General features: G+C 39.1%; 7 protein-coding genes across 36 annotated transcripts; 2 read left to right on the forward strand and 5 right to left on the reverse strand.

The window, feature by feature from the left end:
- Nucleotides 1-56,194: 56,194 nt before the first annotated feature.
- Nucleotides 56,195-59,950, reverse strand: ADIRF (adipogenesis regulatory factor). Its single transcript, XM_065639379.1, has 3 exons — nt 59,746-59,950; nt 58,060-58,122; nt 56,195-56,767 (listed from the first exon to the last, which is right to left on the reverse strand). Exons 1-3 carry the CDS (start codon nt 59,804-59,806, stop codon nt 56,661-56,663), a joined length of 231 nt encoding a protein of 76 aa, XP_065495451.1. The 5' UTR covers nt 59,807-59,950; the 3' UTR covers nt 56,195-56,660.
- A 6,489-nt stretch (nt 59,951-66,439) lies between these two features.
- On the reverse strand, nt 66,440-80,323 carry SNCG (synuclein gamma). Its single transcript, XM_065639268.1, has 5 exons — nt 80,084-80,323; nt 74,974-75,015; nt 74,215-74,342; nt 67,297-67,383; nt 66,440-66,676 (listed from the first exon to the last, which is right to left on the reverse strand). The coding sequence occupies exons 1-5, from the start codon at nt 80,202-80,204 to the stop codon at nt 66,656-66,658; spliced, it is 399 nt and encodes a 132-aa protein (XP_065495340.1). The 5' UTR covers nt 80,205-80,323; the 3' UTR covers nt 66,440-66,655.
- Nucleotides 80,324-87,738: 7,415 nt separating this feature from the next.
- MMRN2 (multimerin 2) lies at nt 87,739-112,196 on the forward strand. 2 transcript variants are annotated; one of them, XM_065639383.1, is made up of 7 exons: nt 87,739-88,304; nt 100,742-100,864; nt 101,968-102,074; nt 103,281-103,349; nt 104,562-104,735; nt 105,848-107,758; nt 108,761-112,196. In XM_065639383.1, the coding sequence occupies exons 1-7, from the start codon at nt 88,027-88,029 to the stop codon at nt 109,147-109,149; spliced, it is 3,051 nt and encodes a 1,016-aa protein (XP_065495455.1). In that variant the 5' UTR covers nt 87,739-88,026; the 3' UTR covers nt 109,150-112,196. The 2 variants fall into 2 exon arrangements, with proteins under 2 accessions (XP_065495455.1, XP_065495456.1); XM_065639384.1 differs by lacking the exon at nt 104,562-104,735.
- A 2,031-nt stretch (nt 112,197-114,227) lies between these two features.
- On the reverse strand, nt 114,228-197,754 carry BMPR1A (bone morphogenetic protein receptor type 1A). The gene is made up of 13 exons (XM_065638592.1): nt 197,448-197,754; nt 160,179-160,300; nt 139,550-139,757; nt 129,293-129,458; nt 127,372-127,474; nt 125,752-125,851; nt 124,532-124,631; nt 123,485-123,629; nt 122,552-122,744; nt 121,860-122,157; nt 120,948-121,123; nt 120,050-120,180; nt 114,228-119,005 (listed from the first exon to the last, which is right to left on the reverse strand). The coding sequence occupies exons 3-13, from the start codon at nt 139,614-139,616 to the stop codon at nt 118,880-118,882; spliced, it is 1,605 nt and encodes a 534-aa protein (XP_065494664.1). The 5' UTR covers nt 139,617-139,757; nt 160,179-160,300; nt 197,448-197,754; the 3' UTR covers nt 114,228-118,879.
- A 9,750-nt stretch (nt 197,755-207,504) lies between these two features.
- LDB3 (LIM domain binding 3) lies at nt 207,505-335,801 on the reverse strand. 12 transcript variants are annotated; one of them, XM_065639102.1, is made up of 19 exons: nt 335,592-335,801; nt 329,112-329,237; nt 295,446-295,597; nt 280,810-280,885; nt 268,279-268,301; nt 264,531-264,734; nt 257,880-258,049; nt 256,887-256,923; nt 242,126-242,161; nt 240,259-240,465; nt 235,765-235,929; nt 234,022-234,129; nt 228,514-228,561; nt 225,663-225,790; nt 219,208-219,508; nt 217,800-217,980; nt 215,590-215,710; nt 214,045-214,160; nt 207,505-212,047 (listed from the first exon to the last, which is right to left on the reverse strand). In XM_065639102.1, the coding sequence occupies exons 2-19, from the start codon at nt 329,202-329,204 to the stop codon at nt 211,958-211,960; spliced, it is 2,256 nt and encodes a 751-aa protein (XP_065495174.1). In that variant the 5' UTR covers nt 329,205-329,237; nt 335,592-335,801; the 3' UTR covers nt 207,505-211,957. The 12 variants fall into 12 exon arrangements, with proteins under 12 accessions (XP_065495174.1, XP_065495173.1, XP_065495178.1 ...); XM_065639101.1 differs by lacking the exon at nt 335,592-335,801 and adding an exon at nt 329,344-329,437; XM_065639106.1 differs by lacking the exons at nt 235,765-235,929; nt 335,592-335,801 and adding an exon at nt 329,344-329,437.
- Nucleotides 335,792-487,371, forward strand: WAPL (WAPL cohesin release factor). 6 transcript variants are annotated; one of them, XM_065639094.1, is made up of 20 exons: nt 335,792-335,940; nt 344,780-344,905; nt 418,421-418,944; nt 435,597-436,646; nt 444,109-444,227; nt 458,850-458,945; nt 462,152-462,304; nt 462,554-462,690; nt 464,727-464,838; nt 470,106-470,333; nt 475,172-475,283; nt 476,273-476,370; nt 477,966-478,042; nt 479,265-479,440; nt 479,759-479,874; nt 480,581-480,742; nt 482,011-482,218; nt 483,401-483,489; nt 484,535-484,630; nt 485,003-487,371. In XM_065639094.1, exons 2-20 carry the CDS (start codon nt 344,784-344,786, stop codon nt 485,066-485,068), a joined length of 3,741 nt encoding a protein of 1,246 aa, XP_065495166.1. In that variant the 5' UTR covers nt 335,792-335,940; nt 344,780-344,783; the 3' UTR covers nt 485,069-487,371. The 6 variants fall into 6 exon arrangements, with proteins under 6 accessions (XP_065495166.1, XP_065495165.1, XP_065495171.1 ...); XM_065639093.1 differs by lacking the exon at nt 335,792-335,940 and adding an exon at nt 336,011-336,294; XM_065639097.1 differs by lacking the exon at nt 335,792-335,940 and adding an exon at nt 389,699-389,861 and having other exon boundaries at nt 344,815-344,905.
- Nucleotides 347,976-372,074, reverse strand: OPN4 (opsin 4). Of its 13 annotated transcripts, none has more exons than XM_065638873.1 (15): nt 371,978-372,074; nt 371,765-371,885; nt 370,261-370,345; nt 369,503-369,563; nt 365,477-365,634; nt 364,300-364,442; nt 362,253-362,386; nt 360,861-361,064; nt 358,852-359,023; nt 357,784-357,948; nt 356,519-356,626; nt 355,194-355,374; nt 351,921-352,073; nt 351,324-351,392; nt 347,976-350,001 (listed from the first exon to the last, which is right to left on the reverse strand). In XM_065638873.1, exons 5-15 carry the CDS (start codon nt 365,480-365,482, stop codon nt 349,810-349,812), a joined length of 1,527 nt encoding a protein of 508 aa, XP_065494945.1. In that variant the 5' UTR covers nt 365,483-365,634; nt 369,503-369,563; nt 370,261-370,345; nt 371,765-371,885; nt 371,978-372,074; the 3' UTR covers nt 347,976-349,809. The 13 variants fall into 13 exon arrangements, with proteins under 13 accessions (XP_065494945.1, XP_065494947.1, XP_065494943.1 ...); XM_065638875.1 differs by having other exon boundaries at nt 364,300-364,439; nt 370,261-370,497; XM_065638871.1 differs by having other exon boundaries at nt 370,261-370,497.
- Nucleotides 487,372-487,587: the final 216 nt, after the last annotated feature.

The following is a 487,587-nucleotide window of genomic DNA, read 5'->3' on the forward strand; positions in this document are numbered from 1 at the left end:
TTTTAACCAATTACCTGTATGTTTAAGCCAGAAACTTGTTTAATCAAATTATACTTTCTAGCCCTAACCTGAGAGAATCAAGGGAAATAGACTCCACAATTTTCTTGACACTTTGATCCAACAGTTAATCAACTTCGCCTAACAAAAATTCGCATTTCATATTTAATTTGAGTTTTTCCTGGGTTCAGCTTTCAGGCATCTTTACTTATTACATTTTTCCTGTTAGATGAAAAAGGTATTTATAATTTTAGAATTTCCTCCAGGTGAAGGTACCACAACATCGCCACCAAAGTACTGCTTAAGTCTCCTAACCACCCTAACATATCATGCTCCTTAAATCCACTGCTGAAGACCAGACTTCCAACAAATCAGTTCTTTTCTCCACCTTCTCCTCCACCCAGTGTCCTATTGATAATGTGGACCAAGCACAAAACATTCCAGCACTGGCCTGGAATTTTGTACTGAACTGTGCACAAAGACATGATGTAATCCCTAATTGCTTTTCACCTCTATTCCCCGTTCAAGGCTCACACTGGACATTTTGCCATTGCAACACACTTGGAGCCCACACCAAGTCACTAATCCATTGCGGAGACCACGGAATCACTGCTCCACAGATTAGGTAACCCTAGATGTCTTTGCCAGCAGCATAAAGACCACAGTTATTTGAACAGACACAAGTCGCCACACAATGTCAACTGCTCTAGAGTGCTGTCCTTTTTCTTTACTGTTTATCATCATGCTGCTTGGCCCTCCTGTAGGTCAGTCCTTAAGCACGTGCTTGAGGATTAGTCTAAACTACCAACTGCCCCAGAATTGAGCTTGCATTTAAGCAGCTATGTTCCTCTTTAGTACCAGAAAGAAGGTTGCTCTCTCAGCAGCTCAGATGATGCTCTGTGCTTCTGTGCCTCAATTACTTCTAATACCCAAGCTCTCTCGGTCAAAGCTAGCAGGTTACCTCTGCTCTCCTCTGCAGCCAGCAGTAATTGAATATAATAAGACTTTAAGTGCTTTCCTACAGAAGGGGCACTATTCTGATCATGGCTCTAAGGAGTCCAGCTGAGGAATAACACTCTCCTCACCAATCCCCAGTCATTTTCAATCTATCTGTGGGGAAATCCTGTTCACTTTTCCCCCTGCTTCTGTATCTCTTAAGTTCTTACAGCCATTTCATGTGCTGCCTCAACTCCCTTTGTTACCATACACTTCTCTCTAAGTTCTTTCACATTATGTAAAGACATGAGAACACCTGGTGTAAAAACTCCCTGTTATGATAATAAAGTGTATCTGAAGTAAAAAAAAAACCACACACAAAAAACCCACCCACACAAAAAAACCCACCACACCAAAAAAAACACAACCATCCAAACAAAAACACACAAAAAAACAAACAAACCAACAAAAAACCCACACAAACACAACCCTGCACAACGGAACATCAACTCAGTGAGCCAGGGATCCACTTGAACAGATGGCTGAATGCAACCCCTGGGTAACTCCATTTAATCTCCTCACTTCTTTACTGAAGTAAGTCAGAGAGGGACACCCTCAAAGCCGGATGTATGGAGCCAGCTGAAAAAATGCTGGAAGAGATCTAAGCACTGACGCTGTTAATCTATCAAAGTAATTTAAGAAACTTACATACTTAAACATAAAATGCTGCCATTAGCAGAACACAAGGCTATACCTTGGATGTAACAGCCTATATCACTATTGACAAAGAAAACAGAAGCCCTACTAACCCAGTTAGAACAGCGCTGCAGTAGGAGCTCACGTTGAGTTACCCATCAGGCTGTACAAGCCTACAGGCTGTTGTTGCCTAGGGTACAAATCCACCTGCTACTGCTTCTGTTCTGCAAGATCTCAATGTCTTAAGTAGTATGTGTATATTTTCAAATGTAGACTTAAGAAGGAAAAAAACCCACACTCCTTCATAGCTTACCAAGTCTATCACTTTACTTCAAGATTGACAGCGTCATCACTGTAAATTCTGGTTCACGCCCACCCACACTCAGCTTTCTCTTCTAGGGAAACAGCCTAGGCTCTCACTTCTCTTCTACTGAAGAAAATAAAGGCATTATGAGAAAAAAAAAAAAGTATTCCAGACAAAACAATTACTTCTGGAAGAGAGGTGATGAGTATTATTTTTAATGAGAGAAACCAGCAAGTAAACATGGTATCTACTCGTCATTCTGCAGCTCTCCAATGTTTTGAAAACATTAGTCAGAACTTCATAGCAGGGAGGAACGATCATTGCTCCCATGTTATCAAGTGTTCAAGCATCAAGACATGCCTAGAACTTGAATAACTTTTGGCAAATCTACAGACATACTGCAAGACTATATTATCTCAGTACCATCAGGAAGCACCTCAAGGTGCTTGTGGCCAGTCTCCTTGAACCACTTTCCACTACATTTGAGATTACTTTGCAAAGCAGCAATACACCAAACACCGGCTAAAGAAACAGGCTGTACTTTTGTAATGGTTAAGTGAACAAGCTCCTCACAAAAGCGGTCTGAAGTACAAGGTGGCACAAAAAGGGTCCCATTATGAGCTGCACGTAAAGGAGTTCTTGGCAGAGGCAGAGGAGGAACAAGCCATGACCTTTAACACAAACCCAGCTTTCTTCCTTCATACCAAAGAATCTCAGTAAGCTGCCTTGAGCAGAAAACAGAGTACTTCCAGTGGATGCTCAGGATCTGGAAGGAGGACTCGATAGGTCTTAACGGTTCCTGTATGAGGAAACTCTCCATTGTGGAAGCTATTGTGCTTTTTCTGAAGTCAGAGCCCAGTAAATCTTAACTGTCAACTGTGCTTCAAAATAATTAGTAGGTGGGTTTTTTGGTTTGCTTGGGGGTTTGTTTGTTTGTTTGTTTGTTTTGTTTTTAAATACATTCAGACACTTGGGTTCTTATGTTAACTGGCCCAAATTTACTGCAAAATCTGAACATTACAGTAAGAGCTGGATGGGTAGAATTTTGAGATCATGGCAATGCATAATGCCAAGGAAAACTCCTGTGGACAGAGGATCATCTACAGTACAGAGGGGAAAGAAAAAAAAAAAATCTTCCCCTTACAAGAATACATGTTCTGAATAAAGTGCATTAAGAAGTACTGTCATGTAAGGTGTTGATTTGAAAAAGCATTCTCGCTTTTTCTCTTCTCAGCTGTAAACTAGAATAGTTCCTTGGATCTGCCACGAAATCTGCAATACATAGAGTGCAGGGTAGTTTTGTCTCTTATAAATCTCTTCCCTGCTCCCAAGCAGACCTCATTGCATTCCTATGGCCAAGCTGAGAGGAGGACAGTAGTAGAATTACTGTGCAAACTAATAAATCCCTTTCCGAGAGAACTGAAGTACAAGGGACTGAATTATTCAGCAACACACTTGGCACTGGAGATGTGGAACTGCTGCTTTTCATTAGCATCAATGTTGTCTGTCGACATAGTTTCTGTATTCATGCATTTCTTGCCATGCAGCAGAGGTGCAAGTCACGTGAACCAGCTGGGTCACAAGTGCCATCTTTATTCCCCTCACATTGCTAAACTCTAATCTTTTCGGTCATCTCAGGAATCTGAACGACCTGAGATAAACCCTAGCCCAGAAGCAGCTACCCATATTAAAATCAAGTCCTAGCCTAGATAACTCTGCTCATCTCAGCTCCATCACCAGACCAGAATGCCCTAAATTTTTTTTTTAAGAAAAGCCACTTCTGAATAAGTTAAGGACATTATGGATCTCAGCAGCAGCCAGGTAGCTGTATAAGGCTTCTTGTCTCTAGACCTGGGCCTGAAGTACTATTTGAAAGCCAAATTTGATCTATGCATCATTTTTCCTAGAAAGCTTCTTAAATGTCTTCCTGAATTAAAAAACAAAACAAAACCCCCCCAAAAAAACCAAAACAACAACAACAAAAAAAAACCACCAACAAAACAAAAACCCAAAACACAACACAAAACAAAACCAAAAAACCACACACCACAAACAAGTAATTTGACACATCCCAAGCTAGAAAAGTTATGAAAACTACAGACTTACTAACTGGCTCACTGCCACTCAAGATTTGCTCAATTTGCACAATGCCTTGAAAGGACAAATGCAGAACCACCAGGCAGGCTTCCAGCCATAGGGGGAATGATTGCACACACACAAATGAGGGAATACACAGACACACATAAGCTGTTTACACTGTTAGTGTTTTGCAGACAAAGCTGTGGCAAGTCCCACTCTTTGGTTTACCTACTATCCTTTTTCCTCATCTTTTAGCAATGACAATTTAATACTTCCTATTTTCTAAACCCCAAAAATTCAATAAAGCTCCATTCATTTGTATCCAAATGACCATATTTTGTTACAATAGTTTTGACAATCTTGGTTAGAAGAGATAGAAAGCTATAATTGATTTAGTCCCAGTATGGCAGACTGAGGCTAATTAAAAGAACAGTATGTATGGCTGAGTTAGAAGAGAAACCACTTCTTTGTTATCATTGTCTATTTGAAAACATATACTACTTATACATCAGAGGATTCACAGAATTTAAGACAGTATTTTTTTGTAATCTAAACAGACATCACTATACCAGACTTACTCTAGAAGCCACTCAGACAGTAGATCTTTCCTGATGTCAGATACCTCTGCTTGCATTTCAGCTTGATAGAGCAGCACATTTTATGACCCCATCATGATTTAAGTTTTCTTACTGCCTACAGGTAAAGCTCCTGCATCTACACAGTACTTCACAATAATTTCTGCTCTTATCTGGGTGAGGAAAAGTAAAACCAATTTCATTTGATATTAGAAAACAAACAAACAAACAAACCCCACACCACAAACAAATGAACACCACTCTGAAAATAAGTTTTTAAGCTTTCCTTTCTTGAGGGAGTGGACAGGCAGATCCTGAACAGTTACAGATTTGGTGGAGCTATTTATTGTTTATTGCCTTACAGCGACTTTGGTACTATCACAATTGACTCAGCTGCACTGACCAAATTAATCTGGTTAACTCACCCTGACAGCCCAGCTGGAGCAGAGCAACTTTGGAAGGGAAACTTGCACCATCTGCCGCCCGCACCATTAAGGTGAGTAGTTGGCAGTTTAAGGCCCAATCTCTCTCAGGACACTCTCAGCTACTAGCTCAGTCTGCACAAAACAAGTACAGGCAATACAGTTACACAAAACTGCAATAAAACAGTAAGAATTGCAGTCCAGAGATGACAAAACAATTAATCCACAGACACTAGTGTTCACAAGCAAGGATAAAGGACTCCACAGTATTCATCGCCAATGGTATACAAGTGAAACTTGTATTAAAAAAAGAGTTTCTATTAGTCATAGAACAAAAAAGGAAAGGCAGCTGCAGCATAGATCAGGCAGTCTTATTCAGCCAGATACCCCACCATCACTCTCTTCCAGACCCCAATCTCTCCTGCTCCTCCCCTGCTGTTTCATATCCCCAATTGCCAATGAACCTCATTAGCCTTCCTGCATGAAGCACCTGCTAATCCACCCATCCTTGTTAGCACATTGAGAAGCATCTGGTGGTCTAGAGAGGAAGTTAAAGCCTTTAACTCTATCCCTGCCAGACCCATTCACTACCATCCATGCAGGTTATAAACTGAAACGAGCTTCACAGAATATGCTGTCTCGAGTACTGTCTCAAAATCATATATATGAATGAACACAGTGTTCGGTGGTACCTGAACCTGGAGCAGTCTATAAGCAACCCCTGGACACCTCTCATAAGATCCTCAAGAGACAAAAACAATTGCACTATAGAGCTGAAAAATGCAAATGCAAGGAGACCAAAAGGCTTTTCCTACATCTGAACATTTAGTTTTCCCCAATTTAGGTTCTGTGAACAGATCAACTTGTTCACACCCTCTATAACCTATCCACATACTCCTGTGGTCTGATAGCTGCAGCACTTTGAGAAAGCAGAGACAACACCACATTGCTTCTGTTTATCTAAAGAGCATGACTAAACACAACCAATGCCTTGCAGCAAAACACCGTTGTGACAAATATATTTGTATTTTTTTTCTTTAAACTGTGGTATACAAAGCTGGGAGGTGGAATAGAAAACCAATATATTTTTAAAGAGACCTTATAAAAAACAGAGGAATAATGTGATTTTACGACATGACTTTTTTGAATTATTTTACATCATTACATACAAGCTGCAGGTGCAATGAGAAATCCATTGAATTATGGAAATAGTGATTACACAAGAAGCTGCAGCCCTCAACAGAAAATGGGGAACAGAAGAGACAGTATAGTCATATTTTCACCGCTGGAGAACTGAAAGGGTTATGTTGAGCAGCTCGCACAAGGACATGCAGGAAGTTTATGGTGCAGTCAAGAGGTAAACAAGATGACAAGCCCTGGTCTGGAGCTTTTATTACAAGCTTCAACTGTGAACATAAAATGATTTGGTAAAACCATTTTATCAAGACAGTTTGACAAGAATTTGATGCTTTGTTGCTTCAGTCTTTATTTAATACACAGAACTTGTGGGAGTGATTTCCAGCATTTAGTAGAGATTTTATAATTTACCTGTTCCCATAGATTTTCTCTTTCGAGTTCTTCTAGTGGCTTCTGCATAGCCTTGTGACAGCACACACTAGGCAACATACACCTAGTTGTATAGTTCAAAGCAATTTCAATCACTTATCACAAAAGGGAGGTACTTTATTCCTGTGGTGAACCTGTTTACTCCTATAGTGTTTGACAGCTGATTGCAGTTACTCTTATTTTCATTGTGTCTTGTTACTGTTTGACCAGCCTTTCCCACTAGCGAAACCTCTTGTCCTGGTGACTTTAACATCCACCTGCTCATTTGTGACTCCAGCTTTCCAGACAACAACTTCTACCACCTGAGGATCTGATGCAGTCTGAGGGTGAAGGAGAAGCAGCAGCATTTGTTTTCACATGAGCTGGTATTGTTTCGTCAATAGTAAATTGGCAAAAGACCTTGGTACAGTGCAGTGTCATTCACCCAGCTTACAGCAGCAAGTCAAATATTCTTGAAAGACTGACTAGGTAGATGTGTGGTCAGCTATGGGCAAGCCAGAGCACAAGTAAATCTCCTATAGCTCCATCTCAGATTGTTCCCACCTCTTCCCAGAACACGTTGTGTACAAGTTTCTTTTCATATTTAAATTATATTGAGGATCTCAGATCTGCTTCAAGATTGTTGCAGGTAAATACACATAGCTGCCAGATCAATTATTTGTATTGTCACACTACTTGCATGTACTTACAGTGTAACCTTCAACCTGTCTTACCTTTTGCACCCTATAAAAGAACAATCTAGACACACAAGCTACCAATCCTTTCTAAGGGGGAAAAAAAAAAATTTCCCTGCTTCTTCTCACTGCTGTCACCTGAGACAGCACAGCTTTAACACACCAAGAAGAAAACTAATCTTAGGATAATGGTATCCAGAGATAACTTTTGTCCAGGAGTTATTTCAGAACCTTCAATATATCTGAAAAGGTCCCCAGTTTGAAGTGGCCACAGTTTTGTCAAACCCAGACTAGCTAAAGACAAACTTTGCTGACATATATACAGCAGCTTTCCTTCACAGCACAACCACAAGAGTTGATTCCACTGCCTGGGAAGCTACTCCCTTTCTGCCTTTCAGAGCGCTTCTCATTCCTTTGAAGCATCTGCCATTAACTAAAAATTTCCAAGTTACTGATTCCAGCTGGATCAAACACATATGGCAGTTATGGAGATGATACAAACAGATGATACACCACCTAAAGAAAGTCAGACCAAACTTGAAAAGGAGAGAAACTACCTTGCACAGAACATACAATGTTGGGGCAAAACCCACACAACACAAATCCAACAAACCACACAACACAAACCACACCACCCATACTGAGTCAGCCAGATTAAAAAATTCATCCCATCTCACTGCTGACTGGTTATGACCAGCTGGTTAGATTCACCAAAATGGTTCTGAGTCACAACTTCAATGGTAAATTCGTTTGGGAAAAAAAGCTGTAACCAAGCAGCTCCTTCCGGGGTGTTCTGGGGTAAGGCTTGGACTCCCAGTTACTACGTGAGTACAGGTGTTGCAGGTTACATAGGAAGTCCATCTCGCAACAGTCATAAATCACACTCTTTAAACTGGCCTGTCAATTAGGAAAAGCCTTTTTTTCCTCAAAGTAAAGTTTTCATCAAATATTGGTCCCTATAGAGAATACAACACAACTAAAAATGGTACTGCCACACCACCACTGCAATGATATAAACACTGGTTGTGGTCTTCAGTATCTGGAGACCTGTGGGACAGACATCACTCTCACAGCACTATCTTCACAGGTGTGTCTGTGTGGGAGGGTGGGTTTTTTGCTTGTTTGGGGTTTGTTTGCTTGGGGTTTTTTTTTTAGCATGTTTTTGTTGTTTGTTTTTTTTAAGAGAATGATTTCTACATGGGGTAGGGGAAAGTAAACCAATAGTTCCTGTGGAATCTTTGAGGCTATCACAAATCATTACCCTCTTGACCAATTATAAGTGGCCAAGTTGCACCAAACTACACTTAATATCCTCTGATCTCAGGGTCACACAACACACTATAAACATTCAAACAGTAGGACAGACAACACTACTTGGATAAGGAAGATGAAATGCATGAAGAAAAATCATCTACATGCAGATGGTTTTAGTATCTCTTCCAACTGGAGTAGAAAGAAAATAAATAAAACCAATAACAATGCTGCTATTACCACCACTATTTTAGGGGCAAAAATCTTCTAAAAAACAGGTATTTCCTGTCTGGGCGTCTGAATTCTAAACTATACCCATATGTTTGTCTGCTCTGGAGCAACAGAAGCTCAAGTTCTTAAAAGAAAAAAAAAAAAAAAAGAAAGAAATAAGGTTTGGAAACCTGCTTTCCTATGTGTGTTTGGTGTTTTTGTTGTGTGTTTTTCAGGGGTTTTGTTTGTTTTTTGATGTTTTCATGTATGGATCAACTGAATACTGACAGTACAGACTATTTGAATTTTCCTGGGATTCAGGGCATCACTAACTTTTTATTCCTCAGTACTGGAGTTTGGAAAGTTGGTAAATAGTCATATAAAAATGAACACAGTGTTTTTTCCAGGAAATTCTTACTGGAATATCAAGCTTTTAAAGAGCTTTCTCAAAAAGTCTTTCCTTCTAATGTTTTTTGCCAAGCACCACAGATTCCAGTGGCTGAGAATCTAAACTACTTAAGTTCTGGATATTTACCTGACTTGTAACAACAATTGCACACAATAAAGGGTAAGAGAGTTGAAACCTCTGCTCAAATATACATACAACACTCAGCATCCCCTCACTGATACTACAGAGCATCAATCTATTAGCCATCTTGATAACAGTTTTTAAATTTGGTAATAACAACGTGTGAGCTAGAAGCAGGGTTTAGAGAAGCATTAGTAAAAATCCTATGTATATCAGCATTATTGTTTGGAAGAGCTACAGTTTCATCACCGGGCAAACAAGCCTCCAACTGTATTATTTCATGTTGTCAACTAATTTACCTGTTTATAGAGTCCACTTGACTAACACTGCCAAATGCATTTTACCAGTTGACCATTTTTCTGCATATTTAAAAATAAAGCACAAAGGCTTTTGTTGATGGATTATCCTAGCCTTCATCACATCCACCTGAAAGCCAGCCTCTTTCTCCTAACATTAAAAGGTCTACTGAGCTCAAAATTACAGTAATAATTTTAATTTACCAAACATGTATACATAGAGTACGTCTCATAGCTTTATAATACAATGACTTGATTACACAGTTCATCTAGCAAAATTCACTTGAGAATCAGCCAGTCATACTAAAGAATTTAACCCAATTTACATGCATTTTCTGTCATGCTTGAATAGCTATTACATTAGCATGAAATTCACTCCTCAGGTCAAGCAAGCTGACCACCATCCAGTTACCAACGCATATCTTCTCTTCTGCCATATAGGAAGCAACTGGTGGCCAGTTGGGGCCACACTGGCCATTCCAGAGAAGAAAAACACTTCATACTAAAAGCTTCCAATAAGTTGTAGACATAGTGTTTTAGACTCAATTAGCCATACAGCTTTCTCAGAATGATTGCCAGGCCTATGTGATTGTTTCTAAAAGCAGAGAGATGATAGAAGTCAGGATCCACATGCTCCTGACAGGCTACAAGAGCCTCATTGCCGTTCACTGATAACAAGGAATCCAAGTTTTTAGCATTGGGTTTTATTACCAACTTTTGCTCAGTATTCTTTCAAAGTTAAAGCAACCAAGAAGGATCACTGCCTTGGCACACACTCTCGGTACAAAACATGCACCATACAAGATACATCCACCTAGGCGTGGATACCAAACATGCATTGCCAGCACAGTGTACACATCTTCGCTAAATACAAAAATACAACGGTTTTGTCTCAGACACAACCCCTCTAGGGCCAAACAGTAGACTGGGCCTAGATCTGTGGTTTACTCCTCACCAATGCTCCTGCAATACGGTACACACTGGGCAGTTTCTGATTTAAACACGCTTCACATTAACTGCACGCTCCCATATGCACTCAAACTTTTTTTTAAAGCTATTTTTGAAGACCGTTCCCAGAGGTGGAGTAACCCAGTGTGGCACCCATCTTGTAGAACATTTCCCAAACTAGAAGTTTTCACTAAAGTTAAGGTGGACAAACTGATCTTTATAAGGAACTTCCTTTAGACCTAACAGAAAAAGTAAATCACGGTCTCTCCTCATGCTGTAACACAAGTGTTTAATGACACCTTCAGAAAATAAGCAGGCTAACATTGCAATCAAGATTTAAGAAAAAAAAAAACCAAAACAAACACCACACAACACCACCACACACCAAAACAAACGCACACTTGTTTTCAAGCTGTAGTCCCAATTTGATATTAAATGAAGATAAGCACTTTTAGCAGAATGTAAACTCTAGTGCAGATGCACCCTATAGATTCCTCTTGTTTGCACGGCCAAAGAAAAATAGCAAGTTAAAACTGAGCCCAGAAATAAAAATAGTGTCATATAAACATATTGTACGCTTTCTGTAGTTGCCAGTGAAAACCGGGCAGACAAGTCTTCAACTATTTTTATTTTCTGCTTTCATAACCTATTGCATCTATGCAACTAGTCCTGTAACAGAAAACAAGAGAATTGGGCAGACACGACTAATAAGTTCAGGAAACACTGCTCAGTGGCTGGAAGAAAATATGAAGCATTGCTAGCTATAATTCACCTACCAGAGGATTAGTAGTATGCAAATCTCAGAGCTACAGCCTGCCTGCACCAGGAAAATATTTCATGTTTCACATATTTCAGCAATCCTATCACATGGCACATCATGATGAAGGGAAAAAAATATCTCCATGAAAATATTCCAACCAGAGGAAAAAAGTTCAATAAGCTAGGAACCAGAAAGTTTTGAACACCAAGTCTGCCACTCAAGAGACTCCTAGTCTCACGTTCTGTTCCATTTCCAAAAAAACCCCACAAAACCACACCACACGCAAACACAAAACCAAACAAAAAAACCCCACAAAACACACACACAAGAATTAGAAACACACACACACACACAAAAATCCACCATATACAAACTAATAAAAAAAAGATCATCTTGTATAAAATATCACTAACAGAGTATGTTCATGTACTATTCAAATCTATCATGTACAGCATAACGAAATAAAGTCCAAGCAATAGAATTTTCATATGCCATATTTTCTTACAGGTTTCATGGTTTCTTTTGTCTGCTGGAGTCATATATTGACAGATCTAAGCAAAGAATGAAGCCAAACCCATGGTGTCACTGAGTACTATTGCTAGGAATTATGAACTTCATCAGTAGTGTGGAACAATCCACAAGTACCTCAGTGTCCCACTGGGCACAAATCATCACTATTTTTATAGCAAAAGTCTGTAGTACCACAACACAAAAAGAACAAAAACAAGGGAACACTGCAAAATGCTTTGTATCCCCAAAAGAGAAGGAAATAGTTTCAAACAGCTTAAAGAAGCCAACACACCCAGCAATGATAAATAAACCCTCAATGGTGGTTTGTCTTCTGAAATATTCTTTCGTGGACATACAGCTCATCCAAATACATAAGCCAGGCAGAGCAGCCAGGTAACTCAGATAACTCCGTACTGCTAGAATTACCAGCTTACACCATACCCCTGTAGCTGTGGCTAGTTACAAGCTTCAGGAACAGGAGCAAACCCACTGGAAGCCAAATTTCACATTACAGAAGAAACAATATTTTTCTGAACCTCAAAGGCAATAGTCATAGAATGCAGATGCAATATAAGCAAAAATCAACCCAAATCCTCTTCAAATCTGCTTACAAAACAAGAACGCAAAAGGCAAAGGAGAACAATAACTTTACAGAGCTGTAGCCCATCTCCTGGCATCAACCTTTTGCAGATATTTCATTGCCAGCATGGGGAACATCTGGCCATGTGCTCTAACAAGAGCCCACATATCATCCTAGTAAGTGGAAGTTTTCTTTATACAAGAAATACAAGTTGTTAAAGAGGTGAGTCTCCTATGACACGAAAATAAATTGAAAATATCTAAGAGAAAACTTAATACAGTGAGAAAAGTTATAGGGGGGGGAACATTAATAGCTTCTTTGCAATGCCAGATCTTCAGAGATACATTCAATGACAGCTAGCAATGGCTTTAAGTTACAGAAGTCTAAATACCAAATAAGACATGGCTAACAAGAAACCATATTAAAACACACACACACACACACCCCCACTACAAAGAAAAAAGGTCACATTTCTTGGCCATACACAGTGTTTAAGAGATACCCGCTTTTGAGGGGCTTGATACCACAATTTAAGTAACAGACCTTTTCTCTGTAAAGACAATGCCAACTAGTTTCAAAGGAAAAAAAAAAGTAAGTTTAAAGATAGAAAAATAAAATATTTCAAAACCTAATTATTTTATTCTGCTCTATTTATCTTCAACTGAAACACACATTTATTTTGCCTACACAGTATTGAGTTTGCTGAAGAGAAAAAAAATGTGATCAGTATTTTTCCAAGATGAACCATGTTTATTTGGGTTGGCAGCAGGGAGAGCTTTTTTCTGAGTCACACCCATGCCCTGCCACCTGTGGCAAGAAGCTTGTTTTGCAACAGAACAGTGCTAAATTGTGGATGAGTGCTGGAAAATTTAATTAAAACTCACTTCAAAACCAACACATCCTGTAAGCATCTCAGGAAATCTATAGGTTCATCATTAAAGTCATTAGCAAGTTTATAAAATCCAAAACCACAAAAATCTGTTCAAATATGCATGAACACACACACAAAAAGCAACCACCCCCAGTAATGCAAATTCTCTTGGACCTCGTGCATTGTGGCAAGGCCCCCGGAGTAAGGCAAACACGAGCGACCATCTGTTATTTTTGTCTGCAAAGCAGCAACTTCCCCCCTGATGAATCTTTGATAGCAGCCAAGCAATGGCAGCAACGGCTGCGGCAGGAGCTGGCAGCCAGCAGCCCCAGCCTCCGTTTCTCTTCTCACTCATCCTGCACGTTAAATGGCTGCTTCAAACCCAGGAGTAGCTCTTTACATATTAAAACCAAATATGCCTTTTCTGCGCTTTCATTTAAATTACAGCAAATGAAGGGAAGTGTCAGGGAGCAAGTGAAGGGAAAAAAGGAAGAGTCAGAGAATGAAGAAGCCCTCAGGGAGCATTCATGGTGCCAAAGAGATACTAATTTTCGAGTACCATCTGTCAAGAGCTACTTGGAGCTTTTTCTTTCTTCATCTTAATACCCTCCCCCAGGTTTTACCATCTCGCTTGCTGTACCAAATGCCAAAAACCTCTAGAGCTCACAGAAAAAATCACTTGGCCCTAGATCACTTGAATGGCAAAAATGTTACTTCGGGACAGATTGAACTATGGTTAAAGTCAACATTAGGCTCCAATTTGGTGTGCCTTGGATGCAGGAGAACACCTTCTCTGCAATTGATTTGTAGCTTCTTAGCCCTGCGGGAGCACAAGTTTCAAGACAAAACCTGAGATTTGCCCCCAAAGCATCCATTAGGCTGGCAGCTGCACTACGACCCATCCAGCTGCCGGGCAGTTGCCCAGAACCAGCCTTCATGGCAGTACAGGTGGCAAATGAGGGAAATCAAGTTAGCTTGTTCTGTGCTGTTGTGACGTTTTCTCCTATTTTATTTAAATCTATGCATTATCTGACTTCTCACTCACAACAATTTAGCAGCAGAGATAGAAGGATGTTTCATAACTTACAAGGCAAGCTATATTACCTTCACAGGAGAAATTTGTGTAAAAAATTTACAGTGGAATTCAAATATTTAGATTAATGACTATTAGTATTTATATGCCGTATCTAAATCATCTCTGAAAACTCTATGGAGAATGTAACAATCATGAGATGGCAAGTTGCTGGCCCTAAGGAGCAACATATTTATCAGCAGTGATGGGGACAGCAAGTCCAGCACAGTTCTATACCTGGAAATCCAGTATTGCCAGAGGGCCTAGCTGTGAAAACAGAAAGTGCATTTTGCAAAAATTCTGGGCGTTTTTCACTTTGTTTCTGCACTCTTTGGTCAGCTCCAGGACCTTTTGAAACGTTGATGCAAGCAGAACAGAAACAGGGACTGACAGAACCATCTGTGGATGACCAGTAGGCAAGCAACTAAAGAGACTTCCATCAAGATGCAGTACATACACCAGTTCTAGATTTGAATTCACATTCTTCCTGTATGCCAGGCAAGATCTTAGCCAGAAGCCTGGCAGCTTTTCTTTGACAAACGTTATTGGATTATTTAACACAATTGGAGTTGACAAAAAGATACTTCCCTCAGGCTGCCAATAATTTGAGTCAAAGAGCAGAATTTCAACCTCCAAACCAGAGCAGTGCCCTAAGCAGGTATGTATATGGAAGCAGGGACAAGGGGGGCTCAGATACTTTCTCATGCACTTCTACTGAGAAACATTGCCAACAATGCATCAGAATTAGCACATTTCACTGAAAAGGTTATGTGATAAGTGAGCCACGGGGGCATAAAAAGTTTTCCCTGTCAGGTTTGATTGGAAGATACCACAGTGCAAAACCATAAATCCAGATCAAGATTAAAAAACATCCAAAGACCAATTTTAAAAACAGCATTGTGGTTCAATTTGTCAGCTTACATTTCAGCTTTTAAGATGCATTTTTATTTTGAAATATTAGAATCAGAAAGCTTATGTTTACCTGAAAACTTGAGACTTTTAGCTGGTTTATATCAAATCTGAAGAAAAACATATCCAAGCATAGATTTGATAATAAAATAAAGCCAGAACAGTTGGAAGTAGTAAGCATCAAACCTGACCTTTCAGAAGCAAGACTGAACTTCAACTACCAACTATTTTGTCATTTCTTATTTAACCAATTCATTTTCTCGGGTATTACGGCCCTTTAGCAATGTTTCTATCCTTTTCATAAAGGATTTATTCCTCCTGTAGCATTGTTGTATACAATGACAACTCTAAGATATGAAACAACTATCTACTTTGCCCTACTATTCACTTTATAATTTTCTTTGTTCAGTGAACCAGAACAACCTGTGGGAATGTATCCGGATACCAGGTCAGCAAGATGCTGAACAAGATGCTGAAACACCCAGAGAGTTTTAAGCATCAGTATAGTCTTGCCAGCTTCAGTGAGATCGTTCAAGTCCATGGAGATGTGCTTGGGCTATCCTAGGACGCACACAATTCCCAAAGTACTGCTAGATTCATATACAACTTCTCTCTAGAGCCAGTCATGAGAAGTGGAGAACATTATTATTTCCAAAGCAAATATTTCTATGCAGTTCTGAAGGTAAAAACATAATAAATTCTTATACCTAGTGGGAATTAGAAGAAATCTTCAAATATTTTCAGCAGAAATTTACTTGCCTGGTCAGGAGCTTGACGAATTGTGGGAACTAGTCAAAATATGCAATACCTGTGTCAAAGTTAAGAAAACAGAATGACATCGAAAGCTGTTTTGGAAATAGAAGACAACACTTGTTATTTCTATTCTTCGCCTCCATCCCCATCAATGAATACATTTGTATTTTGAATTTAAAAGCAGAAGGTTAATCATTATTCAGGTGAGGTTTTTTTTAAATTCACACACCCACCACCTTTCATAAATGAGTTTCTTTTTTTATAACTAACTTTCCTCAACTTTTCTGCCTCACCAGTTTTCTTAGCATTTCATTGATACAATTTTCCTGCACTTCCTATATTTTCTCTGTTGGGCTGTTGTGTCATTGATTCCCCTCCTCCATTCCATTTCCTTATTTTAACATGCTAGCTTTACCTCATTCTATATAAAACCTGACCCAACCTTCATCTCGGCTGGCTTAGCTTGAGAGCAGATTCTTTCCGTACAGTGCTTGTGACAGAAGCTATAGCCTTGCCAGCTCTGTTCTGCAGTATCCAGCTTGCTTCTTAAAACAAAAAACCCACTTAGTGCCACCTGGCCAAGAAAGAAGAGAAGCAACCCAGACTCCTGTGATTATTGTTCAAGTAGAAACAACTGAGCAACAAACACTGGAGATTTTGTTGTTCTTCCACCCACTGTTTTCACTAAAGGGTATTTCATTTAAAAGCCTTCAAAATTACTCCTGCTTTACTCTAGTTTTAAATTGTACAATCTACTCTAAAATAATCCTTCCCCCAAAAGCACAGCCAGAGAATCTAAATTACAGTTCATGTTCAGGAAGAGATAAACAGTCTGGAGAAGCTATATACTATGGGAATTCCAAGAAAGATTTAAATCACTATAAATGCTTCACCTCCAGTATTTCTCAGTCCTAATCCCATCCTGGGCAAAACCTTAGCAAAACCTACTAATTATACGGCCTATTTTTAATTAAATTTTTAGAAGTATTTACCATCACTAACAGCTCAAATGAATTCATATAAATGTGTATTCAGACATCATGTGTGCCTATGTATATTTGAATACAATACATGCTATATAGAGAGGCATCTTTCATACAGACAATAAAAATATCACTCAATCATATACTCTTACAGTGACTCAAAGTGCTTTAGAGATACTTCTCATAGTATTTTAGTGATTTCTTCCTTATAGTACATCTTTCCCAGGTATACATCTAAGTTTCCCTTTCCTCAAAAAAAACATGGATAGAGTAAAAAATTTTATCATCACCATCATACACATTGGACCCACAACTTTTGTAGTTTAATAGAGACTGTACAAAATCTGTGCCTGCTTTTGGATCTATAGAAGAAAAACAAGCTTGAAAGATAATTTAGAAACTATTAGGTTAAGAACCGAGTTGCAGATTAGAACCAGACTAATACCATCTCTAATCACTACAATAGGTTCTTCTTCCAACATATTTATCTTGCCCTTAAGTAGAGAGCATCCCAATTTTTAGAGAATTTTTTTTTTCTTTTTTTTTTTTTTTATTGTGTCACACTAAAATCTTACGTAAGTGCTATCTACAATAAGCATCGAAGTTAAGGTTTAGCTCCCTGGAGATTTCACCTTAGTGCTGGGATCTGCTCTTAGAGGCAAGACATGCTGCATGTCCGTACCCACCTTCTTAGCTATTGTACCTGCTTCCACCTGTCTTGCCTCACCTTAGCAAGTTCACTAATGTATTTGTACAGCCAGTAGCCCTAGAGTGTCCTACAGCTGGCTGGGAATCCAAGTACTACCCATTAGTGGAAAAATAATAATTACCAAAGCTCAGTTGGCAGCAGATTTCTCAAGTACTCAAAATAATAATCAAGAATACTGTGATCATAAATCATCATAATATCATTACCTAACCTGGCTACTGGCCAAACCCTTGCAAGTAGTTTCACAGTTATCTGTAAAATTCCCACAGTGGTAGGATTGCTTCATTTTATTCGACAAGTGACAGGACAAGAAGAAACGGCCTCAAATCGCACCAGGGGAGGTTTAAATTCGGTATCAGGAAAAATTTCTTCACTGAAAGGGTTGTTGGACATTGGAACAGGCTGCCCAGGGAAGTAGCTCAGTCACCATCCCTGGAGGTGTTTAAAAGACTCGTAGATGCAGTACTTAGGGATGCCGTTTAGTGGTGGGCTTGACAGTGTTAGGTTTATGGTTGACCTCAGTGATCTTAAAGGTCTTCTCCAACCTAAATGATTCTATGATTTACAAGACATTATTTACAACAGTAAATAATTCAGAGGAATTACAGACACATTTTTAATATATGTATTGTATGAGGTTTTGCAAGCATTCCTAGATCAAAAAGATCTCAAGCAGTGTATCCACAATCAAGCAGATCTCCACAATCTATCGCATGAACCAGGAAACCTTGCAGATGGTGTGGTTTTGCATATGTAAATGTTTGTAGCACAAACTCCATAAATGACAGCGTTTGGTAAAAGCAGGAGTACACTTTGGTGTGCTTACCTTTTCACTCCTTCTATTCAATAATTTTTTTCTCCAAAGGTACACATGTGGCATAAGGAGCAAACTGTTGACAGATGGCATTAAAACACCACAGTCCCATAATTGAGGCTTATATTCATACATTCCTGCCAGTTTAAAATCTAATTGCCAATAAAACAAATACCGTGATATTGCCACATTCAATATTATCATGTTTTGCTAAAGTAACACTTGAATCTGCTAGCAAATTCTGTTTTCCCAGAGCAAAACATTTTCTCCATTCCATTCTGACACAGGACTATAAATCCATGTACAGCAGTTCAGTTCTGAATGAGGACTTACCTCTCACCCTGAAGTGCTCTCACTGCCAGGGCCAGTATGAAAATGCTAGAGATTTGTGTATTTGGTTGCAGCACTCAGGCGTTTTAGCCATCTCTTATTAAAATGCACAATGGTAGAACTGACACAGTAAGCATTGTTTTTATAAAAGACCCAAGTGAACCAGGAGTAAAATATGCAAGCTTTGATATATTAATTTTGCTTGCAGCCAACAAATTCAAGGTATCTACTTCAGATTTGTCAGACAATTGTCATAAACTGAAGGAAATGGGATACTAATTCTTGTTCTATCTGTGGCTGCTTTTAATTGGAGGTACACATTTATGAAAGGTAAAAACAATCTTGTTTCAAAGATAATTGAGACAGTCGCCAGTTGTTGCACCTACTACTACAGTCTGCATTGACTTCCCTTGTTCAACACAGTCATCCCTACAAATCATTGAGCATTTCCTGGGAATTCACAGACTAATGCTGGAAGCCTTCATAGAAAAACAGGGTTTACCACCATGAGATTTTACTTGCATTAATTTCACCAATAAACTGAAGCATTATTAAGTGCTTATAGGACTAAGTTCTACATGAGTGTATCCAAGTGTGAATATATTTAAGTTTATTACCTAAATGTGTGTATGTAGGCTGACATTCAGACACACGAATTTACCACAAATATTCAGTATGCATACATACGTATATGCACAGATATGTACACATAAAATCATTTTTTTACCCACTACTCAGATGTAGTCACCTCACAGCTGGACTGCAGTAGTTATTTTAATGCAGACAGACAAGACCATGACTTAAGCCATTTGGGTCAGAGAACAGAGGAAACAACAATGGACAAGTGCTGGAGAAGTGTTACAGGCTGCTATAGAAGTGGTTGAGTAATTGTGGATAGTTTCTCCAACAAATTTACATATATTTTGGTGTACCATTCTGTTCAAAGTTCTGCTAATAAAAAGGATTTGCTGAATAGCTTAGGTCTGCATCAACAAGCTTGATCACCACAGCTTTCTTGGAATAGATCAATTACAATTGCCTGAACATGAATTTTGGGCTTTCCAGTAAATTGTGTGAAAAGGACAACACTTTTCCTGGCTACGTCATGGTGAAAGTGAAAGGTTTCCGTTGGTCACTGAAAGCCTGGTGTAAAATAGGTCCGCTAAATGTATGAAGCATGAAGCCAGTTCCAATTTTATATACTGTTTTATAAGATTAAAACAGGAAGAAACACATATGGACAAACATGTAGAACTAGGCAAGCCACAAACATGTAGAACTAGGCAAGCCACAAACATGTAGAACTAGGCAAGCCACAAACAAAACTGCACCACTAGAGGAGCTCCAATCATATCCTCAAGTCATGGCACTACCTCACACCCTGTAAGCTTGACTTTTCACAAGTCAGATTCTCTCATCCCTCATGCCCTGGGCTTGCAATTTGACCTCAGCCATAACAGAAGCTTGCCTTCAAAAGCTCATGGGACTGGACCTCACTTGATGCATTGGTCAGCTCTCAGATCCAAAGATGAGCAAAGCACATCTGTGAGGAGTTACACAGTTAAGTAACTGATGGGCAGAGCACACTGGGTTATCAGCCCTTCTGAGGCTAAGGCAACCCAGGAGATCCAAAACCTGGTTACCAGTTATTCAGCCAAGTCCAGTCCTGACAACGGTAATTAGAAAAGTCACAGGAGAAAGAAATAAAAATCCAAGACGACCAAAGGCCTTGTAGTCGAATGATACTGACAGTAGTGACAGATATGCTTTGAAAAACTGACATATTCACTCAGAAGACATATTGCTGGATTCAGTTATTTCCCAAAGGGAAGGTCAGAGAGAAATTACAGGAAAGACTAATGACAGCTTGAAGGAAGGAGGAAGCTTCAGGGTGTCAAATAGAAGGTAACAAAGCAGCAAGGTCAATTGGCAGTGGCATCAGAGGCTGGGAGATGAAAGGTCTTCGTCACTTTTAGAGAGACTGAAGAATAGAATACCTGAATAATTGTGAGCAACTGAATTTGTTCTCTCTTTTCAATGCATGGCAAAATACAGATGTAGGAAACATGCAAAAAAGTGGATGAGGAAGGTGGCATTCCTAACACAAGGGAAAAAAAAGGGGGGGAAAAAGTATCAGGAAAGAAAAGTTTTATTTTTAAAACTAGAACATTAGACTGTTCTGCCAGTACAGTATTTCCACATACCTCCCATAACAAAACATTTAAGGTATGTTTTACATGCACCACAATAGGAGGCGGTGTTCTCAGTTTTTATGTAATAGTGAACCATGACCTCACAAAGTTAGTTCTGCTGATTCACCCCTTCTGCCAGAGCTGCCAACTTTCACTAGCTTCATGAAGCTAATCAGGCAATAAAAAGTGTCTCTGACAAGTAACATCAGAGAAGGAAGCCTGAATATCTAGTCTAAAAGTTGTATGTTCTAACAATTCTAGACAAGACAAAGGGTAATCACAGGATAAGTCTTAACAGTACCTAACAGGTGAGGTTTTGGTTTTGAGCACTTTACATGGATTGGCTTAGTTAAATCTTCTCAGACCTTATTCAGGATTAAAAAAAAAATAAAAAAATAAAAAAAACCTCTCCACAGTTTGTCCTGTTCATGTGAAAAAGTAAGAAACCTTATCTATTTTCTCTGTCAAGATAGTATTTTTTAAACATGCATTTAGTATACTTGAGACAGCAATTAATTTAGATGGTTTAGTACAGTTATCATTTAGATGGGTTACAAAAAGTTCATTGACCAGATTAACCATTTTTCACTGATTTACACTATTACAAGACCTCAGTGAATTATATTTATCCAAATCGGTCATCTTCTCTCACATGTATTTTGTGCTTGTTATTCCACTACTTCAGTTGAGTGAATCCATTCTCAAGTGGGCTACAGTTCTTCTGCAGGACATGAAATAATGAAAAACCAAAACAAACAAACCCCAAACAAACAAACAACCTCAAAAAAACCCCGCGCACACCCAAACCTGGACTGCTGGGTTACATTAGCCTCATTAGAACACCACTGATGTGAGAAAACAGGAGCAAAGCTCTATTTTGACTGTCATATATGGAAGCTTTTGGATTCACATTAAGATTTTAACTGCCAGAATGGGAAAGAAGAATGATTTAATAGTCTAGTTTGAGTTTGTTATAAAGATACTAAGAGGATACCAAATCTGTATTTATACTATTGCCTATGTGTGGAGACAGAGGTTGGGATCTGTGCTCTATGCGATGTATCATTTTTCCATTCTCTTATTCACCTCAGTGTCTCTATATCAGTTTCAATAAAGGTTCAGTTTTCCTTTTCCCAACTGCACAGGACTACCTGTGAACAGGACTGTCATCATACCACATTTTCCTTTTAACCACTGCTACGTCAAGAGCTGAAAGAAACCAGTGCTAGTGTCAGATAATGTCAAACCACGCAGAAAAGGAAGCTTTCATCGGCTCATTTAGCAGGGTAGCCACACCATTAGTGTGTAGTGCCATCCTACTACCTTTACCTCCCCCATCTTTTCATAACAAGATGTATTCCAGTCTTTGTTTGTATTGCATTGTGCTGAACACAATATTCTGAAGGTAACATAAGAAATCTGACATTATACAGCGTTATAAAATCCCATTTGTATGAAGTTGCATATTTAAAGGATAAAATTATGCTCTATGCTCAGCCTTTAACAGCACACCACAGAAGCTGAAGAGTGGCAAGTTAGGAGCACCTTATTCACCTTATTTCACATTATTTCTTTAGGCAGTACTTTAGCTCATCCAGGAAAAAAAAAAAAAAAATTCCAGCCCATACAAATGGCTTGGACAACTTTATCCTCATCATCTGTACAGGTACTGACCTAAAATTAAACTCCAATTAATATTAAAAGGGCTTTGCCCAATTGTTTCAAGAAAGCACTTGAATAAAGGGAGTTGTTAGAGATCCTCTTTCCTGTAAAGCCTTTAACAGTGCACTTCATGGATTGATTGGAGGCAAGTTCCACACAGCTTCCTAATGTGAGCATACCTGTAACAATTCAGAGATGTTAATAGCTCTTAGCTTTTGCCAGGAAATTCAGTTAATTCCTTGCATGTAGATGACCAGCAGCCAGAATAAAAACAACCAAGCACTAGTTTGTTGTTTGATTTACATACAGGTTTATGCAAACTAAAACCTCAATCCAAATTAGGCTTTTTGTCTTCTTCAAATTTATGTTTTACCATCTTAGTTGGCATATAGCATTCTTGATTCTAAACGTGTTTTCATTCCCTTCCTCATACTAAAACAATCCAAAACAATCCATTAAAACCCAGCAGGTTATTCTGATTGTTCATTAACAGACTAGTCCTAAATTCTTACAGTCCCATCCTGTCGCTCCCCAGCCCCAGTTACCAACATAAAGGTTTTATTAGCAATACTACACTAAACACCATCTCTGTTAATATGAATCTGACTCAGTTAAGCAAAGACATAACTTTAACTACATACAACTATAGCAGATGTAAATCATATCTCCTCCTAATAACAGCTGTTTGGCCTCTGTCATCTTCCCTCAGGAAGAGAGGTTAAGGCATTTTATCTTGGTAATAAAAGTTAACTCATGCCTCATGGTTCCATTTACTTCCAGCCTGAAGTATTTTTTTTAATTAATAAAATGCCATTAATTTTTTTTTAGCATTCTTATAATAATAGGAAAATAGGTACTCCGCTCAAATATTTTATTCTCATTTTAAGTTTCTATGGCTTAGCTAAGGTGGTGCAAAGGTAAAACCATTGAACTTGGAAAATGAGAAAACAGGACTGGATAAAAGATCTGAAAGAAAAGTAGGAGTTCGTGAAGCAGATATTGTTTCAATCTATATTAATCCAGATTGGTACACATTGACATGTAATATGGACAGGTGCCCCATTCAACATATATTATCCTGCTTCAACACAGCTAAACATCATAGAAAAAGATATTTATCTTTCCATTCTAAGTTCCTTCACAACCCTACCATCAAGAAAAATATTTTTTCGAAAGGTTATATCACTCTTTTTCCAAACATGATATAGTCTGTACAGTTCATGGTGATATTCATGGCAAGGAAAAATGTTTCATGACCCTAAAAATTTAGCAGGACATATCTTGCTAATATCAACAATAAAGTACTTGCCCTTTTATTTTAATTTTTTTATTTATTTTATTTTTATATTTTATAGATAAATAATATATTTATAATATATTTATTTTATTTATTATTATTCTTTTATTTCATTACTTCAGAAATCATTGTAAATCCATCATTTACAGGTGCAAAAGTCATTTCTATTGTATTTTCCCTAAAGATTAGACCGAGTCTTTGGGCAAAGCTATAAACTTATTGCACATCAGCTGATTCTGCCACTTCCCCCACCCCCGCATCTGGGATCTACTTTAAAAATGCATCTGGCTGTATTCCTGCCATCTTGACATAAACCAGCCTGAAGGAATAATTTTTAATGAAACTTGCAGCTTCTCTGTGAAAGGACGCTGCTTTTCTTGGCAGTGTTCGCACTTGAATATTCAAAACCAGTGAATGAATTACTATCTTGAACGGGGACATCATCACACAGTTATAATATCACATTTTACCCAAATACACTCACAAAGCTGGAAATCCCTGTAAGCAATGCATGTGTACAACTATAAGGGCATATGCCAAGGTTAAGTCCTAGGTGCTAGCTAATGTGTGACCAATTATCTCAAATAAGACATACCAATAAAGTCTGCACTGTTCTCCTATTTACTAAAAAGAAGATGTTAAGCTTCCATCAAGTCCTCTTGTGTATTTTTTGCTTTATGTAAGGCTTTCTCAGTGGATATTTAGTAACAAATAGCCTGAAAACACCCATTTCAGGTGAATGAAATACCAATCCTCTTTCTCCTTGTAAGGTCAGTGGCAAAATTTCTACTGACTTCAGTGAAGCAGGTCCTACCTCTTCTGAACTTAGTTGCAATGGAGTTCGCCACAGTTCTGCCTTCTATCATTACATCTGTACACAATTTAGTGTATAGTTTACACTGCATTTTATTTTGTGGTTTGGCTTCCATTGTCACAATGCAGTTTGGCTATCACAAGAAAAATCATCCAGTCGTTGGTATAACCATTTCACAGTATGTGGGAAGTATTAAAATTATTTCATTGTCAAGCAGATTCATTCTTTGTTAAAGAAGTGCCTTCTTGTTGAGGGAATGGCTGCAGCAACAGACAGGTCACCATCAGTGGGTGTCACTGAAGACTGTGGCAGCAAGAAATGAATGCAGATGAAGAGAGATGAGCAAAAATTAAAAGATTCAGGTAGTCCTGCAGCCACCACATGAGCTCCTACAGCTCTATCTTACTATTAATTGTCATTCAATTCCCCATAGCATGCTAAAACCTAGATGATCTGATAATAAGAGGCTGAGTGGTATGCATAACATCAAGCTGATTAAATTTGTTTACTGATAATTCTTTCAGGTTTCCGTGAATATCATGTAATTTTCAAGGTTTATTTCAAACAGATTTTATGTAATGTATTATTGACAACATCCTCATGGACCATTTCTACAATGTCATTCAGGATAATTATTTCACAACAGATTTTCAGAGTCTCTGATTCCTGTTGGGATTCACTTTAGCATAAATTACAGAGCAGAATATTTAATCAATGTCCCCATTAGAACCCTATGGCTTATTTTTAGGAATAAGGAATGAGAGAATGGAGAGATTTCAGGAGCAGCAAGGGGAAGGAAAGGAATATTTGTACGACTGCAGCATGAATATTTTCCTCAGTAATATTTTTCTAAAGCACAGCAAAGGTAAAGGCTGTCCTGCAGCATCTTAACTTTTTTTTGGAAATAAACACTGGCATTAATCTTTTGATTCCATTAAATTAAATATTAATGTTAATGGATCACATAATGTGGAGTTAACAACTATTAACATTTAAACTGCATTCTCCTTAAGGTTGTTCCAAAAAACAAGTTAGCCCCTCTTTAATAATGTCAAAACAATAACGGATCCAAGAATGATGACTACAGGATTTTTTTTTTAATATACATACACACACAGAAAGAGTGGACAATTGCTTGCCTCCAAAATATGAAAAATTCTTATGCTTCAAAATATTCATATGTGTTTCCTTATGTAACACGCTCTACACCCTGCACATCAGAACAGTGTGCTGTGCTCACTTCTTACAAAAGTGAATTAAGTGGGCAGACAAATATGGCCCTGCATTTTGGCAATATGTCAAGAATAAAAAAAAACCTGTGAATTCACTTATCCAATTGATTGCCAGCTGCCCACTGATGTCTGCTTACAGAGGGTTTAAAGAAGTTAAAGCAAAAACTAAACTTTTCTGACTGATGGAAATCTGGGTTTCCCTGGATAAGGACCAAGCTAAGTATTTACTGTAATCTATCTCTGAGCATACAGTTATTTCAGCAAGGTAGTGCTACCTTAGAGCAAGACAGTGTTTCAGGCCACCAGAACATACCAAGCACTGAGGGAAAGGAGCGATGTCACCATTGCCCAGTCTGAACCAGTACCACCGAAATATAAGTACTTATATTTTAAGCCTCCGTCAGAGGCAAAGCATGTTGCTACTGCAAGGGGAGGAGGCCCAAGTACAGCAGAAACCTAAAAATAAAGAAATGGCTTGAAGAGCAGATGGGTTTGTGGTTCTATCCACAACAGGTCTAGCAAAGAATCGTGACTAGCTCTGGGAGGCACAACAGCCAGCACAGGAAAGGCCACATCTCACTTTTCAAGCTCAAACTGCACCCAAGCTTCACCAACAACTACAATGCACAGAGAACAGCAATTTTGATGGGTAGGGCTTAAACTTTTAGTATTTAAGGAGTCAATGACAGCTGAATGCTGGATTATTGTGACCTTTTCTCAAGTGAGAGTTCAGATCCCAGGGTTTAGAGAGGTACAGCACTCCTGTGTTGCACCTGTGATTCCTTGAGGGTCCTACGTAGAAACCAGTCAACAGATAGTTTTGTACATTACCCAAATGTATTGCTGTTTATGGAGAGTATGTCAAGAGCACAGGGTTGATAGTTGGGTGAAACCCTGCATCCTTCACACCTTTCCCCACCAGTACAGCTCATGCATATTCCTAATACCAGTAGTGTGCAGTGAAGACCAAGACCTGATTAAGTGCAATGATGTTAGTTCATATATGTAAATAGTCATACAAATATGGAAGCTACTGACCAATAATGCTCAACGTTGCTAAAAAACCCATCAATTTAAACTGTCCTAGAGACTTAACAGTCTGTGTTTGTTGTCTCTCCATAGCGCACACACATTCTTCTTACCCAATACATGATTTCTCCTGAGCCAACTGGATCACAGAGCTGGTATGGCTAAGGCTTGCCATAGCATTAAACCTCCTGCACAAAGGAAAATATTGTGCCAGCAGCCCACTGGCAATTTATAGCTGCTAGCTAGTGGTCAGAGTCATCAGGGTTTGGCCTTCACAAGAAGCCTGGAAAAGGATCTATATCTGTACCTGGTTTTTATACCTGTGCCTGGTTTTCCATGGGAAAATTTTTTTTTTTTTTTCCTCACATTCACATTGTGTCCTCTCCAGCATCTTCTCATTAATAAAAGTCAAAAGTAAATCAATTCTTTCTTCCTCAGGTGTATATGTACCTAATCAAATGCACCTAGACTGTTACAAGATATTTGGGCCTAAGACTATTATGTGCAGTTGTGAATTCTGCATGTACCCAGGTGCTAGACCCTTATCATACCATTTTGTTTAAAAGGCAGATACAAACTGACAATGACTATATACTAGAGTCCTCTCAGAAGACTAAGTATCCTACCTTTCTAAAGTAGCCATATAGTTTGTACTTTCGATTTATGTGCAGTACAGGAATTTTAATAAGTCAGTGTATCCTGCCAGTATCTAAGTTATTTTTTTTAAAGGCCTTATATAGGGCATTGTGGTACAAGTTTTAGTACACTCAGTAGTGCATACAAGGTGTGATTTTTTTTTTTTAATGCAGAACTTTCAAAGTAACCCCACAGCAATACATTCTGTTCTTCATTGTATGCAGACTCAAAATAAAGCAGCAAATCCATTTATTCACATTAAATATACCATTAAATTATCATTCATCAAGAATAAAGGCTTCAGGACTTCATTCTTTCTGATGCCTCTTTTTCCTAATCCAGCTTCAGGGTTTGAGTTTGTTTTTTTTTTTTTTAAATATGAGGAGTCATCTAGACAATTAGGAAAAGTGTAAAGGCTAAGCCCTTCTATGATGTAAGAAACTAGGACCTAGGGAATATCACAAATAGCAGCAGCTATGGGTCTATCCAGCACAGCAGTTCATAACCTAGAGCAGGGGTGTCAAACTCATTTTCACTGAGGGCCACATCAGCCTCACGGGTGACTTCAAAGGGCCAAATGTAATTTTAGGACTGTATAAATGGAACTACTCCCTGACCTAGACTATAAGAGACAACCATCTTTAAACCCTCCAATGGGTATAAACAGAAGCAGCTGTAGCTTGAGAAAGAAGAGCTAAACACAAAGCTGGGCTCCCCTCCGCTTCTAGTTTGGTACCAAAGCGTATTGTTTTGTGCAGTCATTCAGAAAAGATCAAGACTGCTGTGCTTGGCTAGGTTAAAATTCTTAGAGAAGTCTCATTAAAAAGCCTTTAAAAAGATTTTTATCAAAACAACGACATGGATACTGCCTGGAAAACTCCAATAAAATACATTTCCCCACATGTACACACTTAAATTACTTTGGTAGATGCAAAACACTGTAAGCCATTTGTTATCACAGTGCAAAGGGCTGTATGATCCCTTTCATTTATGTCCCACACGGGGTGGCAGAAGAGCAAAAATCCAGAAGAACAGAGTCCAACAGCCCTGGGGGAGCAGGGGGCGTCTCTCCCACAGCTCACAGTGATCCTGCAGCAGCTGAATGAGGCAGAGCCAGGTGAGAGCAGAGGAGCCCAAACAGCTGGTTAACACAGCACCTTCTCCCTTCCAGGGCAGAGGACACAGCAGCCAAAGCATCATGATAATAATTTACTGCCGCAGCTTCAGGCGTTAGTGTGTTCCACCTCCACTATGCTGACACCAGCCTGCAGGTGGGAGACGGGCAGGCACCTGCCAGCTGGGATGAGGCCTGGGCCAAGGTAGAGGGGCCCCACATTTTCTGTAGCATCTCTCATGTTAAAAAAAAAAAAAAAAATAAAACCACAAACAAACAACCACACACCAAAACCACCACAAACAACACAACCACACAAACAAACAAACAAACAAAAAAACCACCACCATATACGAAATCTGTAAGTTATGCCCTTACTTTCACAACCCAGCTGGGGCTTTTCAGCCTTGGATAGCAGCTTCCACAAACCAACAGCTATAGGCAAGCCCCGGTGTCCCAGAAGCGCAGTGCTGCCATCTCCACCAGGTTTTCCACTTGCGAAGTGAGCACATGGCTCATACTATGGGCTCCGTGTCAGTCAGCTCAACACCTGGTCACACAAGCACCCAGACTGACACTTGCACCAAATGCCTTCTCATACAACGTTAAGCACAGACTTAAGGTTGTAATTCCCGTTTGTGCACCAGCATTACAAAAAAACCAAACCAAAATAAAAACAAAAAACCCCCAAACAAACAAAAACCACCCAATACTGCCTGACAAGCCAGTTCTTTGACATCCAAGAGACCACATGAGGGTCTGCTAACACGTGATAAAGCTCACGAGGAACAAAGGTCAAGAACAAAATAAATGGGAAGTAAACATCAGTGGACAAAATCAGGGATTAATCTTCACCACTTCTTTCCAAAGAGGTGAGGCTTGGTAAATCTGGGTCTTCTGACAACCTGGGCTGGCTGGCCTGCATACTACATATGTGTCATTAACAAGGATTAAAGCTCATTATTCTATGTGTTCCCCACCCTGGTGACTACGGCAATGTTTGCCAAGAGCAGTGCCAGCCAGCTCATCCTGCATTTTAACCAGCAGAGAATAGCTTTTTCAGCTTTAACTTACAACAGGCTGAGAGAAAGATCGAACCAGAGACCTGCAGAAGATAAGTGAAACATCAGTGGGATTGAGGTGCAAGAAAAATTGCTGTTTCACAGTAGTCTCATAAAGCTAATCTAAAACAAGGGGCAGCTCAAATATATTACAGGGAATTAAATCTAAACCACTTTATGTAGATGTACACAGGTCACTTCAGGACCAAAAAAAAGACCAAACAACTCAACATATAATTTTGCCGTTATATCTCTGTAAGGACCACAGCATGATGCTAAGGAGAAAACCACAATCATTGTGCAATTCTAAGTGATATGCTTACAACACCTCATCTGTCTGCAATCTTACCACTCTTCTTGATACAGAGCCCAATTTGAAATCATTCAGAAACTGCTTTATCCTCCTAATGCTTTGAAAAAATTATAAATCTGCCGTCCCAGCTGAGTATAACCATCTTTCTAGATGTTGTTCCTATCAGACTGGAGCATAGCCTATGCAGCACACGTTTCAAAGTCAATACTATTGGCTCCTTACACCGTAGCAGTTTGCACCACTAAGTATTTAGGCAAATAGGGTCAAGGCTTCAGTTTCTGCCTGTCACAAAACAGGATCAACTCTCCGAAGTCTTGATCCAAAGCCCAATTAAGCCATTGGCGTTCCTTCCATTTGTTTAAAAGCTTCCTATTGTTTTATTCGTCCTTATTACAACTACCAAACAGAAGCCAAACTGGGTCCAGCCTTACACCCTCGGGCATGATCCAGGGCTGCCAGGGCTCCACCACCCCCGCCAGGGCATCTCTCTGGGCACGAGGACAGACTCGGGCCAGCCAGGTACAGGGTAGACACAGCCACCGCTGTGACTGCACCCTTCAGCCCCCTTTCAGGGCTTTACGGCCAGCCAAGGCTTTTGAAATGGCACTGCCTTACCAGAGAGCTGGCCTTGCTACACCCGAGTGAAAGCCTCGCAAGTCTAAGCTCAACAAAAAAAAATATCAAGTTACTTCCGCAGTGGAGAACCCAAGCAATTGTTGAGGCCCAACGTTAGAAGTGCAAGAATCTTCATTTCATGGCAGTTTATTTTATAGTTATGTTTACACAAAGTAAAATCTTAGGAAATCTTTGGCGAGAGAATATTTCGGTTCAGGTCATGGAAAAAAAATGATTCATTCAAATACAAAGTGACTATAGTAATTGCAAGAGTAAATTATGTTATAAAGTCCACAGTATTGAAAATTACACCTGGATATTTCCAATTTCATTACATTTTTATTTCAAACAGGTGAGGATTCTTTTTGGTTGCTCATTATAATGGAAAAAAAATCAATCACACTATAAAAGTGACTGAGTTTGAATAACAACAAAAAAAAAGGACAAAGACATTTTCAAGAATTGTGTGAACAAATGACAAGTGTTAGGGTTTATGATGAGTACCTTTATGGAAGATAACTCTTGCCAGTCTAACTCCTCCCACCACCCTCCCCAAAAAAAGCCATAGAACAAAACTATACTAATCAAATCTCCACCTCCTAAAAACCACTGTTTGAGTAGAGGAGGCAGACATCCGAAAACTCAGAACAAGAAAAAAATCACTCTTTTTCCCCACATTCACAGATATGTTAGAGTATTTTTAAATGCATTTCATGAATTTCTACCAGCTTCTGTTATTCTCTGTAGGGATATAATAGTAATACTTCACAGAAGATAATTAGAAAACGGCACACAAAAATAGAAAGAATGCAAGCTTCAATAACTGGAGACAGAGAATGTGGAATAAAGAATCACTGTTAGCAACTTAAAGAATACGGTATAAACCAAGACAGCATTCCCCCCTGAATTGGTTTAAAATGTACCACAGTTTTTTATTTTGTTTTCTTCAGAGTACATACCTGTGTATGAAATAAAGTACCATTTAAAACCAGATAATACACATTAAAATTTGATGGAGACAGAAGTTACTCTTTCTGTCAGATATATGAAACCTGAAAAGTATAATCATTTCTACTTCTAACAGCAGATTCTTTGGTATACCTTTTCAAGCTGGTTTTTGTGTGTGTTTGGGGGGTTTTGTTCATTTTTGTTTGCCTGTCCTTTTTTTTTTTCCCCCCAAAAGGACCCATGTTATATATGACCTTATTGCCATAATTGTAAAGAGTTTTTAGAGTTGGACAGCCTTAATAAGGGTCTTTTAGCCTAATGGCATACGTGAGCGCACACTGGCATGGTTTCCAGTAAAAAAAAAAAAAAAAGCATTTATATACTGTGCCTTTATTCTGGGCTCTGTTCCAGCGTTGGTCCTATAAAAAGGTCAGAAACCAGCTAGTTTTTCCCCACTTCCTTGCGAGTCACAGCCAGCAGGACTTCTTCACATGCAGCCTGGCAGCACACGCAGCTGGAAGTCAGTGCCTGGCAAGCCTGGTAGCCATTCCACAACTTCTGCCTACTTTTCACTGCCATGTAGCAGCCTGCAAGGTCACAACCTGCTTTGGAATTAAAGCTCTCCAAGGGGCACACAGTTCCCCAAGGACCTGATGTTTAGGGGCTCAGAAAAAGGGTTTGGAAGGATGCACATCCCAGGAGACAAGGCAGGGCTCACCAAAGAGGAGAATTTGTGTTCTGCTCCCAGCTGACATTGAATTACCTACAGAAAGGCACTTTACCTTTTCTTACAGCCATATTTCTGCTCCACATCAATGGACAAACACAAGAATCAGAACTAGGAAGCTGGATACGGATAATGCACATGTCACCCAGATAAAGGCAATTCAGCAAGTTTTCACCTTTCAGTATGATTCCTGTCAGAGGGAATATGATAGATAAATCCAATAATGTGAGATAACAACAGTGATGCTGGCTTTCCAACCCATAGCCAGCAAAAGCAGTGAAAAACCAGGGCTGAAAGCCTGGCTTAGCCTCTTTTAGGAAAGGAATTCTTATTGCAGCTCTTAATCCAGAAACCTCAGCACTCCTAAAACACACGTTTCTACAGCATATTTATTTATTCGTTTGCCTGTCCTGACTGGGCTTTTGCAGAGAAAACCCCCACAATAACTTATCTTTTCCAGGCTCCCTTATCACCTGTTTCTTCTCCAGCTTTAACTTTTTTTAAATAGACATGAACTCAAGTTTACTACAGCAAGCTCACAGTTCTTAACTTAGAACAAAGGTAGAAGCTGATGGAAGGAAGCACATCTTGAACCAGAGTGCAAAGTATCTAAATTAAAGCACTGGATCGGGCATCAGCTTTAAGCTGTGGTCCTTCATGAGCCACAACCTCTTTCTGTCCCTGCTCCCTATCAGCGAGATCATTAGCTGAATAAATGATAGTTAAAAACCCATTAACAAAAGTCAGATTTACTAGGCTTGATCAATTAGGCTTTCCAAGTGTAAAAAGATCCCAACTCACAAGCTTCAGGAGGGAGCTGCTTCTGCTGAACGTATTAAGTAATTTATGATCACTGTCTCCCTTTCCAATTCCTTCTCAGTCGCTTCTTTAAATTGAGAGGTTTGAAGGAGGTAGAGGCAATAGGCTGTACTTTCTGATATTTACAGCAAGGGGTGTCTTTTTGTTTTCAATTGTAATTAATTTTATTTAGCTTTTTCTTTCCTGATCTCAAACTCTGAGCAGGGAAAGAAAAGCAAGATGGATACTGCCAGATAAACACAACTGGATTTCATATTGCTGATTCGGTTCTTTTTCCCAGGGTTCATACCAAGGCTGCGGGGGTACTGCTGGCTGTAACCATTCAAGCTCAACAGCCCGGTGGGACTAATTACTACATTTACAGTAAAAGATGTAAGGAAATGTATCTCCCTATCTCCATATAGCCAAGTTTACTGAAGGATAACCTACTACATTACACAGATTAATACTCCAGTGAGTAAATTAATCCTCAGAATTTCACTCGCTACTTGTGGCTTATAAATTTTAATTGGCTCTAAACTGCCACATGAATTTATGTGAATGTCTATTGATGAAGTAGAAGGGATCAGAAATTATTCTAGCAACACTCAGAGATAACAGGATATGTTGGGACCAATTTATAAACATATATAAATGTTTGCAAAGCAGGATTCAAGCTTGTTTTAGAGGTGCATCATCATCACTTACATATAAGTCCACTGAGAAGGAAAGCAGCAGCATTAGCTAAGAATGAAAGGCAGTTTCAGAAAGTGAAATTCTCCCATTTTGCAAAAAAGCCAGATGCAAAGCTCAAGGATAAGCAGTGCTTGTACTGTTTTTTTGATTGTACCATTATCGATCATAGTCAATCAATACTAGTAGTACAGCAATCAGAACAGCTTTCTGATATGCTGACATCCTGGTATACCATACAAGTGGATATTTGGACAACAATGAAATATGGTACCGGCATTTAGAAGTGCTTAACGATACAGACTAGCATCTTGAGGAAATCGCACACCTTCAAAAAGTTTTGTCATCAGGACAAAACTTTCCCTCCAATATGTAATTGTTTACAAAGATTCAGTTCACTGGTTGAACCTTCCAACAGTGAATCAGGATATAATTGGTTCTCTGAAATGCTACAAGGACAGCCTAAAATGTGGGGGTTTTAAAACCATTTACCATAATACGGTTTGTTAATCCTAAAATATAGCGATGTTTACTTGAATATCAGTAACAGTAAATGTTCTACTACTGCCCATGACAGCAGGAGCATCCGCTCCATATCGTCCATCTGCGTGAAATATAGCAGCAGTTGGCAAGGTAGACAATCCGAGAACTGACTTACTCTAAAATAATTAATGTCAAGACTTCTGAAACCCAGTAATATGAAAGGCCAAGTCCATATCCTTTCTCCTCCACAAATGGAAATGTCTTCCTGACAGCCAGGAAGCAAAATTGCTACCAAAGGACCACCTCCCATCCTTGCACTGCAGATATGCATTTTTTCAGTTAACAGATGTGGCACGCAAACGTAATTCTGACACCACACTAATCAATTTCATATACTAGGAATGTAAATAATATATGAAATTGTAAGAGGCTGCTTTTTTCATATTTATTCCCACACCTACCCAAGGCTTCCACAAACATGTCTAAGATGCTTCACAAATCGCTTTAGCTTCCAGTAGCAAGTTATTTGGTATGTCCCATCCAGCATCATTAGCAGTGATGCTGTTGTACAGAAGAAAAAGGCCTAAGGCTAAAAAAACCCATTGTGTCCTTTTCATCTGAAGGGTGGGTCACTGAATTGCCCCAGCAAGTATTTCAAGAGGAAAATATCTGGTACATGCCATGCTCAGATCGCCTTTCAAACCACACTTTCAAGCCCTGTGAACAGACTCCTGCATTCGTTATAGCTCCTAACCATAACTTTAGCCCCTGAGACAATGGTATTACATTAAAGAGACGATCCAACGTCCATCTTCAGAAGCCTTTGATACCTGTTCTAATTTGTGGAAACTGGGACTAGAAGGCAGCATAAATTTCCTTTGAAGCAACCTCCTTACAAGCAGAAGTAACGATATCTTGTAGCAAACCTTGAGAATGCCTTGGAATTCACAATGCTCCTTGTGACACTGAGAAATACAACTGAAAAGGGGATGCAGCCAGCAACTTTACAGTCACACATACCCTGAGTTACACAGCCATACGTCTTCATTTTAGGCCCTACAGCTGTGCATGGTGTCACCAAGTTGAAGCACAACTTAAAAGAAACAAAGCTACATCGTTTCCAAGCTGTGGGATATACCATGCGAATAAACAAAAACTGAGTAAATAGGAAGATATTTTCATTTGCATATTCCAACTTTCATTTCCAGGCTAGCTAGAAATACTGACTGAACTATAGAACACCTTTTTTATAAAGCTATAAAGCCACCTTTTGGGTCAAAGCCCTGGGGGCTAATAAGTGAGAGTAATTAAAAACAAACAAACAAAAAACCCCACAACAAACCACACACACAAAAATAAACCACAAAAAACCCAACAACACACACCAAGACCTTATTTCTAGATATTTCTTTCTAATGTATTTATCCATTTAACACAATGCTCTTTCTACCTTTCTATATTCTCTTTTGTTTGTTTTTCAAACAGCAAAGGACAACTTCACATTTAGAGGCAAGTCAAACTATTTTTGCTTTTTCACTTAAACACAGTTAGACGCTATTTCACCCATGTATTTTACTTCCCGCTCTTTAAGTGTTTCTGATTGCTGAAGAAAACCAGTGGAACTCATGCAGTCTTAACAGAGATCCCGAGTTTTCCTACCTTTATCTAAGGTTTGAGACTCCTTAAGGCTGCTCTCCTTAAATTTCAGGTTAAGCTGATGATCCTCAAAGCATCCAAACGCATCTCAGTAGCTCTTACACCTTCGTATCCAGAAGAAATGAGCCTCTGGAAGTTCAGCCATGGGATCCTGATCCACCTTTCTCTGGGCTGATCAAAGCAGCCATTAGGGTAGAAAGTCCAGGCCCCAACGCTGGCAGTAGAACAAGCCCCCACCTCACCTGGCTCTGATAAGAAGCAGCTGTGTTACACCACTGACCTGCCAAACCTCCGGCACAGAAAATGAGCATCAGCTGGGCCTGTTACAGAATCAGTACCTGCAGCTGGATTTAAACACAAACCTTTAGTGTTAGGACTAATGCTGATCAACCTGTCAGGCTGTCCAGGCTGCTAGAAGGAGTCTTTTGACAAACTACCTGTCTTTTTTTCATAAAATAAATAGGGAGGTGAGAAAAGTTATGACTGAATTTATTTTTCCAATTTTTGAGAAACAGTCTGAGCTACTTTAGTCGTATATAAACACTGTCGCTTCCATTCATGCTGTACCTGTGTACTCTGATATGAGCTCTTCCTGGTAAGATCTCGGCACTTTCAAGTAGCTTAGTGAGTAACACAACTCACATCTGTTACACACATGGTTTTTTATCCCCTTTGGAGAGAGGAGGGCGTAAAACAGAGCATTTTATGACCCTTGGTATGTGTTCCACTGCATTGTCCTCCATTTCTGATGATGTCTGCTACGTGTCAGCTGGAAATTGAAAGATGGCCCTTTATTTTAGTTTCACTCTTATACAGTGTCCTCGGTTCCTCAGTCAGAAGGGACCCACAAGGATCATCAAGTCCAATTCCTGTCCCTGCATATGACAACCTCAGGTGCTATCCAGCCCATACAGATTGCCCTGGAGAGAAGGGATTCAGAGTTCTCTGGATGGGAGTTTAGTAGGGCAAGAGTATCATATTTTCTAGGATGCTTTATTGCTTTGACAACCTTCAGGAAAACAGATACAGAAATTAGCCCATTCTTTTCCAAAATGCACTGGGACAAAAATGTCAAAGAAATAGACCACAAAGTTCTTCAGAACAGTCTTGGCTAGACACGTTCCACAGTTAGACTTAGCACATTACATCTAGGCCAATAAACTCATTAGATAGTAAATATTAGAAGACCTACTTGTTCATTAGACTAATTGAGCTAATACTGTCCAGATATTAAAATACAAGGAATGAAAGCTATATGCAAACAAAACAGCTGTAATGACTTTCTGATAAATACTTTCAGGCTGAATAAGGCTGGAGGATATTACTCAAGGGTAGCAGAAACATTCCTTTGAGCAGCAGCAATAATCTAGAGATCCACAGAGAATTTAAATACATGATTGAGATCTGCAGCATACTGTGTTCACTGCAAATGTAGAGGTAAAGTTGCAGCTAAGTTTCTATTAGAAACCAGCATCGCTGAATTCATTTCTGGTCTTCAGGATGACAATTTGTACCAAATTTTTGGAGAAATTGACAACAGGCGCTTGAACTAAAGGACCGGCAAGAATGAAAGAAGCAGTCATTAGAATTCAGAGACTAACTTACCTGTTACTTTCTCAACAAAATGTAATCCAAAGGGAGAAAATGGAGCTTCTAGCTCTTATATATCTAGAAGATCAATTTAATCCTGTTTTTTTTAAGTTGAGATTTTAAACAGATTAATTCAGCTCATTAGCTCTGAGTTAAAATTGTTTGTTCAAGGCCAAATCTTGCTAATTTGGAATGCTTTTTTTTCTCTGAAAAATAAAGCCCTAAAGCTTCATTCACGCTGTCACAAAGTTCCACCACTGACAGTACACCTCTACTGTAGCTGTAAACGAACAGTTCCTGAGTATAGCCTTTTTCTCTAAACTGATTCTATTCTCTAATTTGTAGGAATAGTATAGCAGAGGACAGGAGGCAATGCCCACTTTATATCCCTTTTTTCTGATATATCGACGGGAGCTTGGGAACTGTCTGACCCGTTTGCCGTTCAAACAGCAGGAACACAGGTGTGGGCTTGTATAAATGTCTCTACATGTATGTGCATATTGCCATACAATGAGCAGACAATTCATAGCAAGTCAGAAAAAGCAAGATCTGCAAATGTTTTTTTTCCCACATCGCATCTTTGTTTGATAAAGCAAGGTGGAAAATGACTACAGTTATCTTGCCTGGGTCCATGTTCTTCCCACATGCAGGTGTGTGAGAAGTAAACATCTTCTCAATCAGTTGCTTCCTGCTAGTGACATTTCTTTTCTTCACTACTTCCTATACGGCATGATCTGGAGGGATAGCCTGACAAAAGTCTTAGGGAGGAATGGAAGAAGCTAGAAGAAGGGAATATTATGTAGAGAAATGACAGAGTAAGGAAGAGTATCAAAAATAGGGTGGAAGGGGAAAGGAAAGTCTAAGGACAGTGCAGTGATGGGTGTATATTCTGGAGCCAGTATGGAGAGAGAGGAAGGTTCTCGAAAACTGAAATGCTTTGTTTCACTGCCCCTCTCTGGACTAATCAAAGGAATGCAGTTTCCAAGTTTACAGTCTTGCTGGTATCCTGGCATATGGAGATTTTCTGACTTTTGTTCAGCTCCCCTAAATTAATATTAAGAATCCATGTTCTGCCTGAAACACCCCAAATGAAATCCATCTATCACAGTACTTCTTCCTTTGGATACTTAGAGAAAACAATATTTATATCAATGTCTTCAAACATCTCAATGACTATTAACAACTTTTGGCTGAAACAATTCTGAGAATTATTTTCAAGGAGACTGTCCTAAAGCAGCGGCTTTGTTACGGTTCTGGTTGCTTGTAATGCTTCACCCTTGTGAGTTATGAGACATGCACTCAAGTGATAGAAATCCCATCACTTACCTTTATCTACGAGATATCCTCTAATTTGATATGAAAGTGTAAAAATGTTTTGAGGAATAGATCTCGGCAGAATTTACTGCAGATGCCCTTCAAGCCTCTTCCAGTGGAATCATTTATCAAATATGGGAGAACATGTCAGGGTGAAGATTTCTGAGACTTGTCCTAAATTGCATTTTATATATGGATTAATGAATGCAGTAATAAATCAAGAAAGACTGCTGTGCTCCAATTACTCTCAGTTCCTTATATACAACTTTTAATATCCTACCTGCAAGGCAATGGGGGGAAGTAAGGCAGAGGGATAGCACAGAAAAAGACAAGACTGGAGAGAATGAGCTTTCCTTTTTGTAGTGGCTCTACCTAGCGCTGCTTACGCTTTTTTGATTGGTTTTGCACTGTGTTGCCTAAAAGCTGGGTGGAAAACAGAATTCTTCCCTCTCTAACAACACCCATGTGAGCTCTGGGAATGGGTTTCTTCATACGTACCACAATAGCTGTCTGTCTTCTAGAACAAAGTATAGGGTTTACAGCATGTTAGTTCTTTGTCTACAGTAAAGCATGGAAATACGTCCCACAAACTTAGGCATTATTGTATCTCTTATTCCCCCAAAGCAGTCAACTGCAGTCTTACTACTAATGTCAGTAGTTAGATATCATCCTAAAGATCTCAGTTATAACAGAAAACAGCATTGTCTAATCAAGCTAAGATAACGTGCTGGAAGATTAAATGAAACCAGGTGAGAACATCTACATGAAGGGGTTGTGCCTCTTAACCAATTTATCGATATTTTTAATGATGTGAATTTGCCACATATGCAAATGCAAAATGTCACGGAAATGCATTCACTTTTGTAGTCTACACCCAGATAGCTCCTGGCAGGTGGCACACAAGCGGAGTCCAAGAGTCTTTTCTAAGACTTCAATAAAGCAAACCTTCATTCTGTAGCTTGTGGAATCTATATATAATAGATTTATTTTCTCTTGGGCATTATAAAGTCTTTGGGAAGGAGTGTAAATGATGTAGAGACATTTCTGGCTTCCAACAGTGGAGGGCTGTATGACTTGTAATCACGAGTGCTCTGACGGTGTTTGCTATTCTATTGCTGGAAAATCCCCCTTGCCAATCCTGAAGCTTTTATTTTCTCCTTAGCCCTCATTTGCATTCTCTCTTTCATCCAAACACCACCACAAGTTCAGCATTTTGACAGGTTGTCATCAGCACCATTCCCACCCTGAGGACTAGATCTGTGATGTACAATTGTTCTCCACAGCCTCTTTCATCTTTCCTATAGAGCATTAAGGGGTATGCAAAAATATTTCAATGTTTTAACATCCACACTTCTGTAGAAAGGGGGGATAACACATTTTAGTGCTCAAAAGGGTGGATGCCAGATTAATATGACAAACCTGGAAGAAGCTGGATAGACAGCCAGGAAGTTATGACATAAGGTGCAGGAGAATGGGTTTTAAATTGGTGCTGAAACAAGCCACGTTAGCACTGGTGTCATGAATTCATAGTGTGTTTGCATACCGCAGCAAGTGTTTATTTTCTCCTTAAAGACAGTTTGTGTTTGTTGTAGCTGACAAGAAGAAAGGTGAGGAAGAAAGAGCTAGTGTGTTTTAAAGCACGATAGGAGTTTAAAAAAAAAAAAAAAGTATTTTATATTTTCCTAGTGTTTGGAGAACAGTTTGCTCTCTGCAACTTAAACAGATTGTAAGTAGTGAAGGGTGGGAGTCCTTCAAAAGGAGGGACATAGGGAAACAAAACAGAAATGGTGGGCTAAATTCTGAATGCTGAACTGGCCAGGATGCTCACTGATAGAGGGCTCTAGGAACTCAAACAGACACTGGTGACTTGGGAAGCCATTTGCTAGTGATTTCAGGCCACCTATCCTTTAGTCATCCTACTGACATAACACAAAACTGCTCAGACTGTATTTGTCCTGTAGCTAAAAGGAGCAGATTATCTGCAAATTTAGCACACACACAGATTCACTTGCAGTGCAGTTTGACTCCAAAAATATCCCAACATTTTTGGGTTTTTTCCTGTTACCCCGTGTACATGGAGAGTTTAGAAAACAGTGGCTGATGGCAAACACTGAGCAGTCCCACTGGTGACAAACGAGTGACAATTCATTTCCCTTTGTCTTCTGGGCTGGCTTCACAGAAACAATAAATGCTAAAATCAGAAATAATTGTTTCACTACAGTGAGCAGATATACTCAATATACACAAAGATTTGTGTAAGAAAGTTTTAAAACAGAGCTACATTTTAAAAATAAAATTATTATCCCACCAAGTCTTTCTCAATGATATCAAGTTTTTAAAGAAAATTTTTTTTTCCTATGTATTGCATATTTTAAGGGCTCAGAATTGAGATGCAAATTAAAATCAGTATTTCAGGGTGGGACTGTCTCTCACTGCTTATTGTACAGTAGCCAGAACAGTGTTTCTGTTCAAAATCCAACATTCAAAAATTCAAATTCCAAACAGAATTTCCTGTTGAAGTACAGGAAGAAATTACAGTGTGGTTCACCCCAGAGGTAGAGATACCTAACAAATGTTTTAAAAAGTGACAGATAAATGATGAGACTTTATGCTTACGGATATGCCCAGAACTGGTTGGGCCAGGGAAGCTCTAGCAAACAACAGAATTTTGAAGAATTTGAGAATTTGTTTTTCTCATGTATTCATCTTGGTCTCCATTTAGATTTACAGCATTAGGGAATATTTTTAAGTATTTTATCCATGTATCAATTATTCTCTGAAGAGGGCTTCACAGTATATCTACAATATTGCACTTGTGCAGTAAAAACAAGCATCTGAAGAACCCTCATGAAAATATGCACAAGGCAATTATTGTGATTTGTGTTTACATTTCAGCTGGCTTCTAATTAGATGTTTTTCTATGACATTAAAACAAGAGGATTGTGCTGTCAATTTCTGGACTCGGAGATAAAGTTCATGAAAGCATTTACATACATATTTGCAGTTTTGTCTTCAGAGTTGAGAGTTTTTCCTGAAAATGTATGAATTTAAACATACACTTAAGTACCTTCATGAATTAAAAACTCAATTTAATGGATGCAAGCAAATGCCCAATGAGACTGAATTCAACCATCTGTTTGTAGCCATGGGTTCCTTCGCAAATCAAAGTAACTTCTCACAGCATAGGTGCTGACCTTCAATGACAAATGCTCCATGTATTTCAGCTCTGAACGGTCTAGACCATTCAACAGGGCAGTCAATAGGCCATATCTGGCTTCCAGAGTACTAGTATTTCTGCTGGACTTTGAGCTGGGGACAGATGATAAAAGGTAAAACCTTCTTACCAGCAGTATGTGAATCCCAGCTTCTACGAAGTGCCTCTAGTCAACCTGCCCACACCCGGGCACGAAGATCTAGAAGCTGCCTATAGTCCCCCACAGATGCAAATGTCTATAAGAAAGCATCTGCTGAGGCATCCCAGCGCAGGCATCTGGCCCACACATACTAAACAACTGAATTAACTCCTGTAGGAAATGGTGAGTGAATTTGCTACTATAACATACCCAAACTGCAGCTGCTGTAATAGCACAGTGAATGTTCCCGTTTCTTAAAGGGTGTCATGCATATCAAACCTTTCTCAGTCTTAATTACAAAACAAAAAATAATATGATCCTCTTACTGTATGTCTTTATTTACCCTCTCATCTGCTCTGGCATTCTAATATTCGAGTTTTAGTTAGAAACAGATGCCTCCGCTTTAACACCCTCTTGTAATGGCTTAATACGTGAGGTAAGACCAAAGACGGTGGAAAAAGATGCTACACTGAGCACAACTTTTGAGCAAATGGGCTTGAATATTCATTAAACAACATTTAATTTAAACACCCAGGCTCTAAAAGCAGCAACATATGGGCCTGTTTTATTTTACATAAACTGAATAGGAGGTTGTGCCATTAGTTTCTGCAGACATAATGTTCATTACAAATGAAGTATGATTTCCTTTAGGGAATACACCACCATTTCTGTATCAGCTTAGTGTTGCAATTCCCCAAAAAGGTTCAGTATACTTGTATTCTTCTTGGCAATGTGCTTCAAAATGTAAACAAAAATCCCATAGATCTTCAGTGACAAAGGGAATCTGGGACAAATTAAAAGCTTTAATGAGAAACAAACAAAGAATAAGAGTCCTGCCTTCTCAGTATTTTACCATTTTTAAGATACTATCTCAGCTACATAGTTTGCTACATGCGTTTTCCCCTTCCTCTTTGCGATTGAACATTTTTGTATCAATAACTGCATGATATGTGGTTCTAGAGTCCTCTGCTGGCTATATGATTGCTTTGCACCATCTCTTTGAGAACCTAAGCTGTTTTCTTGTGTGCATCTTCACTGAAACACATTTGCTCTCGAAAGTGGCTAGATAAAAACATTTCAATTACTCAGCAAGCTCCATGAAAAGTATTTTACACATGGTCCTGCACTTTACATCCTAAAGCAGCTGTTTAAGTGGTAAAAAAAAAAAATTAAAAAAAAAAAAAGCTGGGGCAGTACATACTTGGAGAACTAAGCTGAAAAGCAGAAGAGCAGGTTTACCGCATGCGAGACTGCATGATCTGCTCTCTCTTTAGTGTTGTTTTAACTGTCATTAACTTTATTGAGAAATATTAATTCAAGAATGGACCTCAGAAGTACCTTGTGCTTGGTGTTTACTTGGTAGCTGTCTGCTGTAGTAGTCTTCTATTTTCACTTACTAATTCTAACAAAAGTGAGGTACTGAAGGGTCATTCTGAATTATTTGCAAACCACAGACTGCCCCTAGATAAGCCATCAGTTATGGGTACAGCTGAGTCATGAGACTAAAAGGGTACAAAATTACGTTGGCCTATCAAAACCGACAAAAGTTAATCCCCACACGAGCCATTGGAAATGTATTCCTGAAACACAGAAATCTGCTTTCATGACATCTAACACATCAGAGTTTTTCTGTAGCAGAAATGGTTAAAATACTGCCAACTAGCCCCACCACCTTTGAGGAGAGCTTTTGAAGGAAGATAAGAAAGTGACCTCATGAGCTATCTGAGCCCAGCACGAAGAACTACCTGTTCCTAGGTAGGGGCTTTGTACCAGACTGACAGCACTGGCCGAAACATCAAACATGGACCAGTTGCTGGGCTGCCGTTTGAGGGTTGCACAGCTGTCAACTCCAAGAGCACTTTGCAGAAAACCGCTGAGGCAGAGCAGAGCTGGTTGAGCCTCGGTTGCGTTTGGTGCTTCACACACATTGAGCCTCTCACTGAGCATTTCCAGAGAAGCAAGTCCAGCCTCTGGTTTATCGAGAAGAAAGCCAGTCCAGCAGTCAGACAGAGCATTACCTTGACACTGAGGTCCAATTTCCGCAGCACAACATTTGCTTATTTTCTGACCTAGTGACCAGTCACCACAGGATGTATTTTGCATAATACTAATAGAAGGCTCATTTATTTGTAAACAAGTACATTTGTACTTAGGCTTTTAGAACACTCAGGTACTTACAAAAATAATCTTTGTACTTTACCCTTCCATGCTTCATCTGTAAAGTGGAAATACTGGGACGTTCCAGCCTTAGAGGGATTTGCAAGGTTGTGGATGCCTGCACCTGCCTTCAACACTGGCACAGTTTTTCTAAGGAGACACTCCAAGATTTGGTCTGTCAGCATCGCATTAGAGCTTCTGTAAAAGCATCCTACACCAAGACTTTCCCCCAGGCCAGCAGACATACCATACCAGTGAAGTATTGCCAGGAGCCAAAAGAATACTGCTAAATAAAGTACTTTAAAGCAATCATTTACCACACTGAAAGGAGACTTTTTTTTTTTTCCCAAACACACAAGTCACAGTCACAAAGGCAACTAGCAGACATTTATGCCTGTGAAGATTTTCCTATTTAATAAAAACAAGAACAAATTTTGATGCATGTTTTACTTACTCCATGTTTAAAGTCAGATGTTTACTTTTCAGCATTTCTTTGACTCTGGAAAATTCAATTTCACCATGTTTTCTCTGCTTTATGCATTAGTACAGTGTTTCAGTGTTTGTTTAAAAACCATGTAGTTCAATGCTAGGCAAAATACACTCTCATTTTAATTAATTCCTCGAAAAGATACAAGTTTAATATTTGTGTGTGAATATGAAGCAATTTCTCCCAATCCTAGGTTCTTACATTAGTTTTTATTTTTATAAAGCCCTGAAGCAGGGCCTGGATTAGCCAGATTTTCTTCAATAATGAGAACTGATCAATTAAAATAAATACTTAAAACATTCATTGTGACAGCTCCTAAGCTTTATGTTACCACTTTACTTGCCTTTAAAAACAAACAAACAAACAAACAAACAAGTCTTCGTTTCACTTCTGCCTGTAGCAGGATCCATCAAACTATAAAGGAAACAGTGAAAGAAATGTCAACTCTTTCCCCCTTTTAATTTAAAAATATTAAGCCCCTTCCATTGTGACTTTTACATTGGCTGTTAAATCAGACAGAAACATAGAAAAAGGCAACTGTCAGTGCCAATTTTCTACTTACAGCCAATACTGTGCAGCAGATATGGATATGAGGTCATTTGTTGCAGAAAATGTTTATTATCAGTGATTGAAACCTGTTATCAAATCAACACAAATGATGCCTGGCTTAACAACCAGGCCAGTAAAAATAGTCAGAAAATGACAGCAGGGTAGTACCTCAGTACAATCAAATCAGATCATCATGAAAGGCAGCGGACCATGTTTCTCCTAATGCGGGTCAGTTTGCAGTCTGGCCAGTTTCATTAGATAAAAAGCTATATTTTAGCCCAATGAACACAAGTACAAACCATCATCATCTACCCCAGTGAAACATTGCACTCTCACATCTGCTGCTGCTTGTAAAGCATCTACTGTGTTAAGAAATGCCACAGAAGCTCCAACTGTCCTCTGCCTCAGCACACTACTTGACCTTACTTAGGATCTCTGTGTACAAACAGGAGTAACTAGAAAGGAAGATGGAGATTTTTTTTTTTATTAGTAGTACTGGATGCCGATGACCAGCTCATGGAAAAAATCACCATTATCTTTTAGCACACAGGATGCCTTTTAGCCACTTTTGCAGCTGTTTCATTAGCTGTAGCCTTTACAAAGAGCACAGACGAAAATTAATAGGAAGCTTACGAATTCCAGACAAGGCTAAAATTCCATAGGGTTTGGGTTTTTTTTTTTTAGGACATAACTGGAGTTCACAAACGTTAGCAACAAACATAAAATTAATTTTTCATGTAACCACTCTAAAGCAGAGGAGTCAAAAAGCATTAATGCACTAGGATGTGCCTACTCCTGGCATAGACTTGTCAAATCTTACTTAAACCTTTTCATTTTACCTCTTAGCGGAATTGTAACAAACGTGTTCCTAGAAATAACTTAGTCTTATTGCTGAACAAAATAATTATTTGCCACCCATATTGGAAAGTTCTCCTGCTCAGATGAAACTTTTCAAGCATTCAGAGCAAAAAAAAAAAAAAGAACTACTCATCAGGTCCCTTAGCACCACAAAAATATCTATTTGAAAAAAGCCCAATATATCTAGTTTCGCTCAAATAGAAACACATGAGCAAGGAGCATTCACAACTAGAATTTCAAACTTACTGTATGAATCTAGTTTCAATAGCTGCTACAGGACAATGTTCTATTTCCTCTGTGTAGGAAACTAATGACATTAAAATCAATATTGTACAGCAACTGACCAGAATATGGACAAACTATTTTCTTCTGACTGTTACAAACGGATTTGATAGCGACCTGCATGGGTTATTCCCTAAATGCCCCATTTTCTATAAACAAAGAATCTGCATCACACTTCTGCCCCTCTGCCTGTTGGTACTGCAGTCTTCTCATAGCATATTATGCCTCATTTATTTCAAGCCACTGATGATATCAGCTTCATTTCTTTCCCTCAGCATTTGTTCTCAAGCCTCTTACAAGCTGCTCCCTGGACAAAACCACCTCATTGCCCAGGTGATGCCAAGTTTTACCATCTTCCATCTGTATCACAGTTGTTATATTTTTCTGTGATGCCAAGACACTCATCTCTGCTTTCCTGGTGAATCTTTCGATTCACTGCAGTTGATCTTTTACCTTCTAGACTACAGTCTCCTTCAGACAGAAACCACCATTATCTGGCTGTGCCTCACCTATCTCGCTGAACATGGAGATGGAACCTCAGCAAGAAGTTGGACTACTTGATCCAGTTTCAGTTAAGTCAAGCCCAGAGGCTTCTGCACAGCTTTTCAAGTATTTCACAGGAAGACATCATTTACTCTTACTAGTCCAGCTATACAAGTTTGAGTCCTTCCTACAAAAAACCCAAACAATTTCTGTGGTAATGATATCCCTTGTAGAAAACAAACAACTCAAACTTAAAAATAATGAAGAGTTAATGAAAGTCTTTCCATGTACATCAATTTGAAATTACTCATCAACAGTTTAATACAGAAAATCTTTCTCCAAAAATCCTTCACAGTCTAGTTTGGGCTCCAGACTGGTCAAATACATACAATACTCGAGGTATTCAAATATGAGGACCAAGCCTAAAAGCAGACAATAGTCACAAAGACTACTACATATAGATGATGGGATATGCCAAGACCAGCAGGAAATAAAAGGGTACCTTCAGCACACAGTGGGGAAAGAAGAGAAGATTCCTGTTCATCAGTGCTTTCCACTTAATTGTTTTACCTCCCACAGCAAAGGGGATTAATCTAGAGTCTCTTCACAGCATGACAAGCGTGTTCAACTTCTGAATTACAGAACATCTGCTACACATTGCTTAGGCTGCAGTGTACGGAGGCAGAATGTTGGCAGAACAGAAACTCACATGAAGAGCTGCTGATGTCTCCAGACTGTGGAAGCACCAAGACTTCAGATGACAGATATTCAGCTGCATGCAATTTTCCAGGTGGAATGATAGAGGAAAAGGATAGCCACATCAACATAGAATGTTGCAAAAGAGTTGAAAAACTCAAACAGGGTGATCTGATTTGATCAGTTAATTCTAGATCACTTAATGCCATTTTGTCCCCTTCCTCATTTTTTTGTGCTTAATGCCTCACACTGCAAGACAAGAGCACAGTTTATGGATATGTGGTTATAACCTGACCATACCACAAGGAAAGAGTCAATTGTTCTATAGAATCACTAGGTATTTTTGCGGTCAATCATAAATCATCAAAATGGGGCATCAAGTACCAAATTATGGCACCAAGCACTAAGACGGTCTATTTCAATACATCAGCTTCAAAAAGTTACTGGACGTCAAATGAACCTGTAATAAAAAGCATGTAAGACATTACAGAATTGAGAAGGGAACCTTTAATATTCCAACTCCAGAAAAAACTTCTGCTTCAAGAAGTACAAGCTCCCTGCAACAGGACTGCTTATGTAAAGTCAAAACATCAAGACTATGCAAGACGTATGTATCTTTATGCCAGCACTTACTTACAGATCCTTTGTTAATTGCTTAAAACTGAGGTAAGGAGGCTTCTGAAAAGAGCAGCTAGAATTTGTGCCAGTACTTTAGAGCTTTAAACATTTGAAAAACACTAACTGTATGGTCTTCACTTAAACAGATGGTTTCCATTCAATTCGAAAATGAATCAGTGAAACAAAAATATCACTTAAAGCCTCATATCCTAAACACAACTATTTTTAATGCATATTTTCAAAGGAGTTGACCTCTTTGGCAGTGGACAATTCTGTTTCCTTTCAGCCTATTTACTGAAAAATTGCTACACAAGTCTTCCTCGTATTCATATTGCTGTGTTCACACTACCCCCTAGTGATTGTTGAATTACATTTAATAGCATGACTCTTCACTCCTTTGATGTTGAACACTATATGTGGGCAAGGTTCACTGCAAGTATTACCTTTAAAACACACTTGGGTTCTAACTCTAAGCCTTATGTGCATAAAGTCTTCTCCATATCCCTTACAATCTTTTTAGTTGTCAGAAATTTACTGTCACCTATTCAAGACATACCTACAGACTCAAGCGTTCAGTGCACATACTGTAAGCAGCAACACAAATCCCAAACCCCCACTTTTAATATCCTTCTAGCGATTCTTCAGAATTTAATATACTTACAACCTTTAAGAATAACATCTAATAGGCATCTATCTTTGAAGGTCTGTCTGCCAAGCAAAAAAGCATTTTAACTTCCACAGGACTTCAGAATCAAAACTACTGTTTTGGAAGAAATTACTCAATTTCACCATCCCTTTAGTCTAACATCACTAGTTCACTTATGTTTAGAAGAAACTGCAGATCCTACTCTCTCACTAGGGCAATTGCTTGCTAATCCCAGTTAGTAACCTCAATAAAGGCAGAAACCCTATAGCATGAGGTACAGAAAATTCACTGTACGGCCAAGAACGTGACACTGCTTAATGCAGACGATAGCAACCCTCCTCATTCAAGACTCAGATGGAAGGTACTAGAACAGGTATTAAGTGCTTTATCTACACTTACCAGAACTTGTATGGAAGTTATTAGGACAACACTTTAACTACTCTAACTATAGGGTTGTTGGTTTTCCCCCAAAATGCTAAAAATGCCTCAATACACAGGTAGTACATTTTAAAAATACTGTACTTAAAGTCAGATCCTTTATCAGTATAGCTGCTAGGGCTGCCCAGTCTGTTGCAGTCCTGTTTAAAGTATAAAACTTCTATTTTGCTTGCTACTCAAAACACCTGCACCAGAATGCCCACACTTCTTGCACAGCCTGAGGTAAGGAGGGTGATCTTTACCGAGCAGTGGGACTCCTCCTCAGGCCAAGCCGCTCTGTCTTTCTGGAAGAAGATTGAGCCTGTCTTCCCAGCAGCTGAAGAGAGCACTGTGATACCAGGCTGCTTCTGGCTGGCTGATGAAAACCATCAGAGACTTCTTCCATACCATGCTTTTCTGAGCATAAACCCTTCCAAGATCTCCCTTCGGCAAAATGACATTCTGTGCTGTTCCTCTGACATAGCCCTGACCACTGTCAGCCTAGCGCTATTGCAGGGGCTGAGCCTGTGCCTTCCCAAGCCTGTTATCAGGATCTAAAGAATTGGAAGAGCTCCTCTGTGCAACTTGAACAACTTCTGTGTGTCAGAGTTTGCAGAAACAAAAACATGTGTTGCACCCAACCACTATTGCTTGGATCACTTTTACCCATCTCCCTGTCCTTGAGCCATCTGGAGTTAGAGACAAAAGCAAACATGATGTTGAGGATACCCAAAGACTGGAAAAGGATAATGAAAGTATCAAATGCTACTCTGTCAAAAGATAGTCTTCATTCACATGGAAATGAGCTGGCTATTTAACTGGATGTAAATAATTTTTACCCATTTAGATTTCCAAAGTGAGTGGACCCAGCCTCCCGGTGTCTGCTTTCCTCTTTTACAAGGAAATACGAAGCACCCATGTGAAGTGCACTGAGACTGACAAAAAGGCAAGTGTCATTTTGTCTTAAAATATGCTCTTCGAGACTTACTGTCTAAACAGACCTGTGTGTCTTCAGAGCTGCAGCTCTTGCATGAGCCATAGACAAGAGGGGTCCTTATTCTTGCTGACGGCAATGTTTCTTTTGCGCCCCAAAGGGTGAAAACCTGAAAAGTCCTGTTTGTTGATTACATTTGCTGTATGCAATGGAGAAGCTTCTGTCTGTACGATGGGCATAAGCAAGGGCAAGAGAACGTTTTTTGGGGTCAGTCGGTGGTCAGACAGGTCCTGCAGTTACCTGCCAGTATTTCCATTCTGCTAAGACAGAGGTTTGAGAGGAGGATTTCTGCGTTTATTTCTGATAGAAACGAATGAGCCCAGTCTTTTCTGCAGATGTCTCTCATGAATACAGCCTCTCTACCCAAGGGCCAGGTGGTGCAACTGTTAGACTCAAACCCATCATTATAGGTGTGAAAACCAGCTTTTTTGGTAAACATCACATCCTCTTGTGCTGGCTCAGCAGCTGCTTGCCCGACCCCACCTGAACTTCTTGAGTGACACTAATGGAAACGGCCCAAATACAAAAAACAAAGCGGCCTTGACCCGGCCCAAAGAGCGTGGAAGTAGCAGTGGCTCAGAGGGGGCTGGCCTTGTATTTCTCCATTTCTTTAGCATTGTTCTTTGTTTATAGCAAGTCAGTATTTTTAATGTATTTTTTATCTTTCACCAGGCAGCAGTAGCTATCGAAGCCTGAGAACTGACGCATTTATTTTCTCAGTTCAGCCCCTGGACAACTGCTGAGTGATAAACACTCTGAAAATGTGATCTCTGCCATTGCCTCAGGAAACCACTTCGTGAAGATCAACGATTTCTCTGACAGTTTCTCTGTCACAATCTTCACAAAAACGTCGTTTGGTTTTGTTTCCCTCAGCCTCTCAGAGCTGTTCAGGTGACCATCAAGCCTCTCTCCTCCTCCAGCTCCCGGCAGGAGGACTTCCAGTTTCTCTCAGGTATTTATTTCTACCTCCGTGACCCCGCCGATGCTGGCGAAACCCCGGCCCCGCTCCCGCCCCGCCACAGCCGCAGGGCTCGCGGGGATCTGTCCCCGCCCCGCTCCGCAGGCTCCGGCGGCGGATTGGTTGGTGCGTGCAGCACGTGCCTGCCTGCCGCCCTCTCATTGGCCGGCGGCCCAATCCGTTCCCTGTGGGCTGGGCCAGGAGGCTGAGGGGGCGGGGCGAGAGCGGCCGGCGTTGCCGCGGTAACGGGCGGGCCGGGCATGGCGGCGGCCTCTGGGAGCAGCTTTCTGGCCCTGAGTAAAGCTGCCTGGCTTGTTTGTGTCTCAGGTGGTTTCTCGTTACCATTCGCTTCTGTTCCAAGTTGGCACAATGCTCTTTTTAGCAACAGCATTTCCCAGAATTCCAGATACCAGTAGTGGGTTGAAAATTGCTAAAATTGAGGCAAGGAGAAAATTCCAGGGACAATTGCAATTAACTTTCTAAAACTCAAATTACCCTGATTAGGTATTAAGTACCTTCGTCCAAAGTTGTTTGTTTGTTTGTTTTGGTCCGGTTTTTTTTTGCACATCCATATATAATCACACATTTATGTTATATGTATATATATGTATGTATATATACTGGAGCTGGAGATAAACATCCATTGGCTGCATACCTTGCACTTCCAAACACATTACAGACAGCCTTACAGATAAAATAATTGCATTTGAAAAAGCAGAGTTTTACTGGCAACAATAAAAATATGCACCTTCATCTGCAGAAGTAAGTAACATCAAGCTACCAACAAAACTAATAAAAATTATTTAAATAAGTATTCTTTTTCAAAGGAATCCTGCTTTTCCCTTGGAAGTTTTTAAAGCAGAATACTTCTCTACCTCAGTAAAAATCAAAGATACACTTTTTTTTTTCTCCCCTCTAACTGGAGAAGACACAAATTATGAAGATGGTTAAATACAAAACTGGAAGGTATTTCCAGAAAGATTTTAATTATGAATTTTTTTAAAAAAACCCCTACAAATAGCTGTTTACTGCAGGAAAACACTGAACAAGGTGGTGTGTAGAGAGCAGAGAACTTTTGAATCAAAATACCATCTTCTATTTTAAGTATTATGTCAATGGGAAGGAGCTTTTATGCAGCTCGAAGGAAAGGGACACTGGTTTAAGCTTGTGTGTGCAAGACCACAAGACCTGGTGGCAGGAGCCTCGTGGGACTTTGGAGCCTCCCAGGGCAGGATTCGTGCTCCACAGCAGTCGCAGAACCTCGCATGAACTGCTTATGAGATTCACGGGGCTCACCCTTCATTTAGGCACACCCGTTAAGTACAATTATTTACAACAGTCTTCACTAGGCATCAGTGGCACGAGAGAGCTGTTCTCAGGAGTTCTAACATCCCAAAAAATCAGAAAAGATCAGGCAACACTACATCAGGGAGAACACTCCCTCGCATTAGAAACCAGTAATTACTAAGGTGAAGTACAATTTCTGCTACTGGATATGAAATGTTTTAGCTAATATACAATATTCTGATTAGAGGGTGGATGATCGCTGATAAAACATGGAGAAGTTTCTCAATAATTTTATATCCCACAGGTTCTTTTCTGCCAGATTTACCACACAGCAAAGAACAACCACTGCAGCAAGATTTGACAGATGACACCTGAGACGACCCTCAGAATCGCTTATAAATATCAGCATAACAGAAGTGTCATTCTAGTGCAGTTTTCTTCAGTAAGTATGTTGCCAGAAAAAATAGATCTAAGAAATCAGTAATTTCTAAATAGCACATCCACTTCCAGTCATCACCAACAGTAACAACAGTTGCAAGACATATTTACTCTTATAAAACAGTGACCGCTAGCTACATGAAATCACCATGTCTACAATTAGATCCTCAGACTTAATTCACTTATACACAGTGTTTCTCAGAGAAGATTCTAGCTGCTTCCTCTTCAACAGAGCAACAGGAATATTTACCTTATGCAAGATCCTACCCTATCCAACAGTAAACAAATATCCCTAGATAAGCATTGTGAAAGGAATATTCAACCACTTCCAGATACAAACAAGTGCCCACTCCTTAAACTGAAACTTTACAATTGCTCTGCAGAGCAGAGGCAAACACATTTTAAAACATCATCTCTGAATAGATCTGATTCACTAACTTTAACATATAGCAGACTACTTCCTTTCTAAAGAAAATAGTCTAAATATTCCATAGAAATGGAAATTTTGAGGATCTAGGTATTTTGACTACTGCCTTATAAAGATTTTGTATATGTGAACAGTTACAGTCACTACAAATATACTTATAGTAACTTTATTGCTATATTGCCTTTAGCAGGTTGGACCAAGTATTGCTTTAAAATATGTCATTTGTAATGGATTGTTTTGCAGACAAGCACAGGAGTTGTTCACACACGAGTTAAATCCCATTCATACCTAGAGCTTTGACAAAAGTCAGCCATCTCAAGTGCTGCACCATTTCTCAAGTTCATTTGTTGAAAAGGCAATTAAGATGCATCAATTCCTCACTGGGGTCACCAAAGAAAAAGGCAAAACAAATTCTAGAATCTGCTAATACTTTTCAAGGTGATATAACCTCCCATGGACTAGCAGTCAAAATACTTTTAATCTCAGTTTGACTTGCATTTTAGATATATTCAAGTAGATGTTTGTTTTCTGAAAGTAAGACATAGGTGTGCAGTAAAGACTCCATGTTTCAGTTGATCTGAAAAGCCTATCAGTGTTTTCAATACTTGCTACAGCCACAGTGAAGTCCTCCCTTCCAGAGCCGGATTTAGAGTGAAGTTTCCCTTTCATGATATGGTCACAAGTTTTGTTTTGTTTTTCTAACTGAGGACGAAGATGCACATGTTTGCTGCTTCCCTATCTACTGAGAAATTGCAATTTCTCTGTGTGTGTCCATTCCAACTTCAGCTGAACAAATCAAGAGGTAAGAGGATAAGTTATTGCTCTTATAGGTTAGAAGTTAAAAAAAAAAAAGAAACAGAAAAAAGTGAGCTTGCTAAGAAAATCAAGTTAAATTGTAGCCGTGTTTTGTGCAACTTACAGATAGGTTTGCTTGTCTATTACTGTGATTTTTTAAAAGTACAGTAAACCAAAATATTTCAAACACCTTGACAGTTCAAAATACTGGATATGTAGCCACTAATGGGTTTAAGTGCTTAATATTAATTTGATGTTTTATTAAATTTGAAACCACTGTGAAGATGTTCCCAATACAAACTTTATGCAGGTCAGCTCTCGGTTTTGAGGATGTTTGCCACCCAAACTTTGATGATGATAATATTAATACTACATATAGACTAAAACCGTAGAAGACCAGTGAAGAGGTGTAGTCCATAACACAAGCCGCCCCTCTGCTTCTCCTCAGCCACCCCCAGCACAGTGACATGTCCCAAACTTTGCTCAGTAGTGCACAAGGGCTAATGAGAGCACCCACATGGCCCCATGCCCAGCTGGTCATGCAGCCACAGCCCAGGGCTGCTGCTCACAGCGAGTGGTGCCAGGACAGCTTGTTCAAAGCACGGAGTAGAGCTGCCAAGGCACAAGCACACACATGCCCTGAGCTCAGCCACCAGCCAGCATGGCCAAACGCAGCTGCAGAGCAGAGACAGTTAAGTACTATTGAAGGTTGCCCAGTAACTGGGAGTGCAATAGTCTAATGCTTTTTCTGTGAGCTTGTACTTGGGTAAATATTTAGGTTTCAAAAGCTTTTAATGACAGTGGATATTGCATTGGGACACTGTGCAAAGCCCTGGACTATGTTTACTCACGGATGGTCTATTACCTTTGGGTCCATAAAAGCTTTTCAGTCCATGCAGTCCTTCTGCAGAGTGCAGTGCTCTTTGGGTTCAGCGGGGAGTCAGTCTCTCCTGGAACAGCATCCACAAACACCAGCTTCCAAAAACCCCCGGCCAACCACAGCTCTTGGTCAAGAAGTGTGAGACAGCAGTGTCTCAAGCTGGCCTGGCTCACCTTATTCATTAAATCCAGGTGCTTCTTTTTGATTGGATTTTTACTGAAATCAGGCTGGTAAGGCTTCAAACCAGGAGGATAAAAAAAAAGTCATAGAAAGGAACTATTGTCTGGCAATGAGAAACACCCAAAGACCAAGGTAAGAGCACTTACTGTGAAGAAGTGGGTATCAGGGCCTTTTGTTGACAGAGGCAGCCCTATGTGGGCACCTGTCTGGCTACAGCAGCCTCTGATTGCCCAGCAAGTAGCAACCTCAGATAAATATTTCTGTCTCCTAGGCAAGAAGAGTGCCCATTTCTCAGGCCTGGTTACTGAGATGCGTCACGGTGCCATCTCCCACATTGGTGCTTCCCGTCAGATTTAGCGTTAGTGCTGCAAGCATGCATGGGGATAAAGTGTTTGATTTTTGTCCCCAGGAGATTTAACAAGAGATGTGTTGCAGATAAAAAGAAATCTAGACTGGGAACAGGTGGCCAAGAGAAAGGGTGAGGGTGGACACCACAACTCCTGGTCACTCACAGAAACCATGGGGCTCCTCCACGGTGTGGGGCTGTTGGTTTGCATTTGTCTGTCTGCCAAGCTGCAAAATGATTCAGTACTCACTTCCCTGACAGGATGAACACTGACCTCACTGGGCTTTCAATCAGAAAGCAAAAGAGATTTGCAAGACTTTGTGTGATACTTCACTGAAAGCCTAATAAAATAACAATAGGGTATAACCGGATGATATATTTCTGGGTGGTAGAAATCTTACAATACCTTTTATTTATCTAAATCAGAAAATACAGCAAATGGGATGAAGCAAACAACTGACATGAAATATAACACCAGCTTAACTTTCGATTACTGGAAGGAAACTCTGTTTCATCACAGGAATGTCCTGGTGTCCCAGAACATGAACGGTTTCATTCGATTTGTAAATACACTCAGCAAATGTGGCAATAACCGTTGTGCTGTTGTAAGTGCAGGGCAATAGCATTGCTGAAGTCTTATGAGCCATGTTGAAGATTGTGAACAGATGTTACAAGATGTGCTAAAATATGTGCTTTTTCCTTTAAGAAGAATAAAGGGGCCTTTTGCCTTAAAATTTTGTATTTGGAGAGAAAGAAGTTATCCAGATCTCTAACAGCTTTCATTTTTCTACACAAAGAAGCAAGGAATTGCAGACCAAAGAGAGATTTTTTTACATGCAATACTGTTTGCTTAAATTAGCATCATTTCTTAAATCCACATTTTTTCCCAAGGCCAGACATTGCTTCTGCAGCTTGTCCAGTTGCTTTTTCTACCCCATCCTGCGCTGCCTTGGAAGCCTTGTCAATAGCTGCAAGAGAGGGAAAAAAGATAAGCAAAAAGCTTCAAACACACAACATGGTTTAATATTTATGATGGAAGGGGAAAGTGTGAAAGGTATTAGATTATAAAAAGATAGGTTGTTTTTTTTTTTTTTTAAATAAAAGGTTCTCCACAGGTGATTATAGTTGGGTTTGAGAGGATGTATTTAGGACGGGCTGCAAAATAGGAGGCATTACTTGGAGGTTTTGGGTGCTGAGCTGAAGAAGTACGAGATGAAAGACAGGACAAAGCTGGAACAGATTGATTTTGGTCTAGGTGTGGCCTGCCTGATGGAAAAGGGTGCTTTTGGCCAAGAAGTGCTGTGAATACTGGGATGTTTGGGAAAGACAACCTTATCAAGTGATAGGGAAGGTGAAGGATGCTTTCCCCTTGATTCTTTTCTCGGTTGTATATTTGAGGCACCACCTGTGAGGGCTGCTCTCAGCCATGGGCTGTGGGCACAGGGTCACTCCTATGCAGGACTCAACGTCAGCCAGGATGGGAAACCGCAGCAGGGTCTCAGCAGGAGGAAGGAGACACTCAAAGGGGGCACAGCCTCTCTCCTTTCTCTGGGATCTCAGCTGTATTTTGGCAATTTTGCTGCCTCCCCATCTAACATTAACAAGTGGCAATGACGTGGCATTATGGAGCTGCAGAGGATATCTGCTCTAAGGAGATATTGTCAATGCATTTAGGCTTTCAGTAAATATTTTAGACCCTGAAGTCACTAATTCTCCCCTAATCTTCAGAAAAATATTAAAATTAAGTGAGGACTGAGCTTAGTTTTTAGTTTAAATTGTTCTCAATCCTCAGAAATGAGACACCGACACATTCCTGATGGCACCTTCCCAGCTGGGGGATCATTACTGTTTGACGCCAGCTCTGCCTCAGCAGGCACTGGGGGCTGGTGTGGGCTGGACCCCGATGTACCCCTGCCCTCACAGGGTTACTTAATCCTCAAGAAAGAAGAGCAAAGTTCTGTTCGTGCTCTTCCCACAAGTTTTCTATAAAGGAAGCCAAAATCTGAGTGTCAGGCATGGGACTTGGTGGCCAGGGAGGAGTCAGCTATCATGGTATATCTGCCAGTAAATGTATGGAGCTACTAAGGAACAGATCCTGCAATTCTGTCCCATGAGATTTGTAAGAGGCCAAAAATTGCCACTGAAACCAAGGGCTTTCAGTCTGACAGCATGGGCAGGGCAGAGAGGAATGAGCACTGCCTGCTGCCAGATCGTGTTGAGCTGCTCCATCACTTCTTGATTTGAACATCATTTCTCTTACCTTTCTGGCTTGCATCTGTAATCTGGTTGACTGCATCCTGAGTAGCCTGTCCCAATGCGTTTGCTGTAATTAAGGACCAAAAAAATTCATTTCCACATGTTCACATTTATGCTTATAGGAATTCCCTATATCAATTGGCATTTCTGCATGTCTGCAGAAGGTTGTGCCCCTGGCAAGAGCTAAGTCTGGTACAGAGCTGGCTGAGGCTGTGTGCTTCACTTGCGGGCACCATGGGAACAACATGTGTTGCCAGAACAGCACCTGGCACCTACAGTCAGCCAAGCAAATCAATGACAGATAAGAAGATAAAATAAAAAGGAGATAAAGCAGCAAAGAGTAGTGGCGAGTAATTTTACACTACACCTGCTTGTATTTATTTTTCTAGCTTATTCTGCTTGGAGAAGTTTGACCATCTAGCACGCATTTTCTTCACAGGCAGTTTAGGAGTAATGCCTTTCCCAAAATGAGAGCAAAAACATTAAACAGAGCAGAACAAGAACAAGGATATTTTACAAACAAGACATTACATAAACAGAAGAAGAAGAAGAGCAGAATCTAAAAATGTAGGGGATCAAGTCCAGAATAAAAAGCATTAGAAAAGTGAGATGCCGTGTAATTGTAAAATGTCTGATAGCTTACAATAGAGTGATAGCCATCCTATCACTTTTGCTAGTAGTAGTGACCCCTCAATGGCACTAATATTCAGGATGCAGCAGGGACTATTTTGTTTTCCAGGAAGACGTACTATCATGTTTCTCAGTCTACTACACAATTGTTCCCAGGTGGATGGAAACTTACTGTAAGTCTGGAGAAATCAGTGAGGTTACTCACGTATTTCAGCTATACAACAAAGTGTTTGCAGGATCAGAAACCAGGACTGATACAAATCATACCCTGCTAGGAATGGGCTACACACAATCACTGTAAGGAATATACTATAAAATGCCGGCGGCAGCTCTACACATATCGAAATTTTTCATTTAAAGGAAAAGCTGTTATACTTTGCATTGAAAAATTGTTTTCCAACGCATAGGGCTAATAATAATAATACTGCACTTGGCCCTACAACATTGGAAGAGCTACAACAGCAACCTGTGCATGGATTTTTTTTGAACCATGCAAAGTCTGGTGCTTACTGCTGGAGAAGAAAACAACAGAAACATACTTGTACTACTTATTACAAACAGTCCATTGCAACCAATACAGTTATTACCAGAAGGCTTTGATAATCAGGCCAAGTAGCAAACATCAATCAAAAGTTAACTCCAACTTCTAAGAAGTAGAACAGTATAAAAACTCCTGCAGAGCATGAGAAAAGTCCACCCTGGCAATGTAAATGTTAGATAAAAAAAGGTTATTACTTCCCAAACAGGCTTCACTGCTCTAAAAACACTAGGTTTAAAGCTCTGTTTGGGGAGTGATAAGGGTTGGACGATGCTCAGCAGGTGCTGAGGGAGCTCTGGGTGGCTGGAGGTGGTTGCCCACATGGAGCTGAGAGAAGTGGCCAGCGTGGGGCCTTCTCCAGGCGATGGCCAAAACTCAGGCCTCAGAAATAGAAAGAAAAGGGAAAGCTGTGTCCTGGTAGCACCGATGAAGCTAGTAGTGCAACTTCAGATTGTAGTTTCTGTAAACAAAAGCAACAGCTAAGCCCCCCACAATTACACAAGGATATTTAGTCTTTCTTACCAGCATCTTTTGCTGCACCTTCAGCCTGTTCCTTCAGTCCCTGGAAGTTTTTACCTGACATTGTGGCTTCTGACAGCTGTTAAACACTCCTCGGCTTCAAGAAAATTAAGAACTTTGCGACATATATCACACTATGTGAGGGGTTGTCCTGACCTGTCCTGGTTTTATACGTGTGCCAGGAGACCTGCTAATTCTTTTGGGGGTGACTGGTAGAATGGGTGGAGTTTGAATGTGAGGAATGAGAGCTGAAAACACATACAGAAAAGATGTTTATTTGCCCACCCCAATGAGAGGGTGTGCCCAGGTAGAGATTTCTGCTTCACCGCACTGTCTTTGTTTATAAGATTACTTTTTTTCAATCAAAACCACAAAAAAAAAAAAAAAAGCCCAACCTGTTCTACCACCGCAGACAGAGAAAAACCACTGAACTGAGCTTTGTGAAGAGTGCTGGAAAACTACTGAAGCAGCAGATCCTGGGCATGGCCAACTTTCATCCCCCGCAGGGCTGGCTTCTTTCTCCTTCCTTCACCCCTGAGCTGAACCTCCTGAAAACAAAAACCAGTCTAAACTTCATTAATTTCTTAGCATTTTTAACCACAATCCCCTTTTCCTGTCAAGTGGGATACTGCTAGATGGTGAGAGTTGTAATTTACCTGTATTTTTTAGAAGAAGCTGCAAATCTGTCCATCTTTCCAGTTGCCCGCTCAAGTCAGATTGCAAAAGCCCAGCGTCACTGAAGGCCTTGCCTGGGTTAGGCAGGTAACTCGTGTCAGCCCTAGCAGCTCTCAGGTGAAGGAAAAATAAAAAAGACGACAAATTAGCAAACCCACATTTTCCTAGTGTGGCAAAGAGGAGGCTCTCCAGCACCCACCAGGCAGCTCATCGCGGCTCGAGAGAGGATGTGCTGAGGCTCCAGCAGCAAACCCCTTCCAGCTGCACCCCCAGTTCTTTTCTCTTGCTGGATTTTCAGCTCAAGGGCCCTGCTGCCGCTGGCGGGGGTATCTGCCTGAAAGGGAGAACAGGACTTTAGCCAGAGCATTTAAAACAGACCCACAGTTACACTGAGCATTAAACGTGCACCACAGCAATATTTTAGAGGCTCCTTAGCAGTTCAGGTAAATATTGTTCTCTAATTCTGCACTGGCAACCACCTGGATTACTCCAGCTCCAACTATTTTTCTTCCAAGTGGAAATCTTTGGCACTTCGAACTCAACATGCGTGTCTGATCTGTGCCACTGCTTGCCTTACTTCGGGCTCAAGACATTAAGTAGCACGAATTTGTGAGTAAAACCTACACCATTGTTTGCATAGCAGCGTGACTCCTCATCTAATGTAATCTTATCCTTATCATTAAGATCATTATCCTGATTCCAATAAAAAAAAAAGCAAAGAATGCAAATTACACTTGCCCAGCAGACTGGCAATGCGTGATCATTATAGTACAGCCCAGAGTGGAGGGAAAAAGGACATTTGGTATAGCATGTATTTATCCCATATGGTGGGACAAATGGTCTGTGTATCAGGTGGCTCACAGAGTTACAAAACCACATCAGAAAATTAGTGGAATGTATTGCATCATCTTTATTCACTTTCTGAGTTAACATTACTTCTAAAAGCTAACATGAAGCATTTTGAACTGATGTTAGATATAGATTAGAGCACTCAGATATAAAAAGGATGATTGACTTGAGCAAAAATAAGGATTTGAATTTCATCTGCTCAGAAATTTACAGCAATTTATCCCTGCATTTTGATTTTGTTCTGTTATGAAACAACTACTTGAAACTACTAACGTAGATCTGATCGATTCCTGGATTTTGTAAAAAACATTTCACAAAATAATTTAACCTCTCTTGGCCTCTAAAGAGAAAAACATCACAAAGCTGTTGAAAGCTTTTCCTGAGACAGACTGTTTATGCAATAGTAAAACTAAAATAGTAACTTACTTCTTATAGATCAATGAACTAAGCAAACTAAACATATGGCTTTAAATTCATTTCTGTCCTGGTCCAAGCTATAGGTCACTTGACTTACATTTCACTGCGTGTGTCTCCTAATACGAGGTGTTCATGATGGGTTTCCATGGGTCCCTCATAAGTGTCATGGGAAGCGTTTGAGCTCATGATGAGCTGGATGCCCCACCTGGGCATCAGCCTTTCCTGTGACTTCAGCAGGAGTTCAACACACTCGTGGCTGCCCTGGGAAATGAGTGGCTACATTTTCAAGCAAGTCACCTTTCAAACGTGCAAGCCTTCTGAAATGCGGTGTCTCCACTATCCTGAACATCTGGGGAAAACATGAGCTTTTTCAAGAACTGTTCCTCCTCATGAATCGCAGTGTTTGCTTTCACTCTTTTGTATGCTTTTCAATAGTCTTTCACCACTGTCAGAGAGGATCTCACCATCACTTGATGGACCTGGCTGGCAGGTATTATGGCATTGTTGTTTCCACCGTTGTCAGTTCTCAGCCATGTTGTCTCATGACGAGATAGGGGTGGGAGATTATAAAATATTTTGAAAGCTAAATGCCAAAACACTACAGCCTGTGTGCTCCTTGTCTCCTGACATCTCCATAAGTATTGACCCAAAGCTCCAACCTCTAAGTGCGTCTACAGTTTCTACTCCTGTTCCTCCCATGCATTACCTCTTTCCGAATGGATTTCCTGGTCCTTGATTGGTGTGTCCTAAGGTCAAACCAAACCGCCTGATTCCTTAAGTGCTAGAAGGGCTCCATGACCCATGGCCCTGGAACTAGCTGGCAACTCCAAACATGCAGCCCAAGTAGCTGTGAGTTAAATCAAAGGCACTGCAGGGAAATTAGAAATTCTTCTGGTTTCCTTTCCTTTCACACCTCTTCTATGGCAATCTCACATATCAGTAACATGAACCCTTCTGTTCGTATTACCTGATGAAGTTCAGAAGTAATTGATCAGAGCTAGAGCTCATGTTTTACACATGACAATGGGCAAATGAGGTTAATTAAATGCAAAGAGCTGAAATTTATGTGGTTTTGTTCAATTATACTTTTACCATGGTTGAGTTTTACAGATAGGTGTGGTTTCCATTAACAAGGTAAATGCAATGATGTGTCAAGGCTGAAAATCTTTACATAGACCATTCCTGAAGTTAATGAAGTGTGCATCTGCTAAAAAAAAAAAAAGGCTGAAGGGATGTGATTTTTACATTAAGAAATACAATTGCTTGCTGATAAAAGGATATAATTATCATAAGTCATAGGTTAGTCATTTAAAGGATCGAAGTAAAGCTGTTCTAATTAAGCTAGATTAGCCCTTCAGTTCAAATACAGAAATGTATTTCTGGAAGAAAAGTAGGTCTAACTGATTCTTCATTTACATGGGTGGCAACATTCTCCATAAATCATCAGGCAGCTCTGCTTCAAAGCGTGAGATCAAAATAACGCCAGTATACATGGATTTTTTACCTTCTGGTTTCTGAATCTTCAGGCAACATCTAAGTGAATTGTTCAGTTTCTGCCATCTTCTGACGAACCAAAGACTAAAACCAGGCTTAAATACTGGGATTTTTGTAGAGTCTTGTGATATCCTGCAGCTTGAGTATTACGGAAAAAGAAAGAAATGGCTGTCTTTAAATCACAAGGGGTAAAAAGATGAGAAAGGCAGAAAGGCTTGACCACCACCATAAGATGTGTCACAGGGCTAGGGAAAGAAATAATTGGTCCTGTCCCAGGAATGGCTCGGAAAGCCGAGAACGTGAGTGGGGATGTGAGCCGAGGGTGAGGTCTACGGGAGAGCTTTGTCTATTTTTCTAGGCGCGTGGAGAGGAAGAAGTGCCGTGGCTCTACCCTTGCGGCACACGGCCGTGCTGCCCTCCCCGCCAGGGCTCACTGGGAAAGGTGGAGAAGCAGAGCTAACCAAGCTTGCTTCCCTCCCGTGCTGGAATCCACCCAAAAAAGCAGTGCCAAAGCTTGACAGAGAAACTTTGCACTGCTAACAGGCCTGCGTGAAGTCGTACAGGCAGGGTTTTTTCTGACGTTTAGAAAGCTGAGTTTTAATCTGAGTGTTTTCTGATACACTATTAACAGTATAGAGTATCTTCTTGTGATTTGGTAGGGTTTCAATGCATTTATGAAACAGTTAAAATAAGCTACGTTTCAATATAGAAAAAAGTCTCAAAGTGGTGAGAATGTGTGATTGCATATATCTTATGAAGAACAGTATTAAAAATACCAGCCCTTCAGTTTTTAATTGGCTTCTCTTTGAGCTCAGTTTTAGAGCGTGCATGATGAAGAAATGAAAATAGGACTTTCAGATGAAGTGGGATTTTTAGGAAGTGTATCATTACCTGATTTGCATTTAAATTAGTGGAATGCACATTGAGATATTCTGGAGAGAGCCACTGCTTTCTCATCTGCAGACCAGATGAACATCTTTGAAAAATCCAGCCCCTGCACGCCCTTGGCTAAAAGGCAATTGTGAGAGAGCTCTCAAATACTACGAACTGTATCAAAACAAGTCAGTTAATAAAGCGTCACTGCAAATATACATGGTAAGTTTTGCTGTTACAAGGGGAAAAAAATGCTTTTCAGCATTTTCTTGGTCACTTGTATGGTAAAGTTGAGGCAACATTTGGCAGCGGCTGCTCCTGGCTCATTGGATCACCATGGAGGCCTGAGCGCGAGCACCTGGAGTCACGTCACTGGGGACGGACTGTGGCTCTGCCGTGCCGGGTGCCAAGTGCTGCCTCATCACGGTGGAGTTAAATTGACAACTTCCACGAGAGAGGTAACACACATACAAGGCCCACTTCAATAATTCACAAGGCAAGATGTGTAAAAGAAACTTTCGATTGCCCAGACCATGACCTGTCAGCAAAAAATTATTTTGCTAGTGTTCACCTCTGTCAGCTTTTACCTGGAGCAGAGGAGTCCCAGCATCTCCCTTGCGAAAGCACCTTCTGCTGCAGGATGTATCCTGACACATCTCCTCCATCCTTCCGTTGTTCAGTTTCCTTCTATCGCTTCTCGTCACGCTTGTCTGAACACGCATTAAAAGTACAGATTTCTTTTCCATGCAGTGAACCAAACAGACGCACAACAAAATTTAATTGAATAATTAATAGACAATCTTTTGGCTCTTTTATGACAGACCCTTCTACTTCAGAAGAAACAAGTGTTCACCTTCCTTACCTTTGACAAAGGCAGCTCAGACCGGCACTTCTGTTCTCCTTGGGTGGGCAGTGCCTGGTGTGGGGCTGGTGAGGATGCCCAACTCCTCTTCCCTCCATCTGGCAGAACATTATTTTTGTACCCCCATAAAGCAAAGCTTTGGAGCAGAGAGGTTTTTCCCCCTCTCTCTCAAGCAAGCACTAAAAATAAGCTCCAGCCTCCTGCTGCTGGGCATGAGTATCACAGCCCCTTATGCCCTCTTACCTTGGCCTCGATTTCAGTTACTCTTTAATTGGCAAGTTCCGCAGATGTTTTGCAGGACATCAAAAAAGACTATGCACATATCGGATATACCTTCCTTTGAGGGGCCTTGTTATCTCTGCGATGGCTCTTTTGTTCCCTTTCCTTGTCAAGATCAAACATCCACTCTGGATGGAAATCCTGTGGTCTCCGCAAGGCAAATCTTTATGTGTATTGTTATTGTGTCAGAGAGGCTGATATCACACTTGCTAGATCCTTCCATGCTACAGCAAATCTCTCCTGTAATATCTCCCGTAGCCATCATCGTTATGCAGCTTATTGAAGATTAATGGTCTGATTCTGAAGCAGCTTAGATCTCTACAGTTTATACTGGCTTCTCATGGATTCATGGGTGTTCTGCCTGTAGGTGAATAAAAGACCCTGTTTTTAGATCCACACTTACGTGTTTTAAACTCATTCTTCATTATTTACAGCAATGAGCTTGTAGCAACATCCTCCCATTCTCTACGTTTGTGAATGCGGATGGTCTCTACTGCTCTACAGCTTACCTGCAGACTGACCAGCTGCTGTAACTGGTACCAGTCCTGGTGCTCATGTCGCACCAGTAATTCTCCTTTGGCACCTGTTATTGGACTCACGCATTTCAGGGGAATCCTGCCTGCTGCTGCCAGCAGTAATGCAGTTCTGATCTAAGAGGTCAGTGCGCATCAGATTTCTTTAATTACCTTCTATCCATTCATTATACCCAGAAGATGTCAGGATCGAATTTTCAAGCTCTGGTGTAAGCAGAATAAACAGCAAAAAACAAACATTAACCGAGGTCAATGTGATCTTCATGTTCTTTTATAAAGCCTCCTTTTTTTCCACCTTCCCGCATAAACTCTCTCTTAAACTTGTGGGAATATTTTAAAAGTGCAATCTCTATTTTTCAGTCCTGAGAGACAGAAAGATAGCCTGCCTACACTATTTATTCAGAAATTCATTGTTCCCCATCTTTTACATCATGATCTAAGGCCCTTACAGCCCTGAGATCCTTGTATTTTAATACCACGCTTTTACAGGAAGGGTTCATTGGTTTGGAAGGATCAACATCTAAAAGGTGCAAATAAAACTGAGAAAACAAAAAACTTGTTCAAATACTTTTTTTTATTAGTTAAAAAAAAAATATTTCCACGATACCTAGAGATCCCAAGTGCCAGTGCAGATGGATGCGAGATACAGATCAGTGAGTCCGACCAAAACACGCAAAGCGAGCGGGTCGGGAAGCCACGAGGGAGGTGGGGAGGAAGACACACAACACCCTGGTACACGGCTACGCTTTACTTAAAATCGGAGGAGTCTGGCTTAAATATATTGTACGATTTGCTTATGAGAGAGGTGAAAGACTACAGAGCTGAATGCAGCTAGTCTATGGAGAGTGGGGTTTTCTTGTTGTAGTGTCAGCTAATGTTTCCATGTATGCTCTTGGAACGCTGTCTTTTGAGCTACAAGTCACTAAGTTGATTAATTGCCTTCATTTTCACCCTGTGAGAGAAGACAGACAGGAAAACAGTTAAATATTTCCAGTGAAAAACATATATAAATAAAATTAAGAGAAAAATCCATGTTGGTAGTCACCATATAAAAACCCACTCAGGGCTTTGAAAGGACATTGCAGGTTGAACAGGCCAAAAATTAAAAGAGCTAATTTAAGTATAGAAAAATCTATAGAAAAATCTAGCTTGTTATCTAAACATCTATAGAAAAATCTAACTTGTTTCCTAAAGCTCTTCTAAAGTATGGCTGCAAACAGGGAGAAGCTATTCCATATGATGACAAAACCATAGGATAACATATATGTACGTTTACACGCCCAAATCAGGCAGCAGTTTAATCTGTCCGATCTGTCACTCGTGGCAAATTCTTGGTCCGAAAAAAGGAAGAGCTAAAAGTGAGAACCCATAGCCTGGGTTTTGTCAAATAAGTCCTGAAAATGGGAATAGCAATGGGCTCCACATGCAGCAAATGTATGATCACAAGATGTATGATCACAGATGTATGATAGCAAGGGGGAGATTGTCCTGGAGAAAACCAGTTAACACAGAAAAAGCCCACGTGTGGTCTCGAGAGCCCGGGGACACGGGGAAGCCATGGCATCACCTTACCTGTCCACCGCCGTCTGTGCTTGCCACGGGGGCCCCCTCTCCCGCCGCCCCCGGCTGCTCGGGCGGCTGCGGCGCAGCCAGGTCCTCCTGCCAAGTCACAAGGGAGATGTTTGTCCTCACCTGCACCTGCAGAGTCCTCGCCTGAATCTCAGACTATTTGAGCAGACTGCGCGGCATGGGTTTGAGCATTGCACACACAAATAAAATACCAGGTTTAACAGATGGCAAATATTGCTCAAAATCCATTTTTTGTGGGGGTTGTTAGAGCAGATGTCTATGAAAAAGCAATTCAATTTCTTACAGCCTCATTTAGGGTCTTTTTCACACGGAAAATCAGTTATTTTTCTGAAGTTTTCCTTCCTGTCACCGAGACCAGAGTTTTGACTCCTTCTGTGTGAAGAAATTTGGTAGCAACAAATAAACTTACGTGGAGTGCCCTGAAGCACCTGCAGTTGCAGCTGTTGTCACTGGTTTGCATTGCGGGTTTCTTTTCTTTCCACCTAACAGTCTAAAAACCTGCTTGTAAACCTTTAAAATACAATTTGAGGCAGGTGGGTTACTAGCTACCGCATGAAATTGTGAAAGTGAAACAAAGGCAACAGCCTGGGGTGCTGAGCTGCCTCGGGAAAACTGGGGGACAGCCCATATGAACACCAGTGCAGCGCATCCCTTCTTTTTAAAGGGAATGAGCACCTACTGCTCTTGCAAGAGGGGAGTTCAGCTCTGGTAAATGTGGGAATAGTCAGGGAAAAGGGGATCCCTTCCTCAGGATGCTGCATCCGAGAGCAATGGATGGGCTAAAGAATTCCTGCTCAGCTATTGTGCTGCTTATTATATCCCTTAAATGGTGCTCCCTGCCAGGAACCTGCTCCAGAAGGATAAAAGTGACGCATCCATCTGTTTTTAGAAAGGGAAACAACCATGTTTCTGGAGAGTGTTTCTAAACTGTGGTGGAGGAACCAGCACAATGGCAGGATGAAGAGGTGTCAGGCCGTGTTAGGGATGTCTTCTCACAGCCTTTTTCTCACGCACTTCCCAGCCTGCTCAGAACAGCGAGCACAAGATGAGGAAGGGCTGCATTCCTCAGCTGGGCGTTAGCTGCTGGGGATCTCAGGGACTGGTCAGGAAAACAACATACAGGGGAGGACCGTGTGGTGCAAGGGCCTTCACTTTGGATGAAGACCCAGAAGTTCCTGGGTACCAGCCCCAGCTCTAACACTGACTCATAGAGTGATGCTGGGCAAGAAAGCAAGGGTGGAAATCCAGCTTCTCTGGAGGACACCAAGAACTCCGCCACTGTTTGAGTGTGCATTTCCTCACTAAATGGGATAAAATATTCTGAGGGAAAGGCATGTTGCAACCCAAAGCAATTAGTAATGTTCCTCCTGCTCTTAAATGGCAAGCAGATTTATTTTTCCTCTCAGAAATTACATATTGTCTTAGAAAAAGTATTTAAAATGAAAAACACCCCTGTTTTAGTTTGTTTCTTGTATTTTTTTCTTGGGGGGGGTTTAATCGCTTTTGGCTGGAGAAGAGAGAAAACCAAGGTAGTTTAACATAATAGTTAAGTGAAACACAAGACCTTAGAATTCATTACAGGAATACTATACAAGTTTTTAAGTAGTTTTATATATATATATATTTTTTTTTTTTTTACATCAAATATATATACTATAGAAGATGTATATGTATAAAATACAATATTTCACCAAGTTTATGAAACAGTTACGTGTTCAGATATCACTAATGAAAAACTCAACAAATTAGGACCTGCCATTTATAAAACCATTCCTGTACAAAGTTAAGAGGTCTTAAATAGAGTATACTATAGGCTTCTGGGTTCAGATATTTTAGTATGTTTTTTAAAAACAGATTTTAAAAGTCCACAGGTTTTGCAAAAAATAAAAAAAACCTACAATTTGATTCTTCAGATTTCTGTATTTCACAGGTTCGATCAAATTCCCTCTTTCAGCTCAGCGACTGTGTTTTACATTCTGCTGGCTGAGTCCATACATGAAATGAAATTTATGTTTTTATCCATATTATGTTGTAGGTCAGTGGTTTTTTTCCAACTATCTCCAAAAATTCTGAGATGAACAACCTTATCAGGATAATCTTCCTTATCTAACAGAGAAAGCATGCAGAGTCTAAATGTTGGATGCTGGAACATTACTCGTCAAAAACCCAAGAAATGCAGCTGCACGCAAGATTTCTTCTTTTTTTAATTATTATTATTATTATTATTATTTTAAGGCTGTAAAACCAGAGAGGTTCACTGGCAACCTAATCTGCTACAAATTTAACAGCCTGCAATGGGACATCAATTGCATAAGGTGGAGAAAGGTTTGGCCTCACATAGTGCTCTTGACCTTGGGCGCTGGAGCAAAAGCGATGCTACTTGGCAGCATCCCCAAACCACTCCCTTGTACGCCCTCAGGCAACCTGACAGCTCCTATGGACGGGCTGTCCTGGATGCATTTGGGCTGAATATGCTTGGAGTGATGCTGACAGCTCTGACTAAGAGGTCAACTCGTGATTAAAGTGAGCAGACCTATTGACAGGATGGACAGACAGGCGTGCAGAATTCCTGTCTTAGCCTTCAAATCCAGGTGGACCTCTTGGGGTAGCTTTGTATTGATCCAACTCACAGCCAGACTCTCTTAGAGTTTCCTGGGGCTGCTTATACAAATAATACATATTTAATGATGTTTACATTTTATCCTACAGGATTACTGGGGCACAGCCTTTAGCCGTGAAGCACAAACACAGTCTTGTAGACTTTAGGCCTTCACCAGTGCCACTAACTCAGCCATTCTGCAGGTGAAAAACATATGTGTGGATGCAATAATGAGACCGAGAGGGAAGCACACAAGAAGTGCCTGTAGGCAGAGTACCCCACTCCACTCTCTGCCCCATGGGACACTGAAGGACACCACCAGGATGCATCACTGCATCAGTGAAGTACAGGGAAGCTTGAATACAAAGGAAGAAGTTTGAATACAAAGAGGAAATTTTTGACTATTTATTCTACTTAATTGTAAGGTCATTTGGCTTTTTATTTCCCTGTTCCTCCTGCTCAGCAGCTCTGACTTCCGTGGCCTCTCAGTTGCCCTTGGTTGCTCTCCCATAAGTGGCACTCACCCTGCCCAAACTAACCTAAACAGGGAGGTCACTTATCAGTTTCTGCTTCTAATTCCTTTGGTGCAACTGCCTCAGCATTGATGGTGTCGCGGGGTTTAAGTGAACAGAATTAAGGCCTTGAACATCAACCGTTCGTATTCAAAATATGCAGTGGTTATGAAAGCGATAAGCTGGGGTACGGTTCACGTGTGCTAGATCAAGCGCAGAGAGAAAAGATGAGATCCAATGAATGCGCCCTGCGGTTGCTCATAACTGACAACTGCTCACGTAATTAATGGAGTGAAATAAAATGATCAAACCTAATTCAAAATGACAGAGCCATGAACTGACAACTAAATCATATAAAAACTGTCAGGGCAGATAGATCTAAAGGGAGGATCTAGGTGGAGGGTGTGGGGAAGCATCAGCTACTGGGGAAATTCCTCCACTCCCTGAGGGACGTTTTGTGAGTATGTGTGTGTACGTACATGCGCTTGTTCCCAACCACGTGGTGTCTGCAATGCAGCAAACTTTGTGCTGTGTCATGCAGACAAAGAAATAATCTTCCTCTAAAACAGGGATATTTAGGGGGTGGTTATCTCACTAAAATCCCTTAATGTCCACCCCAGGGACTGGGATGCATGCAGAGCCACAGACAAAACAAATTACTGATGGGTCTCACTCCTTTGTACATCAGAAAAATAATTCTTTAACTTACATATTTTTTACTTAATTCTTAAAACCTCCTTCAAATCGGTCAATACTTTCTCGCACTCAGCAGTGACCAGGCCAGTGCCAAAGCCCTGCTAGGCAGTGCCAGCACTACTCAAGGTTGCTCTCGCCTGGCGACTGGCACCCCTCCGTAGGTGCAGCGTCACTTCAGCCACATTTCCTTCTGCCTGTCTCCGAGCGCTCGCACTGAGGACAGCAAGGAGCCACTAGTGGGCTGCCAGCTGCCCTGTGTGTGTCCACATCTCAGCACTTGCCCTGTTCCACAAAGGGCTGGATTCTTCCCCACGGCCAAAGTCACCACCTGATGCACCTGCAGAGCTCAACCACCTCGCAGCTGCAGCCCCAAGCAAAACTTAATCCAGAGTCCTCAGACTGCCCCACTCCTTGCAAGTATGTGCCTGTCACTGATTCGAGCTATCAAATGCACAGATTAAATGCCAACAAGCTCTCCGTAATTGATATTAATACTGGGAATGCTGAGCTGAGGACACGCCTCCTGGACCACTCAGCTCTCCAGATTCAAGTCATCCTGTTGCACGGCTCAGTGCTCCCCGTGCATTCACACAGACCCCCGGGTGCTGTGAACAACCTGCCTACAAAGTCAGCAGCGAACAACACTGGAGATCATTGTTGAAAACAGAAACAAGACATTAGCAACTGCTCTTTGCAGTTCAAAAGGAGGAGGATGTGATGGAGCATGAACAAGTCTCAGCACTGGATGCAACAGCTCTCTCAAACTTCAGGGGCTGGAATGCTTGTGCATAATTTCAGGATTGCAAGATTTTAACAGTGGGTATTTGTTTTTTAAAGATCTAACTGCTATACCTTATCACTCTTCTCAGCGTATCTCCAGCGGGTCTCTCAAATGCATTACAGTGCCTGGTGCTGCTCTTGGCAGCTTCTGGCTCTATTTCCATTAGCAAATTGTGGAGCACAACAGAAGCATATCCGGAGGGAAAACAGCGGGTGTGAGGGCCCAGCACGCCCCCTCCGCTCCTTTCAGGGCCCTCCCTCTGCAGCCGCTCTGACCCCATGGCCATGAAACATTAGCAGCTGGGAGGCACTTGGAGTTTCATCTTCCCTGTCATTGCTACCCAAAAGGTATCTAGCAGATGCACCTGAAGCACAGTGAGTGAGGATGACTAGAAGATTTGCACTCCTAATTTAAGCTGAAGTAAAACACTAGAGGAGATAACCCTTCTCTTTCACAGAAACAAATACTTTTCCTGAATTTCTTTCTCCTGTGACTTCTTTCACCTTGCTTTTCTCCTCTTATTTCCATTCTGCTGCCCACCTTTGCTATTTGGCATGACACCATGATGTCATATCCAAAGCAGGTTCCTGGCTCCCTCAGTCTGCCCTTTAGCATGGGACACATCCCACATTTTTATTTCTTGTGCAATCCCCATTTTAACTCTAAGCAGGCAGACATTGAATGAAGATGCCACACTGACAGTTCAGATGCTCTAACCCTCTGGAAAACTCACTTTTGTATATTGCCTACAGTCTGCATAACCCAGAACCATTACTAGGATGAAGGAATCACTGATTTTCTAGGGGACTATTTGCACAAGGATGGAAACAGGTAACATCAGCTGGTTTGGGCTGTGAAATTACCACCTGTAATGTGTAGCTCATCAGTCTTTGAGGGAAGGATCTCACTAGGACAAAAGGGAAGAGGATTGCTGCTGCTCTGTCCTTGCCAGAAAGGGAGACAGTTCAGTATCTGCAGGACAGATTCCTACCATCAGCAAATTCCTAGCTGTCCTGGGTCAACCACCCCGCACCCAGCCAGTCAAAAGGTAGGAGAGGGCAGTCTGGACCCACAGAATTAGGAATGTTTGCACTCCTGCAGCCTAACTGCTGTTCCCTGTGGGAACAGAGATTAACCTTATCCCAAGGGCTCAGCAGAACTTCTGTATCTGCCCTTTTCACATGCTTTCAGGACGACATTTTGCGTCACTCGTAGCTGCTGTTCTGCTCTTTTGTTAGGCTATTCTCTCAGGACTTATATGGTGTGCAGAAGTTTTGTTTCACTTCACAATGTGTTTATACGCAGGCCAGGAAATTTATCAGCCAACTGTCTGAACAATTAAAACTATTTTGGCCAGCCTCTCTTTGCTTCAGTTCTGGGTTTGGGTGTGTTGTGACTCATCTAGTTTATGTTGCTATCAACACTATTGACCACAGCTCTCTAAAGAGGGGAAACGCAGCCGGGCCTGCCAAAGAGCTGCCAAATATCAGCCTCATGTACTGTACAAATGGATGCTGTTTGTTACCGCCCGGTGAAAGCATCATCTCTAATGATCAACATTGCCTTCATCCAGGGAGCTGTTCTGATCCTTCACATGCCCCTTAATCCCCTCACTTGAAGCAACCCAGTTTCTCAAATTAGGCTGGAGGACAGAAGACATCTTGTTTGAATCAGGCTTAATCCGTGCATGATTTGGGTCACGTGGCCCTTATCAAGTGCTTGGTTGTTGTCAACATCAGCACAAAGCAAAGCAAGAGGATCAGGCTCTCTGCTGGGACCAGATGCTTCTGTACAACAGGTATGAGGCTCTGGGTGCTCACTGCAGCCTGCCTGTATTTCTACTCAAGTCCCTGGAAAAAATGCTTTTCTACATTCATAAGAAAACGGGGAGCCGGACTCTTGCCACCAGTGCCCACTGATGGGACAACAAGCAAATTGATTAACGTGTCCATCTGAACACAAGAAAATACTTCTTTCTTTCCTGTGAGGGTGGTCAAATGCTGACACAAGTTACTCAGGGATGTTGTGGAGTCTCCATCCATGGAGGTATTCAAAACTCCTGGGCAACCTGCTCTCATTCACCCTTAAAGGTGTTGGCCTAGGTGATCTCAAGAGGTGCCTTCTGAACTAAATGATTCTCTGATTACAGATTAAGCGTTATATAATAGTATTAAACATTATATAAAAGCAGATATTGCTGAAAACCTCTCATTGAATAGGTAAAACCATCAGCTGTAAATGTTTGCAGATATTGTAAATGTAATGCAAAGACAACTCTTCTGTATTGCACATCACTGAAGAAACAAACATACCTTTCTTACAACTCCTGTAGTAGCCACGATGTTCTCTGCTCCTTCTACAGTCTTGTTTGCCACTGTGTTCACACTGGCTACTACAGCTTCTCCCACCACATTGGCCTGTTCTTTGGTCTTCTCAGCAACTAGGGTTTCAAGAAAAGCAGAAAGTCAATGATCTAGGCACTGCCAATAGGGCAATAAAACAATTGCATTAAGGTAAGAGAAGAAATTTGGCCTGATACAGTCCTTACTTGGATTTTTTTATGTGAGGTCATGTCTGAATGTAGATCATGTACATTTAGATCACGTACATTTGTCTGACTCAAAATGCTGCTCAGAGAGCAGCACTGCAGCCTGTCTTTGTGGCCAACTGGAGAATGAAAAATTCACTGTAAGATACTAAGAGACATCTGTGCAAATAAGGTATTTGGCATTGCAGACTGCATATGACCTCTCTCTGGGTACCTTCTGTTTGATTTAATACATCTGGGTAGGGAGAAGAAAAAAAAAAAAGTCATTTAGTCATGAAATTCTCCAGGGAAAGGATCCATTCATCTCTCTTCCAGGCAGTTCAGAGGGCTGCCCAGCCTTGGAGCTTTGGATACCCAGAAAGATCCCTCAGGGTCCCTGACTCCGTGGCTTCCATCAACTGGAAGGTCATGCAGATTAGTGGTGTTGCCCAGGGACCTTCCATGTGGCAGGAACGATGGCCTTATCAAGATGTCCAGCCACACAGCACAGATTTCCACATCCTTTTCAGGGCTGTGCTCTTACCTGAGGTCACACTTTGCACCACGCCTTCCCTGGTTTTGGTACCTGTGAAAGGAAACACATGGTCCATCAGTGCTACATGGCAAAGAACCCTCTGGTTTCTGGACATGGATGGCTGCCTGTTCTTACTAGGTGCGGTGAGGAGCAGTGGTGCTGCCAGCACCTCCTGCTAGGACACAAGCCCTTTGTGGAGGTGGCAGAAGGGACCAGCTTCCTTCCCCAGTGAAGTCAATGAGCACCTTTGTGTTGGGAGTTGGATAACTTCAACCACAAATTGTCTGGAGATGCCTAGACCTGAAAAGTCTTGATTACAGCATGCTTAGGTAGGGAAAATTGTCCCTGAAATATTTCCAAAATGAAAAGAACAGTTGAGTGGATGTAAATGAATGTTAAGCTAATTGTAAAAATGAATGTGTATTAAGTGACCTGGTGAAATCTCACCTACTTCAGTCTCTCAAGACATGGAGTCTCACCTGTGGCTCCCCCCGGCCTTTCAGCAGGATCCTTGGCTGCAGTGGTCATTTAAAGCTTCAGTCTGTACTTCTAATAAAGACTTTAGCAAAACCTGAGGCTGAATTTACAGGACAACTACCCTCCTACTACATACCTACTCACTAGAATCCCATTTTGGTCCCTCAGCTTAGGCTGTGCCTGCTCTCAGCAATATGCAGAATGTAGATGTTTTTATATCAAATGATGGAAGTCCACCATATGTATGCTTACATTTTAATTTATCTTGCTGTTGTCAAGGCAGAAAAGCTAACAGAGTAGAAGGGCATCCAGCTTGCAACATGAGTTGCCCTTGAGGAATAATCTCTGTGGTTTTCCTCCAAGCTTGAAGTGACCTGCTATACATCCCTTCCATTTGTATACTGCAGCACATATGTTAAATCATGGTAGATGGGCAGCCCCCACAGTAACTAGATGCCTTTTCACATTACAAAAATAAAGGATTAAATTTATCTCTTGGAAGTTAGTTAAATAAGCATGTACCAAAAAGTTTCACTGGTCCCACTTGACTGTATTTTGTAAATCAGCTCCACCTATACAGGCCCCTTTCAATCCCATGCTGATACAACAAAAGGATTTTTATGGCCAACTGTCAAAATGATAGAAATATAAAGCCAGGCAGATCTTCAACTCCAGAGGTACTGGAGCATCCACGGGTGTGGTGGGAGAAATGATGTACAAACCGCGTTTAGTTCTCATTAACAGCCTGGGAAGCAAAACAGGTGCAGTGCCCTGATAACAACAGATCCAGCCCAGCTCTGTTCTGCCTGGTACGTATTATGTATTATTGAATGTAAGTCTCAATTGTTAATTTATTTTGGTGGTTGTAATGGTTGCCTGGGGCAGAACAAAGCTGTTCTACTACAATATGCCCTCAACATTTCACTCCACTCTCCCAAACTGTGTTAAAACTGAAGAGATGAAATCTTTGTACTTTATTCTTGTTACTGCTGTAAACTCCAGTTCCTAATGACGCATGTTACGTGTGCACTGCCGTAAACTGCATTCAACAATGATGCCTGTGAAACACAAATACGTACTCCTGAACTGGCCAAATGCACACAGTTCAACTCAGACGCCATCCCGCTTCAGTTTCCCTCCCAGTGCCATTCCAATAAAAGACTGTCACAATATTGATTTGACATACAAGATCTTCTCACACCAGACACAGATGTTCTAGTTTATCACTTCCTTGCTGTTTTTTGGTCAGAGAGCAGTTGTCAGGTAGGCAAAGCATATAATTTGCTGTACTAGCCTTGCCTATGTTCAGTTTTGCAATAAACATGCTTAGTGAGACAAGAGCTGTACTTCTGTATATTTTTTTGGCCAGACTTTTGATTTAAGATGACTATCTGGGCTCAAGTCTTTTGCAAGGGGAGGGTAGTAGGTGGGTGCTGTATTTTCTGGTGAAAAAGTAATTCCAGAAAGGACGGATGCAGGTAGAAGAAAAATACCTGAATCCATTTTGTGAGAGAAGCAATGGCAGTGGGATGTACCACCTCATCTTCCCAGCCCAGTCTCCTGACCACACCCAATGACTCAGGCTCAGCATCCATCCATTATGCACCACATGAAATCGGACTTTCTGGCAGGTACCCTCCCCAGCAACCCGCAGTCTGCTGAATCTGAAAGCGATCATCTGATGCTCAATCTCATTTCACCCATTAGTCCTTGCCTGCAGCTTGTGTACATGGAATTAAAAGTTCATGTATTCTGTCTCCTCTGAGTGCTGTGAGTCATCCTTAAGAGCTTTGGGATCGCAAGGGTGCGACTGAGGTGGTGGAGTGCTGCGCAGTGGGAAAAGAGTTGTAGCAGAAAAAGGTATTATAAAGTGCTGTAACTCCTGCAGGAGTTCATGCTGGAGTCACTTTGTTTAAGTACAGCTTGGTGCGTTGGGGCTTTCTGCAACATGCATGATTGAAAACCGTTCTGGAAAAATGGAAGTGGATTCTTTGTCAAGGCTTCCCGAATTATAGTATTAAACAGTACTAACGACCTTATGTTCAACACTCTGATGCAGCTTTGCATTAACTTCATTAATTAACTTCACCATCACATTCCTCCCTATTTAAACCAAACACAAAAGACAGCCCACTGAATCAACTTCTGGACCCACAATAACCATGCAAGAACCCACAGCCACGTCAGTACACCCAGAGGCTGTTACAGTTTGGAGAGCAGACGGTGACTTTACTAAGTGCAAAGGTGGCCCGTGCTACAGGATTTCTCTCCCTTTTCATGCACCCTCTTCCCTGCCCCACGGCAGGGCGGGAGCACCCCAGGCTCCTCGTGACCCCACAGCGATGGCAGCATCTTTACCCAGCCCCTCTGGGAACCGCACTGCGGTGCCAACACAGGAGGGAGGCACCTCGGGCTCTGCCACAGGTTCTGGGAACTGAACCTGTGTGGCTCGGAGAGGAGGGATGAGGTGGCCGCAGAACCCTGATGACACCATCTGCTCCAGGAGGATGCCTCTGAATGAGCTTTTTGTTTTTTCTTGAGGCAGCAGCAAGTGACTCACCAGATGTGGTGGTTGTGCCCAGACATCTGGAATCCTCCTTGGAGGGTCAGTGATGAGTTAACGCAAATCTGAATAAAAGTCAAGGCTCCACTTAATCCACCCCAGGCTTTGGGGTTCCCCCCTCCCTTTCCTAGCTTTCTGAAAAGACCCTCGAGCTTTTATACAAGTATTATTTTCTCCTAGCATCCAAAAATTTAGGTTGCATCATGCGACACTCCAGATCATGCTGCTAGGATGGGGCTCTGCAATGGAAGGAGCAAGGAAGGAACAGTTCAGGTCTCTTATTAACCCTTCATGTGGCACAGCCTGAGAAAATGTGGCACAGGCAACATACTAATCACTGCAACTTTAATCGATATACCTGGCCTCTACCTCCTCTATTTAAAAAAAATCAATTCTCTCAGCTAATCAGCATCTGACATTTACTTTTCCTGCCTGTGAAAGACTGAATATCCCCTAAGGGCTGAGCAGACCCCAGCACGCAACAGGAACTGAGTCAGCGCCAAGGCAAAGCACCAGCCAGTGCATGACAGGGCAGGAATTGGAGGTATACCAAACCTCCCAACAAACCAAAACAAAAAAAAGGAGAAAGCACTTCATCTTCACCTTGATCCGTACTTGGTCCTCATTCAGAGATTTAGGTTTTAGGAAGGTTTTTAGAAAACTTTTTTTGAAAAGGTTAGAATCTCATGAGCAGACTCTGTACCTCATGGCTGTGCAGGAATGAAAAACAGGTCGCAGTGTGGAGAGAGAAAATATGGCTGAACAGAGATGTGAGGAGTTATGTATAAAAATTTGGAAGAGCCCTTTCTGACATCACTCAAATCAGGAAGCAGCCAGAGCAGCAGGGATGCCACAATCCGACACCTAGACGTGACATTTCACAGGCTGGTGTTTCAGTTACTGAGGTTAGTTTAATTATTTACAGGGATGTTGTTTACCTTTTTTCTTGTGAGTCAGCTTCAAACTGAAATGTGAACTGTTACATACATTCATTCTCAGTATGCCAATAGTTGAGTGTTTAAAATTTTGGCATGAAGACATTACCAGATCTGCTACACATACAATTTGCAATTGCTTTGTAGCTTACAAATATCAGATTTTGTAATTTTTGTAATTTACAAAATCAGTAGCTATTATCAACATAACTGTTTTAAATATAGTAGCTACATACAGCTGCAGATGTTGCAGCATGATAGCAGGAAGATCCTGCATGTAAACTTCCTTACTAAAAAAAAACCAAACAACTCCTACATCTAGCAAACATAAAAAGCTGTGTCAGGTGCAGTAATCAGCACCGAGGCAATCGGTCTTGGGAATCTAAGACTTCACAGATTTTTATAGTATCTGGAAGATCTGACCATCCAGCCATATAATTGCATGCGCTAGATAATGGAGATAGCAGGTTTCAAGGGTGACCTTGAAGGGGAGGTTTCCGAAACAGCACATTAATTGTGAGAGAGGTCTCCAGCAGGACACCAGACGTGCTGTTTTCCAGATCCTATCCTTCAGGTAAAATTAATTTGGGTGTCCCTTGTAAAGCAAGATTTCATTCCCCCACGTCCGCATGGGGAATGCAACAGATCAGTGAACAAGAGAAGTATTTCAGGATAAAATGCTGTGTTTGTGGGGAAACAGATGCATCCTGCAATCCCCACTTAATAACGCTGCAAGCTCGTCTCAGGGACCTCCTCAGCGTGTGTCTCACAGTGCAGAGGCAAGGTGGAGTTCAGCAGCGCTTGGATGCCTGGAGGGTGAGTGACTCACCCTGCAAACAATCAGTGAACAGTCATAGCAGAAACCTTCCACCTGGGCATACGCTCCTTAACATTGCGTTAGTTCTGCCTCCCCTGAAGCAGTGGTCTTTTCTATGTCTAATTTGCAGTTGGGGAAACTGAGGCACGGGGAGGATGTGGCACCCCAGGCTTACACAGCCACTCTGTGACAGAGCTGGGGATGTTATCCAGACCTCCTGCCATTCCCTCCCAAGTTTTAGCCACAATATAATTTCCCCAGACTTTCTCAAAGACAATCTATGCAGCAGTTCATGTCAAATGTAGACTGAAAATAGTTCTCTCTTACCTACATACATCACCCCTTCTTTAGTCTTCTCTGCAGCCTCTGTCACTCCCTGCTTGGTCTTTTCTGCAGCAGCCACCACACCTTCTTTAGCGATGGAGAAACCTTTCTTAAAGACATCCATTCTTGTTGCTTGCTCGGGTATTACCCGGACGATCTGAGGGACAGCAGCAAAAAGCACCTCCAGACGAGGACTGCAATGTGCAGCCTTACCCTCAGTAGATACTCGGTTTCTCTGCTGGGCTCTGTCTTTGCTCTTACTCCTCGGCTGGATGAAGGCAGTGTGGCAAAGTCACAGCCTTTGCCGGCTCTTATTGATGAAGTGCACTGCACTGTAGCCAATGCCTGTGAACAGCTGATACTGAAATATTAATGATATGGATCTGCTTGGGAAGATTTAAGGAGGGAGGGAGAGAAGAGAGGAAGGAGGACATCAGTAGGTAAAGGACTGTCTGGAAAACTTCCAGGCAGATAAAGCTTTTAAAATATGCTGCAATGCTCTCACTCAAGGATGCTCTCACACGAAGAGGGAGACTTTTTATCTGAAGAGCTGAGTTCCTGAGAGGACATCTCCCCAAGGCTGCAGCAGGAGGCAAACACAGGCTCTCCTGGGTTCCCAGAAGCTGGAGAGCATGTAAAACTGGTAGTGTTTGTAGCAAACAAAACAAACAAGGTCAGGTTTCTTGGCCTGGCAGTTACCAGAATCCATCCTGCACAAAACCATAACAAGAACATTATTTCTAGTAAATACAGAGAGAAAAAGGGAACCAGCTAGACCTTTGTGCCAAATGAAGGGAGCTGGGAGTCCCACTTGCCATGTTTGTCAAGTCTGAAGTTGGCCCCTCAAGGCATTTAGTATAAATTACAGTTCTTCCTCAGCTGCACATCCCATTACAATGGTTCATTTCTGAAAAATCAGATGCCTGTTGGGGGAAATCCTGTTTCCTATTTGTTTCTCTGAGTTGCTGTATACGGAGCTCTGCCGCTGCAGAGTGAGACGACATTTTACACCAACGTCATTGCCTGTGTCAGAGGTCTGTGCCGCAGAGCACGGCAGGGCGAGAAAAATCTTCCCGCTGAGAACTGACTGGGGAAATCTTGCAGTTTGCATAGAGGATCCATCCAGCCTCAAGGCTCCCCTAAGAAAAAAATGCCAAAACGTATGATCAAAACGTATCCTGATGTGCTTAAAGTTAAACTCAAGCTAAATTGTTTTCTGAAGTAGATTCAGAGTGGCCTGAATCAGCTATTGTCCCGCTAGCACAAACTGAAACTCAGCGCAGGGACCCGTGAAAGCAATTGCTGCTGCAACAAGGTGTTTATTTATTTTTATTATTATTTAATGGTGCCGTATCTGAAACTACAGAAGCCACGGAGCACTGGCCTCTGAGCACAAACCCTGACTGGCTTTGGCTGCTTTTCCTTACCAGGCAAACAGAATACGAAAGGCAGAGGTTTAACTGCACGACGGGAGGGTAGCACACCGTAACGTCCTGGAGTGCAGTGGTCCGTAAGCCACCGCCACCGCAAGTTATCAGCCTGGGAGGGGCAGATGGGGAATGACTACAGAGAAAAAACAAAAGTCTGAATAAAAAAATGACACGTCTGTACATACATGGGAACACCTACACAAATATAGTTCTTACCATGGAAGTAAGCTTATTTCTTTAGTTTTGGGGAGTGTTTTTTTGCTCCACACTGAAACAATGGAAAGACTGTTGATCTGGAAAATAACATACAGGTTTCTTAATCTTTTTCTCAAAAATGGGTCTACTTAGAAACCAAGAACAAGAGTTCAATTTGAATGCAGAAGAGCCATATCTCTGACAATTAATTTATCAATTGTTAATTTTAAAAAGTGCAAGATTCAGAGGAAGGCCATCACAACATACCAATTATTGTAAGAGCTCTCATTGTTCCAGACTGTTGCAGCAAGAAGTGAAAAAAAGATTTTTCTTACCATCTTTCAAAATTTCCCTTAGGTGGCTGATTGACCACTATCCAAGGTGCATGGCTGGTGCCCATTTCTGCTCCCAGTGTATTCTTAAATTGGAGATATATATGTCTCTTCTTGTATCACACCACCACTGTGTTAAGCTAGCTGCTCTCAGAGTCACTCACATGACTTCCATTGATTTCATTAGGCACAGGGCAGGAGTCTTGGTTCTACTACATTTGATAAAACGTGAATTTGCCATCTTTGGGAATTGCTACTGGGCCCACTTTTTCACTAGGCTTTCAAAGACCATTAAAGCAGAGCAGAGCACTTCCAGGGTTATGGGTTTTACTGGTATCTTCAGGAGAATAACTAGCCTGATAAGGGTGAGGGAGAAGTGTATTTTGATTTTGTTAAGCTCTTGCTCCATCATTGCCATACAATAAAATTCTGTATATTTTGCATTGCTACTAAAGGTAACAAATACATGAAATATCAAGCCATCCTGGGATGTAAAACGTGAATCATCACCAGATTGAATTAGCCAGTGCTTGAGTGGGATACTCCTTTCCTGCCTTCTCCTTTCCCAGTGACCTTCAGAAAGAGCTCACAAGAGACATTTAAATGCCTTGGATCGCTCCCAAGGCAGCAGGCAGTTTGCACAGGCGTTGTTTTACCTTGAAACCCTTTTAGGAAAGCTCCGGACTCAGGACAATGTTGTAGGTGACCTATATAGGGCATCAATAATGGCTTCTGAACATTTGCCACCCCATGGCAACTGCGGTACCTATTTCTGTTCTACGCAGGGGATCCAGTTCTGATTTGTTGCCAATCCTGCATTGGGTAAACCCAACAACAGGAGTTAATGTAAGCAACCTTGGCTTTCAGATTTTGCAAATATCTCAACTTTGTGACTGAAAAACAATTTTCCCCTTGTATGAGATAACATAAACAGCAGCTAAAGAGAAGCTCCTTCAGTGGGCAATTTGGAGAACCCAAATTCCCATCTCACCTGACAGGAACCTCTTTTTTTCAGTTATCTACCTTGGAATACTGGGGAGAGGTCTGTTATGCTAGACATTAAGTTGCCAGTTTTTCCTATTGAGTTTCATTCATCTCACTTCCTAAACAAACCTGTGTCTCACAAACACCTAGCTGATCTGCCTAATAGCAAAAGAAAGTCTCCTCTTGATTTGTGCAGTGACAAACCAACTATTGTTCATTTAAAGGCTGAATTCCATCTGCTCAGGCTTGTTCATAGAGTCTCTTGCTGCATAACTCTGAAGTTTCTGGAGAGTCTCTGAAAGGTGCAGTTCCCCACCTCCCACACGCTCAAACCTCTCTCTGGGCGTTGGTGTTCTCTGGAAACCTGCGCAATGCCTGCCAGTAATTCTGGAATATGGGCAAGACAAATCTAACGCAAGTCTGCCTATTCCCAAAGCACAGATGCAAGGGAAAGAAAACAATGCAGAGCAGAAATCAAGGTTCCCTGTCCTCTATCACCTGATGTTTCTCTGTGTCTGCAACAGATTAAACCAGGATTTTACTTAATTTGTGTCTCTTCCCTCTTTAATTTTCCCAATTGCAGCAAAACCTTAACCATGTCCTTTAATGATGAACTTATGCTGGAGTCTACCAGCTGACAATGGCATCTCGCTGGATGAAAGGAATGGGATTTGGTCATATTCTATTGAAGTATTTAAATAGTGCATGATGTTTGACAGACAGGTAAGAAAAGGAAAGACAGATTGCTTTTGTGGCTGGTAAATATCCTTTGTTCAGGGAGTTTTTGTATGGAGAATAATATTAACATTAGCAGGATCAAACCTTGCTCTACATAAACAGAAATCCTCCCTCCTTCTCTCTCTGTCCATTTATGAAAACTTCAAAATGCCAAAAGGAATAACTGTCTCCGATCATTCATTTTCATGCCCTAACAAAAACAAGCAGTTCTGTCTGACATCCTCTTGGCAAACAGTTTAGGACTTGAATCCCTGCATGTACGTTTGCATAGTTAATGAGTAATTTCCTCTGCCAGGGAACAAGCAGTGTGAAGGCTGATGGACGAGCCATTTTTAAGGCACACACAGCGAGCAGAGCGCTGCCAGTACAGCACTCAGCAGTCTTCCCTGGCTGATCTCTGCTGTTGAATTCCATTGATGGCTTTTGAACAAACTAAATAAAAATATAGCCAACAAGAATTCATCTTCCTCCTTGGAAGGACAGACCACTGAAAGGAATCCTCCCCAGCCCAGCAGCCCTCTCCTGACCTCCCTCTCCCCTTGCTCCCCTTCCCCGGAGCTGCTGCACAAGCCTGTGTGTGCATGGGCAGCGGGCAGGGGATGAGACAGCGTTTTCCAGATCTGAAGGGCAATGCCTAATGAGAAGTTGCTCCCTTGCTGTGCAGCTGTGATCAAAACTGTCCTATTCATCTTCCCAGACATAAAATCCTTTCAGTTACTCAGTCTGCTTCAGAGATTTGGAGCTGGGATAGTGAATCTAAAGCCAACACATACTTACTAAAAGAACTCCAGCTTTTCAAACCTTTTTTTTTTTCTTTTAAATACTCAAATTCTGAATTTAAGGCTATAATATAGATTTAAGAGCATTCTGGAGCAGGCAGTGAATCTGGGAAGATAGAAACCAACCAACCAAAACCCTGAATCTATTCACTGAAAATTCAATTCCTAAGTGCTCTTTCTCTGGAGAGAAGCCGTCTGGAATAGCCAGTTTGCTTTCCAAGTACGTACAAGTCATTTTTCAAGTGTATGGCTTGGCACCGCTTACTGTGTGGCCACCCATCTCCTCTCGAACTGTAGCTGCAGGGCTCTGACTCTAAACAGACAGAAAGGGGCCAAGATGAGATTCGTACATTTTATGCAGATTATCCAGAAGACAGTGGTGATATTTGACAACTTGATTATGGGATTGCAAATGAGACACTGAATTCTCAGGGTGGGCAACATCAGAGTGGGTTAGTAACAGTGCTTAATGTAAGTGGTTATAATTACCAGACAAGGCAAAAGCAGTCCTGACAGTCGTCTGCAAGATCCCAGGGCACACTGAAGAGTCTGGTGTAACCGGCAATATCAACTCTTTAAAGAGTGAAAACAGTTTGAAGAAGCATTTCTCAGAAATACTTGGAGGAAAAGGATTTTCATGAATAACGACACAGGAAAGAAAGCCACTAATGACTGGGGACCAAGAGTGGAGGAACAATATCTGTCATCTGTCAAATTTAGTTGCCAAAGTAGAGAACTAGTGAGTTGATTTTTTTTTTTTGGCTAGATGTTCTGAGAACTGCTAGAAACTTCTGAGATGTTTCAAGGCAGCTCCAAACACCTCCACAGTGCTACTACCACGTCGCTTACTGATAGGGTTTCAAGCATATCTTTGAAGTAACACCAATTCCACATCATTTTCCAAACTATGCTTTAAATTTGGTTTATCTCAGCCATTTGTTCCATCCCAGCAGCCCTTCTCATCTGGTAGGTACCCCCTAGAAGAGACTGACCTCAGACGGCAACAAGCAAATCATTACAGCAAATGACCTCATGTCTGTTTTCCCTGGTTCCACGCTGAGGCGCCAGCTCAAAAAGAGAGGCCAAGTTGGGCTGCATCGTGTACCTTAATGGGTGCTCCTCATACCTGTTCCCCTACAGATGTTAAGCAAGAAAACTTACAGCTCAGTCTGCCAATATATCAAATATTACAGACCAACAGTACAACCTGAAAATGTTATTGAGACACCCCAAATCAGAACAGTTACTAGATAAGAAATCTTAACCACTGTTGTTTAGTAAGGAGAGTCCTTTGAATAATTCATATCTTGCACGTGTTCATGGCATCGTCCTGTGCTATGTCCATCATAAGAAAAAGATACGTCAGTCCTTGATACACTCAATATTTTAACATCTTTCATAACTGCTACCAAAAATTCATGCTGAATTATTAACTTGCAAATGGCTGAGCAATCTGTTCCTCCTGATTGCTGCACTCGTAGGCAGCACCATTACAAAGGCACACAGAACGGGCTCTTGCACCTGACGGAGCAGATGTTCCAAGCCAGAAGGATGCATGAGAAACATTGCTGTGCCGTTTAGGAGGAGGTATGGTATCCATGAATAAGAAAGATTTAATGGCTGAGTTAAGACTAAGTGGAAAGGTATCTATTGAAAGACAAGTCCAAAGGCTCACAAGTGGGGAAACTTCAATATCTGTAGCACAAAAATAACTTTTCTGCAAACCACGATCACACAGCAGTTCAGGTTATAAGCCTGTTGTTTGCTTTGTCTGATGTTTGTTTTAGTTCCTTCCCAATAGCAGGTCTTATTAAGTAAATATATATAAGACTTAGGTCACATCCAGTGTGTGAAACACAGCACACAAAATATTCATACACTGCCATGCATTACAGCAGGACGTACACAATTCTGAAATAAAGGCAGCAGGAAGAAACAGAGGGAAGTTACTTATTACTTTCAGTCTTCAGTCCAGAACTTGTGATTTAATCTCCCTGGAGATGTGACTACAACAGCAAGAGCACATTTTGCCCTTAAAATGATCAAAATATCTCTCTGCTTTACTCCACGTGCTACTGTCACTGCCCTAGGGCTGAATTCCTCTTACACAGCGATGTCTGTCACAGGTCAGTAAGGGCCTTTCTGCAGTCTCCTAGGTTCTTCCATTAAGCATTACAGAGGGGCATTCAGAAGAAGAGGGGTTCAGATCTAACCAGCGATAAGGAGATGAAAATCCACAGCCTTTAATAATAAGGCCTTCCAAAATCCTAGAAAGATTTTATCCTCTATTTTTCAGCTGGCATTGGAACAACCCCAGAAAAGCTTTACACTTAATGCTCTGCAGGACATGCTGAACTTTGGGCTGCGTATCTCATCATTCAAACTGAGCCATGATCTAGCAGTCCTGCATCAGAATTCCCAGCTGTTCTGTCAGTGGAGCATCATTCTCCCTCATTCTATTCTTAAAAATGCCAGGGTGCATCACTCTGCAAGACAGTGAGAAAAGAAACACAGTTTATGACAGCAACAAAACTAAAAGCAGCACCATCAAGTAAAGCAAAACCCGTAAGAAAACTACCTCCAACCTCCGCAGCCCTTTTTTTTTTTTTCCCCAATTGTTAGGATGTGGTGACGAAGGTAGCTCTTTACAGCAGCTCTTGGCAAGTGCTTTTTTGTAACACTAATTAAAAATGCACAAAAAACCTCAGGTGTGAGATCTGGAGATAACAACCTCAACAGAAACTCTTAAAAATGTTCAGTAATCCTGACCTCTCTGAAAGACTACTTCATGAAAATCTTCACTTTGATAGGAACAAATCACGATTCACAGAGCTACTTTGCAAAGGCCACACAAAAATGGATGTTCATAAACTCTCTTTTCTTCGCTGTGCATTTACTTCTGAATCCCTTAATGCCCATAAGTTGCTGTACATACCATGAATATTCTGCTGCTAAAGCCAGGATATTTCGGCCTTTAAATTGTAGTAAAAAAACACATGTGCAGACACTGGAGCAAGCAGGTCTGTGACATTTTCTGGCACTGTAACGAGAGTCTGTTACACCACTCAGTATTTTCTTTCCTTTCTTTTCTCTTCCTTTCCTTTAAGCTAACATCCTTTTCCTGTGCCTGAGGGAGAAGGCAGTTGATAAAAGCCAAGTTCCTGTTCACAGATAAGTTTAGAAGGCAGCCAAGCTCAGAAGTTCCTTGAATAAGCTATATTCCTACCACCTCTTTTTTCCCCCCTGTCAGAGACGTTTGAGCCCCACACAGGAACCAGACTCGCATTGTTCACTAGCCACGGACATTTCCACAGTAGCTGGGAGGGTCGAAAGCTTTTTCCGCTCTTTGTTACGCTTTTTTTTTTTCTCCCTTCCTTCTTCCAACTTTCCAGTTAAAGAATATTGCTGGGACATTCCTGAATTAATCCAGGCTGCGCTTCAGAGAAGAGAACAAGAGACAGGTGTAACTGAGTGGGAAAAAACCCACAATGCTAGTGAAGCTTCTGCTCATCTGTAATACAATAGGGTTGGCAACACTGGTCAAACACTCAGACCATCATGGATATCATGATGGTTCAGTGCACAAGCCACGAATTTATGAGACCTCTGCATACCCCCAGAGGACTCCTCTGTCACAGGAGGAAGAAAGTTATTGGGAGGCAGAAGGGCTCAGGGAAGACACTCAAGATTACCCTTCAAGTATGATCTCCTCACATCAGGAAGAGAGAGAAGATTTTGAAGCTGCGGGCCCACAGTCCCGAAATGGGTAAGTACCCCAATGTGTCTGCCTTACATGTAACAGTTCTGCAATCCTGTGTGATGCCTTTATATCCTGTTGTTTACATCCTGTTGAAAAAGGACTATCTTCAACAGAAGTTTCTCATTAGAATATATTAGACTTTAGGGATCAATCTATATCCAGACAGGAGGGGTTTAAATGTTTTAACTACAGAAACAGAAAGCTCAATCACTTGTGGAGGACGAAACCACAGATGGGACCTTCTTTTTGTCTAATCCAAGACAGCAGAATGGGGTTAGGTCTCTGGACACACCTGGCAAATGTGAAGCTTTCCAGTCCAGCTGTAGCACCATAAAACAAAACACTATTTCTGGCAAAGTAAAACTAGATGAAATTAATTTACTGACTTTTTCTGATCACAAAACAATGCTGATTATTTTTGCTGATCATCACAACCTTTGCCCATTATCAGAATGTGCCTGGCTGCAGACTTAGGCCTTGTAAATGGAGAGGAAAAGAGCAGAAGGCAGTCGGCAAAATAAAAATAGTGAAGAGTAAATGTAACAAAGCAAGTTATAATAAATAAGCATGATGATGACTACGAATTCAAGCCCCTCAAAAGGTTTTCATGACAGTGAAATGCTTCTTGTGGTAATCTATAGCAGAAGAGCAGCCATCCTGGGTAGAAAAGGCGCGTACTTCACTAGAAAGATTTCCAAACACTATGATTTTTGTAAGTTTTACAGGGCACGTAAGTAGGTCTCTAAATGTTTAAAATAGATGAAAACCAAGCAGGACAGTGAATGAATCTTTCATAGCCCTGATGGATGGGTACTGCAGAGCCCTGCTTGGGAGAGCTGAAACAGCAGCACAGTGAGTGCTGTTCCCAGCTCAGCGCTTTAGCATGCCCTGGAATTTTTCCCTTTAAATGCTCTTGAGGAAAGGAAAAAAGGAAGATGGGAACAGACCATAAAACCTTGCTCATGTCACGCTTCCCTTTCATGCAAACTAAAGTATGCAATCTTGTTTCTAATCTCATCTACATGTAAAATTAAGGCCTCCCTCCTGTGTGTAGCGTGGTGAGCGCATTAAAACCCTGTTGTCCTTTATACTACATCTTCCCATGAATCTGTACCTCCAACCATTGACCTTAAGTTATTTTCTAAGGCCTGTAAGTGTCGACTTCCAGTTTCCTGATGGGTAGTGTTCGATAATGACACGCACTGTTAATTCATCAACTCCTGGTTAATGCATTTCAGACACTGTCAGAGGAAGGAAAACAAAGCCTAAGTGGTACTCAGGACTTCCACGTTATACTGCAAGGTGGTAATCATTTGATTGCCCATTCAAATGCCGAAAACATTCTGAAAACTATAAGTACTATGAGAATTGAATGGTGTAAAAAGATGCATGTATAGGTTAGCAAGATGCTGTGATATACTGTCCTAACAGGGATTTCCTCCTTTGCTCTGTAATTTCGTTCGGCACTAGCTTGTGTTCACTACCAGCTATTACTCATCCTAATTTCCTCCCAAGAAGAGAAATACTTCCTCCTTTTATGGAGATAGTTGCATAATGAGTCAAATCATCACATTCTTCTCAATTATAAAGCTGACTTGATGACGAGAGACAATCAAAATCTAGCCTGGCAGTAGCTTTAAGGTATTTGTTCTTTTGCTAGACAGTGCACACAAGCCCAGGAAGCCAGCACATCTTATGAAAGAAATTTGACACTTTAAGAGAAATTATGTCCAAAAGTGAGGGTAGAGAGTGTGAGTAAGGGGGGACAGCATACATCCCCATGGAACTGCACTCCAGATTCTAAAAGTCATTGCAAACAGTTGAAGCAACGTACCTTCAGGGCCTGAAGTCCTCAAGTGTGCGTCAGGTGCCCATGGCTGGAGTACCCTGCTATGCACAGACAAGCAGTTGTAATGGATCTGGTATTTTGTCCTTACGAGTGTGACATTTGCCCTGGAAAAAAACATTGAGGAACCGGGCTTTTATTTCTAAAGTGGAGAGCAAGAAAAAAAAGCATCAGGAGTTAATCAGGAATTAAGAGGTAAAGGAACATAAATATGTGCCATAAAGAAGAGCCTGGGTGGGGGAAAATAATTTTCTACCCAAACTATGTCCCTCTTCTAGTTTGCTTTTGAAATAAGAAAATACTTTATTATATTCAGAACTAGGAAAGAAACAAATGAAATGTCTGGATCCTTTGTCTTCAAGAAAAGTTTTGACTCTCATAATTTTCTAACAAAAATGATGTGTTTTTTCCAACCTGTTGCTATTTTTCCCATGTATTAGGAATAGCAGTTGTTACAAAATATTCTCGGATTTTAAAAAAATTTAGATATTTTCTTATTGTAGTTATTTGAATAATTGAGACTATCACAACTAGTAACTAGTCAGAGAGAATCCTCTGGTTTCTATTTCAGCATGTAAGGTGAAATGACTCATTAGATCCCAGTCAAATGCTTGGATATATTATAGTTCACTAATGAATTCCTCTCAGAATAACAAGACTATTCTAATAAGATTTTTAAAATAAGAACATCAGTAAGAAGTCACTGGCCTTTATGTGACTTTTTTAAAAAGAGAAGTGTCTGGATAATAATCCTTTTGTTACAACTGTTCTTTAGAGGAAGAACTAGGTAACAGTTCAGTATGTCAGCTGTTGCTGGTATCTGAGTGCACCAGAGAAACTCTGCATGTTCAAAGTCAACAAGTGTTGGTACTTGTTATCTGCAAAATAATAATATATATATAATCTTCCCCCGCTCGGCAGCTGTACCTCATATGAGCTGATTGGTTCGACTTAAGATACTCTATTCTACTGGTGAGCTAAATGGATCCATGTGTACCCAAACTTTCTGCAGGATTAAAGAGATCTGTACTGTGAAATTGCTGGACTGTATTAGCATTTGTTTCAGCAATGGAAAATTAAGAGCAAGAACAGTAAAAACACGTTCTGGATTTCATAAATACTCAATGCATAATACCCAAAATAGGTAATAAATACATTTGCACTCTTCATTTCCCACATAAAACAGATGCCCAATGCAGAACTTCATGGGAACACTCTACTGTTACTGGTGGCTTTCCTGTGTGGGGATACGGGCAGCTAAAGTGAGGCTTGAAAAGGTGCCTGGAACATGACCAGATATGTGGAAGTGCTAGAACTGATCCAATAAACATCAAATAAGGGCTTTTATTAGCTTTGCATTAGCTCATCACCTAGTCTAATACTTACCACTAGGTGTAACTAATTCAACTGCTGTCTGATCGAGTCATATTGAAAAGGATAATAAACACAACAAAGACATAATGCATCACTATTGCTAGCCTGACAATTGCGATGTGGATGACAAAGCTGGCAGCTTGTGAAAACCTGTCCTAAACTGACAAGCCACACTGGAGATTATCTTTCTTTAGAACCACTTCCATCAACCACTTGGTAATGCCACGTGCTTGAGCAAGGCCCGGTGCTGAGCTGGCCTCAAGGGAGCTGAAGGCCATGTAAATACACAGCTCGTGCCCTTCCTTAGGCTGTGCAACTGAGACCTGGGCAGACAGCACTGGACACACATCCTCCTCCATGCGGCTCTGTGAGGAACATGCTGACCCAGCCTTTGAAAAGAAAGGTTCCCTGGACCTGGGAAAAACACCCTATCTTCTCTATACCCTTGCCATGGACTTGCCTCTGTTGATCTAAGAACCACGGAAAGGCCTCTACTGCAATTACACTCAGAAGAGCTTGTTTTCTCTCCATACAAACAGACTATTTCTCAAACCATTCAATGCACTCAAACACCACCAGTGAAGCACCCAAGGCTCCTATCTTTTCACAGCACTGAGCAGAATTGCAGGTGGCTGGCTTTAATCCAATCCATGTGCCCGCAACACCAAGAAAAGTCAGGCTGACAACTCAGATTTCATGCGCTCAGTGTTCGTATTTCATTAAAAAAAAACCCCAAAAGATAAACGAAGCATCTAAAAGGTGCAATTCCACCACATGCTATCTCTGACAGCAAAGCCTAAAGCTGCCTGTACCCTCAGTTGGCCTGACATGTCAGTCAAGGAACACTGTAAACAAGATCACTTCAGTGTTCCAGGTTAAAAATAAACTTAGGAAAAAAGCAGAGGTTATTTTTAACTTTCTCTCTCAGTAAACACACTGACAGAGTTGGTCCCCAAATGGTTGGCTCACCCAGTGAGGGAGAGATGGACTGTGGTGGTGCGATGGGAAGGAGCACAGCAACTCAGTAATTAAAGCTGGTTTCCCCAGCTATGACAAAGTCTCACAGACCTTCTCCTCTGTATTCCCAACATGTCATCATTGCCAAGTAGCCCCTGTTTCGGATTTGCGCTCTCATTGGGCAGGAGGTTTGGTTCTCTGTCTTTCCCTTTAATCTGCAAAAACATGCACCTATTGGGACTTTTCTTGCAATTACAATGTGTTGGCAAAAAATGAAAACAAACAAACAAACCAACCAAACCGCACCCCCTGCATTATAAATAGCAAAGGTAGAAGTCACCCTTGACTACAGGAAGACTTTCTGATGTCACCCAGCTGCGTTGCTATCTCACTGAAACACACACCTCTTCCTTTAATTTGGCACTGACATAGCCACAAAGAAGTAGGCCTCTTTTTCTGATTGTACAGAGTGTCAAAATACAGAACAACTATCCTCTAAAGTAAAGATAAAGCAGAAAAATCCAAATCAGTCTTATTCTAGGGGAAATCAGAACAATGCTCAATCTTAATAGTTTATTTTCTTTGTCTGGTTTTACAGGAAAATATCCATTGATTTAATTAAGACCAGTTTCACACTGACTCATCTATTTCTTCAAAATTAGTCAGGGGCTTTCTTAGGAAGCTGATGGGATACTGAAGTTCACCAACAAAGGCGCATAGAACATATGCTTAAAATAAAACATGTTTGGATGAAATGCAGCCAAATGCGATCTTCAGCCCCTGACATCCTGCAAACCAGTGGAATGGCCGCTGAGCGCTCAACAATAGCCTTTGTGGTGCCAAGTTCATTAACAGAAGCAATGGTTTCCTATCAAAGTAAGGCACTTGGCTCCTTCCAGGACTTCAGGAAATTCTCCAGTTAAGCTTTTGCCTCAGACAGTGACTGCTGACCAAACCCATCATTCAATATTTGGCTCTCTTGCTGAGCTGCAGGGGGAATGGCTCCCCATTAGTGCATTTGATGCAAATGGCACAGCTTCACTGCACGCGATATAGGAGTTGTCAAACTCCCTGTGCCCAAAGGATCATTTCATTTCCTTTGTTACACAATGCATTAGTGCAAGCTGCAGCAATTCATTCTTTCAGCAGATAACAAGAGATCTCTTGTTTCTGCACAGCCACAGAACCACCATCAGCACTATTACCACGTGGATCTGATGCCTTCATACTCCTGAGGGTCGATGTCCCTTGAACCCATCAGTGGCCAACCAAACTACACTCATGCCTAAAACATGATCACGGCAAACCTTGGTGCACATTGCACCCGGAGTGCACCCCATCTGGGAAACTTGTCTTCCCGCGCATTTTTGACTCGCCGGCATCAGCACAGCTGTGCTAGCAGGTGGTCAGTGGCTGCAATTCCTGCTTGAAGACAAGGTCTGACAAGGAGTGAGTGCTACACTAGGGGTGAAATTAAGTCTGTAGGAATCAAAAGACGAAATCCAAGTGCAAGCTGCCCTCTGAGAAGGCCGTAGGGTTTGTATTGTGGGGAGGATAATATAAATGAGGCAATGGCTGCGATGCTTTGTGAAGAGGAAAAAACACTTGCGTTTATGTCTCTGAGGTAGCTTGTACAACAGTCGGATTTGGCTCAAGACCAGGTCCCAGCCAAGCCTCCCTTCTCTTGAGCTGCTGCTCCCAGTGAGGCGCCAGGTTCAGGACCGGTTTTGCTCAGAAAGCCTTCACTGCACTAAATCTTTAGGACATTCTGCAGGACAAGTCCCAGCTGGTAACAGACCAACTGGCACTGCTGTTGGAATAGAAGTGGCATTCAAGCAGCATTGCTCAGGGCTCTGGAAGGCTTCCAGCACTGTATGGAAATCCATATGTTTGAAATTACCACTGCCACTCATTTCAGCCCAGCTTGTTAAGGAAAACCAGAAATCAATTAGTCTACTTAAACCCCAGTGAAAACCAGGGTGGTTTGCGGGATAAGTCATAGGAAGGTCCCAGACCCTGCCTAAGACGGAGCTCTGCTCCTCTCAAGGGAAAGAGAGAAATATGAGTTTCTGCTGTCTGATTGTAATACAGGGCTGCTGGCTACTTGGAAAGAGATGGAGAATTTGCTGATAGACTACCAGCAATTAGTCCCTGTCTGCTAATTAAAAACCCAGCAGCACACCATGTTCCCTTGGAGAGCCAGCACCTTTTTCAATGCCTGAATACCTTCTGCATTCCATAACTAATAAAAAGATAAGTAAGTTTGTCTTGAAACTGACATGCACAGTCCTAGTTTAGATTAATTTAAATGTGATATTTTACCTCTGTTTTATTGAGGCTACTTTTGCTTGTCAGTAAGAACTTTGAAGGAAAAACAGAAAATAGATTATTCCATAGCTAATTCTGCTTCAACTGGTATAAACGTGGAGTCATTCTGCATAAGTTAGTGCGAAATCATTTGATTAAATTAGAAGAACATGGTCCTTTATTGTCATCTTGTAGCACATTTAAGCGCCGATTATTGCATACCTGGTGCCTTTTGCACCATACAGAAAAGGAAAGTGTCATGGACCTGAAAGTTTTGCCCTTTGTCAGTTGTAGACACAGGAATGGCTGGACAGGAGTTTTCCAAGTAATTATAGAAACTGGCTTCCTTGAGAATAGAAACCTGAGGAAAGTGATGTGAAGGACAACTCAGTTGTACAGCCAAAGGAATAACAAAACTTATGGAAAAACAACAGCCTGAAGTCATGAAGCTTCTGTTCAGGCAAAAATTCCACTGACCTTGGAAGTGTCTAAAATTATGCATTGCAGAGCCAATCATGAGAACATGTAACTAAGGAAAATAAAGCATGTACCTAGCTGAGCTGGGGGACATAACTGACACTCACTATCCTGCTGTGACTGTTGGTGTAGCAGTGTATGAAGAAAGAGGCTACCCTGTGTTCATTTGAGCAGAGTGATAATTACTGCAGACAAGCCATCTCACTTTATCCCCTGGTTCTGGGGGGTTTATTTTCTTATAAGGTGGCCCAGCCAAATCCTAGAATCAGAGATAGAACTACATGCATTTTGCAATATTTCTGTAAAAGCAGAAGTAGTCTCCAACATAAGAAAAAAAAAGAATTGTAAGATCAGTTTTTAGTTTAAAGACCTTAAAGGTTCAAATAAAAGGAGCTTAAGCTAAAACAAATTTGCTGAATCTTATCTAAATAGAGAATGCTTTGTCATGAGATGTATTTAACCTCAGACAAAAGAATACACTTCCCTCAAAAAAGGCAAAAGTGGACAGACGCATGTAAAGACTATTTTATAACCAGATTAGAAGAAAGCTTAGGAAAAAAAAAAAAAAAGGGCACCTAGTCTAGCAAAGAAAATTATTCAGATACTTTTTTTCCTGGATTAAAAAAAAAAGATTATTTTGCTTGGAATGTAAAAAAAGGCAAAGCAACTGAACAAATCAAACATCTGTAGCCCTGGATTTACTAGCGTTCCCTCACATGTTGCTCTAACTTGCAGTATTGTGATAAACATTACCGTTCACCAGAGTGGAGAGAAAGCTCTTCTGCTCTCCTCACATGAGCAACTTCTTTCTACTCCTCACTCTCCTTGGCAGCAGAAGCTTGAATCAAAAGGAAACTATTAAAGATAATAAAAGCAGAGGGTGTTAAGTTGGTTATATATTCAGTGAATGAAGTGACATAATTACAAAGCAGGAAAAAAAAGTACAGAAGCAGAACACAAAGCTGCTGTGTTCCAGAAATCAGCTGAATAAAGAGAGCGCTATTTGTGCAAGAGCAGCTCTTTGAAACTTCATAGACTGAGTCAGAGCTCACTGGAGCCAGCAGAACAACTCCTGCTCACCTCATTGAACTTTAGATCAAGCCTTTCTAAGTCTTCCCATTGTTCCACGTAACATTAAAGAATGACATATTTTCCCTCAAGTTTAATACAGTTAAGGAGTATTTTTAGTTACAGATAGCAAAGTTTCCTTAAAGGAAGCATTTGACAAGATGTGCAAAAAATACTGCAATAAAAGCTTCATCTTTGGGCACATGTATCTATATTGCAGCTCATTACAGATGGGAAAGACAGGCCTTATTTATTTATTTGATGAAAGAATAAATTTTGATAAGCTTTGTGGAACTCAAAACTCCTAAAAGTCTTGGTGATCAAAACGTGGTATTATGTAGCCATTCAGCTCAACAAATAAGCTTTTAAGATCAACTGAGAAAGAACTAGTGAGCAGACACTAAAGAAAAATGGACATAAGGAAATGTGACCACCATTAAAGGAAGTTTTTATTGAGAGTACATCAAACTCCCTTTTCTTCATGGTATTAATTCTGCGTAATGCAATAACTGTCCAAAGTAGGTGTCAAATTGGGATCGGCCATTAATTCAATTTCTGATATAACATCGCCCCTTTCTACAAGTGAGAAGCCCACCACATACCTCCAACACATTAACAGGTTTTGAAAAGGAATCCCCATCTTTTCTATTACATGTGTGTGCACATTTACATGTGCAATATAGCAAAAGTACTCACAGTCACATGACACCACATTCTTGCTCACACGCGAGCTGATGCATGTAAACATTTGGTTTAGATTTGTGTGGCTTACATGACTCAAAGGACTTGTTTGGGAGCTGTGTATGGTGGGAAAAACAAATCAGCCCAGATGATGATTCATGGGGCGTGGATTATTTTCATTAGGAAAGAACAAAACACTAAAGCCAAAGAATTCTATTTTAAAAGAGGTTTCCACACTGAATGCCTGGGTCTGGCAGGCATCCCATGGGCAGATCCGAGATACTGCACCTAGCAACGATGCCAGCGAGCTGCAGCAGCAGCGCTCGGTCACTGTATTCCCCAGAAAAACAGCAGAGAAGATTTGAGGGGGGAAAGCCACTCCCCAGCTCTGGCTTGCTGGGCACGTGAGAAAGGGCAGCCTAAAGACGAGCACAAATCAGGTCTCTGTTTCAGAGTTATTCCTCTCTCGCTGACCACTGAAAAGCAATGCAGGCTGATTTAGGAAGCCTGGCAGGCACAGGCACATCTCGGAGGCAGGCATCAGCCAGAGCATGTGTGTCGGTCTGCTGGCTTCAACTGAACCGCTTGGTGACACAAGCAGAGTGTTTGACTCTCCAAGAGTAATGAGTTTAAGATTTGTCTTTAGGTGTATGTGGGAAAAACAAACTAAAACTTGAGGATTTTAGATTTTGATTTTAGAAATTTTTTTTTATTTTAGAAAAACAAACTAAAAACTTTAGTATTTGTCCTCTGGCTCAGTCCCATAAGAAACAAGACTCTCATTGATAACGGGCACAAAAATTCACCCAGTCACCTGCAAAGACCTTAAAACTACAGCTCACCAAAAGAGCTGTTTTGGCTTGCGCTCCCGGCCCAGGCTGCAGAAACTGCTTTCCTGTTCAGCCTTCCCAGCACTGCAGGCTTTGCCAAGATTCCTGCCCCTGCTTCTAAGAGATGAAGAGTTTTGCTTGCACGGGTGCTCGCTGAAATCGGAACCATGTTTTCCTTAAGAAACAGGGAAGCAAAAAGGCTGTCTGTGTCCCAGCAAGCCTGCTGAAATGTTCCCAGCTAGCCCGGGCTGTGTGCCCTTTCCTCCCGTGGTTTCCAGCTTCCCCCCATGCTCCCAGCTGCCCGGTCACCGCAGCCGCAGCTTCTGCTTTTGTGTGGGACTCAGTTCCCCATTGTTTCTGCAACTCACTCAGAGAGGCAAACTTTTTCCATACATGCTGATTATCAGAGATTTGGTTCTTGTCTTCCCATTTAAAAATATACTGCTTCAAGTTCAGCTGTTCTTCACCAGACACAGCTCTCTCCCCCACACAATGCTCCACTCCATTTTAACGCAAGCTGAGACAAACTCATGAGGTACAAGAGCCCCCTGATCTCTCCAAACACCCCAAGTACTGTGTAAAGTCTGATATTACTTTTGTTCTGAGAAACTTGTGTTGATTTCTTAAGGGAAAGGAATTCAATAGTATGCATGACAGCATATAATGGGATTTATAATTTTTCTCCAAGCTTCATTAAAGCAGATATGTTGCATATATTGATACCAGCAAGCTCTAAGGCTCACAGTTATGGCTGCTACTATACTGCATGCTATTTTACAGGAGGTAGAACAGCAGAGCCCTAGAGCTGCCACAGAGATAAAAACCCAAATCACGTGAAAACAGCACCTCCTCACTCATCAGGTTTACTCTTGGGCATTTAAACTGTCCAGTGACAAACTCTGGGGTACTGAATTGCCAGCAGCAGGATAGGAAGAACAATGTTAAAAAAAAATTTAAACCAAAACACCATAACGACTAGTTCTTGTCATTGCTAATATACCTGTCACATGGACATCTAACACAACAGTAGCTCAGTTTTTGAGGTTCAAGTGGTCTTCAACCAGGACAGCTAATTTCATGACAATTAGAGAACTGTTTCCTCTGCAAGTGTTTTACTGTGAGGTCTCAAACCCCTTTGGAACTGAATTCATGCCAGTCTTCCCATCTGGAAAACAAGACTGTGATTGAAACTGTGGAGTCAGGTATTTCAGTTCAGAATAGCTAACAGCCCCACACCAGTGAGCATCAAGGGATGTTTGAAGGAGCCGCAGGTTCTGCTGCAAAGGGCAGAGCTGGATTTCATGGGTCACTGGGGAAGATGGAGCCCTTTGCAGCCTGCCTGATGCCCAGGTGACATGGGCTGCGGAAGGTGACCACTTCCGAGCCTAAACCACAGAGGCTGAGCTGCCAGAGTCAGTGTAAGACCCTTATCCCTGAAAAAGTGCATCTTCATTTGAAAAGAAGAACTAAATCAAATCCCTGCTTCCATTTCCCAGGACAGGAACCAGTCAGGTTACCTCTTAACCTGGCAGCCTGTTTGGACTTGTCTGCGTAGAGACAGTCTGGAAAGTTAAGTTGCATTGGCTATAACAGTGAAAGTGGTATATATTTTTTCATTTCTCTCTGTGATCTGCTCAACCCCACCTTCTCCCTAAGGAAGAGGATTGGCACGTTTTAACATCAGTATGTTGTTAAGTGGTATGTGGCAACTTCCTAGTGGCTCTGCATGCACACACAGTATTGGAAATAACTGTGGCAGGTGCCCTCCTACTACAGGCAGGACATGGAGCCAAACTTGTGTGAAACACAAGGCCCTAGACTGTCTTTAAGACAGGCTGTCTGTAAAATGCAATTGCTGGTTCAGTGACTCTTCCTCTGAAGGTTTTGTGGCCAGAGTTCAACACTGAGAGAGCAGAGACTGCTTGTCTCCCTATAGCTTCTTTATCCAAACCTATCACATCCCTTCTCCACAGGATCCTACTGGTACGGTCCTTTGGTGTTTAACTGGTGAACTTCTGTAAACACACTATCTGAAACAATGTGTTGAATACACACATAGTTGATGAACAATAATTGCAATTACTAATTAATCAGATGCTATTTTTTTCCATTTCCCATTATAGTCGTTACTACTTACTTCCCGTCACTTCTGATCTTGGATTTTAACCATCAAACTTCAATCAACAACACACTTCCATGTCTTGACTTGGAACTTTTGGAAAGGAAGAGGCTTATTTAGACTCTGGGATAAACAGATGCCTATATACTTCTGAATTGGAAAATTTACCAGACTAGTAAGACTCATGTGTCCTTGCTATAAGCATAAAATTAAAACTCAAGAAAACCACCCTCATTTTTCCAATACTATTTTCCTGCAGGTGATGGGAGAAACTATTTCAAAGCCAGTCTAATGAATAAAGTTCTACCAGTCACTACATTATCTTGAAGAGGTAATACTTAGGAAGGCAGCGATTATTAATGGAATTTATGTAGGATTAAGTTTTCAGAAGCAGTCTGCCTCAACCTGATGAGTCAGTCATTAGGCATCTGAAATGGCAACATGCCAAGAAAAGCAATTTGACATTTAAAATGACATTAACCTGCAGGTTATCATGAGATGGAAATTTCTCCTGCTAAATGAAAGGACTGGAAATGGAACTAATGCATCAAAGTTGAGACAATCAACCCTTCTGTAACAAACCCAGATAAACATCCCAAACGAAAACAAAAGAACTGGGAGTGGAGGGAGAAGCTAGCAAGCATTTTCCACTTTCCACATCATCCAGCTGAAACAAAAATAAAATAGAAGGCCTTTCTGCATTTCTTCCTTGGCACTGTTTGTTACAAGCAGATACTTCAAAAGACCTACTTCAAATTCCTTTCCCTTGTCTTTCTTCCACTAGGAACTGGTGTTCCTTCATGCAGTCCCGCCTGGTAACATACATAGAAGCCTGCATGAAGGAGAAGTACATTGTCAACTCCCAACAGCCCTGTCTAAATGGAGCACCAGACTGTCAGAAGATCATGTAAGTATCCTAAATAAAACCAATGAAGGCAACAGAATTTTCTCTGAAGCATCTACATGACATTCAAAATTATTTAATGACACATTTCAAAAAGAATTAAAGCACCTACTCAATTTAATACCAAAGTGATATGGAGTCTGATTCACATACCTAAGGTAAGAGGCATTTAAGTAACCTGGGCAAACAACTGCCTTTCCAAGCCATGAAGTACAGGAGTACATGGTGATTAAGTGATTTTCCAAAACTTCCCACGTTTATGCAGAAAAAAACAGATAACATACCTTTCCTATTATTTTCAGGTCATAACATACACATATAACTTTAAAAAGCTCTGCCTGTGGCCATCTGTGAGACCACTTCATGGCAGGAACTGGAGATGTGCGATTGCCCAATTGCTCGCTCTTGCAGAAGGACTGGCTGCCCAAAGAGTACTGGTGAAAGCCAACAGTGTACCTTAAAGTACCAGGACTGATCCGTGTTTAAAGCTGGGAGACATTGAATCACAATACCCTTTTGAAGTGAAATAATATTTAATACTCACCTACATGTTTTCTCATCTATGTAATTAAACTGATAACAACAATGATTTTGTTATTGGTTAATACAAATTCATTTCTCTTTGTCTGGACATAAAAGTTTCATGAGTATTTCTAGGGGAGTTTTTAACAAATTTGTATCTTCCTTGGTGCCAGTGACATTTTGGAGTATTTGTTAAAAACAACACTTTCTCTACAACTCATTGGAACACTACAGAAGTAAAAGCCCATTCCACACTTGATTGCAAAAAAACCTATTACAATAAATATTAGAGTTGCATTTCTGAGAGTTACATAAATTTGTCATCTGTGACATTTCTCAGACTTGAGTCTGTGCCTGAATGTTTGGAAAATCTCTCTCCTGGAGAACAACAAAATTGCTGTGGATGGCCTCAATGTTTTACTAAGCAGCAGTGACACGGTTTACGACAAATTTCTTAACTGTGTTCTGTGTTAGTCATCTAGGAGACACTTGACACCAGACTGCTGCTAGAGTCAGTGAATTTACCCCGAGTGACGCCAGCTGACTATAAGTTGCAATCTAATGCCCAGACCCTTACTCCCCAGGTACAGGACTGCTCTGAAGCCAGTCTACCAAGTGAAACAGAAAGTTTTGAAGTCTTTGCAGTGGAAATGCTGCCCTGGATTTATTGGCAAAGACTGTGAACAGCATGGTAAGGAAAGCTACAGAACATGTGTGAGAATTAATAACTAAATGCCAGTCACAGTGACAAGGAATGATTGCCTGTTTGGTTTTCCCTTTTTTTTTTTTTTTTTGTTTTGGGAATTGATGCCTTACTTACTTTGGTCTGCTATGCCCCAAATCACTAATACCTTGAAACAAGGAGTAGTTGTACTTAGCTGCAATTAGTAGCTAACAGCATTAGCTACTTCTTCTGTTAGTAGCACATTTGTAATCTTCACACAAGGATAAAGGTATTTGTTTACCTGGGGCCTGTCAGATGGACAAGTCCATCAGGAATGCCTAATTCCAGGTAGAAACTGGTGACACCAGAAAGCAACACCAGTATGTGAAATGTCTCTGCGGCCAGTTTACTGGATGAAGTTATCTGGCTAGGGAAATTACGACATATCCAAGCCCAAGCAAGCCAGACAGCGCTTGCTCTCCAGCCTGCAGCGCTGCCTCTTCCCTGAGAATTTAAATGGATAAAAGGTAATTCCCTGTAGTGATTAAGGCAACCATAACGAAAAAGTCAAACAGTCGTGTGAATATTTTCAAACAGTCTTTGTCTAACTCACCTACCCAAACAGACTCCATGGGTAAAAAGGGAGTTTCTGTTTTTATCTCTGTAGGTTTAGCTTTTCTTCACAGATTTATCTCTAAGGTGGTGCCCAAGCCTGACCTTCATTTATAACGTTGGAAGGATATTACCAAATACAGTACTTCTAGTTTAGTCTCTTCCTTCGTTATACTTGTTAACCAAACCAGTTTCTCCGTCTTCATCTCCTCATTTGTACAGCATCACTCACTGGAGCTGGTGCCATCAGAAAGTTCAAGTAACTGCGGAACAAGGAAGAGGAATTTTCAGATCTTTTGATAGGATCCCCCAGGAAAAACAAAACGAAACAACACACATATTTGCAATAGACTCATTTCTTAAGAGAAATAACTCAGCGTAAGTTAAAAAACCACCCCTACTACATAGCATTATCATTTATGCAATGTTGTATGCTAGTGCCGTACCATTAGCAAAGTAAGTTCTCCGGACAAGATGTTCTTTCCCTAAGAAACCTGCAATGCAGAAGCCTGTCTCCACCTCAGTTACACTACACACGAAATTGCCCTGCATTGTCTTGCTAAACTGTAGTAGTTTCTGCATCTAAAACATTGTCACAGATGTATTGTATCTTAATTGCAGATCCTAATTTTATTCTGGTGCCAGAAAACCAAAATGAAGGCCAGGAAGAAGAGGAGTTCTCAAACCACAGTATGTGATTGAAGTTATTTTGCTTACAATTCTTTTACCTCTCAGCCACTGATCAGAAAAATGATGTAATTTTTAGCTGCAATTTTAACATGCTAAGCTATGGACAGTATCTCTAGTGAAAGCATTCTTTGGGAAAGTTTCTACACAATACATTTATGGACATAAACGATGGCTCTTGGTACAACACCACATGAACGCTCTAGACAAAGCATTCTAAAGTTTCAAAGTTGTATGCTGGCTAGTCACCAGCGATACCCAGTGAGAATGCCAGCCGGGACAGCGGCATGGATGTTTAAGCCCTTGCTCTGCACAACATGCTCACCAGTCTTACCAGAAAAGCAATCTATTTAAAATGCTATTTTTGAGCAGCTATTCAGTAGATTTGAGATTATTATTATCATGAGGTACCTAGATTCATATCTCAGGCACTCTGTCCTACCAATCTAAGTGTCCACGAAGGGCTTCTCACCCTCTGGGAAATGGTGTGGCCTGCAGTGCTATTAAGTATCTTATAGCAGTTGGCTTTAGGGTAGTACTGCAGCCCCGAAAGAGTCTTCTTTACATTATACTCTCAGCACTGAATGAATAAGCAGTTGCTTTACAGGACTGAAGTCTATAAAACATTAGATTTCAATGTCAAAGGTAACCCTGAAGGTTAAGAGGTCCTCAGGATGGCACAGCTGGGATATACCAGTTTCTGCAACTCTTAGTGTAAACTTTGAAATCTACAGTTCAAAATAGCAGGTATTTATTTAGAATAACATCAGTTAAAGGGCCCCTCGGCAAGAGTCAGATATGACACACTCTATGCTCCTGATTCCTTAGGGAAACACCACAATTGCTCTTCCCTGCTGTCCTTTTATTCTAGATTGTTAAACTTTTCAGTCAATTGGCTTGAAAGGAGTTATTATTCCAGAACATTTTGATAGTGCGGGGAGACTTTAAGTGAAGAGCATTTTACTGACCTCATGGCTAGCGTAGCTGATGTTGTTCTCTTAACGTTTAAATATATTAGGTTTTCATCACTGTTGAAAAAAATCTTTGCAAAGAAATCATGAATGTAGGTGCTATAAATCAACAAACACCCTAAATGTCAGTGCAAAATTTTCAGAGCAAAAGGTACACAGGTGTTCTCAGAGATCTTGTAGGAATACCTGTCGCCTGGTCACTGCACTCTGTTGCATTACTTTGTTTTTTTAATCTTGTGATTAGTGTCAACACCTGTGGATTCAAGAGAAATGTTGGAAGTCATTCAAAATCATGAGGCGTTACTGGATGATCTTCAAAGTGATATTCATCAAGCAGTCAGCAACTTAGGTGACTTACAGAGAATATTTGAGAACAACGGTACAAGCATGGTGTTAGAAGTGAACCAGAGCAATTCAGGTGAGAGGTCTGATGCAGAATTATCAGCCTGACAAAAGGCCCTGTAAAACCACGCAGACCAGAAAGAAAAACTGAAAAACAGAAATGCCCTGATACTCCTTGGTCTGCTGGTTATTTCTAAAGAGAGCAAAAATGGATGCAATTCCGAGACAAATTAATGAACCAAGTTATAGAGTAATTTGAAACGGGAAATTAGATGAAAGGCGGATTCCTTTGCGCTTTTCTGGAATTTCAGAATATGACTTAACCACAGAATAAAGAGGTTGCTTTTACTTCAAATGTGTTAGCTTACTGCTCTGCTTCTACAGCTTCTTGTTTTCTATGGGGATGCAGAGTTTACGTTTGTTTTTTGTTCTTTTTTCATACTCATGCTATAGACTCTGATGTGCAGAATATCAGACTGGTTTATGTGAAAAAAAAGTAATACCCAGCCCTTCTCTGGAACATTATTCCTGCTGTGGGAAAAAAAGAAATGATGCATTTGACCTACTAATGTGAGCCACTGGTGCACAGAAATATTTTCTAACGATACAGACTATTTTCCTCGGCGAACTTCGAGGCATCCAAGTTTGAACATTAAAGTTAGAAGTCAAGCCTTAGTATAATTCACATCTAGTACCGATACTTCACAGATTTTTCAAGTTATTTAGTTCTGGTCTGGAATATTCAGCCGTTGAGATGCTCTATAACTTTGTGAAGTAGAAGATGCATTGTAGAAAGCATCAGAAAAAGAACAACATTATGAGACAGTCAAACAAGCAAGAGCCCACCAGCTAAGGACTGCTGTGAAAATGGGCAGTTACAGCCACTTACAAAACTGCTTGTCCAGGGGCTTCAAAATGCAGTATTTTTATGATTTAAATGAGGCAGTCAATACATACCTGTTATTGTCCGCAAACTCAAAAACACAACGTGCTTCACAATAACCTCAATTTAAAATTAGGCTATTTTTGCAATTATCGAAATTTATCACATGGTCAGAATTTGGGGTGTAAGATGGCAGTTACTATAGAAAAATACATACTTGAATTACCCTGGCCAGATTAAGATGCGTTCCAAAAGCAGAATTTAAATTTAATGAGTTATTTTTTTTTTCTAAACTGTGTTAACAGATCCACAGGAAAGGCTTCTGCAGCAAGTTTTGTTTCCTCATGTGGAGAATTTTCTAAGGAAACATTTTAACCCAATGTGGGCAAGCTTCAACAGAAGCTTACAGAACCTCTCGAACATGGTAAGAAACCTGTCCCATGATGTGGAAGCCAACAAGAGAAGCATAGAAAGATTCCAAGAGAACAGTGTGCCCAAGAAGGAATTCCAGGAGCTGGGAACTAAGTTTGAATCAAAAGTCCAAGAAAACATAGTGAAAGTTGATCAGGTGAAAAGAGAGATAGAGAACCAATTGCAAATGCAGCAGGCGAGTATTCACTATAATCTCACCATGCTGAAGGCAGATACGGACACAAAGCTCAAGAAGTTTCACAAGATACAGCAGTTCCATTTCTTAGCTGTGAACAACAGCATAGCAAACATGAAACAGGAGCAAAACAATCTTGAAAATAAATTTGAGACTTTGAAAAATAATATAACAGAACTCTCCTCACATCATGGTCCCAAAGATGAAAATACCCAGTTAACCATCAGACAAATAAATGACATTCTGTCAGGGCATGCAAAACAGCTTAAAGAACTTTACATGGAGTCAGATGTGGCCTTTCAGAATATTGCAGTTTTAGAGAGGTGGTTTAAGGAGTTAAAAAAAAATATCTCAAAGTATAGGCCAGAAGATCTTACAATAACTTTAATGGAGAAATCTCTTATTATGGAAGAAAACAAAGCAGCAATGGAAAGGCAGATATCAGAGCTCAACTATACTCTCTCAAATCTTCGGGAAAACTATTCAGATCTGTTGAGGTACATGGAGGAATGTAATTGCCAGAGAATATCTTCTGACACTGATGTACTGGAGGAAGATTTAAAGAATACCACTTACTCCCTTGAAGGCACCCAAAGAAGCTTAAAGGACATGAAGCACTTAGAGTCAGTTCTCAGAGATCTCTTGAGGAATGAAATTGAAGAGCTCTCCTCAGCTTTTCCATCTATCCATCAGTCCCTTAATCTCCGTCAAGAAGAAAACAGACAGCTTCAGTCGCAAGTTACGGCTTTTTCAGAAGACATAGGCTTCTTGAAAAAGAAAGATGAAGAAATTCATCGACACATCAAGTATCTCAACAGTTCTTTTGGCTCTCTTTTGGAAGACGCCATGCGTCATGAAGCAGCACTGGAAGCTTTACTAGGAGAAGAATTTATGGAAGTCTTGTTTGAAGATGATCCTAATATCCCAATATCATCAGTGTCTCAGGTGCAAGAATCTCTCAGACATATCTCAGATAAACTCGAAGAACAAAATGTGACTTTAGAATCCCTTATCAAGAGATTTCATCTCTTGGAGAGATATCAACAGAATAGTCACCATGCTCGTGCATCTCCTAAGCATCACAAAGAAGAAACGCAAACATCCTCTACTCTAGATGAAGTTAGCAGTCAACGCAGCATCGTAGAACATATGGAACCTAACTATGAGGCTGCCAAAGATGACTCCTTGGATAGCTCAGCTTATAATGACATCATGACTCTGAAGAATGATATCAAACACCTGAGCTTGGCAATCAAGACGCATGAATCCAGAAGCAACATGAATTTCTGCTGCAATCATACAATAGTAAATGTAATTGAGCCACTCAACATTTCTGTGGAAATTCTCTCAGCGGATTTAGCAACCATCAAGTGGAAGCTGGAGGAACATCTGCTGATTTTTAAAAAGCTATTTGGAAGCAATGAAGAATTAGTTGCCTCAAATATAAGTCTGGATGTTACAAAGATTCAGTCAATGATGACCAGAAAAGTGAGAGGGCAACAGAAAGGTCAAGGCAAGCAAAGAGACAAGAAAAAGCCTGAGAAGCACAGAGAAAATATGCAAATGATAAATGGAAGAAATACAGTGCAGACAGAACTTTCGGAAAAAGGTGAGTTCTTTTCTTTTACTTGCTTATGTGTGGGTGTAGCTTCTTTCTGGGCCCTGCTCTAAGTGCTACACACACAGCATGTTAATTGTGAGACCTGTCAGTATCTTGTGGGATGCTGGAGGGAGAAATTCTGATATTTTTTACATCTCCCCACCCCATCAAAATAAGCAGTTTGAGTGAGAACCAAGTTGATACACTGCTGCATTTTACTTGAGGCCAATGAAACTACACCCATTATAGCTGCTGGGAAATTGGCCTTGCACTAATTCAACTTTAGATGTTTAGAACAAAACAATTTTTTATAGATGCTCATGTTAATGTAGCAGCAGTTTTCTCTTTTAAAGCTGATGGGGAGTGCTAGGCTTCCTGGTCATGTTTCTTTTTCCTCTGCTATTTCAAGTCTGGAAGGAGTATACTCAAAGCACCAAATCTTGCCTAATGTGCAGATACATTAAGTGAACTGCTGGAATTCACACAAGTGGAACAGGAAGGACTGACCAGAGAGCACGCTAACAGCTAAGCTTTGGGGACAAGTTTTCAGCTTATTCTTTACTGTGTCTGGCCAGTTCCCTTTCCCCGGGCATATGTGGCCATAAGCACCTGGTAATTACAACCACCACAGCTTTATCCCTGGCTTTTATGATTGTAGTCCTTGTTATGGGCATATAACATAGAGCAAAAATCAGCCCTTTTAGGCATATCTGTGCTGCAAACCTGTAATTAAGACTGAAAAAGCAGAGAATGTATTTCAAACTAATTATTTTTAGGACAGCATTTTTTTTTCCTGGATAGTCTCAGCCTCTTACTTTTCTAAGAGTAGTGGTTCAGATATTTCCAGGGAACCATTTGATCTAATCCCAGACGCAGACCCATTTCATGCATTTAGCGATACAAAGGAGCACACAGAAATGAGACTGATAGGGTTTCATCCTTCCTCCCACCCTGATGATCCTGGGGAGACAACAGTGCTCACTGCTAAAATCCTGTTCCTTTCTTTTTCAGACTCAATGGTGGCATTCCATGTGGGATTCTCAGAAGGAAAGGATAAAGAAAAAACCTTGAGGTTTAATGAAACTTACCTCAATTATGGAAACAGCTATTTCCCTGAACATGGCTACTTTAAAGCACCACATAAAGGTGTCTACCTGTTTGTCATCTCTGTGGAGTTTAGTTCAGGATCAGCATTAGGACAACTCTCCTTTAGCCGTGGGTACAAAAGAACTCTCTCGAGCAGTCAGAGGAAAACACCAAATGGAAACACCATGACTACTTTTGCTATGGCAGAAATGGAGAAGGGGGAGAAAGTATGCTTTGAATTGCTGCAGGGCTCTGTAGTGAAACGGAGTCCACCTGGGACAACGATGGCTGGATTCCTAATATTCAAAACTTGAATAGTGACATTTTGTTTTATTGGTATCTTTCCATAGATGCAATGGATCAATTTATTATTGCTTCATCTGTGATGTATTCAATCCTACTTGCATGTGTTTAAACATAGCACTACCCCAGATTTGTCTTCATGCTTCTTTTCTGGAAGTGTTTGGCTTTTGATTAGTTGCTTATGAGCAGCAATGGGATTTTCCTTCAAGTGATAATTGTTTGGACTCCAAATGTACCAGCATACACATTCCCAAATCTTTCCACTTTGAGAATTGCACCTAATTAGAAAAATATGTTTGGTGGGCCTTTGTTCACCTATGACACAAATAATATCTCCTTTCCCCTGGCAAAAGAGTATTCTCCCATGGCAAACATCCTGACCACTGGCAAGGAAAGTATTTTAGGAAGGACTGTATATATCAACTCTCCTATTTTGTGAACAGTAGCTTAAAACCAAGAAGCCAGGACGATTTCACCTTTTAGTTCTCTGTGGATCACAGGCAGTCACAGTCTGTCCTGGAAACTTCTGCAACTCATTCCAATTCAATGTTCCAGTCTGTGCCTAACATGAACACTAGAAGAGATTGATCAAACCCACCAAGATGCACCCTATGCTACTACTTGTAAGCAAAGATCTTAGAAACAGCCGGGTCTTTTAGCTTCTGGGTCTGTGTTGTATTTCAACTACACTGCAGAAGTTTGATAGTAGTATAACATTGTTAAGATGAATTACATCTACGTTTAGATATAAGGAAATTGTCCACAATATTAAATAAATATTGGTGAAAATGCAATCCTGAAGAATATCGTGAATTCAGCCCAGAGTTCAGCATTTAGTAAATAGTTTAAAACCAACCAAGCAAGAAAATAAAACTGACAGCAAGAAGGCAAGTTCATTGACCTACTGTCATTGTTGAACATAAAATACATTTATAATTACGGTAAAACAAATAGCAGAACTTCTGAACTGTGGAGTTTTTTTGAATTTCCAAAATCTCAAGATGACCATATCTGGTCATGTCCTAAACTTTTCTTCTGTAAAATAAAATATCCCAGAGGCTTTCATTTTAAACAAGTTCAATTGTTGTGGGATTTTTCCTTGGTTATCCTAATACCTTACAAAACAATATTAAAACAATTACATTTGCCAAAATGAAATTCATTCAGAAATTTCCAATATTTTTGATGAAAGAAATACTTTCTTATTAGGTAGTTTATGCCCTTTTAAGGTAGCATTTTTTAACAGAAATCTATCCTGCTCTTAAGGGGTTTTCTCCCCACCTGCTTGTATTCTAAGCAACACTAAACTACAAAATTACTAAAATTACTAAAAACCACATCGTTACCAATACACATTGCGCTTCACAGAATAGTTTAACAAGCAGTACGTATCTTTTGAAATAAAGCTACAAAGCAGTTTCAGCTACTGACTTGCTGAGAAGATTCTCTGTACTGAAAAATCCAACAAAACAAATGACTAAAAATGATCTTGCATCTGCTCCTAGCCAGTGCTGATATTTCACAAAAGATAACAGGTCAAGTCTCACCATTTACCTGGAGATGCGGAGCCACATCTCACACTGCTCTGTGGCAGGCAGCACAAAATGCCTGCAAGCTCAGTGTCTTCTTCTGTCTCACAGATTTCTCAAATACCTGAGGGAAGGAAGAAAAAACGTTCAAGAGGTGAAGTGTCAAAAAGGAAGAAAAGCATCAAATTGTAAGATTGGGTTAATTCACTACAAAGCTACTATACTGGGGTGATCCAGATATTTTTACCAGTGGTTCCCCAGTTCCAGGCTTTTGTGGTGGCAAAGTTCTGCAGTGCCCAGCCAAGCACGCTGCCCTGCTCAGGGCAGCTCAAGGAAATCTCACCCTCATTCAGTGCACACCAATTCTGCAGCTACCAGCTCAGTTCCACATTAAATAAAGACCATGGATATAGACATTTAAAAACACCTTAGTTACTTTTAAAGCTTTGACAGAAAGCTTCAACTGGAATGAAAACCATCCAGCTACTCGGAAAAGGACACAGTAAGTAGGAGATAGGACAGCAGTTCATCCAGACAGGACTTTCTAAAGTTTGGTGTCCTTGTGCTTACCAGGGTTTACTTTTGTTGAAGAATAAGCCAGACAAGCTCAGAGATTGTCGACTCCAGAGTGAACACAATATTAACAAAGATTTTTTCGTATTTGAATTCTTCCAATACGTGTTTAAGTTAGCCACCTGCATATACAAAGAAGACATACTTGATTGGAACACCCTCACTTCTAGACTGTGAAGGAAAAAAATTAATGAAATATAATGTGTTAAAATATTCTACTGGCTGTATAAGCCTTTTTTTTTAATGAATACAGCAGCTTTTCAGTAAACTTTCATCTAAATGAACTCTCGAATACAAGCAAACTATTTGACTACTGGTATGAATTTCTTTAACCCCCCCCACAAATACTTGTTTTGTTGTTTGTGGGTTTTTTGGGAGGTTGGTTTGTTGGTTATTTTTTAAGGTTAACACAGCTGCATCACCATGACCTGTATTTTCAGGCAACAGACTAGAGGAAACCATTTTAATGAAGAGATGGGAGACTCCAGTTTAGGACCTAAAAAATTTGCCACAAAAACTGCAAGAGGACAAGGATGATTAACTGACAATTTAAAAAAAAACCCAAAACCTGACTGGCTCAGTGGAATAAGAACAGGGGATTTTCAAACATGAAAAACAAATAGAAGCTGACCATAGGTATTAGGAAAAGAGAATTGTCTGTAAGAATAGACAAGTTGCTTCAGTTTCTCTCATAGGGGACCATCTAGGCTAGCAAACCTGATGGAGGCATCAGCCAAGCACGAGTAGGCACAGAAACATGTATGCTCACTCCAAGATACAGACAAATGTACTATCAACCTGAGCTTCATATTTTCAAAAAAAAAAGCTTCCAACTTCTCTCAGTACTTCCCAAAAATCCTACAACTGCCACAAAATGTTGCCGATAGCTCAGGTTTCTGGATTTCTTGATCAAACCACCACCTTTATAAAAAGATTTTTAAAAAGCTGTGCATCTTAATGACTTTGCAAAATTATTTTGTTACTGAAACTTTTACTGCTTTATGAATGTCAGTATTTTATAGTGCTTAACATTTTGAAATTAAAGTCTCCTTACATTTTTTCTTTTCCGTTACTAAGATGATCTCCTTACTTTACTCGCAATGCAAGTAACTATCATATATCATCAATTTTACCTTCTATAGATCCTCCGTGCCCGAATTCTGCAATCAGATTCATCTGAACCCATTTTTGGTACCCACAGCAAGCCAGTCTCTGAAGTCTGTGGTGGTCGCCCCTCATGAACCAGATTCCTGAGCTGGTCAGGTCACCGTACTGGGCCTCTCATGACTCAGACTGACAGCTGCTATTCACTTACCACATTAACATCAGTGAGAAAGACTGAAGTGGTATTTTGGGGAGAGGCGAAGATAAAGAATGGATTAGAGAAATTAATGGAATTAAATCTGATCCTTTATGAAATTAGTGATACTTCAGCAATTTATTTAAAAAACTGTCATTCAATTCACCAACTACTCAGTATACTTTTTGGCTTGCACACAAAATATACACATGGTGTTTTCAGACATATCGTGGGATATGGCTGTTTCAATTCTTAAATACTGATGCAAACTCATCAGTAGCACATTTTTATATAGAGGTCAAAAATAGTCACGCACAAATAATAACATTTTGATGTTTATTATTAGCAGGCAGTAGAATTTATTTTCATTTATCAAAAACTCCTAATTTTTTAAAAGGAACTTCATATCTTTAGAATATAGCACCACCCTGCGGCCATATGAAGAAGCAACATTGGAGGGGGAAAAAATAGGTACTCACCAAAACAAAGACTGGTGCAAAAAGTTTCAGTTACCCACCGTATTTTCATTACATCCTCCTGTAATGCTAACATTAAAAAAAAAATCAAAATTTTCAATCCAACTATGATCAGCGTAATCAGTGAAGATACTCCACAAACTAAACGATAGCCACAACCATAAGAAAAAGTTTACTTTGCCAAGATACTAATTGTAAGGAGACCAAATCTTTGTGCAGTATCATTTCCTGACATTATGTATTCAGGAAAAAAAAAAAGGTTTAAAACTACATACAGTCTAGTCTTCCACTGTACTTTCCAGAATTCTAATACAAGAATGCAACATTTGACTTCGGGGCGGGGGAGGGGGAACTGTTATGGTTATCTTTAAAATATACTGGTAACAGTTTGAGGATGTATGATGCTCAGCTATCAAAACTTTCTAGCTATTGTAAAAAATTACCTTTGAAGCCAAGATTATTCCTGATCAAAGGCAAAAAGAGAAAAGCGAACTCACAGTCAGTACCTTTCTGCAATAAGAAAATAAATTCAGAGATTTTATAGAATTGTGTACTCACAGATGACAGATCCCCTTGATTTGTCTTCATTTGCTTGAATCATAAAAAACCAGAGTGAATTTAGCAGGCTATATAGAAGCACCTACCCAATTTCATAACCCCAACAGCACATATTAGCTCAAATCTCTTAATTTGGATATCACTACACAAAAAGAGTGTTGTACACAGAGGGAACAAAAACCAGTTAGAGGGAACAAAAAAAAAGTTAGAGTCCCTTACCCTTTTATTTTTTCTCCTTTTACTTGAAGCGATTGAGGCAAATTTATATGGGTAAAACCAACATGTAGTGAATTTGCATATGCTCAAAATACAAGAATTATTTAATTTTGACTTGTCTCTGACTTTGCTATAAGACAGGGTTAAAAATCAGGAGAAGGCAGCATTGTTTTTACCGTTATGCCCAAATTCAGTCCAAGTAACACAGAGCCCGAGCTTATAGAGCACCAAATAATTCTGGACAACACTGAACAATAAAAGTGATCATTAACGACGTACTCAAAGACCGTGGGGGGAAGAATAAAAAAAAAAAAGCCCCTAAAAACCATAAACGAGGTATTAAAAAGTAGGGAATTATTTAGTTACAGTATTATGATTTCCAAGTCATTACATTTTCAAGGCAAAATCTTATAGTAACAAAACACATAACTAATGTGTACTAAAATAATGTTATTTACTTAAAAATGATACATTGGACATAATCTGTGTACAGAACAAGCAATTCAAGGTAAACTCAATAAGGCACCTTCTAAAGCAGATGCTGTACAAAATACATTAGTGTGTTACAGTTTTAAAAGAGTATTCTACACTTCTGGCATATAACACACACAAGAGTGTGACCATTTGTCTTGTTCCACTCTTCTTCCATATTTTATTTACAGCTTCTCTAGGTTAACTACAATGTTATTTATTCTTCTTGTATACAATATAGTACATTTCATTTTGGGCATGGCATGTCAGAGCACAAATGTCACTACACGATGTGGGCTTCTATGATTGCATTCAAAGGTAACATATTACAAAGCAACAACTATGTAAGATTTGTTCCAAAATTAGAAGTAACGTGCACTCCACTTCTGCTCTACCAACCAAGGCTAATTCACCATGGCCCCATAAAGCACTGTATCGTGCACCATTGCCAGCCATTGAGACATCACCCCTATTTGGAATAAAGATTGTGGGCACAGGATAAAGACTTTTGACTTCAGAGGCACTGTCAGAAGAACGAGGAAGTGCTAAATCATTCTTATATTTGACAGAAGATGAGCACGTCGCTTCCCTTTAAAAATATCTGCAATAGCCAAAGAATGCTTTTTAACTTAATATCTTCGCTTTTCAAACATTTTAGACCATTAAAATACAGTCTGCGAAGACAGAGTACATGAAATGTATCCAAATTATTCATTTTATAAACACATTCAAATGGTCAGCAAGATCAAGATCTAAAATTTGATTCTAGACTACTATGGAGGTAAATTAAAATATTGATTTTACCTTTTAATCAATACCTCAAAATAGACTAATTGAGAAAATAATTCGGGAAAAGTGATGTACATTGGGAAAACTGTCAGTTTCTTGAGTAAAACTCAGGAAAAATTACATATTGAGTAAAACTCGGAATAAACTCAAAATGTTAGCCTACATTTTTCTGTAGGAATATCATGTTTCTTGAGGAACTTACAAGTTAACCAGGAACACCAAAATGGTTCTTTCAGTTGCTCTAACAGTAAGAATTCTGTAAGTGACTCAAATTATTTTCCACCTAACTGAAATCACATGGAGTAGGTTAAATAAATTAAAAAAAACCCTGTGTAGATGAGTGTTTAAGAACTTCCAAGGCACAATCTTGATACTCCCCAAGGTTTTTTCAACATTTCTGATATTTATATTTAAAAAAAAGAAGAAAAAAAAGAATGAAAACAAATTCGCCAGTTTTGACCAACCACACGAAATTAATCACACTCCAACAGAAGAATCCTATTACCCTCCTTGACCTTAAAGGCTTCTGAACTCTACAGTTTTGCATAAAGCAACAGGTTAGCTTTAGAATCTGCACTAAGTAGGTTTAATTATGTAAAAATTAAAGGGCTAGCTTTGAGCGAAGCTGGGTTTTTTGGTGTGTGTTTGTTTTGTTTTCTGCAAATGATTGCTAAATTGTCAGTACAGACATACTTAGGCTCCAAAGAGAATGACTTTGCATGAAATGTAGATGTGTGCTCAAGTGCTTTATGCAACCAGGTACTTCAGCAATAACATTTTTTGGAATATCAGGGAATCAAGAAATGCTAAAGACTTAGCAGCTCCTCTTCAGGACAATGAATACTGCATATGCGTGATATGTTTGAGCATGAACCGAGTAACTGAAGAGCTGAAAAATTAAGGTTAAGCTTAAGGCAAGGAGATTTTTTTTTTTTTTTTCTCTCAAAGATCATCTTTACAGCAGCCAGCTTACTTCTGTGTTCAAGTGATGTGTAAATCAATTCAGGTCTTAAGATGTCTACCACAGATCACCATCCTATTGCCTTGCAAATGCCTAAATAATAAAGGAGAAAATAAGTGAATAATTAAAAACTATCGAAATTCACACTTCTGGCAATGGCTTCCTGAAGACTTAAGAAAAATGAATTTAAAAAAACCAAACTCACAAAACAAGTTTACAGCTAATAATGCACTGGCAACTTCTAAAGGAAACAAAAAAAAAAAAATCTAAATGGAAATGGGTTAATTTAAATAGACCTCCATGCTCTGACAGTTTAGGCTAGCAGGGTACCTATATAAACATTTTTCCTTCTAATTAATAAAAACCCTAGAGAAGGAAAAAATAAAAAGCTTATCCCTTACTTTTTTTGGCTCATACCAAATATGTTCCAACTATCTGTGCAAAAATTATGCGTGAAGACATGATTAACAATCTCAAATTCATCGTATATTTCTTGGCAATGGACGGAGAAATGCTCTTTTAAAAAGCCCTTTATCATGAGGATTGTGGCACAATATCATATATCTCTTGCTGTTTTCAAATAAGTTAAAATCATAGTTGACACACCTATTAACTTTTCAGCCAGAATACATATTAATACTTAAAGGCATTACTGAACAAAAGTAATGACTTTATTTTTTTAAAAAAAAAAAAAAGAAACGCCCCTCGAAATAGCTAGATTTCTATAAAATATGTAGAACTGTTAAATAAAGTCTGTACATCACAATAGAAAATAAAAATACTGCAATCTTTTGCCTGACCATTTACATTATGTGAACTACAGAATTAGAACAAAAAATAACATGTTAGAAGGTTGTAATTGTTCACAAATCACATTAGTTCTGCATTACATTGTTTTCTATTAGTTGTACTTTCAAGGGAAATTTAAACATGTACCAAAAGAAGCTCCATGTACATATTCTAAGACAACAAATAATCTGGCATAAATCAATCTGAAGTTTTAACATTTTTTCCTCAATTTTAATATTATTCCTAACTTTTTCTTCAAATCTTGGCTATGGCATGTGTGTATGTGTGCATGTATCTAATTGAACACATGTACCTAGGACCAGGCTTTTTTTTTCACTAAAGCACAAAACACACTGTATAAATAACTTCCCTTTTTAAAGTCATCTAGAACAAGATTTACAGTACAAAGTTACAGGCACTTAAATTATCAAATAGGTTCAGTTGTTCCAATACTGTGTGTTCATTCTTCTGATGATTCATGCATTTGAAGCTTCAACTTGAGTTATGGTACTATTTTCTAACTTCAAAGTAGAAGTGCCACAGTTATAAATCAGTAATCCTGCCTTACAGTAACCTCATGGAGGGGTTCTGGTTTTTAACCAACTTGTCTGGATCAGTGAAGAAAAGGAGGGAACTACAGCTTCCTGTGCATGCCAAATAGTTGGCATCATAGGACCAAATTTTGCAATTAGATTAACTTACTTTATGTTCACAAATTATCTTTCAATGCCATTCCTTTTAAATGTGCCTAACTATAACTTAAAATACCCACTGATTTACCTTGTCTCATGTCTTGAATTTTATAACTGTCCACTAGAAGGCCCACAGACATGGCCTCCTGCATTTACATCAGGGCAACCCAGCTAAAAATCTTGTGCACATTGTGGGTCTTACCTTCAACGGTTCACATCAGTTTTCCTGGTCTTGACCTTTACTGTATTCTATAATTTTCTGAGTGCCCAGCCTGCACTTTCTACCTTCCCTCTTTTGTGCCTGTAAATTAGACTTGTTCTCAGGCCTTTCAAAACTGTCTTCTGCCTAGTTTTGTCAAATGGTGAAAAAGCATGCTCCTACAGTTGACTGATTCCCTCCTGTACAGAAAAAAGGTTCAGAGCATGACAGACACCTACCCACGACTCTCACTGAAATAGAAAGGCAAAACATATCATCAGTGGTCTTTCTGTTAAGATGTGAAGTATTCTACAGCAAAAACGCTGGTTGCATGTGGCATTGTGAAGATATGCCCAATTTCATAGTCATCCAATTACGGAGCCCACTAGACCGCAAGTGAGGTGACCAAAGCAGTTTATACCTCTAAGAGAGGTGGTTGCAAGCTCTCTGCAGACTCAGCTAGGCATTCCGTAACTTATTAATGGTTCACATTTTTGCAGTTCTCCTTGTGACCAAAATAAGAACAGAAATAAAATTAAAACTGAGATTCTGGAAGATAACGGCAAAGAATAAGTTCTGTAGCAAGTCTCTGATTGTGGAGCCACAAAATGCACAGAGCCCTGACCATAAAACTTTGTTCATTTAAATGGTTTCTTATCTATTCCAAATGACGGCAAAATAATCCTGGCACACACATAAAGGCATAAGGAACTGTTAAACTGAGCAGTATCACAAACAGACTCATAAACTACAGGCTGTTTCACAAAAACTTAGTATGGATTGACAAGGGTTTATCAGGTAGAAGGCAAAAAAAAGCTTATATTCTCCATCTCTGTTGAATCCATATAGCTTGTTAGGCTTTCACAGAAAGCACTGTAATCTGAACATTCAATTCAGTACCCAGAGTTTTACTGGAGACTCGCTAAGTATGACTGAAGTGTCAATGCAGCTCAAACAAAACCAAAATGTGTATTTTATCAAGGCTGTCCATATCCGTAGCATGTACTGTATAGAGGCTCTCAGTATCACAGTCTACGAAGTACTGAAAGATTTGATTAGCAGCCTGTAGAAGTGTGCTGAGAAAATATACTGAATCTCAGTTATTTTCTCTTTCCACACAGGTCTCACCCATGTTTGAGTGAAAAGATCTAGGAGTCCAGCTGTGCTCTCCAATGTCAATTTACTATGTCAAATCTTTACATCTTGTGATTCTACCATCTTGGCAAGTGTCTTCTTGATCCTCAAGGCCGTGAGCCTTGAGGCAGGATTATGAGCCCAGCATTCAGACATCAATTTCAATATTGCTCTTAAACACTGTAAAATAAAAAACAAAGGAACAATATTGTAACAACTGACAGACCTGAGGTGTATAACTTTGGTTTGCTGTCAAGCCCAAATTATAGAACACTTAAGTCCAAATGTGCAACTTCTACATTTTCTGCAAAATTGCTGATAGAGAACTATTATAAAGAGATCAACTAAAAAAAACCCCAACCACCACGTCCCAATCCTTCTTTTTCCTCCTCTCCACTGCCTAATATCACAGTAGCTAGAGCAAACTGAAGTATTTCTTTACTTTCGCAAAGATGCATTACCAGAACTTATCACTACAACTCAAGAGTAGCAGTACAAAAATGGTAGCAATAAGCAGAAAAATTTTCATATACATGGCAGAAAAACTGTAGAGAACTTTTCCACTGAAAATGAAGACGCGACAAAAGATCTTTCAACAGGCAAAAAATAATATGGAAAATCTGGAAACTCCTAAAAGAAATCAAGGATTTCGGGAAGAAAGGATATGGCATATCCAGCTTGCTATATGAAATAGTTACATCTTATTTACTGTGTTCAAGCTGTGGCCCTTTAAAAACACATTTAAATTTAATATTTCAGTTGCATCAGGGTTTGCTCCGGAATGTACCAGGAGGAAAAAAAAATAAAAATAAAGAAAGAGAGGAAATCTACAAACACAAAGAAATTGCCTCACATTCCTTATGCCACAAACGAATATGCTATAGACATTAAGACTAATAAAAGAAATTAAAAACTTTAAGTTTCAGCTCCAATCAAAACTCTGAAAAATATTCCACTATCTGAAAAGAAGATCTCAGAGTAGTATTCAAACGCTTTGATGCTGCTTAAGGGTATCTTCCCCTCAGATCACTAAAAAGATACATAAAAATATCAGTATTTGGAGACTATTTCAAACATATCTTTCTCGTATTGTTGCTGTGAGGTTTTCAGAACATCATATCTGAATGTAGTCCCTTTTTTACTCTGTTTTAATACTTACTAAGCTAAAATACACTTCCATATTAATGAACAAACTGGACTAATTTTTCCTTTCAGCATACTTACTTCATCACTGTTCCATCTATTCGATACTACTGGGCGTAGGCGCTTGACACACACCACTTCTCTCATATCCTCATAGGATGGATCACTTGGCACCATGTCATAATATGGCAGCTGATACTCTTCAACAATACCTGAAGATAATTGTGAGAGATCAAGAACCATTAAAAAAACCCCTTAAATCTATATATCTAGTCTCAGATTGCCTTAGCTAGAAGCAAAAATTAACTCAATTTTGTGCCAAGGCAAACCCACCGCACTGTTACGCTGTGATAAATATCTGAAAATTTCACTATAACAATCAGACATTTACTAGAAACGCTCCAATATTATGAATATCAAGTTTAATAGCTACAATAATTCCTTGCAGTCTCTTCGATAGCCAGTGTAGAATTTGACATCTTCTAATCCACTACAAGCTACAATAAACAGGGAGAAAACAAGATCAAAGAAGAAAATACAAGTAAAGATTTATAAGGTCCCAAAAGAAGAGTGAAAAAAAAGGAATGATGAGTCCTAAAAATATGTATAAGGAGAAAACTGAATGACACCAGAAATGCAAGAAAGTATAACAAAAGAATAATATCTTATCAATTACATTTTTAAAATTTTATTAAAGCACAGGGGTGAAGAAATACATCTGCATCCCACTCTTTCTCCCAGACCAGGCACTTCGCTTTTTGAGCAAGGAAAAAAAGCCTGAGATGCTTAATTGCAACAATCAAAAAGGTTTAGTTCAGAGATTTTCAAGCTGTACTCTACTGTACTCAGATTATTACTACTGCTTTTAAAGAGTGCAAGCTTGTTGATATAGCAGGCTTGTTATATTATTTCCTGAAGTAGTACTGTTAAAGTGAGACAAACGTCTGGTAGATTTTATGAAGAATATTTAAAAGTTTACCTCCTGTGACACAACGTCGAGCCATTTCCCAAATGATGAGCCCAAAACTGTAGATGTCAGCCATGATGTATGGTTGGAAATGATTTTTATTCAGGCTTTCATCTAGGACCTCTGGAGCCATGTAACGTTTTGTTCCTACTCTAGTATTCAAGGGAACATCAACTTCGTTTGTGTCGCTATATGAAAACATTAAGAAATTAGTGAATTGTGGACTCTAACAAGACACGGTATGAAATCTTGTATGATGCAATTGCTACACTGAAAAGCTCCCATTTATACATAAAATTCTTTCTTTTTTTGCCCTCTCAATACTGCACTTCAAATACATTGTACCTCCCTGAAAAAGATCATCTAGACAAATGATAGTGAGTATGGAAGCGGACAGTTTACAGCTTCTTTTGCAAGGCATTGAAAACACATATAAAAACTGAATTAAAAACTACTATAAATATTTGTATATTTGGTTACAACTCAGAAAATTATTTGTAAAGGCTTATGCTTTATTTCAGGCTCTATTGTAGCAAAAGACAATTCTCTGGCTCCATTGGCAGTAACACTATTATTTTTTCAATTGAGTTTCAATTCACTTTACACTGTCCAAATTTTCTATGAGATAATTTATAATGAAACTACATGACAGCAATTACTATGAGAGGCTAGTTTTGAATAACGAATGAATTCTCATCTTCTTCCTTTCTTTTACATAACTACTTCTATTTTCCACAAGAAGAGTCTTTTCATTGTTTGTTTAGCAACATATTTTCACCTCGACGCTTACCAGCATTCAAAGGAAGACCAGCATTTTACTCTCAAAACTGAAAGCGTGAAACCACATGACTCCATCTTCCTTTCAAATTTGACATCTGCTACATTAAAAAAAGTTTTCCCATTACAGAGGATTTGTTCATCTACCTGTTAAACTTGACTGCAAGACCCAAGTCAGCAATGCAGCAAGTTCCATTTTTCTTTATCAAGATGTTTTTACTCTTCAGGTCCCTGTGTGCAATAGCAGGCTTGCCTTGTGTCCCATAAATTTCTGTATGTAGATGGCACAGACCACACGCAGCAGAATACGCCAGTTTGAGCAGAGCCCTGTTGTCTAGCGTAGTGCATTTCAGAAAATCATACAACGATCCATTCTCATGATAATCTGTAATCAAGTAAAGCTGTGTCCAGGAGCCAGTGCCTTTTATATCTGCAGCTATGAAACCTATGAAATATATAAACAAGGTTACAATTTATTTGTACATAAGTTTTTTTGTGCAACAGTTTTAGAAAGAATTTCTAAAGCTATATTATCTTGGACTGTATCAAAAGATATCCAGAGATACTCCTTACAAAAACTAATAATGTAAAAGCTCGGATTTCAACTACACATGAGGTTACCACTCCAGTCTTTCAGTAAAGAGATTGCAAACACGTTTCCAAGCAAGAGCAGCAAGATTCTACCCTCTCATTAACATTTTATTAGCATACATTAAGGGACACCCATCTGGTTATTCCATAGAGGCTGCCATATACCCCTCAAGCTACCCCCTAAGAACTCTTCTTCCTTCACCCTTACACAAACCCTCCAGTAGCCAAACCATGTACTGCTTCCTTACCAAGGATGTTTTCATGACGCATTAAAACAGTTTGGTAAATCTCTGTTTCTCGGAACCAACTGGCTTCTTCTGTGGTGAAAAACACTTTCACTGCGACTTTCTCACCCCTCCATTTGCCCATCCACACTTCACCATATCGCCCCTTTCCAACTTGCCTCACCATCTGAATTTGTTTGGCAATAGTGCGCTGAACCTAGGGAAGAAAGAAAAAATTTTAAAAAATGAGGGGAAAGTGGAGGAGGAAAACCAGCGATTAATCAAAAGTGCCTGAACAAGCTGCTTCTCAAGCTTGGACTCCTTTGAACTATGATCCCACTGTAAAATTTGTTCTATATTATTTTCCAGTATTCCCATTTCAAACTCATTATTGCTGCCTCCAAGGAAGAATTGTATAGCAAACCCAAAACAATTAGATGAGCTCTACTTCTTATTTAATTCAGATGCATTCTCCTGCACTCTGTTTCTATTTTATAAATAGTCACCTGTCTCACTGGCCAATGTATATGCAAGTATTTTATAGGATGGCAAAACAAAAATTGTGAACAACTATCAGCCAATAAAAAGCAAACCTCTTTTATCAGACAGTGGACACGGAGAAAAAAAATATCTCTGAGTTAGCTAAATTTGATACTTGTATTATCCATTCATTGCATTGTTACCTTAACATCTGTAGCTTCTAATTTTTCTTTAAATTTTGCTGATGCCAAAAGGTTTCCTAACATAAAATCTAATTTTGCACTTCATTTTAGTTAATTACGTGAAGATGGGCTTTCACACATCTTTAGTTTCTACTGTACCTTTTATAGTAATTGCATTTTAAATTATTAACATACTGCATGGATAAACTGCTTTGTTCTAGGTATTAGGTACAAACCAAACTTCATATTTGATGGAGTGAAGTTTAGTGAAGAAAAAACTTAGTTTATGATTTACCAACAACGGTAGTCCTGATCCACTCCCAGAACTCTGTGACTGGTCAATAAGGTCTTTTAATGACTCTCCAGCTGGAATAAATGCTTCATCTTGTTCCAGGTCACGATTATAACAGTGCCTCTTTGCCATTGACTTACAGTAATGCCTGCAAAAGTAACAGGAGAAGTTAAGCTGAACTCCAAAACATGTAGTAAACTGAGCAAGGAAATCAGTTATTTAAATACGCAAGTTTTCTTAAAAGAAAAAATCGGATTTTACTGTACCATTTTTTTCAGCAACGTAACTTACATAGGTTTTAAATATTAAGAAGTTGTTGTAATGCATGTAGAGGCACGTCAGTTTATTATGAGTTGGATGGAAAACCAGCATTTTTAACACTCAGCTCACAGGCTGTGTTACTAGCATAACACTGCTGGGTTTGGTTTAAACTAAGACTGAACCTTGAATCATAGCAAATGAGACTGACACAAGCACACTTCTGCTGAAACCGGTAGAACAACAATCACCCCCAGCGCAAGGCTGGAGCTGACAGAAGCCAGCACAGTCTCTTAAACTACACCCCCATGAATTGCCGCAGCTCAGCTGGTCAATTATTTAGTTTTGAAACACAACAGAAAGGAAAACCTATAAAACACAACCTTGCTGTTTTAGGTTCAAAAAAGCACTTTAAAAAGATAGATCTCAGAAGCGGATGGAATTTAACTATTAAATTGACCAAAGATCCAAAACCTTAAAAAGCATGAAGACATTCTTGGTTACTGGATGCTATAGCATCCAAGTTCTATGTAGCTTAGAAAACTGTAAACACTTTGTAGCCAGAGGAAAGGATCAAATTCACTTAAGTTCTATGCTTTGAACATTTAATTTTACCTAGCAGTGCAAATTGCTAGCCACAGAAATGTGAAATTAAATTACAACAGTTTCACTTCCAATCTATTTTTGTCAGAAATACATATGATTAAGTGACTACATTTACAAAGTAACTGTTCTGTTTACATTCATTTGGGAAACTAAAACTGTTGCCAAAAAAGAAAGTGCTTTCCTTACTTGTAACAAAAGCAGCTAAATAAGATGATCATGACAATTATGCAGACTGCCATAGAAATCAACACTGCCATCCAACGAATGCTGCCATCAAAAAGTCCATCTATTAAAAAAAAAAAAAAGTTTTCCAAGTCTATTAATTAAACATCTATTGTAAATAGTTTATTTAGGTACAATAGTTTCATATACTGTGTATATGAATGTGCACAAACTGAAACACAGGAGGTTTTGTCTGAACATTAGGAAATACTTCTTTACTATGAGGGTGATGAAGCACTGGCCCAGGTTGCCCAAGGAGGTTGTGGAGTCTCCCTCCTTGGAGATATTCAAATCCACCTGGACATGGTCCTGCGTAACCAGCCCCTGCAGGGGGGTTGGACCAGATGAGCTCTAGAAGTCCTGTCCAACCCTCAACCAGTCTGTGATTCTGTGACAGCGTATGGAACCACTTGCAAAACATCGGAAAGGAGGAAGACGGCAGATGCATTTATCAGTTCATGTGAAAGTACACAAATTTATAGGTTTTTTTAGTATCAAAGTAAGTATTTACAACAAAAAAGCACAGATCATTTCATCTGGATGACAACAAAAAAAGAGGATTTAACTTGAGATTTTGGAGTTGTTGGTTTTGGTTGACTCTTGTTAGTTTGTTCTTAGAAACAGAAATGGAGGATTTACAGGAGTGAGATTCTGAGAAATTAAGCAACAGTTAAAACAGTATGACTTGTCTAGCAATAAATGAGTAAGTGCATGAAAATATCAAGTATTTTCATTGGGAATAACAAAGAAGAGAATGAATTTACAGTACATAACAGTTAACAATGGCAGAATACTTTTTTATTGATACATTCATCATGACAAATGCACAGCAGAGATTAATAAAACCATTTTTAAAAGAAAAGAGAACAAGCTGTAGAAACAGAATAAAAACACATCAAAAGATCACATGCAGATCAAGATATGAGCAAACTGACTAAGAGAATAAAAATACCATGAGTGACTGAGAGGAAAAGATTAACTTGAAAGTGGCAGAAAAGGAAAACTGGAAAAAAAGAGTATGAAGTGTAGTACAGAGCTTCATATCAAAATTACTTGGTAAGGAAAAAACCAGACCTGTGCAATACTGCAGTTACATTTTCTGTTTATTTTTACCTGTTGAACAGGAAGAACAGAATCCACATAGCATTTGTTAGTAGCAGTGTGAACATCTAGGAGCTATTTACCTGTACTATCAAGTGGTGGTAATGTTGGTTGTAAATCCTGATTGCAGAAATCAGTACGACAGCACTCAATTGTTCGACGTAATTGTGCTTTCGGTGAGTCCTGTTGAAACACAATTGAATAAACATTCAGATTTTGAAGTGATCACTTAGGATGGGCACAAGCAATGCTAATGATACAACCCAGCACAGACAAAAGTTTAAGCTACTTTTTTTAAAAAAAAAAAAAAAAAAAAGTTCAACCTCACCATTTAATGTATGAGACAACTTCCCAGTGGCACACAGCCATCATCTAATCTCTTTGGGTGCATACATTCTATGTTCACTTTTAAAATTTTTTGTGGAACTTTTTTACCTGGTGCACAGAAATAGATGATTCCTACTTTTTTATTTCATACATTGCAGATTTTTTAAACTTGGTCAAAAGCACTTAATCATATATTAAAGAAATACTGCTCTTAAGACAAAAATCCCCAGTCCTTTTAACAGTTTTTCTCTTGTGCTTATCGCAGCAGCACTGCTTGCTTCAAAAACATTTTCAGAACACCATATAAAAGATGGAGGGGCATGAAATCTAATCTGAAGATAAGGCACTAATATAAATACAAGAACAACTTCAAGAGGTCATTGTGACACCTCAGGTCTGATTTGCAGTAACCCCAAATATTCACAGCTGTAACTGAAGTCAACAGTGCATCCAAGAGGCAGTACTACTGACAGCTACATTATATAGAAACTCAAGTCCCAGATTTACATCTGGGTATTCAAAACAGTGATAGCATTTCAGGGGGGTGGGGAGAGCAACCCAGCTGATGACCACCTCTGAAAGCTCTGTTTAATGTAATCAATGTGACAACAGAAAAACCAAAAGCCAGCCTTTCAAGGCAATATTCACTTGCCCAGCTAGCGCTATATCCCTGTCTTCTAAACAAATCCTTGCTTTATTAACTGTGCTTTCAGTCCAAGTTTTGTAACAGATAAAAAAGTTCTAAAGGCAGCAGTCTGCTTAATTATACCCCTTTAAATCAAAAGCAAGATATATTCATGCAGTTAAAGATATATAACTACGGTAAAAAGGAAAAAAAAAAAAGTTATGCATCGGACAAGGAAACATACATTTGATAAACTGTACATGTCCACGAAACTTTAAGGGAGCTCTTGTGTAACGTATGAAGACAATTCCTTATGATTATGCTTTTCTGCCAAATGAACTGAAGAAAGCAAAAAATCCCAAGCTAAGTAATCAAGAAAGTCTGCATTAAAATATAAACTACTCAGATCAATTAGGTTGACTATAAAATAATCTCTTCAACTGTGGATACAGCTGACAGAAGGAAAAGGTGGATATCCTCTGTTCATTTTGTCAGTGGCTTACAGATAATTGCAGAGAACTCTAACAAGCCAGGATTCTATTCCAATCTTTGCTCAAACACCATTAAGTGTCCTTTCTGTCACTACTCGCCCATGACTGTTCACTTCCATTGTCTTCAGTGGTAAATGGCAACATGCGAAAATTCTATGCTTGCACAGCTGTAAGCTACAGAGATTTAAACTGCTTATGCTGTTTCACTTACATAACCTCCACGGAGATCTTAAATTTTAATAATATCTCGTTTTTTTTACCTTGCACTGGAAGTCTGAACCTTCATACTTCATGCAGCCAGAAGCAAGTGTGGGTTCTCCATGTTCATCTTCTTCAATGATAGCGAAGCAATGCCCATTAGTTCTGGAATAAACATATCATTTGTTCTTAACTAACGTGTTTGTTGTTCAATATGCAGCATTAGTTGACCACGAATGCATTAAGAATAATAGAATGCCAATATCTAGAAAAATTCTTTTTTAACACGGTGGTTACCATACAGCTTGAGCATGGCATTTTTAAATAGAACATTGAAGGGATGTTTTCTCCCAAATATTCTGTCTTCTACTTCCTCACCCCACTTTTCAAGATTTCTTGTATCCAACCACACGCATGCAGTTGTTCAGAAACAACTGAGGCGGTGGAAGCACAGAGATCTGGCTACAGTTTTATAGGTTAAAACAAAAATAAAGTTCACTTGTGTCTGTTCTTGAAACTGCAATGATAAACTCTCAAAGAGAAGTGCCAGTATGTGAAAGGTGCCTATTTCAAGATACAGCTACATTTTTCCCACATCAGCTCTCTCAAATATTAAGCCTTTAGGGCAAAACAAACAAACCCCTAAACCTACTTTCTGAAGTTGGTAGTCACAAATAGATTACATTACAAAAAAAAAAAAAAAAGGCACTTCAATTCCCAATTACCTTTTTATACAAATGCTTTGATTTCTGTACTACAGGAAAATGTCCACAATTTGTGTAAGGAATCTCAAACCAATTCGTAATGGTAGGTCTGTGCTTTCAGTACATGTAAAATTAAGATCTTATTAAGTAAATAAATATTTATTCATTCTCTCAAGAGAGATACTAAGAAAAACAAATCCAGAATATTATGGTTTTCTAATTTAAAAGAATGTAAAGAAATTCAGATTTGGGAAGCATAATGCCATAAAATACCCCTCACATGAACACTGCGTGTTATTAACTCTCTAACAGCTTTATTATCAGAGTATTGATCTCTACAGTCATTAGTTCAGAGGCAAAAAATTAGTAAGGCCTATACTGACTGTATACACTAGAGGGCAATAACAAGCAAAAAATAAATACCAAAGGCATTGAAAGACAAAATACTGGATAACTGAACATTTTTTTCTATGTGCAAAACTATGTCTGTAAAATACTGTGTTCACATTTTAAAAGACAGTAGTGTTTATTCTACCTCCTTAGGTTCCACAAAATCTGTTTTATCTGCCAAGTTACAGCTTTAGAGACACTTAATATTAGACTCAAATTACAGTAGCAATGTTTTCTATTGTGTATCTTTACATTAATCCTTAAGGAAGAACACATAAGAGCTTTAGAATATGGAACTGCAAACGAAGAGAAAAAAGGAAAAACACGGACATTTCGCAACATGGAGAAAACATCTTAACCAAGCACATAATCAGTGCATCAGTCTATTCGGATTCTTATGCCTCTCTAAGTTAAAACTACCTTCCTGTCCCTATATGTTCAGAGGCTTTTTTTCCCCTTCTGGCCTTTCGCTCATATTCTACAACTAATGAACATGTAGCAAGAAGAATTCTCAGTAAATGGCTATATTGCTAGCATTACCTTTTGACTACCAGGTGAAAAAAAAATATTAGACCAGGCAAGCAGGTGGTCATATCAGAAGGTTTAAACCTCAGCTCTTCAAAGCAGTTGCTGGGGGCAAAATGACTGGTTGCAAATGGTTCTAAGGTACGGTGAAAGCAGTACTGTTCACATACAGATGACCGTGGGTTAAAACCTCATGGGTTAAAACCCACAGTGCTTGTATCTCCACAGAAGCAGTGAATTTCTAATCCATTATGGTCAAGTCACCTGAGAGAACCTCAGTCAGCACTCTAGAGATAGTTTGCTCTCTCATGAGCAAAACCAAGCCTCTTCAAAGAGGCTCTTCTGTCCTGTAGACAATACTTACATGCATGTGTTGTTAATAGCATCGTCAGGACAATGTCCTGAGCAGTAGCACTTAAGAAAAGGTAAGGTGTCCTCTGGAGCGAGTGTTACTCCATTTGCTTGTTTCTTTTGGTCAGGATTTGTCTTCACTCCTGTGCCATGAAGCATGCTGTCTAGACTATTTTGACCTGGACATTAAAATAAGAAAAAACACAAAATATTTTTGCATCTCTCTGATAACTGTTCAAGAGCTTTACAGGTAAAAAATGACAATAGCATTGTTATATTAACAAATAATTGAATTATACAAGACATAAGAACCTTCTCTCCCAAGATTATGGCAGAAATTTCAGTTAATTTTCTTCTAGGAATACCTAGCTCTAATATTTTGTATTTTAACAGCAGATCTTCTAACCATAATCAATATAAACAGAAAGAGGGTATTTTCTCTATTTTGAGTTGGGGCAGAAAAGTAGTTATGTAACTGGTAAGAATTTTCTAAAGAAAGCCCTTCTCATTCATGTGTTTAGAAAATCAAAATGCTGACCGCTTGATAACCACAACGGTATAATTTTATGCATGACTGAATGTACTTAATATGCAATTTTCTAATTTTCTGACCTGAATCATTTTTTATGGATTCAGTCTCATAGAAGAGCAGTAATATCTCCAAAATTTCTTGCATTTTTTGATCTCTGTATGCATTAGTACTTCAAAACAGAGCTAAAGTACATCTTGTTTGCAAATTAAATTTCAGTAAGTGACATGATCATCCACACGAATGAGCTTTCTGAGAATAAAAATAGGTCTAAATCACATTCCAAGTAGCCCTCGATTTCTCAACAGTAGGAGAGTTGAACATGATTTGTTCTAGTTCATATTAAAGTGCTTTTGTGAATGTAGGCATTCAGAAGAAAAATTCCATCTGTTTTCTTCTTAGCGAAGAACATTAAAAAAAAAAAAAACCCATCAGGAACATTATCTGCCTCATTTGCAACATGCTTTGTGATCACTGTATGAGATGAGAGCACACATAATTTTACAAACAGAAAAGGTCTGTCTGTCCATCACCTAACAGTATTCTTGGCTCTAAGTCCTCAAGCTGTGAGCCAAATAATGCTGGAGGAGTTGCGAACAGACTACAACCTGCACTGACACAATTTACAGGCAAGTCTCTGTGCAAGGCTCAGCGTGCAAGGTAAGAGAACAGCCAGTTAGGACCGATAGAAGCTTCTACAAATCCAGTTATAATTCAAAAAGTGGAGGTACCTCAGTACATCTCAGAAAATATTTTAGTCACAATAAAAATTTCATTTTATTGGAGAATAATAATTAAAAAAAAATTACCAAGAAACTCATGGTGTCTTCTAAAAGATTCTTATGGCTTCCTGCTAAACTCACCAAGCACTAGCTGTAATGTGAACACTACTCATGTTGTACCTTGCTTGAAAGATGTGCAGAAAAATTTGATTAAAACCCTGTGCAAATACCACTCTCTGTATCAATCTGTTGTAACATTCACTATATAATTCAGCCAAATGTGCAATTAACTATTTGTGAAATTTGATCCTACTGTTCTGAAAAAAGCAGCCTTGCAGATTTCGCTATCTAATTAACACAGCACACCCAGTGCATTGTCTCAATTCAGCAATTTCCCTGAAAGTAATGAAACTGCTTTTTTCAGATGCAGTTAAGAGTACATCATAAGAAAGTACAGCATGCCATTTACCTACACCCTCAAATCAGTTAGCCAGGTTTTATCTGAAATGGAGTTTTCTAACAGTACTTCAGTAATGCCTGAGTTAAATATTCCTGATATGTACAGACTAATAACAAGGTGCTAGAATAACACATTTACCTTTGCAACAGGTATTCCAAGTTTAACCAAAAGGAATTTTGCACATGTGAAATAGCAGCTCTTCCATCTGTCCTCTCTCTCTAAAGACTTCTTCCCAGCATAAATTGAAAGCTCATTTTAATACTATGCTACAGATGTTACACAACATTCTCTATTCACATTTAAGAGATTCTTACCTGCTCAGAGAACAGGTAAATCTACTTAATATTTAGAGGAAGAATGTGAAGGAGAAGGGGGGTGGGGGGAAATCACTTCACTCTTGCATTTTCACTTTCTAAGACTGTAAAGAGAACTCCTATTAAACAGGAGCTTATCTGAGTATCTAGGGAAGGAAGAAAAAGGAAAATAATGAGACTGTTTGAGATCACTTCAGAAGAAAGTTTTTAATAGTCTCTGTCTAGATATTATCCCTAACTCTATCTTTTACTGCACTACTACAATTCAGGATCAGCATTTCAAGAAAGATTAGTGTCTATCTTAAAGATGCTAGGTATGGGGAAGGGAGTTGAATGCAGAAAATGACTTGGCTTCCATCCACCTCAGATGTTAAGACAGCAAATCAAGATACGCATGGGGTCATAGGATGTTTCATTGCTGTTTTTCCTGGTTAACAGGTACTGGGTAAACGAACAAGAGCGAATGAAGCATCTGCCTACATAACATCTTGCTTCAAGAACTACCTGACCTTCTTGCACCAGAGCTCTCATTACACGCCACACCCAGCACTCCACTTCTCCAACATTCACACTGCTCCATCTTCCTTCTGGGAGCAGGACAGAGAAAGGGAGGATCTTGTGACACTACACTACTTGATGATGTAATTAATGGCTTCTTTTCCATGACACATGCAGTTGTCAGCTCTGCGGTGCAGCTAAGAAACATCCATACACAAATCTTACATAACCCTTCAAAGGTATCAGTGCTATGCATTACTATACACAGCTTCAAAAAATAAAAGTTTGCACTGAAATTCATAACCCAGAGATTCCAGATGCAGCAAAGTTTCTTTTTCGATTATTTCCCACTCTCTACCTGTACACTGCACAGGACTGGTGGAGCAAAATAATCTAAGTTAACAGCAAATGAACTGTCACACACTGGAGGGGATTTCTTCGAGATGCTGAACCAGTTTCAGCCAGCTTGTCCAGCCTTCAGAATGACAGTATCATGTACCTTTAAACATACAAATTGCTCTATAATGCATATTTTACCACATTCCAAAAACTTACAGCTTTCAATGAATATCAGACAATAAAGAGAAATAAGCCGATGTGACTTCAGATTCCCAGTTGGTCATTTGCTCTGCCCCATCACAACACTGCCTCATACATACTGAATTCATTTTTAATTTCTATATGTGTGAACTGCTACAGATAAGACATTTAAATGGCTGTTTAAAATGAAACTTTTTTTAATATAAAAAACTAACACCGGCCAAGGTATCATATCCAGCCCTTGAGATAACACAAGTTATTCGCAGAACTACTTCTTCCAATCATAGAAAATGCTAGGTTAGAAATGTATGAAGGCATGGCTTCAAATATTAACATTAATATGGATAATCTTTAAAAGGTACTGTGTGTGACAGTGAAGTGTTATTAACCACTGAAAACTGAGTTAACTTGGTTGCAACTCAATGCTCAACCAATTTAATTGTCTTCTGATCTAAGAAAAGATTTATGTAACCCATAAAAAAACCAGCTCTATTGAGAAATGCAGACAGCAGGAAGTGAAAGAAGACAAATACAAAAGCCAAATTATGCACACAGTTTACTTAAGTGTATCCCCCCCTACTTCCACAAAAAAAATGTTGCAAAGGTAGGACCGGTAGCCTACAGCAATCAAGTTGTTTCAATAGCTTTCTGAATGCATCATATAGATGTTCCAACTAAAAAATTTTATTCCAGAGTACATTGCCCTTAAAAGGGATTTATCTTAGCAGAACTACAGTACTCTCAGCATGTCCTTGTAGCTATTCTGATCCAAGCTTGTAAACCCCAATGCATTCAACATTTAAATAATCTTTGCCAGAAGACCACCTTCACCTGCCTCCCTGCATAATCTCACAGCATCCTTGTAGTCTTCCTGAGTTGCCTGTCCGTTCTTCTAAAGGTCAGAAATTCTCTTTTTGCTCCTGAGTTCCAGCCAAAGCTTTCTGTTCAGCCAGGCCGGTCTTCCCCACCAGCTCATCTTTTTGCACATGGGGACAACCTGCTCCTGCACCTTTAAGATTTGCTTCTTAAAGAATGTCCAGCCTTCCTGGACCCCTTTGTCCTTCAGGACTGCCTCCCAAGGGACTCTGTCTCCTAAACAAGGTCTACCCTCCAGAAGTCCAAGGTAGCAGTTCTGCTGGGCCCTCTCCTGACATCTCCAACAATAGAAAACTCGATTATTTCATGATCACAATGCCCAAGATGGCCTCCAACCATTACACGGCCTACATGTCCTCTGTTCACAAACAGCTCCAGTGGGGTGCCTTCCCCCTAGTTGGCTCACTGACCAGCTGTGTCAGTAAACTGGTGTCCACACAGTCCAGGAGCCTCCTAGACTGTTTCCTCTCTGCTGTGTTGTATTTCCAGCAGACATCTGGTAAGTTGAAAACCCCAACGAGAACAAGAGCTAGCGATTGTGAGACTTCTCTGAGCTCCTTATAGAATTTTTCTGCTGCTTCATCCTGGTTGAGTGGTCTATAACAGACTCCCACCAGGATATCTGCCTTATTGGCCTTCCCCCTGCTTCTTCCCCATACACACTCGACCCTATTGTCACCATCATCAAGCTCTAGACAGTCAAACCACGCGTAACATACAGGGCTACCCTGCCGCCTCTCCTTCCTTGCCTTCTGAAGAGTTTATGGCCATCCATTGCAGCACTCCAGTTTTGCCAGTCATCCCACCATGTTTCCATGCTGGCAAATTTATCATAGTTTTCCTGCTGCACGATGGCTTCCAGCTCCTCCTGTTTGTTGCCCGTGCTGCATGCACTGGTGTAGAAGAACTTCTGGGCTACTGATCCTGACAACCTTTTTGTGGGTTCTTATGTGACCATTCTCAGGTGTTTCCATGGTTTCTAACACATCAATAATCCAACAGTGATGTTAGATAAGCTTTCCTTATGAAAAACATGTTTTAAAATTTTTATGTCATGGTTTTAAGTTACTCGCTCTTGCTTTAGGATGCAGATACTGCAAAAACATCTACTCCAACAAGGACATTTCACCTATCACAAGTTTCATGATAATTTAACATGTACTGCTGTGTGAATCAAACCTCGGTACAACTGATACAGCTTGAGTAAAATACTTTTTCTTAAAACACAAACCAATTTTTTAAAAAATCAGAAAAAATGTATAAGCGCAAAGAAAATATCTTAAATGCTTCCGTAAACTCTGCGTCTGCCATTTTAACCATAATTCTCTCTATAGTGCTTTTTTATGCATCAAGCCTGTGATCTCCAAAGACCAGGCATGTTAGAGGTGGCTCCATCTAGCAGAACTGGTTCCTAAAAAATCACAGCACATTCCCAGACTACTTGTTTACACTCTTTCCTACCACCCTCCAATCTCCCCCAGGAGCTACACCAGTGCTCAGCACAGAGAGGCAGCCTCTGGCCCAGACCTTCCCACCCAGCAATCCCCAGCCTCTGCTCCACTTCCCTTCCCAATAAAGTCACTTCTGAAGACTACTCTCTGTTCTTACATATTCAATACAAAAGCCAGAGACAAAAATATTTTACATGTATTTTACTTTTTTTTAAAAGTACACTGCATACTAATTTAAATCAAATGGACTTCTAAAATATCTTTCTTCAAATGTGAAATTCTAATAAAGAAACATAACCTTTTAATAATCCATTAAAATAACTTTAACCAGACAAATATTTAACAAGACAAGTTTGCTGCCCATGTTTTAAAGACAGATGCAGCCATTAATAGGGGATATCACTGGTAAACAGAACTACACTGTCCTCAAGCAATAGATCCGTTTCTCACAACTCTAACTTCCTTTTGCACATTTTAGAATATTTTCTTTATTTCAGATTAGTTTATATATTTAAATTCAGTAACTATTTCATCTGAAAATCGGAAAATGCATAAAATTTTTAAAAAGTAATATCCTCTTCTGTATCAAATCTTTGAGTAGAAGTATGACAGTGAAATCAAATCTCAACAGATGTTTTTCAGTTCACTGACAAACAATGCCGACTTTAATAAGTCCATTTTAATATTTAATGCTAACACTAATTATTTTAAAATGTAACTTTCAATAAACATATCTTCATACCTATTGAATGCTCTTAATACATTTTTAAACAACTAATTTACTAATTCATTTTAGGATTAAAATACTGGTGTTCTGCGGTGCCTCTCAAGAACGCAAAGGTGTGATGAACCACATATCTAACATTACATCATATAGTAAACCGACAGTAATGAAGTACAAAATTCAGGAGAATGTGTTTAAGCATACATTAAGTTCTTTAATTACCCCATTACATATATGGAGTAGTTATGCTCATCAATGCATAATAAAAGCAAAGACAGACCTCCACTTTGAAGTAAAACTGGCTCTCTGAACTAAAAACCTGCACTATTGGGAAGACAAAAGCACATTTACCAGAGTCCTCAACTGCAACTGAAGCTGATAAACTCTTGCCTCAGATGAGCAAAAGTAGGTGGATGAAGACACAGAGCAAGTCACAGGTCTAAATAAATTGCAAAGGCCTTCCATGGTGAGAAAGGAAACACAAAAATGTTTTTCTTGAAAAGGTTGCTACTAAGTCTAGCCATCTGCTATCCAGGCTTAACTTTGATCATTTCTCCATGTAAGTGAAAAAGTCCCGTAAGCTACAAAGAAGACACGATCCAAAGGGTAACCGCGTGTCCCCCTGCTCTGTAGTACTGACCTGAGGAACAGCGGCTGCTCACCAATGATTTCATGGAATTGCCTCTGTTTTCTGCTGTTGTTGTAAGAATATTTTCACATTAATCAACACATGCAGCCACTTGCTTTTTAAAGTTACCTACTAAGGAATCTGCTGTGTATATATACATGCACGTATGCAGACACACTCGCTATTATTATTCTCTCAGGTCTTGGTAAGCCCTGAAATTCCTGCCATTTTGAAGAAGCCTCCAAAACAAGCAAGGGAGCAAACCCTTAAGCTAAAAAGTACATACGCTGGGTGTTTCTACTTTCTCTGCTTTTCCCTCCTCTTTCTGTAAATTGCACAAATTCTCTTCAGTTCCTCATAATGTGACTCCTCCACCTCTATTGGTTGCTTTATGATGCATTTTTGTAATATCCTGCATATATTTTCCCTGTTGAAACTATTATTTCCACCTTCAATTTCCACTTTTTAGACTTTTCACTTTAGATTTCCTCTTTCCTATAAAAATTTCAAATATTTGATGATTATCAACTTCACTCTTCTCTCCCTCCCAAGCACAACTCCTCCATTAATCTAGGGACAAGCAGAGAGACTTGGCTGGTTTTCTACTCACCACCCCTAGAAGCCGAGCATATTTTGTGTGTTTGAAGACAAGCCTTTAGGCAACATGCATCAAAGAACCAACAACATGTCAGCAAGCTCAACTTTCCCATAGCTTTCAGAACTCGCTCAGTACTGATTTGAAAGTCCAAAATATTACTAAGACAAGGCAATTTCTTCTTTAGAGGCTGAAAGCAAATTTTACAGGGTCTTTAAACTTAATTTAGCTATATTCTTTATTTTAGAAGTAATTTATTGGAGCATTAATAATAAATCAAGGCGTTAACATAATTTAATTTTACGTCACTATAAGACCTGTATATTTGTATGATTACTTCTATTTGTATCTAGAGAGAAAAAAAATTTGTTCCTTCAGTTGCTATTGCATTTGAGTAAAATGCTGAATATTGACTAAAGCAAAAGGGTAATCACTACTTCAGTAAAAAGAACAAAGCATATCACTCCCACCTTCTTCAAGGGAAGAAGTTGGTGTCTTCTGCAAGAAGCAGCAAAACTGCTTTAATACTAGTAGAACAAGCATCAGTGCAAAATGCTATGTCAGAGTATTTTAGAGTGGAAGAGACCTCTAGAAAGCACCTGTTTCCACCACCTGGTCAAAGCAGGAACAACTTCTAAGTTAGACCAGGTTGTTCAGAGCCATTCTGGTAAAGTTTTGACTGTTTCTAAGGACAGATATTGCACAACTTCTCCAGGCAGCCTGTTCTAATGCTTAGCCACATTCACAGTGAAAATTTCTTTCCTAATTTCTCACCAGAATTTCCTTTATTGTGATTTGTGCCCATCTATTCACCCCAGAGTTACCTGTAAATATTTGTAAATCTGTACTATTAACTTCAACTACACCAAACCCAGGCTATTTCTGTCTAAATAGATTGAGCTATTTCTTGCCAATTAAAAATCATATGTTCACAACAGAAAGAGGGACTGGGCTTGAGAATTTCCCTCTACCAAATTAACTAATGGAACAAAGATGGAGGAATCCTGGATTTATTTTCGTTTTGTTGCTTTCAACCTTGAAATCTGTGCTGCAGTGGCAAAGCTTCAAACTAAGACCCATGCTCTTCAAATAACGTGGCAATTATACAGGAACACTTGTGCAGTTTAGGAAGAAAAGTGTTCACAATTCTGTAGGCTGTACTTAATGATACAGAAGCCTTCAGTGTGCCTGCGGTAGCCTCCTTGACTGAACCCCACAGAGAACTTGAATGGAAGAACAGCAGCCTTAAATATCTTTAACAAAGTGGAACTCTTCACAGATCCAGAGAGAGGACTTCTGTTCCATAAATGCTTGGCTGTGAATGTATATGTGGTATGGTACTTGAAAGAGCTTGAAAATGATCCTCCTTGCATTGACACACTATTCATTTAGTTTGGATTTTAGTGTAGTTGACAGCTCATCCCTAGTCAATTCCAAGTAAATATCTTCAGTGTCATCTGTATTTTCTGCTTAATAGAAGTCTGGGTTCTGTTTAAGGGCACAGTCCCTGTGCTTTGCCTCATTGCTTCCTCACACCCAGGTTAAAAGTTGCAGCAGGTCCCAAATCCACCTTGGCACTTGGTTACAAGAGGATAAATTCCAGCACATAGGAAGAGGCAAGATCAAGTGGCTTGGAAGGGGAAGGCCCATTACACATTTGACGCAAGTCTGCTCTTAAAATCAGTTGTCAAGCTATGTATCAAGCATAGCCCTGAGAGCGACATCTCTTCTAAATCCTTTAATATTGCAGGTACACACCAGAAACTGAAAGAGTGTCATTTGCGTACTTATCAGGCTTCCTCCTCTCTCCTCTTTAATGGGTTCATTGAATTATTATTCTTGAAAGTAAATAACCCAAAGAATATATCAAAATAAAATCAAGCACTAAGCAGTAATTGATATAAACATGGAAAGAGAATATAAAACCTTTTCTATTCAAGTATTAAAATGCCAGTACCAAAGTAGTCTTGTCTATTTCTCTGAAAACATGGGCAAAGTTCCACATACTCATACAGCTGGGAGAACTAGAGATCTTACATAAAGACCAACTATGGATGTACGTGCTTGATGGACGCACAGAGCACTACTTTCACGTCCCAAACATGAGAATGCAATACCACTAACAGTTCAGATACCATTCTGCTATTCTGACACTTCTCTGGACTACAAGCAATTACAAAACCAGGTCTGGCAGGTACAGTTGCTAATAAGGAGTAAGGAAATAATAATAAAATGGGTTTTCCCACAAACTACTTATAATCTTTATACCTAAAGCTTCAGTTCCTAATAGAGCATGAGTCAGTCATACTGGTCGGTTCCCAACACATTTCTTTTTAATTCAACCCCGTTTGACAGAGGAGTTAAAAATCCTAATGATAACTGGATTTCCAGAAGTTTTTGATAACTGGTGGCTGGAAAGACAACAGACGTACAAACGAGTATCTTCACTAACTGAAATCCAGGCTACCGTGAATATCCCATAGCCTCACATCAGCTCACCGAGTAGGCATAACAAGTTTATCCAGATTAGTTATGCCACACTATCTCTTGGCTGCTGGGAGCATCAGATGGCATGTGGATCTGTACACTGCAATGTCTTCAGTGGGTCAAGCTTAAAGGGGTCAAAGATGCACACGCATAGGAAAATGAAATTCAGAAAGTCAAACCTTCGATTCTGCTGCTTATATAACTTACTCCAAAGTGTATTGTGCATTTCTGGTATTGTCTCTGTGTAAGCATTTGCTAACACAGACCTAATCTATAATCTATGCTACAACATATATGATCATTATAATGTCCTTCTTTTTAGGGAATTTTCTATATGGCATGTCAGGCAGAAAAGCCACCTGCCTGCAAAAGAACCACCACCACCAAAACAACAAAAAACATGCCTCAGATTAAAAACAAACTTATTTCAACCAGTGCATATTTACCTTGAACATGGAGAATAATAAGCAGATAGGCTCCAAGCAATCTCTCACAAACTCTCAGTCGAGTCATTGTTCACTTTTAATCCTTCCTGTGCAAGGCAACCAGCCCTTCTGCTTGACAAATGTTAAGCTTAGTCTGTTCGGTGAAGCCTAATACAATATTTGGTGCTTGACTGCAAAGATGCTTTTGTAACTTTTCCAACTTCGTTTCCTGAAAGATACAGTAAAACAAAGCGTTAAGAAACATCTTGCGGTTTTGAAACAAGAAAAAACCCTCAAGATTTTTCATCACATTGATCACAATGATGTGGCTGCAAAAAATAATTAAAAATGCCTGTGTTTACTAAGATTAACAACGGAAAACATTAGCCATATCTACTATTCAACTGAAGAGCAGAGTTCTTCTGAAATATACATTTTTGATAACAACACACAGGGATGTTATTACTTTCCTATCAAAAATACTAGATATGTTAACTCACTTGTCACAGCCATGTATTTTAGAATCACAGTTATCACATGTAATACTCAACAGATTAACACTTAAATCTGTTTGAAAACTATTTTCTTTACAGAAATTAAAATCTATACTTATTATTTTTCTTAAATGAAAATCAACTGTGACTTCCCATAATATTGCAGGAAAAAGCAACACTATGTTGAGCTACCAGTTGAAAAACACTTGCGGAGAAGCTTTATTGCAGTAAAAACCCAGCCTCTTGCTGGATGAAAACTAAATTAGTATTAAAATAGTTTAGTTACTTAATTTACTTACAATGTTACTTTTGTCTTCTAGAATAGTACTACATCTTCAAAAAAAAAAAAAAAAAAGCACAATCTCATTTAACATTTGAATGAAGAAATTGATTTCTCACTTAGCATCAACTACTCCAGTCCCTCTTCCTGAAGACTACATTATATAGTGTTTTCTGGAGAAAAGAAAGTTAGCTCAGCTCACAACACTAATGAACGTTTATTATTTCTCTTTCTGAACTCCAATTCGAAATCCTGATATCCTTTTGGATTCCCAAGTTTTGTGCAAATTAATCCTCCCTGAAAAATTACGCTATGCACACGCCATTTACTCCAAAAATAGAATATAATTTTCCTCATCCAGTGGATGAACAAATAGCTAACACAGCCAAATTGAATAAGAAGTTACTTTTTCAGACTGCAGTAGTTGTGGTCACGTTCTGCTTAACGAACTTTCTACAGCAATTCACAAGGGAAGCATAATTGGGCCTCAAAGGACTAAAAAGCAGCTCAAACACCTAAATAGTTAATCACAACAAAAGCGACGTTGCACAAAGACGAACAGAGGCCTGATTTTGCCTTTCCTCGGCCTCTTGTTTTGGTGGGCTTGACCCGCCTGACCCCTGTCAGCCTGGCGCTGCTCATGAATGCCCAAACTGGCGTTCGCTCAGGGATGGGCTGCAATTACTGTTGGTGGCCGCTTCCACCATCAATAACTCAATCTGTCTGTCGGTGAGACCCACGAACTTTTCATTTTAATTAGTGCTTCGGAGGCATTTAACATGGAGGCAAATTAGCGGCCGAGCCGGGAGGTGTTGGGGGGCCGGGGCAGGCCGCCCCGACCCCTGGCCTACTTTTCACACGTCTCTGACTTCTCCCTAACAAAGCGACAAAGGCCCCTGCGCCAGAGGCCTCCGCGCCAGGGGCTGCCAGGGGCCGGGCTCCTTCCCCGATTCCTGCCAGGTTACGGCGGGATGCACTCGGAACGACACGCTCTGCTGACGTCTGAAGCACTGGGAACTTCAAAATAAAGCTCCTGGAGAGGCAGAGGTAAAAGCCGTCTGGTAACGAAAATATTCACTCTCTTTAGTGCTTCCTAAGCACAAGGAACAGGACCAATTCTGACAGGGAACATCCTTCGCGCTATAAAAACATCAGGCCAGCAACGCAAGTCTGGAAGTATTATTGCTTTATTCCATGTTTCAACTGCAATGAACTTCAATCCTCAACAAAACACGTGGAAGACCAACGCTGCCAACAGCTTGTATGTAGTGAAACAAAGGATTTACAGTATTATTTTTGCACTTCATCAAGAAAAAAACCCCATGCTAATAGTTTATATTTAAAAATAATTTGTCTGTCCCTTGCAAGTTTCAGGAAGGATCACATTCTCACTCTTCCACATTTCAAGAGCAGAAGTGTTTTAAACTTTCAGAAAATTGGTGGTCTTACACCCCAGTTCAATAAGATAAGAGAGCACAGTGGCACAGGAACTTAATGTGCAACGTGTATTTACCACTGTACTACACAGCATGTTATCAAAAAATCAAGAAGAAATGGGAAAACCCCAACATTTTAATGCAACCCACTTCTAATTTTCATGGTGATTTTTGTTCAGCAACATAGAAATCTAAGGCAGTTCTCAAAAGTGTTGTCTAAGCCTATTCAAGAATATAACGATCGCTGCTCAGAACCAGTATTTTGTACATGAATTTTCCTTTCATTAATGTTTCGCTTTTCACAGATATGTGTATATATATATAAAAGTAAATATGTATAAAAATGTACAGAAAAACATGCAATAAAATGACACTGAGAACAAGTTCTGTTATAACTCCTCATAAGTCATTCTAATTTGAGAATGCTTATCAGCATTTAAAAGAATACCTCAAAAATGGAAAGTAAAACCCAGCAGGGGCGCAATTCCCATCTCTTCCCCTGAAATGCACGTATGATGCCTCAATGCTGTTACTTGAGTTACCTTGTGTTGCCGCTACTGTCAACGTCCAGTTCGCCCTGAGCCAGGAAAGCCCCACAGCAGACTTGAGGAGCCTCACTGCACCCCAGCACCCAAGTTCATGTTTCACTGCTGGGCACGGGAGCTTAAGCCACTGATGGAAAACTAGTGATTCGCAATAAAACGTCCCAATATGAACCATATGAACTGCAGCGTGGACACGTCCTGTTCTACTGCCTACACTACAAAAGGAACAAAGCTGTGTCAAATAATGACGTGGACAAGGTGAGGTAGTTTTTTTTCGGTCACCTCAGTAAAATTCAGCAGAGCTTTGCTGCCACAGCTATCAGAAGAGATTTCAGGCATTTTTTGCACATCATTCGAACTGTTCTTCCTTTTTCTCATGTAAATTTGTGAGCTAAACAAACTAAGACAATTAGTTCTCTAAGTCTATATTGCTCTTTCATAGAAACAAACTGTTTGAAAACATTTTGTTCTTAAAATCACCTGGCACTCCAATACAGCTATGTAGTTTAACAGCTGAAAAAAAAAAAAGTTTTAAATAACAGGCCAGCTGTTCTAGTGCTTCTAACAAATGCCACACCTCAAAATGATGTAGTTGTGACCTTCACGTGAGAATATCTTTCACTAAAAACAAAACAAACCACAACAAAAACCACATTTAACACAACTGAAGCAGCTGCAGTGACACCTTTTCAGAGCTGTTTCTGGATTCCCACTGAAGAAGACGACCGGCAGCCCCACTAAGGCACACTACTTAAAGTAAGCAACAGCTGGAATTTCTCCAAAACCTGCCTGATATTAACAGCGTAGAATGACACAACTAAATGACTACTTCAATTGTGTTAAGGCACCAATTAACACCTGGAATGCTACTCTGCCAGAGTGATGCTGAAGAAATTCAATCCCATAAGCCACTCGGTTGATTTCGAAGTCCTCAATATCTCTCTTTTTCCATTGTAGCCATGAAGAAACATCCAACCACAATCCGTTAAAAACTAATTTATTCATCAATCGTAACGCCCAATTTGTCTACATTGTAATTTATTATCCTTTCTAAAAATAGTTTATTGAAGAAAATGCTTTTGTTATTAAAACCGTGTGGGTTTTTTTTCTGCACTGGAACTGAGCTGTGAATTCATGGCACTATCACAGCAGTCTAGCCCTACACTCCGTATGACTCCGAATATACAAAGCTAAAGTGTGCAAGATTTGTCATATGGTCCAAAATTATTCTGAAGGCAGAGAGTTCAGTGGTAACTGTTCTTTAGATGTGGTTCTGTAATATTTTTAACAGCATGATCCCAAAACCAAATGAGCTGCACTGTCCCAAATTTCAATAAAGAATGATAGTGCTGAGTGTAACAACAAAGATGGTATTGTAAAAGGAGGACACATGAAAAAATAAATGTCAATCTCAAACTTAGCAAGAATTAGAACATAAAATCCATTTCAACAGATGTTTCAAAACATTTGCAACAGTACATACGATACCAAATAAACGTATTTGCCAAAGCAAAACTGACAGATATTAAATTTCTCCTATACATAATGAGAGCAAGAAGTGACTTAGGTAACCGTAAGCATATTACCTCAATCACATATACAGTTTTGAACACAATTTTGAGGTGGAACAGAATGCCAGAGATAAATTGGACTGTCAGTCTAAGCCAGTATGCGACAACAACTTTCTATCAGAGCTTAAAAAAGCTGTTACGGTGCCACAAAGAAAATTATTAAATTGGATGAAGAAAAGAAGGATTGTAAGAACAGTCAAGAATTCACTACGGGGCAGATGACAAGTAGCTGCAAGAACAGAGATTACCAGTGTAGTACAAATGACATTCTAGTACCTTGATTCTTGCATCAACTTGATTCAAGAATACTTACCCTTTTCATTAATGAACTAAGCACATAAAATAAAACTTTGATAAACCTTGCTGACAAACAAGAATTGACAATTCAGCTGAGTGTTGTTTTTACGCGGGAAGATTTGGATCACATGAAAAACCAAACAAAGTAAGATAAATGGAATGAAATACAACAGGATAAAATTGGGAAAGTTATTTTGCTTATTGGGAACTCTGAAGTATTTGTGCTTCACATAGACCAGGAGTTCATGCACAGGATATAGCTGCATCCAAGGACTCCAGTACACTAACCAAAAACAGAACATCAGACATATCCATGGGATGTTGCTGGGAGAAAAAGACAAACAACTCTAGGATTTCCTAGGGAAATTTCCCAGGGGAAATGGTAAAACATGAACAGCACAGAGATACGATTGATAAATTCGACATATGCCTGAAAGGATTGATAATACTGTCTGGAGAACAGGAAAGCCCTATGAATGGAGACAGAAAAGAAAAAGATTAATACAGTGAAAGTTGGCAGGGTAATGATTCCTTTTTGAAAATGTAACACAGGAATAAACACAAGGAAAGGAGCACAGCTATTCAACCTAAAGAAAATTACTGGTTCAACAACAACTAGGTATAGATTAGCCATTAAAATTTATTTAGATCAGAAATTAGAAGACAATTCCTAACCACCAGTTAGAAACTGTTAGGGCAGATTTTCAAAATAAATAGAGTCCAAAAACTTAGTCAGTCTTCAGTTTACAAAGGCAACTACCTCGTTTAGCTGCAGGTGACAGGACAGGAACAGACTCTGATCCAGGAGAGCCCTGACAACTCCATTTTGTTATTCATAATACAAACTATAGTTAACTTCAGCTTATTCAAAATCAAATAGTCAAATTTCACCAATTTCATAACAAGAAAAAGGTTTAAATACAAGTTTCAGATTCTCTAGGGTGTAATTCTTACAAATATTTCCACAAGCCTGCTTTTAAAACATGTTTCTATTATTTTATTCCAAGGTATGCCCACACAAATTGTAGAAAATTGTCATACTGCAACAGCCAAGCTAGCTATGCTTAAGTGTTATCAAATAAGTTAAGTCGAAAATGCAGGTAAATCCACCACTAAAATCTATGAAGAAATCATACAGATGATGGAGAAGACTGCTGGCTATTGCAAGCTTAGCTGGCTGCACAGCCATCAATAAAAACTATTTCAAATAAGGCCCTATTTGTTTAGGCACTAATCTGTGCAAACCCACAAAATTATTTCCAAGAAACTGCAGATTGTATTAGAATTCTTTAAAACTACTAGTGACTGCATATATTTAAAATCCGAAAGATTGTGTAAATTATTCTAGTGCTCTTTCTCCTTCTACAAACGGTTACAAAATCTGAAATGCTAAATGAAGTACGTGTGTGTGTGTATGCACGTTATACACTTCTCCAAAGACTGAAATGAAAAAAATATATCTCAGTTCTATTTGTAGGACATTTCTAACCACATATTTATAATGCACATACTGCAACAGTGGGTTTGTTCATTCACAAAACACGAGCCCCTAACAACTGCTTTCTGCAGCAAGAGAGCTCAGTCTTAAAATGATTTCTTATTTTTGAGCAGCTGGAAGAAAAGTCACCAACATCCACTTTGGATACTGTAACAAAAATCTTGAGATGAAGATTTCATACTGCTTGCAAATACCAAATCTGTGTACATTATGGCAGAATTTAGAAGCCCAACTACTAAATTACGATATAGCTGTCTGTTTCATAAACAAAGTTATTAACCATGAAGAAATTAAAGCCTAGCTGCATTTTATCATGCCCAGCACAATTAGGTAATTGGGGATGCCACTCACTGGACTCCTGAATGCCAATCTTACTGTTACTCTGGTTTCCAATTAACTGCTAAAAATTTTCTGCCATTAAACTAACAGTAATGAACTTCAGTAAAATTGTATTCCCAGTGTCATCAGGTATTCAGACGTATCCCCGGTTAGTTACAAACATGACACATTTCTCTCACTTAAGCACATCGAAACGTTGTTTCACTATGGAATTTTTATTCATCTTCACCTATTTCCCCTCTTTCAGCTCCATCATTTTGGTGATTAGCTGGCTGAGATCTTCTGCCCTTAAGACAATTGGCAAGCAGACAGCCATGTTCCTTCTACTATAAATGACATCAACTTCTGTTATTCTAACTAGAAACTATCATTCTCAAATGTTTTTATTATCTATTTATCATTTTTGCTAGTTCCTTACTGTCATACCAGTCAATGTAAATGAGGAGAAATGTCTCCACATGTAATACATTCCATCTCTAAACCTAACAAATCCAAACTGGGAAGGTAACTTTAACCTTTTAAAATTCATTCACAAAAAAAAAAAAACACAACCAAAACCAACAAACAACCCAAACCACCATTACATAAAGAGTGCCTTTGGTTCAGTAAACATAAGCAGCAAAAGTCACTAAATTGTTACAAATTTCACATCACTATTGAAAATAATATGGTCGTAGTATACTGCCCACAAGACCTATCACATATTTGGGTCTGAATTACAATTTTACACATACAATATACCTAGGCTGAGGAAGGGAAAAAGCTGGGCCTCAATCTTGAATATTTGGACACTTTTTTTTAAAGTGAACAATGGACCCTAAAATCAAAGCCAGTGCATTTAAAAGTATAAATGCTTTCCTAGGAAGGGTTTCTAAAGTGCAACATCCTTTTCAGCACTATAAAGAAGACTAATTAATATTTTCACACCCTTACAGTAAGTTTTTTTGTAATTTAAGGACAATTGTTCATTAATCTATGTCAAAAAAATCCCCAGAACAAATAATTGACAGGGTAAGCTTTTATTATACTTAGATCCCATGGTCTTAGCTTGTTTCTGCTACACCTACAACCTTGGCCCAATCTAGAAAACGAAATTCGCAACTACTTTTTGTCTCCTAAACCAAGGTGATTATGCAAATTCTAGAACACATGAAGACTTCTCCAGAAACTGGGTTTTTGTTTGGTGGTTACAGAGCATATTTTTCATTTCATGGTGCCCAAGTAAAACAGCTTGTCTTCTTTTGGATACTTAATAACGGCACAAAAAAACTATACCACAGCTATACAAAACCAAAACAGCTATACGAAACCACGCTTGTCCCCTGGTGTCACTGACATTGGTTTCTCCTACAAGAGGAGGAGCAAGGAACAGAAAACCAAGAGCCCTCCCTGTCCTCAGGCCAGCCCGCAGCTCCAGCTTCCAGCGCACCTTCCCACCCCAACACTTTGCCCACATGAGGGGAGCTTAAGCTAATTGCCGAGGGGCACGTTGCTAAAATCCGCATCTCTTAAGCCAGAAGAGCGCTTAGAAAAAGCGGTTGCTATTTGAAAAACGCATCACTTGAATTTAAATTTTGGTACAAAGAAGAAAACAGCAGCAACAAAGCTGAGACAATTCGATGGGGGGGGGGGGGGGGGGGAGGGGGCGTTTTATTTAGGCTGCAAGTTCTTCTCTGCCGGTGTCCCTGCCGTCCCCCCCAGCTGTGGCAGTGCCGGCAGTGGGGTTCCCGTGGCTGGCCCGCCGCCAGCCCCCCAGCCGCGCTGCCCCCCCGGCCCGCCGGGCCGCTCGCCTGCCGAGCCGAGCCGAGCAGACTCTCTGGCTCCACTGCCATTGTCTGCGCCGCCGCCTTGCTCCTTATCCACGGCCTGGATTAGCATAAGAATACCGCCTGCCCCCTCTGCGAGCCAGCTCCCCTCTACAAGACCTCTACCCCTTAAGAACAAACACTGGCTTGGGTTTCTTTTTTTTTCCAGGTTTTCTCTTTAAGTCCTGTTTTCAAGACTTGTAAGAAACAACAAAATAAATAAAACGCTAAACGAGCAAAGCTGACAAGGCTCAGAAATACTGCTTGCATAGATTAGTAACTACCAAGGTCAAATGAGTCAATTTGGTAATGCTATTCACAGAGGCCTCACTCTTCATACTCATGTCGTGGATATGATTTTAGTTATTACAGGATACACTTTGCAAACAGAGCAGAGAATAAACAAACTCTAGGAAAGAGGAACAGAAAGGAAACTGTAAACCCCCTTCCTTTTTTTTTTTTTTTTAATTTACCCCCAGAATACGGAGTTTTAAATTAGTAGGGACAAACAGCATTACTTACCAACACAACCGTCTGCCAAAAACACAAACACACTCCCTGCTAGTAGCAATGCCTTAAATGCGGGAATCGTTGCTGCCTACTTAACTGCAAACCCTTTCCCTCTGGTAACTGACCAGGACACTATGGTGCCCCTTGTAAGGCAAGTGACATGACCTAGTATTAAAAAAGGCCAAAAGAAAACCATTTCACAAGAAGCAAACTGTTTGCCTTCAAAAGGCTTAAAAGTGTCAACATGGACATTTTTTTGTTCTGCTACCCATAAGATAACTGCTGTCCACATTAATTCATACATAATTTTGTGAGCAAGATAAAAACACACTTGCAAGTGGTACTTCATAAGCAAGCCACTTAATTCTTAAATCATCAAATTCAGCAACAGGCAAGAGAAAAGCTTTCTTGAACTGTATTTGCTCAATAGATACAAACAGCAGAGACAAGACCTGCACGTTCAACATCATCACGATTCGCTAATGCAAAGTGCTGCTTGGCAAGGTAAACCTTAATCCTCATTTTCCTCACCTGCTTGCCATTCCCATAGATGCACTGTACTCTGCTGATAAGAGAAACTTGTGTCTAGCTCTTCTCACAAACCACTGTAAACAACGCACATATCTTCTCAATGGGGCAGTCTCCATCAGCCTTCCAAAGAGGCCTTTTAAGAGGTGGATAGGGCAAATAAACCTGTAGATGCTGCTCTTTTACACTCCTCTAAAACACAAATGTGGCAGGGGGAAATTATTCTTTTAAGTGTTCTTACTACAGAAACAAAATTTTAGATACGTCCTTTGCAAATTAAATTTAACTGTTAAGTTTATTCTTCATGTTAGTTATATTGCCCTTCTAATTTTAAATTGCTGAAACACGCCCTTTCGACCTCTCTTATAATTCTTTTGAATTATATCAATAGTCAGCTAACAGCTCTTCTGTCATCTATGAGCCTCCACACTCACCCGAGAAACTCATGTTGGGGTATTTTTACAATGTTACGAGCTCCATACACAAACCACGAGGAGGTTACCACCTCCACAGCAAGGGCAAGGGAAGTGAGCAAGTATTGTCGGTGGCAAGTCTAGCATAGCCTGAACCAGAATCAGCGGCAGTTTAAATTAATATGCCAGGCTCTGAACAGCGGTGGCTGATGAGCTGCCGCTTGCTTGATACTGCCAAGGAGGCGCTGACCTCCAGCAAAAGAGCGAGGTGGGCAGCTGGGGGTTGTAACCTCACCAGCCCTCTCACTAGTTACCTCCAGAGCTTGCACAGAGAATCACGACAAGTACAAAGCTCCAATAGGCCCAAGCTGGGGGGGGGGGGAAGCACAAACAAACAAAAAAACACAAACACCACACAAATCCACCTGAGAGCGAATATCTTATAATTGCAACATTCATGTTCTTACATAGAACCTGCAAAGTATTCAGTTATTCTCAGTATCATAATGTGATAAACAGTTGCGTATAAAGCATGACATGCTCATGCTCAGAGTTATTTCACAAGTACTGGAGATATTAAATTAGATGTCTATATTAAGAAAGTGCAAATAATCTAAAAATGAATTATATGCTGCATTCAGTTTCTACTTTCATCTGCAATACTTAAGTTTTAATTGTGAAGTATGTAAGAAAGTAGTATTGTTCCAAGAAAAATTTCCAGGACTCTGGATGTACGTGTCTGAGCCTATCTCGCCCCGTTAGTATTCTGCAACTTTTGCTGAGATAATACAAACCAAAGTTAAACTCTAAATGCATGGTAGATCCGCTTGGTTAAATAACTACAGAAACAACATGGCATGCACATGCACACAAACTACTCCTCTTAAGTTTAAACAATATATTTTCACCAAATATAGCTTCAAAGAGATTTCTAAATCCAAACACAGTAATCTTCCAATAAGTAGACAGACTTCAAAGGTAATGTTTATACTTCAACAGTTATAGTGGCCTATTTCCCTGCACTGAAGTGCTAAAGCAATACTACTATTTTTTTTCACACAAAATTTAAAAACAAACATACACACAAGAAGCATGACTAGTAGAAAGCTCAATGAAATTAAAATATCTACATTTAGAGTTTAGTAGTTTTATTAGCAGTATCTGTCTCACATTAGTATTCAAGCAATTACGCCTCTTCTTAGTGCAAAGAGGTTATTTTAAACACTAAGAAATAAAGTTTTTCAACAACTATTGCACAATAGAGCTAAGTAAAGTAGCAGTTTGCTTGGTTTTGTTTTGGTTCTAGATTAAATGAAACTTCACATTGCACTAATACTTTTTTTTCCCCTCCATTCAAATCTTTGCTTTTCTCTCCATATTGTAAGAAAGCAACTGGACTAAGACCTAAGGGAACTAAGAAGTTACAGAGATTATACCATATATTCCTTCTCCTATCAATTTCACTTGCTTACCTACTTTTTCTCTTTGACCCTTGTGGTGTGTGACTTAAACTGTCAGAACTCATTACTACAGGAATGATTTGGAGACTATTTTTATTGCAAACATTTCCCCCATTCCCCTATCACCTTTAAACTTCATGGCATTTCCTCTGATGTCTCAACAGTTCCTTAAGCTAAAAATCTTAAAAAGTAAATCCATCTGCCTCCTGAGTCACCTCTTCATTCACTTTGGCAATTCAGTTATTCCCCAATTATTCAAGATCACATTCTTATAACCATCTCATTCTGCCTTTTCTTACATTACCTGTCAGGCCCGTTACTGCATCTAAAAGTCATTTATTCCTTCCACATCTCCGCTATTAAAACCTTATTTCTTTTGTGATTCTTTAGCCTACACTATCACCTCCAATAGGACAGAATTAAGGCTGACTCAAATCTGTGAAGCAAAAATTAAAGGAAAACCACAGATTCTGTAACAGGTGGAAATTTTTGTTGTGAGTAGAAGAAAATAAATAATTATTTTTGGCAGGAGGAAAAGGGGACATAAAAGGTATTGTTATTGAACCTTCTCTGTCAAATGCTGTACAGTATCTTGTAATGATCAATCCTCTGTCACTTCCTGAGTATTTTTTTCCACTCCCCTTTTTTCACATATTTGAGTTAAGAACTGTACTGAAACAAAACAAGCAGATGAAATATTGTAGTATAAGTAACAGCTCTACTAAAGAGTCAGATCAGTTCATTGCTCCTATACCCTGACCTTAAGAGCAGTCAAAAGGAAATGTTTAGAGCAAGAATATAAAACCCAGAGAACAACTAGGATGCCCCTTCTCCACATTTCCCACTACATTAATTTCTTCTGCTGCAAAATTTATTCATATCACCAATCCCCACAAAGGGATCTACTCGCCATAAAAGTATCCATCTACCCCTTAAATTGATTTGAAATGTTGGTCTCCACAATAGGTTGCAATAACTGAATATCACTGTGTAGCTCTGCCCTATGCTAAAAAAAACCCTTGCAGACCTGGAAATGAATGCCTTAACACTGGGAATGCTTTCAAGAACTTTGTTGATAAGCTACCAATTGGCTCTCACAAGGCACATGAACACGCTTTATCCAAATTCCAGTTTTACAAGAAAACTGTAAAACTTCTTTCATGATCCTTAGAAGCATTTTGCTACTCACATCGCCAAGAACATTGTTAGACACACGGTAAGCTATTTTTGTTTATCTGCTCTAACTTAAGCACAGTTTTGATATTCTTGATAATCGGGCACAGAAAAGTGGTATAGCAGACTGTAGAGAATATACTTCTCCTGGATCGCAAATCTATACATACATGACATGCTCAGTGGTAACTGCTCCCCTTGTAGTCACAGCAGCTCAGATCTCAAGCATTTCTACATAAGCACACATGATTATTAAAAAAAAAAAAACCACCACAACACCAAACACACCAAAAAACCAAACAACTTTTCAGTCGTGAATTTCTTCCTCTTCCTTCAGTTACAACATGAGTTACATAATTAGTTTTTTCTTTTTGCGGGGGTGAATGGTCGAAGGAAATATGTGTTTGCCACAGAAATGAATGTTTTAGTTTTCTGAGGAATTGATTTCAGCTTATCAATTTACCAGCTGTAAAATTTGCAGATGCATTAACACATTTAAAAGGAACGTTTACAAGGCCAAGGAATTAGGAGACTTACTTGCTTTCAAGTATGCAGTACACTTCATACTGGATTTTGAATTCCTACTAAACCCAATCGACAAAAAACAGCAAGAGTAGCCACTCCCACTGGTTCAAGAGTTCCAAAAGATCTTTTCAGATGCTTTTTTAATTTTTCTTCCCAGTCACAGGAACGGTGACAGTATGCTTTCTTTTCATTGGACTGTATGTCCACCTAAGGACTGATCTGCTGCTCAGGCTCTGGCAGAGTAATCAGTGGGGGAGAGGGAAAGGTTCCTTCTCCTGATGTATGGAGACAGGAACAGCAATAGAACTGCTGATGCTTATTTTAGAAGACTGATAAAGAAATTCCCATCCACTCCCCGGCTCCTGAGTAAAAAAAAAAAGTCTTGCTAATTCAAAGATTGGGGATATCACCAAACAACAGATTTACTGAGGGAAAAAAACTTTAGTAGATTACAAGTGTATATTTTCAAACTCTATGATAATTTAAAGCGCACAGAACTTCAGGACACCTGTATAAACATTCCTCTTCTCATACACTGCCATCTCACAGACTTCAGGGAGCCTCCTCTGTACTGGCAGACCCCTAATCACTGTCACTCCATTGCAAGCCTAGGACCAATCTTTTTCTGTAGAAAATTTTCATATGCTTTACCTGACAATTGAAACAAATCATTGTTTTTCAAAAAACCAGCAACTTGAAGCAACATGTTTGAGTGAGAACAGGTATTTTTAGACCCTAGAAGAACAACAACAAAATCTGTTTGAAGCACAGTCAAGTGTAGCAATTTGGGGACACTTCTGCACATCTTCACTATGGAAATTCTCCTAATGGATGGGACTACTGACTCCTTTAGCATTACCCTAACAGATTCACATTTTCCGTCACTAACTGCAAACCGTCATCAACTGCAAACATTTAAAGCCTGAGTGCAAGATGCCCTGTCTATATCTAAACATGGAATAATCAGTGCACAGAAACTTCCTCATTACTTTAAGCAAGCCACAGCTTCTAGGAAACTCAAGTTAAAAATTTAGGAACATGAGGCTGCTGTTTTCTTCAAAAGTTTGTATACAACAAACACAAATGCAGGCATATGCATACTATTTTCCCATGCAACTTATTATGCATTTGATCATCCACATGATTATACTTTTTTAATACATATTAAACACCATTCCAGACAAGTTTTCACCAAGAGGCAAGAACTCGGAGGACTATGTAAACCAAGTACTTAGTCCTAAGTATCTTGTCTTTCTGATTTGTGCATTCACAGAGTTGCAGCAGATAGGGATGCCCATGTCCTTACCTTTACGCATGTACTGCAAGTGCCCATAACTAGGTTCATGAGAACGGATGGGTCACACTCCGGTTCTAGCAGGTCTCTGTTTACTGAAGATGACACAATCTCTTACCGCTTTCCAGATACAGGTTTGCCATCATGTTTCTAAAACTTCACAGTAATGTCTACTTCTCTATTTCTTATCAATGGTGATGTTTTAATATTTTACAACTATGTGCCTTACTACTTTAACAAAATAAAGACCTGTCTACTGAGACAACACCACAATCCCTGTTCTGGTGGAGATAGCAGCAAGGGTCCCCTTTCCTCCCCCAAAGCAAATATTTGACCACAGCTCATCCTACCTAAACAGTTACATTTTCCTTACCCTAAATTCATACTGATTTACTACTAAAGTAACTTTTGCATTCATCATCCTTGCTTCATCAGTTATTCTAGAGTTGTATACTTCCTTTATTTTTTGTCAAGCTATATTGTCTTTCCTTTTTTTCCTGTAAGCTTGCTCTTCAGATTATCAGTAAATACAACTAAAGTACTACTACTTCTTGGCATACTGCCACCTCACCTGTCTTTCCCCCCTCCCCCACAAACCATTCCATTTTGAAACCAGATTATTGTTGTTCTATTTTCTTACTGATTTTCTAAGCAACTTGTACTTATTTCTAACTATAACTAGCAAACTTACTAGCATTCTAAGACTTTATGTTGTACATACGCTTTAAGACTTTGTGCACTTGCACACAGTAGCTGAACCATTGGTTTACATCTGTTTTCCCCATACATATAAAGCACCCTATCCTAGTATTCAGATTACATTATCAGAAATAACTAAAACCATTATTATCACGTGAAGTCAGTTCCCAACAAAGCACATGGAAGGAAAAAAAAACACCTGTGGGTTGGGTTTTTTTTAATTAACCTGCACCGTCAAGAAGTTATCTTCCATTCTATAGTATTAACAGCTCTCCACTAACCAATTCATGAATTTTTACTTCCTAATTATTCAGAATATTTTTCAGCATAGGTATTTTTAAAAAATCAAAGTTTCAGAACAGAATATTTACATTTTAAAATATTCAAACTATTACTCAAGATCCTGAAATTCCTGTACTGTGTTGTAAAGGCAAAACATACATATTTTAACACATGAAAAAAGTATGCCTTCTTTACCTAGACTTGGCAATGGTACACGTTTAATTTTTTTTAAAGAATATAACGTACCTGGATTAGAAATAAGAAAACTAGCAAGTTTCTATCATGCTGGTTTTTATTAAGTTTAAGGATATTATACAAGGACCTTTATCTAGATCAATCTTAGATTCTGGTAGGTTAATAAGTAGCTGTTTATTTTAAAATACATGTTAACTGGACTCCTAGATTTATTTCCATGCAATTCCATATCAACTACAACACTTGAGAAACATCTCACCTAACATTTCATGAAACTTATCATAACATCAAAACCTTGGTACCTCTGGAGGACTTTTAAACCTATCTCAGAGGAACCTAGTCCATAACTGGCTTCTTTGGACTGCTTCAAAATAGTATCATCAGAAAGAAATGTTCATCTGCTTGGTTTTGCCTCAAGGAAAAAAAAAAAAAAGTAAAAGCAATTATTGAAAACAAAGACAATCTCTGTATTAATGTTGAGTTGATAACCACATTTTACTTTTCTTAATCTGAACATTACGCAAGCAAATAAACCAAAAAGAAAATCTGGTATGTTTCTAATTACATATCCATGTTAAAATAATCTGATTGTAAGATACACTTCTATCAATATAAACATCTTCAGACTGTACTGTGAATGCAGATGTGTGTACTTTTATCACTGTAAGTTCTTCAATTAGTTCTTTATCCTACCCCATAAAATTCCCATCCTCAGATATGGAAATAAGACAGAAAATTTATCCTCCTCTTACTACATAGGAACTTGCCTGGATTTCTTTCAGATCTGTTACCCACTACACTTTCAACATGAGCTTCTGAGCCAAACAGAGCCAATATAAGAACTGTGAAATGAAGGGATTCTTGGACAGTTTAACTCAACCTTCCTGAACCTGACACAGCCTCAGCTTAGCAATAGGGAAGGCTCTTGTTTTATGCTGAGATTGAGATAGTCACATTACTGGAACAACCTGGGCTAAGGCAGGCCAAATGGAAGTGAGGAAAACACTGTTAGATGGATACTGGCCAAAGGACCAGCAGAATGTGTGACAACATCCCATAGAACAGAGCAGCTCCAGAGGGTAATCACTGGCACGTCCTGGTTTCACCAACTAATTGACAAGACAACACGGAATCCTGGTTACTCCACTCCTGGAAAATGCTTTGAGCACACAGATCTGCATTTCCCATTTGTGGTTTGAGCCTGAATTGGCTCAGCCTGTTTGTTATGGAATTAACTCCTAGCAAATAGTTTGCCACCAAGGAAATTTGGTGGCAGCTAACTCAACCTTACAGAACAACTGCTTCCTAAATGAAGGGAGCATGTTTTATGCAGTCGTGATGATTAATAAGAAAACCACTGCAGGTAGACTATTTCACGACTGGCAGATTTCACTCTGAAACACTATGCACGTGTTCCTGGCTACTGAACAAACAAGCTCCATTCACGTAAGAAAAGATGGTTCTATCACCACTGGTCTGGGAGGAGACAAAGATGACATCTCTATGGACACTGAAAGCTGAAAAGTAGGAAGTTATTCCTAAACTGTCAACTAAAGTTACTGGTTCAGTAACTGCGCATTGGAGGTCTTTAATCTCCTAGTTGATGCCTTGCTGCAGGCAAGTCAAACTAAGGGAGTATTTTACATTTTAATGTAAATGGGAAAGTCATCCCAGACCAGTTTTCAATACCCCAAAGAAAACAAAGTAATAATACAATCAAAATCTTTAATATTAATTAAGGAGACAACATGATACAGGAGACCAGTTGCAGAAGGCAATTACGCATACAGAGCCCTACTGATTGGGTGTAATAACACGACACCATATTTCTCCAGTTACATCGCGTTAGAAATGCCAAAGACTTGCACAAATTCAAAGTTGCAATTAAAAGACAGACAACCTACTAAGTAAGATGCAAGAAAATTTTACACCGTCTCAAAAAATAAGAGCGGAACTAGCATAAGTACAATGAAGGGCTGTATTACAGAGATATTCCATTTAAAGAAAGATTAAAATAAACCACCTTGAGAACTGTCAGAGAGATGTAGTATGATTCTCTTCATTGAACCTTAACATAGAGGAGATAACCAGAGAGATTTAACCACAATTTCTCCTGTACACCAACTAGGAACTAAGAAATAAATTATCAGGCAGCAGTTTTAGATGCAAACAAAATGCACTTTCTGTATATGACAAACATTTGAAGCTAAAGCACTCACTTTCACAGAGTTTTGTGGGTATCAAAAGTCATAAATAGGCTAAAAAGCTACACCTGAAAGCAGGTCAGGCTATGAAATACAATTCCACCCAGCTCTCACTCAGGAAGTACATAAAATGTCTGATCAACACCTGGGACAATGTACTCTGCCCACATCTGCTATTTATAGCTTTTCCCTCTTTGGGCCTTGGTAACCTTATTTTTTGTCTTTGTCACCTTGCTGTTGAAATTCAAGTAAAGGTATAAAACCAGGAGATAGAACATACACAGGAACAGAAATGACTAACAAAAGGACTTGTTTTTATTCGGTTCTGGTAAGTTCCCTTCTTGCCTTTTGTGTGCTTGTTGATTTACAAGCCCATAATCCTTAGTAAAAACAGGACAGGCTGCGTCAAGATAGGGATATTTTGTGGTAGAGTGGTGTTGCCATTTAATATTTTGCTGGATCAGCTATTTACATGCAGGGAAAGCATAAAACCACCTCCCTCCACTGTTGCTGATCCTATCACTATTTAAAAAGACAGTGGACAAGAGGGGAAAAAAGGTAACTTGTGAAGGTGGTTTGGCAGGGGGGTGTGAGGGATGGATTTGTTTTGTTTTTCCCTTTTTAAAATAATATTTCGTCCTGAGTTTTCAACCCAACTGTATATGTTTATGCCCTGCCGCTTAACACCAGAAAGCTTCTGCCCAGCCATATCAGCAAAATAAAGCCCTTTTCTCTTTCTCTCTGTGTAACAGAAGGCCATCCACCCATTTTTCAGTTCATTTCACTTCAGCATAGCATCTGAAAGACACTTAGAGGGAAACACAGATGATATCTCGAAGACATACTAATCAGCATTTACTGGTACTCTTTATTCAGAGACCTCATCTATACATGGCATCTCCTCTAAGCATTAGCCTCTCCTCAAATCTCTTCTATGAAAGGAGTGAGATTTTTCATTAATAAAGTTTACAGCACTACTTCTCCTAATACTGCATCAGCTCTAAATGCTTTGGGAGTGGGATCATTGAGAACAGAGGGCAGAGTGATGAAAGGACTGTTTTATGATGACCTGTTCTCTACCCTCTACTACTGCCATATCCTGTAAACCCCTGAATTTTACCCAAACAGAGATCATCCTTTCACTTTAGCACATGAATCACTCTTCTAAATGGCTGATGTGGTTCTAGTGTCCACTGCAGACCATTTAGGTTAATGATGCTATTTAGTGGTACAAATAGCTCTTAAAAGTACACAGTCTTCTATTAGTATGCACATGTTCCACAAACAATCTCAACTTTGAGATTTGCTTCTAATTACAAGCCTGATAATAGAAACTGTTCTTTCTGGTAGACAGAGTGATCTTTGAAGACAGTGCCTCATCTGCAGTCTTCTATTGATAATTTGAGAACTGTTATTTATTATTCAACTGTGTCTCTTATTGGAGGAAAATTATCTGCTCCCCTCTTCAGGGAGAAAAACAGAGGAAATTGGTTCTTGATTTTGTGTCAGTGCCAAGTCCATAATTTTCAGCACTGATTCCAAGTCCTTTACTTTTCAATACTACACAAGTATGTGAAACCTATGCTAGCTGCTGGTTTGTTTGCAAGGTGCATAAGACAACTGGCCTTTGAATTATCCAACATATTTTTAGGAAGATATGACTGAATGAGAAGAAATAGTACATGCCTGTCTTCTTGTCAGGCATAAAATAACTTGAGTAAAATAGGAAGGTGAAAGAAGCTAACATACATCCCTAAGACATGCATTCAGCATGTAGATCAGATTATGATCTTCCTCATCTGAAGTGCTGTAGATTGACTACAAATTTTGCACTTGTCAACACGATTTCCAGCTTTATACTTTTGTGAATTTGCTTATGGTGTGCAGAAAGTTACATGTTTTGAGCAATAAATCAGCTAAAGATAAAATGTGGGTTAGCTAGATTCAATGCTGATCTTTTCCTAGGCACTTTTTGTCTACAACTTGGTCTCCAAAAGGGGATACATGCTTTTCTCTGTCAGTCAAATGTGCCTTAAGATTCCTCGGCTGATCTCCGTAAGTGAAAAAGGCACAGTCCTGCTGCAAGAAAAATTTGTTTGAAAAGGGATCCAACATCTGTTTCTAACAGTGGCCAAAATCTGCAAGATAAAATAATCACACAGAATCACAGAATGTTAGGGATTAGAAGGGACCTCAAAAGATCATCTAAAAAGCTTACTTTGAGAACAAGCAGATGATGACTGGTAAAACCTGTTAGCCTAAGTCTCTGAAGCTGTCCCACCTGTTATAGAGACCCCATTTCTACCCAAATGGGAAAAAGTGAGAAGGGCCAACAGCATCACAGCTTAAAAACAACTGTATTGTGGGCTCTGCTTCAGCTCCAGTTAAGCAAAATGAGAAACGTGAGAAACTAGATGTAGGAGGGCAGGTGCTTTTTTTAAAACATTTAATTTTGCAGAAGAGAATTCTGAAATATGTGATAAGTATGACATTTCAGAATTATTCTACTTAGTCTCTTAGTTACATAAAGGAAAAAAGCTTCAGACACCACAAAGCATCAAACTATGAACCAAACACACCCATCACTCATAATCAATCACAAGAATGCCTTTAAGTAAGAAGCAGTAGAATTTAATTTGAAAACAAACAAACAAAACCCAGAAAACATAATGTTTTATTAAGAGCAGTAATAATACAACACAGTGTAATAACATTTTGTACCAGTCTAACACTGTGCCAGAGGACAAGATGCCCAACAAGCACATCACTTAGTTGTGTACCAGTCCTTTATTTCAACTAAAGCATTAGTAATAACCATGATCAGACAGATTGTACCAAACACAATTTGTATGCTATAGTAATTTTTTTGTCAATGTATATTTCTACAATAGATGTCTCTGTAGTTTCGCTGTCTTGTCTTTCTTCATAACTGAAACATGGACAGAGAGTAGATAAAACAGCTGTTTCAGTAGGGTATTAAAGACTGTCACTAGCACAAAAAAGAAGGCTCAGAAATGTTTGTAAGAAAATATGGTAGCTGCCTATCATATGCTTTTTATCATTGAAATACTTGAAATAAAATTTTGCATGCATTAGCCTTACCTCAGAATTAGAAAACTGAATGAAACTGTATTGTACTTCAAGTTTCCTCCAGACTGTTTTCATCTGTACTTCCACTTCATTAGTTCAAAGGTGGTATTATGGAAATGCATATTTCTATTAATCTGTAAAACAGGAGGAAAATTTGTCTTAAGAGATACCCAAAGAAATTGTATTGACAGTTTATAGTACATAATGTGAACTGCACATTGTAGATACTGGTATCTGAAATTACAGAAGCCATCTGCTATTATGACCTGCTCCTAGCTAGAAAAAACTTCCTGGGCTCCTGCATTTCTAACAGTTGCATGGCTGCAGTACATTTATAAAATAATGATGCTAAAAAGCATTTAAAATTATTTTTTATATCATTAAATAATTCAAATGCATCATAGACAGCTAAGTTGGGCTTATCAGCTTTACTACATAGATTCCATTTTGAGCGTGTGCCACCTATTGTGTACTCTTCCTATTTTGTCACAGTATCACAATTTTTGAATGTTTCCATCATCCAAAGCTTTCAAAAAGATCATACAAGAATGTTATCATTTGGAAGTCCCAGTCTTATGACTGCAAACATAACCCTGAAAGTAACACAAAGGCTTAAAGACCAGTAATCCAGCTATACTGTTAAAAAGCATACAAGCAATCTTACAGTGTAGAGATAATGCCTTATTTTTGAACACCAAAGCCAACAGTACTGGGTATATGGATAGACAAACTATGTGCCTGCAGGATTTCCAGCAGAGGAAGAGTTTCAACATCCGCTTTTCCTTTCTAAGCACCATGAAGACCTTAACCATTACAAGAAGGTCAGAATACTTCTGTCTCCATGTCCATTTAAAAGCACTGTTCCTCACACACTGAGGTTTAATAGTCATGGTAATAAATAATAAATTTGTGTAAAATGGTAACCCGAAACCATCCTGAATATCAGATAGCGCCAGTTCTTAAAGAAAACTGTCTGCACTGAGCAGACAGGCTGACACTTGACTGTTATTTCTTCCATGGTAAAACTGAAAAAACACTTGCCATGCGAAAGTGTTTGTGGAGATAGTTTTCGCCTTTTTAAAGTAAATAAAGAATCTGCAACATATATCCATCTCTTTCTCTCTATAACCAAGGAACTTGAGTTCATCTTCTGTTGGATTCCAAGAGAAACAACTATAAACAGAAAAAAAGTTGGTGTGCTTTCTGTTTTTACAACACTGCCACTCCTCCTGTATCTAGTATCTGATTTATACAAAGGCCACTTTGTATTATTTAAATAGGCTGCTTTACAAGGGTAAAGACATTTCTGAGCAATGCTGGTTGATTTTTTTGTTTTGTTTTTAAAATTATGTCCTCCTGATATTTTTTCCAAACTCCCAAATTTATGAAATTCTTAGTAACTAGTAATTTCTGTAAGCATTGATTGCATTTCCTGATCTCACTCTCATGTATCAGCTATCCAAGCTCTCTTACCAAAGAAAATTATTTTAGTGAACTTCCTGATCTGCACAACCCCAGGTATGTCTACATCAGCATTTTAATTCAAATCAGGACTGCACTTCTGAAGTCAACCTCCCAAACAACTCTATTTTCCTTGCTTTGCTTTACATTGCAAAGCAGTCTCCAAGTACATGAACCAGATCTCTTTTGAATAAAACTAGATCACAGAATGAGCTTCAGGTGTGCACTGTACACACTCCAACCACTAACAGGTATTCAGCCACAGAATCAGACGAGGACCAGCTTAAAATAAAACCCTCACGATCTGCATAGCATGGACACCAGGTTCTCAGCACCTGACAGATCTGATCCTGTTACACCACATTGCTTGGTAATGTGGACACAGCCTCTTTTATGACTTACCAAATATTTGTGTCAGTTCCAAATTCATCTCTCCTATTTCCAAAGGGGCAACTACAAGACCTCTGTCAGAGATGGGACTGGAATTAATGACTATTATTAATTTATGCGAGTGACCTCACTGTGTTAATATTTCTTCCATTTCTTCATTGGCATGAGATGTTACTTAAGAACATACGGGATGGTATAAAAGTCAATTGTCTTAAATATTTATTTCATACAGTTACCCAAAATGCTTCATTATTAATGGACTAGTTTTTTAAAATGTTTAGTGCCATTCTTGATGGCATCTGCTTCCAGAGAAGTGCTATCAAGAACAAAATAAAACTATTGAATAAATTATTTGCACAACTTCACCTTTGCTTTATTAGGCCTTGATCTACTACAATGACTACAAGAAGCACAAATTCAAAAGTACAGGGCCTTACAGTGCTTGTCACTATTTACACATTAAATCCAGATTTGTGAGGGAATTTTTCTAAGTGTTAAGACTAAATTCAGGATCTTCATATACGATTAACTCAGAAATATCAGCAACCAATCTGGGAAAAGAAAAATCTGAATTACATGAATACATGAGCTACCTAGCGAACCCGGAAAACTGTAACTTTTCTGCCATTGGCAGGTCCCAGGGAACAGTCAGAAAATCTAAGATATGCTGATCTAAGCCTCATTTGGTGTGCGGGGAGGAAAGGGCTACCCTGCTAGTGCAGGGCAGAGGGCAGGAACTGACCAACCAGCCATGAGCAGGACAGACCGACAGGAGAGACTTGCAGTGGCAAAGCTCAAGTCAGACTAACTCACCATACTTAGGCTGTGGATTCCTTTTTGTCTTCCCACTCATCTCTAGGTCCTGCTTCCCTTCTCAGTAGCTTCAGTTCCTCCTGCTCCAGGGCCACATCCAACTCACTCCCTCACCTGTCTCTCCTTTTGATGCTAAAAAGCTTCCTGGCACTTGACTCTCCCTGCACTCTGTTCCTCCAGTTCATTCCCCCTTTGCCCCAACTGCCTCACCAGTTTTTAGCTGAATTACTTGATTCATCTTAAATTATCTCTTCCTCCTCAGAGGACCTTGCTACTTGTTACAGTTGGGGAAAGATGCTAAAATTTCAGAACTGCCCTTTATTTGGGGGGTGAGGTGGGATATGTAACTTTCATTCCTTCAGTATGAATTAGAAATTTCACAGCAGAGTTAGATGAAGGGCCTTTCTGATGTGGCTATAAGCATCCAGTGCCCTGACAAATGTATAGCTGAATAAGCACTACAGCTTTGAGCCCAGAAACAGACAGGAAAGGTTGGCAGGTGGGAAATCTGCAGTTGCAGGAAGACAGGATGCTCATAAGGACTTTACTGTTAAATAAAATCTGACATACCATTGTTTTTAGAAACAGACACGTGGAAATGGCAAAATCTTTGTGCTATTAGGCATCTCTAACTCAGGTGTGCATTTTAAAGGCAAAATTATATGTATTTAAAGAACATAATTTTGGAAAGTAACTAATTAACATAACAGTTGAAGTAATTCAATTGCAATTAAGTACACAATCATACAAGGACTCATTGGTGCAGACTATGGGTTAAATACTTCTCCATTCACTCCAGCTTCCAGTTGCTTCTTTCCTACTCTTTTATTTTCTCCAGCCACCAGCGCTTCACTTCTGCAGGGCCAGCTGCTCAGCTAATCCTACCTTTATCTCAATTTATGAAACAGAACTTGTTTTAAAGCTCCTGCAAATTCAGCTCATGTCACAGACATGGGCTAGGGTGATATCAGACAAACAGTTACATCAGAAAAAATAAAAGACCGGGCGATAACCTTCAGCATCTCAGATTTGGGGTGGGAGCAAAGGAGAGAAACAGAAAAACAAGTGGTGCTACCATCGTGTCTCTGTGTGTGGTGTCAGAGTTCACAGCCAGCTGAGGGCTCTGTTAACCACAGACAGGACAGGTTTCAGAAGCAGAATTACTCATTTTCAGGTAAACTGTAGTCCTAAACAAAAGGCTTTTTGTTAGAAATCTATGCACAAAGAAAATATACTGCGGGCCCAGATGGCAGCCTAGAAGACACTTAGGTGAACAGCCTCATGACTGCCACTAGAAATTTTACCCAGAGTTGCCGTAAGCTAGAAAGAGTTTGAAAAATAGTGAGTATACTGCTTTTAAAAGCTGTGAAATTTGAGTGGAATTTTAAAAGGAAAACAGCCATATCAAATTCCCAAATTCTACCTCAAAGTTCATGTCCTAGGATACGAATTTCTTAAGGAAAACTTTTTCAACAAATTTACATGTGAGAAAAATCCCATAGCATACTGGTAACAGAAAACATCACACTGCCTGTGGCACATTTGGGACTAGGTGGTCTTGTCTGTGGAACAGCAAAGTTATATGAGCAAGAACATCTCATTGAACAAACAACCCTTCCAAATTCAATGGGACCGTTATACAAAATAAAATGAACTGGCTGAACAAGCATATCACTTTCCAGCCTTTGGACAACAAGTTTTTCAAGTAGCAAGATGGGAAATAAGAACCTGAAATATGGTTCAAGCAGATTTATCTAATTCTTGAGGCAAGCTAGTTCAAAATCATTCAAAAATCACTTCAGTAAAGATCTACCTACATGAAAGCTAATTTTTAAAACTAATTTTATGCCTGCATTCCCCTGAGTTTTAATAAACAATAAACAAGTTATTCTTGCAAGCTATTAAAAATGCAAGGAATAATACAATAGTCCAGCAGTTCATGTCATACTATTCTTCACATCTGTATTACAGTGGTTTGGCCTTTCTATATATCTGGTCAAGACTCTCAAATTAGTTCAAAATACCACTAATCTTTCCAGCATTTTTAGGCTGTTCTTAGAAAGCCTCGATTTTGTTGTCTTTATTACTACATGGATCCTTTATTGAAGAAAAAAACTATAATCATTTGTGGGGAGGTTTACAGAACTTCAGAAATACTGCCCTGGAATAGTTTGATGAAAACAAGGTATCACACATAAATAATACAGACTTAAACATTAACTAGTCGATTTAAGTATTAATGTAACCTGGCTGGTTGGTTGTGCAGGCAGGTAGAATAATGAGTGCTGCTACCACTAATGCAAAATCTCTTGATTGACCTTTCATCTCCAGTCCAACAGCATATATAGGGCAAATCTGTACAATTAAAAAGAATACAACTTTTCGTCAATTTGTACGAAAAAAAAATCTTCTCTATCAAAGGCATGCAGCTTTCTTCTTACTGGGACAGAATTTTTATTTATTTCATTAGCATTATTAGTCAGAAGTTAAATCGATGAACTAGGTCTAGCACAGTGACTTTTTTTTTTTGCAGAACAGATACAGCTTCTCTTCCACATGTTTAAAGAACTTGTCTACCCAGGAGGTATCAGAAGACTCTTCACATGTCACATAATTTGGTCCTTTTACATGGTAGGTCATTTTACATAGTCGGTCATTTTACATAGTCTGTGCCCTAGAACCTGAGCTTTTCTTCTGAGGCCTTACAACCATGCAAGCTCATACAGACAGAAGACACCCTGAACAGGTAGTATCTGAAGGACCGACATGCTGCTTCACAGCTCGGGACTCTCCCTGCCCTTGTTACACATTTCTGTCTTCATCATCTGAGTTTCCTGCCGAGATTAAGTGTTCTACACAATCAAGCTCCTGAAACATCATTGCCCCAGGGCATATCTAGAAGTCTTAGAACACAAATTCCTGAGGAAGGTGGGACTGTGCAGTACTAGACAAATAGACAGAATGCACTTTCCAGCGTGACATGAATCTGCATAAATTACAATGCACTGCACTGTCCACGACATCTTGTGACACAAGGAATTCATTACTGGGGACATGAGAATCCAGACATAAACCTCCTTAGAGCCATAATGAAAGTCTGCCTCAGTTTTTACTTCGTCCTGGCAGATGTAATTTCCTATAGCAGAAAGAGTTTAAAAGGCATTTAAACAAAGTTCTTCAGGACATGGTTTTGTGCTAGAGTTAGGTTATGGTTGGACTCTCTGATCCTGAGGGTCTCTTCCAACCAAAATGATTCTATGAGTTTAAGCCTCCTGGTTTCTTAGAGGATATCTTGAATATTTTATTTTGGCATACATCATCTGGAGTTATCTGAAGGACTCCACAGCCTACTGCGCTGTGAGAGCAGGCTCTGTGCTCCCAGTAAAGCTGCAGTATTCCTCCCAGTTTTCTTAAATGTTCTTTGTCCAATGAGCCAGGAGAAGCGGAAAAAAATCAGTTGACTCTCTACTTCAGGGCTAAAAGATATCTGCTAACAGCTCACTCTTAATACCAAAGTGGTTATATAGCAGGCCATCAAAAGCAATTCCATCAGTCTGCAGCACTGGTGATGCAACAAAGCCAGACAGTTAATTCAGTGTGGAGAGGTCAAGTCAGAATCTGACTTGCCAAGCTTTGTCAAAAAACAACTGGGCTAGAGCTTTCACTGTGCAACTCCTTTCATCATATTCCACAGCTCTCCAAGTATCCAAAACAATTGGCTAACAAGTACTTTTGCTTTTTGAGAGAGATCTAAAACTCAACTGTTTTACCTCAGCTTTGGAGGCACCCAACCCAAAGCTCCTCTATCCACAATCTGAATCTCCTCTCAGGATACTGAAGACAGATTGGCCCCATGGTTAACAGTTGCCTGCTGCATCTATCATTTCTAAAAACATGAGGCTAGTTTTGAGACCGTGGACTTTACAAGCCTTCCAGAGTTTCAAAACTTTATCAAAAAACACCTAGGCTCCATGCTGTTTAGGCATCAGGCAAATTTCACAGTCCATTTCCCTAGTATGCTCCAGACCCTTGCTGGGCCCTACTCACCATCTGGCTGATAGGTTGCCTTGCGTGGATGGAAGCAACAATAAAATTTGATCACTTGGCACACAGACTCAGAGGCGGGCATTCTTATCACAATACTGATTCCTAGGAATGCTGCCCAGACTGCAGTTTCTCTCTGACAAAAGCACCAATGAAATCTAGCTTCTGCCTGTGCCGCGGGACATATTAGACCACATTTTGATAGGTGATCCTCTTCTCCCTCCCCCTAAGATTCCTGCAAAAGGTCAAGTATTTCTTCAATTTCTCTTTTTACAGAGAAATTCAAACAATGAGAAACATTTTCAGGAACCCCTGATTTTTTTTTTTCTTTTTTTTTTTTCAGTTCTGCCACAGCTTTAAAATCCTGTGCTCTTGTGCACTATCAGATCATCACAGAGCAAACAAGACCCCAAAACTGCATTAAAGTTCTATTGCATCGACCCTCTACATGCATGTGTAGGATTCATGTTTTGTTTCTTTAATTTTTAAATTGAACCATAGCCACACAGAATCATACTAAAAACAGCTTGCAGGATTGGTAACTTCTGACAAAGAACAAAAGTGACAGGAACACATAGCTGGGAATGAGAAAACCTTTCCAAGAAGATCACTGACTTCAGCAAAACAGTGAGTCTGAGCCATCATCTCAACAGCTCTGAACACATGCAAGCATGACAGCATCTTTAAGGACATCAGGAGACACTCCAGCTACGCCCCCACAATGGTTATAGCCCTTCACCATGAACAGACTTATCAGGTACCAAAGCTTTCCCAGAGAAAATGACATGGACTACACTCTAACATTCAAGACAGTAAAATAATGCTCTTGGGGGAACCAATGCAACATGTGCTGGTGCTCAAAAATTACTACTTTTTCATTCAGATATGAGAATACAAACATATCTCAATATTTTTGGCAGTTTAACCAGATTAAAGTATTAAGAGCCCTTGCAATTAACGTTCTTCTAGAAATCATAAAAATACTTCTTTATTAGCTCAAAAGTGTTCCTCCCAAAAAGCAAAATAAAAACCTATGTCTCTGTCATAACTCAGCCTTTCACAACAGAACATTCCAAGTATGAATGCTTTCCCCTGTCAGATCTGACACACAGAGAACAGTTGAAGGCCAGTCATCATGCATTTTAGTTGTCAGGGATGATAACTATTTTAAAAGAATATGGAAACCTTAAGGTTCCAGAAGTTAGCAGCTGGCACACAGAGCTGAACACTCAGGTTTTTTCCCCTGGAGCTATAAAAATGCACATATTCTATTAAATGGCCTGTACTGAAACCAAAATCCTATTGGCATTAGGGGCACAAAAGCACAGAATTCTTGCCTCACTCAGTAAAATCTGTTTAAGTTCTGCTAAAACACATAAACCTTAAAATTTGCATTTGTTTCCACCATGGTAAAGTAAAATGAAAGAATCAGTCAACTATCCTTAAATCTTAAAATTGGCAGTGACTACAAAAACAAAGGAAATACATTTAGTTGAAATCCATGCAGTGCGCATCATATCAAGACCATAGAGAAGAGGATTTGTATTTATACACCAAACTAAATTAGTCTCCTATTGATGTAAGCCCTAGCGATAAAAACCACAATGCATACTTTATTTTCTATTATATAACTGATTGGTCATACTTTAATCAACATTAGATTTGTATTAAAATGTATTGCCCAGTGTTTTCCTTCAGACTAGTTATCAATATGGCTTTGGGGAAACTGATTACAATAAGGACGCTCAAATAAGAAGCAGATGAGGCAGCTTAGAATGCTGCAAGAGATCTGTGCATCCTTTGGAGAGTCCAGCTGTTGACAATCATCTATATAAGGATATATAAATATAAATATATATAAAGTTTGGTTCCCAGTAGGCCCACATGGTCCAAGCGTAGTATCTAAAATTTAGGTATTTTCGTGGTCTATATGTGAGATCCATTTAGATAAAACTTCAGAAAGTCATAATTCAATATTCTTCTAATGCACAGTGTTCCACATGGTTACTTAATGGGATGTCCTGGCTTTCCACAATTAACTGATATTACATAAACAACTTTAAGTCTTTGGCAGAGAAGATAGAAAACTAAAAGTTTTACCATTTTTCATAATTCATTGGTACAAAAAAGCCCCTTTACATATTACCTTGAGATCAGATACAGTCAAACACTAGCACGTAGACTGAACTTTCCTTCATCTGTTTAAAAAAAACAGGCTGTTACTCTTCCTGATACAGTAAGACCAATTTGTCATTCAAACAACCATTAATCCCCTCCCAGAAAACACAAGGAGTCTTTTGTTGCAAAAGAGATTACACATTAAGAAATATACAACTCAAAATAAAACTATAGTTACGGAATCAGAAGTCTTTGATTAAGAAGTTTGCAGTAGGGACTCATTCTTGCATACTTGGTCCCTGAAGTTTCTTCAAACATTGTTATTTCAGAAAAAAAAAAAAAAAATTAAGGAAATTAGAAGTAAAATCTCAAGTAATAATACAAACTGGATACTGCTAAAGTATCCATTTACTCATTAGGATCTCCGAAGATATGACCATAAAAAGAAATTCCATCCTCACCACTTGCATGATGGCCACCATGGCCTCAACTTCTGCCTCAGCTGAGCTGAACAGGTTAAGACTAAGGCAATGCTGCATCACTTATGAAGTAATACACAAAGGTAATTCAGTGTAGAGACTAAGCTCCTCAAAAATCCTCAGCTGTTTCAGCTATTAAGTCTAACAACTAAACATTCAGAATGCTGGAAGGTTACAGTACCTGATGTTCTTAGGCCACCAAATCATGGTCCCTTTCAACTTGACCTAAGATTTCTAATGACACATTTGTGAAAAAAATAACTACATAGAGAATAGACCTGAAGGGCATAGACAAACACAGGGCAGGACAACTCAACACAAAGTTCTTAGATATTTAGATAACTATACAGCATGTCCAACCTGGCCTCTCACGTTTCCTACCGATTTATATATTCAGAAGTAAAGGTAAAGAATTTCAGTTAATCTCATCTCAAATTCTTTGCTCCAAATGCACAGGACTACTGGTGCCCAGGTCAAGGATCTGAAAGAAAATTAAACCTGGGGGTTTTCTGTGGGGTTTAGCAGGGCGGGGGGGGGAGGGGTCAGTTTTGTTGTTGTTTGGTGTTTGGGATTTTTTTTGGGGGGGGTGGGTTTTTTGTGGGTTTTGTTTTGTTTCTTGGGGGGGGGGGGAGTTGCAGCATGAGGGTTTTTTTCTGGTTTGTTTGTTTTGTTGGGGGGTTATTTGGGTTTTTGTTGTTGTTTGGTTGAGGTTTTTTGTTTGTTTGTTTTTTCCATTTTAGGAAACCCACAGTGAAAAAAATGTGGTAAATACTGATGACATGTCATTTACAGAGAACAATACAGATATCTTCTGGTTAACTGCCTGGGAACAGTTTCATTTCGTACAGCAAAACCACCTTCTATGAACAAATACTGTAGAAGAAGGGCTATATCCTGAAAAAAAGGACTTTAAAAAGAACAGCTAAATTAAATCCATAGCTTCTTGAGCCACGGAGAGGCTAACATAGAAGCTCACCTCAGCTACTAACATAGAAGTTGAAGCATCATCCTACAAGCTGCAAATGAACAGGATGTTCCAAGATAGACCTGACAGGTACAAGTGACCTTTCTCTGCTGCACTTGCTAAAGACATGTCACTTCACAGACATAAGCACAAGACTCATGGAAGAAGAGGAAAAGGGGATAAAAAAAGGCATGAATTATTTTTCAGGCAATTAAGCACACCTGGGGTGGGAAAAGACAGCTGAAATATGACCGCACATTTTAATACATGCTTTATAGCACAATACACTCCAAACAAGAAGTTATTTTATTTTGAGGAAGCAGAGAGAGTAGGTTAGACTTCAGCTGTCTCTGTTCCAGAGTTCCATAGAGAACAATATAGAAGTTTTTCCACCAACACTGAGAGAGACCATCAGGAAAATACTGATTTGTGATAGTTACATGTTTCAATAACGTTTTTGAAAATTTCGTGTTTATTTAGTTCTGGAAAGCTTGCCCTGCTACAAAAAACTTAAGATACTTGACATCATTGCCTCAATAAGACTTCTAACAAAAAAAAGAAAACAAACCCAAAAATAACAGTCAAAAAAAGACACACACAAACACTCCCTGACACTAGCAGCTTTTTCTGTTTACTGAAGGCACAAGAGCCAGCAGCTGACATTTGAATCTCATCTAAAGTCAAACACAATATACGCTTTAAAGAGTTATCAATTATAGACTGATTTACCCATGAGTGCAGTGGATTCTCCATTTCAAGAAGGCTGCTAAAGGCATTTAGGGCACAATGGGGTAAGCATTTATGTAGGTTTCCTTTTGCCCTGAAGTGCATGAATAGAGAACAATCTCAAGTAACATTCCTCAAACCTGGAAACAGTACACACACCTCTGTTCAGGCTAAGCAAGCAGAGCTTCCCATGTACAGGACCATGAATTTAGTGGAGACAAAGCTGCATTACATGGAACATGGACCATCACAGGAAGATCTTTTACCTTTACACTACTGTCCCATTTGTTGCTAATTAATATTAAACTTAAACATTTGTAAAAGCATACAAATAGGGCTATTTCAGATGTATACATTATTACACCCTGTAACATATATCTTTTAACAAACAGCTAGAATAAATCTTACAAATACACTTTAAATTATTAATTACCTTAAGTAATTGCTGCTCCATTATTATTTTCTGGGATATTCAAGAGAAAGGAAAACTAAGCATCTTTGCATGCCCCTTTACCTTAGGTACTTCATTTCCTATCCGAGTACGTGAATAAAATTCTTATTTCAAAGACAAAACGCAAAAAGGAGTTCAAATAAAGCAGTAACCTCTGTCCCTCTCTACACTGAGATTCATCTGGATTATATTAAACTGTCAAGCAAGTACCAGGGTTAATAGAAAAGAAATAAAAGAACCTGTAAAATGGTAGGTTCTTTATAGGCTATGCTAAAGCTCAGTATGAACCTCAGCTGATTTAACACTTCAAATGCATTACATCTATTTTATACAATTACACAGGCAAAACCGCAGCCAGATATTTTTACCTATTATCCTAGTGTGCAGAGAAGCTGCCTCCTCCTCCTCAGCATCTTATGGAACTACTTATAAAATAGCAATTAATACTGTGAAATTTAGGGGAAGGCAACAAAGACTTCCATACAAGGTTGTCAGATTATCTTTTACATTTCTGTGATTTAATCTTCTATAACAGAATCCAGGCTACATACAGTACCACTGAAACAGTCTGTGAGAAAAGGGCCCAAGTGCAGGCAAACATCTCCTGGGCTCTAAAGAAATTCAGCCTCACCTAGGTGTATGCTCAAGTGACAAACTTGCATACGGCTTACAAACCTCAAGCATGCCTCGAAATACCTTCATACTTTAGACAGTAACAATGCAACTGAATCGTCAGTCTTCAGGGAGGCCTTTTCAGCATAACATCATTCCCATGGAACCAGAAAGCCACCAAATTTCCTTACTCCTTGCAGAAACATCTTTCAGCCCACTAACGACTTACTGGAACTTCAGCACTCCCTGTTTGACAAGAATGCAAGACACTTCCAAGTGATGATAGATTTCAAGGGTGGATAGTTTCCGAGACTATTCATTGAAAAACAAAAAGAATCCCAGTTCAGAGAAGCAGCTTCCTTATTCAGGTGAAGAAAGGCAAAAGGCTGTCCAAGAGTAAACTGGAAGTATACAACAGGAAAAAAAACCCCCGAAATTAAAAAAAAAAATAAAAAATAAAAAATCAGTTTTTCCTGAAGCATTTTATAAATGATTATTTACATTTTGCCTCTGTTTTCTTTTTACAGCAAGGTACATCAGTTAAAATTCCCATCTGTATACCATACAGTTAAACAAGAGTATAAAAGGAAGAGATATAGACACACAATCATGACCAGTTTTGTGTGTTCAAATGTGAAATGCAATTGTTGGAATAAAAAACTGTGGGGAAAAATGTACCCGTTATGGATTTAAAATGTGTAAGATTATATGTCTTAGACAGTCAAGAAGGAGTAAGTTTGATATTCCAATGGTTTTTTTTAAATATAACACAAATGTTATTTCCATAGCCCCTTCCTTATAAACCACAGAATGTTAAGAAGGATGAAATAACCTTTCACCTCTAAGCAGGTTTGAAAATTACTAAAATTGACACAGAATGACATAGCCATTCAGCAGCAGACTCCATTTATAGGAGTATCTTTCACATTGGCCCATAGAACTACATAGGTTTCCTATCAGTTCCATCAACTCAGCACAGGGTCAAAACCAGGTTACTTTTCTTGGCATTGCATTAACAGTGGAAGATTCTCCAAAAGTAAGTATGTACCAGAGATTTGTCCCTGCATTTACTTCAAGTGATTTACTGAAGTATACAGGACTGCAAGTCAGGAAATGGCTTTCAAGCACGTGAGGAAGATTAGAAAGTCTGACTTGGTTGTGCTGGCTCTGAAAGAATAACAAGATAAAGCTATAAAAGTTACTAAAGTGAGCAGAAATAAATTAATATGTTTAAATAGAAGTTCTGCTGAATAGAAGCAGTATGCCTGCACATTCCTTCTCACATTAGTATATTCTCAAAACTAAAATAGAACAAATATTTGAGTATATTTAAACAGAACCACACAACAACGCAATAACAAGCTTACAGCTCTTTATATTTAAAAAGAAAACAGAACTCAAAAGATCTAAGCAATGCAACTACATCTTGATCAAAGAAGCATGCAATCATATTCTGGCAGTCGCCAGAGCAGATGCCTGCCATTAACGTAATATAAGCATCTGCATAAGCTCACTCATCCTTATTTAGAAAGAAAGAGAATATCTGAGATAAGAACAAAAAAAAAAAAAAAGTTTGAAGTTACAGGAAACCTAGGAAAGGGTGAGCTCAAGATGCTGTAACATATTTCGCTTGTGCAAGTATGCCTGGAAGTCAGGTGAGACCTAGAAATTCCCAAGTTCTTTAGAATACAGGATGTCTGTCTCTAATAAACCAGAATGTTACAGGATAATTCAGTGATCTGATTAAAGGAGTTTTAGACTCACAAACTGCCAAAACCCCATGTAGATCAGACTACGTGGGTCTTGGCCTTTCCTAAAATTGGAGAAGGGAGTGGGGAACATAAGGGGCAAACAATGATGACACGGGACACAGATACGCATGACCCAAACCAGAAAACTCCTAAGAGTGTACTTGAACAGGACTGCTCACTCTTGTCAAGGCATGCAAAGGCATAAAACAGCCGTGGGTTATTTTGTGTTTCCTGAGCCAACTTGCGATGCAGAGGGGACACCCCCACCTCGATACAGCTCAGAAAGCTTAAAGATTCAAGCATTCAAAAATTCATCTGATGATTGAAGAGTTGGTGGGCTTTCCTCATCTACATGCTCATTCAGTGGTAAGGTTTATCTCTTTGTCAACAGAGCCTACTGTGCTGCAATTTGTACAAGAACAACATCAGTCCTTCTATGCACAGTCCAGCAAACTGGTTTGCAGGAGGTGGGGTCTTCTTGGCTGGTTGTGGGGGGCAGAGGTGTTTTCTTTTGTTAAATAAGCTGAGACCTGCCCGTACTTCTGCCCTATTAAAAGTAGTAAAATATTTGTAACTTATCTCAAGAGGAACATTCTTAGATACTGAAAAATAGGAGCAGTTTGGATATGTAATTCTTATCACACTACTTGTAACTTGATCCTAGAATTAACCAACTGAAAAGCAGCTTCAGAACCCTATTACCTGCCTCTGGGGGAAAAAAAAAAGACACCTGATCATTTGAAACCTGCATGATCAAGATGCTCTTAAAGATACATAATATGTTAAGCCAAATACAGGAAAAACATTAGCAGGATGAAGTGATACCCTTCTGCTCAGGTTGATAGATGACACTTTCAAAGGTATATCAATGGGAGGAGGAAGAACAAGATTACACCCTTCATCAGCTTCAAAAGTTGTAACAAAGACAAATTTATCAGCAATGTATTTAGGAAGATTTCTTACATAATTGAATAACTGAAAATGTTTATACTTTGAATGGTATGAAGAAGAGGGAGAATGTTTAGGATAACGAAAGAGATAACGAGAAGATGTGGCAAGAGAACAGCTTTGTTTTAGCTGTTGCTCCTCTTCAGACAGAAGTTAAAATACTCCAGAACTCAACACCGCCGTACAGTGAGGGAAGGACTCACTCCAAAGCCCCTCAGCCCTGCCATGCTACTTCAGGTGCACACCTATACAGCAGCATCCAAAAAACAAAACTGTCTGCTGCACACAAAGTGAAAACAAACAACTGTTCTATTATTGCACGGTAATAGTACATTATTTTTCTACAGGTCTTCCAGCACCTGCATTATTTTTTAAAATATTTTCTACATTTAAAAAAAATAATTTTAGACTTTTACAATTCTTAGACTCTTCAGTCAACTGCTTGCTCTTTCGTGTGGTCATGAATGTTAGAAGTTTTCACAGCTTAAGCTCTAACTTTAGATGTAAAGTTGGATATATTTTGATGAACAGGATAACGATACTGAACAAACAGAAAAGCCCGCTTAGTACGTTAGACTGTTCTGATGTTATGTTTTTAGGGCAAATAATTGTGTGAAACGCCAATTATACAGCACCACCAGGATACACAGCTACCACTGAAAAACAGATAAAGAGCTTTCCAAGCCACTGTCACCAACACTGAAACTAAAATCGTTTATGGAGAATCTAGGAACTACTGAAATCATTATTTCTGCTACTGCAACACTAAGAAACACTGCGCAACAACAGTGGAAAGTTGCCTATAATTTGGTCTTATCTTTATTACATTTATCATATTATCTTTATTTTATCCTCCTTAAAAAGGGCTTCCTCTGATGCTGTTCAGTTTATGCGCTACTAAAAAAGAATCAAAAAGCCGCCTTTTAATAAAAGAAAATTTTCAAATCCAGCTGTTAAAACAAATATATCAGAGGAAGAAAAATTTTCACTTCTTTCATTAGCTAATCCTCTGCAAGAGCACCTCTGCTTTTTGACAGCAACGATAACTAAATTGATCATTCAAATCTAAATGATACGCGCACACACAAAGAAAACCAAAAGACAAGGAAGAAAGCCCCAAATTCCAAGGAAATTGACTGTTTCTAAAAGCCTGAGTTAATGCAAGAAGAAAGCAAAAGAAACAAAAGAAACCTACCACCTAATGAAAAAACAGTCGTATTTGCCTGACATTTCTTGAGTTTTCTTTGATGAAACTACAGCCATATTTGAGAAAGCTTTCCAGTTCCCAGATTATTTCTTGTTGATGTTGCAATGACTTCTGATTAAAAACGGTAACAAAAAGGCAAACATCAAATGCACACTTTTAAATAAAAGACAAGAAAGATACAAAATGCTTACGTTCCCACCTTCTAATGATGTTTGAAAAACAAAACAACAACAACAAAACAGGCTATGGAAAAGAAGTAACAGTTGCACAATTGCTTTCAATGCAAAATGCAAACAAGTAAAGGAATATTCTGTTTTCAGGCCTAACTCATATGCACCATCTTACAAGTAAACAGGACTTGCAAGCTAGCACTGGTCCTTCAAAGTTACCTTCATATTTTTATATATCACAGAATCACAGAAAGTTAGTGTAGTATAGAAATTGTCATTTTTAAACAGTCAACTTTGGAAGAAGTAGTAACAACAAGACAGGCTAGGAAATCGATCTTACTGCCAGTACACCACTGTTATTTGGAAAATATACAAAGAACAGGGGAAAAAGATTCTTGCCTTTAGCAATTGGGGAAGTTTCTCTAGGACAAGTTTTCTGGTCCTCCACCAAGTTTCAACAGAGTTTAATGATTTGATTTAAACATCTAAAATAAAAAGGATTCTGTGGAGTTGAGTGAAAACATTCACATTTGATAACATAGTCAAGAAAAATCCAATTAGGAAAAAAAATGTAATGATTCACTTGTGCAAGATTTGCAGGTAGGCAGAACATCAATTCAAAACCTGTCAGAGTTTATTATATATCATTACAGGAATGAAACCATTGTCCTTTCTTGAGTTTGAAAACCCAATGTGCATAAACTTATGCTGAAAAAAATTGCTGTCAGTTTTGGATTGTATCTATTTAAAAATAATTGCTTACAGGCCAACAGTTCCACCTATAGCCAATTCATATCCTTCATCACAAAAGGAAGGAAGAAAACTACTTCTAGTTCACTTTGAAGTAAAGTCCTCCCTTCTAAGTCCTACAATAGGACTTTTAACATTTGCAGAAAAATCGTGGGACTCACAAGAAGTACATTAAGAGTTACTCCTTTCCTGGCAAATTGTTTCTTATGCTTGTGAACCACTGCCAAATCTAACACTGACAGAAGAAACACTTCAGAACTTCAACATTTTTTAAAGTCTTTCCATTGTTTCAAATATGCTCTTAGAAACAAACAACATTTAACAACCATCGTATTATATTCTCTTTCCCAGGTCACAAACACGCATAATTAAAAAAAAAAGCAAGCAGTGACTGCTGTAGCACAAGACTATGTACAGTTACTTTTGCTAGTACAAATGCTAAGATTTAAAATAAAATAGGAACCTAAATCCCAAATCTACTTAGACAACTAAGTGGTCAGACTGGAAAAAAAAAACAAAAAAGAAAAAAAAAAGGAAGGAAAAAGAAAAAAGCTAGGCATCCACCCCAATAGCTCCCACTGACAAAATATTCAGATTGAGATTTTCAGACAGCCTGTAGCATTTGGCAGCCCTCCTGCCTCAGTTCTCTGTTTAAAGACAGACTTAAATCAGGGAATAGAAGACTACCACAAACACAGGATAAACAGAAAGAATAGCCTACATAGCTTTTCACGCCCCAACGTAGACCTTTAGAAAGCTAGAACTCGGGCCACCTGAAAGAAGCAAACCTTAATTACAAGTAACAAATTCTAGAAGTGAATTGGGGAAAAAAAAAAAAAGTAAATTCACTTTCTTAAGAAAGATCTACTAGAAAAGCGCACCAATCTGACTCTGAAAAAAGGGCCATCACTCAGTGCCACATCTATTGGCTGAGTTCTTCCTTCAACTGTGAAACTAAAGAAGATGGTGGTACACTTGCAAGCTATACACCAAAGTTCCAGATTTTAACTCTGATACACAATCAAATTTAACCACTGCAGCCAGATAAACTGAAGTGGCCGATGTCGAACAAGGTCAAGCAATTTTTGCTCCTGTCCTCCATTCACTCACTTAGTTGAGTAAAATGATGCCAATTAAAAACGACCAAGCAAGCAACCCATTTGAGTGGATTAGAAATCAGATGCGAGACAACCTGCCAGAGCTACATAGGAAGACAAGGTGACCATTTCACATGAACTGGCAACCCCACACATCCCAGCTGCTGTTAGATAGAACATCAACTCAGACATCGAAAGAGACCTCTAGAAGTCACTTAGTTCAACCTCCTGCCCAACACAAAGAGTGGCAGTTATGCAGCCTCTCTCAGCAACATGCCCCAATACCTCACCATTCTTATTATTTTTTTTTAATCCAGTAAGAAATTCCCTTGCTGTAACTTGTAGCCAGTAATTTATCATCCTTTCAACACGGGAAGACTCTAGCTCCACCTTCTCTAAAACACCCCATTGGGTAGCTGAAGACAAGAAATGGATCATTCCTCAGGCTTCTGCAGGGCGAACAAAGGTACCTGGCAGCCCCTCTGCTGCAGGGCAAGCCATTGCCCTTTGGACTCTTTCATGTGCTGGGGGACCCAGGCCTGGAAGACCAAGCCTGCAGCCTGCTGGCTGTGATTGCTGTTCTAACTCAGCAAAACTGTGAGCCAAAACCAAAAGGTTTAGTCTTGACCCCACTACTCTACCCCCAGTTGCAGACCAGAGCTAGTACCCCATGTGACCAAAGGATGAGGTTCCTCAAATAACTAATGCGATTGATTTGGTGTTGGGGTTTTCGTTTGTTTTGGTTTGGTTTTGTTTTTTGATAGGTTGGATTTCTGACAGATCAGGACAATGAAATGACTTAATCTGGTCACCACAATTGCTAGATAGACTATAACAAAAGCAGTGAAAGGTGCAGAACCACCCATTATCTCACTGCCCTATCAAACAGGTGAACAAATATCTGAGATGGCTTTATAGTGAAAGGAACGCTAGAAACATACAGCATATTCTCCGTTTGCAAGGTTGTTAGCTCAAATACCATGTTATTTTAGTGCCAAAATAGTTTTGTTGCTTGCCACAGCGGATTAAGGGAAGTGGTTTTATGAAGATCTATGCAAACATTTTGCAAGGTAAGCGCGCATGGGCAGAAGCAACATAATTCAGATATGTTCGCTGCAAACTTACGGCATGACTGCAGCAGCTACACTCTTCTTTTAGCTAAAGCAGAACCATGTGCTGGTGATAAAATTTTACCTGGAGCTCTGCATTTATTCATTTACCCTGAATCTCAGCACAGGGGCTTCACCACCACAGTTAGACTGCTAGAAGTTTCTGAACTGGCTCAAGTACTTAAGTAAAATATATGTGCATTTATAGTCCTTTTCTCACTTCTAGGCATTATACAGTGAGATCTCATCTTGAAAATGATGCAACTACCTGAACTGCACTGAAACCTGCTATAAATGCACACGTTGGAAAATAAACAAAAAGGTGGTTTGGGGGTTTTTTGTATTTTTTTTTTTTTAATATCAGTTACCTTTATCTAGTCTCGACAGCAACTGCATCTACTCCATACTGCTTTTTGGGAATAATCATATTTTTTTAACCAATACCACACACATTTTTAAATAAAGCATGGGACACAATGAGTTGAAAAAACACTGAGAATAATTTGGCTAAAGAGTAGATGAGGTGTTCGTGTCATTCATTTTTACTATATATAGTCTTACTAAGAAAATCAGATAGAGAGTCCGTTTCCACTTTTGCTCTTACGGTCAAATTTTATTGACCTGAGGGTAAACTCAATCTTCCCAGAAAGTTTATGTTCAGATTTTAAACTTGTGGATTGGACAGTAACCAGTTGAGACTAGATTTCTCATGTTCAGGCTGAGGAGAAGAAAAATTCTCCAACCTGTACCAGAGACACTTCTGCTGGGAGAGGTGAAAGACATAATAGACTCCCTGCAGCGAAACAGAAAGAATCAGTTTGATCCCTTTGGTTTGGGGGAGCTCAGGGATAAAACAGCAGTAACTCTTACAAAGAATTTTCATCAGAAGAAGGTACTCTCTGTGATTGCTTTGTGCTTACTAAAACAACTGCAAGATTTTGACATAGGACTCCCCCTTTCAGTAGGTGCTTGCTTTTATTTGTGGGTGGAGGGAAGAGAATAAAAGGAATTCCTTTGAGAAGAGAGCTGCATTGCTAACCACAACCAGGATCATTTTACCTCTTTTGCTACAAAGAAGTTACATGCCACGAAGAAACATCCCATGACCTAACAGTTTCATATTATTTTACAAATAATATAACTCCAATCAGTTGCTAGAAGATATTTTTGTAGTTGATTTGCTTTCCACATTTCACAGCACTTGATTTACAGTATTCATGATTTAGGCTCAAGTGTGGTATCCCATGCCCTTGCTGAGTCGTCCCATGAACAAAGCTGTACTCAGCTCTTGAAGGAAATCGAGAGTTATTATTTACCTCCTTTCTGTGATACCATACAGATGGTAGAGAAAAAAGTCAACAGTTATGGACATCTGATTGGCAGAATGATTTACAACCTGAATTAAAAATGTGAGGGGGGGAGGGTGGAGGGGGTACACACCAAAAACCAACATGGTCGGTGTTTCAACTTAAGATCTCCTTAGTTTCTTTTTTCTGAAAATATTTATGGAGCTTCAGAGAACTACACAAGACATGTGTTAGTGACACTATGCAAAGAGTAGATATAAACTGATGTTGCTGTATCTTTGCACTCTACCAACTACGATAAATATTCCACAGAGCTTTCTGTTCCAAAGGCAAATTGAAACTTTAAATACAAACCCAGTTCTATTATAAAAAGCCTTAATGATACACTCCTGCAGTTTTTTTTCTAGTGGTGAAGGCTTTAAAAAGTGTGCACTAAGTACACAACCGTTGTTCCATCAATGAACAACTGAGTACTGCTGCAGTGCAAACATTAAATGGAAATTATATGATCCTTAAAACACATTACTTCAAATTGCTATTTTGTATCCATGGGAAGAGATGGGAAAACAAGCAAAATACACAAACCTACATCTCCATGAAAAAGGTTTAATATTAACCTAAAATTTACATAATACTGTAAATACAGGTCGCAACTTGCAAAATGAAAAGGAAATAAACGCATCAGATAATTAACTTTCTAGCTCTCAGAAAAATATTTTAAGCACAATAATCCGTTTCCAGAAAGTCCTTATAAACGCTATTACAGCTAAGCAAAATTTAATAGAGCCACAAGGATCTCTGGTATATAAAGATACTTCAGAACCAAGTTATTCCCTAATAAGTTCTTATGCTCACTCGGAGCCAACCCCAAACCCCGAACTCCTCGAGAAACCAAAGACATTAGACCAGACGGTGCCCTTCTCTCATCTGGAGTGCCTGCCACAGGGAGAACGGCCCCGAAAGGGGCTGGAGGAGAAGCGCTGCGCTCCCTTTGCCAGGCCCCTTCGGAGCAGCTCCCCGGGCCGGCCGAGCGGGGCAGGGCCGGCGGGGACGGGGCCGGGGCCGGGCCCGCCGCTGGAATGCGGAGCCAGTAACCCGATCGCCTCCCGCCCCTGCGCCCGCCCCGCAGCAGCTAGAAAGTCGTTTAACCTCTTAAAATGGCATCTCGGCGCTGCCTGGCAGGGAACAGAGCTGCTCGTGTCCTCTGCTGAAACTGGAAAGAGAACGGTTTGTGTTCTGCTCGCCGTCGCTCCCGCTGTCGGTCCCGGCCGCCGGGCACGATCGCTCCCCGCCCGCCAGCGACCGGCCCCCAACAACCGCTGCTCAGTTCAGCCCTGAACGTCCCGTTTGTTCAGTTCCTCTCTGCCCTGACCCAAAATTCACCTGACTCTCGCTAGCCTTAGAAACCAACAGATCTTACTCAGAAATAAGCAGCTTGTAAGAACAGTTGATTTTCATCGAAAAAGCCTCGTATCTCAGAGCCAAAACATTCCTGGGCATCAAATCAGACAGAATTTCATTCGGAACACCACTTCATAAACCTAAACAAAATGGACAATTTTGTTATGAATTCATTTGATTTTTCAAACTATACACACAGTTTCTTTAGAATACAATGACACTACAACATTTAAGTTTTCAGGTTAATTACATACATGCACAGAAATAACAAACGCAATAAAGTAACTCCTCAAGATAATATATGAGCTGATCTTATAAATATATAAACTGTCTCCATTTTCTCAAAAAGACAATATTCCTGTAGCATGAAAAGGCTGTTGCAATTCAGAATAACTAAGTACTTTGCTGTAAACAAAATAGCCAAGATTTTTACCATTCTGAACATACTGAAATTACTAAGATGCCATTATCTTACTAGATAAGAGACCAAGACTTTGGAAAACAAAAAAAAGTTATCAACCATTCTAGTGATAGGACAGTGTAAGAAGAGAGAAAGAATAACTTTAATAAAACATTTTTCCAGCAGCAGTAATTTTACTCATCAAACACACTAGCAAAGCTCTTCTATCAGGAACACAAAAAAACCCCCTCAAGGTATCTCGGGAGAGTACAAGTCCAGGGCATCAGTGTAGCCATGAGGAGCTCACACCGACTTTCTCTTGCTTGATCTCCATAGGCTTATACTTCTGTTACCAGTGTTTTGCTGTGCCAATTTAGTTAAGGCAAGGTTGGCAATTTTTCTAGAACTCTACCAAGAAGAGACCTTTGGCCAGCGTACATTGTATATGTAGAATCATTCTGTTAGTGTAAAAAACATCTCACCAGCAACAACAGCTGCCAGCAACTCTTAACTGTCATCAGGTTTTGGGCCTAGATTTTAAAATATATTTACGACTTCAACAACAGACATTCAGAGCTGAGTAATCTTTAGATATAGGATCCTTCACTCACACGGTTTCTCCTGTATTGGTTCCCAACCACAAAATAGGAACAAATTCTAAATGTTGAATTGATGTTGAATTGAAGCAGTCTTTTAGTGCCAAAACCCCAGAACACAGTGATGAAGGTCAAATAACACTATGACAGGGGCTTCCATAAGACTTTAAATCTGAACACCACCACCACCACCACACTAGAGTAAAGAAAAAAAAAAAAAACAAAACACCAACAAACGACCTACACCACAAAAAAAAAAAAAACCACTATGTACATTTCTTAATGTTGGTTATTGCAGGTCAAGGATCAGCAGCACTAATAGCTGGCTACTTTACCCTTATATGCTACTCAAAGTAAATGCAGGGTTAGTTTTTTATGTTATGTGTCAAAACAAAAATCTTACTCAGATGCCTTAGTTACTTAAAGAATATGAGCACTTTAAACAAAAATATTTTGGTTTTCTGCAGATATTGACTTATATTTGCAAGAGCTCTTGTTATTTTACAGAAGGCAAAATACAGTCATTTGGCTTGTACGCATCATATACGATACATTTTGTGATTCAGATTAAGCTGAACTCTAAACCTGTTAAATCTTTCCCTGAAGGAACCTCTCTTATCTGTTACACATCTACAGAATTTATTTCTGGATCACTTATTACCAATTTATAATTTACATAACCAAAATTCAAAATAGAATCACAATTTCAAGCTGGCAGTATTTTTTGTTTTACACAAAAATTCTAATATTAACCTCAAGGTAACAGAAAATGCTCCAAATATTCTAACAAATCATCAGTTATTTTTCTTTTAAAAATATATTTAATAACGCTAACCTGGTTGGAATGAAATTTATTCTACTTGTTGGTTAGAAGTGGAAGAGCAAGTATGTTTACACACTAAAACTGAAGCTCAGAACACCATAACATGATTACCTGACAGCTATTAAATGAATTTCAAGAAGTTATTAGTGTTGATTCTCCTTCAGAAGGCACATGTAACAGTCCTACCTTTAGGATCTTCCCTGTAGTTGTAACTTTGTTGGTTTTCAGTTTTGTTTTATTGCTGCTGTTGTTTGTTTGTTTTAAGTGTAAACTTCCCCTTATTCCCACAGGTTGTGTTTTAGTCTCAAGACCTATTATTGGGATATTTCACACAAGCAGTATTTATAAAGCAAATTAAGACAGCCCTAAAAATACAAAGTAATCCCAAAAGTTTTAACAGGTCAAACCCAGTGTGCTAAAAATAAAAGACTGTATGCATATTTTTCTGAGAATTCTCTGCTAACACTGTTTTCCAAAAGAGCAGATAGAAAACATGACTATGATGTTTTATGAGGACATCCACAAATACCTTCAGTCCTTAAGTTCAGCACAAGTTTCATGCCAGCAAAGATTACAACCAGTCCCTGGAAGGAGCCGGGGGCGGGGGCAGGGGGGGTGTGCCAGAAAAACCCCAAAAGAAAAAAAAACTAAACCAAACCCAACCAAAAAACCCAAGAACCCTAAACTCAACATCATCAATGGAAATTAATTGTAACAAATGAAAACTAGTGTCAGGAAATATACCCACTTATAACAATTTTTATGTTTTCACAGTCATGACCTTCTTTGAAAGCTACAGACCACCTATGACAGAAAAATACATACATGATGAAGCAATCATTACCTGCAGAAGATACATGAAATAGATCACATGAAGTACTGTTAGAAGGAATATTGGAAATGGAAAATCTCCTCTAATTTCTTCTAATTGTACTGCTCTTGAGTGCATAAGCAATACAGAGCCTCACAGGTGTCATTTTAAACAAACCGTTCTTTCAAACACACTCCATTTCATACGAGAAATGTGACTGTGAACATTACTGTTTTAGCAAGTGTCACTTTAGACACCAATCTCTCACATCACTGTGCACAAGGAGTCCCACTGAGCCCTAACTGAACTGTGTGAGTCTAGCCAAATGAAGCTGTGCCTATGTGTTACTGCTTTCAAGAGCAGAGAAACAATCTTCAGAAAGATGTAGCAAAATTAGTTTAAAATAAAGTTATTTTTAAAGTGTACTTTTAGAAACTTGCATTCTAAATCAAAACCTCAACAGTATTGGTAAAGTTGTTTGCAGGAGGATAAAGTATTTCCTAACACACCTTCCAAAAGCACAAGTTCTGGATGACAATGCTTCCCAGTGAAAAGAAAATTCAGTGCAAAAAGTAGCATTCAGCAAATCCAGCATTTTCAAAACCAACTAAATTTGCAATAAGTAGTTTATACAAAATCTGTTTTCTATTACAGTATAATAGGATCAGTAGGTGGAGGAGCGTGGACTGCATACATACTAATACATAGACATTTGGCTGCATTGGTACTCCTATGACCTTGTCAGACATTTCAACATTGTATTTTTAGATTATTCTCTCATAACAACTGCACTGTTAAGATGGCATTTAATTCCATTATGTCCATTGTCAAAAAGCTAGTCTTCTGCTTCAACTGCAGCAGTTCTTTGAAAAATACATTTTAAAAACTATTTAATTTTCAAATGTGTTTCCCCATTCATAGCTATAAGACAAGTTTGTGTAGTACTTCGAAAGGAGCATCCACATATCACTTGCTAGATGCTATGTCACTTTAAGCTGCTTTTGACCGACTCTAAAACTCCTTGGACCTGGGAATAGCATACCCGTTGTTTCATCTGTCCCTGCTATATAAAGATTTCATTGTGCCTTCTCTGTGTTCTACTAAAGCCTAGGTTACATGAGGAAAACGGAAGGAAAAACTTAGCTGAATTGATCCCTCCTGCCCTGGCAGTGAGGCCAAACACACACCTATGGTATTTTTGGTTCTTATACCCCAACCGATTCTTTCATCTCAAATTTTCCTCTTCATTCAGGTTAAAAAAAAATAAAATAATAATAATTTAAAAAAAAATCACACATCAAACAAATTGCACTACAAGCAACAGACCTAGGAAAGCCTGCTTTCCTACAGATTTATGTTCTATTTTGGCATGTATCTTTTCCCAACAAAACTGCCCCAGCTCTCTCCCAATATCCTGTATGATTTCACTCTCCCTGTCCTTTGCGATACATCCATTTCCCCACTCACACGCATATTCCTCTAACCACAGTTCTCTCTCCCTTTCCCTCCCACGTCCTCTGGTGCCAAACAACATGTCTCACTGGCTGGACAGTATGTGCATATTGACTTCCCCTTATCAGGCATAACAAGTTTACTGAGCACTTCTGATCATAACACTCTTCACCTCTGGGGACATTAACAAAGCTCAAGGCCTTTGAAACCAAAACAATGCAACATTCACTCCATAATCTTACCAAACATCTAATCTTCAAGCCTGTTGATACATGCAGCTTGTCTTTGAAGTTTTAGGAATTTGCCAAAATCCAAAACTTCACATACTACATGAGACAGAAACACTTAACAAAACTACAAAACAAAGGACACAACTGCAAAAGGAGAACAGCAAAAAGGAATGTGGGGATGGGAGAGTAAAGCTTCTGCTAAATCCATTTCTACTTTGGGGAGCGAGGATATACTAAACATACACTAAGAAGTTACATGGGATTGCTATTATGCAAGCTAATGTATAATAAAAAAAGCATTCCAAAATGGGTAACACTCCCAAACAGCAACCTTACCCAGAGGCACACTACACTACAGCTGAGTCTGGAAGGGGCACTGTTAGGGTGTTCTGTACACCAACACTGGGCACTTGGTCTGCCCTCACAACTGCAGCTACACTAGCAAAAAGTGAAGCCTATTAAAAAAAAATAAAATAATTTTTTAAAAAAAGTAATGGGCTTTAAGCCAGTTTAAATTCCTACAGCATCAGGAGAGTGCCAGTGCTGCTGTAGAGGAAAAGGCAAGGATGCATTATGGGTGGTGTTAAGAGGGAGTAGAACTGGCCCTTCGAGTGTACCTGGCTGCTAGGCTTGCTTATCTGTAGCACAGAACTGCCCTCTTCATCTGCTAGCTAGTTATTCATCTAGCAGATTTTCATTACAGACATCAATGGAAGTCTACCTGGCTGCACCACTCCAGTCCTTAGGAAACTATATTATCAGTCTTTCCACACTAAGCAAAATAAAGTACCTGAACAGAAAATGTTCAAGATAATGTAGACACTAAAAACATGTTACTTCATGTTTAATGGCAATACCATTAAACCAAACCCAACGGATGTGTCAATGAAGGCAACTAGATGCCAGTATGATATAAAAAAAGTTGTAGGCGTTACAGACACTATTGCATGTAAGAGCAGAGGAAGTGACATGCCTGGGTGCGCGTAGGTGTGATAAAAGGCACACGAATTAGTCTCCTGCTCTGGAGCAGATGTCTGGATGAGCACTCTGTGACACTGCCTGCTATCAGACCAGTCCGGAAAGAAGGGAGAACAGAGTCCTCCCTCGCTCCATCCAGAAGCCTGTGTAGTTCCTGGTCTACAACTGAACACAAGTCACTGTGCTAATCGCCATCAACAGACACATCCTTCAAAAAAATCTGTGCAATCATAAACCTGCACAATACTCTAATCCCCAGCCACATATTCTGGAAGTGACTCTTCAACTAAAGTATTCGCTGTGAGGAGAGAAAGAAACACCACATTTTACTGTGCTTGTAACCTGCCATTCCCTTAAACTGTGAAGGAAAAAAAAAAAAAGCAGTGAAAAATTCTGACAGTTTCTTAATTTCATTTAAGGTTTGATAGCTTACCATCACATTTCCCTCTCCACTGTTTTTCTTTCCCTGACTCAAGAAGCCCGAGTCTATTTAGTACTGCAGCCCATTTGTACTGCTGGGGGAAGAAAACAAAACAAAAACAAATTACCTTCTAGTTTTAATGGGACTGTTGAAATTGAGTTACCAGAACTATGTGACATGCATGTCCATATAAAATGAATGTGTACAGCTGCATAATCACATTTTTAAAAAACTTATAATTACCCTATAGAATGCTGCTTCAAAATTGGCTTAAACTTATTTAAGACTGTCTTGATTATAAAAAGTGCTGCCCCTCCTCTCCCTGTACTCTCCATATGGTCTCATGGTGAGCTGGAGCTGCTGAAAACCCAGGGGTTTTGATATGGTTAGTTTTCAGCCAGATTAGCAAACAAATCCAACCTTCCACCTGGCCACAATTACACAAATACAAAAGTGACAGTGGAAACATACAGCCAAAGGGAAGAAAGAGGAAAAAACCAAAACCAAAAAAGCTTTACACACCATAAGCAGATAGGTGCAATCCAAAGCTGGAGCTTCACAGCAAAGAGCTATTTGAAAACTATCCAAGATCTCCCAAAGTGCTAATACCTAATTTAGAGCCTATTACTGTTTTTCCTCTGTCTGAATTAAATTACATTGCACTTACTGTACCTCATCTGATATTTTATCATCCATTCAGTACTGCTACAGCCAGTTTACAAACCTGTATCAGCTACAAGTTTCACCACCTCGCCACCCACTCCCCTTTCCACACCATTTCCAAACATACAGAGAACAGGCCCTGTCACTTGCATCCAGCAAAGCTGTTAGCACGTACCTCCCAATTTCTTCCCGGGAGCCCAGAACTGGCCAGGGCCTTCCAGATGTGTCTCACCAGTTCTGAGATGAATGGCATCATCACTTTGCTCAGCCTGCCTGCAAGACTCTCCTTAACACAGCCCAGGAGGCTACCGGCTGCCTTTGCTGCATGGGCACGTTTGCTGCCTCACATTCAATTTGTCCAGTATGACCCCCTGGTCTTTTTCTGCAAAGCTGCTTTCCAGGAAGTCAGTCCCCAGTTTATTCCTCTCGAGGCACAGGACTTTGCACTTCCTTTTGTTGAGCTTCATGAGGTTCCTCTCTGCTCACTTCTCCAGTCATCCAGGTCCCACTGGGCAGCTGCCCAACCACCTGGCCTATCAAACACTCTTCCCAGCTCTGTATCACTTACAAACTTGCTGAGGGTGCACTCTGTCCCATCATCCAGATAATTTATTAAGATGTTGCACTGTACTGGAACCCAGCATTGACCCCTGGGGCATACTGGTAGTGCCTGGTCTCCATCTGGGCTTCATGCTGCTTATCACAACTCTTTGAACCTGGTAGCTCATCCAGTTTTCAATCTCACTGTCCATAGCAACTAAACTTCCATCAGTTTTGTTGATGAAGATGTTAGAAGAGACACTGTCAAAAGCCTTACAGAAGTCAAGATAAACAATATCCACTGCTCTCTACTCATTCACCGAGCTAGTCATCTCATGACAGAAAGCTATCAGACACCCACCAACATCACCCATGCTAACCTGCCTCTAATCCTGACCCATAAGCTCTCAACTGCCTCCTCATCCACCCGAAAGGCAGAGATTCACGCATTCTCACAGCTCTCTCACAAAAAAAAAAAAAAACCTCCACAACACTCCTTGCCGTGTCCTTCCCAGAGAGCCTGTAGCCAGTCATTGCAGCACTCCAGCCATGACAGCTGTCCCACCACATCTCTGATCTCAGCAAGACTGCAGCCACGCAGCTGCACACAGATCTCTGATTTCTCCTGTTTGTGCCCGGTCTTTTCTACAATGGATGGCGAACACAGTAAAATCCAAATAATAAAGTATTAAACTTAGCCTGCGCAGAGGGAAACTTTGTATTGGCTACCCTTTAATAGCAGGAAACCTCATTTCACACTATGACGAAGTCACAGATCACTGGAAGGAAAAATCAAAAGTGACAACGGAACTATAACTACTTGCAGAAAGGAAATATATGGACAGATATGGAAAGAGGTGCTATGCAGTTAGATACACAGAAAGGAGATACACAGTTCTGTAGCTCCTGCCCCCAGGCAAGAAACCCTGTTAGGGGAGGGCTCTGGTGAAGGAGGAGCATCACCTCTGCCCACCTCACCTCGAGGGCTCAAACCCAGCAAGCCTTCCCCACCACACTGTTGCTCCTCTGCCCATCTTCCCATCACCTGAGCCCACACACTACCCGGTCCCAAGCCCCATTTCTGCTCTTTCAAATCCTCAGGAGATCCACCACCTGCATTTGCAACACACCCACAGCTTCCCTTCTCACTGCAAGTAACCTGAACGAGAACTATTTTACCCTCAGTTGTTCCAAGTACACATAGTAAAAAGTATCTTCCTGTTAATTACTTATTTAAGAACAGATACACTTTGAAAACGATATTCGCCATTTCTGAAAACCACGACATTTATCTTACATAACCTCGAACTTTAAAATTTTGGCTAAAATTCTTTGAAGCAAGAGTCACCTTTGTTGATATCTTTTTACAGAGTAAAAATCACAGGCTCTTACACTAAATAAATCACCATTTACATCAGCACTTAAACCAGCTCCTGCCTAAAGACCTGCTCTAATGTATGTAAATCTCAGTACCAACAGGTTACTCTGATGAACACCAACAAAACAGTAAAAAGGAAAAAAAAGAACATGAAGGAAAATGTAAAATTACACATTTTCGTAACTTGCTTATTAGCTTAGAGAGACCTTTTCTAACTAAAATGGTTTAGTATTTTAAGATGCTGTACAAAAACACGCTGTGGATATATACTTAAGCGTATTTAACGTGCATTACAGTCTCACCTAGCTCCTGGTTTTGGGGCTGTAGGAAGAAGCTTCCATAAAGCGGTGTAATTCCACAGTTGTGTGCTGCAGACTGTCTTGCACTTTCCTCTGGAGCAATTCTGCTGGCCATTGTTGGAAGCAAAACACTTAAGGCTGGTTTCTTTATTTGCAACATCCTTTTCTCACTAGTGCACCCTCGTTTCATATATTTTTTACTTGGTTATTTTTCCTATAACCAACCTCACCTCTGAAATTAAGTCAGCAGAAAGAAAGAAAATCACAGAATTTCATTGGAGCGCACAGCCATGTGCTGCAGATGCTTAAGGACGAAGAAGGAAATTCTTACATCAGCTCAGCAGCTTTCCCTCCACTTCTATTCTCCCACCCACCCCAGGTTCCTAAGACTGTTACTGAAAGCATTACAGAGAGATGTAAATATTATAGAACAGCATTTGAAACTTTGAGAAAAAGTTGACTAATGCCATTTCGGCAGCAGAACCTCTGGCTGAGGAATGCACAGCTGCCAAGCAGATGTATAATTTCAGCATTTAGATTCCATTATTTCAAGGGTGATTTTTTTTTTTTTACTAGTTGTTTTCAGATTTTCTATTTCCATCTGGTTTTTGACCTCCCTCAGTTTAGTCCCCTCCTTTCTGTTTTAGCTAATAATGCCAAAATAATTTTCTAAATTAGAAACATCTCTACATTTAAAAACTTGTGAATTTGAAGAGAGGTGGGGGAATGAAGCAGGGCCAGGGGCAGAACAAAAACAGACAGTTCAACAGAGGCTTGGGTTTGAATAAAAACTGTCCTGTCTGGGTCGGGTTATATTTCGCAGTTTCTGGTTTAACCCAAATTGGCGAGTCTCTAACTGCATTCCTTCCATGAAATTTTAAGAGCAGGAAACTGAAGAATGTCAGCTATATGAAAATGTTCCTACACTTCACCAGAGCCCTCTGCCCTAACTTCTGAGTATGACAGCGTTCCAGGTTTTGATTCTTTCTTTCTTTCGTCACATTAAATTGATTATAGTTGCAAGCTTAAAAAAATTAACTCATCATGTACCAAAAGAGTTTTACAAAACATATTAAGATGAGCGTAAACCAGTATCAATGGTTGTCGAATCAATTCCATACAGAATTGATTAATGCAAAAGTAGTAAAAAAAAAAAAAAAAAAAAAAATAGAGTTAGCATTGTTAAATTCCGTTCATCTAACCAAAGTAGAAGACTAGGTCATATTAATACAATACTGTCTGTCTTAAACTTCAGTCCACGCTATGACTTTTAAAGAATTATCACTAGTAATTCCTAATATCACTTGCACAACAAATCTTTCATGAGCAGAATATTAATTGTCTGCAGAAGTGAAATCTCTGACGACTTCAGTCTTCCAGAAGTCATCCGGGCTCTGCCCACTGATTTCCAGTCCAGGCTCTCACAAGGGAAGTGTGAAGGCCTATGAATGGTTTTAGGGGTTTTTTTTCAAATGAAGAAAAAGTTGTTAATAATTAACACTATAAAGACGGGAGACTTAAGGAAAAGCAAATTTAAACCATTTCAACAGCTGCAGCAGTGAAAAGGAAATTGCTTCCATGAACCTGGTCTGCATCCTGGTAAGTATCTTCTGAGACTTTCTTTGATATTTCTCCAACTTATCCCTGCTACCTCTGCTTGTATTTTATCAGCCAAAACACAGCAAGATTGACAGTCTTCTCTTTAAGATGGTGAACCGAGGGAATACAGACACAAAGAATTGCTAGTTGTTTCCACATTTTATGCTAATAAAGTTGACTGAAGCCATCATGTAAATTATCTGAGGAGACACTGAGAAAATTTGAGTTATTTCAAATTTTTGTGAAAAGCATTGCTGCTGCTATATGATGCATATCAAGCTACACTACTGCAGAGCTGAGCTAGTAATACTGATTTTTCCCCTTTTAATGCACGGAAAACTCAATCACCTAGTAAAATTACATTTAAACCTAAAATATTTTCCTCTGTATTTTGGGAAATTCTATTTTGGGAAAAAATAAGCATCACATGCTGCAGGTACGCACCCTATGAACTACTACTTCACAGATTTTGTCCCATCAGAACCCTTTAAAAATATTTAAATATAGTTCAGACCCTTGGTGCTACTCTGAACACTTTGGTACAGGTGGCAGACTCAGCTGACAGCTCCCAGGAAGAGCTCCATCAACCCAGCCACTTTCACTGTAACAACAGATGTCACTGCAGAAATTCTGAGGTGGTAACACTCTGGACCTTAAATAAGGTTTTGCTGTTGCTTCGCCTTTCATCACGCATACACAACCTATGAATATTATCACAATCACGAACTAGAGCTTATTTGCCTACTTGAATACTTATTTTGAATTTTATTAACCAGAACATCATAAAACAGTAAACCTAACTTAAACACACAGAATTTATAGAAAACTGGAAGGCAACTATAAGACACCTATCAGAAACTGGTAAGAAATAAAACTATCTGTGTTATAAATCTGAAACAAGAATGACCTTATTTTTCATACAATTTTTGTACAGCTGAAACAACGGGGTCATAACTAGAAACTCATGCATCTTATCACGACCACAACATGAATGAAGCTCTCAGTTTTCTCAATATAAAAAACATACGATGACCCAAACCACTTCAGCGTCATAAACCTACTACCATGAATTTCAAAATATAAATTGAAAAATACATTGAACAGTTGTAGAATAATTGCTTTGTTTTACTTTTGGGGTAGAGTGGGCATAAAATACACCTAATACGCTCTGTAAATGCACCCAGTGAGGTGCTTGGAAGTCAATTCACAATGAAGACCATTCTGGCAAGTTGGCGGCTTGTCCCCTAGTCGATTGCCTGGTCAGCAGTGGGTGAGCTGTTGCTATTTGTTTTTATCAAACTAAACCTCTTGAGAATTATGCACCCAGAGTACAAAGTACTGAACAGATGTTTCTGGACTGAACCCATAAAAAAATCGCTATTCCATATATCTTCTCAATAAGATTGTTCAGAATTCTAAAGTGATGCTTTCTGTACAATGAAGACAAATGAGGTGACTATTTCAACGTTTTGCCTAATTATCAAGGATCACCTATTCTAGTCTCCACATTATTTTTAAAGGATGCAATATAGCAGGTTAGGTTTTACATTTGTTTTCAGTTTTAAACATTTTTCAGAATAAGTAAAACTACTTTAAGCCTGAGAGTATCAAATCCCTAAGAGACTTCACAGCAACTTTTAAGGGATTGCAAGAAAGCCAGGCAGAAAGAAATTCCTTGCTATTCCTTTAAAGCACTAACCATCGTGGAAGGTACAGAAGACATCATTATGACCGGGGACAGCATGAGTGTGGTGTGGCGACTGCAGAGGGTTCTGCAGATCTTGTCCAAGAAAGGAAAAAGTGGAACCACTAAATCAGCAGCAGCAAAGGGAAAAGTTTGCTGTCAGGCCACCAAGCATGTGCACTCTGTGCCCACCCCCACGTCCTACATTTTGGGAATATTAACAAGTGAAACATGGCCCTAAGTTCTCCAACTGTGTCCACATAAAACAACTCTGACAAGAAATACCTTTAAATTACTGAGATGCTTCTGTCACTTACAGATGACCATAAGTTAAGTGATGAAAATCCCAGGCACTGAAGATTATGCCCTCTTTTTAGTGAGGAACTAAGAAATACCACACACTTTCAAAATATCAAGACAGAAAGGACAGATCTTCCACTGACACTTGACATAAGCGAGGCAGAAACATATACATTTGTAACACATTCCCTGCCACATAATGTCTGGTCTCTTTCATCCATGGACCCTCTTCAGCAATTTACCAAAAAAGTTACTGCAGGTCCATGTGTCAGATCTTTACCTGCTCTTGGAAAGAGATACTGTCCTCATCATAAAAGTTACCAGCCACAAGGATGAACAAAAAAAGAAAAGAAAGGGTGTTTGTGGGGTTTGTGTGTATTTTTTGTTGTTGTGTTTTGGTTTGTTGTTTTTGTTGGGGGGTTTTTTTGCTGTTTTTTTCTCCTTTTTTTTTTTTTTTTTTTTTGTGTGTGTGCGCGCGCGCGTGTGTGGTTTTTGTTGTTGTTTTGCTTTGTTTTGTTTCTCTCTTTGGTTGGTTTGCTTTTAGGGGCATTGGAAAAGGCAAGTTTGTTTCTCTTAGAAAGCCTGGCTATACCAGAATTAGTGCAAGCACCACTATCTGTTCTTTGATCCCTTCTGTGAAGGGGATGTACTCAAATCCTCCTATCTACACATTTGTGCCCCACTATGCCTTGGAAATCTGCAGAGTTCTTAGTTGCACTGACTGACACATAACTTAAGAGAAATTCCATTAATTCAGAGTTATTTAATATCACTATTTTCAAAACACTTTTTTCTTTTAAATTATTAATATAACCGGCACCGATTTCTCATTATAAAAATTTATTTTAGGGACTATTTAGCAAGTCCTTCCCTACATTTTTTTAATATTGCATATCTACAGAATCTGTAGACTGATTCTTGGAGAACGAATAAAACATTACTTTTTTTTTCTTGGTTTTAAAATTAGGAATGATGATAAGATGATAAATAAATTTTTAAAAATCAATTTATCCAATTGCTTGCCTTTCGGGACACTGGGAAGTAGACATAGCTATCTATCGCTTCTTCAAAATCCTTTTCTCTTTGCAATGCAATACTCCATGACATTTCATACAACAGTAATGCTCATCTATGGCAAACACATGTCCATTTTGAAAGAAGTTGGCAGATGTTGTTTACTGCACATCTGAACAAGTACCATATTCAATCCCAAACATGACCAAAATGTTGTTAGATCTGACTTGAAGTAGTTCAATAAATACACCAGCTACTATGAAGTACATTGCTTTGGTTATACCACTTACACCTTAGATCCTCAATTCCTGAATGTTGGCATCCAGAAAAAGCCTATATACCATGTACACACTCTACCACATTCAGTGTTTTTAATTCTCATAACAGAGCACACAATTCTTACCACAAGGATCTTGCAGAGCAGTGTCAACAACATTAGGATTTGGGTCCCATACATAGACTTTAAGAAACTCTTATGTGCTGGCTACATACTGTTTCAGCAAACATGTAATTTGATCAGTGAATTCCAAGTAATATGCTATTTCAAGCTTGCAATTTACCAACAGCTTTCTTCTCTAATTGGAACAGAGGTTGGACCAGATAACATCCAGAGCTCACTTTGAAATCTAAATCACTTCAAAATTTAAAAAAAAAAAAAAAAAAAAATCAAGTCCAGCCACATATATTCATTGTCCTGGGAACACAGCAGCCAGTGGGACATACTAAGGACTAGAGTAGTTGAATCTTGCAGCTGTGTGAGAAGATCCTTCATAAAATTTCAGAGTAGAGCTCAAAGTCTGCCAAGTTGCCTGTCTCTATTTAAGTACATATAAAAATACACACACACAACAAATGAAATGTGGTGAATAACCTAAGAAAAAGTCACAAAAAGAACAAAAGTACAAGAACAAAGGACAAATACACTGCCAGCAAGAATCTTATCCAGACTGCTACAAATTCCACAACATGGGGTATTTCTGGCTACAGACTTGATACAAGTATCCGAATATAAATTGCTCTCATGTAACTTTTTATTCCAAGACTAGGTTCTACTACAAACCAGGCAACTTTAACAACTGAGCAGTGTCTTCCTTGTCTACAAAAGAAGCTTCTCTACTCCTACAGATAATAGGCCTGAACAGTCCTTAGGACACTAACTTGATAAAAGAGCTCAAAATTAATTACCTGTCCACAGAGAACAAAAAATGTAAATTAGAACCACAATCAGTTTACACTGGGAAGAATCATCATACAACCTTCGACACAAAGTGACAGGCGACTGCTGAATGGAAATACCACAACTTACTACCGTTTCCTGCTGCTTAATCCACTCTTAATTCTACAGAAAAAAAAAAATCGGAGGGTGGTAAAAAGCCATTCCTATTTCTAAACCCTCTTCAATAGATTTTGTAATCAGTTATGAAAACATCGTACTTAATCGGTACTCAACAGTACAATCTTTTACCACTAAGGTACGTGCGATGATTTGGGTTTATTGTTTCTTCAGACAAGAGTTTTTCTTTCACACCGCTAAACGACACCAGACTGGGAAAGCCGGCGCGCAGCTTTGTTTAAAGCTCGCACAAAAGGAAGCCGAAGCACCTTATTCCTCGCACCCTTCCCACAGCCGCTCCGGCTGGGGCTGCTCGGCACCGAGCCCGGGATTACAACACCAGGGGCGCAGACGCGGGGGGAGGGAGCGCACGGCGAGAGAACGCGAGGCGGGCGGCCCGGCCCCGCCAGCGCCGTGCCGGCGGCCCCCGTGCCCACGCACCAGACCGCCGGCCCCGAGGAGCCCCCGCGCCGGCGCGCCGGCCAGCCGGCCTCCCGCGGGCCGCGGCCCGACCCCCAGCAGCGGCGCCGGGTCGGGCCGAGGAGCGGCGGGGCAGCGCCCCCAGCGCCGCGGCGGGGCAGGGCGGCGCGGGGGGCCGCGGCGGGCGGGCGGTGGGCGCTCCCCGGCACCCGGAGGAGAAAGGCCGGGGCGAGAGAACCGCCGCCAGACGGCGAAGCCGCAGCGGGCGTACGCGTTCGACGGCGCTGCCCGGGGCCGGGCCGCGGAGAGCGAGCCCGGGGGCGGGAGGGGGGGCAGACCCCGGCGGGCAGCGCCGCGGGAGGGAGGCCCGACGGCGGGGAGAGCCAGCGCCGAGGAGCGTCCCGCGCCCACCCGGCCGGGCGAGGGAGGGGTGCGGCGGCGCAGCGCGGCTCTGCCCGGGGCGCCCCGACGCTCCTCAGCCGCACGCACGGCCGGCCGGGGCCTCCGCGGCGCAGCCCAGCCCGGCCCGGCCCCGCACTCACCGGCGGTGGGGGCTCCTCATCCTCCGCGGCGGGAGGGAAGGCGAAGGGGGAGGGGGCCCGCTCCCCGCCGCGCTCCGCAGGCCGGTCCCGGGGCCCCGACGGCTCCGGTGAGACGGGGGCGAAGGCGGGTGCGTGTCGGGCGGGGGAGGCCGAGGGCGGGACGGCGCGGCCCGGGCTCGGCGCAGGCTCCGTCCCGGCAGGCGCTCCTGGCGCGGCGCGGCCTGTCCCTGCGGCGCGCGGGCGGGGCGGGAAGGAGCCGGATTCCAATCACTGCAGCCGGCGGCTCCGGCCGCGCGCACGGCGGGGGCTGAGGGGAGGCGGGAGCGCGCGCGCAGCGGCAGCGGCCGCCGGTGGGCGTCCTCGCGCGGAGCTCCGCGGCGCGCGGCGGCCCCTCAGGGGTGCAGCGGCGCGCGCTCGCCCACCCCGCGCGCGGCGGCCGTTGGCTCCGGGGCCGTTGGCGCAGCGAAGTCCCCCCCTCAGAGCGGCCGGGCGGGGGCCGCGCCCCGGGGCCCCGGCGGCGACCGCCTCCTTCGCCCTTCCATCAACACGTGCCGTGGGCGGGAGGGCTGGCGGGGCACCCCGGGAAAAAGTTGGCCGGGAGGAACTAGCCGGGCCTGCTTTTCCTCCCCCGTAGTCCCTCTTCGGGTGGGAGCGCAGGCCGCAGCCAGCTGCCGCCTGAGCGAGCTTGTCGCTGGGCTCCCTGCCCTGCTCGGGCACCCGCCCACCGCCCCCAGTCCTGGCACTGAGGCGTTACCTTAGCGCCCCGCCCAAAAGGGCTTTCCCAGTGAAGAGGGTGCTGGAGCTCCTCTGGGAAAGGCCAGGGAGGTGTGAGGGCAAAGAGTGGCCAAGTAGGTGTCATGGAGGCACTGCTGGCTAAGAAGAGAGATCGAGATGCGAGAAGCAGCTAAGGCTGGATATGGCTGCAGGGCCAGGAAGCTGCATCCAGATGCCGTTGGAGTTGGCGCCACGGAAAATGGACAAGCTGCCAGGATTCACGGAGTACGTGGGGTGGAGGATTACTGTAGCAGCTTTGATGTGAATTAAAGGGGGCCTGTGTGCGAGCTGCGGTGGGCAATGCGCAGGCAATGGTGGCAGTAGCGTAGGGAAAAATGAGGGCCTCGGGTGGGCCTTTTAGCTTTGTGGAAAAATAGTTCTGCGAAGGCCAACATTGCAGTGCTGTATGAGGGAGAGAGTTCCAATGCAAAGGACAGAATTGTTTGTTTGCTTTTTTCCATTTCCTGTATCTCTAAATAAGCAAGCCCAGTTAGTTAGATTAGAATACATTATAACTTCTGCAATGAGCTGCATTGCTCACCGATAAGGTTGCTGAAGGCCATGATTTGCATTGCATTTCCAGGCTCCTCATCATTACAACAAATTACAAAAGTAATAATTTGTCTGTCTGTCTTCAAGTGAGGTCTCCCAGCAGCAATGCAGGAGGAGCTTTAATGACAGTACATCATATAACAAGGAGACCACACAGTTCCCACCTGGGCTGCTTGTTTTAATCCTTCACTCAACAAAGTGGTGGCAGTTGTGTTGTTGATATGGTCTTGCCTTTCACTTGTCCTGTCACTTGGTTATTCTGCATCAAGAAGTTTGTACACAAAGCCAGCTATAGGGAGAAATGAAGATCATATGTATCATAGAAACCTTCTCGGTTTCCCTTTGCTGCAGACAAAAGCACCCTTTAGGCTTTCAGGACACACCAGCAATTGCCAGTGTCAAGATGCCTGCCCAGATAGACTGTTTCTAGAGAATAACCAATTGGGAAGCAATGTTGCTTATCAGTGCCAAATAGCCACACGTGCTTATATTGTGGGAAACACATATATTGTGGGAAACATGGGCTTGCTTATTTTGTTGACTTCTCCACTGTCTAGCTCCATTTTTGTGTGGTAGTATCAGATAGGACCTGTAAATGTGTGCACCAGAGTTATCAGCTCTGCATGTACAATGAGAGCACTGGCTCTGCAATATTGTTCACACACATTATACCCATGGATACTTTGGCAAATGCTCAGCTTGCATACTATCCTACATAGGAAAAATTAAAAAGAGGAAGTGTAATCTCAAACCTATCGGCTTCACAGACTCCTTTAAAATATAGGCAGTTAAAGGCACACCTAGTAAGTGTAGGTGGCCAGATACTACGGTGATAGACATTTAAAAATACAGGTCTTGTCTTCCTAGACTTTTAAAACATTTTTTCCGATGACCATCATCCAGAAAAATCTGTCAGTGTCCAAAAGAAAGACAAAATCACAGCTTTCGTGCCAAGCAATACAGAACTTGTATGCTTATGTTTATAATTTCAAAGGAAAATATGAGTCTACTGTTCTTCAACTCTGTCTACTATCAGATTATAGCAACAGAATAGACACTCAATATGGAAGAAGAATGCAACATGTGTGTGTGTGTGCTCCCAACAAGAACCAAAACTGTTAGAGCTAGCATCTCTTTAAGTAATTGTCTCTGTGGCAATACAGTCCTGTGCTCTTCAGATGTTGGGTATTGATTTAAATCCAGCATGCATGAATTTAACAGAAGCCACTAAGAAATAGTGCTGCTGAGGATGAAGTTTGTGTTGCTATGGCCAATATGCTTATTCTCTGCATAAATGAGCACTGTGTAAATATTTCTCTTAATCACAGAATAAAGTCAGTAGGAGTAAACTACATAATAATAATATTAGGGCAGCAGGAGACAGAACTGAATCTTGATCTAAAATGATGAATCACAACAACCTTAAAAAGTATTTAGATTGTGATGGATATCTGGTGAAACACCACATGGAAAGTACCTGTGCCTTTCAAAACAGTGCAGTACTTACAATATGTTTCCAATTTAATGCAGGTATAAACTGTCATTTTTGAAACATAGAGATTTACAACAAAAATATGAAAACAATGTGAGTAGACTAAAATTCCTTATTTATTATCATACAGTGGTCTGTGTGAGAAGGGGATTGTTGGCCAGTCCTGACATGTGAGATGTTTGACCTGGTGATGGAAGAGTTTTCTTTATGTGTCACCTGAAGAACCCAAATGTATTTCCCCAAATGAAAGTTACTGGAAATTTAACCTAAGATTATTGCTAAATAAACCATGAAGAATCAAACCTAATTTGTTTTGCTTTGCTTACCTTGCAGGCTACTTAGAGATACCTATTTAAACCAGAAGATGAAAAATTTCGGTGATAGGCACTCAGAAAGGTACAGGGTTCCAATGAGCTAGTTATCAGTAACAGATATCTCACCTGGTAAAGATTTTAGGAACCTCCAAAAACTCAGACACATCAGGTTTTGGTAACATGAAGTATTTATTTTGTTAATTGAGCAACACTCAAAGACACTGTAGTCTGAAAATATAAAAATAAACATATGTTCATTTGACATTTCACCAGGATGGGATATGGAAGTCTAACATGAAATATAGAAGAAGCAGTTGAAGACTGACTGTCACAGTGAAGAGAGCCGTAGTTAAAAAAAAAATCAAATCAGTTCCTTGCTTTGTCATTTCCTCTCCAGGAATTTCTTATTAGTTCTTGGAACCACTTAGGAACTGCAAATCTTAAATATCAAAAGACCTTGTTGAACGAAGAGGTGTGTACAGGGAGAAGGTCTTCCATGTGATAAGAGTTTATCTTTGTAGATCCTTCTTCCCCTCAGTCTCTGGAATTCATGTCTTAAATCTGTGGTCCAAATCTGGTTTTGAAAACTGTTTGCAATTAGATGAGTACTTCTCTGTTACTGTTACCAAAATAAATATTTCATGTTACATATTAAAAGAGTATTACCCTGCAGGCCAGGGACACACATTTTTCACTTAAAATGATGTAAATTTGGCTTTGTCTTTCAGCATTATTTTACTTGAATGTGCGTTCTTCTGATTATGAATTTATTCAGCTGTCTGTTACTTATGTAGGTCATAGATTTTGTTTTAAATGTAAGCACAATTAATACAATAATACAGAATAAATTCTGTGAAGAACAGTGTTTTTTAAAGATTTCTGTGAGTGAAGCACTGACAGTAAAAAGGCAAAAGTATTCATCAGCACTGCAAGCCATGGCCAGCCTTCAGTCCAACAAGTGTGATGTGGAATTGAGCACAGTGCAGCACTGGAGAGCACTGTGGGGATACTCCAAAGAGTAACAGTTCAATGTGCAGAGCACAGGCAGAAGAAAATAGGAACTGTTCCCACAGCTTAGTGTATTTGGGGGTTACTTCTGGGCTTCTGCAGACTGGATTCTTCAGCCTTGTGCAGGTGGGCAGGGAGGAAGGAGGACATAATGGCTATACCTGCCATGTGCCTTAGGCAGCTGCTGCAGGGTGTGAACCGATTCCTTCCTGAGCTGTGTAGTGGGGAACTCAACTGTGTCTTGCAAAGGGCTGCCTGAAGTTGCAAGTGCTCTAGGAGACATTTTGCCAGTTGAGAACCAAATTTCCTGTTACTTTTTGTGTTTCTTCTTCCTATGCCTAGTTGAGCTGTATGTTTCTGTTTTTATGGATTACCAGGTACCAAAACCATCTTGCAGTCTTTTCTCCAGGCCATAACAGACCCTGAGACATCTCTCCTTATAAATACAAAGAAACATTTCAAATTATTTTCTTTTTCTTAAAACTAAAGTTGAGTAGTAAGAACATTAAAAGTCTTACACAGAAAAAGAAAATATTTGTAGGCTCAGCAGAGGCTTCACAGGGGTGCTTCACTCACATCAGTTTGTTTGGAGAATTAGTAATATGTTTTCCCCTAGATGTATGCAAATAAAATCCTTAAAGTCTTCATTTGCTCTGAGAAGTTTAAGTATTTAGAGTTAGACTCTAGTGCTGATTTTAAAAATGATATTCTGTATTAACTATCAGTCTTCAGTGCCGAACGATCTACAAGGAAATTTTAATTATTAGCTTCTCTCTGAGTATATCTATTTTAAGGTATATTAGTGTTCCTCCACCTTTTAGAAGAGGTATTTGTTAGTTTCTTTTATAAGTTTGAACAATTCTTAGATCCAAAACCACATTGTATTAACAGTTCTACTGATGCTGAGGCTTCATGCCCTCAAGCCTTTGTAACACAAAATTCACTTCTTGATAAGGATCCTTTTCAGCAACAGAAACTGAACTAATGCTGAAAGAAGAAAAGTTTTTTAAACATGCTATTAAACAAGGAGAATTCTTTTCAATACAGAAAATTTCTGTCTTGGTGTGTATGCCAGCTTTGTCCTCAAGAGGCTTGGATTCAACTGAATGTGTTTCTGGCAGCTATAGTGGTTAGTGTAAAGATTTACAAAGATGGACATTTGTGAGGCTGAAAATGCAATGTTCTTCCGAGCTTGTTAGAATGAAATAGATCTGAATCCTATGCAAAACAAGTGAAGCAAATAATTTGAATTAATCAAATCCTTAATTTTTTTCTCAGTCTAAACATTTCTTTAACCATGAGTGTGTTGCTGTTAAATAAGAACAAATAGAGCAAAACACTCTCATTCTCCTCTTTTTTTCGTATTCTAGCACAAACAAAATAATATAGGTCTACTAAATTAATAATAAGAAAAATTATATGGTCATATTTCAGTCACAGCAGTCATTTGTCTGAAAAGAGGTAATGAAGTTAAAAGCATAGCAATAAAGCTTTTCTCCTTTAGTCTGTAAGACACTTGATATGTACTGGAACTGCAACTTGAACAAGTTAAAGAAACATGTACAACTAAAGGCAAATCCTGACAAATAGTCTATAACTTCCTTTGCTTCCAATAAGAAATTGGCCTGTATCTGCAAGTCTCTGGATTTGGCAGGTATACCTAACGCAGTTTAAACTCCCACTGGCATCAGCAAAAAAAATACCTGATTACGGATGCAGGATTGGATCTAAGATAACAGCATATTAAAATTCCACTATAAATTCAAAAGCTACTAATGGAAATTAAATCCCCCAAAAATAAAATGTTCAAAGCAGTTGAATGGTTTTCACTGTACATACTCTAAATGCTAAACAATAGTAGCTATTGCATGTGTGACCATCAGGAAACACAGCTGTGCTTCTTTGTGTTACAGTTAATTACTTCCGTTGTATATAAAATTGAAAGTATTGGTACTCTGGGGCGGAAAAAGGATATCCTGATACACTGCTCCTGTTTCCTTACGAAGGCCTATTACTGAATGTTTCACCATTAATTCAGTTACAATGAATTATCCTGCAATGAATAAAGGAAGGGTAGATTGGGTGATTAACCGTTATGCTAAAAGCTACATTTTCCTTGCACTTTCACTCTCCTACATTTTTACTGCACTTTACTGCTTTCACATGTACCCTCTTTGATAGCAATTGATCACTTTAAAATAGTTGCACTTAATAATGGCTGTCTAAAATAAATGTTTACTTAACTATCCTCTGACTTAAAGACTATTCTATTTTTTATATATATTATGAGATCAGTGAAAGCAGAAAACTTTGTCACTGTCCTTTAAAGGAATGAGAAAATCAGCATAAGCATTCATAGACAGGTTCTCTGAAGCTGGCACACAGAGATGTAATTTATACTTTTCCACGCCAGTGAATTTCCTTAAGCTAGAGGGGGACGAGGATTCTTACCTGGAGTTAGGAAGGAGTAGTAAGAGTAACAGACCAGCATTTCTCTGTTATGCATTTTTAAAATTTTTTTTGTGAGAATTGCATAGGAGCAAAAACTGTTTGATGTTCTACTAAATAGTGCAAATCTAGACCCTAAAGATACACATTTCTCATAGACTTTAATAGCTACTTTTTGATAACACTGTTTCTTTCTTTTTAGAGAACTTCTGAACAGAGAGCACCTTCTGTGACTGCTTAGGAAATCACTGAAGTCTCCAACAACCACCAGCCACGTAAGTCTATAGAAGATGGATAATGTGTTATGTATTTGCTACTAAGAATTTTATCTTGCAGGATGTTCCTCCTAACCTAAAAGTCTGTGGTTGTGTGCAAAGGTGTAATTAACACGACCAGACTGTTTCCAGCCCACTGTAAGATGTGTAACACAAAGCTGAGTGACATGGGGGAAACGTGGGGTCCTTCAATGTGAGCACAAATACATTTTGCCAAATGAACTGAAATCTTTCCAAGTTTGAATTCAGTCTAGTTGGTGTCACAACAAAGTAACAGAAGAATGGCAACTCAGAAAATCTCCCATTCCAGAAACTGGTTGACATAATACAGATGGCAGAAAATCATCATCTGCATATAATACAGCCCTATTCTCCTGCTGCTGCAGCAGCTGGCACTGCAATACAGTCTCAAAAGATACTTATGCTCTGTCATTATTTCATAACAGCACAGTTTAATTTCAGGTAGGCTAAATTTGATGTGATAGCTAGAGCCTGAATCTCTCTGGCTGCACAATCACATTTCTTGCAAGGATTTTTTGGCCAGAAGTATGTACAGTGTAGTATGGATGCTGTGCAGCATACACGCAGTAAAGCACAAAACTCCCATTAGTGTCACATATATTGTGTACCCACAATAAATCTGAGTAAATCTGGTATTTCCCGGACGCAGTAGGCTGACTGAACACATACTAGCAGCACAGTCCATTATGTTACTTTTTACCCCACATTGTTGCACAGTTTACAAGCATGTGTAACACTAACTCTGGTCAGACTTTCACATGTGCAGAAATCATAGGGAAATTTATGATGCCCTCAAAATCAGTACAGGGAAAATTTTCCAGGAAGAAGAAGAAAATGGGCCAGGGAACATGCAGGCCTACTAGTGACATTGGGTAATGCAGAAGAACATTTGGTTGTGGAAAGATATCTTTGGTCTTTATTTATAATGAACAAATAAAATTTTTATTCCTGAATTCGTATTTTTTATATTATGTCAGGTTTTGGGAAGTGTACCCTTCTTTATGCTCCTACATCACCTATGCTATCAGAAGTCTAGAGATGTTACTTCATAAAGCACAAATACCCAACTGACAAAAACTAGGTCTCTAGGTGCACTCAGTTTAATGCATTATTATTATGCTATGAATAGTAAATGGACTATATGACAACAATTTGGGCTCAAATGGTGCAGGTATGAAACATATTCACTTAAAGGAAATCAGAGCCTCAGTTCTGAGTTTTTTAATCCACATACATGTTCCACACATGCATATAGGAATGCTTACATTCATCAATATTAATATCTCTTTAAATTAAACTAAACCTTGATCCCAACATTATTTTCCGGTCTACATATTATTAGATCTTAAAATAATTAAAATCCTGTAAATCATTCTTTTGTTCTGAAACAAGATCCTCAGTATGGCTACAGATATTTACTAAGCTTCCTAAAAATCCAAAACATCCTCTTTAATGCAGCATAAGAATAAAACATTCTGGAAGAACCACAAGTTTCCTAGCTTTCTTGTAGCAAGCAGTATTCATTCCACAAGCACTGGAAGGACTATCACCTTTATTCAATTCAAAGCTGTGTTTTTATCTATATCTTCTAATTAAAAGAAAAATAAATTGTTAATTTAGTTTCAGAAAGCTTTAACTCTTTTTATCAGTAACACTACACATAGTAAAACTCAGTGGAAGCAGAAGAATTTCTGTAACATCTTTGTCATTAATGAAAATAATCTGACTTCTAAAGTAGTAAGATTAGAAAATACTTTTGTAGTGGAGGCAGATTTATTAATGATACTTCATGCATACTGATTTCATATTCCCTAGCAGTTAAAATCTGGCAACTTTTAAAGGAAAAATGTTTTGTTCAAAAGTTTAGCTTCGTTTGAAAAAAAAAAAAAAAATTCTCCTTGTCCTTATTACACAGAAAAGCCTTATGACTCAGTCTGACAGTCCTTATTAGTACAACGCACATTTGTTACTGTTTTCTTTTGATGTAATCTTCCTACTAGGAGGAGGGACTGTATTTTTAACAGCTATCTAAGGGCAAGTTTTATAGGCATGCAGCACAGAATTTATGCCTGAATATAATCTGAATCTCATCCATAACTCCTATTTGGCTGGGAGAACAAAGCATTTCATTGTGTATTCAATAATGGTTTCAGCAATCTTATTCACACATTCCTTCCTTTCTAAATCAACAGAAACTGGCCAAATTTAAGATTCATGATGGGGGGGAGAGGGGAAACAATGCCAAAGCCTATAGTTTTGAAATCACTATTTCCTTCAGAGCAAATAATGATCTTTCTTCTCTTAAGAATCCCTTAACACAACACTTGTCAAGCTATTTTGCACCACATCCTTTTCTAATGAACTTTGCTCCATTCACTTTTTGCACCCTAGTAGCTGGCGCAGCGCTATGCTTGTGCCTCTGTTGCGTCCATTTCCAACAGCTGAACTCTCCAGGGATCACAGTGCACAGTTTAGGAACTACTGTCTTGTGCAAAGGTTAATGGTCAGAACAGACAATCTGAAAACCAGCAAATTTGAACTGATAGAAAATTGCATATGTTCTGTTCAGTCTTTTGAATTATGTTTTTCCTTCTGCACTTGTAAACAGAAATTAGGGCTGTAAAATAAAATCAAAGTGCACAAAGCTGTGATTCCTGATGTTGTACTTTGTAATACCATCTAAAGCCAAGTCTGTCCATTTATCATCTAACTTCTTAATTAGGTTTAATATAATTAGTTGTATCTTTAAAAATCCTGCATTCCTGAGGGGTGGGGATTAGGAATGCACAAAATGGCTGTTTTTATAAACCACATTGTTACATGAAGATATCCTTTCATTTAGAGGTATTTCTTTGCACAAGAGCTCAATGAGGACATTTCAAACATTTTGTATATTATTTAAAATCACTTCTGCTAAGAAATGGAAGAATACCCACCTGAACTTATGCAATCAAACTTTGTTCTCAGATACATCAATGTAACCTAAGACAGAATTTGCCCATTCCTTATAAAGTTACTATAAACAGTATTTGTTGACATAATAAGGTCTGTGACTATACAAGTCTTGCTAAGTTACAACATGAACATGTACACATATCTTTTAAGCATACTAACATTTCTGTAAAACAGCATTATATGGTTAATAAAACATTCAAGATTGATATACAATAAAGTTGAAACCAATGCTTTTAATTTTTATTTTCAGGACTGAAGTAGAGAGTACAAGCTTGTGTATGCTTTCTTTTCAGGATTACATGGCTGAAAGCTGTCAGCTGTTCACATGGCATATTAATAAATACACCCAAATCATAAAGCTTTAACTGTATTTGCACATTGCTTTTATTACTAGACTGTTTTATTCATGTTGGCACAGATAATCCATGCAAGGTAGTTACTCACACCTCATAAACCACACTACATTCTGTTTCTGAAATAACTAGGAACTTAGGAAAAAATATATATCTAAAAGCAAGGGCACTTGTGGCATCAAGTCAACATATCAATATATTATAAACCCTGGACTTCTAATATGATCACTGCAGGCAAGAAATCACTCAGTTTCAAAATCTGACATTTATAAATACTAAACAAATTAATATCTGCTACCGGGAGACAAGTATTGCAAATAAACATTAGTGTGCCCAGCATTAGACACTAGAGTGTGTTCAGTGCTGTGGACTTTCACATTGTTAAACATAAATACAAATAATCTTTAACAAAACATTTCACCCAAAGTACTGACCACTGAAGGAACAAAGTAAAACATTTTTCCTTGTTTTGAACTTATTTTCGAAATGTGTAATGTGTAAATGCAATATAGTAAAAACTTCTAAAAAAAGAAGTCATAAGAGTGTTTTTGTTTTGTTTTCTATTCTGGATAATAAAAGTCATCTTTGGAAACATTTAATTTACCCTCCTCTGCAAAAAGAACAGAAAAAGAGAAAAAGCATCAAGATCATTTTTGAAGCCTTTGACTGAAAAGTTACTGAACACTTTTTAATTAGATAAAAGACTGGACTTCTTATTTGATCATTCAGAGGTACAGTATCTTTGCTCTATCATTTAAAACTCCACGTTAATTAGAATGAAAAGAAATATTTAGAGGAACTTAGGACTTGTCCCAGGCATCTATAACAAGACATAAAACATAAAGAAATACACATTATTCATCTTGCATATTTTTGTACAGCGTTTATGTTCAGTGATAGTTGCATCTTTCCCCCCTCCATATCACAAAAGTGACATATGGCAGAAGAGTATCAGTAGTTATATGGTATTCTACCCCTGTCAAAGTTAAAATACTACATTATTATTCACAAATTTCTGGTTCAGATATGTGCAAAAATTATATCTTAATATAGATATCAAGGGCGGGTAAGTGGATTCCCTATTTTTGGACCACATTATGAAGCAGCACAAGTCAAAACAGGAAATTTATTACATGATAATCCTCAGGGTACCTCTGTTTTTCATTCAGAGATATCACTGTACTTCATATAGTGATATGTAAACTAGCTTCAATCTCACTTGCTCAGACACCAGCTGGAGTCAGGGCACATGTTACAGTGCAGCTTATCTGCCCAAGGAAATTTTCAGGAGTCTCTCAAGTTAGTATGGCTCCCACTGAAAAGGAAGTTTTCAGGAGTCTCTCAAGCTAGTACAGCTCCCACTGAAGTCTGTGCTGCTGCATTTTCACTGTTGTCACTCCGCAAGGGGCTCAGCTTTTGCATTGACCTTTCTGCGGCACTGACCACACATTTACTAGACTGGATCCTGTATCCCCCTTGCTCATCCCTTCTATACGTGTTCATACTAGCTCTCTGGACTATCATGAGCTATGTGTACCCTCATTTCTTGCCTCAAGCCCTTTCCCTGATTGTAGTGAGTCACGTTGGCTATTTCCCCCTTCCCCCCTCCACCCCACCCCAACTAACGTGTCAGTTTGGTGAAACTAGCCTTACCTAGCTATTCTCCCTCCTCCAACACCAGCTTCACTAATGGCCTCCCGTGTCCTCAATGCCTCATCTTTTCACATGCAACCAGAGACGTTGCCGCAGGTGCTCCCCCCTTCTCTGACCCAAGCCTCCCTTCCCCTGCCCACACAGAGACCCTGGTCTCTCATACCCCTGCCCACCCCTGCAACTTGCAGACTGACCTGGGCCACTTCAGCTGGCAACTTGGGCTCCCCTCTGAACATGAAGAAGAGACAGCCCCAGCCATGCAGCCTACCACCATGTCCCCACAGACTGTATCCCTGCCAAAGCTGCAGCCCTCCATCTCTGGCCATCTCCTGAAATGCTTTATCCTTCACACTGCCAGTGAAGAGGGAGCTTTGAGGGACATTGAGGGGGAAGGTGGAGAGTGAGACATATACACACATGCATATTAGAGGTGAAAGACCTCATTAAATTCTTCTGAGACATCACAAGCCCTAACATCTTGTGTCCTCCCAAGGAGTCTGACTCCTTGTTTTGATGTTGACAGTACGAGACTAGTCCCAGTCAGTGGGTCACATAGAAATCTGCCATAAGAATATCTTCAATGCAGTCTTAGTGTATAATATGCTGATATAAATTCTCCTAAATAACAGAGAATAATAAACACCATTTTGTTGAATGACATTCAAAAATTGAAAGGAAATCTAGAATTATCTCACTGTTATGAAAAGGTATTTAATGAAGTAAGGTAAGTGAAAAAAATATTTAACTTCCATGATTACCATTTATTCCTCTAAAGAATATTATGAGCCGGACCTTTGGATTTTATGATCAATGGAACCATATTCACACCAGTCCAACACTGACTAAAACCAGAAAATTTGTTTGCTATAGAAAAAAAAAGGCTCTACATATAATGTACTAGTGTTTTAGAATAATTCATGCATAAAAAATCTGACCCTGTAGCACTCAAATCAGATCACTGCTAAGATCTGTGAGAATTTAGATACCTACTGAACAAATGCAGGTCATATGTTTAAACTGCCACGGGCAGTTCAGGTTGTTATTTTTGTCCAAGATGAGGACTGTCTGCAGCTAACTTAATTCTCATATTAGAACTTCAAATTTCTTTTATTCCTCCCTCAAACTTTAGATAGTTTTTCATCCCTAAAAAGACAAACTAATTTTCTTAAAATGGGCATTACCCATATGGGGGGAAAGGCAGACAGTGCTATGTAATTTGTTGTTACTCAAAACACAAGGTAAAATAGAGGGTACAGATGGCACCAGAAGGTGGCCCACAGAATATATCCTCAGCCTTAGAAATTCTAATTCAAAATTGTCAGTACTGCAAGCTGTCAACACACACATCATAATTCTCACCTAAACAAGTTAATAAAATTCGAATAGTGATCAGACTAAGTTTTATAAATAACTGTTTGAACAATGTGAAAGTTGTTCTTAAAATATTAGAAAAGATGACTGTATGGTTATCCTAATTGTCAGAGCTTATCTACTGTTCTATAATGGCAAATACTACTACAATTCAGGATGTGTTGCATTTAAACTAACAAAATTTATAAAGAGTATGTGCCGGTCATGTTATGCTGCCTTACAAATTTTTAATCAATGTTAATTTACTATAGGAAAAAAAAAAGATACCCTTTTCCTAACTATGTGGGAAAGAGTAGGGAACTTTTGCAAGCTATCTCCTACTTCCTCGCTGGGCTAGATGGATGTGTGTCTTGTGTGTTCACCAATGTGAAGGTTCAAATGTAGATTCCTACCTCCCAATGATGTCAATTGGAATTATCATAGAAACCAAAGCAACTTTGAGTATCTTTTTCCACAAGAGGAAAGAAAAACTGTTTTCAAATTAAAAGCTGGCCTTTCCAGCCAGCTCTATTCCATTCAATGTAAGAGCAATCTGGAGAAAACCAGTTGTCCTTTTCCATTATGATTTGAAAGTGAACTAATCTAGTGCGCATGTATAAGCCAAGTGCACTAGCAAGGTTGACCCGATGTGCTTCTCTCAGTCTTACTGGGTAATGGAAGGCATTATTCTGTTTCTACTTTATTTTCAAAGTAAGTTATGGATTGTCTCCTAGGCTTCCCAGCTACACATGGATTCAAGGCAGACTTCTAATTTGGAAAGAATCTAAAATATTTGATGCTATGAGGTAGCACCACAACATAATGGAATAGCACTGACTTTTCATAGAGGAAACCCTAATCTATTTATTTCCCTTTGAAAACTATGGCCTTTGGTTCTACAGATTATTCCACATGTGGCACTTACTCATTCTTGTTATGAAAGAAAATTACTTATTACAAAAGGACTTTTCCAGTTGTTCTTAAACACTAGTGTGTGGTCTAAGCAGTAAACCTGCTGTGGGTAGTTCATTTGAAACTGTATTCGAGCATTACTTTTTATATTACAGTTTTTAGTTATTTCAATATTTCCCCCAACTGTTGCTCTAATAATTTGTCATTTGTTTTGACTATTCATTCAGTAGGTTTTTGTACAAACCTTACAAAAGCATGTTCTGCTTTTACAAAAGAGGTTAAACTTCAGAAATATCCAACTTCCTAGCTTTTACCAAGAGAAATGCTAGCTATGGTTATCAACTTTATAATTGCCCAGTTAGTCATCTGTTTTTCCCCTGCGTCACTGATACCAGCTCTTCTTTTAAATATTGATGGCATGGGCATGCTTCTTGCACAGTGGCTTATCCTTCTTGGAGTAGAATGGCTGACCTTCCAAATTCACATGGCATACCTAGAATTAATAACGAATACAATCAGGGATCATTAAAAAAAAAAAAGTGATTATCAAAAGTGATTATCACTTTGAGCTGTATTTCTCTTCTGCCCACACATTTCTTTGGCAGAAATCCATCTGACTTCCTGGATCAAAGTGCATGCCTTGGTAGTTTTCCTACTCCGTGTAGAGGTTAGGCTCTCGTTTGCATCAGCTTTCCTCTCTGTGCCCTCTTGCCACCACTACCCACTAAATTCATTAGTTTCCATTAAAATGAAGTCCGGGTACACAATCCCCTAGGCAGCTTTGGCATGTCCCAGCAGTGCTTGTGGAGACCAAAGAATAGTGGCACACTCGAGTGCATGCTCGTAGCTCAGACTTTAAAATCCGGATTCTGATCCTTTAACACATGATTTTACAAAAGCTCTGGTTAGGTGCCATGGTCCCAGGGGTACCATCTTTCCACAGTACCATTAGATACTCATTCCTATTATTACTTTGTCTTGGTACGGGTGCTTATATGATCAAGAAGTGGGTCATTCAGACACCCAGTATCATTGAAAACTTATTCTTACCAGGTTATTCTTCAACCCATAGAGTTCTCTGTCTGGCTGCATAAGTGCCAGAGTTGACATAACAAAGCATGCAAGAATGCATGGCGAGGCAGGGCAGTCCAGGTTTAGATCAGCTTAAAGTCAACTGGAACTGTACAGATATCTCCAAAAGGGAGTGCAACACCACTTGCAAGGTCAGAGTTGACTAGAACCACTTCAGTCAACACATCAGAATCTAGGAATAAATGTTGTCCCTAATCCTTATGGCAGGCTTAAGACCAGTGAGTAATAACATCAGTGATGTGCTACTGCAAGTGGAAGGAAAATGATATGAAAGGATATGAGGATAGCATATTAAAAGTCATGTTTATTTGCATTTGACTTAACCTACTGAAAGAAATAAAGTTATCTCCCAACAAAAAAAGCTGTGAGAACTGCATTATCAAAACTATCACCTCCATAGAAAATTGAGTTGCTAATTTAAATAAATACATAAACATGCAGTTAAATGAATAAGCAAAAAAAGAACATGAAATATTCAGAGAAAGTGTCTTTTGTAAGTGACTAATAGCTGTTAGTTTGTGAAGGAAACTCACTGTCTTAGTATTCCTTTCCATGTTAAAATTTCAAAAAGACTTCAATTTTCGCAGGACATTTTTCTGTCACTCACTTCCATGTACCCTTGAAAGACCAGTAGCTAGTTTAGCTTCAGATATTTATAAACATTTACATTCTTTCTACTCTTCCACCTAAATTTCAGAGTTCAACAAACATTAGGAATTGTCAGTCATTTTTGGTGTGGCCAACATACTATTTTTAGTTAATTAGAGGTTCTAGATAGTACTACCTTAGGAATAATATGATGCAGAGCAGCACAGCTGTATTAGAACCATATGAAAAGTACTGTTCATCATATGGATTTTACTACTTTGTGTGCAGAGTGTGGGAATATGGCCACACTATATAGCTGTAGACGCACCACAGATTGATGAGTTTGACCAACTTCTATGCTAATTACTATTCATTCTTTCTAAACAGACTCCTTTTGCAAGTTTCAACAAGCATTCTGCACGGAAATACAAACTGCACTGCTTTGTAAATAAGATTATGGCTATGCTGTTCAGTATGGTGTTAATTTATTTTAAATGCTGCTTTATCTTTATTTGGTAAACGCTGGAAAGAATAACAGCAATAGTGGTATGTATTACTGTATGAACTTTCTAAAACCGGATGTTTTATTAGAAAGCACTCACTTGCGATGGTCAACTTTTATAATTCTAGTAAAAGTTTATGGAGGAGAAGATAAATCACTCCCATCCTTCTCCATCTGCAAGTGAAAATCAAAATTCAATCTCTCTGCATCCTTAGGCATATATTGGTCATTCCTGCTTTCATGTCTTCTAATGTTACTTCACAATTTATTAGTATAAAGTAATAAGATAGTATTTGGTATGAACCTACAGCACAAATGAAGCAGGTATCATGCCAAGTGTGTCCAAGAGCTTCAATGAACTTATCTCCAGCTTCAACAGGAAAATCACAGCCATGGCATTTTGTGCTGAACAAAGCAATATAATCTAAAATGAAACAAAAAGCAAACTTAGAACAAACTCTTAATGTAAATATATTAAATACAAGAAAAATAGAAAGTTTCCAGAGGATGATTTTTTTAAATTGTTTTTGCTCAGTTTCCTACTACATTTGCTGAAACACACTGAAATTTGCTTTTTTTTGGTCGTTATTTATATAGAAATTCAATGCAAAACACCATGTCAGCATGACAGTTGTCACCACAAACAAAGTAAACAAACGAAAAATTAATCAAATTTAAAGTTTTGTTTCTCATATAAGTTTTTAATTAGCTTTAATGTATGTGGAAGCTATTCATAAGGACAAATGTGGTGATACGAAACACAATCTAATGGCCAGTGAATGTTACCTTAAGGGTGGTATAGAAGCACTGTTTAAGTTTCCATGTCTGGATTTATGTGCTCTCTGCATTAAGAGAGAATATTATGGAAGACATGTACCGGCTGGTTAACACATCTTTACTTTGAATATCAAATGCATTTTGGAAAGACTTGATATTGAAAAAGATTAGCAGAAATCCTCAAAGTATATGGATTTAATGAGAGTCATTAGAGGTTATGGCAAAACCTCCAGTTTTAAAGGGTAGGTGCCAAGTCAGTCATGGTGTATGGTTTTCATTCTTCACTAAGAGTTACTGATTTGTAAAATTTGATTTGCGCAACCATAAGGAAGGATTCTCCAGAGAGAACTGGGCCAGAAACTCATTAAATGGCAGGGCTTACAGAGGGAATACCACTTAAACCTTAACTTGCTATCTGACCATGTCAGGCAACTCATTTACATGGCAAGCACCATTTATTAAACCATATTACCCTTTCCATAATTTGGAAAAAACATGTTATTTTCTTAGTTGGCAAGAAGCAGTTCATTTGTTGCAGCACTCAGAAAACCTAATCTGCACTACCATGTGTTGCACATCTGGGCAGAGCCATCTTTTTCATGTGTGTTGGTTGATCAGTTTTAGGGTGAGGTAGCAGTATCAGAGGTCATAATTCAAGGAACCTAGTAGAGAGAATGTGGGCAGCAACCCACACATACTGTATAGAAGCACTACCAGAACCCTAAAAGAAGAATTTTTCATGCCATAGCATGTAGATTTCTAGCGAGCAGAATCTAGCAGGGAAGAGAAGGGAACAGGGAAAAAAAGTATAGCAAGAGAAAAGGAAGCTAAGTATCATAATACATAAGGGAGAGAAATTAAGTAAGGCATCCTGGGACGTAGAGGCAAGAGATGCTCTGTCAGTCTGTCATACAAACTGGAGAAAAATACAGAGAGGGAAACACTTATATATGTGGAGAGGGGAAACAAAATCCATGGGTAATTGACTTTATTTTGTTCATCAGCTGCTTTATTCTTAGGTTGCTTCCATATGTGAAGCACATGATTACTAAGCAGAACTGTCCAGTTTGCCTTACCTTTCTCACAGTAAGGTTCCCCATCCTCCATGTGAAAGAGGCTATTACCAAATGGCATCTTACAAGCAGCACAGACAAAGCAAGTTGTGTGCCAAGTTTGTCTTAGGGCATGCATCACTTCCTGTAAAACAAACAAACAAAAATCTCCAGCAGAACAGAATGCCTACTGAAGAACAAACACAAGGCAGTATGACAGAAATCGGGCTCCTTTGGAAAGAAAGAGGAAATAGAACTGCAAGCGTTCTAGAAAAATGTATTTGCCAAAATGAAACAACATAGTTCAGCCAGCTGTTTGCATCAATATGCCCAGTTGGTGTTGCAGGAGAGATTCTGTACAAAGATTCTGGTTATTTTCTGCTTTGTTTTGACACAACTAGTAAGAACCCTTCAATGCAAGAGTATGATTTGCTAAAAAATTTGAAAGAGTAATTTTCTCCTGTAAGACCAAGAAATGCATGCAGGGGATGAGCGATTGAAGTCTGATGTCTCAATGCACCTTAGATTATGTACTAATTTCTTTAAACTTCTCTCTTAAAAAAAAAAAAAAAGTCTTAGAATCTAACTTATGTGATTAATGAAAATGAGTCTGCATGTCTGTTCCCAGGCCATGTGTTCATCATTAAAAAAAAAAAAAAATCTGTGCAACTGATGTTCTCTTGAACTGAGTATCCAGATTTTATCAGTTTCTTTCTTATATGCAGTATGGAGCAATCCCTATTACTGCTTCATTCTTATATTGTCATACAGAAGTCCTCCAAGTCCAAAAGGTGCTGTACTGAGCTCTGATGCATGGTTACCTGCTAATTTGTCAGTCTTACTTGTGCCCAAGACTATGTTCGATAGTGTATCTCTGTCAAACAGTCCAGATTTCAAAGGGCCAGCTGTGTAACTGGTGTGAATTAATTTAACTTTGTTAACTTCAGTGAAACCGCATTGATTTACAGCAGCTGAGAAGCTATATCCTATTTTATGTTGCTTTCAATTACAAAGACCCTGTTCTCTTTTAAAGATTAAAAACAATCTCCACTGACTATGACAAAAGGAATTTAAGTCCTCTTCTATGCTTTCAATCTGGTGAATAGACAAAATAGTCTAACTTATGTTTGCTATATATCTCATTAGAGAATCACCATTTGAGATTCATTAACTTCTGCTACTGTTTGCAAAACAACTATCACTGATAAATAGGTTTTGATCCATTATGAACCTCACTGAGCTAAGAAGCAAAAAACAGATTGAGAAATCATATTAATATAAATAGAGGCAGCTGGCATCTTTGCTATTTTCCTGATGAAAATCCATAATGGGGAACTGATTTGTGCCAGCATTAATTAGGTAAGTTAAGTCAGTACTCTGCTGTAAAATGACTCCTACTGCTGCAGTAGCAAACAAGACTTGGTTGGAGCCAGAGCTTCACCATAGATGTCTGATGCTGCCATCCCTAATTGGCAATTTCAGGGAAAAGCATCTAGTCTGTCAATGCCAACATTTAGACGGATGTCAAAAGGTGAAGACTAAGCAGTGAAAAACCAGCGTGGTACTCCTTGCTTCCTCATTGAAGAGAATCATGTCATATATTCATGATAACTGGATGCATAAATGCACTGCCAAAATTATCTTGTGGCATCCCAACCTCATCACCATCTAAGTTATATGTAGAGCAAATTTACTTGTACCTAAGCATGAGCACATTAAGACAAAACTGGCATTATTTTTGCCTTTCTGGAACTCAGATCTTTGTATTTGTTCTGTATTCTTTTAACTATAAGAAGTCAGCAGAATTCCTCTTGGCAGCTGTGTTGTGAGGTACTAGTGAGTCACTGACACCTCCATTGAAATTTAGACTCAGTCCTGTATAAGAAAACACAGTTCAAGTCTCTTACTATAAATATAAGGAAAAGACAAAGTAACATAGTTTGTATTGGATAGCAAGGAACTATCCAAAAAATGTTACTTATTTTACACTCAGTGAGATAGTAATTGGATTAAATATTCTGTCTACGAGTTGAATAAGGTACAGAAATATCCAAGATTTTGGATAGATAAGAATTATTATAATATGTTTCTCATTCCGAAATAATCAACAGGCTGGGAAATTATTATTAAAAAGGGACATAAATAAATATCTGCTTTCATTGCTTACACTCTAAACTACTGCACTGTTTCAGTGAACCATGCAGTTGGAGAAAGGGTTAAGCTTGTTCTCTTACCCCCATGATCTTAGTGTGGCATCTGGCACAGGTTGGTGCAAAGAACTGTTCATAACAGCGCTCACAGTACACACTGTTCTGCTCCTCCACAAAGCACACGTCAGCCAAGGATGTCTTGCAGTAAGCACAATTGAATTCTTCTGGGTGCCAAGAGCGACCCATGGCTACCAGGAAAGGACCCCTGAAAACAATTGTAATTATCTTATTTGTATCGCAAAAAGATTGACTGACTCTGATTACAAACCCACTTTGTTATACACTGCATACATGTATAACAAGCATTCTACATGAACCATGAAGGTGAGTATTAAAATAAGATCCAGAAGCCTGAAGAGTAATGGTATTTTTCAAGATCATTACTCAAACACTGTGCCAATCGGTTGAAGTATTTCATTAGTGTTTAGTCATATACATTGGATTTACCGCAACTGTTCAAAAAATCACCAATTGTTTTCCTATCTGCATAGCTATAAGTGGTCTTTGTAAACAGCTGCAAAGACAACAGGAAAAGGCTAAGGGTTGTAACACAGAAGATAGTGTTACTATTTGAAAGCATGAAAAAGCAGGCAAATTTCCAAACCTACACACCCACACCTCACAGCAGTTCCTAAAGTCTCCTGCCTTCTTCTGATCTGAGACAGCACTGCATGCAGCATGTTCTAGAAATGTTGGACTATCGGCTGACAACTTGCTATTTGATTATATGGAAGACACATTACATTCATTTTGGTGATTTATTCTTTACTGTAATTAGATGTAGTGATTATTACTGGAGTCTTTCAGTTTCAGAATATATGAAGGGCAATGATTATCAGTTCTGCATAACCAAACTAGCTCCTCTTTTAGTGGAGGAGACTGGCACTAGATATGGGTTACTTAAAGCTGGTTAGCAGTCCACAGGGTAACAATGGGCACTGGTCCAGCAGAACGAATTGGGAGAAGAAAAGGGAGAGGCATGCTATGAATCACTGCTAATAGAGTGTAGGCATTATCTTTCTTCAGACACAAAAGCAACAATTATATTTGAATGCTGTACCAAAATGATGTCTCGTTCCTTGTCTCTACATAATCCTCCCTCCCCCCACAACTCTCCCAATGAAGTTGCGTGTACCTCCTTCAAGGGGTACCTAAGAACCAGAAACTTGTTTAAAAAATAAACAGTGATTTGCCACAGCATCCAAGAAACAAATAATTAGCATGTATAACTTCGCAGCGATAAAAAGTGAACCACACAATAGCAAAATGAGCTCTGGAATTGTTGAATTAATGAAGCAGACAACAGATATCCCTGCTGGGTAATTTAACTGAGTCTTAGGCTCTGGTACTGTATATTAATGTACAATAACCAGTCTCTGTGATTTTTTTTTTTTTTTTTGCTTTATCCCTCTTCAAAACTTCATGACCTTACCGAATGATGCTGTTACAGTGTCCACAGAGAGGAGTTCGGCTGCTGGCTGGAAAACGCTCAGCCCTTTGAAATGCTCCCCGGGCTATTGGAGGAGCCTGGGAAGAAGTTGAAACTGGAGATGGGTAAGCAGAAGTTGAGCCAGGGGATGGTACTGGAGCACCTCTTGGTAGGATGTGCTTTGTGACAGTGGTGGTGGTTTTTCCGGGTGCAAATTTCTGGGAAAAGGAGTCATCTGTTACCCAGGGAGGACGACTTGCAGGCTCAGTGCTGGGAGGAGTGTAGGAATGAACTGGTGCTGGTGCTGTTTTAAGTATCCCAAAAGAAACCAAGAAGTGTTTTAGTCTTTCCTTCTGACAGCAAAACAGTTACACTTACCAAAGGGTACTCCATAACACACAAAAAATAAAAGCTTCAGATGAAACTTAATTATGGTCTGTCCCATTATTGCTCATTAATTCTGAACTGAAGCCGAGGATATCAGCACAATCACTGACTTTTAATCCACATGCATTACAGAAGTGACTGCCTACTGCCTTTTATAGATTTGATGAAGACCATTTTCAAAGGCATCTCTTCATCTTCTAGTAGGAATGGATTTGACAATCCTGTGATAATTTTAAAGACTGCCATATAATTTGTTTAAGAGAGACTAAAAATAGAAAGGCCAGATCATGTAATGAAGTTTTAGACAGAATTCGCCACAATTTCAATAAGAAGTTATGCTTAAATTTTGATCTCATTAAATTCATCTAAATGCAGCATTTTCTACAGATGTCACCATTATCTAAAATTTGTAGGTTTTACTCCTAGGTTTCTGAAGAAAAACAGGCTTACATAGGGAACACAGAGCTATAGCACTGGAAGGAATATTGAGGGAGCCAATTCAGCTCACATGACCAGCAAGACAAAGCCAACAGCACTGAGAGGAAGGCCAGACTTGCGGTTATGACTGATCTCAGTTCAGCTCAGTTCTTGGCTCTGCCACAGACTTCCTGTATAATTTCAAGCAAAGCATAGTATTTCTTTGCCTCTCTTCCCATGTATAAACCAGAAATATTACACTTCCTTTCTTCCATCCTTCAACTATCACATAAACTCTTCAGCGCAGGCTGCCTCTGTGTTTGTGTGCACCAGGCTCAAATCCCGGGTGGAGCTTTATCACATTAAAATAAGCAGAAGCTGGAGCCTGCACATACCAAGGAGTTTTCCCATCGCCCTACTCTATTCAAAACATCAGATCTTGCATTGTGTAGGAATGAAGTGTCTGCCCAAGAAACTGCCTCACTTTGCCAAGTACAGGAGCACTAAAAGCAGTTTTTCCTTCTCAAGGAAAACAAAAAGTGAACGATTGTTGGTTTGTGAGAAGAAGAATAGAAGCTTGGAAAGTTTAAGTGTTTTCCCCAAAAGAGAGGGCACAGATTTGGGAACAAAAGTCAGTTCTCCTGCAGCCTAGGCAACCACTCTGGGTGGTAGGTACCAGTGCCAATAAAATGATGACCAAATACAACATTTACAGTTTTAAGGGGCTTGCAGGTAGAAAAGTATTTCAGCCAAGAAGAGGGTTCCAAATGTAACATAGATCTTTCCGGATAATAAAGTTGTGAGATTACGTTTAACTTAACACTTCTTTGTTAGCTTCTTTGTGCTTCAATTGCATATGTATCCATCCACTGTGATCACCCAGTGATCTCTGATTTTCTTCTTTTTATTGACTTCAGAGCTGAAACTAAAGCATCTTTTTGATAAAACATTCTTATGCTACAGCATCAACAAAGTTTCTGCTTCATAAAACTGTATCCCACCTTAGCTTCAGGCTTTTTTTTTAAACTTAGTAATGGTAAACAGCGTTTAAAGATTTCAGAACAGAGAATATATATGCAATCTCTTTAAACCCTAGGGCTGTTGCTATTTATGTATTACGGTATTAAGCTAGTCAAAATTAGAAGGCAATATTTAATCTCTAATTGGTGAGTTCAAAAGGCTCCCACTTATGAGACTCTCTAATTAAATAAGGTGACTTCTAGCTCACTCGGTTTTGTGTAAGGATTCTCCCTCCCCCAAGAGCCAACAATTGTTCATGCAAAGTACGGCAGCATATCCCACAAAGGGCCTAACAAAATGATCAGATATTCAAACCCAGAGTTCCAGAAGTGAAGAACAAATGCAGCCCAGGTACCATTTTTAGGATGTCTTTTTCCATTATTGTCATTAGTAAATTCAGCTTACAACCTCTTGATTTTTCCCTTTTTCTTTCTTAATTTCACAATGTTGGTATTCTATTTTTCCAGTTTGTTTATTCCAACCAATGTAGACAGCATATAATTTATTTGAGTTCAGAAAAATCTACAGTCCTTTGAAGGATAAACACTGGGGAAGGGTCTTTGTCTTTCATTCTCCCTGCCTTCTATTTCTTTTTACTTAATCTTTTCTACTTGCATTGGTAAAATAAGGCAGTAACTTTTTTTCCCCCAATTGCTGAAAGAAGATACCAGGGAAACTACTGAAAAATGACAAATGTTGGGTGTTTGCAACTGCTCTGAGTTCTCTTTTCAGCCATTATCATTTAATTTTACAGGCTGGATTTCTTACAACATATTTTCCCCCATAAACAGACTGGAATTACTATTAATTTAAAATAGTGCCATTACAATGTATTAGAAAGGTTTCACTAACTTTCAGATTTAGCTATTGTTAGTAAGAGAGAATTATTATATTTTAATCTTATAGCTATATTGCTAAGCTTATATGAACTCTTGTCTTAGTAGCTACTGCCACACAAATTCACCTTGCATATTTATGTATTTTAAAATCTTCCAAAATATATGCAGGAGATAAAACATGCTGTTTGCTGCTAAAAAGTACTAAGATTCAGTATATTAGAGAATAATTCTCAAAATATCCATATTGTATGAGCTGACCCTTAACTGTTAAAAAATGAATACTTTATATAACTCAGTAACCCAGCGTCTATCACCTTCTCTCAGCCCTCTTATAGGAGAGAAAGAATGGGACTATTGTTATTCCGTTATCTCTCTTAATAGCTGTAGGAACAAGCCAATTCCTTGTTGCTGAGGAATTTAGATTTCTCGTTATCAGCTCTTTTTTTATGGTCAATGGATATTTTTCCTCTAGAAAAAAGGCGTGTTACCGAAGATTCATTTAGTAAAGACTCATATAGTCTCAAATGCTTTAGCCTTACCAACTAGCTTGCACTGTGAGAACAACTTCCTTTCTTGTTTTTCTTTGTTAGTAGAACACATAATTTTTATATTCTTAGCAATAATTTTCCAGGAGTAAATTTATTCATAATCACAACTGATTTGGCTTGTTCTATACATCATTGAAGCCCCAAATTTTCCTGTATACTGTTCCAGTATACAGAAGATGACAGACAAACCAGATAATGCAACAAGTCCTTTATAAGAAGACACCATTCTTATTTAGAAGAATTTAAAAAGAAAGACTGTACATAACCTGCTGTTTTAGTCTTGAAGGTGCTTAGGATTCAGTGAAAAGTTCATTGAGATCTGTGGGAATCTTTCTACCAATTTCTAGAAAGAGTGGATCAGGCTTTTCCACTTAAGCACTCCTACACGCATGAGCAGACCTATTTGGACTTATGGATTTAAAAGGAAATATCTGCTTTTCTTACTTTATACTTTGCAGTATAAAACCAGCGTCTGGGTTTCTTGGATATATATATGAAAGCCCTATTCCAGTCCGGGAAAGCCTGTAAGACAGGGATACACACGTATGTCCCGCCATCTAGTGGACCTTGTTCAGAAAAGAAATCTGTGCTCCTTCCAAAAACGGGCTATGAAATTTACAGGACAGAGAAAAGATTACAGAGTTCACAGCTTTCCCTGCAGGAGGGAAACAAAGCAGCAGAAGATTCCCACCAGAGTTAGGTTAGTCAAAGTAGTACTCTTTCTTTCCTTTAAAGTGTAGACTTAACTGATTACTCCCATCTGAGCCAGATGCTCAACAATGCAGTTTCATTTTGAGATTGGTTTCAGTTTAACCAAATTTAGCCTCATCATTTTTTTTTTCAATTAAAGATTAAAATAGCCTTGTAAATCCTCTTAGTGATTGATTCAGGTTTCCGGATATTGCATATATGAGGCTGTTGGTGGAAGCTGCTGGCCCACATTTTTAAGGGAAGCAAGTCATCTCATTCCCATTAACACTGAGGACTACCATAAAGGCATTCCTCTTCTAAATACTCCATTGCAAATCGTTAATCTCCACTATTTTGGCCTTTTCACACAGTGGATTTACAAAAATATAACTGTAATAAATTATTTGCTGAACTGAGAGTGCAGTTATCGAAAAAGCTTGAGTTTGCACTAAGGACTGGAAGAAAAAGATGGATTTTGTGATTTTGTATGTCACCATTTGAGAACAGCCGATCCTCTCGGATTGAGGCTGCATTTCACACTGCAGGGCAGAATTTCTATGCATTGACAAAGTTGGATGAAGAAGTTTTCTAACTGTCCTAATAGTTTGTTTCAAAGCACTATTGATCTTTCCCATCTGTCACAGGAAATGCCGTTTCAAACTTGTACTTGTCCCAAGTGACGTTTTCCTGTTCGCTCAGAACTGCAACTGCAACTGTCTTTAAAGCCATCTCATGTTCCAAAACCAGTACAAAGTGCTACTACATCAAATATATAAAACTTCAAAAAGACAGCAAAACAAAATCGAAACATCTTCAATAAAATACCCTTCTTCAATTTCTTTTGTACCCAAGTCACTTTGGGGTTCAATTACAGAGTTATTTTAGAATTCTTTATTGTAGATCTCAAACTCCTACACAATACAGGGAGACTTACTATTTCTTTCTCTGCCAGCTTCATCGCTATTTGAATTTTGTCTTTGTAATATATCACATTACATATTATTTTCAATTTCCTCCTGTGCTCTAGAGTATACTATAGCCTTGCAGTGCCTGCAAAATAAGGATTTTCAACACACAGGCAGACAATATATACAAGTTGAGCTAAGTTTATTGCATACATACTGACACAGAACATAGTTTCCTTACTGTGTATTTTAAGCCCTTATTGAGAGGCAATGAGGCTCAAAATCAGCAATATAAAGAATTGCAAAGATGCCTATCACAGGAGAAAATAAAAGCGTTGCCTCTTATTCTGAGCCTAATTCAACAGCAAGCTTTTTCTTTAAGACATACGGCTACTAATTTACTTCTGTGGCAGGTTTGCATACTGAGAACTGGAGAGTATGCTTCCTCTAAATGAGCATGGGGCTTAGTATAAATCAGTGTATTTAGGAGATATTTTGACTTGCCACAGTTTGCTGTGTTCTGAATTATGGAAGTAAATCCTCTGTTTTCATCTTTTCTCTTTTTCTGCAAGACCAAAGTAATAACATTTGCCTTTGGTAAGAAGATGGCATAGGCTGACACACTCAACCAAAAGCAAACGAAGAGAAGGTGAAACCTTTATTGACTTTGAGAACCTTAAATAGCTTATGATAGTTCTGAACTGGCTTTTCCCACTTTATATCTCAAATACAAAGATCAAGCAACTGATCTGTCTGCCTGCTTTATGTCTAAGTTTGTATGGGTTTCATTTCAGTGGATCCAGAGATAGAGCATTACAGAAGACAGAATTTAAGATTGTCAGAATTCTTGGCATTTTCATATTTACTTGACTGTCAAGATATAAATCAAATTTCTAATTCTCTTGCTGTGATCAGGACAAGCTTAACTTGAAACAGAACTGTATTTAGACTTATATTGCTGTCTCATTTAATTTGTTCATTTTACAGGTTCACATTTTGGTCATCAATGGTTTTAGAAGTTCACTCCATTTGTAACACATTAATACAAAGGGAATTTAAATAACATCAAGGAGCATATTTTCCACATGAATGAATAATCAAATCATTTCTTTCAGTAATTGGAGCTATGGGAAGTGGAAGCATAGCATTACAAAGTACTTCAACAGGTCATTCTTTATTTCAAATATAAGCCTGAGTTTGAGAAGTTCAATACAAGGCATATCTATTTTGCAAATATATCCTCTTCAAGCTACCTTCACTTATTTTATCTCCTTTCAGAGTTGTGCATTCTTAAGCTGTTTTATCTATTCTGAAGTGTCATTGGGCTCCTAATTGGGTGTGCTGGGTTATTTTCCAAATATAATTCTTTTGAGAAGTCAGACTACACATTTTTTAAGTACAGTTTTTTTCCTTGCTTTTATTCTTCTTCCTCCTTTTGTTCCACATTTTCACTCTAAAGCAGAATACCAATACAACATAATGCTCAATCATCAGATAATCTGAAGCAAAACTAGCAACTGGCAACGTTTGGTTCCATGTATATACATCTTCCCTGATATGCATGTGTTTGCATTCTTTGCATTTTCTTCTTCTAAAACAAATACACAAGCATTTCTTTCCTGAATCCTTTCATTCCTTTGAAGTCACCTTACCTGGCTGGTAGACAGAGGGCTTTATGCTGGCAGTAGTAACAACTCTCGTTTTTGAAGTAGCAGAAGCAGTAGGACTTCCACTGTAGCTTCCAGAAACTGGTGTTGGTGTATATGACTGGCTTGTGTTTCTAGAAGCAAAATGAAGGTATGAGCAACCTTATCAACAGCAAAAGTTGCTGATTATGAAATAACAGATCTGGAAGCTTCCAAAATACTCCAAGAGGAACTGTCCTTGAGAGCTACAGAGAGAATACTGTAAGATTCATTAGTATTTATCATTACTAAGAAAAGCTTAGACAATTCTCTGGACAGAAAAATTAGCCGAATAAGGATTTTAAATAATGCCAAGTTGATCTTGTTGTCACAAAAAATAGCTTACTGAAGGAATATAACAAATTTACTAAAGGAACTCTCAGTTTAACAAGGGATCAGACTTTGGGAACAGGCATGTAAAGTCTGGGCTTTCTGTCCCTCTACAAATAAAAAGGCCTGTTCTTGTCTAAGACAAATCAATGAGGGATATCTCGTTGGCTTAAAAAGGTACTGGCTCAGCACAATTACTACTACTGCTACTATTACTACTACAAATACTAACTACTCTTTATAAGCAATGCACTCTCTTCAAAAAGACTGCAGTGACCTTCAAAAAACATTTCTAAAACCAACTCTTTTCCCTATTTAGACTGAAACCGGAATTTACATTATTTTTTCTAATGTTCAGATTCAGCTAACCCAAAAGCACATGATATACAATATTATGATGCAATTTCTGCGTTCCTAGATAAAAAAAATATTTCCTTAGGATTCAAAATATCGTTAACAAACCATTTTTCTCTATTTTATGACTCGGAAGGTGATTCTCAGTTTGATTACAGTATATTGAAATATATGCCGCTTCGCATATTACTTAGGATGTTTCTATTTGTAGTGACTTTGCTACTTAGACCACTAAAAGAGCATTACAAACAAAGCAAGAGAGAATAAAGAAGTACAAGGAAGGGAAGCAACAGATACCGAGATGCATGCATAATAAAAACCATTTGCTATTGAACATCATTCTTACTTACCCTGGTAACATAGTTTTACTTTCTTTTTCCCTTTAGTTTCACTATCTGTATGAACCAGATCCCTATCCATTTGTGCTGACAGTTCAGGAGTTATTTCCATAGTGGCTTTGTCTATAGCAAAACATTTGTCAGCATAAGAAAAGAAGTGCCCAGCTTTGCCAGGCCATCAGTCCATCTTGTACTTTCTTTAATAGTGGAAATAGATGCCATCTGGAGAGAATATGCTATAATTTTTATAAATGGCAAACCCAGAAAATTCCTTCCAGTACAGGTAAAAAGCATTCTGACAAATGTAAACTTTCAACTTTGAATTTTGAAGAAAAGAAACATATCCTCACAACACAGCTTTTTGCTACTCTAACAGTACTTATACTACAGATCTAGTTTGCACAGCATTGCTGCCTCAGGCTAATTTATTTTGTCTAGTTAGTTAGACCTAGAAATATAGCTATTGCTACAATGACTATAGCAAATTATTTCTGTACCTAGTCTAGGGCTTAAGGCTGGATTTGAGTCCAATATACCATGAGTGAACAGGACTCTCCAAGATAAACTACTTCAGCGGGTTAGTATTCACTGTAAATTCTGTTGTGAACTGTGCTGTGTTTTTATAACTGCCAAACTTGTTCTAAGCCCCATAGGACTTTTTATTTTCCATTCTTACCATCTATTTCCTGTTGATACCTCCTCATCTGTAGTGCATAAGAACGCACTGTACTCGAGGTCACTGGGCAGAGGATCATTGCTCCTACCATAGCGCAGACAAGACGACGTACACTTCGGGTACACTGGCTTCACACACACCTTTCAAAATGCCTTTAGCTAAATACACACTATCAAAAGACTTTTTTGTGTTTTAAAATCTACTATTCAAGGTAAACTAGACAGAAAACCAGTAAAACATACTTACCTTTACAGGATCAGTGATCAGTGTTTACAATGTGGATTAAAAGATTTTAAATCGTGTTTCACACAGCCTTAATCTGAAAATAGCATACACTCAGCAAAGTCTAGTCCCAGATGTGCAGGTCCACAGGTAGAAAGACTCATTTGAAGGTCTCAATGCACAAAATACATAAAGAAATCCTGAGCCTGATTAGTGATACTTGGACTGTCATGAAGAAAAATGGTTATTCAAAATCCAAGTGTTTCCCATAGTTAACAGCATGATAAAACCATGCCACTAGATTGCCTTATCTGTTCAGGGAAATTAAGTTGGAAAAAACCAAAACCAACACGGACACACAAAATTGTATTCATAGTACCAAAACCACGGCAAAATTAAAAGAAGTCAACTACTGAACTCTTTTACAAGTGCATGATGCATATAAAATACAGTAAGGAAGATATAAAAGCTTGTCAAAGAGAAATAAAGTGTTACACTACATCATTAAGGATTTTAGTGAAGTTAAAAGATTTATCAGAATTTCTGCTGAAGAAAAGGAAGTAGTGTGTGATTAAAAGAAAGAAAGAAAAAAAAAAGAAGAAAGAAAAAAAAAAGATGCCCTAAGGATTCAAAGATGCTTTAAAGGAACAGGAAGCAATGGTATCTCGAAAAGCAGTGAAAGCACCCTTACTCAATTTATCTGTAGCAGCCAATGGCAAGTGACAGGTAGCAAATTAAATACTGGCTCTGAAAACTATTAGTTGTCAGAAAAAGAAAGAGTAAATATTTCTAAGCAGATAATTTTTATGTTAATAATTCACTAGATGCCTACTAGCAGTAATAAACTGGTTTGTTAAGTGCTTTTAAGGTAGAGTAGCTGCACAAAACAGTTTTATACCTCTTATTTGACTGGTAGTTGATGGAGGTGGAAGAATGCCGGTTGAAACTAAAATGAGACAAAAGTTGATTTGAAAAAAAAAAAATAAACACCAGAGAAATTGGGATATCTTCTCCTACAGTGAATTTCCTTAAAAGAGGTGCTCTTAAGTGGAAAAAGTAAACAGCATGTACATATTTACAATCGTATAAGTTCAGTATTAAAATGCATTTTGCTTATCTTATTTCAGCTAGGAATCATAGTGAAACCTGAATAATGGTAACATAAATAAATGAGCTGAGTATATTGCTCCATAAAGTCACTCTCTTCCAGTTCTCATTCTTTAGTTGTGGAATTCTTATTCAACCACTGGAATGTTTGCTTTGACATACGCCGTTGATTTGTATTGGCACAGCAAAATAAGTAAGAGTTTCTCTTTGTCAGTGTCCTAAGCTTAAGTTGCATCAAATCTGAAAAACAAACCTTGAATGAACCAAAGCCCAAAGATCAGCCAAGTTTCCTGGGTTATAGAGGCAACTATGACAGTCTCTTAGAAAGGACAGGCTGGAGGTAGTTGAAGCAACACCACCAAGCCATCATGGTCAGCTTTTCCCTTGCAGTACCATTCTACTGTTCAATTACTAAACAGTCTTATGTAAAAAGGTAGGTTTGTTTTTATTTTGGTTTGGTTCTTTCCCCCTTGGGGAAGCAGCATCATTTCAGAACATAAATGATTCATTTATGTAAATATAGAAAGTGCTCAAAAGTCTGCACAACGTATGATCTGAGCAACAAGAGGATTCAGAATGAATCAGCTCCTGTCTAAATGCAGAGCAGTGCAGAGCTACATGGCAACAATCGTATCCCACAGGAGCGCAGCCCACATTTGCCAGAATTACCAGAAGCCTACCATGTGTCAGTTATTTTCTCAGTTTCTGGAGAAGAATATTTCTTCCCTTCACCACGGACACAGTGCTTGTATTAAAATCCTATGATCAGAGAAGCAACCCCTTCCTTTTAGAACCGTAATCTTGACTCTTTGCACTGTTTCTCCTGTTTTTGTATTCCGAGTGCTGTCTCACCAGTTGCCCTGCTTTACCTTTCAGATGGACTAACTAATTGCATGAAGAGCTTCATAGCTTATTTAAAATACTCCTGCTATGCTTTCTTCTTTGTAAGTAAGATGGTTAAGTGAAAAAGTAAGATTAACAATGCAGATTTAAGAGCAACATGATCAGTTAAGGATTAATGACTTACTTCAAACACTCCTCTTTAGGAATACTATATTTTACCCATGTTAGCTGTTATGCATACAGCCTTTGCTCACAAACACAAAATCACTATAGAACTGATCTTCCAAAGTTTAAAATCGGATTTAAATAGGTAAGGACACTGATCAAGAAATCCTCCTGCATTTGCTTGGTGTACCTTTTTAAGGTATCTGGAAATCTAGAAGGAGGAAAAAAAAACCCAAAAAACCCCACCAACCAGCCACCATAACAACAAACACTGGAACAATGGTGGTAAAATCTCAGTTTCAACCTCATTCTACCTGAGCATGTTTTACAGGATGGGGCTACTCTTGTAACCAAGGTCATCCATATTTTTTTTAACTAAACTATAAGCAGCTCTGCAATGCTCCAATGGCAGGTCAAGCATAAACTAGATTTTTAAGTGTGTATTTTGGCATGCTAATGCATTGCTTGATTTCTAAATGAAAATTAACGGATGCTCAAAAATTTGAATTATAAACTAATTTAGAAGCTGCTTTTAGTCCCTGGTGTTTGAATAGCTAAAACATATTACAGTTTTTTTTAAAACAACATGGAAGTAGTGCACAAAGATAAAGAACCTATTTCAGCTGCAACACAATCCTCTCCAAAAAACCTCAAACTGAGTTTGCTTCTTGTACCCGATTGTCAGGGAACGCATGTCCTACAACTTTCTGATTTACCTTTATGTCCCAAAGCTCACTGAATTACGGAACTTCCAAGAGAAGTATTAGCTAAGACATTAACATTTGCCTCCTGATAACATAGGTCAGCGTGATATCTATGTCATCTGTTGGCAAGTACGATTTTAGCGTATAAAGCTGATATGCTGTAGATCTTGTATCTTTAGCTTAAATAATTGCCAGGTACAAGCAATAGTTTTTAGTAGCCTGATTAAAGCATCGATTTCTGAAATGGACAGTTGTTTTTCATAGATTCCCAGAATCTTGCAGGTTGGAAGAGACCTCAGGAGGTCTCTCATTTACCTCCTGCTCAGAGCAAGGCCAGCTCCAAGGTCAGATGAGGTTACTCAGTGTTTTATCCAACAGTGTCTTGAAAACTTTGAAGAATAGAGACGCAAAGCCTCCTCAGACCACCTCCTTCCTTTCAAAGGGGCAGGAAAGGGGAATTAAAAAAAAAAAATCTAATGCAGGAGATCAAAGACATTTGAAGTCAATTTTAATATCTCAGGGTGATCTTTTTATCCTCATTGCTCATTAAAATTGTGATTCATGCTGATTAGTCCATATTGATACATAACTACAAATGAATTTGTAGTTTCAAGGCCTTGCACTGCTTCCCTTTTCCCCATGAAAGGAACGTGAAATTAAAATGAAATGGATAAAGGCTCAACCAAGAAATAATATTATTTTAGCTCTAAGAAAGCCACACAAGTAGCATTAGCAAATAATAGTGATCTATATACTAATTTATTAGCTGTTTGTATGTAAAGTATACATAATTGTTGCTTAACTGTCATTTCCCAGACAGCAATGAAATCATAGCTCTTTCAAGGAAGAGCAGATTTATCCCAGAAATCAACAGAAGATATCTGCATCTAATTCTTATACCAAAAGCTAGCATGGAAAATGAAAGCTATGCCAGCAGTTGTCCATCTGTCCCAAGTAACTGTTACACGCTATTCCTGATCAACACAGCTATTACATTAAAGTGTGTCTTAACATGAAGAGCGCCTGTTCTGGCATTCAGAAGGTCTATCCCTAGTTTTATGATTAATGCAAAGGAACTACAGCTTCTTAAATGAATAGCCTTCAGTTGAAAAAAGTATGCATGCGTTAACCATTTTGTGAAAACATGCCTTCTGCCCCTTGGGCAGCCTTATTTGAAGGATTTTCTGCAATGATAAGTTATCTGTCTCTGAAACGTTCCTAGAGATCTACCACTTTTATAGTTGATTTTAAAGCTTATGATGCTGTGATTCACATATTCATAAGAGTTTCTGAAGTTTTTTGATGGCTCTGAGTAGGGTCTTATAGCTCAATAGCCCAATTTTAGAACAGTCCTCCCTGACTAGCAGCATTCTCAGCGTTCAAATTGATACCTGTCTTCATCTAATGAGCGAGCTTCACAGAATAAAAACAAAATCCAAAGGAAATTTTATTTCTGAAATAAATCCATTTCTTAAAACTGGAAAACTTTATAGTCTGGACATTTTAAAAGTATGTGTTCTTTAGCCCTCCCTTTTATCCTCCTATTCAAGATACTCAGAAATTGGCAATGAATAGAATTTTTTACTGAAGTGTAAAAATGCCTTTCTAGTCTTGGGTGGGCAACAAAACAAACTCAAAATTTTACCAATGGAGTCCTAAAAGTGATATATGTAACACATCTGTGATTTTATCTTTCTGCATTCCTCCAAAATTGTTCACTAAATGAAAGCCTTTTATTATTTGATTGCTTTTCTTGAACAAGAAAAATGAGGGCCTTTTGTGACATCAATGCTAATCTTAATGAAATATACATATATCGCACAAATAAAATGTATGACATGCCGTACTACTACTATATGCAGGCTTCAGAGCCCTATTATTAGCTATTATGTACAATTCTCACTGAAGCTAGTATAATACCAAGGAAATCTCTTATGTAGGTATGTAAAAATCTATCTCTCATAGCAAAATTTATATGCATCCTAAGACATAGACTGATGAAACGTGAATAAATGTCCTCTGTCTGGCCAGAGCAGTCACCGAGACTTTAGTTTAATTTCACGTTCTGACTGATGGATACGCTTTGGTCCTGAACTGAAAGAGTCTTTTCCTGTAGCTCAGAAGAAATAAATAGGTTTTGCACATCAGTACTATAAACAAGCTCAAATATGCACAGTTATTGCTGCTTAGGAAGCAAGGGACTTTCCTTGGTTATAAGAGGCTTTTAACTGTCTCCTACAACAACTATGTAGGACCCTCTTCTCATAGAGAGATGTGATCATTCCAACTAACAGAGATCTGTTAGTAAAACAAACAGTGGGTGAAATAGTACTGGTGACACTTAAGAGCCTAATCATACTGCAGGACTGAATGAAAAAGCAGTGTAAGAATTACTTCTGAAATGCACTGAGGATTCAATGTGAAAATCAGGTCCTCTTAAAGGTATTTTATGGTGGATATCCACAAATAACAAATTCTCTTAATAACTCAGCACTTTGGAATTCTGGAAGTTCACACATAAAACTAGATGTCAATGGCAGTAAACACCCTTGCATCTGTTCTTACCTTCTATTCTTGGTAACATTCTGGTGACATTTGCCAACTTCATAGTGCAATTGAAACTAAAGTTACAATTAGTATACTTCCACTCAAGTAAATAGAATTAGATCAGCGGTTAATTTTGCTTTTTATGTTTTATCTACTCCATAGGGGAATTACACCCATGTTTACATCCTAAAACTCAACACTCTTCTGATCTTCTGTTCTGTAGCTATTTTATTTTTGCATTGGTTTCAGCCAACCAAAATGCTTTCAAGTATGTACCTGTGCATAGCACTTGACTGTTGTTTTCTATGATACTCTTGAGAAAGATAATGATACTTCTAGATGTGCAGCCTTCAAACTTGCATGCTTTGTCCATTTCAAACATAACCTTTGGATGATTCCTCACTATCTTTTTATATAAAGATAAGAGACACAGGCATAATTATAATCTCAAATGTATTGCTGATTCAGTTTTTCATTATTTTGGCAGATTGTGTTCAAATCACGAGTCTTAAAATCCACTGCTTTCTCCTCTGTTAGTCTTGGCAAAGTGTTAATGAAAGCAATGAAAAGGCTTAGCAATGGTGCAATACAGCAGCACTCTCTAGTGATAGATGCTACCTTTCCCTGCTAGTGGTCTTTCATTAGTCATGATTAAGAGCATACTAAAAGAAGGTCTGTGATTCTTGTGATCCTGTATCTTCACCCAAAAAAAAAAAAAAAAAAAAAAGTCTGTCATTCTCATGCCACGTCACTAGACTAATATTTTCATTTTAAGATGGCAAAAACAGGACACGCCCACCAACTAAAATATACCTTTGTTCCAAAAGGATCTTTTGGTCACATATGCTGAATCTAAAACTTAGGTGTTTCCTATCTTGGTTTTAATGTGAAAGATAAGCAAGAAAGCTATTCCTTTAAACACATCATGCTTTTCAATAGTTTCTGTCAAGCCAATCTCTTAAGATGCTGAAAACCTTAAATCAGAGTAATACAGAATAAAAACAAAGTAATTTAAAAGAAAGAGAGGTTTACAGATATACCTAGACTGAGATGAGAGAGCAGATGAAATAGTGGAAGCTGCTAACGACATGTTCTTGGACCCATGGAAAGGCTTAGGCTGTGAAAGAGAGCTGGGGGCTGCAAGCACTCTGCAGAAGACACATGAAAGCATGTACAAAATAATTTAACAGGGACAAAAACAGTGACATCAGAATCAAGCTTTGTTGGAGTTCAGATACAAGAGGACTGCTGCATAGTTACCAGGAACAGGTTTTCTGTAGCAAACACCTGCAGACTTACAGAATAGCACAACCAAGCACATTCCTACAGAACACAAGACAAAATGCACACATTATGTGAAAACCTTAAAACCAGAGTCTATCGTTAATTAAGAAAGACAATATTTCAGGACAGGACTTTTGTCAACGATACATGTTTTTATCTGCGAGATCTGAAGATGTTTGAGTCTGAATTCAAGACAAACTTTTTAATATGCAAGCAGTACCAGACTAAAGATTCTCCTGTTTAAAACACAAATCATTGGCATGATCAGTTTATTACAGGCATTGCTTTTGAAGCATTTATTAGATAATCCATTTTCTTCATGTTACAGTTTCAACTAAAGGATAAAAATTCCTTAAACCATATCATTATTTCATGTGACAGTGCCTTACAGCACAGTTCTCAATTACAGAATATTACCTTATTCAAACCTCCTCTGCTGGCTGATTTTCTTGCACTGGAATAAAAACACTGGAGTCTAGTAGGTCACAGGTAGGTAAAAACTGACTATAGTGAGAAACTAAGTAGTTGGTATACATAAATTAAAGTAATCTAGCAAAAATTAAGCAAGAAATAGAGCAAAGAGAACATTTCCAATTCCATTTGCACACATCTCAGATATGACAGACTACATCTTAGATCTCAATTATTTAAAGTAGTTTACATTACTGGAAGTTTGTTTTTTCCTTGTTTTTTTGAAGCATGCTAAAATATATAGTTTTTAGGAACATTCATGTAGAAAAAACCTAAGAGAAAAGAATAATATGCACCAAAAGAATTCACTCTTACTATCCCCAAAATTACTATAATGTTATTCACAGCCGTATAAATCCCATGTGTTTCTTCACAGACTGACAACTTTTAATATACAACCTTAACTCCTACTGTACTTCAAGTGTTATAAATGCATGGCTCCTTGCAACTCACTTCAGCTCTATAGCTAAATCTCATTAGAGAAGAGCAGATAAGTCTAATAGAAATTAATTGACTTAATACCTCACAGAGCAAGTCAATCATCAAATACATGGTTTTAGTGACATATTGTGCATTGTCCACCATGTTCTACTGACATCTGCTACAATATGGTAAGCTCAATCGCATGAGTAAACGACATTTTCTCATTTTCCATTTCATACTGCAGAAACACTATTAAAAGAACCTTCATTCAACCACTGTAACTATTATGAGGAGTTATTTTTGTTCTATTACAAGTAGTGAAAACACATTTCTAGTTTTAACTCCAGACTTGATTTCTGAAAATGCAAACTGTACTGCAGACTTAAAGCTACTTTTTGTTATTTTTTAGGGCGGTTTTATTTTGCAAATTCTTTGCAAAGATGAACAATGTACTTCATAATAAGAAAACACACCAAAATATATAAAAGCATATAAAATAGGCTACAGCTTTTATATACTACATTCTTAAGTTAAGAATGCGTATGTAGCATTTCCAGAGCCATCCAGGGGTGTATCTGTGAAAGGACAAAGCAATGAGGCGTTACCTTTGGAAGGAGGAGGAGAAAGACTCTTGCACTACCGAGGTGGTGGCTGGTGGTATCATCAGACTGGCTGTACTTTGAGCAGCAGTAGCAGGCTGATGTGCTGAAGCATGTGGTGCAGGAGCAGAGGCAGAACTGGTAGACACCGGAGCATGCTCAACAGGGGTACTAATTAGAGTTAAATTAAATAAAACAAGAAGCATCTTAAGAAGGTGCGCATTTACACGTAGAGCATAAAACCTACTATGTTTGAATCTGAAGCTGCAAACATAGTAGCAGGCTGTGTTACTGAGAGAAAAGCACAATTACGCAAAGAAAAAAAGATGTTTGTTAGGCCTTTTCAGATGTGCAGTTAAGACTTCAGTGCATTTTTGGGCCTGCTTGACTGAAATTTATCCCAGGTGTTATACAACACTTAAGTCCTGCTCCCACTGAAGCCAGTGGTGGGAAACGTGGCGCGCAGTACTTAAATGGTTGCAAACAGCCTGTCACAAACTCTTTGAGCTAGGATAAATTTCACCAAATATTTACTCCTGAAGCTGAAGTTTTATGCTAGGAGTAAACATTTGAATTAGATGAAGAAAGGCAATTTAAAGAATATTATCATAGTCTTGTATTAGCAGGTTTCCTGCAAGTTCTAACAGCCTAGAAATCCAGTCAGCACAGTTTTATGGTGGGCTTAATCAGTTTTGTGCAATACAGGTAGCTGAAGGATATTTAAAAGCAGTCCATTGTTTGTCAGTTCATGTCTGACCTAAATCCATCTTACGTTACACTGGTCAAGCCATCAAACATTAAGATGCCTTTTTACACATGGAACAGTACGCAAAGTACAAGAGGAAGAAGTAACATAAAATTTTACTACACCAGTTCTAAAACCACTTGGATGATAAGCATGAGTTGTTCTGCTTGTGGCCCTCTTGTGCTGTTGTGGCACAGATAACAGAGCAGAGAAATATTAATATTTAATTTATTTTCTCTTTATTTGATTGCAAAATAGATTAATTGAAATGAATAACAATAAAAATCTAGTATCTTGTCCTGTGGCCATTTTAGTAACCTACCAAACTACTGGTGTCTTTCATCACCTCCTATCAGAGCACCCAGTGCTTATTAAAATATTTCAGCCTCACTCAGATTTGGAAAGTATTACTCATCTCTTAACAGACAGACAAATTGAGCAGTTATCTATTAGACAGCTTTACAAGATAGTGTAATCAAAGCCATCCACTGCTAAGAAATGAACTAATCTTTTGGGAGGTTCAGGTTATTGTCTTCCACTAGCTTTTACATCAAATGAAAAAAAAATTTTAAGTGGACTTATAAGATTCACATTCTTTGCTGACTGTTTCAATGAATGTACCATCAACAAAAGAATAATAAGTACACTCATTATTCAGTTGCGAATATACCTAAAAAAAAATCACTAAGTTATTCAAAATCAAAAGGGGGTTAAAAAAAAATAAAATAAAGAGAAACAAGAAAAGACAAAAAGCTTAATTTTGTATTTAGGCAGATTGTACTGTGGATTTTATTAACTGTTATCCACAGAATAAGCCACTGAAAAATAACTAATTGTAATTTGATTTTTCAGATTATTACACTATTTTGTGGCACAAACTTCAGTGATAAAATAAGCATCCCTCCTCCAGGCATAAGGGACATATTTCTTGATGCCATATTATTGTGCTGTAGATTCATTTTCTTTAGTAGTTATCATAATGCATCTATTATTTTTTTTTTTTTTTTAATTAGGGTATTACTGTGCGTGGCATAGTTGTCTTGTCCACAAGCAGTTATAAACGAACATAATGGGTATATTTTTACTTCTTTTGACCTCAATCATAAGTATGTTGCCACATCTCTGGGTTCTTACAAATGACTCCTGTCAGGACGACGGAATTGGGCGATTCTCTTGTGCACTGTACAAAGAATGCCCAAAACATTCTTTCCTGAGCACAGTAAGTGTCAAATAATAAAAGTAACCTTACAGTTCCAGGACTGTTTTTCAGCCAAACCTTAACCCCCAAACATTCTTTCTCTCAGCTTTTTTTCCTATGCAAATCTGCCATTGTGCAAATATTTTCTCTGTCTTTCGGCCATTCTGTCCAATATTTTCTTTTGCTTTTCTCAGCAGCACTGCTTCAGCCAGTTGTACTCCTCAGGACCTAGCATAAGTGCTTGGTACTTGAGAATTCATGATACCCTTTGCTCTGCAAGGGATTGTCTGACTTCCCGTGTCCTGGCTTCTTCTCCATCTTCCTATATGGTTTAGTAGTCTAAATGATGGCGTCTTTTACTTCAGCTGAATATTTTATTGTTAGATTAGCTGAAATGGAAAGATGGTTGTTATGCTCACTGGTTTCAAAGTTGAAAGCGACCCATGACAAAAGCAGAAAATCAGTATTTTCTCCCTTATGAGTTTCATCTGCAATTATGTACATAACAAGTGAGCTCCTGAAAATACCTTGTTTGCAGTTCTGGTTTTCAAATCATTACACCAAAAGTTTTGCAAAAATTTGTCCATCATAATCTGCATTTAAATTCAGATCAGTTCTTCTAGCTTGATGCATTTGCATCATGACGTAAATTCTTCCACTTAGCTAATACAGTATCAATGACACAGACTATGTAAGCAGTGTAGCTGCATATTGTACATCACAGCTACAGATCACGGGCTGGTCTGTCACCCAGTTTTAATACTCGCAGGATTTTTTTTGCCCCGTACAACAGTGCGTACCGGCATTGTCACAGTAAAAGGTGTTCAGCCAAAATTTAGTACTTACACATCTTTGAGTTGGCAAACAGGAAAGGATTGAAACTATACTGCACATGAAAATGGAACTTAATGCATGTACTAAAACCAAGCGCAAACTAAGATTTCACCTATTTTGTCTTTCTGTTTTCACTGAAGTGAAAGAATTTGCTACAGATTTCAAAAGAATCAAGATTTTATACCTTGAATAGAAGAAAACAGTGAAGTTACTTCATCATTGTAACAATCTCTAAAATGTTAACCAAAACACATACTCAGTGAGACATATTTCAATAAAAAAAAAGAAAGAAAGAAAAAAAAAAAATAGGAATATATGTGGACATGGACCTCCGTGGAGACAGATTTGAACTGGACAGACACACATAAATGAAATAAATGCAAATATACTGGAACACCTTATAAAATTTAAAAGAAACAGAAACAGATTTTATCTTGCATGCTGTTTGTAAGAGGCCTGTTTACATGGTTAAAATATTAGAGGCTTGATCACCTTCCTGCAGGGTAGGTTATATTAACAGAACAAAAAATTGGAATAAATATAAATGAAGTAGATATAAACCTTAAGAATTAGAGTGATCTGGTTTACATACAATTTATGCAGTTAGTAACTAATTCTCTACTCAGTTTTATAGAAAGAACTCTACCTTGACTGTTTTTAGTTTAACCAATATAGATTTTAAATAACTTTATTTATAATAGATATTAAAATAAAATCACATCTTTTTTTCCCCCTCAAGATCGCCTCCTTTCTAGATTTTCAATCTGAAAGACTGCAGAAGAATTTTAAGAACAGATAAATGTGAATGCTGCTTTAGAAAATCGATCATCTATTTTAACAGCTTCATTATTAAGTATGTTACTAAGTTTGTGTTTGTTTTTGGTTTTTTTAATACAGTCATTCTGTACACTTTTAATCTGTACAGTATTTTGCATTTCTAGGAAAATCAAAGGAAACTGATGTTCTCAAACATCTCCATATTTGTGGTAACAAATAAACATAAAATGCACAATGTAAGTAAGTTACATGGAGGAAAACAAACACACATCTCTTTCTCAGCTGATTTTCACTCATGAAAAGGAACACAGATCAGTAGAGATTAGGAAGATAATAATGGTTAACGATCATAATGAGAAGATACACCAACAAACTCACTCTAACATTTAAAAAATAAGTACAGATTACACTTCTTTCTCTCTGTAAAGTTCTGATACTTTCTGTGCCAAATTAGAAAGTGGATTATTAAAGCAGTACTTAGTCTCCTTTATGTAATGCACGAAGTTCTTTGTGTTTCAAATCCTCCAACGGATCTCTTGTAAAGAATTGAAAACATAGCGAATGAAAATAAAAAGGCAAAAACTCTCTCTTATCATAGCATTTGTAGGAAAAAGCGCTAGAGAAGCTGTTTAGAGAAAGATGTAACATAGAAGAGTTTTGCATTTGAATATAGGAATGTTTATAGAAATAAAGCGAATAACATCAGCTGCTGTTTCTCTGCAGAAGGTGCTTAATGACCGTTGTCTCTACACTGTAGGTGAGATCCTTAGGAGTGCTACTTAGAACTTAAAACCATGTGAACTAGAAGTTGCTGGAATTTGTACAACTTGGACATCTGCCTTTTAGGCAATGGGCATTTCCATCTGAAGGAGTTAGAGGTTGTTATTACCAAACCATTCCAAAGCTCCAAACCAGGTCAGTTATGCAGTTACACATCACAGTGTACCTTTGATTACTGGATGAAGTAAGAGGGACTTTCTGGCCAGTAGTGCCGAAACCGGCCTCCCTCTGACTTGTACCCGCTCCGAGCCTCACAGAGCCCTTGGAGGCCACTGGCTTAGCACTGTCAGTGTTGGCATCCATGGCGCATGATTTAGGAGGATGCCAAATACTGGAGGTCACATACTGTGGCGCATGCGTAGTAGCTGTAGGCCTGGGTAACAAAGATTACAAGGGGATTCGTAAATGAGGTATTTATTGTCATGTCACCAGTTTCCTATGTAATGGTAGGTATTTGAGGGGGAGGCAGAATTCCAGCCACAGAAACAGCTGGTGTTTAACAGAAGAAGGTTTGTTCGATTTTTCAGTTTTCAGAGATACATGTTCTTACTGTGTACCATACCAAATAAAGCGGCATTTTAGAATGCTAACGCCTAGCCCGTAAAGACAGCAGTTATTGTTTATATGGAGTAAAGCCTTCAGGGAAAAAAACCATACAAACAAAACCAAAAGTGCTGAACCTCATAACCGGAAAGTCAAGTCTAGGTTTAATAATGAAGGCTTTATTTTTCTGTCTTTTTCATGGAAGAAGATTTTTATTTGTAAGTATTCAGTGTCCTTTTTTTGTATCCCTAAAACCCTTACAACATAGGAGATCATCGTGATATTGCAGATGAAGTCATGACAAATCTTGATAGTTTATTACTGCTTGAAACCAGGAAAGGCTTTAAGAATTCAAAAAGGTACCTTGTGTTAAATCTGGAAACCATATTGCCAGGAATATCAAAATAAGACACATAGCAGAGCTGTGATGATAATGGAGGTGGAGAAAAGCTATGGTATGACAAACCATGCAAGATTAAGGCAACGTAGTATGACACTAACACCAGTCATACATCAGAAATTGTTCCTGGTAAAATAAAATAATTTTTAAAAGAGATATTTCAGTGGAGCAGCTGCATAGTAGATGATTCTACACAAATGAAACTGCTAGTGAAATGCTAACATGTGTTATTTGTTTTTTTCAATTTATATGCAGTTATTATACAGGCATCAAGCAATTTATTTCGTTCTTTTGACATAATTAAAAATAAAAATCCATTTTCCCTACTGTTCCAAGTGCCGGTTGCCATTGCTTGTGTCATTAATAATGATGAAGTTTGCACTTGGACTTTATGCAACCTTAGTTCAAATGTGAGCAGTCTTATAAAAAAAAAAAAAGAAAATAAAAATTGGTTGCACATTGTTGAGACAGAATTTTTTCATGATGAACTAATTGTAGACATTTCTTTGCTCCATTAAACAACTGGTCAGATTCACTCAAGAAGTACCTGTGTTTCAGTACTTGTGTGTTTTAGTAAATGAACTAATAGAAAACAATGCACTTCTATACGTAACTGTAAAATATGCTAAGATTCTTCAGAAGAAAACAACTTTTAAAATGAAAGAACTTAGAAATACTATGTTTTGAACCTCGTAGTGCATCAAGGATCAATCAGGATATGCAAGAATCTGGTATATAAATGTTCTTAAAATACCAAACATACGATCTTATTTTAAAAACATCTTGAACAATCTAGACCAAGTTCAAAATGGAAATTAGTCTTAAAACTCCATCACAAACTGACAAAACACCATTTCAAGAACAGTTGATAAAAGCTGCTTTTTCAGGTTCACAAATTCTGAGAAATGCAATACCTGCCACCCCATCTCACAGAGCTTTTTGAAGTCTACATTAGAAAGAAACGCCTAACAGACCCACTTAGTTGAAACCTCTACATTCATCATTTGCTCAGTAGACAAATTCCATGTTTTTAAGGTAAGAACAATATGGGAAAAGTGGAGGTAAACCAGACACACAGAGCAAACATTACCTGTTTTCTGATGCTGCAGCAACATTTTCCTTGTCTCTGTGAAAGGAGGGGATACAGCATGAATAAAGTAAATGCAATTGCCAGTGGCAGGGAAAAAACCCAACCAAACAACAAGCCCAAAACAGGGAGAAAGAAAATGTTGTGAGGAGAAATGTTTGGTTGCAAAAAGCACCCTAGAGTGGTTGCTCATAAGTATAGTTGTGAGAAATCTCTTCAGCTCTCCAAGTGAAGCCCAAATATGCAAGTTTACTGTACGCTTCTCAGTTGCAAACAACTTTGTTTCAATATTAAAGTAAAACAAAGGACAACTAACAGCTACAAATTAGACAATATATGTACATATACAATTTCAGCTATAGTCTTGACTTTATTAAGTTCCCTCATAAACCAAAATTTCAAGAATATTCCAGTTGGAACATGCCAACTTCAAGTGGTAAAAGTAATCAGACTTGGGCAGTCCTCAAGGATCCAATATTTTGAAGTGATAAGCAGTTAAATGGTTAGCAAAGACTCATACAAGATGGATTGTATATATGTCTGGCATCCCTCAAAAATTCTCTGTCCCACCCAAGTCAGTACTAGTTTTCTCAATCTAAATCAGATCAGAAACAAATTAAATCATTCTTTCATTGAGGTGAGGAGTAAGCCAGCCTCAGTTTCAGTGATACGGAATTAGGCTGTTACTCTGTAAACACACATGCACACTTACAAAAATAACTGATCAGTTTAAGTGCAAGCAATTGTACATCTGTAAGAAACTAAGACATAGGTATTTCACAAAGAATAGAATTCTTTGGCCTTAGACTCCTAAGTTTGAAATCCATTTGAGCTAAATGATTGAGACAGTCTCAATATTTAGCAATTTAGTGGGTGGTTGTGTCCTTTTGTAATTGTGCTGGAATTGCAACATGTTTCAAGTCAAAACATGCCAAATGAGAATACTTCTCTTAATTGGGATCTAAAATTACAAAACACAAAGCAAATGTCCTAATTTAGCCAACTGAACCTTCTTCCTGAAAAGTCCTTCGCAAAAAAGGAATATAAGTATTTATGTGGATTTACTGGACTCCAATCATTACCTTGCACTACGTTTGGAAGGCTGTTCTTAATATTTTCCATATTATTAGTAGTATTTAATATATTTCTCTGTGTTTATGTACATATGTGCAGTCACATACTCTTTCCTTAGTTTAGCTCCAAAAAAGTTAAAAAAAACAGTCCAGTTTACATCAGCAAAGGTTTGGGCATAGGAGTAACTCTACCAATTTTTAAAACCTCTAACTATAATGTAACCCGTAAAATATATTAATTGAAGCCAGATTTTCAAACCCAGAAGAAGATCTGCAATGACCTTCAGATGTACGTGCATGACTAAGAACGTCATTATGGTCAGAATGGAACAATCCATCTCAAAAGTAAATACCCCAATAAGATCAATTGATTCACCACTCTAAAGCAATAAGAAACCAAACACTATCTTTATGGTAACCAAGCCGTGAGTTCACTGGAACGTCAGGTACAGGAAAGCCAGGATGAAACAAGGTAGAGGAGGCTGGATTAGGAACTGTGTGTGTATGGGAGGGAAGTGTTAGTACACCAAGAGCCACATCCATGCAAGGATGTTAAAAAACAGTCACAGCCTGGAAAGAATACAGCATTGTTTATTTCCAGTGTCATCAAATATTGTATGAGAAATTACAGTCAAGACCAAAAGGCAGGCAGTTGGGCTCAGGCAGAAGCAGCGTTAGGCCTCTGTTGTATTAATCTGATCCAAACTCTTCTGCTCCACTAGCTGTGGCTACATGGAAGAATGCAGGAAAATGGCACTTGACTTGGAAGTCCGGATTTCACAAAAGTTTTTTCCATGAGCATACAAGTATAGGAAAATGTTGAGTGACGATTGCAGGGGAGTTTTGAAGGTTAAAAAGAGAGAAGTACAGTAAACGTACTTCCACGGAATAAAGCAAAGGAAAATGGAGAGAGTAAAGGGAAAGATGAGCTCAAAGGCACACAGGACTTCTTCGTGGGTTTGCTCCCAGGAACTATTTCTCTTCCCAGTCAATAGGAGCTCCCGTTTGGCTAACTGAGAAAGGCTCAAGATCAGATGTGTCTCTTATTGGCAATACCTGCATTTTGAGGAACAGGCTACTGGATTTCCAACTTTTACAATCAAATATTTTCTGCTAACTAAATGCAGAATTAATTTTACTTTTGAGTCAAATACATCCTTGAGGAAGGTGTAGTGAAGTCAATACCTTCACAATATGAAAGATTTTGGCTCAGAACATTATGTTTGTATCCTGTGACTACACAGGCTGCTCAAATAGCTCAAAACTTCTATCCATTACTGTCAGTTATCTGGCCAAGAGTTTGTCGTTTTTTGGGTTTTTTTGGTTTTTTTGGTCTGCAGCCCTTTTAGTCTCCAGCTGAAACAGCTTTTGATAGGAGGGCCGTAGCTGATGACTGTTCTGAGAGAACACTGCAACTCCCACAGATTTTATTAAATATTGGACATATATCTCAAGATTTATTTATGCAGAATACTGTCTGTCTTCCCAATTACACAATATACTCTACAATGGAAATTAATGAGATGTTTCCTTCTCATAAACATATGCTACCTAATATGGTCATATGAATGACATGTCAGAAAGTGTCTTTCCCTACCACACACTAGCAGGAATTGTAAGAGTTTGAGTAACAAAATGTAAAATTGTTTTCCAAGCCAAGCTTGGTGTGCTATTGGATCCTGAGAAGAGCCTGAAGAAACTTGAGAGTTTCCAATAAATGAGTCTGTTGAATCGGAACTGTATGTACTGGAGACTGTAATACTTTCCCATTCTATTTTGGTTTTGGAAACCGAATGTAAAGGATTCCCAAACAAACATGTACATGTAACAGGTGACCTGAGATGTGCAGCTTGCGCACCTTCCATCTACCTTCTCCTAAGAGAATAAGATCTAGACCCTATCTCTCTGTAATAACTCCTCTCTGTTCCATTAAAATGTTGTAGAGACAGAATAATTTGATCTGTAAGGAACTTAAGGAACTTTCGGCATCATGAGACACCTTATGGTCCTTCAATAATTCTCTGTCCTTCAGTACTGAAGGAATAAGAGAATACTATAATTGGTTTTTTCCTCCATATTCTCATGGACCAAGACCATTTTTCTCATTTTACAAATGAGGAACTAAAACTTAATGGAATTGCTCATGGTCAAAAAAAAAGATCCACGGCAGGGCAAAAAATGGAAACAAGCTCTCCTGAATCCCAATTGAATATTTAAAATATCAGCTCACCCTCTTTAATAAGAGATTATAGATTTTAAAATAAATATTAGTCTTCAGTTTATCAGTATTTTCCCTGTATTGATCATCCAATAGTCTTCCAAAGAACCTGGCAGATATATACTGTCCTTTTTGCAAAGAGGAAGTAGTTATTATTAAGACTTGCAGATTGATAGGATCTGTATCTATTGAAATTAAAAATTCTGTTTCTTCTAGTAGTATATTGCAGATTTGCAGGACTTGTCCTTAGTAGACTTATAATAGCTTCCACTCGGACATGTACTTACATTTACATACACATATTTGTGTACAAATAAAATTTCCTTTTAAGAAGTAGAAGTCACAAAATAATTTTTAAAAAAAATCTTATGGGGTGTCTGGGAGTAAAGTTGTGTGAAAACTATTTTATAATTGCCTTCCAAACATTTTTGTCTCAAAGGCACGAGATACTGACACTGTTGGAAACTGGACACTGAGTTGGATCAACTGTTGTTCTGATCCAATGAAGCTATTTCTACCTTTCTGTGTTTGCAGCTGAGAATTTTTCCATGACCAGATGACTATAACACTGTTGAGACTGTCTCTTTTTTTTTTTCTTCTCCAAGCTGTATTTTTGTTTTTTTAACAAAGACACCGTAAGACACACAAAGAAATCATAGGAAATTAACTGGAGAGGACAGAAGACAACTATCATGCTGGTTTAGTTAAAACTTTAGCTCAGGATCAGAAAAAAGGGGTAGAAGAGCTAGTCTCTCTTTTTCAGCCACTGTAGTTAAGAATGTGAGCAGCCCACGCCAAAACAATTGCAATATATCCTACTAGTATGTCTTATTTCCAAAACAGAGAAATACTTTTCTCCCAGAAAGTATCCTGGTTTGTGCAGACAGTGTCACAGAATAGGAAAAGCATTATCATATATTCAGTGGAAGAAAAAACAACCAGCAACTCATTCTCAAGAAGTAGTATGGAACACAAAGCAGCTCACTAAAATCAAAGCCAAATACCTCCCAAGGATGCATTTTAGCGGCATCCATTGGCATGTTGTTATATTTAACACTCAAATAATAAATGCAGCTGGAAATACAGCAGCAATGGTGTTGGTGAAAGTTGTAACTCTTTTCCAAGACTTACATAGTGATATTTGGCATGCAACTATACGTACTCTAACGTATGTAGTGGTAAACACATCACTTTAATAAGAACAAAGACTGCAAAATTCTGAGTGTGTGGAGCAATTTGAGCTGGGATCTATTTCAGATAATTATTCCCTATCTTGGCCTTAAGTGTGCAATTGGATTTACCCAAATGGTTTCCTCCAGCTTTTTATAGCCCCACTGGTCAAGTGCAGGTATCTGCCACCAGGCACCTGAACACAGGATGAGGACTTCCAGTTTGTACTTGTGACCGTTACAGACAAAACCAATGCACAACAAGTTTAGGTATTGTACAGCAGCAAATTATTCCCCTTTCACTTAAGTGTTCTTTCTCATCATGACTTTGCTTTTCTCCAGGGAAGCTAAGAGAGCAAGAACCCATAGATCTCAATGTCAGCTGGTAGGTTTTTTTAGAGCTACCTTTTAATTTGCACATACTGATAAGAAAATTCATACTTTCTCTACATGGTATTAGCCTAAGTTTGAAGCTGCATCCAAAATATAGTAACGTGTCTTTTCTACCCAGTTCCTGAACCTAATAAGTAAGCGGTATGAATCAGAGCAGTTATCATTCTTTCAGAATCTGTATTTCATTTTATTTCATAAATTTGTTTAATGATTTTCTTACCTTCCCTCTCTCCCATTTATAATCATATAACATTCTGGGTCAACTACAACAAATGCTTACATGGAAATGAACTATTAGGAAGTTATTAGCATTTAGGGTAATTTTGCTGACATTAATGCAATTTAGAAGCAGAATAAAAGAAAGCAGTGCCAGTGCTACGCTATCAGCCAGTTCTCCAGCTCACCCTAAACAAAGCTCTGTGAGCCAGACTGATGATTCCCAGAGCACAGCTGAGTACCTCTGGTTGCACATGCTTGTTGGCAAGTCTGCTGCATGCAAGAAGTGTGTTTTCTGTGTTGGACTGAAGGCAATGCAAGGGAGCACTCAGACAGAAAAGCAGCATTGTGCACTGGTATCTTGGTTTGCCATCTACACCAGCAGAAGGATGTGTATGAAAATCTTATAGGTTGCACAGTAGGAATGAAAGTGATGTTACTTTCTGCCCATGCAGAAGTTAAGTGCTGGACAGGAACATGCAGATGACTCAGATGGTAAAGACGAGATGGTAAATATAGGTCAGTATGGACACATCCACATACAAAGTTGAATCCTGAGCTTTAACAAGTTCTATTAGCTTAAACATTACTTTCTCTATGAACTATTTAGAGAAAAGCTTCATGGTATTTGCTAATTTCATTTGAGGGCCTCATTCTTTCTATTTTAAGTGAGTATATTCAAGTGGACGCACCATACCTTACTGTCGCCATCTTTGATCAATTAGCTCTGCAGAGAACTGGCTTGAAAACAAGGAATTTATGATCTCTCAATTCATTTTTCCCACAGAACTTCAGGAGTATTTTGGGGAAGGAAGACATTACATTTGATCAATTTTCCCTTCTGGTTTCACTCAGAATTCCAGAGAGACAATTGAGTTAATTCACTGCTCCTATGTTTTTGTCACTCTTTAGGTGCTAAAAGGGAAGTGAGGATCAGAATATATTAAACTGATGTGCCTACTATTCTTTATTGCCATTACATTACTTAAATGAGAAACCTACCTATAGAAGTCTGCTTTATTTTACGGGCTGTTGTGGAAAAATAAGGTTTATCTTTCAAAAGGATTTTGGTAATCTGATTAGTGTACAGATAGGAAGTGTTTGGCAATTGGGCAGGTCAGCAATGCTAATAATTGGAAATTCTGGCAAATGAAAGAAGGGGATCAAGGTGCCCTGGCTTGTCCTAGTGGTGTCAGATGGCTTTGATAAGCAGCACTGGAACAAAGGATGTTATTGTGCTTGAGAGCAAATTTTAGTCAATTCATTTTTGTGTATGTTGCAGCAAGCTGTTGATTAAAGGCTGGTTAAAGAAAGTCGTTACCTGGCACTACCATGTACCATAACCAAATTCTAGCTTTTTAACTCTGCAAACTAAAGTTTGTGCAAGTGTTCACATATTTTCTGATATATGTAACGGTAGTTCCAGTCACGGAAACTCCTAGTAGACACTGCTAAAGAAGCCACAAAATCAACTTAGTCCCTGTGAGAACCTGAGTCCACAAGTGAAAAATTGGTGTCACCTATTCTGCCCCTGAAAAAGGCTTCAGGCAGCATTGTGATACACAAGAGTTAGACTTTTCAAAAGTGATAAAATGGTTCCTAAAATACTTGTACTTGCTACTGAAGGTGTACTCCACAGTTGTGCGTAACAAGAGAGAAACTGCAATGCAAAGAAAGCGACCTCTGTATTTATTACAGAGCAAAAACTTACTCTCCTTCCCATGCAGGCAGGTGTGAAAAGAAGGAGGCAAAGGAAGGAGCCACCTTTCTCCTTTTGTAATTTCTTCATGCATGAAAGGAAGAGAGCTCAAGTTCTCACGCCTGCTTTCCTAAAGTCACGCTCTAGGCACGTCCCATCAGCACACACTGCATGCAGTCAGTATTGCTGCTGCAAACTAAGCACCGTAGGAGGTGAGGAGGAGACCAGCTGAGTAGAAGACAAGACAGCAGTATTCAGGAAACAGGTTAGTTTAGATCAAACGGTCTTATATCACAGCAGAAAATGAGCATTTCCCTGTGTCATAACCAGACAAGCAGATTTACCTGGAAGGCCTTTTGGTTTTGATTTCTTAATGGCACCAGCTTTGCTGCATCTTCATTAAATGCTTAGAACACTATGCTTTACTGGCAATATTGGGAAGGGCAGGGGGTTAATATCACTATCCACATCCTGCGTTTTACTTTATTTTTGGCACAGTAGCTATTTAGAGACAGTATGGTCACCAACCATTGTTCTCGGCTCAACAGAACAGTCACGGTTCAAAATATATTCAGTGTGGGACAGATACACCTGTCTATCATCAGCACTATTTTAAAGAATTACATGACTCATCGAGTCTTCAATCAGGAACCTATTTGAAACCTCACTGCCATTAACTGAGACTGCTTTTCCTAGACTAACCACCAGACTTCTGCAAATGGTCAAGAAACACTGGAAGGTGGGGTTGGTCTATCAGAAGCAACGTGCAGTGAGATAAGCCTGGACACATTAAAAATAGGCCATAAGCAGGCCAGGCTTGACCTTTGCTAAACAAGGGTAGGGGTTTCTTAAAGCTGTTAATGATTTCCTATCAGGCCTAAGTCAGTCACAGTCTCTAGCAATGAGATGCAGTAGAATGACAAACCCAGCTCAATTTCTCCACCTCGCAGAAAAAGTCTGCCTCTTGCTCAGGAGGGAAAACCAGGGCCTTTTAATAGTTACCTGAAGGAAGATCTGTAACATTCACTTTCTGGGCTTGAAGATTGCCATGACAACATAAAGGCAGATTTTTGAAGAGTCAGAGTTAAGGAATTACTACTCTAAATATAACCAAGGAACTGGATAGAAAAAATTGACAGACAGTTTAACTAACGAAGCCCATCACTTGGGAGATTTTTTGGGGGAGGGACTAGACTATATAGTAGAAATAACGCTGTAGTAACGAATCTTGCCTTAGGGATTAATGACAGCACTTTCACAAAGGTCTTTATCATTGCAAAAGTTTCAAAGTTTACCAACTACTGAAGAGTTTTTTCTATTACTTTCTTCCTGTAATTATGCAAAGAATTGAAATTCTACAAATTTGGAGAGTGTTTAGATTCTATTTTGTATCCTCCAGGAAAAAAAGGATTACATCTATTTCCCTGCTTACACGGTGTATATGCACTGAATTTTTATCATCAAATCCACTGCAGCAGAGCTAATGGGAAGAGGTTCCTTAATTACATCTGCATTAGTTTCATATCTGATCAAACTATGTTTTTCTGAATATTAAAAAAATACCTTTAAAAATAACATTAAGTGTAAATATTGAGATATAATCTAGACATTTTCTATTATAATACATGCATTAGGACTATTTGAAACAAATAGCATCTGTATTATGTTTGTTAAACACTAAGGATACACAATTCCTATTTAAGTGAAAACACTGTATTATTACTTATTCAGAAAACCACTTAATTTGGTCGAACATTAGAACGGGAAGATTTTTTTACTTAGGTACATTTGATGTTTATGAAAAAAGTTAATTGCTTATCAATATTTTAAATTCTATGAGAATTTCCCATATATAAATAACATTTACCCACTCTGAATGAAAGTTTGATCTTAGCAACATTCAGAAAGAGTTAAAATGTTGCTCTTATTTCATGCAGTTATGCTGATTTTCCACAGGCACTAGTAAGATGCTATGATCAGAATCTGTTTGTGTTCCCATATGGAAAATATAAACTAATGTTGTGTATTAAATGGCATGCTTACTGAATTGCTATGGTACTTATCTAAGAAAAGTGAAATGCATTTTAAAAGGAACTAGTGCTCATGTACTCTTAAATAATACTCAAAAGTTATTATTTTTTAACATATGATAGCTAGATGTTTGTTGTTTGTTTGTTTTCCTTTAAGCACTCCAGTATTTGGCTGATTCATGCAAAATCCTCCATAAACCGTAGCTTTTCCTTCTTTCTAGAACACAGAAAAACAACAGGATTTTGAATTAACTTTGTTCTTGTATGGATTGCTGATATAAATTCCAGATGTTTGAAAGCAGCAAAAAGCGTAAGAATTTCAACTTAATCTCATGCACCAATCTCTTTGATCACAATTACTGCTACCAGATAAAAGTACCTAATTTGCAGTTTGTAGAAGTTAAAAAATATGGAGGGCTGCAGGCAGGGCTGCAACAGAGTCAGCCTTCCACTGCAGACACCAGTGTTTTATCACCAGAAACTTTTGTTTCCATCAGTGCTAAGGACTCCTCATGCAGATTGTTGAGGGCTGACATCAAGTGTTTCTATAGAAACCAGAAATAGTTTAATTTAGTTGCGTTTTTTTTTTTTTAATTTATTTAATGATCAGAGCATAAACTAGAAAGGGAAGTGACATTGCTTTTGGTGTACTTCAAACAGAAAAGAGAACTGTTTGGGGGCCTTTGGTATGGGTTTGCTGTATCTCGACTGACGCAGCTTAAAAGCAAAGCATTGTTGTAACGTTGAAACAAAAAGACTCCATTCTGAGCACCAGCAATGTCTCAAGAGCCTTCGCCATGGGCACAAAGTAAGAATTCTTGCCAGAGAATGCATATTATTCAAATGGAAATGCTAAACGATATTATCAACAGGTGGTAATCTAACATCTATTAATTACGCATTGTTTTCAGTCACACCTACTACACTATTTGTTCATTTCTGTTGTTGTTCTTTCAACTGCTTTGTCAGGTTTACTCTAATTCAGGTAACTTACAGGACAGTAGGATTTATAGGTAATAAGGGAAAGCTTTTTGACTAAATTTTCTATTGTGGAAAGAAAAGTTCTTCTTTCAATAATCAGTTGAAGCAGTTATTGTTTTAAAACAGAATAAAGTACTGTGTAAAACAGGCACGTAATTATTTTAGTTTTAAAACCTTTTATTTCAGATAAAGCATGCTGCTATATACAGAAAAAATGTGGGTCAAAGCAAGAGCAATACAGAATGGCAACATTGTTCCTTAAAACTTACACATTCCTTAAAACTTACAAGATGCCTTTAAAAACTTTAGTGCACCAGTAGTACTATATATTCTTTTCACTCCTAAATTACGTCTAGCAAACTGTCACTTCATCACAGATCCTGAGCGACCACATCTACCTCTAGCTTTCATATAATGACAAATTCAAGTTTCCAACAGAAAACTTACAGCAATGGTTTCAGCAAATTACTTCTACAAGTATAATATATTGAAGAAATATAACTTCACATTGCTAATATCTAATTTCAAATGGCATCATTCAAGTATGCAAACTAAGCATGTTGTATATTTAGCAAAATCTAAGCCAGGCTCACTCAGTTTTCCTTTTCATCTTTCTCCTATTTATCTTTACAACAGTAAAACTCAGTAAAAGTCTCATTCCTCTAACTCCTAAAGAAATATTGTCAATAACTTTCCTCTCATTTTCTTCTAGAATTCAAGTCAAGAGAGTACAATAGTGATGTTTTCCCATATACTGAAGTTATGTTTGATATAGTACAAGACAAAAGCTAATCTACTTTATCATGAAGAACATGAAGTGAGTTGTATCATTATTTTTACTTTTGGTGACTGTGAATGGATACCAGGCTAACAACAGATATCTACCGAAGAAGACACTCAGAGAAAGGCCCTTGCAGTAAGGCTTTTCTGGGTGTGGGACACTCTTAGGCTCTAACTCAGGACAGCAGTTAATTTTTTACTGTAACTCTCTGCCTCATGTATTTGCTTGCTAAATGTGGGCTTTTAACTTTTAACATTAAGGAGTTGCGCTGATAGGCCATGATGCCAGTTGCGCAATTTGGCAAAGCGTGGGCTGTTACGTTCCGTTTCAAACCTCTCCCTGTGGCATGAAGAAGAAGAGAGAGACAGAGAGAGAGACAGAGACACATACAGAGAAGAAAGAAAGGAGGGAGAAAGAAAGGGGTTAGGGACCATGGCTACCACTTCCCTGCCTTATAACTAGGGCAACGGCAATTTATTTGGATGTTTTCCTCAGCTTTCACATCAGTGCAGAGGTGGCTGGGTGATCCTTTTCAGACCATGTAAGAAAAGTTTTACAGTTGTTCATTTCTGAGAAGTAACTTGATATAATTTTGTATTCTTTAACTTGCAATTGGTATTACAGGGCTGCTTTTGCTAGAAATGCAGTGTAATCCCATTGTTCCTGCCAGCAGATTCTCTCGGCTTTTTCCTCCCTCCCCTGCAACCCAGCAGTCAGTGAAAGTTAACTCCATACAAGAGCAAAATTAATGCAAATATTTTCCATTCTGTAATACCTTGGTCAGCCCATACACATCCTGCTGTCCTCCTGTAAGGACCATTAGCCACAGGTTTCAGCAGTACTTTTCTATAGCTTTTCCAAGTATAAGAGAGTATGAGTGTTGATATGTGCAAAAATGTTCCTGGTCATTTGTGTCAAAAAGGAGAATAAAACAGGATTTTCGTATCACAGTCCTGTGAAGTTTGGCCACCTCCCATGAACACCCTTAACTACCTTTGACTGCAGACCAGGGCACTCAAGCAAGTTGTAAGCGATGTTCAGCACCTCTCAGGATTTAATCTCTTCTAGATGTTCTACAGTTTAAATTCAGGTTTTGTAAATAGAAAGAGGAATGAGGAGGATGTGGGATGAGAGCACAGTCAAGAAAAAGTATATCAAACAGAATGGAAAATAAAATATTCTTGTTAATTGCAAAACATATTTGATTCATTGCAAACAAGGTAATTTTCCCCTTGTTATTTACAGCCAAAACACAAGACAATTGTATTAATGCAGCAGAACTTGAGAGCGAAACCAGCCAAACAAAAATGAACAGGGCTAGTTTTACTCCTCAGGCTGAAGAACACACAGAACAATAAACAGAGTAAATGCCAACAAATTCACTGATATTTCCAGATCTTCTGTTCCTAATAACACGTCATGCAAGTTACACTCCTAAAGGAGTCTTGATGTATGATTTCTCAAACTATCTTTTATGCGTGTTAAGTAATTAAAAGATACAAAGTATTCCTAGCTGAAATACTGAAACTTCACGATGGCATTTTTTCAAGTTATATTGGAGCATACTAGCTTCAGTGGGTCTTATGTGAAATTTAAGAATTCCCTTACTGCTTTACAGATATACCCCTCCATTCAAGGAGAAGGTGTTCACAAACATCTGTTTGGCTCGAAGTAGATACCATCTTTCCAGAAAGTTTTCTGTGACAATCATCACAACAGCAATGGAAAGTTTTCACAGCAAGTTATAATCTTATCTGTGCCTTCAGAATAGCAGTACCAGGAGCAAAGGACAGTCACGCAACGTGCTTATTAATGTTGACTGAAAGGAATATTCTGCCACCTGAAAATTCCCAAGCATTATGGGTTCCGTTCAGAGCACGTATCACGAAGTTAGAAGCAACAAGCTAGAACTATTATGTAAGATGGTTCTGACAAAAATAAGCTACTTTTTAAATTGTTATTTTTATTTTTTCCCTGCAAGTGTTTGGAAGAAACCCAGTCACCATTTCAGGCAGCTCTTGCTGACTACACTGAAGAGCTGACATAAAGAGACAAGGGAAAACACCAGGGAGAGATCATCACAGGACGCCCTGAGACCAAAATTCCCCACACTGTGAAACCTCCAGCAGTTGAAGTTTTGGAACATGAAGGATTCTTCCAGAATGCCAGCACCACATGAGATTAATGCAACATTGAATCCGGCAAGACTCGGGTTCCACAGTTCCATGGAAACCTTTTGCTTTCAGGAGCCCAGGAAACCTTCCTGATGATCCCAAGCTGTGGGCCTGGAGAAAGATGCGGTTGTACAGACTACCTGGAGTAGATACTGAAGAAGAGCTTCTACTCCATTGTTGTGCCAGAAGAGTAAAGTAGGGATTCTGTGCATCTGACACAAGTCCTTTAATCCTTTACAAAATCAAGAGTGGCAGGTGCCTTGCCAAAAGACTAAGTAGAAAGGCTCCAACAGGCCCAAAAAAGTAGTATCTGAGGGATGTGTGTATAACCAGGGCTGTTGCTACCAAATCTGCAGGGGAGCGTGTGCAACGTTTGAGGTAGGTACCAAGCCACCGAGATGGGGCAAGCACTATCAGGTAGGTAGGAAGGAGACTCTCTTTCAGGCCTTGCACCAGAGCTCGTGCCAGCTGCACTGTACCTCTATAAATACTGAGTGTGTATTCCCTTCTGCCTCTACAACCAGTGAATGCCCTTAAACCTCTTTAGGTAATACAGCTGTGCCTGAATATACTCATAGCCAAACTATCCGTGTGAAAAAAAAAGGATAACACAGTGATACCTCAAAACTGCAGAAAACGTGCAAAGCACAGTGGATATTGTCATTTACTTTGAGTTACACTCACTAGAACACACAGTTTACATGTTGATGTGTTACTAGATACTTATTTTCAACATATTTGATACCACGTTAAGTTTCCAATATGTAGTATTTTCCAAAGCCACAGGCTACAGCTAGAAAGATTATTTCTTCCAAGCAACACATTACTCTTAGATAGGTATGGGGGACTGTTAAGTTCAGCACAATGCTTTAAATCCCATCATAATAAGGATTTGGATGTCAGCTATTACATCAAAACAGACAATACACAATACATTTAGTAAGATTTAGGCTTGCATATTTGAGGGAAGAAATAAATCCCTCAGGAATGTAATGTCAAGCCTGATGTTCAGGCACCTAACCATGAACGCAGATGAACTGCAATGGAAGGTTTATAGCAAACAAACTGAAAGTATGCTCATTGTGTTCTCACAGGGGAGATGACAGACACCTTTTTTACTGATTCAACATTTGTATAGTAACTTGCACTGTGATCAAAAGCTCAAAACATTTATAGAAGCCACATGGTTTAAAAAAAAAAAAAAAAAGGAAAAGAAGAGAAAGTGGATTGAGTATTAAAAATCATAAACCCAAACAGCGGCTTTGAGTAACTAACATGATCTAGGGATTTGAAGTATGCAAACAGAAAATCAGGCTCGCATGCAGGATGCTCTGATTCAACTGCAGTTTTTAAGCTCAACATAAGAATCTCTAATAAATCTATTTCCCAGCTGTGTAGAACAACATAGCATGATGGTAAATCTTTAATTCCTTATTATATCTCTTTTTCAGTGTTTCTGGTAGATCTTATGGAACAAATACATTAATCCACTAGCAAAAGCAGTCCTGTGCTTCCATATTCTAAAAATTTGGGTTACATTTATTCCAAACAAAACATAAGCAAATGACTACAGATACAGATGGAAACACCTCCTTTACTGCATCATTTCAGGAGAATCAAATGTCAGTTACAGGGTCATCCAAATAAATTGCTCACAAGTTCCAGTGCTATCACAATGCTATATATTTTCATCCAGTTACACAATCAAGTAGTTACACGGGGCTTCGTCTTAGGAACTCATTGCATTCACACACCCAGTAAAGAACACAAAAGTTGCAGGTGTAGAGCACTTTCAGATTTGAACACACACTTCAGGAATTTTGCACTGTCTTTCCTAAAAACATGCCAATTTGTTATCCTTTTCATTCAAATGCCTCTCACTGATAGCATTTTAATTTTAGTGATTTTAAGTAAATGTATTAGAACATTTAAAGACAAAAAGATAACATACGTTCATATTAATGCTGTCTTAAAACGTTATTTGGTTATCAGTAAGGAGAAAGCCATATTTTTCACAGGAATTTGCCTACCTTGACCTCCTCAGGGCTTCTTCATCTGGATCTTGCACTGTAGACAAAAAAAATGTTTCAGTGAGAAAAGAAAGGAAAGATTTAGCTTTATAATGAAATTAAAAGTTCTTTAGAAAGGTATCAAAGTCCTATCTAAAAGGGCATTCATACTGACTTTACAGCCATGGGTTTTGTAAGATCAGCATGAGGAGAAGCAGTCCCCTCAAGCTGGAAAAAAGGATGGCAGTAGGAAACTAGCTATTACAAGTGCTTTCTCATTCATTTGTTAGCAATGTGTCACAGCTGTAGGCAATGACTCTACAGAGAGGACCAGCTGTTTTGTGGGAAAGCAGGAGAGGCAGCAGCAGATTCATATGAGGGGTAAACACTTAGTATGTGGGAAAGGCTTTTGTGCTTCTCTCTCTCTAGATCAGAAATAAGCTCTATAGTTAGTACCAGATGGTCAGAAAAAAATTTCAACAAGGTCCAAGCTCCCATGACATTCATGGCAGGTCTAGGTTTAGATAACAGGGCTAATAGAGAACCATAGGTTCAATGCAAATGGTGACCCATGATTTGTTTTGATCTCCAGAATTCACATCTATAAAAGACTGTTACAAGAGACGTAAGGTCTTTATCTTTTTTTCTAATGAATGGACAGCTTTGTATGTCTAGGCTGCTAGAAAAATGAAAGATCACACTGCAGAGATTTGATTTGCAAGTAAGAAGTAGAGAGTCCCAAATGCTCTTTTACTGTACAGTCTGTTATACTCGTATGGTGAGACTCCTGGCAGATCAAAGAATTTTCTTCATGAAGCATAAGGTGAGACTGAACACTTTGATTTCCTAGTTCCCTCAAGTTACATCCAGGGTTCTCCGATCTTAGCCCTCACTGACAATGACTACAAGCTGGACGTGAGTCTTCGTGGAGTAGCAGTTGCTAATAATGCAGTAAGAAAATAAAGACATGAATCTAAAATCAGGATGAGGGGGATGTTTTGTTGTTCAACTTACTGTACTCCGTTCCAGTCATCTGGGCAAGGATGCGAAAAGACCTAGACTGCAGATTGGCAGAACGGCGACTCCAGTCTTCGCTTTCATCTTCAGGCTTGTTCTGAGTTTTAAGCACAGCCTGATACACTGGCGAGGCACTGTCTACGTGAGGGTCTTTAAGAGGCAGACTACTGCAATTCAGAAAGTGAAATGTTGTGAAACAGCACATGGTAGCTTTCACCCCAGCTTCTCATCCAGAGTAATCACAGTCCAAAACACGGCTTTGAAAATACCACTTTTTTTAAAAAGATACACATTTCACTTATATGTGAATTAAGAATATTATGGCTCATTCTGTCTTTGAAACGGCCTGCTATCATTCAAATCTGCATATTCAAACCAGCATGAAAATGCTTGGACATGTCTGTTCATGATTCCTCAGCCAACACAGCCACAAGCTTACAGTGGTTAGAATAACGTGTGGTGATAAGGAAGAGTGTGTCAGGCAAAAACATTCATTTCTCTGAGCATTCTTTTCCCATATTATTTCTTATGAAAGTGGCTTCATGTTGATCGTGCTTTATGTTATGTCTTATTACAGTTTTGGGCCAGTGTATTTTAAGGTTTAGAAACAAGAAACATATTATGTTGTAAAAATAATGTGATAGGCTTTTATAGTTTTTTTCTAGAGATGATTATTCTTTGCCAAACTCTGAATTAAACTTCCAGCTGCCATAACTCTGGATTCACTGTCTACTAAACATGTGAAGCATAAGAAGTCTAGGCTTGCAATCAAGACTTGCGTACATATTTTGTATCTGAAATCTTTAACAGCAGAATGTATCTCAGAGTCTTAAGACATCTCTAATCCCCTTGCAAAGTGATATCCAAGGAAGAAACGTCCAGTTTTGCACACCTAAAGTCATAGGTACAAAGCTCTATAGCACAACTGTGGTAACATGTCTTTGATGATGCAAGCTAGAAACAGACTTAGTAACTTAATAGCACCTTTTTTTTTTCCTACAAAAATAACTTCTGCATAGCATACAGTTAAAATTAAATATTAACAGAGCAGCAGAAATATACACTGAGGGGATGATATGTGCTTGGAGTAACTTGGCTAGATAACTTCTCTAAATACAAGGTCTATTTTTGAAGCAAGTGATTTATTGTAACAGCTTTAACATGCTATTCCATATAGAGCTTTGCAAGCAGCATGCTCAACTCCATGAAAATTGAGAAACAGCTCTGTCAAAAGCTAAGGGCCATTTGGTCCAGCTAAGTCACTGCTATAAAGTTCCAGGAGCAGTCACCTGCTATAAAAGTTGCTTCCTTGGTTCAGGCTCAAAGTTAGTGTTCTCTAAGATACCACTGTGCAGAGAAGTTGGGTTTGTGATTTGAAAGCCTGACAGGAATCACAAAAAAGCCAAGAAGCATGTCTGATACCCTACACAGAGCAATAACATACACTGTAATAAAAAAATATTACCAGGTAGGTGCCTTAAATGTCAGTATTTTCCAGCTGACATAGTCCTTTTCTTCAGCAATGCATAATATATGCTGTTTTAATGGATTTGCACCTAACAAGAGCATGAGATGTGTTCTTCAAGTAAGATATGTGCTTATATATGCTATGGACAGAAAAGTGCCCCATTTCTTCAGATTTTTTTTTTTTTTAATTAGAGGAGTATTTATATTTCTCATAACCCTCATTATATGCAAACTTCTCACTTTCTTGAGGACCCAGCAGGGTATAAAAATGAGTTTTCTTTTATAAGTTTCAGTACAATCACCCGTGTGATGGAGCGTAGCTTAGGAAAAAACCCTGACTCTTCAGTTTAAGCACTGCGACAAATCTTTAAAGTTATGTGAAAAAGTCTCCGAGCATGGAAGATGTCCTGTAGGAGGAAGCAACATTTTCCAGCTCCTTTTTTAGCTCACCTTTCCGAGAGCACTATCTTTACAATTTCTAGACGCTACCAGGTATGGAAGGCATAATGTGGACTTGTTTATTTTGGGAAGGGTGTGCCAGCAGTGGCTTCCACCAGCGTTGCTCCTGCGTGCACCAATGGACAAGTTAGTGCCATATCCTTCTCCAGATGGCAGATGGGGGAGAGCGCAGTAGCCTCCCTCGTCTGGCCTGTCGTACCCAGCGGCAGGGCTGGCTGAGGCAAGGGACATAAGCGCAGCAGCGAGTTCTGCCTTTGCTGACTTCATGCAGAAATAGTCTTTACAGAACAAAGATAGTCAGTAATACCGGCAGTCACTCAGCAACCCGCTCAGGACCGTTCTGCTGCCACTTCTCACTCTCGGCTACTGCTGAAAATTCTGTCACTGTAAAAGGCCCAGTATGAGTCCTCCAAAAGGTGACCCCATTTTCAAGTGCCCAGAGGCACTTCAGGCCGATGTCTTAGCACTGGCTAAGCAGGCAGTACCTTGCCCTGTAGCACTGTCACAGGTGACTGGCAGGTTTTGGCCAACACTCAACTTTATATCCCCAGACTTACTTTTTAATCCTACTGAAGCTTAAAAAGCTGCTGTAACGTGATAGCAAATTTCACCGCTGCAGACTGCAGATTGGGTAATAAACTACTGGAGAGATAATACTGTTGATTTCAACCACTGACTGCTGGGGCAACAGCGGTGTGCAAGTCATGGACAGCTGAAATTCCTTTGTTTAAATGCTCTAGCTGGAATGCTTTGCTCTTATGCTATGACCAATATACAAAAAAGCAGTTTAAAAGTGTATGTATAGATATGCCTTTAGCTCAAAGGTAGTTAAAAAACACTAGAGGCTGGATCACAAATTTCACAGTAGCAATCTGTGGCATTAATATGACATATTAATATCCTTATGGGAGATGATTAAGGGAGGAAATGGAGCTTGGTGAATTAACCTTCCCTAGCAGAGTGAAACATGCTTCCAGAAATTGAACTAAATTAATGCAATACATTGGAATATTTCCAACTCTGTCTATAATGCAACAGGCCTTTTTCTTTTTTTTAAATCATAATTGTATTGTAGATGAGTAACTAGGACATATGACCCACTCAGCATGGAAGTGTCGCTGATTATCAGCATTTCATAAACCTAAATGTGACAGTTGATTCTTACAGGCAGCCTAAAGATGCACATAACCATGTTAATAACTCTGTTATACCTCTTCCTAATTTAATTTTTTTCCATCTGGGTGTGTATGCGCAGAAATAAAATACCATGCATCTTTAAGCATATTACTTTAAGTTGATGTTACTGAAAAAAAATTCTTCCCAAATGGGTTAGCACTTTGGAGCGTTTTTCATATTATAGCCACATCATCATACAAGTCACACATTATTAACATTAAAACAAGCTTTAAAGAGAGTCAAACCTCTATCAATAAGCAGAAATGTGTTGGTATTTTTTTCTCGGACTTCATGATGAACTATGGTTTACCATGTGAATCACTCCCTGGAGTCATTATTCAGATTTGATTTAAGTACATAATAGGTAAAAACTTAGGAATGCTGCAGTGGTTCTATCCCTGATGAAGACATACAACAAAGTATTCTGACTTTGGATATTAGACTGATTCCAACTATTTAAAAAAGCTCGAAGATGTAAAAAGAAAAAAAAAAGCAACCCAATAAATAAACAGTTCATGCAGATCGGTAAATTATCCAGCCAGGTCGACTAATTGTAGACGATATACGAGCCTTTATTTAGTTGATTGTGCCACTAGAACTGCTGATCTTAGTCCAGGTAAAGTTGTCGGATTTATGTCTACTTACATGACTTGTGAATTTGGCTAAAACTGAATAATGCAATTTAGAGGTTTAACAGAAGTGTACTTGAAATGTACTGACCACATGGTTTTACTGCAACCAGCTCTTGGTTCTTGGTATTGCAAAATCAATTAAAACAAAGCAGCGCAGAGTGAGAAAAGATATAAAGTCAGGGCATTCAAGTTTTTCTACTTTTAAGTTCCAGCATGAGGTCTGAATAACTGCAGTATAAATAATTTATATGCTTTCCTTTGTGTTTTCCATGGAGATCCCATACATCTTATTTTTTAAGTGACATGAGGCTGATTCTGATCTACCAGGCTTAAGTTAAAATATCACTGATTTCAAGTGGTCAAGCTAGAAAATGAATTTTTATCTGAAGTCTGCCTGTTCTTCACCACTGGTAAAAGTGGGTGGCAGTGTTTCCAGCTATTGTCTGCCCAAAAGAACAGAAGCTCTTTACGTCTGCAGTCTGAGCTGGTGACCATCTCACACACACACCTTGTGGCTTCAGGGCTTCTCTCTAACATAATGTGAAAAGCCCAAATAAAAGTAAGTGCTGAGACCAAATTATAGGCAGAGAACCGAGACCAAATGAATCAGTACACAATTTGGTTTGCTTTTATATGACAAACTTCTCATACAAATACTTCTGCTTTAAGCATAATCTTAGCTCAGACTTGATCAACTAAGCGAACTAAAGAACATCTCTAGTTTCCACTGGAAATTAAAGTTCAGAATATCACAGAGGTCAAATCAACACCTTAAGGAAATGAGTTATAGCTTTACCTGAATGAATAACAGTCGATGGGCAGGCTGTTGCTACGTCACCACAAACCTTGCCCTTATATCTAGATTAAAAATGCTGCATTCATGGTAAAAACCAATCTACTGAGAAAATTGTTTAGTCACTACGTGTTACAAGTTAAAAAAAAAAAAGTTATAAACTAGGCTGTAGCTCACAGCACAGGAGATTTACAGAATTCCCCAGCACCTGACTGCACATAGCAATAGAAACATGAGTTTCTTCTGGGCCAGGTGAATGTTAGGTTTAGGAGTCACATTCCAAAATGAAGGAAAAGCTTAAACAGCAGTTTAGATAGTGGGTTTTGCAGAAAAAAATGGGTTTTGCAGCATTACAGGGGAGAATATAGTCATAGAGTTGTCTGCAAAGAATAATGTTCCACTAGAACTGTCTGATACAAAAGGATTAAGTGAAATAATCTAATTTTAAACCACCCGTGTGATGCGTGGATTCCACATTCAAAATGAGAACAGAAAGTCAGAACAGAGCTTTTGCTAGTGGTGTTTACACAGCTCTTGCTGCTACTGGGGCAATGACTCAATAGTCCATAAAAATCTATTATTTTTATCTCTGTTTTCATTCGTCTCTTTTCAAGATGTATGTATACAGTAACATAATTCATTACCATCTCATGATTTATGATTCAAGCCTCTAATTATTCAGATTTTTTACTATACAATTCTACACATTAAGAAAAATCCCTAACCTCCCTGTGTGCTGATTTTCCAGTTCTAGCTGCACTCTTGGGACTTCTCTCACCCTCTGTGGGATTTTCTAGAAAGGGCATTTTTCTCTCCCCATAACACAGTGTGCTTTATTCTCTTCCACAGGTGGGAAAAGACAATGACTGCTTCCAGCCCAGCAAAGCCACTCCTGTGATTGGAACTGCATTTGAGAGATTCTTCTAATGTGCTGTTCATAATGTGAAAAGGAGCCACATGCTCAGCAGTGAAACTTTATAATCATCTGATCATTTAAATAAGTAAAAATTTTATATGTTACTATTCACTTTATATAATGTTACAGCATTTAGTAGAAAATGCCAGTATATCATAAAATGTCTCATATAATCCATGCCTATGGAAGATGTGAACCATTATAAAGAACACCGATAGAATGAACTTCTTTCATTGTACTTTGCTAACTGGAAATATGAAGCTACAGTGGAGATTCACTGAGTCATGGTCAAAACCAACTACAGGTATTGTTTGCGATCAATCATTAGGGAGAGTTGTGATGAACTACAGAATAATATTGTAGCAAAAAATAATGGGGGAAGAAAAGGAATTTAAAAAAAAGAGAAAAGACATGGACAATAAAAGGGAGCACTAGCAAATATGTAAACTGTCTACATGTTGAGTAAGCCCACAGCTAACATATTGAAAAAGAAACTATGTTAAAATGTGTTGCTATACCTGTATTTTGGTGTCACAACAAAAGAAAGTAAGTTCTATTTTGGGTAGAAAGATACCCAACAAGGGAGAAGCCTGGCTACACTCATTGCGTGTGTAATTTCAGTTAAGTCATAACAATTGTGGATAAGTTTATCAGATAAGATTACCAGAAACATGTACTGGAAAAGCAGAATTATTAAAGATCAATGGATTTTGCCACAGTCCGAAGGATACATGTAAGACACACGTACAGTATGTGAACTAGGGATACAGCACAACTCTTCATTCTGAAGAATAAAACAGTAGCCAATACTAAATAAACGTTTTGTGTTCCTCATGTATCAAAAAAAATTCTGCCCCCTCTTTCCCTTTATTTCTGAGTTATGAATATCATACAGTGGCTATTACAAAGCACAGTCAGAAATGAAAACCCATCCTGTGTCACATACAGAGCACTAGATATATTTTGTGGGGTTTACCAGTTCTAGAAAGAATACCAAAGAAAGTCATGTTACATTTTCTAACTATCCATCCTTTAAACTTCAAAACGATGAAGTGCTTTCAAACACTATCTAGGACTGGTCTGTATTTTTCATGTTTAAGATAGTTCGGAAAGTGAGTTCGGGAGGAGGTGCCATGTCATGCGCGTAGGGACTGTTAGATGTCTCATGCAGAGAAAGAGCATTCCACACAAGGCAATCACCTTACCTAGCAAATTCGCCACCCTGGGCTTGTGCCTGGCCTGCAATTGCATCCATGATAGCATCTTGGGAATACATGCTGATCGGGGTGTTATACTGGGCGTGAATTATCGTGGCCTTCCCGCCTAGGCCCTTCACCTCAATGGGTTTGTGTGTAGAGAGGGCAGAGTCCTTCAGGACGTTGGGGTTGAAACGCTCCGTGAAGTCCGTGCTGGGTTATGCAAGAGTGAGGTTTGACAGGGAAGGGAGGGGAAGAAAGGAGAAAGGTGTGTTGGTTAAGTGAGAGAAAAAGCACCGACAGAGGAGTGTGCATGTCTGTTTGCAGCACCTCACCACAAAAGCTCCTGGTCAGAGGATAAGAGACAGCAAAAGTAGCAGCAGTTAAAAGCTGGCTGTGCTAATGGATGACATTCTTGTGTTCACTCACCAATGAAAAGAGAAAAAAAAAGGAGAAACAGTTGTGACTATAAAAATCATGACAAATCCCTGAGTATTTATGTGATATTTACATATATTAAAATTCTATTCTTACATGCATATATATAAGCATATACAAACATAAATACACAAACACATATATATTTCATGCCCATGGACGTACACACATAGTGAGAGTTTATTCACCGCATCCATTCATTCTTTCAGAATGGTCTTACAAAGCGCTAGAAAGTGCAATGGGTGAACAGATGTCAGGTCCTCTACTATTTAGAAGGTTCCAGTAGTTTCTGTCTGGATTATTAATCATGGCAAAATTTAGTACTTGAACCTTTTAATCTTCAAAGCTTTCCTCACGAAGACTGAATTAATCTTTCCGAAATCTTTGTGCAGCCAGCCACAAGCATGATAAACGCTCAGTCTCAGATCAAAATGTCCTACACTGTAATCAACGGGACAACTGCAGTTAGAAGACCAGCTGCCATGTTTTCTAGTGGCTCCATTTATGAGGAAGGATTTTAATTTGAGAAAAGGAGCCACAAGCAAGTTAACTGAAGCTCCCATTGCAACAGAACTAGTCAGATTAATGTCAGACTTCAGCTAAGGAGAACCTGGCCTTCTCGTACCGCCTTGTCGTACATTGTTCTAGTCCTAGAGTTAGGACTGAGCATTGTCCAGACTTTCAACAAGCAAATTAAACCTCAGCTGTCAGTCACTGAAGTAGCTGCTCTTCTCTAACCAATGGGAGAAGAGATGAATCTCCCGTCTGCTGTTCCTGTCCTGCCAGCAGCAGGAGGATGCCAGCAGTATAGATTCTGTATGCTAAGCAAACTGGGCAAAAGTGAAAATTCCATCCTTTGGGAAATAAGGTTTCATTTTGAACTGAGCCCAAAAGCTGGAAATGGATATATCTCCCCCCACTCCAAAAAAAATAAATTCTGAAAAATATAATTTCGTTTGACTGGAACAATTTTCCTTTTCAATTTAAAACCACTACAGCATAAGTTTACCAGCTAACATTAAGTCTTTCACTGAACTTTTTCATGTGACTGAACAACAGCTTCTCTGGCTGGTGGGGGACCAAGAGTGTGCCTGTCTGCTGTGGGCTGGCCACGAGGGTGTCTGAGCGTCAAATTCAGACACTCCGCCCAGCACGGAGGAGAAGGGAAAACCAGGCAAAGCCAAGGGATTCCACTGTATTTTTGGCCTTTTGCTTGGTGGGATGCCCTGACTGAAGATGGGTAGTAGGCAGTAAGGGACATACAGTCACACATCACTCAGAATACTTGCTGTAACATCAACAGCCACATGTTCAAGGGACAGAGACACAAACATGCACATGCTGTATTACAACCACAGCCTTTCATTACACACATCAACATCACAGGGGAGGGAACCCAGAAGCTGCATGATGCATTCAAAAAGTGAAAATCATCTTTTTACAAAGACATTTCCACATTTAAAATGTCTCTCCATAAACTATTCATCAAGTGTGACAATATTATTATTCACTGACATCATCTGTTGAGGGGTGATGTGCAGAGAGGCGCAGGGTGTTATACTCCTGACTTCGCAGCATGCACATGCCTCACTTTAACAATGGTATCACTTTTCTTTGTCATACCCTAAATAATTACATGATAATTAGGAACATACAGGTCGTTGAAATCTTGAATTTAGTGTTCTCTTTCCCCCACATCATTAGAAGCATTGAAGTATTGATATATTGAAGTATATATATTGATATATTGAAGTATTGATATTCCAAACCCAAGATCTGAGAAGACTGTGTGAATGGAAAGAGAGAGGTTAAATGTGCCACTTTTAAAGAATAAAGTTCAAAGCAATTGGTTTCTACAATCAATTACAAAAATAAAAGCTAGTAATCTTAGAACAGCCTAAACTTCCCTAAGGGTAGCAGCAGTAGTGATTTAGACTTTCACTTGTGGTATTTAAAAGGCATTTAGATGAGGTTCCTAGGGACATGGTTTAGTGCTAGAGTTAGCTTGGCTTATGGTTGGACTTGATAATCCTGAGGGTCTCTTCCAACCAAAATGATTTTATGATTCTATTTAAAGTTTAAGTGACATGTTTCCAGAGGGTCATACTACACATACAAAGGCAAAACTGTCACTGAAGTTAGCAGGATTCCCCTACAAATAACAGAAAAGGGTACAGACTTCCAGCTGCAAAGTTCTCTTTATAACTCTGGAAGTAAATAGTGCTTGTAAGGGGTGCTGTGCTCTGGCACAAAGTGAGCAGAGGTAGGGCCCTGGAGACAGCCAGAGCACCTCTGCAAAATGAATGAGATTTTTCTACAAAGCTGGAAAAGGATCAGGAAAAATAAAATCCCAAAGCAAGTAAGATTAAACACACCTGTAAAGCAACTTCTGCTTTGAGACAATTGTAACAAGAATAATTATCAATGTAAATTGGCCAGATCACTCCAAAGGAGTTACATCATTTGCATGACATCACACCCACACCTCATTAAAATCAACACAGAATGCCAGACCACTGAAAATTATCTGCATTAAATATTATTTCAATTTTATGTATACTACTACTTCTAACCTCTTGTCAGTTTAAATTTGATGTTTAACTAATATAATTATTTATTTTATGCCGAACTTAACCCACTCCCCAGCAATTTCTGGGCAATGTTCAGCTCAGAGACAGAAAGCAGGAATTTAGAGACAATCCTCTGCCCTTAGAAAACTCAAGTTCAAAGCTGAGGACTCTGTGAACTCCTAAATAAAGCAGATCAATCATATTTTCAAATCAATAGTTGCTTCTTATTTGGGAAATATGTTTACTAAAGCAAATGACTTTTTAGATCTTTTCCATATCAGTATCTCAGACTAACCCAAATAGGGATTTTAGTGAAGTGGGTCTTTGGAAACTCATGCTGAGGCTAAAAGATACACCACTAATAATACACCAAAAAAAGCTCAGATAAGGCTCCCCAAATCCTGAAGGAATGAAAACTACTGAAAGACTTAAGAGGAATTAAACTTGGACTGTAGAGACAAATCTGGAAGCATTTGCAAGGACTAAGCAAGCTCAGATGCCAGCTCCATTTGCAGCATTCGAACACAGCTGAGAAATGCCGGACACGTGGGGTGCCCAGAGGGGAGCACCACTGGACCCCACAGCAGTGCATGACTCTTGTCGTGCCAATACCATTTTTTTAAAAAATACTTCCACTTGCAAGCACACACGCAGCAGGAACATGAGGGATCATGCTACCCCAGGACACCAATCTTCACACACACACAGCGTAACACAAATACTTGGCACTACATAGAAGTGATACTAACTTGGCAGCGGTGTTGGTTATGACCTAAAAGAAGAAAAAGAGAACAAACAACATCAAAACCAACCACACAGAAAAGGTCAATAGTTTTTAGAGTGCATTGGGCAAAAGTTATTTACAAAACCTTATTAAAGGTTTTTTCAGGCCATCTACAAATAAGGCCAAAAACTAAATGTAAACCTGAAAACCCCAACATGATTAAGAAAGGAAAAAAAACGCAGGGATTATAGGTGATCCACTAGGAATTAGTAGGGTACCATGGCATTTTGGCTGACTCTTGAGCATGAATTTATTGCTCTGTATCCCTGAAAGTAGTATTATCAAAGTGTAGGGGGGAGAAGGGAAAAGAAAGAAGCATTTGCAGAGTATATTCTCATCTGAAAACAGCAAATGAGTGGTAGAGATTATATTCTTCCCTCAGATAGTACATATTCAGGGATGAATTCTGTTCTCAGGCCACCCTCAGAGCTGGTATTGCAAGACTGATTTTTTCGTCTTTTATATGCTGGAGAATATTCAAAGTATGTATTGGTATATGTTTTAAAACTAGAACCAAAGAAAATGCCTTTGTGTTTAACAAACTATTGGCCTAAATTTGACTGCACCTACATTATGCCAACAGTGGTGTAAGCCAATTAGTTTCAGAGTAGTCACTCCTAATTTATTCCATGTGAAATGAAGCAAGTCCGTGCATTATGTGGTTTTTTGGATACCCATATCAGGAAATTTTATTCCATCTGGTATGCACACAGTATAAAAAACATATGTTCATGCTACATCGTGCCGCACTCCATAAACAAGAAGTGATGGTGGCTCGCACAGTAATTCCAAAGAAACGCAATTCAAAACTCAACATAAGCTTGTGCGGTCCAAAGCTGGGAGTGAGGAACAGCAAGTGTGCTCAGACTGTAATACTGTATTATTTGCTAACACCTCTTTCTGTTGGTTGCATGAATAGCATTAATGAGCCATGACATTTATTTGCACTTTGTATTTCATTTTTTGTTCTTATCCTTGGGTGAAAAGTAATACATCATAGTTCGTGCAAAAGAAAAAGGAAGAGAGTCTAGGATCAGTTAATAACATTTCTTCTTATTCAGCTGCACAGAATGCTGTTGAGAGAACTGGGCACAGAACATTCCCCAACTCACTGTTGTTAACATTTCTGGATCTGGGACTGATGCAAAATACTGGACAGCAACGTTACACCGTTAGAGTGACATTCAAAGTGCTTTTGCCTTGTGGAACCTTTGATATTTCTGCTTCTTTTTAGATCCAGCCCCTTTGCATTGGCTCATCCAGCTGCCTCTTTCATGATTAAAAATCTCTAATGAGCCAAAGCCACAGTAAAGGCTTCACACTCCTGCATTTCCATGGAAAAAGCAGTCCCAGATCACCACCTGCACTTACTGCTCTTCAGATTCTCAGATTCGAAAATATTCTTCTAACTTTACAAACCCTACGTTAAGCCAAATACCTCAGTCTATTACAGGAACCAGTACAGATGTATTAGGAACAAGCTGTAGCCCGTAAGCACGTCAGTGATCCTATCTCCATTTTAGGTATGTGCAGGACAGCTGGGCACTCATTTACAACAAAACACAGTGTAATAGTATCATTTTCTGAAGTGGACTCTGATGCCTGCTTTAATCCTCTGATCCTCTGCTCTACACGTAAAATAATATTTTTAAGGCCTTAAAATAGGCCTTAATTAGAGGAACCACTTGTTTGCATATAAAAATATATTCAAAGATAAAAATCATTATGTGCACACATTAAGAACAGCTCAACAGCCATACGTCCCAGCAGAGATTTTTCAGATGTGAAGAGGCTACTATAGCTTCCTCCTAAAAGACCAAAGCTTTGCTTCTCCTTATGTTTAGTATGTGGTGAGAAAATTCCCTCCAGATCAGAGCCCCACGTTGCTTCTAAATACGGAGACGTACAAAACCCCCAACTTGCTGCGCACAGAGGTCACCCAGCCAGCAAACAGTAACCCAAGCCACCTGGCACGTAGTGGTGGGACAGGTATTTACTGCCCTTGACCTACAATGCGAAAAATAACTTACACTGGAATGAAAAAGAACCACATGTTAGAGGCCATGAGTCACTCTTCGTGTTTATTAATACTCCCCTTTCCAGAGCGTTCAGCACATGAAGTTCCAGACTTTTAACAGGTCACCTCTATATTTTTCACCTTGGCCCTGGATGACAAAGCTTTAATGTAAAGGTGCATCAGAGAAACAGATGCCGTGTTATTCTCCACAGGTCAAGGAAATAACCTCAAAATTAGTTTTAGGTTTCTGATAGGATTTTTCCAAAGGGTTTAGCTAAACCTCTAACAGCACTTCACACAATTAAGTTTAAAAGATTCAGTGAAAAGAACATCAAATTGAAATACAAAATGTACCTTAAGACTAGCCCCCCCCACACCTGAATTTTCTCATAATTTCTACCATACTGCTAAATGCATTTTCATGAATGCATAATAAATTCACAGCTTTGGAGTACCATAATGTCACAATCTTTAAGTAACATCTCATGTTGTACTATATAAGAATGTCCACAACAAAGTCCAGAGCTGATTTTGCAGAGCTCACAGTGCTTTGCTTGTGCACTTTTTCCTTTGTACCCACAATGAGATCAGGACTACCACAGACAACATGAAGTCCCAAGATAGTTCCAGGTTCCATGTTCTCTCCCCAGGGCAGTAAGAAAGATGCCTCCCACTTCATGGGTAACACTCAGGTGGGAGTGGGAATGATGGGATTATTGAACTCTGAGTTTTCTCTGCGTGTAAACAGAGATGTAGAACTCTCAAAGCCGCAGAGGAATTACCTGAAAAGGTACATGTACTTAGCAGCTCTGGGCTCTTTCATCTTTTCAGATTGTTCCTGAACTGCAAGATAAAGGCTGAATTTTTTTAACGGAATATTTAGATGATTTCTCGAATTTTCTTATTTGTTCATCATTGCTACAGATATTAAAGGCAGATAGACAGCAATTCCTTAAAATTTTGATCCAACTCCAAAAAAAAAAATCTCAGGTGGTTGTTCTAAGGTAGAACCTTGCGTTGTAATTGAGCATATTGCCAGAGCCATGCACGAACAGAGAACTTGAATTATATTTGGCTGCACATGTGTACATATAAAGGAGACACAAAACATGGAAGAGTAGCAGAGTGAAGACAGTGAAGCATTCTCTGCAGGTACGCCTTTCCTGCACCCCAGCAATCACTGCCATATTATGTAGTCCTACCCCAATGACCTCTGGAATCAATAGAATGCTTCACATTGAGTTTGGTGAGCGATGGATGCAGCTGTGTTGTCATTTCTGATAACAAAGAAACAGTCAGAATGCTGAGCCATCCAAAATGCAGCCCCTTCACCCTTGCAGATGTTAAGGGGGGTTATGAAGACAGTGGGAGAAAGACAGTGAGAGGTACTCCTAGGAAACTCTGCATATTGCAATAAAACAAGGATTAGTTTTCCTCAAGAAAACTGTAAATTAAGAGAGAAGCATTCTGAGGTTAATTTTGCCAATCTTGCTTACTAACTGTAATTATTTTCTTTTAAACACTAATTGCTTTTCTTAATTATCATCTGGCATGAGAAGGGAGAATAGGATTTTTTCAGATAAGTTAATTAGGATTGTTAATGCCAAGCACTTAAGAGAGTTATGAGTCATCTATAACATGTATATATGCTTTTTATGATAAAATATCCCTACTTTGCTACAATTTAAAAACCCGTGGTTTTACCCTTGCAAAGAGCTTCTGCAATGCAATAGAAAGTGCATGAAAATGTGTTTGCTGTCAGACCTTGAGTGGATTGCCTGAATTTTCTGGTTTTCCACATATAGCCACGTCCCTAGTGTCAAAAGTATACTTTTTACCATATTCATAACAGGAAATTTAGCTTCATTTTAAATAAACGCACAAAAAAACCCACTAAAAAACAAACTTGAGATTTGTTTGCAAATGAATACATGAAGGCAGAAAAATTAGGAAAACCTATTTCTCATTGCTTTTTTCATGTGCTCTAGTCCAAGCTCCTCACTTCACACACCCCCTAATAAAACAGTTGATCTGCAATATGGTAACACCGAAAACCTTGACAGCATGAGCTCAAACTACCCAGGTAGTATCTAGAGATCATTCCTTGATATACACAAGTTAAGAGCAAGGCTGACAATAGATGCAAGACAGGCAATGTTCAAACCAGAGGATTTGACTCATTTTGCATAGGAAAGACAATATACTAAGGAAGGAATTACAGTAGACTAACATGTTAGATTTGCTGGCCAAAGCAATTTCTCTTTAGGAAAGCACCAAAGATCAGACCTGTTTTCTAGCAGCTTCTATAACAGTGATCCTTGGTTCTATGACACTGCATGCATTCAATGCCAGAACCCTGAGGTGATCACAAGTACTTCACTCAGAGTGTTCCTCCTCATGCTGTGTGACTGTAGCTAATCCATATTGCAATTCAGATACCAAAGACCAAGAGTGATTCTGTAATGGTGCTGTGTTTTTGTTTTGGGGAGGTACTGGTAAGTTTAGTGATTGTTCCAGATCTTAATCATGATAAGCAGACAAATGCGTAACAGGGTAGGTACTAAGACATTCATTTCCCAGCAAACTCATTACTTATTGAAATATTAAATATTTGACCATGTTACCTACCCTCTAGGAAGTCCACCTTCCGAAGCCCTTCGGTTGAGACTTAATTTATGCATCTCAGCCATTTCCCTGAGAGTCTCTGCTGAGTACAGGCCAATAGGGTTGTTATACTGCCTTGCAGGGCTCAGCTGCTGTACAGGACTATTGCCATCGGTCAATACGGGGCTTAGTTTTGAACCTAGATTGCTCTTTGCAGGTGAAATATCAGGAGTCACAGACTGAGAAGACACAGAAGATCTAACTGCGGTAGTCTTTAAGTAGGAAGAGCTATTTGAAAAGCTGATCTCTTGCTGGTTGAGGTAGCCTGAAAATGATCCATTGGTTGCTAAAATACTACCCATAGGCCCAGTCGCCGTGTTAGTTAGAGGACTGAAGGTTGCTCTGTTGCCATTGATTTCCCAAGCAGGTTCCTGTAGTAGCAAACATGCAGGCCAAGAAAAGAAAAAAGAAAAGAGCAATCATAGAACACATGCAAAAATAATATATCTGCAATTACTGCTTTCTAAACATACTGACAAACTTGCAATAAATAGATTGGGGCCAAAGCATCCAACCTTTCAGATTTTCAAAAAAGAAGCTCATCGTTTCAAAATAAGGGAAGCAAAACATACTCAGGCATTTTAAAATTGCTGTTTAGTTGAAATCAACAAATAAAGCTTAACATTAAAAGAGCATTTGCTAATAGCCAACCTCATAGCAATAATTTTCTCTAAAGACAACACCGTCCATTAATTTCTCGGATAATTAAGTCTTAAAAATATCTTGAGGTCAGAATCATTTCAGATATTACAGGAACATAAAAGTCAATGCCATTATTATAAAAACGCAATGATTCTAACCCACACCATTCTATTTTCCATGAGTACATTTCAAGTTGTGGAAGCCCACGCACCGCATTGCTTGGGCAGGCTCTGGTTCATGCTGATGAGGCCATGCAGCAGGGTTAGCAAACAGACCAATGTGAGAACGGGCACTGCTCAACACACAGGATGCCTCTCTTCACGTCATTTCTTAAGAATTGCCACCTGAAGGAATGTGTGCATCATGATGTAGATGATGGGTGTTTGATCCTACAGTCGTGGCCCAGATCATATTCCTAACTAGGACAGCAGGATCTGTTGTCTTAGTTGAAGTCACAGGAATCTCTCCTACAATAGCTATATCCATAAAAGTCTGTGCTGGTGCTCAAAATAGAAACATTCTACCAAAATCTCATTCTGGAAAAATGCAGCACACTATGCTTCAGTTTCGTAAATGATTTGCTATTAATGCCACTTAGCGAAACCAAAATAAAAGGTAATATCAAAAAAGAAAAATACTTTTTCAGCAACACAATGCAGGAAGTAAATTGTCGTCTGAGTTCTGAGGAAGTTTCATGTAAAACTTCTGGGCTCCTGTTGGCTAAAACACCCTATCGCTGCTTCTGCCCTTCAGTTCAAGCTCATTCTGGTGCAACACCATCTAAATCCCCAGGACTGGAGGGTACCAGGCACTTTGTGGGAAGCACAGAGCACCCTTTCAGTTAAATTGCCTCATTTCCTTCCAGCTATGGGCAGCATGTAGTGACCACAGCTCTGTGCAGGATGGGCAATTTTGTCAGAGGAATACAAACTCCTCTTTCAGGTGGGTGTTTTATACCTTTACTCTCAGTTTCCTTATTATTTAACTTCTAAAAGCTCAATGACAAGAATATAAATAGCAAGATTCTAATATTATTTTTAACATCTCTTTAATGTTTGCCTTTCAAATCTAGAATCTTGAGTACTGGAACTCATCAGCACATGATTTAAAATAATGAATTATACAGTTTCAAAAGTACTTATTTTGTCCTTCTCTTTTGTTTGTAAATATGCACTTTGGATAAAACAATCTATAGCTGAGATACCCAATAATTATTTGAATGCTTGGCAATTTCTAGATTTCTCTAGAGCCATAGTATCAGTTTCTAGTTTATCTCAGAAGCTTAAAATCCTGGATCCAGCCTAACTTGGGCCAGGTTGCTTGTGCTAGAGGAAGAGGATCCCTTCCACCTTTCCCTCTGGACCCAGACAAAGTGCAGTCACCACAGGTACCCAGAGGCTGCAATGCTCACGGTCAGAGCCCATCGGTAACGCTGCCATCTGGCTCTGGGGGACATGGACAGGCAGGGGACATGAACCTGGCCAAGGGCTGGAGCCCACAGCCAGCCCTCAACAAAAGCAAGGACAAGAGCAGGTGGTGGCCTGCAGTGACATTTTGCCTCATTTGGGCTGGCACTGCTTCCATTGCCATATTTAACATCCTACAGGCATCTCCCCCTCAGCCTTACATAAACCATAGCCCTGAAGAGAATTTGGCCTCTGCTGTTCTACTTTTGCTGGTAGTGATTATCATTAATGTCATTTACTGATTTTGATGTTAAGGTTCATGAGGAAGATAAATATTTAATATTTTCCTCTTGGATTTTTCTATATTGCATATTTAAGTTTAGGGAGATTACGTTTACAAAAATCAAGATGATATGGCCAGATTATTTAAAATTAATTGCAAAAAAACCCCCTAAGGGTCTGAGGATATAATTAATCATAATATTAAATACATTTAGGAAGTTCTGAATCAAAAACATAAGTCAGATAAAATGAAATGAGAACATTTTCCTTAGTAATAAACAGGAAGAGATTTTAGCTGGCATTAATAGTTGCCTGAGGCTGCAGAAACAGATAATCCTAAAAGTGCTTTTCAGAGTATTTATTTTAAATTAATACATTTGAATTACATACTTCAGTCATTATACCTTGACATTAAAACCAGCAAATAACCAAATTTTAAGTGGCCTACTGCAAGCTTCCAAGTATCATTAAATAAATATAAAACAGGGATTCTCTTGAAAAATGTGTTTTACAAGAGGAATAAATGCCCAAGGCCACATTCATAAAATAAGTCACCACTTATGCAAATGTTTTACATGCTGGCAGAGGGGGACAAAACAAATATATATAAAAAACCAATGCAGAGGCAATAGAGAAGAAAAAGGACAGTCAGAGTTACATTTTTTTACCTTGAAAACCCTGTGGTTTTTATCTAAATTTCCTGTGGGTTTTCTTTCTATACTCCATAATAAAGGGACATGCAAAGGGATCTAGTTATAAAGTATCAGTTTTGACTGCTAATGAGAGAAATGCCAGGTATTTCCTTAATGAAAATGCATTTTCTTAGTTTTGGAGCTACTGGACACTAACAGTAGGCAAAGGGAAAACTATAGAACTGCCATAAAAAATGATGGTTGGTGATTTTGCCCACCTTTATGACATGAACGGAGTTTTGGTTTCACTCCTCAAACAATTTCTAGCTGGAATACTAGCACACTGGTAACTCAGCACCAGAATTCCCAGCAACCCAGCACTGCCAAGTCACTGTTCTCCATTTTGCATTAATATTCACAGTAGTTTTAAGGTAGGTGTTTCCCCTGTGTTTGGGGAGAAAGGAAAGAAACTAAAAATGGCTAAGAGAGCAGCTGTATAACTTCAAAAGAATTACTGCCCAATAATCGACTTATTTAGCTCTTTCCTCTTGTGATTGACAAAGAATCTCTTGGTTTATTCCCAGTAGGATATTTTGGATATTTTTTTCCACCAGTTTAGTGGCAAAACCAGATCAAGGCAGCATTTCTGAAACCCCTTCTGAAACGTGAAGGTTTCTAACACTGCACAGCAGCACAGCTCTCAGCATTACATCACATGAAACGCAGCCAACAGTCGCAAACGCTCCCCTGTCTCCCATCTCTCTCGTCCCATTCTGTCTGCCAGTCAGTGTGCCTGGACAAGCGAGCAAACGCTGTGATCTGCACAAGGCTGGTGCTGCCCTGCAGCCGACCAGGAGAGGAGGCTCCGACACTGAGCAACGGGCTTTGCTCTTCGGGCAAGAGCTGTGAACCCACAGCAGCCCTCTACTAGGAGGGGAGCGTAATGTCAGTGAATGAGCTTAAAACTGATAATTGCAGAGGAGTCTCAAACATTTGGGAATAGACAGGAAGCTATGAATCAGCTCAATTTCCATTTTGAGATATTGTTATTTTTTTTTTAAGAAATATTCAATTTCTGCGAAAGGCAAATGCTCCTTATCTATCAGAGATGTGAGAAACAAGTTTATACGGGAAGACACGATATCAGTTTTTCAGGTTCTCTTCTTGTGACAGCCCATGTTCTATTTCTCTTCTCCTACAACCATAGTCTTTATCCACCTTTTGCACTTCTAGGAGAACAATTTCACAGAACGGTTAGGGTTGGAAGGCACCTCTGGTGATATCTAGTCCAACCCACCTGCTAAAGCAGGTTCACCTAGAGCTGATTGCACAGGAATGCACGCTATACTAATGAATTTGACCTCCCAACATGCCCAAGCAGCAGCTGTTCCACTAAACTTTTTATAGGAAAAAGGAAATGGAGGCACCACAGCATTAAATGACTCTGCTCAAAGACGTCCAACAAACAGCGTTTGGCTCAGCCAGCTCTTCCATCCTGTGCTTTACTTAAAAAGTCAATCATCTCTACATCTATTTTCTCTTAGCCACACAGGCTCCCAAATTTGGCAGGAGACAAGAGATCTTCGCTGGGCTCTGAAATAAGTGTGTTCAGTACTGGTTCACAAACACAACAGCACCTAGTCACATTATTAAAATTGAAGAGGCTGTCTTAATACCTTTATGCAAAGGGACAGATGTTAAAGCTATGCTTAGCCTTAAAGCTTCAGCCTGAACATTCTGAACTGCACTGAGTTGAGTCTTCACCAGTGTTGTGCTCCGCCCAAAAAGCTGCAGGAACTCGGTGACTGATGATGGCTTAGTTTCAATCCTTGGACTCATGCTTACTCTTTTTCTTAGTTGAATGCTTTCAGCATCAGTTATGCCTTTTTTTCCAGCTATGCTACACCTGTGCAAAAGACTTGACTAAATAAAAAAAAAAGTTGACTAAACTAAATCAAATTGTTTCAAGTTTGAGATTAATGCCAGATAAGGAAATAGTGAAATTGCAAATCAGTCAAACTTTTATTTCCTATAATAGCCCTACACCTCGGTTGATGCCACACTTATGGCTGCAGAACCTGTATCATCAGCTCAAGAAAGGGGAGAATGTATGTTACTTATGGAATGCAGAAAAATTTCTATCATGGTGAAGATTCTGGGGATTTTATAGCTTCCTTACATCTTTGTAGAAGAGTGTATTCCTGTTTTTCTGAAACACAAAAACCATGATGATAGCAGTCAAAGAAGAAACACATGCTTGAACATTAGTGTAAGCTGCAATCAGATCAGCAATTATGTAGAAAAGAATTTATGTTTTATACTAGACACTGAACTTGCGCATGCAGATTTTTTAGCTGACATTGCCATGCCTTAACCTTGGCTCAGAGAAAGGCGAGAAAAACTTCTCTTGATGTTTGAGGACAACACTGTCATGACTGTCTTGTAATGTAGTTTTTTTCTGTTTTTTGAAATGCAATTGAATTCATTTCATGTGAACCATCAAAGTCTGAACACTGTCAAGCAGTGTTGTGGAGGTGACATCTTCTGCCTATGTGTCACAGAATTCTTCATTTTTACAGCGATACTGTTACTACGAATAATAAAGGGACAAGCAAATAAACCTTGTTTTTAAAGTATATTTACTGTAACATAACTTATTGCAACGTCCCCATGCCACTGTTTGTATCAGTAAAGACTATTTACTTTGGATTTTGAGACTTCTCCAATAGTTCAATGCCTTCTTTCCCTTCCAGATCATCCTCAGAGAATTTTTCTTCAGTTAAAACTACTGTTGTCTACTAGTGTACACTAGTGACACAAATGTAATTCCTCCTGACCTGCAAAAGGCTTCTCACTCCAGCACTCTACTGCTGCCTCTTCCCCTGGGCCAAACATCCCACACCTAAGAGACCTGTCTGAACACTGCTAGATACCCTGTTTCCCACCATCCCTTCACTTAGATGCCACCCTTTGCCCCCAGAAAGGTCCTAGTAAATCTCTTTTCCAACTGCAAGTACTGCCTGTAGCCCATTCAGTATAGGCTGCTTCCAACGGCTCCTACAAACCTTCCTAAGCACTGATGCAGAGAATGCTCAAGGGCCAGACAACATGCTCCTGAAAAAGGAGTGAGTCCTTTGACCCTCACCTCTCTCTGAAGGGTTAAATAGGAAATGTAAAGCAACTTTATAGCTTATATGCCAAAGGCACCATTAGGACCTTTAAAAAAAACCCCAAAACTACTGTGCATGGAGTTAACTTCTTTTTTGGGTAGATAGTTAAGAAAGATATTTTGTGTAGTAAACGGCTTTGAATACCTACAGCAGTAATTTTAAAATTGACATTTGCAGGGAAGAAATGCACCTAATATAGAGTCATGAGAGTTCGATGTTTAAAAGCTTTTGTGTGCCTGTGGTGGAAGTAGGCAAATCTGTCCTATCTACACAGGTGCTACTGAGGGTCTCAAAAGATAATTGTCAGTCTTGTCTTGGTGAATGAGGAGACATGTCTACCTGCTCCCTTAAAAACTAACAGCATTCTGTGTAGTTCTTGAGAGAAAATAAGTACTCTCTCCCCCTTCCTATTACTTTGCTGGCGCAGTCGAACAGCAGTATAGTGAAAACAAGGATCCACTGGTTTTGTTCTAGGAATTTCACAGTAGTGTTTGGTGACTCTTCTAATAATTTTCTCCAAGATAACTTTTATAAAATCATTATATAAGCCAAAACAACTCTTGGGCAAGATAACTTCTTAATTTAATCTTCCCTTCCCAAAAAGTTTACAACATCTGCAGCAAAATGACATTATTTCTGTCTCAACTAATAAATGTCAAATTTCAAATTTGGCAAAGTAAAATTAAATCAAATTATTCTCCCAAGTGCATTATTCTCTGTTAGTCTGAATATGTTTGCAGCAATTACAGGGATGATGTTACTTACAGAGCTCTGAATTTGGAAAGCATGGTGTTTAAAAACCATGCGGAAGACAGAACTGCCCAAAACAGTAGAACATCACCTAATTCCCCATGTATTTTGATCTTCAGTGTTTCTTACTGATACTACATGCTAGGGATGAAACTGGCACTCACAGAAGGGGTAAAGTTGCAGCAATGGAGATTTTACCTCCTCTCTCCATTTCTCTCATTAAATGCATCAGCAATACAAATGTCCTACCCAGCACTTGAGCCTAAAGATATATATACCATCTTTCAGGTATCCTTGCTCCTCAGTGCCTCCAAAGATACAGATGATGAGTTGCCAGGTACAGTCAATGTATGCTGTTTATTCTAATAAGAACATTTATTTTATGGAAGATGACAAGCTTTGACAACAGAAACCAAGCCATCCATTTCCTCTGCTGCTTGTGGTTTTTCATTAAATTGACTTATCCTCTTTATTTTTTATTCTCATGTCTTTTGCATAATGTGACAAGAATGCAGTATGATGCAGGCTTTCAAATGCCCTAGTGTCCTCTTTCCAAATCCGTGTCTTTTCAGTTGTAGTTAGGATTTGGATACACTGAAGCACAGTCTAAAGGTTTTCCCCAAGAATCTACAAAAGCAAATGTATCTTCTGAGCAGCTTTGGCAGCCTCTTGCAGCCTAGATGAAAACGAACTGCTCAGAACAGGTTAGACCAGATCACCAGAGGATAGCTGAATGCGTTGGTTCTGCTAATCAGAAATTGACAATATACAGAACACTAATACATTGCATTGTGGCAGCTTTTCTGCTTGTGCATTCATTCAATGTTTACTTATTTGAGGTGGGCAAAAGCTATTTCCTGTAGTAGGTATTTACCTTCACTGTGGTAGATAAAAATGGCATTAACTTTGGCTGAGGAGAAACGTGTCACGTACCTTCTGGTGGGGAATTACAGCCCTGGGAGAGTCAATTCTGGGCGCTGTGGTTGAAACTGGCACTGGACGTTTAGATCTGGGGGACAAAAAAAAAAGGTAAAAAGATTAGCAATCTGGACTCCTATTTTTCAGCTCTAATTTCAAGCAAAAATGTTGCTTCATCAGGAGTAAGAGATAAGCATAGCCTAGACTTTTTCTAGTGATTATCATGCTTTTTCTACATCCTCATATACAAAGGTCTTAAATGTGAGAAAAAGTTTGATATAGTTTCTCTAAATGATGAAAAGCCACCAGTTATGGAAGCAGCATCTGACTTGGGAGATCATCTGCTTTCCAGTACCTTGTGACAAGCTGCATTTTCGTAGGTGCCAATCAGCCACAACTACATAAATTCAGGTTTGGGCAGCACTCTGGAAAATGGGACTTAGGAGTGTCTTAAAATGCAGAGACTAAATTTCAGTACTGAGGCCTCTCGATTAGGTCCTCAAAAGATCGTTATTTAATAGTTTAAACTGTATAGCAGCTGCCATAGTTTAAACCTCTCTGCAGGAAAAAACATGGGCTTCATTTCAGACAATTCAGTTTCAAAAGAAGCAGACAGCTACTGAATTAACCACACTCCACTCCAAATGCCCGCCTTTCACCTGTATTTGACAAATGTATGCACATGATTATATAAAATAAATAAATCCTACTGAAATGCTTTCAAAACACACAATATGCCCTTTCATTGGAACATAACAAATAAAGCACAGTGACAAATGCTAACTGAAGCACTCTGGTATGTTCAGGTAAGCGAAGATGTATTTGTGGATGTGTTGCAAGAACCTGCGTAGCACTGAAGTCTCCCCTAAAATCTTTCCAGTACACATGGGATCACCAGAGCGAATGAAATGAAAAATGTAAAAAGAGTCAAAATCATTCTGCATTATACATAAATTATATACACATACATTATACATTACACAAGTAATATCCTATTGGCAACCTACAGATCAGAATTATGCCTGGAATTCTCATCTTTGAAAAGCAAATTTCAAAATTTGAACAGGTAAAAAAATGAAATGAAACTACTTAAAAGCACATAAACAGAGCAGAAGTGACTGAAACATTTGGAATTGTTTGCTCTAGGCAGTTGATGAATAAGGGAAGACATTACAGAAGCTTAGAAAATAACAAATGGTAGAAAAAAGGGAACTAAAGCTTCGTTCCTGGACATTAAGTGAAATTGAAAAGACACCATATATAAAATTGATAAAGGCAAACATTTTTTCCTAGAGTACTTGGTTAACCCAAGGTGAAACTCATTGTTACAAGACATCGAGACTATGAGAATAGCAGGATATCACAAAGGATTGGATATTTATACTTACAACAAAACCCCCAACAACTGCTTTAGACTGCGTACAAATAAGAGGCCATAGAGATTCTCGTTTTTCATGGCGCAACTTAAAAGACTGGCAGAGGAAGACCTTCTGCATTAGGTTCATTATTTCCTTACTGAGGGCTGTGTTGCACTTCCCTCTGAAATACCTACCAGTGGCAGCTAGCAGAGACAGAATGCTGAGCCACACAAAAACCAGGCTCATCCATGGTGACAATCCCAGCATTAATTCCTCGCTTCATATTGAGCTGTCTATTTAGCTTTAGCTGCCATGCAGAAAAACATTTCCATAAGCAGGAGTAAACAAACAATAAACCAGGAAAAAGGAGTAATCCTTACAGGAACTGGAAGATTTCCATGTAGAAAATACAGAAATTATGCTACTTCGAGAGCTGAAAACAAAGACAATGTAATATATGCCTATCTCACAACGAGATACTAAGAAAATGAACACTGTTAGAGGAGACAACGAAAACTGGCATTTTGTTAAACAATGGGTAATTAACCTGTGAAATTCACTGACAAACTGTTCCTGAAATAAGAGGCTAGAAAATTGCAAAAGGCACTAACGTTGACACTCACAGTCAGAATATATCACAATATACTCCGCTAGACATAATTATCTGTGAAATATATACCTTCGAGTTCTAAGAACAAGAGCTAATCACTTACTGCCTAGAACAAACTTTCCTTGGGTGAATTACTAACTGATCTTCCCTCAGGAATGAGTGCTGTATCCTTCCTCCAACCATTTTAGCTTAAAAAGAGAAACAAGTCATATTCATAAAACATGCACATGTATCATGAAAGACAGCAAAAAAAGGAGTAAGAATAATATTAAAAAAATCAGCTGCAGCCCAGAACACTGTCAGAGTTACTGAAAAATGACTGTGAAAATTTATGAACAGATAAAGATTTAGGGGGAGATTCTTATCCTCCTTCTGTTGGTGTCATGCCTGGGCACACCCATTTGTTCCTGTGAAGTTACATGGGGGCACCTGAACATACTCCAGACCAGAGCCAGACAGAGCAGATGCAGTGTCCCCTCTGCCCCTCCCTCCATCAGGAATGTTAGTGCCAAAGCTGCTCAGCCCTGTAAACGTTGTTTGTCACACGCAGAGGTACAGCGAACAACACACACTGCATATTTGACGTGTAACTGGAAAATACTTGTATTGCACAAAGGAATTTATTTACCAGACAACTCCATCACTTCTGTTGTTTATTGTACGTGTATGTTTTTCCCCTCACTACCCGACCACAGAAGATGATGTTAAAAAGCTGTATTCCTTCCACCTTACTGATAAGCTACATCAGTCATTCACAGCAGTATCCAACCAAGATTTTTATTTCACACTGACTCTGAGCTGTCAACATGTTACTTTGAAACAATGAGTTTCCTACATAACTCTGCCCTGGATATTTATAGCTTTGATGCTTAAAAACAGAATGATGAGGCTTGCTGGATTTAGCGGAGGCTTGCACCAGAGAAAAGGGCAGAAGAGGTGAAGTCAATTTGTAGAATGAAAGTGAATGCACTTAGACAATAAAGTGATTATTTACATAAGAGCCATTACTCCTCAGGAAAAAAAAAAATCTGCAAGTTCAGGACATCTGTTTTCCTCCCTTTTTTACCAGGTTAATCTAATCCTGCCACAACACAAGTTTGCTTTTCAAGTGATCATGGTGCTGTTGCAAACATGTGTCCCCAGGTTTACATTTTAATCCATTGATTGCAAAATTATTTTATTCCAAACACTCAGGGACTGTACTTGCTTAGTAAGGCTAGTGGAGGATCAAAGTCCAAATTTCACAAATGACTCTGATAATTTTAGATTCGATATTGAAATGTTCCATCAGGATTGTCTTTTCTGAAGCAATTAATTTGATTTTGACTTCTGGACATTTTGTTCTATATTTTCAAAGTTAAAAATGGAAACAAGAGCCTTACTTCAAAATGAAAACTCAAACCAGTTTTATGATGACTAAATGCATCATTCTGATATTTTTAAAATTCTCCTCCTTTCCAGAGATACACCTCCCCTCTCCCTCAATACTGGTTCTCTGTCTTAATGAAGTTCAAAACCAAAATGGATGTAGTTCTGCAAAGCTGTTCAATTTTGATGTAGTACTGTTGATATGGCTGTCAAAATTTCTACTTGTTCTCACCTACCTAAATATACATTTAACTGTAGAGCACTTGACTTCAATCCTGGTATCTTTGCACTCAGAACACAGGTTCATTATGAGTCAACTGCGTTAAGAGGAGCTGCCTGTGTAAGGAAGGGCTGCAAAGGGTCTTCAGGTGAACACAACACTGTGCTTGCAGAGAGGTGATGGGATGTAACAGATAAACGCTCTTTTTCATCTTCATGTGGATTTCTAAAACTTCATACCTTCACCGGTGCCTCTCTTTTCTAATTCTCAGGACAGCTAAAATCAACATTTATTTTCTTTTAAGCTTTTGCTTTAATTTTATTTTACGTGAGCACTTATTTATACCTTTTGGAGCATCTTAATCTTTCAACCACTAGGAAATGAAAAAGGATCAAGTGCACAGAAAGGTAATAAACCAGATCAGATTAGGGTTAGAAATGCTTAGAAAACATTTTACATATTTTACTTAGCACCTAATTGAAGTGGAGTAATTCTGGAGTGATGTGGGTGAGCACATAGGAGGATGCAAAACAATAGAGCATGTAGAATTGTGCTTCTGATATTTGTTTTAATATAAAAATATTCCTTACAATTTAGTGGGGTGGGGAGAAGAGACATAAAAGGGACAGACTACATACTATTCACAGTTATCAATTTAAGGTGTCTATTTAGTAAGTGCTAAGACTAGTAACGTGTCAGTTAAATCTTCAGCTAAATAGTGAATTGAGTAGCAAAACCAAAGCTGCTTCTTGTTTCTAAGGCTTGCACAGAAAATCTTGAGTCTTTTGACACCACAGTTGAACTCTCTAAGCCTCACCTGGGCCATCAGGAAACAGTCTTAGTGACTCCCATGAGAATCACAAAGACAAAACCCTGAACATTTCACAGTACTTTAAATATAGCTGCAATCACTTTAGGGCTAGGATGAGACCTACTTTCCCTTTCTCAGGATATCAACTGGGCCTGCAATTAAATTGAAAAGTATTTCCATCAGCAGATTTACTCTCTATATATCAATGGCGAATGCAAATATTAGCATTTGGCTGGATGACTGATTTGTTAATTATTTCCCTGCACTGTGCTGCACTCAGATTGCAAGACAGGCAATTACGCCTTCCAGAGCTAATGTTCATACTCACAGCAATACATGGACGAAAACTCCTTATGCACAAATGGCACCAACCTAAAGGGAAGCTGCTATCCAAAAAAATTGAAATTGTTTGGAAGTATGTAATAACCTTTTTCCCTTAAGAGGGATGATGAGTCAGGGGCACCCACAAACATTATGAGATAGAAAGGGAAGGAAAAAGAGAAGCAGCCTTGGAGAATTTTGTGGAAGGGAGGAAGGAAGGGAGGAAGGAAAGGAAAAGAACTCAAGAGAAGTATGCATAAAGCTGAGATTTTTGAAATAATAAACTGGCTCTATGCAGATTTTGGATTGCCTAGCTATAGAGAATGGTGTTAGAGAATCAAAAGAGAGAGGCTGAAATACCATCAAAATTATCAGAGGGACCAAAGCTTAACAGTATATAACCTTCAGATACAGTGTCTCACTTGAAATCTCCAAGTTCAGCATAGTGATTTATTAATGATTCTATTATCATATTGTTTATTTATAATTACTGAAAGATGATAAAAAATCTAAGGTAAACAAACAAATAATAGAACAATTTATTAGTTTAAGAAGAGCAGAAAAAAAATGGCTTATGGAAAGAATAGTCTAGAGCAAAGAATTAGCTGTTATTAACAAAAAGCAGAAGAGGAACTGAATAAAGATTCAGTGCTTATATGTGGCCTACCATACCCTGGTCTTGAGAGGTGACTCAGCTCTCCCCTGTAAACATAATCAATAACAATTTGAAAGAATCAAGTATCAAAAATATTTATATAAGTTATTTGGCTGTAAAACACCTGAACCCTAGTGATTTCCCCTGTTTAATTTTCCCCTGCCATGCAGATAGTGTACCTGAGACTTAGATTACTCCCATTCAAGTATCATCAGGCTCCACTGCAGTCCTGCATCTCTTGGCTTCTGAACGGCTTCCCTGAGGGCAAAAGTCATTCAGGGACAGATTTCAGCACAGCACTGGGGGATGCTGTAAAGCAGCACCCTAAAGAGCCAGTTCCAGAATCATGGAATTGCAGCCAAGCTTCAAAGATATGACGATTCACGGAAGGATAATAAAAAGCTTTGTAACTGCCTTCTGTTCATGAAGAGGAGTTCAAGTGTTGTCCAGTTCCAAACAGATTTCTAATGCTATGCAGAGTTTGTCTGTTTTTTTCCCCTTGTCACTCAACATTTTCTAAAACCAAAACCCTAACTCGGGATACACTGAGCATCCTGACCACAAATTACGTTTTTAGCTTACTGAAGCTGTTAACGAAGCATATTTACTTAGCTGATATTCCTGTAATTCCTCTTACTTGGGATGTGGACCTCGTAGTGTGCCGTATGGCTTTTAGAGCATTTCTAATTGACATATATGGGAAAGGAAAATTAGTGAACATGGATAATTAGATTGTAACTATAGCCCACCTTATTCAGGCCTTTGATTTTTCTGTTTCCAAGCTAAAACACTTCAATGAACTTTCCATTAATGCCTGTATCTGAGAGACTTTGACTGGAAACATAACTCCAGGTCTTAAGACTCGTAAGTCAAGGAAGTCAGTCAAAAGAATTTGTTTTCTTTTGAGGTACTCAAGTATTGTTTGACATTGTCATTACAGCAATGCAGAAGCACGACAGGGCCAGCCTGGACCCAGTGCCCCACATTGCTGTGCAGCACCAGACACCAGCCTGGTAGAGCACAGACACCAAGAGGTGGGCAGCTCCTAAAGATGCAAGAAAGCCAGGCAGAACAGACCTGGGCCTATCGCTGCTCTCTCCATAAGAAACAATGGGGCCATAAACAATTAGAATTTTGTGAAAAAAAACCAAGCTCTGACAACATTAATAGTGGCTGATGGGCAAGAAACAGCATGGTAAAAAGGATCCAAGGAAACTACAAACTTCACATGCACAAATAACACATTACAAGATTGATCTAGTAAAGCCTTAGTGTTTTACTTGATTGAACAATTCCTCATTCCACTTCTTAAAAATACTATATTATCCATTCCAATTAGCTTCAAGAGTGTAATTTACATTTTGACATGACCACGCTTAAGCTAATCAATATTAATCAATAAGAAAAGGTCACGGCCCTATTACATTCCGGTCTACTGTAACATTTTGGATAACGTATTTACTTCCTCATTGCAGAATGCAACCAGTAACGCTTTGTCTGAAAGATTACAACTGTCATATGTATTTAGTAAGCTGTGTCAGCCCATTGACTCTGGTGAGATGTGCCCACGATACCCATCTTGACCTTTCCATGGTGAGTGCAATATAATACGTGAAAGGATTCACATGGATATTATCTTTAGCTCATCCAGAGAATATTTCTCTGACAAATAAAATGGTGATTTTTAACCTCCCCTCTAAGCTGATGTTTGGGGGAAGAAAAAATATGACGTGCACTCTGAGAACAGTTCTAATCCCTAAGTAGAATCTCCTTGTAATGAAAAGTTCATTGCACTTTAAAGCCTTGGCATACATCCACAGTTTCCGTGCTCTTTTCTAAAACTAACAAGGACACTTTATGCAGTGAGTGTAAACAGCAGTTCATTGAATTAAACTGCTCATGTAAGGAATATATTTATACTTATTGCAGTGACTGTCATTGATATTTTATTTCATTTTCCATGGAAAAAGCTGCTCATTAATTTTAAGAGTATTACATGTTACTGCTCAAAGACAGCAACTCACGGGTCTGTCCAAATGCTAACCTGACATCTATTAACAAATCCTACTGTCCTCCCATGCCTGCGTGCAGAGACAACCAGGCATGCAATGGGACTCACCTTTAATTCACAAGGAGCGAGGCAGCATCACCTCTCAGCTCACAGTAACACACGATAACTTCCTTAATCCACTTGGAGGATATGACTTTTTTAATGCTTTGAGCACACAGCATCATCAGAAGTTTGCGGAAGAAGCCTTGGCTCTTGGAGGCAGATGGCTCTCAAAAGTTCTAGAGTCACACATCTCAGCAAAATAACCTAACTAGTATCACATGTCACATCCACCATTAGTATTCCTCTCCTTTTCCTACTAATCTGCTTAAAATTTAAATTTATCCACATTGTGATTCAGTAAAGCATGTAAGCAGCTGTTTGCTTGCTCCACTTTTGTCTTTCCAAAGGCGGATTTTGTAATACCTTTCCTGAGTACAGGTACATGCAGCTACCTACAGACTGAGGTGCCCACTGAGTGAATTGTGGAGGGCTCCAAAACACACTGTCCACGTGGTCACAGATCTCAGCACTTGGTCCAGTCCATAGCATAATTATTCCAGTGAACATCACATGGGATATCTAACATTGCACCAGCTTTGAATTTATTTCTCTCTGATATTTAACCAGTATTTTCTTAATGTAACCTTTATATCCTGCTGAGAATCATATTGGCCTATTTAAACATAATTTCTGTAGAACTCGAGGGAATGGATTGAAGGTCAGAGCTTCATTGCTAATTTTTTTCTTTCTATGCTCTTATTTAACTGTTTTAAGTGTCATCTAACTTCAGGCTGTATTTCTATGACAACATACTTGTACTTGAAAATATTATGAGAGTCCATAATTTCTAGTGAAATGTTATTGAATGCAAACGGCACATCTTTGTCAACACTTAAGGCTGAGTTGTTAAATACTGTGTTCTGATGGGAAGCAAGCATCCATATCCACAATCAGTCTGATGTGGCCACAAACATCTCACTTCTGCATTCAGTAATTCAGAGATCCTTACTGGACTCTTGAAGTGGTCCTTGTTCCCTAAACTCTTCAGTGCTGCTATGCTAGCTAGGGAGTCCCAGGTGGTACTCCTGAGTATAAGAGGGTTGCAGCAGCCTCATCCAGGGAGTAGTCACTTGATACTGGGCATTCAGCTTCCATAGTTTTAAGACTGCAGTCAGAAAGGCAGGAGCAACCAGGAAAAGCTCAGTGTCTCCAAGAATGGATTTCAGGAGATACATTCACAGTGCTGAACACGAACACTAGCAAATTATCACTAGCATTAGTGTTCCTTTAAAAAAAAAAAAGAAAAAAAAAAGTCATATTCATATGGGCTCAGATTCTACCCCTAACACGTAAGCAGTCCCTGAATCAAATCATCATTAGCCTGATGAATGTAAAGGAGTCATTCGAAGAAGGGGAAAAAAATTCAAATCCATATTTTCATTTTCTGTTTGTTTTTACTAATCCTCTCCAACAATGCTTTTAGGAAACGTTCTACAGAATAGTCTGAGTACCACTATTTCAGACCATGTTTTATCAATATTTTAATATAGTTTTAATTTACTCTTAAACTGGGATAGCTCCCCTCTTCTAATTCTTCTGAGCACAAATGCAGCCTGAATCTGGTTCTGATTTAAGAGGTGTCCATCAGCAGACCTAAAACATCCACAGAGTTGGTTACTATTCACAGCTTCAGACAAAAGAAAGCAGTTTACAATAAGCACTGAATTCCCCTTGCTTGAAGTTTGCTGTCACCACATGCTTTATTTATAGTAGGCCTGAAATAAACACTGCCAGATCAGCCATTTTTTGGTGCTGCACAGAAGAAGGAAAGCTATTAAATATTTACCATAAGTCTCTCATAGCTTTGCCTCTGACACTTTCCCTTTCACTAGAGAAAAGGATTATTTAGCTCATGATTTTCCAGCAAAAGTCAGGCAATTGTGACTGTCTGGAAGTGAAGAGTAGCATCACTGGCATGCCTGGGGGGGAGGTTGTGTCAATGCTCACCAGCAACGGAAAGTCTGCACCTCCCCTACTCCTCTCCAGCAGGAGCAGGGTGACACCAAGGCAGGAGTCTCAGACTGTCACAGGAATGTTTGTGCCAGCAGAATGAGGCGCACTCATGTTACAGCACTTTCCAAAACTAAGCCAGTACATTTGGTGAATCCTTTCCAAGGAGCCTGATCGGATTCCTTAAGTTAAGATCAAATGAACACTGTGGATGCTCCAGTGAAACATGTCGACTAATAATATTGCACTCTTGTGCATTGCATTTACTGTGAATTTAAAAAAGAAAACCATTTGTATGAAATAAAAATAGATTTTATATGCATTTTGTTTTTCACCTGTGAACTGAATACTGCAGGACAATAAGTTGATGGCCCAGTCTCTGTGGGACAGCCAGCCAGTTAAAGATGAACTTTGACCAGCCCAGAACTAAAATGCCTCAGGACAGCTGTGCAGCTCAAGTAACTGATTAGAAACTGATACTGAAAAATGACTGAGAACTGCACTGCAGGAGGTCACAAAAAAATTAAAAGCGAAGCAATGTCTTTTTCCACCACAACCCAGGTCATTATAGAGTAAGATCATAGGCTTCCACAGCACTGTCTGGTAGAACTAGCACCAATCCCCCCACAGTACATCTAGAGTAGTGTAGGTTCCTAAGGAACGAGCTGCATCTATATAAGTATCTAATATTTTAGAATATCAGCCCTGTTTGCCTGAATACTGCCATGCCTCATGGAGTTCTGCTGGGTAAGAGTGCACAGTGACAAAGAAACTTCTTTCCTTCTCCCCTCATGCTGCTCTCTTTTCTTCAGAAAAAGAGAATTCACTTTCTAGATGTATTCTTTTGTCTTCTAAACAGAAGGAAGTAGAGGTGGTCTGGAGGGTCCCATACCTTTCCACACCACTGGATCACAGGTGTCTTTCTCCAGGAATGGTTCAAATACTTCAACTCCTTGCCACTTGCCTGTCTGCATCCTTTAGCTTCCCAAAAGTAGCACAGGGAGACACGCTGCAGGCTCTGGGGAACAAGGCAGCCAGACACTGAAACAGAGCAGTCAGAATATGCAGTGTTTCGCTCAAGCCAGGTTCTGGCTGCATGATCAAACCTTTGGCATATCTGGCAAGACCTCCATCCTAATTTTGTGGTTTCATGTGAAAACATAGCATGGTGAGGTGTTTTTAACAATTTTAACAGGGAGTTTAGCAAAGGAAGCTGTCAGAAAAAAACCCACCAAACATCCACAAATTCCTGAACTCATAATGAGACATCTACATGACTGAAATATGGAGAACTCCACTCAGGCCAGCGGTGCACACCAAGCACTCTCTGAAGAGCTACGTTATTGTACCTTGAACAACGCACATTGATGGGACTTGAAGAAAAACTAAGTTTGTATAGCCAGTGCAGACTCCCATTGCTTAGGCAGGCAAGTAGGAATGGGCATTCTTAATGTTTCCCTTCTGCTACATTTGATGTCTTGCAGTCTCATGTCCTGCACAAGTCCTGGCACCACATACAGCTTTTCTTGACAGCCAAATAAAAAATAACCGGTTCCCCGCCCTGAAAAAGAGAACTCCACAGGGAACTTAAGTGTGATAATAAAAGTGAGTAGTAGCAAACTCTGTCTGAGCTGTCAAGTTATAAACCAGGCTCATTAAACCTTCATGGCTAGGATCAATAAAAGGAAAGGCCACTGCTCTCGAGAGCCAAGAACCATTAGAAAAATAAAAAGAGCTTTTTCTTTCAGAGTGTTTATGCCTAGATTTCATGTTCCACTGCTTCTTCAATGGCCTTATAGACTAAACAAGCAAGCTCACTTCTACTTGCAGTGCTGCAACAGCAAAACCAAGCCACAGATTGCCTGGTAAGGCATTCCATGACCTTGAAACATATTCTATAGAGCCATGTGACTACTTCACATAAATGTCCAAGATCATCATAAGTTTTCCCATCACAACAGACAATTTCCTAATGCACATATATGCCTTTTCCATTTGAAAAGATTCACAATGTTTCCATACTTTTATGCAAATTAGATAATCGAGTGTATTCATCTCTACAATCTGTATGAAAACTTGCTTTGGTTTTCCATAGTCATAGAGCACTACACTCCAGTTTAATTGCTGCAAGCGATGTCTAAAAAAAAGTAGAAATGATATCCTAGCACAGTCGTTTTCCTGGTAACTAAGTCCCAGAAGACTGCCTTTCTCCTGTTTTCTTCTTATTTGGTTGAAAGTTACTATCACTAGTGACTGCTCCCATATTTTTCATGCTAACTATTCTCCCTCTCACCAATACAATCTCCGTAAAATTCTTTTGATTGAAAAAAGTATGTTTCATCATAAATTTTGGGCAGGCAACTAAACTGCCACAACCTTTTCATACTTAGGTGAATTAACCCATTTGTGCCTAGGAAAAATGATTTTTCAAGGTGAGATTAATCTAACTTCCCAAATATTGTGGAGACACCTTCTGTTCAACACATTGGGATACTGGATCTTTAATAGGGTTCTATGTATACATCAGTTGGCTGAGATCACATGCTGACAGGGTTTAGCTTGTAAAAATACTGAATTGTGCAAAGTAAAAGCCAGCTTAATGTCTCTGAGCACATTTTTTTTTAATAGCCCCTAATCACCTAAGAAACAACATTCTTTAAAAAAAAAAAAGTTACTTTTCAGTCTTTGTCATTTGTTTTTCCCATATAATTCAGGTGAGGCTGAACGGGTCACCAATGCAAACTAGCATCACAAATCAAAAATCAACTGTGATACTAAAGAGGAGATTCTATGAATTGTGTTACGTTTAGAGCTAAAGCGTCTGTGAAAGTTCTCACTTGCTAACAAAGAAGCTGCCTGACTCTTTTGTGCTTAACAGTATTTCATATCACTTTATGCCATTTTTGTTCTTTTCAAAATGGATCTTAACTCCTCTACACCTACTAATCCATGCAAGCATATTTCAGTCTGTGAAACACTCCATTACTGCTTACTTTGACGGTTCATTATCCATTTAAGTCGATTACCTGAATCACATGCTATTGTTTTGGAACCAAGAAACATGGCAAGCCTTAAAAAATATAAAAGAAACAACAGAAAGAACAAGAATGCAATAAATAATGATACTGCTACTAAAATTATATGGACAAAGAATAATGTCTGCCATAATAAATAAAGCTTTAGCAGTCTGAAAACACTGTAAGAAAAACTAAGAATTACTTCAATCATTAAACAAATAATAAACAATACATAAGCTGACCTCCTGGATGCCATAAAACACCTTTTTTAAAAAAAATTTTAAGATACAGCCACTATTGTTGCTGGTGTTGTAATTCAGAGGTCAGCAGGTACAAAAGCACAGCAGTTGTTCACCTCAAATATCCCTGACAACACTCGATCAAAATTACTGTTTTAAGTGACTTGCATCTGTGACACATATTAGGACAATCTGTTCGTTAGTCACAGATTTGGGAAGCTTTCCTCTGTGTGTTTTGACAGGAAAGGTGATGGCTTGTAGTTTTAAATGCCAGGCCACAGTGTCAGCCACTGAATAAAGCAAATAAGAAAAACGTTCTCTTGATATAAAAAACCCAGGATCCAATAGAAAAGCAGACAGAAGTTCTGAAATAAATTATCAGAAAGGATTTGCCTTAACTTGCAAATATAAAATACACCAGAGCAATATAAACTTTTCTAAAAAAGTTATCATACATACCTCCATAATAACACTAGCATTCATTAGAATAGAGAAAAAAAGCCAGAGTGGGCCATCAGATGAGAATTCAACTCCATGCATCAAGAGAGTGCCCCATCATCTTGAACTATTTGCAGGCCTCAACCATTTTCTTCTGGCTTCTGATATAAGGCCCATTTCAGTACACTTAGGATCAGGCTCCTGGTATCTGTTTAATTTGTTTAATTATGGCTGAAAATCTTGAGCAAGCACATTAGAGACACACATGCACATTGTATGAGGTGGCAGAAATTATTCCATGCATCTCCCTGCCTCCCCCATGCATTCACTAAAACAGACCACACCTTTTGAGAAACATCTCAAAGGCTTTTCTCTGAGAAAAACTAAAACATCTGAAGAGAATTATTTAAAGCTCTCTTCCAGGAAATAGATAAGTCCACCCAGTGTTCTCACAGAAGCTAACAAACATGTTTCAGTTTTGTTAGTATCTTTCTACATTGTGTACTTATTTTACACATTATCTATAACGCACACGTAAAGATAAACTTGATATTTACAAAGCCACACAGGAAATTCAGCTATATGTTTTGCTTTAGAGTACCTTGCTCTGTCTTGAAAATCTCAGCTAAAGATGTTTGTCCCTTAGGTGACAGCCTGTTCCTGCTACTGCACATTCCTATATATGAGATTTTCTGGTATGTTCTCAGAAATCATACTTCCGCATTACAACCTGCTTTCTGTCTTTGCCTAGAACATGTAAAAATTATCTTCTCCACAATGCAATAAAAATATAAGTTACTTTGCTTTATATTATTATGGAGTTTTAAAATAACGTAACTATTACAGAGAATCTCTGTGCAAGGTTATCTGACTTGAGATCAAGTTTCCTAACAAGGAAGCGACATTAACAAGGAAAAGTTGAGAGACCTATCTGTGAAGAGATTCTCCTTTCTCGATGGCAAGACAACTTTTATCACATCTCTATGAGAAAGTCTGCGCTCCCCATGTTCTACTGACTTCCTTTCCTGCACTCAGGCTACACCTTTCTGATTGTCAGATGCAAAGAGGCCACTTCAAACTTGCAGGTGCCAGACCACTAGCACACATTCTGAGTCTGCTGTATTTATTCACTCTGTGAATGGCAGGTTCCTCCCATGCATTTATAACACTTGTTACAATGGTCACTTCTAGAATAGTTGTTCATAAATTGATAAAACAAAACCATGTGATGTCCACATGGGAATAAGCAAAAGAAACATCACCGTTGGATTTATTTTTTAACAGAAGCCTGAATGGATATGGGACTATACTTGTATGCAGCGGGCTAAATACACTAGATACTCTCACATAGCATATCCACCATAATGATTTCTATAACAATCAATGCTGATTTCTACAAGAATCAGAGTATATTTTGGCTTTTCGTGTCGTATCTGTACCATGAACAGTCCGAGTAAGTCTCACAGGCAAGATAAAACACCTACAGCTGTCACTCATGGGTTTCATAGGATACTCTTAGGAATGCAAAGACTTCAACTTATATCAACATACTTCTGAAGAGTGAGGCTCAGGTTGTGGCTGGCTGACTTGATCTTGTTCTGGGCCTCTAGGTGGGTCATGCTGTCAGTGTTGACTCCATCAATGGCTACCACAAGGTCCCCTTGGTTCATCTGTGACTGTGCTGCCTTGCTGCCAGGGGTGATCTGTGTGGGAAAAGAAAGGAAAAAAAAGTAATATCAGAATTGTGTGCACAAAGCACCTACAGTGAATTTGCCCAGAACTCATAGAATAGAATCATAGAATCATTTAGGTTGGAAGAGACCCTCAAGACCCAGTCCAACCACAACCTAACTAGCACCAAACCATGTCCCTTAGAACCTCGTCTGTTATAATGAGTAACAGATACGACAATAAATACAGTAATAATACAGCTATTGCTGTATCTATTATCACATGGGTGGAACAACAAAATTTATGGAAATTAAACAAACTCAAAGTTAACTCATGTTTCTGCAAAGGTCCAGGTCTACTTCTCATTACTTCCGTTTTGAGAAGTTAAGCCCAATATAGTGGTTCCCTCTTCCTCAAGGGGATATTTATCATTATTTATATTGGAGTAGTACATAGAGACGTTACTCAGAGTAGAAAACTACTAAATCACTGTCTGCTGCATGATTTTATAATATCTTTCCTCCTAAAGCCATTTTTCCCAAATTAATTCATTATATCAAGCAAACAGAAAATGAATGTGTGTGAGGGGCCTTGCACATGCCTTGTTTCTTTTCTAGCAAGCTTTATAGTAAATTATTTCGCTTAACCTTATCCACATTCAACTATAGCTCCATTACCAAGACAGATCACTACATACCTGAGATGACCTCCTCAACCTATTGGACCTGACACTCCAAAGACAGACCAGCACTTTTAGAAACAAGAAGCCACAATGCTACAACTACAAACCCAACACTGAGACAACGGAAGTTCTGGTCATTCACTATGGCATCACATTTTGTTAGCTCCAGATGTCTTGTGGACTACATTTTCTCCAAATTGACAGCATCCTGACCTCAATTTTACACAGCCCTCTCAGCTTGCATCTGGATGATATTGATACATTACAGCTACTTATGAAACTTGACTCCATTAGGGAACTCCAACTAAAACAGAAGAGCCTTCACATACTGTCAGCCAGGCAAACCGTAGTGAGCACAGCAGAGTAGTCCTCTGCTCTCAGCACTCAGTATTTAAAGGGTATGGACATAAGCTATTGGTCTTTGCTCTTGTTTTTAGGTATTCACTTCTTTACATTCCTCACTTTTAAAAAAACCCCCAAGGAAGATCTAAAATGCCACAATAAAGGCTGGAGTCAACAACTCTGTTCCTTGAGCAGAGTGAACAGAAAAGAAAGATGTGTCTGATCATGAACCAAAATTCCCCTGTGAATCCAGCCAGGCTGAAACTCTGAAGTTAAATTCCTAAGGAAACCAAAACCCAACACAAATCCAAACACTTTTCCTCATCAAGCGCGAAGTGAAATTCCTTAACCTGTATTCCCTAATATGACCTCAAAACACTTAAAAATATGTACATACTCATACCAAAAAAGTCCTTCCAAAGCAACTCCCTAGACTACTTGTTTGTGCTCTTCCACTGGTATAGACAAAGAAGAAATAAAGGGGGGAAAAAAAAATAAATATATATATATATATCTTTCTTAACACTCCATTAAAGTGGCTCAGTATTGAGTCTGACAGTCTTTTTGACAGCATGATCTGGCAATAGGAGTTGCCAATTTACTAGAACACAAGCTCTAGGATCAGGGTGGTAGAGCACAGCACCCTGAATACTTGAAGACTACTTAAAAGCAGAAGCTACTTTGGAACTAGGCACTGTAACTAACATCCTAGACCTGATCTGACTAGACGAGACAGCTTTCTGTCCCTTTACTTTAGAGAAAAAAGCAATAAGAGTTCTATGTTTTCTGAGTGAAGGACAGCCACAGACATAATTTTCTCATGCAAACCAGTGTTGACTGATAATGGCAGTGTTAAGGAACGGAGGAGTGGGGGAAATACTATGTGGTCGTTTCAATGATTGCGTTTTATTCTGCAGTCTAATGCACACTCATAGAAAGAGATTAGTAGAAACAAGAGATTCATATTTCAAGCATAGTTTTCCTAACCTATTAAAGAAACATTAACTTCTATGCATTTGATTGACTTTAATTGTGTTAAGTACACAGAATCTAGAAGCCTATAAAAATATGGATTATTTGCATACCCACATCTATAGCATACCTTGTATAGTTACTGAAAGACCCTTTCCTGGTCAGTCTCCCAAACATGTCAAAAAACAGAATCTCCAATAAGATAAGAGGTCAGGAAAAAGCAAAATGTGAACAAAAGCCAAACTCAGATAAAACAGTCAGTACAACTTGAATTCATCAGGCAGGATGCTTCAGCCATTCTCAGTTTAGCCTTTTTCTATAAACTGTTTGTCTGCCATGTAGACACCAAGGCTTGAGCCTTCTTGATAAAGATTTTTTAATACATAATCTTCACATATCACTTTTCTAAGACACCACTTTTTACCTCCACATGAAACATGCAAGTTCTTGCCACAGAACGTTAACTGTGTGATGCTGATACTTCCAGTCTCCAGACAGCTGGTTCCAAATGCTGAGAACTTCCTCTTTTGCTCATCAAGAACAAAGACTAGTTTTTGAACATCGACCCAGTTACTGAAAGTGAAATGTCTGCCCTAATTTGGGAATTCTTACTTAACACACACATCTTTCTTTCCGCTCCACAGTGATGCCTCAAACAAAATAAACCCAGAGAACCAGAGCTTCCACAGAAAGGATAAAGCAGCCAAGATTTGGGACTACTCTAAGATAGCTATAACATCCCGACTTGCCTCTCAGTTTCTCTGATTTCTGCTTTTTGCAGCCCCAGACTTAAATGTCATATCTTAAAATAAAGATACAGCAGGTAACTACAACTGTCCTAGAATTAGAGGCAAATTTAGAGGTTGAGGACGGTTATAGTAGTGACCTGATTTCACAGAATCACAGAATGGTTGGAGTTGGAAGGGACATCTGGAGATCATCTAGTCCAATCCACCTGCTAAAACAGGTTCACCTAGAGCAGGTTGCACAGGAATGTGTTCAGGCGGGTTTGAATGTCTCCAGAGAAGGAGTCTCCACAACCTCTCTGGGCAGCCTGTTCCAGTGCTCTGGCACCCTCAAAGTAAAGAAGTTTCTCCTCATGTTTAGATGGAACCTCCTATGCTTCAGTCTATGCCCATTGCCCCTCATCCTAACCTAGTCTAATGGGATATTTTCTGCCTAACAGTTTTGGAAAACACTACCTAAATGAAAAAATATATTAATCAGAAGCATCTATCAAACAAAAAGTCCTAGGTAACTTTGAATTTGTGATTTATTTAAGTTTCTAACTACATTGCAACACTCTTTCTGAGGCAAAGTGCTATAGGACAACCATACTGGGAAAGATAAGGAAATCATCTCAGTCATGGCTCACCAGCCACTGTTCCTTTATTTGAAACGGAAAGAGATTGTAGTCATTACTTCAGTTAAGTAGAACAGTAACAAATTCTGTGCTGGATTCCGTCATACAGCTCTACCTTTCCAGTTCCCATGTCACGGGCCAGCATAGCACTGATGTCACTTTACCTCTAAAAGTCAGCTTATCCAAGCTTCATAGATAGCAAGACCCACAAGTATAAAAGATGGATGTAGTTTATTGTATCTGTAATTCAGAACCACAATAAATAACAGGAAAAAATTACTTCCCTCAGTTTTCCCACTGGCTAAGAGTATGTTATGTAGACCATTTGGTTCTGTAGAGCTTTACGTAGAAAGCATCATTAAAGTCTGGATGTATACTCTGTATAAAATATCCCAATCAAAGTACAAAATTATACTTATTTTAGTCAGAAGCAAACAGGCTTCTCTGTGAGGCTTTCAAGCGAACCCACAGCATGCATATTTTACAGCAGACATTGAGAACAGTCAGTAATTGCTGGGGACAAAATATCAGCATACAGATGGAGATATATCAGCAGCCAGATCTGAAGTGTCAAGACACATTTGAGACTATCTTGTTCCAATTTTTAAAGATCCAGCAGAAAGGAATGGAGGGCAAAGTGTTTATCTGTTGGTATTTTCCTTACTCTGAAAATTTATCTCTGATCTACTAATAATTTGCTAAGTACTCACAGAGAAAATCTCACTGTATCTTGGTGAAATCTTTAGTGACTATTTTCTATTTTAAAAGGTTTTTAAAAAATATTTTTTAAGTGAAAGGTGAATGTTAAATAACTCTTGGAATTAGACTGCAAATCCAGTAGTGTCTACACAGTAAGTTCTAGCTCGCTGTCATCTCAGCCTCTCTTCTACTAACTAAAGTAACATTGAGTAGAGGAATGTAATGCTGTCTAGGTCAAATACACATTTTTCAATTTGATCTCCAATGGTTTTTTTCTTAAAACATCTCTGGGCAAGATCTAAACAGAACTATTTCAGAAAACCTTTATAATAGCCTTAACTCATTTGTCCTGGATTACAACATAGTGTTGCAAATGCCTTTATTTAGGGCTACAGTGAGATGTTTGCCAGAGATTTAAAGTATAGCTATTTCTGCCAATTGATTTACAGAATCCAAGCCAGAATACCACTGACATTAAGATCTAATTTTAATAGTATTTCTTTAGTGCCTCAAGCTCAAGCACAGACTTATCTCAAAGAGCCAAGAATTTTTCACCTCTCTCAGAAAAGCAGCGAAACACTTGCTGCTTCAGAGATGTTCATTTGGAGCCCTCACAAATTTCCTACAAGGCAGACATTTGACTTCCAATATCCCCAGCTTAGAGCAAGTGGGCGGGCTGGAAGTATCACATGTTGCTTTTAATGTACTACAGAGAATTCTTACTGCACTCTGTAGTGAGCAGAGCTGTATAGTAGGTGAATATATAGTACAACAGTGACAGCTGCACCCTAAAAAATAAGCCTGCACTGGGTTCACAGTAAATACTGCTTAGCCGGAGCTCTGGAAAGCAGTGTACAAAGTGCAGCTGCTGCACCACACGTGTTCCCACCAAGCCTCCTCAGCTCCACTGCAAAGCGGGACAGACAGGGATCAGGCAGCATGTCAGTGGCTGAGTGTTAAAATACTAACGAGAATACTTGTATAAACAGATGGATGGACATAGTTTTCCTACCCCAAGGAACTCCTAATTTACAAGACAGACAAAAATACATAGCGAAGCCTACACAACTGAGAACATCTTAGCTTGCAGCATTAGTCAGGGCCTCTTTTTCCAGGACTTGAACTATGCCTGACCCCAACCCTCAAATCAATGAGTTATACTTTCCTCTTCTCATTCAGGAACAACATTTCAGAGAATCAAGTATTCAATAAAACTAGAAATATGCTAAAGCACTGGGAATTAATATCCTCTCCTCTTCAGGATCTCTGGGACAGAAGAAAATTTTAAAAGAAAGTGTTCCTTTTCCATAGTCAGGCTAGAAATCAGAGACAGGACATAAGCTATCAGCTATCAGAGACTACAGGATACTATTACAAGAAAAGGAATGGACAGACACCAAGAATCACTAGAAAATAGGAGATTTTTTCCTTTCTGGAGAGAACAGCATTTAAATAGCCCTCTGTTAAATTTTTGCAAGTGGGTTTTTGTATAGATGCTTCCAACAAACCTTCCTAGGCTTTCTAAGCACTGAGGCTCACAATGCCTGGGAGCGGCAGCAAAAACTTCTTCCTTTTACGCACAGAGGCATGACCTGCTGAAAGGAGAGACATGCTTTGAAATCCCACCACAGAGCAGTTACGCCGAACTGGTGAAGGCTCATATGAATCCAAGTAGTTCTCTCTGGACTAGAGACATCTGTTCCTTTCTTATTGTGAACAAGGTAATTGGGGAAATTTATATTATTGTTTCCTAAATGAGACACTTCCCATTGCTGTCCCCACAATAAATGTGTAACAGCTCCAAAGGGAAAATCGTGGGTTTTCTTAGAAAACAGAAGACTACTCCAGACAAGAAAAAATGCAAAGAGTAAATCCCACTTGGATAAGTCATCGGGCAAGAAATTCACCATTTCACTCGACACTTTGCCAAAAGGCATAAAACAGGAATGAAGAAAGAAACATCCTAGATAACCTACACCATAGAGCAAACCCCACTGTCTCTGACGATGCCTTTTATACGTTTTGGTGTCAGCTAAGAGAGCTGAGCAAAACCAACTAAATATAAAGACAGAGGACCGTGGGAAAATTGAAATTAAAGTCCTTGCATATATCACTAATGAAACCTAAAGAAAATTTCCTTTTTGCAGCCATCGTTTTCCTGAACAAAATGCGTCACTGTTTTCAATTTACTGCCAGCCTTTTTGTTTGTTTTTAATGAGACAACAAAACCTGCCTTAGATGAATGCTCAGGGCATCTGCAGAATGTGCCACTGACACCTTGAAGAGCTTCCATTTATATAAAACAGAGCTGAACTGGCTAGCTGCAGAGACATTCTGAAGTGGTCTCTTCATCTGTAGTTACGGAGATTACAATACATGTGAGAACACCCAAAATAGCTTTAATCTACCTCTCTTGGGTACCAGGAGCCACAATGTCACAGCAGCACAGAGATTTTGTGGGACAGCCAGTCACTTGCAATTCAGGACACGCTGTACTGCAAGAACAGAAGGGCTATTGGCACTTGAGCTATCAAACTTACCTCAGCCTCGGGTATGCCAGGCCATGCAAGAGTGATAGCACCTCAAATAACACCAGAAGTTTTCCTTCTGCTGAATGCCTTTACAGGGCTGCTGCTCATGCACAGTACATAGGCTCTTCAAGGAAGAAGACAGTCAGCAAGCCCTTCTTGACAAACTAAATAGACCCAGGTGATGAAAATAAGCCAAATGTAAAAGACTTTCAGCTTAGAAATCAAAGGAAGCAAACAGGCAATGCTTAGGGCAGGGGTGCCAAACTCATTTTCACTGGAGGCCACATCAGCCTCGCGGTTGCCTTCAAAGGGCTGAATGTAATTTTAGGACTGTATAAATGTGGGAGTAGGGCTTAGAGGATTGCCCTAGGCAAGGCTTTGGAGGATTTTTTGAGAGTGACTGTGAATGCTCCCGTCCCTTGTTTGAAGGAAAATAATTCCATTTCTTGCCTCAACTCTATATTATCTGACTGAAAAATTGTCAATTCTTTGTTTAAAAAAAAAAAAAAAAGTTTTGGGTTTTGCAACTTAGCCTGCTAGAAGCATGACTAGTCTATGTATACCAGCTATACAGATGATAGTTAAAATGTGGATGTAGCATTTTAATAGGGTGAGTTGGCATAGGTAGAAGACTATGCATCTCTCTAAATCTTGTATGGTTTGACTAACAATAATCTCCCCTCTCCCAGTCTTCATCTAAAACCAACTGATAGATCTATTCAGTCTATTCTCAGCATCACATCCTCTGCCAAGATAGCATGTGCCTATGTATCTTGCAGAAATGAAATGGAAGAAGAGGTGAGTCATATAATTATAGATGTTGATTGTCTTGTTATGGCAAGTTTTTAAGGAACAAGCGAGTAAGTTCTTCTTTGGTATCAAAGAGTTTAATAACCTTAATGCAAATCACAGTTGAGACTATAAGTGAAGTACTGATCCTTACTATTTTGGCAGCCCAGTGTATGTGAGCAGTTCTGTCTTCTTGCCCAGGACAACAACCTGCAGCAAAGTTGCACTCAGCTTCTAAGTGTTTTCAGGATCAGAACTACCAAGTTTCTTCAAAGGTTCCCCTTCTACTTCCCTACTTCTCTTTTTCAAATTTTAATTCATTTTAAGGCAGTTTTGTAAGGTGGGGTATTTCTTTGTGTTTCAAGTAGACAGATCTCAGTTATCAATATTGCCTTCCACATTTTCACAGTTATCTTGAATTCTACATTCTGTGCAGCTTTTTGACCTCCTCATGCATACTGAATTGTGTTGTCTTCCTGTACATGCATAAGCAACAAACCGAGGGGTTCATGTATTTGCTACTAGCCACTACAGTATGATTTTCTTTTTTTCAGGTTCCATTCTGCTTAATGTATTTCACTGTATATAACTATAACCAAATTGCTTTATACTTTGAAAGGCTTTTGAGTGGTTCAGCAACAATAAGGCCTGACTAAAAGGGCATTTGAGACAACACTGAGTTTCAGTTTGGCAGTTTTGGCCTGCAGCCACTTCTGATATTAAGCAACTTAAAATAGCTTTGACTTTGAGTCAAAGTCCTGAGGTTCTAGCACAGTTTGATTGATGTATAGGTGACTCTTCTGCTACTGTGTTTGTAAATTAGGGTGCTTGGTGCTTCTTACATTGACACCAGCTTACATTTCACTGTTCTTTAAATGTGCATTTCTTTATTGTGTTATTTTTGTTTCCAGCCACTAGAATACCAGGGGAGTAATTCTTCCTATGATCACTAAAACACAAACTGCCACTTTAACACACCAAATAGGAGTCCTGTCCCTAAACCAGCAATATATAGTATTCAACTCCATGCTTTGCCCACAGATGCTAGAATAGTATAGCACACACAGAACGGCATCTGTATGAAAGAAGACAAAATGTAGCACATGTTCACAGTGACACAGATGTTGAATCGGAACTAAATTTGCAGGAACTACACTCTGCATCATGCCATTACTTTTGCATCTAAGGTCTTAAGAGGCCATATTGCTCAATGTGAATCTGCTTCAATTGGATGGTCCAGCATTAACCACCCACCATATAGCAACAATTACTCATTAAACACTATCCTTTTCCACAAAAATAAGTGTTCCGTACCTGAAGCATTCATGCATGCTCTGTGAAAGAATAAACAAAAGCACAGGCTTCAAACTTCAGAGAGTGAAGAACTCCTGTCAAGATCCAAGTGAATAAAAAAGAGCAGAAGCAAACTTCCCCTGAGAAAGTGCCATGCAAATTTTGTCTGTAATATGATGCATCACATTGAGCGCATAACATGACATCCTGCCAGGTATCGCCACAGGATCCTTGGAAATGTAAAGATGTTGCAGGTAAAATAGAGTCTTGACACATTTAACAGGTACATAAACCGTTGGATGTTTCAGGAAGCAAGGGAAGTTGTAGAGACTGAGGATGTTTCTTTTACCTGTTAAAATGTAATAGGTTAAGCTTTGCTCTCCTGGCTTTTCAATCAAACATACAAATGCTACTTCCCTTGTGAAGCCACAGGAATCAGATTTGCTTAACAGGGAACAATTTGAACATATTGATATAATTTCGAATCTAAAAGGGAAAACTCGCTATATTGAAGATTGTGAAGAGTATCAAAATAATACTCAAAAGCAACACAATCTGAATTTTAAAAAAGGAAGCAGCTTGTTTTACCTCTTTTTATCTTGACTAAGGTGGGATTTGGCTACCGCTGAGGACAAGGATTGAACTTTATTTATAGAGTGATGATGCCATCACTGGTTTGGGGTGTTTTAACCCACTACAGTGGTGGGTACAGCAATCTTCAAAAATTTCCCACTTAAAGCTTGCAGATAATAATAAAAAAATCCCAGATTGTATTTGACAAAGTGCAAGCCAGTGACATATATGGTTTTCTCAAGATAAAAGCATCTCTCTAAGGGAACTTTACATCCATCAGCTTTATAATCTTCTATTGCATAAATGCAGCTGAGTACCTTCCCACACATCTTACAGTGGCTTCAGGGCATGTAGCAGTATTAAGCTGAAAAGTTTTCAAAATGTGTTTTTGTCTTTTTTTTTCCCATATACTATTCTCCATATACTCTACAATACCAATTTTTATGTGACTTTAGAATGGCTTCCTTTTTACAGACCAAGTGAAATAATAGAAATGAAATGTTTTAACTCATTAGTACTGTCTGTAGCTAAAGGCTATTTCAGACTCGAAAAAAAATCCAATGAATAAGATGGAAAATGTATCATTTATTGAGAAAGATACAGTATTTTTGTTCAACTATTAATGCAACATGGGTGGGTTTCATGACCATAACAGTTTACCTGCTTGATTTCTCCTCTTCCCTAGCCACCATCAAGCTTGTGATGAGACGGAGGGCCAAGCAAATCCTGACAGAGTGTCTCCTACATTAATCTAGGGCTCACAAGCTTGTCTTATTTCTGCTCAGAAAGAAGTCAGATCAGCTAGATGTGCTACACACAAAGGTAACCTGGACTGATAGTCTTCCTTCCTCACAGTGCACTGCTTCATCAGCTTCCCTTCCTAATCTGCACCATTTCCTAGGAAGAATCTGAAGCAAAAATCTTTTCTAAAACATTACACAAAAGAGAAAGATATTATGGTCTGAAAGTTTATAGGAAGTCTTCATTAAACATCAATATTGTTTATGAGCCAATACATCCTAAAAGGTACAACTCGAAATACTGCTAAGTTAAGAAAAGGCAACATAAAGAAGGGCTCACTGAAATAAGATTTTAACAAGAATGTTCCATAAATCTGAAAAGCCAGAAGCTGATGTAGAAGCCATAAGCAGGTTATTTAGAAAGAGATTTAAGAAATTAATGACTCCAGCTAGTTAATATTAATTTGCCTATGATGAATAGGTCTTAATTTAAACTGACCTGCATTTGAAGATCTAAACAATGCCACTCAAACTTCATTGCAACACGTCTTCTATTTTTATGTCCAAGTTTTGGGCTGAAACTTGACTCAAAAATTCCCAGCCATGACCAGCAAAGCTGTTCTTGGGGAATTTCCGTTCCAGATAAAGGCAGGAGCCTGTGATCTCGTGATTCCTAATTCAGCAGAGTATATAGTTCAAGCAGCCTGAATTAGCTTTTGCAGAGGGGAAATTATTTAAACTCCCAGTCCCTCTAGAGTACTCCAAAATGGTAAAGGATGTTTCCTTGACCAATCCACTCAGCAGCATATTCGCTGTTAGAAAAATAGAACTACTTCCACAATAGAAAAACTAGAAACTTTTTGACACTCACAGAAGAACTTACTTAATTACCATTGTAACAAGGATGACATTTAGACCCATTGCCACCAGTAACACCTACTCTGTCAACATTCACCTACCAGTCTTTAAGGTGCCCAGAGAAGCAGTCCCTTGTGGACAAGCTGATCTGTTGTCTCTGATGACAGGTTTTGAATTCCAGGAGGGGTTACCCAGCACATGTGTGTGGACAGGGATTTCAATGTGCAAAGACCATGAGCAGTAACTGGCGCAGAAGGTGTTAAGGCAGGAAGAAAAGCCTGATCAGTATTTGCTATCCAGCTGACATGCTACTGTGGACAGCCTTTCACCTTCTGAGCTGCTCACTCTGGTCATCAACAGGTGAGGGTCAGAGAGCTTTCAGTTTGCACCAGGAATGCTAAGTAAGGTGTATCTCAAATTCTTAAAACTTTATTTTGTACTGCGTTCCAGAGGGTCCAGTGAAAAACCTCCATCTCTTACTTACAGACAGCAAAGAGGGCAACCATCAAGTGCAAATGAACACTTTCTGTCTAACCAAAATGTGGCCGCAAAACACAGCCTGCAGATTTGCCTGTGATACTGATATTGCTGGTTAGTGATACATTTACCTGTTAACCTGGGGAACAATGTTTCTGTCAATTCCTTTTTGGGTAGTCTGTTTCTCTCCTGCTTTATCTCATCTAGATTTGATGTTCACCGTTTACTGGTGTAAGCAACACCAAGCTAAGGCATTAGTATTCTTCCAGAGTGTGCAGGTTTTAATAGTGTTTCAGGTAAGGCCTTGGAGCATGCTGCCTACATATACTCCTCCAGCTCCCACTCCTCTGTACATTCTTATTTCTTTCAGGTAGTTAATTATACTTGGAAGGAAAGTAACAGTGAATCATGAAGATTTCTACCAGTTTGGCAGCATGATCAGTGGTTTAGGAGCTTAGGGTATGGCTCACATATTCCTATCTAAAAAAATTTCTTAAGTAACAAAGGTTAAGTTGCATAAATTATGTGTGAAAAATCATCATTAGCCTGCTTAGTATATTTAGCTAGGCTTTGTCTAAATTAATGTGGTTCTGATTCTTAGTTTAAGATATTCATTCATCCTTGATTCAGAGCAAGGCTCCTTGTGGATCACCAAGCTGTGTAACTTAGACATAGCTTGGGTGTAACAGAATTATTCTGTAGGGTGCTTCACTTTCATTCCAGAGCTGTGCTTTTATCTTTCCTCCCTTCTGTTAGGAAATATAGACTGTCTAAACTTCCTTAACAGCTTCTTTGGTAACTTCAGACATTTCACTCAAAAGCACTGGAAGCAGAGGTTGTAGTGAGCTACACTTCTAGCCACAATGAGTTTCAAAATTCTGCATGTCCAAATTAGGAATTTTCCTCTCCTGGTCCAGGGTAAATACACTAATTATGATAATCTGATTGCATATTTTGTTATGGAATAAATGTTCACAGGACATCTATTTAAGTCGATGGAAGGAATGCAATCAAGTACAGAATTTGGCTTAACAGTGTTTTCCTTGGCAGCTTTAGACACTGTAACTTCTGCAGTGGAGCATGTCAAAATAAGTGGTTTGGAAGAAGCAGCAGGAAAGTCAGAAGGAATTTCAGAGTCTAAGGTGGTCTGCCTTTCTGTGCTCAGTCAGTCTTTTTTCCTTCATCTGGCATGGAATGAATTGCTTAATAATTAATTGTGTAGATGACAAAATATGATCATTACTTTAAGAGGGATTTCTGCTGTTAGTAAAACCATTATTTGCCTGATAAAAATGGGGAATGAAAGGAACATGTAGAAAAGAAGTTAATCCTCCACTTTGATCTCAAATCAGGACTTAGCTAAACTGCAGGACAATGAGTTTCATCATTCTATTTTGTCATCAAAAAAGCCACTGAATGGTTAAAGTGACATTTTAGACTGCAAAAGGTAAAAATGTCTTTAAAGAAGATTGATGTATTCCCTAATGCCAACATACAAATCTCAGATCCAGCCAGAATTATGACTGATGGAATTATGAAAGTTCTCTGTTCTAAGCAGCATTATATTTACAGTAATATTTTTCAATGCTGTACGCACACATGCAAACAAAATTGGTAGGTGTTTTGGAGTTTTAGTATGTTGTCAGAGTTTGATCGTGGCCAAGTTTCTCTAAACCCTCTTAAATCAGGAGATTACTTAGTGGATGACTGGCTCCCAACCTCCCTAGACTTTATTTTTCATCTGTTTCCTTTTTTCATTGCCTTCCTTCTCTCACAGAATCTTGTTCAAGAAAATTGCTTAGTCTCATGAATCATGTTTGCAGAAAAATATTTAATCACTGTCAGTGATGGAACTTTGATGTACTCCACATCAAGACTATGTCAACTGCAATGGCAGTAGAAAACATTTCTTAAAGTGAATATGCACCTATTTAACAACAGGAAGCTTTTGTTTCAGATACAAAGAAGCAGAAATAAAGGAAAATTAAGAATGCTTGGATGGTTATTGGGCAGCTGGGGAGATTCCTGGGGCAGACAGAAGTGCCAAATGAAGCTGTACTGGTAATGTCTCTTTATCCTATAATGGGTCTTCTATGTATAGAATTATACAGCTCTTCAAGAGACTGAGATTACATACACATATGATATGGGAGTAACATATACATTTTACATGTATCTGCCTAATAAAGTCCAAAGATGCTCCCAAACTTTTACTAGACATATTTTACATAGTACCATAGGTTATGTCCACCTGGTTCTCTCACCTAGTGACAGGCATTTTCTTCTGAATGGCCTTCCTCTCTGCCTTTTTCTATCATTTCCAGGATTGAGACAAACTAATCTCCTACCTTCTGCTTCCACTTCCTAAGTATCTTCTACAAAAAATCCTCAGAAAAGAGGATTCACAGTTCTAGATCATACCAATAAGTCTTCTGGGTCACACCTAGTCCAGCATACATTCATATAAAAGTAATTTCTATTCCACACAGTGACATTAACCTCCTATTCTATACCTAGAAAGTAACAATTTCATAATGATGCTATTGTTCAACAGCCATCCAAAGTCAGAACTAGAAAAACACTCCTATTATTCAGCCTTAACATGGAGTCACTCCTGGAAATAGCATTTTACCACCAAAATTTTATTATCAAATTGGAGAGACTTCTGAGGCTGGGTAGGGAAATATTAAGCATAAACAGTAGCTAATGTTGAAGCTATATGCATCAAACACACAGAGAAAATGTAAACGTAAGCTTAGATTAATCTAGCTATTTGTCTACTCTGATGAGGAGAGACACCAGAAATTTCAGGAAATTCTCTAGTTTTAAACAGCAAGGCACTGATGTCTCTCTTCCATGTATGTACAGTGCCCAGCATAATGGGGCCCAGACCTTCACTGGTCCCATACCTTAGGGTAATACCAGTATTGCAAATAAAGAATCAATATTTTTCACAGAGTGACAAACAAGACATCAAGCAGTATTTTGGGCACGTGATACAGAAGACCTGTATAAAGAAATCATCCAGGTATTAAAATGAGTTCCTAATAAAAATATAAATAGAAAAAGGGAGAAACTGAGACATAAGAAAAACAGAAAACTTATTTTACAAGATTCTGGCTATGCCAGAGGAAAACAAGATGCTGTCTTCACTCTCCACTTCAAAACATCTAACATCATCTCATCTAACTCTGCTGCTCTGTGTGAATACCACAGACCAACAGAATTGACATGAAAGCACGGATTTCAAGCTCTATGCTACTCTGCCCTGCAGTCTAGGCAATAATTCTAGCATCTGTTGCAGCCTCTGTGAAGAGATTTGCAGTGATAGCGCAGAGGTAAAAGCTACACAGACAATAAGGTATCGGTCGCGTCTCTTTGGAGGCCACTTATCCTTTTTTATCATGCATGACTCTGTAAGAATGTGCAATGTGATAGTCCAGAGAGAAAAAGCACTAGGCTCTCAAGCTGAGCTTTTGCTGGCTGTAACTCAGATATGAGACAAAGTCATGCCCATCTTATATAAAGACTGATAAGAAGGCCATGTGCTGTGTATGCTAGATCAGTGCACAATTAGAAAGTCTTGTGCTTGTATTAGTAGGTACACTGATAATCAGCCTTCAGAAACAAACAACCAAACCAAGCAAAACACACACACAAAGCTCAAAACAAACCAAAAAACCCACCACACCACAAAGAATGGAGAACTGAAAATCTGAATGTCTGAATATCAAAAGTGGTTAAATCCTTCTAAAGAAGGAAGGGCAAAGAACAGAACTGCTTTAAGATTAACAGCTTTTGAAACAGCATGATTACAAGTACCTTCCCCAAGTAGGGTGTCGATCAAGCTATTGTGGAAGTTTATGAGTCAAGGAGTCCCATGCAGGAAATTAATTCCATTGTGCATATTCCTCCTGTGGCCTCAGCCTGTTTGCTTGGGGGACCAGAGAACTTCTTTCTCTTGGGATTTTATTTTTCTGCCTTGTCTGTCAACACATTACAAATAAGGCTTTAGCACAGAAAAAATATTATGGCCTCAATTCCCTATTACCTAGCACAAAGTTTTTCTCTTCAGTGCAAATGCAAGTGTTTCGGTTTCTCCGTTATCTGCGCTGTAGCACTACAAATGACTGCACAGCTACCTGGCAGTGGTAAATCAGAGTCTGCATTTTCACCTCAGGCAAAATATCAATGATTTAATCTCAAATAGCATTTGAAACACATACCTTGAATTTACAATAGAGTTCTAAAAGCTCTTTTATTCCACCTACAGTTTTATATTAACGTTTGTTGGTTTTATGAATACGGAAGTAAAACGGAGGATTGTGGGCAGACTCGTTGCTCATGTCCCTGTTTCCTTCTGTCCTGAAGAGCAACCTCCTGGCTCTTCTTATCAAAACTAACAACTTATAAGTTCATCTCACCTTTATCTTTGAGAACCCCGCTCTGATGACCATGGCTCGGGCCACAGCAAACTCACTTCACAAATGAGCGCACAGGCAGGGTTCACACCTAACTCACCATCTTGCACCTGCCTCTTTGTACCAGACAGTCCTTTTCTCCTCCAGTATATGAAGTGAACACTCAAAGCACACAATCTTTGCCATTTTTTAAATGATGTATAAGCCTAAACCACAGAAATCAAAGTTTGAAGATGCCTGTGTTGGCAGAATACAGACAACAAGCCCATGGCAGTGGCAAAAAGTCAGGAGAATGGTCCATAGGATCAAAAGGATCCATATACATTTATCTGCAGTTCCCTTAAGCAACTAATTGTCAGGACAAACCTATGAAGCACAGAGTCCCATTAAAAACAAAAAACCAAACAAACAAAACCCACAACCAACCAGCCAACACCACCACCACCAAAAAAACAACACAGACACAAACACAAAAACATATAATGGATTTAAGAGAGACTGGATTTTGCATTTCAGAGTTCTATACTTATCTCAGTGGGAAGAAGGGATGACTACAGAAAATTCTGATGTAAACATCAATTAATACTAAGTAACTTTTTTTTTCCCCTTAAAAACATCTCTTGTTTCCCTTTATAGCTTTATGTAACAGATATAACAATCAACTGGGAAACATCATCCATGTGTAGATAGAGCACACACTCAAATCCAGTCATAACATGTAACATGCCAGTGAGGCTGAGGGATCTGGGTGTTTCTGCATGAACTACAGACAAAGTATTTGTCAATCCATAGCACAGGTTTGCCATAGTGGGTGGTAATATTATAATGCACCATTTTCTTAACCCATCATTTGAACTGTTGGTAATAATACACGAAGTTTAATCTGTTTTTGTTACAAACTTGTAATTGAAGCCATAATGGTAATTAGAAATACAGGCAAATATTTCCAAAGGCTGACTTAGGAGTATTCAGTGCAACGGCATGTACTAATATGTTGTCTGCCTTACGTATTATTTTAAAAAATGGGAGTTTATTTGCAACAGAAATTGTTTTGCTTTGTTAAAAACAAAAATACTCCTATTCCTCTTATGCATGTGGCCCTGTTTCAAGAAGGGCACTAACCCAAATCATTGCAAGAACTAAATGCCAATTAATTCTCCCTTATGAGTTATGATAAAATATTTTAGGGTGAAGCTATACATTTTTCTAAAGGGTCTTTATCACAGCTGTGTTGACAGGACTTTAAGTATGGTGGTATGCTCAGTACTACCCTAAAGCAGCTGAAGTATGTGCTGCGGCAGGTGCCACAAGTAGAACAGAGATTTGCTTTGACATTAGAACGTAGGGTATAGGGTGAGCGCAGGATTGTTTGATGGATTTAAAAAGAGCATATGTTGTGAAAGGTTTGGAAAAGCAGAGCCATCAGGATATAGCATTAGTTAAAGCAAACTGAATTTGCAGAAATCCTGCCTCTTCATGGAAACAGTTGTTTGTACTTCATGCTCATCAGGGTCTCTGTCATTAAAGAAACATTTTTGCCATCTCTAAAGGAAAAGCTCATTGAAGTGTAACCTCTTGGTAAAAGTAAGATCAACGTATTAAAACATGCTGTTTGAGCTTTAAGAGATACATTTCTGCCACAGAACTGTAAAAATTATATTTGCAGCTATTTTGCAAAATGTAAAACATAGTTTACATTTATTTTACCTTCTCAATAATGCTCTCTTTGTAAAAGTTAATCTTGAATTTTTGCACCAACTCCCAGTGTCACAGGCTGTTGGTAATCAACATACTCCTAGTCCTTCAAGCACAAAGTGGCATAGCAGATGACAGCTTTTCCCAACCAAAGTATCTCTCTGCATCTCTAACTTTATACATCCTCAACGGAGATTGAGCAATTCACTCTGACAAAGTAGGAGATGAAAAGCCCTCCCTTGTTAGGCACAGCAACACCTCCCTGCTGACACACATACACTTCTTGCAGCCATAAGCATGTATATGCTCCTCTGTTTTCACGAGTCGGAAACACTCCATGTGGTTGTGATCCATGCAAATGAAGTTTCTCCTATCAGAAATTCTTCATAGCTTCTAGTAGTTTTGGTCTTTGCAATGTCATTCTACAAAGCTATTTATTATTCCTTTTCTAATACCTGAGCAATGGTACAACAATATCTAGGGGTTTTTTTCACAAATTACTCCTGACTTTTCTTGATCCATCTGCAAAATCAATGTATGGTTTTGTGTATGAATTAAGGTCATGGATAACTTGTAAAAATAAAGGGAAATATCTAACCAGTCTGCTTGATAGTCAGCTTATAGACTTGAGGTATGCCAAAGCTATAGCTAAAATTACAGATCTGTGAAAAATACACAGCCAGAAAACCTCAACCTCACCTCTGATTAAAAAACTAGAGCTAGATTCTCATATATTAGAAAAAATACCACATTCTATGGTGTTCAGTCTCCTTAATGGAGTTATGCTGGTTTATACCAGGTAAAATTATTAGTCTTATCTTACTGAGTGTAGCATTTCTCTTACAGAAGGACTTTTAACTTTACATTAAACAATGTTTTCCAACCTCCGTTTATACACAAGTGATTGAGAACAGCAGTGTTATCCTTCAACTCATAAGGCTCTCTGGATAAATATGTTTCCCCTGTAACTTCATAGAACCAGTGGAATTATACCAGGAATAAATCTGTTCCAGTACCTTCAGTTACTCTATTTGGAAACCAGTCATTTGCCTGACCTTCAGTGCAAGGCTAAAAACAGCATTTGTCTGTCATCAAGAGCCAGTGAGATTTCAGATAAAACAGAAGTCATGTCTCCTGCAATGAAATTCCAGGAGCGTCCATCAAAGGCTTGCCAACAATAGCATCTCGCTCAGTCAATACTTTCATTCTTTGATAAAACTAAGAAAAAAAAGGAAAGAGGAGACTTGACATTTGGAAATGGCCATGCCACAGAGACTCAGTACTTGGTACGAAGTATGTGAAACCAAAAGAATTATTTAATTGTACTCTACCTAAACTTTTATGACTTGAATAGCATTTTTTGTTGGTTGGTTAGGATTATTTTACCCCTATTGGGAAACACTACTTCTTGCTACCAACACCACAACGTATTTAAAATAACATATTGATCAACACAAAATAAATAATCTTTGTTCTAAACCCCTATACAAATATTGTAAACAAAAACTGAAGCAAAAATAGGACTATTTATTCTCCAAGCTTTCAACTTCCTTGTTTAAGTTAAAATACATTAAGCTTGTGTTCGTTAGAATAGGAAGATTGTTACTGAAGGACAGCGGTTAGGCGAGACTTCAAACTTATGTTCCTGTGCCAGAACATAGGCTTGCAGTGCTCTCTCTTGTTTCAGATTTGACCCTGGCATTTCTCTTGACATTACTCAACCCAAACTTATACTGTCCCAGTCCTAGCAGGATATCGACGAATACTTTGAAGACAGGGATAGTGAAAGTTACCAGTCATTTCCACATGCATCCTAGATATCACTTAGTATACACACAGCTTGCTAAAAACCTCACTATCTTGGAATATATGCATACAGTTCCAGTATTGCTGCAGTTTTTCTAGTCTTGTAATTATTCCCTACTTGGGTTTCTACTTAGAGGATCTAAACCGCCATCTTTATGGTAAGACTAAGGATAAGAGCAGGTTGGAGTGAAGCTAGAAAAAAAGGACACCACATCATTTTTAACATGGTGTTCTCCTATCAGAAGATAGACAATGTATATTTTAATCAAAAATTAAAGACCTGTCCTAGCCTCTCTCTGCCTCTCACTAGTCTTTGCAATGAAAATTAGCCATAAAGAATGAAAGATGGAAGTGTCAGAGGCAAGAGCAGAAAGGAAAAAGACAATCAATTTAAAGACAATGTCAGGCATTACAGGAACCAAAAGCTGTATTTCAAGGCTAAGCAGAGGATAAGATTCATACTATCCATTTCTGAGTGCAGCTTATAGGCCATGGCACTCTCTGTTATGTTACTTAATTAAATTAAGAATTGTCACAATGCAACCTATTTGCAATACAAAGCGATACAAGTAACCAGAGGAAGAGAGGAAAGCGTCACAAGACACAAACCATTGGCTGTTTGTCCTTGGTGTCAGTAGTGTGCAGAAGTTCAGTCGGAGATGCTGAGCCTACTGGGCAAGTTTTGTAAACTCATCCGAGAAGAAAACACCCACAGCCAACAAAACTAAATAGGTAAGGCATGCAAAAAGATTAGCAAAAAAGAAACAAAGCACTACAGTTGGGAGAAAAATCCAAGTCTCCATGTTCTTGAATACTAAATGAATGAAACTGGACAAAAAAGTAAAAAGATACCATCAAAACAGTAAGGATTTTTACTTGTTCTGGTAGCAAGGCAAGATAAACTGGACAAAATGTAAGTCATGGTATGACAAATGACAGAGAAAGGAAATATATGTATATATATGTTAATATATATATATATATATCTCAAGAGTACCTGTTCATCACAGGCATACAAAAAAAAACACAGCGGAGATTTTTCTATAGGCCACTTACATCCAAAGATAAACACACAGGTCACAGGCAGTATACATTCAGGAGGGAAAAAAGAGGCGAACACTTCTTGCATACCATCTAAAAATGTAAAACTAAGCTCAACTAAAAATGTGCCAAGGACTTTGCAAGTCACCACTGCCTTCATCTGTTCTCAGGATTTGAAATCTTTCTAAACAAACATGCTTTTACTTCATTTTATATTTCCTTTATTTTATTTTTTTAAACATATATAAACTCAATAAATGAAAATATTCAAGTAAATATTAAGAAACAATTAGATGTTTCAACTTCACTTCCTCAAGGTGGTTACCATTACCTCTTCTAAGGTATTAGAACTGAGTCAGAAAAATGCTTTTCTCTTTATGGCACATTGAGAAAAGGAATTTTTACTGAGTATCACATTAATGTAATTGTAGCAATGGTGAGAGGATACGAACAGCTTTGGAAGATGGCGTGCACCCTCTTTTTTTTTTTCAGAGAGACTTTGGCAATTTGGGGGCTTTCTTGCTCGGTCCTGATCCATATTTTGTTATTTTAAAATTGGGTTCTATGCAATGGAAAAATATAATTTAGAGAGTGTTTTCTACACGCCTCTCTTCACAGCATTAGTATACCCCAGGACAGTGTCATCCTAGTGTGGATGCAAGGGCTAGATAGCCACTACTCTCAGACAGCAGTCAAGAGCAGATATTTTGGGGGAAGATTAAAACTAAGGACTTCTGGCATCCAGGCCAGAACATTCACTGCGGATGTCCTAATATTAAATATCAACAAGGAAAGTTTCTTCCTAAGCTCTTTATCTACACACTGAACAAAGAGCTTTAACAATCAAATACAAGGCAAGAGCTCTTCCTTGGCCTTCTAAGCTTGGAGATGCATTTAATATTAGGACTTAAACCACTTTCTGCTAAACCAGTGGAGTAGGATCAAATCTTAATATAGACAAAATAAATAAATCAATCCTGTTTATAAATCCTCTTAGCAATGCTTTCCTCAGATATAACTCAAATGTCCAGTTTATAAAGCAAATAATTTTAAGTGTTACATTAAAACTACTCCTTTGTGCTGTCTCCTGACCTACAAAGAGTTTTAATAAAACAAAAAAAGGTTATAGACCAAATTAAGCAATTGAGCTAAAGACTCAGAGTAGCAAGAGAAAAAGACATCTACCCATATTATCAAATGGCAAGAAATTCAGATCTAGCTTTGAATTCCTTCCTCATGGGAAGGATCAGCATCTCACACTGTACTTCTAAAATACAATACTGTACAAGAGTGTCCTGTCTCCTTTCCAGGTTGTCTTTAGGACACATGAACTCCACGGAATCGTGGGTGGAATGTATAAAAGATCTCATTGCAGCTGCTTGTATTGCACCTGTTCAAGGGATAAATAAAGCAGCTAAGTTCTAGTTTTGGTTTCATTCGCTGCTAGTCCCTTGATATGCAAAGAAATCATATACCACCTCCTCATCTTGTCAATCATTCTGCAAATATGTCTTCAATATTGTGGAAGTGATGATCACTTTTTTTGTTATTGTTGCCAGGAATGATCCTGCAAACTGGGATAATCTCTATGACAAGTCACACGCACTGGGAAAAAACAATGGTCCTTCACTTCTTATTCTTCCAGACAGCAAGCAACCCTGTTCATGTAAATTAGCAACCCCTAGACCTCTTTCCATTCTTACTAGGAAAGGGATTAGACTTGCACCTAGATGAAACTGATCTGAAACTAAAACTGAATTAATTCACCAATTCTCTAGAGCTTACAGGAGGTTTATTCTGCTTTGTTTCCCCCTCCCACTCTATTCACCTCCGACTCCCAAAGCTAGAAACATGTTATCATATTGTATAAAATTACTAGATCTGTGTGAGTTGAAAATACACACCTTTCTGATGTCTCATTGGGGTCTTTCCATTGGCATTTAGGACACACATGCAAATATTCACAGGACACATTTTCCACAAAAACTTATTGTTCTTGTTACTCTGCAGAACAGGTGTGGCGTGGGCTGGTTTTTTCGGTTGGTTGGTTTTTAACTCTTTTGCTCACTTGCCTATTTCTTCAGGTCACCTAAAGAATGTTTTCTAGAAATTCAATAAAGTAAATGATGTTACCCTTAGAAGATACATGGGCTTAGACAAGATGCACATATTCCTGTGTTTTGCCATGAAGAACTAACAGAAATGTTCACAACCACTATCTGCTTGTATTTCTTTCTTAAAGATGATTAATCATGTCCTACTGTCTATGATCAGCATATTTTCTTCAGAGAAAATGTTGGAGATTACAGTCTAAAATAATATTTTCTAGGGTGAGGAAGCAAAGCTCAGCAGAAACTTAAGCCCAGAAAGTACGAAAAGGTAGTTGCTGAGGAACAGGACAAAAACATCATTCTGTAGGCCATGGGATGTGTGGTTGTAAAGGGATGAAAGTCTCTTCCAGGAATTCTCAGTGAAGATATACTCTACTCTCAACACAAAAATTATACTGCTCTTAGTTGTAGCTTGGGTTCCCCAAGATAGTGCAAAGAAGACTATTTATTACAGAAACACATGTAATCAGATTAACAGGAAACCTGACAGCTACATGCAGAGCAGACGTGAACCTCCATAAGGTGCCCTATTTAGCCAACTCCTTCCTGCACCCTTCCACCCCGCATATTCTTTCTCTTTGCCTTCACTGTTCTAAAAGAAATTATAACACTTTATGGAAAGGTCTGTAACTTTCACTTTCCAAATGCAACCTTCATCTATTTACTCCTCCACTCACAACATACTTAATCTGAACATCTTTGAAAGCTGGGAGCAAAGAAAGGCTGGCAGACTCTGGGAGGGAGAATAAGCAGGGTAGAGCACGGAAAGGCAGGCAGGGGAGGGAGCCCCTGTCAGCATCCCAGGCATATGGAAGGAGGACACAGCAGAGTGCCAGCCCACATGGAGCAAGGATGAATGCCAAGGGCCAAGGTTAGGGGTCTCCCACATGACCATAGACCATGGCAATATCAGTATTTGTCCTCAGCACCCTAATAATCTATTCACTCTTTCCATCAGAGGCTTGCCTCCAACGGCCTGCTACCCACAACTCCATGCACTCATCCTGAACTACTGACAACTATATGGCAACACAGCATATATTTTAATTTTAGAAATATTACACTGAAAAGAAGCACTTCCAAGCAGCAGACAATTAAACTGTTAAAATAGGTTTGGTTTGTTATTGTTCAAACAAGCCGTGATACTTACAGGCTTTTGACCACTTCATGTCATCAAGAAAGCAAAGCAGACACAAAATAGAGACATCTTCATCCGCCCCACCCCATACAGCTGGCAAAATAATTTAATCTGCAATAATTTTTTAGATGATTTAAGCAAACAAGTGAGATAAGAATCTTCTAGACAGGAAAGCAATTTTGACAGCAAGTCAGGAGGGTACTTTTATTTTGCAACTCCTGTCAAAAAACTAGCAGAAAGACTATGCATTTATTTCCTAGCGTTGTTAATCTTAGCCAATGCATGAAAAAGAGCATCTTGTTTCAGCTGCCTATTGCTTTTTTAAACACCTGCTCTAGTACCAACTGCCCTTGGCCATTTTCGAACCAGCTATGACTAGGTAAGGAGAGAATGCTGACATTCTCAAATAGAACAGGATGGTTGCAGTGACCCCCAGGATCAAGAAAAGGCAGCCCAAATTCACCCTAATACCAGAGCATTCTGATTTGGCACTATGTATCAGAATCTGGGGTTACAGGTAGTATTTTTGGAGTTTTGGATACCATGGCTCATTCCAGAAGCTTGAGGTAAGTGTAGCATTCATTCCAATTCAAAATAGCTTCCTAACTTACAGGATGCTTTAAATATAGCATGAGAATCCCACAGAGGCTTCTGAAGAGTGTGGATGGCACCCTAACCAGGTATAATAAGGGCTACCGTACCTTACAGTTATTTTTCTTCATACCAAAGACTAATTGTCACTAATGCTGGCTTTAAACTGAAGACCCATAGATTGTTTAAAGTAAGTGTGTGCCCTTAAGACTGTTACTTTTAATGACAAGAAGGGTTTACATGTATTAACAAGTATGGCTAACCAAGTGAGGGAGCCAAAATAGCCCAGCAGCTGAAATTTTGACCTGAGCAAGGGAAAGGAAGGGACATGGTGTGAGCATATGAAAGGCTGAGTTCCTCCTAATCCTCAGCTGCCATTGCCACAAATCAAGTGTATTTGGAAGGATTTTGGAGAAAGGTTAAAACCTATTTATGCACCGTGTCCAGGCACTGAACACCTGTGGCACAGATGATCACAACACCAGCTACGCATGTGGGAAGTGCACAAAGTAACCCTATCCTTGCCAGGGGATTTACACGCCTTTACGACATTTGACCCCTTACATCTTCCTAAAAGAAGAGCAAGATCTCATAGACTTTCTGGAAAAATGGCTGCCAGCCACTGCTAACAAAAGGAGGAGTCACCCTGTATGAAGCATGTTGAAGATGTCATCTGTATCCATTTGCAAGCTCAAAACTAATTATTTTCATGGTACCTAATTCCCAAAACCACAGATTGCTTACACTCAGAGTAAGTGGGTGGAAAAAAAAGTTCTTTATTCCCCCTATAAATAAGAGCTGAGTGCTCTTGTTCCTGAAATCTCTCAGAAGAGCACAGAAACAACTTCACATTTGGGGGAAAAAAAAAAAATACTCTTCATGGACCTGAAAATGAAAGTTTTTAGGACTGTTCCCAAATGATACTGAACAGTAGGGCTGAACTAAGCTTCAGGGCCAGCTTCAGGCTGATGGCTCCTATGATCGAGCTTTTATTTCACTTAGGCCCCTAAGTTATGATAGCAGCTAAGTAAAATACATATTTTTTTCCTCATCTATGCAGCACATTTTGACAGGTGATACCTGTTTGCTTTTAAATCCATGATATCATGTAAATTACAGGTTAACACAATGTCGCAGCACGCTTGTTAACATCCTCGTCCTCACTCCGTACTGGCAAGAATTAAATTCTTTATGAAGTGCCATTTATTGAGTATCATAACATACTTTCATCAAATTAGGATTTAAAAAAATTTAGACAGTTGTAACAAAAAGCATATTCTGAGATTTTGCTTTCAGGTGACCTTTTATTAAGGCTTTAATTACACTAGTACAGAAGAGACAGCCCTTTAATATGCTGCATAAACGATACTTTTTCAATTAGCATTATTCATTTTGAAGCATACCATAGCTGACATTGCCAGAGACTGTTTTAAATTAATTTCTGTGCTCAAAACTTGCAAGTATTGATTTTTACCATGTTCAGCAAAAATTTACCTCCTTCCTCATGATCTTTCAATGGGGATTAATAACTCACCTGGACATTGAGCATCGACCTCTTCCTACAACAAAACCCAGTGAAAAAAGAAAAGCAGTATTTTTATCATTATACTGGACACTATTTAATGCCATATTGTGCATTAAAATGGTGGCATCTCAGGTACTTACGTGCAAAAACTTCTAAACACAAATCAGTTATATCAAATTGTTTTCAGCTAGCTCCAGTCCACTAGAAATACTAGATTATAAAAAAGACCATTGCATTTTGTACACCATTTTAATACTTTCAGAGTGGTACTGAAGATTGTTTTTTGGGGGATTTTTTTGTTTTGTTTTGTTTTTTAATACCTACATTTTATAGAGTTACAAAATAACGTGGTCTTTATGCCACTAATTAGACAACAAGAGTGACTAGATGACTACTGCTGTTGCTAATTTAGAAAGTTATTCTCAACATATATGCAGAGCTAATTTCCCTCTTTGTGGTCCACTTGCTGAAGAACATTCTGCAATAATGTATTCAGAATGGAGCTAATGACAGGGTTATCTGCTGCATTATGAAGACAGCCATTTACTGAGTTTAGACAGCAGACACTAATAAAAGGTTCTACCTGAAAAAAGCTTATTGTGCATTTTAATTATACAGCACTAACAGTTCAGCAGCTTTAAATTCATAATTTAAACACTGCTGTGTTTACTAGTTCCAAAAGATCTGCAAAATTATTAACTTTAATAATACTTAAGTAAATCTAAGGACTTCCTGAAATACTACATCAACTATATTCTCAACTAAATAAACTCTAGGTCAAAGGCTGAGAAGTTTGTCAGACCAGAATGTTGCCAGGGAACACTGTTAAAAGTTAAAGCCAGAAAAAAAAACCCAAAACATAACTCATTTGAGTTGTGGACCCTTTTCCTTACTTAAATAAACCCTCTCCTCCATAAAGACACAATAACTATGGTTACTCCTACTCGTGAACTTCTCAGTTTCTCACAGTTAACACTATGCCTCCTGCTCAAGGGAAGGGTTATGTTCCCCCCGTTTTTGCAGGAAAGAAAGTCACAAAGTCACTATGGAGTGGTTTTTGTGGCGTGAGTAGTAAAGCTATCACCAAGAAATACTGACAGTATTTATAACTGAGTTGGTAATTGCATAGATGCTGCTCAGCCCGATTATTTCATACACAGGGCACTTTTCATGGAGAATGCCACACGAACATTGATGATCTAGATACAATCACACCCCCTAAAAGAAACGCCACATTTAGGAGGTGAAATAAAGAAAGAGCTTCAAACCCATTGGTTGTGTATTGTGTGTCAGAATAGCAAGAGCAGGAGGTTTGATGATGTAGCATCAATTAAGCCAGTATCTCAGCTATTCCAGTCCATTATTCATATTAATCTGGCCTACATTCTAACAGGGCTATTTTTTTCCCCTGAAACTTAAAACATGGACAGAATTGAGAAACACAGCCTTAAATAGAGCTGTGCATAATGTCTGCACAGATACTGTGCAGAGTACATAATACTCCATATATACCTCTGGCCTTCAGCAGTGAGCTTAGTATTTAGTGATTACTTTAATCACACAGAGAATAGGGGTTGCCTTTCAGTTCTAAGCACACACTTTATTTAAAGGAGAAATAATTTGACCAAGAGCTGTAGTTAGCTCCTTATCCTTCATGATTGTTATTTGGTTGAGTACAGTACATGCATTCAAATCACTTTGCATTATGATACTAAGATTTAAATAAAAAGAATAATAAAAGGATTCTTTTCCCCAAAATCCTGAGATACAACGACAAGCTGCATGGATTTTTCAGAATGTTTTCTGCAAGGAAAGAAAACAAAAGCTCCTTGTATCATGATTGACCAGAAAGGACAAAATAGTACATCTTGTGCTGCAACTGTTTTGTATTACAAAAATCAGGTATTTGTTGAAATCAAACCTTCTCAAAGTATTTGCAGCTTTGGTGAAACATCTACTAGGATTACCCCTCAGATCTGATACGGTATTTTTGATCAAGACAAGGAATGTTGCCTACCTCAGAATAACTAATCTTAGACCACTTGCACAGTCAAGTTTAAACCTTTTCTGCTTTATTCAGAGAGTAGACTTGAATTGAGTCCCCAGTATCCAGGGGTGTTCTGATTTTCAGGCCCCAGAACCCATCTCCTTCTCTGGCCCAATAAATATAATGCAAAAACAATACAACTAGAGAATATGCTCCCTCCCTCTTTGTCCAATATACATATGGCACTCATGTTTGACAAGAGATGCAACGATGTAATACAAATGCCCTACATACTGAACTGTGATTTATAGTGTAGATACTGACTACTGGAACATCTCAAATAACCAATACCAAATCAGGAGGTTTAGGAGTTACTTGTAGGGTTTAGGCTCACAGAAATGCAATAATTTCTGATAACTCTGGCTGTGAACATACCAGAATTGGCTTGCAAATTAGTTTGAAAGCAAAGATACCATCTAAAGTAACAAGCATTCTCTCATGATACTGACACATCAATACATATAACAAATGGCTGCATGTAATAAAATTCAGAATGCTATAACTTCAGATGGGGTGACTCCGTTGCTCAAGAACTGATCTACAAATTAAGCTGATTATCTCAGAGAAATGCTGACATCCACAGAGCAGCTGTTTTATCAACAACAAATAGGAACATTTTGGAGTGTTCTTAAAAGCTGACCTAAAAGTATTTTGTTTCCCTCTCACTAGGAAATATTCTGAGTTAAACTGTAGAAGACTGGAAGGATGTGAAACCAGCCATGCATAAGAAATCACTACAGCTTATCTAGACCTAAGATGGTCGTTACATTAAATGGGTCACTCTCCCTCTCAGAAGTTGACTCAGTGCCATTTGAGTTTTGGGGGAAAAAGAAAACAGTAGTTAAAAAGGAAGGCTTTTACAGGACACGAGACTCACCTGATAGTTTTGTGTAATATCAACCATTATCAATACTAATCTATGGCTTTTAGTATTGTGAAGGACTTCACATTTGCAGATGAAACAAAACCTCTCAAAATTGCAGTTGTAGAACAACTACTCAGCAGTTCAGTTCACAAGAGATGGATGCTTAACAGGTGATGTGGAATCAGCATTTCAAGGGAGCTTGATAAATGTCTTCAGTTCAGTCAATACAGGTAGACTTCACTCTTCTGATTACAATTTATGTACAGCACCACATTGCCATCCAAACGACAGCTGCAGAATGCATAGCACCTAACCCAGATAATCTGAGGTTTTCCTGCCTCCGAGAATAGAAGAAAGCCAAGAGGGACTCCTTTTGCCCATCACTTGCGTATTGTAAGGCACTGATCACCCATGTACAGTAAGGCCAATGGGAAATGAACACTCACAGAGCTCCTCTAAAGGAAGCACAGTCACAGCAAGAGATTGACATAGGTATGCTAGGGAGTGGAGGAGAGACAGGAAGCAATCAGGAAAACATGCTGGTAAAATGAAAGAGCCAAATAAATGTCAGAAAAGTCTTCCTGTTCCTTCAGAGACATGAAATGCTAGAATAGGTTGGGGTTTTTTTCCCCTCCAAAGAGCTGTTTCAGGCTGCTTGTGTCAGAATAACTTTGCAGATCAGCTAATTTCATTTTTTTCCTGTTAGTGTTTGCCATTTCCCCTCACTGCACTCATGTCATCACAAGATTTCAACTTCTTCCTCACTTAATAGAATAAAGCCAAAATAATTCTCTAACACTTTTGTTTTGTTTAAACACTATTAATTTCAGCTTCTTCAGGATCTGGCTTTTGGTTTGGAACCCAGGAAACATTAAAAAACCCTCTATTAGGAAACATAAAACTGTATGGATAATCACAGAGTGAATGTACCAGTCATGAGTTACTGCACTGCTCTGGATAATATTTCTTCCATCTCAGATAATTATAATTTTTGCATACCTTTCAGCTCATTGCATCACCTGCAAAATAGTCTGCCTCACTAGACAAACTTGCTGTTCAGCACTAATCATTCACAAATACATGAAGAGGCTCTGCTATTGCATCCATCCATGTACAATTGCACCATCTTGGGTAACATGGCAACACAGCACTTAGATAATTAACTATGCCTAAAAGCCTTCTTAGAGAGGATTAGGTCTACAAAATTAATGAATTCTGCTTGCTTCCAGACAGCTCATGGTTTGCTGCCCACGCCAATTTGGAAAGACTAGATTTATGCATGTGATCGTGCCACTGGTGAAAGCTCTTAGCATTGCCAACAACCTGCAAGTCTCATTCATTTCAGTAAGACTGACAGATGCTCAGCTTTTACTGTAAGTCTGTCAATACTGTTTTCCTACCTCTGCTACCTGCCCATGACATCTCATGACAGAATTTGTTCTAGAGGGTAAAATGGTCTGCAGGGCGGGGACTGGAAAAATATTTTTAAAATCTTCCCAGACTATTTTCTAATGCTATTGTTAAAGGAGTGTGAAAGGTGCAGACTGACCTCAACTATTCTCTACTTGTTTTCATCTCCTCTTTTCCTGTCACCACCCCCCTACATAAGTCAGGCACTTATTTTTTGTCTAAAGAACAGATAAGCAGAACAATCCATTTCAAGGGGACACATCTTCACCTGTCACCCAGATGACTGACTGTGACTCCTGTGTCATATGCTATTGAATATGCAGCAGTGAGCTGATCACCTGGACCTATCTGAAGGGAAGAATATACAATGACTTGGACAGCATTTTAAAGAGTCCTTTAAAACAGAACAGTTGTTCTAAGCAGCTCTGAGTAATTCCCTTCCTTGTCTGCTGTTTTTTAGAGCATTTTCATGAAGAGAAGCATTAAGCAATGCCACAATCTTATATCGTGCTTTTGTCAGTAGGCTTCAAAGACCTTCAGGTTTTCTCCCCTGCTTCTCAGGTGGAGAAGTGCAAGCTGAGTGGGAATTGCACAGGGCTGGCTGACAGAGTGCAGGTCAACAGACAGCTAAGCCACAGCTCTAGTACCTAAATCCAGGGTGCCCACTTTAGGTGTGGGCTAGCTTCATACTGGCACAATACTAGCTTCCCCTTTTGGGAAGGTGCTTGGAAACATGTAGGCATAAGACTCTCAATGGGACAAACGATCCTGCTGTCACCATTTGTTGCCATCATCTTCCTCAGGAGCTCAGAGGCAACTCTCTCATGGTATGACTTGCAGCATGACAGAAGAGCACAGAGCCTCCACAAAAAAGGATGAACCTTTTTGTTCTCTATGGCCCTCCCACTGCTTGGGGGTAGTTAGAGTATAATGAGCATGTCCACATGTAAACTCTATCTGCCTACATAGAGGCATACCAAGCATATGTAGGGAAAAAGGCCATGGTACATCTGGTATTAAAAGCAATTATAAGACCCTTGAAGTGGAAGTGTTTGGGGTTTAGGACTCATCTTGCACATAGAAAGTCTAATCCCATCTCAGTGCAGCTGCAGATCAAAGCCAGTCCATAGGTAAGTGTATGGCATCCACTGGCAACATTTAGAGCAGTGTGCCCTTCCTAAGAAGGGGCTTTTCTTCACAGTTATCTTCCCTCCTCCTCTCCATCCCACCCCAACAATATCTTGAGAACATAAGTACAGCTTTCCTCTTCCCCCATGGTAAGATTGCAATTAGGTCTAAATTCACAGCTCAACTCACTTATGACTGCAAAATGCTTATTAATGGGAGTATCTGATCTGTTTGGAGACATATTTATGTGAAAGATGCTTAAGAAAAAATAGACTTTAAGCATATTATCAAAAGCCATGTATTACACTGTGTTCCAATTAAAAAATACCACAACCAGCAGGCATTCCTACTCCAGCTCCCCCCGAAAGAGGTTTCATTCATTTCTGCATGCCTGCTTTTCCCCTCTAAGGCAGGCTGCAAAATCCAATTCCATCCCAAAGCAACACCCCCAACAAAAAACTGGGCCTCACTGGGAAAGACTTCAAAACAGTTAACACTGCTTTCTGACACTTCTACTGCAGGCAATGCAGCCAGCTGTGTAAAGAGGTAATTCCTCCGCATCTCTGGGAATCCAGCCATTGCAGATTCACTCCTGCTCATCATATGCTCTCAAAAGCCCCATAAGAACCATACAGCCTTTGGGCATACTAAGTATACTTCAAGAGATTATCATTTGAGACAATGTGTTCTTTGGGAAACAACTGGTTTTTCATTTCTGATTGTGTCATATACAGTGCAAGTGCCACAACCCTTGACTAACAGCCTCTGGGTATGACTGAATTACTTATTAAAAAAATAAACACCATACAGTGCAGGTTGCAAAGTGTCATGCAAATGCCTACGGAAATATGTTGGCATCTTTTTGTACTTACCTTGGGTGGGATAAGGAAAAAAAATACCAAAACTACTTATCATAGTGAAATTAGTATAAGTTTATGAAATTAGTTTATTTCTAAGGGCAGAAGGTTTTTTTGGTTGTTTATTGTGTGTTTGTTTTCCATAACACTGACAGAGCAGCCTTCTTTGTAATTACTATGCTGCTTCTGCAAAAGGGGTTATGACAAATTCCTATCATCATCATAGGACATAATATTAAGGTAAATGTGGCTCTGTCTTCAGAGAAAGGAATACTGTGCATAAGAATAAGGGAGATCAAATAATACAGAGTTTCACAGTATGAATATGGAATAACATAGTTAAGATTTCAGAAGCTCACTCATGACTTTGAATCATGATTGTAGCAGGGATATCAATTTGGTACCTACAACTTAACAGACTGTATTTTTTCATTGTGAAAAAAAGAAGTTTCCAAAGTAGTGTAGGTGGCTTTTTTAGCTGTGAAGCAGGCCTCTTATTTGCATTCTATTTGTTTGTCTGATTAAATCATTCTGGTATTCCCTTTAAACACTGTTATGTAAGTAACCTCTCTTGTCATTGCTCTGCAAAATAAGCCTTCTGCAGGTGATTGGTGGAGGAACCAAGATGTCTCTAAAAAGATCTGAACATTCTGGAACAGAGTTGAGACTGTCAGAGGCAGGAGATTAAAAAAAAAAAACATCACCAAAAACCCACGAAACAGAGGAGAGAGCTGCAAGAAGTACTAGAAAGCAGAGTTCCCAAACCAGAAGTTACATAGAACTATCTAGTTTGATAAGAGAAAGGTAGGTAAGGGAAACGCTTACAAATTTCCTGAAAACTATTTAATGTTTAAAACGTTTAAGAAACTGAGTTAATTCAGGTAATAAAACCACTCCACTGCAACACCTTAAAATATTGCTCTTAGGAAAACAAACAAACAACAAAAATCAAAAAGATGGCTAGGAAATAAGTGGACTAATCTGTAATTGACAGATACACCAGGTAATTAATTATTAAATCACATGCTGTTTGTCAGCTGAAAATGGAAGGCTTCTGCATAATTTAAGACCGTATTTGAAACACTAATGAGTCTTCTGCTTGATGTATCTAATTTTACCCAATTATTGCTCCCTCCCAAAACAGAGGACATGTATCCTCATCTTCATCCGGTTTTAACACCTAGGCTTCATGAATTTACAAGAAGTTATACGTTTATTTTCTAGAAACATAATTTTATATTCCCATTCATAGTTGTTCTACTCCTTTCCCCCTCAAGTAGACAGCACTAGTGAGGCCCCTATCAGCAGAAAAAGAGAGTCAACACTGTACAAAATAGAAGTGGAAGCTTATTTTTAAAAGACAGTATTGTCATTCATAAAAAATATACTGACCAGAACTGTCTTCCTGAGGCATCATCAGTGCCAGGTTGTACCTTGAACTGGTATATTTAAAGGCCATATTATATTCTCTTTATTCAGACCTAGGTGCAAACATCCTCTATTTTCATAGGCCAGTTCAAAGTGTACATATGACTAGTTCACTGGTATTTTCCAACCTAATCAAGCTCAACAAAGGTTTTTTGCTCACTTACTCTGGAGATGGTCAAGGGCATGTTGAAGTCCTTGCCCCCTTGCAGTCGGAAACCCCACGGTCCAGGTCCATTCAGAGTCACACTGTAAGCCATTTTGTACCTCTTTCACAAGGCAGCAACAAGGCACTGCAGAACAGAAGGATGGGGTAGACAGAGAAAGCATGAAAAAAAAAAAAAAAACAAGAAAAGGGAAGAGTTTTATATAAAGAAAGCAATTATCTTTCTGCCTTGCCTGTTCAGTCGTGCTGGGATATCACCTAAGAATAGATGGGAGCTATAATGCAGATGCTGATATCTCAGCTGAGTAGGGCCCATAAAAGGTTTGTAACCAGACACCTACTATGCAAAGACTTCATGACTCAGAGGTCTAATATAGCCCCCAGGGAAGGGGACAGATCTTTCTAGGCTTCTCAAGCCCCTCTTTGTGTTCAGTCACTATATGAGCAGAACACATTTTGTAATAAAACAAGCAAACAAAATCCCATGCTAAAATCCCAACACTCAAATCTCTCTACTAACCTGTTAACAACTACACAGCCATTTGTAACGTCTACTTCAGAACATGTCTATTTCACCATGATGTATAATGTACTACAAACAAGTTCTTTTTACATATTCCATATGTAGCAGGAAAGGCACCAAAAAAAAGTGTTCACCCTCTTTTTTTGTTGGTTTGTTAAACTGGAAAAAGAATATACTACACACGTTTAGCATCACGTGTTTAGCTCTTGGTTCTATAGCTCTTGCTTTCTCAAGGGAAAATTAAAATCTATTCTCTTTGAATGCAGACTGAGGTAATATGGGTTATTTCTAATCAGCATTTAATTTCTGTGGGAAAAGCATAGTTTCACTACATACCTATCTCATTATTTTGATATAAGTCTTCAAAAGGCATGACACTTAAATGGAAGGCTAAGAATACAAATAGCTAGCTAACTGCATCCTTAATTCATTCCTTGATTTTTCATAGTTGATATTCCAGTTGTTAGGTGTTCTATAAAACTTTACTTTCAGTAATGCTGGATAATATTTCTGCCTTAGATTGGGAATAGCTAAAGTATAAAGAACAAGGGGGAAGAGGTAAAGCTGTTGCAGAACTACATATATACACAAAAAGCTTTTGCTCTCAGGATAAAACCTATAAACATTAAATAACGCTCCCCCCTTTCAGGTCATTAATATGTGCAGGACCTCCAGAACCACTCTACTGTATCTCCACAGCATCTGTCTTTACTCTCCAATTACAAAGAAATTCCCATTATATTAAAGTGGAGGGAGGGGAGAAAAAAAAAAAAAAAAAAAAAAAAGGGTTCTACTCTCATGAAAACTACATGATGCACTATAGTGAGGTAGCTCAGTTTGAACACTGATAATAGTCACCCTGCCCATACACCTACTTTAAAACTTGAGAGAAAAACTGGCAGTGAAACAGCAGAGAGCAAACACTACCAGGGCCTCAGTTTTTATCTGAGGAGATGGTCAATAATTTTTCAAAACCATGAGGCAATAGAAGTGTTTGTTTAGTATTCACAGTGGTAAAAAAAAATTTGCAAAAGGGAATAATTATGATCCACACAGACGCTAGACTAAACCACATAACCATATTTTTTTAGTCAGAGGTCCAAATTAAACCACAGCAATTCACACAGATACGAGCGAAAAGTTGCACTAAGCCAGAACTGGCCAAAATCAACGCAGATAGCGACACACAGCTTGAAAAGAAAATGAGTTTCTGATGTCTCACAAATACCTCGAGGGTACACGTACAGTAAGAGCATTTGGAACCTACCCTATATGAGGCCACAACTAGTGATGTTAGGGTGATTACTTTGAGAAGAGACAAAACTAACCTGTTGCACTTCAAAAAGCAGAATTTTCAGGCCTGCCAGTTTATCCAGTAGGTCTCTTTCTAAATTCTGGTACTGAATATTTTTATTTATTTTTTAAAATGCACACAAAAAAGATTAAAGGTAAATTCTCACTGCACTATTCCTTTTCTTTTTCCTACAAATTCACTGTTGTTTTTTAGTGATCTTTCTTGGCTCCATTTCAAGGGTTCAGCAGAATGGAATAAAAACAGGAGTAAGACAAACATGGCAAGTCATTGCTTCACTAGTAAAGACAGCATCACAGAAAAAAAAGTATTAAAAGAGCAGTTATGCTTTTATGGACTGTGAATTCTGTGCATGTTACCTTTCTATACTTAAATCTTCAGGCATTGCAGGGGTGCAGGGAGTGAGAGAACAAAACTCAGAACAGAATAAAACTGCACGGACATCAAGATGACCAGAGCTATGCATTGAGAAACAGGGATGCTGCTTAATCAAACACTATGTGGTTCTTATCCCAGTTTCACATGTGTAAGATGCCATTTGCTTATCAGTTTAGGACATCTGAAAGGGTCTGAGATCCTTCAGGCTGGGTGGTATACTAGGAAACTGAAGTGGTAATCTCAGTAATGGCACTGTCATTTGAATGAAATGTTAAACTGAGGTCCTCACGTTAAACTGTTCCTACTCCTTTGGTTTCTGTGTTTGCACAACTTGGCACTTAAAAAAGTGTAGATGATGTGACAGTGCCCTGGCCAACATTCCCCTTCAACACATCAGGACCATAGCTCTTTCATGTGCTTGCGCTATCACTACCAGGTACATTTTGCAGTAAGAATATTCCACGGTCTTCTTTCTCCAGGTCTCTCTAAGTCCTTTCCCTCTTGTGTTTGTCTCCCCTCTGTCTGCAGAAAGCTCTGTGCCTAATACTGAAGTGCAAACACTGAAGAAGCTCATGCTGTAGTCACTGTTTCACTTGCTGGGGACACTCCTAGCACAGGTCTTACTTGTCTTCTACAGACTTTTAATACAAGCAGCCTCTAAATAAGAAAGCTGGTGATCCACTCCCCTGTTTTCAAAGGTGAGAGACATGAGTGTTCTCACAAACATCCAGAGCAAATCCAGGGAACTGGGATGGTGCAGCAGGTACAGTGCCATCATGGCTACCAGCATAAACCTCAGCAAAACCTTCCAGAAAACCTGAGAATGAAATAAACTGTACATACATAATAGACAATGCCCTTGTTTTCAGAAGCTTGTGATGTTTAGGTTAGGTTCTAGTTGTTTTACATAACTGCCTGTTAGACTGTTCCAAAAATCATTTAATAACAGTACTTTGTTTCTCTTGGTGTGCCTTTTCCCCTGCGTTCTCCAGCTATGTCAAAATCTATGACTTGCTTACAGTTCCCTCCCCTCAGACAGAAGTTATGCTGAGTCAGATGAAGTCACTGGTGTAAGGAGTGACATTTAAAGAAAAAAAAAAATAAAACCACATTCCAGGAGCAGGGTGACATTTTCTCTACAGATATCAAAACAGAGAGTTGTTCAGAGCTCACCAGGTCCCCCTCAGAGCTCACCAGTTGACTGATGGGAACAGTTGCAATGAAGCTGGATGGGTACCAGGCTCTGCAGACTCTACAGTAGAGGAGAACGCTGCCACCTCCAGCCTCAGAGCCTGAGCAGAGTCGCCCTTCCACAGCTACGTCAGAGACATTACACTGGCGGAAACAATTCACATATGCTAGGAGACCATGTTGTGTTACAGTGAACTGACATTAGGAAAGCTACAACTGCATGCTTGGGAGTGCATGGCCATTAAGTGAATGAAATAAACACCAATACTGTCAATGCTAAATTAAGGTGGAAGGATACAAGTAATGGAAATTCCAATTGTTCAAGTTGCTATCACTTCATTAAGCTGGCCACATTACTCATTGGTTATATTTTAGCTGCCGTAATAGATGTGCTCATAGAAGAGCCTTGAATTACTGTTATTGAAGCAACAAGGTTGTATCATTAAGCATTTCGGAAGTAGATTGCTTGAGAGTTTGACTTCTGATCTGCAATAGACTAAGTATCATTGGCATATGAAGCAGGATTATGCAAGGGCATGGTTTCAACCACCTTTAATGTTTTTCTTCAGGCAAGTGAAAGGCTTGCCCTGCAGTGGAATAAACTATAATTTCTTCTTTGACAAAAAGATCTCCAACCAGCTAGACAGACCTTCCTTAAAAAAAAAAAAAAAAAAAAAATTAGACAAAAACACTGGCTGTCACTGTTTCAGTCTCCCTCACCTGAGAGAGTGGCAATATGAGAAGGCAGAATTCAGCTTTTTTGACAAACATGTCCTTTTTGTCCCATGGATTCCCGCACTGTCCCCAATAAGAATATCTACACTCTTTCAGAAGAATGGAAAGGTCAGGAGAATGGTTCGGGAGTGTGTGAAGAAACTACTCACCTAGACACATGCATGAAGAAAACCCAGCTTTGAATCAGATGTCAGATAGGCAATCCTAGAGTTTTCCAAATTTTTTAATTAACCCAATAATGAGGAAACAACAGCTGTATTTGGGGACTGATCTTCATTGCAATCCACAGGGCAAACCAGCACATTTACTATAATATTGGCTAATCAGTGCTAAAGAATTTGAAGTTGACATATTAGAGATGTAAAAGCTTTTTACCTCCAAATTCTTAGCTTGTCAATGTCAAATTCAATATACAAGTAATTACTAAGAGCAAAGATTTTTTTTCCCACAAGTTCAGCACAATTTCAAGATTCCACCCAAAGCAAGACTGTTCTACAATGCAAAAGAGCTCATTGCCATCTCCTTTCCTTCACTGCTGAGCTCCGAACAAAGTTGAGCTAATCCTGCTTGTACTTCCACATACAGCTTTGTTTTGCCCATTTAATCAAAATCCTTCAGTTCTCACTGAACCTTGTATTTCTGAGTTCCTTAGTCCCTTTATCGAGTTATCCTACGTTCCTGTATTTTTATCTTTCTCAAGAAGCTCAGTTTTCTATCACACCTGGCTTTACCAAATTCTGCTCTGTCGATACCTTTCTAGTAATGTGGTTTGTGGGCCTCAACAGAATATAGTATTCCTGGGGAGATTTGCTAGAGCAATATAATGATGGAATATTATCTCCCTTCTCTGTAATACAATGCCTTCAGAAATGCAACTCACACTGTTCCCTCTTTGGCTGTTTGCTGCTGCCAGTATTACCTTACCAGGTAATCAAATTTGCTGCCTACCCTCACCACTAAATCCTTCACCATGACTACTCTCACCATTGCAGAAAAATGCCATTTCACACTTTCCTCCCCCCATTTTTTTTTTCCTGTCATAACCTTTTTTCACTATCACAAAACAATGTGTATACACCATAGTATAGTCAGACTTATCTTTAAAAGACTTGAAGATTTTTGGTAACTATGCTAAACTGGAAACCATACCTGTGGAGAGGCAGGTTACCAAGCAAAGGCAAGAGGAAAAGACACCTGACCAGACTGTTTACAAAGACTTTATTACCTCTGTATTACAAAAAGATTTAAGCGTATGTTACCAAGTTCTCACCTTACCAGCATTTCAGCCATTGTTTTTAAAGGCACCCAATACAACATAAAATACTTAAACACTTCCATGACACCTACTTTGCCAAGATACCAAATTTATTTTTTTCAAGGTAAAAAACACCTAAACACCTGTTGTTACCATCTCCTTTTTACATATGTAGCCATACTGCTTAGGTTACCAGCTTTAGGTCACAGAACAAATCAAAAGCAGCAAGTGGATCAAAATGCAGAACTCAGTTTCTAATATAGGTACTTGAACCAGAACGAGAAGGTTGCAAAACATGTTGCCATTCTGGTTATATCATTATTCTCCAATTCTGGGCTGAAACCAGGAAAGTTTATAGCAACCCTGTGACTGCTGTAATTTGTGTCTTGCTGCAGAGGATCCTAATTGACTGTTTTGGCCTACAGGAGAAGACAGCAAAAGAAAAAAAATCCAAACACACACAAAAATGGCTGAAGAGGCTAAGTGCAGATTATTGTCAGCTCCACATAGACTGAGCTGTGACACTGATGTCACAGGACTTCTACAGTGTTGGCTTGGCTCCAGAGAGCCTGAGGTTTAGCACAGCACAACGACCATATAACCAGGCTTAGGAGAGGGATGCTGTGCCATCAGTGCAATTTCACCATTGCACAGATTCCTCAGGGATGACTACACCACACTGATGTAGCAGTGCACCTCTACGCATGTGTCCATATGCACAAGGATGCAAGGTTTAATCTTAGTTAGATTTCAGCCAAATGACTCACTTACTCATTTCTGCTTTCGCGGTAAAGTCTTTACTGGGTAACATTTTCCACCAGAGAAACTCTTTAAACTTGCAGGGAGACTTTTAAAGAGAGCAAGTGGCTCCCAGCCTGCAGCTGCTTGCCAGCCCTCTTCAGCACAGCACCTGCCTCCCACCCGCTGGGCGCTCCGCTGACCCCCGAACCGGGGAGCACCGGCAGATGCGCCCTCTCTAGGCTGCGGGACTCGGGCGGTCCCCGCCGCCCCGGGCCCGCTCTGCGTGACAGAGCCCGGCCCCTCGCCCTGGCGCCGCTCCTTCCCTCAGCGCCGCGGCGCGACCCACCTTGCCCACCAGCAGTGGTCCCAAGTAGCGTAACGGTAACTCTAGGCCGCCCGGGAGCCCACCGCCACCTCCGGCCGCGCACCGCTTGACCGTGCCGCAGCCGCGGGGGTGGGTATCGGCGGGCGCGGCCGAGTCCCCGAGAGGACCGGCGAGCGGAGGTCCCCGCCCCCGCAAGAGCCGCAGCTGCCCTCGGCGGGCGGCGCTTGCGGTCACACGCACCCACGGACATTCCACCCCCGCAGCCAGAGGGCGGCCCCGGTGAGGGGGGAGGCTGGAGGGAGCGGGAGAGGCGGCACGCACCACCCACACCGCCGGCTCCCGGGGCGAGGGAAACGCCGCTACCGCCAAGGTGCGGCTTTTAAAGCGCCCGCGGCCCTTCCGGGCGCCTCCGCCGCGCGTGGGCGTGGCGTGCCCGGGGCGCCGGTGCCCACCGGGCGCCGCCAGCGCCGGCTGAGGGGAAGGCGCCGATCGGAGGCTTCCCTGGGGCCGCCGCGAGGGGGCGGGGGCCGCGAGGAGGAGCGTGAGGGGATTTGCCGCCGCGGGCGGTTACGGAGCGACCGTTAACCGAGAAACCGCTACCCGCGGTGCCCGAACGCTCTTCAAAACTCCGTTTCTGAGCGGAGATCACCTCATGGCGTCGGTGGCTGAGCGGGAAGGGACACAAAGCTGTGGGGAGCGGTCCGGCTGAGCGCCGGGGGAGCAGGTATCCAAGAGGCGCCGAGCGTGACGCGCCTGGCTGCCCTCAGCGGCGAGGGGAGAAATGGCGGCGGGGGGGAGCGCGGGGGATCCCCCCCCGGAGGGAGCTGGAACGTTCTGGAAGGCGGCGCGGGAGGCGGGTGCTGCCCCGGCTTCCCGGCACGCGCCGCAAGGGCAACGGTCCCGCGGGGCGGGCGGGAAACCGGCGTCCTGCCCACGCGCAGCAAAAGCTCTTAAGCATGTGCGCTAATGCTTTGCGAGCTCCGAGCCTGCAGCCTTCGCCCCCCGTTTACCGCTGCAACGTGTGAAATCGGTGGTTTCCTCTCAAGAAAAGTGAAAGTGACGGGCTTTTATTTCCCCCCCCCTGGTGGTTCACTGGTATTGGTAGGTAATGGTCGTTTTAATTGAGTGGAAAAGTTAAAACGAGAGCCCGAGAGGAGACGAAGGGTTTGGAAGACAACTTAAAAAAAAAAAGGATGAAGGCGCAATTGCCCACCCGAATTTAGGATCCTTAGCCTCGTGGCGACTTCATGTGGCTGCTGAGTTTTGTCAAGATCCAAGGTACCCGCTACATACATCCCTCTGTTCAGCCGCGCTATGGGAAGGCTTTATAGTCTGCGCCCAAAAGTATTTTCCGGAAAGGTGGCTGCTTCCTCAGACGCTGCTTTATGAGTTTGTTTAAAAGAAAAAAAGCCTGTTCCCAAGCGTTGAAACCCTTGAACCCCCGCACTGCCCCGCCCGAGTCGCCGGGGAGTCGCACCGGCGGGAGAACACCCTGGGCCGGGGAAGCTCCCGGCCAAGCCGGAGTTGCGCTGAGCTCACCTGCACAAATCCCGGCGCAGGCGAGGGCTGTGGCGGGGAAGGGCGGGTCCCCGGCGGGCGGGTCCTCGGCGGGCGGCCCGTCAGCACCAGGGACAGGCGCCTCGTCCCGGGCCGCGCTCGGCGGGCGGCGGCTGCGGCAGCTTCCCGCGCCCCGACAGCCGTGCGGGGGGAAGGAACATCCCGTCCCCCTCCTGTTCACGGGGTCTCGAAGGGCAGCGGGTAACAGAACCTTTAGAATGAAAGCATGGGTTGAGGGAACTGGAGAAAAGGAGGCTGAGGGGAGACCTTATAGCTGTCTACAACTATCTCAAAGCAGGTTGTAGCATGGAGGGTGTTGGTCTCTTCTCCCAAGTAGCAAGTGATAGGACAAGAGGAAAAGGCCTCAAGTTGTGCCAGGGGAGGTTTAGATTGGATATTAGGAAAAAATTCTTCATGGGAAGAGTTGTCAGGTATTTGAACAGGCTGCTCAGGGAAGTGGTGGAGTCACCATCCCTGGAGGTTTTTAAAGGGTGTTTAGACGAGGTTCTTAAGGACATGGTTGAGTGCTAGAGTTAGGTTATGGTTGGACTTGATGATCCTGAGGGTGTTTTCCAACCAAAATGATTCTATGATTCTATGAAAGTGTCTCTCAGGTCGTGTGCAGGAATAAATCCAGCAGTGGCATCATTGGAGTACAAACCAACCATTTTGAATACGTTCTCAGCACACCTCTAGACTACTTAAAAGTATTGCAGTTGGGGTTTAGTGTTTCTTATGGAACCTAAAGTCTGTTTATTCCACATGTGCACCTGACTGTGATGCACATTAGGTGGGCTCTTTCGCTCCAACGCACAGGTTGCACAGACTGGGGCAGGAAATAATGATCTAAATTATTTCTGTATTTATATTTGACCAAAGTTCACATTCGTGTGGATTGTGACTTAATGGTAGTGGCAAAAATATTCCACTGACAAGTCAGCTTACCTCCCCAAAGGAAATATTTTGCATCTTGTCAAATGCCTGAATACATTGTTTTTCATGGAGCATTAAAGGTATAAATAACTACTACAAGACAATGCGGTTTATATTATAGGTTTGTCAGATCTAAGGCAATTTGCAAATAGAGCAGATCAGTTTTACCATGGATTACAAAAACAAAATCCTTGCAACATTTTTTCTTTTTTCTTCCCTCCCCAAAAAGTATGACAATATGGAAAATAATGGGATGACTGCTGTGGAAGGCATAAAAGCATACCATAGCATCATGCACAGTCAGCTTTGTAGATCGGGTAATTTTCAACAACATATTAGATATAACTTTTTCCAAAATTAATTCCTAGCTAAAATTATACATCTAATTTGGGGAAAAAAAGTGTTGATGTTGACAGAAGTATATTCAATTCACCTTTTAATAAAGCAATTAGAAAATTGATTTTTAAATGGTTGTTTGGGGCTACTGATCCCCTGAGCCAGGGAAATACCAAACTATTTTTTTAGAATTGCTTCTTATTACACAGTTATCAGAACTGTGAACCGTTGCCTGTTACATTAGTCTTAAGGCAGCAGTGAAATTGTATGGTAAAATGTAAGAAATTTATTCAAATCAATTTAATAAAAGTTTGTGTATCTTTATTTACAAATGCTGATGCTAACCAACTCTGATGGTGAGCTCTTTGTTATCCTTTGATGAATTCCTCATCGAATCTGCTGTCTCTTAGAAAACCTCTTTGAACTAAAAAAGCTGCACCATGACCAGAAGTAGTTCTCCTGCAGATGAGCAAGCCTTGGAAAGAAACATAATTGATGACTTAGGTTGGAAAACGTGATCCAGATGGAGAGAAATTATGTTTATTTTATTATTAATAGGGTGATGACCTGTTAGATTATTATTCCATTCTACATGTCATAGGAAAAATCGTATTTTGATTTAAGGGCTTGTACCTGAACTTTACAACGGCTTTAGCAACCTGATTTTCTAGTCCCTGGTAAACACATCAGCAAGGATGACTGAAAATTGGCCCATAATCCTGTTCTGATAAGTGGCAGTTCAGTTTTATCTCAGAATTTTTTTTATTTGGAACAGGGTGATATCCACTAGTTTTTGTATTGCTCGTTAATTCACTCAAGGCCAGAGAATTTGAAAGTATGGGAGCTCTACCTGCTCAGAACTCTCTAAAAGAGACTACAAATTTGCTCCCAGAAACTTGTGCTTGTCTTTTGGAGGGACAAAATCCTCTGTTTCCCTTTTCTAGCAAGCACTAATGACAGTATTAAACTTGCATTTTAAATAATATTTTAAAAATACATTGCTAACCTACCAATGGCCTTGGAATAGTTCTGTGAAACACCTTCAGGATCACCACTTAGTACAGAAAGCTGAAGACAGAGACTACTCTGTCCAGGCCATCCTGTGCGAACAATCCTATTTGCTTTCGGGAAAAAGCTTACCAGTAGATTTAGCTGTCCATTTTTCTCTGTGACTCACTTGGTGTGATTTGCTTTTGACCCATGAGTTTCCTTCCAGCCTCGGCAATTTCCTTTCCTGGGAAATTGGGATAGTTCTGTCTGGGTTTTCCACAAGTCTTTCTCTAAGTCTTTTGCCCTTTCTTCTAATCACAATCCGATCTCCACAACTGTTGCATTAGCCTTTCAGCCTCAGGTCAGTCGCAGAAAGATTGTTTCCCTTGTAAATAAGCCCCTCATTTTTCATAAATTTCTGAAATATTATTTCATTAGGCTTATGAGGCATTTTGGTAAGCTATCTCACAGTTTAATTACAGTAACTGTAAATCGAAGGTACAACCATCACAGATGGAAACGTGAAAGAATGACTGCTGCCCAACAAGCCTGGCCTCCTCAGCTATTGAGGGATTCCTCACCAATTATGGTGTTAGGAAAATGAGTGTGTAAAGTAAATACATTGGTGTACAAAATACAGACCCGCTTTCTCCTAGGATAATGCTTTTGATGGCTGATATCATTCCTTGCCCAGCTGAAGGAGTTACAGTTCTGAGTTCAGAAATAAACTAGTTAGGAGTGTGGCCTTCTGCGAGCCTTTGCTTGATGACAACCAATAACAAGATATTACCTTTGGTTTTGGTGGGCTGTGTAGGTGGTATTTCTCTGTGGTGACTTAGATGTGACTGTTCAGACAGAAGTGCTAAATTTTAGAGGAGCGCAGATCTGGGGTGCATTTACACTGTCATTTACCCAAACTATAGCAGCTCCAGTAAATGAGACCCTTCCATGTGTGAGTGCTTATGGCTTAGCAGTTCTGACTTTCGCTGTCCTTCGCCCATGCTGTGTAAGTGGGCAGGAGACTCAGTGATCTGTTCCTTCTATCATTAGCAAATGAATAAGCAATTTGCAAAAGAACTCACAATTTTCACCTACCTTCTAATAGAAGACTGGAAGGAATTTATTTAAAATTAGGGCTATAGATATGTGCAGTTAACAGCCTGATTCATGTAGGACTATTATTCAATATATTCATCAATGACATGGATGAGGGAATTGAGTGTACTATCAGCAAGTTTGCTGATGACACCAAGCTGGGAGGAGTGGCTGACACGCCAGAAGGCTGCGCTGCCATCCAGCGAGATCTGGACAGGCTAGAGAGTTGGGCGGGGAAAAATTTAATGAAATATAACAAGGGAAAATGTAGAGTTTTACATCTGGGCAGGAACAACCCCAGGTTCCAGTATAGGTTGGGGAATGACCTATTAGAGAGCAGTGTAGGGGAAAGGGACCTGGGGGTCCTGGTGGACAGCAGGATGACCATGAGCCAGCGCTGTGCCCTTGTGGCCAAGAAGGCCAATGGCATCCTGGGGTGTATTAGAAGGGGGGTGGTTAGTAGGTCGAGAGAGGTTCTCCTTCCCCTCTACTCTGCCCTGGTGAGACCTCATCTGGAATATTGTGTCCAGTTCTGGGCCCCTCAGTTCAAGAAGAACAGGGAACTGCTGGAGAGAGTCCAGCACAGGGCAACAAAGATGATGAAGGGAGTGGAGCATCTCCCTTATGAGGAAAGGCTGAAGGAGTTCGGTCTCTTTAGCTTGGGGAAGAGGAGACTGAGGGGTGACCTCATTAATGTTTATAAATATATAAAGGGGGAGTGTCACAAGGATGGAGCCAGGCTCTTCTCGGTGACGACCAACAGTAAGACAAGGGGTGATGGGTTCAAGCTGGAACACAAGAGGTTCCACTTAAATTTGAGAAGAAACTTCTTCTCAGTGAGGGTGACGGAACACTGGAACAGGCTGCCCAGGGAGGTTGTGGAGTCTTCTTCTCTGGAGACATTCAAAACCTTCCTGGACGCCTTCCTGTGTAGCCTCACCTAGGTGTTCCTGCTCTGGCAGGGGTATTGGACTAGATGATCTTTTGAGGTCCCTTCCAATCCCTAACTTTCTGTGATTCCGTGACTATAGCTTAATTTCTGACATTGGCAAAAACAGCTGCCAAAATAATCTAGTATTTTTGATCCTCAGAACTATTTTTTTTTCAGAAATTTTACAGAAAATCTTAGGAAGATGTAGCAAGTACAGCTCAGATGAGAATCATATTGTTAGAGTGACTCTACTTTGGTAATTTGACCCTTGTGAGACAGAGATTCATCATTCCCATTTTCAGTCTTAGCAGTTTTGCAAAGTTTCTAATGTTGCCCACATACAAGAGCAAACAAACAAGCAAACAAAACAATCGAAACATCGAGCTGTTACATAGGGTTCAATACAGCATTGTGAATTGCAACTCCAGAGTTTTGCTCAAACATAGAAAGAGGGCTATCCATGTGGTAACCTCCTTGGACTGTTCCTGTCATTTCCCTGAGGTACATTGTTAGCATAACATTCCTAGGACAGGGTAAAGCTAGAGTTATGACAGTAGGTAATTCAAGATGGACCGTCAGCAGGATGAACCCCACGAACACAGCTTGACTCATAACCCAGGCTGCTTTCATACTTGGGGCCAATCCAGCCTCAAAATGTTTGTGTTGACTACATGATATCCACAAATCTTGTGCTCCGATTTTAGTCAGAAGATGGCATTCTCTTTAAGTTTAAATTTGATGTATTTTCAGTTAGCTTGTCTAAATAAACGCTGGCCTCTTAATTCTAGCTTACTGTTCAACTGTAAGTATTCAGTTGTAAGTGCATGCAATTTGTATGAACGGGAAGTTATGGTGAATCTCTTCCCACCTGTTTCACTCGATATATCTGCATCTCTCAGTTGAAGGCTGATTAATACATCATTGCATCTTTCTTAGAACATGCACTGCTGATCCTCTGTTTGAATATGGAAAAAAGGTTACAGTTTGCAACCTTTATGCAAAACCTTCCTAATTTTACCTTGCAGCACTCCAAGAGTAAACCATATGCCCATTTACAGATAAACTTGGATGCTGCAGTAAATTGAATTTTCAAGGTCACAGAGGGAGTTAATGTCACACTCTGGCTCAGAATTTATTATCTTTGATACTTATGACAAAGTAGTGTCAGCTGAGTATCAGTCTCATTCAGTTTGATTACTTGGTGCCTTGATCTGATGGTTTGTTCAGTTGAGCCTATTGATTTTGATTGTGATGTCTGAAGACTAGGATAAACTTATCTGAGAAAACTGTGAGCCAGTTGGCTCTTCCAAATAAGGGCACTCAAGCACCACTCAAGCATTAAAATATACATTCCCAGAGCCTTTTAAAAGAGCTATTTACAAAAGGATATATGACCTCTAGATTATCCAAATGAAGAAAGGCTGCCCAGCTCACCTATTTTAACAAACCAGAATTAACAAGTATTTTGTTCTGCTGCTGATACGTTCACTGCATCAAAGCAGTAAAGGAGGAGCAAGATAAGCCACACTTTTCTGATAATTTTTCATTTCACTGTAAACAGAACATGTGAACTGGCTCAGCGGCTTTTCTCACACTGGTCTACAAGTAATGCTTTGGCTACTTTGTAGTTGCAAGTAAAGATAATGATTTTAAATAAGTTTGACAGCCACTGGAAAATGACTGCTGGTATATGCTTTTTCTCAAAGGGTAGCATCTCAGTGCTCCCACTTTCAACATCCCACAGAATTTCTCCTGGCCCTTCAAACGTAAAGTAAATTTGTTTAACACCACTACCTCAACAGATAACCTGGAGTAAGCTAGTATTGTAGCTGGAATGAAAGTTCCGATGAAATGTGTGCTCAGTGATGAGCTTTTTTCTTTTGATGAGATCTTGCAAATTGAGATCAGGTAAAATAATAACAGTCAAATTATAACTGAAGTCAAATCTGCTGGAATCAATGTTTCTTAAGTAGAACCAAACCACTAGCTCTCGGAGGAAGGAAGCAGAGAAAGGCAGGTACTTACAAGTTAGTCACATGTTGAAACAGAAACACTATGTTGTCCTCTCAACTTTTCAAATCAACCAATATTTTGAGTCTAATTTCCACTGAATATGTAATAGCTGGGACTGTTGAATTAGTACTTAGGCTGGGACTTCCAAAGAGTTTCAGTTGCTGAAGTTCGATTGAATATCTTTTGCAGTAGCAGCATCCTTTTTCAAATCTGTCTCCAGTCCTGAGGGATCCAGAACTGGGGAAGAATTGTGTAGTATTGTGAAAATCTTAAGCAAGTAGGAAACTGATCACTAAGACACAAAGTGCTTAGTAGAGGATGTGGCTTCATTGCCATGGGACTTTTGTTTTGTTTTAGCAATTTTGACTGACAAATTCAGTACTGTTTTGAGATCCCTGTGAACTGGTTTAACTGCCATGATCTTCTGTTCGGAGAATCTTCCTTGAATAGTGAATGAGAAATTACATCTCTGAAACCCAGTTTCCATCAGGATCCACCTCATGTGGCTGAAGCATTATGCTGTAATCTTCACTGGTACCATGCCGTTCCTACCTATATGTCTGTTCTGGTAAGGCATGTGGCCCTGGCCTTCTTTTGGCAAAAGAAATGCACTGATCTTATCTAAATTCAGAATCCTAGGTTTCCAATGATGTTGGACAGTCATGTGGGTTATTTTGAAAACTCCTGCAGTAATTTTATTTTTAAAAGCTGGGTCACAGCACGAAGGCAATTGCCTTTGTGGAGCAGGTTCAGCTGTGGGGAAGATTCTTTCTATTTCTGGAAACAACATAATGAAGGGAAGCTGCAAGATGCAGCTCTCTAACGCATGCTGTGGCCTCCTTAGCCCTGTCTCTGAAATCACTATGGTCTGGCTCCTACATGTGAGAAAAAATCAAGGAGGGTTGAGTAAGGGAAAGAAACAAGGAGAAAGCTGACACAAGATGGGAACTCTGATAGTGGCCCACGACAGGAAAGAGAAGAGGCACGTCGAAGTTATGAAGTTATTATGCTTTGCAACCCTTCGGGATTCCCTAGCTTATTTACAGTCACTTTATTTTGATGCAGTGCTAATGGATATCCTGAATTGTGTTTTCTTTTTTGCTTCCTTTGCCTTTGGCCATCTTCTACCATGACAATTTGGGGTAAAGCAAGAATTAAAGTAGGTGTGATTTATTGAAATGGAGTTTCACATTATGTTTCATGGAGTTTCCATTTTTTAAATTCCTTCAGCTGAAATAAATGGTCTCTGCAGTGCCCAAGGACAACAGCTTTTACTGCATGAAACTTATTTCTCATTGGACTGAACATAATGATCCAGGATCTGAAAAACTGGTGTGTTTTTTTTCTTTTTCAGAGGAATGGTTTTCAGAAGAAATGTATGCAGTGAATATGACCAACCACTGAGCTGCCTGATGCTACTACCTCAACTCTGTTCTTCATCAGATTGTTATCTTCCTACTTCACTGAGCAGCAGCAGAAAGTGAGTTTTAACCAGTGCCTCTGGAAAGCAGCACTTCAAATAAGATGTATCAATACACATTAAGGGTTCTGCCACATGCTTCTGTTACTCAGAGGTTTCAGCTGAGGACAGCAGCCTCAAAAGGATTCATATTTTTAAATAGCAGTTGGAGGATTATTATAAACCCTGATTCCATCTGTTTACCTGCTAAGTTGGAAGCATACACGGTTTCTTTAAAAGTCAGAAGGGGACTGTGTTTAATTAATGCTGCCTTTGGCACCTGCGGGCATTGGGGACAGCTTGGAAAGGGGTACCAGAAGTGTGAACTAGTGAGAACTAGAAGAGGGTGGTGATACTGCTGGGAGGGCTTGAAAGCTGACTGCTCCAGGACTGTCTCTGGGGAGAGTGACAAGGAAGGCTTGACTGCAGGATCTGCCTGGTAGAAAGGAGCTGAGACCCGGGCTTATGGGCACTCGAGAGATCAGGGTTGCAAAGAGAAGTGAGGGGAGAAACAGCCATTTCATGACAGGTCCTTGGAAAGGGTAAGCGAAGGCCTATCCTCTGGCCATGGGGATTAACTAGCAAAGAGCTAAGTGGTCACTCGCTGCTGGGACAAGGGAAAATGAGAAGAGTCTCTAGGAGATGTGGACTGAGCTAAGCAGACGCTCTGCAATCTGCACAACAGGATAAAGGTGAGCAGTGTCATTGGGAAAGAACTTCGGAATTCAAATCTGATGCTTTTGTGCATAAAAAAGAGAAAACCGATTTTTTGTCAGTTTGGTTTTAATCCTGTTTTTCTTATTCTCCTCTTCTTTTTTAAGTGAACTTGCATAACATGTCTAATATAGACAAGTGGAGAAGTATTGCCAAAAACATTGAGGTCTATTCTATTCTCTGGTTATGTGTTCACAACTATGACCAGTCTAGTGTATATTAGTGCTTACTTGAAGACTGATGGAGAACTGATGCTGTGAATTTCTGTGCTGCTCCGTCACAGATCTGATGGATTATGACTGAATATGTATTGTAGTAGCCCAAATGAAAGTAGGTCTTAGAAAGGTTCTCCCATATAAAGCCTTCTTGGCAAGTGTAAGTTTTAAACTAGCGACAACAAAAAACGAACAAAACCCACCAAAACAAAAGGGGAGGGAGGAACACTTTGGGGTAAAGAGGGCTGAATCCCTTTCTATTCTTACCAGCCAGGGGTCCTACTATTTACCCCCGGTTTCAGGTGAATCTTAGTCTTGAGAGCCAATTTCAGGGACAAAAAGTGTTTGTAGGTAATATGCCAACCCATCACTGTGAGGCCAGCTTCGCAGTCGTTGCAGTCACGAGATCCCGGCACCTCTATACACAGTGGAGTGATATCAGTGTTTGGAAAATGTACTAGCATTTTCCTACAATGACATGACTCTTGCAGCATTTGCTTTACTCTGTGAGCCAGGTACATAGAATTCCTGTTCCATGTCACCAGTAGAACTCTGCTGCTGCCAGGGCTGCTGTAACTAAAAGAAGTATTTTCATACCAAAAAAATCTTTTTACTAATGTTTGTGCTTTATACTAGACTGTTAAGGCTAGATTAGCTTTACAGAAACTTTTCTGGCTTTATTAAGCTTACACTGATGATCTACTCAGTCTACTGTCTTTAGAAGGGATGTAAGTACGACAGCTTATAAATCTTGACAACCGTGAACTTTGCATGAATTTGAAAATGAGCATTTAGGCTGTAAATTCGATGCAGTAAGGAAGGTATAGTAATCTTTTTGTTCTACATGAAACGCTTAGTCTATGGGATTGTGGCCCATGTCTAGGGTTGCTAGGAATGACAGTATTACTTTGTTTTAAGACTGCTTTTGTATAAACGTATTTATAATATCGAACTCCTCACATTCCTGTGACATTAACAACTGCAAGGCTACAAGCACGAGTGTTCGAACTGAGATACCTGTTGCTCAGCTATGAAATACCATTGTCTGATACTAACATTGCTTTGCAGATAAGGGCCCTCTCTCAATAGAGCCCTGTGGAAATAGTGGTTTCAGAAGCGGAGACAGGTGTCTGTCAGAGTTACTGAGGTGGTAATATCTTTCACTGAGCGATCAGAGGATGAGGGCCGCATTGCAGCACTTCTTGGAACTGCCTAAGTAAAAAATGGCACCAGTCACACCAAGGAGAATGGGGGCACATGCGACTTACCCATGTTATGCCCTAAAGGGCTGTAGAAACACCTAAAAGTATTAGAGGTGCATTTGTTTTTCTCCGAATGTCAAGCTTACTGTTGGTTTTGCGTGTGACTTCAAGAAAAACACTCTTTGCTACTCTATCTTACCTGAAAATGTGTGAAAATTTACTCAATGTCACATACTATGATGATACTTTTTAGTCCAATGGTGGATACAAAACAGTTTCCAAAAGTACAGAAAATGAGGCTGTAACCTGCAAAACATACAAAGTTTCCTGTCAGTATATGAAAATTTGAAAGATTAGCAATTTGTGACTGCTGCCTTATTGGGTACTTCAATCTTGACATTCAACAGCCTTTTATTACCCTGGGTCTCGGCTCCTTCTTTGCAGGACCACCAGTAGTGACTGGTTGCTCAGCAGTTTTGCAGAATTGTTTGGATGATCACACCAAACATGTTCACTTGTGATCCAAGTCTGAATTTGAGCCTGAGCTCATGAGAGCTGTCTCAAGGTGAAGAGCTCATCTATTAACTCACAGCACCGGTTGCTGTTGCCATTGCCAGCAGGCTGCTCTGTGAACAGCTGCTGTAGCACAAAAGGCCAAAGGGAAGCGCCTCAGTTCTGCTTGGGTCTTTTCAAACCTCCAAGTCACTGGAACGTACCCAAGTGCATGGTAAACTACAGGCGGTCTCTCTCCAGTGCAGAACAGGCTGTACAGTTGACTTTAACTGAAATATGAATCATCTCAGTCCTAAATTATTTTAATCCCATCAGTCATCTGTGTTAAAGGGTGTAAAGAGACAGCAAAGCAGAAAGAATGGCTGCCAAGTAGAGGATACAGGACACAAATAAAGCTGCTAAGATGAGTTGAAATATGAACTAATAATGATTTATTCCAAATGCCACTGGGGTTACAATGTGAATCATTTAGAGAGTTATTCAGGTGAAATGAATTTTGTGGGCTTTCTCCTGAATGATTTTTATAGTCTCAGTAGAGGTAAAGGCAAAGCTGTTAGCTACACAGGGAGTACACACAAGAGTTTCGAAGTGCTCCCAAACAAATTCTCCCTAATTAATATGTGGTTTTCAAGCGTCTTGTAAGTAGATGAGCATGAACAGCTGTAGTTCTTTTTATAGATACAAACTAATCTCCAGTACGTGTTGGAGTTGAAGGATACAGAGAACAACATGCTGTGGATTTGTAAGGCTTTTCTAGCCATGGAAGCATTCTTTTTATGTCCTCTAAAAGCGGAAGGGAATGCAAAAGAGTGCAGAGAATAGTCTTCAAGAATACTACTTGGAACAAAATCATGACAGGAGCAGAGGGTCTAGCTTTTAAGGACACATACCATGCACATCTTATTAACACATGAAACAGCACGTGTGAGTTTTGACCTGTTTTCTTGAGAGGTTCAGCCTTTTTTTACTTGTATGAAATAGGCAGCATTCGCTAGCATTTGTTCCCAGTTTTGACTGGTGTGAATGGCCTTTATGACAAAGAGTGGGAAGAATTACATGCTTTATGTTTTTAAATAATTTTAAAAGCCTAAGCAGTAAGTCATAATAAAATTCTTCAGACTTGCAGAGTATCTTTGAACACACTTACTGTTTGAAGATGATATTTTTTCTCCCTTCTTTCTCCTTGTTGCTAGCTGTATATATTATCAGTTTAATATTGCCCTCTGCCTGGAGACAATATCCGGTTGTGGTAGGTGAAAGGAAGAACTATAATAGCTCCTTTCCATCTCTTTTCTATTACAGTGCTAAAATGGAGACAGTGCAGATTCCGCTCATCTCTAGAACAACTGTTTTCAGGGAACTAACCCTTCTCCTCCCAAGATGTACTTTAGAAAAGCACATCTAAATGTAAACCACTTTGCGGTGTGAGAAGGCAGATTTATTGACTTAACCATAAGACATTTCAGTATAAACATTGCTTTGAATTCTGCATTCTTCTCATGAAACCTCCTAAAGGAACGTCAGAAGGAGTTTCTTAATACTTCCCTGTAGCTCTAGGGAGGTTAGCTAAGAGTGGGTTAAACTGGTCTCTAAGTGACCATTGGAAAAAGAATGGAAAGGACCATAGCCTTGTCCGCAGTGTTATTCCTTTCTCTTCCCTCAGAGTCTCAGAAATTAAAATAAAGATCTGAGACTTCAAATTACTGCTCGAGTGCATTGCCTTTTAATTGGATTGTAGAAGAAAATTAGGGAAAATGTGTCATTTATGAGAGAAGGGAGCACAGACTGTGTGATGAGGTTTTCATTTGGTTGAGGAACTTCACAACAATGAAGAAATCATCTTCAGGGAGCAATGTATGTTTTTCCCCAAATCTCTCAGCTTTAGCTCTGTAATAGCCTTGAAGTTAAAACTACACTAAGTGAACAAAGGTCAGTTTTGAATCTCATCTTTCCTTTTCCTCTCAAGTTAATCCTAGGAGGCTTGTAGGTAAGATCCACGCAGTTGTGGAACGTACCTGAGCAGACTAAAATCCAAGTGGAAGAAATTGGTTCATGAGCTGCATAAAGAGATAATAAAATTACAATGACACTCAGTTCAAGAAGTGAGTGACTGGAGAGAGTTCTGATGCTGAAAAGCTTACTCCCCTTGCTTTTCTCCTTGCTTGTCTTGTGTCTGTGTAGGAGCATTTCAGAACAATGTAGGAAGGTGTTCTGGATTCAGCTGGTCCATAGTTGCTCCAGAGGTATTGGCTAAGATGACATTCTGGCTTTCACCACTCACTTAGCTGTTGGACTTCTTGTTCTGCTTATGGCTGTTGATCTTTGGATACAGGAAACCAGAGCTGTACCCAGAGGGCAGCTCTGCTCCTTGGACATTGCTGTATGTTATTGTAATGCTGGGTAACTGGGCTGCAGATGATCTGTGGTGAGACTCTCCTTTTCTTTGTTCAGTACCATTCAGGTTTTCAGCTCTCTAAAAGATTTAAAAGAAATGGAAAACACAAACATCTACAAGGAGATCAGGTTGCATCATCTGTGAAAAACTTGCATATATTTAGATAAGCACTTTGCTGATCCCCACGGCTAACTCAAAACCAAACTTAAAAGATGGAGGAAAAAGTAGATCTAAACATCTTTTGAATTCTTCCTGAATATTTAAAAGAAAAAAACATGTTAAACAAGTTAATGTACTAAAGCACAGACTTTGCATTTGCTACTTAAGAGCTGGTCTACTTTGATGAAAACCAGGCTAATGACAGCACATTTGACTATGAACAAAAGTGCTGTGAATGTGCTCAGACAGTCTATTAATTCAATGAAGGAAGAAGTCCCTCCATAAAGAGGGACTGTTTAGGTTCATTTGGGCAAGAGGTGATGTACGATGTAGTGATAACAGCATGAATAGTTTGAAGGGGGAAGCAAACTAGAGAATGAATTGAAAACAGGAATTGAGGGAAAGATTAATAAGCATTTTTTTACAATAGCAATGTTAGCTGTCACTTGCACAGGACCAAAAAATTAGAGTGTTAGAATCAGGCTAGCAATAGCTTACTACTAACAATAAGATAATTTAAGATGTTTATATTACATTGGGGCTGATACTGCAAAGATAAAACTGTCTTGTTTTCACCTGTCAAGTCTTTTATTTCCCTGTCTGTCGAGAGTTAGAACAAGTCAACTCGCTTGTGGCAGATGTCAAAAAGGTTTTATCACTATGCTGTAGCTTTGATACATAGAAGAAATAGACGCTAACACAACATCTTACTGAATAAGCGATATGGCATGTTTCAAAAACTTACCTTGATTTCCTCCAAGTTGCATTTTTAAAATATTTGCTGCTACTCAAAACAGAGCATTAAATAGTTAACAGCGTCAATTTGCACAGTAGTACTTCCCACAAGACTATGGCTGTCTCAGAGGTACAGCCATCAGAATGGCTATCTCAGCTTACTGTGTATATTATTCCTATAAAGATGGCACAAAATGAATGCTTCCATGCTCCAGTAAGAAAATCACAGACCTCAACAGGGAACCTACTGAATTCAAGAAAATATTCAAATTCCTTGAAGTGGTTGGACTTAAAGGAGAACCCTGTAGCATGTGTTCTCTTACTGCTTAGTTTCAGCAATGATCTACCCTTTGTAGTCATATTTTTTCTATATTCTAGTGGGAGTATCGTTTAATTTTTGCAACTCAAAAAATAACTTAATTTGCCCTCAGAGACTGGGAATGTCATTAGTTTTTGTTCCTTTGGTTAGTTAGACTCATTCCAAGTGTTAAAATAATAGTTCTTACAGTAGGTGTAGTAGTGTACTCTCTGGCATTCAGTTCCTCCATGGATATGTCTTCAATATTTACACGTGTCTGAAAAATGGACACAAATAAGAAAGAGATAAATGACATATAGGTATGTCACAATATTTTACATACATAAAATACAAAGTACAGTAAAAAGAAAACTGGGGATAGCAGAGGACTGACTGAAAAGTAGTGATATGCTAAATATAGCCTTGGTTTTTACCTTTCACTGTATGTTTTCATTTGATAGCAAATGGCGAGATAACAGAAAGATTGACCAAGTAATTTGGACAGTGAAATACAAATATTACAGAACACATACTTCAGACACAAGACAACATACTATTCAGACGCTAAGTTCACTAAAACAGCACCATTGCTTGTCAAAAATGCAACAAATACGGCTGAATAATGAACCAGGGTGGAAATAAAAAGCTGATGACCTTTTACAGCCTGTAAGTCATTACTGATTGTGTTAACTCATAGGTTATCTCCATCTTCTTGGCAGGAACCTTCATGATTAATTATGGTAAAATGTGCAGATTTGTTAACCTACCAGTTGTCAGACAATTTAGATATTCCGCAGTCTTTTACCTTCTCATATATCCCAGAATCATGACTCTTCAGTTTAGGTTTGGCTCTTAGGTCACTAGTTTGAGTTGTGTCTTTATCTGTTTCATAGGAAATCTGCCTACTAGCAAGTCTGGAGAACACACTGAGGGTATTGGTTTCTGGGTCAGTACAGCCCTAAAATGAGTACAGCAAAAACAATCACTTTAGCTTCCTTAGACTTCATTCCATTTTGCCCCATGAGAATCAGTTTTACCCAGACAGGAATTGTAAAAGAGGCAGACACTGTATAAAAGACATTTCACAAAAGTTATGCCATGTATGACTTCATAAAGTCTTTGCTTATAAGAGATACAAACAAAACTATCAAGTCTGTTGAGTCTAAAATTTGGCTCTTTTTTTTTTTTTTTCCTCCACAGGATGCACTGCAAATTTTCAAACAAAATAGAGTTTCTTTATCTACTGTTGTTGAAACTTCTCTGATGCACCTTGTAGCTCTGAGGAGAGTATTTCCATAAAATACCTGATGAGGAAACACAGGTGTTTGGGGGAAATAGGGCCAAAGTGGTGTGGTTGGAAGCAGAAATAAATAGAAGGAAATGCCTGGGGACTGCAGAATCGGTTCCTTGGAAACAACTGCAGAATCAGTTCTTTAGAAATATTTTGTTTCATGAAGGAGCCCTGGTTTTATAAACTTTGTTCCAATTAATGGGAAAACAGAAAAATAAAAAGACAAAAACCCCCAATCCACCAGAATTTCCTGTAAGTCAAAAAGTTCCTTTTCCTCACTCTGTCATCCTTTTCACTACAATGATGAGGAATCACAGAATTTCACAGAATTCTATAATTCATAATGAAACAATGAAACAGCTGCTGGGGTTGTGATGAGCAGCTTACGGCAAACCAGCCTATTTTCTGTTTGACAGTGCACCTTGCCTTAAAATGGGGCAACATAACAGTGCAATATACTTTCTTAAATGTTTTTCATGCAGCAAGGGTTTTTCATAAGCAATCTGTGTGCTTTGGATGTAGCTTCCATCAGATGAGCATACATAATTGCTTGAAAATACTTAAAGCAATTATTGATACTTTCAATATTTGATACTTTCAATTATTGATACTTTGATAAACTTTCCCCAGAGAAGAAAATAAAAATAAGAGGTGTAGAAAAACTTGAACATTGATGGCATTGGAGAAATTGGCCTGATAAGTCTGTTGCTTTTAAGACAGAATCCTGATTGGTGATGCTATATGACAATTGTAATACATAACAGATTGATTGCTTCTAAGGAGGATCGGGATCTTTTTTTGTGTAACTGTGGGAAAGGATAAGGGCAACACAGAAGCAGGGGAAGGAAAAATGGATTTAATTTGGAACAGTGACAATCAAGATTGTATTTTCAGAAGCAGCTTTCTAACTCTTGAGGAAGCAATGATGAAGATGAATCTACGGAGTGAAGTGTCTCCAGACCGAAATGTCTCAATGGAAGATTTTTTAGAAGAGCATAACAAAACATCCAGAAGGACAATCTAAACATATGTTTTCCTGCTGAAACAAACGAAGTTGAGCTAGGCTATTTTCCCAGCATTTTTTTTTAACGTGTACTGTACTTTCCCTTCCGTGCATAGAGTGTATTAGCACTTACAGTCCTATTCGATTGAATTTTAAAATGGAAGCAACTTTGTTTTCTGAGCATCTGTTCTGGAGCTTGGCTCCTTTTCATTGGAAAGAACTGTCTGGAAATTGTTTCTTCAGGATTTTCCAACGTGCAGAATATCTTTGCATGCACAGGAGTAGAAAAAAAATACATAAAGATAGTTTATTGGCTTACAGTTTGATGACCAGCCTCAACATAAAATCCATGGCAGGATATGTACTGCATTTTTGGATTTTGAGTGTATGTCTTGAAATCTTATAGTTTAATTGAGCCCCATATGATGCAAAAAAGCCTGAAATAAATTATCAGCGAGCGCTGAAGCAAGTTTCTTTTAAACTTGAGCCCTTACTTCACCTAAACTGATATTACTTGCTGATAAGTCAGATATGGTCAAATCAAATAGTTAAGGGAAACATATATTCTTGTCAGAAAAACTTGACTCTATCATTGTTCTGAACAAGATCGAGATTTACTCAAAGCTCATAGAAAATTTCAGACTGAAGCATCCCAATTATTTGGAATTTTTTATTCTGGGTAATTTTCATTCTCCATTCCACTGTTTTACCTCAAGTATTAAGAGTTGCTTTCCTAAGCAAAAAGAATTGTTGAATTGTTTGTATCATTCCCCTTCCCCAGCACTGATAGCAGTACAAGAACACAGTGTTACTGAAGGAGTCTGTTGGGTTTTTTTAAAAATCAGGATTCACGATCTACGAGATGCAATATAAAATGTTTGGGGTTTTATTAGCCAATTTTAAAACATTCCTCCTGAATGGTGGCTACTAGCCAGAATAATTTCATTTTGATGGGACCAAGAAGTCAAAAGATATAGAGTGCAAAGAAATTGAAATATCACTGTTAAAAACAACTGTCAGAATTCAGCACTTGAGTGGGATAGATACAATTATTATCTTGACTGTGAAAAATAATCACTGAGGGAATCAAATATATTTTCATATATTTGGAAATCTGATTTAAAACAATTGCAAAGAACTAATTAATGTGCCTAGTTACTTAGTAATGTAACTTTGGGTTGCAAGAGAGAGCCTAGGATGACAAATATTTGCCCTGTTTCCAGCTGCTGTGCAAAACATTTGGCTTCACTTAGACTGGCAGCAGCAAGCTGTTGAGGTCTTCTGTGAGAATGGCTCTGTAATGGATTTACTGATTTGTCTAAATCTGATGATGAATGTTTCCAAATACAGCCCACTTCACTTTCAGAAAACATTCTCTCTTTCATTATAAGCTTGCTTTCACCAGAGAACTATTTAGTGACCAGCAGTTTCTTTTTTGTGTGTGACAAGGCTCCAAATCTGTGGTCAGACAGGTATGTCCTAGGAGTATGATCAGAATTTCAAGGGTGCTCTGACTCTAAGCTTCACTTTCTAAAATTTCTATTGTTCCATCTTTCCACTCTTTCTTCAATGTCACAAACCCTCAAGAATACGAAGATCTACATTCTGGTTTTACATGTCAGCCTTCTGTCTTTTATTTCACTTTGTCTCTCTACTTTCTTTGGAGCCCTTGTAATGATCACCATGATGCCTTTCATCGAAAGAATCTACCACTTTGAAGGACTCTATATGAAAATGAATTGCTTTGCAATTAAAAATGTATGTATGGGAATTGTCTCCCTTACTGATTCACTGTCAGAGAGAGAAGACAGTCGCCTTCTTCCTTTCTGCGGCCCACTTATCTGAGAAGACCTGCTGGTTACAGTTGCTCGTCGGGAGGAGGGATAACTGCTGAAAGACCGTGAGTCTTTAGGAGAAACTCTCAGCAGGGATCCAAGGCAAGGAACATATGTTGCAATGGCTTTTCTAATGGATGAGAGGTAGAACCAGTCAGATTTTTTTTCTGTTAGCACAAAAATTCAGTCATCATAAACAATGCATTTATTCAGAGAGGTGAACTAATGCTGCATGGACTGGAAAATTACTGGGTACAAAAAGAGTTTTCCAGACATCCAATATCTCCTATATAATCACCCTGCAAGATCATTTATTCACAGTGTTCTGCAGAACTCAAATTTATTGCTTGGCAGGAAAGGGCATTAAAGTATAACTCTTCAAACTGAAGCGAGCTATTAAAATGATGTTTTATCTGCTTTCAGCTTAATCAGGGCAAAAATAAAATTCTGTCCCTTTAAACTGAACCTTGCGGAAGTACCACATAATGAATTATTTTAATCTTCCCCTAAGCAGCTATTCTAGCTTCCTCTTACTCGTCTGTTTGCCAGCTATCTGTGGAGTTGGATTAAAAAGTGCAGTTATATTACAGGATTTCTTTCCTCGTATGCAATATAAGGAAATTCTTTTGCCTAGCTTTCGTTTTCCTCCCAAGCCTTCCCCACTCAGATGTTCATGTTCACCTCTTCTCTATCCAGTTCCCCAGCAGGTCTTTGTAAAGGGTGAAACAGCAACATATTTATGGTTTTGCTGCCATCCGTTAGACCTCACAGCCTGCATCTGAACCTGATATGATAATGACCCTAGCTGTTACAGCTCAGAAGAAATACTATCTGAAAAATGAAAGCTTGAAGAAAGGTGGGGAAGATGCACAAAACAGGGAAGGGAAGAGGTAGCTTGACTTTATGGAATTGCATCTCTCATTGGCATGGTTAATTTAACAAACTGCTATTTGCAACGCTGACAGATCAATAGTTTAAAACTTTATGGTGCTTTCCTTTGAGGTGGAAAGGTCTCCATCTTTTATCCTGTAATCTGTAAGTACAGATCAGTATCCATAAACATCTCTTAATTCCCATCTGTACCGTAATTTGTTCTAAGTACAAGTTCCACTGATATTTATATGGCCTTGAGAAGTTTTTTTGGGGAAAGCAAGGCTGTCCTGCAGAAGTAAAATGAGCAGGTAGAGCGGAGTTCAGGTTCTAGTCCAAAAAGTGCCAAGCTACTGTCTGATTTTCTTTGCTATATTAAACATAGCTTATAAGAGTGAACTTACCTGTATTTGGGGTGAGTGATGGCATAAATGATCGGGTTATGGATGACAGAAGCTTTGGCAATCACGGCTGGTATGGAGTTCATGAAGGGTGTTAGGACATGAGAATACCTAGAGTAGTGCAAATGTATTATATATTTAGTATTGAGTTCTGTGTAGTCTATGTAGTTATACACTGACAACATAGTACTTTCTTAGTGCTCCAGAGAGAGTAAACGGTGGAGTTCTGTACACAAACTGTGAGAGAACGAATTTTACGTCATTTGACTGTAAAGATCAACACCAATCTAACTGCATTTCTAAGAAACATGATTTTCTTGAGGCTTCTCACAGCAGTTCACTACTATGACTCAGGATGGTGGTAATTCCCATGTTTTTTATTCTAGGGACAAAGCCTTCAATAAGTGAATGTGCATTCATCAGAGTATCTGTTCCAAACTCAGCAGATATACTTGCTGAGTAATGTATTACTAAATAGGTGTGCAGGATGAGGCATTATAGGGCCAGATGACTGATAAACCTATTTTCCTATTCAAACTTTATTTTTTGCCTGATCTGAACTGAGAAGTGAAAGGAAAGTATTTTTCTGAACTGAACAGTGAAGGGAAAGTATTTTCACGTGTCATATGTTATACTCGTGTATTACTGTGACCATGCATATATGCAGATGATGTGACTCTAAAGGATTAAAGAATTATATGATTGATGTCTATCTGCCATGCTGCTATCAGCCAGTTAATTTTTGAAGACAGCTTGAAGTAACCCATAAGGTCTTGGTCAGAAGAAAGCTTCCTAATAGAAGTATGTACTAATTTTGAACTTGCTTATACATGTAAGGAATTTCAGCAGCTTGATGTAACACAAGAAAATGAACAGGCTTTTGTAAGTAAAGGAGGAAAATAGAATCAGCCCCTGAGTGGATCTTTTGGGGCACCTTATGTAGCATTTTGCTGCTAAATAGAGTTCATATGGTTCAAATAACCCAGCATAGAGAATCTGCATTCAGAAATCATCAGCACGGTAATGTTATATTGCCAGTAATAACCTTCCTGATTTCTTTTTTTTTTTTTTTCTTTTTAAAGTCAAACTAAGAAAAAATCACAGTCAGCATGTGCCTCATTTGTTAACTGTCACTCCTAAGTATATGAATGTTTTGGATGCACTTCAGGCATTAAACTTGACAGGTAGCTTTGACTTTCATCTGTCTTCGACAATTTCACACCTTTTGCTTTCACTGAATATTCCTTTGCTGATATATTCATAATTACCCAGCAAAAGCTACCAGAGCAACAATAGAGTATGGTGACCATGAAACGACATAAAACAAGATGACAATCAGTGCAATTTTGGCCATCTTCCACTCATTTTTCATCCTCTGATACTGTTTCTGGCATTCTTTATTTCCATGTTTGCATCCAAATGTCTGAATAGACCTGGGGGAAATAAACATATAACAGCAAAAAAAACCAAGGAGGTAGGGAATTGAGCAAATAGCTTCATAAAATGGGGCAACGATTACTCTTATGGTATTTCATGCTAAAAGTCATGCACTTTTAAGGTGTGTTAATGTATGTATGTGACAGCTCTGTCACAATTCAATGCACTTTTATTGCACTAATCAATGGCAAAATTCACATGTGCGTCAGTGAAGAAAATAGTCCTGTACCAGAAGAATTTCCACATAGGTCAGGCATTCAAGCCAATTGAACAACGCAATATTAAATATAGTTGGAGAAGCCTTTGCTTCCGTTGATCTGATTTTGCTACCTTCCTCTCGCCCTGTGCTTCTGAGCTCTTGGACTAGATATGCTGATATCTGCAGGACAGATATCTACAGATTACAAATGTAGTAGCAGACATTGGCCTTTAGTTTTACAATAGTTTTTGTTTCAGAGACCTGTGATGAAATGTTTTACATATTTTTCACCCTTTGTTAAACATGGAATTTGTAGTTCAATTCCATCTGTTTTTCTGTGGAATAGTTGTTGATACACTATTGTTACATGTCTCTGATGTCCCTGTAGTATTTCGTTTGGTTGGTTAGTTTCTGTAGTCCTTCCTTATCCTTCAGATTTCTGTTCCTGCTACTCATACCCTTCTCCATGTCATTAGACAATATACTGAACAGCTCTGGTTTAAATTCAGGAATGCTTTTCTAAGGATCATAATTCTTACCATGTTGGCTATTGACAGAATTCTTGATTAGTTTCCCGTCTTAGTCGTGCAAACAAATTAAAATCGAAAAGCTTCCCAATTTTCTTCTGTTAGTCTTTGTTTCAAGAAAAGAAACAGTCACTTAACCAGAAGGTAAAAACTGAAGACTGTTTGCTACTTACTTGTTGGCCTTCTTGATAGCCTCGAATATAAAGATGTAGCTGTATATGATAGCAATCAAAGGAATGAAAAAGACAAAGCAGAAAAGCAGCATCGTGTAGGCACGGACTGATGGTGTGAAAGTCGTGTAGTCCCAGGAACAGGAGGTCAGCAAACCCTCAGGAACATACGCACCTAGAAAAAAAGGGCAGGAGAAGTCATAAGCCATGGATTGCTTCTTATTGTGAGTCCAAAACTTGGAGAAAAATACTCAGAATAACACGGCATTTAGTCCTATTCTATTAGAGGGGAAAAGAGTTTAAAAGCATACATGATTCTTCATTTAAAGCACCTCATTTTTTTTTTCCTTTTACTGTGTGGCCCTATTGTATTTAAGTTTAGCAATCTAAGGCTTCAGATTGGAAAAGTGAATAATTTTGTTTCAGTTCTGGAATATTGTTTAAAGCTCAACATAGTCAAAGGGCATCTCTCCAAACTTCAGTGGGTCTTGGATCTGACCTGTATTGTTTTTAAATGTCTTCATGTCATGTCAGTTTGCCACCTTCCCAAGGAGTGAAATGAAACTGATTGCTCTAGCCACCAGTTTTTTAAGCTTGCGCAGATAATTTACGGTGCAAAGGAGAGAGATGTATTGTGCAGATCAAACTAATTTTGTCAAAGTAAAGTTTGAGTACAAGTGAAAAAAAACCCAAACATACATATTTTGCCTGGCATAAAATATAATCTCCTTAAAGGAACTGTGTCAAACTGTGAAGAAGTCAACAGCAATAACTTTTAACCTTTGTATTTTACTTTGCACGGTTTACAGTGATATTTTCTGTTGAATTCTTAAACATATTGCACCAGATATGCTCATATGCATCTAATTACCATATGAGAGTTAGTACTGTGGATACTATTACAATCTAATTACAAGGTAATAACACCCTTCAAGCAATTATTCCACTTTCTCCACTTAAGAATGTAAGACTGTATTGTCATTTTGTCGTTCTAACAGCTCCTTGTTCAACTAAGAGTTGCTTCTCCCAGTATTGCAGTTTGCCTGCTTAAACGTGCTTCATGTGTATGAGGGACCAGAATGACAATAACAAGACAATAACAAAAATCTGCTGAAATTCTACTCAGGGTCTGAGTTGGTTGCAGCATCCTTTGTGCAAATCAAACATTGCTATATTCTCAGCTCAGCTGAGCTGACACATTCTCTTCTGGAATTAGGGAGCACAATAACGAGCAGGAGTTTTGAATGATGAGTTCTTTCTAACGTACTGACTGAAACTAGAGGCTCACAGAAAACAAATAAATGGTAGTGAGGCAGATTCAAATGAGGAAGAGTAACAGAAACTCCCTTTGTTACAAAGTTGCAAGGGTCAAGATGCTATATGTGTGTTCCAATTTGCAGGCATAAATTTCACATTTACAAAAGCAAATTAGTTAGGTAGTTATTGCTAAATGCTATCCCTATTGGAAGTCTTAGTGAAGATACCAATGGCTGAATGGAGAATGTGACCAACACCTAATGCAATTTGCCCATCTAGAACACAGTCAGGACTCACTGAAGATGTACTTGCACAAAATACTCAGACTGCACTCCTCTTTTATAAAGAAATTTAGATTGACAGGACTATCTTACACAGTGCCTTTGGCGAGGAAAAAAGTGATCAGAAAAACACACATTTATTTCACTTTCATATTGTTGAATTTGGCTCAACAGAAGTAGGTGGGCAGATGCATCCTTCATAAATTTTGGCCTTGACTTTGTTTACTGTTCTTCATTCAGTAAGTAATAAGCTTAAGGAAAAGTGCCATTGTCATGTAATACGCTGTAATACACACTGGAATTTTTTCTTTTGATTAGAGATCTTCAGTTTCAATATGTATTTTATCAGTTTTCTTCAAATTGATTTATTCAAGCCTAGTATGCAAGCCATTAATTCAACCCTCTTCTATAAGTGTAACCAATCTTTAATCCAGTGCTATGAGGGAAAAAAACCTTTTATTCCATTTCACTTACTCCATCCAAAGAAGGGTGGGAGGCTCCAAGCCAAAGAGTACAGCCAGACTCCTACCAGGATTATTAGGGCCTTCTTCTTAGACGTCACTCCAACAGAAGCCAGAGGTTTTGTGATGACAAAATATCTGTCCAAGGCAATCACCATCAAAGTGATCATAGATGTAATGCCAAAAAGAGCTCCGCAGAAGGCATACAGCTCACAGCCTTTCAATGAAGATGACAGAAGTAGCAGTGAAATTAATCTACTCATGCTAATTAATTTCTGGGAGAGTTCAAGTCTGTGTTTCTTGTGAACTAATGTCTTCTGGAATTTGTGAAGTAATGGAACTTGAGTTTTCCTGCAGTTGTAATGCTATTTCAAATCTGCTGTCTGTCTTGCTAATGACATTATCCATGGAAATAAACTTCAAAGATTTTGTTTGCTTGAATTGCTAGAGACGGTGATACTTAACATATTTTCACTTACTGATTTCTGATGTTTCTAGTGGGATCATTTCAACAGTCATTAATATCTTGTTTAACTCCAGTTTTACTGCAGCTCCCATAGAAACAGCTGTTTTGCTTAACAATGGATTATAGCTACTTTGATATTATGGAACCATTTATATCTCAAGGTCAAGTAAATATGCAGACTATGAATATATTAATGAGTGATTTTAATTATTCAAACAACCTAATGATTAAAAGCAGGAGTTGGTGGTTTTTTCACGGGGTTTTTCTTTGTTTGTTTTTAATTTTATTTTAACATGCATGCAACTGAACGCTTTGTGGAACTAAAAAAAAAAAAATTTGCTTTTGGTCACCAGAGAACAAAACAGCAACACTGCTGCTCTGACCTCCCTCTCTGTCAATACCTGTTCAAAAGGCAAAGACTAGTCTTCCTCTTACTGCAGTTATATAGGAAGAATGAAAGCAGCTTCATGCCACATTTTCTTACTGCCCAGGAAATGTTCAGTTAATATTTCTGTTGTGAAAACTCAGTTTTGCTAGGCTTTCCTGCCTCGCTTGCCAGGTGCAAGTCCCAGAACAGGTAATTAAGAGCTTTTAAGCTGATCTGTTGCGGGGTGGTGCTTCTTTGTCATAGGACTCTGCCAGTAACTAAGTTGTGAGATGACTGGGGAATAGTACTGGCAGGAAGACTAGTCCTGTGTCTTACATTGCTAATGTCGCTTTTATATCTATCTCATGTCTGTAATTTTCCTCTCCCTGGTGGGAAGGTATTCACTGCACACAGACAAAAATGTTCATACATTTGTGTCAACATTGAAACAATATTGAGAAATGTTCTCCATATTGCAAGCATACCTGAGGATAAGACAATAGTGTAATAGATTAACTGCCACTAGGGTAAGAACATAACTTAGTGATATCTTAGAAAGAATATATACAAACCTTTCTCACCAAAAATCCAGCGTTTGTGGAGGCTGTTGGTGAAGAAAACTGGAGACTGCGTAATAGACATCAGGAAGTCACTAACAGCTAGATTGAGGATGAATACGTTGGCTGGAGTCTGAAGGCTCCTACTCCTACAGAGATCAGAAGGAAAGTTGCTAAACACTTCTGCACTGTGAATTATGTTGTTACTCTTTACTGTGAGCTGTGACAGCTTCGCAAATATCAACGCAAACTACATAGCAAGTTGGAGCAGAGTGCTTCTCGGTTGCCTCATGAGAGAACATAAGCAAGGCTCAGTTTTACACTCTTATACTCCTGTTCACATTAGAGGATTGTTTTGATAACCAGTTTAATGCTGAGGATAAATCATATTGTTCTTTAAATATCCTGACCCAGTGCACTGCATGTCCATGATTAACAGGAAATTAAACTTCCTGTACTCTATGGATTTGCTGGATCTGGGTCATGTTAAGCAGGAGGAGGAGAGCGCATTTTCTACTGCTGATAAGATCAACAGTGACTACCAAATCCAGGGATTAAACAAACTCACTAGGTACCACATCAAGCATTTTGTTTTACATCAGTTCTTCTCTATGACACTCATTTTGCTGGCCCAGACACTGACTTTAAAGAGATCAATAGCGAGCCTTCAGTGTATCCTGCCTGTGTATGTTATTCATAATACTATGGTACAGTGTTTTAAAGGGTACACATAAAAGCTCAACTGAGAGCTCCTCAACTTGGGGCTTAGTGTAACTTTTTAGCTCCTTTCTCAAATTTTCAGTCTTAGACACAATTGAAAAATACCAGAATAAATGAAAGTTCTTTGCACTGATCCAGAATCAATCACTAGGACTACTGTCAACTACCTGTCAATTTAGGAGCAAGGAGATATTATTAGGAGATGCTTATGGGCTGCTTATATTTGTTCAGTAGTCTACAAAGTTACTGAACATATTTCTATTTCAGGCAGCTACAGTTTGCCATTACTGGAGACTGCTTTGTGGGCATCTGATATGTTCTCCAAACTTCTGATGTACTTGTTTCCTTGCTATCAGTATCCCTCTCTGTCTTCATAACATCTTCAAATGAAGACAAACTGTGTCCTCCAGTGGAACTGCAACTGCCATGACTGGATTTCCTGTGTGGGACCAGCCAAAGAGCTGAGGTGGCTCATGTACTTCATCCTCACATATCTGGTCTGCATGCTAACACCTTTTCTGTTCTTAAGGCCATGTCATTCGCACTTAAATGTTGGTATCTACTCTTAATGCACATACCTGTGCATTAAGAGGCATACATGGTGCCGTTTAATGCACCACGTAAATGTAGTCTCGAAAACCAGACTACCACACATGCTCCAGTGATTTAAGTTAACACAGCCAAATTATCATATAACTTCTGTTGTTTTTGTTTATTACATTAGTGCTCACTGGCCTGGACATCACGGCAATGCTCTGCCCCAGTGTGACAAAACAGAAACAGGATGAGTGAACAGAAATGGTGAAAATATCACATTTTAGTCAGAGATCCAGTTTCCTTCAGATATAAAAGTAGGAATGTAGCTTCAGTTAAAAGGAAATAAGCCAAGTCTTAGAAAATGTGAAAACAAGAGACATGGCCAGTAATGAACAGAAGGGGAAATGAAACTGAGTAGTAAGCAGCAGGAAAAAGGAAACATCTAAACTAGAGAAGATACGTGGGAAACACCAGTGCAAAACATCCCATCAGACCAGTGCAGAAACAGTTGAACCAGTAGAAAAAAAATCACTGGAAAGTTTCTGCTTTGGCTGCTTTTCTATTGCTTGCCATATCTGAGGGATTCTTTGCAATGTCACTAACAATTTGTCTCTGGTTATGGTTAATGGGAGGAAGTCAGAGGAAAGTGGCAGGTTGCCACTTTTTTCCCACAGCAACGTCTCTTGGTGCATTTTACTATATCTGTGTAACAGTCTCATAGTATGCCTGTGCTGCATTTGCAGAGCACAGTGAAGGTACTGTTTGTAAATTTGAGTGTTTAAGAAAACATCCAAAAGAAAGGTACCTGCAGAAAACATAGATGACCAGGAAATTACCCAGAGTTCCTGTGATCCCCACTAGAAGAATGACTACTCCAATTGTATAATGGGCATGGTCTGGGACATCCACTGTAGGAAAGGCACCAGGAACATCTTGCACTGTCATCTTCTGTGGAATAAACAAGAGGTCATAAGTACATTGTCAGACTTCACTGAAAAAGCTGGCATGTGCTTCTCTAGAAGAGGAAATGGTCAAGAATGCAAAAATACAGCAGGCAAAAAAAAAGTCAGAATAAGCTAATTACTTTCAAATTACATTTACTTTTTATCATCTTCAGGAGATAAATATGCCATCAGCAGTACAAAGGGTAAAGGGCAGTTTATATGTTTACTGTTGGTTTGGAACTGTGGTGAAAAAACCCGATCTATTCTTTCCCAAAAGAAACATAAGAATATAGAGGAGTAGAGAAGAAGACGACAGGCAGAAAGGGACCCTTTCCATTGCATCTCGCATCAAGTAATGCAGTACTTAACAGCAAGTAAGTTTTCTGTAGTTTTCATTTTGGGAAGGTTTCTGTACCTGTGATGTGTGATTTCTGTTCTCTGACATCGCTGGCTAGACTTCTCTAGCTACATAGAAATGATTTTCTATGGATAAACATGCATTTGTTCCTTCAGTAGGATGGCTATTTCTTTTCTCCCACTGAATAACACTGAATTGTGACCTGCCCTCAAGACTTTGTTACCAAAATCCTAACAGCACTGAACAAGAATCTTTTGGAAACTAAATTAAGGATCAGAAAAATGAAAATGCAGGTCCTTTATACCTTGTGCCTGGTTTCCATACCAATTCTGGTTTTGCTCTGCACTGAATGTAGGTATTTTGCTCTGTGAAGTATGTGATAAAGCACTTGATGAAAGCATTTAATCAACTAATAGCTCATAGTAAAATTCAGTAGCTAAGTCTGAAGACCACAGCATTTTAAATAATAATTTAAAAACCTTTTTTAGTGAAGTGTCAGAAGCCACAAACACATTTCAGGCCAAGTGATCCCAGATTAGTAATGAGGCAAACAATAGGCTAGCACCCAGGAAGCAGGATGACCTGATATAAATTGAAGAGGAGAGAAGAACAGCTATCCAAACCATTACTGTTCTGCTGCCTTTTGATATAAGGTCAGACAAGGAGACGTAACCACTCACCTCCATGCAACTGCTACTGTCCTAAATATGTCTTGGCATCAGCTCCAACCAGCTAATGGACCCGTGAAAAATAGCAAGCCCCATCCTCATTCATCTGCGTGGACAGATCCAGTCTCCTCTTCGTAGCCAGGCTTCTCTCATCAAGGGTGGCACTCTCTCTGGAATTGCATGCCATGACCATTGCTCAGAGCTCAAGCCTGCAAGCTGCGGCCATGGCATTCCTCAGCTGCTGGGCTATGAGAATCACACCAGGGTTGGGAAAAGCTCAAGAGATATCGAGTTGTTTGTAGCCTGCCTGCAGTGAAACCTGCCAACTTGTATATGGCCTAGGATTGAGGGCAAGGGAATTGCCTGTACCAAGGTCTGTGCCTGTATCAAGCTTAAATCATGCTATGAGGCTGGATATGTTCTTTCCAATCACAAGCGCTGGCAGGGGGTGGCACAGCTGTCATATGTTGTCATTCCTTCCCAGGAAAAGGAAGGTTGCTGGTAGGAAAGGAGGAAAGTGCACAGAGGTAGGTATGAAGTTCTCCCTTTTAAGCTACAATTGTGTTAGTAGTTGGCATTCACTGTTAGAGTGTGACTCAGAAATGCCTTTGACGACATCCCAGTTATGAAAGGAAATGGGTATTTTCAGACAACAGAAGCAGATATTACGTCTGAATGTATCTCCAAGATCGGGCTGAAGTTACCACAGGCAGCGCGTATTTAAAACCAGTGTGCTGGTACCAAGAGGTGAACCCCAGGAGTGTCTGGAATCCTGGAAGAGATTGTCTTTGCTTGTGTGCTGAAGATCTACCCGCAGCCATCCCCAACAACTAGAGCACACTCCCTGGGTTTCTACATTAGCAGCAATCAAATGCTGGACAAATACTCTGATCTCAGAGAGAGAAAAGGTGGCTCTGGGTGTTATTATAATTGGAGGAAAATGTTTAGGTTGACACACTAACTGAATGACAGTATCATGACTATTTTTCAGGTTCCTGCAGCAAATAAGTTGGCATCACATCATGAACAGCAATGGGCATCTTGCCTAGGTAGAAATTGCTGTGCTTAACATGCTGCCAGCAAAATAACAAAATCCCATACTAAGAGCAAGTAGAGAGGGAGAGTCTGAGAAAAAACAGTTTTAAATAAGTTAGATTTGGAGTTTCCTTTTTCTCCTTAGCCTTGTGGCTAGAACATTTTTTAATTGCTGTTCTACATAGAGTTAGTGATGATTATTAATGGAATGGGGATTTCTTATGTTTTTCCCTGTAACCATCCATTTAATCAGAACTTGATCAAGGTAACAGAAATGAAGGAACTAAAGGAGCTTGTTTTGGCTACAAAGAACAGATTAAAATGGCTTTAATTTGAATTAAATTTGTGGAGTACTAAGGACAAGGAAAAATTTAAAAGAAATATAAATACACAGAGAAATCACAAGAGAAGAAAGGTTGTCTCAGGGTCAGTGGAATACTTCAAAATTACTTATTCAGGAATGAGACAAGTTCAGAGTCAATAAAAATGTCAGGTGTGAAAAAATAAAGGAAAAATAGTTATATAGGAGCAGGGATAGGACATAAATAATAATAAATATATGGGCAAATAAAAGATCTGTGGCAAAGAGGAGTAAATTCACATTTTAGTGTGCACTTCCTGTAGGCTTGGGATTTTTACCATGGGGTCCAACTCTGGCTGTTCTCTACGAGGAAAAAGACAATTATTTTAAAGGTTCATTTTGCTGTTTTTGTTGGAAATGCTGGTCTGATTCAAAGCTTAAGTCAAAGAAAGGTGCTAGTTGACTGACAAGGCATTAGATCAGGCCTAAGTACCGCACATTCATCACAAAGTTGCATGCATAGTTTCCTTAGCAGAAGATGAAAACACGTGCCTGTTCAGCTCTAGATCTTCTAAGGGAATTGTATGTAAAAAGAAAGGACAGGGGAAAAAAGATAGTGCTAGAGGAAATCAGGCCAGCAGGTTAGTCAATAAATCAGACAGTTCCCAAAGCTTTTACGTATTCAGTTTCTCCAGCAGATTAGGCTTGTTTGTTCTCTGTTTTCTGTTGTCATCCCACAGTATAAGTACTTGGTTGGCAGGAGAGAATAGAAATCCCGCTGCTGCCATCCCCACTGTAGCAATTGTCCTTTGAGGATACTCTGAACAACTATTTCAGTGGCACTGATGACACATAGTATTGTTGCCATGCATGTTTTTCTGTTCAGCCTTCTTTCTATAAACACCTCATAATGAAGAAAAATGAACAGGCAAAACCAGCACTTCATTATTTCTCCCCCAAGTGATATAACACCACAGTTTATTTAATGTAACATGGTTCAAAACATCACCAGATGCACAAAGAAACTGAACTGGAAGCTAAAAGTTTGCACATTTTCCAGTAGAAGGACAATGGACTACAGCTTTCCTGAGTCAACAAATAGAAGATGCTTGTACCTGAGGCTTTGGACCACTGGGTGCCAGTATATTCATGGGCCTACTGTGCTGTAGGTGGCTTAGACTGGTATTAATTCTGTAGGAAACAATTCTTTGGGAAGCACCAACTTCCTGACAGTCAGTATCAATAATGCACATTTCCCAAGCAAGCAAACAAAAGAGTCATGGAAACTGTCAGGGACATCAAGGTAGTAACTGTAATGTAACAAAATTTCTTCACAGTAAGTACCAAGGGTCAGTTGGAGAACATACCTTCTAACCAAGGACAGCACTTTAGTCAACCTTAAAAGCAAGTTTTATAATATTGTTCAAGTATACATGAAAAGTGGCCTTTTGCTAGAATCATAAAATAATTTGTGTTTTTAAACTGTAATAGGCACGTCACTTGCTATTTATTATTTATTTACACTGTAGTTTTGCATAATCAGATGGACAATTTTGGTGTGGTAAGGAGCTTGGGAAGTGCCACACGGATTCAGACCAGCATTCCTGACAAAACAGTAACCTGTCTTTAGGCATGACTGGCTGTTTCACAGAGCTGTGAAACATGAATGATGAACAGTCACGTGGGAATTCCATTTTCAGAACAGAGTCTTAGCAGTTGGGTTTTACCCTAAAACAGGGTTGTTATCCCTTTGAAAGGATAATCTTAGTGGAGGATATTTTTATCTTCCATATGCAGGTGTAATCCCTTTCTAAATCCTACTCTATCATTTGCCTCAGTAGAGTTGGTGGCTAGAAGTTATGAAGTCAGAAGCTGCTCTATGTTAGTGTATTTCCTTCCAGCAGGTTTGAGTGTGTCCTTATGGAAACATTAGAATAGAGGGAAACAGGTAGGTTTAATGCACCCTGCCTTCTTAAAATGCTCTTTGTTCTCCCTAAAGGAATGCTTGTCTACTGCCTACAACAAAACAGCTAAGCCAGAACTGACCTTGTTTTCAGTTACCATTCAGTAAACTTGACTGAGACTTACAAACTTGAGATGCTTTTTGGGACTCTGGAGAAAACGAAATGTTTGACAGGTAAATATGTGTAACTCCTCACTGTTCCGGACTTGTCTGTAGAGGCTGCAGCACAACATGGAGCCTCATTATTCTATATTTATGGCCTGCTGCCACAGCTGGTCACAAGGGAGGCAGAATTCTTCCTAGAGGGCCAATGTGAGGAGCCAGCCAGCTGCTTCAGCAGGAGAGCAGCACACAGTTCCTTCTGCTAAGGCTTCGTGCAAGCAGAGAGGGGGTAAAAATGAGTCAGCCACAGGAAACATCAGGGTAGGGCAGAACTTGTATTTCAGTACGGAGTTTGTCAAGACCCTGCAAGACACTGGTCTGAAAAGAGTTAAAAGGATAAAGGAATTCCTTTGCAGTCAGGACAAAACCACGATTCTGAAGTGATTTGCCCAGGTTAGAAGGAAGTCCAGATCAGATATAAAGCTCAGGAATATTAGATGCCTGCATCTATTCTGTCTTGGGAATCTGTTTATTATATACATTTTTCTAAAGAGAAGGTTTTCTAAATAGTTATTTCATAATTGATTAAAAAAAACCCAAAACCAAAACACACCACAAAACAACAAATCCATCTCACCTATTACTAACTTCTAATAGAAGACACACCGTTTTTGAAAGTCCAAGCCTGACCCCACTGCCTGTAGCATGAGAAAAATATTTGTTGTCCTTTTTTGCTTATTCACATGCAAAGAACACAGTTCAACTATTATTGGGGAGAGGCGGGGGGAACGAAATCTGTTCTTTTTCAGTCAAAGAAAAAAACCAATATCGCCCGATTACTGTTCACTTGGAGACACTGACTACTGAAGTCCTACTAAAGCTAGCAGTGACATGGCAGGAACAGGGACATGCATGTAAATACTTGTACTGAATAGAAATCATATTTGATATAGCCCACTCCTCACATTCTCCTGGCAAGAGTATAAAGCAAGGTTAGTTTATACTTATAGGGAAAGAAGAAATCCTCGTAAAGTCATTTAGGGATTTGAACAGTCCCACGTTGACTTTGGCAATGTATCAGGTTTCTTTGTTCTTAATTTTCCTACAAACACAGGTAATGGAACCACTTATTTACACAGTACGACTTACACAACCAATAGCAGTGTTAGGCCTTTTTCATTACAACAAATCATATAGTTTAGAGCATTTATCAGAACAGAAATACTGTAGTTTCCTAGGGTTTCTACATGCAGTGTTTGTACTGCCTGCCTACAAAGGGCCTCAAACAACTGAGAGCACTTATTTTGCCTCACAGCTCCGCTCTGATTTCTGAGGTTGCCTCTGTAGGCACTTGCTCTATGATGACAGGCAGCACAAAGAGGAGTGTAATCTCACCTCAATTATGGTTTCAGCAGGGTGATGCCAACTGCTAAGCCCTCTTTCCAGTAGGCAGCAGGGCTTTCCATAGATGATGTTTGTCCTGTTGAGCAATTTGGATAGCAGATTTTGTATCTTGTCTTCCGGATTTAATTTCAACACAAGCAGCACATATTGCTTTCAGTCCTGAAACTCTCTTAAATCAATCTTTGTGTCAAATTAAAATGCAAAAGTTTGAAAATACCTTCACTTGACCTAGGGAGAAGAAACGGACAGCTATTTACCTCTTCTAGCAGATAAGGAAAAAAATCCAGTTTTAATTTTCCGATATAAAACACTCTGTCCCGGCAATCCTTTTCCATTTTGCTATGTGCTCTCCAGTTCCTCTTCTCCCTCCCTGCTGTGTTCTGCAATCTATCCTCTTTCATATGTTATCCATCTAATTTATTTGTAAGTGCCTTGGTTCAGGACACTTCTCTGTTTATTTTCTGTAATACACTGCACACAGTCAGGTTTTATTAAGAAAAAAAATAAATAAAAAGACTGCATTTTTACCATGCGAATAATAAAATATTTACTGGTCCTTCATTATAAATTAGGATCACACTGAAACACCCAATCCAACATCCTGTATGCCTAAAAACTTTGGGAGTGTTTGAAACTTAGACACAATTTTTAAGTGTCCACTGTGTTATGTAGGCCATATGAAAACACTTGGTGTGACCACATCAAGATTTTAAGTTGCATTTCAGTTTTTAAAAGCTTAAAAAATTAGCTTGGGTCATTTTTTTATTCTTCACTTTTAAACAGATTTTTGTATAAAGAGCAGGTGAAGAAGACTTCGTAGTCCTAAAGTATACTGAGATACACAACCAGAAAGAGGACTTCTGAGCTCCTTTGGTTTGGGCTTGTGGGTTAGGAAGGAGAATATTTTTAGTGTGCCCAAATAAATTCCATCCAGAAGCGTCATCCTAAGAGATTCTCACCTTCACACTTCTGAGGAAATTTTCATTCTGTTTAGTACTTAACGGCTGAGAAAGTGCTTTGATAGAACTTACCTGGGAAAATTTTCTGAACAGCTCTCTTGGATAACTGCAAATAACAACTGTAACATTTACATAAGCATTTCACTGCACTTACAGACTGTGACAGAAATTACAAGTATTTCCATCTTGAATAGTAACACGAAAGCATTGTGTTTGAACTGCTAAACAGCTGTTTAATGCAGAAGAACATGTTGTTTTGATAGTTTACACCATATATGGGAGTACTTTGCCATTAGACATTCCTCCGTCTTCTGCCCATGTAACTGCTGAAAAACACTGCTTCTACAGTCCTTTCTACAGTAAATAAATAGCTAAAGGAATAAAAAGGAAATTTTAAAGTTTTCATTATGTTGTTCATTATTGCATTACAGCATTAAATGTGTACATGCACCTTAAATGCCCATTTACAGTTCTATAAATGCCAGCTTTGCCAGCAGAACTACTTACTACAGCTTTTAGTGACAGAAAACACTTACTGTCGGGGGTCCAAGAGGCAGGTCCATCAGTGTGTAGGCATTGGCTTCCGAGTCATTCCATGCATTGAAGGACTCCACAATTTTGGTGCCGTTGGGGTCCTCAGAGGGACAAGAGATCCCCCTTAGAATGGGCTGATTATTCAGGTGAACAAAATCTAAGCAAAAACAAAGAAAGAAAAGCTCTCTTCTGAATTATTAAGTCAGCCAATTTACCTTTTCCTGTGTGTGTAAAGCAGATTGTCAGATTCTCTGGAATAATGCGAGATCCGGTGTAGAATTTCTCACTAGAGCTTCAGATTGCTTCACTCCATCTTCAGCTTAGCAAAGGGCAGCAGCAGCGGTTTCCATTTAAATACAGGAGACGACAGGGTCCGCACATGCCCAGTTTGAAGCTTGTTCCATCCAGAGTCCAGCCCCACTTTAATGACAGTATAAAACTGATGCTCACTTAAAAGTGCTCTTATCTTTTTTGCCTTTGACAGATTTATGTCTGAATTTTAATGCTATATCCACATTATCCTTGTATCAAGACGAAGAAGTTAAAAGATTGGGTTCACTGTCTTTAATATTAGACCTTACTGTTTATTTTCACTGTATTGGTGAATTAGTTTTTTGTAGTCTGCTTTTAAAGAAGATGCATGTGTACAGTTCTGCTGAAATTGTCCGAACTCAAATAGATTCTGGTATGTAACAATGTGCTCGTGTGCACTTCTGTCTTGTAGAATTTAGGTCATGATTATTTGTTGGTCTGCTTCTAAAAATAAACAAAAAATAGGGATAAACCCCACTGACATCATCCTTTTCTGCTCTTCAGTTAAAAAAAAAAAAAAGCATGCAAATACCTAAGGCCGAGAACAGCAAATAACCACTTGTTGTCTGCTTTCTTTTGCAGTTGCGTTTAGTTAGGGTGTACATTAGCGGATCCTTTTTCACACAAATCTTCCTTTACATTGCACTGTGCAAAGAGATACAAATTGTTGTATTCCCAGTTGAAGGCTGGTTTACACTGTGGTAAAGTGAAGTTTAATTCCAGTAGAGAATTAGACACAGAGTGTGAAAAACCTGTTCTAGTAGATACTGCAACTTGAATATCAGAGAGTTTAGGCCTTCCACCCACTGTCAAAATGACCCTAATGCAAGCTGTTAGCTTCATTGCAGTTGGTAATAAAAATAGATGGTATAAACTGTTTCTGGAAAGCCTTTGTGAAAAGGCTGTGAGCATAACAGTGGGGACTGTATTTCCTCAGCTCAGCATGGATTCCTCTTCTCATGTACCTTTCCTTAAATTAGCACTTGCGCTGCCTAACCTTAAACTGAGGGAAAAGGGATTGCATTTCTTTGCATGAACAGGAGCTGTGCCTCTATATCAAAGGGACTCACCTGTAGTGTTGCAGATTCCCTTTCTTTGATAGTCATTTAAGGAAGGCAGCATTTACCTTGTGTCACCAGGCCACTGAACATTAACCAGAGGAGTCGCTTCTTTTACTTTACAGGCTCTCAAACTGCGAGACCTTAAAAGCAATTAGCAGACCTATTGTGAGAGGCAGAGAAATTTCATTGAGTATCCCTGTCCTGTGGTGTTAGGTCGATGTAGCCAAGCCAGATTTAACCAGCCATGGCAGAACTGAGCTCAGAGGTGGCTAATCACTTGACAGTTTTTAACTTCGTCAGTGCCTGAGATTCCCTGGTAGTTTTCTAGGGTGTGCTCTTCCCCTCTTCTCTCTGTGTGACACCAGACACATGAATATCAGGGCAATGGTGGATGTGGCATTAATGGTACAAACTTCAAAAGTGATTGATGTGAACTCCAAATCCATCGCTCTGTGTTCTTGCATACACAGTGTGTGCATGCAGCACACTGTAGGTATGAGGCAACAAACAATGGGGTTGGACATTTTGAGGGATAAGACCTTTTTGGAAGATAATTTTGCATTCTATCACTAAAATGGCAGGAGATGTCACTACAGAAAGCCACAATGTGAAACTGGCAAAAGCTTGCACTGTCTTCAAATAAAGCTTATTGAGGGAGTAGAGCAGAAAGTACATTTTAATGACTGAAGTGTAGAGAAAGGAGGGAATGGGAGATCTCCCATTTGTGTAAACTTTATGTTCAAAGTTGTATACAGTTACATCCTGCTCTTATCAAGCTGATAAGACATGAAGTTGGAGACATACAATCTTCAATGACAGGCATAAATACTAGATTGGAGGTGTTCTTCGACTATGTATTCTAATTTTCTTTCCTCGAATCCTCTTAGTTTTCTGCTTATGTCTTAGTTTTGTCCAATGCCAACTCTCAGTTTGTTTACATACAGCTTGTACATTAAGTTTTCCTTTTCCTTGGGTTACAGATTACATTTTTCTTCCTTCTTTTTTCCTCTCATCTCAATAACAAGTTAATGCACTGAAAATGTTTCACTTCCAGTTAGCCTAGAAGCATCCAATTGTTTAGCATTTTTAGGGGAACCCATAATATGTTTGGCAGGGTAATCAAATAATGGAATACGAGTAGTCTTTTTTGAAGTAAATCAGACAGTATAGAAACTTCATTAGATTTAGTGTGGTTGTACATGCCTTTCCAGATAGGTTAATTTGATTAGTTCAGCAGCTCCTGAAAGTATATTATGCAAGAATATGCAATATAAAGGAGAGAAAGGAAGTTTCCCCAGTAAGAAGTGGTTGCTAGTCCAGAGAGAGCCATTCATTTGCTATCCCTTCCTTAGCCTCTGCGGCCTGCTCTTGTGAATCCTGAGCACTTGCAAGCTAGGTAAAATTATTTCTGAAAAATGGACCCTAACACTAAGGTTCATGTCCAATGGAAATGTTCTCATATGATTAGTCTAATCCTGTGTTATAGCCAATTGCTAGAGGTGATTATATGCAATGCCTCGGCTTCCGTGGAAGGAGAGGAATCATGTCCTAGAACCGCCCAAGGTGTGAAGAATGAGGCATCTCATGCTCTGTACCTACAGCTTGGTAGGTCAGACAAAGACATATATTAGCAAACCATTCACAAAAACTTTTTTCTTTTGGATTTAGAAGTCATAGAATGTCCTGAGTTGGAAGAGACCCACAAGGGTTTGCGATGTAACTTCATAGCTTTTTGTGAACTACAGGCAGAAATAGCAAAAAGACCCTGGACTCTGGGGCCTTTCCATTAAACTGAGAAAATTATCTAACAGGACAAGGGGAAGATAATGCATGGGTAAAATTTAATTAAATTCCAAATGAGCATAGAAGTTTTGTCACAATGAGTTAAAGGGAACGGTGTCGTCTTCTTTGGCTGGGAGCTGTGTGGAATTAGGTTTCAACTCATCTGCAGAAATACAGAGTGGACTGAAAGAATAGATAATCTGCTGCTTAGATCATAAAGATCACTGTTGGGCAACTCCAGGAGAGTTAGAAGACCAGAGGTATGGTCAGCCAGGCATTAATGTCCCTGACACAGATTTACAAAAGCTCACCTGGGCTTCCTTAAATTTTACAAAAGATCACCTAGGCCAGCATGAGGAGAGAGGAATAGGCTGCTTAGTAATGGGAAAGGTAAACTCCCACTCTTCCTTGAGTTCATATACAGTTCTGGTATTTGAGTTACCACAAACGAGGAATGCACTAAGCAAGGAAGTTGGGTGACTTTTTTTTGTCCTGCTATGATGGGGAGAATTATAATGATAAACCTTGTAAAACACCTTGGGCATAATAATGCTACTCTCAAAATATGCTCTGCTTGCCTTCTAAACACGCTAGCTCTTTCTATAAGTGATGGAATAGAGGGAGGAATTACTGATTTTTCACTGGAAAGCTTATCCATTTTCAGTATCTGCCTTTCAAAAGGCAATACCACACTAAAATCTGAGCCCACAGCAGCCTTCCTTACACAGTCTCTCCTGTATAGAAATTGTGAGCCCTGGGCATCCAGTGTGGTATTGCTTGTCAGTGGCTGTAACATCTGAAAACACGTTTCTGTGAGAAGTGTTTTCAGAGGCCTGCTTTTGTACTGGTACCTGCAACAAACTTATCTGCTTTATTATACAGGTGAAAACTAGTTGTTCATTTTATACAGAAATCTGACTTCAACCATCTGTGTCCTTTTTGCCTTTTAACAGCCAAGATCTGTCAGGTGGGAACTCTCCTACTTCCTAGCTGTTCCCAGACAGCATACTGTGCTTTTGGCACCCCAAATAAGACAGCAGGGAGAGTTGTATAATATATATCTTCTTTGTGCTCTATTAATCATAGAAATTAAACTTAGTCCTTCATGCCTGGAGTAACTTGGCAAGGGGACATGGAGGCAAGAACACCCTTTGTAAATAAAATTGTTAAACTGAGTACAAAGTTCTGTATGGCCTTTTATGGGAGCACACTGTTGAGATTACCCAAAAATCAATAGACAAAATAGAAAACAGTAAATCAAATCAACATGGTTTCTGCTCAGCTGTAGAAGTGAATAATTCACCTCATAGGTAGTTCTAATTTTATAAGACAGCCAACATCTACGGTGACCAGCAGAAGAACAAACTGCTGGGTGCAGCCAGCAAGCGTGTAACACTGTGGAGCTGCTCAGCCCCACAGCAGGAAAGTGAGAAACCCAGGGCTGGACTGAGTACAGAAGGGCCAGACTAGAAGGGAAGGTTTAGAAAAGTCCATTCAAACACAAGGTTTTTTCTAAGATTTATCAGAAAACCAACCAACCACAAAAAACCCACCAAACCAACCAACCAAGTCTTTTCTACTGAGATGAAGAGATTATATCAGTATCTCCTCACCAGTATGAATTTAGCTCTGTAACATGGCCTTAGACTGCCACTCCATGGCAAGACCAAATCCAGCAGGTGCTCTGCCTTAGTTTCCCCAGTAATATTTCCACCTTACTCTAGTGGCTTATGCCTTCAGGGCCAGGTAACTTGAAAAGGTCAACCCACCTCTGTCCCTCTTGTCCTTTCTCACAGAGTCTGAAGACAAAGTAGTCACACAAAGAACTCTCCAGAACAGCCAAGTTGGATTTGCAGTGCCTCCAAAAAAAGCTTTTTACTTTGTTTTGTGGGCTGAGCTCTCAGATTCATCCTTCCCTGTCTCCTATGGCTTAACCTCTATGCAAAGGCTACCCTTCTCCAGGGAGCTCTGGTTAACCAATCTCTTCTCAAGTAATTTCAGCTAGAAGCTTCCCTAATTCCAGTTCCCAAATAAGACTTCTCACCCTCCCAGCCCTTCTCTCATGTGTGACACAAAGCCGATTGTGCTGGTGCAGTTTAGTGCGTACTGTAGGCAGGGACAAATTGTATTTTAAAAAAACATAGAAAAGTTGCTGTATCCCATCTTTCAGACAATAATTAGATACGAAACTTAAAGGAACTTCCCTTGCTATTCTCTTGCCCATAATAAATCAGGTCTGTGCCACAGGCGACTTGGTCTGCAGTGGGCTGAAAGGTGGGATCAGCACATGACGGTCTCCAGGCTGCCTTGTCATCTTTGCTGGATGCAGATCTAATGAAAGATTTGCTTATGCAGAGATACAGCAGAACAGTGTGTTTCCCAGCTAGGGTAGGGCTCAGAGTATTATTAAAAAAAGAGTATTATTGGTAGAGAAAGGGTGAGAAATAAAATTGCAAAGAAATTCTGTTTATCAAGCATTTTCTCCCAGTCAAGTACTAACTGCCATTAGAGGTGCACACCATAGCCAGTGACAGACAGGAGTGCCAGCATGAATAGTGTATACTGCTTACAAGAAGAACAATTGGTACCATTTGATTTTTGATTGTTTTGGTTTTAATCTCATGCTTATGTAGTAGTTACTACTAAAAGAGAAAGAACTCAGTAACTAGAGCCTACCATGGAGAGGGGCTGCAGAAATATCTTGGTAAGATAGAGGACAGTCATGGAGACAGCCAGGTCTCTGATGAAAACACTAAGGGAAGAGGAACAATAAGCAATCAGTACCCACACACAACAATCAAAATGAAAACCCTGGGGTTTGAGAAATAATAGTTCATTATAACCAGAAGGTAAATAAAGTGTGGTCTCACTTGATATTAAAGAATTATCATCTTTCTCCTTAGATAATAGCACTACTGTCTTCAAACAGAATCACAGAATGTTAGGGATTGGAAGGGACCTCAAAATATCATCTAGTCCAATCCCCCTGCCGGAACAGGAACACCTAGATAAGGTTACAAATGATCCGCAGAGAATACATATACTGCCCTAATGGTTATACAACTATTTTTCGTGGCACCTACTGTTGTCTTACAATGCTTCCTGTGAAAGAAATACCATCCTTTCTAGAAATACCATCAGTGATTCTAAAAAAAAAAAAAAAAAGAAAGAAAAAAAAGAAAAAATATTACAGTATTGTCATCCTACTGGCAGGAGAAAATGATGTTCCTGCACTAATAAGCAGACAGCTTTATCACTGACTGCAGTGTAAGTCTCAGCAGCTCACAGCTATTCCAAGTGGCCTGTGCTTTGCTGTTCCAGCCTGCGCTGTGCCCAGTGCTTTCAGGAATTTGGGCAAGATGAGGCGGGAGAAACAGACCACTAAATAACATCACTGAATTTTCAAAACCTTGTATTTGAATTGTTTCTGAAAACAGCCTGAAGAGTGAGTGCAAATTAAAAATACCAGGGGATACTTTAGCTGGGTCTGTAAGAGGTTTCAGTGACAAGTGTCCTGCCCAAGACAAAACGGCCAGCAGCAGCTGAAGCAGAAGCAGGATTTGGCTCAGATTACAACAGTGTTCAAGACTTGGGCAAGGTTCTGTAATGACCGTTATGAACAGAGACATTATGAGGAGTTATTCCCTGCTACAACTTGAAACCTTTCACACAAAGTCCAAAATCAAACAGATCTAGTGCTTAAACTAGAAGAGAATCCACCACAGTTCTATTATCAGAGCTTCTCAACACAGAGAAGTGTAAAGCCATATTGCCCATTTCTTTATAAACAACCCTGCTAGGGCTATCATCCAGCCCATCATCACCTCAGACTCCAGTTTCCTGAGCGTTCACGAGGCCTCTAAATGAACAGAGACTCTTCTTTGTTTAAGTCTGCAGTGTGGTCTTTATTAATACCTACTCTGCTAAAAGCTTCCTCTGGATGCTCACTGACTTCTGTTTCAGTTGCTATGACATCCTTTTTCGTCTGACCTTAATTTATGGAACACACAGGACAATTATCACAAGGCTGCAGACAGGATGCCAGTGCAGCTATGTCCAGCTCAGTCTGAACTCTTTTCATCATGATCCTATCTTCTCCCAGCCCATTGCTTTGACTGTTATTGCCATGCATCCCCCTCTTCGACTCCCTGTTTTCTATTAAATCAGAGATATATTGCTCGTCTTCACTTCCAAGGGCCTTGATGGATTATCTCTCTCCAGCTCACCTATCATCTTTCAGACAGCATTGGCTTGCCAGCTCTCACACCCTGTCAGGCAGTGATGCTCATTTCCATCATTCACTAAACAGAGCTTCCAACATGCATGATTTGCTTGTGTTCATGCAGTTCCTCATGCTGGCAGCAGAGGCAACAAGTCCTGGACAATAGCTCAGCTGCAGGCACACAGAGCCTGCTTGGCCATATTGTCAGCACTGACCTATGTTGTCTAATTGTTACCTGCTACTTTCCTGCCAGTATGCCTCCATTGCTTTTTTCCCTGGACTTTGATAACAAGCTCTTTGGAGCAGAGGCATTTTATTCTGTGCTGGTGTAATGCTTTGACTTGCCTAACATTTCTAGGCATGAGAGTAATAAAAGCATTGCGGGCTTCTATTATCTAGTAGTGCCGTGAATTTCCTTAACAAATATACTCTGCTTAAATTTTTCATGAAGGATTGTTAAGTAGTTCAGGATGGTTACAAGGAAACGTCAATTGAAGCTCAGGGTTTTGTTTTAATAAAAAAGCGGACTTGGGTTTGAAGATTGTTTTCAGAGTTTAAAAGCCAAACAGAAAGCTGTCTGAATAAACATACATCTCAAAAGCAAACGTATATGAACTAAAGTGATAAAAAACGCTGGCACTCAGAAAGCCAAACTATTATTTCTTGCTTTACTTTTGTAATTCTGCCCGCTCCCTACAGAACCGGCATTCCTGTTCATGACTTGCAGATAATGCTGCAAATCAGGAAAACATAGCTGGGTAGTAATTTTGCAGCACAGCAAACAAACATAGACAAACACATAATCTCAGCTTATCATAAGAATTTTTCAGTGAAAGCATATCCTGAAATTTATGTATGTGATTGGGAAAGCTGGGCACTCTATTCTTTCTTCTCTTTCTATATGGCTACAAACATGCTTGTAACACCAAAACATATTAAAAACATGCATCCTTGAATATGGACTTAATTTCTGGGCCAAATTCCCCAAAGCTGTTCAGCTGTTTTGCACACCACCATAGTTTCCATCTTGTACAAATGGAAACTTAAGAATGTCAACAGTAGCAAGTGACTGACCTCTCCCCGTATAATGAACAAGTGGACGACCCATGATGAAGGCCATGAGATTTAGGCAAGTCTTATCTCACTTCTGGGTGAATGATTCAGCTACTTCTTTTCCTAGTAAGAAAAATCAATGTGCTCTTTTCTAAGCAGAGTTTCAGTAATGGGACTTAAGACTGCAGAACACCTTAGTGAAGAATGGACATTCAGATGCATTTTTCCCTGATTACAAAAACATTTTCTTTGCATGTTTTAACCTCGTTTTGCAGCATTTAGTAACCAAATGTAATTTACTAAAATTCCCATCCTCTCCTTGTTTCTCCCCAAAAATCTCTACCCAGCCAAAAATTTAAACCTTTGCCCTTACTACATAATTTTACTAAACAACTAAATTGCTGCTGCCTTTGACATGAGAGACGAAAATGGTACATGTTTATTTACAGTAACTGCTTGTGAGGAGAAGAGGTAATGAGAAATACAGTCATTTCTGTCTTCACAAATTTAAGTGAAGATAAGTTAAAAACTCCTAGCTATGCAATCAGTACAAACTGTTGTTATTATGTTGCTGACTATGGACATACTTAACAGTCTACTCAGTCTTCTTGTTTTCAAATTCATTGATTTGAGGTAGAGTTACTTTCTTGGATTTCTTTTAAAGTGAGAGAACAGGGCTGTTTATTTTGCAGTTCGCAGGGAAATATCCTTGGGCAGCAATCGGAACTAGTTACCATCATCAAACAACTGCAGTGATCCCAACGTCTTGCAGATGGCAAGTCAACAGTGATCATGTTGATTACCCAATAGAAGCAATAGAAAAATAACCTCATGGCAGCATTCTGAAGTTAGATACCAAAGAAACTCAAACCTATTTTCTGAACACAAACATTTCACATTTAAGGAACAGCCTACCTGTTAGGACTCAGTTTTACAGTGCACCAAAATAGATATTCCACAGAACATGCAATGAGCTTCCAGGTCTAATCACCCTTACAGAATTAAGCAGTTTTGTATATTTATCATGAATCTACTCATGAGATAGCATAAATCAACATGACTCTACTAACTCAGCTCCTATCACTTGATAATCTGAGCTCCCCATTACAAAGCAACTGCAAAGCTTGTGTACATTGCCCAAGGAAGATTCTGCCACAAAAGGAGCTCCTAAAGCACGTTCCCATCCCAGCCATGCTTCTTACCTCACAGCCTCCAGTTTCTGGATGAGCCCTCCAGAGCTGCTTTGTGGTGGGAAAACAACGGAGGGACCAGACCAGTGAGGCCCATGGCTGGGTACAGGCCTAGCTGGGGTAGGCTCAGAAAATGAACACACGGCCAGGCCTAAGCTTAAATGCAGCCCTGGCCCCATTGGTAGAGGGGGTGGATGGAGATGTCAGGTGAAGCGTGTCAGGTCAATTAAAACCTATTAGTGCACTCAGGTCATTGACAGACCCTGAGTCTCAAATTCTTGTTAAATTCTCACTACTAAGTTCTTTCTGCTAAATTAAATTCTTAATAAATGAGCACATTTTCTCAAATACAGAGTCTTACTACCTTCCAGTGATATCACCCTAAATACCTTTTACCGTGTGGCCATTTATTTAGGATCTTAAATTTGGATTAGGAATCTTTTGACATTTTGGAAGTCTAGAGAAAGAGATCTCATGAGGGATTTTTTTTTTTTAATTTTAAATAATCTGTTGTGTTAGAGAAAGATGTTGGTATTTAATACATATCTCTAAGAATAGAAGAACATGAGAATGACCATGCTGAGTCTGTGTCTAACCCAACATCCAGTGGCTAAAAGCAGCGTGCCAGAGAAGTGCAAGAATATGGTGACATTTTTCTAGAATGCTCTTTCAGCCTCCAACAGTATGCAGCTCAGCAAATCCGTGCCTCTCAAATCATATTTCAGTGATCTAAATCACACATTGATGGGGCTTTTGTGGGTTTATAAAAGGATTCTGGATGTAAATAAGAATGTGTTTCAAGTTGTCAACATAAAAGTCAGGGAAAAGAAAGGCTGTGGTCTGAACCACGGAGTTACTCTGGTGCATGCCAAATTATTCTTTAGCTTGAGCACAAGCACGGAAATCTGAAAGCTAATGCAGCCTGTCTTGGAAAGCTTTGTATAATTTCAAACACAGTCATACTACAAAACCAATTTTTGTGTCAGCTCAGCAACTCCCTTCATGACCTGCAAGTGCCTTTCCAAAAAGGTTGCCAGAACAAACCAGCTGAGATACAAGCTTGCTTTCTCCTAAGGACTGGAAGATAAAGAATTCCTCTTAAAATGAATTTTCAGTTCGCAGATTTTAATGCAACATTTTTTTTAATAGATACTTAGCAGCCTTGTTAAAAGCTCTGATTTTCAAGGCTTGATGATCAAAACTCTGAGATTTGCATTCCAGAGAAGCGGCTGCAACTGAAGCACCCAGAAGGACTAGCTGAAGAAGGACTAGGTCAAGATTTAGGAACGTGGTTTTTTATAAGAATTAGGCTTAAAGAACTGAGGTTGAATTAAACCAGAAATCTAACAGACTAATGCAACATTAGCATTCACTTAGTTGGGAATAGTTTCTAATCACTGCAAGTTCTCAGGCTTTTCTTGAGGTACTTTGATGGCGCTTCTACTGAATTTCTTACTGCCGCTTATTAGACATTACTCCAGTAAAAGGCTCATCATGATTGACTGAGTGCAGAAAAACAATGGAGAGGAGGCTTTAAAAATGGCAACTGTTGTGCATTCTCCAACCATTCCACTGGGGCTGAGTTCTTAATTTTTAGTAACCAGCAGAGTTATGAATATAGATGCTTCCAAACTGGAAAGTGTTTTGCAAGTTTTGCTTAATAATCAGTATTAAGAGGTCATATTAAATACCATTCTATGGGAAATATTCACCCACAGGGAGCTGGGTATCTTAGGCCCTTAATGATCATCTCTACAAGTGCATTTTGGAGCACTGATTCTGGAATTTCACCTGAATACTTGTTGTGAAGTCACTTGATGCACTTTTCTGAAGGTGCGTGTGTGGGACTGAAAGATGCTGATGGTCTTTTGTACAGTGTACTTAACTAACTAAACTCTGATGAATTATTTGCAATTTAGTTTTAGTTTTGAAAGCTGCTGCTTTTACCTGCCCTGCCAACTTGTTACTACAGATTAATTTGTGTGTGTCTGGAAACTGATTATTCCAATTATGCCAGTTCATCTAATGAAAGATACTTACCTAGAGAGCTTGCACAGCCTGTCTTTACACAGTAACAGTTACAGCAAAGTACCAACAGAAATGATGGCATGTTTTGCTGACTTGGCAGCACCCCTCCCCAAAATTCCTGAAACTACACCAGAAACAAAATACAGGAGTACCATCATTAAAAACAAAGTGTGTGTTGTGTGTAGAAACAGAGGCAGCTCTAATCCAGTCCACGGATATCATTTGCAGCTGATTTTCCAATGTCATAATGAATTGTTTCTCCATTGAACTTTGGTCAGTTTCTGTGGAAGGTCATTAAATACAATGGTAGGCAATATGTGTGACAAACAGGGTAAAGCACAAACCATTTGGCTCTCTATAAAAATAAAGGTTTGTGTTTCAACAAAAAAATTGTGAACTGGAGAGCAGGGTTTTCGGAGAAATGAGCAAAAGATTTGGGGAAAAAAAAAAAGGAAAATTCCAGCTTTACTGTGTAATGGCAGGTACTCCATACCCCAGCAATGGTATATTTTGCTGTCTGTCATTAGTTCTAGGTTTTACAAATACAGAACAACTTCATTTCAGTTGAGTCTTACAAATTGTATCTGGAATTCCAAAACTGAGCTGGATTATTTAAGGTTTCTACCATTTCTCTAGAAAGAACAGTTCTCAGTCACATGTCACTAGCAACTTTTAAGGTGATGTGTAAGCCAAGGTAAAACTCAGCAGTTTTCCCTGATCATGCTGGCTCTGTACTGTTAAAAGGACTTCAGATATCAGTACTCCTGTTAGCAATTAACATTACGGAATTTAACCGTGGCATAAAAATGCTATTTTGAGGGGTTTTTTTTTCCTGGCTATAAATATGTTTGAAAAATAAGTGTTATAAAAGATTTTCACTATGACATACTAGTGACTGGGCAGGACTAAGTAACAAAAAAGTCTGTAACTTATATTTCTACCTGCTACTGGAAACCAAAGGAAGACACCTTTACTATATGTCTGAATAAACATGGCAACTTCCCCCAAGATTTCACCCAAATATTTGGGCTGATAGTCACATTAGTATAAAACTATACTAACCTAATGCTTCTGAAGAACTAGATTTGACTTGAAGATGTTTGATTGTTTAGCGCAGCTGTTATTGAGATAAAAATCAGTATCAGAACAAATATTGTACAATAAAAATCTTGTTTCAGACTTCTTGCTTTAATACAAAGAATGAAGTAGACAGGGCAAGAGGCAGAGAGCACAAATTTAACATTGGCAACTTCCACCTGAACACAAGAAAACACTTCTTTACTTTGAAGGTGGCCAAACTTTGAGACAAGTTGCCCAGAGAGGTTACAGAATCTCCATCTTCAGAGATATTCCAAAGCCAACTGGACACAGTCCTGAGCAACATGCTGTAGTGACCTTGCCTGAGCAGCATGTGGACCAGATGATGTAAAGAAACACGATAAAACCTCAGCTATTCTGCGACTCTGACTGTAGGAAGGAACAGGAATTCTTCCTTGTTGACCAAGTTCTATTAGCCACAACAACAGTAGGAACATAGCAGGAGTCAAAAAGTCTAACATGGATATAATATGAAAATAACAGTTCCACTCTCTGACAAGCTGAGAATGAAGCCTCAGTGAAAACAAACCCAAAACCAACACACACACTGCCCCGAATCTTAGGGAAATGAGAGTCTGAAAAAAATTTCCCTGTCACAAAGAACTTAACCCAAAAGTGAATGCCGACGTGAGGTGTTAGCCAGTTAGATATTCATTCACGGATCACAAACTTGTTTAATACTTTTGGAATAATATAACTCAGAATTTGATAAGATTTGGTTATAACTTTGACTTTGTAGACATGACCAAGTGGTAACCAAAGTATATTTTTCCCAGAAAATTCCCATATGCTAATAACTCCTTTGTTGAAATACAAGTATACTAAAAATCAAATTAAATAGGTTATTTTCTTTGTCCAGTCATTTGAAGTTGCTTTCCTTTTCTGGTACTTGAGCAATCACAATGGAAGCACTTTTTTCCCCATACCTGTTAATAAAAACCTAATTTTAACTCATCAGTTTTCTCCTTCTGACACAAGTAATGTTTCACTAGTTTAAAAAAAAAAGCATTGATAAAATTATTGTTCTGAGTTACAGGTTGTCTATTGATATTCTATAGTCAATAGCAATTCCTCTTCTCCTCTATATAAAGATATATGCATCCATCTTTATAGTTTTTATTACTAAGCAGTTCTACTAAAAACTTAGCTGATGTTAACAAAAATGTGATTCTTTTGGCTATGGTGTGTTATTCTGGAACAAGAGGATTGTTGGCTGCCCAAGTAAACTCCTACAATGGTAAGAAAATAGCTGTGAAACTTGTGTGCTTTCAGGGCATACAGGGCTCCTTTACATTTATTTCATCAAAATAACCATGTCTGGTTTGCCTGAAGCCTTTTGCCAGTTGAGACAATGTGCAGATGTTCTTGGAAGCTTGGGTGTCCCTCTTCAGCTGAAGACAATACAATAATTATAACATGACATTGATTTAAGACTTACTATTTTAAGACAAAAAGAGTAAGAGTATCCACATATTGGACTTGCATAGCAAGAAATATAAAGTAAGAGCAGTGTAATTATTCTTGTGGCAATTTATGTACTGATCAGCACTTAAACTGTATTCACTGTCAAACTGAACCTGAATTTCAGGTGGGTGGTCCTCCTGTAGACAAGGAGCACATCAACCTGGCAGTTTGGACTTCTGCAAACCAGGTCCATGCAGCCTTGGCTGTGAAAGAAAGCTATTACCTTCCCAGGCCTTTATCCTTCTCTGAACTGTTTCTCCTCTTCAGCATCTGATGCTTTTGTCTTGATTGAACAGGACAAAGCAGCAGAGTTCCCTCTTTTGTCTTTTCTTTCTTCAGGAAACAGTCACAGGCTTTCAATTACACAACAGACCAACTGTTTATAATCTTATCTGCATTACAGAGTTAAGGTAGAAACCTTTCTTCAGGCTGGACTGCAGTACCTAGAATTCTACCAAAGATTTTTGTTTACAACAGATGTTTGCCATGTTTTGCCAGAGGCCTCAACATTTTACAGCTTTTCCTTAACATCAATTGTTAGTACAAAAAGCAGGTGCAGAAAAGCTGACATTGCCTCTGTCCTTTTTCAACAAATTGGAGTAAAGAACATTACTGGTAGGCTATAATGTGGATTTCTTATTTTCCCCTTTACTGAATTTTAGAAGCAAAGTACTTTGTTGAAACTGAAATGGTCTCAAGGTAAAGTATCTTTTGATGAAATGGTGGCACTCGAAATACAAATTTGGAATAATACTAGAGACTTTTCAACTGTAACTTGGGCAATTTCCCACCAAGCCTAGATGATGGTTTATTTCTTTGCAATATGTTAACAGTTTGTATTAAACAAAAGCAAAGCAATAGGAAAAGTAAAAGATATTACACAGGATAGTTCTTTCTCAATCTCTGAAGTTGTTGTGATCAGATTTAAAGATTTTTTTTCCTCTGTCCTATTTTACTTTTCTATTATTGTGAGCAAACTTGAAGTCTTCTGCAAATTAAATAATATATGTGCTTTTGACATAACTGACCTCTGTATTTTAAGAAAGTATTGTCTGTCAAATACTACTCATTCAGTTTTAAGCTCGTCTGCAAGCTGTACAGAGACAAGTGTTTACCTAGCTCATATGAAACTCCCACATGACTTCATTTTTGGCTGTCTTATTCCATGGAAGAGTAAATCTCCAGATGGGACCAGCACAAATGCTAATATCTGATACTGTGGAACATACCCACTGGAAATTCCAGAAAAATCTGCTCTCAGGCCAAAACACTCTGTATCCACATTAAGGATAAACAACAAACATTTGGACATCTCTTAGGCCTCCTGTAACAGCTTCCTGGCATTGTAAAAAGAATGATAATCACAGGGGGAAAAAACTCTTATGAGTGACAGGAAATTTTTGTGCAGAGATAATGCAGACCTTAGGAAAGTATGTCTTCATCCTAAATAGCCTCAGCCATTGAAAACTTAGTTGCCTCTTCTGAACTAGCTGTGTGCCCTCTCTAAATGCTGCCATCCCAACTCATCCCATTCTGGGACAGGTGTGTAGGATTAGCCAGAACAATGTACCCTCCAGGGCTGCCTGTCTCCACACTACAGAGAGGGCAACGATGAGCAGAAATGAGGTGGAAAACTCTTGCGCTAAGGTTAGCTCAGTTGAATCCACCCTCAGGACATACCCATGGGAGAAATGCAGCACATGGGCAAAAATCATTATGCTGGGGTCTGGCTTTAACATCTTTACTTTTTCTGTTCACTAGTACTAGTGGACCCAAGAATTTGAATTAGCCTTGAGCTTTCCATTATTATTTGGACTACTTCACATACCACTTCAGCAGTAGCCTCTATTACTTAAGTGTTGTACATTCAAACCATATGGGGGACTGTGCTCTGTGTATTGAAAGAGATTCCTTTTTAGGAAAAGTATATTAGAATGCTACATTAAAAAACAAATCTCTCCTTAAATACCTAAAAACCTCAAAGTCCTCATGATGGAACAGTGCCAGCAAAAATAAACAGTAAGGGACTGCAGTGATAGATAACACAGGAAAATTATTGCATCTGTTCCTAGAGTGATCTTAAAAAATCTTCAGGTCTGCAAGAAAAACTAGTAAAAACCAGCAGTGCTGGAGCTGCGAAATAATTTCCAAACAGTTCCAGTAAATAACAGTATTAATGCAAATATAGAACCATTGCTTTGTGTCATTTGAAAAAGTTCTTGCTTTCACTCCTCTGTTTTCATGTTTCTGTGATGACTTATTTCAGTTTATCTATAGCAATGTGGTGTTACCAAGTCTAAAAACAAGAGCTTCCATCATTGGAGCTAAAGAATGAGGTTAACTTGCAGGGGAGATAAGCCAGGGTAGATATTAGGGATGAACAAAATGACCTGTGGCATAACTGGCAGTACAGTTCTGACATGGTGCATGTTATTAGTAAACAAATGTGCAACAAACAGATCATTTGTTATAGAAGCCCTTAAATTCCTAGAGGTACTCCTGGTTTTTCACCATATCTCTGTATCTCCAATTCATGGTCAAAATCAAGTCTATCTTTAGGAGGAGACAAGGAGGACAATTTCATACTTGAGTCTCCCAGAGGTCCGCAGAGCCACTGAGGTACAGCTTTCCTGCTGGGGAAAGGGACAGTTCACCATACGCTCTCCAAGAGAGCACCACAGCCCAACATTTGAAATCCAAACTTGCCTGAGGGTCTTTCATTTATGGTGACTCTGTCTTGTCATACAAGGGAACAAACCAGGTTTGAAAAGGAATAGATCCTTATATTCAGGCCATACTACAGAATCCCTCTGCTTGGCCAAGGAGGAATACAATGTGACTGGGAGAAAATCAGAAATTATATTTCAAGTGGCATTGTCTTTGTGGTTGCTAGGAGAGCGATAGAAGGAAATAGGATCTTTCAACTATTCTCTTTGGTTTGCTAGTAAGTTGGCAGCTAGATATCCTAAAGTTTAAGGCATACATTTTTCTATAGTTATTTACCTGGAAGCAAATACATATTTCACAGTTAATATTGCTTATGTATTCATATTAATAAAGTAATAGCATCTGTATTTATCTCTTGAAATCAAAGGCTTGTTCTCACAGGTCTGGTAGTTGGACTTCAAAAGACGTTGCACTAATTATCCCCAACTTCTTGGTTTAGCATAGGCAAAGGAAAGCAAGAAAGAAGCAAAAAAATATTCCTGAAGCAAAGTCCTTCTAGTATGTTAAGATTCTTGGAGTCCTGAGGCCCAAAACATCTTGGGCAAATGACAGCTGCATTTCTAACCATGCACCTGGAAATATATTGCTTTGCAAGCATACAGCTCTGACAGTGCATGCTAAGTGCACTTTAAAGAGAAACTAGTTTTAGATGACAGTCTCTCAGGGGTTGCCACTTACATGGGAACAGGCTGCTTATATGTCCTTGTGTGTATTCTGAAATCTCTTGTAAGGTCCGGAAGCTGGGGAGATAACCAAAGTGAAAAAGTTAATGCTAACAGAAATCAGATAATAACCACTCTTCCCCTTCTGTTATATAATGTACTATCATTATGTGATGTGTAAAAATAAAAAGTATTTGTGCTAAGGAAAGAATGAGTTAGCAGTGTATAAGACAGGAGATTGACACTGTTTGAACTCAGGATACAAATTTACACCGATTTATTTACCAAAAGATAGATACTACTGAGTTGATTTAATTTCAATCTTCTTCCTTCACAGACATTTACCATTAAGAAAACCTTCTCAAGAACCTGTCCCCACCTAAGGAACTTTCTGCTCAACCTCATACATAGTGCTTGGCTCTGGGTCTTCTTACAGAAAAATAATGGCTATTAGGTGATAAAGTCTAACAGAAAAACACCACCCAGACAAGTGGAACCAGGTACATTTAAAACTTCTATTCTACAACTCTTATTTTACAACCATTTGCACTATCTTTTATATCGAAGTACCAAGCCTTTGTTTATGCAGGCATGCAATCTTTGTATTGCTCTTTCCCACAGCTGATGGAGGTGACACACGCTCATTTTTGAGAATTGCCTTCAGTGAATAAATCTTAAGGGCATTTGATAACCTGGTATTAAGATTTTCCCCAAAATACCATTTAACTACTTAAAAAACTGACCTTGAAATATGGTTTAGATAATCAGTGGTGACAGCCTAATAGGAAGTCTAATTATTATAGCCATACTACAAAAATAGTGAGGGACCTAGAAGTGAAGGTGATGAGTTAAATACTATATTGAGCAAAATGCCTGTGGTCTACCAAAGGCAAGCTACCAGTCACCTGTAGAATAGCATGCAGAAAATAACCAAAGATAATCTGTACTGAACAGAGGTACTAGTGACTGAAGTCTATGTATCAAACATATAAATTAATTCCAAAATCCAGAATAGGAGGTAATAGCTAGAGGAACACATACAATGTAGAAGTTACTAGTTAAAAAGAAAAAAAGAGCTGGAGTTTGTAGCCTTTGAATTAAAGAGGTTGAAAAGCTGCATCTGGTTGTATGGGGCTTGGTCACAAACCCAGAGTGCACCGTACTGCCCTGAATGAAACAACAGAATTCCAGTACTAAGTAACCCCACATACCTGGGCACCTCAAAGAATCTGGAACCTGGAAGCGGTGGGATGAGGAGCTGTTGCAGGACTGAGGAGCCTCCATGGTGGCAGCAGCAGACTGTGGTCCCCAGAGCAGCCAGGGACAGAGCAGCTCGTGGCCAGTGGCAGAGTCAGGCTATGGAAGGACCAAGGAACATTAAACACTGCCCTGTTACCTTTGAAAAAAACCACTGCTGCACATGCATGGGTTTTCCATTTTTGTACTGCCTTGTACTTTCCAAAGCTTAGCACAAATTCCTCTTACATAGAAGGGGGATGGAAGGTACCTAAATTTAACCGAGTATTAGAAAAACACAGTAAAGGGGAGAACAGTTCAGTGGCACAGGGGACAGACAAGAGCAGAGGAAGGGAATGAGACATAGCAAGGAACTGGATAAAGCGAGCAGTAACATACCATTCATCTAACAACAGTAACTAGAAGTGCCAGTCCTTTACTCTCTAGGAGCAGAAATGAATCTACTTACAGCATTAATCAATAATGCTTGAAATCAATAATACATAACAGACTAACGGATCTTAAGTCATTAGTGGTGTGTAGGAAGCTTACTGCCTAAAAGTGAACTGCATGAACTACATTAGAGCTAGTCAGAGAATGAATAATCTTGCCTGTGCAGAAACTGATTTTTATGTCTTCAAGTGATATGAAAAGCACAAATTCTGTGGTTTTTTTTTATTAAAAGAAATGTCAGAACAAGTCTCTTTCTAGGTCTCTTTCATTTTTTTGCATGAAGCTTCTAAACTAAAAATGTGTATTTCCAAAGTGTTACGAAAGAATGCAGATATCCAGGCTTTTTTCAAGATTACATCAGTAAGATTACCGAAAAAATACTTGAACTGTCTTTTGTTAAGGGACAACTACTTAGAAAATTTTAGTAAAGCTCTAACTAGCACCAGAAGTTAATGATGTGGGAAATAATGGAATACAGTGACTATGCCATCTTGCTACCTCTCCCTTTAGCTAAATAAAAAGCCAAATAATTTTATCTATTGTATACAGACAATAAAAGGCTACTCCATTCCAGGAATGCTTTGTTGAAGACTTTTTCTTTAGACAGAAAGAAAAAAGCTGCAAGAGCTGCGATAAGGCTAATAAGTCAAATAAAAAGTATTTTTTATAAGGAATATATACTGACACCAAATATGTTGATCTTGCTAATGGTTCTGGCATAACATGTATATGAGAGGATTACAAATTAGTAAAGTAAGTCTGTCACAGCAATCATCTGTTCAAAGAAGGGACTCCTCTGGAAGAGCAGCTGCACTTAAACAAGAACAGCCTTGAACATCCAGGGCAGATGGAAAAGGTCCTTTCCAGGAGCTGCTCAGCAAAAGACAGATATCCCTATTAAAAAGCAGCATAGAAACAGAATGGGAGGAGGCATCTCTCTCATTCCCACCACCCATAAAGGAGGAAAAACTTTTAAGATAGTTTTCTGTAAAAAAAAAAAAGTAAAGAAAATCAGAAATTCTGCATGAAACATCTTTAAAAGCAACCAGCAGACATTTGAAACCATCAGAAGTTAATACAAATGCTGATCATATTACTTTCTTCATCACTCTAAATAAGATTTAGTAACTTCAGGCCCCACTACTAGTTTCCTTTGTTTTATCCCTTTGGTCCCTTTCTTTCTGTCTGTGCCTAGAAATTGCCATTTCCTTGAAAGGCAGGTTAAAAACTGAGTGTGAGCTCTAACTTGAAATAACACATGAGGTTAAATTGACTTCTAAAGCAAATTCAATTAATAAAACTAGTTTCTGAAAACTGGACAAGTTTCCAGAAGTGTTTATAGTTAAAAAGGTACAAAATAAGATTGCGGGTCTCTAAGAACCAACATGATAACTTAATGTAACTGATGTCACTTAACCTCTATCAAACCTGATAAGGACATGAAGCTTATGGTAACTAAAACTAAAGCATATGCTAAGTCATATTGATTTGAATGGTGTTTATATGAGTGGTAGATTAAGGTATGATTAGCTTTAACAGCCCCATTGCTGTTGAAAGTATTGATATTCCTATTACACTGACTAATATAGTTCCTTGCTAAGTAAGTGAATAATTTACAGCACTCAAACCTTAGAGGTCCAGTTATAGTCCACTGAACGGGACTAAAGTGTACTCTGGTAAAAGCAAAAAGTCTCAGGTAAGTTCTCAGTCATAAGAGCTCCAACCACCCCTGAATACACATGTTAAATGCCATGATGGTAGGCACTGGAGTGGGGTGTGTTCTTTGCGAAGTTAGTATATGAAGAATCCCTTTATAAAGTATCATCCGTACCAATCCACCAGCTCAGAAGATGTCACACTAAGGGTGGGAGTCCTGTTGAAAATGAATCTTGAGTATAACTGGAAGAAATTAAGAAAGTAAATTAAGTAGGATGACCTCAAAAACATCACACTCAGAATTATTTATGTAGTGTTATGTGAAAGCTCGAGAGTTGAAGCAACAGTTTGTTTACCCAATTTATGCTGTTCTGGTTGCACTATAAATATTACCTCAGTGATGAAGTAATTTCTCACATTTTTCATCTCACTCAGTTCTCATCCGCACCCAACTTATTGTTCTTTCATTTTCCTCCCAGCCTCCATTTCTTCCTTTCTCCCAAGTGGTATCTCTCATTCATTCTTCTCTCTTATTTTCTTAATTTTGATATTTTTCAGTGTCTGTGGAAGAATAAATACTTAGCTTTGTAGGAAATTGGAAAAATCACAAAAGCAAGGTATTTTTTCTTAACAGAATAATTCAGAGTTTCATATCTGCCAGTCACAATCTAATTTTGTGTTCAAGAGTTCTTTGCACACCCAGTAAGCTAACAATTATGCAAACTTTGTAACAAGACCTTTAAAAAGCTTTCACTGCAGTATTTGGCACAGGCTTAGGGACTTTTCGTTAGCTACTGAAGGAAGACTCCATTGTAGAGGATAACATTACTTAATGATAAGGTGAAAACAAGGAAACATGGGTTTCCCCCACAGAGTAAAGGCATATTACTGCATGTTGTTGCATATAACACGCTAGCTGAATTACAATAATTGAGAAAAGTCAACACTTGCTCTGAAAAATAACCAACAGTTTAAAAAAGGTCCACACCCAGTGTTAGAAGAATATATAGAAGCTATTTCAGATACAGCTGGTTTGTTAAATAGATATTGACCTGGTTGTTTGTAAATTAGTTTAAAAATAGCATCATTCTGGTTTTAGAAGCTAGATAAGGAGAATGGAGGTATTTTCTTATACAAATAGGATTAAATTAAGGGGAGATTTGGTGGTATTTAGTGAACTACTACAGAAACTGTTCTGCAGGCTAATACAGTCTGTTGAGCACTAAACAATGAAACTGGGTTTGCACGCATTGTTCCTTCATTTGATTACATTGTTCAAACAAATGCAATCACAGCAAGGTTAACTACCTTCTGAGATAAGACATAGCAAAAAGTATTTTAGCAAAGAATGCAGGTCTTTAGAAAGACTTCTTGCCCACTCATTCTTTTGTTCTAGATCTCATCCTCTGCAATCACCTCTCTCCTTTTTTTTCTGTTATCAGCTGGGATGAAAAACATACAAGAATCTTCTGTATTTATAGAAAAATAATGTCCCGCCTTTGGACCTGTCCTTTCTCTGTGGAGGTCCATGTTTCTCAAACTTCTCTCCCTTGGTTCTACTTCAGAAGTAAGAGTTAATATAACCTCAGTTGTATACTTATTTATTCCCCTACTATCACTTGGTCTGAGCAATTCTTGAAAAGCAAGTTATACCATGACTCACCTACTGTTCATTAAAATGATTTGATTATCTGTCAGATTATGATTAACCACTAAGTAGATCTCTAGGAAATTTAAGAGACACATACTATTTCTGTTACTTCTATAAGCCACCTGCTCTAGTGCAGTTGAAAATGGCTCAGCTTCTGTAAAACAATATCATATGATCACATGTTTTTCCTAGCCAGCTTATCAGTTTGATTATAGCAAGAGGAAAAATAGCAGCAAAATAATTTCTTAATTGTTAGATGAAAGACTGAATATTTTTACAGTACTGATCAAGAGAGCTAGGACATAAAAAATAGCTGAAGCGTGAACAACCAATGAGGAACATTATCTTTAATCACTCACACTTTAAGGAAGTTCCTCAGCTGGGAACTACAGCAAGATTCATGACACCTTTATGGACAGTCTGGTTCAGCATAGAAAGGCTGAGAACCATTGCTGCAATAAACAGTAAGCATCAACAATCATTTCTAGTCCTTCTCATAAAATACTACCATATTGTCCAATTTAAACTGTAAAGTTTAATTAGCAAAGAGAGTGCCAGTTCATCTGCCTATAAAGAAGTCTGGGGCACTGTCACGAAACTAGAGCTATAACAAGAGACACCAGTTCATGAAAAACTAAGCTTGAACACAGATATCCTTTCCTAAACAGGGCTTTATCACCAAGGCTCTGACTTTAGTTCAAACAGTAGAAGTAATTCTCAGTTTCATTTGCCAGAAGCAATTTTTGGATATAACAGACTAACATACATCAGTGGTTCCTGTTCCATATTTGTCACTTAGTGAGCCCCACCACCTTAATCTGAACCTTAAAATTCAAGGAGAACTTGCTTCTTCCAGTGTAAGGATATTACTGTGGTGCATATAACAGAAGAAATAAAAATGTTTTTTTAGCCATCACTTAATAGTGGATACCATTGCTTTAGATTACTACAGAATTAATATTTAATGTGTAGGGAAAGGATTAACAGCAATTGCAGTTTCAAATAAGAATCAAGCAGAGTTTACACAACAATCATTTATAATGTGAAGAATAGCTTCATAAATATAAAGAATGTTTTGCTAATATATTATTAACACAATTGAATATGAGGCTTTAAATGAAAATGAAGTGTTTTTCACAAAAATAACTCTACAATTAGTCTTTAAAGACCACTAGAAAAATACCAGAAATTATAAACAACCACACAGGATCCAGCTCTTTTAACATAGAATGTTTTTAGGCATGCATCACTAATGAAGGTTTTATCAAACTAAGCCCATTCATAACACTCTTACTAAATTAGTGCCATCCGTTTACAACTGTAAGAAAACAGAGAAAGTACTTAAAGTGTGATTTTCATCAAGTGAAATTGGTGCAAAAAGCTTTGTACTGGGAAACAGCAAGGGCCAGCAGCTCCCCAAGGGACTGGAAACCAGGCACAGAAGCACAGCTGGGAGAATAGGAACCTTCACCAGCCAGGCCCCAGCCCTGCTGTACCTGAGTAGCACAAACAAGACAAATTAAGGGATAGCAGTTAGCAGTTCAGATCCTCATACATGCCCCTGAAGACAATGAAGCAAATTTGAAATAATGTTGAAAAACCACATCAGGATCAGACTTTCTAAGGATAACATGGGCCAGATGCCTCAGGGAGCAAGTCTAAAGTTAAGCCAAAAAACCAGAGCCACAACCAAAAAAAGAAAGAGACACAGCAAGGCTAGAACTACAGACCAGCAGCATTCCTACAGATAAACTCAATCAGGAAGCAAGGATCTAGGGCTGAGCTTAAATAGAGCTCCTGGGCAGAAGGAGTGGGTGGAGGAAACAGGTGACACCAATCAGGGTAGTTAAGGCCTATTAGTTCTCTCAAGGCTCTGACAGTTCAAAAGCACTCCTGCTTCCCCTGAGAGTAGCTAATTAACTAATACCTACTTAGCTGTTCTTTTGGATTTTCTTGCCAGACTTGCCAAGGTAAAAAGTTAAAAAGAAGGCATCTCTTTTAAAATTGCAATTTGATCACACAAGCTTGAATTACATCCCCAAACATTCCTCGTGCCAGATTTAAGCTCACCATGGTTTCTTTTCAAGTTCCTGAAGTGAATAATATTTAAGTGATTTTCAGCATCTTTTTTACTCTTTATAAGTGGGACTTAAACAAGCTGTCAGATCAAATAGACATGAGGCTGTTTGTGTTTCCACTCATTTTATCAACAAAGCAAGACTACTCTGAATCAGGGAGAGAACAGAGGGCATGTCAACACCATACAATGAGCATCATGCAGAGATGCTGGTTTGGGTTGCGGATGCAAAACGGAGACATCAGTACAACATTTCTTCCCAGCTAATTACACCTGTTGAGCATTGCTTTTCAGTAATGTTAATTAGTCTAGTTCTAGTGCTGTGCTAACTTTTTTTGGTAAATTTTTTTGCTACTACTAGCTTCTCTGCACAGCACAATAGCACTTTGCATGGGCACACTAAACCAAAACAAAACACTAAAATAAAATAGATGGGGATAGTAGTCAAGAATCTGCACGACCTTGTGCTCTTGGATGTCCTGACGTTGGATACATAAAGATCCCTGAGAAGGGGAAAGCATATGTGTAATGTGTTCTGCAAGGCACTTTGGGATATTCTTTAAAATAGCAATTGGAGGGAAAGAGAACTGGCCACATTGATTCAAGGCACATATTGTGGGGCTCCTGCCATTTTCCGACAGTAAACCTAATGGCTGCAAGTGAGCACAGGCAGGGAAAAATGTTTCGAGCTGCGACAAGGCTATGAGGAATGTGATCACATGCTGTGCAGGCACAAGTCATGTGCAGAGCCAGCCGTGCCAAGAATCACTTGAAAATTGAATTTTAAGAGCAATGACGCCTCTGTACTCCTGTGGTACCTGCTTGAGATAGTACAATTCTTCAAAAATATCCTTGATGTATGCAAATAAAGTATTTGTGTAGCTGTGCATTGTCTGAAAAATTGTGTTGCATTTTTTTTTTTAAGATAAATGAATTAAATATATCAGGCCCCTGAGTGACTAGGCCTTAATGGCACTAATCAACCTCATCTGGGACCCCCACCCACACACCCTCTGCCCATTGGCCCAGGAGCTCTACTTAAACTCAGTTCTGAGTATTCACTACTTGAGTTCTGGTTTAGGAATGCTGTTCTTCAGTGTAGTGTTAGACTTATCTGGTTACTGTCATCTATACACTGTCTCATTTCAGGTTAGTGTTGTCTATGTGGGGTGTTCTGGGCACTTAGTGAGCTGTGTCTGACCTAGCTGCTCTTACTGGGCCAGACCTTATCTGTAGGTCTATTTTCTGGCTTTATCTGAGATCTGTAGCGTTGCTACAACTTGCTGGATAACCTGGCTGCTATGTTCAGGTACTGTGGGTGCTGCTAGCCTTGTTACTGTACCTGTTTCCTTGTCCCTTGGGGAACAGCTGGTCCTTGCAGTAAAGCTTAGCAATTATAGAACTGATCTATATGGCTTTCAGGTATCTTCAATAGTTATATTTTGATTCAATATGAACTTTCTTTTTAATGCAACTGTTAGCAATGCATTACAGCTCACAGAAATCCTGCTTATTCTCTTCAACTGTCCTTCAGGCTGTTCTTACAGTTTGTTGTTTATGTAATGTGTGTTTATATTGCTTCTGAAAGGCATGGTTCTACCTTCCTGTGCAATGAGCCAGTTCAGAGAACTAAAAATAAAGTGCAGCAGAAGTGAGTACAGAAAGCTGGTAGAGGCTGAGCATGAAGGATGATACAACTTTATTTTGGATTCTTTAGGTATGCCTTTTAAATTACTTGTAGACTTTTTCCTAGCTGTGTAGGAGTCAGAGAGTGGCTTTAGTTGCTTTTGCTTTTTCTGAAAACAATTACAGGGCAATTATTTTAATGAGAATTTCTACTTTATGTTGTGCTTGAGGTAGCCACTGTTGTCAAATTCCAGGAGTAAAATAATGACTGAACGAATCATGTGACACGGGGTTACAATGTGAGCATTTTGACTTTGTCTTACCTTAAAAATGTGAGAAGGCAAAGACTTGTAGTGGAGCAATGTGAGCTAAACTGCAACTCAAATGTGACTGCTCCTGTTGTATCAGTCAGGCCCTACTACACTTGACAAGGGAGGCCTGCCAGGCCAGATGCATAAAGCAGGCTACTGAGAAAACAAAGTAATAACACTTCCTTCTCTGCAGTGCAACATTTCTCACCACGGAATGAATTCTTTTCAGTGAGAAGCTGTAGAAGACTGCAAGAGTCAGCAGGTTTGCATTTTCATAGTGTCAAATAAGGGGTGCAGTGAGTAAAAGTTGTGTAAAACTATTCAGGAAGTCCATAGGAGAAAGAAAGATAGGCAGCCTGAGTCCCAGCCTTGTTTTGAAGACCTGTCTTTGTTTGTACAAAAGGCCATGTTCTTCTAGAAAGGTAAAAAGGGTTTTTTTTCTCCATTATGGTCACTATCAGAGAGGCTGTTCAGTAGCACAGTCTTTATTTGTGGATGTGAATTTGCTGAGGGATTGAAACGCTGAAGGCAGAAAAATAGCTGCTGGTTCTAACTGCCTGGTGCCCTGGGAGTGGTCTGATAAGGCAGCAGGTACAGCCTAGTCAGATGGGGACTGTGGCAGCAGGAGCTACCTCAGTAGCATAATTAGGCAAAACAGACCAGATGCTGTTTACAGCATCTAGAAATTATTTATTAACATTCAGAAATATTAATGGTGATCTTAGGTGTTGTTATAGGAAACATTTAAAGCTATTTAGTCAACCCTGTCTGACTCTACCATATATTCTAGAAGGGGCAAGAAAGGAAAACTATATCCTCTTCTTGCCTTCTGGAGATAAAATAATGTTTTCAGTGTAGGACTACTATATCAAGTAAGTTTATTCTGCATCAGTGTGGAAGAGGATTCTGCCATTAAGCAGATAAAATTTTTTTTTCCCCCCCTCTCACTTTTGCAGTTCTCACAACCTTAACATTGTTCCGCCTTATTCTTCTTAAAGGCTATCTGTGTTTGGTTGTTAAATCACTTTAGCCTCACAAGGAACTGCTTTTATTCAGACTGGTTTGTATACTATTTACATGATAAATAATTTGTCATGGAGCCACAGTCATAGGAATTAATGTTGAGCCTAAATGACCAGTCTTTCTAGTATGTCAGGCTAGTGTATCTCAAAGGATACTGCTTTGCACTTGGCCTTCATGCTGTTCTCCAGCTTACTTGGAGCCTTTCTTCAATCCTTGCAACCTTTTAAAGGCAAAGGCCTCCAGGGCACTAGTGGCTCTTGGTGTTTCCCTTAGGGAGGTGATGCCACAGTCTGTAAGTGGTGTGTTCACCTTCTCTCAGAAAGCTTTAAAGCCTTCTGCTTTGTGGGAAGTGCTTTTCTGGTGTCCTATCACAATGCCAACAATCCTTGGCAGAGCAGGACCTTGGCTTCGCTTCTCGTGCTTTCAGACTCCAATGCCCTATGCATGGAGTTCAGAGCTAAACACAGGCTGTGCAAGCCCTAAATGGTGCATGGACATGACACAGCATTGTGAAGCTTTGTTGAAATACTAGTTGAGGCAGCAGGCACTGTAGTGAGACACCTTTCAGGCTTTGCACTAACATAGATTGTTTTGGTTCGAAAAGACTTTTAAGATCGAGTCCAACCACTAACCTCACACTGCCGAGGCCACTGCTAAACTATGTCCCTAAGCACCATATTTGCGTGTTGTTTAAACACTTCCAGGGATGGTGATTCAATCACTTCCCTGGGCAGCCTCTCCCAATATCTGACAACCCTTCTTGAGAAGAAACACTTCATAATATCTGATCTAACCCCGCCCAGTGCAACTTGAGGTGGTTTCCTCGCTTCTTAATTGGGAAGGAAGAGACCAACATGCTCCATGCTGCAACCTCCTTTCAGGTAGTTGTAGACGGCGATCAGGTCTCCTCTCAGCCTCCTTTTCTCCAGGCTGAACAGCCCCAGTTCCCTCAACTGCTCCTCATCAGACTTGTGCTCCAGACCCTTCACCAGCTTCATTGCCCTTCTTCGGACACAGAAGCTCTATTAGCCAAATAAATTTATGCAGCTCTGTCATAACAGTATCAGAATGAACAATCCTGCACTGACAGACAAAAAGATCATACATAGAAGAGACACAACTCTTTTGTCTAGTAAAACTTCAGGTTACAGGTTGCATGTTGAGTTTTTTTCCAAGGTAGGGTGACGAATATAAAAGAAAACAAAATACCTGTTAAGGAATGACAGATTAGGTATTAACTTTGCCTAGTAGCTTTTATTTAAAGTGTGTAGGAAAACCTAAGCTAAAAGCATGTTGGTTTGTCTTCATAGCTATTTTAATCTGAATTAAGAACATTTATTTTTCTTTCCTGGTGTAGAAATGCCTCTATAGTTGTGTGCCTTAAAGTTGCTTAATTACTGATGTATTGTGAGCTATCAAGTATATATTAAATATGTACAGGGTTTTATATAGGGGCATATGCTTGCAAACAATGGAGGCAGTAATATTCTGGCATGTCAAGGCCTATTGAAAGACTAACTCTTAGGTAACACTTGTTCAACAAACAGCCATTCAAACCTGCTGAAGAGAAGTAATTCCCACTGATACTTGGAGCTGTTATGGTTTTATGTCAGGACCTAATGGATGTTTTCCAAGCCACAAATTATATAACTGCAGAGGCTGGGAGCAAGCAGTGGATTTAAATATTCAGATTTATCATGGCACAATATACCCTTTATAAGGAGATGACTGCAAATGCAATTCTGCAGAAGAGGACTGATTGTGCTCCCTTTTGAAACATACTTACTTTAGTCAACTCCTCTCCTGAAAGAGAAATCAAATGTTTATGGGAGTCTTTTGGAGGTTAAAAAAAAAAAAAGGAAGTTTTTTATTAACATAGGAAAGTATTGTTATAATATATAAAGTAATGTTTGATTAAGCTGCAGTCATCTGTTGATGAATGCTTTTCCTGAGGGCTGTTGGGTAGGAAGGTGTAAGCTTAATTTGAATTACTGGCTTGTATGAAGCTGAGCAATGTGGTCATGTTGTGGTGTGTGGTGGTGTGCACTAGGATAGTCTCTTGCTACTGGGGATTTGCCTGTGAGGAGGAAGCAAAACCCTTAGCCTAGTTTAGTTATTCACTTGGTTGTACATGTTTCCCTTTAAAAGAACTTAATTCCAGTGCCTTAGAAAAACCTAAACTCTTTCTACTGATACAAAGAGCAAAGTTGAATCTAGCTGGATGGAAGCGAAACACAGTGATGGAGAAATAGGATAGTTGCGTTATTGTGCCATCCTCTCTAGGCCTATCCTTTCTCCTCTTAGACATGTCAGAGGAACCAAGATAGAAAATACAGAAGTAGAAAAGGAAGAGAAGGAATGTGGTAAGGAGAGATGGATGTGGATGTGAAATGCCAGAGGAACAGTGAGCAGATTAAACAGACTGAATGAGGAATGATGTGGTAAAGACTACATGCTTTCTTTTTGCCTTAGAGTAATGACAAAGTGTCTGGTTTGCTGGGTTTCGCTCCCTGTCTCCATGATGGTTACAGCTATAACTGTGCAGGAGGACTGACATTCTGCAAGATGCTGTATGACCTGTCTTCTATAGCTGTTACTTGGTGAAGATATGTATGCCTGGCTGATCTGGGAGACTACAGACCATGTTTGTAGTCGTGGTATTTGATAACTATTTGGTGCTCTTGAAAATGTGCAACTGCAAATGGACTTTATCATGCAGCGTGAGGAATGTGCCAGCTGTACTCTGAAGCCTCTGCTGAGACCACCTAATGTCTCTGAGCAGCTATCCTACTCCAGCACAAGCCTGCGAAGTCCCCACTTGCTGGGTTCAAATTCCATCTTTTGTAGCAAGTGCCTGGCTGTTAGGTAGTCAGGTCTGATACATAGAAAAGTAGGTCACTTTTTGTTAAACAACAGCATCTGCAGAATTTCCTTGAGTAGGCAAAATCAGGAGTATACCTTACACAGTTTCTTGCAGGACTCCACCTTTACGATCAAATCTTCAGTGTTTTGAGAAGACAACCTGTTGTGTGTTAAAAGGTGAGCATAGGTGGGCAATCATCATGGGTTGCTCTGGACTTGCTGCTTTTACTGATTTTTCCTATCTCTGGTAGTACTTCTGGTTTGTTTGAGAACCGCGAGTTAACTGAACATCACATTGTATTGAATTGTGTTGTGTGTTGGCAAACTCTACGGTAGTGGGACCAATGGTGACAATACAGCAGTTCCCAGTGAAGCTGTATTTGCATTCCTTGTAAAGTGCTACTGCTGCCTCTGCAGGATTCAATTTCCTTTCTATTTTTATATCATTTTCTAAGTCTGTAGTTAATATTAACTGACAGGGCCAGCTGAGAATCTTGGGATTTCCTATTACAGATAATTAAGGAAAATACTAATTCATGTACAGACAGATGCCTTGTGGTAAATTGCACTGCATGAATATCTTTGACTTCACTGTTAATTCTGTTTCCTACTGATTACTGAATCAGTCTTCTAATATAAGGTGCTGGAGGCATGCAGCACGTTTCCCAGCAAGTATATGTGTAAAGAAAGCTGCAGAGGAGCTCCTTTTACTGATTTATTTTTTTTCTGAAGTGTTGCTTTTATGCACTAGTTGTCCTAAATTGTTCTGTGACTAGAATATATAGGAGCTTGCACTTTATGCTTTCTTAATGAAGCTTGGAGAAGGACCTTGAAGACGGAAGGGGACTTGCATTCATCAAGGACTTTTTCAGTTCACTTCAGTTTTTACCAAATTGGCGTATGTTAGAATAGAGCTTCCTGTTTTCTTCAAAAGAGATATTGCCATTAGGGAGCAACAATAGTGGGCTGCTCTGCAAGGCAGGCCAGCCAGGAGCTGAGGATGATGGCAAGACAGGCAGTGGTGGTACCAACAGGGGTCACAATCCCCCTAAGCTTGTGCAGTAAGAGCAGAGAAGAGCCAGTGACAGTAACCAGGAGTGGTCACAGTCATCACTAGACAAGTCTATAGCAATAAGGTAAGTTGAAGGTCTAATGAAAGCTGAGTCAGGGTCAGGATCATCAAGGCACATCACATAGTGAGGCTTACCTACAGCATAGCTCAGGATTAGAGGTTGCACTTCAGACCTACTCAGCTGGATCAGTGCGAGGGTCTGAAGTTAAAAGTAACTTGAAATGAAGTGGAGGAAGCTCTGATGAGGCTTTTCACAGCTCTTGCATGCCAGCCTGACTCAGTTGCAGCTGAGCTGGCCTTGAGCACAGGGTGCTCAGAGGGGTGGCAAGCTGCAGTGCCTGTTGATGCCCTCATGCAGCAGTCGTAAACTACTACATACATGCCCTGTTCTTGAGCTATTTCCTAGACAAGAGCCAGGGTATTGGGTTAGATGGATCTACAGTCTGATATGGTGCAGCCATTTTTATGGTAGCATGTTAAACCTTTCTTGCCTCAGAATAATCTCAGTTTGGACATACAAGAACAGGACTTCATAATTCAACTGAATGGAACTGCCTCAAGCTGAGCAGGTTTGATGTATAATACTTTTGTAAAATATTATTTCCTCCTTATCTGTCAGCATAAACATATAACCGAGTATTCAAACAAGCAGGTAGCTGTGATCAGAAGTACAAAGCTGGCCTCTAGCATCTTGTGGAATAGATGTTTCCTGGGAGACTGGCTGTTCATCTTGCCAGTGAAATGATCTGTTAGTTTTATCCTTATTCTCTAGGAAAGAACATGTTGGAGTCTCCTGACTCATAACTTATCAACAAGCAGAAGGGTAAATGTTGATTGTAACATGTCTGAGTACAATGAAACATGAGCAGAGAGGAAGATCTGTGCTTGCCTTTCACCTTCTCAAGTGTCTCCTGCAGAGGGATATGAGAACAGCTTAACTGGAGTCACACCGGTTTGCACTCATATATGCCATGCTGACTGCTAGCAGCAGGGATGGTATGCCAGGTCTGGCTTTTACAGTCCTTTGGCTGATGAAGAGTAAGCTGGAATGTGCAGGCTCAGGCCACAAACATCCTGCCTGCACTACAGGTGTGGCCACCAACCAAGTCAGAGTTGCTATGAGGTTACACTTCAAACCTGCTTAACTAGAGACTGTTGATTCAGTTGGATCTTGAAGTCCTGTTCTTTTATGTCCAAGTTCCCAATTTGAGGGCACTTCAGATTAATCAAAGCTACTAGCATGCATGCTTAACACTAACTTCCTTGTGCTGTGGAGAAAAATACAGACTAGGTTCCTGGAGTTTAGCAGGAAAGATGGGAAATTGGTACAAATGTACTTGGTTGAGGTTGCTGAGTGCTCTTTAGGACAAAATATGACACAGCTCAGTAACTGGCTTTTGACAGACTCCATTGCAACAGCTTGCTTTTCTAGCTGTGGTGTGCCTCTGCTTTTATCTCATTTTATAAGTTCTTACCTCAGCATGGTTAACCATGATTATTGTTGTTCTGATATCTATTAAATGAACTGCTATTTACCAAGCTTCGTTTCCAAGACCTTTAAAAAAGAACGCTAAACACTAGGGTTTGCTATTAACTAGTGGCAGAACAAAGGCAATCCATGCACCTCCAAATGGCTATTAATTGCTTATCTCCCCTTCCTTGGAATACTGCAGAAACAGTGTCTAACCATGCACAGTTTTTCTATTGATCTGAATAATCCAGTGAGTGCTGAGACTTGTATTTTGTATTCATGCACTGCAGCCATCCTAACCTACAGCACTGGTGTTACAGAGAATGAGGTATCCTGTGGGCTCTAATGTAAGCAGCTAATATAGAGAGCTGAAGTTAATATATTTTTATGTATAGTTATTAGCATGTATATATATGATGCCACATTTTCAAAAAACATATGGATCACTTGGCGTTTACTTGGATATGTAGTTCATCATAGAGTAATAAAATAATCGTGGTGAGAAGGGACCTCGGGATGTTTCTTGTCCAACTTCATTTTCAAAGCAGTGTCAGCTGGTCTGGGCAGACCAGATTGCTCAGGGCTTTATCCAGTTAGGTCTTGAAAGCCTTCAAGAACAGGAACTGCACAGCCTTTCCGGGCAACTTGTTCCCCTGCCTGCCTGAAAAGGCTTTTCTAATCTGCAGTTGGAATTTCTCGTTATTACAACTAAGTTCATATTGTCAAACAAAGATGTTGGATAGTAGTTCAGCTGTTTAATTAGGAGTGATGTCAGATAGAGAATACAATGCCAAGAACCTATGTGGGCTGTAGGTGAAGTGCTGCTGACAGGGACAAAGGCTGATGTATGTAAAATCTGTACTCCAGTAGGGATACAGGGGCCCTATTCATGTGGTACTTAATTGCATGTGGAGCTCAATGTCTGTAACTCAGCCAGAGTAGAGGCTGTTACAGAGTGCCATGACACCAAAAGTACCCCAAAATAAAAGATGTGTTCATAAAAGTAGTACTGACTGTGTCTTCCATACCTTGTTTTCCTAAGAAGTTTTACATGTCTTCCTCCCCTGCAATCTAAGCATGATTTGTCTGCTGCTGCTCATATCTTTGTAGAGCAGCAAAACCAGCATGAAATTGATATGAGCTGCTTTCATTGCTGCCCAAAAGGTTCTGAATAGCAGCCTTGGAACAGAGTGCACTTGTTGACTTCATTCTGCAGCTGCATGACAATTCCGCCTTCAAGCCTGCAGCTTCAGGAAGACAGTGTAGCATCTGTTCATGTACAAGATAGCTTTTGGCTTGTTTTTTTTTTTTTTTTTAAATAATGAGAAATTTAAACTACTGAGTTTAAACAAACTTAGAAACAGGTGACTTGGGCTTCCCTCATTTGCCTAGAAAAGCCTCTCTCACTTGTCTTTGACTAAGGGCTGGATGGATTATCCTCCATTTCAGTTAAATATTTTTGCTCCACATGCGGAGAAATTAACACCTAATTTACAAGAAGCTTTAATCCTAGTATAATAATTATATTCTATTTTGTGAATCTCTGTTTAGTCAAGGTGTGAATACTAAGTCTTTTTTTAATGGGCTGGTTCTTTCTATATTCATCTCTGTCTATATGCGTTTTCTTGTCACCATGACAACTTCCTATCAGTTTCTGACACTGTGCACTTCAGAGAAGTTACATTTAATCCAGAGGCCAAGTGCAGAGTATTAGGGAGCGATGTCTGAACATCCAGTTTCCATGAGCTCATGCATAGTTCTGATCTGCTGAAGTCTGATGCATCCATGCATGCAAGTTTAAGAACAAAGAACTACATTTTTTTCACCAGATCTTCAAGCTGCAACATAACTGCAATATACTGCGATTTCTTCAATATCTTTTCATTCTTATGTACAGAGGTTTGTAAAGCCAACATTATGGACATGTTTGCAAAAAATAAATGTTTAACTATCACTTAACTGCTTTATAGCCTGACTTAAAAATGTGTCTACATTTCCTTTAGAAGTTATTACATTTATATTCTTGCTCAGAAGTTTTTATTACTGAATACTGGGATCAGCACTTAATTGGCAAGTATTCTATCATAGAACTAAGATGCTTTACACCTGTCTTGATCTGTTCTCCAGTAACCTGGAAAAGTATTTCTGCCTGTGTGAATCTGCCTGATCTGTATTCTTTGTCAGGAGCAATTTTTCAACTTTAGTACTCGAAAGATCTGTGCGTTTTTTGATTTGAGATGCCAGAGATGAGACTTTGCGAGCTGTGCTGATTTGTTTTGCTGGATGATGTGGGGTGCTCATTGCCATGCTTCCTCACCCTTCTATACAATATTTTTGTTGCCTTGGGAGAGTTTGCTCTGGAGACTGGCAGACTTTATCAAAATAGGCTTTCAGACAGGAAGCTTCAGTTCCTTGAAGGATTTGCAGAACAAAGAGTTGAAAAACTTATTTGGGGTATGTGGCTTTGTTCAGCCATATCTGAAAGTGCCTCAATGTTAAAGGTGAAAGTGAGACAACTCTAAGCCTGCCAGAGGTAGCAAGGGCAAAGTTTCCTAATGAAATGCAAATGGCTAGACCTCTATCAGTGATGTTTATTGCCAATTGTTTGGCAAGACTGTGGTTTAAAAACTTTTATATGTTATTTCCCTGTCAATCTCAGAAAAGAACTGTTGATCACAAATTGTCTTAAACAGAAATACTCACGCCCACATGCAGAACTAGCTTACGCAGTGGAGCCTGGATGGTAGATGGAGAGCTGAGTCTGCTGCACGGAGCAGTAGTGCTGCTTTTGCTTATTGCATTCATTCTGCATGCTCCAGCTGCTGTGTCTCTGAATGCACATAATGCATATTACATCCATTTTCTGTGTGAAAAGCCTCATGTCATGTTTGTTTTTTTAAGAATTGTAGTGGATAACTTGAAAGATGCACAGGAATATCCTCTTTTTCTAAACAATATATCTTAAGCATCTGAAAGGGAGATTGGTTACACTTGGCTGCACTATCTGATCAGAAAGGCATATAGAAATGTGACAACTGTAAGTATATCTACCATAAAAAGAGCTGCTTGTTCCAGTTTTTGCTAGAAGGCCACTGGAAGTACCTTATTTGAACCATGGTCCTGGAGATAGGCTATTCCTTCTGTTTTGCCATTGAAATATAGGAGCTCTCTAGACATCATCATTATAAAATCTCACAGTAAAAGGATAAGAAAGTTGAGTTTTCTGTTGTCTAACAGGAAAAGAAGGTACAAAACACTTAACAGACAAAAAAAGGAAGATTCTCACCTGTCTTAGGCAGTTTATTGGTATTTATTCTTTTACAAAGTGCTGGCTGAAGTTATGTTCAGAAATACCTGTATGACCCACAAGACTAACACAGCTGTGACAAACCAGTTCAGCACTACAAACAGCAGGGATTTGTCAGAAGCAAACCCACAATCTCAGCTGGTTGTGCTACTGGTGATGAGATTTTAACTTTTGGAATCCATTCTAAAATGCATACAGTTGAAAGCAAATTAAGATGTGTTATTTGCTGGTTGATTATAGTTATAGTAATGAAATGACTAAGGGAATAACTGGAGACATGTCCCAGTGTAAGCCAAAAATCTACTGGACTATTCTAATGTACTGCTGCCAATAGCAAAATGTATGACCTGATGTCATCTTTAGAGTGATAAAAATGCAGTTCCAAGTAGTTAATAATCAGGTGGAGTTAAAATCCTATTTTGAAAAATAAATACAATGTTTCATTAACTATAACACCGAATTGTAGCATGGTTCTCAGCCTGAGCTGCCCCCAAAAAAATTATTTGTGATTCTAAGGGCAGGTGCGTAGATGAATGCATCTACATTTTCAGGAAATGTTGTGTAACTTTTTTATATACCGGTAGGTGTCACTGGAGTCCAGCAGAGAGCTATTATGTTTAAAATATCTTTTGTGTTTAATCAAATCTTCATTTCTTAGAGAAACATAGGTGTTTGTACGTATTGATGTACATCCAATAAAAATCAAGAACTGCAATCAATGCTCTTTGAAATATGTTTATTCCTGTCTCAGTTACTGATAACTGCTGGTGGATAATTCAATAGATTGAGAAAGATCTATGGATTATTTTCTCTGCAGCATGCCTGAATCTGGTCCAAGATGGTAATGACTGAAGAGATTACTCGATGCAAAGGTGAAGCCATTTAGCAGTGCCTGTGGGGTTCCTCAGCCCTTGCCCAATCTTCCATTTGGGGGAGGTGGAGGTAGGGCGGGGAGAGAAGATGGAAAATCAAGCTAGAAGACCTAAATCTTCAGGGTTTTGGCACCTGTGCTGGAATTTTCAGAGAGTTTGGGAACTAAATGGGACAGGAAAGACCCATCAGTCACAGAGCAGCTCTCTGCAAGACTGAGAAAGCATTTTGGGAGGAAAACTAGTGGAAGCTCCACTTCTGGTGTCTGTAGGTACACACCTCTGGAAGTAAGCAGTACAGTCTTAATGATGTCAGATGGGGTTTTCCTCCAGTCTTAAATGTAAATTGCTTCCAAAGAATACGGAGAGTCTATATAATCACAATGTCATTAGTTTTATGCAGTTGTACTTTATATGGATGTTTCTCTGAAGATCTGGACCTTGTTTCCTATACTTTGCATTAATAGACACAGCACTGTGCTGAGCAAGACTGCATAGGAATGAGCTGAAGTAGAGCATGGAATGACTTATCTATTAAACTGTAGTTCTTGTCTGCTATGTGTTTGCTAGACAGGTGATCAGCAAAGGTATTTTGATTGAAATGTGCTTTCAGATACTCTCAGGTATTTGCTATCTGAAAGGCACAAAAACCCACCAAGTAGACACCTATGGCTACTACATGATGTTCAAGCCACTTGATATCATACCTCATAAGTTAAAAGGGGAGTTATGTTTTTGTTTTTTCCCCAGGTATGGTATAAAAGCCTTATACTTTGTGAAAACCACCAGGGAGACATTTTGAGTTAGTTGAAGCGGTCTTAGTTTGAGCCTAAGCTCTTGCATAAGTACATTCCTCCAGTCTCTTTCAAATGTTCACTAAGAAATGACTGCAGACACAGTAAACATTTATCTCAAATTTGAGATCACACATCCAGTAGAAAACTATAGCACAAGGAGGCTGCTGCAGGCCAATGTATTATTCAGATAATATGCTTTTGGACAGTAAATGCACTGCCTGTTCTGTTGCCTTTACATGTGGCTAGATCCAGTAATGAGTCACTTCTTTAATATGTCTAAAGAACCAGTCAGTACACCGGTCATTTTTAGCCTTTTGTTACCTTTAAATACATTGCTGAAGTACTCTACCACCACTCATTAATGGGCTCTCTGTTGCATGCTGTAGGATGATTTTTGACTATTTCACAGAACATGGTTACATTGGCCCCAGTGAACCTTGCTAAATGTGGACAGGGTTGCTGAGCTGGCACAGTGTATGTCCCTGGATGCACCAGGGTCTTGTGCAACAGGCAGAAGACCTTGCAGCTTTCTTCATGGTGCTGCATTGTAGTTAGAATAAAGGTGAAAGTAATTTATTCAGGGCTGTATTCTGGCAGGAAACTAATGAAGTAATTAACTGGTATTTTGTTGCCTCCTACCTTACCATGAGGAAATTTCATTTAATTATTTTTTATTTTCATTTTATCAGCTTAATTTGCTAGCTAGTAAAATTCTGCCATAATTTTCAGGGAAATGTCTATCCAGTCCTCCATAGTCCCATGAGTTTTAATTCTGTGTGGATTTTCTTTTCCAGTTGTTGTTTATGTTGCTGTTCTTTGGATCATCACACACAACCCCTCAAGGCCACACATACTGGTCTCAGTGCAGCAGCTTAGTTATTTGACCTGATATTGCTATGGTTTAGTTCTTTGTAACTGCTGTAGATGTGCCTAGTTAGTGGTCAAGTTCTACTCTTTCTAAAAAGTAGAAAAGTACTTGGGAAATACAAAGATGAAAATAAAAATCTGGTAAGTAGTCAAAAGGGAACTGAGTGATTATAGCCTCTGCAGATAAGAGGCCACACACAAACCTAAGAATCAAAACTAAGAGGACAAAGGAAACAATGTATGAGTGTTGGTCATGTACATTCTCTTTTGAGGATTTTTGGTAGCTTTTCTTAAGGGCTGCCACCATGCAGACAGACAAATTCAATAATAATGTGAAACAGTAAGTTCTTACAAGAAGACTTAAAAAAAAAAATCAAAAAGGATAAGGTTTGTTACTGATTCTGGTCCTCCTATACAGTTGCAACAGTTCTCAGGCATTTGAGAGAGTCAGTCCCCTTTTATACCATAATAAAACAATGGGAACTACCTGATCAAAGAACCTAGACTTCCCTTGCTGCTTTTAAAGTTAGGCTACATTCTCACTGCAAATGAGGTGCCTTTTTTTTTTTTTCTTTTCCTGAGACACCTTAGCACATGGTAAAATCTTCATGGGAAACAGCACAGGTGGTTGCTTTCTCAGCAAAGCTTGCAGAGATAAACTGCATGGCAGAATAAAGTTCTGACCTTGACAATTACAAGGTGAAAGCTACTTTGTGCCTTTCCCACTAGTATTTCACCACAGGTTCTTCCAGTGGACTTGCAGGCAGATCACCTGGGGAAAAATACTGCACAGAACAACCAGTGAGAATTTAGCCGTAGGTGAGTGACTACTACTGTTGGTCCATCGAGTAAAACTAGTCTTTCCAGAGGCTTTTACATTGCAGGGATGACGCTGCCTCACATGATTGCAACAGATGGGTGTGCAGGCCAGAGAGAAGGTGGAGTAGCTCAACTTTTTCTGCTACCTGCCTGGGTCTAGTACATTAGTGCTGTGATCCAGGGGAGAACTTTTTTTTTTTTAAATCATCACAGAGAACTGTCCCTTTGCATTCCTGTAAGCATTTATTTGTCCTGTCCAGTGGTGCTTGTTTTGACCTTACAGTTACTAAACTTAATGTTTTTGTTTGACCACCCTATATGAGGAGATAGCTACAATATGATGCAAATGCTGAAAACTATGACCCAAAACTGTATAAAGTTCCCCTATTTGAATGTCTTTCAGCCTTTCTTTTCAGGGTTCAGTGTCAGAAATAAGCAGTATGCTATCCATTGGGAATACCTCACTAAGTGATATTGACAGAAATCACACTTCCCTGTACATTGGGTAGCAGATCTCCCCTCCCTCCTCATCTCTGTGTGTTCTGCTTTATGCTCTGCCCTGGCGCAGCTGCGGCAGCTCTCGGTGCAGCCCAGTTGTTCTCCCCACTCCCATGCTGCTGCTGAACTTCCTTCAGCATGCACTAGTAGTGATACTAATGTAGAAATGACTATTTTCAGAGCTGTTTCAGAAAGTTGACTAAAGCATGGTAATTAGTTACTTAATGTGTCTCTTTAACCTCCCTTCATCTTTGCTATGCAAATAGCAAGGGGGAGATTCTAGCCCCGGTGAAGCGAGATGGCAATGCCCTGTGTGCTCTCGGCCAGGCGTGCAGTGTGACACTTAGAGGACAGAAACAGGAGGAGATTGACATTTTGCAAAGAAAAAGCAAAACATCCTGAAATGTTTAATATTTTAAGTGGCACTAATTGGGACATGAAAGCACTGCAGCAGCTGTTGAGTGCAGCAAGAGCAGCAGGACATCCTCTTTTCCCACATCCTGTCCCACCTGGACAAGAGGCAAGGAAGGAAGTATCATGGGAAGCTGGAGAGAACTTGGGAGGCAAATAGTGACTAGGCAGTGTTTTACATTATTCTGTATCAGGATTCAACAAAGACTGAATACTGTTGGAAATATGAAGCTAGCCCAGGGGGCAGAGGGTGTGTAAGAGCTTTCAAATGACATCTAATTACTCTCTTCATACTGCAAAATTCTCTAAATTACTCTTCGAGTGACTTCTGTAGCCCAGGCATTGTTAGAAATGTATTTAATTTCAACTCTTAATTTTATATCAAAATAGAAAATATTTTCAAATAGTTTATTGGTGTCACTTCCTTATTCTGGCTGTATTTCTCACTTTTTCTGGTTCTCAGGACAAACTTTTTTTCATGTTGTAAAGAACTCCACAGAGCCTGAAGGTATTTTGAGCTCTCAGTACTGTTTTTTCCTCTTCGTCTAACAGATCAGTTAGTCGCCAATAGTATGCAAAACTCAAACTGGTTTAGCTGTCCGTTTTACTCTTGAAGTTTAAACAAGGAAATTGGTAGCTATAAGAATACTCACAGGAAAAAAATTCTCACTTCTTGTATTCAAATTAGGTATGTTAAAATTTGTAACCTGTTTTTAGTAGCTCTTCATAACTGAGTCAGGTGGTTAGATACAGATAAACTTGTAAGCCTCTGAAACAAACCTCTCCTGTATCTCAGATCAAGCTTGTACATGTCATCACAAGGCCCAGTCTATTTTATCTTCACTTTTGCTAGCACCAGGTATGTGCTGGCTTAGAGAGCACATTCAGAGGGTTTGCTCTTCAGTGGTAATACCTAAAAGCTACCAACACATCGATAGGTGCCAGGTAAAGACCAAAAATCAACTTAGAGGATTGCTAAACAAAACCATAGTCTTGCTTCTCTTTATGGAAAGCCAGTAATTTTGCATTGGGTAAAAGTCAGCTTAACTAGCAGTATCAAGATAACTCTAATCTCTTCTGTGCACTGAAATCAGCCTCTTAATTTTTTATTAATTTTGCATTTGGTATGTGGATTTTTAAAACCTTTCCTTGAATGACATGTGGCTAATATGATTACATGTGCTGTGAACCCATTTTAGGTTCTAAGGCTGTAGGATTTTTTGCTTCTGCCTTTTTTTTTTCCTGAGCTCCTCACTCCTCTTAAAAATTACCAAGCTGTATCTGAGTATGATATTTTTAATGCACTGCTTTCCTGCTGGTGCATCCTTAGTTTTCTATTCCACAAATATTTCCTGAAATACTCCTTACAGAATCTAATACAGTGGATTTGATGATTGTTTGATGCCTATACATATTTGCTATATGACAATCGCCATAGAGTACTTTTTCACTCTACAATGTGTATTGTTAATTAAAGTCTCAAAGGTGTGCATAAATACCATGTCTGTGGGTGGATGTAACTGCTTTGTAGAAGCTAGTGCCTGTGGAAGTAGGAGCATGTGAAAGCTGCTGTTCCACCACCTGCACCACGTTCGGTCCATGGGACTTGTTCTCGGAGGACGTTTCCCCCCGGGCGCGGCTGTGAAGGCCGGGACGGCAGGCGCTGTGAGTACCGAGAAGTGCCGCGAGGAGTGCGAGGGCTCGGTTCCCCCGGTGAGGCTGCCCGCCGCTGCTTGCCGTAACAAACTTTTCATAGAGTCACCGCGCGGCTGCTTCTGTGTCCGCCGCGTTCCCAAACTCGTAAGAAGGGGTTTGACCTTCGCTCCGGCTGCCCCGGCTACGTCCCGCGGCCGGGCCGGGGCTGCCCCGAGAGAGCCGGGGACCTTCCCCTGCAGTCGGGGCCTGGTCGGACGCCGGGTGCCGCCGGGCCGGGCAGGGCTAGGCTCCCCGCGGCGGGCCGCGCTGCCCCCGCCTTCAGCCCCGCAGCACCGGCACGTTAGTTCCCCTGGGGGCGCGGGCCTGAGCGGAGGCCACGACGGGGCAGGCGGTGGGTCCCGCCAGGCCGCGCCGCGCTGTCCCGGCCGCTTCAGGCCGCCCCTGAGTGGCTGAGCTCCCGCGGGCCCAGCGCAGCGCGGGCAAGGGCGCCCGCTCCGTCGGGCCGCGCCGGGGCCTCGCAGGACCCCGCGCCGGGGCCTCGCAGGACCCTGCGCCGGGGGGCGGGTCCGCCGCTCGCCCCTCGCCGGGCCCAGCCCGCGCCGGGCTGCTAACTACAGCTCCCAGCAGGCACCGCGCGGGACGGGCCGGTATCGGCGGGGCGGGCGCATGCGCGGCGGCGGCGCCGTCGGTTGAGTAAGGCGGGGTGCGATTGGCTGCGGGCGGCGGCCGGGCGTGGGACGCGCAGTGACGGAAGGAGCGGGGCAAATGGCGGAGAGATGGTCCCGGGCCCCGTCCCGAGAGCGGCGATAATCCCGGCGCGGAGGAAGCGGCGCCGGAGGAGGCGGCGCCGGGGGCCCTAACGCCCGCAGCACCCCGGGAGGGTGCCGCCGCCGCCGGGGGAGGGGCGGAGGTGTCCCTTCGGCGAGCGCCTTTCGCAGGCGGCACTTGGGCGGCCAGAAACCGCGGCCAGAGCCACATCCGCGGCGCCGCCCGGAACACGCCGGGCCGGCGCCCGGGACTCGCTGCCCGGGATCCGCCGCCCGCCCCCGCCGCCACGACCGACGTCGAGGTAGGTATCGGGCAAAGAGGCGACCGGGGGCGGCCGCCCGGCGCCCGAGGCCTGTGCGGGCCGCGGAGCAGGCCCCGGCACCCCGGCGGGCAGGGGCCGCCGGCCGCCGCTCCCAGCACCGTCCCGCTTCCGGGGCGGGGGCGGCGGCCGCCTGGCCGGACACGGCGGGGCATGGCGGGGCATGGCGGGCAGCCGCGGCCGCCCCCGGCCCGCCGGGAAGTTTTCGGGGCGGGAGTCGTAGGACTTCGCTCGGGGGTAAAGTGCGGTTTGGGACCGGGAGGAGTGGGGGGTGCGGCCTGCGAGGCCCGCGGCTGCCGGCGGGTTCCGCCGTGCGCCCTGGGCTGCCCCGCGGCCCCGGGACTTGCGGGGTGGGGGTTGATTTTCCTGCGGGGCGGGGGAGGGGGCCGGGAGGAAGGGAAATGACATCAGAAACCGTCGGTGGGGTGACCCGGTTCCGCTAACAACCCCCTCCCCCCCCCGCCGCAGGGGGAGGGAGGAAAAAAGAAACTGTCACCGTGGGATTTCATCAGCTCCTTCTGCCTCCGTGCATTTAACCTATTTTTCTTCCCTTTGATTATGTAAGAGGAGCGGTGCGGAGAGGAGCGATGAGTAGGGATGGTTGATGGGCTTTCTGGGGAATTATCGGGGTTTTTATGTCTGGCTGGGCTGCCGAGTTAGCCCTGGGGAATGACGGAGAATTATGGTTTGGGTTTTTTGCTTCTATTTACATTTCTTGCATTCCTCCAAATATCACAGCGTGATGCAGGAGAGAGAGGCAGGGAGTGGAAATAGAGTGAAATTGGCCAGGTTTTTTATTTCATACTGAGTGAAAAGCAAGGGAGAAGTATAAGTTAAGAGGAAAAATCTTGTTCTGTTGGTGCTCTCACGTAAGGAGGGACGTACGTATTTTCTGCTCATTAATCTCACTTTAAGATATGAGTTTATAGCAGACTGTATTTGTATGTTCCTGATACTAATATTTTAACCTGTTTACATCATATTCAATATTTGAGTTTTGACATTTTGATTCAAAACTCCTTATGAGATTATCTTAATTTTTAAGTTTACAAATAGGAAAATGTCGATTTAGGAGCTCTGCTTTCTGAGAATAAAGTCCAGTCCTCTTGACTGCAGGAGTTTTATCTTTAAAACTGCAAGCCACAAGTCGTAATTTAAATCTGCCGTTATTTTTGCAGACACTGGAAATGTATTGTTGGAAATACTTATTTGTGTCAGGGTTTAGGGGAGGAAAATGTGCTGGTGCTGAGTGATTTTTTTTTTTTTTTTTTTTTTCCCCTGTAAGAGTTGTATAGAAACTGAGATGTTAATAAATATTTCACTTTAGTTTCCATAGCTCTAAAAAGTGGCCTTTCTGGTATAAAATATCTTGGTTAGTGTGATAAGTATTTTCAAGCATCACTTTGGCTGTTCATTTTCTGAAGTATGTGGGCAAGTTTTAGTTTTGCTCTTGGATGGAAAAGAGGAAATTAGAGCTTTTTACAGGGGAGCAAAAAAACCCCCAAAAGTTTGGCAACGATGTGTTTGGAGCAGCACAAAGTAGTCTGATGACAGTGTGGGGAAAAAGAGGATGGAGAGTGGGCTTAGAGAGTAACATGTACTAAGATCAAGCAGAAGCGGTCCGCAGAGTGGTATTCCACAGCAGAATCCTGGGCAGTAGATAAGCACGTGCCTTTACCCATCCATCTGCTGAACTGCTGGGGAGAAGAGTGTTTCCCAAAATGGTTTTTCCTGTATCCCTTCTCCATTGCAACACCATCTGTCTGGTAAACTTTTGAAGTTCAAATTTGGTCTTGTAATTTGCTTAGAACTGCTGAGACGTAGATGAATTGCTCATTTTGTTTGATAAGTGAAGGTTGGCCTGGTCTGATAAAGGGAGACTATTATTAGTGAGACAGCCTTGCTAGAGCAAAGTGGCAGAATGACGTTTCTGGAAACCAGTCTGGTGATCTTGGAAGAAGCCAGTCTGGCACTTCAGGTTGAGACACTGAGTGTTGAGGTGAAAACTAAAATGTGGAAAAAAGACAGTATAACACATATTCAAGGGAATAATAATAAAAACAGTTCTCTCGAACAAATAGATCATGTGTTAAGTTTATTAACAATCATTTTAAGTGCTGTTTTTCATATACTACTGTATATGAAAGATGACACTTTAATAGTTGGATTTCTTTGAATCTGTAGCTTAAATAAATGCCTCTCCCTTTTTTAACAGTCATTTCTCCAGTATGGAGAGTAATTTTGGAGGGAAAGTTGGACTTGATTAGATTCAGATTGGCTATAAAGAATTCCAATTTCCTATTCAAGTTTGGGGGGGGGAAAAAGAGAAAAATGCTGGTTTACAAAACAGATATGATAGTTTCGTTTTTATGTTGTTGTTTTTTGTCCAGTAGTTGAAGTATTTGTTTTGGAATTTGTCTTCATTCTTGCATTAAGCAAAAGTAAGAACAGAGCACAAGCAGGGAACGGTTTAAATATGTTCCTGTTTAATCTGTTCGTATTTAAACTTTGTTTTTCTGAGAGACCAAACTGTGAATCAGGCTAGAGCTGTAACACCCAGTAAAGTCACAGTTTATGCTGGTCTGCATAAGGTGTCCTCCATGTTCTTAGAAATGGATTGAGAAGTGTCTCTTTGTTCCTGTCCCTTGATCAATCAGATTTACTCCTGAGGGATTGCTGTGTACTAGTCTTGACCATGACAGTGCAGATGGCATAAACCACATCGTATTACCAAATAATATACTTGCTGAGTATGCCTGATGTGTAAGAAGAACATGGGGTGAAGTTATCATCGTTGTGTGTTTAATTAGTATTTAAAATAGCTAGAGCGACTTGAAATATTCTGTCAGTTTTTTATATTTAACTACAACGAGTCTCTTTAAAGCCATGCTGTTGTTTGACTGTAGCAAAGAGCTGCATGTTCAGATGTGGTGAAAATATTTAGTTTTCTGCGGATGTTTCGTGAAAGCAGTGCCATCTATACTTGAAAATATAAAATTAGAACAAACCAGTGCCAAAAATAATGTATTCATAGCAGAGTTTTCTTAAGGATCCATTGTGCCATCGTTTTATAAACGTGCAAGTAACTGAATTTTGAGTTAAGTTGGTAGAGGCACTACTTATTGCAGAAACTTTTGACGTAATGATGTTCACATGTAAATGAGTTAGTCTGTAGAAAGAAGCAGATGATGTATCTGTTGCTTGTGTGAAATGTATGTGCCTGGTGCTTGTAGGCCCAGTAAAGGGTGGAAATACAATCGTTTGTACTAAAAAGTCGGTGAATGTATGTTTCTTTTTTCTTTTCCAACAGAGAATATGAAACAGGAGCCAAAATGACATCCCGATTTGGAAAGACCTACAGCCGGAAAGGGGGAAACGGCAGTTCCAAGTTTGACGAAGTATTTTCCAACAAACGGACCACCCTTAGTACAAAATGGGGAGAAACCACCTTCATGGCTAAATTAGGACAGAAGAGGTCCAGTGTCAAACCAGATATTTCCGAAGTTCCTAAAAAACCCAAAGTTGAAGATGAGGTAACAGAGGATCCATTTGGATTTGACAGTGATGAAGAATCTCTTCCCGTGTCTTCAAAGAATGTGTCACAGCCTAAAGGCTCCTCTCAGCTGGAACCTGGTGAAGTTGCTCAGTCTGAGGACTTCACTCCTCTACTTGAAGCGAACAGCAGAATTAATCAACCAGACAGTGGAGAAAGCATTGCATCCAGCAAGTGCATACCTTTTGATAATACTGTTCCTCTCTTGAAAGAAAAGAGCACAAGCAAAAATGTGGAAGATGGAGAATGCAAAGGTGGCAGCACTAAACTCGTACCTGCAGGTACGTTTACTCAACTGTCCAAATAGTTCTGTTATCTTCCAATTTTTACTGCTCTACATTTAGACTTCGTATTTCCAGGGGTTGGTTAAATGTTCTAATAAAACTATGGGGCAATTAATTGTAAGGAACTGTAAAGGGTACGATTTTCAACTAAAACCACCAGGAAACATATTCGGAATTTTACGTGTTGGTCTGAGATCCTGGGCACTTTAATCTTGAGTCTCCAAAGTGAGGTACAGTGCTTTAGATTCAACATAGTGTGTTAGTCTACCTTAAATAGGATGGAACAATAATCTTCCTTTGCTAAAATTTGTTCTGAGCCCAGTGCATTAGTGTTTTTTAACATGTAATATTTTGAAGAGCAATGAGTTGGTACTAACAATGCTTTATTCTGAAGTTCCTGGCTTTAATTTGGTGCGAGTATATGGTTCCTACCATGCAGGTGCAGATACAGCTTACAACCTGCCTTATTATTTGTATAGAAAAAGTAGTTTCCTGATCTTCAGTTGAAAAAAAGTGTGTATGTATGTATATATATATATATATTTTTTTTTTTTAATTAGCACATCTTTACAATGTTTACATAAAAAGCTTCAGACCTATGAAACAGAATTCTGTCAAACTTCTTTTAGGGGCTGTTTTCAGACTCCAAAGTGTTTGTAAGAAATCTTAATATTTTTGAGAGGGAATTCACGAACCCCATGGAGCTGAACATCTCTGATTTTGTTCAAGTCATTCTTAGACAAGATCAGATGTTATTATATCCCATTAGAAGTTTTCATATAATGGGCTGATTAAACTGCAGCTTCTAAAATTGCACAGAAGATTCCATTAGATGAACCTTGATGAAGATGACACCTACTGACTTGCTCTGAGTTATCATCATCAGCTTTAATGAGAAGAACTTGCGTAATTTTGAAATCTCAGGTGTAGTTAACCCTAGGATCAGAAATTTAAGTGGACTTGTTCAGTTGTAGTACAGTGGACAAGAAGATACTTAATAGTGGAAGATATATATATAGCTCAGTTATTTGCAAGATAATTCTATTAGTGATACAATACAAGAAAAAAACCCAAGAAATGTTGCTTTGAACTGTTGTTTGACAGACACATTGGTGGGACATGTAGTTGTCTTTTGATCTTACTCTTATTTTTGCTACTGAAATATTTCTCATTTTCATATGGTTTTCTGGAGTTTATCTGTATGATCTACCTTCAGTCTGGAAATGCAATTTATGTTTTGCTAAGTTTGAATACTTTTCATAAGAGATTGAATAGATTTATCCCCCAGTATTTACAAGGAGAAGAAACAGTAATGACTTTCCTTGGGTTTTAATGAGAGGTTGTAGCAGAGCAGGTTTTACAGTGAAATGGTTTCCATGTAGAAAAGCTTTGTTTTTTCAGGTTGGAAAAGAAAAGGAGAGCTGTGGGGAGAAAATGTGATAGAGCTCTGAAAATTCATAGTGTGTGAAAGGCCAAGAGGAACAGACTTCAGCAGTTTCCTTGGTGTTTCCTGGTTCCAGTGTTGTGGAAAATAATAAAATATTAAGTGCGGAAAAACTTTTTAATTTGATGCCTATTTAAATTCTAGAACTCCTTGTTAGACAATACTATATACACCATAAATATGTACAGCTCTGAAAGGAAGGAAGATGATGAATCTTGCTGGACAGGTCCATCAGGGGCTGCTGAGTGTGGTGGTGGTGGTCTGGATGCAGAGAGGAGGTGACTTAAACAACAGTTTGCTTGGAGAAATTCTGTTTGTGATGCTTTCCTGGGGTATTTGGTACTGACTGCAATTCAGCCAGAAGTAGTGAAGGGCAAAGTGGATCTGAACCTGGCGATGCTGTTCTTTTCAGAATCTATTACATTATTTTTACACCTAGTCAAAGGAAGATAAAAACCTATTTGAGAACTTTCTGAAGAAATTAAATTCAACTAAGAATGAATCTTTGCAAAACATGCTAGAAGATCCTTTAAATAAGGGTAAGGAAAACAAGACTGTAGTTTTGGTGCTAGTGTTTGTTTTGGACAACACAGCTAGTGTAAATGAAACGTGGATGGTTTAAGCAGCTGTTACGCTTGTGTGTAGACTGATCCAAAATAAATGAATATTGTCTCTGAATAGGTCACTCAGAACATTGAGCAATTAGTGATATAGTTACCAAGTGTAAATATAGGTACTTCAAAGGCTTCTTTGTTATATTGACAACAACGTAAAGTTTGATGATAGAAGACTTATCTTGCAGAACTGGAGGGAGCTAATTTTGTTGATTTAAGGGTGGAAATATGAGGGAAGAGGGAACCTGGGGGAGGAAAAGCTGAGTAACAATGAAAAGGTTGTTCCTTATTGTGTGGTCTCCTCAGGTACAGTGTATGTACTTCTGTTGCTTACATGTCCTCCCCCTTCCCCATAATCTTTTTGCCCTTCCTGGTGTCTCTTGGACTCTACCAGGTTCAACCAGATTTGTTCAAAGGACTGAAGGATCCTTGAGACAGCAAGTTCTGCTACTGAAGAGGAAAGAAAGGGAAAAAAAAAACCCAAACCACAAGCACAAACACAAAACAACCACCAACCAAACAACAATAAATGAACAAACAGAAACCACCAAACCAAAAAATTACAGCAAAAAGCCCCATCTAGGCATCTCTAGGTATAGGAAACTAGGCTATATTGGTACTGATGTTCATTAAAGTGCTTCTTAATGTGTTTCAAGTGCAATTTGCTAGTTCTTGTCCTGATACTGACTAGTCAGTGCATGAATCAAGGTCTCAAGACCTCCTGACAGCATGTACCACCATTGTATCTTATTTCTTTACCTGAATAAGGTGAAAATGGTGACTTAAAGTGGATATGGGTAAGCTGAGAGCTACAGTTTAGCCAGCAAATTCTGCTCTTAATGTATTATCCTGCCTCCATGTCCATTTCTTTGGACATTAAATCAAAGGTGATGCAATGTCGGTTAACTTTAATGTTTGATATTAAAAAGCAGTCTATTTTTTGTGTTGTTTAAAAAGTTGTGCAACTGCATAACACAGGTGAGGATCTGTATCTTTTAATTGATACAACTTACTGGTGGGGTTTTTCGAGGGGCTTTTTTGTGGTTTTGTTTGGTTTGTTGTGTTTATTTTTTTCATAGCCTTCAGCTAGTGCTTGTAACAATCTCATTTTAAAGGCTTTGAGAAGCTCTTAATATGGAAAGCTTCTCATAATCTTACCCTAATGTTGCTTGACCAAGTCTTAATACTGTCGGAAGAATGTTCATGAGTAATCCTGTACCTAACAGGTAGTTTAGAGATAGTAGGAGTTTAGGTAAATTAGAAATAGCAACAGAGTATTCAGTGTTAATAGTTACTGTTAGGTCACTTTTGTTAGGAGGACTTGGTAGCTAGAAAGTAAGTTGTGTCATTGGAAAAATATTATACTGGTTATTCATACCATGCAAAAATGCAACAACTTGGTATTTAGATGGTGAGGTTTTTTGTGAGAGTCTAATGGTAGGATAAGATGAAAACCCACAGAGCAATGCTTACTTGGGTTTCTGAAACACCTTGGTAGATTTTTGTTTATTTGTTTTTTAAACTGTTAAGCTGCTTCTGTAAGACATAAACCCAAATAGTATTTCACACTAAATTCTCCTGCACATAAGCTTTTATATAAAAACATGGCCTTGCAGAGCAAATTGCGAGGTGCTAGTTTAAAAAAAAAATTAATAACTTTGTTCTTAGAATATTTATGTTAGCTTGTGTGTTGAAATTAGCGTAGTATGATTTTTCAGATTAAAATTAAAGTCAAAGCTCGATGGATTTTAAAAGATGGTATGTCATTCCATAATTATATTAGCGTGTGAACATATTTCAATATATTTCAGTTCAGGGAAAAACTACTTCTGTCATTCTTGTGTGAGAGTTTTTGTTTTGACCCTGGATGTTGTGATCACTTGCTGTGTTTTGCTTGTGTGCCGGGGACTGAGCTCTCGGAACTCGAGCCTTTGGAGGGTCTAGTCCAAGGCGTTGATGCTGTTCATGAGAGAAGGCTCGTGGGTCAAGAGATGTCTCAAGTGGTTGGATGATGTCTCTCATCTTCAGACACCTTGTGCTCCTCCTGTTTGTGGTTATGTTAATTCTAAGTTAAAATATGTGGTATTTAATGACGCTTTTAACTCAGAAGTCTGGTTTGTTTTAAAAACTGTGAGTATATTGAAAATATATTTTGCTTGCTGTGGAGAAATAGAAAATAGAATGGCTTTAAATGTGTTTTCAGAATACAGAGCAGTGTAGGAATAGCATCCCTTTTTGCTGTGCTGTGATGCCAAGTGGTTATTGTCTCGGCAGTGTCCTTCGAGGCTTTCCAAGATTAAAAGGACAAATTATTGCATGTAAAATATTTGTGATACTTGCATTTTTTCCCCTAACAGAGTAATTATGAAAATAGCTGTTCTACGTCTTGTCATTTGTTACTATGTACTGGTATTCAAATAAGTCGTTGTTCTGGAAGTAGTTTTGCTCTTGGTGCTGTAAGAAAACATTTGCCTGTTTGCTGTTCAGTTCTTTTGTGTTTCTAGGTAGTTCCTTAGTGGCCTCGTTTTTCATTTGAGGCTCATGCACGTATCGGTAGCAAATTGAAATGGCAAATGCAATCCTTCTTAATAACTTGTGCTTATGCAATGCAGGAGTGAAGGGATACAACTGTGCTTAACTACTTCATGACCCAGTATGCAGAATCGAGTTGCTTGGAAGCATACTGAGTGAAGAGAGTAATTTGCAGAAAATAGTTGCCCTGAAAAGAAGATAGTTCGAGTGATCAGGTCTGCTCCCAACAGACCATCCTGATAGTACCTTAGTGAATGTGTCTGCAAAGCCTCTGCATTCTGATTATGTGGGTGGGGGAGCCCTGTCTTTAGAGTTAAGTTGCAACTTCTTAAATTCAAGTTTGTTAAATAATTACATTTGACAGCATGATTTGCCAGGATATTCCTTTCACGTGGTTTTAGAGCTTCTGTTTTGTATTTAACATTGATATGGATGTTTAAGATAATAGTTAGGGCTCTGCAGAGTTGCTGGGTGCAATTTATTTACCTCTTGAAGAAGAATTTCAGTTTAGTCATTTTCTTTCCAAAAATGGAGCAGAAGTTGGGGAAAACTGAATGAGATCTGAGCATTTGGCTGTGTTAGGAGACAGCTGGCAGCACCCATGATTAAGAAGAACTGCAGCTGTGCTCTGGCTGGCTCAAAGCATTAAGAAACTGATAGCAGAGAAGGGGAAAGGTCTGCCAGAAAATATGTATGCCCCTAGAATTTCAGTGTTATGATGTTTGTTTAGATGGCAGTAATTATGCTGGGTATATAGATAGCTGGGGCTTATCCACAAGTTCTCTTTTTCAGTTGTTCTTGTTATGTTTCCCTCTTTTTAAGATATCCCTTCTCCCCTTACACACAGAATTTTCTTGCTTTGTCAGTAGCCCAGGTTCAAACTAATGCGATAATTATTTGCGTGTTTTTTTTTTTTTTTTCCTGTGGTATTACTCTGATACTTCTTTGAAGATTTGGTGGTGTTGGTTCTTTGTTGTGGTGGTTTTGTGTTTGTTTTTTTTTTTTGTTGGGTGCTTTTCATACACCTGAAATGATTTAAATTCTGTTTAAATTTCAGTATTCCATTTTTGCTAAAACAGCAATACAGGAAAAATACCCCAATATTTAGGAAGGAATCTTCTGATTTCTGCAACATATTTTTCCTAATGACAGGTACATGTGTAATATGTGTGTCCATGTACAGAACGCACAAAACTTTTCCCTCAACTTGTAACTCTCTCAAACAATAGTGAGGTTGTCGAGACGTTTTTTGGAATCCATACTTTTAAAATAATTCTTTTTTTATGGACTCGTACAATGAACAGTTAGTTTTTAAAAGGTCAAACTTTTGACTGCTTCTTCACTTCTTTCATGTTTAAAAAGTTGAAATAACTTTGCATTCAAAACAGTTGGTCAGTGCTTTTAGAAGAAAAAACCCTCTTAACGTGTGTACCTCTTAAGCGGACCAAAGCATGCAGGAAAGCAGAAAACAGTTGGTGAGGAAACCATTTAAGGTTCAAACTGCTGAGATCTTATTAACTGTATGGAAAATGTTTTTCAAGTTCAAACTTAGCTCATATTTTCTTTTAAGAAACTGCTACCGTATGCAGTAAAGAGTTTCAACATATTTATGGGTAGTGTCTGAATTCAAGCTGGCTTAGCCTAAAGATACATTTGTTTTGACAGTTGTTAGTGCTGCTATGTTATAATGTGCTTTAATACTTTTTTCATAAGGGCTCATACAACAAAAGTCAGTGAAGAAAAGCTTTGGCATGTGCCAGCCCCTTGTGTTGCCCGTGACACTTTGTGTTTTCCCTGCAAGGGGTGAGTAGTTACCTTCCTGGATCAGCTTTCTCCTGCTGCTTGGAGCAAAAGGTGCCCTTCTGAGCTACCCGTGAGGAAGAATGTGTTGGTTTCACTGGACTTCCCATCAGAGCTGAACACGATACAGGTGGCTCAGGCTCTGACAACTCTGGTGTTACAGGGTGCAGCTACTCTCCTGGCTGTCGGATTTGATGTTGCACAATTTTTCATCTCTTCAGGATTATTTTATTTTTAGATTTCTGACCAAGTAGCGTTCCTTGCGGTGATATAGAGTTCTTCAAAGCTTAATTCTTTGCTGGAAGACAAAATCAGTTTTCTTTCTATAGGAAGGGGTTTTAGCATTGTTTACTAAGTCTCCAATTTGTCCTTTGTTTGAGAGAGTTGTGGACTCTGTATGCCAGCTGGATGTGAGCATTGACGACATGCTGCATGCTATGTTGGGTTTTTACAGAGTATCAGTGTCTGTAGAGTCACATTTTAATTTATACTGTTATGAATGTGGATAGATACAGATCTGAGGCAATGTTAGAAAAGTCATGTTTTTCTTGTAAGTATGTAAACACCAGAAGAAAAACAGACTTTAAATTAGGTTTTCAGAATGTTGTAGAAGAGTTTTAAGCAAGATTAGAAATAAGAGTGAAGGAGGAATTATAGTTATTCCAGCTGTGAAAGACAAAGTGTGAGACTATAGTTGCAACTTCAACAAAAATACTTAACTGGGAAAAAAACGGGTTGGAGTTATAGGGCTTTAATTTGATAGAAATTGAGAGCCTGGATATAGCTGATGAAAAGTAACCTAGGTTTAATTTTTTAGCTATATTTTGACTGGAGGAGGAAATGCCTTTAATATGAAGGACTAAATTAGTAATTTTGAGGTTTAGTGGTTTTTTTTCCCCCCAAATGTTTGCTGGGAAGGCAGTTGTGCTGACCACAGAACGATGTGTGCTTTGGCCAGGTGCGCGTGGATAGATCGGTATGAAGGTGGTATTGAGATATGCAGTGATTTAAGATACAATGAAAGATCAGTGTTCAGGCAGAATATCTTATGAGTGCTACCTGAAGCAGCAGAAGAGGGGAAGAGCAGCTGGATTGTTACTTCAAAAAAAACATTTTCCCATACCATTGAAAATTTGCCTGAGATAAAGGCAAGTGGTTAGCTCTGAATATTTTCTGCATGAGGGAGAAGGTGGTCATGTCAGCCCGCACCTGTGAAAAGCTTCCATTTCCATTAACATACAAGGATTTTTTTAAAAAGCTGTATGCTGGCTGAGAGGAGGTATCATTTTTGCAGCCTTTCAGAATGCCTGCCAGTAGCATGTTTTCCCAGTGGAAAAAAGTTTACAAGGAATTACCTTTTCTGGCTCCAGCAGGTGCCCAAGGTGAGAAGCAGTAACGTGGTGGTTGGGGTTCAGCCGTTCCCAGGGTGGATGGAGCCCCAGCACGCTGGCGTGTTGAGTTAACAGCAGAACAGGCCATGTTCGGAAAACGTGAATATCTGTTAGCTTCATGGAATGAAATAATGGTTACCAAACTGAAATGTTGCATCTAGGTGATTTGACAGAAGAGAAGGTGTCTCCTGTCTGTCTCAACACCTATATGCTTAGAAGGATAGCTACTCTTAACTGAAGAGATGTAATGCGATTGAGAACTTGTTTCATACATAGTTTTAATAAATAATAAATTCAGCCTTTTTGTATAAATTGCCTTAGAATTTTGATATTCAGAGTGCTGGAAAGGAAACAAGAAAAGCAAACTATTCTTAAGGAAAATAGTTCTATGATGGCAGTAAATTAGATCTCGTCACTTTAGAGTTTTCTGTGGAATTCTTCTGCAAAAGGAGATGCCCCTTAAAACATCTGCAAAGAGGCAAACTTTCCATCCAACCTGTATGCTGAGTTGTTGGGAGCTCATTTTGATTCAAAGCGACTAAAGAACCAGCATTTATAATCATAGCTATAGATGTGGTGGTTCTATAATTTTAGCTATTTCAGTGATTGTCAGCCATGAAACTGGTTTTGAGAGCCTAATCTTCTGAGGTTCTTACGCTTCTTATCTTCTGTTTATGCCTGCTAACAGGCACTGCATTTCAAGATCTTATGGGCATCAATGGATAATGACGGATCTAAGTAAATTTTGACTCTCTCTTAGAATTGTCTATTTTATAGCCATAGCTTTTTTCTGTGTTTACCAGCTGTTCAATCATAGGCAGAAAATGGATCAAAGGAGTTCAGTCTGTAAACTTTTCTCCTCACCAACCAAAACACTTCATTTCCAATGCAGAGTAGAAGAGAGAAACTCAAATGAAATTTGTTTTCTTATTTGGAGAAAAGCATGGCTGCTCTGCAGTTGGCTGGTTTTCTGTCCAAACCAGAGAAGACACTGTGTATATGTCACCTTTGGGCTCTCTTCCCAGAAATGAGGAATGTGATACAAGCAGCTGGTAAAGATTAATCTTTTCCTTTAGCTTGGTCAGCTTCAAATTGTAAAGTGATGTCGCTTTCTGCTTGGGAACATTGGTGGTGGTGTAATGGAGCCATAACAAATGTTTCGAAGGGTTGTGGAGCATCAGGCAGAGCTGTAGCTCATAATGAGCTTAACAAGCTGTTTCCTGCATCCTGTGTCAGTGGTCTGTCTGCTCATGAGCTGTGAATGTGTATGCCCTCAGGAGCTGGAGGGATCTGAAGGCCCTGGGTACGCTTTTTTTTTTCTTATTGCCTCCTTTTCCTTGATATTTCATTTTCTTTTACATCTGTCTTGGTAGTCAGGTGTTTATTTGAAGAGAAATAAAGAGGAATAAAAAATTGGCAGCATGCCACCTGCCTGCCTTTTTAAAGATTTCATTGCTTTTGACCAATATTATCTATACATTTGCAATTAATTATTTGAACTTATGTGGCTAATAGTGAAAGAAACCTAGTTTAAATTTGTAGATATGTTTTCTGTGTACAATAATTCAATCATGCTTTATTTGGTATTAAAATGAAGGCTTCTACAGCTAGTTTCACAGCAATGAAGGAACACAAGGTCTCATGCTATGAATGCTACAGAAGGTGATATGTCTTGTTTGTAGCTTGGTGACACTTTGGTTAGTCTTCATCAGGAATTGCTAGAAATGAGAGAAGACTAACCTGGACTTCAAGTTAGTAGGGCTAGCATTTAATACTGGCAGCTCTTCCATGAGTAAACAGAAGAAATAAGCATTTATTTTGCATATGTGATCATATTTTGACACCTTAGCATGTTTTCTTAGCATACCGAGGCTAATATTGACTGTCCATTTGTTCAATTTCCTAATAACATTTGTGCTTGTTGACTAGTTTTGATCAAACTTCAAGTGGTAAGGAGAGATTTCAAAGATACAATGCTATTTCAAGTGTCGTGAAAGATGGTGGTGTGAAAAACGTGAGTTGAATTGATTCATCTGTTCCCTTAGCTCTCTCCAATCTGCCTGTTAGTAGGGAAAATGTGGTTGTGCCTGGATGCCTAATCCATTTGTGCAAGCCTCAGCAAGCTGGCGAGCCAGCATGTGTTGCTGCGTGTGATCCGCAGTGTGTGCTGTCCCATGCCTGTCAAACAGGTTGATGGTTTGAGTTGTGGGGCATTGAGCTTTGTTCTGTGAGCCCCAAATCTGTCCAGGACAGAAATTCACATTAAAAGACATTGTTCTCACAGCCTGCGAGGCTGCTCTGTGCTCCACATAACTTAAAAATAGCAAAGAAGCTTCTGCAGCTCTATCACTGAACTGGTAACAAAAGCATATAGTGTTTGACTTTAGGTGATTACTGTGAGACTGTTAATGATGATTTGATTTTTATGGGGCTGAAAATTACGTTTTCAGACTTGGAGCCAAGCAACTTGAAGTCTTGTAAGTTAAATGGAAATGAAACGAAATTGAAATGGGGACTAGGCTGGAGGATACATTTCTTGATGGTTGGTTTGGATTATGTTGGTTTGGTTTGGTTATTTTTTGCCAAGAAGAACCTTTGGTTTCCTAGAGGATTTTTTCCCTTCACTTTGTTTTGAATTCCATTTTGGTATATGCTGTACCCTAAGGATCAGGGCATGAAATGGTTAACTCTTGCAGCTTCGGTAGTTGATGGAGAAAGTGATATCTTTTCTCCAAACTTCAGTGTTTCTTCTTCAAGTAAGATGGCTCTGTCAATCTTTTAATCTCCTATGAGAAATGATAAGAATTGGTTTTATGCCTTCTCCTTTCTGCATTAACTGCTCACTGCTTTTAGGCCCTGTCTGGAGCAGGTTTTGACCAAGTTTGAGTTACTGCAATGGTAAATGCCATTATGGTGAGCCTCGAGCAGAAATCAGGATGGTTCTTGTCACATGAACTCAAATGCTAAAAGTGTAGTGCTAGGTGATCAGTCAATCATATCAATAAAGTTTCATTAGCGTAACTATTTTAGTATGTCGTCAATGATGATATGAGAAAATACCAGTTTGAGCTGTCTAAAACATTCTCAGAGGAATCTGTGAAGCTGTCCAGGCAAAAGGATAAGTAGCTCTGGATTGACAAAACAGAGCAACTCTACTAAGATGTGTAACAAATCCTGGAAAAACACTTCAGGCTCCTGGGACCACTTGTGAAACCTTTTAAACTCCTGCCTCCCCCCTGACATTTACTTTCTCCTCCCATCTCCCCAGGTGCTTTCAAGTAGTTTCTAGTATTCTCTTTATATCTCCTTTCCAAATCACCAGTAGGAAAACTTTGTGTTAATTACTCATTGAACTGTTTCTCCTACTAGACACCTTTTCCTGGCCACTCTGGACTCTGCTGGCCTGTTGTAGCTGTAGGTAATACAGCTGGTTTTTGCCTGTTCCTTTTGGTCTCTCGATGCTTGTTTCTAGGTCCTGGGATCATGATCACTTTTTTCACAGAAAGCTGCCTTGTAGTTACAGGTGATGTTGGTCAGTGGCTGTCACGGCTCTGCCGCTTGTACCAGTAGCTTCCCCTTACATGTACTTGTCGTTACCAGAGGTGAGAAAGAAGTAAGGAATGTGTCCACTCACTCCAAGCACTGGGGGACAGTCAAAGGTCAGGCTTAGAATTACCCATATTTTTGCATTTTTAAAACCTTTACTCATTGTTTCTTTGCCATTTTGTATACAGTATAAAGTGACTGGAGTCACTTAGCCAATTGTGGAGATAAATTGCAGTATGGTCTCTTTATTAGTTCTAGCAATTTCTTATTTCGTCATGAATACAGAAGTGAATTGTTTTGAGCTCTGTGAATAGAGAAATTCCTTAGAGTCCCCTTGTTATGTTCACTGCCTGTACTAGAAGGCAGCTTGAATGAGTACCAGAGGTCCTACTCAACTGGTCTAGTGTGGCTTTTGCTCTGGAAAACCTATTGGCCTTCACTTTTTTGGTTCTGTATGACAATATATAGCTAAAGATTGAAGACAAGAAGCATATTGGAAGTTGTCTTTCTATCTTCAATTAGCTTACCTTGTTTTCTTTGCAACATTCAGTTTTAAACACTTATGAATGGCATATAATTACAAAAAAAAAGTAGCGATTCTTTTCACTCTGGCAGTTTCTGTATGCCTCACAATTTTTTTTTTGTATGTATTTTCTGTATGCCTCACCTTTCACCATCTCAACAAGTCTGTAATTATATGGTGTCTTTTATTATTACTGTGATCAAACTAAATGTTTTGTGAGTGGGGAGATATTCTTCATTTTCTCATATTGTACAATGAAGAAGTAGTAATGCTCTTGAGGGCTACCTGGGAGCTCATTTTCTGGTAGGTGTTAGTTTCTTAAGAAGAAAATCCCTTTAAAATAAGGCAATGTGTTATGGGAACTTAATGAAAAAATAACATTGAGACATCCTAATGTAAAAAATTATCGGAGATGTCCAGCTGAAGGATGTAGGTGTCTCATCACTAAAGAAAATCAATTTCACTTCTTTAAAAAAAGTCTTTAAGAAACAAAAAAGTCTGGAATCGCATTCTTCCTTTTGTACATGATTTTAAAAATGAAAAGACAACAGGTAGTCCCACTATGGCTATCTATGTTAGCCAGAGAGCATTTCGTGTTCTGTTGGATACATAGAATAGCATTTGTTCAATCTAGTGAGTGCTTACATTAAACATGTATTTTTTAAAAAAAGATACGAACAGAACATTCTCTTTATATCCATCTAGTCTAAATGATACAATTAGTGTAGATGTGCATTTGTTTAATGTTTAAAGATTTATTACTGAAAAAGCAAGGGTTGATTACTGAAAACACAGTGGGATTTTGAGACCTCAGTTACATTTCCACTGTTTGAGCATTTACGTATGTTTAGAGGAGTATAAAATACGACCTTATATAAATTGAATATTTTGCAGTGTATGACCTTGAATTTTTATGGTCATCTTACAAAGGTTACTTGCAGCAACAATCATCATAATCACTTAAATACAGCTTTACAGAGTTTGATTGTGTGCATCTCTGTGTAAAAACATCTCAATGTGTTTGGTGGGAAAGAAGTTTCACACTTCTCTGCCTCCCCCCACCCCCCCAATTTATGAGCAATACTTTAGACATAAACTAGAGCATAAAATAAAGCAAGAGGTGTGTATAAATGTGTGTTTATCAGTTAAGATTTAATTTAGACTTGCCAGTCATTTAGACTGGCTCCCTTGTATTCTCGTAATTAAGTTCTAGAGATTTAAACAGAAAACAAATCATGATTACTACAGAAGATTGTTATGGTTCTTAGGAATATTGTGCTAGCACCTGGGGCAGGGAGGAGAAACCCAGCACTCTCTGGTGGATTATATAGTTATATGCTGTTGCTGATCTGAAATTACTTGGGAGACTTACTCTGGTATTTGAGCCCCAAAAGAGCCTAATCGCAGTTAAAATTGGGAGGAGAAATTAGATGCCTCTTTTGAACTACAGAATATATAATAATTCAAAATTAGTTCATTTTCTCATATCCTCTCTGTGCTTTCTGTATCTGTGAATAAAAATGTTTTATGTTTCCTACAGTCATGCTAGCTTCTGCTGTAACAGTTACTACAGATAAATATTGTACTTTTTAAAATTAAGGTTATCGAGTTGCTGGTATTGTACACCTTTGGGCAATTAGCAAGTGATTTGCAGTAATTTCTAGTTAGAAGCGTCAGTCTGACAGCTATTAACCCACTGATGAGATGAAAACAGTGTCTTGACAAAGTGTCCTTTGAGGAATTATTCCTCTAAATGTCACTGCTTAGTTTTCCGTTAATGCATTATGATTATTCAGTTTTAAGGCCAAACTTTCTACCTGGTGTACAGTAAAGAGTTTACTGGTTACATTTTTCATCAGCCTTGCTTATTATTGGAGATAGAAAAATCTCCGTGCTGCAGTTAAGACTTCTGAAGTACTGGGTGGTTTAAAAACCACCACCACCAAAAACCACCACACCTTTTTCCAAATAGTTGATTAATGTTTCTTTGGACACAGATTCCTTGGTAATTTTTTCCTCTTTTTTTTTGTCAATGCTTCTGATGTCTATGAGCTGTATATATTTTTATGTATCATTGGCATCTTCAGATTGTTTTCCAGGCTTGATGTGTGGATCATGTTTTCTGCTTGAGAGTACAGTCTGTAGCTGAAATAATAATGATTCAAGCTGAGACTATGTGAAATCAAATTTCGGCTTTTTTTTCATCTCAAAACAGATTCCTGAATTATTTGGCTCTTGAGTTGTAATGTGCATACGCACACATGTGCTCTGTTCCTTCCCTGGGAAGATGAGATTTGATTTGGTCCTGGTATGAAATGTGGCTCTTTAAAATCCCAGACTTCCTTAGGATGGGAAAACCATTCCCTTTCCAGATACGCAGACAGAAACATCTTCCTAGCAATTCTGTGTTGTTTACTAAACCAAGACAGGCATATTTTAAATATACTTTAAATATTGCTTAGAGTTTCATTAATTCAAATAAATATGCACTAAGATATGGAACAGTTAGTGGTGAGGCTACAAAATAGTGTATTTTAGCAGGAAAGTCTGAGAATTTTTTTAGCTTAATTTGCTGGGTTTTCTGCCTAAGTATTATGGTAGTCTTCAGTTGCACAATAATATTAAGCATATGGAGGGGAAAGGAACATATTGTGTGCTGTAAAACTCACTCTGACTACAGAAAGGTTAATTTTGGTTGGGCCTCTTAGATTATCGCAAGCATGAGATTGAAATGGGAATAACAAGATTTATTGTATAATGTATTGATACTGAGAACGATAAAACAAGATTCCATCACTGAGATGGCTCAGACTGATGTTCTTTGGGGAATTTAGTTTTACTTTTCATATATTCTGTTAAGAACTTTTTTGTATTTCTAGCTGAGTATGTAAACTTCTGTGACAGACCTCAGCTGGACTCCAAGAGAACTCAGATGCCATTTGTGAGATATTACTTATCCTCTCTCCCTGTGGAATTTCAGCTAGGATTAAACCAATTTCCTGCAAAAGTTGACTTGGTGGTAATGTCTTAAATAGAATTTAATTTAATAGAATTTTCTGCTTGCACCTTAGAATTCTTTTATAAACATATGTGCAAAGATGGCATTTAGATGATGCTGTTTTAATTTGAAAACAAGCGAACCAAAGTCCCTGGAACGATACCAGTGCTCACTTTCCTCATCAAGATGGTTGAAACCTTTTGGTCAGTGCTATGAAACTTCTGTGCCACTTGGGTAAATGAGAGCTGCTGAAGTTTAATGCAGTCAGGCCTAGTGCTAAAGGATGCTGAAGCCTTCATTTTACTGATGAATTCAGGAAGCATTTGCCGCCTAACAAATCTGAACCTCAGGCGTTGCATTCTGCCAGTGCAGCTTCTTCTGTTACTGGAGTGTTCTGTACCTGTTTCTTCAAAGCATGTTCTCTTCTAGCATCTCTTTTTCTACTTGTCCCTGTCCCAGTTGCTTCTGTTTCTCCAGTTGATCTCATCATGTGCTACTCTTCTATGCCTCAGGGTCTTCTGCATTCCAGTCATACTTGTTATCTTGCACTCCTGGCCCAGGCAGCTGGTACGGAGGGTGCTGATAGCCATGGCAGACACCTTGGCTCCCATGTTTGGTTTTACTGTCTCTGAAATATCAAATAAATTTCTGCTCATCTTGTTTCCAGGAAATAATGTACTTGTATTTCTGGGTATCTTTGTGTGTGTGTTGATGTGCAACAGCAGAGTGTGGCAGATGCAATCTTCATGAAACTGGTACTAAATCCGCTGAGCTTTTGTTGGTATTCAGCGAAACCAAAGGTTTGTAACAGAGACTGTAGCATTTGTAGTACAGATATGTTAGTGGATTACTTTTGCTGGTTTTAGTAGCTGTACAGTTGCCGCATTAGGCAGTGGATTATAGGATAATTTTCAGCAAATTTACTTAAATTCATTGGTTGGTTTTGTGGCCCATGCTGATTTTTCATTTCTGCTGTGATGTGTCACTACAATTTAGTTCTTAGACCAGGAATATCTGAAGGAGCAGCTGTAACCTGCCTATGGATCCCCTTTCCTGACTGCAGTAGGCTGCTATAGTGCCTCTTGGAGTATAAAAAAAATGAGTATATGCAACTTAGCTAATTCATTGATTCATACATGTTTCGTGTTTCCAATTATATTACCCATTCTTTTCTAGTTCTATGCAAAAGCAAAGGGTACTTAAAAGTAGAGCATCTGAAGCAAATGAGTTGCTAAAATCTATATTGCAAATCTTTCATTTGAAACACTAGCGTAGTTGCAATAGCTTGATGTAAACAAGGATTTTGTGGGGGATATGTTTACATAAGAATACAATACAACGCTTATAGCCTATGTACAGGAAGGAGTTTTTTTTTCTTATATAATTAGAAAATGCTTTGTAATAGCTCTTTATTCACTGTAACTCATTTGTGTGTGAAACAGTGAATGATGCTTGACTTCACTGAAAATTTTGCTGCGGACTTTTTCTCCTTTTTTGTGTAGCTTGTATAGATAAGTGGTTGTATTTAGGGTTTAGTGTTATTTTTTTCGTGATGCGCATGTTTTCTAAGTGAAACTTATTTCATGTTAGTGTGTGTTTTTGCTAGAAATGGTGAGAAGATTTTATTATAGCAAAAATTTTAAACTGGAAGACTTAAAGTATAAACCAGGACAATAAGGACCTCTCTAATGTTTTTCATCATTGAACACTGAATGTTTGCTGCTATTTTGTCACTTTCCAAAGTTGCCCATGTGATTTTTTTAGTAATACTTTTTAGTAATAAATTAATATTTTCTTTTAGATAAAATACAGAATTTGAATGAAGATAATGAGAAGAACAGTCATTTCATCTATGAGAATGCTGAAGACAGTAACAAAACCAATGCTGAGACTACAGACACTTCTGGACACAACATTGAAGCCAAGGACTTGCCTGATACTTGGGACTCCCACATGGCAAAACCATCAGACTCTCCTTCAGAACCATCTCAGATGAAGGGGCCGCTAAGAACTCACTTGTATGAATGGGAGGATGAAACTGAAGACACCAGAACTGGAGAGTACATATTAGGCTTTGACAATGAACATCTCTCAGAGATGAAGAACAAGGATGAGGAGTGTGATAAAGAAGATACTGAAAATCCAAAGGAAGCCATTAGTGAAGAACTTGTGCAACCTATTCCTAGGCCAAGCAACTGTAGGACATATTGTCGATCCAACAAAGCAAAACCGCAGGGGGCAACAAATTTTGACAAGCTAATGGATGGCACTAGTCAGTCTTTATCCAAAGCAAACAATGAGTCAAATAATGATGGTCTGAACCCAGCAAGAAAAGCATCTTTAAGTAGTGGGACCAGTTTTAGGGGGACGGTTGGACGGACTAGAGACTATACTGTTCTACATCCATCTTGCTTGTCAGTTTGTAATGTTACTATACAGGATACCATGGAGCGAATCGATGAATTTACCACAGCAGCCCCTACTGACCTGGGAGAAGCTGGACGCTTAAGAAAAAAAGCAGACATTGCTATGGCAAAAACTACAACCAGGTTTCGACCAAGCAATACCAAATCCAAAAAGGATGTCAAATTAGAATTTTTTGGGTTTGATGATCAAGATGAGGGAGGGGGAGATGAAGGTGCCTCTAGAAGTTCCGGGAGTTCCAATTACAAAATCAAGTACTTTGGGTTTGATGACTTGAGTGAAAGCGAGGATGAAGATGAAGAGTGGCAGGTAGCAGAAAGAAAAGCTAACAAAAAGCGAAGTAGAACTGCACCATCGTCTTCACTACAGTCAACCTCCGATGGCAACGAGAACTGTTCCCAGGATAGCCAGCTCAGTACTAACACAGGTAAGCAGAACTCTTCTGGAATACGTACTTAACATAGAAATTTAGTTGACCTTTGTATTCTGTTCCTTTTGCAGTATGCCTAGGCGTTGGTTGAACAGGACCACTGACTTGAAAATCTGAAAGTTAAAATCTCTTATTTCTGCTGTGTTCCTGTCTGGTGTTTCATAGCTGTCTTGAAGTATGCTTTATACCCCTTGATCTCTTGCCAGAGGTAGAGTTTTTTTGTTGGATTTTTTTTGAACAAAGTTCTTTCCTTTTTGTTGTGTTGAGCATACCTATGCTTAAAAGGCAGACACCTTCTTGCAAAAGCTCCATGTCAACCAAGTATTACGGAGCTGATTGCAGAAACTTAAGTAGCTCTTAGCAATGTGAAATATGATTTTCCTTTTGGTGCTTTTGAACACATTTATAAACGTTTTAGACCTTTCTCAAGTTCCATCTTTTGATGTATTTCTGCTTTTGTATGTCTGCTTTAGTTTACAGTTTTCAGATATCTCCATCTTCTGCAGAAGTGGTACGTGTCTATGTATATATGTGTACACACACACAAGTAAAACTGTTCATGCAGAATTTGCTGAGCAAGTTCTGGTGTTTTAGTGCCTTTGAAAAATTAGACTTGATTGGTGGTCATTTGGGCCAAGGTTTAGTTATGTGAGGAAGAAAGGGAATAACTTTGAAAGATTTCTTGTAGCTTTTTCTTTTTGAAAAAGTCTAGGGCCAAAGAATCATGCATGTTGGAGTAAGTATTTCAAAACACTGGTGCTGTTCTAGGGAACTTCTGGTCCTCTGTTTTGGACCGTGAAGCATGAGAAGTTTTTATCCATTCACTGAAATGGTTACATTTTTAAGACTTTGGCAAGAAGTATTTCATTGTGATAGGGAGAGAGGAGGACTCAACTCTATCCTTGCAAATGCTGGAGAAGTTTGTTTGTTTGTTTGTTTCCCTACAAATAGCTTCTGCTAATATAATCTAGAAATAAAACTTCATAGGAAAAGATTTTCATTTTTCTGTTCCAGTTATAGTGGTCTCTAAAACCAGAAATGTCTGTGAGCCTTTTAATCAAAGGTAAATGTAACTGCTAGGTTTTTTTAAGTGCTGACAGGGCCAAATTATCCTGATGTTGTATGAGGAGATTGTGTTTTCAAACAAAAAAATCTTTCATGTATTTTTGTAAAAATTAATTGTAGTGAAACACTTGCATTCCAGCCTCTTTGGAAAATGGATTTAACTTACAGTGCCACTTAAGAAATACTTCATCTGAGTCCCTTTCTCTGACAAGTCTTTGTTCAGCCATTTATTCCGTGGAAAAAAATTGCTTCTACAGTTAGTGCAGCTGAGATGCTGACCCATCAAATAATCCTTTCAGCTGCTGTCCTCTGGAGTCTCAAAATATCTCCAGTTTGCTTTCAGCACTACATTCACTAAGGAGGCCTTTATACTCTGAGGTGTCAGAGATTATTTCTCTGAAATATTTCCTGAAAGATTCCCATGGCAGAGATAGATATAAATTTATGTTTTGTTAGGTTTTTTTTTTAAATATACTTCTCCGGTAAGAGTGACTTCGTGGTGCCTCTGCTGAGAGATGGATCCCCTTTATTTTGCATCTCCTTTGCTCACTCGATTCCTGGTTTGTGGTACCATAGCCAGGTGAGTTTTAACTTGCATTTTTTCTTCTGAAAATTGAAGGAGTGATATGAAGTTATTTTCTGAAGTTGCAGCATGTTCCCTAGTTCAATGCAGTAGTACAGATTATAAAAATAGGGAGTCTGATATTGCCCTAAAATTTGTAGGACTTCTTGGTATATTTCATGCTGTTTTCTCTGAGACCTTTGAAAATTTTGAGCATCATGATCACTCAGAACAGCCGTATTAGGGTCCTTAAATATAGTGATGCTGAATCTGGGAATTTATCAAGGACTTCAGGATTGAAGCCTCAAGTTGCGGTAAAATATGTGACATTGCCACGAGGTATCGTCTTTACGTACTGAAAAAAAAGTGACTTCTGCATCCGTGGAAAATGCCAGTTTTGAATCCAAGTGTCAGAAAACACTTTCAGAACATCTTGCACAATAAAACTTTTTCCTGAAGTTACAAACAGTACTGAGAGGTGCTAATGCTACCTGAGTTCTGTGTGTGCTCTTCTTTTATATGTGGATTTATTCGTTTGTACAAAAAATCCAATGTTCTTGTTCCAGGTTGACAGGTGAGATGCCAGATTGCTTCTCTGAATTTCAGCCCAAGAATGATTTTGACATTGTGAGCATAAATAATGTTGTACAGCATAGTCAGTTTTCCAAGAGATTTGATACTTTCAGTTACAGTCTTATAAATTTCTTACCGTAGTACTGATTCGGGTGCTTACCACAATCTAGGCCTATTTTTATGAAACATTTTGGAATCGTAATATAAAACAACATGCAAAGATTTTCCAACTAAACTGGAAATGGACTATTCCTTCCAGTCTAGTAGTTCACAGTTGAGGGAAAGTCAGTTTAATAATACGTATTTAAATGTTTCTACAAATGAAAATTAGGGAAACACTAAAGACTACCTGGACAATATTGTTAGTTCAGGAAAAAAAATGCAAAGTAGATAATTCAATTTTAGTTAGACTGTCTTCCACTGTCGTGTCTTTTCTGTTGTTCACTTATACTATAGACTTGCCTGCTGAAATGGTTAAAAACCACCAAAACCCCCAAACAAACGCCAAATGAATAAGTGCCCCGCCCAGCCCCCCCCCCCCCCCCCCCCCCCCGCCCCAAAAACCCAAACCACAAGACGCTCCGGCTTTTCAATTCCTAGATGCTGTTCACAAACTTTTTTTAATAAAGGTACTTTGTAACTTAAGGAGTCTGAGATTTTAGGTGAAGCTTTGAGTTCTAGTTGAAGTTGCATATTTATTTTTTTCTTCCACTGCAATCTAAAATTCTCTCATAATAGTTGATGGAGCAGCCTGGTGAAGCAAAAGCCCCTTTCAGTGGTGAGCCTCCCAGCTCTGGTCTGCCACAATGCCAGGGGCTAAAAGTGCTGATGAGACTTGACTAAATCTGAAGCAGTACCTCTGTCATTTCACTAGCCAGAATATGGGATGACTCTAGTAAAGAGAAGTTTTTAATACTGGAGGAAACTTACTTAATTACTTGGCTGTGTTAATCAATGAGGAGCTGTATCCAAGAGAAATCTGAACTGATAACAAAGAAGAGTAAGGCTTAACCAAAAATACCTTTAAGCTTCAGTTTTTAAGAGCAAACCTTTCTCTTTGGGACAGTGTTATTATACATTTGGAAATAACTGAGCTACCAGTTTGTTTCTGTCTTTCTCTGAAGATCCTGCTAGGGTTGTCAGTAGTTTGGATGGTCACTAAGATTCCTAATGTATTTAACTTCTGAACATGTAGTCTCAGAATACTTTATTTCCCGCATGTTCAACTGGGACACCTAGGACTATGTTAATGCTTGTTTTACTACATTTCACTTTGGCCAATGATGATAAAATTATTACAGAAAGTGACATGCGTTTTAAAAAAAAATGCTGACTAAAATGAAACATTTCCATATCTCTCTGTAGACTGACACAAACAATAGAGCAGTTGCCTTGAAACCTTGTGCTGAAGGTATGAAGATCCATCCTCTCTAACATGCCTCTTTTTATTTGGTTCACCTCCTCCTTCAGTATATATTTCATAAGTGGTACCGTAATGATGAACTGCATTATTCTTAAATTATAAACACAGTTATATCCTGTCATTATAGTGTAAGTATTGCAGGTTTACTTTATGCTTTGTGAATCAGTTCTGGTACACAACCTTTGTGTCATGCATTCATTTTCTTTTCCATGATCAAGATTAGATTTCTATAATCTTTTTGGATAAAACAGCTTTTGTATATAAGCATCTAGCACTCGGTTCATTTCTGATGAGCAAACTTGCCCTTTTTTTTTTTTTTTTTTTTTCTTTTCCTACTTTACATCTCCTCAAAAACTGAATCACCTTAATTGGGTAAATATTTTCAGCCAGTTAAGAGTACATCAGAGTTCTCAAAGGCAGAGTCCTGTTTGGGCTTCAAAATCATCTGCAGAATTACCCTCAGGCACGAAAACAAAACTGGGTTGTTTTTCCGCAGGAAATTTACTGTGAAGTTGCCCTCTTGGTCTTTGAACATCTTTCCAATTTTAGCTGAGACAGGCAAATTATCTCAAAGATTATAAAAGCTCTGAAAATGATTGGATAGGGGAGAAAAGGCCTTACATGCTCCCATATTGAGAAAAAAATCAATATGCTCATCTTTTCTGTGGGAGGGGGTGGAAGCATCCATAGAAGAGAGAGCCAGTGGAAAACAAGTTTTGTTAGTGTCACTGCTTAGAAACTACTTGTGTCTTTGCCTGGCTCAGTTGATGTTAACAAAAGACGTCTCCTCCACACCCTATTTAGTTTAGATTTGAAAATCTGGAGTGCTTTTAGGATACCTAGAAGGCCTCAAAGACCATTGCTCAAATAAAAGCATTCCAGATAATCTTACAAAAACCATCATAAGTGTTTGATATGCTAGCAGCATAAAAAATGCAAAATTACCCTATTTTAAGTAGGAGTTCAAACGCCTTTATCAAGAAGTTTCTTTGAATTTAAAATTACCTAATTTAAATGGGGTAATTCAGGATCACATAGGAGTACAATTCAATCAAAGAAACTTAGATGATTTAAAAATTGTGGCTTAGTTGATATCGTGCACAATTAATCATTATTAACCACAATAGCAGCTCCAAGTCTTAACACAAGGCACAAATTATTGTGCTGATTTGATGGGTGAAAACACATCTTGTGTCTCTAGAGTGACTTGCATGTTTGTAATTACTGTAGTCAAGTGGGTTTACTTCTTGGCTTTTAATCTACAATAGGAGGGTCCAGTTCTGTTTGACTTTCTTTGGGAATTGCATTCAGGGCCTGGCTTCTTCAAAAGCATTTCAGAGTTTGTAAGGATGTGTATCAAAGCAATTTGATTTGGCTCCTTTGACTTTTATATAGATTTGGAAGTAGTTTTCCTTTATTTAAGTTAATGAGAATGGGTCTGTAATATTTTTCCTCTGTTAGACTAATTTTATCAAAGCATCTTTTAGAGTCAGTTGTTTTGAGAGGGATTGTTCATGTGTTCTTAAGCTCTTGTGCTGACGTAGTACAACTAAACTGAAAACAAGTGGGCTGGGGTGCGCGAGGCTGCTGCCTTGCCGTGGGTGACCTGCCTGCCCTGTTGCTGCCAAGCCCGTTGAAATTTACTGCAATTTAAGAAACTTTGAAGCCTCATTTTAAGAATACTTCTATCCCCCAGACAAGATAAGTTTTGTGTCCTTGTGAGTGCCGTTAGAAATTTGCTTGCCTGGTTTGCTTTTGATTGCCTCCCTAGCCAGGCACTTGGCTGGTCCTGTGTACTGGATGTGAGAGCACTTGGGATTAGAGTAACTAATCCAACCTGCTTGTATTAGGTTGGTGCAAAAGTAATTGCAGTTTTGGACTGTGAATTTCAAATCATGGTAACTAGGCTCAAACACATCTTTATTAACCAAAATAGAAACCGTTACAATCAATACACTTTTGCCAATGAGAAATAAGTTTGTTGATTCCTGTAGCATAAAAATCTGTGCTTGGGGATTCGACGAACTCTTGCAAAGCATTTTCTGCATCCTGCTGGTTGTGAAAGTGTTTTCCCTGCAAAAAGTTGTCGAGATGCTTGAAGAAGTGACAGTCAGTTGGTGAGAGGGCGGGTGAGGCAAAACTTCATAGCCCAATTTGTTCCACTTTTGAAGCGTTGGTTGTGTGATGTGCGGTCAGGCAATGTCATGGAGAAGAATTGGGCCCTTTCTGGTGACCGATGCCGCCTGCAGGCGCTGCAGTTTTCAGTGAATCTCATCAATTTGCTGAGCAGACTTCTCAGATGAAATGGCTTTGCTGGGATTCAGAAAGCTGGAGTGGATCAGAGCGGCAGCAGATCATTGAACAGTGACCATGACCTTTTTTTGTGCGATTTTTGGCTTTGGGAAGTGCTTTGCAGGTTCTTCTTGGTCCAACCACTGAGCTGATCGTCACCGTTTGTTACAGCAAATTCACTTCTTTGTCGCATGTTACAATTCGATCAACAAATGTTTCGTTGTTGTTGTGCAGAATAAGAGAAGACAACGCTTCAAAATGACAAATTTTTTTTTTTTAGTCATCTCACGAGGCACCCACTTACTGACCTTTTTCACCTTTCCAATTTACTTCAAATGCCAAAAAAACGTAGAATGGTCGACATCGAGTTCTTCGGCAACTTCTCGTGTAGTTGTAAGAGGATCAGCTTTGATGATTGGTCTCAATTGGTTGTTGTCAACTTGCGATAGCGGCTGCTATGCTCCTCATCTTCAAGGCTCTCGTCTCCTTTGCGAAACTTCTTGACCCACCACTGCACTGTCTGTTCGTTAGCAGTTCCTGGGCCAAATGCGCTGTCGATATTGCTAATTGTCTCCGTTGCTTTATGACTCATTCTGAACTCAAATAAGAAAATTACTTGAACTTGCTTTTTGTCTAAAATCTTTTCTGTAGTCTAAAATATAAAATAAACAGCAAGTAATAGGTCAGTAGCAAAAAACACAAAGCGAGAAAAGCACATTAAAATGATGTATAACATAACCACATTTATTTAAGAAAGTATTCCAATATCAAACGGCAAATTTCAACAGTGCAAAAACCGCAGTTACTTTTGCACCAGCCTAATATTTTTGCAGTGCAGTTTTCAAATAGCAGCAGCTTCTCTGGAATAGATCCATTTTCTAAGCTGTTTATCAGATGAAACTGTGCTTTTCTGTGCCTGTCTTCATTTCTGTCTTGAAATTTATAGTAACTTCTGGGTTGTACCAAGTGAAAGAACATAAGCTGGTCTCCAAGGGATAATGCTTCAAATACAATGTAAGTTGTTTTTTTGGAAAAAAAAATAGGACAAGAATTTAATTAGATCAGTGAATTGCAGATTTAGAGTCCAAAACTGAGTACTAGAACTACTGGTAATGCAAGTATTGAATACACTGAAAGGCTGTTTCAGCAGTTCTTCTAGTTGACTCCTTTCTGAGCTGATGACCCTTTTTTTTTTTTAATACTTTTTATAGGAGAATAAGCAAAAATAAACAGGCGGCCTTCACGAGAACTGAAGTAGGATCAATTCTTTGGTCCTGTAGTTGTGGTGGGAAATACTCTTCTTCTAAATCTCTTAATCTCACACTTTTGAAGAACCCCATCTCCTGTTTAATTTGCCTGCTGCTCAGAGTTGTAGCAGCAAGCCACAAAGTAAGCATGTATAAAAGGTAACCTGGGATTTACAGGAGTATAAAACAGGAAATAATAACTTGAAGCTTACACAATGGACAAGAGATGCTACAATAATTGTGACACTTCAATAGCTTTCAATATGGTTGTTTCATGTCTATATTTACCTTCTACAGATCTTCTGGAGTTCTCAGAGGATGCATCTGGTGTGCCTGAAGGCAATAAGAAATCTACAAATAAACAAGGTGATAAATCTAAGGAAAACACCAGGAAGATTTTTAGTGGGCCAAAGCGGGTGAGTAATAATAGTGAGACCAAGACAGTGTTCTTATTTTAATTAACTTTTCAGTATTGATGTTTCTTCCCATACATGTAACAGGGCTTTTGTCCCAGTGTATTTCTGCATTTGAGGTAATTTGTTGGTTTTTAAAATTTTATTTTGAAAAGTAAAACCTTCAGGTGCAAAATTTTTGTATCAGTTACTGGGATCTTCACTCTTCAGATGCAGGTCTAGGCTTGCACAATGGTAACACACAACCTAGATGCATTCCCTTCTAGATGATCGTTAAAGCAAAGCCCCATTAAATGCTGTGTGGTGGGGTTTTTTTTTGTTTTATCTCTTCACTCTCAAGAAATATATGTCATTGTGGGATTTAACCTTCCTGAAAGCTTCAAATTTGGCATTTGTATAGTCTTCATAGCATGTGGAAAAGTGAGATTTTTCTTTTAGTTAAAAAAAGAAAAAAGTAATCCCTGATCCCATACCTGTATATGCAGACTATGTAGTATTCAGTATGAATTTGCTCTTTCATACTGTGAATGGAGCTTATTCATTTTATTGATGCCAAGAGTGGTTTATCTTACCTGTTATTATAGGTTACTCAGTATTTTGAGGTTTTTAAAAATGTCCATACAGCAAAAATTGTGTTTAGCTATTAGGTGAAACTTGCAATAGTGGCATCCATGTAATGTCTATTGAATGAAGGTCTTATGACTTGAATGTCTATGATACCCATTTCTAAAGCTTAAGGCCTTTTCATGTGCTTTTTTGCATAACACGTTCCCGTTGTCAGGAAGAGAGCACCCATCTCACAGTCGCTGCAATCCAGAACTGGTGTAGTAAGAGAAAGAGGGAACTGGAGAGGAAAATGCGCTTGTATTTCTCCTTTCCCTTTGAGTTCCATAAGTTTTGCAAGACCTGGCAGTTACCATGTTATAATACAAACTCTCTTTTATGTGTGTTCAGAATGTGTTCAGCAGTCTTAACAGTTCTAAGAATTTTTTAAAAGTTATTTTCCTTGTTATTTTTCCTTAAAGAATTCTAATAATAAAATCACACACTATAATTTCTCATAAAGGTAGCTAATTACTTGTGTTGTATGATAGTTTCACTTGAAGCAATTTAAGGGGTTTTTTGGACTTCCAGAACCAGAAGACTTATTATCTCTCAGCTGTGTTGATATACAGGGTGTTTCAAAAGGATGCACCCAATTTGAAGTCATGCTGCTTTGAAATGGGGTCCATCTAATTGAAACACCATATATAATCATTTTCCATTTGAAAATGTGGATTTGTGGGTGAAGGAAAGAGGACAAATTTGTTCTATTTCTCAAAACATGCAAGGGAATAATTTCATTTAGGAGGACACGTGACCAATAAATACTGTCAGTTGTGATGCCCTTTGGAAAAGAAGTGTTGCTGCTGGTTGCTTGGGGACTTTGAGAGTGGAGAGCTCTTGGCTGCCACCTCTTGCCTCCAGAGTTTGAGGTCAGGCTATTGATAAGTGAGGAGGGTCTTTTCAGAGCAGAAATAGTATTTCTTGAAGATGAGAGTTCCTCAGCTTCTGCTAATTAAATAATTTTTTTTGTTTTAAATCAGCTTCCTATCAGTGAATATGTTACATTAGACTGAGAAACAGAAGCACAGGGAATGTAAATTTAACTGTGCCTTTTTTAGTAGCGTGAAACAGCTGTGGGTGTTCTAGTAAATATGGAATATTTTTTAATGTTTAAATATTTACATGCTTCAAATACTATTCTGTAATAGCATTTTATGTGTTTCTTGTTTAATTTTAGACTATAAATACTTGAGGGTTTATATGAAAACTGTTTTGATTAATTTTGAGTGTATATATCGTGGTATTATGTGTGTTAAAAAAAAGAAAATAAAGGAAAAACTATATGAGAGAAAATGGTTTCAACTCGAAAAAATTCTCAGTTGAGAATAATCTTAATTCAAGTGAGGTGAGAATTAAACAGCCGTTTTGACCCTATAGTGATATAATGGACCTAGAAGTAGAAATTGCTGTAATTGCATTCAGATTTTAAACTTTAATGTTCTCTAATCATACAGCTGTTACATGGAGTTACTAAAAAAAACCTGTAAAGCTTGTTCTGATGGTAATTAGAGACGCTATAATTATCTTCCTAAACTATAGATCTAGACTCTTAATTCAGTTGCATCTTAAGGGAATTTTCATTCTGGGAATGAAAAAAACGAACTGAAAGTTTTGACCTGATCGTAACTAAGTGATCTTAAAAAAAAAAAAAAAAAATCTCTGGAAATTCTTCACTGTCTCATCACCATTTTTTCTTTCTTGTAGACACTAGCAGGTATATTATGAATAATCTTCTGCTAGGTGGTAATGTTAGAGGTATGGCGCTTGGCATGACGCTGAGCTGAAAAGTAAAAAGCTCTGCTACTCAGGAAGCAACAGGTGGGATTGTTAAACTTCAGTAGATCCAGAAAGTTGAAGGATTTTTTCCAGTTCATAGTCAGCAGGACTTTTGGCCATGTTTGCACTGTTGAAACCTGACCATTGTACTCTAGTGTTAAAGTCCAGTTATTGAAACTTTGAGCATTTGTGTAATAAAGGATTACAGACATTATTGACTTAGTGAATAATAGTGTTTCTAAAAAACTGCTTTTAGTGTAAGGAGTCTCAGTAGAATCACTGGCTATTCACATAAGAATGATGAGCATAAAAGTTGCAGTAGCGTGTACATTATGATAGGTATGTAAAATATCAACCAGAATTCTGCTTTTAAGTGAATTAAATATCTTTATCCGTAGCCCATGTTACAGGGGGAATATTATGTTCCATAGCAACATAATTATGTACTTAGAGTACATAAATATTGGCATTACTTGACTTGCAACTTATGGGTATGAAGCGTACGTGAGTAACATCTGCAAAAGTTTGTTTACAGCTGTTTATAATTTTAATTCAACTGGTTTAGTAACTCGTGCTCTAGCATGTAAGTTTGGGAACTCTGTGGGGCTGTGATATGCCCACCTCCTGCTGCCTTTGGGCTTAGTTCCCCTTCTACAGATCAAACTATTACTCAGTTATCAGGCAAATAACAGTAAAGTATAAAAGAACTTTTTTGTTGTTATGGTCCAGATCTACTCAGACTAAAGGGGCTTGAAAATAGGGACCACAAATTCTCTCCTGAGATTTCTTGCTCCTGCCTCTCACCACAGATTTGGGCTGGAGTCAGCAAAGGAGGAGAATCAGGTTTTGTACAATACTCTGGAACAGGTCCCAGTGGCCTTATGTAAATGATGTATATCTCTAAATAGAAATGGGGGGGAGTGGGGGGGAGACACGACAAAAACCCAAACATACAAAAAACCAACCAAAAATCCCCCACATCTTAAAAATGTGAGATAAAGAGAACAAGTCTATCCTCAAACTTAATCTTTTGATTCATCAGTCCTAGCAGTTAACTCTGCCTGGTATTTTGTGCCAGAGCTATACTGTCAGTTCAGCATTTCTGCTGCCCAGCATGACATTAAGGGCCACAAATCCTCTGAACTGCAAATTTTCTGGGATAGCCCTCTGCTCTTAAACTCAAAATGTATGATAAAGAGTGACCCGCAACTCTCTGCTGATCCTGGTTCTGCCTGTGGCCATAGGAAGCCAACCTAGAGAAGGTGAATATTGATTAGCTTTGAATATTCCAAGGTAAGAACATAAATAGAATTGCTAATTATAATTAAAAGGTATGGGAGCCTTTCAGCTTGAGAGACCAGGGAGAAGGTGGAGACTGTGATCCTTCTGTTAGTGCTCTTCAGTGCTCCTAAGACATATAGGGGGACTTACTGTGTCACATGAAGTGGGACAAAGGAGCTAAACCAGAAAAAAACACTGATTCTTTCAAACAGACATGCCCAAAAGCAATCTCCATGTTGTGCTTCTGCTAAGTAGCATAACATTTTAAGGTATTAGGTGAGTACTGTATCGGGATTTTTTTTTTTTTTTGCTGGGCCTTAGAATAGGTGAACTTTGGAAATCAATGTTTTGGAATTAATTTCTTGTATGTTGACATATTTCACGTTGAGTAAATTTCATAAAGCTTCCATGCTGGTCGAGAGAGGTTCTCCTTTCCCTCTACTCTGCCCTGCTGAGACCGCATCTGGAATATTGTGGCCAGTTCTGGGCCCCTCAGGTCAAGAAGGACAGGGAACTGCTGGAGAGAGTCCAGCACAGGGCAACAAAGATGATGAAGGGAGTGGAGCATCTCCCTTATGAGGAAAGGCTGAGGGAGCTGGGCCTCTTTAGCTTGGAGAAGAGGAGACTCAGGGGTGACCTCATTAATGTTTATAAATATATAAAGAGTGAGTGGCATGAGGATGGACCCAGGCTCTTCTCGGTGACAACCAATGATAGGACAAGGGGTAATGGGTTCAAACTGGAACACAAGAGGTTCCACTTAAATTTGAGAAGAAACTTCTCAGTGAGGGTGACAGAGCACTAGAACAGGCTGCCCAGGGAGGTTGTGGAGTCTCCTTCTCTGGAGACATTCAAAACCCGCCTGGACGCCTTCCTGTGTAACCTCATCTGGGTGTTCCTGCTCCGGCAGGGGGATTGGACTAGATGATCTTTTGAGGTCCCTTCCAATCCCTAACATTCTGTGATTCTGTGGTATTGACAGAATGCAATTTACCAACTATAAAAGACTGACATTTTTTAAAGAGGATAAAACATACATTTTTATGATTGGTAACATGAGGAAGAAAGTACTCACTGCATAAACAGTCTACACTGATGATTCATGGACTATTATTCAAACTAAAAACTAACCTGAATGCTAGTCCATTGCTTAATGACTCCTGACTTCAGTTAAAACTTGTGTTATTTCCCTTACCTACTCACTTTTGCAGTGAAAATAGAATGCTTATAAACAAATTTAAACTAGCTTAAATATATTTTTTTTTTCTTATTCTCTCGTCTTGCTGTGCGTGGAGAAGTTTCTCTAAACACACTTGTTGAGGCCTTAGCTCTAGAAAACTTGTCTGGTTTGTGAGTCTGGATGCATTTCCCAACATACGCAGTGACCGGGAAGAAGAGTGTTACATCACTGTGCTTGTTTTTTTTTCTTCTTGTTGTGTGCGCATTGGGTTGTACAGGAAAAAGTATGGAAAAACCTCTTTGCCATTAGCTTGATTATCCTTGTGTTTCCTTTGGGCCACTCCCTCAGGTCTTGAACCACGGAGTTTCCCATGCAAAGCACTTTCCTTTTTTTTAGCTGTCATTACTTGAAAGTTATTCTACTAGAGTGGAATGCATTTGTTAGGAAAAGCTGAGGTCTTCTTGTATTATACATTAAAAACCAGCAACAACAAAAGCCCCAAGGCTAACAACCCAAATAGCATAAGCGCTAGTTTTGCTTGAAAAAGACAAAAAATACTAACATGAGTCTTTGAAGCTGCCTTTGCACAGCTTTTGCTCCACCTGCACACTCCTGTTCCCTCTCTGCTTCAGTTTCCCAAGGTTGTGTATTGTACTAAATTGAGGAACCTTTCTGTGTTCAAAAAAACAACCCACTAAAAGGAAATATTTACCATAAATCTCAGTCCGGTTCATTGGGAAACTGTAAACTATCTACTCAGTTGAGGAAGCTGAAGAAGAGAGATTAAGTCATCTTAACCTGGTTAAGTCAACATTGCAACTGAGAAATGCTCACTAAATGCAGCTGGTGTTAGCAGGATTGCACGCATTACTTTGATCAAGTGACATTAACAGAGTTAGTCATGACAGTAGTGTTGAATGCGTGAATGAAATCATGGCTGCGTTCAGACATGGCTTAGCCAACAGACTGCTCCTGGAATCTATATCCACGAGAAAAACTTGATCCACTCATAACTTTGTAAATATCGCTGTTCATGTTTTATTCCAAGTTTTACAAACAACTGCTGTGTTTTGTACCCAACAAGGTACAGATATGTGTGGGTTTGGACAGATCATTTGGGAGGATGTGTTAATTACTGCTGTGTGAAAAGCACTGATTTCCAGTAATCAACTGCTGAACCAGCAAAAAAAAAAAATTACTTTGTGACTTCAGTTTGATCTGCAGCTAGTCCATAGTTCATTATTTAATTGCATCTTTCTTATCCTATAGGCAGGGTTTTTTTCCGTAAGTAGATTGTTTTCATTGAGTTGCTATGCTCCTGTTACAAATTTTAGACACTGTGAGAAACTGGCAATCCTTTAAAATAGAGCTTAGGTGTGATCCTGCTGTTCCTAATAGGATTGTCTGTAATACAAGTTCAAGGGTATAACCTATGAGATCTGTTACAGGTTGATGTGAGCTTGTTCCATTGGTGCTTCATGCTGACTGGAAGAAGCGATAAGTATCAGCTGGAAACAAATGCTGTGTCTAAGTTTACTTGAAGTCCAAGCTGAAATACTTGTACCTGATCTTTGAAAGAGTCTTGAAATTGAAGAAGTACAAAACCATGCGTGGCTCTTGCTTTGGCTGAGTAATCCGACGGCTAATGTGACAATGATGTGTGTGCGGGAGGGGAAAGGAACTGGGCTGCCCTGCGATCTGTAGTTTTCCACTTAGCTTGTGTTATACTTTACAGTAGATGTTTATCAGAGACATCCTGCAAGTAATGTTTATCTTTGCTTGCCTGCAAATGAATCTGCATTTCCCCAAAATAAATTTTAAAGTGGGGGGGTTGTTTGTTTGGTTTAGATTTTAGATTTAATGTGTGTGAAGATTAATCTATTTTAAGTGCACACAGTCAGGTGGTTTTGGTTAATTATTTTTTCCATAGCTTACTTTAAGTAAATAATTTTAGAAAAGCAGCAGGGAGGTGTAATTCACAAGTTTGGCTATATCAGTTTAGCCCTTTCCATACACTTAATGGTAGGATAAGAGCAGACTGGTCAGAACTAATCTTAAAAAGAACTGCTTGTCTTTATCTTGCATAACCTTTAGGAAAAGGATGTCCAACCAAAAGGATGAACAGTTACAACAAAGCATTTTTTCAGCGATATTAAACTGCCGATCCACAATGAGCTGCTATTTGCATCCTAATTTAGGATTGTCAAAATTGCACTTTTTAATAGGAAAGATTATTAGTTGATACTTGCTATTTTGATTCTGTTGAGAAGTCGGGCTGAATTTTGAAAATCAAAATATTCTGTGAAATCTCTGGCTTGTATGAGTTTAGCACTAAGCCAGCAGTCTGTTTCATCAGCAGTTTGACAAACAGTGGTGGTCAGATCTGCCAGCCTGTGACAGCTTGTTGCTACTGCTGCCGTACATTCCTTTTCATTTACGGGTTGGTGTTTCTGGCAGATGGTCTGCCCAGTCCTGAACTGAAGTGGTTTTTGTGGGGTTTTTTGTCCAAAATCTATTCGTTGGAATGATGCAGAGATGAGCTGTTCTGAGTGCTAACCAATTATAAACTGTGTGTGTATTTAAAGCAACTTTTGTATTGCTGGCATAAAAGTGAATTTAAAAAATATAAAAGATGACGAAAGGTAAGAATAAATCTATTTCTTTCATGGTCGATTTGTTATAAATGAAAACTTCATCCCGATACGATTATTTCACTTCACCCTTGCAAAACCAAAATCTTAGTTTTTAAGTTACTGTAGTAAACAGGGTACTCATCAGGTCTGGCTCGTTTTTAGATAAGTTGCCTAATTTGAAGCATGAAGTAGCCCCTGTAATTTTACTGAATTGAGTTGGGGCATAACACCTTGAAGCCATCTCGGAGGGAAAGCGAATGCCGAGAGTTGGTCTGTTAACTTCAAGATAATCGTTCAGCGATTAAAAATTATTTTCTTCCTAGTCCTCCATACTAAACCGTGGTGGAGCAGGGTGTGTTCTGGTAGATGCCAAGATCCTTCAACCCAGCAAAACTGCTTCCACGGCTGTCCTCCCTATGCAACTGTGGGTAGAAGTGTTGTAGCAATGTTATTGGAAGTGCATTTCTTCTCCTATGCAGTGCCAAGGAAGATGTTATCTGTTGATACACAGCTTTGTTGTGAGAAAGATAGAGATGCAAAGCGCAATGTGAAGGTAACAGGCTAAGTCCTCATAGAGGCAAGAGGAACAAATAAAAATAAGCATGGAGAGCCTTCCCCCTTGTGTGCTTATGCTTTTCTGGAAGCAGAGAAATCAAGTTAAATGGAAAATGTTTAGCGCCGCAGTGAAACTTAGGTTTCATACTTGTAGCTCCTACTGGTATTAACTCTTAGCCAAGAAGCAAAGATGCATTAAAACATTTGTGAAAACAGATTCTCTCTTCCATCTTTGCATTTCCCTCTCCACTGTGCCCCCCCATATCAGTTACGTAGTTCCTGGTAATTAATGCAGTGTTTTAGTAATTAAGCAATGCAGGATAACTGCATAGAATAAGTGTTACATTGCACAAGGCCTCAGTCCTGTAGAAAGTTCCAAAACAAGAAAAATGCTCAAAGAGATGGAAATATACCAGTTTCATTTGACAGTGGGAGCTTAATTTATATGCAGATGAATATGCAAAATGGTCTTCACAGCTCCCATGTACTGTAGGAGCGTGGTTGGCTTGCTCAGCTCTGTCTGCGGCTGTACATACATTAGATAATAGTGCGATCCAGCACGAGTACGTCTTGAGAATGAAGCAGTTGATGTTGGGGGTCCCATGTCCCCATTTTACACATCTAGAAGTTTCACCTTTGAATTAACTTTCTTCTGATCTGCTTTACGGAGTGCCCAGGAACAGGGCTCTCTGGAAGAGCATCTTCAAGTTCGGTTTCATCAGACAGGAATAGGGTAGGCGTACTTGGAGACTTGGTGATGCAAACCAGTGTTATAACTAAGGACTTCCAGGAGATTTATTTGAAAAATGTGTTATTGATCCAAACGGAAACACTTATGTGGGTATGCCTGCATACACAGGCACCCCCAGCCATATCACCTCTAGGCTTTAATTGCTGTTGCAATTTTGTAAGGCTTTCCTGTTAGTGCGTTGATACACTCTGAGTAGATTAGGATTTACAGGGTGCGGGACGGGGAGGAGGGTGGTGTCTCTCCCTTTATATAGCAACACAGAGGGCAGGAATTTTGTCTTAACAGTTTTTACAAGGATGTGTTTGTGCCACTACAGTTACTTTGCAGGCAGATGCAGGTTTTTCTCTTGATTGAAGTGATATGTTACCAGTGTTGTGATGGTATGTCTATTGTACCCTGTCCCTTTTAATTACACTTAACACGGGTTTCAGGCCAAATCAGTAACCACAACCATATGGCTTCTGCTTCTGAGCTGACCAGTTTTGAGTACACTCAGGGTAAGCAGCATCCAGAACACCATTAGCTATTTCTGGTAAAGGATGAGTCTCATGTTTATCAAACTGCTCTGTTTCCTCAAGTTCAGTTTTCATGCTTCACTTGGATGTTTGACCCAGCTTGTTCTGCATTGCAGGCCTCTTTGTGAGCTTTAGGGAAGAAAAAACATTTTGCAGTTCTTCGGAAGTCTGATACAAGAAAAGCTTCAGTGATACTTGCCCCCCTTCTCGCTGTGTTGTTTGCTGCTGACACCGTTCAGCCTTGTCTGACTAACACCATGTAGCTGTCTAGCTGTGTGCATGCGTCATGTTTTTTGTGTACTGCGTTCATAGTATAGCAGCTCACGATTAAGTCATTCGTGGGACCCAGAGGTGATTTATTGGCACGAGTCTGCCACTGTGATCCAAATAATGGAGATGGAGTTTACATTTTGAACACTAAATAAATTACTTGGTCCTGGTTTGCTCCTGTTTTTTAACTGCTCTTGGAAACTCCTATCTTATCTGGAGTACAAATAATCTGTGTGTGTGTGTATTATGTACACATGGTTCAGCCTGTGCTGAACTGCTATTCCATCTTCCTGTTTTGAAGCATAATTTCTTTTTCTTTGCTCTGAATGGATGTTCAATCCTTTCCCTTTTCAAAATAAACAGTCTATTATGAGTAGTTCTGTGCTACATAACATACTTGTTATCTTTTTCCTGTTCAAAGTGAAACATGCAGGGCAGCATAGTACTCTTAATGATTATGAATACTGAGTGGTAAATAATAATATATTTTGGTTTATCGGGGTTTTTTGGAACTTGTAGTTTTGACGAGCATCTAGCCTACAGTCTTACTGAACGCCTTTCCGATATAAATAATGCGTGTATCCGGATATCTGTTAAAAATGTTTTGGGGTTTTCTTTTACTATTGTTTCCTACCTTGGAAAGCGTTCTTGCCTGCAAATAGCTGCCCGTCTTTCTTGTTTTGCTACTATTTTCAGCAAAACTCATGTCCCTGGCTCTTATTTTCTGCACTGCTTATATCTGTGAATGGCAGGCAGCGCTGCATCGGTATGTGCAGAGTGCCGACTCTTGAAAGATCAGCTTTGAAGTTTTCGGGGATGGGAGGTTAAGCATGACCCATAGTTTGTGTCATTTGGAGATGATCTTATAAAATGGAAAGCTCTGTGCATTCTGTAAAATCCCTGTTATTAGTTCTGGTTTTGCATCTCAGTTCACCCTGCAGGACCACGTGCAGAGTCCCACAGCACAAGATGCTTCATGCCCTCGCTGGAATATTTGTGCTCTTTCAGACATCTATCTGTGTGTAAACAGCTGTCAGTTCTATACACATGAAAAAAGGAAACTCTTCTGCTATTCAGCAGAAGTTCTTACAGCTGATTAATATTGCAGAACTTATTTGCCTTAAGAACACAGAATTCAAAGGAGTGATGTACTTCCCCTTGCATCCATTCTAAGCTAATCTTGAGAGGAAGAATTCTTAAAGAAAAGTCTGCATGATTTGAATAATTGCAAGGTTGTTTTTAGGAGAAAGCAAAACAGTTTCTTAAATTACTGCTGCTTAGATATCAGTGTTGCTTCTTCAGAGAAGCTTGTTATCACAGGCATTTGAGTTACCTTAACAAAAAAAACACACACAAAAAACCCCCAGACAAAAAACCAACAACAAAAAAACCCCCTTTGCTTCTGTGATCAAGCCTTCTGAAAAGTCTTCGTTCAGTAGGATTGATTTGATCTTTGATACTTTCCCAGGCTTCAGTTCTGTCACACAGTAATCTAAAGCAAGTAAGTCTACACAATGCTTACAGATTGATCAGCATTGGTGCAGTTTCTTTGCAGTTGTTTTGGAAATTCATCTTTGTTTTGTTGCAAGAGAAAATGTGAAGGTTGTTCTAAGAGGTGGTTGGAAAGGATGGATGTGTTTGTCGTGTCCATGCCTGTGTGAGTTGTAAGAGAGAATCCAAAGCCTCTGTATAATGTGTTTGTACTGATGAGAACATAATTCTTTGGAAAGCAGCGTTGGATTTTTGCGGGTGTGTGTGGTGGTTGAGCTGTGTGCAGTCAGTGTGAGACAGGACACTGGACCAGATGACAGGGGTGCTGGGGAGCAGTGTCCATGTCTAACGAAATACTACTGGGAAGGCATGGAATCGCAGCCGAAATTACTTTGATCTAAAAGTGGAAGATACTACAAGGGATAGTGGCTAAAACTAACCCTCCATAAGTATTTGAAGTTTAAAATAATTACCATTTTCAGATATAGTTTCAGTTCTGTTAAAAGAGATCTATTAAATGAAGATGTCCTCATTTCTCAGAACAGGCTTTTATTGGTGGCATTACTTGATTTCTTGCATAAAATGGGGCTCTCTTCTGTATTGCATTGGTAGTGCCTAAGCAAGTTGTGAAGTGCCTTGTCACAAAACACTTTGGGATACCTTAGCTTTTGATTCACTAAGAGGTAAGGAAAACCAGAGAAGAAAAGTCCATTTTTGACTGTTAAATAAAAAGTATGCCATCTTTGACTCAGGAAGCCTCTGAGTATGTAGAAGGAATTGTCTTTATCTGTTTGCCCCGCCAAACTCTTTCCTGGTCATCAGCTGTTGCTCTCTGCTGAAAAAAACACACTAATGCTGTGTAGACCTTTGATTATGCTGGCACAGCTGTTTGTATACTTCATTCGTATTCCGTATGGAAGCACTGGAGTCGGTCTGTCATCTCTGCTTCCTCGCTGTATGCATGTGTGTGCGGCAGGGGTGCTACATTTTGAAAAGCCAAGGCTGCAGACACCCTTGTTGCGTGGTCAGCAAGGGCTCGTCCCAGCTGCCACCTCACTGAGATGAGCTTGAACGGCAGCGTGACTGCTCCCCTGCGCCTGACAAGGGCTGTGTCCACCTCATCGGGGAGCACAAGGCCGGACAAAAAAGGGACGTGCAGGCAGGGCACAGACAGAAGAGGCTTTATGTACCGGGAGCAGTGAATATGGTGAGCTCCTCCCTTGAACTTCATACAAATGAGGGTCCTGCAGCAGCAGCAGAGCCCCCGTTGTTCCTGCATCGAGCTCAGAGAGTGGCGCAAATCTGGGGTCCCGTTGTTTGGCTGCATCTCCCCGCTGGGAGCACAGAGCCCGACGCTGCCGTTGCAGAGACCTGAAAAGCTGCTGGGCAGCATGTAGCTCCCAGGCAAGAAGCTGAGGAACATGAATATATTAGCATCCTTTAAGCAGGGATAGAATACTATTTGAGACTACAACTGTGATTTGGGACTATTAATAGAGAATATCCTATGTTAGTAGGACTTCTGGCATCTGTAATGCTGCTGTCAGAGTTGTAGTCCTTAAGCTTCCCTGCAAGGTTAAGAAGAATTATGCATCAGCTGAAACTGATACCAAATATCTGCTGTACTTTCATGCTGGTTACTTGATAGAGTGTGTTATTTCCTTGAATTATCCTCTATACCAGGATACGGCGCCTAGAAACTTAAACCCTCTTTTCCCAATCCCAAGTATGCACTGAGGTAATTCGTGGAACAGTTGTAATTCACAGGAAAAAAAAAAAAGGAGCATCTAGAAAATATTCAGTGGTTCTTTTCCAGTGTAGACATTTGTGTTCATGATTAGAAGGCATCTTTGTTACTAAATTGTCATTCCTTTGTTTATGGAAACACTGGGTTATATTCTGGGAAAGAATTTGCTGCTTAGAAATATGTAGCAGAAAAGAGAGTTAACCTTTTAACCATTTTGTTAGCAGTTAACTTTTTTCAAGTAAGGATCTATATGACATCATCTTCCTATTTGTGGACGAGATGTCCTCTTGTAACAGCAGCATGAACTTGAAACTGGTTTCTCAGTTTAACTTTTGAGCTTGGTGAGATTGTCAGGAAATTGGGCAAATTAGTGCTGCTGTTACCTGGGAAAGTTAAAAATAGAAATTATCAAAAGCCTTATTTTGCTATTCCTACATGTGGCCATGGTGGCTACATGTGGCTGCTGAAGGACTTTGTATATCTGACACCTGAAAATGTATTGTTTAAAAGAGCTTCCTTGGAAAACAGATAAAACTGTTGTGGCGATCACCATTGTATACTTGTTGCTGAATGGTACATGGGCACTGCTTTACAATAAAAAAAAAAATTAAATCCAACTAAGTTAAGTTTCCTGTGGCCACCTCAGAGCTCGCTGTGGGAGGGAAAGAGGCTTTTCTCTTGTCTGGAAACTAAAATGATTTAGTGCCTGACTGGTCTTTTGGGCCCCGGAAGCTCGTAGCTGAGATTTTGATTCTGCTAATATTCTTTGAAATTTTGTTAGTCAGGGCTTTCTCTTCTAAGGAATGATAGGATGCAACATAATAGGGTTTTAACAGTAATATGGAAACTCTTGACTTACAAAATCTACTTTTTGGCCTTTGATGTGCCAAAACCTTGTTACGCTTCATAGAAAGGCCTTTGATCCGTAGCTGGCACTGCAGGGTTTGTTACACGTAGCCCCTCTATGGGCTGTACGTGAGCCAGGAGCTGGTTTAAATATTTGATGCATTATATTTTGACAGAAAATTGTTTACATGCCCAAATTCTATTTTAAAAATTTTTTTCCCATGTTTAAAATGCTGTGTAAGTGCGTGTGAGAAGGTATGTAGTTATACAATTTACACAATGTATGGCAAGTTGGGAAATTGTGAAATTTGTAAGTGTGTTTTAGTCTGGAGTATTATTATGCTTTTAGATTGGTAAAATCAGATGGTAGAAACATAATTCTGTCTTTGCTTCCTCTGACAATTATATTGTATTTCCCAAACTTCAAGGACAGTGAATTTTTGTGCATTTTGATTTGCCTTGACATATTTTTCACACAAGAAGAAGAAAAAGACTTCTTAATTTATTAGTATGGATTAAAGCATTTCATTTGAGTGTTTTCTATTCCTCCAAGCATCAAAGTCTCTATCAGTTCTACATTTTGATTCTAAGCTGGTCATATTTTCTACTGACGTGGTGTTTGCTAACATTTTTTTCTCCATAGCTGTCATCTTTTGTCTATAGGAAGGTTGCGGATCTTTTATCTTTGAATAAATTTAAGAAGTAGAAAAACTGAAAAATGCTTGAAATACATACACATCATGTCTTTTGCCATTTGAATGGGTCTGTATGTCTTTAAAACTATCAGATGTTTCAAAGTCTTTCAGGCTTTCAGATGTATACAATATTGAGAACTTTTATTGTTGGGAATATGGAAGGGGGAAAAATGAAGCTCATTTTACTTATTTGGCTACACTACTGCTACAGTATTTTTGAAGTATATAGTGACTTCTGGTAGATTTGCTCAAAAAAATAACTTTTATTTTTGTCCTTAGTCTCCCACAAAAGCTGTATATAATGCTAGACACTGGAACCAGCCAGAATCAGAGGCTCTGCCAGCGCCACCCCTTTTGAAAACTCCCAGTGTCCCAGTAAGTAGACTGTTGTGGTTCTTTGTTGGGTTTTTTTGGTGTTTTTTTTTTTGTTTTTTTCAAGTTTAGTAAATCTCCTTTTAAGATTCACTGATATTTTTTGAAATGCAATTCTTGGTATCTGGTAATGTCACAGTCATTTAGAATGAAGTCTACCTCATGATGTGAGCCACTGGATATTTGACAGGAAAGAAATTGTCAATGGAAATACTCTAGAATGGGATTTTCCGTATAATTTCAATATACAGAAAAATACTTCAGTCAAGTTGTGTTCCCTCATCTGCAGAAATTAAGCTTTCTAGTAATGGACTCCATGTTGTCTGCTATGAGAACCCCTGAGATCAATTAGCTCATACCCATAGAGAACAGTAAATTGCAGGTCAAAAAGGAAAAACTTTAAAAGACATATTTATTTTTCCTTTCTAATGGAGTAAAGTATTGTGAATTGCTGACTTGATTCTTTACACACTATGAAAGAAACAGAATTTTCTGTATACAGCCAGAAATGCTAATACGAACATATCAGATACAAACAAGCTCGTCTACAAAAAAGTAGACCAGAGGTGAAAACAGTTCTTAAAGTAACTTGTTTGTTCAAAAATCCATGGTGGTTCTGAGGCTTAAGGTAATTGGTTTTTAACTCTTTTGAGACCCTGAGAATCCAGGGTCTTGGGCTTACATGTGTGTAAAAGTTGTTACTGATGATGCTGAGAGCATTGTACGTTGTCAGTAAACTTCACTTCATTTGCTGCCTTGCTGACAATACTTGCCTGAGAACAGAAAATCAGAAAGTAGATATTTTTGCAACGATAAGTCTTCAGCTTTTGTTGTTGTTGTTGTTACCAGTTTTAGGTTTGGTGGGGTTTGTTTGTTTTTTGTTGTTTTTAATTCCACCTGTGTGAGTGGTGTTCTGATACTAGCTCCTCTGATTTTATGGTTGGTTTTGGTTGCATCCTCACAGTATTCTGAACAGCCTTCCTTCGGTTCCTTCGTTGTTAACTACACTGCCAGGAAAATGCGCGACTCATTTCAAAATAACCATTACCACTAGTGTTTGAGGAGAGAGCCAAAAATTCGGTCCTGAATTTCTCCTAAATGCCTTTCTCAATTTAAATTATGTGCATTTGAACCAAAGCTTTTGTTGCTTACTGAATCTTTGCGTTGATACTGATTTTTTTTTTTTTTTATGAAGTACTCTTGATAGTGAACTTAAAGGCAGATTTGTTTGAGTCTTCCCAGACAGACTTTGACTAAATCCTCTTCAGGCTGGCAAAATGTCTGGATCGTTCATATTCAGACAAGCCATTTTGTCTGCTGTCAAACCTCCTCTTTGTAACTGGAACCATCAACATTAATTGAGGAATATGGCAGAGGCTTGGCTGAACAAACCAGTTAGGGGAGTTTGTTTGTATCTGCTCCTCATGTTATGATGTACATCTGAAGTTGCTTCAGTCACTTTTTAACCTTGATTTACATGTGCATAATTAAGATTCAAGAGTTAAAAGATAAATAAGCCTCGATCCAAATGTTCAGCAGTAATCCCTGTGCAGATGATCCTGCCTCTTTAATTTCTGTAGAAATTTCATACCTGCAAATCTGAGTAAATTTGTCTTGGATTTATGGTGAGAAGCCCAGAGCAGGCAAATTGCTTACGCCAAGTACTGTTTCTTATGGCCTCTCAAAGCTCCCTTGGAATGTGCTTTGAAGGGGAAGCCGTTAACCAAGACTTGGATGAGAAACTTCAGCACATCTCCTGTGTTCACAGACTGATAAGATCAGAGTTCTCCAGTATGTGCTCTAAACCAGCTTTTCAGGATGGTTTATTAGCATGTTGCTGCTGGAGCCAAAGTGAACAAATACTGAGGTGCTGCACATTGATAGAGGCAGCACGTAAAGAATACTCCGTTAATATAACAGGTTGTTTTGGTTTATATTTTAATTTTGACTGTTAACATACAATGCACAAGAAGGCTTTCTCTCAAAATATCCCCTGGATTGAGTAGCAGTTAATGCGTCCTCTATGCCTGCATATTAATTTAATTTTTTTCAGTCACACTTCAAAAAAATTCTCAATTTTTTAATCAAGGAAGCAAAGTACATTTTTAGAGACTGAGGGTGAGTAAATGACCACTGGTGTTGGCACTTGACAGTTGGAGGTCTTTTTCCTGTATGCCTTGTTTCCTGTTGTTTGTCTTCACGTTTGAATTTGTGCCAAAGAAGTAATCTGAACATAAGCTGACACTTAAGCTTATAGTAGCCTCAAACTAATACAGAGGAGTAGGTAGAGGAAAAACCTGTAACACTTGTCTGAGATGGCTGGAAACTTGTCAGTAGTTATTCTAGACCTAACATCAAGTTCTCTACTACCTGTTGTAAGTTCAGAATAGATTTTGCTGTATTTTGTGCTATAACATGTTGTTCCTAAAATACTAACAGCGCAAATATGAATAAGGCCAGTGTACGGAGAGTACCATGAATTTACAAGAGCGTACTCCACCTGATGGAGGCATGCACCGTGCCTCTCTTCTTTTTGTGGCCATTCGTTCTAGTGATACAAAGTCTACATTGGTAGTCTTCTACCTACAGGCAAAACACAGTTTGGAGTATGAGGTTGGCGAGGGTGGCTTTCTGGTAGCTACACCCTGAGTACCGTTGCAGGGTAGCCTCCAGTATTAAAGATGAGAACAGTGAGCAGAGAGTTTTTCAGCCCAGGCTGCGCTGGGGCAGCGATTGCTCAACGCTGCGCTCGCGTCCAGCCCAGTGCACTTCACAATGGTTCAGCAGAACAACCGCCTTGGTCAGTCCTGGGAGCTCCAGTGGAAGGGGGTAAGATACTTGTGTCAACAAGTCATAGTTTTTAAACACTGAACTTGGTTGGTTGATTTACCCTGAAGCTTAAGGAACTAGTGTAAAGAACTTTTTTCTTTTTCTTATTTTAGTTTAAAAATTCCACTGGAGCTTTTCTGACTACTGAGAACTGGTTTTTGTATTTAAAAATGCATATAATTTCTGACATCTTTATTTTTTTTTTTTAAGATTAGGTACATTATCACACAGCTTAGGTACATCTTTGTAGTGTAAGGCAAGGACTAAGGAGTCCCAAAATGTGAGTTTGACAATTGCACACCTGTACTGTTTCCTGATGTATTTAGTGTATGTTTACATGCTCAAAACATCTGCCCATTTTAGCACTTTCTTATTAATAGGTAAGGCTATCTTCAAAGGAGGCAATTCATAAAGATGATGGAGTTTTTAAGGCTCCTGCACCACCTCCCAAGGTGATAAAAACTGTGACAATACCTACTCAGCCCTATCAAGAGATAGTAACTGCATTGAAATGTAGGAAAGAAGACAAAGAAGTAAGTATTCTTAACAAATTTTTAAATAAAGAGTTATTGGTAATCCTAAGTATTGGAGGAACAGTGTCAAAATGAAATTTGGCTTTCCTATTATTTATCTGTTTTTTGGTCTAAATAGTTGAATGGCCTTCATTAACTTCTTAATGTCTCCTTGCACTCAAAACTGAATAGATTTTAAACTGTACTTGTTTGAGGTTATAATCAAGCCCAAGAGCAACTTACCTAGGTCAAAATATTTGTCTCTTCCAGTTATACACTGTTGTTCAGCATGTAAAGCACTTCAATGATGTAGTGGAATTTGGTGAAAATCAAGAGTTCACAGATGATATTGAGTACTTGCTAAGTGGATTGAAGAGCAATCAGCCCCTAAACACACGTTGCCTTAGGTAAGATATCTTCATATAAAACACTGAACTTCTATTTCAAAGAGATATTGAATTAAATATTCGTCAGTGAAGTGACTGTGCTTTAAAACGTTGTTTGGATAGTTACCTGTCGCTTCTGCTATAAAGAATAAAATTTGAAAATAATATGCTATATTGTGAATAATCAAAAGTAGTATGACTAGGAAGATGAAATAGAAAATTGTACAGTCAGAGACATCTTCAATACACTTGTTTTCCTTGCTATAAATTAAAAAAGCCCTTTTCTGCTACCTTTTCTTTGTTTAGTGCAATCTTATGTGCAATATCTGATCTGTTTTTTTAATGCAAAATTTGATTCTAAAATAAAATCCCTAATACTGGACAGTTTGGTTATAATCTAGAACTAACGTAATATTGAGATACTGTTAAGCTCCAACAGCCTGTTTTTTCTCTTCTGTTGAGAAAGAACACAGCTAGCATCCACTAGAAATATTGTGGCCTCAATATTAATTGGAAGGTTCCCTAACTTGTCTTGAGCTACTCATTGCACTCTTAGTATTAAAGTTACACATTATTGCAAAGTTAGCATAAAAAAAAATATGTTAGTCTTGCTTTGAAAAAGTTTGACTTAATATTGGTGTCCATTCCCTGGACATAAAGGTAATTAGAATAATGTTCTCTAACCACATTTTTTTAATATATACTTGTAAATTTTCTTCTCTATTTAGCGAAACTAAAATGGTAGGGAAGGAAAAACTTGATTCCACGGAGACAGGTGATGAGAACACTACTTGAGATTTGACTGTGGATGAGAAAAAGCTTTATATACTTTCAAGAAAGCTATTTAAAAAATTTATTCTTCATGTTGCTCAAAAACTAGCAATGGATATTGTTGCTGGAGTATAAACACAAGGAATTTATTATCCAGTTTGTGTGTGCATTATGATAAGAATAAATTAATACCATAATGACAATTAGGGGTGTTACACAAGTTGAGTGCACTTGATTTGCTCATATGGCAAACTTCCTAAGATCTTAAACTGACTTTTTTTACTTTCCAAATTAATATGGAATGTAAGTTGTATAAACACCATAAACATTTTTTCTTTCAGTTAACAAATTAAAAGAAAAGTATTTTTCCAAAGGAAATCAGTGTGTAAGGATAGGAATAGCCGTAAAAGAATCAGAAACTGGTAGGTAAGCTCTGACTGGCGCTGTTGTGATTGGAGACAGAAAGACCACTTGTTCTTTAAAGGCCATACCTGATGGATCCTTTATGATATGATTCCTCAGTAGTCATAGAGACTCGACTGCAGATTCCCTTATTACTCCACATTTAAAAGCAGTATATAAGATATATATTAATATATATAAAAGCAGTAGCCTCTATGTTGCCCTGTGCTCGAAATGGCAGACAGCTCACTTATAGAACTAGGGGAAGACTTCCATTTTTAAAACAGAACTGGTATGCTCATCACTGATGAGACTAATATATTTCTCGGATTTTCTCCTGAAATCTATAGTGTATCCATCAACCAGAAATGTGGCAATAAATATTAAAAAATATTTGGGTTTTTTTGGTAGAAGTATTGTCAGGCATGAGCGGGAGTAATCAGTCAATTAGATAGATAACTTAGATGACAATGGAAGCTCACATTTATATTTTCTGATAATGCCTTGATCCATAATAAGCTCTCCTGTGCCTCTAAATCAGAGGTTCGTGCCTAATCCATGAACATTTTACTTTCAATTTAACTATTTGAAATTATTTCAACTTTTGTTTGAAAGAAGCAGGTTCAGGGTACCCTTTCAAATCCTGGTTTTAGCCAATCTTAAAAAAGAGCAGACATAGTTTGGTGCTGGCAAGCAACTGTTGAATAAATTACTGCTCTGTTCACCAACTACAAACTTGCCTTACACAAATTCTAGAAGAAACATCCCAATAGTGTGTCAGGGTCTGAGGTACATGGTCAGTCACGTTTCGTAGACTTGTTTAACTGCCTTGTTTGTAACTCTGTTCGCTTGAGTTGTTCTAATCCAGAATTAATTTTCTCTAGTGTAATCAGCTTGGCGACAAAGTGCGCCATGCCCAGCTTCCGAATGCACCTGAGAGCACATGGGATGGTAGCCATGGTTTTCAAAACGCTGGATGATTCCCAGCACCATCAGGTATGGAGACACTGGGTATTTCAGTAAAGTTTGATTGTACCTGTCTACTTTGCGTGAATTTTATTCACGCATAATTCAAGGTGGGGCATCCACTACGTGCGGGATCAGTGGCTCCATTTGAGAAATCGGTTGTGAAATGAAAAATAAGAGCGGCTGTGTTCCAATGACAAATTCCCCTTCTACTGTTACGTGCTTCTGGGTTTCGAAATTTTTTTGGAAAAAAAGCTTTTTAAAAAAACTGACTGTGCTTTGGATTACAATTTTATATCTTCTCTTAAGCTTTTTTTTAATAGTTGTTTTGTTGTATTTGTAATTTCTTTCAGATAAAATACATTTGAAAGGAAACCTTTGTCCTTATATTTAAAGTGGTTCTAAGTGTTCATCTCCAGACTTGCTTGTATGTGAATTCTGTGGCTGTTGTGGGGCATTTTTCATGTCCTGTGCTTATCTCTTGGAGCAGTGCTGCAATTTCAGTTGTAGGATGCCTTGAGTGTGTGCAGTGTTTTGTGATAAAACAGGGAAAAGTGAATTTTAACTTCTTACGGTAACATGACTCAAGAGTTAAAAACTGTAGCAGTTTGGGTTTTCCTTCTTATCGACTTTACAAGTTCCATTCAGCTGTGATAGAAAACGCTTCTTGCAGGTGATAGTATTTTGCCAGCGGTTGTTGGAAACTGCCTCTGTGGGGTATCTGTCCCTTGGGGTATTGTTACAAAAGCTGAACAGAGGAAATGTTACTTGAAATGGGTGGTAGATATGTATACCAAATCAGGTTTATTACTTTTATTTAATAGATCTAGAAGAATGACATACAATGCAGAAGGAAACTTTGTACCCACAGAAACAGACATTTAAGAGATTGTATTTGACATCATACTGTGGGTAGGGGAAAAAAGCTGGAGAGATTTAAGTAACTAATTTAGAATAATAGCGTATTTTCCATCTCCTTAAAAAATTAACAGTGGCTAACTGTAAAACATAGGAACCAGGTTCAGTGCTTCATTGTGAACTGTCAAAATAGTGCCAAGTGCTACTAGAAATAAATGAAGTGCAGCCACGCTAGTTAGGACAGTCGCCACCTCTGAGTTGCAGGAGATCTGCAGAGGACAGTTCCAGTTCCCTGGAAATTGTACGAGCTTGCTCGGTGTATTTTTGGCTGTCTTTTCACAGTTACCATTATTCCTTCATTTTCAAAAGAACTAGCACATATAGTTCAAAAGGAAATTACATGCTATTATTAGTCTGCAGTAACAAAAAGCATTGATTATCTTCACTATTTTCAGTATACTTGATGAAATGCTCCCTTTTGTCGGGAAAAAAATGGTAGTTAATGTTTTCATATAGCTACAGTGCGTTCTTAGTACAGGTTAACACAATATTAGAAAATTACTGCTTTATCAAACTACTATTTAAAAATGCTAAAGTATATGCTCTAACTACTGACAGTATATGCTTCAACAATGACCTTCTCTGTAGAAGCTTGCTGCCTTTCTATACTACCCTTGCATTCACTCATTATTTCACTAAAATTTTAACTTGTTCAAAATGCATAGAAATTTCTCCACTAAATCTTGGTTCAAAGTAGCTTAAGAATAATACATCACACTAGGCTTTGCTCGCGTGGCTCAAATCCATTTAAGAGGAGTAAGGACTGGGGGTAAAAAAAAAAAAAAAAAGTATTTTCTTTAAAGTATTCTGGTGATAGGAAAGCTGCCACAATGGCATTGCTAATGGAAACAAATATGAGCGTGTACTGCATTCACAGCACTGATACAGTGGAACAGACTGAGAAAACAGGGGACTTCTACATATCCATAAAAACAGAAAATAGCAGTTGCAGAGGTATTTTTTTAACCAGCAAAGAAAACGTAACTAGTTACCTTAATGAGCTATGCCCCAAAATATTTACATGAAAATTACTTGTCCCACTGAATTTTTCTTGTAGATAGGCTTTTAAGCTACAGTTTCAGTTTTTAACTGACTGTCTCTTCAGCTATGCTCTAAAGTTTTGGAGTATTATTAATTTTTAAAATAAAAATTGTGTTTTCATTATAGATGTCAGTAGTTAAGCACAGAAATGTGGTTTTGTAATGTCTTCAGCATGTGAATAATTTAAAAAAAAAAGTGCATTAAATGCAGTGCTGAACCCTAGAAAATAACCATCTGTTCCCACAAGCTGGAGTATAAATAGAACAAGCAAGGGAAGACAAGGATGAGAGTGGGTGTAAATGGTCTGCCGTTTCTCAAGTATATGTTCAACTAGGATGTTTTCCTTAATTCTGTAAAAGTATGGAGTGCATCTCAATAGTTAGATATTCCACAAAATTTCTGTCTAGAGCAAATTCTATTTATTTTACTTTTTTTCTCCTCTTGACATTTGTTTGGGAGCAGAATGTGTTTTAAGCATCTTGAGGAATAGAAAGGAGGAGTGGGGGGAAGCCCACCCAAGAAAACAGCTTCACTGCTGCAGTCCATATGGATGGGGTTGTGAGGGTTTGATTGGGCTCTTCGGTTCTTTGGTTTAGGTTTTTTTAGGATATCGATCAAAACTGAGTTGTACTAAGCCTTTTCCCCTCACTCTCAACTTGGAATTCTGTGTATGATAGGACATGGGAGAGCTTTCAGGCAACATGGGTGACTGTGTGTAACACTTACAGAAGATCAGAGCAAAATGTAGAGTCGTTGCATTCAAGATTAAACCCACTTGCTTACAGGGACTGAGAAAAATGAGTTTTAGAAAACCTGGATCACCAGCTTGTAGCTGAAGCAGGTTTGTCCCACATTACAAGCACCATTCATGTTTGAGGTCCTTACTTTTGCAACATCGCTATTTCCCTGCTGCACATCAGCATTTTGAGGCTTATTGGCCCAATTGCCATCTGTATGTACGCTGCTGCAGGAACCCTGTTCTCGTTACACGTTCCTGCTCCTCTTAGCTTTGCAGCCTGAAACTTTCCGTGTAATGTTTTAATCCCCTGATTGGGTCCCTTCTGATCACACTTAACTATCTCAAAACCTGTGTGGAAGCTCTGAAGGGAAGTGTTGACAGAGCTTACGCAGCGGGAGAACCATCGCTCTCTGCGTAACAGTCAATTGGATTCAAAGAAGGGAGCCTGGGACAGGCCAGGGCTTGGTACTGAGGTGTCCAAAATGAGTGTGATTGCCCTTATCAGACTTTGGAGTATCAGTAAAGCATTTCTGAGTAGTGATCTAAGAACAGTCTCTGACTCGTTGAAATGCCTGAATATTGGCAGCCCAGATTATAAATTCAGCAGTTTCCCTCTTTTAAAAGGTGCATAGTTTGTAGTTGATAGAAACTCCTTTAGGGGATTAAGGGGTTTTTTGTGGGGTGTTTTTTTGTGTTTCTGTTTGTTCGTTTTGTTTTGGGTTTTTTTTTTTTTTTGGTTTTTACCAGGGAGCTCACCTAGATAATGCTGGTCACTAGGAAGTGGTTCTTTATAGATGTTGCTTTATTAGATCCCACGATGGCTGAACAACCATTAGCAGAGCAAACTTGGTTTCTCTGGGATGCATGTGCTCCTGTGTCTTCTTGTAATAACTGCTGTTATGAAGGAACAGAGTGTTCTTCTAGGAACCTGAAATTTCTGAGTTTAAAACAGTAGCAAGTGAATCCAGAGTAAATAATTTCTGTAATTAAAATTGCAAGGTTTACTGGAGAAAGTTAATAGAAATTAAGTGAAAACAATGTATACCCTGTCTGTGTAGACAAGCCACATAGATTGCTTCCTGCCTTTTATCTGGTGGGCCTGGAGCAGTGATATTCACAGCTAAGATTTTTTAATTATTATTATTTTTAACTAAGCCTGTGTTTTGGTTGTGTTCTTGAAAGGAGATGTAGATTTGGAAGCTCTTGCTTCCTTCGGTGTTCCAAATGTGCCTTTGGTAGTTAGTCTTTATTCACCTGAGGGTTTCCTTGACTCAGACAGGAAGGCGTTTTAACATAGTGTTTGATAGACTGTCAGCTGCCTAATCCTGTTTTGGAAATGCTGATACTACTTAGTATGACCAGGTATGATGATTACTTCTAAAATAAACGGAAGCAGCTAATGATTGCATTGGTGGTTGGCTGAAATCTAAACAAGATGTTCATCTGTTATGACACAGAAATGCTGCTCTTTCCTGTTGGGCTTTACAACATGCACATCCCAGAACTAAACTTTTCTCAATTTTTATTTTATAAATTAAAAAATGGAATAGATGCGTGCAGCATGTTGACTCTTGAGACTTGAACTCAGTAAGACACACACACACCTCTCCGCATCCCCCCCCACCAGCTCTTTTTTCCTTCAGATACCTCCAAACATTTCTGAAAGTATTGTGTCCTGCACAACTCAGTTCTCATGAACATTTCTCCTCCGTAGCATAACTGGGAGCTCACCTGGACAGGTGGTTTCTTGGTGCAAGTGCTGTACTTCCCAGCACTAGCGACAAATAGCTTTGATCTCTTCACTGTCATTTGTCCCTTCCTGACAGTCACCTTCTGCCTTTGCTTTTTTGGGTCCTCACAAAGATTAAATTTAAGTTCTTCGGGCAGTAAGAGGACCCTGTACACCGATTCTGCGTAAGACAGGGGTGGTCAAGATAATAACATTTTCTTGTTAAGGACTGATGGGAATGGGGTAGGGGAGAAGCTGGTTTGTACTCTGCCTACTTCCAAAAAAGCAGAACTCCCCTGGAAATTAAGTGTGCTTATGCTGGAAAGGTTTGGGTAAACTATTGACTGACGGACCTGCTTGGCAGAATTGAAATGTATGCCACCAAGCGTGCTTTTTTTTTTCCCTTCACCTTCGCATGTCAACACTGTCCCCATGATCTCTGTATTTTCTGGTGCTGTCAGCAGCTTATCTCATCGAACCAGAATGTTCACCTACCTTGCCATGTACCTTGTGCTTTTTCACTTTGTTCCTCTGCCATCTGTCTCTTCTGTAATACCGTGTTACTGGCATTTCTGTTTCTTATTCTGTCTGCAGCACAGAGTCCCTTTAAAATAGAAAACCCTGCTTTTCTACTAGGGTTTTGTAAATGTATTAAGTGATTTATGTCTCAGTTGTATTGGTTAGAAGAATGCATTAGCAACGTGCTAGAAGGAGTCTATGTACAACAGTAAATGCTCATGCAAATGCTGGTGTAGATTGGGACTTGTCAGGCTTTTTCTTTCATAAATCTTCAGCTTGTTTATTAAACTTTGTAAAAGGTTTGCCTAACATGATTACTAAAAACTTCTTTCTTTCCTCTTTCAACCCAAGAACTTGTCCCTTTGTACAGCAGCTCTAATGTACATTCTGAGCAGAGATCGTTTGAACATGGATTTAGACAGAGCTAGTCTAGATCTGATGATACGGCTTTTGGAATTGGAACAAGATGCTTCTTCTGCCAAGCTGCTGAATGAAAAAGACATGAATAAAATTAAGGAAAAAATTCGGAGACTGTGTGAAACGGTTCACAACAAACATCTTGATCTTGAAAACATCACGGTGGGTATCATGCTTTTATCTGAAAGCCATGACAGTAGTGGAATGCTTAATAAAATGGAACTTGTAAGTATCATCCTTAATCTCATCTCTCCCAGCCAAGGAGTCATGATGTTTTGTGTACCTTCCGTGTATATACGACTGCACTGCGAGTATTTTCTTCTTTAAATTTGAAATTTCCTTTCTAAAAGGCTGTTAGTAGGATCGAGTTTTGATGTTCTTCACCTGTCTGATTCATCATTCACTCCTGCTAAGGGTAACTAGTTAAAGGTAGCAATTAAAAACAAATAACGCTTTAAATAGCCATGTGTATAAAGACCACATTTCGATCATTTGACTCTGTTTCTTTGCCCAAATTTTATATATGCATTCACAAAGAATGGGGGTTCTTACATGAGAATAAGAGTATTGTGTGTTAAATTCAAAATATAGTGGAGGTTCTCCCATTTAAAAAAAAAAAAAAAAAAGCATCCTACAGAAACTGATTTCTCTCTGCCCAAAGTGCAGTGGCAGATCTGTTGATTACCATAAATGTGGTTGAATTTTTTTCTTTCCTTCCTTTCTCAAACATACGTGTTTTTTCTGAATGTATCTTCAGCTGCAACAGAGTGAACTGGTTTTGTTTAAAAATAAATTTGGTCATGGTTTGGTGCTAGCATCAAGCTATCTTGAAAAATAAAGGGTAAGTTGCAAGTTGCTTTTTGAAAGAGTATATTTAAAGAATTGCTGACAGATTGACTAGATGAGTGGTCATAGATGGCAAAAATTAGTGATGTGGTTTTGCTTTCACCATATTTCAGTATAACAGATATTAGTATGATCCTAACTTTTTAACATCTTGTAATAGCCTTTTAATGTTTTAAAGATTCTCATTAGCTTTTTGCCATTTTTCACATAATACTTACACCCAACAGGAGAAGCTTCTGATTTATAATGTTTCAACTCCTGCTAGTAATCTGCAGTTGTATTCCATTTTAGGTTGGATTAAACGATAATATGTCTTGTTGAGCTGGCATTTTCTTTTGTAGTTTTTGTGACTGTTTTGTCGGTTCAGGAAGGATTTGGTTTGGGTTTTTTTCCAAAATTCTAGCTATGGAACAGATAGCTGAGTTGGTATGAGAAGTCATTATTATGTAGCAGTAGAAAGAGCTGAATTTTGAGGGAGGAAGATGATATCGGTGACGTAATTCTTAACCTTGGTGATCAGTTTGTGGTGACAAGGGAGAATTGTTTGAGTTTTGGTTGTAGGCTTATTTCCTACTGACCTATGAGACCTGCAGGTAGAGGGCTGGGATTTTCTGGCCTTGGAAATCTGTGAAGGAAGAGGGGAGTTTGAGATTGCTTTTTCCACTTTCAGCTTACTCTCTCAATTCCCATGACACAATCTGAAGATATCAACACAGAATGAAATTCATTCTCTAGGTGGTGATCAACTAGGAATCTGTATAATTAGTGTCTTATTTCAGTGCTGGTTTGGCACCACAGGCAGCTCACGTAGCTCACAGGCTGTCGGTGCCAGGATATCTTTGGCACTGGAATGTGTAAGACAGCTCCCTTTATTAAGCACGGAACAGCTGGTGCAGGTTCCTCATTGCTAAAGCATCCAGCCACACAGACCACTGTCTCCGATTGGAGTTTCTTTGTAGTTATAATCTGAGCTAGCATGATGCTTTTTCATGAACTGGAAGTCTGTTCTTGTGGGTTCTTAGGCATGGGTTTTAAAGGGAGAGGATATATTAAAAGGGACTCTGTCTTGCAAGGAAGTTGCCCATGAGTAAAGAGTTGTAATCACAGGCTATCAGTTTCAGCTTTTTTTTTTTTTTTTTTCCTGAGGCATCTCTATTTCTTAAAATTATGTCGAGCTGTTGTAAATGTGTTGAATACTGCATACTCACATATGGAAACTGGTTCCCTCCCAGCTGCACCATCTAGCAGCAGAGACTATATATTGTTTAGAGAATATATGCAAGCCAAATGAGATGATTAGGTTCTCTTCCAATTTATGATAGTAGCAATGGTAAGTTGAGACAATAATGAACTTCATATATAGAAGATGAAGTTGCTTTCACATAGATCTGTCATGAGATATAAGAAGTAATCTCTGTACCAGACGACAGGCAGAAAACTCTAGCAAAAATGCAGATCTTCCGGGGGTGAAGAAAAGATCTGTGCTTTTTCAGACACGGACATATCCACTGAGAAACAGAAGGGTTGCAGCAGGTGCTTTGATAACTCCAGTTTGTGCCCAACTGGTAACACCTTCATTTTTTTGAATGTTACACAGATCAAACAAAGATGATCACTACTGCCAGTCTCTTTCCACAGACAAGGTTGTTTGTGTGACTATCTAGAAGCTAGATTGGACGAATTTTTGAGTACTCAAACAGGAGTTCGAAGGAGTTTTCTAGACTCCTATGGAAGTTAAAAAAGTAGTAAACCCAGAACTGAAAAGGAGTTCTCAGTGGGTTGAATTTGTTCCAGATTTTTTTGCTGTCTTAGAAGGTGATAAGAACTTTGCCTTCATGTTAGCAAATGGCACTTGCCTGTCAGTCAGCACAGCCCTCTGGCTGATGCTGGCAGCTGCCTCCTCTCTGTAGAATCAGAACGAAAACTTTCCAAAGTGACTTCTCTTTTCGGTTGGTGAGAGAGGTTATTCTGCTTTTTCACTCTCAGTATAAGGTTGAAAGCTTAAGTATTTTGAACCTTTGGTGTTAGAATTTCATAGTAGTTGACATAAAAATTGGATAGAATGGATTACTTTTCTCAAAAGCAGAACGGTTACAAGATTTGATTCATTTTATTTTTTAAAAAGTGTGTTTATGCCCAGTATTGTAAATATCAAATTATATTCTCCTGGCGTTTTTTGAGGTCTTATTGCCCTTTGGCAGAAAACTAAGCACCGTATTTTAAATATTGTGTGGCCTTTGAGCTTTCATGGTGAAGATGTTTAGGAAGCTAATTAATCATTTGTAGCTGTTAAGATCTCTAAGGAGACTTTAACCAGCTTCTATCAATCTGGTTTAGGTTATGCATAATTTCAGACACCCATGTTACAATATTTTCAAGCTCAATCTATGAAAGTGACAGGAGTCATCTGAAGAGGATGGGGAAGCTTTGGAGAGTTTAGGGCTCTGTCAAGCTGCCGTCTTCAGGTGCTCTCCCCTCCTCCCTCAATACGCTTTCTCATTTGGCTGGCTTCAGAAGGGAAGTTCTCCATCCATTGCTTAAAATATCCTCATCTCCTTTAGCATTATGTTTTTTTATCTTGCAGTTTTTAAAAGTGTGAGGTTTTGGATCTTGTATCTCCCAGTGGTGAGCTGAGAACACTTGTTACAAAGTGTGCTTGGTTTCCCTCCTGTGGGAAGGCTGGGTGAGCGGCTCTTGACAATAAGCAGATTCCCGGGTGGTGAAGCAGTTGCAGGAGTAATTGCAGCTTTGTCTTCCTTTCCTCAGTGATGGGGAATTGAGATGCTGCCAACTCGGGGAGGATGGACCTATTGTAGATTTGCCGCTGTTGTGTTCTATTGTGTCCGCCCCCCAACACTTTTATGACCCAAGGGCCCTTCCATTTCCACTGGAGAAATGCTGTTCCGAACTCTGTGCTTACCAGTGACAGTGTGCTGCACAGCTTGTTCCTGAAAACCAGAAATAACTAGGTTTGGGTGGCTACTCTTCTTTATGAAGACTAGTCTTCAACTTTATTTTCATCCTTGGAAACCAATATTTCGAAAACAAGGAAAACAGCTGAAGATGTTGGGGCGGCTCAGACAATTTATAACTTGTTTTTTCCAAGACAAAGGGGTGTTCCCTCCAGCCTGGTGAGTTCTGCTGTTCCCGGGAGGTGCTGAGGTTTGAACTGGTGTCCCGGAACGTGCTGCACAGCGCGGAGTCAGCACCGCCCTCCTTGAAGCATCACTAATCAAATGTGTCAAGGAGGGAACACAACTCCAGAGTGGTTAAGTTCAGTTTGCTTTAATGAGATCTTATGGCTTTTTCTCTGACCTTTCATTGTTGTATTTAGGTACCATATATGAAATTATTAAGCCTATAGTAGGCCAGATTTGCCTGTGCATTTTCCGGATGTTACAGAAGTCTATACTGGTCACTTTTGTGAAGGTGTAAATTTATGTGTATATATGTTTTATTATCAACACTTGCCTTTTATGAGAAGCCTTTGGAAAAAACAAGTTATAGTCATGAGTTAATAAATGGTGTTTGGTTAAAAACATTGCAGGGAATTAACTAAGATAATCACCTAAAATCTTGTTAACTTCCATTTGCAGGGAGTAAATTTATCTTTGCTATTGTTGAATTTTGATATGTTTTCCTCTTTAAAAAACAAAAGTAAATATAGTAAGATTTTTATACAGTGTTTTTGTTTAATTTCTATCCTCAAAGAGTTTAAAATTAAAACCACAAAATACCTACATTAAAATCAAATGTATTCTACAAGCAGCAGAACAAATGTCTTGGGGAGACAGAGCAGCAGTGTTCGCTGTGGCTTTTCTTGGGTTTTCTCCTGCCTGGCTGATTTGTCCATTTCCTTCCTCCACTTGTTTCTTTTGATAGCAAGAGAAACAGATGAAAGGAGCTGCCTGGGGTTTCTAGACTATTAATAAAATCAAGAAAAAGTTGAAAATGCAAAGTACCTTTTTACGGTACTAAGTCATTTTTTAAGACGCATATTTTTCAGTCCGTTCTTGCTCCCTCTGGTGGTTCTTCTACTCAGAGCCTGTACTTCCGTGTTTGTGCTTTTTATATGATGTGTATTTGTGTGATTTGATAGATCGGATACAGCTGCGTATAATTATTTCACTAATTCTGGAATCTAACTCTTTCAGACCGGGCATTTGGCAATGGAAACGTTACTGTCTCTCACCTCCAAACGAGCTGGGGACTGGTTTAAAGAAGAATTGCGACTTCTAGGTGGTCTTGATCATATTGTAGATAAAGGTATATTGGAGATGCTGCTTTGACAGTGTGAAAAATTAGTGAATCTTACTGAGATGTTTGCTTTTCTTAATGTTCATTTCTGTAGTTAAAAATAGAAATGTGTTTTTCAGCAATGTTAAAAATAAAGTACCTAAATATCAAGTCACTGGAAAATATTAGTGACTTTAATTGTTGCGTGTGGGATTGAAAGTAGTTTTAAGGTTAAACAGAATGCGTATAATGTGTGAGATCAAAATGGCTTACGCTTAGAACAGATTATTGTGTTACATATCTCTGTACAGCACACAAATACAGCATGCTTATTCTAGAGGAAAATCTCCTTTGCAGTCTTCTAGAATTATTTTCAGGCCTGATATTTTAACTAAATATCCCAGAAGAAGTCAGTGCTTCAAGCAGAAATGCTGGGGGTTTTGTTTTCTTTTTTTTTTTTTTAAAGATATATCTTGGTTAGGTTTTTCGGATCAGCATCTCTCAGATAGGAAATGGGACATTTCTGAAGTGAATTCTTGAGCTGAATAAAGCTTGGTCTTCAGTAAGCAGAGGGGTGCACAAAGGAAGGATCGAAGAGATGAAAACATTCAACTTGGACACTGTTTCAGACTTATAAAGTGTGGGGAGAGTGTGCGCTGTGTATCTTTTTTTTTTTTCTTTTTTTTTTTCTCCTTCAAAACAGTGCATTACAGTCAAGGAACACAGTCGTGCTGTGCAATCTCTTCATTGTCAGTAGAAAATCAAATATACAGATAGGTAATTTGTGGCAACAATCACAAACTTGTAAAGCCAGAACTGTGGGGTTTGGGTTTTTTTAGTTTACTTGGAGAAATGAAAATCTTTGAATGCTGATCATGTCTTGGTGATTGTTTCCTAGTGTTAGAGTTTTATGAAGTGTAAAGCAAGGTTGATAACAACTCTCTGAGTAGTTAGTTTGTACTCTTGGCTTTTGAAGACCTCTTACTGATAGCAGAAAACACCTTATTTTTGTTGTTTAGTTAAAGAATGTGTGGATCACCTAAGCAGCGATGAAGATGAAGAGAAATTGGTTGCTTCATTATGGGGTGCAGAAAGATGTTTACGGGTCTTAGAAAGTGTGAGTATGAGCAGTTGCATTACTTTTCTGAAAACCGCTTTTTGTCAAACAGGCCTTTTCATTGTTACATTCTTTCAATATACACTTACATAATAACACTATAATGTTTATTTTTTATAGAAGATACTAGCTTTCTGATCTTTATCAGGGTTTGTGGAATGTTTGACAATTTCTTTTACCGTTCTGCATGCATGTAAAATGCTGCAGGTTTCTTTTTGGTAAGAATAACTGAGTGTAACGTAATGCTTTTTCTTAAGTTCCTACAACAAGGTGCTGTTTATGGATGTTGTTTTTGGGGCATGAGTTTGACTCTCTATTGTGTGTCTAGTAATAACAGATCATTTTAGAAGCAGTGTTTTCTTGGAAGCAATAAATTGACATATATTTTACGAATTGATACTTTCAAACAATCGGGTGGCTAAGCGCTGAAAGAAAAAGCTGCCCTGAAAATCAAACTAGTCTTGTAATCAGTTGAGCATGTATATTGAGATGGTAGATTATTTTTGATAAGAACTTTGAACACGGTGCCTTTGTAGAGCTTAATGGACAGAAATTGTGAGCATATGCTTCTCTACAAGGCCTTATCTTCCCGAGTTTCATGTTTGCTACTGGTGTTGCCCTCTTTGTGCTGTGACACAGTAAGCAAGCAGAAGAGTGGTGTGGGCATCAGAAAGGTTCGGGTTCAGAGTACAGGCCAATGGATCTTAATGAACATCTTAAACCCAAGTTAGAGGGTAAATAGCTACAGCAGAGACTTGTTTTCTTCACTGAAATAGAAGGACAGACTCAAAGAGCGGAAAAGTAAGCTAAAACCTGAGAAAGAAGAACAGTTGCTGAAGCACTAATTCAGGGGTATCTGTGTAAAAATTAATGGCACTTAGCTCTTCACCTCCCTTTTGAACAGCGAGAGAAGAAATTTCAGGTCCAATTTCTGCTTTTATATTTGATGGATGGAATTTCCAAGCAACAGCAGAAGAGCCTTGTTTAGTGGTAGAATATTCGAATTTGAACTTAAGGGTGGTTTGTGATGCAGTAAGATCCTTAGGAACTTGGGAGAGATGACAAAAATCAACACACCAAATAATGCAAATATAGAGAATAACTTTTACTGTTTCTGAAAATTGATTCTGAATTTCAGTCAAGGTAATCAAGGAAAAACTTAATTTTTTTGGTTGGATGTATAATAAGCTCTCAGAAGTGGAGTCGATGTAAAGTCCTAGAAATAACATTACATATATAATTGTATTCTGTGTTGTATTTTTATGTATATTTACATACACATATACACTTACACACGTTAGGACACTGTAGTCCCAGGATATAGATTCAGGGTTCTGCTCTTGCAGTACACTCTGCCACACAGTTTCTGCACTTACTGTATCAGGGAAGATGGTTTTATCTTCAGTGCCACAATTTTATATGACTCATGACAAGGTGAAAACTCCAAGGAGATACTGGGCAATAAGTGAAGGTTTACACTGGATAATAACGAAGAAATGTGCAACTGAATAAAGTGGGGTGGTGGTGGAAGGGAATGGTTCTCTTTCAAGGAAAAAAGTCCCATTTTTAATATTACTTTCTCCTCCTCTTTCTAGGTAACTGTGCATAATCCAGAAAATCAGAGCTATCTGATAGCATACAAAGACTCACAACTCATAGTCTCCTCAGCTAAGTAAGTTATAACAAAAAGACCTTTATTGCAGAGCACTGCACGTGATAGCGGGGGGGAAATATTATACCAGAAGATTCTACGAGGGAAAAACCCACAATTTCCACTGTTGCTTTTCATGAAGTAATGCTAAAGTTAATTTAGGTGAGGGTACTGGTAACTACCTGAGTGTTACCAATATATAGTGCTGCTATTGTTGGTTCTGGAGAAGCTGCAGACTGTGGATTCATCTCCTCCTGTACCAATTTAATATGAACACAGAAGAGGGCAACTGGGAAGCTACATTTATTTATTGTGTTTTCATTATGCTTAAACGTTTACTGAAATGGAGCATAACAGAATTGACAGTGTAACTAAGAATTAAAATAGTGAAATTCTATTCTTAGCTGTTCTCCCTGGCAAAGACGCTTGTACAAACATCTCTAACCCATTTATCAATCTGGGTGAGGTCTCAGTTGACTGGCAGAGATTGTATCCTTCTTCTGCTCATCATAAGAGAACAAATTAAGCTGAAAATTTGACTTTGCAGATCTCGTTGGAAGCATAGTTTCATGGTTGTAGTTTAGATATTTTGAGTATTTATTTAAATTTAAAAAAATAATTCAAGAACAACGAACACATAAAACCCTCACAGTTTCCTATGCTATTTAGACCAATAGATATTTTTGACATTTTTAGTTGTGTTTGTAATTGAAATCAGTGTTGCCAGTTTAACATCAAACTAATGTCATGCAGTAGAATCATGCCTGTGGTCCAGTACTGTTATGAAGATTTTACTGCTAGGACGTCATATGTCATCTATTTCTTGCAAACTGGAAATAGCTCTGAAGAAAGAAAAGAGAACATTTAGACAACACTGTTAGAATAATATTGTCTAGATGGTCAGAGGATATGAGAGGCTGGGTTTGTAGGGAGAGGAGATACCTTTTGTAAGACCATGTGATGAAGTTGGAAAGAAAAATTAACTTTCACTCTTGAAATCTCAAACTGATAAATCTCTAAGCCACAAAGCTTTCCTGTTTTTTGTTTTCACAATTTGAGTTGAACTCATAAAAGATTTTATAGATTATAAGTTTATTATCTCTCCCTACAGACTGGGCATCTGGGTGTCAGAAAAATTCTGCATAAGCTCTGTGTTTGAGGTTTTTTCCTGGTACAGTGACTATAAAGGTGGAATGTCCTGTATGTTGTGGAGGTAATTTTGTTCTGCATCTTCTCCCTGCAGAGCACTGCAGCATTGTGAGGAGTTAATCCAGCGATATAATCGTGCTGAAGACAGTATCTGTTTACCAGACAATAAGCCTCTGCCTCACCAGAATGTAACTAACCACGTGGGTAAAGCAGTGGAAGACTGCATGAGGGCCATCATTGGGGTCTTGCTCAACCTGACAAATGATAATGGTAAAACAACCCCAAAAGTTTTGCATATTCTGTGTTAAAGCACCAGATAAAACTTTAATGTGAACCCTTTCCTTATCCTGATTACATTTTTTCTATGTGGAATGCAGTAGTTACATATGGTAGATGCCTGCTTTTCAGTAATCGGTAATTTGTCTTTGCAAATTGGATGAGTAATTGCAAGTATTAAGTGTTCAGACGCGTGCTTTGGCTAAGAGAGTCCCATTTGTCTTTAGGGCTACAAGGTTTTTATCAATCTGCTTATGATTATGAAAACGAGTATTTTCAAAATTGAGCCTCAAAACTCTTTTTTGTTTACAGAATGGGGTAGTACAAAAACAGGTGAACAGGAAGGTCTGATAGGCACAGCTATGAATTGTGTGCTGCAGGTTCCAAAGTTCCTACCTCAAGAACAGAGATTTGATATTCGGGTGCTGGTAAGCTGTTGTATTTGTTACATTAACATAAAACGATTTGTCCCCTTGTGCTTTTTCTTACTCTGGCTCCAAATTAGGGAGCCGCCTCTACAGTTTTCATTGACCATATATATATACACACACTTAGTTGAGGTATTTAAAGGAGGTTTCTGTAAGGATCGTGTGGTTTTGAGCTCCAACCATTTTCCCCTGTGTTTGGTGGGAAAAACTGCAGTGCTAGATGAACAAAGAGATTTAGCTAAATCTGCGAATTATCTAATTTTCAAATCTCTTTTCAACTTTAGAAATACGGTGGATGTTATTGTTTGAGATAAAGGCTTTGTCAAATTTATCTCCGCTTATGTAAAATGGGTCTGTGTGGCCTAAAGAGCAACTGTGAAATGATGTATGTGAAGGGCCTTTTATGAAAAGAAGGTGAAGGCTGGACACTTGAATCCCTAATCTATAAATGAAATCTCATCTTTAAAAATGTCCAGAATTGGAAAAACAGAGATTCCTGCATGCAAGTTCCAGTATACAGGATCTCAGCTTTGCCTCATATGTCTTTAGATCCTGATCCCTCTAACTGTTTCATAAAGGTGTGTTAGTAAGTTACTTATCCTCAGAAATATGACACACAAAGACGACATTTATCTAGATAATGTTCTTTGCTAAATGATCCTTTTTTTAACGTGTGTAATCCTCTTTGACTCTCCAATTCTTGCAGGGATTGGGTCTGTTGATCAATCTTGTAGAATACAGTGCTCGGAACAGGCACTGTCTTGTCAATATGGAAACATCCTGTTCTTTTGACTCATTCTGTATGGGAGAAGGAGATGAGAGCCTAAAGATAACTGGACAGATTGATGCTGTTCAGGCTTTAGTGCAGGTAAGAAATGTGTTTTTCCTGTAGTGGTAACCATTTCTCATTATCGGACTGTCAAGGGGGAAGGGAGAACTCAGCAATGAAGATTTGTCAGAATTTTTTTCTGTTTAGTATTTTGAGTAGTACAGCATAGTGAGGGAAGAGGGGTGCTGCTCACAATTTTGACTTTTTCAGTGCTGTCCATTACAGAAACAGCTTTCCTGGTAAAAGACAGCGGTGTCTTTATTACAGACATCTAAAGGCTGCTCTAATGCTCCATAAAGCTTTCTTGTTCCTATACGGTTTATTTCTAGTTTTCTTGTTCCTAAATGTCTTTCTTCTAGTTTTGTTAAAACCAGCTGTAAAAATTCTAAGCTACTCCTGTCTTACATACTTTTCTTCCATAGATTGTTTTTTTTAAGTACAACCTTTTTGGGAGTCTGCAACTTAAGAAAAAAATAAGTGTCATGCTTTAAAAGAGCAATAAAATATGGATGTAATGATTCTGGATGTGAAACAGCATTCTTAAATGTTGTGTTGTCTAACTTGTTCAAAAAAGTCCACCAATAATTTTGGTGAATGGCTTCCACCATGCAAACTGAAATTTTAAAAAAAAAGAAATGAAATAACAGCCTTTTTTATTTCAATTCAGGTAATTTTATGGACTTTTTAGCAGTTCTTTTATTTAACTATGTGAAATAACTGACCAGCAGTAGACAAAAAAAAAAAGAAAATAATAAATAATGTATGCAGCTCAGCAAAGCAATATCTAAAACTGGTAGCTGTATGGTTTGAGACATAATTCACAAGATGTAAGTGCACAATATGAGATTGCAGATTCAATCACATCCTTGATAAGTCATTTTAAATTACTTTTTCAAATTTTTGCTTTTTACATATCAAGGGAAAAGCCAAGAGAGCCGAGAGGGAATAGCTTGCATGAAAAGAAAATGAGAATTGGTAGAGGACAAAATGGGACAGGAACATGGTGAATTTCAGTCTTCAGGCTGTGTCTCAAAGAAAACGATTAAACATTTAGGATGCCCAAGAGCAGCCTGCAACTGGTGCCGCACTGGGGAGGGAGGGAGAGAGGCCTCTTGTGTAGAGCACAGCAGTACTGGTGGGATAAACTATATTTTCCTTTGAAGAAGAAAAGGCTATTGTGAAGAAAAGTATTGAAGACTAACTGTATTAAGGGGTGAATTGTGAAGGGGAAATAAACTTTTGATTATTAATTCATTGTGTTTAGGGTTTAATTTATAATAGAAATTCTCCTGAAACTTCCCCATTAGCTATTTCTTGAGCGTGAGCGAGCGGCACAGCTGGCCGAGAGCCAGACGGATGAACTGATTAAAGAAGCTCCTACTGCTCAGCACGACAAGAGTGGGGAATGGCAAGAGACAAGTGGGGAGATACAGTGGGTCTCCACAGAAAAGCCAGATAGCACTGAAGACAAAGATAAGAAGGAAGAAGACGATGAAGAACTTGATCTTAATAAAGGTACGTTGTCTGGTTGCCATGAGCTCAGAAAAGGCAAAGAATTCTGCAATTGCATAAATTCCCACCTTGTCCTCTGCTTCCCATCCACATGCAGTCTCTTGGGCTGGGATTTCCTCAGTGCATCCCCCAGGTGAAACCGTTACAGATCATAAGTAGGAGCAGTTCAGAGCTGCAGCATGAGAAGTGGAAGAAGTTATGCTACTTTTTATTTTCTTAATAGTACCTTCTATCCGTTCCTTAAAAAACAAAAACCACAGCTTTTTAGGGACATTCTGTGTAAGAACTATTCTGGAAGGGATGGCTTTTAGGCTTTCTATCTTGTTCTTCTGAAACACTTCTTGAACATTACCTGCCTTGATTTTGTTTTCCAGGATATCGTGACCTGTTCTTGTTTCATGCTACTTTTAAGTTTATTTCCTCCCATCCCTATTGGTGTGTGTGCTGCTTCTGTCCCCATATCCTTTGTGTCTGAGTTCTTGTCATTTCATCAGTGATACCTCAGGTACCTGTGTAATGCCTTGATGTGCTGCATCTTCGGTAGTTTCTTCCAGGAATTTGAGTATCTCTAAGCCAAGTTCTGTAGTTTGTCTCTGGAAAATGCATCAGGTCTAAAACATCAGTCCTTCTTAGTTAATCTTCTAATAGTAGGTGCAGTGTATTGCTTCTAATAGTGTTTTAATCTAATAGTAGGTGCAGTATATGACTTTTTCCAACCTGGCTTTATATCCTTCATCCTCTTTATAGCTCCTTTAACTGGTGTCTGCAGCTATTTGTGATTTGCCCAAAATACTGAGTCATTAGCAAAAAGTCCTGTATCTGTTATCCTTAATAGGACAAACTTCTTTTGATGGAAGTCTTACTGGCTTATAGTATCACATGAAACATTTAAATTTGCATTTCGGTGTGTTAAGCGTACCGTTTGCACATTGAAATGGCAATTAATAGAATACTACACAAGGTAATGAGTTGAAAGTGAATGAACAGTTTTTCTGTTCAAGAATGTGCTGCTGAGTTAATAAGTACAGAGTTTGTCTGATTCTTGTCTCTGAAGTCTCAGTCCAAAACTCACTTTGTTTGAGGGGAAAAAAGAATTCTGAAAAACGATCATGAAAGATTGTGTTTGAAGCAGTAAAAGATAGCAGCTGCTTAGCGATCACAATACACTCGGTTGTCTCTTTGCAGCTCTTCAGCACGCTGGGAAGCACATGGAGGACTGCATTGTGGCCTCCTACACCGCCCTGCTCCTGGGCTGTCTCTGCCAAGAGAGTCCGGTAAGGGAATAAGTCGATAACTTGCTCTTAAGTCCAATGCAGTTTTTAGTGAAGTAATAGTTTGTCGTAGTGAAATGGGTTTATTAAATTAGCGTTTGAAGTGAGCTAGTTCACTGCTGAAGCTACACTGATATATATAGTTCTATGAAAAATTGCCAGAGGTATTCCACCCAAAAGAAATTTTCTGAACATCAGTATGTTTATCAAAAACAGTTGGAACTGAATATTTAACCTCTTCCATGCCTCGCCCCTTCACTGTTAGTCTTATCCAACAAATGAATTTACTTTGGAAAGGGAAAGGAAAATTGTCTCACCTGTTCTGTCATTATAAGAGCTTGCTTTAATTTTCAGTAATTTCCATAAGCAAATTAACATCAGACTTGTTTTTTCTCAGTCTGCTTTATTTTTTCCTCCATTGAAATCACATGAAACTGTGTATGCCTGTAGTAGTTGAAGATGATTGCCTCAGACTGAAAATACGTAATAGAAAGCTGAAGTTAAAACTTAAAAATATGGAACTCTAATGCCTGAGAACTTCACAAATTCTCCTGTCAAATACATGCTCAAATGAAATGAGGTTGAAACCTGTCTTCAGGCTTGTCTAAATTTACCATGGTGGCAGAAATGGTATTTAACATGCTGTTCTGTACCTTTTGACAGATTAGCTTCCATACAATTTCAGTGTTTGAAGTGATAGTGATGGTGAATAGAATAATTCTTAACCCTTCACAATTATAGAGGGAGATTCCATGTCAGGAGAGTAAATCTTCTGGGGTTTTTAGTTCTTGATAATCTTGTAGTTCCAGGGGAGGTCTCATGGTGGTAATGATCTATAATGGGGAAAAAAAAAAAAGGAATTGGTGTTTCCTAGAAACATAAACATGTGAGTACTGTTTAAGAGGGACTTAAATCATAGAGACGACAGCAAAAGCCATCTTAATTAAGCTTTGAATCTACTTGTCTTATTGCATCTCACATGCAGAGTAATATAGTTCTGTGTTAGAAAAATATTTCCCAAATTAAAAGAGATTGTTCTGTTTCTTAGATCAATGTGACTACTGTGAGGGAGTACTTACCTGAAGGGGACTTCTCGATAATGACTGAAATGCTCAAAAAATTTCTCAGTTTTATGAATCTTACTGTAAGTAATACGTATTTTAAATTAATGTATCTAGTTATTTTTGTAAATGTGTTTTCTGTTAATAGTCCATACATTTGTAGAATCATTTAGCAATTTTCAGTTTCTTTAGAGGACCACAGGGTGGCTTTGTTTTTAAATACTGAAAACTCATTTGTCTGTCATTATTTTGATAGTAAATGGAATAAAGCTACTTTGATTCCATTTGATTGTGACTGGTCAGGAAAATATTTTTGAATCCTCTGCCTGAACCTAATTGCTTTTACTGATCCATCATTCTAAATACTAGAATTCTGAAATGAGCGTGGCTCTCATATTTTAAAGATGTCTTTAAAATGCTTGTTTGTTACTTCTGTTTTCTGTTACCTTTTGCAGTGTGCTGTTGGAACAACAGGCCAGAAATCTATCTCTAGGGTGATTGAGTACTTGGAACACTGCTAGATCCTGAACTTCCGCTGCTGGAGCAACCCTTAGACAAAAGAAATAGTCATGAAAGAAGTCCTTGAAGGATATACCAAGAGCATTCGTCTGTGTCGTTCATGTTCGGATTTTTAAGGCTACCTGGTCTCTTAACCATGCGTTCAGCATTTTCCAAAAGACAGTTACTACATCAATCTGCAACTATCAAAAATGAGGGGAAAAAGGTTCTGAGGAAAGTAAATAAAGACAACATGCTGTTTATGATGCAGTGCAGTATTTAAATATTTTTTGGCAGGGTTTACCCTCCCTATCTTTTTTTCTTGCTTTGTTCGTGACAAGTTTCAAGGGGAAGAACTTGCTGCTGATAGTGCAACTGCTGTTTACTGTTGAGCCACTGTTTCATGCCAGCCAGGTGCAAAGGCAGCTTAGCTACTGAGGTATCAAACAAATGTGCTAATAAAGAAGTTCTGGACAGCAGCACCGCTCCTATTTGAGTTTAATTTGCTCTTGCTTTTTTATTACTAGATTATTCCAAAATCATAAAATATAAATTTTTAAATACTTTTGTGATTTTAACTACTGTCTATATTTAAAATTTGTTGGAATCCAAAGAGGTGAGGATTGGATAGTTTATTTTTTATACTGTTTTGATTGAAATTAGGTTGTTGAACTATTTCTCAGTTCTAAAGCTATCATGGCCCATGTACTGTAAACTGATAGACCATAACACTTTGTAGTTCCTAGAAGCATGCAAACCCATAAACACACAAAGCCATTTGAGGGTATGTTATCCACAAAAGAAATAGTAACTGTAAAAAGTTGTGCCCTGTTTAAAAAAAATATATAAATATATATATATATTCAATCCCAGGGTAGTTTACACTTCTCATAAGCAAAATCTTTGAAATGCTGTTTTAATTTGTTTCAAGGAAGCACTCAAGATGTATTTTATAAAGCTCAATACAAAGAATCTGGATGTTTTAGGGGAAAGAATTTTAAAGAAGCTAAAACATCAATAGGGATTAATGGTTCCAGCTGACATAATCTTTCTATTTCATCCTTCTGTAGTATGACAAAGTTTAAATGCATACAACACAAAGCCTTAAATTGCTGATATAGCTAAGATTTTGTTCAGTCTGAGGTCTAGTTCACAGCAAAGCATTGTGTTTGAAGACTTAAGTGGAACAAAGAATCCCAGAAAATACATAAATTTTTTTAGCATTTTTTCTTGCACTCATTATTCAGACCAACAGAATTGGTAATTATTTTTATTAAGGTGGTCTTGAATATTTGCAGACTGTTCTGAGATCTGCTTCATCGACAATTTTAAATACCTGTATAGGTAGTTACATCATGTTATTCCATTGAATTTGTAAAACTTGAAGCCATAAAAATATTAGTTCTATGTATAATGAGGGGGAAATAACAGGAAATCTAACCTGCTTTTAGATCTTGTGTTATCTCCATGTATAAAGTGAAGAACTCGTGCTTTTGTATCAGTGCCAGCTGTAAATTTTTTACATACAGTGGCTGCCTTCTATGTCTTCCTATTTTTGATAATGCAGATTGTTGGGAATTCTGTAAGGAAGTAACTGATTAGCGGCAAAAATCCTATGTTGGTCATACTTTTTTGCGTTTTCTCTCATCACTTTCTAAAACTTAGGGTATCAGTGTAACTTAGAAACGTTTTTGAGGTTATATTCCCCTTTGTTTAAAAAAATCTCAGTACTGTTAGAGGGAAAGGAGCTGTCTGTAAATTATCTACATCAGGAGAAATTATCGAATAGTTTGCCCATCGAGTTTTCTGATTTTTGGAGGTTTTCACTTATGGGATTTCAATTTGGTTGTATAGTTTTCTGTGGAGAGATGGTAAGACAAAATAAAATACCAATGTGATGAGGGGAGAAAGCAGGGACAACTACCTTTCTTTGTTACACTGGTAATTGTTTGAGAATTGATTTACCTCAGTGTTTAACAGATTTTTTTAAATGTAACTAATTGTCAGGCACTGACAAATGCAGATTTTTTTTTTTGAGGGTGCGGGGAGAAATCACCCTGTGAACTGCAGTGCATTTTTGTGTATTAGACCCTCAAATAACTCTGCATTAAAGGGTACTTGAGGCCAACTTGCAAATTAAAGTTTTAAAGTAACTTTTTTCCATTGTAAATATTTGTGTAAATACTCTCAATTGGAAATTAGAACAGTAGAGTACTTTTCTGAATCCAATCCTATTTTTATTTTATACAGTATTTCTCAGCTGTGATCTTTGGAGCAAAAGCCAACGGCAGGAAAAATAGTTTGTACCAGTTTCATGAAGTATGTCTTTGGGTTTTTGTAAATAATTTTAACTCAAATAAAATTGCTACTTTCAATACATATCTTGTCTTTTAACATGTAATGAAACACTCCTCTGAGTGATTGCTGAAAGAAGGCAGTGTCAGGTAAATTGTTAAAAGGAAGTAAAAAAAAAAAGGGGGGGGGGGGAAGAAAAAAAAAAATCAGAGGAGCATTCTGAAGGTAGAGCTCTGTTTTTCACTGG

Source organism: Caloenas nicobarica, chromosome 7 (assembly GCF_036013445.1).
Source record: "Caloenas nicobarica isolate bCalNic1 chromosome 7, bCalNic1.hap1, whole genome shotgun sequence".
NCBI classification, from domain to species: domain Eukaryota; kingdom Metazoa; phylum Chordata; class Aves; order Columbiformes; family Columbidae; genus Caloenas; species Caloenas nicobarica.

What these genes read in the sequence shown, in the direction of transcription:
- MMRN2 (XM_065639383.1), top strand. Translation starts at nt 88,027, where the DNA reads ATGCTAGTGAAGCTTCTGCTCATCTGTAATACAATAGGGTTGGCAACA. An exon ending in CAAAGACTGTGAACAGCATG is followed by an intron (nt 102,075 to 103,280) that starts GTAAGGAAAGCT and finishes TCTTAATTGCAG; the next exon opens with ATCCTAATTTTATTCTGGTG. An exon ending in AGAGGAGTTCTCAAACCACA is followed by an intron (nt 103,350 to 104,561) that starts GTATGTGATTGA and finishes TCTTGTGATTAG; the next exon opens with TGTCAACACCTGTGGATTCA.
- ADIRF (XM_065639379.1), bottom strand. Translation starts at nt 59,806, where the DNA reads ATGTCAGGTAAAAACTTCCAGGGACTGAAGGAACAGGCTGAAGGTGCA. An exon ending in AGGTGCAGCAAAAGATGCTG is followed by an intron (nt 58,123 to 59,745) that starts GTAAGAAAGACT and finishes CCTTAATTACAG; the next exon opens with CAAACGCATTGGGACAGGCT. An exon ending in TACAGATGCAAGCCAGAAAG is followed by an intron (nt 56,768 to 58,059) that starts GTAAGAGAAATG and finishes CCTCTCTTGCAG; the next exon opens with CTATTGACAAGGCTTCCAAG.
- BMPR1A (XM_065638592.1), bottom strand. Translation starts at nt 139,616, where the DNA reads ATGACTCGACTGAGAGTTTGTGAGAGATTGCTTGGAGCCTATCTGCTT. An exon ending in GATCAGGACTACCGTTGTTG is followed by an intron (nt 122,745 to 123,484) that starts GTAAATCATAAA and finishes TTTCTTCCCTAG; the next exon opens with GTTCAGCGCACTATTGCCAA. An exon ending in CTTGCAGTCAAGTTTAACAG is followed by an intron (nt 121,124 to 121,859) that starts GTAGATGAACAA and finishes GTTTTCATATAG; the next exon opens with CGACACAAACGAAGTTGATG.
- WAPL (XM_065639094.1), top strand. Translation starts at nt 344,784, where the DNA reads ATGGTTTTCAGAAGAAATGTATGCAGTGAATATGACCAACCACTGAGC. An exon ending in GTAGGAAAGAAGACAAAGAA is followed by an intron (nt 462,305 to 462,553) that starts GTAAGTATTCTT and finishes TGTCTCTTCCAG; the next exon opens with TTATACACTGTTGTTCAGCA. An exon ending in TTGATCTTGAAAACATCACG is followed by an intron (nt 470,334 to 475,171) that starts GTGGGTATCATG and finishes TAACTCTTTCAG; the next exon opens with ACCGGGCATTTGGCAATGGA.
- LDB3 (XM_065639102.1), bottom strand. Translation starts at nt 329,204, where the DNA reads ATGGCTTACAGTGTGACTCTGAATGGACCTGGACCGTGGGGTTTCCGA. An exon ending in CTGAGCCTCACTCTTCAGAA is followed by an intron (nt 280,886 to 295,445) that starts GTATGTTGATAT and finishes TTTGTCCCCCAG; the next exon opens with ATCTAAACGTCCAGTGCCAG. An exon ending in CAGGGTGGCGAATTTGCTAG is followed by an intron (nt 258,050 to 264,530) that starts GTAAGGTGATTG and finishes TCTGAATTGCAG; the next exon opens with TAGTCTGCCTCTTAAAGACC.
- OPN4 (XM_065638869.1), bottom strand. Translation starts at nt 371,791, where the DNA reads ATGGACCTGCCTCTTGGACCCCCGACA. An exon ending in CTGGATTTTTGGTGAGAAAG is followed by an intron (nt 361,065 to 362,252) that starts GTTTGTATATAT and finishes CTTCATTGAAAG; the next exon opens with GCTGTGAGCTGTATGCCTTC. An exon ending in GCTCTGGTAGCTTTTGCTGG is followed by an intron (nt 356,627 to 357,783) that starts GTAATTATGAAT and finishes GCACTACTCTAG; the next exon opens with GTATTCTCATGTCCTAACAC.
- SNCG (XM_065639268.1), bottom strand. Translation starts at nt 80,204, where the DNA reads ATGGATGTCTTTAAGAAAGGTTTCTCCATCGCTAAAGAAGGTGTGGTG. An exon ending in CTACAGGAGTTGTAAGAAAG is followed by an intron (nt 67,384 to 74,214) that starts GTATGTTTGTTT and finishes GTGACTTGGCAG; the next exon opens with GAGGACCTGGCTGCGCCGCA. An exon ending in GCACAGACGGCGGTGGACAG is followed by an intron (nt 66,677 to 67,296) that starts GTAAGGTGATGC and finishes CTTCTCTCACAG; the next exon opens with GGTGAAAATGAAGGCAATTA.